At 35.7% G+C, this 473,216-nt stretch overlaps 4 protein-coding genes and 3 long non-coding RNA genes across 18 annotated transcripts; 4 read left to right on the plus strand and 3 right to left on the minus strand.

The window, feature by feature from the left end:
* Window positions 1-27,782: 27,782 nt before the first annotated feature.
* On the minus strand, window positions 27,783-60,531 carry LOC128238591 (integrin alpha-PS5-like). The gene is made up of 22 exons (XM_052954672.1): window positions 59,842-60,531; window positions 55,822-55,973; window positions 48,078-48,184; window positions 47,687-47,896; window positions 47,377-47,425; window positions 47,130-47,210; window positions 46,408-46,493; window positions 44,565-44,624; window positions 44,027-44,167; window positions 43,697-43,805; window positions 43,019-43,195; window positions 42,609-42,788; window positions 41,948-42,099; window positions 41,638-41,784; window positions 39,195-39,417; window positions 38,622-38,901; window positions 38,013-38,196; window positions 35,966-36,073; window positions 33,269-33,388; window positions 32,756-32,830; window positions 28,613-28,744; window positions 27,783-28,343 (listed from the first exon to the last, which is right to left on the minus strand). The coding sequence occupies exons 1-22, from the start codon at window positions 60,012-60,014 to the stop codon at window positions 28,035-28,037; spliced, it is 3,255 nt and encodes a 1,084-aa protein (XP_052810632.1). The 5' UTR covers window positions 60,015-60,531; the 3' UTR covers window positions 27,783-28,034.
* A 33,988-nt stretch (window positions 60,532-94,519) lies between these two features.
* LOC128229452 (cytochrome c-like) lies at window positions 94,520-115,095 on the minus strand. The gene is made up of 3 exons (XM_052941347.1): window positions 115,024-115,095; window positions 110,972-111,155; window positions 94,520-95,023 (listed from the first exon to the last, which is right to left on the minus strand). The coding sequence occupies exons 2-3, from the start codon at window positions 111,153-111,155 to the stop codon at window positions 94,878-94,880; spliced, it is 330 nt and encodes a 109-aa protein (XP_052797307.1). The 5' UTR covers window positions 115,024-115,095; the 3' UTR covers window positions 94,520-94,877.
* Window positions 95,241-99,648, plus strand: LOC128229468 (uncharacterized). Its single transcript, XR_008260098.1, has 4 exons — window positions 95,241-95,733; window positions 97,065-97,143; window positions 97,468-97,508; window positions 97,898-99,648. It is a non-coding gene; the product is annotated as an uncharacterized LOC128229468 (long non-coding RNA).
* LOC128229427 (telomere-associated protein RIF1-like) lies at window positions 115,024-353,039 on the minus strand. 2 transcript variants are annotated; one of them, XM_052941344.1, is made up of 29 exons: window positions 352,975-353,039; window positions 341,623-341,699; window positions 321,612-321,770; window positions 316,704-316,849; window positions 301,217-301,307; window positions 295,428-295,617; window positions 294,717-294,809; window positions 285,817-285,952; window positions 285,241-285,392; window positions 284,184-284,256; window positions 278,302-278,463; window positions 276,842-276,952; window positions 272,619-272,776; window positions 268,941-269,024; window positions 266,129-266,380; window positions 258,991-259,092; window positions 258,559-258,708; window positions 252,169-252,265; window positions 251,114-251,235; window positions 248,241-248,435; window positions 234,038-234,240; window positions 230,357-230,645; window positions 225,903-226,066; window positions 204,022-204,106; window positions 200,123-203,800; window positions 187,191-187,325; window positions 186,650-186,897; window positions 175,701-175,888; window positions 166,940-173,651 (listed from the first exon to the last, which is right to left on the minus strand). In XM_052941344.1, the coding sequence occupies exons 2-29, from the start codon at window positions 341,688-341,690 to the stop codon at window positions 173,293-173,295; spliced, it is 7,890 nt and encodes a 2,629-aa protein (XP_052797304.1). In that variant the 5' UTR covers window positions 341,691-341,699; window positions 352,975-353,039; the 3' UTR covers window positions 166,940-173,292. The 2 variants fall into 2 exon arrangements, with proteins under 2 accessions (XP_052797305.1, XP_052797304.1); XM_052941345.1 differs by lacking the exons at window positions 166,940-173,651; window positions 175,701-175,888; window positions 186,650-186,897; window positions 187,191-187,325 and adding an exon at window positions 115,024-115,113.
* Window positions 130,467-135,766, plus strand: LOC128229510 (uncharacterized). The gene is made up of 4 exons (XR_008260104.1): window positions 130,467-130,647; window positions 133,307-133,509; window positions 134,680-134,867; window positions 135,347-135,766. It is a non-coding gene; the product is annotated as an uncharacterized LOC128229510 (long non-coding RNA).
* LOC128229479 (uncharacterized) lies at window positions 140,581-150,504 on the plus strand. 5 transcript variants are annotated; one of them, XR_008260103.1, is made up of 6 exons: window positions 140,581-143,754; window positions 144,819-144,902; window positions 146,512-146,628; window positions 147,616-147,701; window positions 149,965-150,088; window positions 150,337-150,504. It is a non-coding gene; the product is annotated as an uncharacterized LOC128229479 (long non-coding RNA). The 5 variants fall into 5 exon arrangements; XR_008260102.1 differs by lacking the exon at window positions 149,965-150,088 and having other exon boundaries at window positions 140,585-140,687; window positions 140,964-143,754; XR_008260099.1 differs by lacking the exon at window positions 149,965-150,088.
* Window positions 353,040-362,270: 9,231 nt separating the features above from the next.
* LOC128240363 (uncharacterized phosphotransferase YvkC-like) lies at window positions 362,271-460,005 on the plus strand. Of its 7 annotated transcripts, none has more exons than XM_052956991.1 (36): window positions 362,271-362,325; window positions 365,961-366,064; window positions 367,077-367,246; window positions 368,624-368,877; window positions 369,243-369,311; window positions 369,567-369,680; window positions 370,948-371,116; window positions 372,716-372,768; window positions 375,591-375,718; window positions 375,965-376,112; window positions 382,635-382,830; window positions 391,697-391,759; window positions 411,652-411,701; window positions 411,949-412,115; window positions 413,813-413,948; window positions 414,289-414,436; window positions 414,592-414,804; window positions 416,388-416,459; window positions 416,747-416,853; window positions 418,285-418,357; window positions 426,702-426,794; window positions 427,392-427,559; window positions 429,937-430,068; window positions 432,892-432,976; window positions 434,563-434,651; window positions 437,258-437,320; window positions 438,734-438,892; window positions 439,388-439,555; window positions 440,694-440,765; window positions 442,510-442,601; window positions 442,919-442,997; window positions 444,437-444,485; window positions 447,032-447,108; window positions 447,863-447,965; window positions 449,823-449,897; window positions 455,906-460,005. In XM_052956991.1, exons 2-36 carry the CDS (start codon window positions 365,977-365,979, stop codon window positions 455,968-455,970), a joined length of 3,987 nt encoding a protein of 1,328 aa, XP_052812951.1. In that variant the 5' UTR covers window positions 362,271-362,325; window positions 365,961-365,976; the 3' UTR covers window positions 455,971-460,005. The 7 variants fall into 7 exon arrangements, 5 of the variants coding, with proteins under 5 accessions (XP_052812951.1, XP_052812959.1, XP_052812988.1 ...); XM_052956999.1 differs by having other exon boundaries at window positions 365,970-366,064; XM_052957007.1 differs by having other exon boundaries at window positions 362,294-362,325; window positions 365,948-366,064.
* Window positions 460,006-473,216: the final 13,211 nt, after the last annotated feature.

Raw genomic sequence — 473,216 nt, forward strand, 5'->3', positions numbered from 1 at the left:
TCTAACGATTAGGCTTTGCGAATTAATGCAGTCTAAGTGACAGGTTCCAATACACATTTCATTACATCAATTTATCCGCAATTATCAATGGTTATTTATTGCGCCTAATTTAAGTCACATCAACTAAAATCCAAACAAACACCTGCGAAAAAACAACACATTTATTGGAATGTGTCGTCTGCAGATCAAACGGTACAATTTGTGACGTCAGAGCACGAGCGGTGATTAGATCAAAGGCGCTCGGCTATGGTTTATGTTTAAATCGGTCAGTCGGATACCATATGATCCCATTTTATTGCCAGGATTTCGTCTAGGCTGGTTAGAAAATACCATACGATCGAAAAAAAATAATACTAATAATCGTCATCTGAGAATCTTAAAACAATGACCGAAATGTTTCAATTCACTACAAATATTAATTAAACTTTAATTGTATGAAAATAAGATACGTAAAATAAATCCATATCCGCGTTTACTTCTATTATTAATCTACCTCCATATTAGAGAGTTTACAGTTGACAAGAAAATCGGCGATTTTCATCAAGCAAATTAACAAATTTAGTTGATAATTGACTGTTTGTCTAGAACATTATCACAGATTTGTAGAAATTGAAGTGCTGGATTTGTTCTAAAAACCGATTGCGTCTTATGAAAGTGTATTGTAAACAAAAAACACCTAATTTCATGGGCAAAATACGGAAGTCGAAGGTAAGGAAATGATTCCAGACATCAAACAAAGCTGGGTTTTTTCTGATTTTGAGAATTATGAAATGCTTAGATATAACATAAATGATCCAATGCAACAGAATATTGCATAAAATCGAAGCTGTAAAAATTTGGCCAAAAGAGTATTTATACAACAACAACAACAACAACAACAACAAAACACACAAAAAGTTAAAACGTTACATTAAATTTGTTAAATATTGTGATCGTTATAATCTATCTTAATCAGAGGATGAACAATTTTTACCATATTAAATTCTAACATTTATTAAAGAGGATCTTACTTTAAGAGAGTCTTAAACAAACATACATAGTTTAAAAAGCTCAGTTCTATTATTTGATTGCAGCAATTGTAAATATTTAAATACAGACGGTCTTATATAATAGCATTTCTTAATATATTTCTTTCTAATATCATTAAAAGACGGGAACACACAGACAAAATTAAATTCATCTTCAATATCGTTGGAATTACAAGATAGACAATATCTTTGATTTCGCACAATATTATTTCTAGCGTATCTGCCGGTTTGGATTCGAAGCGGGTGCAAAAATCGGCTTTATGGCAGAATGTCCAGATAACTTTCATATTCAAGACTTGTCTTAAAATGTCTATACATATCTAACACTGTGTACCATACCAATCTTGTCTAAACGCATCGTATATTATACATCTGAAGACTGTCATTAATGTATTAATATTAATATTGTTGATATTATCATAAACGTAGCTAAATTCAATGTTATACACCCAATTACGACAGCCTTTATCACAATCATTCTTCGCTTGTAAATAAACATGTTTTATAATAATAGTATCAGTGGTAGCAACCTTAAACCAATATGACAACATACGTACATGTCTTTGAATATATAACGGGTATCTACCTTGTTCGCCACAAACAGTCGCATTGCAAGTATAAGTTTTGACTCTCAATAATCTTTTACAAAACTAAAGGTTAATTCTTTCTAATTCCTTAGGTTTGGCGTACCCTCAAACCTCCGCTGAATAATTTAAAATTGAACCAACAAATGCGTCAAATATCTGACACAATATTTTTGGTTTTAAGTCATACTGTTGACATTTACAAAATAAAACATTTATTGCCTTAAGGTCCTTGCCAATCAAGTGTTCCTGGTTAAGGTTAAAATTGCCAGTATAATTAAACAACACACCTAAGTAATTAAAGTCGTTAACAACTTGAATTTCATGGCCATTATAAGTCCATCTTTAATTGGGCAATAACCCGCTTCTTTTACGAAACACCATAATTTTAGTCTTATCGGTATTAACCTTTAATCCCCAAGTGTTGCAGTAATTTGCTAAATTGTCCAAATGGGTTTGAATTGCATCAGGAGATTTTTCTACAATGGCCATGTCATCGGCAAATAATGAAAAAATCAATACAATATCATCTATGTGTAATCCTGAATTAAAATCACTTGGCAAATATAACTCAAGCTTTTTGCTTATATATCAATATCTTCTACTAATAGAGAAAACAATAAAGGGGACATAACTTCCCCTTGCCGTAAGTCTACAGCATAACTTAAATAAACAGAATATGAAGACAATGATTTTACACATGATTTAACTTTTTGATACATGTCCCGAACAATTCTTAGTATTTTCCCTTGTATTCCACATTTATACATTTTCAACCATAATGCGTTTCTATAAATAGTATCAAAACATTTCATCATATCGGCAAAAATAATGTATAGGCTTTTATTTTCAAACAAATAATTCTGTATCAGAGATAACAGTATATATATAGCATCTGTTGTAGAGCGGCCCTTCCGAAATACGAATTGGGCATCCGAAATCATATCATGTTGTTCACAAAAAGATTCAACACGCTTATTTATAACAGTAGTAAATAATTTAGATAAACAGCTAACCAAAGTAATTCCCCTGTAATCATTAACATCAGATTCTGACCCTTTTTTTATGAATGGGGATTAAAATTGTTCAGGATAATAACCCGAATTCAATATAATGTTAAACAAATCACATAAATGCGAAGCTAAAATATCAACAGTTTCGATAAACGGACAACCTATACAAGACGAAACTATAGGAAGCCTAAGGGAAATCACTAAAACTTTAAAATTCACTTTTGTAATACTCTTATCTGAATAAGGTAAGATTAGATAATAACTGTTAATGTAACATACTTCGGAGAATCATTGTACTTGAACACTGTGTGTAAATAGTCCAGTAACAATACAGACTGAAAGTATGTATCGAAGTGAAAAGTAATATTTAATAAATACTTATAGATTTAAGCAATCATGCGTACTTTTAAAATCGTACTTATTTTGTTTCAGGTAGAGATACTTCACCAGAACTATTTGCATATATCATTTATCTATCTATCACTTTCGAATTTGTTTAACTAAATAATAAAAGCTGAATACTCACTTATGTAACAGTACTTCTATGTAAAAGTATCTCAGTGCGTGTTTGTTAAACAAGTAAATATTCATAACTAACTACACAATACAAAACGTTATTTGATAAACGGATAACTCACATACATATGCAATATTTAGGACGCATACATGTCAACTGATCGAACAAAAAATGCATTGTAGACATATATACTAAGATTTCTTAATATGTCTTCTTTATCAGATGTAATTAATTGGATAAACTTTTGCATGTTTGGTCTACGTCTATAAAATAGTGGTATGTATTTACGTCTTATATCAGAGTATAGGCCACATTCCAGAACAAAGTGGTATTCGTCTTCTAAGACTTGACATGTGTTACATTTCCTCACATCAACGGCCTCTTGCCATTTCCCACTTTTCTGGCCCCTTGTTAAGATTTCAGTTAATTGGATTTCTTCAGCGCTTTGCTACAAAGAGTCAAAACGATCCAAAAACACTGTCTTACTAGTGTAGCGAAATTGGGCCGAGCGATACGTTGTTAAACTGTTGTCTGCTGCTTTTACAGTAAGGCATAGGATTTTGCTATTGTACACTTTCACTTTCGTTTTAAATAGTTAGAAGACCGCTGTTTTTCAATTGTCTTAAAAGTAATATATTTCAGTAGCAAGTATTCTTTAAAAGAACAAGAGGAAATAGCAAATAGTAAGTATTCATTGCCAACTATTATTTGGATTACTATTTGGATATCTTTCATATGCACTTAATGCTTAACTTTTAATATGGGGTATGAAATTAGTGTAGAGAGTGAATTTCTCAATAAAACAACAGTCAATGATACAACATGATCGTAAATTGAAATAAGATGATTGAATAATAATAATCATGATGCGAACAGCGATTTATATTTATAATGTTGTTTTCTGAAAATATGAAAATATAAAGCGAAACCCCTACGAAAAAGACTTTAAAGTTGAAAATGGACTATTCCAACTGGTTAGGACCGTCCAATGTGGTCACGTGATATCGTGGGTATAAATACAGCAAACCAGCGGGTTTTATTCATTCTTGTGCTGGCTTCTGCGAGAGCAACAACTTGATAAGACAAGGTGTAATATATTTATTATCTCTAATACGGGTTAAACACTATTTGTCCTAGCGGCAAATATACATGTTAATTCCCTAGGGGTTTATACCGAACTATCTATATTAAACATAGATATAAGTATGGTATAAACTGTGAACCAGAGAGTAATAGAAAAGCGCCTCCTTAACCATAGAAGTCTTGAAAGTAAACTGAAAAGACATTACCATACATTGACATAATACTATTAGTACAGTTTTTAAGTGAAAAGCTAGGGCTATAGGAAAGGTAGGATAATTTAATATGTGCGTCTATGAAAACTGTAAATATTCCAATCTTTTTTTATTTATCATTGATTGAACGATAATTATTTTCACTATCCAATCATTTTAAACAAGAGATGTTAGTGAAACATTTATGCCCCCTTGGGAGCCAAATTGTTAGTAGGATTTGGACACTTAAATAAAACACTTAAATAAAATATGGACAATCAGAAAACCTTTTTTCAGCTTACAGTCACACTGACCTTGACCTTTGACCCACTGACCTCAAAATCAATAGGGTTCATCTGCTGGTCATGACCAATAAGCCTACCTAGTATGAGGTCCCTGGGTCAAAGCGTTCTCAAGTTATTGATCGGAAACCGTTTTTCATGTTAAGGTCACACTGACCTTGACCTTTGACCCACTGACCTCAAAATCAATAGGGTTCATCTGCTGGTCATGACCAATACACCTACCAAGTATGAGGTTCCTGGGTCAAAGCGTTCTCAAGTTATTGATCGGAAACCGTTTTTCATGTAAAGGTCACACTGACCTTGACCTTTGACCCACTGACCTAAAAATCAATAGGGTTCATCTGCTGGTGATGACCAATACACATACCAAGTATGAGGTCCCTCGGTCAAAGCGTTCTCAAGTTATTGATCGGAAACCATTTGGTATTCCGACCGACCGACAGATCGGAAACCGTTTTTCATGTTAAGGTCACACTGACCTTGACCTTTGACCCACTGACCTCAAAATCAATAGGGTTCATCTGCTGGTCATGACCAATACACCTACCAAGTATGAGGTTCCTGGGTCAAAGCGTTCTCAAGTTATTGATCGGAAACCGTTTTTCATGTAAAGGTCACACTGACCTTGACCTTTGACCCACTGACCTCAAAATCAATAGGGTTCATCTGCTGGTGATGACCAATACACATACCAAGTATGAGGTCCCTCGGTCAAAGCGTTCTCAAGTTATTGATCGGAAACCATTTGGTATTCCGACCGACCGACAGACAGACCGACCGACCGACCGACCGACCGACCGACCGACATGTGCAAAACAATATACCCCACTTTTTTCAAAAGGGGGCATAATAATCATTAGTGCAAATTATTTGGCAAAGTAGCCAAAGAGGAAAATCTTATTTATACAATTTGAAAGTTAGCCCCGGCACGTTACACTAGATCTGTCTCTCAAGTTTACACTATCATGGTAGTTGAATGGCACAGAATGTAATACAGGGAGATCTGGTTTATTTTCAGTTGTTTGAATTTCAAAGTTTTTTAACCAGCCTACATTTAACTTCGAACCAACCAGTTTCTGCCTAAATCTGTCAATGTTAACAGTGCATCCATTGATAGAGTTCAGTTCATGGTTTTTGTTTACAGAAACTTTACGCACTGACACATTGTACAGTTTCTTCTTTGAGAACATAAGATCTTCAGATTTCCTAGGCGACAGCTTACGTTTCCGTGGTGCAGAAAGCATGCTGAAGTTGTTCCAGGCACAGCGTTTGGATGTTGGAGCAAGGCTTTTCTTACGCGTCAGGTCTTCAAGTCCATAAAGCAAGGCCCCAATGTTGTTGCAGCATTCACCTTCAAATAAAGAATTCATTTACATGTCTGCCTTTTTAATTGTTATACTTACATGTATATCCCAAAACATTAAAGTTTGAAAATGGAGGTGAATATACAGTATTTAACACTTAGTATTTCCTGGTAGACCATGAACATACAAAACACAAAGAGTGCCAGAAGTAAACACCAACACTGAGATTCTTTTTCAGTATACAGGGAGTTCATTGAATCAATACATAACCTCGCCTGTTCTTTCATTCAGAAAAAAATAGCAAAACTCAGCTAACCATGAAAGCCAAAATTATGACAGTTATCACATGTGCATATTTGCCTCTTGTAACAAGTGTACCAAGTTTGATAAGAAGATATGAAACAGTTTGAAGAATGCCCCAAGTTTAAGTATTTGATAATACTGACAAAATAGCGTAGCGTATGTGGGTTGGACACCTTTCATCAATAAAGATCAGATCTTTGATGTATCAAAAAATAAATTCAACTTACCCAGCTGGACAGTTGCAGAACGCAGAGTGTATGCAGCCAGTCACTTTCGACAGAAGGATCCAGGGTTGGTACTCTGGTGACTTTTTTTTGTCTGCAGTTGGAAATGATGGCAGCACGGAAGCTTGAACATAACAGTGGCTGCACTCTTCGCTTATGAGATGGACCTGAAGAATAAATTATAAATAATATTTTAATTCAAATGACAATAAATAAACAACATACATCATAGAACATATAAAAATTGTACAAAATACGTTTTGTTTTGTTTTAAATTAAGATAAGTTTATAGTCGTTGTGGTTCGAAACATACATGTGCTTGCCTCCAGCCCCCTCCCTTAATTGTGGCTAGCCCCGCCTACATAAATATGTTGAGTCATTTTTCACACCAAATTATTTTTATGTCCAAGTCAAAATAGTCCCCTTGAGCTAATTATATAACTGGATGAAGTAAACATGGCAGAAAAAAACAGCCTTAGACTTATTATAAACTTACTATTTGACATACCTCAACTTTCTGTACATGTCCGTCCACATAATAAGTCCTCGCCTTCAATTGACGTTTCGAGTCTCTTTTCAGTACAATGTAGTTGTATGTATCCCTCTCTTTCTTCCCGATCTCTCTCCTCCAACACGCGTTTGTCAGTTATAGAAAGTCTATATGCGCCTTTTATCCTCTCAATCAATTCGCATTTAAGACCTGATACATTCAATTTCCGGTTCGCAAGGTATCTTTTCAAATCAACGACCTTAAATGGTGTCAACTCATTGTTATTCATACACGCCCCAGATGTCTCATTGTCTACGTCGGCCATCTTGCAAAATGTATTTCCCGGAAGCAGAAAATGGAGTAGCCTCCCTTAGAAATCAGGGGAAGTAACCGAGTTATCGGAAAGGACAATTGGATTGGGCTTCGCCCATCTTCCACTCTCGATCATAAGTCTATCTGCAGATACACGTGGCCTTGATAAACTAAATCGAAACTTTTTAACACTGCATGGAATTAAGTAAGGTTGGAGTTTAAAACATGCTATATTGTTATAAAACAAAGCTCTACTAGAGACTTTTAATCTACCGTTCCAGTTTTGGATAAATTTATCATTTGGCCTCTGTTTAACATAAGTAAGAAATAATTTATCATTCCCTACTTCTTGGTAGAGCTATATACATCATAAAAACCGAGCGAACTCAACAGATCTCGTAATAACGAACACCAACTTTTCTTATTAGGGTACCTTTCACAGCCATTCAATAAAGTAAGTTATATTTTCTTATTAAACTTATTATCACATGTACGTAATAACTTAACCCAATACTTTATACTATTATTGTTTCTAATTGTCTGATCATTTACACGTCCAAGCTCACCATGAATAAAATCATTCTGTGTACTTCTTTTAACACACAACAATCTTTTACAGTATTGCATATGTATTCGCTCTATGGCTTCACTACCATAATTTTCGAATGGGCGAAATAAGCTTATCAAACAAATCTAATTTGTGTTTAATAGTAAGGTCCGTAAATTTATACAAATACTTGTTTATCTTAAAAATTGCTTGTTAAGCTTGACCTGCAATTGTATTTTGAGCATCTGAAAATTACCCCCCGGGAGTAAAAACCGTTCCCAGATAATTAAACTTATTAACAATCTGAATTTTAATACCATTATAATAAAAATGAATATTTGCCGGGACCCGTCCTCCCTTTCTAAAAAACAAATATTTTTGTTTTATCAGTATTCACAACTAATTTCCAACGTTCACAATATTCTGACAATAAATTAAGACTTTCTTGCAATTCCACAACATTATTTGCAAATACAATAATATCATCAGCATATAGTATTAGAAAAAGTTTAAACGCATCAATATTGATACCCAATAATACCCTTTTCATAGGAAATTGACTCTAAATCATTTAAAAACATCGAGAACAAGAAAGGCGATAAACATTCTCCTTGTCGTACATGTTGTTATGTTTACCAAGTGTCCGACACCAGTTTACCCTATAAGTGGAATCCGGCGTACCTAGTTTCAGCATCAGGAAGTTCGCCCTAAATGACCCGGAATCCGGCGTATCTAGTCTCGCGTCAGGAATACCGCCCTAAATGACCCGGAATCCGGCCTATCGAAAAGGGGGGGGGGGCTACACGCTCAAAGTTAAATTACCGACATAAACATTCTTGGCAAGCATAAGACACCGTCGTTCATGATTTCCATGTGTAGGTGCAATCTGTGCATCGGTTAAATCTTTTTCCTTGGGTAGCTTTGACCTTCTGTTTAGAATGTCATCTGAGATACACGTGTGGAGTCTGGATTGCTGGTCGGGCATTGGCAGAACTGAATTTTGCCTGAAAAATAATGCACAGAGGTATGAAAGATTTATCAATAAGGACAGGATTGCATGTGCTTTGACCATGTGATAATGGTTCATGCATTAAAAGATGTAGTTGGAATAATTGGTCTAATGTTTTCTATGGAAGATTTGGAAACTAATAGTAACTTGTTAAGTTCTAATGTATTATGAGCAGCATAAAACAAATATGACCTATTTTTCGATGTTTACGAATAACAACAATATTAACGGGTATTGCATTGCATGCTGTACGTTTGACCTTGCTAATGGGTCAGAATGTGTTTGCGATACCAAGTGGGAGCAGTTAACTAGGAAAGCTACGAAAAGAAACTCTTAAGACTAGAAACATCTCATGTCAACTTTTACATCCGGCTGCAAAATCAGTAGACGTTCATTCATATTTTTTATTTCCCAAAACCAGTCTTACTAAGTTTTCATTCTTTCTTTGAAGGTGCTTTTCACGCTCACCAGGAAAAGAGAAAATAACGACAGACGAGTGTTAGAATTTGCTCCTTGACTCTATTGTTTTAAATGTCACAGCTTAGTCCTGTGCTTTAGATTAAAATTTAAAAAAACCCATATCAAACGATGTCAAATTAAAATTCACGTCTTATCTTTTAAATTGTTTCAAGATGGATTGTCTTAACATTGAAAAACTTCGAATTGCCTTGACGTCGGCGCTCGAAATCAAGGGTGACAAATATGAAAATGGCTGCCCAAGTTTTTTTCGGGATATCAGAACTTAAACTTTAAAGAAGAAAGTCAATCAAGGTGTTGTGTTTCCTAGAAAGGCTTGTTTACATTTAAAGAAATTCATTATTATTTCAAGAAGAAAGTTCTCTCACCACAAATCAAACATACAAAAATTTAAATGGATCTGTTAAGGGCGCCTTTAATATTGACTTTTTACCTACTGCGATTCACTGAAGAAGAAGATTCATGTAAATATAAAGTGTATCACTATTCGGATGTCAATAGGATTTCCGAAACTGTTGAAATGCTACCAGCTTCATATGGTCAACTTACTTGTTATCAACATTTTACCAGTTTGTATGTCACTAACACGAAGAAGATCACTCAGTCGTGCTATTCTACACAGAGACATCCCTCTGCACGAGTGATAGTTTGTTTATCTGATAACCTAGCCTGTAAAATTCTCCTAGATTAGACCTTGATTATTTCACCCACATTTAAAGACGAGCATGATTATTAATAACATTTTCCCTTCTTAACCCACATATCTCGGCATGAATTGGTAGCATATTACGGGAATAGAGTAGCACAGTTTATATGATTTCAAAATGGCAGAGAAAGAAAGTCAGGAAGCTTCGTTGGAAACTAATAAAGCTGCGAAGCAAGAAAAAAATCTTATTAAAGGACGCGTCTACAAAGGAATACCAATGGTCAGTAATGAGGCAGAGCTTATTGGTACCATGGATATCAGGCCTAACGATATTTGGGTCTGCAGTTTCCCAAGATCAGGTATGTGAATTTAACGTTACTTATAAATTATGGGTTTTAACGGTTCATGTTAATATGAGTCTAGGTCATGTTTATCTCCGTATGTCCATTGAGATCAGCATTCATGGTGTAGGTATATCCTTAAAGCAGGTTTTAGAGCTATTAACCACGTTTAAATCGTTATGTAGTCATATCATATACTTCTATATAACAGTGTGCTAGATACCAGCGTTAAACAAATTGGCGGTTATCACTGTATATAAAAGTAAGAGGAAAGTTTATTCAAAGAAATATAAAATCACACAATACATATTTAAAATAAGCCAACATGACCCGTGATCAAATGAATGCAATACATTTGATGACTTATATATACCTGTATATGAGAAGCTGCAACACATCTCATTTATCTAGGTACAACCCTGCCCCGGAGCTAACGTACCTGATAAGAACGCTCGATTTTAAGAAAGCACTATTGACACAGCTAGATGAGCGTTTTCCTATGATCGACATCAAAGACGACAGATTTCCGTATTATAAAGGTTGAACACAATATAGTATTAAAAACGCTATGCCATTTTCAACGTCAAACTGTTGTTGGACAGTTTATATAAACAATGTTAAAGATATTTCTTCCTTTCGATTGACCAAATGAAGATATCCTACTTGCGGTTCATCAAATGTCCTTCTAATTGTTCAGGTATAAAGTATGTCGAGGAAATGTCATCTCCCCGCTTCTTCAAATGTCATCTGCCCTTTTTCCTGTTGCCTCAACAGTTGCAAGAGGGCAAGGGAAAGGTAATTATATCCCTCCAGGATTACAAGTGTGATATGTATCACACATTTGTGTGATATTCAGTCTAATAATTATGTTATTTATATTACTAATAGTATATGTTATATTTTTTCTTGCAATAATTGTTATTTAAAGTCGTGTGTATAATTAATGAATTACTATATAGATGTCATTTAAGTTATATAACTTTTTTCAGATAATCTACATTGCCCGGAACCCTAAGGATGTTGTAACATCATTTTACCGCTTTATGCTGTGGGGAGACGGTCTGGACGATATCGAAAACCGTTTTGACAAATTCGTGCAGATGTTTGTGAAAGGAGAGGGTAACATATTATGAGTAATATGTTGTGCCTCGGTACGAACGTGGGAACAAAAACGCTCATTACCATAACCTTAACCGTCGGTCAAAATAACAAACATACATTTTGGTCTGACCTATACCAGTCAGTACAGCGAGATTTTGATATCATTTTCGTTTAAGCCTTTATATTTTTGTCAATGCATAGCACATGAAGTACGAACATGAAAATAATAAACATAAAATACGATTTATATGATTTTAAGGGTGTAATATTGGTTAACTATGGTTACTGGCCTACTGATGTTGCTATGTTAGTTTTACTGTTAACCATATGGATAGATGCTGGCCTACTGAGCTGTTGCAATGTTTGTTTTACAGTTTACTATATAGGTAGATGCTGGCCTACTCAGCTGTTGTAATGTTTGTTTTACAGTTCACTATATGGATAGATGCTGGCCTACTGAGCTGTTGCAATGTTTGTTTTACAGTTCACTATATGGATAGATGCTGGCCTACTAAGATGTTGCAATGCTTGTTTTACAGTTCACTATATGGATAGATGCTGGCCTACTGAGCTGTTGTAATGTTTGTTTTACAGTTCGCTATATGGATAGATGCTGGCCTACTGAGCTGTTGTAATGTTTGTTTTACAGTTCACTATATAGGTAAATGCTGGCCTACTCAGCTGTTGCAATGTTTGTTTTACAGTTTACTATATGGATAGATGCTGGCCTACTGAGCTGTTGCAATGTTTGTTTTACAGTTCACTATATGGATAGATGCTGGCCTACTAAGCTGTTGTAATGTTTGTTTTACAGTTCACTATATGGATAGATGCTGGCCTACTAAGCTGTTGTAATTCTTGTTTTACAGTTCACTATATGGATAGATGCTGGCCTACTAAGCTGTCGTAATGTTTGTTTTACAGTTCACTATATGGATAGATGCTGGCCTACTGAGCTGTTGTAATTCTTGTTTTACAGTTCACTATATGGATAGATGCTGGCCTACTAAGCTGTCGTAATGTTTGTTTTACAGTTCACTATATGGATAGATGCTGGCCTACTAAGCTATTGTAATGTTTGTTTTACAGTTCACTATATGGATAGATGCTGGCCTACTAAGATGTTGCAATGTTTGTTTTACAGTTCACTATATGGAAAGATGCTGGCCTACTACCCTGTTGCAATGTTTTTCATTACAGTTCACTATATGAATAGATGCTGGCCTACTGAACGAGCTGTTGTGATGTTTGTTTTACAGTTCACTATATCGATAGATGCTGGCCTACTGAGCTGTTGCAATGTTTGTTTTACAGTTCACTGTATGCATAGATGCTGGCCTACTGTTGCAATGTTTCTTTTACAGTTTACTATGGATACTGGCCTAAACCATTGCCACGTGGATAGCATGCGCAGTAATGACATGGTGAACCTTTCATATTGGAGAAATAGTATCAAACCAATTGACAATGCAGGAGGGGGATTCATGAACAAAGGTTAGTTTGAATCACTGAACTCATATGAGAATAATACCTATAATAACTATCTGGCCATGTTTTATTTGAGTTTAGAATATAATATATACACATTTCAAGCAAATGAGCTCGACGTCCGGCTGCTTAATCGTTGTAATAAATCATTTTGACGTGATCGTTTTAAAAAAAATGCTTATTATGCATTCAAAGCAAGTAACATCTTATTATGTAAAATGTCAGTGGCAGAGATGGGTCCTCTTGCTACCCGTAGCTCACACCACGACATTTCTTGCAACATGTGGCTTAACGCCATGTTATAAACTCGTCCTTTATCGCCACAAATGGTTGCGAGTTGTGACCAAATGTTTGCACGGTATTTCTACTTCTACGTTATTCCTTCGATATAATGGAAGGCAGAAAAACGAGACATTCAGTGTTTCTGTGACAGTAATACGAGACTTGCCTGATAGTTCTGCGACATTAAGACGGGATTGCAAGTTAGCGGGAGTATTAGTACGGTTCAAGGTACATTGCGACATTGACAAGCGCGGTATTAGTATGACTTAGTTTAAACTTATTTAATTTACAACGATATTGAAACAAGTTATTACAAGTTAGTACTCTTCGGTACGATATTACGCGAGAGTGCGGTCTTGTGTTGTGGGGGAAATCGGAGTACCCGGAGAGAACCCACTTGTCCGGCTTGGTGGCCACAAACCAAACTCACATGCGCCCAATTGAATGCGAATTATGTACAAATTCTCAGCATTTGCACACTAAATGGTTGACATGATAAATATGAATATGTAGCATTAGTAACTATATATCGGTATACTATTTGCAAACAATGACTGCTTGACAACGCCGTGGCTCCTCGTTGGCGGGCGATGCCACTTGATGGTGCCAAGCACATACAGAACTCGCATGTTGTCGTATCGTTAACGTAAATACTCGAATAAAAGTAATAGAAATCCGTCGATAGTCAGCACACTATATCACAGCAATTTGAGCGGAACCCTACATGCATCGTATTGTGTCGCCATAATTCGACAGTTAGTTTCGGATGTCGAGAACTGCCGATAATCTACGACAAAAGACGACATCGTGCTCAACGGCAGTATGACAATGAGTAAGTTAAGAGATATGTTGGATGCAATTATTTAAAAAAATACAACAAAAATCTCGTATGCCGATCCCGAGAATGTACGAGGAATGGCGACAATAGTTCGACTAGATTACACCACATGGCGACATATCCTCACACTCCCTCGACATATGGGGAATTTTTTTACTCGAAGCAAAAGTCGGGACAGCGTGACAGGGTGTGCATTAATTACGCTTTTATTCTATAAAATAAACTACTGTTAAGAGTGTGCAATAAGCAATTCAATAATGCTGCTAGTGACGAATTCTCATTTGAAAATGAAATACAAGTACTTTTGTAATGTGCGAGCACAACATGACCAACAGATTCCTTCAGAGAAAAGCATACTCGACCCTACATGGGTCGACTGGTCTTTATATACATATATTTTCCATCCACACAGAGACCTGGTTATGCCCATTTGCATATTATCAAGTACATCTACCTACTACAAACGCACTTCCGCTTAGGAAAACAGGGCTATTCCTAAACAAATCTGAAATCCCTTCTTACAACGTTATTGTCGATATACCATTTTACGAAATATCAAGCATAGAAGCATTATGGTATGTCTGGATTGAGAACTAAATCTTATCATCTGTGTTAAAACTGCTGGAGGTAAACAAAATGTAGCCTCAAATGTCCATATTATTCGGATATAAGCACATTTAAAGGCCCTTCTCCCTCTGTTATAGGATGTACGTTTGACAGGCTTAAATGATAATCAGACCTTTAAAGCTGCACTCTCACAGATTGAACGTTTTGACAAAAAAATTGTCTTGGAACGAGCAAATTTTTGCCTAAATGTCTGAAAAACAGTGATAAAAGACTGATGACAAAAGATCAGATCGCAGATTTTCATATTTCTGCTCCAAAATTGATGTTTGGTGCATTTTTCTTATAACGTTAGTAACGGTTTAAGCCATAAAAAAATTTGGAATGGAAATTTGAAAAGCTAGGATCTGATCTTTTGTCAACCGTCTTTCATCACTGGTTTGCAGATATTTAAACAAAAATTTGCTTTTTCCAAGACAAAAATAAAAAAAAAGTTGGAAAAACGGTAAATCTGTGAGAGTGCAGCTTTAAGGAAAAAACTACTTAAATCGCTGAAATATAGATGTCACAAAATGTGCCGACAATACCGAGTGTTTTGATGTAAATGTGTGTAAGATAAAACCCACTAGTACATGTAGTTGAAAGAATTACTTTGTTTTTACACTATTTTTACTGTAAATGTCACTTGAACGTATCGTGAACAGTGCTTTATTCTTTGTGCAGGTAAAGCCGGTGCATGGAAGGATCTGCTCGCACCGGCAGTGGTAGAACGCCTTGACAGCATGATAAAGGAACTCGAGGGCTCTGGACTGGACATCCAGGATGAATAAAATCTTAATACAAATGTGTCATGCATCATTGTATCATTTTATCAGAATACCTGTTTTAATGTAGACAGTGTCATCAGGCCATAGTGGTAGCAAGTGTAGACAATGTCTTCAAGCCATAGTGGTATCTAATATTTGTGACGTGGCAGTACCAAAACATGCGACAGAAGCACGACAAACGGTTTTGGTTGTTTCAATGATGTTTTCTACATACGAGTCATGCAATGAAACATTTTTGAACTTTGGAACCAAAACCAGCGAACATTTTACAAAAAGGAACCGATTTTCTCTTATATTTTATAACCTGCATTCTAAATTAGGGCAATAATACCTAAACAGAAAAATTCGTCCTTCGGGACGCATTGATATCTGGACAGGTCTATTGTTTCAGAGCACGTGCTTCCCCAGGTCTCATCCTTCAAACGTGATTGATTCAAAGTGTAATAATAACGTTATGATTACAATCGCAAACAACAACATATATCATTAAATCCTACTTTTAGTGGTATTTTGGTCCGGCTACTCTAAACAGGACAAGCTCCATCTGTTGGCAAGTCCAAATGTTTCAGTAATCACAGACAACCTGGACAACTTGACTCTCCGCGAACTGCCTGTCTGCTCGCCATACAGCGCGGCATAGCTTCTCAGATTCTGTGTCCCGTGTACCTGCCCCCTGCTTTGCTTGCCTTAACCTCCTCCGAGAGAGGCCTGGCCAATTTTCAAGTATAGGGCAAGTGGTTTGAGACAGAAGATTTTCAAAGTTTTAAAGGGACTGTACACCAGATTGGCACCAAAAAATGTTTTTTCTGTAACGAATCTCAGGACAATTATCTAATAGAATGTGTGACGCTTAGATATCATAATTGTAAAAAAATGAACCAAAATGTAAAAAAAAAATTGTGTCGGAGACCGGGTTCGAACCCGTGTCGGCAAAATTGCAGTTCAGCGTCGTATCCACTGAGCTACGAAGGCTTACTCTTATTTGTGACATAATTGAGCTATACACCTACCTCGGTAATATCACGTGATAACACCGACTACCCAATCACGCATAAGGAATGAATTCTACCGGGTAGACATACCCATTAACCTTTTTTAATGGAAAAATACGAAATAACTGCTAAACTTAAATAAATTGTAAAATATGTGGTACTTCAGTTAGTAAGTTTCAATGCATTGTACACATCGATGCCAAGTTTATGTCATTTTGCGACAATTTTCTTTTTTTCGCTATTTTATCATACGGAGTACAGCCCCTTTATGGCTGTATGCCGCTAGGACTGCAGACCTTTATAACCGTCGTTTGTATAGTCCGGTTCCCTGCTTACTGATGTTTCATACCGATAACGATAGTGTTAGGGGAAGGAACTCCAGACTATCGTTTGTAATCCTCCGTCGGTAGACCGGATAGCATTTTAAGCGTTTGGCGAATAAATGCGCGCACATGCGTAGCAACCCCATCGCTGTTAAAACTGCGGGGGTAAACAAACTAAGAAAGCTGCGTTTTGCATGAGTAGCTTGCTAAAACGTAGCGTTGACATGAATTCTTATAATATGTTGTACGGTTAATAAGCTTATACTATAAGCTGCGTTTTTATATAATTTTGCATAAATACGCAATTAAAATCATTATTGTTTAATATCGACGTGCTATAAAATACAATATAAAAAGCAGAATACGCAAAAGATTTAAAAATGAACGCGTATTGAATCAAAATAAATACTTGTGTATGTCTGTGTTTACATTTTGCCCGCGGCCTTTGAATTAGATACTTTCGGTTAAAAATAGAAATCTGGGTCATCGGATTCAGATAGGTTTATTCCCTGGAAATCAGTCCGTTAAGCCCGGAAAAAACATGAATTTAAAATTCAATTAAATGCTCATTTGGCGTAAGATACGATAAGACCAAAATGTTAAAAAGTAAATTATGATATCTAATTTTATCCGATATTCAGTATTTACTGATTGTTATTCATATATGAATATAGTTTCTATGTGTAAAATAGCCGTAAAGCGGCTTTTACTTGACACTTTTGTATTAAGATTGTTAGTATGTAAATAATTATGAACTTTCACAAAATAAATGGTTATGCGACCATGTCGCATCAAACCATTTATTTGTGTAAATACATACTTACAACATTTAACTATTACATGTCTATTATACACTTTTTACAAATTAAATCAAAGCGCTTAAAGCGTTGACAGACTTTCGACCTGCTACAATTTGTGAGATTGTCATGTAATGCCGAATGGAACGGAAAATATTTCCCAGTTTGTCTCAGTAATATCAGCATACAGTCTTGAGCATGTTGAATATTTTTAAGTCACTGATATAAATCTGTGTCAATTTGGTCCACGTGTGACATGGGTTGTGGGCAATATTAAGATACATCAATACATACGGGCAATATAGTATGTGGGTGATTCGACGCACTTATTAACTGAGTGTTTCAAGTGACTGATTCTCCATGGTTTTGATTTAATTGAGTTTCAGTATAAAATAATGCTATTTGCAAAGAATTCAAGAGCATGCCTACACTATCTTCAGATGTTTATGTTAATTTGTTTGTTGACTATACTCACAAAACGTAGCAGGCCAAAAGCCTTTCAACGCTTTGATTCTTATATAAGTCTAGGAAAACAATGACCCGTAAGCGTGTATGCCGGAAATCTCTCTACTACTGTGAGTCAGATGCGCAGCATTTTCGTCTCTGATGAAAACCCCTTTCTTCTCCAGACTGCTACACAATGATATATTTTTTTAAAAATCTAACGACTCTTTTTTGAGAAAAGAGAATGAATGTACCAGTCTATGTCCGCGTTGACTGTCATTGAGTGTATGTACTACAGAAGTAGTCCCCATCCCTCGCCAAGACCATGGAGAATGCTAGAGCACGTACATGTAGGTCCTTCGCCGGGTTTTTTAACGCATTTTATTGGTTTGGCCATTGTAGCCTGACAAGTTATTTATATACAGTATTAAGCTAGACTTACATTGTTAAAAATGCAAAGAATTTACTAAAAGACAGCAAAAGAAACCTAGGCTATTGTAATACAGCTACTAATAAAATCTAAAAATAACCTACTCCTTTTCAGGACAGAGTTAAGTACAAAAATATTTTGTGAAACATTACTTCTATGTTTTTACATTATATAGGCGCGTAGGAGCTGTGTCCGCAGATATTTGATACCGATTTTCTTAATAATCGTATTTTAAATGAAGCTACGCGCATATAGATCAATACCAGTCTGACACGATATTGAATAAACAGGTCACCATGTCATATCTAAACCTGTGATTCCGGCTATATAGACGTCTACATGACTCACTTCTGCGTTGTAGAGGACCCTACCGCAGCTGACGACATCAAGCATGTCATGACAGTATACAAGGGCGACATCAACAAGGTAGCGTTTGGAGCCCAGGTAGATTCGCTCCGCACTCTCCTACAGCGCAGATAAGACGACCTCATTTCAGTGACATTGTGTAACATTGTGACATGCCATATTTTCTGGAGACCATTCAGGGGGATTTGTTCAAAAGGCTGAAAATTCATGGGGAATTTGGTAGTATTCAAGTTTGTTTTTTTTAGAAGATCTAATTCGGCAAAATTTCAAAGTATTTTAAGACGCAAGTACGAAAAAAAAATTGCCATAATTTTGAAAGGCTCCCTAGGGGATTATGTCCAGAATTTAAAGGGATTTGGGTCACATACCAGGGGATTTTCATCATCGCCATGTAGCACCACGGGCATGGCGCACGTGTCAATTCACCTTGTTTACCCCTTTTTCCAGCACTTCATCTATATTTTTATGAGATACAGCCATATTGCATAATAAAAGCACTCCCTTGCAAAATAGAATGATTCATAGAAAAATATGTTTCAGAGAGTATTTAATGGGCTTACCTTCCTCTAAAATTGGATACAAAATCTGCTGCCTATGATCATAAATGATGACTTCCAGACTAATAGAGAGAATGAAATGAATTATCAATATTTTTCATTTCAATTCCCAAATAGTCAGATTTGTTTGCTTTTGATAAATATATATAGCTTTTTATCAATATGCTTACTTTTATGTGGCGATGTTCACCCATGTCCAGGACCTGCTGATGGCAGTGATTACTTTGACAGTTACAAGGCATTTACCAAACGTGGCTATATTTTATTCGTGTAAATGTGCGAAGCCTCCTGACCAAATTGGATTAAATTCGTATTATCTCACGTCAAACAAAAGCCGCATGTATATGTATCACAGAAACTTGGCTGGACGACATGGTTCCGGATCGATGCAGATTTCTCACTTGATAATTACTCAGTACAACGAAAAGATAGAAACGGACAAGGTCGTGGAGTACTTATTTATATACGCAAATACTTTGCTTTTAATAGTCGCAGCGATTTACAACATGAAGATCTGGAAGCAACTGGGCTGGAAGTCCTGTTGCCAAAACCCAAACCTTTTCTGTGTGGAGTTGTATATATACCACCCCATCAAACAAACATTTATAGTCTTCTTGACAGTTTGTGTTCATCAGTTAGTCATTTTTCTGAGTGAAGTTTGTTAGGCGATTTTAATACTGATGTCACTAAGACGTCAAAACCACCCTGTTTCTGTTTTTTTATTTATATGTTTAATTTTACACAACTGATACATGATTTGACAAGGATATATAGTACAACGTCCACTACTATAGATTTGATATTAATGTCAGATTCGAATAATACTTCGCAATCTGGATTTATTGAAACAAGTTTCAGTGATCACAGCTGTTTGTACGCGAAAGGTTTCTAAGTCATTTATCGGATCGCATAATAATATTACAACACGATCTATGAAAAACCATAGTTAAGAAGATTTTTAAGGAAACGTGTTAGCTGCTGATTGGACAATTATTAGTCTTTCTGATAACGCATCTGAGGCTTGGGATGTTTTTAAGAATACTTTTATGTCAGTTATTAACTATATTGCACAAGTTAAACAACTACGTATTAAACAAAGAACGGAACCATGGATAAATTCTGATATCCTAAATGCAATAAAACAGAGGGACTCAGCTTTTGAACAGTATCGAAAAGTCAGAAGTGATGAAAAGTATAGTACTTCTAAATTATTACGTAACAGAACACAGTATTTGATTAATTCATCCAAGAAAAGCTTTTTCACTGAGACTCAATGAAAACAATGATTCCAAGTCCCTGTGGTCTATTTTTTTAAATGTTGGCTTAACTTCTAAGAAAGGGTTGTATTCTCCAAGTTCAAATATTTGTCTTGATATTGATGGTGATATTTGTTTTGATAATAAAACTATTGCCGACTCTTTTAACTCATTTTATACCACAATTGCCTCTAAGCTTGTTGAAAAATTGCCAGTTTATGTAAATGAGTTTGGAAAATCTTTTGTGACAAAATTTTATGCCAATTTAGGTGTGTTGTTAAATAGCTTTTCTTTTTCATTGGTTTCGGAAAAACAGATTTTGATATATTTAATTCAGTTAAGTGCTAATAAGGCTACAGGTTTAGATAGTTCTCGTGTTATAAAATATGGAGTTTCTCTTATTCCCTAATCTCTTGCTTATGTCATAAATTAATCCCTTATTTAAGGTGTGGTACCAGATGATCTTAAGTCAGCTAGAGTAGTTCCCATATTTAAAAAGAATGCCAAAACTTGTGTAGGTAACTTCCGATGGTTTCTATTCTAAATATTGTATCAAAGATTTATGAAAAGGTTGTATATGACCAAGTTGAGTCATACTTCAAGATAAACAAGTTATTGTATATATTTCAATCTGGGTTAAGAAGTGGCATTTCAACAGATACATGTCTCATTCATTTAACAGATTTCATAAGGATAGAGATGGACAAAGGTCACGTAGTAGGTATGATTCTGTTAGACCTCCCGAAGGCTTTCGATACAGTCGACCACTCCATCCTTCTTATGAAGCTTCGATCAGCAGGACTTTACGATGACATTTTAAGAGGTTTGAACCCTATCTAAGCAACTAGTTGATGTCTCCAGGACACATTCTACTACTGCTACTATTCCATGTGGAGTTCCCCAGGGTTCCATACAAGGCCCTATTTTATTTTTACTTTATGTTAACGATATGTCAGCCGTGGTTGAAAACAAGCTCTTGTTATACGCTGATGATTCTGGCATACTTGTTTCAGCAGTTAAATGTTCTGTGGAAACAGCCTTGAAAAATGACCTGCATCTTGTCAGTCAATGGTTGGTTGATTATAAGTTGTCGCTTCATTTAGGCAAAACTGGGTCAATTATATTTGTTTTATATTTTAAACATTAAATAAGGTCAAACTCAACACTTTATATTATTGTTTTCCACAGAAATCTAACATTTACCTGAAACAAGTGATGCGTTTTTCGAATACTTCAGGTCAATACATGACCCAGATTCACATTTCTTTCAACCTGATGAAGATGTTTTATATTACAATGAAAGGTACTTAAATGGAGAGTTAGACGTTATGTTTGCAGAATTAGATATGCCAATAACAGTCGATGAAATTAAAAAAGCCTGTAGAAAACTAAATAATGGAAAAGCAGCGGGACCAGATTATTTATTAAATGAATTTTTCAAATATGGATCAGTAAATGTTATTTTTAAAAATGTTACTAGTATATGCAATTTATTCAATAAATTGTTTGATATGAGTTACTTTCCAGATGACTGGACTGAAGGATATATTGTGCCCCTTCATAAAAAGGGTGATGTTAACTGTGCAAGTAATTATAGAGGAATTACATTGTTGAGTTTTTTTGGTAAATTGTCTTAAATGAAAGATTAAATCAGTGTGCTGATCGATATCATGTATACATAGAAGCACAGTCAGGCTTTCGACAGAAATTGAGTACTGTTGATAATATATTTGTTTTGCAGGGTATTATTTCACAGTTATTGAGCAAAAGCAAGAAATTGTACACAGCGTTTGTTGATTTTACAAAGGCCTTTGATTATGCTGTATGAGAGGTTTTGTGGTACAAGGTAATTAAATTTGGATTAATACACTAAGTGAAGACTTTGAATGTTTTCTTGGTGTACATCAAGGCGAATCATTATCACCATTTCTATTTTCGATGTAATTAAATGACATTGAAGGGTACTTGGTTGTTCATAATTTTGAGGGGGTCGATGTGGAGATTCTTAAATTATTTTTGTTGTTGTATGCTGATAATATTGTATTATTTTCGGAAACAGAAACAGGTCTACAGAAAGGATAAGTACTGTTAGAAGAATATTGCAATAGATGGTAGTTAATTATAAATTCTGCTAAAACGAAAATTATGTTTTTTAAAAAAGGTGGAAAATTGAGGAGAAATTTAAGATTTTTAGATAATGATCAGGAATTAGAAATTGATTCTAAATTTACATATCTAAGTATTGTTTTCACCACAGGTGGGTCTTTTACAAACACTTTTGGAACACTATCAAGACAAGCCCTCAAAGCAATGTTTAAACTTAAGAAATGTTTAAATAAATGCACCTCTTTGTCAATAAATTATAGTTTAGATTTGTTTCACAAGTTTATTACTCAGATCCTAAGCTATGGTTCAGAAGTATGGGGATTACATAATAGCTTACAGTTAGAAAGAGTACATTTATTTTTTTGTAAAGATTTATTAGGAGTAAGAGCACAAACTCAAAATAACTTTGTATATGGGGAACTAGGAAGAACAACACTGTTAACCAAACGTTGTACAAATGTGATACGATATTGGCTGAAGATTGTTGTCATGGAGAATATTAAATATGTTAAATAAGTATATAGTAAAATGTATAGTGATTTAGATGCTTTCCCTAATTCTAGTTCGTGGGCTTACCAAGTAAGGCATCATTTAGTCATTGGGGTTTAATCATGTATGGATTGCACAAGGCGTAGGGGATTTCAATAAATTTATGTTATCATTTAAACAACGCGTTACTGATGTTTTTATTCAAAATTGGTTAACGGAGTTAACCAAAAACATACATGCTTTTTGCTGATTTTAAACTTCAATTTTATTTGTCAGATGTTAATTTAACTAAGTATAGAACAGCATTGACTAGACTTAGAATGCCGGCGCATAGACTAGAGGTAGAATCCGGGAGGTGGCACAAACCAGTTGCAATTCCACACTGTGAAAGAAAATGTGTTGCGTGTAATATCTTAGAGGATGAATTTCATTTTATTCTAGAATGACCATTGTATAAAAATTTAAGAAAGCAATATCTTGAGAAATACTATTATAAAGGACCAAATGAAGCCAAATTTATTGAATTAATGAAGTCACAAAATGTTAATATTAATAGAAATCTTGCAATATACGTGTATAAGGGAAACATATCAAATGTTATATGGGTAAACTGTCTCCATTAAAAGAATCGTATGTACATATGTACATAATGCCCTATGCCTTTTTTGTTTAAATGATTGTGATGTTCATATGGAAGTAATTTCATATACATATACATTTGTCTAAGTGTGTGTGCATATATGTATGTGTATGTATGTATGTATGTGTGTATGTGTGTGTGTGTGTGTGTGTGTGTGTGTGTGTGTGTGTGTGCGTGGGTGCGTGCGTGCGTATAGGTATACTTGTACCTTGATCACAATGTTATATGTGTGTCATTGTAAAAACGCTGTATACTTATGGGCATTTCTTCTTCGATGTATTTGTGAATAAACTATAAAAACTGTTACATGTAATGGAACCACTATTGAACCAACTTTTGCTGTTGAATATCTTGGCGCAACTATTGATCAGACCCTATCTTTTGATTCTATAGCTCGTTCCGTATTTAAAAAAGCTAATGCAAGGTTAAAATATCTATATCTGAAGAAAGGTTAACTTACAAAACACACCAAGAAACTCCTTGTCATGGCCTTAATTCAATGCCATTTTGATTATGCCTGTTTTATGTGCTATCATGGTCTCACCAAGTTACTCAAAACCAAGCTCCACATCACAAAAAAATAAATAAATGAGGTTTGATTTGGATCTTGATGCGATCGAGGTCTCACATTGGCCCAAAACACTTTATAATCACTCAACTGGTTACCTGTCAACAGACGTGTAGGCCAGATTATTCTGGGTCACGTCTTTAGAATAAAAAATGGCATAGCCCCGGACTACATTGGAGACAATTTATCTCCCAAGATACTGCACACATACATAGGACAAGGTTATGTCAGAAAGGGGCTTATGCTGTTCCAGAGGTCAAAGGTTTTGGGTTAAAGTCCTTCTTCTTTCTTGGTACTTCCTTATGGAACAAATTGTCATCTAGTATAGCACAGACTAAGCAATTTCCTGTTTTTAAATTGCTTGTGAAGATTCTTTTAGATAATTTGGCATAATTATTAATGGTACTAAAAGGCTAGAGTTTTAATAAAAAAAACATTTATTTATTCATACTTATATATACTATAATGTGATAATTAATATATAAATTTCTCAACTTAGAACTTGTTATGTAAAGTGACTTTAATACAACAACGGCAATTTTTATATTTTAATAGATAAAGACTTACTTTGAATATACTTGTCCAATTTCGATTACAGCCATATTATTATTCAACTATGTAAAGCCTCTCTATGCCATGCCGCCAAAACAAAGGACCACAATGGAAATAATAGTTATCTCTTTTTTTGTGTCACCCTTGGTTCGGTGTGCCTGTCATGGCTATTGATAATATCATGTATGTATCGTGTTATTTACTATACATGTTGCTTATTTTAAATGTCCATGTATGTGCATTCCTTTCTGAAATAAGTCTATCTATCTATATAAGGGTCTGTATTGTACTGTCGGCGAAAGTACCAGAAAAAAAAAGGTTGGTCGATCGAAGGTATTTTACAGTCTTCCAAGTAAAAGCTTATTGGAAGCCGATGATTGAAGCAAACTACCTTCTTATGTGTCATTAGGGGCATGCATTGATATCCTTCACGCAGATCAACCAAAGGAATAGCGTCCTGTAAGCAATAGTAAATTATGTGTTGAGCTTTTATACATATACAGTTGAAAAAAAATACGCGGTTTGTGACTTTTATTATTATTTACCAGAAGATCATAGACCCAAGTGGCCGAAAATCATACACAATGGCGACAAGTACAAAACATGTGTACATATTCTTTATATATATGCAATTTCATACAATACAGACAAAATATAATATACCAATAATGACAATAATCATATATACACACACATAATTATGTTGGATATACATTTTTAATGTTATACTTCTATATTAATATTAAGTTCAAATGCTTTGTATATAAAGTTATTACATTATAAACACACTCAGTTTTTTTTTAAATAGTTTCGTTTTCTGTATTGATCAACTCAACGAATGTATACATACTAGGATATTTCTCACTTTTGGTTAATTATACGGTCGATTGCGGTCTATTCCATCGACCCGTTTCAAAGCTAATCTATGTGAAGATAACCGCAGTTTCGACACCGACTTTCTAAATTTGGTAATACTTGATATGTTGAGATATGGTTAAAAACTAAATTTCTAAAATCTAGCTGTTACCAGCATGTCATAAACCATTTTAATAAACTTATTTATGAATTATACTCATTTATGAATTGTTCAAGGTCAAGGTTATAGGTCACAGGCCGGGTCGAACTCGTATGGATGAAGGGAATACGTAACTCAAGCTTTGATTATAAATAGAGCATTTGATTTTACGAAATCGTGTAAGATGAAACATGAGAGTCAATAGAATGTGTATAATAGCATGTCCCGAAGTACAATTCTAGGTGGACCAAACCGCCCGTCTAGAAATATGTAATAATGTAAAATTAAGGCCTGACACAGCGAAAAAAGGTACTGTAACAATACACATGGAAAGCAAATATGAACAAAAAAACATGGTAGAAAACAATGTGTTTTACTATCAAAATATAACATTATGAAACGAAATTATTAATATCGGCTCAATCCTCAACCTTGTAAACTGACAGAAAATAAATCCTAAGGTGGTGGATATGGTGGTAGTGTTTTTTTCGCCAACTTATGACAAATAGCAGGCTTTCGTCCACGCTTATTTTTTTCAGTAGTGGATACCAGGTATCACGACTGGCTGTTCAGTGCCACGTGAGATAAAGCTCAAAGATGATTGGCTGAGGCAAATATTTATGCGCAAGCTAACTGCTAACATGGTTAAACACCACTGAACTAATGTTTGAACGATGTAATGAATAATTTTATGATAATACACAATTTCATAAATCTTATTGACTTAAAACTATGCCTCCCAAACTCTCCGTAAAAAAAAGTCATTTTGTGTCGTCTTTTTGACACCGAGAAGACAAAAGTTAAAAGTTCAAATACGACGAAGGTGGAAACAATTGTGAACTTTTGGCAAACGTTTAACGAGACATTCACGAAAAGATATCCTTCTTTAGACTGTATGTACAATGCAATCGGCTTTATTCATAAGTCTTTGCAATGTCACTTTAAAGGATTCATGACAAAGTCCAATCTAAATAGCAGAATCCATTAATAAAAAAGGGAAACAAGCTTCAATAATAAGGTAAGGTATTAGAATATTTTTTAACCAAAATGTCGTATAATGCGTTATAGTTAATTAATAAAATACTCATTAATGGTGATTTCATATTGACCGAGTTATTTGCCCATAGTCCGCAGTATTGGCCTTCGCACTTCGGGTAAATATGAAATCACCTTATTAATAAAACTATATTATTATTAAGTGTATCTTGGCATTATAGGTTACAATTTTCTGGACTAAAAAAATAGTATCCTTCAATTTTGTTGCCAAGAGTGTTGTTCGATAAACTGTTAATTTCGCATCGTTTAATATCCGGCCTTGATCGCGTACAGTGGATCATCAGCATCGAGAAAACCGTATCTGTCATTTTCCACAAGGCCTTTGGCAAATATAAACATATTAATGAACAACTCTCATTCATTTAGACGATTAATATTTAAATTAAAGCTTACCAAATCCTCCAAATAATTACATTTATTGAAAAAGTGTTGAATATATAGAAGTAAGGAAGCAGAAAGCGCAGAAAAATCTGACGACTGAATCGCGTTCGCGCGCAAAAACAAAATGAACATGTGATACCGATGTAAGCAAAAAAGAAAAAAAAATGTATTCACATAGGTGTTTGCGCGCATCATGTCTCTTTCAATGGGATCAGCAAATTGGATTATGTTTCATTATATTGAGGCTTCCGCCAAAACCAGGTGTTGTTAGTAATGGATTATATAACTGTTGTCTCTTATTAATATAAAACCCAATATGCAAAAATGTAATACTTGCACACCAAGTTTATTGACTATAATTCGTTATCTTATATCGTCATGATAAATGAAGTAAAGCAAAGGTAGAGCAAACACAACTGAGATTAGAAATATATACACATACTCGTAACTTAAGGAACACATTCTATGAATATTAAATATCGTATGCTTAAAACAGGGGTAATTGGTCATGCAATGAAAATCATTCAATGTCATAATTAATAAAAAAAAAATACACAGCATAGCTCATTTTATATACGTCCAAATAATTCAACTGTAAGAATTCTTCGCAGTTGCTTTTTGCAAATCATTTAAAAAGTTATCATGCTTTTCAGATGAGTGGAAATCCCCACAGAAAGTATCGATGTCATGTACATTAGCGACTGGATTGTCATGGGCATGTTCGTGCTCATGCGCAGTGGCCCCGTCTGTATCCTCAATGGTACTCATTATTCTTGTATTGTCACTTGAGCCATTACTAGCATGGTCCCGCACAGTGTCTTTAAATGGTGAGGAGGTTCTTTTTGTTGATTTCAGTCTTTTGAGTTCTTCATTTTTCGCCCTTTTGAAAAATCCAATCTATAATACGAGAAGACATTCCGTTACGTGGCAATGGTAATGCACTCTTTTCTTTCACTTTTTTTTACAAAATGTGTTTAATATTTCGATGATTTATCAAATCGCGTCCGACACGGGCAATACGAAATGGGTAAAGAATTGACGCACATTCGTTCCTCGAACGCCAAAAAAACTAACATCATTTCATGTTCAAGAATAACTTTAGATTTAAGAATTATATTTGGTATTCATGTAACGAAATAACGTTCTGATGAGTATGGCAAAATTACCTTGATGAGTATGGCGATGATTACGAGGAGAACAAGGAAGGCCGAAACGACAGATACGATTATCAGCCAGATGGGGATGGACAGCTTTTTACGTTCCATACTGTTGGTGGTTTTGTGGAACATGGTTTCTACCTGTTGTAATGGGATAAAGTGGTTATAGTACAGACTTCACGCCTTAATTTGTATGTGTGAAATGTTGGGCTGACACTACACGTAGGAATTAGGGGGAATTAGTATATTGACTAGGATGTGTACAGCCTCTGGCGGATAAAACATTGTTTCTACCTGTGGAGGAACGTTAAACTCGTTATAGTAATGCGAGTCTTTCTTAGCATTGATATGTAGATAGAAGTGGAAAGTATCTTAATATATATGCATAACAAACTGTATGTTGACGTGTAGAATATTGTCCGTCGCTAAGTTGAACACAAATTAAGTTTGTGTTATTGACGCTGAGGTTCGTAGCTTGAAAAAAAAATACGAAACCTGTTCTTAGTTTATACACATTTCTTTAAGATCAATTGTGACGAAAGCTGATCACTCTTGAGTCAATGCTGGTGTCTATTTTGAGAGGCCATAAGAATGAACCCTTGGTGGAAATTTGAACCTATAACCCCTTTGGTCAAAGACAGACATTTTTTTCCACTAGACCACTATCATCCCCTTTCAATACACCTATACCATTAGACCACACTACCCCCAGTTCCTTTACTTAAAATTGATAGATAGCTGAAATGGATAAGCTCAAGAAGGATACTGGAAAACAGCCCGTGACTATGTTGAGCCCCAGTTTTGTCAACAGTTAAAAAAGGCCGCGGAAACTACAGTGACAACCAACAAAATTCTAACACACTTAATCGAGAGACTCACGATATACAAACAACCGACAGACCACAAATGCATCAACATATAAATGTTAAATATCGTTTTGCTGAATTGAATATGTGTTTTGTTTTTTACTTTGTTGACATTTCACTATGTATCTTTTTTGAAGAGACATCCAGTACAATTATTATATCATTCTATTTTAAAGAACTACAAATGGTTTAGTGGTATCGATATCGGTCTCATAACTTCGTGGTGTTAGGCCCAAGCTCCACCAGGAAAACTTCAAGGCATATCACAATGTACACAAGTATTATTAAGTGGATCATAACAGCTTCAAGCTCTCTTTCCAACCCAGCTCAAACATATTCTTTTAAGGCCACACCAAACTTAGTCCGCACCAATAAAAGAAATAAAAACGGTGATTTGGGATACTTTTTCATAAAACAGTGCTCTAATTGGTGTAAACACAAGCTTTCGTGATTTTTATCCTTGAAAAGTTGATTTAAACCGTCAAATTAAGCATTGTTACTGTGAAATAAAAAAGTGAAAGGAACGAAAAATGACCTGAATCTTTCAACCTGACAACGGATCGTTACGTCCATTGGATGATAATTCGCATGAAATAGATTACTTGGAATCAACTTCAAACTGATTTTAATCAAGGTTTTTGACTGGAAATCTGACAATGCATTTGATAATGATCGTGTAAGTAAGACCCATGCTATCTTCATCCAATATGAAATAGAGAAAATCATACATAACTGTAAAATAAACGTTTCTACAGAGTGTTATACAAGTATGTGATTCTGAACACAACACAAATAAGCATGTACATATGCTACTAATTTGCATTGCATAAGTCGGATTGTTTAGGCCACTGACACCATCTGATATAACGAAAACTCGCTTATAACTCACAAACAATGTAGTTTGAAGAAATTTAAGGGAAGTCATATATTCATATCGTAATATGTATACTATTTAACATATTGGCTGGACACATCATGAAAGCTATTTAACATATTGGCTTGGCACATCATGTATATATGCTATGTAGCACATTGGCTAGGCCCATCATGTATATATGCTATGTAGCACATTGGCTTGGCACATCATGTATGATATTTAGTAAATTAGCTGGACACATCATGTATGATATTTAGCACATTGGCTGGGCACATCATGGATCATATCTAACACATTGGCTGGACACATCATGTATGATATTTAGCACATTGGCTTGGCACATCATGTATGATATTTAGTAAATTAGCTGGACACATCATGTATGATATTTAGCACATTGGCTGGGCACATCATGTATGATATTTAGCACATTGGCTGGGCACATCATGTATGATATTTAGCACATTGGCTGGGCACATCATGTATGATATTTAGCACATTGCCTGGGCACATCATGTATGATATTTAGCACATTGCCTGGGCACATCATGTATGATATTTAGCACATTGCCTGGGCACATCATGTATGATATTTAGCACATTGCCTGGGCACATCATGTATGATATTTAGCACATTGCCTGGGCACATCATGTATGATATTTAGCACATTGGCTGGGCACATCATGGATCATATCTAACACATTGGCTGGGCACATCATGTATGATATTTAGCACATTGGCTGGGCACATCATGTATGATATTTAGCACATTGGCTGGGCACATCATGTATGATATGTATGATATTTATGCACCTGTCATTATTTTGCCCGGCCGGGGGGGGGGGGCGGCGGGCATACACGGGGCTTTAGACAGAACACCATTCCTGAAAGGCGGGAAATTGACAAACTTATTGAATCCGGGTCCCGGGAAATAGACTTTTGCCGGTTTTTACATCCTGGGAATCGGGAATTTCGACGCCACAAGGTCAAATGTTAGAAAAAGAATGTGAACACATTAGAGGCCACACTTTTGGCCCACTCTTCATGAAACTTAGTGTGAATGTTCATCTCTATGAAATCTAGATCATGTTCGAAATTTGGTCATGAGGGGTCAAAAATTAAGTCTCTAGGTCAAATCTTAGAACATTTTTGGTCCAATTTAAATGAAACTTAATCAAGTTTGAAACCTTAAAGATTAAAAAAATCCCTCTTTTTCAGGTATAAATGTGGAAGTGTCCAGGTTTGGCCGCATGAGGAGGAAGAATGTCCTTTTTAGTGACTTTCTGTGTTAAATTTATTGTTAAAATAAAATAAGAAGTTTAAGTGTTGTAACTTTTTAGCTCACCTGAGCACGAAGCTATTGTGATCGGTCAATGTCTGTCTTCGCAAGTCTGGTGTCCTCAACTTTTAGTGTTAGCACTCTAAGAGGCCACAGATATGGTTCAATCGTAATTAAACTTGGTCAGCATGCTTACCATCCCTATAGAAACTGGGTCATGTGGAGTCAGAAACTAGGTTACTGGGTTTATTTTGTAGCTAAACTATTCTAGGAAAATAAGAGCTTATACGATCAATTGTGCGTCCGTGTCCGCATTGGTTAAAGTTTTTTAAAAGCCTTATACATTCTATACTATCAAAGATATTCAACTGAAACTAGGTGCGGGTATTTAGTGGGACTACCACTACCATACTAAGAAGCCCATAACCCTGGATGCATTTTTTTTAGAATTATGCCCCCTATTTACTTGAAAATGCCCATTTTATAAGTTTCTTCCAAAGTCTAATCATTTGAATACTATCAAAGTTATTGAACTGATACATATATATATTCATTGGGACTATACCTACCTTACTTCAAAGGCCCATTACTCTGGATTCATTATTTTCCTAATGATGTGCCTTTGTACTTATATTTTTTCATTGTTTTTCTGATAGCAGCTTTATTTATTGATTGATCTGTTAGATATTTACCCTCTCCCCTACCCCCGGGGCATTTGATGCACCAAGCAGGCTCAAGGGTGGGGATTTAGACAAAAATGGTTGTCTCTAGGGTGGGGATTTAGACTTCAAACATTTCAAGATGTCAAATTCCACTGGGTCAGCCCGCCGCCCCCCCCCCCCCCCACGGGCGGGCAAAATAATGACAGGTGCATTAGCACATTGGCTGGGCACATCATGTATGATATTTAGCACATTGGCTGGGCACATCATGTATGATATTTAGCACATTGGCTGGGCACATCATGGATCATATCTAACACATTGGCTGGGCACATCATGTATGATATTTAGCACATTGGCTGGGCACATCATGCATGATATTTAGTACATTGGCTGTGCACATCATGGATGATATTTAGCACATTAGCTAGGCACATTTAAATGACATTAAAATCTACTAGCAGTACCTCTTTATCCAGAGATTTTCCGTAGTTAACTTCTGGTATTGAAACACGGGACGCCAATCTCACTGTGTCACGTGCCTGTTGCCATGGAAATAAAAAACGTATGTTTTTATATTAGTGGTAATTTAAGAAAAGTTATCAATAAAAAGTGTATTTATATGAATATGTATATTGAGATTTCCTTTTCCTTAGTAAAAGAGAACACATACGAGAATCACGTTTCGTATACTTCTCTCTCCAAAATTGAATTGTCAGTAGCTCATTGCATAAAACTGGATACGTTATCCAATGGTTATCTCTTGGCTCGCTTCCACATGAAAGCAAATTCATTGGTCAAAAGTAATTACTGGATAAATATTGACCAATCAATAACGCTTTGGATTTAAATCAAACCAAAGGAATATCCATTTATTACACAATTGATTGCGCATTGGTTTTCTTTTTCACGGCCGCATTTTCATAAACATGTCTATCATAACTGCATACACATAGAAATGAATAGGAGTTCTCAAATACCTGAAGTCTAGATAGAATTTGGCGGCTGACAGACATGTTAACGGAGACAAGCAGTGATTGGTCCTTTGTGAATGACACCATAAAGCACGAGAACCGTTTACATGGAAACGCAGAGCAGTCCTGAAATACAATAGTTGGGATAATATTGCCAACAATAATATCGATTGAAATAGGGAATAAGTAGTAAGTTAACATTTCAAAAACACAAAATAAAATTCGTTGCTATTGTTTAAACATTGATTTAACCATTTCTATTATGAATTCGTGGAATTCATTTATAAAAATTCTGCTAACTCAGCAAGAATGGTACAAAAATGTATAAACATTCAAATTGGTTTGTTTAGCTTATTACAAAAAAGTAATATGTTAAGCTACGGAAAGTTTGGAACACAATGATTTAATCTATAATTATACAACTTCCTCCTTGTTTAAGCCGGTTGCAATTGTCACAACATTATTCATGAGTATCATTTTCACATATTTCGATTGTTCACACGAGAAGTTGTTGTTGTTGTTGTTGCAAGTGAATATACGGCTGTCAGTCCGCGTCAATTGGCTGCAATATGGCTTAACCTCGCGATGTGTACCATCGTGTATTTAGATGCCAAATGACGGTTTTAAGTGTCTGCATTTAAGTCACAGTAAGACTACCCAAAGATGTTTTTGAAATTTCAGTAGTACAAATGTAGTACCGTTTGAGTAAATTCAACTCAAAATGTGATCTTATCAATAATCTCAGCATGGACTGTTTTTAACATCTCTGGTCATGGATAAAATCAAGTAAAAGAGTGTAAACACCCTACGCTCGGGTTGGGATGAAACTTCCGGGTATATTACACTCTCGGACATGGACGTATAGTCTGACTCGGCTACGGAATTTATCGACCGTCTCCGTGGCCTTGTGGTTAAGGCGTCCGCCTTGCCTGGCGCTCGGCATTAAAAGGGTAGTGCTTGGACAAGTGGTGTACTCAGTACTGTTCAACCCAGGAAAGTTGTATCCCGTGTATCGGTGCCTTACACCGAGCACGTTAAGAACCAAGAGGTATCTTCGCAAAGAGCTAGGGTATCGCACCCGGATCCCTTGTATCTCACTCTGTTTCTTCAAGTCTTCCAATGTCTGGATTTGACTGCAAATGCGGGCAGACCTTGATAAACTCATTTAACAAACGGAATTTATCGATAAATTCCTACTCCTTGCCAGATAAACTTTCTCAATCCACGGCACCTAGAATTCTCCATTTACATGTTACAATTATCATTTTGAGTATGAATAGTGTGCATCCTTTTATAACATAAAGCATTATTCTCCTTATCCTGACCTAAGATGGCTTTCAAAGTTATCGTTCACACTGGATAGGCATTTCCGGTGAATTTGAACACGCTGAAAAAATCCGTATGGCAAATGAGTCGTGTGCAACAACGCGCCATTTTTATTACTTAAACTGTGCAGTTTGTGAAAAAATATAACCCTGAGCGCAATAGAACATATAATTCTCCACTGATTAAAGTAAATACTCGCGATCTCAATTGAACTATTTGACGTTAACATTGAACTAAAATTACGACGCATCATGACCTTAGTAAACAAAGCAAGGTGGCATGGGCTATTTCGTAAAATGCAACATGTGTTTTTTACGCCGTAAATATTTACGCACCAGTTACCACATCGCTACATCCGGAGTTTCGTTATATTAGTAAGCAGAGTTTACAGTATTTACAGTGCTTTCATTATTTTTTTCAGAATAGGAAACAGTAATAGAAAGGGTGCGAAACACAACGTGCACGTGTTCTTTGCAAGCGCCATTCTAAACGTGTACACAAACGACACGTACCCTTCTCGACCTCTCTATTATTAATTACTAAATATTCATACATCGACTTCTATTTCTTATATAAACGGCCTTTCGGTAATTGTGATTATTTTCCGATGATTTCCGAACATCTTCAGATATCTTGGGATCGCGTATCATAAATTGTTTTGTATCATTAGTCAGCAGCCAGGCAACGAAACACTTGAAAAGGGACTCGCATATGTTTTGTAAAATATAATATAATAGTATAATGTGCGCCATTATGAGTATTAAAACGTTGATACTGACGACTGGAACCCTTCAATAAATTTCACATATGCTCGAATATCGTCTTTGAAGTCCACGATTTTGAATAGCGTTAGTACAGGTTTAACGGTGAGTTTATCCCCGCGCTTATGTGCGAGCGGTTTTGTTGTCAGTTTTCTAAAAAAACAAATAACAGATAATCAAAGAAATCCAATTTTAATACATGCTACATGTTATATTGTTTCCGTTGTTCGCGCAGACCTGGTCCAGTTTTTGAGGCAACTATGTTTAACAACTGTTCGTGTAAATAGAGGAGGGACAGAGTTGTTTTAGTCGAGACTTGAATCAAAAGCTCCGAGTTTACAACATTATCACCTTGAATGTCATAGAAAAATGACAGTTCAATTCTCGCTGTGGCGGTATCCGGTGCGTGAGCTAGACGTTGTTCATACGCTGTGCCCTATAAGACCAGACCCATGACATCTCATGAGTTAAAATAGACGGTCACGGGCACAGTGGTGTCTTTCCAATTGTCATTACACCTATATCTTTTTGTATTATTAATGTCTATTTACAGCGTCAATTGGAATGAACTGAAATATACATGGTACTTTTACAAGAGCTTAAATAAGCATCTCACCACACTGATGGCGTATCCGCCTGCTGACTCTGATGAGGCCACATTGCTGTCTCGTACGGTCTCGTAACATCTAGCCTTTCGAGGGGGGTCGGATTGATAGTCGGATAACTGTTAAAAAATACAACTGTGTCTAAAACGGAACAGCACTATAACATCACTGTCGTCACATTCGAAGGCCACTCAGTAAGTAATGCCACTGTCGTCACATACGAAGGCCACTCAGTAAGTAATGCCACTGTCGTCACATACGAAGGCCACTCAGTAAGTAATGTCACTGAAGATAAAACCGTGTTGTGCATGCCGATAAACCAACTATAAGCTACAATACTGCAAAACTATTTTAAAGATTTGGCCCGAAATCAAGATAAAGAAATGGCAGCCAACTATATTCACATCGGGCAGTGCCATACAGAATAACTCTTATAATGTGGTTAATAATATGTTATTTTTGTAAGTTATTTTAAGCAGGCGTGTGCATGAAGAACATTTTTCAATCTATGCACGACATGACCTTTGTCAAGTGTTTTACCATTAGGCTAGTGAACCCAGGCATTTATTCATACATATTGTACACATATTGTGGCTGTCGTCAATTAACAAATGTTACCAACATTTACTAAGGCTCGGGCAGTCTATAATAAGTGGAACAATAGATATATATTTGTGAAAATGAAAGGTGGTGCAATATATAGATATATTAACAAATGAAGGGGATGCAATAGATAGATATATGTGCAAATGAAGGGGATGCAATAGATAGATATATGTGCAAATGAAGGGGATGCAATAGATAGATATATGTGCAAAAGAAGGTGGTGCAATAGATAGATATATGTGCAAATAAAGGATCTATCTGTGCAAATGAAGGGTGGTGCAATAGATAGATATATGTGCAAATGAAGGGTGGTGCAATAGATAGATATATGTGCAAATGAAGGGTGGTGCAATATATAGATATATGTGCTTATGAAGGGTGGTGCAAAAGATAGATATATGAATAAATGAAGGGGGATGCAATAGATAGATATATATGCAAATGAAGGGTGGTGCAATAGATAGATACATGTGCAAATGAAGGGGGATGCAATAGATAGATACATGTGCAAATGAAGGGGGATGCAATAGATAGATATATGTGCAAATGAAGGGGGTGTAATAGAAAGATATATAAACAAATGAAGGGGTGCGCAATAGATAGATATATGAACAAATGAAGGGTGGTGCAATAGGTAGATAAATGTGCAAATGAAGGGGACTGCAATAGGTAGATGTATGTGCAAATGAAGGGTGGTGCAATATATAGATATATGTGCTTATGAAGGGTGGTGCAAAAGATAGATATATGAATAAATGAAGGGGGATGCAATAGATAGATATATATGCAAATGAAGGGTGGTGCAATAGATAGATACATGTGCAAATGAAGGGGGATGCAATAGATAGATACATGTGCAAATGAAGGGGGATGCAATAGATAGATATATGTGCAAATGAAGGGGGTGTAATAGAAAGATATATAAACAAATGAAGGGGTGCGCAATAGATAGATATATGAACAAATGAAGGGTGGTGCAATAGAAAGATATATAAACTATATATATAGGTGTAATATAAGTGCAGCGTTACAGGGTTACAGGTCTAGGTGTAAGTAGTGTGATTAATATATGTATTAGGTATATAAAGATATATCGTATAACAGATTATAGCATGTAATCAGGAATACATATGTGTTCAAAGTACTTTGTAAATATGTTTTCCGTTAGCGAAGAAGATAACGCTCCAGTCACGAAGTATGATCCAGCAATTTATAGAGTTGCAAAGAATGTGACACATTTGCACGATATCTATTGAAAACATTTTTGAATTATCGTGAATTTGACGTTGGTATCTTTTACCAAGTGTTAACCTTTTCATGTCCGAGGGAAGGGGAATTATTTTAAGGGTATACACTGTAATTTCACTGTAAGGGCAAAGGAGGGGAGTAGCATATCTGCATTGATTTACAACGAAAACTTGTTAGCAGCCGTTTGTTTCAATTTGTACTTACCCAGACTGATATATTTGTAATAAGCTGATCTCCTCGGTGAATAATGGCAGGAACGTACGCGAGTATCTCCGCATTCTCCAGGGGGCTGGGGCCTAAGTTCTTCACGGAGTATCGGTGCTCCACTTCTGTCCATGTGTTCGACTCCTGCTGCACACCCAGCGTAACCTGCTCCGGGTCGGAAGCACTGAAGAATTATAAAGATGAGTTTGTGGAAAAGAGTGTGATGCTTATTTGAAAGGCAACTGTTCGTCCAATACACCCTTAATTGAAATATACCGTCATGGAATGCCAGTAGAGCACGTCTCACATAACTCAACTTTAGCTTCATGAAAAAAGTTAGCAAATGACCTCTTATTTGAAATAAAAAACATATCTGTAACAGTGAAAAAGTCAATACGTTTACGAACATGTACACTGCTTATTGTTTCGATCTTCTCCGTTAGCCACCATTGACGTTTTCGTTTGAATTTGATTGTTTTGCATGTCTTACATTTGTTGAACTTTGGTTCGTTTATTTTTAATTGTTCTTACAAACTTTATTTTTAAATTAAAGAGAGCAAAATTTGTAGCAAATTATAATAATATGAGTAAGTTTTCACAAACCATTACCCTTCTATTCTGATCCCATACTCAGATTTGATCGGAAGCACCAGCGTCTCAGTTGCCTCAACTGTCGTCTGTTCTTCCGTCCTTACGGTGAACGTTGCCCGAAACTCCCTTTTAGTGACATACATGTCCAGCGGAAATTGCAACAGAACTGCCACTTCCTGTTGACTTTTTAGCGGGTAGGGTTTGCGCACGTGACACCGATGGGTGGTGTTGGAATTTGACATCACTTCTGTTGCTTCGATTTCAAACTTCAGTAGGTCACAGTCAACTATTGGATCACCTAAAGTGAATATTTGATAATCGGTTATAACCAATTGCAATTTGCTGGTAAGTTGCAATAGAACAGTGGCTATCAATGAACATTAAAGTCTAAATTGTACCGAAATTACACAATGTGCGCTAGAACTCCTTTCAAATATTCCAGCTTCAATATAATATAAATGTGTGATAATAGTACATTTCTTTAAATCTGAAGAAGGCGTGTGAGAAAAGTTGTGTTTATTTGTTTGTTTAATGGTGTTTTCTTAATGTGTTTGCTAAATACTATAGTAGAACTGATTTGGTAGACGGTACCTTCCATGCCATATGACCTCAGCTCCTTAGTGTAGTTTCCAAAAAGTGAGACGTCAATTATGACGTTATAAGCGTTCTCCTTCCCATTGAAGAGCGCCACGCGAACTTCAATGGTCTTGTCCTGGCCAAAAACTATATGGCCGCTGTTTGTTATTGCCCTGATGTCGAGAGATAGGCTGGTGTCACAGAAATTGTCAGCTCCGCACTGCTTGTCATATTGAATCTGCGAATTAATGATAACGGTAAAGTCGGGAGGTAGATGGTAGTTGGGGATTCGAATATTCAACTACCTGCTAGTTGTCAGTCAGTTGAATTTGAATAATCATCTACATAGTAGTAAGATGTTGATGTTGATATTTAGCTATTCGGCCATATCTAGTAGGTTATTTGCGATTATCCAACCACAAACCAGTTTGTAGTTGGGGATTCAATGTGTCTTGTTATGTAGTTGAAAGGTACAGATGTGATGAACTCAAATGCCAAATGTTTTTTATGCATGCACACAACTGTCTCTTCGTGAAAAACACTGGTTTTATTCACTATTGTACGTACATTAGCCAGTTGGTTATTGGCGTTTATTCATCTACCTACCAGTTAGTAGTTAGGGATTCAGATTATAACGTGTTTTTAGTCAAGAGGTAAAAAAGTCTTTATGTTGTCTTTATGATTGAATAGTATTAAAAATGGTTAAAAGAAAGAAACCGGGTACTGTATGTGAGTGTTTGGTTGGGGTCACGTTAAATCCGGGTATTTAGGTTTATTGCACGCCACAACTGCACATTGTAGCGTTACAGGTTCAGCTGGTGTCGTCACTATTTCAGCTTGATTATTCAAAGAATAAGGTGGCTTTTCTACTCGTCCCGGCGTCGGCGTCTGGTAAAAGTTTTAGCCCAAGTTTGCAATACCTTTCATTCAAATCACTTAATACTTCACACACTTATTCGGTACCATCACACAATGAGGTAACATTACTCCATATTATCCTAAATACAAATAATGGCCCCTGATTGACTTAGGAACTTTGGTTAGAGTTTTAGGGCATATTGTGTCAGGTTAAAGCCTTAGGGCAAGTTTTTTTCTTCCTATAATTTCTATACCCTGCATTCAACTGACTACATACTTCTACAATTATTGACGACCATTTAACAATTAGGGTACATAACACCATTTCATTCTGAATACAAATTATGGCCCCTGGTTGTCTTAGAAACTAAGGTGAAAGTTTTAGGGCAAGTTTGGATTTTCACTAATTGCTTTTATACCCTTCATTCAATTGACTTCACACATTTGTTTTGGGCCATCACACAATTAAGTGACATGACTCCATATTTACCCTAAATATAAATTATGGCCCTTTAATTACTTTTTTGTTTAATTTTTATTTCACTATTTAATTGCTGTTGGCATGCTTATTTATTATATTTCTTACCGGGTTATTAATATGACGTATGCCGTTGTTGGGATGGGCCGGCATAAGGGCGGCGTCAAACCTAACATAGTATCGAATAATTTTAGTAAGGTTTGACATATGGTTACCAAACTTGGTATATAGAAAGATAGATTTTATGGAGACCTTTCATGGGATTACGTTTGAGGCCCCTATGGTCAAGGTCAACGTCACTGTCACTAAAATAGAAACATGGTTGGTACTTAATAACTTAGTTAGGGTTGACATATTGCAACCAAACTTGGTATATCTAAATGGTTCATAGAGACCTTTCATCGGATTGTGTTAGTGGCTCCGAGGGTCATGGTTAAGGTCTCTGTAACCTAAAGTAGAAAATGGTAAGTTTTTAATAACTTTAGTAAAGGTTGACATATTGCAACCAACCTTTGTATTTAGGAAGAGTTTATAGAGACCTTTCATGGGATTGTGTTAAGGGCTCAGAAAGTCATGGTCAAGGTCACGGTCACTATTACTATTGAGAGCAAATTTGGTAAGTAGGAGGAGTTTATGGGGGAGTTCCATGGAAATGCATTTGGGGCCTCTAGGCTAAACGCAAGGTCACTGTTACTAAAATCAGAAAAAAACAGTTCCAACTTAATCTCACAACGAAGGCTGAAGTTCTTCTGTCAATCTTTGAAACCCTGGTTTCGTCGCATTGCGGCATTCCTTGTTTACGTTTGTCTTTTTTATTGAATTTGACATGTACATATTACATGATTAGTATACCCATTCCTAAGAAAAGGCGGTGTATAGTCGAGCGTGCTGTCCTAAAACAGCTCTTGTTTATAATCGTTTTAATCAAAAGTTTTAGAAAAGCAAGACACACTGACTTCATTTGACCCCATACCTTAGCTTAAGTGTCGAATTGAATAGTGGGCAGACGACTTATGTGGCAAAAGCAAGAGAATCCAAGACTGTGCAACGAACGTTAATTAAATGCTGTTGTTTGTTTAATTCTATAAAACACTTATATTGTAGCAGTGTCTAGTCACTAACCGTCTTGCGGAGCTCGTTTCTGTCGACGGCCTGTTGAGGGCGGCGGCCGTTGAAGCCCTCAAGGACCGGACAACCGGACGTACAGGTCGGGTTTACATCGAGGCTGTATCGCACGTGTACCTCCACGTCACGCCATATGTCCTGGTACTGCGAACATACCGATAAACATTAACATGATTATTTATATAAATGATGATGATGATGATGATGACGATGACGATGACGATGACGATGACGATGATGATGATGATGATGATGAAAACTATGACGAGGACCATGACCAAAACATGCTCGTAACTACCCTACTTACCGGGGCATACACCCGGACGTCCTGGTCACAGACAAACTCCCCCTGTCGAACGCTGAGGGCCCGTGAAATGTAGGGGACGTTGTTGGGGATGACGAGGGCGCGCACCTTTCCTGCAGGAGTGCTCGTGTCCACGTCCATACTGTACCGAACACCTAGGACAGTGGAGGGATATAAAATGTTATATGAACTATGTTGAACACATGTATGATATGGATGTTTACATGTGAAATTAGAATTCCGCAAATAAGATGTGTCTCCTGTCAGAAGCGCATTGTTTAGTAAAGGTTAACTCATTTACCCCAAATCGACTAGGTCATTTAATGACCATGATCAATCTGCATACCAACCCATTCTACAACAAGGCATTCAAGCGCTATTGATCGGAAACATAAATTTGGCACCGACGACGACGACGCGGACGAAAGGCGACACAAAAAAGGTCTTCAGGATATGTTTGTCGTAGGTTTAAACGTATGCCGGTACCGAAAGGATAAAACGGATAAAAAGGATATTGAGAAGAAAATATGAACAATGAATGAGGCAATCCATACATAACGAGCATAGTTATAAATTGCAGTTTAAAGTATTTTCTGATGTTAACGACACTGCAAAACAGTTAATCTCGTTACAGTGCACACATGTTCCATAAAGATACCCTCACCTAATGTGGCGGGCAGGGAGGCGGCCTGTCCGGTAAATTTGAAGCAGACGTTTAGTCCGATGTACGGTTCGTCCGCCGTGATTCTGTCCGGGCGAACCTGCATCATCGTTTCCATGGCTACCACAGGGTTAACACTGAGCAACGCAACGGACCCTGAGTCGTACGCACCGACAGCAAACGCTAATAACAACAAAACGTTCCATTTGCATCAAGTACAGCATTTCCTAATCATCATCGGAGTTGGTTTTTCATATAGAAAGAGCCGTTTCAAAACCCTAAATCAGATTTTTTGGCTCAAAAATCAGAATTTCAATAATTATGTAAACAACACTTAGTGCTCGCTGCAAGATAAAATAGGAAGTAACTTCATTCTACAATAAGTCTCTATTCTTATCAAACAAAATACATACATTCTCCAATCTGAAGCGACTGTTTCGTAAACGAGGATCCGAATGCCTTGAGACCGGATCTGACGTCACTTCCAGAAATCCTCTGTGAGTAACGAGGCCACACACCGCCGGTGTAACCGTTGTATATGTAGATGGCACCCTCGCCGTCATTCTCGTAGGGGGCACCTATCGCCAGGTCTGAAGATAGGAAAGGTGGCGTGAAAACAATGTTGAAGTATTTCTTCCAATATGTTAAGTCTCAATTTTTTGCCCTGAATGACTCAGAATCGGTCAGTGTCGGACCTATATGAATTACCGGTAAGATATTGGCGTAACCTACATACTATTATTTTTAACAAAGAGCAAAAGTGAGATTACTTCCCTATTACGTGGGAGTATGTCAGAACTTTTCAATTACCCAGTTACTACACATGTCATACTGTTCACAATGTGAAAATACACAACGGACCTATAAGCCCGTGAATACCCGGTGCCCTTTTTATATGCCCGTATGTTTGCGATGATGCTGCCAAACCTTATTCCCGATTTTTTTATTTGAAAAGGTAACCATCCATTAAAGAATTAGTCATCTAAGTTTCAAATGGCGCTGATGAATCTTGTCAAGACGTTAAAGTTAAAAAATACTGTCAACTGTTTTAAACGTCTAAAAGGTCACCAGCCTCAATGTAAGCTTCCTACCAAAGAAAGAGTCTTTATTGATGTCTCCTATGTTTGTAATGGCGCTACCGAACCTCGCTCCTTCACTGTTAGAACCGTTAAGGGTATCCTGCTGGCGTTCAAACCGCAGCTACAAACAGCAAATAAATGTATATTGATGTAACAAAAACCCTAGTTTATTTCTTACAGTGAAAATAAAGTCGTATTCTTTAGCAACCAATCGAACAGGGAAACTAAATATAATAATTGTGATATTTTAGAAATCAATTAGGGTTCCGTTTGTTTTGAAATAACACGGATTTTTTTTGGATATAGTTATATCAGTTATCTGAATATCTCATTGATTCTCACCAAGCCTTTGTTGATATAGACGTACACTCTGCCCTCTTCGGATCTATTCGTAGCGAAATGAGGTGCACCGATGATGACGTCATCAAGCTGATCACCATTGACGTCAGCCGCGCAGATAACTGAGCCGAAGTAACTACCAAACTGCAAATGTGTATGTTCCAACGGAAGTCGGTTAGCTAAAGATGCTAACTGTAAATGGTACGAACACAACTCATCCATGAAGTTGTAGCTTAGATTTCCAAGACTGTCACTTTTTCGTGGCACATATTTATTTATTGTGAAATTCTAGCAAATAATATTATGGTGTAAGCAGAAAATATGCCTTCGTGGTGTCCTGTTTACTGAAAACAGAATGGCGGCGACCATGACGTGACATGTTTGAAGGTCATCGTTACTGCAAGGTAAATTATGGTTCCTTTTTAGTAAAATATTCTACTGGATGCCAACAACGTGCCATTTCCTACTGTAGGGACACGGCCTAGATCCGCTTGTAGCGCGGTATAGAAACTCAACCACAAAGGGGAAGAATATAACTCACCTGTTCGCCATAGAAAGGTTGAGCCACCACGCGTTCTCTCTTTGATTCAAATACAAACGCCTGTAAGGTACGGAAACAGAAATAAAGACAGACACACAGTTAAATAAAATATATGACAATTATAGATCATAACCTTCCCAGTTTCTCATGAAAGATTGAATCATAACAAATCGATGTTACACGAAGCTTATTTTTATGATTACTCAGACGATCGGCATCTGCTACCTAGGTTCAGTTCAGGAATTAACCACTTTGACAACAGTGGTCTGCTACCTAGGTTCAGTTCAGGATTTAACCACTTTGACAACATTGGCCAGCTACCTAGGTCTAGTTCAGTCGTTATCACTTTGACAACATGGGTCTGCTACCTAGGTCTAGTTCAGTCGTTATCACTTTGACAACATGGATCTGCTACCTTGGTCTAATTCAGTCGTTATCACTTTGACAACATGGGTCTGCTACCTAGGTCTAGTTCAGTCGTTATCACTTTGACAACATGGGTCTGCTACCTTGGTCTAGTTCAGAACGTTACCACTTTGACAACATGGGTCTGCTACCTAGGTCTAGTTCAGGACGTTACCACTTTGACAACATGGGTCTGCTACCTAGGTCTAGTTCAGGACGTTACCACTTTGACAACATGGGTCTGCTACCTAGGTCTAGTTCAGTCGTTACCACTTTGACAACATGGGTCTGCTACCTAGGTCTAGTTCAGGACGTTACCACTTTGACAACATGTGTCTGCTACCTTGGTCTAGTTCAGTACGTTACCACTTTGACAACATGGTTCTGCTACCTAGGTCTAGTTCAGCACGTTACCACTTTGACAACATTGGCCTGCTACCTAGGTCTAGTTCAGGACGTTACCACTTTGATAACATTGGCCTGCTACATAGGTCTAGCTCAGTCGTTACCACTTTGACAACATGGTTCTGCTACCTAGGTCTAGTTCAGGACGTTACCACTTTGACAACATTGGTCTGCTACCTAGGTCTAGTTCATGACGTTACCACTTTGGCAACATGGGTTTGCTTCCTAGGTCTAGTTCAGGACGTTACCACTTTGACAACATTGGTCTGACCACATTGACAACATGGGTCTGACCACATTGACAACATTGTTCTGACCACATTGACAACATGGGTCTGACCACATTGACAACATTGGTCTGACCACATTGACAACATGGGTCTGACCACATTGACAACATTGGTCTGACCACATTGACAACATTGGTCTGACCACATTGACAATATGGGTCTGACCACATTGACAACATTGGTCTGACCACATTGACAACATGGGTCTGACCACCTTGACAACATGGGTCTGACCACATTCACATGGGTCTGACCACATTGACAACATGGGTCTGACCACATTGACAACATTGGTCTGACCACATTGACAACATTGGTCTGACCACATTGACAACATGGGTCTGACCACATTGACAACATTGGTCTGACCACATTGACAACATTTGCCTGCTACCTAGTTCATGATGTAACCATATTGGCAACAGTCGTTTCCAGCGAAGATGTATTCTAATGTGCAATTGCTCAATAAACAGTGATATACCAGAATTCGTTTGCACCTTTTGTTTGATGTCGTTTTTATCATGGTCCGTGTTTAAACCAGATTGCATAACCTATCAAGTTGATTATGTGTTGAAATGGTCAAATCCATACACCTATATTTGAACGACATAAAACTCATCATCTCTAATAACATAGTCTCTTATTTAACCGTTTTGGTCGGACTGGCTGAGCATTATTATTTAACGTTGACATACTAGTTATATCTTTAAACAACACGTTGTTGTTTTGAACTGTGTTCTTACCGTGCCGCTAAGGTTCGCCCTAGGTGATCCAGCTATGACGTAACTGACGTTGTTTCTCATCAGCCGGGCAGTGGCAATTGTATATCCTAAACATACAACACCAATCATTAAAAGATGAAATTGTATATGTTTTACAAACTGAAAACCATATTTGGTCATATATTTCTGAAACCTACAAGTCGTCACTATTTCGTTCATAAAATCAGTGACTTTGATATGCATACAAAAGGGTTTGTACATGTGCAGTTTGCCAGTCCCACCTCTAAACGCGTCAGCATCACATGTTCTTTATCCTCAATCATGTTGTGATCTATACATGTTAAGTCAAAAATGAATAGTTGTGAAATTATTCTTCTAACGCGTTCAAACAATCAATTTATCATTCGGAACACCTCGGCCATTTGTATCGAAAACAAGTTCGGATGTATTTGGACGGTTTACATACTCAGAAATTGGTATGTTTAAGTCCGCTGCAAGTAGATCGCGTACCAGTTAAACTAATCGACTTAACTTTTGGGAATCTTAATTATGTTTGCAATAATACACTTCACTCGCAGTCAATTTAAACTTAGATAAATAAATACAAGCTAAAACTCTATATTTAATTAATGATGTAATTCAAAAATGTACGTACTACTTCAAATAACATACCGGCATACATCCGATGTTGTTTTTGATAAAAATGGCCGAGGAGCTCCGAATGACATTTTATAAAAGTTTACCCAGAAGCCAGTTCCGGCGGTCATCGGCAAAAGGCTGCACCGTGAAGTTCCGTCGGTAATTGTCTTCTGTTACAAACCCGCCTTGAAATATTAAGACGATCTTAAGATGAGGACACTAGATGTACAATCAAGGGTTATATAAACCTATCTTATATAAAATTATATACAGAGTTTTCATTTATCAAAATATATTTTGGTTTCCATGACACACCGTATTCTTATATCAAATTAATATTGAATACACCACCTTGCCAATCGTTCAGTCCCGGCGCTCCAATCACAAGTTCAAGGCCATCCTAGAAATAACAAACTTCCAATAGAGAACCGTTGTGCAACGAGGAATTTGAACGCAAGATTTTTTTTAAATACATGAGGTGCTCTTTATCAACGTCAGATGCAAATATACCGTATCACCTTGATACATAATTAATAATACGGGTTCTTGAAATAAGGGTATACAATAAGAGCATACAATATTTTTTGTTAAAGGTTCAAGTAACGAAAACACACTAATCCCATTGCAAACAGAAGAAAGCAGCCAAGAACTCAAAATTAACCTTTGAGTACTGGACGGCCTGTCCCATGGAGCCGTACGCCCAGATGGGGTAGAGGTCCTCGCTGTGTATCAGGTTTGACGGGTCATTGTCCACCAACAGTGGCACCAACCGGAAGGAGGTCCCCGAGTCCGCCGTCTCGTAACACAGGCCCTGCATGTACAGGAAGCCCTGTCTGAAGTAGCGCGCGTTCTTCCAGCGATGGGCACATACCTGTAAAGAGTGACGAATGTTATTTTAAGGGATTATACCTTGTAATCACAAGTTGTCTTCTTCTACTACATCTTCATTACATATTACAAAAATATTGCGGTTCCTTTGAAAGACGTCTTGATACTCTCATTCACTATCAAACCCAGATATTAATTAAACCCAAAGCCGCCCAAAATCTCACCGCCATCTTGTCGCTACCAGGAGAGACGTCCATAGCCACACCAAGCCACTCATCGTCCTTGTCGTGTCGCAACCTTCTGTTTCCAGGCGCAACTACATCGATGTTCCCTAATAATAGTGAGGTGATTTTAAGACAAATGTACTCAAGATTGTAAAATATATAATCTCATTTGTATGGCACCAGTTTGCAAATTTGATGATGAATTCCTTACTCCGCATATACATGTATTACTATGTCGAGTTATCGACCCTGAAACAAAAAATAAAGATAAAATAAAATAAAACTAAAATAAAACTATCATGCTTCATATTAAAACCTGCTTATTTAAACATGTCTCTCTGTACGCTTATACTGCAAAAGCTGTCTTGGAGTCAGCATAAACGAGCAAACTAGCATGTCATTTAGTTTGACTCTATCCGAGTTGTCTGCCTTGGTGTTAAGAATAAGAATTCATTGGAACGCGTTAAAACGCGACGCCAGAATTTAATACGTTTCAATGTTGTACCATGGATAGTCACTTGATCAAATTAGACCATCCAATAGTATTATTGTAAAAAATATATATTTGATAAAAAACACAATTTATAATCATACAATTGTATAATCTGATTAAAGAAAAAAGAAACAATAATGTATCTTTTACCGTTACTACAGACCTTTTGACACATTAAATGGATATTTTATTAATTGTCACCAAACTCGTAGCAATCGGGGTTTTATATAGCTTGGTTTTAAAAAACTTAGGAAAACCTTAATAAAAGCTCAGAAAAGAGTTTCGGATGACGTTTTGCTTAATTAAAACAATCCGAAATTTGATAAATGGGTAAACTTGAAAATTCAATGACAAATCATTACATATAACAGTTTCATTTTTACGTAGCCAAATACTGTAAAAAGCATGGTCGTATTATAGTTTTATTACCTCCCTGCTCTATAATATAATTAGCGTTTAATTGAAATGATTTATGCAACCGAAAGACGTTAAAATATGATACCAATAGCTCCCTTGCCTAGCGCTCGGCATTTAAGCGGTAGTACCGGGATAATGGTGCACTCAGTACTAGTTTAACACCGAACACGTTAAAGAACAACGAGGTCTCTTTCCCTTATTCTTCCAAAGCTTTTATCACACTTACAGGGTGAGGAATCACGTGACTTCAACGGGGTTCCCACATGGGTCACCACGGGTCATAACCGGTGTAAACAAACAAGAAAGTGACATTAATTTATAAATAACTTTTTTGAGAGAAAAGATAGGAAAATATTTCTTGTATAGCCTATAAAAGACTATGCTATTTTCTGCTTCTACTAGTGTGAACTATTTTGGATTGGCGTGTGTTTTAACGATGCAATCCATAGCCAAAATTTTAAATCGACGGATTTTTGTAGAACGATGCAACGCTGTGTGCGCCGCGAGTCTTTGTTTTGTATACAATTCTTAGTAATTAGTAATATTTAAGAACTCAGACATGTGTTAAAAAGTTATTTGTGTTCAAATCTTTCATCAAACGAATTGTAAATAAAATGTCTTTTAGTTCTTTTAATGAATATCGATATTTCAAGAAATGCTGTTGTTAACGTGAATTTTGTTTTTTACTGTTGCTAATGTTAATTCTTCTTTATAACATGCTTGTTCTATTTTTACTTTGTTGTTTGAATTCTGCATACACCATTAATTCATTATTCTAAATGATCTTTCTTTCATGAAACGAATTTATATGCCGCCATGGTACGTTCAAAATACCAATTGCCCCTCTGTAAGAGACGGAGCCCCCACCCCCCGTAAGTTTCACAAAATGTTAACAAAAGGTCGATACTATCAAATTGATGGAGTGCAAATACATTCAATTAGAAGATAAGATACCCCATCCCACCTTGTTCCATGTACATCCACCGGTAAAAGTTGGTCAACAGTCAAGAAATGATTGAACTTGCATTCGTCCAAACATTTACAAGTTTCATTCAGACCTAGTAAAATGTCCTGGTATAGCAACCAGCCATTATTTATCTTTGTTTGATAAACTAATATATCTTGTATTAAACTATGGTTGTGAAGTATGGTGTCTATAAGATAGCATTAAGCTAGAAAGAGTTCATTAAAAATTCTCCAAAGAAATACTGGGTGTTAGAACCCAAACTCAGAACAATTTTGTTTATTGAGAACTTGGTAGAATACCATTTTTAATAAAAATAATTGTAAACGTGATTAAGTACTGGTAAAGATTTTACAATGTGGTAATATTAAATATGTTAAAGCTGTAAATAGAATATTGTATATAGATTTAGAACGATTGCCAAACTGTTAGTCATGGGCAAAAGGTATTAGAGATATATTACAAGCACTAGGATTTATGATCCATGGTTATTTCAAAGTGTTGGTGATTTTAATATATATTTATCTGTGAATTGAAACAGAGACTAAAATGTATATGTACAAAAATGGTTTGCAGAACTTAATAATTCATCTAAAGCAAAACGTATGTATTGTTCGCAGTCGTAAAGTAACAGCCATATGTTTGTGGGGTTAATATAGTTAAATTTAGGAAAAGCATTGACGAGACTTAGACTTTCGTCACACAGGTAAGAAATTGAGGCCGGTAGATGGCAGAGACATACTCCTATATCTGAATATGAAAGAAAAAGTCAAGTTTGCAATAAAATAGAAGATGGATTTCATTTCTTCTTTGAATATGCTTTATATAGGTAACTAAGAAGGCAATAAACACATAAATACTATTCGAATAGACCAGATATATCCAAATTTGTTGAACTTTCACAAATACAAATCAGGCTATTCAAAGGAAATAAGTAGTGTTTACCCACAAGGCTTTTGAATTGAGAGAGTCCATGTTCTATTGTTGATGATGTTAAATAACACACTTAAATGATATGTGTAACGACTGTCTCCTCACTATATGGTTATATTATATTCTATGCCTACTGTCTATGTTTGATTTGTATATCGTTAGTACCTTGTTAGCATAAATAAGTATACACGTATTAATATATATTGTGACTTACGATCGATTGATAGAAGTGCATTTAAAAATATATATTATGAATTACATTGATGTAAGCCTATGGACCTATTTCCTTTATGTATTTGAATAAACTATGAAACTATGAAACTATATCATCACAACTCCGAGGTTTGTGACACATTCGGTGTCTGGTTGGTTATATTTTCTTCTATGACGTCAAAGCTATCAATTTCTCCCACCCCAGATAAGGAGGTCCAAATATTTGGCCATGCTGTGCATCGTACTCATTGCTAAATATAGAAAAACCCGTAATGAACTACTTTTCTATTGTCATCACACAATTGCCTCCATTGTTGAAGACCGTTGTCAGTAGCACAATGGAAACATTGTCATATGATATTATTTGAAATTCAAATAAATAATTTATCGCATCAAATGGCACCAAAAAATTGTTTTCATTCTCTATTCTAGAAACAATGCCGCACTCTCCTCATATCTACATGTATTTAAAGAACGAATTGACTATTAAAATATTATGAATCACTGCGCGCATATCTATGACATCCACAAATTATCTATACGCGAATAATTTGACCATGCAAAAAAGAGTTCCCGCGTAAAATACATTTTCACTTTATTTTGTTTAACTGAGGTTGGAGAAAAAGCATCTACCATGGCCGTTCGTCGAAGATAGGCTCATCCCAACACTCGCACATGATGTTCTGCGAAAACTTTGTAAACCTTGTTTCCGCATATAAACACCATAGGCTAGGGAATGGATGAACCTTTCTTACACGACAGGCCATGCAAGATACTAATTATCATCGTGCGAGGGTAGGTCATTCTTATATTAGTCAATTCCTTTGTCAGTGCTTCTTAATATTTCCTAATTTCTTCTGGGTAAAGATATTTTGACCATTTGTGAAGCAGGGGAATTAACTGAAGTATGTGAAGAATTATGGTTAACCTTTTGAAAAGGCGATTTTGTTATTGAATGTTATCATTGATTGGCTATTTTTATTACTTTGGAACGTAGGGACGGGTTTGGCGGAAGAGTTTTGCCTTCCATTTTATTGTATTTATTACTTTATCCATTTCATTCATCCATCTTTTGTAAACATTTGGTAAAACTACAGAGAAACAATGAGTATTTTGAATTTTCCCTTTGACGGCCGTCATGCAACATAAATTGAACATTTTCAAATCGATCAAATTGATGTTAATTCATACCATGAAAAAAATATCATTTAGAATAATAGTTTTTGGTTGTATACATTCTCGTCACAACTGAGAGAGCAAACCAAACTATAAATTAGAATAAAATCAGCGTGCTATGATAAGTTTGTTAAGCATACCGATTAAACATAGTAGCTTTATTAAGGTGAGAAGAAGTTCACGTTAACAACAGCATATATAACATTCACGTTTACAACAGCATTTATTGAAAATTCGATATTTGTTGAAAGAACTAAAAGACATTTTACGAACATTTCGTTCGCAAACTAACTTTTTAACGCATGTCTGACTTCTTAACTATTACTAATGACCAAGAATTGTGTACAAAACAAAGAATCACGGCGCACACAGCGTTGCATCGTTCTACACAAATCCGTCGATTTGACATTTTGGCTAAGGATTCCATCGTTTATATACAAGCAAATCTAAAATATTTAACACGCGTAGAAGCAGAAAATAGCATAGTCTTTTATAGGCTTATAAATAATTACTTATATTTTCTCTCAAAAAAGTTATCTATAAATTAATGTCACTTTCTTGCTTGTTTACATCGGTTTTAAACCGTGGTGACCCATGTGAGAACCCCGTTGAAGTCACGCGATTCCTCAACCTGACTTTCCCATAACTAAACAAGAAACACCGCAATGCGAAGAAACCAGGTTTTTAATGATTGACAGAAGAACTTCAGCTTGTGTCTGTTTTTTCTATTTTAAGTAACAGTGACCTTGACCCTAGGGACCCCAAATGCAATTCATTGAAAGGTATCCATAAACTCTTCCTTAATACCAAGTTGTGTCAGGATATGTCAACCCTAACTTAGTATCCATAAACTATTACTATAGACCAAGTTTGGTCAAGATATGTCAACCCTAACTAAAGATATTCAGTTTGAACCATTTTTCTATTTTTAGTAACAGTGACCTTGACCCTAGGGACCCCAAATGCAATCCCATGAAAGGTATCCATAAACTTTTCCTATAGACCAAGTTTGGTCAAGATATGTCATCCCTAACGTAAGTTATTCAGTTTCAACCATTTTTTTATTTTTAGGCAACAGTGACCTTGACCTTGAATCTAGGGACTCCAAACGCAATCCCATGAAAGGTACCCATTAACTCTTTCTATATACCAAGTTTGATCAAGATATGTCAACCCTTACTAAAGTTATTCAGTTTCATAGGTGAGTTTGACGCCGCCCGGCCGCCCGCCCGCCCGCCCGCCCGCCCGCCCGCCCGCCCGAACAACGACGTTCGCTATTCTAATAACCAGGTTTCACTACGTGAAAACCTGATTAAAAAATAACCGTAAGTTAATATTTGTAAGTAGTTCCTGAGATTTGTATGCCTCTAATGGTTGCATGTAGTTATCTGATCGTATGTCCGTCCATCGGCCCAGGGTTCTTAAACAGTGTATGCAGGTAGGTCATGACCAGCGGATAAATCCATTCGATTTTTTAGGTCAGGTGGTCAAAGGTCAGGGGTCGTGACCTTGAAATTACCTTTTGCTGAAAAGCGGTTTCCAAACGCTTTGGCCAAGGGACTTTAAACTTTCTTGGTATTTTGGTCATGACCATGATATGAGCTCTATGTATATGTATTCTTAGGTCAGTAGAATAAAGGTCAAGGTCGTGGTGACATTCAGTTGAAAAACGGTTTGCATTTAATGTCTGAAGAAAGCTATGGCTCAGGGACTAGGTAGTATAATTTATCATGACCAGCTTATGAACCATAATAATTTGAGGTCATTGGATCAAAGGTAAAGTTGGTGGTGACGTTAAGCTGAAAATCGGTTTCCGATATCTGAAGAAAACGCAGGAAACTCAAACTTTGTAGGCAGGTTAGTCATGATCAGCAAATGAACCCTACTGCTTTGGTGTTTAGTGGATCAAAGGTCAGGTTTGTTGTAACCGTAAGCTTAAAATACGCAGTTTCCTATCAATAATTGCAAACCGAAGCAAACAGCGACCTCGAACCTTGTTGAAGTTGCGCAAACATTATCAGCTCCCTAACTTTTTTGACGTCAGTTGGTCGTGGTGACTTTGAGCTGAACCTCTGATTTCGTTCAATTACTGAAGAACGCTGGTATTCAGATACCTAATACTTGGTATGCTGGTTAACTGCATCTGTGCATAGTTAACTATTTCGGGGAATTTAAACCAAATAAAACAACATAATGGTAGTAACTCCGGAGCAAAAAGAGTTTCAGACTCAAGACGAGTATTATAAATTTGTCGTAAATTGATCTGAGAAGAGCAGTTATTGCAAACAATGGTGTTTGTGTTAAAAAATATATTGATTTAAATTAATGAACTTCTTTTGTCAAAAAATAATTGGTTTATAACAACTAAGAATTAAACTGCCTCGAACCGGACCGCTGACTGAAGACGTTAGTTGGTACTATATCCACTTACGCATTTAAGACTCACACTCGGAAATGTGCCTTTTTAATTTATGTAGTAATGCCATTTTTATACAAATGGTGTTGAAAAAAAATATAACAGTTTAACTAGTCATATGTAACCGTAAAACTGTGCATCATCAAAACTTGCCGAAACTCTTTTTACAAGAAAATTAAGATATGTGGAGACTGAGACTCAGAAGTCATTCTAAATTGTTACAGAAAAATAAAAGAAAAATTGTTTTTTACACTATGATTTGAATAATTGTAAAAATAAATTGTTCGGCACATATATAAGGCCTTTTTTACCATTGCAGCTCTTCTAAAAGTAAAATTAACATCAAAACTTCTATCTTTGTGTCTGGGACGAATAGTGAATATGGATCTGGGTTTCATCTAGCGAGCAATAGTAGATGAGACCAGGTGAGAGAATTAATATACCTGATAAACGCCAAATCAATTCAAAGGGATGACTCTCTGTAAAAAAAAAACTTACGAGGGTTCAAGTTGGATGTTAACACCAGGGGCCATTTTTTAGAACTTTGTTGAAGTTAAGGATTTTGTAAAATACATCGTTGCTAACATTAAAGGTGTTCATGATGTGCTCATATATTTAAATAAATGAAGCATAACTGAAATAGGTTGTATACTGCAGACCACATGGGTATCCATGATACTTAAGTAGTAAAGATTTGAATGTTAACGACAATGATGCTAACATTTTTGTTAACTTTATAATGGTTCTGAACAATCGGTCCCTTGTCTTAGCGCTATCTTGTGTGCAGAAACAGACGACCCCATGGGAGTGAACCCCAATGGTCACCAGCAATATCATAAGGGCCGTAACTCTTTTACCAGCGTGTTCTATCTGGTATTGTTACCACCAGGTATCGGGGCAATCTAGTAAGGCAGAAATAGATGACACCCTGGGATCGAACCCTCTGATTAACAGAAAAAAAAACAGTATAAGGAGCATAGATTTCGAATAAACTTACCAGTGTAATCTATCATGAGTCATTGAGACTCGGCCTCGGTTCCATCTAGTGTCAGTAGTGGGTGTTAAATAGACGACGCCACGGGAGCGACCATGCCAATAGACTCAAATACATGACACAATGTTGCAAACTTACCAGTGTTATCTATCATGAGTTGCTGACACCAAGTCTCGGTTCCATCAATCGGGCAGTAATAGACGACGCCAGGGGAGCGAACTCCGATCAGGCCCCCAAGAGTTGCGGGGTCTTGCTCAGGGTCAACGGCCTTAGGTGCTCCAACCATCAACCTTGGAATAAGATAAGTGATTCGCCAAATTATTCACCATAAGTGTGTCAAATGAGACAATACCAAATTGTAGGGCATGGACAGGTATATAACACAGCTATATACTATCTTCTGTTTATTTTTAGGTGCCCCTGAGGTTGTCTGTCGCCTCTTTGTCGAGGTATATAACAAGGGCGTTTCTGTTCTTGTGTTTTGTCGTAAATAACGCTCCCCCACCTTTACGATTGAGCTCGCATGTACAAAGACGGCTTTTCGTCTTTTCATTTGACAAACGATCGGAAATGTTCCAAACTTTACTTTATGTCATGTTTATTATGCGGCTTGAAATGTTTATACGGGTATATATCTGTATATGCACCTGCAGGTAATTGACAATCGGGTCCAAATTTTCTACCCGTCCTTCCATTTTATTCTTTTAAATTTTAGCGTCAGGTTTCAATATCAATTTCGACCTACTTCTGTAATTTTTAATCAAAACACTCTGGATAAGGCTTTGTTTGGCCGTATAGTGATAGTAAAGAAATGTTAAATGTAATATTTTATTGTCACGGCAATAAACATTATGGCATAGAATACGATTTTTTTTCTAAGAACGTTTATTGAATTATAAATGAAGTACATGATTAGGTTAAACATTTAGACATTTAATCTGATTTTAACATGGAATTACCCATTTACATTATTAAAATGTCTGTTTCCGATTATAATTATTTAGTAAAAAATGAACTTGATTAAACGGGCAATATAACAGGTGGATGACTGATCTCCATATACTTAGTTACACTAACGTTTTCATGGACTTAATTAAGTGCAAAGTAATAATTTTAGACGTCTTTAAACAAACGGAACATAATGATCAGTGTTTTTGCAAATTTAAACTTTAATACAAGCGCAGAAACTTTGAGGGGTAATAGCTCTCCCACCGCTGTTGCGATCGAGTTACCATTGACCTCGACAAGACGTTACCTAGCTAGCGGTACCTCAATCGGCTTGGTCATACAAGATATTGTTGGCAAATGACCTCTCAAAATCACTCAGGTTTCCGTTACAATTGAGCAGTTTATGGTACGTCTCGCTGACAACTTGTTTCGACCTGATCGCTAAACGGGCCGCAGTGAGAAATTTCACAAAGCGGAAAATAATACATTCCCACTGGCAGCCCTACATGCTCTAGTTCGCCCTGAACGGATCAAAATATCCAAAAACGAGCTAAGGATTCGTGTTCATGTTCAGTGTATAAAAACAACTCATCAAGACAATATGGAAGTCCAAATAATTGTACGTTGACGGATTTTTTTTAGATTTTTGATATGGCAAATCTTTCACGTACAAATTGTTTAGTATCAAAAGTGGGTAGTTGTTCCGATCAGGATTCCGGGTTAAAGCATAAGGCGTCTATAAAATATCATAAAAACAAGAAATATTACCAGATACTGTTATTTTATATTAGTTCCGTACACAATTTTTTTTTATCCAACTTATAATTATGAGTTTGACGGCTTTTCTTCATTTCATTCTGTCAAAACATAACGATATATACATGAAGGGCACCTGCAAGGCTTCAGGGCACAGTTTTAAATCGCTCGGAACATTTCGGCCATGGCCGAGTTGTTACGATTGTATAACAAGGTCTATCTCGAAGCTTTGTCGGAGGAGGCCGAGTTATTACGATTGTATCGAGTTGTTACCCTTCGCATAATTGTTGTTTGTGTCAGTCAACTTTCGTTTTATTGGAAAGGTAAAAAACTTGTTTTTATGCATTAAATGCTTGTTTAGTGCAAAATAACATTTCACTTACATGGTAAAATATAAATATTACTCTTTATGATCAGTTTCAACAATAAAATACTTCACTTAAAACAATTTCAATAATTTTAAAACACCCCCATTTTTTTGCACATTCCCGTTTAGACGTTAGGGATTGGAAGAATCCCGTATAACACGTCTATTATTTTAGACTAGACAATATGGATGAAAAGGTGTCTTCCATCCAAAATAATTGAAATGATTTTCGTCACATTTATTGTTGTTGCTTGAAACCGTAGATCACGAATTTGAAGACTATTTTGTGTTCCTTTTTTACTTTTGAGATTAAATTAATTAAGGCACTTCCATAATATTCTGGACCACCAATTCTTAAAACTAAAATTTTCTCTATATTTATCTTGGTCGGATTTTGTCCCCGAGGGTGAACTGTTACACTATCGTAAATGCTCGACCATATCAGGCAAGCTCGGAACAGAACTATCTTTAAACCAAAGCTCTTCTAGCACTGCGGTATTCACTGCTTGCCCGAAATTTAGCCATTGAAAGCGTTGGAAATACTCTTTCCAGAACATCTGTCTATGCCAACACAACTCACGACAACAAACACAATGTCATCTACCTTGACTAGGCATACACCAACTATTACGGTGCCAACAAGAACCAATACTATTCCTATTTATAATACCCGTACAGCAACAATACTGCGGTTACAACTGCAGCCAACTAACAGCAACAACAACAGCAAAAACGACAACAACATAATCAACGATTCTTTATGACCAGAATATACACGCATACATGTATATCAACAAAATATATCTGCAATACTGGAAATAGCAATCTGTGACAAATGTGACTCAGTTGTAAAATTTACTTATATTGTTAAAAAATGTTGCAATTTTTGACCTGTGAGGAATATGATTTCATGCTACATAAAAAAACCGGCTTCGGTCACAAATTTCACAGGAGCTGTGACACATGTTCGAAATGTGTGACAAATGAGGTGGGAAGAATATGATCTGGGAAAAATACGGTCTTATAATGCTTAAATGTAACGAAAAATGGTAATGACATGGCTAATATTGTTTTAATGAAACAAGACAGGATACATTTGAAAAGCGAAACATGTCTGCAACCGATGGGAGGGTTGTGGCGGCCTGAATCAACCCTAAATACCTTTTTTTTCAACTGGTAATATTTAATCATATTGTGGTGAAGATGTAAATAATAAGAACGCAATAACAAGAATGTATGTATGATAGTTTGCTAATACATATTGACTTACACAAACCTACAATATTAAATGTTATACTCATGTCAACACATGACTAAAAGGACCCTACGGCTATTCATATGTTTACAAATATTTTGACAGTGAGCAAGAAGTGTCTCCCTCATTTTGTGAAGAAGTAATGGACCATAAGAGCAAGCCTTTAATATTTAACACCTCCTGTGACACCGTTCTCTCATATTAATATATCTAGTGATGTTAACGAATTTATTATTTGGTTGTATGTGTTTTTATTATAAAAAGTTGTTTGTTGCTTAAAAAACTTTTCCAAAACCCTATCCCACACTACCCTAATTTATTTGTTTATACATTTTGTAAATGCAAGTGTGCGATAAAAGTAGGTGAGCCGCATAAAACGTAATTATACGATATTTGAATTTTTAGATGATGATGATGATGATGATGATTGATGATGATGATGATGATGATGATGATGATGCTGCTTCTGCTACTACTACTACTACTACTACTACTACTACTACTACTACTACTACTACTACTACTACTACTACTACTACTACTAATAATAATAATAATAAAAATAATAATAAAAATATAACAATAATGATAATCTTCTGAAGTAACAAGTACTTAATTGAAACGAAAGGAAACCAAAAAAGTGTAAAATTCGTTGTTGAAGATGTAGATTCGAAGAATATGTTCGGAAACATTTTAATAATAAGCAAGTTATAAAGATGTTGACCAAAATAGCAACACAGTAAACCATTTGTCAAAGAGACACCCCCACAACATAATATACGCATACTTCCCCAGTTGGCTGTAATATTAGTACCCCCCCCCCACGACATACCAGTTGACGCCGTTAGATCTCATCATAGCGACTGAATACCCGAAATATGTTCCTTTCTGTGGCCCATCGTAGACCTTGACGTTTTTGACGTTAACGTTAAATCCGTGCACAGAAAATAATGTCAGATGTAATGTCACACATGTTAGCAGGTAGTCTAGCGCTTTGGTTCCCATTGTACACGTATTGGTTTACAGTCCGTCTTAAGTTGTCAAAGCCTTGAAGCACACGTTATATCCATCTGTGTTAAAAAAGTGACCCGAAGAACCACTGCATCGATAATTCAAGAAATGAAGATACGTTATGTTCAGCCCCAAAACACTTATGTTACACATCTAATGTTAGTGCACCGATGACAACTGAAGGCTCAACTATCCCTGTATTCTCGCCAGATTTTCTAACGTCGCTTTAAGGGAGAGGACATTAACGTAATCGTGAAATACAACGCAGCGTTGATATATTCTTTATCTTAAATAATGACTATAGTGTACACACTTGGTCATCCTTTTCGCTAGAGTTTGCCCTTAATTAACAAAACTCATGTAATGTATATATTCCTCTGTGAATAACAAATCAAATCATTAACTGGCTTCTTTAAATCACTGAACAATCAAAGCAAATAGCTAAGTTCAATTGTTTGAACTTTAAAATATCTGTGTCAATATATCAGATCCAAAATAAAAAAAAATAAAACCCAACACGAGTTCACTAACACGACAATTGTGTTAAACGTATTGAGCGTATGACAAGCGAGCCACATTAACGTAAGATATGAGCAAGCGTTAAAGACATGTATACACGGTGATTGACAGGTGAACGGTTGTATACAACAAGTTATGGCCGGAAATACGTACAGAATTTACTAGTGATCAATCATCGATCTGGTGTTTTGTTGTTTTTTTTGAATATTTATATAAACAAATCAGTTGAAATATACCATGAAGAGTAAGAATTTAATAAAAGCGGGGATTTTATTATTACCCACTCTATTGCCCATTACGAGCATTGTATTGAGTGTAATTGTGTTTTTCTTTTATGGATATTATATGTGCATTTTTTACTTTTTCGGCGATAGCTGTTCAAGATTGGTTTTGACCTAAATTTAAGACAAATGAAATTGATTATAGACCAATCAAATATTATTTTAATGAATAATATCGAAGAAATGAAGGAAATTAAACGTGATTTTTTTATAGTTTAGTCGGCGAGCCTAACAAGAGACACTTATAAGATGAAATTTTGAAATGAAATTTAAAATGCATTTCTGTGAAAACACAACAAATGTAATATTTGAAGGCACAATATTAAACTACTTTTAAAACATAAACATATGTTTCCAGTTATTTATCGTCTATAGAGACCCCCTTTCCCGCCTGTCGTATTGTGATGCATCCTTCTAACTAACAGGAAGGATTTTGTGAATTATTGATAGAAAACAAACGACGGACACTGGTTTTTCTTCCCCAAAAAAGCCTGTGAAATTCCCCATTTTCTTAAAAAAGCAATATATTATTTAAAAAAATCCGAAACAAAATCGAATAAAGGGAGCTGTTGAATGGACATTTGACGATCTCATTATACTAGGGGAGCCTCCCAGTCTTTAGGTATAACAACACGTGTCCGAAATGGGTGTATGGTGCTCGAAGTCGAAATCGAATGATCGTTATTCAGTAAAATCAGTGGGTTTAAGTATACGAATTGTTGGCTTGTTATTTAATTATAATTGGCAGGAAATGATCATTCAATGTACATATGGTATCAATATAATTTCATTTGATGTTAACATTTGCAGCTGTCAGGAGTCAAATTCTGTTTTGAAATCTCCGTCATATTTCGGAAGAAAAAAGCTAGAAATGTGCATGACTCATTGTTTTAGCGAAAGTAAGTGCACAAAATGAAATGGAGACAGCAGATTCTCGTTTACTCCTTTGTTATTGATTTGTATGAAATTTATCTCTTAATCTTGTAATGAACATAAAGGCACTTTATAAGCTATATTGAGGTGGATTAAGGTGGAAATGTAGGCGATGGATATCCTATGGATGTTGTTGTTGACATTGACGTATTTCGAAACTGAAGTCGCAATTAAAAACTCCTTTGTTGCATGTAAGCAGCCAATGATTAAGGCTTGATTTTACGTTGAAATAGATACGACGAAACAGAGAAAACCAAATACATTAAAGACAGCAGCCAATAAAAGTGAAAAGGCTTTTGTAATATACCAGATTGTGCCCGAAAAAAAAGACTAAAACAAAAACAAACGCTGAACGATGATTGGGCGTACTATTCTTGCATACCGGACGTGTATTTCCGGTCATGTGACCAGTGCTGGAAAAACCCATCTTACATACCCCATGTAAGATGAGTCACGCGCAATAACGCGCCACTTCTTATTTCATTTATTTCAATATGGTTTATGAAAGATATAGTATGCCATTTCAATAAAGCGCAATCAAATATATATGTTTGCAAGACTTTTAATTAAAATCAAAAATAATTCATCGTAAAAAACGCTATTTTTAGTTATTTAAAAATACTGCGCTCTATGACGTCAGTAAACAACGTCGCACGCGCTTTTTGGTGTAATTGTACAAAAGTTCGTTTTTTTTCTACGTCATTTTTCCACAAATTCATAATTTTAGGTATGCAAGAAAAAATATCAATCATGTTTTTCCGTTCCGGATCGAAAAATCCGACCCTCGGGCACGCTACGTGACCGGTAACTCGGCAAGCCTCGTTACCGGCTTACGCACGTACCCTATGGTCGGATTTTTCTATCCTTACCGGAAACACATGATAGATACTTATATTATGCAATAAAATGAAATGATTGAAATATATCTATATATTCATGATCATACAGTTGTTTGGGGGTTCGGGATCGGTAACAACCTTTTCGCGTATTACTTGTTCAAAACCATTGCGTTGAATAAAAAAAATGAAAGAAAAAATATTCCGAAGTTGAACCAAACTAGTTTGTAACAAAACAATGAGGCTATTGTTGAAAATGACATGCTTAACTAAGGTACCTTATTTCATCTAGGTAAGTTTTGGATCAAATTAGAGGTCTCAGAGTAGTTCAGAAACGTTGTCAAAGTGTAACAAGTCACTAAATTTGAAAAATAGAATGTATTTCACATAAGAAATACAAGTTGGAGCATACATTTGTATAGTTAATAACTAATTCTATGCCCTTGTGACATGCAAGTCATCAAACTCCGCGCAGTGTTACTTCCCTTGCAGTACAGTAATCACTGCCTTCACAAATATCACGTGATGATAGAAACGGCACGTGATTGCAATTTACAAAATGGACGGAACACCTTTAAAAGAAATTCCAGCAACATGTTTCATTTGTTTAGAAAATAAACGATTTTATTCCATAAAAGGAAAAAATGCAAAACGTTCGATACATGTCTGAATAGCTAACAACACATCCATGTTGATATTGTAATTTGTAAATCCTACTTTCAATTTGAAAAAAGACCGAACATTTCCGAATGTTTTTTTTAATTGTTATTTTTTTATAAAACATATTATGCCTATCAACTGGCGTAAAGTAATTATTTAAGAAAGGATATAAGAATAAATATATATGATTAAAAAAAATGCCATTAAAATTTTGGATGAAAATCTTGTGGTGGCAGTGATTACTGTACTGCAAGGGAAGTAACACTGCGCGGAGTTTGGCAAGTCATTTAATAAAGGGAGCATTTAATGGAATAATGAATTGAATAGATTGTATGTTAAACATAGATGCTTGCATTAATTTCATATCTTATTGAATCATATCAAAATTAAAACGATTGGAATTAACAAATAATCACAGATCCATACCGGCCCGGGTATATAAAACATATCAAGTTTGACTAGACTTATTACATCACATATATAAAATATGATTACACACTTATTCCCTGTACCATTAAGCATCAAAACACAATAATTCGCTATTTCATTATGACGTGTTCATCGCTGATTTTATACATGTTTTCCAATGCTGGGTGTAAACAGGAAGACAGACATTTCAAATGTACTTGATGGACTTGATGGACATGTGCTAAAAAATGAGCATAGGATAACAGCACCTCTCCTTTCCCGTCAGGTGCTGGCCAGGGAGGAAAGCTTGGACAAGCATTTTTGTTTAATTTATTTTTATACAAGCAAGGACAGACAAACGAATGATAATATAATTACACACAGAACTGTACAGTAAACACAAATTCGGACCTGCTGTAATTCGGATAGAAAATCCATCTCTTTTTTTTTTTTTTGTACAGTACATGTTTTATGAATTATGTTTATTTACAAAGTTTGTTTTTCAAACAGCCTGTCAACCGCTATTCTCGGTGCAGTCAGGTTTAAATAAAACAAACATGTGTAAGTCCTATTTTAATTACTTAATTATTTAAGGTTTCTTCTAAACGTTTCGCAGATGAACATCAATCCAAGGAGAATCGCCTCCTGAGTTGAACATGGGCTAAATACGAATATCAATGCCAAAAAGTAAAAAAAGCAAAACCCAAGAGTCAATGTTTGTCAGAGTACTCCAGAATTCAACTTGAATTAAAGTGTTTTTTTTCTAATTTGGATTCAAGATTTTACTCTTGCTAGAACTTGTCCGTGCTAATGGCTATATTGGCAATGCTTACTTTTGGTAAAGTGTCTTCTTTCAAGTTGACAGTATACAAAATAACATGATCTATATTGATAAGGGTCAGTCATTTTGAAATTCCATCAGAGTCCAGACATCGCGAAAACCGTCCTTACCGGTAAATTTGGACTCGGTGGGACTAACTTCGGAATGCGTAATACACTAAGTCAAAAAATGTATACTTCTGTGTATATATCGCTAGTTGTTTTGAAAGGCTATAATGATTTACTTTCTCCATGAAATTTGGATTGTTTTAAAGGATAATTCCAAATGTTCCAAACAACAAAATCTTATCCTTTTGAACATGTTATTCGATTCCGGTACGGTCCGAAATATACACATTGCCAACAAATCGACCAATCAAAATTTTCATTGCGATTAAGTGCGCGCGTTAAATCAGGCTGTCGGCATGTCACGTTTTGTGAGAATCGGGTTAACTACATGAATATTCTTGCATACGGTCAGATTATATGCAATACGAATATGAACATATTGGAAAAGTACGCATCGAAATTTTTCCGTTCAATGCTCTGTATTGATAGACTGGTACCCTCTTTCTCTTTTATCCGAAAAGAAACCAGTATCAGCTAACCGCGGTGCCCGTCGCGCATTCGAAATGTCTTGTGAATTCATACGTAAAGCGAATAAAGCGTGCGGTCTAAGTAGAAAACAACCAGGAAAGTTGGTTTTAAAAAAGTATTGTTATCCTTTGCATACAATGTTGGTATTCCGAAGTCGGTCCCTGTTCTTTTTTTCGACATAATTTGCATGTTTCCGTGATATTTACTTTTCGATACAAATTTTTTTTAACTAATCATCGCATGGCACTTAGCACACTTTTAAATACAACACGATTTTTGGTATTTATTGTTCAAATACTATTAATGTTAACTAAAAACCATATGCCGCGTACCTGTATAACTTTATATTTTTGAGGAAAAGTAAATCAGGGTACCAGTCGACTTATTGACCTCAAAATTTACTCTGATCAGAGCGGCCGAATGATTCAGACATACATGTAAGTTATCACTACTTCCGGATGCTGATGATGTGAATTTCATAGTGTTTTATTGAGGAAATTTATCAATAAAGCCGCCATTGAATGATTACCACCATCAAACGGATTTATTTTCATCTTACCGTGGGTAGCATTTTTAATTTGACACGTAAAATTTCAAGCAATACAAGTTCATTTGAAAAAATCATGTGATAATGGAGATAAAAAATATCAAATATGCGCATACTTATTTATGAAGTTTCATTCTAAATGAAGCCAAATGTATGAATACGTGCACAGCATCTGTGAATAAGATGATTGTTTACCTATGTCTTGGAGCCACTCTCAGTGTAAGTACATGACATTGTGATAAACCATCGCCATTAATAAAACAATTTTGCATGCTCAATTTTGATTTCCTCTCTTACCACAGGGGCAGGTTGCGTTGTTTTAACACAAAAGTTTCGATAAAGTTATGGCTTCTTAAACAGGGTCATGTCAGCAAATATATGGAAATTCAGGGTCAAGTCGTTATCCTTTACAAAGATAATAAAATAAAAAATAAAAAAAATGTTTTTTTTTGCCAATTATCACAAGTTACAGTTACCACATCATATTCTTACTAAAAATTGATAAAAAAAAAAAAAAAAAAACGGACAGGGGCGTGGTGTGTCAAAACCCCTGTGCCCCTGTGAAATGTACCAGTCAAAAATAGATATCAACATTAAAGTTATGGAAGCCAGAACTAGTGTCCACGCAATGCCGGGTGATTGAGGTGGTTTTGTCTTCCCTCAAAATATATCAGGGAATTGCTCTTACCTTAGATCCCCGGGGTGCGGGGGGGGGGGGTTATTCACGGGATTTTACCACCAGTTCGTTCTCGCAGAGCAGGGATTTTACCGGGGATAGGCTGGACCGAAACTCAAAGTACCTGCTATTCCCTGGGGGGGGGGGGGGCGTGGTTCGTGGTTACAATTGACTGGTGCATACTTTACAAGTTCTTTTTCTGAAGACGCTTTGTGCTCACTTTTTGTTTTTTAGCCAAGAATGAAAATCAAAAATCAGTCAAAGATACTGTATGGTGATGCATTGTTGTTGATAAATCAATATAAATTTGTGAAATATTTGAGGGAAAGGTACTTGGTTAAATAATTTACAAGTGTAACTTTTGAGTTTTATTTAACAATGCAATGCCGAATATTGTGGAGATAGAATTTAATTTGTATTAATTAATCAGTTGACTTGTAGCGTTTAGGGCACAAAATTAAAATCAAAATATTCAATAAAGTTCCCTTATCACCCAATGTTGTGGAATAGTGAAGTAATGAAGATTTAACCTCACAACAGTCTTTCTCAAATGCTGTCCAGGCTTTTTTATGCTTAAGAATAACTAACCTCGCGATGTCAGACCAGATTACCTTTCAGGTGGCCCCGCAGTGCCAGGTCTTCCCGGAAAATACAGTGTGGATGGGGCTTAACATAATGTCCCTTGGGTGCGGGGCATTTGGTGGGGACTTTACCATCAGATTATCTCCGCAGGGTGGGCATTTAAGCTGGGGTTGGCTGGACCGAAAGTAAAAGTCCCCGCTATTCCGGGACCGGGGGGCGGGGGGAATGGTTACAATTGACTGATGCATTAGCTTGTGCATTCAGATAAAGTTAAGAATATATATTTATTTATATAAGTTATACTTTGCAATCTAAATCAAAGATTTCAAACAGGTATCCTTTATCAATCAATGCAAGTATACATAAATGACTGTGCAAATCTTTATGTATCATCCAAATATGAGTACCTTGCAGGGTGAATGTTATTTGTAAAAATTATACTAAGTGAGCTTTCAAGATAACCTTTCCAATCGCATACACAAAGCAGTTTGAAACATGGATAATTAAAACAAATCTTGGTTGTAGACCATTACTATTAAATATTTGATAAGTCACAGACATTATAAGGTACAGATTAAATGGGCTGTACTCAGTTAATGATGAAAAAGCCAAAATTTAAAGAAAATTGTACAAAATTGACATAAACTTGGTATCGATGTGTACAATTAATGCATTGAAACTTACTGATGATCCCCATAGTTTACAAATGATTTATTAATAGCAGTTATTTCGTGTTTTTCCATTAAAAACAGATTACTAGGTATGTCTACCGAGTAGAACTCATTCCTTATGCGTGATCTGCCGTTGATGTTATTACATGATATTAGCGAGTTAGGTATACATCTGGAAAATTCCACCCAGTAAAAGTAAGTCTTCATAGCATAGTGGATACGACACTTCACTGCATTTTTATTTTATTTTTTGTTTTTTTTATTTACAATAACGATATCAAAGAGTAAAATATTTTATTAAAAAATTGTCCTTAGATTCGTTACAGGAAAAAAACAACTTTTTGGTGCCAATCTGGTGTACAGTCCCTTTCATAAACGACAAGTGAAGCCAATGCTGTATTAATTTGAGACAAACAAAAATAAGACAGCATTAAGTTCAAAAAGTGTGACCAATGTGAGAATACCTTACATAATTTATAAATTTTCCTGCGATTAAGACAATTTTAATGCTAGAAATCACAAATCAAAGTGCTGAAAGCACTGATGGACTAGGGCTTCATTCAGGGGAATGTTGACAACCATGTTCTAAGCATTGAAAAAAATCGGCTCACATCACAAGGGTTCACTGTTTAATGGGCTAGCTTAAACTTTAAACTAAAACTGCTTGCAAGCTGCAAAGGAAATTTGAAAAATCTAGTTAAGTGTGTGTAGAGTGATTGGGGGGGGGGGGCTAAAGCGTTAAATCAGATAAAACCAAAATTCTTTTGAATTTCTCAAAGTCGTTAAATCAGACTTGTACAGATTAATTTACGTGGTTGGCACACAGACTTAATTTGATCAAATCATTTTATATCAAAGGACTGTTATTTGCAGTTTCAGAGAAGATTTTCAATGATGTAATTATATACTATATAGAAAACCTGTCACCTCTTATTCAGGGGAGCTTTAAACCATAGGGCCATACTTTGAACAATCTTTGTAAAAGACATCTACATTGTACACCTATGTCAGACTGCATACACAGTGCTATTAGGAAGTAATTTTTATTTAAAAAGTGAAGAATTATTTTGTCCCTCTTAATTTGTGCTTGGTATTCAATTCATATAACATGTTACCATGATAACTTAGTGCTGTTGATAAATATTAGGCACTGCCTTCTGTCTAATGCTATTCATATTACTGCTGCAGACTTTTGTACATGGTAAAGCAAGTTGAGTAGACTAAGATGAGATGAATATCGTTTTTAAAGTATGAAATATTGAAATGTCTTTTAAATACTTAGACCATCAAATTACATAACATGGTGCCAGCAGTTCATCAGACTGCTAGTGAGAATGGAATACCAAACATAATTTTATTTGACGTCATTAAACCAATGAGTGCATCCTTAAAATGAAATTTATTATGCAAAGATGTGGCTAATAAGTGATCTAATCAGTAATGTATATAATAAAAGGGTTATTAGTACTACGTTTTGATCCGGATATGGCAGAATGTCATATTTGATTCTGGTAGTTTTTTGTAGATTTTGATTTACTCGGCTTGTGCCTTGTGAAATCCGAATCTGCAAAAATCTACTTGAATCGAATACAACTTCCTGGATCAAAACGCAGTACTTAAAACCCTATTATGTACAAAACCTGTTACCCCGTGGACAGAGCATCTTTAACCCACAGGGCCATTGTAACTTTGAACAATCATTGTAAAATACAACTACATACATGTACAGGATGCTTAAGGAAGTAGTTTGGAAAAATTAAGAACTATTTTCTCTGTCTTAATTTGTATGCATTAGATAACTCAATAAATGCAGCAGTTGGCCATTCTTGCATTGTCCTCTGTCACTGTCCTGATAGCTCCCTATCTCAATAGATGCAAAAGGTTGTAGGTTCATGATTCTCCTGGTCCAATATGTCATACAGAAAGAAGATGTTGAATGTCGAATCAAGAAGCTTTCTTTTCAGGCACTCCAAATTCAGTAGTACTGTAACATTTTGAGTGCCAAGAATTGGATTCCTAGGCAACAGGTATCAGGTGTTGCAGTACATTTGGCAAATACTTTTCACCCATCCTTGTAAATCTAAAAAAGCTTTCATTTTTCAAAAGTAGTTCATATAACTATATTAAGTACATGTTGATCTAATCAGAGTTTGAATAATTCTGAAAACTAGATGTGCCTTTAATTGCAGCAATTTGAACTCCAAATCATATGTCAATTAAGCTGGTTATGCAATACTGCAGTTCCTTGGTGTTGGGATTGCTTTATTTACTTGAATAAACAAACAGTTCTTGCGTTGGAAAGTATAATGTATTAACATGCATTTTTCTTGCCCTGACTCCATCCAAGCCTTAAATCTTAGATCAACATGTACTTGGGGCTATGTGTAATATCAATGAGAACTATAAATTATGTTCAATTTAGTGTCACTTATGATATTTCATTCCACATACAAAAACACTAACATGTTCTTTAAAACCAATATCCTATGTTATGATAAAACCATTGCCAAATTGGTAATTTGAAAAAACAAGCAATTATATCTGGTCAGGGTTTGACATAGTCTTTCTAGACAGCTGGACTTGTTTTGCAGTTACTTTGAAAATCTTCAAAAGCTTAACTGAACAAGACTGGAGCAAAAAACTCACAATACCAAAAGGGGTTTTAAAGAGTTACGAGATCATTCTCACACCACCTATACCATTAGTTCTTATCTACAAACTTAAGTCAACATAATAATTAATGTTTTACATAAATATTGCAATGAATAAAACATATTGCAATAAGTGCCAATAACATAGCAATAAAGTATGATCACTATAGGCCCGCCTAAACATGAGATTTCAACATTTTCCTGATAAACAATAATTAATGTTCTCATTTTTTGCACAAGCTGAAAAAAGGTCTCTTTTTCAATACTTCACATATTTCATGGCTTTCATCATTCAAACTAACATTTCGCTTGTTATTTCAATATTCAATGACTGTGTAAACATTCATAAATGATGGTTTAAATTAACATCCATGCTAATCGTGCCTACCAAAAGCACCTGACTGACCAATCAGTATCCAATTTTGGCAGGGCTTATTGGTGGTTCATTGAAATCAACCATGACCTCCCACAATCTGCACTGATCAACAGTAGTTAATGAATTGTTTCAATTGTTCTTATTTTCATAAACTTAAAAAACAACTGCAGTGAATAAAATTTATTCCTCATCACTGAGAGAAAGTTTAGAAAAATGAACGCAGCCGAGTTACATCTAGTAGGATATCAAATCCTACAAATGTATTCATCATTTTATATAAGTATATTTTATATTTAGTAAATGTTAAATTTTTAAAAGTCTAAAAAGTTTCATTTTTTTGTATATCAAAGAACATTTGTGTGTATAATTTTGATGATATTTTGTGATTCATTTAATTTCATTCTTGTTTCATTTATTGTTCAATCCCAAGCTTTCTTGTTCACATTTAAGTGCAAGAAAAGTCACTTAAATATGATCTGAATAAATTCATTATAATGTAAGGTCACATGAAGGATATATTGTGCTTTTTAAAAATAACATTTTTTCATCTGTTTAAAATTATGTCAAATGTAGTGCATTGAAATTTTAATACGAGTTTAAAGCTGCACTCTCATTTTGACAACTTTTTTTTATTTTTTGTCTTTGAACGAGCCAATTTTTGCGAAAATCCATGGAAACCAGTTATATAAGACTGCTGACCAAAATTTAGAGGGCAGATTTTTATATTTAAGTTAAAAAATTGATGTTTTAAGCATTATTCTTAAACTGCCAGTAACGGTTTAAGCCATAAAATATTAATTTTCGAACAGAAATATGACAAACTACGAGCTGATTGTTTGTCAGCAATCTGATATCATTGGTTTGAAGATGTTTACGCAAAAATTAGCTCTTTCAAAGACAAAAAAAAGTTGTAAAAATGGTAAATCAGTGAGAGTGTAGCTTTAAACTACATGTATGACAGGAATAATTCAAGGGAATGTTTTTTTGTGATTTCTAGCATTAAAATTGTCTGAATCGCATGAAAATTTATAAATTATGTAAGGTATTCTCACATTGGTCACACTTTTTGAACTTTGTGCTGTATTCTTTTTGTTAGTCTCAAACTAATACAGCATTGGCTTCACTTGTTGTTTATGAAAGGGACTGTACACCAGATTGGCACCAAAAAAGTTGTGTTTTTCCTGTAGCGAATCTAAGGACACTTTTTTAATATTTTTTTTTACTCTTTGATATCGTTATTGTTATTGTAAATAAAATACCAAAATGAAAAAAAAAATGCAGTGAAGTGTGGTATCCACTATGCTATGAAGACTTACTTTTACTGGGTGGAATTTTCCAGATGTATACCTAACTCGCTAATATCATGTAATAACATCAACGGCAGATCACGCATAAGGAATGAGTTCTACTCGGTAGACATACCTAGTAATCTGTTTTTAATGGAAAAACACGAAATAACTGCTATTAATAAATCATTTGTAAACTATGGGGATCATCAGTAAGTTTCAATGCATTAATTGTACACATCGATACCAAGTTTATGTCAATTTTGTACAATTTTCTTTAAATTTTGGCTTTTTCATCATTAACTGAGTACAGCCCATTTAATCTGTACCTTATAATGTCTGTGACTTATCAAATATTTAATAGTAATGGTCTACAACCAAGATTTGTTTTAATTATCCATGTTTCAAACTGCTTTGTGTATGCGATTGGAAAGGTTATCTTGAAAGCTCACTTAGTATAATTTTTACAAATAACATTCACCCTGCAAGGTACTCATATTTGGATGATACATAAAGATTTGCACAGTCATTTATGTATACTTGCATTTATTGATAAAGGATACCTGTTTGAAATCTTTGATTTAGATTGCAAAGTATAACTTATATAAATAAATATATATTCTTAACTTTATCTGAATGCACAAGCTAATGCATCAGTCAATTGTAACCATGCCCCCCGCCCCCCGGTCCCGGAATAGCGGGGACTTTTACTTTCGGTCCAGCCAACTCCAGCTAAAATCCCCGCCCTGCGGAGATAATCTGATGGTAAAGTCCCCATCAAATGCCCCGCACCCAAGGGACATTAGGTTAAGCCCCATCCACACTGTATTTTCCGGGAAGACCTGGCACTGCGGGGCCACCTGAAAGGTAAAAACATGGCCCATTTCGCCGGCTATCCCCGGTATACCCCCGGATGTGGGAGCCATGGTTACAACTGACTGGTGCATAATGATCCATAGTGATCCAATCTCATGCCAAGATGATTTCTGGTCTGACATCGCGAGGTTAGTTATTCTTAAGCATAAAAAAGCCTGGACAGCATTTGAGAAAGACTGTTGTGAGGTTAAATCTTCATTACTTTACTTTTCCACAACATTGGGTGATAAGGGAACTTTATTGAATATTTTGATTTTAATTTTGTTCCCTAAACGCTACAAGTCAACTGATTAATTAATACAAATTAAATTCTATCTCCACAATATTCGGCACTGCTTTGGTAAATAAAACTCAAAAGTTACACTTGTAAATTATTTAACCAAATACCTTTCCCTCAAATATTTCACAAATTTATATTGATCTATCAACAACGATGCATCACCATACTGTATCTCTGACTGATTTTTGATTTGCATTCTTGGCTAGATAAAAAAAAGTGAGCACGTAGCGTCTTCAGAAAAAGAACTTGTAAAGTATGCACCAGTCAATTGTAACCAGCCCCCCCCCCCCCCCTCCGCCCCCGACTTTCCGTCCAGCCAATCCCCGGTAAAATCCCTGCCCTGCGAGAACGAACTGGTGGTAAAATCCCGTGAATTACCCCGCACCCCACGGATCTAAGGTAAGAGCAATTCCCTGATATATTTTGAGGGAAGACAAAACAACCGCAATCACCCGGCATTGCGAGGACACTAGTTTTGGCTTCCATCACTTTAATATTGATATTTATTTTTTTGATGTTTACAACACGTCCAAAAAGGTAATATATAATGTGTTCGCTGAAGTTCTTTAGCTACGAGGACACCTGAAAGGTAAAAACACAGCCCTTTTCACTGGTATATCCCCGAGGGAGGCATGGTAACAATTGACTGGTGCATTATAAGAGGGGAAATCAAAATTGAGCATGCAAGATTGTTTTATCAATGGCGATGGTTTATCACAATGTCATGTACTTACACTGAGAGTGGCTCCAAGACTTTTCTTTGCACAAAGGTAAACAATCATCTTATTCACAGATGCTGTGCACATATTAATACATTTGGCTTCATTTAGAATGAAACTTCATAAATAAGTATGCGCATATTTGATATTTTTATCTCCATTTTGCAAAATTGAAATCACATGATTTTTTCAAACGAACTTGTATTGCGGGAAAATTTACGTGTCAAATTAAAAATGCTACCCACGGTAAGATGAAAATAAATCCGTTTGATAGTGGTAATCATTCAATGGCGGCTTTATTGATAAATTTCCTCAATAAAACACTATGAAATTCACATCATCGGCATCCTGACGTAGTGATAACATACATGTCTGAATCATTCGGCCGCTCTGATCAGAGTAAATTTTGAGGTCAATAAGTAGACTGGTACCCTGATTTACTTTTCCTAAAAAATATAAAGTTATACAGGTACGCGGCATATGGTTTTTAGTAAACATTAATAGTATTTGAACAATAAAATACCAAAAATCATGTTGTATTTAAAAAAAGTGCTAAGTGCCATGCGATGATTAGTTAAAAAAAACTTTGTATCGAATACAAAATATCACGGAAACATGCAATTTATGTCGAAAATAAAGGAACAGGGACCGACTTCGGAATACCAACATTGTATACAAAGGATAACACTACTTTTTTTTAAACCAACTTTCCTGGTTGTTTTCTACTTAGACCGCACGCTTTATTCGCTTTACGTATGAATTCACAAGACATTTCGAATGCGCGACGGGCACCGCGGTTAGCTGATACTGGTTTCTTTTCGGATAAAAGAGAAAGAGGGTACCAGTCTATCAATACAGAGCATTGAACGGAAAAATTTCGATGCGTACTTTTCCAATATGTTCATATTCTTATTGCATATAATCTGACCGTATGCAAGAACATTCATGTAGTTAACCCGATAAACTCACTCGCTACGTATGAATTTCTTGTGCTTCATTAAAAGAACAAACAGTTAGCTTGAATTGTTAGGAGAACTATTTTTATTGGATGTTTTCATTGTAATCAGTTCTGGTACTACTTTGATTATTCAAATTCGCTAACGGCAATCCAATCAAAACACAGCGTATGAATACATTACGTCAGTGAACCCCCAGATGCGGTTTGAAAATGCAGATAGCGCGATTATGGCTATGAACTAGGCCACAAGTGCCCTAGTCCAAAAACCATTCCCTTGAATTAATCCTGTCATAGTTTAAAGCTGCACTCCCACAGATTTACCGTTTTTACAACTTTTGTTTTGTCTTGGAAATAGCAAATTTTTGCGTAAACATCTTCAAACCAATGATATCAGATTGCTGACAAACAATCAGCTCGTAGTTTGTCATATTTCCGTTCGAAAATTAACGTTTTATGGCTTAAACCGTTACTAACAGTTTAAGAATAATGCTTAAAACATCATTTTTTTAACTCTAATATAAAAATCTGCCATCTAAATTTTGGTCAGCAGTCTTATATAACTGGTTTCCATGGTTTTTTCGCAAAAATTGGCTCGTTCAAAGACAAAAAATAAAAAAAGTTATCAAAATGAGAGTGCAGCTTTAAACTCGTATTAAAATTTCAATGCACTACATTTGACATAATTTTAAACAGATGAAAAAATGTTATTTTTAAAAAGCACAATATATCCTTCATGTGACCTTACATTATAATGAATTTATTCAGATCATTATTAAGTGACTTTTCTTGCACTTAAATGTGGACAAGAAAGCTTGGGATTGAACACTAAATGAAACAAGAATGAAATAAAATGAATCACAAAATATCATCAAAATTATACACACAAATGTTCTTTGATATACAAAAAAATGAAACTTTTTAGACTTTCAAAAATTTAACATTTACTATATACGGTTACATAAAATGATGAATACATTTGTAGGATTTGATATCCTACTAGATGTAACCGTTGGCTTCGTTCATTCTAAACTCTCTCTCAGTGAAAAGGAATAAATTTTATTCACTGCAGTTGTTTTCTAAGTTTATGAAAATAAGAAAAATTGAAACAACTCATTAACTACTGTTGATCAGTGCAGATTGTGGGAGGTCATGGTTGATTTCAATGAACCACCAATAAGCCCTGCCAAAATTGGATACTGATTGGTCAGTCAGGTGCTTTTGGTAGGCATGATTAGCATGGATGTTAATTTCAACCATCATTTATGAATGTTTACACAATCATTGAATATTGAAATAACAAGCGAAATGTTAGTTTGAATGATGAAAGCCATGAAATATGTGAAGTATTGAAAAAGAGACCTTTTTTCAGCTTGTGCAAAAAAATGAGAAAAATATTTATTGTTTATCAGGAAAATGTTGAAATCTCATGTTTAGGCCTATAGTGATCATACTTTATTGCTATGTTATTGGCACTTATTGCAATATGTTTTATTCATTGCAATATTTATATAAAACATTAATTATTATGTTGACTTAAGTTTGTAGATAAGAACTAATGGTATAGGTGAAGTGAGAATGATCTCGTAAGTCTTTAAAACCCCTTTTGGTATTGTGAGTTTTTTGCTCCAGTCTTGTTTAGTTTAGCTTTTGAAGATTTTCAAAGTAACTGCAAAACAAATCCAGCACGCTGTCTAGAAAGACTATGTCAAACCCTGACCAGATATAATTGCTTGTCTTTTCAAATTACCAACTTGGCAATGGTTTTATCATAACATAGGATATTGGTTTTAAAGAACATGTTAGTGTTTTTGTATGTGGAATGAAATATCATAAGTGACACTAAATTGAACATAATTTATAGTTCTCATTGATATTACACATAGCCCCAAGTACATGTTGATCTAAGATTTAAGGCTTGGATGGAGTCAGGGCAAGAAAAATGCATATTAATACATTGTACTTTCCAACGCAAGAACTGTTTGTTTATTTAAGTAAATAAAGCAATCCCCACACCAAGGAACTGCAGTATTGCTTTACCAGCTTAATTGACATATGAGTTGGAGTTCAAATTGCTGCAATTAAAGGCACATCTAGTTTGCAGAATTATTCAAACTCTGATTTAGCAACCTTAATATAGTTATATGAACTACTTTTGCGAAATGAAAGCTTTTTAGATTTACAAGGACGGGTGAAAAGTATTTGCCCAATGTACTGCAACACCTGATACCTGTTGCCTAGGAATCCAACAAATTCTTGGCACTCCAAATGTTACAGTACTATTCAATTTTGAGTGCCTGAAAAGAAAGCTTCTTGATTCGACATTCAACATCTTCTTTCTGTTTGACATATTGGACCAGGAGAATCATGAACCTACAACCTTTTGCATCTATTGAGATAGGGAGCTATCAGGACAGTGACAGATAACAATACAAGAATGACCAACTGCTGCAATTATTGAGTTATCTAATGCATACAAATTAAGATGGAGAAAATAATTCTTAATTTTTCCAAACTACTTCCTTAAGCATCTTTTATGTAGTTGTCTTTTACAATGATTGTTCAAAGTTACAATGGCCCTGTGGGTTAAAGATGCTCTGTCCACGGGGTAACAGGTTTTGTTGTTCCTGCGTTTTGATCCAGGAGGTTGTATTTAACTCAAGTAGATTTTTGCAGATTCGGATTTCACAAGGCACAAGCCGAGTAAAATCAAATCTACAAAAAACTACCAGAATCAAATATGACATTTCGCCATATCCGGATCAAAACGCAGTACTAATAACCCTTTTATTATATACATTACTGATTAGATCACTTAGAAGCCACATCTTTGCATAATAAATTTCATTTTAAGGATGCACTCATTGGTTTAATGACGTCAATTTAATATTGCGCAACATACTTGTTATGACGTGACGTCACAAGAGTGGTATATATGGCCGTATTGCACTGGAGCGGAATATGGGTTAAAGTATTTTGTGATATGTATTGCATGTGGATTGATGATGGGTATATAATAAAGAATAAAATTATGTTTGGTATTCCATTCTCACTAGCAGTCTGATGAACTGCTGACACCATGTTATGAAATTTGATGGTCAAAGTATTTAAAAGATATTTCAATATTTCATACTTTAAAAACGATATTCATCTCATCTTAGTCTACTCAACTTGCTTTGCTATGTACAAAAGTCTGCAGCAGTAATATGAATAGCATTAGACAGAAGGCAGTGCCTAATATTTATCAACAGCACTAAGTTATCATGGTAACATGTTATATGAATTGAAACCAAGCACAAATTAAGAGGGAGAAAATTATTCTTCTCTTTTTAAATAAAAACTACTTCCTAATAGCATTGTGTATGCAGTCTGACATAGGTGTACAATGTAGATGTCTCTTACAAAGATTGTTCAAAGTATGGCCCTATGGTTTAAAGCTCCCCTGAAAAAGAGGTGACAGGTTTTCTATATAGTATATAATTACATCATTGAAAATCTTCTCTGAAACTGCAAATAACAGACCTTTGATATAAAATGATTTGATTAAATTAAAGAAGTATGTGAGCCTACCCAGCAGGCACAACACCGTTGAAGCAACGTTGAAACAACAGTCATCCTTCAACGTTGAGAAAAGGTTGAAATATGGTTGTATTTGAAAGTTGTATTGACGTTGTGATTTCAACGTTGAAACAACGTTGCAGTTTAAACGTTGAAACAACGTTGAAATGAGGTTGAAACAACGTTGAAATGAGGTTGAACCAGAGTTGCAGTTTCAACATTGAATAGACGTTGCAGTTAAACCACTGAATGGTTAAGGTAAGGTGAAACTATAAAGAACACAGTATTGTTTGGATTACATTTATACAGTATGTACATGTTAATGGTAAAAACTGCCCCATCAACAATGCGATGCGCCACCTCTTCTTCCATGCTGAAATGTAAAAGATTAAAACAATAAATGTAAATAAACCATCCTTTATAAACATAATAGATGCAAAGAAGAGTATTGTTAATAACAATGCAAGATCACCGTTTGATATGAACATTTAACCATAATTTGAACAATGGAAATCGTATCCGAAATCCCGTCATATCCAAAATGCATGATTTTCAACAAATAATTGGTTAAAAACATATTTTTTGACATTTTGTAAATAAATACCAAACGTACTTACTCGAATGGAACCGACTGTCACTTCCCACACGTAGTAAGCTTGAACAAATGGAGTTTACAATAATTTTAAAGCCCTGCTGTTAAATACTGATGATATACACAATCGACATTTTTTGAAAATTGACCGGAACTACGCAATACGCTAGGGGCGCAACTCGTTTCGAACCTTCCAATCGGGGTAACTCTGTATTGCGGTAGATGGCCATTCAGCTTAAAAAAGAAGTCTACTCGTCAAGCATGAATGGCTCTCTATAAAACATTGAATGTGGAAATAGTAATATAATCAGAACAGAATATCGATCTATATTCGAATGTCATGAAAACATCAATATGACAACCATTTTTCAACCATCTTCAATGTTGAGGTATCGACCGTATTTCAACGTCGTTTCAACGTCGAAATGTCGACAATTTTTCAACGTTGAAGCTTTAACGTTGTTTCAACGTTGAAATATTGTTGATCGACGTTGTGACCAATATTCAACTATATTTCAACGTTGAAACAACATTGTGTGCCTGCTGGGTACCCCCCTCACTTAACACACACTTAACTAGATTTTTCAAATTTCCTTTGCAGCTTGCAAGCAGTTTTAGTCTAAAGTTTAAGCTAGCCCATTAAACAGTGACCCCTTGTGATGTGAGCCGATTTTTCAATGCTTAGAATATGGTTGTCAACATTCCCCTGAATGAAGCCCTAGTCCATCAGTGCTTTCAGCACTTTGATACTACTGGTTGACGGTACATTTCCGAACAGGGCACAAATCTCGAACACCGGCTAAAACACGCGTTTGTTTACCGTGATCGATTATTCGAGGATCTAGATCAATACAGAGGCTTGCCTTGGTCACACTTGCGAAGTTTCATCTTGTTTTGTTAAGTATTTTTCTAAAAAATGCCATTCAATGTTTATAAGCTTAAAGATCAAAATGTAGCACATGGGGGAATGACGTCAGAGGGGGCACGCGCATCTTTAGGTTTTGCAGTTATGTTGACCTACATTCAAGATATTTATAAATAGAAATCACGGTTTACAGCTAAGTGTTTATTTAAAATAGCATACTTTTTAATTGATCAATTAAACGAGACTTACCTGTAAGGTGAAGTTTGATTGAGATTCTCCGAAGCACAAAGTCATGGTGATGGGCTCAAGTGAGATATGCGTCAGCAGCCCTACTGGTCAATCTTTAAAACATCCGTGAGTGAACACCAGTCATACATTGTAATCACAGTCGTACTTTAGTTACTAAGATATATGGGACGGAACATTTTGGGTGTGGCATTTGAGCCCATCACCATGACTTTGTGCTTCGGAGAATCTCAATCAAACTTCACCTTACAGGTAAGTCTCGTTTAATTGATCAATTCTCCTTCAGCACAAAGTCACGTGATGGCCCCAGTGAGATTTTAAAGGGTGTTCACGAACCGTTACAAACCAAGAACATTGAAAACTAGTTTGGTTTATTTTCTATGTAAAGTAATGCATGTAAAATATTTATCAATATTGCATTAATCGACATAATTAGTATTATCAGCAGCTTTCAAAACACCTTCTGCAAAACTATGATCAGTCAAAGACTGTTTATTATAAAACTTATTAAATGTACATTCTTAAGACCAACCAGCAACATTCATTATATAGTCTGTATTGATGTGCCTGTCCCAAAAGCAGCGCTAGTTGCGGCTGACCTAACACTATGACCTTTAAATTGCTTAGTGTCAATACCGGCACTGGTTAGTACTGATTTTAGCCATCTGGAGATAGTTTCAGTTGAAACTCCTTTATGTGGTTTTTGGACACTAATAACAAATCACTAACTTCCCCTCTTTTGCCGCTGCTTTGTTCTAAATAAACATCTAAGGTTTTAACTACACATGAATCAACATCATACGTATATCGTCTAAATGTAATTGGCTTTACATGAAATCCCGGCCTTGTCTGCTTAATTAGCTGATTTATCACAAATGTAACGATATCTCCCGAATGGCCCATGTTCTTAATATCTAACATCTGTAATGATTGGGCTCTTTGACCAGAAAGAAGGGCCATGAGCATAACCAATTTCATGGTAAGTGGCTTAAAAGACAGTTTCTCTGTTGGAGACTGCTGTTTGAGATACCTAATTACCACAAACACATCCCAAGTGTTTACATAACGAGGCAGGGCCGGCCGCATGTTAAAAGCCCCTCTCATGAATCTAGAAATAATTGGGTGATTTCCAACTGAGAATTCACTGTTTTGTAAACAAATAAAGGAGGAAATAGCACTCCTCGCAGTATTAAGCACATTGTAAGTTAATCCCTCTGAGAAAAGTTTGTCAAGGAAATTGATAACATCACATACAACTGGACTAGAAACTTGAACATTATTTTCAGTGCAATACATATTCCACTTATGTATATACGTTGTATATTGCTTTTTCGTTGATTTCCTCCATGAACTCATAATTACATCAATGGCATTGTCTGATAAACCCTGATCTTTGTACTGTTCCCTGACACATGACATGTTAACAAACTTAGTTTCTTGCGTAATGGATGCAGTTTGTCTTTCGCATATGGCAATGTTAGAAGACGTTTCTGTGGTGGAACTCGCCGGGGTGACTCGACAAACATTTTCATTAGTACCGGATACCACATCTGCGTTGTCCAATCTGGAACAACCAACAAACCATCCGCCTTGTCGCGCGCAACTTTTTGCAGTACCCTGTCTATCAGACTGAAAGGTGTGAAAGCATAAAATCTATATTTTGACCAGTCCCAATTAAATGCATCGACACATGCAGACCCTGGGTCTGGTCTCCAGGAAATGTATTTGTCTACCTGATGATTCAGCCTAGAAGCGAACAGGTCTATTTCAGGTGGAAACAACTGCTATGAAATCCTGTTAAACACAGAAATAGATAGCATCCATTCTGTATTGTCGTGAAATACTCTACTTTCTCTATCTGCAAGGTAATTATCTTTGCCTGGTACATGCTCAGCAGTTAGCCAAATATTATGCTGATAAGCATATTCCCAAATACCACGTGCAATATCATTGCATTGTTTTGAGCGGGTACCCCCCCCCCCCCCACCCATGTGATTGATATATGCAACTGCCGTAGAATTGTCTACTCTTACTCTGACGTGATTTTCTCTTAGGCACAATGTATAAGCCTTTAACCCAAGTAACACAGCGTTTAGTTCTAAATAATTGATATTGTCTTTAAAAGAAGCCTCTGCTATAGTCCACTGGCCACTGTTATCTTCACATACTGCCCCCCATCCCTTCGAAGAGGCATCGGTTGTTAATGAGATCACTGGTTTGTCCCTGTAAAGAGGCGCCCCGCTGTTCTTGACAGCTCTTAACCACCAATCTAGATCAATCAGAGATTCAGCACTAAGTGTCATATGGGAATTAAAATTGCCTTTATTATATTTCAATGCACTTGTTTTATCCTGTTCTAAAACTTTTGTGTAAAGTATCCAATAAGGTACATGTATTGCTTTACTATACGAAATCATTTTTCCTATTAGTTCTGCTACCTGCCCAATTGTATAATTAGCAGAGTTCTGTAAAGTTTGTATAGCTAGCTTTATGTTCTGTAAGTGAAATGGTCATATTATTTGAATTAAGAATGCATCCCAAAAAGACAAGTTTCTGTGTTGGTATAAACACTGATTTCTCGTTGTTTATAACGAAACCTATGTCAGCAAGCAACTATTGTGTGACAGAAACATTTTCTAGACACTCCGCGTACGTAGTGCCTTGTAAATACGAGTCATCCAAATACACCGCAGACGGAAAACCTTTCATACGAAGACAAGAAAATACAGGCTTGAGAAGTTTATTAAATTTCCTTGGTGCACCGGCTAAACCGTTTGCAAGACATGTATATTGATAAAGCTGACCTCTCCATATAAATCTCAAATATTTCCTAAATTCCTCAGATACGTTCACCGTATAGTATGCATCTTTAAGTCTATTGACGCCATGAAACAACCAGGTGTTAAAAGCCGTATACATAGCCGCATGTAAACTTTCCATTTTAAAATGTATGTACTCGATTGACTCATTAAGAGATTTTAAGTTTAATATCACTCTGTATGAACAATTAGATTTTGGCCTTAAAACACTGTTGAGATAAAATCTCCATCACAATGCTCTGCAGTCTCAATTACGCCTTTAAGTAAAAGGCCCTTTATTTCTCTATCCAGTACTATTGTCTCATTTGAATTTAATTTAGTTTCACGTACATGAGTCTGATTTGGCGTGTCAATAAATTCTATGGTACAGGCATAAACAGTCTCTAAAATACTCTTGTCAGTGGTCAGTTGTTCTCATTGGGTACCGAAATGCTTTAGTCTGCCTGCTAATTTAATGCAGTTAATGTTAGAGCAACTCACCTCAGCTACATTGCAGGTTAATGTTTGGCATGTTGTTTGGGAGTCGCACTGGACTGTCCCCTGTGCGGTACTCCTCGAGAATATCCCCTCCCCCTCTGTGTTTGAGGATAATGCGGTGGATACGGTCGTTGTCCTAAAAAAGAGCCTGATTTCCGGAAGGTACGGTCTTTTGCGTAAGGTGTCTGTCTGAATTTTCCTGCACGTACTTTGAATCCAATTTTGTTTGATTCAGTTATTGATTTCAACTGATCAGTTATATTGTCTCCGAATAACATCTGTGTGACTGGATTAGTATTGGAACATATGGCCTGATATTCCTCGTTCAAGTCGCGCTTGATTGACTCACGCCCACAGACATTAGCATCTGCATTTCCCACGGCAGTCAGTGCTACGGCATCCACTAATTTTGTGACAAGTTCATCGAAATTCAAACTCTCCTGGCAATCCCGTCCTGCAACCAAACTATCAATCACCTGCATGATCGGCACCATAGCTCTAAGTGTGAACTGCTGAATCTTTTGAAGCTTCACGTCTTTTGAACGCGTTTTCGCTTCAATTATTCTCCATATTTCAGGATTTACTTTAGGAGGATTTAACTTCGTGACGTTTTCTGACACGGGGTACTTATCTGCCAAATCATTCCGTTTTTTGTCTTCCATTGTCTTGTCAATGTTTTTGTCCGTCAAACTGGCAAGAGGTCCCGAAACTGGTGAGCCTTTAGCTTCACTCAATGACAAAGCCGCGGCAATGTCCTCAAATATACCAGCCGCCGTAACTGGCTGGCTGCAGCTGGCCTGGTCAGCGACATCAGGCGTTGGCATTGAGGAAGACTCGTCTTCACTCTCATCGCATGGTTCTTGCATTTGTTTGTGAAGTCGATCAACGTCTGACTTCAAATGCGCAAAATTTTGCATCATCTCTTGCAATAATGCAATTTGCTCCTGTTGGCCTTTCTGAATGGCCAACAAATCATTCTGTGGTGCCCGAGAATTATCCCGTTTAGGCACGTCCGAACTGTCTTCCTGATAACAGGGTATGTCTGTTACAGTTGGACAAAGTTCTTGTGATTCTTTTTTGCAAAATACCACCATCCATGATTAGTGTGATACACAATAACTGTTTATTTCCAAGTGTCTAATTAAAAACTACAATTATTATAACTAAAACTATTTAAATTCACAAATGACATTTTATAAATGCAATGTATCACTAATTCTTATAACCACTATGAGCTATCACTCTACAGTAAAGATAATATTGATGTGTACTCAGCAAGGGCTAGAACGCAATTGACCAGTAGGGCTGCTGACGCATATCTCACTGGGGCCATCACGTGACTTTGTGCTGAAGGAGAATTCCCCTAAACAAACGAGACTTACCTGTAAGTAGAAGTTGGGTTGGGATTCTATTAGTCATATTTCTATTGAGGGGATCAAATGAGATGTGCAGTGACCGTATAGTAATCAATCAGTATTATCCGCCAAAGCGCAAGGAATATTTGTCCCTAACCAATGAGGGATCAAAAAAAATTAACTCCCTTTTCCAACAGTAAGAGGTAAAAGGGGTGGGTTCAGATCAAAAACCTTCCAAGAACCTAATGCGGTGGGCATTTGATCCCCTCAATAGAAATATGACTAATAGAATCCCAACCCAACTTCTACTTACAGGTAAGTCTCGTTTGTTTGGTGGAATTCTATTACGTCATACTATTTCCGGAATCAAATGAGATTTCAACGCAAACAAAAACGACTTGCGCAATCTCGTACAGGCACTTATTCAAAAACATCGAACATTCGTAGAAAAAAGGGTACCTGTTTACTGTAAAACAACATCCTGAAAGGAGCAACAACTTTCTCTCTCCAGGGGCTTGTCATAGAATCTGGCAAACGTTGTATCTATGGACCAACCAGCTACTTTCATTATTTCCGATATTGGAAGTCCACTTGCTTTCACTTTCGATGAAGCAGCACTTCTTGTGCTGTGAGAGCTATATTTATCAATATCAATCAATTTCAACACAAATTTTATCCACCGACTTATAGTTGTTGAAACCACAGGTTTGTGTGGTTTAATATAAGTAATTATCAACTGTCTAACACCATTACGTAACCCACTAGTTTGTTCAATATATTCTGCAATAGTACTATATACACAAATTTCGATATCTAGCGTATATCTGTTTAATTTTAGGATCGGATTAACTTTTCCTTTCCTTGACTGTTTCAACAGCCCAGAGTAGTGTTATACATAAGACACACTGTCTTTCATCATATTATCAAGTGTCAACAAAGAAATAGAATGGCTTCGACTTGCCTGAGTCAAAGCTTTAAGCATAACTAGCTTGTAAGATAGCATCTTTAATGACAACTGTCTTGCTGGTGTAAGAGTTTTCAAATAACACAGAACTTTTGACACATCCCATGTCTCTTTGTATTTTGGTTTAGTTGGACCCAAGTTATAAACACCACTGAGAAAACGTATAACTAATGGATGGCTTCCCACATTATAACCATCTTGTTTTTTACATAAACTTGATAAAGCACTTCTTGCAGTATTTAATGTTGCATAGCTCAATCCTAAATCATATAGTTCAGTTAGAAATTCTATGCAGTACTCTATAGGGGTTTGAAGTGGATCAATTTCCCTTTCACGACAGAAGTGAATCCATCGGTTAATGTTCGTGGAATATTGCTTCTGTGTAGTCTTTCTCCATGAGGCCATGATGATATTAATAGACTTTTCAGATAAGTTTCGCTTTTCATAGGATCTCCGGATATACGACATAGCATTAGATGTAGTTTGTTGACTAAAGGATGCACTTTCAATGTTTGTGGTAATTTCAATGTGTCCTGGTCCACTTTCAGAATGAATGGATCGTGAGTCAACATTTCCAGAATACTGGTGAAAGAATTCTGTGTTATCCAAAAAGGTGCCACCAGCAAGGCCTCTGCTCTGTCCTGCCTCACTTTCTGAATTACTTGTGCCACACACCTGAAAGGAGGAAAAGCATATATGTATCTACCATTCCAATCCACAGAAAATGCATCAACTGCTTCTGCATCTGGATCTGGTTCCCATGAAACAAATCGATCCAATTGCCTATTCAAACGAGAAGCAAACATGTCAATTTCCGGCAAACCAAAACAATTTACGGCTTCTGAAAAAACAGATTCTGCTAGTTTCCATTCAACATTCTCATTAAAATGTCTTGAACTAAAATCTGCCTCGTTTGCAATTCCAGGAACATGTGTTGCTGAAAGCCAAATTGCTCTATCCTTACTCCAGAGCCACATATGCTTTGCAATGTTGTTAAGTTGTTCTATTTTACCACCCATATGACAAATATATGCAACAGTACACGAGTTGTCAGAACGTATTTGTACATGGATGTTTGATTTTGTCTTACAAAATGACTTGAGAGCATGGCTTGCAGCAAACAATTCCAAGACATTGATATGATTCTGAATCTCAGTATCATCCCATCGGCCACCAATGCTTTCATTCTCTGAAACAGCACCCCATCCAAACGAACTAGCGTCTGTGGTGATTATGAGATCTGGATTTCCATGTATAATCTGTCTATTTTGGTGAGAAAGATTTTGAATCCACCATGAGAGTTCATTTTTTATACTTTCTGTGATAGACATCATAGACTCATAATCACCAGCATGGTGTTGAAGTGCTTGAATTTTTGCACATTCAATAGTTCTATAAAACAATGGACCAAACTCAACAGCCGAAAAGGATGACACCAAAAGACCCAAAATCCTAGCAACATCTCTAATTTTTGCTCTATCCTTTTTTTTGCAAATCTGCATGATTGGACTATTTTTTCCACTTTTTCTGATGGTAACGTTACCACCATTTTTTCTGAATCAATATCATTACCAAGAAATGTTATTTTTCTAGTTGGAACAATTACCGATTTTGTTTCATGAATCATGAATCCTAACTCCGTCATGAGATTGACAGTATCATGAACATTTTGCTCACATTCATAATATGTATCACCCATTAACAGTGAATCATCAATATAACCTGAATTTTTGTGTCCCATCATGCGCAGAGATGCATAAACTGGCTTCATCATTTTTGTGAATTGTTTTGGCGCACAGGAAATACCATTTGGCAGGGCTCGATACTGGTAAATCTTACCAAGATGAATAAATCTCAACTTGACTTGATCTTCCAACTGCAATTGGTACACTGTAATACCCATGTCTGATATCAGTGCTAGCAAAAAAACATATTTGGTTTTACCAATTTTAATGCAGATTCAAAGGTGTCCATTTTAAAATGATGGTATTCAACATATTTGTTGAGATTTTTAAGATTGAGAATCATCCGGTATTCACCAGAGCGTTTTGGTATGACAAAAATTGGAGAAATATATTCATTTGGATGGTGACAAACCTCTTCAATGACTTGCATTTCCAATAAATTTTCAATTTCTTGGCTAATCACCTGCTCTTCTGTTTTCGAAAATTTACTTCTGTAACAGATAAGAGTTTTTTGGGTTTTCCCCTTTTATAAATTCAATATGGCAATGTTCAATAATATCTAAAACATTCTCATCACTTGTAATTTTTCTCCAATTTTTGACATAATCTTGTAATCTACCTGCACGAAAGGTACTGACCTGATCTACTTCTTCTGTGGAAATTTGCCGTTTTTTTGTCATGGATTGGGATTCTGTGCGGGCTTGAAAACCACCACGACCACGACCACGGAAGCCTCGGCCTCTCGAATTGTATGGGTTAAACCTTCTTCGGTCCCGTCCTCTCATCGGACCTCCACCACGGCCTGTGGCTTTACCAATTCGGTTCATGTTATTGATTTCTCTGACGTTATTATTCACGTCATTGTCATTGCCATACAATAAATCAGTGTAGTGCAAAGATGCCGAAGTCAAATAGTGGTATTTATAGTCCAAGTCTGCTTTGTAAAGTTTTTCTCTCTTTGAATTTATCATTTTGTTAGCGTGGCCAAGGAGAGCAATGGCTGTGGTGCCTAATTCAACATGCTCAAAGTCTGTTTCACTTTCAGCTGTTCCCAGCTTTTCCACAAGGTTTACAACATTCACCGATGCCTTCAAAAGTACACCTTGAAGTGAACTTAACCTACTATCTTCTGCCTGTGTGAAACTTTTAAGCAAGCGCCAGATACCTTGGTTTGCCCGCGTCTTTACAAGAGAGTCACAATTTTGCGGTCTGTGTATTTGTTTTAGAATATCTTCTAGATTTTCCTCCGACAAACCATTTCTGAATGAACTGTTTACCAGATTTGCTAAATCTGAATGTACCTCCGCATCTACTACTTCACTTTGCTGAAACTTGTCAAACAGTTTCTTGAAAATAGATTTCGACTGATTCTCCGTTGTGTCACTGAAACTTTCCCCGAAGGATTCAGACTGAAATTGTCCCTCGAACTCATCTTGTTCATACGGAACATCAATGTCATGTTGACCCTCATCGGGCCACTCAGAATTCATAATGTCATTTATACACTTCTCTTGCTTATCAAGACGGGCATTTTGTGCATTCACATTCGAGTTGAGTACTCGCAGTATCTCAAGCACCTCATTCATTTTTCCGCCATTACTGTCTTTCTGAGAGGGTTTTGAGCTACTTTGAGTAGTTGAAGAGCCCGCTTTTTCAAGTGGAATCTTCGTCGACATTGTCGACGTTTTCTTTCCACTAGAAACGGCCGAAGCCGCAGCATTCTTCAAAATTTGGACTTCTTTGTCCGCCATTACACACGAGGGGATATTTTCGGCAATGCCGGAAATAGCAAAGAAACGATGTCGTAAAATTTTACGATACGTGTTAAATTACTTCTGCGAACAGAACAAAATTAAACTAATACGAATATTAGTTATATATCTTGAAAAACTTCTATTCTTTAATAAAAAAGAAACTACCAAATAGTTTCAAAATTAGAAGTATAACCGTATTCCAAAGAATACAAACTTCGTCACGGTCGAGTGTAACTCAGTGAATAGGTCTTCACTGTACGAGTTACAACAGCGCACTGATTGATTACTATACGGTCACTGCACATCTCATTTGATTCCGGAAATAGTATGACGTAATAGAATTATAATTGTATGACCATGTATTTTCGCTTTTCAAGTGTTCGGATTTGTGACCTTAGCCAGTGATTGTAACGATTATTTAGGATTTTATGTACAGACCGCTATTACAATCTGTTTGATTGACCTCCAGGATGTTGTTATATTAATCCATTGTTAACTGTCTTTTAAGTTATTGTTTTATTATAGTTGTAAATTCTGATAAAGTATTCGTATTGTTTCATAGTGTCCGCCATCTTTGTCTCGTGCTATGTGCTGTTGCATCACCGCTTCATGTGTTGACGTATTGTTTGTTTACCTCAGACGATACATGTAAAGATGATGTTATAGTAGCTGTCAACTCACTATTAGATGAATTTTTATCTTGTGAAAATATGCCTTTAAACAGGTAATTGATGTATTAATGTATTGTTAATTGATTGCAGGCCAAAAATCCATATGTTTAAAACTTAATTTAGTAAATTCTGCCATAGTTCTGCCGTGACTTGCGGAATTCCGCTACTAAATTCCTCCATTTTTCGCAGCCTCACGTTCTTTCATTCCAAAATCTTGCGGTTTCACGATATATTCTGCCAAGTTACGCTAATTTTAGCGGAACTTTATTTCCTGTATATTACATTGTGTTTTCTTACATCAGGAGTTCTGACAAGAGATTTTCTCGAGTCAAGGTGCATATTTATTATTTAGGTTTATCAAATAAGCAGAACTTCTATGCTGTATGCATAGTAATGTAATGTGATTACATTGTATTTTTGGCTTGACTTTGATATTTAATGTTTATTTCTAAGAATGAAATAACTGATGAAATGATATTGATATTTGCATAATATAAATTGCTGGAAGTAATATTTAATGAGTTATATGCAAATAAATTATATATGAACTATTATTCCAGACTTTGTACTAATATCTATGTGATAAGAGTCATACGTATACGCCATGCTACCACAATATACCTTGACCGTCACAATACTATGTATTCAGTAATGGTTCAAGGTTAATTGCTAGTGTGTACTTACATAAGCAAATGAAGAAGTATTTAGTACATCAGAAGTATTTTGCATTATAAGCTGTTAAAATTATCATTTATTTTCGTTTTGATCAGCTATGCAACATTGGTCAACATAAAAAAGGTTGCGTTGATTGTATAAGCTACTTTGGGCAAAAAGTGATCAACAATACACGGAACTGAGAATAAGGAAAAAGGAACTAGTTTTTTCACCTCTAGATCAAGGCGAAAATGAGTCTTTCCTTTTTTGTGGAACTCAAAACAACTAAAAACTAGAGCTATCAATGAAGGTGATTAATACCCCCAAACGCCGCCTCTCATTATGATTTATCATTGTATGAAGTTTTATGAAATTACATCTGGTAGTTTTCAAGTCACTGTGCGGACAAAAGTTTGACAAAAAAATGTTTTATTACATTCCATCCGGTAGTTTTCAAGTTATGCTCCAGACAAGAAATAAGTAACAAAGGGCAATAACTCTGTAATTGGCTTAAATAGAATTGCTGTTCCTGTACACTGCACTTCCTCTCATTATGATCCATCACTGTTTAAGTTTTATTAAATTCCATCCAATAGCTTTCAAGTTATGCTCCGGACAAGAAATAAGTAACAAAGGGCAGTAACTCTGTAATTGGCTGAAATAGAATTGCAGTTCCTGTACACTGCACTTCCTCTCATTATGATCTATCACTGTATGAAGTTTTATTAAATTCCATCCAATAGTTTTCAAGTTATGCTCCGGACAAGAAAAAGTAACAAAGGACAATAACTCTGTAATTGGCTAAAATAGAATTGCGGTTCCCGTACACTGCACTCCCTCTCATTATGATCTATCATTGTATGAAGTTTTATTAAATTCCATCCAATAGTTTTCAAGTTATGCTCCGGACAAGAAAAAGTAACAAAGGGCAGTTACTCTGTAATGAGCTGAAACAGAATTGCGGTTCCTGTACACTGCACTCCCTCTCATTATGATCTATCACTGTATGAAGTTTTATTAAATTCCATCCAATAGTTTTCAAGTTATGCTTCAGACAAGAAAAAAGTAACAAAGGGCAGTAACTCTGCAATGAGCTGAAATAGAGTTATGGTTCTTGTGCACTGCACTTTAAATAAATTCCATCTGGTAGTTTGCAAGTTAATGTCTGGGGAAAAAATGACAGCAAAAAAACAACAAATGGCAATAACTCAGTAATTCGCTAAAGTAGAGTTATGGTTCTTGAACACTGCACTTCCTCTCATTATGCTTTACCATTGTATGAAGTTCCAATCAATTCCATCCAGTACTTTTCAAGTTATAGTCCGGACAAAAAAAGTAACAAACAGCAATAACTCAGTAATAGGCAAAAATAGAGTTATGGTTATTGCACACTGCATTTCCTCTCATTATGCTCTACCATTGTATGAAGTTTAATCCAATTCCATCCAGTAATTTTTAAGTTATGCTCCGGACAAGGTAAATTGCAACGGACCGACCGACCGACTGACTCCAATATACCCCCCCTTCAAGCTTCGTTTGTCGGGGGTATAATAAGCTGTGAAGTATACAAACTAGCTGTTGTTGATTAAAATAGTATTTTTTTTGACACACACTCGAGAAACAACAACAATATATTGATGCCTTTCATCATTGTGATAAGTCAGATTATTGAAGATGCCTTGATGTATTCATACATGTTTTGCTTTAAGTATAAAAGGTAATATATATTGAAATGAAACATGGCAATATCCCTGCTTAGGTAATTTCACACATGTTACGCAAATAACAATCCCTTCCATAATATTGAGACCGAAATTTGCGCAAAAACTAACCCTTTCGACCTTAATACTTCTTGATATTCAAATGAAACAATACACACATGTTCACCACGTTTTCACATACATTCTCCAAGCGCTTTTTTAGTGATTGAGTGGGAACCATCATTTCATGCCACAAAACTTTAAATTCACATTTACTTTGATTGCTTTTACTAGATGGAATGTTAAAAAAGTGTTCTTGTTTGGCCTATCAAAAGTGTACTTGTCTAGAGTCTCCTCTTTGCAATGTAAAGTTTACCTCCAAAAAAGTGTATAAAATAAAAACAAAGACATTTAAAAAAAAACAATACAAAAAATCAGAATGGCCTTATATATGAGCTGTTAAAAACATTTGAGTGCAGGGGGCGAATCTTGTTTGGTACGATCAGGATAGGGTACGAATGTCACATTCAGCTTTGCTGTTGTTTACTTGTCTTTGGTAAATAAATTTTAATATGCTGACATTTTAAAACAAAATGACATTTAAAATCTCTATCCTTCATGAAAAACTCACTAATACTTAATAATAGAACTAGAAAATCGAAAAATAAACTCCGAAAAATGTTATGACAAAATGGCGGTGACTCGCCGAATCTTCTACTTTTAAACATCGTACAAATGAGGAAAATACTGTAAGTAAACGCTATATAAAGCAAATAAAATTTTTTTGAGATATCAAAACAAATTTTCATTACGAACATTCAACACAAAAACTATCAAATATTGGTCATGAAGTCAAGTATTTGATTTTCTTAGCGCCACCGTCTGTTTTTCAATGACCGTCTGCTTCAAACGTAACACTGTTCTAAAAAGTGTGCCTTGTTTTTACACTGCAAGTATCAATTGTTTACTAATACTTGACAACATTTTTCATCCTTTCTTCGCGTTTTCTATCGCAATTTAACAAACTTTTAATCATTTGACCAGTGTCTTCTCTGATTGGTTAAAATGGGACATTTCGATAATTGGATGATAGACGACCCAATTGTGTGATTAGGAGATTACCGATTATAAATTGCTAAATTAATTAAAAATGTAACAACATCGGCATCAAAGATCGACATTTAGAGGTACAACTTCGATGTCTCAGACAAGGAAAAATGTGTCATAATGAACATCAATTAGCACCCTGATTATAAGCGTGAACTACCGTTAATCAGACCCGCGGTGATGCCAGTCATGTGCCTTAGAACGCACTGATCTGTGACAGATTAGGAAACGGCGACATTGACCAATGAAATACTTTTAGGGCGTAACTTTGTGATAAACAACGATCTGAATGGCCAGAAGAGCGCAAGGGGGCGGGAAAAATATGACAGGGCGTGTAAAAAGGGGCAACGGGGCGGGGTAAAAAAAGGGCAGGGCGGGCCGCCCTTCCATTCCGCTTTAGCTAAAACACTTTACTTATACAAAAATCAGGTTTTCAATTGAAGTATGCATGTAGTTTTGAACAACTTGATGTTCAACTATTTTATGAACTGTAAGATAGAATTTCTACATTTTGAATAAAAACAAAACATAAAAATCTAGTGAAGTCTGAACACATTGATTTTCAGATTCGATTTGTAAACCCAGAGCTGTGCACTTAAATAAAAAATATCCAGTTAGTATTAACAATTTCTCCATACATTCAATTAAACTAACTTTTATCTTAATAAAGCAAAAAAAAACATTACATTAAACATTTAGTTTGATTTCTAAAGAAAGATATAATATTGTGTTCCTGTATATTCAGTGCTTGTACTCTCAGTATGTATAAAATATGGCCTGTCCTGGCCTGGCCCGACTCTAAATGCTGAGTCAGCAGGCAAGGCCAGGCCAGGTTTTAGAACATGCCGTTCTGACCAGTATTGCAGTATGTGAACATTGAGTTTCTCTGAGGAATTGCATGAAACAAAAAGTTCTAAAAAAGGGGGTACATTGTTGCATACAAAGATCATTTTACCACCTCAATCGCCTAAACTAATTGAAGAATTAAAAGTTAAAACGTGAAATCACAATATTTCTTACGGTTACCCTCGGGCACGCTGCATAGCACGGACAAACTGACAGACAGGGCAAAATAATATGTCTCCCCATGAAATGAGATACATTACATTGCTCTTTCAAATATTGAGTAGGCACACAGCACACAGTGTAATGCATAATGCAAATTCGGAAACTTCAAACTTGTTAATATTTTGACACATTATATCCTGATATATTATCCATAGTGGTAATGGTATTGTTTATCGATTTTGACTACAATGTAAATTATGGGTTTAAACCAACAGTTTATATTCACAAGATTAGATTGAAATTCCTTCGAGACAAATTAACTCGCTTATTTTTAATTAACCTTTGTTTGGCGTACCTGACAATTTGAAAAAATATATTTATTACTTTTATTAATTAAAAACCGTTTATTAGATAAACACAAAAATGATCTGTACATGTCAAATAGTTTTATATGGAGAAAAAAAATGATAAACATTCACAAATCCCCTTATTTCACTACTATTTACCAAAACCATCCAGTGGTTGAAGATGTAAATTGACAAGTTAAGACCTTTTAAAGTTTTGAGAATAGACATTCAAATAAATACAAAACACACAGTCCTTTTTTAGAATTAAAATATGCAAAATACTGCAGGGGTTAATTCACACTAAATCACTGTTCTCTTGCCATTGTTTTTAAGATGTTAAAACTTTAAAAAAAGAGTTGTTTGTTGCCTAAAGATAGAGTTCATTATTTGGTGTTCTCCTCTAGGTAGGCAATCAGATCGGCCCGCTCTGTCTTTTTCTTGAGTCCGGCAAAAATCATCTTCGTTCCAGGTATATACTTCTTGGGGTTTTCCAAGTACTGAAATAATGTTTCACGGCTCCAGGTAATCCCTGAAAAGTGATAGAACAAAATGTTATGTAAGAAGATCTGAGTCAGCTACATGTATCTTTCAACAGAAATTTATAATCTTAAGTCCATCAATGATCATGAATTGGTTCTGATTGTACCAGTAACCTTGTTAAGACATTGGTTTATAATAATCAATCAATAAGGGGTACATCATGACCAATTTTGAACATAACTTGACCAATCATTACCATGATATGGTTCTCGACAAGATTTTTCGAAGATTTGACCTAGTGACCTAATTTTCAATCATATGTGACCCAGTTTTATTCACGACCAAGAGTTCATCAAGGAAAACATTCTGATTAAGTTTCATGAATATTTGACCATGCTTCATGCCTCTAGTAGCAATAACAACGTAACGCCGTTTTTTACACTTCCCTATTCTGCACAATGCTAATAACACTCCTCGCTCCAATGGATATTACTCCTGCAAACATTTATACTTACTGCCGAAAATGGTACCAAAATAATCATGAATAAATTATCTATCAACTGTAGTACGGGTTTTATCTAATTTTGTGAAACAGAATAAAACGAGCAAAAAGTTTCACAAGCATTTTTTGTAATATGTCGTTTTTCTGCCGGTCTTGGGACGTTTTGACTGTCATTTTATACTTTCGATTTCGGATATTTTAAGAATTGTTTTGATTGTCAATGACTTTACAAGGATACATTGACGTCTCCTGCATCGGTGAGTATAACTTTAATGAATTATTATGTATATTTTCTGCTTTTATTTTGACAAAAACCGAAACAGGGGATAAAACATGCTGAATTATAGGTCCAAATCGAAAGAGAACAACAATGCATCATCGAATTTCTGAAAATTCATTCATTTATCTTCACAGTGATACTATCCATTTGATTCAGTAATCTGTCGCATTTTTCCGCAAGGGCTATTTATAAACACATCGTTTCTGAGAGTGGCCAAAAACAAGAACAATTTGATGACTCATAAGGCATGCAACCTTAAAAGCCGAGAGTATCCGAATTAACCAGGAAGTGATTTTTGTTTACTTTTTAAAGGCCAACCTCTGTAAATAGTAATTTATTTTGAGTAAACATTGAGGTAGGTTTATGCATATCATTGTTTTATTAAATTTAGAATGCTATTTATAAGGGGTTGCCAATTCTTTTGCATGAACATTGGTCAAATGTTTTATAATTTGAATAAATAAGACATTTGCAATATTGTGATTGGTTTTAATGAAATAAACAGACCGGGTTCTTTAAGGATCTGGTCACTTTCGGTTTTAAAAACTGTAAATAAACTATTGGAGAATTGGCAGTTATTTTTATTAAGCCATTCTTTATTATTAATTAAGAATCTGTCAAGCTGAAGTTTGTTATTGTTTATGCGCATGTTTCTTCAACGGGCATTGACCGACAAATTCATATTAAATAACTTAAAAGAGCTCGACAACCAAAACCCAATTAATCAAATTACAACGCCAAGTTTCCATTTAGTGTTTTATTGGTTAATAAGAAAAATGCAGGCTGGCTTATATAGGCATTTCACAATTGAAACTAAGAAAGTAAGCATTTTTTTTAATCTTCTAAACAGTTAATTGGATGCCTACCAATTTTAATTGTTTATAGATCATACATTATCACCAAGTAACTAATACTTAAATAATAATTGGAAAGTTTCAAATTTCAACATATCAATGTTTTAATGTGTAAATTTCAGGAAACATTTTTATGTTCTGTATAGTTACTTGGATTATAAAATCACTCTCTGTAAAAATTATTCAACTTTTCAAACATTATTTGTCTTCAGATTTATTGGAATTCCTGTTATGATAGGATTTCAATTGCTGTCATTAATTTTCAACTCAATGTTTTGATTATTCATTTGAAATTATTTTAAACTTCACATTCCATAAATGGCTGTTCTTCCTTTTTGACTAAATATTTTGAGTATTTTTACACATTAGTATGTCTGCCAATTCATGGGTGGTCAGTTTTGTCATTTATTAGTTTTTTTTTTCCCTTTTTAATTTAATATTTTCTTCCTTTCAGTGAGAAATAAAGCCATAGAATACATTCATACCACTCAAATTCAGCCAGTCAGAATGATGGGAAGGATTGCAGAACTGAGGTAACTTAGAACTATGATGCATATTTACCAGAGAATATCTCATAAACATGCCATTTGCTTAATTTTCTTTGAAATCATACCTGAAGTTAATAAGAACTCTTTATAAACTTTGACATTTTGTATGATGACATATTTTATTATTTGTAAAATAAATGCTTTTGACATTTTTTTGGGCTGTAAAGTTGAATTGATTCTTAAATTGATTCTGGTAAATACCAAACTGTGTATAGACATCAAACCTCATTACATATATATATATATATATATACATAGTTGTCCCTCTCTGAATAATACATAATTATCTATGTTTCTGTTTACTTTCAGTTTCACTCTCACCTGACTGATGCAGATTCAGTAACCTAATTGTATGTACTTTTTTGTCAAATTGTATTTATTTGCTCTATTAAAAATATAATGTTGACTTTTTTGAGGAATAATTTTGAAAGGAAAAATAAATTATTATAGAGAAAAGGTAATTTGTTATGTACAAAAAGTGGACAAAAATGTTGAACAGTATGAAGTTTTAAATTAGAAAATCCTTATTTCTCTCTGTATGTATGTCAACTTTATTAAGACAATATTAAGACAATATCTGGTAATATAATGTATTCTCTTAATTAAATGTGATAAAAAAAAAATACACTGTATGTATACATCTGTATGTGTATGTTGCCATATAAACTGAATGCATGTAGTTTCTTTTGTGAACATGTGTATTAATTGAAATCATCACATTCCTTTGTTATATTTTCAGGCTCATGATGGTTTCTGAGAAAAAAACCCAGCTTGGTGTAATTTGACAGTATTTTTCAGTATTTGACAGTGGTTCTATCATGCAACAGTCATACCATGAAGTGTCTCACAGATTCTCTCTCAATTCCTGCAATATCCAAGATTACAGTGTTGTGCAAAGAGGATTAATTTTCTTGCAATAAGAAGTATCTGCACTTCCAAATACCCCTGTACAGCATGAACAGTTCCTTCATTTTTTGAGTGATTATAGAGTGAAAATGTTTCCATATAAAATGTTTTCTTTTTATGTGTAAAACTTGTTATGAATGGTTACAAATACATGCATGGACATTATGATTCCAAATCTATGCACATTTTGATTCCAATAATTAAAGTATTTTAAATTTGGTTTGAAACAGAAATATTGTCCTTATGTTTGTTTCTAAACATTATCTGGTATTATTCGTGTTTATAGTTTCCATGTCAATTTTAAAAAAAAGTCGTAGAAAAAAGTTCTTTTAAAGATGCACTCTTACTCCCACATAAGATTTACCACAATTAATACTTTTGTTTTATTATTCCAAAAAGGATGAATATATGTTGAAAACAATGGTTCTAATGAAGGATGCCTACTTCTACTTGAAGGAAATGTGCATAAAAGACAGTATTTCTACCATTTGAGATCATAGTAGATCACAGTAAATCTTTATGCATTCACCAATCATTTAATATCTTTGCTTTTTCAGTTTAAATACACGGTTACAATATTTTTATCAATACTTAATATTTTCCAAAAATGAATTATTAAGTAAGTTGTTAAAGGGTTAACAGTCAAAGTATATGTTTGTTATACATTTGTATGCATTGATACTGAATAAGAGTGTCACTTTAAACAGTTGCCATGGTAACTATAGTCTAGTTTTCTTAAGAAACTGTAATTGTTGTCTAAAAACCTTTGTATTTTCAATGTGATACTTTTTAGCATGTCCGCTTCAGTCAATGAAATATTTCTGTTATTTGTTAATCATTTGGTCATACTTTGTATACAATTATATTTATAATTTAACCTTGAAAATTGCTGACAATCTCATACTTATATTGAAATATTCAGAATTGCTAGATGGGTTGAAATTCACCTTTATTACAACTGTCAGGCAAATCATGGCAAGATGTACATAATTCTCCTTTTTAACAAAAAGCGATGTTTAAAGCATTTTTTGTATTTTTATTGAATGGTTACCATGGCAACTAATTTTTTGTTTACCTTTAATCTTCCTATTTATAATACTATTAATTGTAAAAATGCAACAGTCAAGCAGTGAATGGAAGAATGTAAATGTTCATTGTCTTTTACCCTTTTCAAGCTCATTCTTCAAAATATAAAGGAATTTTAAAATTTCTTAAAAATGGACGTTTTTTCATCATTTTTTTAAAAGTAAAATAATTTGCTTAAAACTTTGTTTAGGTTTTGATATTTAGGAATGTGTATTAAATTTATAGAAAATAAACAAAATGTGTTGTTTGACATTATTTATTTCATTTAAATTCCGAAGTTTTGAATTTGACCTATTTTGGCAGAAAAAATTGATAAAAATGTAAAATTAAAAGGGCCATAATTCTGTCAAAAATTGATGGATTTTGAAAAAATGTGCATATTTGAGTTTGTAATGACGTAACCTTTAAAATGATATATCACTTTAATATACCGCATTAAATTAATTTTTTACGTTGTTATTGCTACCTCTAGTATGTTCCATTTTTTTCCCTAAGATTTGACCTTGTGACCTAGTTTTTGACCCCATGTGACCCACTTTTAAACGTGGTCGAGATTTGATTAAGGGGAACATTCTGACCAAGTTTGAACATTTTCTGATTACCAAGATATTGTAATGGACGGACGGATGGAATGACGGACGGACAACTAAAACAATATCCCCCTCCCGAAATCTTCAGGAGGGATAACAAAGGGCAGTCTATGTCGCTTAAAGCTACACTCACACAGATTTACCATTTTGACAGCTTTTTTTATTTTTTGCCTTGGAAAGAGTAAAATATTGCGTTTATATCTGCAAACCAATGCTATAAGATTGCTGACAAAAGATCAGATCGCAGATTTTCATATTTCCGAAAATAAATGTTTTATGGGTACAACCATTAGTAACGGCTTAAGAAAAAAGCATTAAACATCACTTTTTGAACTTAAATATAAAGATCTGCGATCTATTTTTTATCAGCAGTTTTATTTACATGTAAGTGGTTTCCATGGATTATCGCAAAAATTGGCTTGTTTCAAGACAAAAAATAAAAAGTTGTCAAACATTTAATCTGTGAAAGAGCAGCTTTAAAGAGCCACTCCTTAATTTTATTACTGGGGTTTGATAAGGCAGGTTAATAGTTTCATCAAACACTTCGACAAACCTGTTTCCAAAAATAATGTTTTGACAGTGGTCCGTCAGATGGAGGCATTCTAAAAAGATCTGTCAAAGTGTTTTAAGAAACTACACTCTCAAACTCTGATGACTGTGCTATCGCCTTATTCAGTATATTTTGCGCACACAGAATGAAGCTTTGTTATACTTATGTTTTTAAGATTCTACTGAATATTTAACTTTGAAACAGTGTTTTTTTATATAGCTGAAGGATGGATTTAGCTCGACAACGAGGTATAACATGCCTATATTTGGTATGTATGTTGTACGACATAAAATTGGGGCTGAAAATCAGATGTTTTTCATTGTTATGCTGTTGCACTCAGAAAAATGATATTTTTCATTATTAAATCTATAAAATTGAGGCAATTTTATACGATAAGCATGTAAATTTCCCTTTTCCAAAAAAGTTTGTGGCCAGTATGTTTTTTATTTTACCAATATCTGACGATTACTTTTCAAGTAATTTTAATTTATGTTAAACCGGTCGTTCGTTATGCATTTTGCTTTTTTTCACCTTCTTTTGTAAAACATGACATATTTTACATAAACATAATCATAATTTTATCTTAAATATGTTCTAAAGGATGAATAGCATATGCATTTTGATAAAAACAAAGAATGAGAACAATTGCGGTTGATAAAATGAAGTTCTGTTTTCTTGTTTCTGGTCAGTTCAAACATCCAAAATGTGTAGTGTCCGCAACAGGGCTGTAGACAACACTCTTACAGTTTATTTACAGAGGGCACTTACTGTTTTTCAACAATGGCATAAACACACAAACAAAAATACCAAATATATTCTCCCTACATTGAATAATTAGGCTACAGCAGATAAATGTCTTTGTCCGCAACGCTGTAGTGTCCGCAACGCAAAGTGCAACTGTATATTTCTATACAATTCAGTGTTAATTAATCATTTGTTTTGCTGTAAATATTTAGAACCAATTCATTTTTATCATAAAACAGCAAACAGAATGAAGTAAACAATTTAAGGCTGATTTGACAGGCCCATAATGCAAAAATTGAATATTTTGTATGTTAATCCTGGAACAATATTTTGGAAATGCTATGTACTCTGAAAGTGTACTGTAGTGAAAAGCTTCATAAGTACTTCCTTTCAAAACAGCAAAATATGTTATAAGAACAATTAATACTATGTACAGCTGTATCTTGTTTTCTGGGCTTGTTGCGGACACTACAGGAACTGTCTAGTGCTTATTATCACGTCTTACATTTCGTTGCAGAACAAAAAATGAAAACTTAACCAATATAGCACAGAGATATGTAGGAAATGTCATGCAAAGTTAAAACAAGACAAAAATAAACATGAACAGTTGAAACAGAAAGATAGAGAAAGAAAGAAACGTGAACGGTTGAAACATAAAGAACACGCTAGTAATAATGAAACATTGAAAAGGGAACTGAAGATAAAAAAAATTGAGGAAATACAAAGATATAGGGCTAAAAAGAAGCAACAGAAAACACATAAAACAATAAATAACAACAAAAACAGTACAGCCAAAAAGATGGTTATATCACTAAAGGAGAAGCAAGCAGAAAATAGAAAGCAGAGAGCAGTGTTATTGGCGTTTGAGATAAAAGCTTAAAGAAAGTAGCACAAAACAAGGAGAACCCATTAGAAATGTACAAACTGAAAATGAAAGCAACATTGATCTTCAATCTAAAAATGAAAACAATAAGGACAATCAAGTAGGAACTCAAAATAACACTAACATTCATGGAGTAAAGGAAAACAACAGTAGTGCAAAATTTCCCTTCACATCCAGGTGGTCTGAACACTGTGCTTTGAAACGAGTCAAATAGACCTTACCAACCACACCGGCAAAAAGAGCAAGACTGGTAGAAAAACTAGCTACATCACCATCAACAAATAAGCTACTCAAAGAGAAAGGGATTCTTACTTCTCCAAAATTAAGAGAAATGGATGCCATTGGAGAATCTGTATTGGAAACTGTATCTAGTCTAAATAGTACACCAGTAGGTCAAAGTCAAAGTACACAAAAAAGGGAAAAGAAACATGCCATTCGAGAAAACACTAGCCTACGATGTGAATGAAAGTGCAACTAAACTGAAAAAGAAAACAACATTTCAGATGAATATCAGAAACAACTACAGCAACAACAATTACAGAAACAAGCTCAGTAGCAAATTTTTTAAACATAAACACGGTTTAATGGCACTGGGTTAACGCCAAAGACATAGAACATAAAAACAAAAGATCACAAACAAGAAACATAAAAGAACAGCACATAACTCCACAAATAGCACAGTGCATACATACTATATATATATATATATATATATAAAAAAACTAGGTATGTTTATCAAGGATTGTTAGGTACTGCCTTGGAACGGTCAGTAAAATGTAAATTTACTGGGGCTTTAAACCAGTTTAAGTGCACAAACCTCACTCTTATCCCATCAATGTATGCATTAACTTGAGGGAACTTAACAATAAAACAAATAAAAATAAACTTATAGGTAAACCCCAAGAACTTCTATGATTAAAGATCCCAACTCTATCTGCAGACAGAGGAATACAATTCAACGCGTTTGGTCAAAAACACTGAAAGACAAATGCTGGTGGAGGAACAGAGTAAGAACAGCAAAAGCAGGCAAGATACAGCTGAAACAAAAGCTGTGGTAAAAGAGGTTTTTTTATATCAGGAGAAGTAAGCCGCTGTATTCCAAATAAGAAAGATGTGACAAAAGAATGCCAGCCAAAGTTTATCATGAAAGCAACAATAACTGAAGCCCATCAAGCCTTCTTGCAGAAATATCCAGACAAGAAAATTGGCCGAACAACATTTTATCTGTTAAAGCCAAAAAATGTGAGAAAAGTTAGTGAAACAAATAAAAGATGCTGCCTCTGCCAGATCTGCTGCAATGCAGCACTAGTCGCTGAAAGTATATCAACAACTTCCTGTGTGGAAAAAAACCTAACACAAAGAAACCAACAAAGACTGACACTGAATCTCTCGAGGAATACTTTAAATCTGTGTCTACAATCTACTCTACAAAATATTCTTTACTGTTTTCTCAATTTTGTTATTAAAACATTAAGTACATGTGTTTTGAACTTGTTAAAATAAAGATAAAAGTTATGTACAAGAAATCTTGTTATTTCTCCAGTTACAAGTTACTTAGCGTTAGGCGTTCAAATGTGTAGTGTCCGCAACATGGCATGTATGTTTCTATTACTTTTGTTACAGTTTTACTGTTGAAAGTTGCCTTCTCCACTTTGTTTCTATTTGGTAAATAGGTGTTTGAATTGTCTCTGGAGGAAGCACTTTGGACAGGATGCGATAATTAAGCCATATAAATTTGATTCTGTAAAGAAATATTTCGGTCTTTTCATGATACAATATGCATAAATTGATAAACACCAAATGAAAGCTCATGAAATAGGTCTAAAATTTGCTGTGAGTTTAAATGTACTTTAACAAAATTAAACAAAAACATCTCTCAAATACATATTTTACTTTATTTGTAACAAGTATATTTCTGGAGTTCAAACTGTAGTGTCCGCAACAAAATAGTAGTATTGATATTCTTTTAATTTCAAATAAATGCATAGCTTAACACCTCAAATGTTTTGTTTTGTTTTTATGATGTCACCTTTACAATTGACATCATGAACAGCCCAGGTTTACCTGCCTCCTTTTTAAAGAAACAAATAAATGTAGACAAACAACTAAAATAATTCGCAAGAAGTAAATAACATCCAAATAAACAAAATATACACAAGCCATCAATAAACAACCACCAAGTTGGGTTTTATATTTGGCAAATGAGTTTCTTCAATGGATTAGACAATTAAAAGTGCTGGTTAATGATTACAGCTGAAAAAATAGATGCATAACAATGTATGTGTGTAGTGTCCGCAACAGATTGCCCTACTGTGATTGAAAGTATGATAACTTTTTAACTACTCCAGACTGACCAACAAAAATTTAGGAAAATAAGCTCGATACATGTACCAGTTGGCAAATATATATTTTTTTTTCTATTACAAAATACTTCAATTTTTGCTCTCAAGTGCAACACATCTGCGCAAAATATACTGAATAAGGCGCATGTTTCATTTAAAATGGGGAAGAAATAGGAAAGTTATCTTTGTTTAAAGTCTTCATTCGAAGCAAAATATTGCCTTCCGACATAGCATTTATGACGCAATTAAAACTACGAATTTTCAAATTGTTAAAGAAAGAAAGGGTCAGGGTCCGACACTAACGGTAGTCCGAGACTACCAGATTTTTGGTCGGACTACAAGAAAGTTTAAGTCAATAGTCTGTCGGAACACTAGAAAAAGTAAATATCACATCAGTTAATTGAGCATAAAATCTTTATTATATGCTCAAACTTGCGAAAAATGTGATGTCAAATAGCCCAATATCACCAGTAAACACTCATTCTAAAACTTGCCAAATGGTCGAACAGTAACGGACAACGTTGACTGTTAATCAAAATTCGCGCACATTTCTTCAAGCCTTTTGATCAATATTTAAACAGGTTTATAGAATGTCTTAATTTAGAAAGTGCAAAACTATTTTTTGCACTGTATGGTGTGTTTTATCGTCAGACATGTGAACCTCTGCCAATGTCAACGAGGTAGATTTGGGTCTCAAAAAAGATTAGGTCTAAAAGTGTAAGAATTTAAATCCCTTGCATTTTCAGTAAGAAACAATGATGGATACGATGTAAACAATAACTTGATAGTTGTTACTATTTTTAGATTTCTGAAATCACGTCATGGTTTAGGGTATTCTGTATTGCCAACTGTCGGTGTTTTTGATAAAGCAAACAGAAGGAACATAACGTCTGGCTTGTGAATATTTTTAACAGGCTTTTAGAAGAGGTGATTATTTAATTATACTGCCAAAACAGGTCTTATGCGGTGCAAGTGCAGACCACGGCAAAATTGTGTGCACGCGTTAATTTTCGTTTTTTATACATTGAAGCAAGGACCAATAACAATTTTTATCTTACTCCCATATTAAAAACAAGAGCCGTCGTAAGACAGCGCGCTCGACTACGATGTAATAATACCAAGTTTGGTCTCTTTATGTCAAACTTAACTAAAATTATTCGATACATAAGGTGACTTTGATGCTGCCCTCCCACCAGCCCGCCCAAACAATGACGCAAGTCATTCAAATAACTTGATTTCCAATTATGAAAATGTGGTTAAGAATATACAAATATGCCTTTCAAAGGAAAATAAAAAAATATTCAAGGGCCATAATTTGTATTAAGGCTTAAAACGGAGTTATGTTTCTTGTTGTAAGATGGTTGTTAATAATTTTGAATTTTATTAAGTGCATTTAATGAACGGTATAGAAGTTTTTTTTATTAAAATCCCAACTTGCCCTTAACTTTTACTTGCCTAAAACTTTAACCTAAGTTAATCAGGGGCCATAACTTGTATTAAGGATATGGAGTTATGTAACCTCATTGGGTGATGGTCCTGAACAACTGTGTGAAGTATTAAGTCAATTGAACAAAGGATATAGAAGTTATTCATAAATATTCCAACTTGCCCTAAAACTTAAACCTAAGTTTCATAGTCAATCAGGGGCCATACTATGTGTGAAGAATAATATGGAGTTATCTAACCTCATCATGTGATGGCCTTGAACAACTGCGTGAAGTATTAAGTCAATTGAATGTATGGTATTGGACTTACAAGTGAAAATCCCAACTTGCCCTAAAACTTTAACCGGACGCCGACGCTGGGGCGAGTAGTATAGCCCACCTATTTTTCAAATTCCAGCTAATAAGTAATAACACTTTGGGAATTTACTTCATTATGTCTTTTAAGCATTATAATGATATGTCGGTTAGAATTAGATTAACAAAGAATACTGAATAGTAGGATGCCAAATATAGCTTATCAGTAGGATGTCCGTCATTATCCCGGTCTTTGACATGTTCCTATTATTTATTCTGGGAGAATTCTTAGCATGGTTTTTAGATTTTTTAAGGTTTAAAATAAAATCTAAAGCAAAACTTTTTTTTTAAGAATGTGGAAATTTTTAGATTGAGATAGATGAACCAATATGACCAATCAAAGGATCCAGTAGTCCAAGGGACTACCTTGTGAAAAATGTTAGTGTCTAACCCTGAAGGGTGCCTTGTATTAGTTTGCAACATTAACAAATTCATATGGAAAATGAATAAACAAAATTAAATTTGAATGATAAAACAAAATATTTATGATTTTATCCGTTTCAATTAAACACCTAATGGTGGGTTCTTGTCCAGTCAATGTGTACAATAGGGATTAAACAATAAACCAACGAATTGGAATGCTTATTGCGATATGCTAGACCCGCACCATCATGACATCATATGTTGCGATATGCTTTGTTTGTTTATTATCAATGTCGGCCCACACCTATAGGCTGAATTATGGCTTGTCCCCGCCATGATGCAATCTCGGCTGGTATTCAAAATAGGCCTTAATTGGTCTACAGTGACCTTTGATAGCAGTGACTGTAAAATCCAGATTCAATGTATGAGAAGACTTGAAAAAACAGGGTGAGATACTAGATATCTGGGTGCGATTCCCTAGCTCTTAGCGAAGAGGCCTCTTGGTTCTTTAACATGCTCAGTGTAAAGCACTCATACAGGGGATACAACTTACCTTGGTTTTACCAGTACTGAGTACACCTTTTCTAGAATACTATCCTTTTAATGCAGAGCGTTAAGCAAGGGAGCTAATGGTACAATATTTTAACAACTTTCGGTTTGACATGGCCAGAATGTGTTACCGCACGACCATCCACACTCAGGGTTCCCGCTGGCGATCGCCATTGTCGCCATTTGCCACAAAATCGCAAAAGTGGCGACAACTTTTCAAATTTGGCGAATTTATGGCGACAACGATTTTTTCTAAAATATTTTCTTAAAATGAGGTAAATGGTGCCCACGCATGATAATCGCTTCTGTCACTGTCATAAATCAAGGGCATCTGCTGGTGCAACATCAAAAATTAATCCGATAATTAGGGCTAGCATCTTACATGGGGGTGTAAGATGAGTTTTTCCAGCACCGGTCACATGACCGGAAACACACGTCCAGTATGCAAGAAGAGTCTTTCCGTACCTCTCAAAAAGAATAAGCCATCAACAAGTTCTAGTAGTCGAGTCACTCAAGATTTATACTTTTTAATATTCATAATTATCTTAGGTGTAAATTTCTACTTCAATTAGACAATATTATAAGGGAATAAAGCAAATAATAAAATTGCAAGTTGATTTTTCATTTTGCGAGTTGCCTCAAAGTTAAATTCGATCCCTGAGTTATGTCATAGAATTTGCAAATTAAAAGAGCAGTCACAAACGATTGAAACGATATTAAAGTGTCTCAGTGGATAAGAATCAGTCACAGGCTGCCACCAAAATTGGGACAGAAGAATAAAGTGTTTGATTCAAAAACAGGTGAATTGGTGACCAGGAAATAAAAGCATCTAGTTTTAAATAGGTTACACATGAAAAAAAGTATTTACAAAAAGAAAGATGGATAAGAGCAAGTTATTATATGCATTTCGGTGGTTTATAGATATTTTTCAGTGATAAAAATCAAATCAAACGTCAGCACATATAGGGCTGGGACACAATTTCAACAACATTGTTTCCAAAATGACGTTATGGTCGCAGTCATCAAAATAAGTCTTTTGGATGAACAAGCCCGAATTCATATGATATACATGTATGTATGACATTGTATACTTCTGCTTGGTATTACATTTTTGAACAGGCCCTGCTGAATAAAACCCAGAATTTGAGCAAGCCTGGAAATTCCAGCATTGCTAATTTTGACCTCTGTTCGCATACAATTTGGCACGCTTTTCTAAAACAAGAGGCCCAAAAGGGCCTATGCTCTACTGGCATGGCTTTTGTGGTCATATCAATCCAGAGCATGTATGTATGGGTAAAAGGCAACAGACATACTTAGTATATGTTTTGTGTTTGGGTTACCTGAAAACGTAGCACGTTCAACATCTGAGCCCAGAAAGTATTGTAAGCAGATAAGTTGCATGAACTATTTTAATATGTGCCAAGTAAAAGTCATCTGACAAAAAAATGCTTTCAAAACTGTACTCATAGAAAAAAATTCTGTAGTTTTAAAAATTAAAAAAGTTGGTCAAAAGGTCAAAGTCAAGGGCAACCTAGGACAACATTGATCAATTTGAACAAACATTCACAATCAATTGTGCTGAGATGGATGCACGAAACACAAAAAGATGTTCAAACCTTTCCAGATTTATGTTTACCAAACCTGTGAACCCTGGGTGTGGCCAGTAATGACACCAGGTGCATAACTTAAACATTCACAACCAATTTTGTTAAGATGAATGCGCAAACTACAGAACTTCAAGCTAAAAAATGGCCTTTGGGCTTTCAACAAGAACAAGGCAGAGTATTTCACAAAATCAACTGCAGAAGCAAAAAGCAAATTGTCTCTCAAAATCCTAGACTTGCAAATTGTCTCCCTTAACTCTAGACTTGAATTTACATGTACATGTAAACTTGGCTAAAAATAGAATTCGCTCATGCAGACCTGGCTAAAAATAGAAAGCATTTCTTTAAAACTTTCATGGCCCATAATCTTGGCTGGTTTTCGAAAGGAACCGAGCTCTAATGGATATCTAGATACTGTACAAGTTTCATCGAGATACAATCAAAACTGAAGACTGTATCATGTTCACAAGCAATTGTTTACAGACGCACGAACGCACGACCGCACGGACGCACATACTATGTACACATTACCATCGCATAAGCTCTTCTGGCCAATGGCCAGTAGAGCTAAAAAACAAGCAAATTTGTTAAATTGATATCCCCGCCGGATTGGGCTAAGTCAAGGAATGGAAATCAATTGTTGGTAAAATGTATAATTATATACTAGTTTGAGTTTGATTGCAACTGTTTGAAATAAAAAAAAATATTGTATATAATGTAGCATTTAGAATTAACCAAGAAACCTAGTTATGACTCCATGTTACCCAGTTCCAAACTAATCTAAGACTTCATCAAAGCAAACATTCTGATCAAGATTCATGAAGATTGGTCCAGATATATTGCAAAAAACTTGTTTTTTTTTAAATATGACCCAGTGACCTCATTTTTGACCACACATGACCTACTTGTTTCAAATTATTCTAAGATTTTATCGAGGTAAACATTCTGATTAAGTTTCATGGAAATTAGAGCGGAGGTATTGCCTCTAGAGTGTTCCCAAGATTTCTGTAAGATATGACCTAGTGACCTAGTTTTTGACCCCATGTGACCAATTTTAAAACTCTTGTAAGCTTTCATTTGATAAACATTCTGACCAAATTAAAACATAACTGACTAATCAATACAAATGTTTGGTTCAGGACACAATTTTTGAAAGATTTCACCTACTGACCTAGTTTCTGACCTAATGTGACCCAGTTTCGAACTATTCAACAACAATCAAGGAAAACAGTCTGATTAAGTTTCATGAATATAAGATTGCCTCTAGCGTGTTCCCAATATTTTTTCTAAGATTTGACCTATTGACCTTGTTTTTGACCCATAGGACCCACTTTTAAAAAACAGTCAAAATTTATCCCAAGAGAACATTCTGACCATGTTTGAACATAATCCGACCAATCACCACCATAAAATAGTTTCGCACAAGATTTTTGAAGATTTGACCTATTGACCTAGTTTTTGACCCCATGTGCCCCACTTTTAAAAGCGGTCCATTTTTCATCAAGGGGTACATCATTTCCATTTCGGACAAAAAAATTCTAAGATTTGACCTAGTGACCTTATTTTCGATCATATGTGACCCAGTTTTAAATAAGTCTAAGATTTCATCAAGGAAAACATTCTGATTCAGTTTTATGAATATTTGACCATGTATATTGCCTCCAGTATGTTCCAAAGATTTGACATAGTGACCCACTTTTACAAGTGGTCGAAATTTGATCAAGGGGAACATTCTGCCAAGTTTTAACATTTTCTGATCACTCCCTACCAAGATATGATACCAGACGGACAGACAGAAGAAATGACGGACGGACAGACAACGCCAAAACAATATTCCCCTCCCGAAACCTTCGATTGTGGGGGATAAAATCCCGGTAACAGTCAATTTATATCCTTTGCAGGCAAATAATAAAACAAATGTTTGTTTCAGAGTTAGTTTATCTTTTAACAGCAAAAGTAAATATTTCACTCTTGCGAAATATAGCTTTTGGTGCCCACATGGCATAAGATATCACAAACCTATACTGAAACAATCAATTATCCTCTACACATACAATTGTAACATCAACTAGTTTTCCAGACTGTACATCAAGAGCTTCAAAAGTCACAAAATTAGCTAGTCCTAATGTTAGAACACCAATTAAGGTGACAACTGATTGTACCTAAAGCCAATTTTATCTCTCTGCGAAGTACAATCTTTACCTCAAAGACTTCTGAAGTAAAGCTCTGGACAAAAGGTTAGTAATAAAATGAGCATGAACAAAGGGCAATAACTCAAAAATATCTAAGAAGGCAGTGTTTCTAAGCATGCACCGCGACTAATTACATTGAAGACACTTGGGAGTAATGCTCCTGTAAGGTATAATAAACAAGGTAAACTTTTGGAGTAGGCCTTACCTTTGTTAACATTGGCTGCTGTGTAATTAAAGCCCACTGCCTGTCCTGTTTTTCTTCCAAACAGTCCGTTAAGGTTAGGTCCGGTCTTGTGTTTTGCACCAGCTTCCACCACATGACACTGGGCACATTTCTGAACAAAGATCTTCTTTCCCTTGGTGGGGTCTCCCGCTGGTATATCAGCCATCTGCATGTACAAAGATGTGGTTCAGAAAATTATAAAATTATTCTTTTATATTAATTAACAGCCTACACAGATCCAGAGAATGGCTAATTTTACTGATTATGATTAATCTATTGATTAGCAGCAATTTAACTGATCAGTCAGTAATTTTATTAATTCAAATTATTTTCCTTATTTCAGGCTTGTGAATAATTACTGCACTTTTGCATTGTTTGCAAATTCTATACATTTTAATTACAAGTAACAGTTTTGCTTCAGGCTGTTTAACATTTTTATTTTAAAAATTCTTAGTTGTCCAAACACAGGTTTTTTTTTTCGGTATTTTGGGAATATGACCTATACCCTCGAGATTGGGAATTGACTATTTCAAAGAGTTAAAACAAGTGCTTAAACCATAAGCGTGATAAGGTGATAACATCTAGTAAGGTGATAACATCTAGTAAGTGGGTATTATGTTGAAAATACCAAGTCCAAAGCTATTCATTTTAATATTCTATAAATTTTATCCTTTGTACTTATTTATGAAGAATTTCCCAATTTTTGCAAAATTGACGCGAAAATTCCCAATCTCACGGGTATAGGTCATATTCCCAAAATACCGAAAAAAAAACCTAATTTATCTGAAGATGAGAACTTCTCTGTTTAAAAACTTCTTTTTCCTATTTTCATATAAAACAATATTATACTTTGAAAGCCCTAAACTACAGATCTAAGTTAGTTTAAAAGAAAATGATTTTAGCGACACTTACGACCATGTTTACAAAGGCAATGTTTCAAATATCTTCCAAAATATTTTCAAATGCTGTTTATTGATCTAACATTTCCATAAGAATATAAATGCTATTATTTGAATCATAATTCATAATCATTTTCATAATACAAGAACTTATAAGTTAATTTAAACTACATTAAATCGTCTTTCGGTTGGCAAAGGGAGACAACTATTTCACTGACATATTGTCTTTATTCAATTGACCAATAAGTAAATATTTTCATTAACTCTTTCATTTTTATGAGTGTTTTAGTTATATGAATATACTGAGATCACCATTAATTGAAATAATTGTTTATTTTGAAGCTTTTATCTGTCTTTCGGTTGGCGAGTCGGCACGCGGAATTCGATCTCGAAAACTGAAATTTCAACTGCCTATTACATCATTATATTTTAATATTTTTCTCTAAAATTTGGTTTGGTAATGTATTTGTTTCATATTAATATAAAAACAATAAAATAAATGCATTAGAAGGCGTCTTTCGGTAACTTTCATGCATATTTCGGTAATTTTATCCGTCTTTTGGTAAAAAAGCGTATTTCGATAAGTCCAGTATCCGTGTCTCTATGAATAGACGCTTGCATGTAGGGGAAATAACTGTTTTGTTTATATTTTCATCGTCAATTTTCTCTTTTTTCTTTGTCTATTTTTGGAACTCCAGATTGGGAATTTTTATTCGGAAATTGGGAAAAAGATACTTTTCGCCATTGGGAACATGACCGAATTCCGCCTATAAAAATTGCCGAAAAAAAACCTGAATCACCAGGACAGAAATTAGGTATGAGCCCTCTAAAATGTTATATGAATTATGATTTTAGAAATGTTATCTCTACTTGTAATTATTTTACTTGTGAAAAAAAGTCAAACATTTCATCAAGGGCCATCCACGGTGCAATGGTGGGTGGAGAAGGCCAAAAATTAATATGTTGATGACCTAGCAGCCTGCCCTTTCTCAATTCCTGGGTGGAGCACTGGGACTTGTTGGTTAAAAAATTAATCGGGTCAATGTTTACCATGACACCATTAACCGACCTCCATATAATTTCTCATTGGTATGGATGTTTTCTGATGCAGTTACCTCCCTTGTCAAGCTTGAAAATAATTATTTTTCTAGAATCATATCATAGACTGTCAATACTATTTTTGATAAAGCGAGGATATTGAATTTTTTGGGGGAAAATCAAATAAACTTGGATTATGCAGTTACCGAAAATATGTTAGTAAAATCCTGTTACTTACACAACAAGCAACATATGTTGACAGGACCTTAATCCTCCCACCCACACCAACACCTTGCAACACAGGTTGACCGAACCAGCCCCCCCCCCCCCCCCCTCTGAAACCTCCACCAATAAGATATCATATAATTTTACACAGAATCGTTCCTATAATGTTGTGAGCATAGAAGCTCCGCCTCTATATGCAAATTAGTAACCGCCCTGCTAAGGCACCAAGGTGTTCGGAACCCCTAGAAGTATCAGAGAGGCAGTATGATTCAGACTATTGATGTACTCACATGTTATACACTTGTAGAATAAATGTAGTAAAACTTCAGTGTCTTTATTACATACCTACATTAAAACACAACAGTTCCTTGTAATGAATTCCTTTATAAATATAAAATAAATGAAACAAGTTTGTGTGACTTTTGTCAATCCAATATAGAAACACTGGAACATCTTTTCTGGGAGTGCCCCAAAAATACAACCGCTATGGAGTAGACTAAACCAATTCTTAAAAGATAATCATATTAATTTAAACTTAACATTAAAAAATATCAGCTTCGGAATAGTCAGCAATGAAAGACACATAACTATTACTAATTTCTTAATTGAGCTATGAAATTTTACATCTTTGGTTCAAAATATAGAAAAACAACGCCTCAATTTACTGGGTACAGGAAATACATGATATAGAGAAAGAAATTGCCTCGATGAATGATAAAATGAAGCAGAATGATAAATGGTTTTACATCCGTTCTAATATCAATCAGTCTTAATCATCACCTGCTCAAATCCTTTTTTTCGTGTTCATAATTTTCTTTTTTTTTTTATAATAAAAAAACAACACAGAACAAACTATGATAAACTATGTTCTACACATTTCATATTTTTTCATATTATTAAGTTATACAATGATTATGAAAATTTTATTGTGAAATGAAAAATGCCCTTTTTTGGTAAATGTATAGCTAACAGGTTCCAATTATCCACCTTATCAGTTATCATTTTCTTCAAGAAATGTACATATTGATGTTCTTCTGCACAACATATTTCTGTAATATGAATTTGAATAAAAAAAAGATATCATATAAATAATTGTTTTCATATCGATCCTTGATTTTAACCATATAAAGTTATCATGAAGATGACCCGTGTTTGTCTGGTAACTGGTGGGCTACAGCAATCTGGCTCAGGCTACAGAAATCGCAAAGTCTGTAACGCCGTTGACGACCAGGTTTAAAAGGTTAACTTCGCACATTGTTTCCAGATGCATACGCTCACATTAAACTTTCGCTGGGAATCACAAAAGCAGTGCACATAACGCCATAAGCAAAAAGTACACAGGACTACTGGCATGCAAAATTTATCATTCAAGACATTGATAAGAAATTTTGCTATTCATTATATGATACCACAGGTATGAAAAACCAAAAACTAATGTGCAATAAAAGATTAAAATACAAGACAAAAACTCAAAATATACTGCAATGAGTATTAAATTCTTTCTGATTAAAATTACACCAGTATTCTAAAATGACCTTGAATTTTAGTTCAATGAATTTTTTTTCAAATGATGAATTTTCCTTTCAATAACCGCTGAAAATACAGTAACCTCACTAATAAACAAAATTTAATAATCAGAATTACGAAACAACACTTTGCGTTTACATAACAAGCGAATTTCATCAGACTTCAACAATCATTACAATGACAAAATGGTCACCTTGAATGAAATGATCGATCTCCTGTGATACTAGGCAGGTTAAAAATATCTGTTTTTGACAAATTAGTAAACATACATGAAAGTTAAAGAAGAAACTCGGTAATACTATATCGTTCATCAAGATCAAGTGATAATTTCGAGAAAATACTTACGTCGATCTGTGTAAGCGTGCTCTTAGGCGAACCGTCGGTGTGAAAGGTCAACACACTGGTGACGTCAGATGACAAAGTTATACTCGCTCACTGGACTCGACAAGGGGTGTAACGGGTTTTTCGGCCGATGAGAAAATTAATAGAGATTAATATCATGACAATTTCAATACAAAATTACATAAATATTACAAACATAATACATTAATATATCGTAAAATGAGTCAAAACGACTGAAAAGATTAAAATAGATGAAAGTAATATACTACACCCCTGTTAATGGTAGGGTCTAAATCTTGCGCATGCTCTTTCACGCCATTTTATTAAAGACACCCAATCGTAACAACTCGGCCATCTCCGGCAAGCTTCGAGATAGATACTGGCCGAGGAGTTCTGATTGACCCATTTGTGCCTAGACTGGTACCCTACGTTACTTTTAGCCCGGGTTACCTGCCCTTACCATTTCATTATCGGTTTATTTAATTATTTCATTATTATTATTATTTTCAGTATACTCTTGTTGTGCAGAGCACGCTGGGAACCAGACAAACGTTACTTTTTGATAAAAAAGAGAATGAGTGTGCCAGTCTATTTGTGCCATTAAAAGGTTTGTCATAACGGTAAATGACAAACGTTTTTTTTGTATCAAGATGTTTCCTTTTTCTTTAATCAGTTCATATAATTTTTTGTTTATAAAGGTGTTTTAATCAAATTTATTTGTCTGTGTGTGTCCGTCTTTTAATGATATGAGAAAGCTATATATAATTATTAAGAAATGTTATTATATAAGACCGTCTGTATTTAAATCTTTACAATTGCTGCAACCAAATAATAGAACTGAGCTTATTAAACTATGTATGTTTGTTAAAGACTCTCTTAAAGTAAGATCCTCTTTAATAAATGTTAGAACTTAATATGGTAAAAATTGTTCATCCTCTGATTTAGATAGTTTTTAATATTACATTATTTAACCAATTTATTGTAACTTTTTGTTAATTTTTTTGTATATATACTCGTGTGTACTATATATTGTTTGTTACTATGCATACACGTTGACCTTGATATAAATTATAAGTATATGTGTTGTTGACGATGTACATTGTACAAGTCGAAATAAACTGTCTGTCTTTTCAATTGTTTTTGTAGCTATTGGGCGTGATCGAGAAGGTGTGAAAGATCGCGGGAGTAATAGGATTATAAGAGATAACAGTTGATTAACGAGCTAAGAAAACAAATATCATATTTAAGATGATTTCAACATTTATATCATTTGTTATATCAATAAAACAAATAATAATTTAAGGCAAAGATGAAAATATACACATGCACTTAAATAAATGTCAGGAATAACAAACTCATTGTTGTTGTTGTTGTTTTTTTTTTTTTTTGTTGTTGTTGTTGTTTTTTTTGTTTTCTTTGTGTTTTTTTTTTTTTGGGGGGGGGGGTTCAAGATTAAATTGGAGTTCTAACATTTTATTTGTTTAACTAGTGATTTTGATGCAGGAGATGTACTGCCACGACCAGTTCCCTAACGTATTTCTGCCAACTGATCGTCTATTCATATTTTTTGCATTTTATGTGGAATCGACGTTTTTTGGCATTTTACATAAACAGATGGTTTTTATTTTGAAATTCTAAGAGATACCAGAAAATGCTGCCGATCGCGAATTTTCTTTAGGAAACGGATATTTTTTTTCGAGACAAATGACTACATGTTCCCTCATTTCACTTACAACGGAATTGACATTTATATTTACATAGCCAATCTTAAACCAAAACATCTACAACATTTGCTATTGCAAAGGCACCACAGTCATGTCCATTTGGTTGTTGAATTATCGGAACTTTAATCATTAGCTGAGATTTGTTAGTTATATAATTTAAATATTGACCAAGGCTAGGTAGAACAATCAAAGTGCTGAAAGCACTGATAGACTAGGGCTTCATTTAGGGGAATGTTGACAACCATGTTCTAAGCATTGACAAAATCGGCTCACATCACAAGGGGTCACAGTTTGATGGGCTAGCTTAAACTTTAGACTAAAACTGCTTGCAAGCTGCAAAGGAAATTTGAAAAATCTAGTTAAGTGTGCGTAGAGTGAGGGGTGTGTGTGTGTGTGGGGGGGGGGCTAAAGCGTTAAATCAGATAAAGTCATAGTTCTTTTGAATTTTTCAAAGTCGTTAAATCAGACTTGTACAAATTAATTTACGTGGTTGGCACACATACCTCTTTAATTTGATCAAATCCTTTTATATCAAAGGTCTGTTATTTGCAGTTTCAGAGAAGATTTTCAATGATGTAATTATATATACTATATAGAAAACCTGTCACCTCTTTTTCAGGGGAGCTTTAAACCACAGGGCCGTACTTTGAACAATCTTTGTAAGAGACATCTACATTTTACACCTATGTCAGACTACACAATGCTATTAGGAAGTAGTTTTTATTTAAAAGTGAAGAATTATTTTTTCCCTCTTAATTTGTGCTTGGTATTCAATTCATATAACATGTTACCATGATAACTTAGTGCTGTTGATGAATACTAAGCACTGCTTTCTGTCTAATGCTATTCATATTACTGCTGCAGACTTTTGTATATAAAGCAAAGCAAGTTGAGTAGACTAAGATGAGATGAATATCGTTTTTAAAGTATGAAATATTGAAATATCTTTTAAATACTTTGACCATCAAATTTCATAACATGGTGTCAGCATTTAATCACACTGCTAGTGAGAATGGAATACCAAACATAATTTTATTCTTTATTATATACCCATCATCAATCCACATGCAATACATATCACAAAATACTTTAACCCATATTCCGCTCCAGTGCAATACGGCCATATATACAACTCTTGTGACGTCACGTCATAACAAGTATGTTGCGCAATATTAAATTGACGTCATTAAAGCAATGAGTGCATCCTTAAAATGAAATTCATTATGCAAAGATGTGGCTTCTAAGTGATCTAATCAGTAATGTATATAATAAAAGGGTTATTAGTACTGCGTTTTGATCCGGATATGGCCGAATGTCATATTTGATTCTGGTAGTTTTTTTTGTAGATTTCGATTTTACTCGGCTTGTGCCTTGTGAAATCCAAATCTGCAAAAATCTACTTGAGTTGAATACAACCTCCTGGATCAAAATGCAGTACTTATAACCCTATTATGTACAAAACATGTTACCCCCTAACTTTGAACAATCATGAGATTTCAACATTTTCCTGATAAACAATAAATAATTTTACTTGTTATTTCAATATTCAATGATTTTGTAAACATTCATAAATGATGGTTAAAATGAACATTCATGCTAATAAATGCCTACCAAAAGCACCTGACTGACCAATCAGTATCCGATTTTGGCAGGGCTTATTGGTGGTTCATTGAAATCAACCATGACCTCCCACAATCTGCACTGATCAACAGTAGTTAATGAAATGTTTCAATTGTTCTTATTTTCATAAACTTAGAAAACAACTGCAGTGAATAAAATTTATTCCTCATCACTGAGAGAAAGTTTAGAAACATGAACGAAGCCGAGTAACATCTAGTAGGATATCAAATCCTACAAATGTATTCATCATTTTATATAACCGTATTTAGTAATTGTTAAATTTTTGAAAGTCTAAAAAGTTTCATTTTTTTGTATATCAAAGAACATTTGTGTGTATAATTTTGATGATATTTTGTGATTCATTTAATTTCATTCTTGTTTCATTTAGTGTTCAATCCCAAGCTTTGACTTGTTCACATTTAAGTGCAAGAAAAGTCACTTAATTATGATCTGAATAAATTCAATATAATGTAAGGTCACATAAAGGATATATTGTGCTTTTTAAAAATAACATTTTTTCATCTGTTTTATGTCAAATGCAGTGCATTGAAATTTTATTATGAGTTTAAAGCTGCACTCTCACACATTGAACGTTTTGACAACGTTTTTTATTTTTGTCTTGGAACGAGCCAATTTTTGCGAAAATCCATGCAAACCAGTTATATAAGACTGCTGACCAAAATTGAGATGGCTGATTTTTATATTAAAGTTAAAAAAAATGATGTTTTAAGCATTATTCTTAAACTGTTAGTAACGGTTTAAGCCATAAAACATTAATTTTCGAAAGGAAATATGACAAACTACGAGCTGATTGTTTGTCAGCAATCTGATATCATTGTTTGAAGATGTTTACGCAAAAAGTTGTTCTTTCCAAGACAAAAAAGTTGTAAAAACGGTAAATCTGTGAGTGCAGCTTTAAACTATGACAGGAATAATTCAAGGGAATGATTTTTTGTGATTTCTAGCATTAAAATTGTCTGAATCGCATGCAAATTTATAAATTATGTAAGGTATTCTCACATTAGTCACACTTTTTGAACTTTGTGCTGTCTTCTTTTTGTTTGTCTCAAATTAAGCATTGGCTTCACTTGTTGTTTATGAAAGGGACTGTACAACAGATTGGCACCAAAAAAGTTTTTTTCCTGTAACGAATCTAAGGATACTTTTTTAATAAAATATTGTACTCTTTGATATCGTTATTATAAATAAAATACCAAAATGAAAAAAAAAATGCAGTGAAGTGTCGTATCTACTATGCTATGAAGACTTATTAAGTATCACGTGACTGAACTGTGAAGACATGGATTTTACCGTGCTCGAAATAACTTAAAAAACAAGGGAATTATCTGTGTTTAATTGTGGAAAATTTTGGATTATCATGTTTACGAATGCATTATCTTCATGTCGGGTGAAAATTCAAATCAAAATTCTAAACAAGGCAGCAAAAAACAACGAAAAGCAAAACGGAAAGCCACCTCCCCATTGTGTGAAGAAAGCGGACATTTTGATCATCTTTCATGCACGAGCGCATCGAGTGTACCGCGTTATATACCAGCTCAGGTAAACAATAGTACATTTACACCTGAACTTTATACGTCAAATATGAATTTAAACATGACCTCTCCTATTGGAAACTTCCAACAACCGTTCGCCTATGGTATGCAGCAGTCACCAGGGATGTTTCAGCCAGCACCCCCGGCGCCGTCAACGCCGCCAAGTTGGGCTATACAGATCATGGAAGATATTAAATCCATTAAAACTTCACTTCCGAATATTGAAAAGACAGTTAATACCATCAATCTCAAAATATCGGACATGGATATTAAAATCAACAATCTAGAGTCAAAGGTTACGGAAGTAGAAACATCATGCAGCTTTATCAGTAATGAGTTTGAAAAACAGAAAAATGAAGTGAACGAGGCAAAAATTGAAATTAGAAAATTGCAACAAACATGTGGTGACTTAAAAAATCAATCGCACGAATTTGAAATCCAAAAAGATCAAATGAATGACAAGCTCTTAGACTTAGAATCAAGATCAATGCGGGATAATTTGATTTTCTACGGAATACAGGAACATGGTCCCGAGGAAAACTGTGACACTCTTGTAAAGGATTTTATAGCCTCTAAACTCGGCATTGAAACAAAAGACTTGTTATTTGACCGCATACATAGATTAGGTTCAAATAAAGCACCAAAACCCCGACCGATCGTCGGTAAGTTTCACTATTACACCGACAGAGAAAAGATACGGCAAAAATCGTACGACGAAGGCGTAAAAAAACAACTCAAAGAGGCCAGGCAGGGGGTCGGTGTTCAGAGACCGCAACAGACCAGGGATGCCAGGAAAGCGTTATTTGATATCATCAAAGCCGAAGAATCAAACGGGAAAACTGTAAGGCTTGCTGGAAATAAACTTTACGTAAACGGCAACCTCTTCAAGACATACGTCAACGGGAAAGTATGCGATCCTCCACGTTACAACGCACAGGGCCAGAACTAGGGATGTCAGGAGAGTGATTTAAAGATCCTGTCATGGAATATTAATGGACTTTCACGAAAATTAGCAGACCCAGTCTTTCTTAATATATTATTTAACTATGATGTTATTTTTCTATCTGAAACTTGGTTATCCAATAACAACAAGATTAATTTAAACATTAAAGGATATCAAAGTGAACATTTATATGGTAATAAATCATTTAATACAAGGAAAGGTAGATATAGCGGTGGTATTTCAATTTACTATAAAGACTGTTTAAGGAGTAAAATAAGCATTGTGAAGAAACATCAGTGCGGTATAATATGGGTTAAATTATGCAGCTCATTGTTTAAGTTTGATCATGATGTATACTTCTGTAACACATATATTTTACCGCAAGGTTCCACTATTTTAAACCAAAATGATATAGATTTTTTCGATATTATTGAATCTGATATTGAAAGTTTTAAATCTCTTGGCAAAATATTTATTTCAGGTGATATGAACTCAAGAACAGCGGATTTATCCGACATATTAGATTTTGACAAATACATTGATTACGATGACAGCTATATGTCAAATATTGTTGATATTAAACCACGTGTCAATAGGGATCAAGTGATCGATTCGCACGGGCAACGTTTGATCGAGCTTTGTAAATCTACCTCGCTTCTTATTGGTAATGGTCGGTTACACAATGATAACGGCGACTTTACATTTCATTCACTAAATGGCTCGAGCACAGTGGATTATTTGTTATTAGATACACATGATTTTGAATACATAAGTGACTTTAAGGTATTAGAACCGAATGAATTCTCGGATCATAATGGAATTAAAATACATTTACAACGTTATATTTACCAGCAGCCCGCGACTAATGTAAAAAATGCGGAACGATTTATTAAATGGGATGAGTCTAAGATAAATGCTTTCCACGATCTTCTCTTAAATAGAGAAAATGTCGAAGCTATGCAAACTCTTACAGAGCGTATTGAAAACTACACTCCAGACGAAAATTTAGATAATATTGTTATACAGTTTACTGATCTCTTGCAAGAAAATGCATTGAATATTTTCGGTAAAACTCGTCGTAATTTTGATAAGAACATAACTAATCATGCAAAAAAGAAAAAATGGTTTAACGAAGAATGTTACAGCGCTAGAAAACAATATACGATTGCAAGAAATGTGTTTTTAAAAAATAAAACAAACGAAAATAGACAACATTTTGTAAACACTAAAGCTAATTATAACCGAGTTAAGCGAAGAGAAAAGAATAAATTTAAAACTAGAGAAAAAAATACACTACGTAATTTAGCAACAAAACCAAGACAATTCTGGAAAAAGATCAAACAGCAATACAAAAGCAATAATAGTAATGCCGAAAATCTAAGTGTTGACGACTTATACTCTCATTTTGAGACCTTGTATGGTACTGAATCATATACTAATGCTGATAATGATACCCATAATCCGATTATTAATTATGACGACGAATTGGACATAGATATAAACTACGATGAACTTAAACACGCCGTTTTTTCTCAAAATAATAATAAAAGTTCGGGCAATGATAACTTAATCGCAGAAATTTTTAAACATTCTTTCGATCAAACATCTGGATTTCTACTCAAACTATTTAATACTCTATTTAATAACGGCGAATATCCAAACTCATGGGGACTGGGCACAATTGTACCAATCTTCAAAGGGCGGGGGGCATAGAGGATCCCAAAAACTACAGAGGAATCACTCTGATAAATATTATAGGAAAAATATATTCACAGGTACTATTAAATAGGCTCACAAAATGGTCAAAAGAACATGAAAAAATTATAACGAATCAGTTTGGTTTTCAAAAGGAAAAGTCTACAATTGATTGTATTTTTATTTTACAGTCAATTATTTCTAAAACACTTAGCTCGAAAAAGAAATTGTATTGTGCGTTTTTAGATTATGAAAAATGTTTCGATAAAATAGATAGATTACATCTATGGCAAAAACTACTAAACGAAAATGTGAGTTCAAAAATGGTAAAGGCGCTTCAAGCTATGTATAGCGTTGTCAAATCTTGTGTACGGTATAATTCGAACACATCACGGTATTTTGAATCAAATATCGGTGTTAAACAAGGGGATCCAAGTTCCAGTCTAATGTTTTTATTTTTCGTGAACGACATTATAAATAATATTAACGCTGATATAGCTGGTATTTTTACAGCAAATGGAATCAAGATATTTCTGTTACTCTTTGCAGATGATGCGGTGTTATTCGCTCAAACACCAGAAGCATTACAGTCTATGTTAAATGACCTGGAACGATATTGCAATGACTGGGGACTAAAAATAAATACCACCAAAACAAAAGTTATGATATTTGAAAATGGACGTCACACAAACAATGAATTCTTACTCTGTAATACTATACTAGACGTTGTAAAATCCTTCAAATATTTGGGCATCCACTTCTTTAAAAATGGCAATTGGTTTCGAACACAAAAGCGACTAGCACAGCACGCTTCATACGCACTCCATAACTTATTTATCGTTTTCAACCAAATCGAGTTACATTCAATTGATAAATGCAAACTATTCGACAGTCTTGTTTCACCAATTATTAACTATAGTGCAGAGGTATGGGGAAATCACGAATCTAAAAATATAGAAATAATCCATTGTAAATTTCTCCGAAAAATTTTAAACGTAAAAAAGTCGACCAATTTAGACGGATTATACGGTGAACTTGGGCGCTTCCCTATGATAATAGCTAGGCGATTAATAATGATAAAATATTGGATTAAAATATTAAAATCAAATAATGCGTTATTGGTAAATGCATATACATTTCTCAAGACTGACGCTGATAACAATAACATATATGGAGGCAAAAATTGGGCTAATCAAATTAAAGTAATATTAAACCAAATAGGTATGACAAACATCTGGCAAAATCAATACACTGCTGATATCAGCTTTGAATTAATTAAACAACACATCGTCGATATATATAAGCAAACTTGGTATGCAAACATTAACAACTCAAGTAGACTATCATCATACGCAAGGTTTAAGCATGACTTTCAGTTTGAAAAATATCTAAACTGCGTTAATGAAAATAAATATAGAATAGCTATTACAAAATTTAGACTTTCGTCACATGACCTAGCCATTGAAACTGGAAGGTATATAAACATTATAAGATCGGAACGTATATGCTTACACTGTAACATGAATGTAGTAGAAAGTGAATATCATTCCTTACTCGTATGTCCTAAATACAAACTCCTCCGACAACAATATCTCAAACCTTATTATAACTCGTGGCCGAATCTTAATAAATTTGACAATCTTTTGTCATCAACATCTGTTCACTGTATTAACAACTTAGCGAAGTTTATCTATTTCGCATTTTGCCTTAGAACAAATGCTACAGCAATAACACTTCATTATTGATCATTTATCTGAATGTAAATCTTAGCGTATTGAAATATGTAAATTGTTACTATGTCTTTTTGTAACATGACACCTACTTTCTTGAATGTTTGACCTCTCTGTAAATAATCTGTGTCTTCATTGTTCCATATTGTACTTTATTATATGGCTATAAATGTGCACATGCCGTTTAATGCTGAATAAAGATATGTTATGTTATGTTATGTTATTTTTACTGGGTGGAATTTTCCAGATGTATACTTAACACGCTAATATCATGTAATAACATCAACGGCAGATCACGCATAAGGAATGAATTATACTCGGTAGACATACCTAGTAATCTTTTTTTAATGGAAAAACACGAAATAACTGCTATTAATAAATCATTTGTAAACTATAGGGATCATCAGTTAGTAAGTTTCAATGCATTAATTGTACATATCGATACCAAGTTTATGTCAATTTTCTACAATTTTCTTTAAATTTGTGCTTTTCCATCATTAACTGAGTACAACCCCTTTAAACTGTACCTTATAATGTCTGTGACTTATCAATTATTTAATAGTTATGGTCTACAATCAAGATTTGTTTTAATTATTCAGGTTTCAAACTGCATTGTGTATGCGATTGGAAAGGTAATCTTGAAAGCTCACTTAGTATAATTTTAAGAAATAACATTCACCCTGCAAGGTACTCATATTTGGATGATACATACAGATTTGCACAGTCATTTATGTATACTTGCATTTATTGATACAGGATACCTTTTTCAAATCTTTGATTTAGATTGCAAAGTATAACTTATATAAATAAATATATATTCTTAACTTTATCTGAATACACAAGCTAATGCATCAGTCAATTGTAACCATGCCCCCTCCCCCCGGTCCCGGAATAGCGGGGACTTTTACTTTCGGTCCAGCCAACCACAGCTAAAATCCCCGCCCTATGGGGATAATCTGATGGTAAAGTCCCCACCAAATGCCCACGCACCCAAGGGACATTGGGTTAGGCCCCATCCACACTGTATTTTCCGGGAAGACCCGGCACTGCGGGGCCACCTGAAAGGTAAAAACATGGCCCATTTCGCCGGCTATCCCCGGTATACCCCCGGATGTAAGAGCCGTATTTACAATTGACTGCATAATGATCTATAGTGATCCAATCTCATGCCAAGATGATTTCTGGTCAGACATCGTTAGTTATTCTTAAGCATACAAAAGCCTGGACAGCATTTGAGAAAGACTGTTGTGAGGTGATAAGGGAACTTTATTGAATATTTTGATTTTAATTTTGTTCCCTAAACGCCACAAGTCAACTGATTAATTAATACAAATTCAATTCTATCTCCACAATATTGGGCACTGCATTGTAAAATAAAACTAAAATTATTTAACTAAATACCTTTCCCTCAAATATTTCACAAATTTATATTGATCTATCAACAACAATGCATCACCGTATCTCTGACTGATTTTTTTTTTTTCATTCTTGGCTAGAAAACAAAAAGTGAGCACAAAGAGTCTTCAGAAAAAAAAACTTGTAAAGTATACACCAGTCAATTGTAACCACGCCCCCCCCCCCCAAGGGAATAGCAGGTACTTTGACTTTCGGTCCAGCCAATCCCCGGTAAAATCCCTGCCCTGGGAGAACGAACTGATGTTAAAATCCTGTGAATAACGTCCCCGCACCCAGGGGATCTAAGGTAAGAGCAATTCCCTGATATATTTTGAGGGAAGACAAAACCACCTCAATCACCCGGCATTGCGAGGACACTAGTTCTGGCTTCCATAACTTTAATGTTGATATTTATTTTTTTGATGTTTACAACACGTCCAAGAAGGTAATATATAATGTGTTCGCTGAAGTTCTTTTATATAATAGCTACGAGGACACCTGAAAGGTAAAAACAGCCCTTTTCCCCGGTATATCCCCGAGGGGGCCGTGGTAACAATTGACTGGTGCATTATAAGAGAGGAAATCAAAATTGAGCATGCAAGATTATTTTATCAATGGCGATGGCTTATCACCATATCATTGAACAAAATGTATAAAGTAATTATGTACTTACACTGAGAGTGGCTCCATGACTTTTCTATGCACATAGGTAAACAATCATCTTATTCACAGATGCTGTGCACATATTCATACATTTGGCCTCATTTAGAATGAAACTTCATAAATAAGTATGCGCATATTTCATTATTTGATATTTTTTATCTCCATTTTGCGAAATGGAAATTACATGATTTTTTCGAACTTGTATTGCTTGAAAATTTACGTGTCAAATTAAAAATGCTACCCACGGTAAGATGAAAATAAATCCGTTTGATGGTGGTAATCATTCAATGTCGGCTTTATTTCCTCAATAAAACACTATGAAATTCACATTCAAATTCAAATCCGGAAGTAGTGATAACATACATGTCTGAATCATTCGGACGCTCTGATCAGAGTACATTTTGAGGTCAATAAGTAGACTGGTACCCTGATTTACTTTTCCTAAATAATATTAAAAGTTATACAGATACGCGGCATATGGTTTTTAGTTAACATTAATATAGTATTTGAACAATAAATACCAAAAATCATGTTGTATTTAAAAAAGTGCTAAGTGCCATGCGATGATTAGTTAAAAAAAAACTTTGTATCGAAAAGAAAATATCACGGAAACATGCAAATTATGTCGAAAAAAAAGAACAGGGACCGACTTCGGAATACCAACATTCTATACAAAGGATAACAATACTTTTTTAAACCAACTTTCCTGGTTGTTTTCTACTTAGACCGCACGGTTTATTCGCTTTACGTATGAATTCACAAGACATTTCGAATGCGCGACGGGCACCGCGGTTAGCTGATACTGGTTTCATTTCGGATAAAAGAGAAAGAGGGTACCAGTCTATCAATACAGAGCATTGAACGGAAAAATTTCGATGCGTACTTTTCCAATATGTTCATATTCTTATTGCATGTAATCTGACCGTATGCAAAAACATTCATGTAGTTAACCCGATTAACTCACTCGCTACGTATGAATTCCTTGTGCTTCATTAAAAGAACATACAGTTAGCTTGAATTGTTAGGAGAACTATTTTTATTGGATATTTTCATTGTAATCAGTTCTGGTACTACTTTGATTATTCAAATTCGCTAACCGCAATCAAAATACAGCGTATGAATACATTACGTCAGTGAACCTCTAGATGCGGCTTGAGAATGCAGGTATCGCGTTTATGGCTATGAACTAGGCCACAAGTGCCCTAGTCCAAAAACCAGTCTAAGGCGAACTTGTATGGACGAAGGGAAAAACAAACACGTTGATTGAATGAAAAAAGGGCATTTATTCAAAATGCCATAAAAGTGTTCTAAACTAATATATATACACATGTAGTTTTTCCAAGAGATCAATATGTGTTAGTTGAATTTGAATATTGTTCTTGAGTAATTTTATGTTTTCATATAAACTGTCAAAGTTATCACTGCTATCAGTGTCTCTTGTCGTCTGCATGCTAGTTGTCCAGTGATAGGTGCCATCAAATGCAATTTGAACTAAGGTTGGCAGTTGTCTGGAGATTTATTTATTTGTGTTCCATGATTTTAATTATTCAACATAAAATAGCGTTGTAGTTGTATTCTGCAGACCATTCATTTGCGGAAATTGTTTTCTTAATATGGCAGACATAGCGTTCATGTGTCATTGGCCCCATTAATTAGGGAATCGTCTGAAAAGTATATTGAATAGTTTAAATAAATAACAAAAAAAAATAAGAAAATATATTCACAATTTAATAACGCGTTTCTGTATAAACTACATCATTAAAACCTTAAGTTATTTTCAGGTTATTCATGTCGGAAAATAGCTCATTGTTTCTTGTTAAGATATGCCCGACTTTAAAAATAGATTCTCGTATCTTGTAAGTCATACTTCATTTGTAAAATAGTCTCCCCAACAGTCCAGTAGTTAATTAATTATTATTGTACTTATTATATTTTGTTAAGGAACTCTTCATAACAGGTTTATGACAATACGCAATAATGTCATACCATGATAGGTGTCAATGCATTATACAACGCGTGTCAGAGATTAGCGCATGTCCCTCGTTCATGACATGATAAACGGATTAGCCAGCTATATTACATACTGAATGCTACTGTTCGGCTCATACATTTAGTAATGGCTATACCTTTATTTTCTCAAATTCATGTTCAGCATAAAAATATTGTTGTATATACACAAAGGCAATGTTATAGGATAATTGTTATGCAAAGACTGTAATAAAGTTTAGAAATAATACGTTAATAACATACAATCGAATTTGAAAAAGATTCATTGCAAAGTTCCAGTTGACAAATAAAATATATTCTGCTCAAGTTTTGTTATAATGACGAATGTTTTCAAATTTGTTCAATGTTAGCGATTACATAAAAATATTGTAACGTGCGGAGTGTACCGAGCGGCTGTACACTATTTTATCAAAGTTATGGCAGAACTCTTTAATAAATAACAAAAGATGCAACTTTATAATAATTTTCCTCTAGGTTACTTAACCTTCTGATTATATACAAATAATTGTGATTTAGCTCCAAAAAAAATAATAACAAAAAAATTACAGAAGAAGTTTTGTATAAGTAATTTTCCTTTTGCCAAAATGCCTATGATCAACTTATTGAAATGATTTCAAACTCTTTAAATCTACTGCTTTATCAGTGATCTCTGTAAATTAACAGAAAGCTGGGCTTTCTTGCATAAGGCACAGAGTTGTAACTTTCAAAATTAGAATACTTAAAATACTATTTAATTATGAAATACCAGATAGCCGAGCTTTCGTGGTAAATACATAAAATGCGTTCACTTTCTTTCTTTGCGTCTGCAATCTAAATATAAATACGCTCTAACTTCATCCAACAGGAAAGCAGAGCTTTCTCTGAAAGATTGTTGAAGTTTCAACTTACTATGCCTCACAGGATAGCTGAGCTTTCTAGCAAGAGCATAGAAGTGTAGACATTAAATTAACTATCGTATCTTTCAACAACAACCCGGTCAGCTATTAACTATACAATACATCGAAGCTGAGCTTTTCGGTAAATATAGTTAATATCTTAGATAAGCAACTACAAAGTTCAAGTTGTTTCATACCAATTATTTCTTGATGTAAACTGTACGGTAACTGCATCTAGAATGACGATGTTGTTGTTGTTGTTGAGTTTATAAAGGTCTGCCAGCGCCCTATAATGGCTGCATTATGGCTTGACCCCGTCACATCCCCAAGTGTGACTTAAACAGAAGTTTGAAGCCAAAGGGGGAGTTTTACCTCAATCGGTTGATGGGGTATTCGCCAAATTAGTTATTTTGTACCAAAAATGCCGCGAAACCTAAGATGAATGGTCCCACAGCTCTGAATATTGGGTATGGTTTCATTTCTCTAGTCTTAACTACAGTCTTAACTCAACTTTTAAAAAATAAAATAAATATAATAATAATAATATATAAAGTTTGTTTGTTTTTTGTCGTTTTGTTGTTTTTAGACTGTCGACCGATTGCAAGCCGACAGTCTTTAGAGAGCGGTATTTCAGAAACGCGACTAGTCGCCTGACACGACATATTGAACATGAATATATTAATACACACCACCTGCGTAGCAACAGAACTACTTACGTGAATGTGGGGCGTCAAGTACCTGCTTATGTGTATTTAACGCGTTATTGCCTTTTTTATGACAAACATTGCGTGTTACTCTTAGTATAGTTGTACCGTTGCAATTTGGTGAGTTTTATTGAACAAAATAATGAAAAATAATGAAAGTATAGCATTTACATACGAAGTCATTTTACCCTACATCTAATAGTAAGCTACACCACATGTTTGCACCCCGTGTGACGTCACACATAACCCGGCATTCAAGACTGACCCGGCAAACCCCGGCAAAGAACTTATTTTATGAATGAAAGCTATTAAGAAATTAATCATACGCGGTTAAAGAGTTCATGTCATGTAATATTTTGTGAAATAGCTTTTATGTTTGAAATGATTTTTTTCAGCAGCAATCGAACTATTGTATTTGTTTGAGTAAATTATTTGGATTATACCTATCACAGTGTGTCAACGTTATGCCTATTGTTATTTTGGACTATAGGGTGTAGTTTTTTAAGTCATACACAATATGGCGGCGATTATGCGGAAATGAAATTGAATGTTACTTCGAACACGTTCTTCTACAAAATAACCGACCTGTATTTAGTGCTATTGCTTAAACATCAATCGAAGCAAAAATGGCATCAATGTATGCGTCTAAAAATGTTAAATTTAGATGGAGACAATCCAGAAATGAGCTGCCAGGAAGTGATCGATTTCGGACACGAAGGTACATGTACATTAGTGTGAAATAATAGACGTGTTATTCGGGATTCTTCCAATCCCTAACGTCTAAACGGTTTTGTGCAAAAAGCGGGGGTGTTTGAAAAATATTGAAAATGTATTAAGTGAAGTATTTTATGGTTGAAATGGATAATAAAGTAAAGATTTATATTCATATTTTACCATGGAAGTGCAAAGCTATTTTGCAAAAAAACAAGCATTTAATGCATTAAAACACATTATTTACCTTTTCATTAAAAGGAAAGTTGACTGACACAGACAACAATTATGCCAAGTGGAACAACTTGACCCAATTGTAATAATTCGGCCACCTTTGACAAGCTTCGAGATAATACAATCGTAACAACTCGGCCTTGGCCGAACAATCTGAACACCTCAGCCAGTATCCAACAGGGATTGACTATCTCGAAGCTTACCGAAGATGGCGAGTTGTTACAATTGATGGCCGAAATGTTCCGATTGTTGTAAAATTGTGAACTGCAGCCTTGCAGGTGCTTCATGTATACAGTACACTCAACGAGTTAGACCCACTTTCCTCGCTCACTCCGAGGGATAAAGTCGATGATCGCGGGTTTCCTCCGAGGGTAAAACTGTTGCCCTCGCTAAAATCCCCCTGAGTTCCTCCGAGTGGCTGGCTTACCGCCGAGTTTAATATGAACGATAGCGTTGAGAATCGTCCGATTTTATGATCCCGCGGCGGAACTCCGAGTCTAATCAGATGAGCAAGAAATCATTCTTGTTTAAAAGTTATTTATTTTTATGCTTATCCACATTGTTAAGCGTAAAAGATTCTTACCAGTACATGTACCAACGTTTAATTTGTATTTATGTCCGTAAACGCCAATTGAATATTGTCATGAATTATAAAAATTGAATCATTAAAGTATATCCACTAAGTTATTGCATCATAAAGCAGCCGACTATTTACATGATTCTGAACCATGACCTCTGACGTCAAGCGTGTGATCAATACAATGTAGAATATACTATTTATTATTGGTGGTTAAAAATAGCTATGACGTTTCATGGAATTTTCCACAGAAAACGAGGCAAGAAGGCCTTCAAAACCATGCGCTGTGAATTTTGAACGGGTGTTTGACCTCCTGATTTTCCGAAAATGTGTAACCTAGATTTTCTCGGAAGGAATGTGTTTATCAGTCATTAGCAAAAACACGTTTATAAGATGCATGTGCAACTAGTGAAATACGACTGCATTCTTGTGGTAAGCTAAGTTCATGCAAAACAGGCAGAGGAAAAATAATAATAGCAATTTACTGGAGCCGTCGTAATCGGTTGAAAATTTTAATTAAATAAATATAACTTTAGCGTAGATTTTTATCTAGTGTCCGCAGAGTTTCGCGGAGTTAACCCCTCCGAGGAACGCCGAGTTCGTTATTCTTCGGTCGACTGATCACCCTCCGAGGGCCTTAAATTCAAACTCCGAGGAACGCGGACAGTCGATAAAATTATTGTGTTGGCCGCGATAGCAAAAATCCGTGGAGGGAAACGGAAAGTGGGTCTAACTCGTTGAGTGTACTGTATATTGTTATGTTTTGACAGAATGAAATGAAGAAAAAACCATCAAACTCATAATTATTTGCTTGATATTACTTTTTGGTTACGGAATTTATATAAAATAACATTATCTGGTAATATTTCTTGTTTTTATGATATGTTATAGATGCAATATGCTTTAACCCGGAATCCCGATCGGAATAACTACCCAATTTTTGGTACAAAACAATTTGTACCTGAAGGATTTGCTGTATCAAAAATCGTAAAAAAATCTGTCAACGTACAATTATTTGGACTAGAAGGTACATCTATCTGATCTACATCTCTTAGTCTAAATATTTGTACGTTGACGGACTCTATTTACGATAAAAAAAAATGTATATATATATGGCAAATCCTTCACTACAACATCTTCATGTTACTTTCAATTCAGAGTTGATTATTCACTAAAATTATTTCGCATTTTTAATTGTTGTTTAACCTGAAACGTCTCAACCATCAAAAAAGAACATATATGCTTCAATAGTCTAATAGTCACAAAACAAGCATTTAATGCATTTAAACACAACCATTTTACATCTATGTAAATCTATGCACCGCAGCCTTGCAGGTGATCTTCATGTATAACAGTTTATATCATTATGTTTTGACAGTATGAAATGAAGAAAAACACTCATCAAACTCATAATAATTCGTCAGCTTTTATTTTTTGTGTACATAACTCATATTTTAGATATATATAATTATCTGACCCGGAATCCCAATCGGAATAGCTACCCACTTTTGGTACAAAAAAATTGTATGTGAAGGATATGCCATTTCAAAATTTGTAAAAAGATCAGTTAAGTTACTATTATTTGGACTAGTGCTTCAAGCGTTTGATTTATTGTCTCTATAATGTATAATGCACCTGTCAATTGTAGAGCCAAGCTGGGAGCTGCCTAAAAATCAGTTACCCAGTTAGCTCAGTTTGACAGATCTCCATGCAAGTGTTCACATGGTCGTGGGTTCAAGCACCATACCAGTAGCATCTTTTCTCAAAGGTTTACTTTAGAACCCATCATCCAGGAGTAAACAATTATGATTTTTTTATTAAATATTACAGGCCATGTTCTTTTGTAAACTTTCAGATTGAGAAGTGCCTGGATACAAGGCTAGTATTGTTAACATCATCTGATACAATCAACTGGAACAAAGCTGAAATGGCTGCCTGACCTGACTTAAAAATTGGATGGCAGTACATCAGACTAGAAGATTACAAGTATTGAGGTGGACAAAATGAAACCTGAGCCTACCAAAGCTGACAGATTGCACAAGAAACACATAAATGCAGGTATTTACTGAGATATTGTAATTATTTTTTGAAACTTCTCATTCATTTAGGAAGTTCAGTTGAAACAGAGTTGGCAAAAAAAATGAACAAAGGTATATACATTTTGAATTCTAATTCAAATGAGAACTTTACTGGCCAGCACAGAATGGTAAAATGCTAGTCTACCAATATAAATGTGCCTGGTTCGAATCAGTAAAGCTGATGAATGTACTGGTTGTGTAGCCAGGATGTGAGTAGGTCTGCACTTGGCTGATAATGCATATCATATGTTTAAGCTGCACTCTCACAGATTGTCTGTTTTACCAACTCTTTTTTTATTTCTTGGTCTTGTAATGAATTATTTTATGCGAATTTCTGAACACTGGACATAACAGACAACTGGAAAAAGGGGATCGCTGCTTTCTTATATTAATTCAGTCAAAAAAGACAACTGAAAATATTGGAACGCTGTTTTCTTATTTTAATACGGTCAAAAGATGATGTTCTGTGCCAAAAATCTCATTATTAGTAAAGCGTTAGTAATGCTTTTAACCATAAAACCAATAGTTACAAATGTAAATATAAAAAACATGATCTTATCTTTTGCCAGCAGTCTTATTTCATCAGTTTTCATACTGCTTTTCATTACCTTATTCCAAGCCAAAAAGTAAAAGAAGTTGTCAAAACCTTCAATCTGTGACTGAGAGTGCAGCACTCTTACAGATTGAATGTTTTGACTACTTTATTTATTTTTTGTCTTGGAACGGGCCAATTTATGTGAAAATGCATGTTAACCATTCATATAAGATTGCTGACAATAAATTTGTCAGAAAATGTTTATATTTAAGTTCAAAATGTTTTATGCATTTTTCTTAAACCGTTAGTAACACTTTAAGCCATAAAACCTTTGTTTTCGACCTGAACTATGGAAGTCTGCAATCTAATATTTTGTCAGTAGTCTTATATAACTGGTTTGCAGATATTTTAGCAAAAAAATAGGTCATTCCAAGACAAAAAATACAAAAGTTGTAAAAACAGTAAATCTGTGAGAGTGCAGCTTTAAATGACTAAATGTTTTGATTTGGCTCAATTTTCACCTAAAATCTTATAGTTTTGTGGCATCTAAATGGTTTGTTTTTAACAACATTACATGTGCATATGTATATATTTGTTCTTAAATTTGTAATTTAGATTGGAAGACTCATTCTTTCCAACATACTGTTATCACTGCCATGACAGAAACCATATTGAGGAGCTGGTCCACCTGTAGGAAGAATTGCGCTATTGGTTGGAGCAGCACTATTACCCAGCCATACACCAGCACTTAGTTTGTCATAGGGAGCATTTCTGAGCAGTTATGGAGCCCACTAACTATGCAGGTATGTCATAATCAAAATCTTTGTTTATATATTTTTTTATAATTTAGCATCTGTTGAGAAGAAATTTATTTCTAGATTGAAGGCACACACTATAGATTGATGCCCAAAAATATATTTCTTATTTTAATGCATTATCATGTCTAACTCATTTGACTTAAATGATCAAAGCAAAAGAAATGCAATTGATTAATCTGCAGATATGCAAATGTAAACTTTTTAACTGGGGAAATTGTTGCCACTTGTCTGTTAATTAAAGAACACATTTATAATTAATAATGTTTAAACTGTACACAAATCATATGCCTTCTTTGTTTTAACCATCAATGTCAAAGAGTCCAGCATGATAATGCATTAAATTGAAAAAAAATGCATTAATTTATATGAACCCTTTAAAACAAAGACATTTCCTAAATCCAATAAGAAAATAATTGAATATTGATGCAGAGTTCAGTTAGAATATAATGTAACTTTTTTTGCAGTTGTTGCAGTGAAACTTGCATTAGTGTGTTTTCTGTGGAGATAAAGAGATAGTGTCCAGCAATGAAGACCCAACTCAAGATCTGACCTTGTAAGGCCAATATAAAATAACTGTGTGGGAAAATGGGAAAAACCTGCAGTCAGGAATGCACGAAAATCATCAAAAGAACAGTGTTAAATTAATCTTGAATAACTTGACATTTATTTTGTTTGACATATTTATTCATGGTGCAGTGAAAACATTCTTTTTTTCTCATGGTTATTTAAATTTAGAATTGATAGGAGGGAACATCACTATGTAGTTTCATGTTCATAGTCAGATCAAAACCCATGTACTTGCCCAAATGAGCATTCGAAAATATCAAAATGGTACTTGTTGTATGTAGTGTAAGTTAATTAACATAATAAACAAAAATATTTAATCAATTTCAATTTATTATGCCCCTTTCAACGAAGAGGAGTATATTGCTTTGCACATGTTGGCCGCTACGTCCGTCTGTCTGACAGTAGACCAAAGCTTTTCCGGGTGATAACTCTACAATTCCTAGACCTATTGTCAAACTTGACATGAAAGTTTGGTTTAACTAGTAGATGACGCCTTTTGATTTTAGGGGTAATATGGTCAAAGGTCACAGTGACCTTGAACAGGAAGGTGTCAAACCATACATCTGACTGATAAGTTGACAATGCCTGCACCTATGGCCCTCAAACTCAACATGGAGGCTAAGTCTGACTATTAGAAGATCCTATTGATTTAAGGGGTCATTGGGTCAAAAGTCAAGGTCACAGTGACCTTGAATGCTAAAAGGTTGTACTAATAATGACTGGACAAAGCCTGCACCCATGGCCCTTGAACAACTTGACTTTGGGATTGGGCCTGACCAGTAGGTGAGCCCTATTGATTTGTCACAGACCATTGAACACATTAAGCTTGCCTATGTGACAACTCGACAAAGTCTGCACCCATGGCCTTCAAACTTGAAATTTAGGTTTGGGGTGACCAGCAGATGACCCCTTTGGATTTGGAGGTCAAGGTCACATCTCCAATATTGGTCATTAAAACTATGTCATTTACTTATTCCCTGCTGCTAAGAGGATACATGTTTATCAGCAAATATCAGCCATCATCTGAATATGAGTGAAAACTGTACCAACTACCCTCATACTTTGAATAGCATAATCTTAAAACTGCCTCAAAGGCATCTTTTGTCAATAAAAAACCAGCTGTCATTTCGGTCCATGCATATTTCATTCAATTGTCCAGATATTCTTGACAACATGGCGCTAATTAATGCTGCAGGTTTGAAATTTAAGACATTAGTTTTTTTTCTTCAGCACCATGCAGATTTATTAACACTTTTATAATAAAAACAAACTAGAAAACAAATTTTAAAGATATTAGTTTTTTTCATGGTATGATGCCACAGCACCATGCAGATTTGTTTTCACTTTTATATCAAAGAAAGTAACTCGAGCACAAATTTTGTAGATATGTGGACTCTGTTGATAGATGTTCTGGGAGGCATTTTTAGGCTTGAAAGAGCATCATTTTAAAGTTATATTTTTATTATGTCCCTTGAATCTTGGGTATAGTTTGTATTGTATTTGCATTTTAAAGACATTGGCTTCAACAGACCCTAATGAAATGAAGGAATGTAATTGCTTACTGAAACTGTTATAAGCGACGTCATAAATTGAAGCAATTTTAACATAATGAATATGCATTTAACTAATTTAAAGCGGTTCAAAATTAGGAAATTTGAATTAAAAATCTTGTAGGCCATTGGATACATGATTAAGTAGGGCCAATATATTTGTGCTTATTATAATCACATGTATCCTTCTTCATCTACCTTAAAGAGTGTTCATCATTTGTATGAAATCATTTGATCACGTTTCATTTGAAAAAACTTTGCGGTAGTGTTTGCTTGCTTCAGTTACGTCACCGACAGTCTTGCAGCGCTTTCAGCGCTTTGATTTTAATCGGCCCGCGCCCGATTTTTTCCATTTAAATATGTATGTGCGGGATAAAAATACATAGTATACTTTCTATACACAGGTATGTAGCCCCTGGTCCAGTGCATTCTATTTTTTATCAATGTGTAGTAACAATATATAGTTTCAAAATTGAAATATCTTTAGGTGAATGAATGAATTAGGGCTAGGATCAAAAACTGTTTTTCCTATCACTGAACCTGGCCACCAGAAGCGTTATATTACAACACCGTCACCAAGCATAGCATGTAATATCATCATGGACTTCTAATAGTGCTATGGATGTAACGGTTTAAATCGGTAGAATTGTTAACTCAAAATGTCTCTATACAGTTTATACAGATACTGGTTTTCTTTCTTGACTACTTAGGCCGAAAAATAATTTGGTTTCGTTTTAGGTTATGGTGACTTGCATTTAATACTTTATGGTTAAATCGATGTTTATCATCATACTCCTTAATACCTCATCCTTTCATGTGAAAACGAAAGAAGAAAAGAAAAGAAATGTTTTGTCACCATAATGTATATTGAAAATCATTGAAATAATTTATAGCTTCTAAAAGTAGTAGAGATCCAAATTATACGCGTTCATCCTCTATGCTCATTCTTGTTCATTATAATATAATGTGTTTGTAGTTGTCAGGTAAACCTGCCATATTGGTTGTTAGTAATGAACGTGTCTCTAAGCAAGGCGCCGGAGAGGATCGTGATGCCCCTCACTAAGATAACGTTTTACTCATAGGGAATTATTTTCTAAGTTTCATTAGGATGTTTGAGCAGTCATTGTATTAACACCCTTTTGAAAAGGGCCCCAACACGGCGTATACAATGAACGTGCTTTATATTTTATTTAAAAAAAAAATAGTAGGGTAAAAAGGGGACTCTCGCGGCCATCTTTGGCGATTTCCCGCGTTAGCGGCCATGTTTGGCGATTTCCCGCGTTAAAGGCCAGGGGACTCTCGCGGGCATATTTGACGGTTTCCCGCGTTAGCGGCCATGTTTAACCATTGTTTGAAATCCAAGACAAAGGGTCATTGTTTAACTGGGTCTCCATTGATTAACAGTATTCATTTCAATAGAAGGGATATAAACAATAGCATTGTCACACTAATCACATCAGTGTATTGTATGTCAAAGGACAACTCATCCAACGTTTCTAACATAGGGTCATCGACCTAGGATCTATTTAATGGTATTGTTTTCCCTCATCAGACGATGGACTTATCATAACCTCCACCATCTTTATATGTGATCAAACGGATTCTTTTATATGTAAGATCACAGGTCATTGACAAACAAAAGTTCATCAGAACCCAGCCATCGCGTGATCGAAAGTGATTTCAAGAAATTGAATGACTAAAGCCTGACCGTTTAGTGTCAATTCGTACAACAACACCATATCTAATAGCCACCCAATTACTCTCCAACGTACTCATTGTAATAACTTAAAAGTGAAGACAGTTAAATGAGCTGCTGATGACTCAAAAGACGAGATTGTCGTTATCATATATCTAGTTTATCATTCAGGGTGACTAAAGCTCTTCCATTGTGGTGAGCTATCACAATAAATCACTTATTAAACCATTGTCAAATGCCAGCGCTCGATTCACTGGACTCTGTTTATCATTATGGACACCTCCGTTGAACCTTACAATGACATGAAAGTTTTTCAAACAACTTACTAAATAATCTTTTATTTTGACCACCAAAAGTAGGTTTTGAAGATATAACAGTTTTGTCCTCTCTTAGCTTCTTTTGAGTTTCACTATTTTTATGAAATCGGTAAAGGATTCACACAATTTCTTTATCAAATAACCTCATACCTTAAAGGTATGATGTATCGTTTACATTTCATTAAATCAACCCTACAGAAATGTTAAGATGTGTTCGATCTTATTGTAATGAAAACGTGAATGTTTTTTATTATTTATTTTTGTGTATAACTATTTCATTCCATTAATACAATATTTTAAAATATAACAAGACCAAATTGAGATTTATAAGTTGAGGACATGTCTGACGAGCTATTTTATACCATTCCGGTATGTTGTATCAATAAATAAAATATCAGACAAGATTTTAATATTTATTTTCTTATAAGTACAATACAATGCAAATGCAAATAAAGTTGATTATAATTGAATTCAAACAATTTGTTTAACAAAGATCATACATTTTTATTTATTTTTTTATTTATTTTAGGTTACATTTCAACAGTAAAGCAGTAGATAACATCACATGAAATTACATGAAATTAGATGTAATTTGGTATAAAACATAGAAATTATATGTCTTGTATCTTATAATGTCCATAAGCATATGATTTAATTCCATCTTCTAATAAAAATCTGTTGTCATCAAAACTAGATAATCCTACTTTGCTGATTGTTTCCAGATAAATTTTATGGTTATGACTTCTTAATGAATGCATTGTTGAGTGCATTTGAGAATTATTAAATAATACATGTTTATAATCATTATGAGTCAATGATTTTTTAACAACCGCTTTTGATATCCCTTTTGCTCTTTTCTCGTCTATATCATCACACTTAAATGCATACATTTTCGATCGCAAACCGCAATATTCACTAATACATTTCTCATTTGTTTCACTTTTCATTTTTCCCATTACTTTTTTGTTGAAGTCACTATATAAAAAATGATCTTTAGGGAAATCTGAAGTGTCAAACAAATGTGAATAGGCCAACATATCTTGGAAAATGTCCGGTGTTGTACATGATACTAAAAATGAATCTGTGTCCGTTAATTCTAGCTCAACGTTGCTACCATACACATTTTTCAAATGATTATAATAAAAATCGTACATGGTATATTTTGACAAATCAAGGATACTCATTCCAACAAAAATTGGTTTATTTAATTTAATGTTTTTGCGACTTAATTCAACACCAACAAGGTCTTCAGAAAAAATACGGTGCATCTTATAAGTGGGTTTGGATGACACCTTCTGTAGGACTCGTTTTTCTGTATGAACAAGTTCTACGGACCGATGCTTCCGAAGATTTTCCATGGTTTTTCCTGAAAGTAAACAAAAAATTTGGTAAGTAACTTTTCATCATGTTAATCTTTACTCTGAACTGCTCAATATATGTTTTTATATGGTATCCGTCGTTATCTTAGATACCTGTGTTTTGGATGAGGGATATGAAAATGGGACCGAAAAATACACTTTTTACTTGTCGGTAGTTAGTTTTGGTCAGTTTTACTTTAGGTTCCTAATTGTACATGAGCACTTGTAAGCGTCTGATTGAAGATGAATGAAATACCAAAAAGTGAAACTACGCCTGACAATTATTGAACAGTTGTTTTTGTAGATAAGTATTAGTGGTATGGAAGTGACAATAAATTTATTGTATAAATTACATACGGGCAGATCATACAAAAATGATAACAATGCAATAATTAACACGAACCCAAAAAACAACAACAAAAACCCCCAAAAAACAACAACCTTACCGAAGACCGAGTTGTTCATGAGTTTGAAGAAGTTCTTCTCGAAAGCAGTCTTGGCTTGTTGTCGCATTTTGGTGTTGAACTCAACGTAGGGTTTCATGAAAGCCTCTTGTTGGAACTCGAATACTTTATGTATTTTTTCAATTTTAGACCGAGTTGGAGATACAGTTGCAGGTTGCGATAGTGAAGTACATAATTCTGTTTGTTTTCTAAAGTGGCAAGTAATTTTTCAATCTTTGCTCTGGGTGGAAGTTCCTCACTGTTGTGTAAATGTTTCAACACATGTTGAGCATAAGGAGATAATTTTTCATTGGGTGTGAATTTACGTTCCGGAGCTAATGGGTAGTCGTTATGACTGTCATGTAAATGTTTTGGATATTCTAGATCTACTTCTAAAATATACCCCTTAGATCCATCCTCTGGTATTTTTTCAGGTTCAAAAGTATCAATTTCTTCCTTCTGTAAAAACTTAAAGAAGCCTGTTGGTAGTTGTTGTGACATACTGTAACCATAAAGATTATTGACATCATAATAAGCTAGAAATGAGGTTTCTTTTGTAGGATCATAATCATTCAAATACTCATTGTTTGCTTTTTTGTATCTATTTGATATTTGACTAATACCACCTCGAATACCTTTTTCGATAAATAGAATTTGATCAATGTCTGTCATGAGCTCTAGAGTGACTTCAGTCATTTTCAACATTGCCTGCCAGCTCAATCCCTGGTGTAAAAGTGACAAGGGTCTAAACCATAACACTTCAGTGACATATCACGAAATTTTTCAAAAACATCAGCTAATAACAATATGTCGGTTTTTAGATAGAGATCATGGTATTCTCCAAGACTTTTTAGTTTAAATGTTTGATATACTTGCTTTGCATGTTCATAGTCTTCTTTTGATATATTTTCCTCAGTCAATGAAGAGTAAAAATTCTCTATTGCTGGAAGATCAGCATCTTCAAATTTATCCCAGTCAGTCATGAACTCATAAGGATAAACCCCCTTTCTTAGCAGGAGGTTTCCATGATTTTTGATTTCTGAATGAAAGTGATGGAAAGACTGTGGGCCATTTTGAGCTAAGTTATCTACAAGGGTCCCAAGAGATGAAGGGAGAAAACCCAAAGAGTCAATAAACCTAAGATTTCCAATACTAAAACTGATATACTTTTCAACTGACTGTGGGATGCAATTGATTTTATAATTTTTAAATGTACCAATGCTTTGACAAAGCAAGTGACCATCAAAATTTTTAAGATTGTGGAAGATGACTGGGATGAAACTGGGTTGTTTACATTGTAAATTACAATTCATATGTGCAGCTCCTATGTATTTCCCACTTGTGTGATCATGATGTCTTGCTTTCTTTTCCTTGTTACCTAATACTTTTTGACATAAACAACATGTGTTTGCTTGTTCGAACTGTTTTTCTTCCCTTTCCTTTAAAACTAGGGGTTTGATATTTTGCATATGTTGCTGTATTTCATGACTTTCTCGTAAAAGACATTCTAACAATTTTTTGGGTGCATCTGGACCTCTGTAGATAACAGTATCTTTGGTTAATTTTGAATCAGTTGAAATAACTTTATATCCAAAGGAACAGGGTTCTAACAATTGATTTTTTGATGTTGAAGCTGTTTAATTTTTAGTCTCTATTGGTTTATTTATGTTTCAAAATCAGCCACAATAACATAAGGGACACGCAGTGTTTTTTCATAATCTTTAAATTCAAGAAAGCAGTCTGCTCCTGATGGAAGTTCAATTTTTTGAGCATCATGGACTTGACAGTATGAAAGGTGATCATCTAATAAACTTTTTACTAAATCCATGGAAGCAATATCGACAATAGTAATATGCACGATGTGCTTTCTTACCATGACTAAGAAACCTGTTTATGTTTTTTATAAGCACATAATGTGAACTGTTTTCTGATTGCAAAAGCAATAAGTCAATATGATGGAGTCTGTTTTGGCAATTTGTAATGCGTAGTGGAAGAACATCATTGTCTTCAAAAGTAAACACATTTACAGACAAAAATGGGTTTTGCTTCTCAAATTGATTTATTTGATTCAATGACATTGGAAACAGCAGACCTTTTGTGTTTAATTCATTTTCAAATTGTTCATAATCACTCACCAGAGGGGAATCCAAGGGATGAAGAGATGCTAAACAACACCATAGAAAGCACTTTTGGTCAAGATTTCTTATGTTTAGTAAACTTTGATAGTTAATAAGAGGCTTTGGTAGCTCTACAAAACTAGATCCGGACACTGGAGAATATTTCACAGTGTGCACAGTTATACTTAATACTTGTTTGAGAACCCACCCAGAGCTTTCTCTTATGTACTTTTCAAAACTTTCAAACATTTTTTGAAATGCTTCATTTAAGTTGTTTTCATCAAATGTTATCAAATTTAAACTTCTATAACTCTTAGATCTAAAATGTGGAGTTGATGTATTGTCTCCATCTTTTGTGTGTTTCACTAGCTCAACCTGCACTGATAAATACCATTTAATAGGATACAATTGAAGTCTTTTTTCTAAAATATTTTGAATGTTTTTATTGGCATTGGCAAAAAATGCCAGCAGATCATATTGTTCATGTTGATTTGGTTGTATGGTGAAATCTTGAATGTTTTCATTAATAGCATGTTCATAACTGTGGTTCATTGTTGTAGATGATGGTGTTCTTGCAGTGGAAGTTGGTGTTGATGATGGTGTTGATGATGGTGTTCTTGCAGTCGAAGATGGTGTAGATAATTGACTGTAGTTGTGTTCATTTTGAAGGTACGGACTTGGAGAGAGCGGTGTTCTTGCAGTAGAAGATGGTGTAGATAGCTGACTGTAGCTGTGCTCGTTCTGAAGTTGTGAAGTGGTGAGAAGTCCTGTTGTATGATCTACATTGCTTGTTGAAGAGGAGCTTTGGGTGTCGCTGCTTGGAGGTATTTGATTATATGGAGTTATTTTTCCACCAGTTTGTTGATGTTTTCTAGACAAGTGTTTTTTAAGATAATCTTTTCTTTTAAATTTGTCTCCACAAACTTCACAATTGTAAAAACTTTTGTGTGTGAGCGCATGAGATATCAAAGAAGTCTTGTTCTTAAAGTGTTTTCCACAAGTATCACACTCAAATATTTTTGAATCCAATTTTATCCTTTTTTGTCTCTGATATTCCTCATATTCATGCGCATATTTTGAAGTAAGGTAATCACTAAAACTTTGATCATCCATGTTTGAAGGTTAATGTTAAACTGATCCCACTTCAAGTCAGAAATGCTTTAAATATTCTACCTTTTCCCGCTTATACATTGTAAACGATCCACTTTTCTTGGGTTGGTTTTTTCCTAACAATAGCTTTTGTCTTTTTAAGCTCAATTTTCATTTTTTTCTTTGGTGATTGTTCTGTCTTTGTAGTTGTTCTTTTACGACCTTTTGTTTCTAATAAATATTTTGTAGTAGGCCATGCTTTTTCAAAAACAATATTTGATCGTTTTACAAACTTTTTTTTCTTTGGATTTAAAAGTTGTCCTCCTTTTTGATGTGAAGTATCCTTAATATCTCTTGTATCATCGTTCAATTTATTATGTATTGATGATTGTTCCAATTTTTTATGATGAAACTGGTTATTGTTATCACTTTTTGTAAATTCCTTCATATTTTGATTTTGAAATCAATACTAGTTCTTGAGCCATGACTCACAAGGTTGTATTAATAAAATAAATTGCTTAAAATTTTTTAGGAGGAGAGCTCTTCTCTTTTTTTGTGATAGCCCTTTTACCACAAACTTACGAATGACATTCCTATATCTTTTCAATGACTTTTTGATATTGTCGGAAATTTTTAGATTTCCAATGAGAATATTGTAAACCACTTCCACAATCACACTCATTTGTGATTTTGTTAATGCTTTTATCAGCATTTTTTGTTGATTTTCACTTGAGTTTAAGAGAAATTTTAAAAAATACTTTTCCTTTTCCATTTTTTCACTCATATTTTTCTTTTTCAGGTCAAAAGACAATCAACGTCTGAGAGGGAAATATGTTGGTGCGCAATTTATACAACTGGTTTGAATGTGGGCTTACATCAACAAGTAAGTAAGAGTATTTGTTTTGTGTTGCTTTTTTATAGGCATCCATAAAATATTTTAAATCACCTGGAAACATTTGACGAGCAAGTGTTTGAATCTGAAGTTGGTCTCTCTGGTTATTAAACAATACAAAGTAATGACTATTCAGACTAATAGTTCGGAAATACTTTCCTCCAGAAAACAGATTTTGTACCACAAAAAACACTGAATTTTTTTTGTGGTGACTATAAATCGTAAATAAGTTCACAATGTCAATACTTTCTGAAGCCTTTTGCACTAAATCATCAATGACTAAAATCTTAAATCCAGAGTCGTATGCCCCAAGATCCATATCTTCTTTAGATGGTAAACCTTCAAAGAATTCTAAGTTTTGCACATGTGTTTTCATGCTGTCATATAATGGTTGATAAGTTGAATAACAGTATATAATTTTTCTTGGAGCATCATTAAACATGGAATTTGCACTCTTAAAAAGTTCAAAAAGAAAGGTAGATTTTCCGCTTCCACTCGCTCCAGCTATAATGCAAGTAGCTGGACTTTCAAATTTCACAACAGTGTTTGTCATGATGTTAATACGAAGACTTCAGCAATATAAATGATCTTAAGATTGAAAAACAACAACACTTTTAATGTAGTTATACATTTTTTATTAATGCTCTACATGATTGGTTAAAAACACATTGATTTTGTACATTTTGTCATTAAACATGCTACTGACATAATTGTATACACATAAATCATTACTATGAACATCATTGGAAAACATATTTACAATATCATAAAACAATACACCATTCAATCTATGAATCAAGAAAAATAAACAGTACATTCCACACACATCACTATACAAACTTTGTAATTGCTTTGAATTTGTTATAAGTGATGAAAAATTTGATGTGTATTGAGGGAAATAGTCATTAAAGTAGTTGACAGGCATTCCATAACTATCAAAATATTCTATGGTGGTAGAGTTTGGAAAGTAAAAGGCACACCAATGCCTTCCTGTCTTTGTATGATCATCTGTATTTGCTATAAATCCACATGGAATATTCATTTCTGTAGGAAGTTCATTTGCTGCATAAACACCAAGTACAGACTTTCTTAGCAAAGGGAAACAATCTAAACAACACTGAATTTGGGATGTATTCATTCTGTAATTATGTCTCTTTGTGAATTGATTTGAAAAAAAGCAGGAGAGCTACTATGTACAATACAACTTGTTGTATCTGTCAATGATGTCTTAAACTGAACCTCTAATCCAAAAAGTTTGGTTCTAACTGAAACGAAAAAAGTGTTGATGATTTGGCAAAGTCCTCTCTATTTATATCCAGTCCTGAGTTTTTGCCCCACTGTCCATTTGTTAGAAACATGTTTGTGTAGGCTCTCATAAAAGATTGCCCTTCAGATGCATCAAAATTTAATTTTAATGGGCTACCCCACACTGGAACACCATCCACATATAAACATATGCTTTGAATGTTACAGTTTAAGAAATGAAATGGATTGGATTTATAATCACCAGATAAAGCCTTTGATTTCACAAATGCCACAACTACTTTGTTTGGTTTTTGTCCTTGAAACAAATTATCCCATGTAAACATTGTACTTCCAGCAGCAAGACTTTGCGATCGACACTCTACTCTGTCAAATGGATATTTAGCTGTGCTGTTTTTCAACAACTCTGCATGGGCTACAATAAGAGCTGGATTGACTCTTACCTTCTTTGCTAGTAAGTAAATGTCTATAATCTTTATTTTATAGTTGGGAGATGCATCCCCTGCTGATAAACAAAATGCTGGAGAGCTTCGGTATAATTTCAATTTGACATCAACTTGATTTAGTAAATAACGTTTAATAGTAAATAAACTGTGATATATTGGTCCTTGAAGCTCCAGAATCTTGGAGCCTTTAATGTATCCTGATCTTAAAAAGAGACCATTATTACCAGCGCTGGCATCCGTAATAACTGCTCCAGTACTGTCATTATCATCTTTAATATATAATTGAGATAATAATTGCGAATGGCTAGCATCATGACCGCTGTGTAACAAAGTCTGAATCATTGCATTATATGGATTGTAATTTGAAGAAATTACAGCTTTGTTTTGTAATGAGACTTCAGTGGCTGAAAATAATGCTTGTAAGAATAAATTTACAGGTCCCACTTTAACGCTTGTAATATCACTACCATCTGGATTTGTAACTTTTAATTTCACACATAATTGTGTTCCTCGAAGATCGAGATAGTCCATTGAATTTTGTCCACTTATTTGGAACTCGATAGGAGTATCATCTGACACTTGTGATAAAGGTCGAATTTCTTGGTAATGCACATCACTGACAGCAACTTGTGTAGGTGGTAAATCAAATAATAATAGTTCATTTGGAACACCCTCAGAAAATCCATCTTGTAAAAAGTATGACATTTTTAATAAGTGAATATGTCCTGGGTTGGTTTTGAAGTTTTTCTGTTCACTTTTGTAGCACCTTTTTTCAAGTTTTTTTCTGTAGTTTTAGATGTCTTTTTCACGGATTTTGGTGCCTTTTTCAAGTTTTTTAATCTTTTATTAATGTTTATTTTGGTGGTATTTTGATCTATTTTCGCTGTCTTTCAGTGTTGTTTTACCTTTTTGATTGAACCCTTAACGTTTGACTGATTGGATGATGTATGCGAAAAAGATGATACTTCAGGTGTTTTTATACCTTCTCGTTTCAGTTCGCTTTTCGCTTGATTCACAATTTGCTGTGTGGGGTAAGTCACGTTCAATGTCAAGTCACTGCTCTCTGCGGAAGCCTTATGAGGTATGGCAAATCCTTTCCCAACCTGTGATTTATTTTGTTTAAAGTAATTAATCCATTTTTCTGGGTTTGGTACATACAACTTAGAGCGATTCATAATTAGGGTAGAATGAGTAACGTTTGAAGTGAAGTGTGAGGTAGACTGGTGAATCAACAAATGTTGCAAAATTGTTGTCTACTGTCTTTATATCAAATTCCAATTCCCGAAACTCTGTTTTATTTAATGGTAAATAAAATGGAGTATCAAACACATAACTCCATTTTTTATCGTATTTTTTTTCCACTCTTCTCAGTAATGCGTGTTCACTGCCATTTACAATGCTTTCTTTAGATATATTCGAATAAATAAATATGGTGTCAGTTAAATCCTTCTTTTTAACTTTATAGTCTGTTTGTAAACAGATTTCTTTTAAAGCTACTTTCCAATATCCATCAAAATGAAGTGGTAACTTCAACTGCACTTTAAAGCTATACGGTTTATTATCAATAAAAATATCATTGCTCTCATTGTCTCTCACAAACACATAACGTTCCATTATTATTGTTCTTGAACTTGATCTGCATCAATCCAGCTATCAAATGATTTTGGAAATCCTTCCCATCGAACAAAATACTCTAATTTCCCTTTGACTTTTCTCTTTTTTAAAAATCAACATACCAAAGACTGTCTGCATCTTTATCAACAGGAATTATTTCATTTTGATTCACATAACCTGATATTGGTTCTGTATTCAAGTCTATGATCTTATACAATGGAAAACCTTGTTTGAAAATCTTGCTCTTTGTTTTTAAAAACTTCTGTAGTATATTGTTGTTGATAAGCTCTTCTAAAGGGATGTTTCGTGTAACTTAATCTAACCAAATCACCAATTTTATATTTAAAGCGAGGAGGCGTTTTGGGGATTTTTTTAGGTTTTAGATACATTTTACTCCAAAGTTTTGTCTCGTTTTTCTTTGTAACATCATTTGGTGCTAATCCATCCAAACTCCGATGAGGGGAATTATTGTAACTATTTACAATATCTTGAAGGTGATCTATGATTTCGCTGATATCTTAACATTCTAAATATCATACCGCGAAGGGTACGAATGACTCCCTCTGCATAGTTTGCTTTAGCGGTGCTTTGTGTATTAAACAAATAAACTCTCTTCTTTTGCATAAGCGCTTTTAATTCACGATTGATAAATTCAGAACCTCGGTCCGTTCTTAACTTTTTAAACTTATGAACACTAAGAATATCCTTGATTGCTGACAATACCGTGTTAGATTTTTTATTAACTAAGGGTCGAACGGATAGAAAACGTGAAAATATATCTATAACAATGAGTAGGTATTTAACTCCATCATTGTATTTAGCAATGTTATCAACTGCCATTAAATCCATATCACCCTGAACGTTCATACCCGCCACTTCAACACGTGGTCTTTTATATGTATGTCTCGCCTGACGTTGAATGGCATACGAATCTTGATTGTTGAGCCATTTCTGTATGAAATAAGAAGTAAATACTCTTGGATAGTTTTGGTTTAATATCCTGTGTAACTTTTTTGCACCCAAAAAGCTGCCTGCGTTTTTAGAATCGAAATAATATTGTGATAGGATATGTTCCTTCTGCGTTTTATCCATGATTAAACATGATCATCGTTGTAAGTAGTTTATATTATGGGACACTTGGGTTGTTAATTAAACTAAAGCAAGGAAATGAAAACATGTATAGATATAAATACATTTATTTGAAACTAAACATGTATAAAATAAGTCAGTATATGATCATACAAGCATATACATACAATGACATACATGTACATAAAGTGAATTAAATATTTATGTGAAACATGCAAAAAGGAAATTCGTGAAGTAATAAATATAAACAAGTCATTTTACGCCACACAATGCCAGAGTTCTTAATTTCTCATGAATTCTTCTTTTGAAGAAAAAATGCTGTAAAACACATACAACATTGCATAATATGTCCATTTTGTTGTGTTGTGAATATTCTTTTGCTCAACGTGATGGACGAAACAGTCGATCTTCAATGCGATTGATTGTCAACACCATTCTTTTCATTTTTTCACACCACCGCTCGGTTTTCATTATCTGCAGATAGTCATTGCTCTCTAGCAAAAGTTTGTGTAAATCAATCATTTCAGAGGAAATGTTTGAAATGCGCACAATTTCTTCCCAACTTTGTACTATATTTTTTTCATTAACTGCGTTAAGCATGTCACTAAAGTAACGTTCTATTTTATGTTCATCATCATCAGGGTCTGTATCCATGATACAATCGTGATCTTTTTGAGATGGGAGATCCATCTGGCAACCATAGCAAAGTTGTCTAGTCACCATACCCATAACCTCACACAGTGCCTTCGCATATACAAAGTCAAAGTACGATTTCATTAACGTGACACTTGTAGAAACTGGAGTATAAATCTCTGTAGTGTCCATAACATTCGTTTTGGAGTCACAATGCTCATTTTCATAAATATCTTGATAGTTCACTGCAATCCATGTTAAGTTTTTCTGCTGCGATATGATCACATCAAATGTCGATGAAACACTGAATGTTTGTGCTATGTTGTATGTCTTTTATAGTTACATATGGTAACGGAAAAAATTCAAATTTGAATTTTCAGATCATCCGGGGATATCGCCATATTGAAAACCCGCCAGAGGTTCGGTCCACGTCCATGGTGCTCGGGATGAGTCATTGGAGGACGAAGATCAGGTGTCCTTATGCTGCCATGAAATGTCGTTTTTATGATGTCCAATTATGTTCAAAAATAAACAACTTGGAGAATGTGTTTTATGTTCTAACAACGACTCGTCTCCTTTCTGCCACTGATGTAATCGCAAACCGCAAGAAAAACACTACTGTGTCATTTCTGCCAGTATAATAAAATCCTGCTGAAGATAATTGGAACTTGTATGGTTCTATTTGAGGTGACCACATGTTGAACGTTTTAAGTCTGTCTTGATAGAATAGCATGCTTGGAGAACTATATTCAAACTCTAATAGTTTTGAAGTTGTCATTTCGACTGCCCGTGTAAGAATGAAGCCAATAACTGAACACTTTCCTTCATATCACAGAGAGTTTCAAAAATATCAAATGGTAATTGAAAACTTTGGTGACCCTTTTTAAATATTATTTTAATGCATCGCTGTCTCTCTTTCACAACTATTACAAATTTATCACCAAGTGTGCATGTAATTTCCCTTCTTATTGGTGACCAAGAGACATTTTCAAAACCAAAACCTCTCAAATATGTCTGCAACTCGTTAGAAAAACATATCTGAGCTTGAGCCATTTTTTGTATTTTTTAAACACTTTAGACAACTGTTAAAGCACAGACTTACAATATCCAATTTGTTCGGTTTGTTATATACCACTATTGACAATCCAAAAAAAATAATATGTCTTGGACGTTGATTATTCTCGTACTATGGCCTCGTCTTTAAGTCCTGTATATACTATTAAAAAGGGAATGAATTTACATCTTTCCGGATATTCTTCAATCTCTTGATGGCTATTGTACTGATCAACTATGGTTTGAAAATTGGTACTTCTTAATAAATCTGTCATATGTCTATGACTATCTCGCAACCATTCGTATATGGAAATTGCTTCAAAATCGGTGATCCAAGGTAGCATAGTTCCATTCTCATCCCAAAAGGAATCAAACATTCTCCTGTTTGAGTCATATGGTGTCAAATTATAACTCATATTAGCCGGTAACACAATGGCTGCCAACTTCAATCGCAAAAAGATTAATACTGATAATCTAAGTTCAGGTTTTATCTACTAACGATTTACTAAATAACAATGGCTCTTTGTCTTGGATTTCAAACAATGGTTAAACATAACCGCTAAGAGCGGGAAATCGCCAAATATGACCGCTAACGCGCGAAATCGCTAAATATGGCCGCTAACGCGGGAAACCGTCAAATATGGCCGCGAGAGTCCCCATGGCCGTTAACGCGGAAAATTGCCAAACATGGCCGCGAGAGTCCCCTTTTTACCCTACTATTATTTATGCTTTTTGTTTCTTTTGGATGTTAAAGCAGTCATTGTATTGCCACCCTTTTCAAAAAGGGATCCAACAACAGGTAAACGGCGTATACAATGAACGTGCTTTTTATTATGTTTTGTTTCATTTTTTTTTTTAATTGTTATTTGTGTTTTTGCTTTCTTGTGATGTTAAAGCAGTCATTGTATTACCACCCTTTGGAAAAGGGCCCCAACAACAGGTACACGACGTATACAATGAACGTGCTTTTTATTTTATTTTACAAGATTATTATTCATGCTTTTAGTTTCTTCTGGAGGTTATAGCAGTCGTTGTATTACCACCCTTTTTAAAAAAAGGGCCCCAACACAGATACACGGCGTATACAATGAACATGTTTTTTTAAATTTTATTTCTTTAGTTATTATTTATGTTTTTTTTGTTTCCTTGGGATGTTAAAGCAGTCATTGTATTACCACCCTCTTGATAATGCCCACAACAACAGGTACACGGCGTATACAATGAACGTGCTTTTTATTTTTAGTTTGTTTTTCTTTTTTCTTTTTTTTTTTCTTTCTCGGAATGTTAAAGCACGCATTGTATTACCACCCTTTTGGAAAGGGCCGCAACAACAGGTACACGGCGTATACAATGAACGTGCTTTTTATTTTTAGTTTGTTTTTCTTTTTTCTTTTTTTTTTTCTTTCTCGGAATGTTAAAGCACGCATTGTATTACCACCCTTTTGGAAAGGGCCCCAACAACAGGTACACGGCGTATACAATGAACGTGCTTTTTATTTTATTTTTGAAGATTATTATTTATGCTTGGGCTTATTGTTGATGTTAAAACAGTCATTGTATTACCACCCTTTTCAAAAAGGGTCCCAACAATAGGTACACGGCGTATACAATGAACATGTTTTGCATTTGTTGTTTGATAAGTGCTGTCGGCCTATTCAGACCCTATTTCTTATAGAACCTTTTTTGTGTGGTATTAAATTTTGTTTAGGTATTTTATTCCCGACAGGTATGCAAACACTGCTTCCCTTACCTTCTCTGTAATATCAGGTTCGGGAAACAGCAGATGATACCTGTCGATGACTGACATATTTAGTTTCAGAAGTTCCATTTTCAGAAAATGTGATGGAATGTTTCTTTGTCTCCGCATTGGTTACAGCAGTCAGTATTTGTATAATTTTCAGCAGCTAGCATACTGGTTCCTAAACGAAGTCGTGTGTAGACTTTATCTTTTAGTGTATTTGTTCTGTATGTTTTGATTGTGGTGTTAATTTCCCCATATTCAAAATTGTGCTCAAGTTTATATACTTCAAAGTCTCTTACAAATTTGTGTTTTGTTAGTTTCTTTATCCAGCTGTATGCTTCAGGGACGCTTAATTTGATGTTTGTTCGTGAACCTTGCCTTAATGCTTGTTTTGCAATTTTATCAGCAATTTCATTTCCTAAGATGCCTATGTGACTAGGAATCCATACAAATGTTATTGACACTCCTAGATTATGAAGCACTGAAGCATTAAGTATTTGCTGCAAAATTTCTCGCCGTGGAAAAGCATGCTTTCATTGACACGAGGGCACTTAATCACACAGCGGGTCTTTTATTTTTGCGCGTATATACAGTTGCGACCCCGGCATACTTAACCTCGCAGGTTACTTTAATAGCACGGTACGGGGACCCGGCCAAGACCAAGAGCTTTACGACGGTACCACAGCTCGCAGGCAGGCGGCCACCGCGAGAAGCCCGGCCGCCGAGCCTGCCTGCCTGGCGCGAGGCGAGAAGCCCGGCCGACGCTCGGCTACGTGTCCGTGCTCGCCTGCCAATGAGTCTGATAATATTGTTACAGTGTTGTGTATATTGTTTGCTTCTACTTGTTGGAGAAGCATTTTAAGTGCAAAGTCTATTGCCGCAAGTTCACAAGAGTAGCCTAAAGTCGAAATTTAACCCACAATCAAAAAGGGGGTTGTTATCTTGAGAAAAGCCTACTACCCCGGCCCCGGCCAGATGGAGAGTAGGGTCTTTGCTTCCATCCGTGAAAACCTGCCACGAGTGGTTGTATTTGCTATTTATATGACTATTTACTATTTATGTTAGGGTCCTCTTTCTTGTCTATAACTTTTGTTAAGGATAGGTCTATATATATAGTGAGTTCTCGTTTATTGATTAGGTTTAAGGAATGAGGTTGGGCTATTTTATCTTTTGTGAGAGAGCATGCTTCCACTATAGTGGTTGTACTATCTGGCTGTATGGCATTTTAAAGTGTTTTAGTTTGTTGGCTTTGTGTTCAAAGATAGGGTCAATGCTACATTTGTTATTGATTGGTAGGTCATTCCCTTGACGTGAGGATCTAACCCAATATTTTAACATATTTATTTCTCTTTGGTAGTTCAGAGGGAGTTCACCACATTCTGCTTTCAGTGCTATTGTACGTGTACTTCGATAAGCGCCTGTTACTATCCTTAAAAGCTTTATTTTGTATAATTTGTAGTTGTTTTAATTTGTCATATGTAGCAGAGTTCCATAGTCTAGTTTTGATTTGATAAGTGATTGATAGATTGTATAAAGACACTTTTTGTCTGTACCCCATTCCTTTCCTTTGATAGTTTTAAGGAGGTTAAGGCCCTTTTCACATCGGGCAATGAGTGAGTTTATATGGAAGTCCCATTTTAGGTATTTATCGAATGTTAGTCCTAAGAATGTAGCTTTTGCATTATAAGTTAATGTTTGATTACATAGTTTTAGCTGTGGGAAGCTTGGAGCGCATTCTGGTGGTTTCTCTCTCTGTTTGTGTACTAAGAGTACCTGCGTTTTACTTGGGTTTATTTTAAATCCCAGGTTTTCACTCCATATCTCAATGTTATTAAGAGTATGTTGGATGTTTTTAACTGCTATTTCAGGTTTTTTAGAAACTGTCCATATCGCCCCATCATCTTCAAACTGAGATAGGTCAGTTGGTAGGCAGGGTTTTGGATTTTTGAGTTGCTTTTTTCAATTGTGTCTCTCAATGTCTTCATGAAAAGTGAGAATATGATTGGTGATAAGACACTGCCCTGTGGACAGCCATTAACTGTTTCTATGGTTTCTGAGTACTCCCCTTTTAGTAATACTTTTATTTTCCTGGATTTAATGAATGCATTTTCCCTCTTATTCATATTTTATGTAGGTATGTTAGAGCTCCTTGGCCCCATAGCTTGTCAAATGCAGAGCTTAGGTCCAAAAATACTGCTACTATGTATTTGTTGTCAAGTTGTGCTCTTTTACAATCATGTTCTAGTCTGACTAGATTGTCTTCACACGAATGATTGGCTCTGCAACCTGATTGAAATTTCGGTATCAGTTTGTTTGTTTCAAGAAAGTTACATAACCTAGGTTTAATCAAAAAAAAATTGTATTAATTTAGTGGAAGTTGATGTAAGTGAGATTGGCCGGTATGATGCGGGATCATATTTAGGTTTATTTGGTTTCAGGATAGGGATGATTACGGCCTCACTTTATGATTCTGGTGTTGAACCTGATGTTCAGAATTGGTTAAAGAGGCATAGAAGTGTTTGTTTTGCCGGTGTTGGTAATTTTTTTAGAATTTCATAATGTATCCCATCTTCCCCCAGGTGCGCCACTTTTACAATTAGCTAGTGCCCTTGTTGAGTTCAATCATACTGAAATCTGCATTATACTCTTTATCTTCCCTGAGGGGTTCTGCGTTGATTAACTCATTTATAATATTATTGGTCCTATTTTTTTATATCAATGAAATGTTGAGTACATTCTTTATGCTACTGATTTTTTCGTAATGTTTCACTAATTAAGATGTCTGCCTTATCTTTTGGATCATGTATTACATTGTCGCCTATTTTAAATGGTGGTTTATCGGGCGATGGAGTTTCTTTTACTTTTCTTACAAAGTCCCTAAGTTCTTTAGAGTTTGTTTTGTGAGTTATTTTTGAGCAGAAATTTTGCCATCCTTGCTATTTTGCATTTTGTATTGTTTCTTTTGCTTTTAGCCTGGCCAATTGCCAGTTTTCATGTGTAATAGAAGTTGGGTCTTTTTTATAAATTTTCCTACATTTTTCTCTTAATCTTATAACATGTACTGTTCCACCATGGCACTATTTTCTTTACTTTTTTATTTTAGATTTGGATTTCTTATCGAGAATTTTCGTTAGTTTCTCATAAAAATGAAGTTATGTTGAATATCATTTTCAGTTATATCATAGTTTAGTTCGGTATGACAAAGTTGTTGAAATTTATTCCATGATTCAGTTGAGGCTTTTTCTGTTTTCCATTTTTTGTTATATTTACTGTTTTATGAGACCGGATGAGACCGGATTTTACGAAGAGAGACCGGGAAATAGTATCGCCCTTATTTTTATATAATTATTTATAAAACATAGCGGAGGCTGAGAGGAAAAATGTACACTATACTCGGTTACTGAGCGATATGTTGAGTAATTTATAGTTTTTAGCTGTACTGGCCAAAGGCCAGAAGAGCTTATGCGATGGTAATGTGAACGTCGTATGCGCGTCCGTGCGTGCGTCTGTAAACAATTGCTTGTGAACACGATACAGTATTCAGTTTATATTGTATCTCGATGAAATTTGTACAGTATTTAGATATCCATCAGAGCTTGGTTCCTTTCGAAAACCAGCCAGATCCGCCCAATATCTATTTTTAGCCAAGTCTACATGAGCGAATGTCTATTTTTAGCCATGCTTACATGTACATGAGCGCAGTCTATTTTTAGCCAAGTTTACATGTAAAGTCAAATCTAGGATTAAAGGGAGACAACTTGCTTTTTGGTTCTGCAGTTGATTTTGTGAATTACTCTCCCTTGTTCTTGTTGAAAGGCCAAAGGCCATTTTTAGATCATTTGGCCAAAGTGTCTGTCGTTTGCACGCACGCACGCACGCACCCACCCACCCACGCACCCACCCTTGACTTGAAAAACAAACACAAATAAGCAGTATGCGAAATCTCTTTAAGGTTTTAGTACAAATTTATTTCATGTAATTGCCATTATATACACAATTTTTGTCATGTAACACATTGAATGATGTGTATATTTAGTAGACAGTTTGATGCAAATGCCAAACATCTAAAATTTAACCTTATAATATTCAACTATATCAAAGATTTATATGACCTCTACTTAAACTAACCCCTCATCATTGCATTATAAGATACCTCGAACCCAGCAGTAACCAGAGCTATGACTGCGGTCAAGTTTAATTTTAACACAACTTGCGATGTACAAGAAATATGAGAACATTTAGTTTACTGTTTTGAAAATAAAAAGTGTGTGCTTTTTCCAAAAATCGAAAACAAATCAAGAGCGACATCTTTTGTGGGAGTACCAAAAACAGTTGAATATTATTAAGACATGGCGTTTATGCCTCAGGCCAGAATATATTGAGAATACGGTCAGTTGTGAAAAAAAATGTTGTACAAAGGGTTTTAGCACTACTTGTAATGGCTACACTTCACCAATTTAGCACAGATAAGGTTACGCAACAGCTGTTAGCGGGTGTTGTCAGGTTGCCGAAAAGAATGCGGTTGAATCATTTCAGTATTTTAAATAACATTACAACTTCTTGAAATATATTGGAAGCGTGTCTCAAATAAACTTAGGTGTTGGTACTTTTAGAAAGTCCCAAATTTCTAGTTTCTTAAGTAGTTATCTAACGGAAGCGCTGCATAGTATAAACTATTTAAGCTTCCTTCTCAAGTCTGTCGAGATTTGTTTTGTTTTGTGCATATATCACTTGTTTACCTTTCATGTATTATTACCCTAGAAAATCCATTATAAATGATTATGCTCTAACATTGTGTATCCTTATAATTTTCTTTTGAAATAAATATTGTGTAAACAATAAATGCCAAAATCACGGACCTAAAAACCATAGGTCCGTGCCAAAATGATCCAATTTTGAGGAAAATAGATTTACAGCCGCAAAATAAATGTTCTTCTATTCAAACCTTTATAAAATCATCAAACATTACCCTAAAATTCAGAAGTTTATAAAAACAAAAGGGTCATGATGGCCCTAAATCGCTCACCTGAGTAAAAGAGTTTAACCTTTCAGTATAGCTTGATATTTGTTCTCAAAGCTGTACATATGATCCAAATTTCCAAACTGTAGCTTCAAAAATAAGAGAGTAGGTCAAAAGGTCACCTGGCCATGTCAATATTGATATTTCATAACAGAGGCTTCAAAAATAAGAAAGGTCAAAATGATACAATAAAGGTAATCCAAGCATTGGTATTTGTTTTCAAAACTCTACACATGGTCAAAATGTTATTGCTGCAACTTAAAAAAGTAGTAGGTAAAAAAGTCATGGTCATCCGAGGACAATTTTGATATTCGTTTTCAAAACTCTGAACATGGTCCAAATTTCATTGCTGTAGCTTCAAAAATAAGAAAGTAGGCTTATAGGTCACAGTCAAGATCATCCAACCACTACATTGTTATTTAATTGTTTAAAGAATTGCGAACATGGTCAAAATTTCTTCGCTGTATTTTCAAAAATAAGACAGTAGGTAAAAAAATGGGACTGAATTAGACCCAAAGGGCGTAATTAGGGCGATTATTAAAGGTCTCAGCCTAGCGGTGTCAGACGAGAAGATTTTCAATAAGTCCACAGGAAACCTCATTTGACCCAAGAGACATAATTTGATTTTCACAAGCAAAAGTGTAAAACACACGAACGACAAGACAGCGCATAATACAATAAAATATGAACTGCTAAAAGCTATGAGGATTAGATAAAACTACACTTTGAATTGCCTAATGTAACAATGTCTCCATTTCCATCCAACACAAAATGGCTTTCAAACTATGTAAAGGCGTAAAATCTTGTTTATTAGTCGGCGCACTTCTAAGGGACTAGTTCATAAATTGCAGAACAATGCTTTCAATAGTTTCCACGTTGCATGATATAATATGAAGTTTAGTATATTTTATAAAATTTTACACTTCAATTGATAATGAATACGTAAATCATAATGGCTCAGCTTATCATTTTGAAAATTTTGAATTTTAATACCTACTCAATCATAACAACTCGGCCATCTCCGAGATAGATACAGGCCGAGGTGTTCCGATTGATATCAACTTCCGCTCAAAATAGATGAAGGTTACACGGTACTGTTACATTATCCTTTATGTTTGTAAACCTCCTACGCAGTAATCTACCCTGGCGACAGCAAAAATGCCGAGTTTTGAAGAATTAACATTGAGCTTAACGGTTTGTTTTTAAAAAAAAATCCATTCGAAAGAATGAGCTTCAGATAATTACCTCTTGATGTATAGTTTTTTTTTTATCCCTGTTCTGTATACTCATGTGAGTGAAATGTGTTACAAAAACTAATACAAAATATAAAGCAAGGATTTCACATAACATGCCGATACAAATAAAAGGTGAATTTCATGCTATTGAAATCTATGTATTAGACCATTGACTCTTCATTATTCCGAAGAAACGTATGCATATTTTTGGTATAATTTAGTTTTAACCGGAGGATTAGCTTGAACAGACTATCTATAATTCCAGGCTTAAACTGTTGTAACTATATTATTAACCATAATGTCATTCGTGCATATGTACACCCAACATAAAAAAGATATTATCATTAAAATTATTACAATTTTTGGTTATCTGTATGCACGTTTTCTTCAAATTTCATTGCGCCAACTTGATGCTATGCATCAACTTTTTTTGTGTAAGGTGTATTCACTAACCACTTAAACAATGTGTAGTTAAATGGAAAACTCTGATTATTAAAATTCATCATTGTGTAAAAATGAAATTCTTCTAGTAAATATAGAGATATAATATGTCCTAACCTTTAAACCTATAAAAAGAACAATTATTAACTTAGAAATGACTAATTTGAAGAATTAATAAAATGTAACATATGTCACAGAGACAGCGCGCTCGACTATTCCGCCGCTTTTCAGTGTAAGGGTTGAAAAGTTTTGGCGAAACATGCATGGATCAATGTTAGATTAGATTTTAATGCAATACATGATGTGCGGAGATATTAACATAAATGTGGTTACATGCAAAATTTGAACCAGAATTTTTAAGTGTAATAATAAAGGGCCATTATTTGCAAAACACAGTTATCTAACTTGATTATTCAATTAGGTTGGGTGGTTGAATACCATTGTATATAAAGTCTCAATGCAATACATCAAGTAGTTGCTGAGATATTATCCTATGTGTGCTAACATGCAAGACCTTAACCAGAATTTCTAAGTCGCATAATAAAGGGGCAAAAATTATATAATATGAAAGATAGAGTTATCTTACTTGATTAAATAAGAAGGTTCAAAGGTTGGGAGCCTGTAAAGTTTCAATGCAATACATGATGTATTTGCTGAAGCATTGACTTAAAAGTGGTTACATGCAAAACCTTAACCAGAATTTCTATGTTGAATAAAAAAGGGGCCATTATTTGAATTTAATGCAAACTAGAGTTATCTTACTTGGTTATTTAAGTAGATTGGATGGCTGAGTACCATTTTATAAAGTCTCAATGCAATTCATCCAGTAATTGCTGAGATATATGTGCTTACATGCAAAACCTTAACCAGAATTTCTGAGTCGAATAATAAAGGGCAATTATTTGCATTAAATGCAAACTAGAGTTATCTAACTTGGTAAATTAAGTAGGTTGGATGGTTGAGTACCATTGTATCAAGTCTCAATGCAATACCTCAAGCAGTTGCTGAGATATTAACCTATGAGTGCTTGTACGCAAAACCTTAACCAGAATTTCTAAGTCAAATAATGAAGGCCTATTATTTGCATTAAATGCAAGCTAGAGTTATCTAACTTGGTTATTTAAGTAGATTGGATGGCTGAGTACCATTTTATAAAGTCTCAATGCAATTCATCCAGCAATTGCTGAGGTATATGTGTGCTTACATGCAAAACCTTAACCCGAATTTCTGAGTCGAATAATAAAGGGCAATTATTTGCATTAAATGCAAACTAGAGTTATCTAACTTGGTTAATTAAGTAGGTTGGATGGTTGAGTACCATTGTATCAAGTCTCAATGCAATGCCTCAAGCAGTTGCTGAGATATTAACCTATGTGTGCTTGCACGCAAAACCTTAACCAGAATTTCTAAGTCAAATAATGAAGGCCTATTATTTGCATTAAATGCAAGCTCGAGTTATCTAACTTGATTAATTAAGTAGGTTGGATGGTTGAGTACCATTGTATAAAGTCTCAATGCAATACCTCAAGTAGTTGCTGAGATATTAACCTATGTGTGCTTGCAAGTTTCTTTAAGATTGTCCAAGTTGTTTAGGATAAGATGGCAAATATAAGCAATTGTTGACGCAGGACGACAGGACTAGACCGATCAGCTTATCTCAATAAAAACCCAAACAAGAATGCCATCTCCAGGCAATTTGGCTATAAGCTGGCCAAGAAATGGCCAGGTTTCAACCTACTTTCGACCTGAAACTTGGCCAGCGGTATACATCTATGTAAACTGTCAAAAGATTTGGACAATCAATAAATGCTGCATTTAGGCGTTTTCCTTGAAAGAACATGTGCATGTGAGCATCTGAAATGTTGCTAATACATCTTGAAGGTCTGTAATGTTGTTTATACAAACTGAGCGTCTGTAATATTGCATTCGGTGCACAAGGTTGTTTCTAAAAAATATCATTTAAACATTTAGAAAGCAATGTTTATACTCACCGAATGGACGTTTTTTTTCACCCCAAACAGTAAACCAGGAAACATGGGCGCACATGACCTAATTACCCTTGAGTATATCCAAACCAGCTTAAAAGCAAATGTATATGCTTCCTATTTCAAACTTTACGCACAGACATATATAAAAAAATAACATATTGTCCATATTATACACTAACACTCAATGATATAATTTTGTTACAAGACTAATGAAAAATATATGTATATAATTTACATTTTCATTAAGACATTTGGAGGGTTGAAAGAGTCTTCTATTGTGATCGAATAAATGCAAAACAAATGCATACTTCGGAAAACATAAAGGGAAATGTCAGTACATCGGATTTCCTAAACTGTCCTAAACTGTCTTTACTATCTCTCAGTTAAAGAAAAGATTTTATGTTAAATATATATAAAACAGTGTAATAACACTACTGTTGATAAGAGCAGATTGTCGTAGGTCAAGGTGGATAGCAACGGGAAACTGATAATCCTCGCCTAATCTGGACGCGGATTGGTGTTGGGTATAGACTGGCTAGTTTGACTGACAGGCCGCGTCATATGAAGTAACATACAAAGTATATATACTGTTGGTTGCGATGGCAGTGTTGCTTGTGGAATTATACCATATACGTTTTTGTAATACTTGGCTGATGGGATTGATATGTAAATAACATTTATGTACAATATACGGCTATTGCTTTTACAAATTAGACAACAGAGAGCGACATTAGGATTGTTATTTTATGATAATTGTATGTGTGCTGTACTGTAAAATAACCTTTTTCAAGATTCCTAAAAATTTGTCAAAACAAACATGGTGACTGCCTATATTGACATTTTTTTCATAACGCATAACGCAGACTGCGTAAATTGCTGGGTTTTATACTTTTTTTTATATTTTTTCACTGTGTCGTATAAGGTTTTTTAACCAATTTTTCACGAATTTTCTTGCCTGATCCTACCTACGCTAGTGTTCTATACACAGTATAATACAGTACTTAGTTGTAAAAAAATGTGACAATTATCTGATCAATAACGCAAGACATGTTTTGCTGACCCATTGAATTTATGTCTTTTGTTTCTGTATAAAAATGAATATTCAGGGCTACCCAACTTCATTTAATAGCAAAAATGCTAAACAAAATTGGCAAGTTTTTTTTTTATATAAATTTATTGGTCTATACCTTTCTGGTGTTATTTTTTTTCATTTTTACAAAACTAGGGCATCTACCAGTACATGTACATTACAAATTTGCAAGAAATGTCTTTTTCAGTGTATTTCTTGGAACCATGGAAAACATGACACCATGGAAAACACAAGACATCAGGATATATAGCATTGATAATGATAGCATAGATTTGTAATACCATGTAGAAAGTTAAACATTAAAATACACACTAGAATATGAAGTGACCTGTATTTCAGATAAGCTCAAGTGAAAAAGTGATATCTTAACTGCTTGAAGTTCTTATCTTACAAACTTACATGAAATCATCCTGTATGATTGGCACTATTTGTTAGCATGTTAAATAGCAATTCAACATGTTTCTTGAATAGTTTTTTGTAAAAAGTAAGTTACTACCACCAAAAGTCTAATTCTCATTCCAGCATGTACTACAGATTTTAAAATTTGGTTTAACAATAGGATAGTCTATTACAGAGGTGTAACAGTCTTATTTTGTTAAAATCTGGAAAAAAATAAGGGTATATGGTGCAAAGTCCGATTTACTTTAGGTTTTTTGCAATTAAATACACAGAAAATAAACGTTTGAACTGTTTCAAATCCAGACAGTCTACAATGATTATATACTTGATATTTCATGAATTGGTATACGAAGACAATAGCCTACATGTAAGGTTTTAAGATTTATTTTAAAAAATGGCCTTTTATGATGGAATTGTGAAAGAAAATGTTTGTTCACAAGCAGATTGATGAAATTGTGAAAGAAATGTTTGTTCACATGCAGATTGATGGAATTGTGAAAGAAATGTTTGTTCACATGCAGATTTTGGAGTTTCTTGTTTTCTCTCTTGGACTTGTTTCATAACATAAGTTATTGTTGAGGTTTCAACACTTGTGTTTAATTGTACTGTCTGCATAAAGATTGACAATCCAAAAACGGTCTACTTTCACTTTGAGAAAGCAAATTTAGCACTTGAGCGTATCCTTAAATAGAAAACATGATCACATGCACAGAGTACTTTTATCTGAACACACTTCAGTATCACAAAAAAAACGACATCCTTGTTACAAATATCATAGGTAAAAAGTAATAGTATACATATACATCATCATCTTACTTGCAAGTCAAGTTCATTTCAAATGAATTTTGAGAGGGAAATACAAAGTGTACACTGATTGACCAGGTCTCTGAAATAAGGATGCAGTTTTCTCCCACCTCAGATAAGTAGATCCACTAATTTAACCATACTAGAAATTCTTATCTTGCCCATGGGCGAAGATAAAATGCCCGTATGGAACTCCTTTTTAATGGTCATCACATTGTAATTACCTCCCTTGTTGAAGACTGTCGTCTGTAGCATCATGGAAACCTTGTCTTGTGGCAATATTTAGAACCATAAAACAGTTTTCACGCACCTTTCAAGAAATAGTGCTTCACTCTCCTTAGAACTATTTAAAGACCGATTTGACTTTAACATAATCTGAATCACTGCTCGCATATCCACGACAACCACGAATTATCGCATATCCGTACGCAATTATTTTCACTAAGCACAAAAGAGTTCCAGCAAAAAATACATGTTTACTTAATTTTGTTTAACTGAAGTGGGAGAAAAAGTATCTACCATAGCTGTTCGTGTAAGATAGGTTCATCGGTAAACCTCGTTTCCGCAAAACACCCTACGCTCGGGTCGGAATGGACCTATCTTACACTCTCGGCCATGGAAGATACTTATAATCTTCTGCAGGCTACATATTATATACAGTTACAACTGAAGAAAACAGCCAACAATTAGGAAGCATACACAAAGTATAACAGTATTAGTCAACACATTTCAACTGGTACAATTGCTAGAGAAAGAATAATACAGAGAAATTCATCAAACTAAACTACATTTATTACAAGATAAACTGGATGTGAAAACAATTGATCAGTATTCACACTAGCTCAAAGTAAAGATTTAGTTTAATTTTTTTCAGGCTAGTTGCAGGCCGTCAACCAAGTTTTACTGAAAATATAGGAAAAAATATAGGAAATTTTGTCAAAAAAAATATGGGAGGTTTTGGCATTTTCTGGGAAAAATATAGGAATTTTAAGGTTGAAAAATCGACATTAAGAGGTACATGTATGTAAGTGGACATTTACTAACTTGTTTATTGGCTGTAATCATAAAATTTGTGTTTCACAAAATCCACATTCCTTAAAGGGACTGTACACCAGATTGGCACCAAAAACATTTTTTTTCTGTAACGAATCTCAGGACAGTTATTTATCTATTTTTTTAATCTTCGATATCATAATATCATAATTGTAAAAACAAGAGGCCCCAAGCTCTACTGGCATGGCTCTTGTGGTCATTTTCAATCCAGAGTATGTAAGCTAAGGAGTAATATGCAACAAATATATAGTTCACTTTTTGTGTTTGGGTTAGCTAAAAAACGCTGCATGTTCAACATCTGAGGACAGAAAGTGTTGTAAGCAGATTAGTTGCATGAACTATTTTAATATGTGCCAAGTAAAGGTAATCTGAGGGTAAAACATATTTGCTTTCAAAACAGTACTCATGGTCAAAATAACATTTCTGTAGCTTTAAAAATAAAAACAATTGGTCAAAAGCTCAAAGTCAAGGACATCTGATGACAACATTGATGCTCGTTTGCAAAACTGTGCACATGGTCAAAATTTCATTGCTGTTGCTTAAAAAATTAAAAAGTAAGTCAAAAAAGGTGGGGCCAGCTTTTGCCCAAGGGGCATGATTTCAAATGTTTTGCTAGACGGTCATCAAATGACGCTCCAAAACAAATATCAAAGGTATGGGCCTTGTGGTTTGAAACCAGAAGATTTTGAAAATATTTCTTAAATAAGTCTCTAGGAAACTTGTGACCCCTGGGGCAGTGCCAGTTTTGACCCAAGGGGCATAATTTGAACAACCATGGTAGTGGACCACTAAATAAAGCCTTGTTCAAAATAGCATAGCTGTTTGAGACAAAAAGGTATTTAACATTTCCCAATTTAAGTATACCAAACCTGTGAACCCTGGGTATGGCCAGTTATGACCCCAGGTGCATAATTTGATCAAACATTTACAAGCAATTGTGACTTTACATGTAAACTTGGCTAAAAGTAAACTTTCCTCATGTAGACTTGGCTTATAATAGACATAACTAAAAATAGCATTTTTTATACTTTCAAGACCCATAATCTAGGCATGCATGAGCAGATCTGGCTGGTTTTTGAAAGGAACCAAGCTCTAATGGATATCTAGATACTGTACAAGTTTCATCGAAACTGAAGACAGTATAGTGTTAACAAGAAATTGTTTACAGATGCACAGACGCACAAACTACGTACACATTACCATAGCATAAGCTCTTCTGGCCTTGGCCTCTGGTTTCAAATGGGGTCCCCAAAATTGCAGTCCAGTGTTGTATCCACTGTGCTACGAAGGCTTACCCTTAACGGTAACCCTTAAAGGTTGGAATATTTCAGCTATATACCTAACTTGGTAATATCACGTGATAACATCTACTAGCCAATCACTCATAAGGAATGAATTCTACTAGGTAGACATACCTAGTAATCTTTTTTAATGGAAAAATACCAAAAAACTGCAAAAAATAAATTAATTGTAAACTATTTGATACTTCAGTTAGTAAGTTTCAATGCATTGTACACATCAATACCAAGTTTTTGTCAGTTTTTGACAATTTTCTTTATTTTTTCGCTATTTCATCATACGGAGTACAGCCCCTTTAAACCTCTCCATCAAGGCAGACTATGCTGCAGCAACACAACTGTGGTCACCAAAGTGGACACCATTAAGATTTGATGTTTGTCATACTCTTCATCAAAGGTGTCCAAATGGATAACCAAGGGTGTATAACAGCAATTCTGAATGATGGTGATGGTTTAGAGGATAAAGACAGTCTCAAACTGTAAATAAACAATATCTAAAGGCAGTATCAATCCTTTGAATGATTTCAAATATATCCCAGCACCACTTTTTAAGAAAAATATAGGGAAAAAATCCAAAATATAGGAAAATACAGGTTTTGAAAAATATAGGAAATTTCTCAAAAATATAGGAATATAGGAATTGGTTGACAGCCTGTGGTTAAAAATTTCAATATTCCTATGATTTATAGTCAGGCTTGTACAATTTATGGTTTGGTATTGAATTCAAGAAAAAAGAGAGGGTTTTTTGGTATCCTTTCTCTTTCCCATTCTGTTCAACAACATTTGCCTTTAGGAGTTATAGAGTGGATGGTTGGTTTTGTGTCGATGAGGTGTGGAAATGACAGAGTAACAGAAAGACAATTTTAAATTTTTGGTATTTTAATTCATGGTGTACTGAAATACTCGGTAGTCAGCAAAGTAAGACTTGGAACATATAACAAGTTCCATAACAAGAGCTGTTGTAAGACAGGGTGCTCGACTACGCTGCTTTGATTTAGAAGTGAATACAATAATGATGTAATATGTGCCTGTCAAAAGTAATAAAACAATCAAATTAAAAAGTGAACAAGAATTGCGATGTGACAAATCCAGGTTTTTAATGATTGGCAGAAGAGATTCAGTTTCAACTGCTTGTCTCCATTTTTCGTAACAGTGACCTTGATCCTAAGGGCCCCAAATACAATCCCATGAAAATCCTCCATAAACTCTTCCTACATATCAAGTTTGGTCACAGTATGTCAACCATAACTGAAACAGTAATCTACTTTTAGTAAAGATGCAAACGAATGGCAAAATTGATATTCGAATATTCGGTAATTCTTTCGAACAAAATACATCTTTTAAAGATTTATTATATTCGCTAAAGTATTAACGTGGCATTTTAGCCCTTCTTTGTCATAACCACTACGCGCGGCAGACCCTGAATTTCACCAAATTAGCCTCTGAAATTCCTCATTTCAAAAAGACAAAAAATAATACAGTATGAACTAGGAGAAAACAAAATATTTTAATTGATATTTCTCTGCCTTCATATTTGAGGACAACAAAAACTTAGATGGATTCTGGTCAAATGGCGTTATGCGCCAATGGAAGGCATTTCCTCGTTCTGCAATTTAACTCTACTAAAAAAACTATGGACAAAATAAACCAACTTGTGAACTAGTTTATTCCTTAACCGGCAAAGGCATTCAAATTAACCGAAAACTAGAGCTGTCATAGGAGTGATGAATACCCTCAAATGCCGCCTGGACACAGGAATGGCAAACCATTCCTTTGAAAAGAGGCCATAACTCCAAGGTTACTGCACACTGCATCTTCTTGTCCGGAAACCGTTTTCCTACTTTCGTAACAGTGCACAAAAAACCTTTACTCCACTGGCCCCATTTTCAATCACAAGCATTGTCTTAACAGAGGCTGCCTATACAGCAAGTTTCATCACAATATCTCATGCCCAATTAAAGTTATGAAGAAGAAACCATTTTTCTATTTTTAGTAACAGTGACCTTGACATTGGCCCCACCAGCCCCAATATCAAACTTGACCTGTATCTTCTGATGTTACACCTGTGTACCAAAAATTGTTCAAATCTGTCAAGCCTTTCATGAGTTATCGTCCGGAAACCATTTTTCTATTTTTAATAACAGTGACCTTGACCCCACCAGCCCCAATATCGAACTTGATCTGTATCTTCTGATGTTACACCTGTGTACCAAAAATTGTTCAAATCCGTTTAGCCTTTCATGAGTTATCGTCCGGAAACCTTTTTTCTTTATTTAATAACAGTGACCTTGACCTTGGCCCCACCAGCCCCAATATCGAACTTGACCTGTATCTTCTGATGTTTCACCTGTGTACCAAAACTTTTTCAAATCTGTCAAGCCTTTCATGAGTTATCGTCCGGAAACCGTGTTTCTATTTTTAGTAACAGTGACCTTGACCTTGGTCCCACCAGCCCCAATATCGAACTTGACCTGTATCTTCTGATGTTACACCTGTGTACCAAATTTCTTTTAAATCTGTCTAGCCTTTCATGAGTTATCGTCCGGAAACCATGAAAACCGACCGACCGACAAGCTCACTAACTTGATCTGTATCTTCTGATGTTACACCTGTGTACCAAAATTTTTTCAAATCTGTCAAGCCTTTCATGAGTTATCGTCCGGAAACCGTTTTTCTATTTTTAGTAACAGTGACCTTGACCTTGGCCCCACCAGCCCCAATATCGAACTTGACCTGTATCTTCTGATGTTACACCTGTGTACCAAATTTTTTTCAAATCTGTCAAGCCTTTCATGAGTTATCGTCCGGAAACCGTTTTTCTATTTTTAGTAACAGTGACCTTGACCTTGGCCCCACCAGCCCCAATATCGAACTTGACCTGTATCTTCTGATGTTACACCTGTGTACCAAAAAATTTTCAAATCTGTCTAGCCTTTCATGAGTTATCGTCCGGAAACCATGAAAACCGACAGACAAGCTCACTCCTATATACCCCCTCAAACTTCGTTTGTGGGGGTATAATAATTGAATTTTGTGTGTCACTTGTCTTATTAAGCCAGTTATTGTAAGATTACGTTTTTTTTTTTATAGGACCCGACAATATGTCCCTAAATGACATTTGAAGCATGTTTAGTGTCTTGTTATCACATTCACTACTCTGGCAGTATTGGCCAATTGTTGTAAAAACTTGACAAACAAACATTAAACACAACAACAGAGTTGTAGGCAAAAGGTTCATTATTATATTTATTCAACAATAAAACATCGAATATTCGAATAACATAAATGACTGGGTATAAGACGATAGGGGATATTAGACGCAGGGAAAAAAATCTGTGAAAAGTCAAAAAAATTAATTTAATCTATGTTTTGGGTTAAAAGACGCATAGAAAAAATATCAAATCGTCTGGCATTTTCGGCCACCATGTTTGTTGACAGTGACAAAAAAAATTTTTTCCGTGAAAATGGCGACGGTTATCTTTAAAACCATACAATGATAAACTGTTGAGAATGAAAAGTTAAGTTATGCAAAAACCTTATATTGTACGGGTTTGTTCTCAAAATGTCAACACCTACAGAAAAGAATAAAGTACCGTAATTCACCTAAGAGTTCGGACACCCATAATTATTTTGCGTACCTAATTTTCGGACACCCAAAGGACAGCAATCATAAATTTCACAGTTACCAAGTTTCACAGACGAAGATTATTGATTTTTATCTTTACAATGCCTGGCTAGATTACCTAACAGTATACACCACTGTGACAAGTTAATTAGTTACTACCCCATCCTAAACGATTTATTCCCTGTTGAAAAGGAAGTGTGATATATTTATTGGAGGATTAAAGAAACAACAAGGGCAATCAAGGGATTAAGAAAACATAAACATGACATGTTTGTAAAACGATCTGGCAATAAACTTTCAAACTTGTACCACACTTATTTAAGGATTTACACTTATAGGCGTAATAAATAAGTTAATGACCATTGATAAACAGGTTAAAAGCAGTCGAGTTTTTCACACCTTCTTGTACAACTGACAACAAATATTTTGACAGTGCCCAACTTTGCTTTTTTATATATGCAAGTTTAATTATTGTTCAATTCAATTTATTATTCAAAATAATATTGAATAACTTCAATTGAAAAATATTTTTGTTTAAATTATAAACGTCTTACGATATATCGTATCCCGATCTTCAACTGCCGTTTTAACTCATATATACTCGATTGATATGACGCGAGTAACATCCCTTTCTACATAAATCTAAACAAACTCTAGGCTTGAAATCGACCTCAGAAAAAAAGTTAAAAAAATTGTTACTGGGTATTATACGCAGGCATTCTTTTGCATCGAAATCTGAGGGAAAAAAGGGCGTCTAATACCCAGGCATTTACGGTACCGATTTTGACATTCGAATACCAAACGTTTGATCGAATATTCGAATATTTGTTTGCATCCCTAATTTATAGCAACAGTTACCTTGACCCTAGGGGGCCAAAAGGCAATCCACGAGAGCTCTGCATAAACTTGACCTATATACCAAATTTGGTCACACAATGTTAACCCTTACTTGAGTTATTCAGTACTAACCATATTTCTATTTTTAGCAACAGTGACCTTTGGGTACCTGACCTAGACCATAGCTCTCAGGACCCGAAACACAATCTCAGTAAAGGTCTCTATAAACTCTTCCTATATACCAAGTTTGGTCACAATATGTAGACCCTTACTTAAGTTATTCAATACCAACCCTTTTTCTATTAATAGTAACCTTGACCTTGATCATAGGGGCCGCTAACACTTTCCCATAAAAGGTCTGCATAAACTCTTCATATATACCAAGTTTGGTCTCTTTATGTCAAACCTAGCTAAAATTATTTGATACATAAGGTGACTTTGATGCTGCCCTCCCACCAGCCCGCCCAAACAATGACGCAAGTCATTCAAATAACTTTTTTTCCCTTTATGTAAATGTGGTTAAGAATATAAAAATGTTCCTTTCAAAAGAAATAAAAAAAAACGAGAGGATAATATGGAGTTATGTAGCTTAAACAGTTATGTGTGATGGTCCTGAACAATTGTGTGAAGAATTAAGTCAATTGAATGAAGGGTATAGAAGTTATTTATAAATATCCCAACCTACCCTAAAACTTAAACCTAAGTTCCGTAGTCAATCAGGGGCCATAATTTGTATAAAAGATAATATGGAGTTATCTAACCTCATTATGTGATGGCTCTGAACAACTGTGTGAAGTATTAAGTCAATTGAATGAATGGTATTGGACTTATAAGTGAAAATCCCAACTTGCCCTAAAACTTTAACCTGCCCTAAAACTTTAACTCAAGTCAATCAGGGTCCATAACTTGTATTTAGGATAATATGGAGTTATGTAACCTCATTGTGTAATGATCCTGAACAATTGTGCGAAGTACTAAGTCAATTGAACGAAGGGTATAGAAGTTTTTAATAAATATCGGAACCTGCCCTAAAACTTAACCCAAGTTCAATAGTCAATCAGGGGCCATAATTTGTATAAAGGATAATATGGAGTTATCTAACCTCATCATGTGATGGGCCTGAACAACTGTGTGAAGTAATAAGTCAATTGAATGAAGGGTATTGGACTTATAAGTGAAAATCTCAACTTGCCCTAAAACTTTAACCGGACGCCAATGCGAGTAGTATAGCCCTTCTTATTCTTCGATTGGTCAAACTAAAAATAATTCAAGGGGCTTAGTAGATATTTTAGTTTAGTTTACCCAAGTTTCATGAAAATCCTTCAAGTGGATTAGGCAATGAAACAGACATGAAATTTATGGCTCAAATCTTTGTCTTTGAACAGTGACCTTGACCTTGAGATGTGGTTTTGCATGCCAGATTGACCAAGGTTCATGAAACTCATTCAGGGGTTTAGGAGATATGCAGCAGACATGAAATCTATGGCTCATACCTTTGAGCCAAAATGCCTAGAATGTTCTAATATTCGGCATCTTAATGTGCTGAATATTTCATAAGAGTTTAAACAAAATCCTTCACGGAGATACGTGATGGACAAAGAAGTTTGTAAACAATATGTATCCCCCTGCAAATTATGGTACTATGGAGAGGCTTTATTTGGGCTAGTGCTTGAGAATCTGAATTTTTAAGACTGGAAACATAACAAATATACAGGAAAACATGTACAAAGGCAGTAATTGTTTTTTAACACAAATCCCTTCGTTGTCATAAGCACAAGAATCATGCATACCAAAACTGAAAAACAACCATCACCAGGGCTCGAATCAAGCACTCGCAAACTCGCAAAATGGGAGTCAAAATTGGAAAATGCAAGATGAATTTAAAGACACTCAGTTCAAAATTTGCAGAAAATATTGAATACTTGAAAGAGATATAAACACAATTGGTGACTTATTCCTGCACAATAAATGTAAAACAAATTTTAGAAATGCCTACTTTCGTTTTCCAATAAACACACTGAAATTGATGACGTAGAATAACGTTCTGCGCACAGGCAGGTACTCGTTACTATGTGGCAGGTACTCGTTACTATGTTCAAGTTTTGTAGACTGGTCTTTCGTTTTCATTTTTGGCGGCGGTGTTTGGCGATAATCGTATTGAGACACAGTCTGTATAGTGATAAAAAGCAGAAAGATGATTTTTTTTACTATGCCTTAAATCAGTGTTTTCCATACAATATTTTTTCCCGAGCAAACACAAAGGGTTGACCTAAAAAATGCGAGTAGGTTTCAGGTTTTGCGAGTTGAAAATTCAACCACTCGCAAAAATTGGCAAGTATCAAAAAAAGTTAAATTCGAGCCCTGATCACAACCACACTCTCATACACATTGTTCTAAAGACAAACTTCTCCCTTGTGCATTAATATAATTCTAGGTGATTAGTATGCTGGTAATAAATAATCATGTAATAACAGCCTATGGCTCTCATCTCAGTAATTCTTCTTCCCATTTTTAATTTACGAACTGCAGTAACATCACTCTTCATATATACTTAGACTAACAATCACATTTTTTACACATTTGATTCACCCTGAAAACACATTAAATTCAAAAATGTGCAGTAAAGCTCACTGAAGATTTTTTTTTTCACTACTGTTTATGGCTCACATTTCTGTCATTTTCCCATATATTTAATAAAATATCAGATTCACTCTGAAAAGATATAAAAATCTTATAAATTAGTTCAGACCTACTACAGCTTATTGGCCAAGCTCCTGCCCTTTTTCTCTGACTTTAACTCCACCAACATCATCACTACATCCTGTTCCAGTTTCTCCAGCTCTTCTTCACCTAAGTTTCCCCGCTTTTCTTTCAGTTTCCCCATAACATCAGCTATCATGTCTGTCAAAGATTCTGATTGGCTGTCTTTAGGGCCACATGACTTTGAGTCTGATGGCCTATCAACAGCTGGCTGATGAGCCACCTGACTGATATTGGAGACATCAAATCCCTGGGATGCCTTGCTGGAGTCGTCCTTGCTTTGAGCACTGGAAGAAGCCTCATTGGTGGTGACAGCATTTTCAGCAAGTGTTTTAAGGCCAGCATCAACATCTGCACAATACGATATGAGTAAATGAGATCATAAAATAATATCAGCACAAAGTACTATATACATAATATATATATATATATATACTTGAGTCACAAGAAATGTCTATAGAAATGATGACTGTTGAGCAATATAAGGGCCATAAAATTAAAACTGAAATGGCATGAGCAACATTACTGGTTATCAAACTTGGCCAAGGTATTCTGCCCATACACATTGTCCAAGTTTGGTGATGATCTGACAAAATCTTCTTGTATCACAGTGTGGACACCAAAGTTTGAGTAATGTAAGGGCCATAACACTGAAGTGACTGAAGCGACATTGCTTGTTACCAAACCTTGCCGAAATATTATTTCTGTTACACATATAAGTCTGGTGATGATCTGACAAGATTTTCTAAAATTACAGAGTAGACAACAAAGTTTTAATAATTTAAGGGCCATTTAACTGAAAGAACTTGGACTATGGAGTTGATTTTAAAACCTGGTCAAAATATTCTGCCCATACACAAAAGTTTCCTGATTTTGAGGAAGTCTACATAAGTTTTTTAGCAATTCAAGTACCATAATTCTGAACTGACCCGGCATCCAATTTGTCTGAGATATTTTGCCCTTACAATGATTACTTTTTGCCCCCCCCCCCCCCCCCCTGCCTTTTTCCTCTCACAAATAAGCGTCCATTTTCACCTAAAAGTTTCAATTTGCCCCAAATATTAATTCATATTCCCCATGACTTAAATTTGTATTTATATTGCATGTAACATTTTTATCAAACATATTTCCATTTCAGACATTCTTCGCGAGCAAACTTTTACAGAATATCTGTCCTCGTGTTTGGACAAATACTGGTCTGGGTGAGCGCAAAAAACCTGATATTTGTTTACAGTCATTATTGGCGGGATCATCTTGCAGGACACAGCGTAACTGTTCTATTTTCCATATTAATTTCGGTTACTTTCGGCTTTTCGTAATGTAAAATACACCTTTTTTCTTTTGATTTTAAGTATCTAAATGTTTTGTAGCTGAAATATTTAGTTCTTAATATCGACTAAATCTAATTTTGAGTGCAAAACTTATCTTCAAATACACGAGTGGCAATTATTCAAAATATGTTGTCAAGATTTATTTATATTTCTTTTAAATCACTGCCTTACACCCATCATCCATTAAGTATGGATTACGATGTAATTTTTATTAAAAACAATAGAAATAATAAGTCACTGAGAATATAATGAATAAATTCACTATGAAGTGTCATATCCAAGAAGGGGTCAATTTTCAACGGGGTCAAAATTTAATTTTTTGGCAACTTTTCAAGCATCTATAGATGACACGACCAGGCTATTCATGGTGCATTTTCATAAAGTAAAAGAGACACCCATACCTCGATCTCTTTGCTGGATGGCACAGGGTATTCCTGCCACATTCCTGTGTATTATACACTAGAACATCAACATTGACTTTTTAATCGGGGGGGAAAAGGGTCTATTTTATGATGCGGTCATAAAGCTACGCATTTACCCTTGGCTCAATCTCAGAATTCTTTGACTGATTAACCTGATAAAGCTGAATAGCCGAAACGTTGTTTCATAAATAAATAATTTGTGTTAAAGTTGGACTTCTTTTATTATCACCATTGACTGATTTATGAAATTTCAAAGTAATAGTACAAGTCTGTCTCCGAACTGCATTTACAGATGAAACAAAATAATTTATTTTTTTATCATTGACTCCATTTATTAGATAATTCAATTAACTGTAAAAAGTATATCCTCATAAAAAAAAATCTGGCAACAATCAATGTGAGTAATGTTAACCTAAAGGTCATATCTATTTGCACTTTTCCAATATCCCTAAAAAGGGCCTACACAAAAAGGAAGTTGGCTATTGACTTGGAGGTCTTATCTGGCCCCTTGCCTTGCCTATAAGAGGAGTTCTCAACCTTTTTTTTTTAAATGATAATTTCTAGCAATTACTGGTGTTTATGAGTAGATGTAAGCGGAAAACAGTGACGACTACTAAACACTTCAATTCAACCACTACAGTACATACCATTGCTAGGTGCAGGATTTTTCCCCTTCTTGGTCAACCTACTCTCCAGCTTTTCCAGCGCCTTCTTCACGGTGTCAACTTTTGGTGGCCGTATTGGTAAAACCTGTACCTCCAGCTCTGTGAGTGCTGCGAGGTCACCCACTGTCAGGATGTTTCGAGCATTGAACAACTGGCTTAAACCACGAGACCTGATGGAAAATAACATACAAAACATTCATGATTACTGAATAACACAGACTAAAGGAGTAAATTTTTAGCACTCAATTTTCAATTCTAAATTAGGCCACAACAAATTGATCATTTGTTTTACGGATTTTGCATTACATGAAAATATGTCTCAATATGAAACAAATAGCAATAAGATGCTTCACTATTAAGTTTCACAGCAATTTAGCATGGATATATACGGTAGTAAAGACAGCATTCCTAACAGTAACGTGCAGTTATTCGAAGACGAAAAAAGCAGCATTGCATTCATGTCATACTAATCAAACTTAATATCACAATAAGTATTTTAAGACTAGAAATAACGAGTGATTAAACATTTGAGTTCTTATCCAAGTATTGGGTTAGGTCAAAATTTGAACCACTTGAAGGCCATGATAAAATTGTGAAGTGACTTTGACATGACAGAAGATGGAAAGTGTTAATATCACAAAGAACATTAAAAAACAGAGGACACTAAATCTTGGGACAATATACAGTCGAAAATCAATGGCTCGATATTCTAGGGACCGGCCAAAATACTTTGAGCCTCGAGAATATCGAGCCAAACGGGATCGCTTACAGAATGTCATTTTTTTTTTTATTCGTTACAGTCTTGCTTACTTCGTTTGGTATTGGCTCTCCACAAGAGAAGAGTATTTATTGGACATAATTACACATTGTACAGATAATGACTTATTTGATACTTAGAAAATTTCATTTTATTTTTTTATTTATTATAAAAATACATTTATGCGAAAACAACAAACAAGCAGTTTCTATTAAATTACAAAACCGAAAAATGCCCCTCTAAATAATCGAATGTATAAAGTGATATATAATGCATATTGATGTGCAGGTTTAGTTCATATGAAAGCAGGCACAATATGGTATAACTATTAAACAGTTAGAAACACAAAGATAGCATATAAGTTATATCAAAATGCATTGAAATTTATACAAGGATAACAATGAGAAACAGAACTAAAAGTAATGGCATGTTTATTCAAACTGTTAAAACATTAAAATTTGATAATAATTATAATAAAATCAAGCGATTTTTATCAATTAGCGCCTTGTGCTAAATGAAGCCAAGCAAATAAATCAAGGTGTGAGATTCTTAATTGAAAATGGGAAAATGACATCGACACAAGTAAACAAAACAAAGTGTGAAATTCGTACTTGGGACTGCGAAAATGACATCGAGCGTGGAGAAATATCGACCCTTAAGATATCGAGCCATCCGATCAAATTTTATATGAACATACAGTAAAATAAAATCGGTCCTTTTAATCTGGTTCGAGCCAAAGAGGATATCGAGCCAACGAGTTTTGACTGTAACTGAAGCAGTATCAAACAGATCTGCAATTTTATGTGGCACCAGTCATAATATTAAGTGCAGTTGGTAGAATAAGAGTGTTTCTGTTTCAAAACCTCGCCTTGACAAAGAATAACATGAAGTGATGGCTGTATGTATCAGTGATTTTTTTTTCCAAAATAACTTTTCTGCCTCTGCCTTTTCAATTTAGAAAATAAGTGTGATAAGAACAAACCTTGACCAAATTAAAACTTTCATTTTTCTTTTAAAAGGTTTAATTTTCTGCTTTTACTGATGTTATTATCAGGCTTTCAAGTGCCCAATAACAAAAAAATGGGGATAAAAGTAGAATATTTTTGAAAAAGTAGGGTAAAATAGGGATATTAAGAGCAAAAAGTACGGATAGTAGGGCTCGTTACTCGCTATTTTGGATGCAAATAACTAATGAATACTAAAGATATTCATCAATTGTGATGTACATGTAGTTATCTTTGCTTAAAAACCAGTGCTTCATGAGGGATTCAGCCACAGGATGAGGAGATGAACCTGGAAATGGTGTCTCTGACTTGCGAACATGCACCACTCATTCTCATCACAGAACCCCTCTAGCAGCCCTGGAGACCTACTGCATTAAATCAATTATACAAAAGTACTAGAAATGGCTTCTTATTCAAATCAAGATTTAGAAAAAGGCATTTAGTAAATACTTTTCTATTATTTCTCAAACTATTTTTACAAACAAGAGCTGTCACAGAGACAGCGCGCTCGACTTTTCTGCGGCTTTTCAGTGTAAGGTTTGAAAAGTTTTGGCCAAACATGCATGGATCACTGTTAGATTAGATTTCAATGCAATTCATGATGTGCTGAGATAGTAACATAAATGTGGTTACATGGAAAATTTCAACCAGATTTTTTAAGTCTAATAATAAAGGGCAATTATTTGCAAAATACAGTTATATATCTTGGTTATTCAATTACGTTGAGTGGTTGAATACCATTCTATAAAGTCTCAATTCAATACATCGAGTAGTTACTTAGAAATTAACCTATGTGTGCTTACACGCAAAACCTTAACCAGAATTTCTATGTCGAATAATAAAGGGCAATTATTTGCATTAAATGAAACTAGAGTTATCTTACATGGCTAATTAAGTAGGTTGGATGGTTGAGTACCATTGTATCGAGTCTCAATGCAATACATCAAGTAGTTGCTTTGATATTAAAATAATGTGTGCTTGCACACAAAACCTTAACCAGAATTTCTAAGTCGAATAATAAAGGGCAATTATTTGCATTAAATGCAAAGTAGATTATCTAACTTGGTTAATTAATTGGGTTGGATGGTTGAGTACCATTGTATCAAGTCTCAATGCAATACCACAAGTACAGTCAAACCTGGTTGAACGGTCACCTGCTTTAAATGGCCACCTGCCTTAACGGGCCACTCCAAATTCCCCCCGTACGTTTTTACTATATAATGTATGTGCATTAAGCGGCCAACTGTCTAACGCGGCCACAGCCACTAATTTTTGTCCCCATGAAGCCATATAAACACTAATTAGCGACCACTAATCCCTTGTCACTGACACTTTCGCTGATCAATTTTTCCAATACACAGCTTCAATTGCGTTAAGAAGTTTACGGAAAAGAACGACGGCCTCGGATATTTCCGTCATCCAATGAAAATGAATATTGCATCAAACGATTGCCATGCGTGTTTACTCATCGAGAAATCATGTTTATTTCACGTCGGCGAAAGTTTTGTTCAGAATTGACACAATTAATGACACAATTAATACGATTATTAAATAATTACGAATTTAATTATTAAATGCCGACAAAAACACCGGTTATTATGTATTTACAGTTTGCATTGTCATTCGAAGGCGTGAAACGAGTTACGATTTTTTTCACTTCAATATTATTTTTCAAAGTGTACGGATTAATATTTCTACGGACGGATATTTACAATGCATTGTTCTTGATATTTTTACTAACTTTGATAATGGCTGAAAATAAGACTTATCGAAAGTGTTTGACTCTAAAAGAACGTGTTGAGTGTATTAAGTTATTAGAAAACGGCCGTAGTGCTAGAAGTGTTGCCAAGGAATTTAACTGTGGAAGGACTCAAGTCAATTTCTTACTTAAGCGTAAGCGTGAAATTGTGGAGGAATATGAAAGCAATGGGAATCCAGACGCAAAAAGACAGAGGAAAATGACAGGAAATGAGGAACTAAATGAACTCGTGTATAAATGGTTTATGGACACTTGTGCTCGTCTTGTTACTGTATCGGGTCCATTAATTCAGACCAAAGCCAAAAAGTATGCTGAGGAGTTAGGTCTTACTGAATTTAAGGCTAGCAATGGGTGGCTGGAGTCATTCCTTACTAGACACAACATTGTTTTTAAGAAACAAGGTGGTGAGCGTGGCGAAGTCAATCTGAACACAGTGGCCAAGTGGTTAGACCAGATTCCATCACTTTGCGAGGGGTATTCTCCTGAGGACATCTTTAACATGGATGAGTCTGGACTATTCTACCGAGAATCATCGAGATCCACATTCTACACGAAGGGAGAGGACTGCGCCGGTGGGAAACGAGTAAAGGAAAGGATAACAGTTGCCCTCTGTGTTAATCTTAATCCAGATATTATACACCAACACCACTGGATAGTTTACACTTTATGCAGACTTCACAATAAGTAGTCACGCAGATATATTTCACACTGTTGTCGCTTAGCAAGTTCATGACGTCATGACGTCACAATGACGTCACCTAATGTTGTTTCTAAAGGAAGAGTATTCTACAACTCAGAGTTGTAGAACATGAAATTAACATTCATTATATTTTCTTTTCTTTTCTTCTTTCTGATTTGTATCTATTAATTATCAGAAATAAATATTTTCTAAATAATTCAAATTTAAATTAATATGATAAAATGAATATTAACACAGTCTATATAAATTCTTCTGAAAATCGCCCTCCATGGAACACTTCTAGCAGATTGAAACCGGAAGCTCCTCGTTTGGTCATGCAGTCTGCAAGGTGGTATTTACCCGGACACCAACGTATCTCCTTTACTTCATTCCTGGACAGAGATTCACTGATGGCTGCTATGTCGACACGCAGGCGCTTGTCATCAACTAACTTGGTGGAGTGCACAGCATCAATGACACTCTTGTTGTCGACATGAGCAATTATTGGTATAGTGTTTCTTTGAAGCTTCATAATGTCCTCTAGCATCTGTCTATAGTAATAGCCACATTCAAGACCTTCTTGTAGACTGAGTGCCTCAGCAGCAATTGTTGACCGAACAACCCTTTTAATCTTGTTTGTACGCCAATCAAGTGGGCAACATTTTCCCTGGTTGTCAGCTAACCACTCAACAAAGGCTGCAGTACTTCCAGTCCCGTTGTTGATGTTACACAGAGAAGCATCTGTGAATACCACGATTCTCCAGTCACCGACATTTCTGCTAAGTCTTGGGAATGAAATAATCGATCTTACATCTTTCAATCTGTTGACTGTTTTTACAGCCCTTGACAAATCACCTACAGTTGCTTGTTTTAACTTGGTACTCAAATCTATGAGTTCAAATGCCATGTCCGGTCTAGTTCCCTGTACAGCCCAGTTGATCTGACCAATAATTTGTCTGTAACTAGTTTGTTCTTCAGCTGTAAGAAAATCTTCTTTCTGCTGCACCCGCTTGTATCTAAAGTTTTGCTCTTTATATTTCCTACATACCTTGATTGGTCAAGAAAAAATTCTCTGGACTGTTGCATGACTTTGAATCCAATATAATTAAAACTTCCTTCCTCTACTTTCCCTGCTACAAATCTTTTTCGCAGACTTGTCATAATTCTTTCAAGGCATTCATCTCCAGCATGCAAAAAATCGTCAACGTGGCAACATATGATTCCGCTCAACTTTCCATTTGTATGCAAAAGGAACATTGCAGGATCCATTTTAGAAATTTGGCATCCGAGTTTCAGTACTTCTTCCTTTACACTCAGATAAAACTGTCTTGCACCATCCTTAAGTCCATACAATTCATGATGTAACTTCCAGATAATTCCATCAGCATTTTCGCAGTCCTTTGGCGGCTTTATGTAAACATCTCTCTTTATCTCTTGACCTTGTAAAAATGCTGATTTAATGTCGGTGGTCTGAACAATCCAGTTGTTGATGGAAGCAAGAGCAAGAAATGTTCTCATGGCTCCTTTTCCCACTGTCGGACTGTCACATCGCATTGAAAATTCTTCTTCGAAGCCCCTAACAACAAGGCAAGCTTTTGTCTGTTCATTCTTTGTAGTTATGACCCACCTAGTTGATAAAGTACTTTGGCCACAATCTTTTACCTCCTCATATGTGCTGAATTGTCTCAATTTCTGTAACTCTGCAATTTTTGCCTCTGAGACATTATCATTAACATTACTGTTCTTCAACACTAGATGCACATCATCAGTCAGATGTCCCCATTCAACTTGATCCAAATTGATACTCTTTTTCTCTTTACTATCATCTTACATAATGTTGTACCAGTGTTTGTTATTCCCTATTGCCTTTCCTGCCCTCCCAAGAACCTTTGCATGGATCCATACATCAGTGTCTGGTTCTTTATACTGAATATTATCATTGGGTTTCAGTATTTTTCTATCCTGTCTGGTATCTTGTGTCTGTCTTTCTCTGCCTAACACTATTGGTGTCTCCTCTAACCTTGTTTGTATGTCATCATTCAATTGTTCGGATGGTAATTCTTCAGAAATCATTTGTTGATCACTTGTGATCTTCATTTCTGGCTGAGCATTGTTTCGTCCTGCATCTAAACTCTGATTCTCACTGACATCATTGTCTCCTCCACTGTCCAAAAAATTGTTCACCTTTTGTAGTCTATTGGGAGATACACGTACAAACACTGCTCCATGTCGCACAAACACCACTTTCCCATCTTGGAAAACTACTTTTCCTGGTCCAAGCCAACGTTCTCGACCCTCTCTCTTGTAAAATACACGGTCTCCATGTTCAAACAACTGTTCCGAAGCTCTTACCTTATTTCTGAGTGCTCTTCTTACTCTTTCATCAGCTTCAGACTGTATAAAAGCGCTTCCGAGTTGCATGCAATACATTCAAATGCTTTGCAAACTCTTCACTGCATGTGGATCCTTGTAATGCTGGCAAATTCTCACTCATGATGTTTGGAATGTTGGGGTTCTGGCCAAAGACAAGTTGATGGCTGCTGTAACCGTTCCACATTTGCAAAGAGTTCCTCGCCATGTTTGCCCATGATAGGAGTGTCTGCAAGTTTACCTTTGTGTTATCTGCATGAAGCTTGGTCAACATCATATCAGTAATTGCATGCACTCTTTCACACAATCCATTTTGAAACGGACTATCAGCTGACGTGGTACATAACTGAATGTTCATTATGGATGTAATTTCCCTTAAGTCGTCCGAGTTGAATTCCCCCCCATTGTCTGTCATCAAAGATCCCATCACTCCAAATTTCCCAACCCATTCCTTCATTAATGCGTCTATGATATTACACGGCTTCTTTCTGTCTACAAAAATAGACAAAGTATATCTTGACCACATGTCTTATGATGTGTAAAATCCACAGCCCATTCCATTGTTTTAGGTCCATTGCAACCTTTTCGTTGAACTTGGAGGCCATTGGCATACCTACTACTGGCCTTGAAGGAGTCTTGGCATATACTTTGCAAAGTTCACATCTGTTTTCAATTTGGTCAAGATCTTCTTCATTAACCTATGTGTGCTCACGCAAAACCTTAGCCAAGGGGCTTGGGTGAGTAGTATAGCTCTCCATATTCTTCGAATAGTCGAGCTAAAAAGAAGGGATAGTAGGGCTTTTTCAAGAAAAAGTACCGTAAATTACTGATTATAAGACGCTAGTGTATAAAAGACGCATTGAAAAAAATCTGTGAAATACTCGAGGAAAAAACTTTTAATCTATGTTATGGGTTATAGGACGCATTGAAAAAATGTTAAAACCGTCTGCCACCATTGGCAACCATGTTTGTTTACAGTGACTAAATAACAAGAGGCCCAAAAGGGCCTATGCTCTACTGGCATGGCTTTTGTGGTCATATCAATTCAGAGCATGTATGTATGGGTAAAAGGCAACAGACATATACTTTATGTTTTGTGTTTGGGTTATTGTGAAATCATTAATGTTCGTGGGGCATTAATGTTCGTGGTTTTCGTGGGTTTGGTGAACCACGAATTCAAGATCCCACGAAATATAAACCCTTTATTCACTTTTTCAATTGCCTTGTTACGTACATACTCTAGTATATTCTTTACAGAGGTCACAGTATACAGTGTTAAAACCTGTCTCACTGTATAACTTACGATCATTATTCTGTTAATATATTATAACTGCCATTAACAAACTAGAATGGGCTTTTGAGAAAAGCGCATGTCTCCCCCGAAGGCTTAGTAAACAGACACTTACCATAAAAATGCAAAGGCCTTCAAGTGCTGCTGTTTCTCAGGGAAAAAACGGCAGGTCTTTTATGGACAAAAAACAAAATAAACAAAATGCACGAAAGTTGAAATGAGACGCCAGTTATTGATCGGAAACGGTTTTCATCTTCAAGCCCTTGTGGACTTGACCTTTGACCCAGTGACCCCAACTACTGCATGACCCTTACAAGCATGCAAAGTTTGGAGACTCCAGGTAAAGCAGAACTTAAGTTATTGATTGGAAACCGTTTTTTCATCATCACTCTTTTTGGACCCAGTGACCCCAAAATCAATACGGATCATCTGCCCAAGAAGACCTACCAGCATGCAAAAGTTCAAGACTCAAAGGCAATAGGAACTCCACTTATTGATCGGAAACCTTTTCTTATGTTCAGGTGTCTGTGACCTTCACCTCTGACATAGTGACCTCAAAAACAATGCGGGTCTTGTACACCCGAGTAACATCTCTACAATTTTAGGTAAACATATGTGAAAGATATTACACGCAAATGATTTTTACATGGAAGGTCACCACGACCTTGACTATTGACCTTGTTACCCCCAAAACAATTGGGATCATCTAGACATCATGACCAACCTCACTTCAAAGTTTGGTGAACCTAGATCAAAGCATTCTCCTGATATTGCACGGAAATATTTTTTTACATTAGAGGTCACAGCGACGTTGACCTTTGACCTTGTGACCCCCCAAAATATAGGAGTTTTCTAAACCTCATGATCAACCTCCCTACCAAGTTTGGTGAACCTAGGTCAAACCATTCTCAAGATATTGAGCGGAAACGTTTTTTACATTGGGGGTCGCCGCGACCTTGACCTTTGACCTAGTGACCCCAAAAACAATAGGGATCTTCTACACCTCATGACCAACCTCCCTACCAAGTTTGGTGAACCTAGGTCAAACCGTTCTCAAGATTTTGAGCAGAAATGTTTTTTATATTGGGGGTCGCCGCGACCTTGACCTTTGACCTAGTGACCCCAAAAACAATAGGGATCCTCTACACCTCACGACCAACCTCCCTACCAAGTTTGGTGATCCTAGGTCATGCGGTTTTCCAGTTATCGATCGGAAACGAAGTGTGACGTACGGACGGACTGACGGACTACCGGACTGACGGACAGGGCAAAAACAATATGTCTCCCCCAGAGAGGGGGAGACATAATAATCAACCAAATCAATTAAATGTGTTTTATGCAGCAAATGACAGTTATAAGCACGTGTTTAAACGTACGCTGTTAATGAAAATCTCCAAGTTTACAAGATGTGCGTGATGAGTGTCCATACTCGATGTTTTTATTTAATAAAATAATTAATCGATTACTAGTATATTGAAGGTTACTAAGCACCGAATGTGACAATATACGCACCTTTTCGGTGTTTTCACAGTTTGCAAAATTCTTAATTGGCATTCAATGGCTTCCCCATCTGTATTTATGACCAGGGTACATCTTTTTTTATTACCTTTATTCCGAATTAAATCGATAAGTGACGTGGGTATATGCACTAATTGGCATGTCGTACCACATTAGCGAGTGTCATAAACCGAGTGACGTAGAAGACGGAAATCACGGGCCAGCGCGTGGATATTATGCAGACGATCTAGGACGATCGCATCTTCGATTTTTTTTTTTTTTCACAAATGAAAATCCACGAATTCAAGTACCCACGAAATTGTTTTTTTTCGGCAAACCACGAAATTTCATGCCCACGAACATTAATGAATTCACAGTACCTGAAAACGTAGCACGTTCAACATCTGAGCCCAGAAAGTATTGCAAGCAGATTAGTTGCATGAACTATTTTAATATGTGCCAAGTAAAAGTCATCTGACAAAAAAAAAATGTTTTCAAAACTGTACTCATAGTAAAAATTTCTGTAGTTTTAAAAGTTAAAAAAAGTTGGTCAAAAGGTCAAAGTCAAGGGCATCCTAGGACAACATTGATCAATTTGAACAAACATTCACAATCAATTGTGCTGAGATGGAGGCACGAACACACAAAAAGATTTTCAAACCTTTCCAGATTTATGTTTACCAAACCTGTGAACCCTGGGTGTGGCCAGTAATGACACCAGGTGCATAACTTAAACATTCACAACCAATTTTGTTAAGATGAATGCGCAAACTACAGAACTTAAAGCTAAAAAATGGCCTTTGGGCTTTCAACAAGAACAAGGCAGAGTAATTCACAAAATCAACTGCAGAAGCAAAAAGCAAATTGTCTCTCAAAATCCTAAACTTGCAAATTGTCTCCCTTAACTCTAGACTTGAATTTACATGTACATGTAAACTTGGCTAAAAATAGAATCGCTCATGCAGACCTGGCTAAAAATAGAAAGCATTTCTTTAAAACTTTCATGGCCCATAATCTAGGCATTTATGGGCGGATCTGGCAGGTTTTTGAAAGGAACCGAGCTCTAATGGATATCTAGATACTGTACAAGTTTCATCGAGATACAATCAAAACTGAAGACTGTATCGTGTTCACAAGCAATTGTTTACAGACGCACGAACGCACGACCGCACATACTACGTACACATTACCATCGCATAAGCTCTTCTGGCCTTTGGCCAGTAGAGCTAAAAAAAAATTCATGAAAAAGGCAATGGTTATGTCAAAGCATGCAATATTAAATGAAAAGCAAAATATGTTTTTTTGTTTCACATAATAATACAAAACAGTTTAAAATGAAAAACATTCAATCAAGCACATAGTTCATAGCACAGTAAATATTCAAAGCAAAATGCATAAATAAAATGTCATTCTGTCAGCCTTAGGTCACTTAGTTCAATTTTTAAGTGTTCTTTCTGTTGGTGTATCGTAAACAATACAGTTCTCTTATTCATGCTATGAATAAGGCTACAAATGCCACACAGATAAGCTAAAGTTTAAAAAGTAATTCCCTAAAAACTGAGGCTACAACCTACCATGCAGATGAGTTCAGGTCCGGCAGCACTTTGGCTACTGGCAGGTAACACTCCACCATATCTTGACAGATGGGCTCTGTAGCCATAAGCTGTGACTGCTGTGTAGCCTCATACATCCTCAGACTCGGGCTTCCGATACTGGACTGGGTCTGGGTGTCTGTGGGCCAGGATGAGGGGGGTGGAGCTTGACTGGTTATTGCAGGCGATTCTGCCCGGGTTGAGGGTGTGGGGGTGTTTTTATGGGATGGCTGTAATATGTGACAGCCATTGTACAATTAACATTTTGTTAAAAAATTGCCCTGTAGTTTACAAGTAATATTTGTATATCACATATAACCAAACTTACCATCTTTCTACTTATAAACCAGTCACAAAAATTGTATTATGTCAGTCTGATGTTACAATAAATACATTTAGAATCCTATTGCCTGCCTGAGCAAGTAGGATAAAGTACTCTTAAAGTGAACTTTTAGCGCTGCATTGTGATTCTATAACCTTTTTTCGTTTTGCTGCATGGTGAAATACTTGAAAATAGCCTTACCTTTTCCTGCATTAACATTAATACAGGCACAGGCTGCGATATCAGGGGTCTGGCTAAGGGGGAAGAAGGGGCAACTTTCTGACTCAAAGGGGTCCCACCATCATCCACAGGCGTTGCAAAAGACACACGCCTTTGCTGTAATGTGGTAATGTACACATCATTAAATGGCTAATAAGAGTACAAGTAAATTAAAGATAGGCATTGCAAACAGTAGTGTTACCACAGGTGATCCTCACATAGCTTGGACACTAAAATATGGACCTTCCGTCATTTGATAGTGTTTTAAAGGTAGTAATATGACATTTCATTAAAATTATATGAGTTTAACTCAGAAAATATCCTAAAATAAAAAATGGCATTATGCAGTGCTCCAGCTAGCCGGTTTTTTTAGGGCGGTCCGCCAATGCCCCTTTTCTTACTGCCCTGCCCCCTTTTTGGGAAGTGCCTTTTTCAATAATGTTCCATTAGCGCCATCTATCCCGTTAGTGCCCTTTTTACTAATGAAATCATCAGGAAAGATCGGCAGCCCTTAATCCGCTGTCATAATTGAGACAAATTATGTAATACTTGATGATAGTGTTCCCCCTAGGTGTCACCATGCTGCCCCATTGACTGCTTTAAATATGCTATACTGCCCTTTCATTTTCCCATGTGCCTTGTCTGTGTCATATGACAGGTTATTGTGCATTTGTGTAATGAGCAGATGACCTGTGTATTCATAATCATTCATATTCTAATCCAATAATTAGGTAGAGTAACAGCCAATTAGTGAAACATCGCCAAGAGGCGAAGCTATTAAATGTCAGCCAATCAGAATTTCATATACATTGAGAACTCTTTCATTCAAGAATGAAAGTTCATAAAATGCAATAGAAAATGCGAAGGGATGGTGAAAAATGTTGTCAAGATCTATTAAACCTTTAAAAAAAAATTGTTAATTGTATTGTACAAACGAGGCTCGCCATTTTAAACATTATTGATTTGAAGCAGACGATCATTGGCGATGTGAAAAACATAGGAAAGGTGGGCCACGCTAACACAATCAAATACTTCTCTTTTTCAGTAAATATTTTGAAAGTTTAAAAAAGTGTAAAATATTCATGATGAAAATTACTTTGTAACCCACAAAAATATTTTGATGCTTTAGGCCACTCCTTTTTTATTTTTTGGTTTACAGGAATTTTTGGAAAAAATGTCCACCGGGTGGTCGAAAAAAAAAAAAGAAAAAAAGAGGAAAAAAGTCACAAAACATTCTCTTCAAGGGTGAAAATCAGAAAACAACATAAAAACATTGAAAATTTATATCATTTACTTGACATTTTAAATTTTTAAACTGCTATTAATGCATGTTTTATACACTCAAAGTTTCAAAGTTCTAATTAAACACACAGTTTAAATGTTACATACTGTGCATATAAAATATCAATGAAATTGACTATAAAACATGCTTACATGTATAAACTACACTTTTTATCAAAGAAACATTGAATATTACTCGGCAGGACATTTGTTTAGCTTTAAGGGTATGCTAAAGCAAAAGTGAATGCAGAACACTTAAAAACTGACCAATATTAAATTGCAAAAAAGGGAAGGCAAATTTTACGCTTTAAAATACACAAGAATTGCACTGTATTACGACAACACATTACATTTTCTAAGCATTGTTTCAGTTATTTCAATATTGGAAAATGTCAATAAAGTGAAATAATTTCCAATTTTGTAAATAAGGAAGTAATATTGTATGTAGACATTGTGCTTTAATATTGTGCAAACAATTCCTGAAAAACTAAAAACCAAACTAGACCTAGATTTGAGTTTTAATAACCTTTACCATGCGGGGTCCTAGTTGTGTGTAACCCAATCCATGCTAAGTCCGGATATTTTCGGACCGGGATATTTACCATGCGATGTTCAGCAAATCCATTTCAAATTCAAATCTTGCAGCAAATTACCACATCAGTACATAAAAATCACATAGCAAAATAATAAATCTAGCATGTGACTTAACTTTATGTACCAATGATAGTAACAGTGAAATCCATAATTATGTATCGGATATTTTCATCTTCTCCCAACTCCACCAATTTGTGTATCATGCGTTCACAGGGCATCTATACTTCATGAGTGTTTATTTTTCATTTTAAAGAGTATTCCTTGGTTACAACAACAAATCTCATTTATAGTGAAATATCAAGTTCATTACAAATTAAAATGGACTTATTCAAAATAGTTTTCCGTGTTGTTTTATCTTAATGTTTTGCACACAACTCCTGGCATTAGTAAATGTCATTGACACATGTGTTCAACTCTTTCCTTGTTTTTACTCTACTATTAACCCAAACATGAATTAACATGTAATCTAGAATAAACACAAGCTTTACATTGACTCAATGACAAGTATTTCCAAACCAGTTTGTGATTTAAAATCCATAAACACAACCGACCAAACTTGTGAAACTAGGTCACCGGTGTCAACTTAGAAATTTTACTTTCGATTTCACCACTCACACTAAGTGCACTGTTATTTGATATTTAACCATAAAATGTTATAAAATATTTTTTCTCACACATAATTTACAGATATTTGTGTCTACTTATTCGATGGCAGCCGCTGCCACTTATTTTTCATCTATAAACAACAATATTTTCATGACCTAAATTTGCGGGGAAAAACAACAATCACGTGACAGTTATTGTTTGTGTCGGCTGTTAAATTTGCCAATGTATTTTGCTTTTGTTATTTTAACAACTCCTGCATAATTAACTTAATTATTTCATAAAAGGAATGACTGCTATCGTCAATTCCGCCATTGCCAACGGCGCTGCCATAACAGTTGACTGGCTCACATGCTATCCATATAAATCGGCGAATACGGCTACGGAACAACAAACCAGTCGAGATCTACTGCATTCGTACTCTTATCTGTTCGTTTTTCTTTCGTTTCGCACCAAAATCAATACGGTCGGGAAAATAATTTTGAAAAAAAAAAGTGAAATTCATTTTTTTTTTTTTTTGTACTTTTCGGAAAATTAGACCCGCCGGTTTTGTAAACCAATTTATATAAAAGTAGTGGCCTTATGTAGCGTTTACCTATCATGTCTACAATCATGTCAAAATGAGCTGAAACCGCCATTTTGTCAGAACGAATTTCGGAGTTACTTTATCAATGTTCTATGTTTTGTACCGTATTATACTATACATAGGACGCACCTTTTAACCCCAGATTTTCGAAAGGAACTGAGCTCTAATGGATATCTAAATACTGTACAAGTTTCATCGAGATACAATCAAAACTGAAGACTGTATTGTGTTCACAAGCAATTGTTTACAGACCCACAGACGCACGAACGCACACACTACGTACACATTACCATCGCATAAGCTCTTTAAGCCTTTGGCCAGTAGAGCTAAAAATTGCCTGCGTCCTTTCTATGCTATTAGGATTTTATCAGTTTTTCTCAAGTCCATTTTAGGCCAAAAATGTCAGAACGGAGACGAATGCGGTAATGGTAAGTGTTCACAGAAGAGAATAACTGACTTAGGTAAAATCACGCAAGGTAACACATGCATAAATATGTTGAATGTTTACTTTAAAATGATTTATTGAGAAACAAAATGAAAAAAAACAGGAGTTTTTACTGTTTTATAAAAGGGACGCTACTCACAAAAACTCCATGTGAGTCAAGAGCTTGGATTGAGTTATAATGGCAACAGAAAATCAGAATATACGGTAAATATCAATTAAACGTTGTTCATGATTCTAACGTTTCGATATTTTACAAAATATTTTGTTGTATTTACTGTGTGTTACTGTTTTAAAATAATAATAAAGGAATGTGCATACCGCAAAGTAGCATTATTGTCACTATCAAATCTTTTCAAAATGTGCGAAGGTGTGAAAAACACCCGCTGTCTGTCATTAGAAAAACATCAATAGAACAAACTATTGCGATGGTATGGTTGTTTGTATGCACTTTACCACGTGTTTTAAAACTTAGCTGAGGGTGTCGACATTTTGAGAATGCATACTTTAAGACTATATCATTGTTGTTTACAATACACCATCAGACGACGACGAAGGCGAATTGGAGAAAAGCGTCATCAGAATGACAGAATAAAACTGTTGTTTATTACCTCTGTGCTATTATTTGAGCTACTGTTACTTTTTGTGCGCATTGTGTCTAATGTATAATTTAACATGAAATAAACAAAGAAACACATATTAGATTGCTCTAAAATTTAATGTCTCATGGTTTATATTGACCGTTGCCATATTCACAATCCCCCACAAAGTAGGCAGTCACAGTCAAGGTCATCCAACCACAACATTGGGTGTTTTTGTCGATACCAAACCAGTATGAGTTTGGTATCAATGGTTTCAGCAGATTCGAAACCAGTTTTGATGATTTTGCTTGAAGTAACAAAAACATGTTTTTGTGAACAGTTTCAACAGCATGGCAAACTGATATATTAACACACACATTATTAATAGTACCTTTTTCATTTAGCTCATTTGCCCATTCAGTCTTCGACGTAACCCACTCGACCATCGACCGAGTCGAGCTGTTTTCCGCTCGGTCGACTGAAAAAATCAAGTCACTAGCCCACCCTGTCGAGTGATTTTTCCCGAAAAATAATTATCCGAAATGTTTTACCTATCGGTATCCGTATCTGTTACAACAGGCTACCTAGACGCTTATTGAAATGCGCTTAATAGACGCTTGCACTATGACTGGTTTACCGCTATTCGCATCAGATTGATAAACGCTTATTGAAAATGTACCATTTCGTGTACTTGAGGGACGCTTGAAAAATTGAGAACGGGATACAGTCTAATCGTGTAGCTGTCATTTCTTCACACCGAACGATGTCGCTTCACGTTATTTCGAAGGAGCTACCCCGAAAAGAAAGGCTCCTGGTGACAGGCCTGATGCTAAAAAGGAGGTAACTAAGGTTTATGAACAGGCAAGAAAACGAAAGTTCCAGTCATTTTGGACTGTGAACAGGCCATGGCTTTGTTACAGTGAGGGTATTATGACTTGTAGCATTTGTAAACAGTTCTCCCCAACCAATGACAATGCCTTCGTCAAAGGTACAACATACTGAATGGATGGTAGGTTAAATAAAGCAAGAATTGATATAGTTATTAAAAAGTATATGAAACTATATGAATTCAAAAGCATGACAAACAATAATTGAATAATCTACATGTTTAATACAATGTAGATGTTAACAATTTCAGACCTCTACACCATCTGGCCAGAAGAGACGAGTTGGAGAGGGTATAAAGCAGCCTGCCAGACCCAAGGAGGTCATCACCCTTACAGACTCTGATCTCGACAAGGCAGATGAGATGGACCAGGCAGACGAGGTGACAGACACAAGATCTCAGTTACAATATAACTGTTTGTACTGAATTTTACAATAATTATTAAATACTATTTTCGGTTGAACAGTTATTTTGACAAATAAATTTTATGCAATTTCATGCATTACATTTAGTCAACTAGGACATCGCTGGTGCCAGAGAAGATGATGTATGATGGAGACAATAGTGACGGAGAAACCGAATGCGAGATGTCAGAAGACCTACCTTGTGTTTTCATTGTTGATGGAATACAGTAGAGATTAAAATGAGAAAACAGTTTACTAGTGTTATAGCTTTATTACCTTACACATACATTAAAATATCTCTGTTAAAAAGTTATTTTGGTCCGGGCTAGTGAAACTTGATTCGGGCTAGTGCTTTTTCCAGGCTGCTAGCCCGACTGGGCTAGTGCTTGAAAAAAATTAGTGCGAAGACTGCCATTGTAAGGCATTGTTATAAAAAAACATTGAGTTTCAACAAACGTGGTTGATCAATTAGCGCCATTATGTTTTCAAAGTAAACTAGTTTTCAGATGGAATGAACCGATGAACCCGATGAAACCGCCACCAGTAGGGGTTTCGATAGTTTCAAAAACTGGTTTCGGTTTTTGTTGAAAAAAAAACACACGATAAAACTGGTCCTAAGTCCTTTTTATTTGATTCTATGTTTTACAAACACCGCCGCTCAAAAAAACTCACTTTAAAAAATATATTGTGATTTCGGATTTTTTTTATTTCCGCCGATGAAACTTTATCGCGGCAAATCATTAAAAGCAGAGGACATCGCAATAGCTGTAAAAATATTGGTGTAAACATCTCTGAAAAAGTTTAAGCCAATTGTTTTTTGACAACCAATGCATACTTTAAATAACACGGTATCAACATAATCCGGTATCATAAACTGTGATAACGGCTTTTCTCGATTATTTCCAGGTTATAACGAAGTATAATAACAGCGATAAATATGGACTAATTATCGTTCCAGGTTTGTTATTATTTATTTATTTTTATTATATTTGTCATTTTAACCCTTTCCCGCATGATTGTGTCAAATTGCCCCTTTATCTATTCCCGCATGATTGTTCCAAATTGTCCCTTTATCGATTACCGCATGATTGTTCCAAAATGTCCCTCTATCGATTCCCGCATGATTGTTCCAAAATGTGCCATGCTTATTTACGGTCATTTATTAACCTATCTGCTGCTTATTTTTTCGCAACAAATGCATTTTTGTGTAATATAAACATCGATAATTATATAAATAATGAAAAAAGATGATGTTACTATTTAAGATTTTCGGAAAATCGCGACTAAAAGAGACAGAGGTCAAACACGCCTTAAAAGTTCACAGCGCATGCTTGACGCGTGCTTGTCTCGTCTTTTTAATGGAAAATCCAATAATTTATATCATATAAATATATCCTATTGATCACGCGCTAATGACGTCACCTGTCATGGTTTAGAAATGTGTCAAAATGGCTGATTTACGATGTAGTAAACAAGAGTCTGGCTTGAATAAACACATGTCATTTGTCACTTCCGTTTCCCAAAATGGAATGTTAATCCGGTAATAAAAATGTCCCCTTACGTCTGTTAATCAAAGTTAGTATTTTGTTGTGAATACACGGATAATAATAAAATTATATGTGATTTGACCCAGTTTGACAGCTGTTAAAACACGTGTTCTCTCAATCTCGATAAGTACACAAGAATGTTGTCGTAATTGTCCATGCATTTCAGACCTTGATTTATTGCCTTGTGTTGACAGATTTTAATTATAATATTATTACGGAATCACAAAATTTAATTTAAATAGCGATTCTGACTATTAAAAAATCGAGTTGTGCGGCTTGTTGAGGGCAATATCTAGTACGTTCCCAAAGTTTTTAAAACTGTAGCAGACCCAGCCTTTTATTTTGATATTTACAATTATTTTATTCAATTCATTTCAAAACAACGGACATGCCAATTTTATTTATGAGAACAATCAATCTGAAATAACATTTGTTGTTTGCCCAATTAAATTGTGTTTATTTTTTAACAATGCATGATTTCTGTGATTTGAATATTTGTTTATTGTCAAAAACCTTTTTAGATTAAACTATGATCACTAGATTCGAAATTTAATACATTACAAATACTATATTCATTATTTGAATTTCTAACATTATTTTGATCAAAAGAAATACTACAAAATATTAAAGTTGTTATGCATAGGTGTCAATGGAAATATAGTATAATATGAAATCAATCGAAACATCTTCAATTTTTCACAAGAGTTGTGTTTCTCTATAAATATTCAACCAAATAATTTAGACAACAAAATAAAAACTAGAAATGTGTCCATAGGACACGGATGCCCCCACTTCGATTTTTTGTCACAGAAAATAAGCCATAATGATTATTCAGGATAATCTGCACATATAGGATAAGTTGAGTTGAGTTGGGTTTTACGGCATCGCAAGACTGTATAGGTTATATGGCGCCATTCAGGCAGGAAAAAACTTGTTGGATCCACATCTCATTTACATCGAGATGATATTTTTTAAGTATTGTTGGGAAATAAAGGGCCCTAACTCCTAAATGATTAAAGCGATTTCCATGGCTATCGAACTTGATCAAGATATTATGGTCACAATCATGTATGTAAAGTTTGGTGAGGATTGGACACATACTTTTCAAGAATTAGATTGGAAACATATATTTTTGAAGTATTTTTGGCAAAAAAGGGCCGTAACTCCTAAATGACTAAAGCGATTTCCATGACTATCGAACTTGATCAAGATATTATGGTCACAAACATGTGTTTAAAGTTTGGTGAGGATTGGACAAACAGTTTTCAAGAATTAGATCGGAAACAATCTTCGGGACGTATTTTTCAAGTCTTTTTTTGCAAATAAAGGGCCGTAACTCCTAAATGACAAAAGCGATTTCCATGGCTAAGGAACTTGATCAAGATATTATGGTCACAAACATGTGTTTAAAGTTTGGTGAGGATTGGACAAACGGTTTTCAAGAATTAGATCGGAAACAATCTTCGGGACGTACGTACGTACAGACAGACAGACGTACGTACGGACAAGGGCAACAACCCTATATGCCGCCACTTTGTGGGGGCATAATTATACCACTGGATTGGAAATTCATTTACCTACAAACTTTATATTGAACTATAATTGATTAAACCAAAAGAAATACTAGAAAAATAAGTTAGAAATGCATAGGGGGCAATTTTTCAATATTCTCCAATAATCTCCTATGCAGTAGGGGTACTTATAGGGGCTTATTATCTATTGGCTACTGGTTATCAATGTACTGATAAGCCATGCAGTGGCAGGCCTAATATGGCTGATTTGACATGAGGAAAAGGGTTAATGAGTTTATATTACATTATTGTGATATAATTTGAATGTCATGAGCTATAAATCGCTTTACTGTTTACCTGGACAGTTAGTTCTGGTGGGTGGGGTAGATGGTTCAGAAAAGACTGCGGTAACTTTTCTTATTTGAGTATTAATAACAACAAATAATTCTCATCTATTCTAAAACATTTGTTTTGAAAATTAACACAAATTATACATTAGTCTGTTTTACTATCTGACAGTCATAATCTATAATGAGGAATCTGTATGTACATTACCATGCACAGTATAACTAAAATGTATGTAATAGTCTTATGAATGAACTTATATAAATCATCATGAATATAAATTATGATATTTATACTGCTCTGTGTGTTTTATTACTATGTAATAAAAATTTTACTTAGAAATAGTAATGTCATGCTGTCACCTGTGTAGTGTTCCCAGCTTCTAAATGATTTGTTACTGGTTAATTATGTTTAAGTATTATGATTGCCACCTGACTAGTCACATACACCCAGGCCTGGAATTAAATTGGGGTCCAGAGATTGTCTTAAAACCCATCCATAAATAAGTCTGAGAGTAACTTATATTTTTTTATAAAAAAATATACTTTAAATGTTCCATTCCTTTCTTTACAGATATGATTCAAATATGCTGATGTTATCTACTGAGATCATTACTTTCAATGAAGTACATCACTACAATTGGTTGGGCTGCTAGATTGGTAGCAACATGATGTAAGCTAGTGCCTGTTGAAACACTATTGTTGGTTGGGAATCTATTGCTTACTGGACTGCTATATTGGATGGACCATACGTGTTGGTTGAACAATTATAAATGGTTGGACCGGAAGTGTTAGTTGGACCACCAGTGTTGTTTGGACTGCTTGTTGGACAGAATGTGTGATGGACAACTAGAATTATTTTAATCACCGTTGGATAGACAGCTTTTGTTTTATCAGACAGCTATAATCAGTTGATTTGCAAGTTCCTGGTTTTGCTTGTTCTTGGAGGATAAATATTCGCTTTATAGAAGGAAACAAAAGAGCTCTTTTGCTAACTGTAACAATGACATGGTTGGTGAATTGGTATCGGACAATTTGCAGCCAAGACAACACAGTGAAGTGATAGCTGATTCCTTAAACTCTAAATGGCAAATAAATTTACCGAAAATAGTTGAATTTTTTATGTCACTTGTCTATTATAACATGCAAGTATAAAGAGTGATTAATGAAAATATGAAGTGAACTTGTCAGATAAAACAAAAACAAATGTGCACACACTTGGCTTGACATTAAAATGGAAAATCATAGAGAATACATCATAGCTTTTGCTTTTCTGTTGTTTTTTTTCCTGACCAAAAAATAAAATTCCTGAAATGTAATTTTATTTTTATTTTTATTTCCTCCTCCTCTGACACTTCACAACTCTGGCCGTTCGTAAAAAAGATAATTAAAAAAAAAAAGGCCTAAACAATTATTACCTTAAAAGTGACTAATTTGAAGAACTAAAAAATATAACATATAATCCCTTGTTACTAAAAATAGTAAAACTAAAAATAGACAATGCACTGTTCAACAGAAAGGGAGACCATAGAGCAAGATTTGCTCTATGGTCTCCCTTGCTTCTAGAGTAAACTTTACATAACTATATCAAGATTTAAACACCAGGGTGTTGTTGTTGCTGTTGATCAATCGCGACCCCTTGTTGTATTTTTGTACAAGGTTACTCAAGGAAGCTTCCTGTAAAGTTTCATTGAATTTGGACCGGTAGTTTTAGAGGAGATGTTGTTTTTTTAAAGCAAAACAGGAAGTTGGCCATTTTGTTGTTGTTGTTGTTGATCAATCATGACCCTTTGTTGTATTTTTGCAGAGGGTCACCAAAGGAAGCTTCCTGTAAAGTTTCATTGAATTTGGCCAAGTAGTTTCAGAGGAGATGTTTTTTAAGCAATTGTCTGACGGACGGACAGAATGACGACGGACAAAGACCGATCACAAAAGCTCACCTTGAGCACTTCCTGCTCTGGTGAGCTAACAACATTTTTGATAGTTCCTGCTACAATTCTTACATAATCAGATGATACGCACAGACAAAAAACTGGAAATGCAAAAAACGAAACATTGGAGAGGATTGAAAAAAAATGTACCATAGCACTCTACAATTCTTGGAAGTTTGATTAAATTCCTATTAATAGGTACAAACAAATTATGTCTGCACGAATCTTATGTGCTACACACTTTACCATGGTGCACACACAATTCTGTGAAGATTGATTGAATTTCAATTAAAGGGGCTATGCACCATATGATGAAATAGCGAAAAAAAAGAAAATTGTCTAAAAATGACATAAACATGGTATCGATGTGTACAATGCATTGAAACTAACTAACTGAAGTACCACATAGTTTACAATTAATTTATTTTTCGCAGTTTTTTTCTTATTATTCCATTTAAAAAAGATTACTAGGTATATATACCTAGTACAACTCATTCTTATGCATGATTGGCTTGATATTACCAAGTTAGGTACCGTAAATGACTGGGTATTAGACGCACTTTTTTCCCTCAAATTTCGCTGTGCGCAATAACCCAAAACAAGCTTTTGAACTTTTATTCTGAGGTCGATTAAGGCAGAGCGTTTGTTTAGATTTATGTAGTAAGGGAGATTACTCGCATCATATCGATTGAGTATATACGGGTTAAAAACGGCAGTTGGAAGATCAGGATATAGTAAGACGTTTGTAATGTAAAAAAAAATATTGTACGATTAAAATTATTCAATATTATTTTGAATATAACAATTATTAAACATGCATATAAAGAAGCAAAGTTGTGCACTGTCAAAATATTTTTGTCAGTTGTACGATAAGGTGCGAGGTGTGAAAAACTCGCACTGCCTTTAACCTGTTTAACATACCAATACTACAAACTGTTGCAATAATGGTCTTGTTTTTTCGCAATTTCCCACCTTCTTTATTCTTTTCTGAAGGTGTTGACACTTTGAGAACAAACCCGTACAATATAAGGTTTTTGCATAACGTAACTTTTCATTCTCGACAGGTTATCATTTACAAATTGTCATAAAAGGTACTTTTTAGTGCCATCCAACAACAAATTGTCACACACAGTACTTTTCAGTGCCTATCTTACTGCTTGCCATCATGGGGAAAGTGTGTACAGCGTACAATTGTATTATCATTGTATGGTTTTAAAGATAACCATCGCCATTTTTACGAGATTTTATTTTCTTCACTGTCAACAAACACAGCGACCAGATGATTTTTTACATTTTATCTATACGTCCTTTAACCCAAAACATAGATTATAAGTTTTTTCTCGGATTTTTTTGCCTGCGTCTAATACCCCCTATCGTCTTATACCTAGTCATTTACGGTATATAACTTAAATATTCCAATTGTTTAGTGTAAACCTTGGTAGCACAGTGGATACAACACTGGACTGCAATTTTGGCAACACCGGTTCAAACCTGGTCTCCCGACTCGATTTGTTTTTTAACATTTTGGTATTTTTTTTACAATTATGATATCAAAGAGCAAAACATTTTATAAAATAATTGTCCAGAGATTCGTTACAGAAAAAAATAATTTGGGTGCCAATCTGGTGTATAGTCTTTAATGACTAAAGCTATCACAGTTGTGTTGAATACCCAAAGATGCTGCCTGGACACATGAATGGTTAAATGTCGAGCAGTCTACATTAATTCCCCTAGACCTTCGCTGTAACCTTGACCATTGAGAATTAAGAACAAGATTTTAAGCATGAAACACATTTAAATGCTGCTAAATAATTTCAGGAAGCTTGATTGAAATCCCATTAGAAGTTAAAAAGTCATGGACGAGACATAAAATATTGCTATGAAATCTCTGTCTTATATGAAATGGTTTTATAAAGGTCACATTGAGCTTAGAGCATGAATCTTATGCATGGCACACCATACCATGATGCAATAAACATCTGTGAATTTTAATTGGAATCCCATCCATATTATCTAAAGTATTTCTGAGACAAGATTCAAACAGACAGACTCATGGACGGAAGGACAGTGTGATTACTATATGCCATCCTATGGGGGCATTAAAATCAAAGAATTCATCTTTCTTATAGTTTGTTCAGGTTTACAGCGACTTAAACAAGAGGGCAAAAAATAAATAGTCAAGTTTTACAATAAGATTGAAATACCTTGGTAGGTGGAGAGTTTGTATCTGATCCAGGGTCATCAATCAGTCGCTTCCTCTTTAAAATGCTGGCGCTGGGTGATGCAGTTGGGGAATGTATTGTTCTCACGGTGATGGGATGGAACGCTGTAGTCCTCACCGGTGAGAGGCACTCATCAGTAGAACCCATTGACCCAATCTTAAGAATACTTCTTCTCGCCATACCTCGCTTTTGGAACCTTCTGCCTCGAATTAAAAGCTTACTGTCGGAGTATAAAGCTACCTGAAATGGATCTGCCACACCTTTTGTACAGGTTTTATCTTTTTCAGGGGTTTCTATCATCTTTTCAAGGTCTGTAAGGCCAAGCTCTAAGTCATCTTTGCTCATGCTACTAAATGAATGTGTTTTTGTAGAATTACCATCAACACCATCTGTTTGAACAATGATTTCATCAGCTTTCTTATCAGTTACATCGGCTGATACAGCAATTTCTACATTTAATTTCTTTTTATTGTTATTTTTTGTTCTCTTGAGCGCTAAATTTATTGCTTTTTTTGCTATTGGTGAAGTTTTGGATTTTTTGTCTCCAGACTTAAATTTTGCTTTCTTCAAACTGCTTGATCTGAGTTTTCCTGTTATTAGAGGGGTATTACTTTTTCTATCTTTATTATTTGAATATGCTTCCATTACATTCTCTTTTAATTGTTGAATGGGAATGTCGTCTTCTGAATCATCTAAATCAGAGCATGCAATGTTATGAGAAGTTGAATCATTGTTTTTTTCCACTTGCATCTCTGGACTGTCAGCTACTTTCTCATTGCTTGCATTATAAAGTTTTCTGCTGCTAGGTAAGCCCTTACCAACAAACAGAACAACTTGTTCCAGCTCAGGAAGCTCATCTCCAGTGTCAAGGTTTGAATCACTATCAATGACAACAACGTCTTTCAGACGCTTATTTGCTACTTTTTGGGCTACCTCTTTCTTGTGCTTGGTTGCACTTCTTTCCAATCCACTCTTGGTTTCTGGTGTTTGCTCACCTGTATGTTCTAGAACTGTTTTCTCAGGTGTATCGACTTCCATAAATTCTTCAGTTGTCCTTAACTCTTTTGATACTTTATCATCTATACCTATCCCATTGGAATTTTCCTCTGGGATATTCTCTTCATCTCTGCAACATTCATTCTGTGTGTTACTCGTTTTATATTGATCACCATCAGACTTTCTCAAAGACAAAGCTTTGTTACTCTCTTCTTTAGTGACATCTTCAGCATTCAACTTCTTATTATCTCTTGTATTTTTCTTCTCCTTCATTTTTAGAGTTGTTTGCCCTCTTTGAACCTCCATAGTTTCATCTGACTTGATATCACTCTCCATATCTTTATCATAACTTGAGCTGGAAAGCTCTTGGCCTCTCAAACTTTCAATAGCTTCTGTTTCACCATCCACTACTTTCATTGGATTATTATCTCTTTCCATTCCCATTCCAGTTTTAGCTTTTGTTTTAAACTTGTCGCTCCTGCTCTTACTTGTTTTTTCATTCCTGTTTGGCGAAGTTATATCATCCTCTTTAAAATTCTCTCTTTCTTTATCATATACCACTGTTTCATTCGTTTCCTTGTTCTTGTCTTGCTTATCCTCACTTGATTTGTCAACCCTTTCCTTCATTTTCTTAATTCTAGCGCTAACTTTATTGGCACATCCAACATCTTCAACAGCACCTTTTTTCTTTTTGCTTTGTTTTGAATCCTCTGGTGTCATTTTCTTTGGAGTCACTTGTTTTCTAGATCTTCCTTTTCTTCTAGGTGTTTCAGTCTGTGAGGAATTAGTTTTAGCTAAATCGTCCTGGGAAGTTGCTTGAGTGTCCAAAACTTCTTCACAGTTTTTCTCTTCTTCAACTTCATTTCCTACAGATCCAATTGTGTCAAAATCAGTCATTTTTACAATGTTTGTGTCATCAACATTCGAATCTTGGCTAAATAATTCTTGTGAGCTGGCAAATGGGTCTTCTGATTCACCATTAACACTCTCCTTTTCTTGTAACTGACCAGTTGTAAGCTTCAACATTTCATCTTCGAAGTCTGATTCATCATCTGGAAAGACGTTATTGTCAAGTTCTTTAAATGATAAAAAGTCAGCTTGATTCTGTTTCTTGTCAACCTGGAAAAAATCTAGCTTTTTAACAGAATCAGGTTCCTTTTTAGCCCTCTTCTTCTGGGGTGTGCCTTTATCATTTTCTGTATCATTCCTGCTTGGACTATATAGTCTTATATCATCGTCTGTTAATTTTCTGATCTTTATAACAGGTGTGCCTGTTTTCAATGTGAAGGATTTTGAGTTTGGTGACGCTGGTACAATGTTAGAATCTCCAACAATGTCAAAGTCTGCGTTACAATATTGAGAACCGAACAATTTTCGACTGCTGTTACCAAGGTTTACAGGAATGGTTTCAAGTACACTTTTCGGTGGCGTTTCCATAACAGATGGTGAAAGCCCATCTGAATTTTTCTCCTTGACTTTAGAAAACTTTGTCGGTGATTGAGTTTCTTCAACCAAAGTTTGTGAAACATGTCCAACAGTAATTATTTTCCCTGGTTTTTCAAACAATCCCAGACCTTTGACAGGAGATCTAATAACCCATTTGTCTAAAGCTCCCTTTGTTTCATTTTCATCATTTGTTTTCTTTTTGTTTCTTCTTGGTGATTTCAATGGAGATTTTGCCCTACTCATTGGAGAACTTGTAATTTCTTGCATTGCAAATCTTTTCATAGGCGATATAATCTTTGGGGATTGGCTCAACTCTGTTAGTTTCTGGCACCAACTTAAAAGTGGATCTGAGGATGTTTTTTCTTTCTCCTGAGTTTCAGTTTCACAACTAGAATTTTCAAAATTCTTATCTTCACTATCAATTGTTTTTGCATCACTAGAAGGAACGGATTCATCAGACTTGGATTCACTTGTTTTACTGGAAGAGATTTGTGTATACAAAGCCACTCCTAGAACATTCTGAGGCACTGAACAACTGGACCAGCTTCTCTCTCCTGAACTCTCACCCTTATCTCCTGAACTTTCACATTTCTCATCAGAAATCTCACACTTGGAATCAGATTTGTCTACAAAAGATCTCACTTCATTTGCTGTAGCTTCAACAGTCATATCAGCAGGAGGTTGAGTTTCCATCTCCTGGGAGTCCTTTGTCAAATCAACTTGACTGATTTTCACTTCATCTCCTTTACTTTCAGGGTTCAAAACGTTCAAAACGTTCACATTGTTCTGTTCATCTTTTCTCTTATCATTATTAACATTTTCATTATCTAAATCATCCACATCCATTTGTTCGCTCTCTTCAATTACAACATACGAATCCTGTTTTGCTTCCCCAAAAGTTTTAGTTGGTTCTTCCTGCTTGCCCTCTTTATCTAACTTGTTTTCAGATAGTTTCATTCGCTTCTCTGATTTTTCCTTAGGTCCAACTTCATTGACAGTGTTTGATTCCTGAGAATCATCTTGTTTACTTTCTCTAAATCTAACAGACCGTCTCAATCCAGAGGATGACAAATTAGAATCTTCATATTTTTTCTTTGTCGCCAAAGCGCCATCAGTCGTTTTATCCTGTGATTTCCCTTTAGAGTCCTTGGCTGTTTTTCTTTTTCCCTTTTTAGAAGTTGCCGAGGATGGGGACATGGAATTCAATTTGTTGGTTTCCTGAAAAAGGAAAAATCTAATTAAATATTTACATATACTTCAACCTGACTTTATTTTCACAAACACACAGTAATGTATCAGTGTAAGGGCCAAGTTTTATATTTTATCTAAACTTCTGAACTGAATTCGAGAATTACTCCCTACTGGCATTAACCTTTAAGAACCGATAAATTGTAATTGGTGGAATAACAACAGTATATTTTAGAGAAAAAAAAACATACCAGTGTTGGTGGAACCATGGATCCAAACAGGGAGAAAGGCTGACTTATGTTTGTGGTGGGGGTCGGGGTTGAACTGTTGGATACCCTGTAAAAAGATTAACATGAATGCATTTCTTAAGAAGAGGGCCATAATGGCCCTGAATCGCTCACATGAGATGTGACGATTAACACTGCTTATAAACATTTGTAGGGTAGTACGCCCAATTGACATGAAGTAGGTCATAAGTCCGCTCAGCGCCCTAGGAGGAAGCGGACTATATTTGATAAAGGTATAGCATAATTTAGGGAACAGTTAATAAAATGCAGAAAAGTGCTGTTGATATTATTCACTCTGAACAAAAGAAAGTGATGCCTGAGTAAAAGTGTTTGACCTTTGTAATTACTATAGCTTGATATTTGTTCTCAAAGCTGTACATATGGTCAAAATTTCAAAACATTAGCTTCAAAAAAATGATTGAAAGTGAAAACGTCACCTGACAACGTCAATATGGGTGCTTTTCAAAATAATGAGGCTTTTTCTTTTATCTCTCCTAAATTTTATTCCTTTCACTTTTGAAAAGTGTTTTCAGGCACATTATGGACCAATCAATGTTCAATCAATGTTGTTAAGAAAATTGTTGAGTTTCAAATGGATGGCTCAATCAGCAAAAAAGTTGTGTAAGAATATGTTGCTAAATTTGTCCCGTGTGCACCAAAAAAAAGTGTGACATTTTACATGAAGACCTTTATTCAAATGTGTTTTTATTTTTTGAAACTGAATGATATAGTATTTTGGTATTGTTTTTTATGTAACTGAACACTTTCTCATTTTAAAAAAACATACTTCAAATAAAAAAAATATGTATTAACTTAACCAAATTTTAATGTCATATGACGGACCCCCATTCATTTAAAAAAGAAGATAGAATATTCAATTCACATTGAGAACACTACCATTCCATTTAGGCACTATTTATATTTAATTACTATGTTATTTTAATAACTTTAACCTGTCAGCTTTATATAAATAACATAGTTTTGTTATTTCAAACATTATTTTGTCGGTAACTCAGATGCATGTCTTATTACTCCAAAATGTCCCCTGTGCACCTTTTCGGTTGTTAGTTGTCAGATTTCTACAATTTCTTCAATAAAATGATATTCTGCTGTATTTCCCAGAAAAAAAAGTTACAACAAATGCAAAAACAGTTTTCAGCCTCTCACATACAGAGATTTGAAGCATCTGCATGGTTTAACCCTTTAGCACATAGACAAGTGGCCAGATTACACCTCCCAGTCAATAGCCATCTTACTGATAAGCAGTCCGATTGTAGGACATTTGCCCCCCCGGATGTTTGCCCCCCCGGATGTTTGCCCCCCTTTTGGTCCATCGCGGACATTTGCCCCCCCGCCGTTTTCGAGGGGGCGGACATTTGCCCCCCCGCCGTTTTCGAGGGGGCGGACATTTGCCCCCCCCCCGGTTTTATAAGTTTATACCAAGATATTAAAAATATATTAATATATAAAAAAAATGAACATTTTTTTCTTTAACTATTTGTTCAATTTACGTGCAAACTGCCAACCGATTTACACCAGTTTGTATGTTTGTCACTAATTACATATAAATACAGATTACACCGTTCAGGTCACACATGTGACGATGTAGGCTTAGGTAAGACAACAATGTAAATCCTTTTATAATATTTTTATTTCAAATCAGAAGTCATATAGCACATTTATAGCACTCATATATACAAGTATATTATATGAGTCCCGTGTTCTTAGTTTGTATTTTGAGCAAAAGTACGTCACATTTTTCTCATTAATTAACTCTTCTTTGATATCATGCAAACAGAGGTAAATAGCGCGATCGAGATTGCTTTAATTGTTTCTCATTAATTAACACTTCTTTGATATCATGCACACATAGGTAATTAGCGCGATCGGGATTGCTTTAATTGTAGTGTTGGATCGCACTTTAATACAAACACATGTTTGGTGTTGATAGTTTGTAAGATTATTAAAGTTATCGCAAATGTCCGCCCCATCGAAAATGGAGGGGGGGCAAATGTCCGCCCCCTCGAACATTGAGGGGGGGCAAATGTCCGCCCCCTCGAAAACGGCGGGGGGGCAAATGTCCGCCATGGTCCAAAAGGGGGGCAAACATCCGGGGGGGCAAATGTCCGGGGGGGCAAATGTCCGTTTACCAAGCAGTCCTTATCTGCATAGGTACTTTTCTGGATATTTGAAAATGAGAAAATGAATACAGCAGTATGACCTTAAAATCAATGTTACTCCAAATAATTGTGTCCAAATCTTTTTTATGTGAATTCTTTTTTTATAGATAATTAAATCATCTAATAAATGGTGTCAATGATGAAATATTAAATTATTTCATTTCAGCTGTGAATGTATTTTCAAGATGGATTTGTAACATTTCTTTGAAATGTCATAATTGCATTAAATCAAAGGTAATAAAATGCTGGGATCGATCTAATTTTTATTACCCCTATCATAAAAAAGACCCATCTGGATTAAAAAGCGGACAATTTATGTTCTTGTGTATTAGTACACAGAAATATGTCAGGAATATCCGGTGTCATCCAGCTGAGAGATCCAGTCCAAGGTGTCTGTTTAACTTTATTACCCCCTCATAAAATTGTTTACAAAAAAAGAAAGCCGATAAATGATTTTCCGGTATGAATAAAAAGATCTAGATCAAACAAAACGCTTGCACATGACCTATTTTACAGCCAAAACTATGATGGACATTATATAAGCTTCACAGAAAATTAACCCATCATTTTCTCATTTACTAATTGTTTCTTTTGTTTGTAAACAAAATATTACCTTTAAGTGAATATAATCTCAATTGATTTTAATGGTAAACTGAACTGACGTAATATATTTAATGATTTACGCATCAATGAATTTGGGGGAAATTCCATACAGTACTTAGCTCGTGGTCTAATTACGTCACAATGGGATATCACACCTGCGATTGGGAGTATAAACACCTTCTCAATTTAGCAGACGATATTTTCAAGGGAAAATCAATACACAAAAGGTTAAACTTTAATTTTATAAACATCCGGGATATTGTTTACAAAAAGAAAGATGCAAAATTGAAATATTGAAATGACCCTATTGAAATATGCGGGCCATGCGTTTACATCCAGTAATGGATACGGTCGGCCAAATGCGTATACATCTGGTAATGAGCTATGTCGGCCTATCTCGTATACATGCGCTAAAGGGTTAAAGCAATGTCCCCTGTGCACCCTGTTTTAGCAGATTTCAATAAAAATGTCATAACTGACAATTATGGTGCTATTTCCACATTATGAGAAGTGTGTTATATTTAGATCACTTGATAGCTTAGCATCTTGACGGTAAGTGTGTTATAAATACTTTTTTTTATTATTTAATTATAAAGCCATGAAATATTTTCTTTTAAAGGTTTATTAAATTAATTCAAATACAGTTTCAATAATGAGGCACAAAAGATAACATATTTTGTTTAAATATTCTATTTTGATTTTATCATAACAATTGAAAAACATTGAATCAAATTGAAACAAGAGATGTTTGTCAAACATTATGCCCCCTGAGCGCCAAGTTGCCAGAAATATTTGGACAATTGAATGAAATATGCATGGACTGAAATGACAGCTGATTTGTCATTGGATGCATATGAGGCAGGTCATCTACTGGTCATACCTAATCTTCATGTCAAGTTTGATGACCATAGGTCCGGGAATTGTTGAGTTATCACTCGGACAAGCTTTGGTCTTCCAACAGACCGACCGACATGTGCAAAGCAATTATATAACCCCTCTGCTTCGAAGGGGGGCATAATTAAACTAGATGTTCACTGAAAACTGATACTTCAACTCATGCATTTAGTGACATATAAATTTCTACTGTCTACTATATAAGAAAATAAAATATGGACAATCAGAAAACCTTTTTTCAGCTTACAGTCACACTGACCTTGACCTTTGACCCACTGACCTCAAAATCAATAGGGTTCATCTGCTGGTCATGACCAATAAGCCTACCTAGTATGAGGTCCCTGGGTCAAAGCGTTCTCAAGTTATTGATCGGAAACCGTTTTTCATGTTAAGGTCACACTGACCTTGACCTTTGACCTCAAAATCAATAGGGTTCATCTGCTGGTCATGACCAATACACCTACCAAGTATGAGGTTCCTGGGTCAAAGCGTTCTCAAGTTATTGATCGGAAACCGTTTTTCATGTAAAGGTCACACTGACCTTGACCTTTGACCCACTGACCTCAAAATCAATAGGGTTCATCTGCTGGTCATGACCAATAAGCCTACCTAGTATGAGGTCCCTGGGTCAAAGCGTTCTCAAGTTATTGATCGGAAACCGTTTTTCATGTTAAGGTCACACTGACCTTGACCTTTGACCCACTGACCTCAAAATCAATAGGGTTCATCTGCTGGTCATGACCAATACACCTACCAAGTATGAGGTTCCTGGGTCAAAGCGTTCTCAAGTTATTGATCGGAAACCGTTTTTCATGTAAAGGTCACACTGACCTTGACCTTTGACCCACTGACCTCAAAATCAATAGGGTTCATCTGCTGGTGATGACCAATACACATACCAAGTATGAGGTCCCTCGGTCAAAGCGTTCTCAAGTTATTGATCGGAAACCATTTGGTATTCCGACCGACCGACCGACAGACAGACAGACCGACCGACCGACATGTGCAAAACAATATACCCCACTTTTTTCAAAAGGGGGCATAATTATTCATGTAATGCTTTCATATGTGCAAGGTATTATATGCTTCAATTCAGTGCACAGGTGACATTTTTTTTATATGGATAGCACATATACCAGATTATAATTTTGTACAGGAAATAAGTACCCTAGTGGAAAAGCTTGTAGTTAAGCTTCCTTTTCCAAAGAGAACACATGGAAAATATGAAAACAAATGAAGAAAAGACTGTTGAAAACATTAACAAAATGAAGTCTAGGAAGCGCAGAGAATGACTTAGGAAAGATCAAAAGTTGCAGAAAATGTATGACAGAGATCAAGATACTCAGAGAAAAAGAGCAGAATTTGCCAGGTATTGCTCAAACCCTAAGAAAGAGGACAAATAGATCCTATATATGATTTACAAATAAAAGAAAAGGAGAAACTAAAGAAGCAGAGGCAGAGAAGAAATAAAATGAAGCGAAATGAAGAAACAATAAAAGTCCAGAAAATGACAGACAGAATGAAAGAAGAAAGGTTAAAATGAGAAGGTATGAACACCCACAGTTTAAGCAGCATCAGTTCAGAAAAAGCACAACATGCAAAACAACCCCTTCAGAGGGATTCCATGGCATGGGCCTCCACAATTAACTGTCTGGTAAAGAATGCCATACCGAAGTGAAGGTCTTAAAATAAGTCATGTTGTAGAAAATTACACAATTGGTGATGTCTGTCAGTCATAGTCATAAACAAGAGGGCCAAATGGCCCTAAATCGCTCACCTGTCATATATTGCACATTCTTCCATTATATACAAATATTGAAAACCTAAGCCTATGAACACGGGGCGTGGCCAATTTTGACCCCAGGGCTAAAGTTTGAACAATCTTAACCCTTTAGCGCATGTATACGAGATAGGCCGACATAGCTCATTACCAGATGTATACGCATTTGGCCGACCGTATCCATTACTGGATGTAAACGCATGGCCCGCATATTTCAATAGGGTCATTTCAATATTTCAATTTTGCATCTTTCTTTTTGTAAACAATATCCCGGATGTTTATAAAATTAAAGTTTAACCTTTTGTGTATTGATTTTCCCTTGAAAATATCGTCTGCTAAATTGAGAAGGTGTTTATACTCCCAATCGCAGGTGTGATATCCCATTGTGACGTAATAAGACCACGAGCTAAGTACTGTATGGAATTTCCCCCAAATTCATTGATGCGTAAATCATTAAATATATTACGTCAGTTCAGTTTACCATTAAAATCAATTGAGATTATATTTACTTAAAGGTAATATTTTGTTTACAAACAAAAGAAACAATTAGTAAATGAGAAAATGATGGGTAAATTTTCTGTGAAGCTTATATAATGTCCATCATAGTTTTGGCTGTAAAATAGGTCAAGTGCAAGCGTTTTGTTTGATCTAGATCTTTTTATTCATACCGGAAAATCATTTATCGGCTTTCTTTTTTTGTAAACAATTTTATGAGGGGGTAATAAAGTTAAACAGACACCTTGGACTGGATCTCTCAGCTGGATGACACCGGATATTCCTGACATGTTTCTGTGTATTAATACACAAGAACATAAATTGTCGGCTTTTAAATCCAGATGGGTCTTTTTTATGATAGGGGTAATAAAAATTAGATTGATCCCAGCATTTTATTACCCTTTGATTTAATGCAATTATGACATTTCAAAGAAATGTTACAAATCCATCTTGAAAATACATTCACAGCTGAAATAAAATAATTTAATATTTCATCATTGACACCATTTATTAGATAATTTAATTATCTATAAAAAATGAATTCACATAAAAAAGATTTGGACACAATTATTTGAAGTAACATTGATTTTAAGGTCATACTGCTGTATTCATTTTCTCATTTTCAAATATCCAGAAAAGTACCTATGCAGATAAGGACTGCTTATCAGTAAGATGGCTATTGACTGGGAGGTGTAATCTGGCCACTTGTCTATGTGCTAAAGGGTTAATAGTGGTCTGATAAACGATGCTTCATACCAAATATCTAAGGCCTTCGCCTTTTGGTTTCGGAGAAGAAGATTTTTTAAGTTTTCATCATATACATATATAAGGAAACCCATGACCGCCCGGGTGGGGCCATTTTTTGACCCCAGGGCCAAAGATTGAACAATATTAGTACAAGTCAACTAGATGATATATCATGCCAAATATCTAAGCTCTTGTCACTACTTGATTTTTACGTGTGTATCTATATATGTATATTTGTTATTAATTGTTGTATGTGGCCCATATTGAAAATTGGTATGTGTACTAAATATGTTATCCAGTTTAAATTAAGACGTTACTTGTCTTTGTGAGGTCGGAGAAGATTTTTTAAGTTTTCACTATAACACATATAGAGAAAACCCATCAGCCCCGGGGTGTGGCCAATTTTGACCCCAGGGCCATAATTTGAACAAACTTTGTAGAGGTCCACTAGACGATGAATCATGCCAAATATCTAAGCTCTAAGCAACGTAAGTTCAGAGGAGATGATTTTTGAAGTTTTCACTATAAACATATAGAGAAAACCCATGACCCCCCAAGGGGGCGGGGCCAATTTTGACCCAAAGGCCATAATTTGAACAATCTTTGTAGAGGTCCACTAGACGATGAATCATGCCAAATATCTAAGCTCTAGTCCAAGTAAGTTCAGAGGAAAAGATTTTTTAAGTTTTAACTATAAACATATAGAGAATACCCTAACCCCCCGGGGCGGGGCCAATTTTGACCCCAAGGCCATAATTTGAACAATCTTTGTAGAGGTCTACTAGACGATGAATCATGCCAAATAACTAAGCTCTAAGCAACGTAAGTTCAGAGGAGATTTTTGATTTTTTTTACTATAAACATATAGAGAAAACCCATGACCCCCCCAAGGGCGGGGCCAATTTTGACCCCAGGGCCATAATTTGAACAATCTTTGTAGAGGTCCACTAGACGATGAATCATGCCAAATATCTAAGCCTCTTGGTAGAGGACCATTTGGTGATCCTACCTACCATATATCAACGGCCTAAGCCTTGTGGTTTGGGAGAAGAAGATTTTTCCTTTTGTTTGCCATGGCAACCAGAGTTCTGCATGGAATTGAATTCTTTGAACAACTTTGATAGAAGACCACCCAAGGAACATCCCTATGAAGTTTTATTAATATTGGCCCAGCGGTTAAGGAGGAGATGTCTTTTAAGTAAATTGTTGACGGACGAAGCACGACAGACAAAAGGCGATCACAAAAGCTCACCATGTCACAAAGTGACAGGTGAGCTAAAAAGTAGGCACACCAACTAAATCAAAAAAAAAATTAAAAAGGCAGCTAGTATACACAAGCAATGCTAAGAATATGTGGAGTTGCAAGAAAAGTCTTTGGCAATTTGAGCGCCTAAAAATGGACCAAAGTAAAACCATGTCAAAGCCAGGTGAAATTAAATCCTTGTGGAAACCAAAAGTTGAGAATTTTCTTGAATTTATTTCTTGAATAATGCCTAATAAAACAGATTCTATTCTATTGAGTAGGATGCCAAAGGCAAAGAGACATCTTTTAATTTAGACATGTTCACAAAAGTGTTAAATGGTAACAGGTGCATTGAGACCAAAAACTTTATTCCACGCTGTGGACATATTTTATTCCATTGTTTAGAGATTTAGTTTTGTAGGCTCTAATGTAATCTTTCAAACATTTACAGTACTGTTTCAAGCTTTACTGAAAGTACAGTTCCTCTTATTGTAAAAATGTTCACCAAGAAAAGTAATAAAAATAATTACATAATTAAAAATATTACTTGCATTATGATTTGTCCCCTGTGCACCCTTTCCATTACATAATAAAGTACTAAACATGTATGAATTCTAGTACTTTATATTACCATCGGTGATATTTTCTTATTTTTGGACTCAATATGAAGTAATAAATGTTATATATGTGACTGTTTGCTGTAAGTTGTTCTCTTAGCCATTACTTTCCATCATTTCATGCTGTTGAATTTGGAGGAAATTGTTGTGAAAAATGTCATACTGAAGAAATTTTGAGGAATACACTATCATATACACAGAAATGTCTGAAGTTGATCACAAATAATTTTCTATTAACATAAAAGAGAATATAAATGCATATTATATTGGCTTCCAATATGTGTCCCCTGTGCACCGAAAAATAGCTCAATTTTGAAATGAAAAATTTGGCAATTGTAAGTTACAATACATTCTTGAAATTTGGTATGTGGTCTATAAAGATGCATAAGGTGAGGTAAATGTAGATTTTTCCCTTATTTGATTCTTGTTTTAAGTACAGCAAAAACTTTGTGAGGTAACAATTTATTTTTGGTTTCAAATTCAGGCAAAATGTGATTTTTTTTATTTTTCTTAAACAACTGAGTTATTATGCACATGACTACACACAGGTACCAATTACTGATTATAAAATTCAGAAAAAGCATCTGATTTATGCTAGGTTCTTGTCATAAGACACTTTTATAAATCACCCATATTGTTAGAAATGTTTGCAATATTTGGATTTAAGGTCAAAATATTTTTTATTTGTATTTCCCGATACTGTCCCAAAGTTATTTCCGTGTAATTTGAAGTATTTACTTTCATTTAAAATAGGTGACAATCATGAAAACTGGGTTTGAATTTTCAACCCCTAAATCACACTTTTGCCTCATTATTTTGAAAAGCACCCAAATAGATATATTTTTTTTCAAAACTGTACACATGATGGAAATTCCATTACAGTGGCTTCAAAAACAAGAATGAAGGTCAAAAAGTCACAATTAAGGTCATCCAAGCAAAAGTAAGAAAGTAGGTCAAGTATAGTAGAGATGGGACCGGCTTTGATTCCAGGGGCATAATTTTGGTAGAGGACCACTATAATATTATGATGCTAGTTACAAAAGGTCTGCGCCTAGACAAGAACATTTTCAAGAATTCCCTATATAAGTCCACAAAAAAGCTTTAATATAAAAAATTTAACTTTCACATGTCTCTGCAGAATATTTGGGCTGAAAATGTTACCTCTAGAGTGTTATGCACCAGTCAATTGTAACCACGGCTCCCCCAGGTCCGGGGGTGTACCAGGGATAGCCGGGGAAATGGGCTGTGTTTTTACCTTTCAGGTGGCCCCGCAGTGCCGGGTGACTGCGGTGGTTTTGTCTCCACGCCAAATATAGCGGGAAATTGGCATTATCTAGGGTCCCTTGGGTGCAGGGGCATTTGGCGGGGGTTTTACCAGCAGATCGTCCCCGCAGGGCGAAAATTTTGCCCGGGCTTAAATGGAACGAAAGTCAAAGTCCCCGCTATTCCCCGGACCTGGGGGGGCCGTGGTTACAAATGACTGGTGCATTAGCAAGGTATTTCCATATTTGGGCTCAGTGACCTAGTTTTTGAAACCAGATGACCCACATTCGAACTTGAGCTAGAAATCATCAAGACAACCTTTCTGACAAATTTCCAGGATATTTGGGCTGATAATGTTACCTCTAGAGTGCTAACAACGTTTTTCCATATTTGGGCGCTGTGACCTAGTTTTTGACCCCAGATGACCCATATTTGAACTCGTCCGAGTTATTACTGGGACAAACATCATGACCAAGTTTCGTGACAATTGAGCCCTAGAGTTAGAACAAACTAAGTGTGGACGAACAACAGACGACGGACAATCATCGATCCTAAAAGCTCACCCTCAGCCTACGGCTAAGGTGAGCTAAAAAGTTGTAAAAATGGTATATCTGTGAGAGTGCAACTTTAATAGAACTTCACACTTGACAGACGTCAAGAATATAACTGTTCTTCCAACATACACAACATAATATTAGATTGTAGCTAACAATGGTCTAGTTCAAGGAAAAGACTGATTATTAAATTCTTTACTGAGTAAAAAAAAAAACATTCTAGAAAATAACTAGAGCTATCACTGAAGGTGATTAATACCCCCAAACGCCGCCTCTCATTATGATTTATCATTGTATGAAGTTTTATGAAATTCCATCTAGTAGTTTTCAAGTTACTGTGCGGACAAAATTTTAAAAAAAAACAGAAAAAGGCAATAACTGTGTAATTTGCTAAAATAGTGTAATGATTCATGTACACTGAACTCCTTCTCATTGTGCTTTACCATTGAATAAAGTTTTATGAAATTCCATCCAGTAGTTTTCAAGTTATGCTTGGAGAAGAAATAAGTAACAAAGGGCAATAACTCTGTAATTGGATGAAATAGAATTGCGATTCCTGTACAATGCACTTCCTCTCATTATGATCTATCACTGTATGAAGTTTTATTAAAATCCATCCAATAGTTTTCAAGTTATGCTCCAGACAAGAAAAAGTTACAAAGGGCAGTAACTCTGTAATTGGCTGAAATAGAATTGCAGTTCCTGTACACTGCACTTCCTCTCATTATGATCTATCACTGTATGAAGTTTTATTAAATTCCATCCAATAGTTTTCAAGTTATGCTCCAGACAAGAAAAAGTAACAAAGGGCAGTAACTCTGTAATTAGCTGAAATAGAGTTATGGTTCTTGTGCACTGCACTTCCTCTCATTGTGGTTTACCATTGTATGAAGTTTTAATAAATTCCATCAAGTAGTTTGCAAATCAATGTCTGGAAAAAAATGACATCAAAAAAACCCAATATAGGGCAATAACTCAGTAATTAGCTAAAGTAGAGTTATGGTTCTTGAACACTGCACTTCCTCTCATTGTGCTTTACCATTGTATGAAGTTCCAATCAATTCCATCCAGTACTTTTAAAGTTATACTCTGGACAAAAAAAAAGTAACAAAGGGCAATAACTCAGTAATAGGCATGAATAGAGTTATGGTTATTGTACACTGCACTTCCTCTAATTATGCTCTACCATTGTATGAAGTTTAATCCAATTCCATCCAGTAGTTTTTAAGTTATGCTGCGGACAAGGTAAATTGCAACGGACAAACCGACCGACCGACCGACCACATGGTGACTCCAATAGAACCCCTTCAAACTTAGTTTGTCGGGGGTATAAATAAATTTAAAATAAAAAAATGTAATAATTACTTTAACATATTAACCCTTTACTTCATAGATATGCAATTTTACTTATCTATCCATAGCTTCATAGATACGCAGATCAACGTTTTATCGATAGCTTCATAGATACGCAATCCTACGTACTCGTAATGTAGGGGCATTTATTTTCATACCTGATGCTCGTTTATTCGCTATAAATTCATATTCATGAGGTGTAAACATTGATAAATACAATGCACTAAAAAAAACACTATGTTACTATTTAAAGAATTTCGGAAAATCGCGAAATAAGGTCATTGATATCAAAGATGCGTAAAACTGCGCAGGTTTGTGGGCATTCCTGTCTCGTTTTCCTCGTGGAAATTTACACAATATTGCAAGTTATAATTAACTACCAATATTGAAAAATAAAACTATATTCTATTGATCACGCGCCTGAAGTCACAGGTCATGGTCTAGAATCGTGTCAAAATGTCGGCCAGGTTGGATAAACAAAAAATCGTCTGGCTTGTATAAACAAAGGCCATAAATCATTATATGGGACATATGTGTCACTTCTGTTTCGCTAATCCGGTCATAAAAATGCGCATCTGCTTCTACAAATTGAAAGTTAGTACAAATATGATATAAAATAAAGGCTATCCCTATTGTTAAACTTTGACATGACTCAATTTAACATCAATGAGCTGTTGATACACGTGTTTTCGAATAAACAATCTGAACATTTTGGCTTTGATTAAAGTGAGTTTGAGTACGACGTTGAGATGGCGAATTCGGACCTCGGCGTCACGCACACAAGGATACGACCAATGAGGATTTTTTATAATCAAACCCAATGATGACAATACCTGTAATGCAATAAACGATATAAATTTAGTATACAACAACATCTAGGCCTTATTTACAGTACACTCCACGCGGAACTACCACTTTCTGTTTTCCTCGGCCGATTTTGGTCATTGCGGACACGACATTCAATAGATCATAATCCGCTTTCCTCGGTGTTTTCACTCGTTCACCCTCGGAGGCTGATCAGTGGACCGTATAATTACAATCGCAGCGTTACTCGGGAGTGAAAACACCGCGAAACTCCGAGGAAACTGATAAGAATCTCCTACTGTACATTTATCTGATTTTTTGTAATTTATTTGAAAACTGTTCTTTAATTGTGTTGTTTCAATATTTCTCAGACTTACTTGCACATAATAAGACTCGTCATCCTTTGATGGCACAAAAATGCAATATATGTCGATGTCCATTTTTGACCCAGTTCTAATTATATCTTACCCATTTGACTTCCAACAGTCCCAGTTACTTAAAGTAATGTAAACATTCTGTTTGCTACGTATATTCAATTAACTTCTCTTAACTGTTTTACATTTAAACCTGCAGTTTGATAAAAAAAATGCATTTTTCGCAATAACCAACATGCCAGATAACCAAAAGTAGTCTAAATTTACTGCACAATATGTCACTATGAAATTTGCATATCACGTGACTTCCACCAAATACTAGATTGCGGTTTCATACTAATAATTTCTAATTATTAACTAAGGAGTTATGGTTTCACTATTTTTAAGCACAATATTCATACTAACACCGTAACTTTCATAAAATAGTACAATTGAACGCTGAATTATATTCATTTAGAAAAGGAAATAGATTACGACAATATCTTCATACAGATGTAGATTTTTTAAACCACAGATCATGAGTTCATGAGAGAATGTGGAAAAACAACTGATATGTATCACAAAAGAAATAGTGACAGGAAAATTATTCACACTTTCATGGTACTCAACACTTGCATATTACTCCAATCCAATTTAGTTCTCAACAACACAAAAGCTGTATGACGTTATTATGGTAAACAAACAGCACGTGGTGTTATATCTTAAATGTGTGCGGACATCAATAGGCAATTAACGAATATTAGTTGAAAGATAAATTAATAACCAAACAAGATAAAGATATATTGTTTTATTGAATATGTATTCTTTCTTTATGCGAAAAATTTCTTTTTATAAACGAAATAACTGCAAATGTAATTATTTATTTTCAATAGTAGCAATGAAGTAGCAAAGCATACAACTCGGAGTTCCGCTTTGAGGCCAATAAAACAACACGTTCACCGGCGATACTGGCAATAAAACCCTCAGCGAAAATGAGCAACTCGGCGAAACTCGGCGAATTTTAGCGAGGTAAAAAGGTTACTTACTCGGCGGGTGTCCTTGATAAATTAAAAAACCCTCGGAGTGACCGAGGAAAGTGGTAGTTCCGCGTGGAGTGTACTGTAGGAGTTGAATAATAACTTTATTTGTTCATTGTAGTTTGTAATACGTACTGTGACTGTGGTTCAACTTTTATTTTTATTGCTTCCGTTTCATATATAATACAGCATGTTTCTTTGTTATGAATTATTTCTTAATTCTGTCCATCTCTGTTTCAATTCAGGTCGCATTAAATGAATTATAAAATTATGTTGTTTATATAATATTTTGTGTTAATATTGATAAATAAAAGTGTAATAAAATTTAATTTTCAATAAATTGGAATATTTTTTTGTTTGTTCATGAATATCATGCATAAATAATTTAGATAACAAAATAAAATTTATATGACTGGATTGAGTATGACATTGAGATGGTGAATTTAAACTGGATTGGAAATTTAATTCTCTAAAAACTTTACATTGATGACTTATTGAATTAACCAAAAGAAATACTAAGAAAATAGGTTTGTAATACAAGAGGGTCAAAATTCCAATAACCTCCTATGAAGTAGGGGTACTGATATGAACTGATAAGCCATACACTGGCAGCCTGATATGGCTTGGTTTTACATGAAGTAAAGGGTTAAAAGAATGATAATTACCTTAGAAGTGACTATTTTGAAGAATTCATAAAATATAATATCTATTCCCTTAGTTAAAAATAAACAATAATTCCATCTCCAACAGAATGGGAGACAATAAAGCAAGATTTGCTGCCCTTGCTTCAAGAGTAAACTTTACATAACTATCAGATTTTAACAAAATGTGTTATAGTACACTTGTAACCCCTGGGTCGGGACCAGTTTTGACTCCAGCGCCACAACATTAACCAATTTTATAGAGGACCACTATATGATGATACACACAAAATATCAAGAGTCTATGCCAAACAGTTTCAGACAAGAAGTTTGTCAAAGATTTCACTATATAAGTATGTAAGAATTTTGTGATCCCCAGGGCGGGGCCAGGTCTGACCCCAGGGGCATAATTTGAACAAACTTGGTAGATAACAACTAGACAATGTTACACACCAAATATCTAAACTAAAGGCGTGATGGTTTTTGCCAAGAGTTATGAAGTTTTTCCTTTAGGTTGCCATGGCAACCAGAGTATGCATGGAATTAATTTCTTTGAACAATTTTCAAAGGACACCACACAAGGAACATTCTTGTGAAGTTTCATCAAAACAGACCAAGCGGTTTAGGAGGAGATGATGTTTATAGGCAACTTGTTGACGCAAGATGCCGGAGTACAGACGACCGACATAAACTGATCACAATAGCTCACATTGAGCACTTTGTTCTCAGGTGAGCTAAAATTAAAAAGTAAACTAGAAACTCCACAAAGCAACGAAACCAAGTTTTCAATGATTGACAGAAGAACTTCAACATTCGTTGTGAGGCTCAGTTTCAACTGTTTTTTTCTTCTATTTTTAGTAACAGTGACCTTGAACTTGACCCCCACCCCCTCCCTCCTGGGCTCATAATGCAATCCCATGGAAGTTCTCCATAAACTCCTTCTACATACCAAGTTTGTTCACAATATGTAATTTCTTACTTCTACATACCAAGTTTGTTCACAATATGTAATTTCTTACTAAGGTTATTCAGTACCAAACGGTTATCAAAACAGTTATCTATTACCAGTGACCTTGACCATATGGGCTCCAAACACATTCCCATGAAAGTAACGCCCCTACGTTTTCTCGATTGTTCAATCATATTTACCCTGTAAACACAAGTTTTGTGATGTCATAGATTTTCAGGGGTCATCTCAAGGGGATCATTGTTAAACAATAGTAAAATAAATATTAAGAAATTTGTGTTTACTATTACATTTGAAGAACAAAGTAAATCATTGTAAATTAGCATGTTATAAAACGAATTATAAACAAATTCTTAAAGACCTGTCGGTAAAGCTATTCTGCTTAAAATAACATAACCAAATGTTAATCTTCATGCTTGCCTGTTGATTCCGCCATTGTTAACTACACATGACACAAAGAATATTGAAAATATTTTCATGCTTTTTAATGCAGACATCGCAAAAAAACGTCGGTTCAACGGTTCTGACCGGTAAATTTTGACTCAGTCCGACTTCATTTGTGATGGGGTTGGTCCGTCTTACCGACAGTTTTCATGGCCAGATGTAAAAAATAACGCAGATTTAATCCTTATCAATCTTATCAGTTATCAAACACCGCTTAAAAGTAAGAATAATTTATTTTGTTTAAACAGAAAATCATGTTTTTTTAATGATATTGTCAAATAACCATTTGTTTATGAATCTGATGTCGTTTTCAGGTAGTGTAGATGTCGGAATGCTTACCATACTAAGTCAAACACCATGCAGCATTTGCCTCCCTTTGCAATACATTACCAAATAATGTTTACTACTATGTATAGATCGCACGATGTTTTGAAACGTTAAATGATAGACTTTTGTCATGAACATTGGAATGTTTTAAATGGTAGTTCCAAATGTTCTTAACAATAATTTTATCCTTTGGAAGATGTTATTCGATATGAAACCAAACCAGAACGGTCCGAAAAATACAACTTGCCAACAAATCGACCAATAAGAATTTTCATTACGATTAAGTGCGAGTGTCAAACGAGCTGTCACAGAAACAGTGCGCTGGACTATTACGCTGCTTTTCAGTGTAAGGATTGAAAAGTTTTGGCAAAACATATCCATTTAAATTAGATTAGATTTAAATGTAATACATGATGTATTTGCTAAGATATTAACATAAATGTGGTTACATACAAAATTTTAACCAGATTTTTTAAGTCCAATAATTAAGGGCCATTATTTGCAAAATACAGTTATTTAACTTGGTTATTCAAGTAGGTTGGGTGGTTGAGTACCATTGTATAAAGTCTCAATGCAATACATGAAGTAGTTGCTGAGATATTAACCTATGTGTACTAACATGCAAAACCGTAACCAGAATTTCTAAATCACATAATAAAGGGGCAAAAATTATATAATATAAAAGATAGTTATCTTTCCTGATTAATTAAGAAGGTTGAATGGTTGGGAGCCTGTGTATAAGGTAGGGATGGCAACGAGTACCCGAGTACTCGGTCGAACGTCTGAGTACTCGAGTACCAAATCACTACTCGAGTACTCGGAAAAAATCTATAAAAATCACAAAATACACGATTTACAGACAAAGTAACGGATCTGGTTAGTTGCCAAGTGAACAATTTACGGTCCCTCTAATCCCCCCTGTGTACACAATTTGACCCTAATAAATTAGTTGAGAGTTGAAAACTGTCAGCAAAGGGCCCCTATTTCCAATTAGCACTGATGTCAATTAGCGAAGATTTGATAGCGGAACTTTCACCTACACAATTCTATTGTTTACCAATTAAGAGTCCTTTTACCAAACAATGGACGCTAACGACTGAACGAGTAGCGACCGTTACGAGCATTGATTTCTTAATGGGCGTATTTTAACTATTTTTGCAATGATTATCACAATTGATAGGTTCATATCTTAAATCAAGAATTATGAATATTTATGAGATAAACAACAATAATACAGTACGAAGTAATTCGTTCTTTATTTTTATGTAAGCTATTAATTTACGTTTATTGTAAATCTGATTGATGTTCATTATAAATCTCGACTATTTAGACGCCCGAATAAAATCTGGGTTTCACTTTCCAGCTTATGTGTAGCTAATTTGCAGTGCATGTAAAATCATTAGAGTGAAATGAAAAATGACAAAATTAAAAGCATGAAACCGCATTTGTTTTCCTTTTATTTAATTTTCTGTTAAAGTAGATAATGAAAGTCTAATTTAAAGATGAAAATGACCAATAATATGACCAACGCATGATATACGCCATGAACGATACATGTATACACGATCTTGTCTTTCCCAAAAACAAATTCATTTTTTTCCCGAGTAATCGAGTACCTGAGTACTCGATCAAAAAATTGTCTGAGTACTCGAGTACCAATTTTACTACTCGTTGCAATCCCTAGTATAAGGTTTCAATGCAATACATGATGAATTGGAATTTCTATGTCGAATAAAAAAGGGTCATTATTTGAATTTAATGCAAACTAGAGTTATCTTGATTGGTTATCTAAGTAGATTGGATGGTTGAGTATCATTGTATGAAGTCTCAATGCAATACGTCAAGTAGTTGCTGAGATATTAACCTGTGTGTGCTTACATGCAAAACCTTAACCAGAATTTATAAGTCAAATAATAAAGGCCCATAATTTGCATTATATTCAAAAAGGTGTATCTAACTTCATTAGATTAGTAGGTTAGATAGTTGGGAATACATAACTAATGTTTCAATGCAATACATGATGTATTTGTTGAAATATTGACTTAAATGTGGTTACATGCAAAACCTTAACCAGAATTCCTAAGTTGAATAATAAAGGGTCATTATTTGAATTAAATGCAAACTAGAGTTATCTAACTTAGTTAATTTAGTAAGTTGGATGGTTGAGTACCATTTAATAAAGTCTCAATGCAATACATCTAGTAGTTGCTGAGATATTAACCTGTGTTCTTACATGCAAAACCTTAACCAGAATTTCTAAGTCAAATAATACACGGAGGGCAATCATTGGAGCAATGATCATTTTGTTATGTGTAAAAATTCTCCAACACGTCTTCCGTTATAGTGCCAATGAGTGGAATATGGATGTAAACAGTGAGTATGGTTTCTTATTTTTCATTTTTAGAGGTTTATAAACGAGTAAATTTAAACAAGAGGGCCATGGTGGCCCTAAATCGCTCACCTGAGTAAAAGATTTTAACTTTTGTAATCAATACAGCTTGATATTTGTTCTCAAAGAATATTGAAAAACATACTGGTCAAACATGTTGCCTGGATCACTGACAGGACTTGTCAGAGTTCCCTGCACACTGACAGGGCTTGTCGATTAACTGAACACTGACAGGAGTTTGTATAGTTGGCTGCACACTGACAGGACTTGATGATTGACTGCACACTGACAGAATATGATTCTCACACCTGCACACTGACAGGACTTTGTTCAGTTGCCTGCACACTGACAGGACTTGATAATTGACTGCACACTGACAGCACTTGGTACAGATACCTGCACACTGACACGACTTTTTTCAGTTGCCTGCACACTAACAGGACTTTGTTCAATTGCCTTCACACTGACATGACTTCATTCAATTGCCTGCACACTGATAAAAATATGTTCAATTGCTTGTACACTAAAATAACTTTTAGTACAGATACAAAAACAACATACATTGCACCATCCAATAAAATCAATAATCTGCCGTAAGCTCTAAAAATCAATACAGTACACATTCATTGTTCTATTATTGCTTCTTCCATCTAGGACAACATGACCATCCTTCAAATAAGGTCAATCAATGTTTTCTGTGTAAGGCTTATTCACTATCCACACAGAAGATAAGATTTGTTGTTTTGAATAATCTACATGAAGTTTACAATAATATACAGTAAAACTGCGATCGCTCGAGGTCGCCAGGGACCGAGTCAAAACATCGAGGGAACCGATGTTTGGAACGACCCGATTTCCAATTTTCCAGTTTTATATGAAATATCTTTCAGTGTATTTTAAGTTTGAAGTCGTCAAACAGACCGTTTACTAAGACACCGATTATGTGTTGCGTTGTGGAAATCGCTAATATGTTCAAAGATTGACGTAAACTTAATGTAAAACGCAAAAGAAAAAACAATAAATTAATAAATAGAAATGGTTATTTTAACAAAAAAGCACATTTTCGTAACAAGCAACATTTGAATGACAGTACATATTGTGGCATTAGTCAGATTTAAGTTTCGCAAAATCAAGGATTGTTGATTTGCGCATCTTGTCAGTTTCGCAAAACTGTTCAATCGTAATGTGACGTGACAGCGTACAGAGCGTCTGAAGATCACGGTCAGCATCGGCAGTGAATTCCAAGAACCTTCTGACCACATCTAAAGCGTTAACTTCTCGTCATTAACTTCTCATCATTATCATCTCAAATGCCCATATCAACTAATATCGGTCATGAGTTAACAGTGAAAAACGGTTTTTCACACCTTATCAAATTGCCTTTCAACTGTCATTGCAATTTTTACAACTTGCGAAAATTTTAACACCTAGCAATTGTTTGTTTATTTTGGAACACGCGTTTGGGAAAAAGTGTGAAATTATGTCCTCGAGGGAGCCATAAGGTCTTGTGCAATATTTGTGTACTTGGGACCGAGGATATTGCTCAACTGCTTGACATAATTAGGTTTCGATGCAGCGTGGGTGTATTTTATATGAAAATGGAAGGAAAAAAGTTCGGGACCAAGCTCCTACCTCGAGGGAAAGCCGGTTCTCGAACGACCGCTTGTTTGAGGGAAAGCAGTTTCACTGTACATGAAGTTCAATGGGAAAGTCTGATTATTAAATTTATCATGAAGTAAAAATGAAATTTCTTCTAAGGAATAGAGTGTATAATAATTATTTTAATCTATGATCCTAAAAAAAGAACAATAATTACCTTATAAGTGACTATGTTGAAGACTTTATAGACTTTAAAATCTATTCCCTTGTTACTAAAAATAGAAAGTAGTGGAATCTCCAACAAAAAAGGAGACCATATAGCTAGACTTGCTGCCCTTGTTTCAAGGGTAAACTTTACATAACTATCAAATTTTAACAAAATTTATTTATAATGAACTTGTAACCCATTGAGTGAGGCCAAATTTTTTTCAGGGGCATAATATAAATAAACATGGTAGGTAACCAATAGACAATGTAACACACCAAATATTTAAGCACTAGGCTTAATAGTATTTGCCAAAAAAAGTTTTGTAATTTTGTCCTTTAGATTGCCATGGCAACCAGAGTTCTGCATGGAATTAATTTCTTTGAACAAATTTGAAAAAGCACCAACCAAGGATCATTCCTATTAGGTTTCATCAAAATTGTCCAAGCGGTTTAGACGAAGAAGATGATAATAACCTATTGTTGACATTTCCTTTAGGTTGCCATGGCAACCAGAGTTCTGCATGGAATTCATTTCTTTGAACAATTTTAAAAAAGTACCAACCAAGGATCATTCCTATGAAATTTCATTAAAATTGTCAAAGGGGTTTAGGAGAAAATGATGATTGTTATATAACCAATTGTTGACATTTTCCTTTAGGTTTCCATGGCAACCAGAGTTCTGCATGGAATTCATTTCTTTGAACAATTTTGAAAAAGCACCAACCAAGGATTATTCCTATGAAGTTTCATCAAAATTGTCCAAGCGGTTTAGGAGAAGATGATGATTATAACCAATTGTCGACACTTTTACTTTAGGTTGCCATAGCAACCAGAGTCTTGCATGGAATTCATTTCTTTGATCAATTTTGAAAAAGCACCACCCAAGGATCATTCCAATGAAGTTTCATTAAAATTGTCCAAGGGGTTTAGGAGAAGATAATGATTATAACCAATTGTTGATGCTTTTCCTTTATATTGCCATGGCAACCAGAGTTCTGCATGGAATTCTTTTCTTTGAACAACTTTGAAAAAGCACCAACCAAGGATCATTCCAATGAAGTTTCATTAAAATTGTCCAAGCGGTTTAGGAAAAGAAGATTATAACCAATTGTTGACGCGGAACGCCGGACGACAGACGCCGGACATTGACTGATCACAATATGTGATATATAAAGTGAATTGAATAAAGGGAATTGGAATTATAAGTGAACATGCCAACTTGCCCTAAAACTTTAACCAGACTCTGACGCCGGGTTGAGTAGTATAGCCTCCTAATTCTTCGAATATTCAAGATAAAAACAATACGTCTCTCCATTTATAATGGGAAACATAATTACACAACACTCACTCCATCTGGGTGTCGGTTGAGAAGTGTGCAGCCATCAGCGAGGCATCCACAGAGTTCTCTAGACTGTTGTACACAGTTGGCAAGGCATGTCGCTCCTTGAGAACATCTTTCTGGTGCTCAGTGAGCACCATCTTCTTCGGGGAGTACTTTATGGCCACAAACTCCTGTTTGTATAAAATTCAAATCTTGTAAATGTACCGTAAATGAATGGTTATAAGACACACTTTTTCCCCTCAGATTTCAATGTAACAAAATGCCTGAGTCTTACAAACAGTAACAAGCTTTTGACATTTTTTTCTGAGGTCGATGTCAGGTCGAAATTGGCTCTTCAGAGAAATAAATGGTAAAAAAACAAAACAAGTTTGTTTAGATTTATGTAGAAAGGGATGTCATTCATCTCGATTGAGTTTATACAGGTTAAAATGGCAGTTGAGGATCTGGATACAGTGTATCGTAAAATGCTTATTATTTTAATTTTTCATTATTGTACGAATAAAATTATTCAATAATATTTTGTATAAAACAATAATTAAACATGCATATAAAGATGCATAGCTGTGCACTGTCGAAATAATTTTTGTCAATGGTATGATAAGGTGTGAAAAACTCCACTGCCTTTAAGCAGTTTAACCCTTTAGCGCATGTATATGAGATAGGCCGACATAGCTCATTAGCAGATGTATACGCATCTGGCCGACCGTATCCATTACTGGATGTAAACGCATCGCCCGCATATTTCAATAGGGTCATTTCAATATTTCAATTTTGCATTTTTCTTTTTGTAAACAATATCCTAGATGTTTATAAAAGTAAAGTTTAACCTTCTGTGTATTGATTTTCCCTTGAAAATATCGTCTGCTAAAATTAGAAGGTATTTATACTCCCAATCGCAGGTATGATATCCCATTGTGACGTAATAAGACCACGAGCCGTGTACTGTATGGAAAATCCCCAAAATTCATTGATGCGTAAATCATTAAATATATTACGTCAGTTCAATTTACCATTAAAATCAATAAAGATTATAATTATTATTTAAAGATAATATTTTGTTTACAAACAAAAGGAACAATAAGTAGCCGAGAAAATGATGAGTAAATTTTCTGTGGAGCTTATAGATGTCCAGCATGGTTCCGGCCGTAAAATAGGTCAGGTAAACACATTTGTGCAAGTGTTTCGATGATCTAGATCTTTTTATTCATACTGGAAAAACATTTATCGGCTTTCTTTTTGTAAACAATTTTATGAGAGTGTAATAAAGTTTAACAGACACCCTGGACTGGATCTGTCAGCTGGATGACACCGGATATTCCTGCCATATTTCTGTGTATTATACACAAGAACATCAATTGTCAGCTTTTAAATCCAGATGGGTCTTTTTTATGATAGGGGTAATAAAATGTAGATCGATCCCAGCATTTTATTACCCTTTGATTAAAAGCAATTATGACATTTCAAAGAAATGTAACAATTCCATCTTGGAAATGCATTCACAGGTGAAATAAAATAATTTAATGTTTCATCATTGACACCATATACTGTGAAATCATTAATGTTCGTGGGGCATTAATGTTCGTGGTTTTCGTGGGTTGGGTGATCCACGAATTCAAGATCCCACGAAATATAAACCCTTTATTCACTTTTTCAATTGCCTTGTTACGTACATACTCTAGTATATTCTTTACAGAGGTCGCAGTATACAGTGTTAAAACCTGTCTCACTGTATAACTTACGATCATTATTCTGTTAATATATTATAACTGCCTTTAACAAATAATGAACCAAATCAATTAAATGTGTTTTATGCAGCAAATGACAGTTATAAGCACGTGTTTAAACGTGTGCTGTTAATGAAAATCTCCAAGTTTACAAGATGTGCGTGATGAGTGTCTATACTCGATTTTTTTATTTAATAAAATAATTAATCGATTACTAGTATATTGAAGGTTACTAAGCACCGAACGTGACAATATACGCACCTTTTCGGTGTTTTCACAGTTTGCAAAATTCTTAAATGGCATTCAATGGCTTCCCCTATCTGTATTTATGATCAGGGTACATCTTCTTTTATTACCCTTATTCCCAATTAAATCGATAAGTGACATGGGTATATGCACTAATTGGCATGTCATACCTTATTAGCGAGTGTCATAAACCGAGTGACGTAGAAGACGGAAATCACAGGCCAGCACGTGGATATTATGCAGACAATCTAGGACGATCGCATCTTGGATTTTTTTTTTTTCAAAAATGAAAATCCACGAATTCAAGTACCCATGAAATTGTTTTTTTTCGGCAAACCACGAAATTTCATGCCCACGAACATTAATGATTTCACAGTATTAGATAATTAAATTATCTATAAAAAATGTATTCACATAAAAAAAGATTTGGCCACAATTATTTGGAGTAATATTGATTTTAAGGTCATACTGTCGTAATAATTTGCTCATTTTCAAATCTCCTACAATGCTTATACAGATAAGGACTGCTTATCAGTAAGTTGGCTATTGACTGGGAGGTGTAATCTGGCCACTTGCCCATGTGCTAAAGGGTTAACATACCAATAGTACAAACTGTTGCGAAAATAGTCTTGTTTTTTCACACTTTGCCACGTTCCTTTTACTTTCCTGTAGGTGTTGACATTTTGCCAACAAACACATACAATTTACGGTTTTTTGCTTTACAAAACTTTTTATTCTTGCCAGGTTATCGTTTATGATACACCATTAGAAAGAATATTTTGCTTTGTATTAGTATGGCATGTTTTAAAATAACCACGAAAAAAACTAGAATGGGCTTTTGAGAAAAGCGCATGTCTCCCCCGAAGGCTTAGTAAGACTTAGAGGTGTAAAGTACTGATACATCTGGCTGGAAAGCAGGGTGTGAGAATTCAATAGGGATTTCCACACAATAAGCCCTAGTTAATGATCTGAAAACTATTTTTCATCTTTCAAGCACTTGACCTTGACATGTGACCCCAAAATCAATAGGGATCTTCTACACCTCATGACCAACCTTCCTACCAAGTTTGGTGAACCTAGGTCAAACCGTTCTCAAGATATTGAGCGGCATTGGTTTTAACTTTGGGGGTCGCCGTGACCTTTGACCTAGTGACCCGAAAAACAATACATGTCTTCTACACCTCATGACCAACCTCCCTACCAAGTTTGGTGAACCTAGGTCAAACCGTTCTCAAGATATTGAGCGGAAATGTTTTTTACATTGGGGGTCGCCGCGACCTTGACCTTTGACCTAGTGACCCCAAAAACAATAGGGATCTTCTACACCTCATGACCAACCTCCCTACCAAGTTTGGTGAACCTAGGTCAAACCGTTCTCAAGATATTGAGCGGAAATGTTTTTTACATTGGGGGTCGCCGCGACCTTGACCTTTGACCTAGTGACCCCAAAATCAATAGGGATCTTCTACACCTCATGACCAACCTCCCTACCAAGTTTGGTGAACCTAGGTCAAACTGTTCTCAAGATATTGAGCGGAAATGTTTTTTACATTGGGGGTCGCCGCGACCTTGACCTTTGACCTAGTGACCCCAAAAACAATAGGGATCTTCTACACCTCATGACCAACCTCCCTACCAAGTTTGGTGAACCTAGGTCAAACCGTTCTCAAGATATTGAGCGGAAATGTTTTTTACATTGGGGGTCGCCGCGACCTTGACCTTTGACCTAGTGACCCCAAAAACTATAGGGATCTTCAACACCTCATGACCAACCTCCCTACCAAGTTTCGTGAACCTAGGTCAAACCGTTCTCAAGATATTGAGCGGAAATGTTTTTTACATTGGGGGTCGCCGCGACCTTGACCTTTGACCTAGTGACCCCAAAAACAATAGGGATCTTCTACACCTCATGACCAACCTCCCTACCAAGTTTGGTGAACCTAGGTCATGCGGTTTTCCAGTTATCGATCGGAAATGAAGTGTGACGTACGGACGGACTGACGGACTACCGGACTGACAGACAGGGCAAAAACAATATGTCTCCCCCAGAGAGGGGGAGACATAAAAATCATTAGTGTCCACAAACATGGTGGCCAATGCTGGCTGATGATTTTAACATTTTTTCAATAAGTCCTTTAACCCATAACAAAGATTATAAGTTTCTTTTCCAGAGTTTTTCACGGATTTTATTGCCTGGGTCTTATTATTATAACCAGTCATTTACGGTATTTTAAAAGCATACACAAGTCTTGAGACTGTGCACTGATGGCAGAGCCTGAATGACAGACAAATACTACCCTCTCCTTCTGGGAACAAATAGATAAAATTTAAAAACATGCACAGTCTGAGTTCTAATATAAATTGCTTTTATTCCGCCTCAAATTTCTCTTCTCAAACATAATGACAAAACAATCAGTGATGCATAAATTATCAGTTATTACTTACTTCTGTCTTTCTTTTGTCAGATCTACATGTAAGCAAAGAACCTACCCCTTCATCAAATCCATCAAGTGAGAGAACTTTCTTCTTGGCAGATCCAGCAGCTCTGGGCGAATGGGGCGTCTTGATCGGCGACTTAGAAGGGCGTGGTGAAACTGGCTTGTTCAGGAAGCTCCCACGCATGATTTTGTGGGGGGAGGGCATGCCAGGAAGATGGGGCTCTGGGGTTGCACCCTGGGTCATCTGACTGACAGGGGTTTCCTCAATCACCGCTGGCTCCATGGGGATAAAGCCGGGAAGTTTAATAGAAGACTTGGTTTTCACCTTAGTCAGAATGGGCCTGCAAAAAATCAGGAAACTTGACTACCAAAAAAAAAAATCAGTTCAGTTTGAAGTTGAATTATTGCATATTGACAAACACAAGATAGAGATAGCTAAACCAGCTTAAAATCAATGTCTGTACACAAGCTCAAAATCTTAAGTCTATATTCACATTTAGCATGGCTTTTATCTGATCTTTGAAGAAGGAGTTTATTTTTCATTTAAGGGAAATTTTGAAATCTTGATAGTATACATTCATCAGTTCATATACACAGGGCTCCCTGATAGGCGAACAAGGGGGACAGAATATTTTTATGTTTTCCTAGCCTGTCAATACTATATACATGTGTACAAAGTATATATATAGCCTTGAAAAATACTCTATTTTATATTGTCAAAGATATAGGGCATATAACAAACAATTCGGAAGTGCCTCCTCATTGTTACATGCCTTATTTTTATTAACCCTTCAGCAAACAGGACCAGATAAGACTTCCCAGTCGAAAGCCAACTTCCTGATAAGCAGTCCTAATTATAATAGGCCTTTTTGAGGCATATAAGAAAAATCCAATTAATATACCAGTATGACCTATAGATCAATATTTCTCGCATTAATAGTGGCCAAATCTTTGTATGTGATTATATTTTTTTACAGATAATCAAATAATCAATTATAAATTGTGTCATACCATCAAATATTTACAGATTTGATCTGTAATTGCATTTCGAAGACAGTCAAACGATCAAATATTTACAGATTTGATCTGTAATTGCATTTCGAAGACAGACTTTTACCATTACTTTGAAATTTTATGATTTCATTCAATCAATCGGTCAAATCCAAAACAAGAGGACCATGATGGCCTTAAATCGCTCACCTGAGTAAAAGAATTTAACCTTTGTAACCAATATAGCTTGATATTTGTTCTTAAAGAATATTAAACAAGAGGGCCAAGATGGCCATATATTGCTCACCTCAGTAAAACTTTTTGCTATAGACTTGATGATAATTAAAAGGGCAATAACAGGGATTTGGCTTCTCTGATGTATGAAATTGTTACCTCAAGAGTGTTAACAAGGTATTTCCATATTTGGGCTCTGTGACCTAGTTTTTGACCCTAGTTGACCCATACTCGAACTTGAGCTAAAATCATCGAAACAACCTTTCTGACAAATTTCCAGGATATTTGGGCTGAAAATGTTACCTCAAGAGTGTTAACAAGGTATTTCCATAATTGGGATCTGTGACCTAGTTTTTAACCCTAGATGACCCATATTCGAACTTGAGCTTGAAATCATCAAAACAACCTTTCTGACAAATTTCCAGGATATTTGGGCTGAAAATGTTACCTCGAGAGTGTTAACAAGGTATTTCCATATTTGGGCTGTGACCTAGTTGTTGACCCCAGATGACCAATATTCAAACTTGAGCTAGAAATCATTGAAACAACCTTTCTGACAAATTTCCAGGATATTTGGGCTGAAAATGTTACCTCGAGAGTTTTAACAAGGTATTTACATAGTTGGGCTCTGTAACCTAGTTCTTGACCCCAGATGACCCATATTCGAACTTGAGCTAGAAATCATCAAAACAACATTTCTGACAAAATTTCCAGGATATTTGGGCTGAAAATGTTACCTCGAGAGTGTTAACAAGGTATTTCCATGATTGGGCTCTGTGACCTAGTTTTTAACTCTAGATGACCCATATTTGAACTCGAGCTAGAAATCATCAAAACAACCTTTCTGACAATTTTCCAGGATATTTGGGCTGAAAATGTTACCTCTAAGAGTGTTAACAAGATTTTTCCATGTTTGGGCGCTGTGACCTAGTTTTTGACCCCAGATGACCCATATTCGAACTCGTCCGAGTAATTACTGGGACAAACATCCTGACCAAGTTTCGTGACGATTGAGGCAAATTGTAAACTTGGCTAAAAATAGACTTCGCTCATGTAGACTTGGCTAAAAAATAGACTTAGTACTTTCAAGGCCCATAATCTAGGCATGCATGGTCAGATCTGGCTGGTTTTCGAAAGGAACTGAGCTCTAATGGATATCGATATACTGTACAAGTTTCATCGAGATACAATTAAAAACTGAAGACTGTATCGTGTTCACAAGCTAGTGTTTACACAATAGCATTTTTTTATACTATCAAGGGCCATAATCTAGGCATGCATGGGCGGATCTGGCTGGTTTTTGAAAGGAACCAAGCTCTAATGGATATCTAAATACTGTACAAGTTTAATCGAGATACAATCAAAACTGAAGACTGTATCATGTTCACAAGCTAGTGTTTACACAATAGCATTTTTTAATACTATCAAGGGCCATAATCTAGGCATGCATGGGCGGATCTAGCTGGTTTTCGAAAGGAACCATGCTCTAAAGGATATCTAGACACTTAACAAGTTTCATCGAGATACAATCAAAACTGAAGACTGTATTATGTTCACAAGCTAGGATTTGCACAATAGCATTTTTTTATACTATCAAGGGCCATAATCTAGGCATGCATGGGCGGATCTGGCTGGTTTTCGAAAGGAACCGAGCTTTAATGTAGCTCTAGATACTGTAAAAGTTTCATCGAGCTACAATTAAAACTAAAGACTGTATCGTGTTCACAAATAAGAAATAGGCCTAATAGTGTTTGCCAAAAAAAGTTTTTTAAGTTCTGCATGGAATTCATTTTTTTGAACAATTTTGAAAAAGACCCAACCAATGATCCCTCCTATGAAATTTCATTAAAATTTCTCAAGCGGTTTAGGAGAAGATGATGATTATAACCAATTGTTGACATTTTCCTTTAGGTTGCCATGGCAACCAGAGTTCAGCATGGAATTCATTTCTTTGAACAAATTTGAAAAAGGACCAACCAAGGATAATTCCTATGGAGTTTCATTAAAATTGTCCAAGGGGTTTAGGAGAAGCTGATGATAATAACCAATTGTTGACGTTTTCCTTTAGGTTGCCATGGCATGGAGTTCTGCATGGAATTTATTTCTTTGAACAATTTTGAAAAAGCACCAACCAAGGATCATTCCTATGTAGTTTCATTTAAATTGTCCAAGGGGTTTAGGAGAAGATGATGATGATTATAACCAATTGTTGATGCTTTTCCTTTAGGTTGCCATGGCAACCAGAGTTCTGCATGGAATTCATTTCTTTGAACGATTTTGTGCTCAGGTGAGCTAAAAACAGCTTAGTAATCTTTTCCAGGTGCAAATGGGGCTTAATTTAGACCCAATATATGCCTGATTTTGTAACAGCTTAGTAATGTTTTCCAGGGGCAAATGGGGCTAAATTTAGACCCAATATATGCCTGCTTTTGTAACAGCTGAGTAATGACCAGACAAAAATATATGAATCTTCAAGTATTCTCTATGTTTGAGAGAGACATATTATTACTTAAGTGATACAGGATAATCCAGTTCTGAAGCCTTGCTGAATAAGGAGCTCCACAGTGCGAGGGTCTGGTTCTTGATCTGCCGCCGACTGTGCAAGAACGTAGCTTCCAGCAAGGGAGATAACTTGTGTAGGAACTCGCTGTCTACCAGGCCAGAGTAGCGTCCCTGTATACATGTGCATATGTCCATCCATAAGGATTCCAGCTGAAAAGGCAAAATAGTTGCAAAAGGCTAGTTTTAGCATCATAAATTTTGTCCTTTTATAGATATTTGTGATTTAAGGTGGAACACGACTATGAATTTTTTTTCGAGTTACTGTCTGAAAATTGGTATACCAATAGAAGAGCATATGCCCAATTAGGGACTGTTTTTACATTTTCAATATTCGGAACAGTTTTGAAACTATGACTCCTCAAAATATACCACTGACGTCAATTTCAAGACGTCTCTCATATTTTTGCGTTCCAGCTACAATAACCGATAGTTTCACCAATTCTTCGTTTACCGCTAGGAAATTTAAACCTCAAGTGTGTCTTGTGAAAACGTTCACGCACATATATTTTTCATTCTCTTGTTTTACGTTATTTATTTAAAATTTGTCTTGAACGTCATTTTTCGCGGGAAAAACGGCGTCGTGTTTCGCTGAAAAAAGTGCGCCTTTCTTTTATTCTTGAAAAAACTGCTCGTTTAATTTTTGATTTTTTTAAATTCATGTATTCAATATTTTATTACAAATCGCCTGATATAAAAAAAAGGGTACCTCACCGAGTTCGTTTTTGCGCAGTATCAAATAATCTAACCCCTATACCTGTTCTTTTTCATTACGTATTGTTATTAAACGTTTAGCATGACGTAAATTAATCCACTGATCAATAACATAATTATAACAGTTGTTGTTAATTTTAGTTAAATTGATAATTCAACATTGTTTTCTTCTGTTGAATTCTGAATAGTTAACATTATTAAATAATTAAAGCACTGATTATAAATGAACTATAGTTAAAGTGACATGCTTATCCAAAATCCATGCATAAACATGTATAACAAGATCAATATTGTCTTATAAAACTTGAACTTCTTACTCAATTATGCATTTATGGAAAATATTAATTACTGGTTACAAGATTTTAACCGCGTGTTTAATAACAGAATGCACAAAAACATTAAATTATTGGTGAATGCTAAAATATTTACTGTGGTCTACTCTAATCTCATAATGTAAAAATACCATGTTTTATGCTCATTGATTTCAAATTAACTCGGTATTTCTCATAAGAACCCTTGTTTTCGACAAGATTTCTGCATCCAAGCGTCAGATCACATACGACCTTACTATCATGGAAGTCAAATAGACTTATTTTATTTGCATGTAGAATGTAAGCTTTTTGTTCAATAGTCCGATTTTATAGGAATGTCATACATTTTCGCGACGTCTTTTATGTCAATATTTTTTGCGATGTGGCAATTTGTAAGAGGGCTCTAGAGCCAGCATAGCCGATTCGGATAGTCATTGATACAAGTTTAATTCAAATGAGATTCTCATCGAGTGCTGCGGCGTTTCTAACAAGAATATATATGACGTAAGCGGCGGACTCAGCTGTCAGACTATGTAGTTAATCAACCGTATCGCTGTTGATATCCTATATATTATTACGTTAATTAATTCGGTAGTTTAATGCTTTCACGGATTTACAATGAGATGCATTTATCTTTAAAGCCGTTTTTAACCAGCAATGGTTCTTTATAACAATTTAAATTTAACCGTTTTGTAATCAACAAACGGATATCATGTAATGATCGACGACAACATATAGCATATTGCCATGTGAAAATATGGACCGATTGTAACACTTAATCAGGAAAGCTGCAAGCAGATTATTAACACATAGTTTGTTTAATTGTGTCTTCTGCTTATACCAAAACATGTGATTGGACCGATTACAAGCGTCTGCTAATTAACAGATAGGCTATAGAGTGATCAGCGTAGCGGAAAAAAGCAGCTGGTCGCATAGGTCTCATGGTAACCAAGACACTTTTATGACCCATTGGATGTAGTTTTGAATGTGTGAATGACCCATGAATGTTTATGTATTACAATTTCTATATATTTTACTGGCTTAGTCATTTTGGACCGAAATTACAAAAAAAAAATTAAGAAAATTTCGGACCAATTTTTTTTACACTTTTTGAAACTGAAATCGGTCTGGCTTGGTCAAAATCGGTCCAGACCGGCAAATTGCCGGTTTTTAGAAGCCCTGTATATAGCTATATCCTACCTATATAAATATTCTGACAGCAATATGCTATAATTTTAAACTGTACTATTATTGTATATAATATTATTCATGTTCTATGTCTATCAATGTTTGGATATATTATGAATATGTCCAGCCATGGGGAAAATTAAGATATTGAGTTGAGTTGAGATGGGAGAGTAAGTGTGCATCTTTAAATAGTTACTATAAGCTCATTTTGTTAAGGGTTGTTATAGCTTACTTACAAACACAAGCACAAAACGTACAATAAAGTCACGTACGCACGCGTAAAAACTCACCCCACACACCATCCCACACTCAAGCACGCGTGCATACGCATGCATATATGCGCACGCGCTCGCGCACACACACACAAACGATCATACGCACGCCCATACACACGCTCTCACACACATGTACGCTCTCACACGCAGGCATGTATGTACACACGCTCGCACGCGCGCACACACACACGCACGCACGCACACACGCGTGTACAATACGCATGGCAGGGACATTGAGTGCGGGATAAGGTAGCTATGTTGGCTTCTGTATCATGGGCATTGAATGCATTGCCGAAAGTTGCCTCATGAATTTGCTTGAACGCACGAGAAGCTTCAGAGGTAAAGTCAGGAAAACAAACTAACTCGTTATGAATTAAAACAAACAATGCATTGATTAACAAAATTAAACATTTTACTGCACTAAAATCATTAAAAAGATCATCATTTGAGCCATTTGGAACATATATTTCATCATAGTGTGTGTGTGCGTATGTGTGTGTGCGTGTTCGTGTGTATGGGCGTGCGTGCATGTACGAGTACGTGGGCGTATACGTGCGTTCATGTGAGTGCATTTGTGTGAACTATAACAACCCTTAATAAGATGAGATAATAGAAACAATTCAATGTGATCATTTACAATCAGTGCAAAAACAAGTATTAAACACAAATATGATTAACCACAACTAATACTATTGTTTTAATATGCCTTTAAGAATAAATACATCTCGAAAACAATGATTCTTATAAAGAATACCGAGTTTAATTTGAAAGAAATATGAGACCATAGTAAATCCTTTAGCATTCACCAAAAAAAATGAATCATTTTTGCGCTTTCTACTATTAAATAAACAGTTACAATCTTGTAATCAGTGAATAATATTTTGTATGAGTTTATTATTTAGTAAGAAATAAGGGTTTATCAGTCAAAATAAATGTTTGTTATACATGTGGAATATTGATTTGAATAGGAGTTTCACTTTAAAATTTAAGTGTGTTTTAAATTAACGCCGATTGACCCCGTTATATAGTGACCACATGAGTCATTTTCTTTCTGTTCATCGAATGACCGATCATGACTGACCATCCCCCACCCATCCCCAAATTGTTGCGTAACAAATGACCCTCGTTGAAAATGTTCATGAGTTATATTCACTACCAAACTTAGTCAATAATATGGTTACCAATATTAGTGGAATTTATTAATTGTATATGTTTTTATTCAATGATAACCGATTGACTACATCAAACTTAGATTCAAAACACTGAACTCTATAGTCGCATATTTTATAGATCTGTATACTATTATATTTTTCTCCGATAGTGACATACAGAAGAAAACTTGGATGATTTCAAGGGGGGAGGGGGGGGGGGGCTGCACCCCCTCTACTGCCGGGATCCGTTTGTGCTTATTACAATGCAGATTTCTGTCGATTATCATTTTTTGGTTTGTTAGTTATATTTTGTGTATGAAATGAGTGTCACACACTGGATTATTATGCTTTTGCTTAGTTTAGAGCCTTATAACTGCAGATCTTTATTGTTGTGTTATTACAGTAGATGTATCTATAAAAAACAAAGCCAGTCAATGCGAATGTCCGTCGGAGAGTCGGTCATGTCCGGTAATTTTCGGTGATGACCGGCTGAAATTTCTGTTTTTGTCGCACAATGTCCGACGAAAATATATCCAGTGAAAAAAAATGCAGTGAAAAGAAATCAAAATCGGACATTTATTGTCAGGAAATTTTATAAGTCCTGATGAAAAAAGCCACTTTTATTTCAGTGAGATTTGCATTTTATTTTACCTATTTGTATTCACTCTGACACATGCTTACGTTTGCGATAAAGCTAGCTCTGTTTAAATTACGCTCACATTCGGTTACGACTAGCTCAGCATGAAAGCGAGAGCGTCGCTGTATTTCATTGGTTCACGAACATTTTCTAAGCCAATCGTTATTTTTATTACATATGCGTTCCGCTCTGTTTGTCTCTGTCAAAAACACCGAGGTCACGTCTATCGAAGTAAAAGGTTATATTTTTCAAGCTATTATTAGTCATTTTATAGTGTGTTTGTTTTGATTTGTGTTAATAAGCAAGTATTTTTTGTCATTAGCTTGTGTTATTTATTAAATTAAAAGGATCTTAATAGAAACAATCACGTTTTAGACGCAAGTGACAATTTCTCCAGACAAACTATTTGACAGTTCTGAAATAATTATATTTTAGTATTTTCTCAAACTACGATTACAATTAAGCATTCCAGATGATTTTTAAAAAATATTCTAAAGATGCTCAGCCAGGGCGTAAATTGCAAATTTCATCTGCAGAGCAAAAGAAAAGACCCCCTCTAGACAGAAAGTTTGTTTCATCTTGGAAAGAAGGCAGGCCTTGGCAGATCTGTTGGAGGATGAAATCAGCGACATGTTTGGGGAAACAGACTCCGAGGATAAGATTGCGGACTATCAAAGTGTTGAAGAAAATCTTAGGAACATTGAGTTTCTTTGTCGGGACATTTGAAATTATGTGTATATGAAATAAATGAAATAATTTAGAATAGTCTATTAGTCTTTGTCACTGTAACTGCAATAAGCAATGCATTCAGTATTGTAAGAGTTAATTGTATTGGGTAGAAGTTGTCGGACCGGGTAAAAATGTCGGGATAGGTTAAACATATTGCGACAGGTAAAAAGTTGTTGCAACAGGTAAAAATTTGGTCCTTGTCTGTCGCAATGTCCTATGAGCTAGAAAAAGTTTTCGCATTGACTGCAAAGCACTAATCAGCATAGTCACAGCTCATAGCATAGTGACTGGAACGATTATTGATGTGTATTATCAAAATATTTTAACTCGGCAAATGAGATTGCTTAACCCTTTAGCGCATGTATACGAGATAGGCCGACATAGCTCATTAGCAGATGTAAACGCATCTGACCGACCCTATACACTACTGGATGTATACGCATCTCCCGCATATTTCAATAGGGTCATTTCAATACTTCAATTTTGCATCTTTCTTTTTGTAAACAATATCCCGGGTGTTTATAAAGCTAAAGCTTAACCTTTTGTGTATTGATTTTCCCTCGAAAATGTCGTCTGCTAAAACTTGAAGGTTATTATTTATACTGCCAATCACAGGTGTGAGATCCCACTGTGAGGTAATAAAACCTCGAGGAATAGCAGTACTGTACAGTATGGAATTTCCCCTAAAACATTGATGCGTAATCATTGAATATATAATGTCAGTTGGATTAACCATTAAAATCAATAAAGATTATAATTATTTGAAGATAATATTTTGTGTTACAAACAATAGAAACAATAAGTAGCCGAGAAAATGATGAGTAAATTTTCTGCTGAGCTAATCGATGGCCAGCATGGTTCCGGTCGTAAAATAGGTCAAGTAAACACATTTGTGCAAGCGTTTCATGATCTAGATCTTTTTATTCATTACTTTGAAAACATTTCTCGGCTTTTTTATTGTAAAGAATTTTATGAGGGGGTAATAAAGTTAAACAGACAATCTGGACTGGATCTCTCAGCTGGATGACACCAGATATTCCTGCCACATTTCTGTGTACTATACACAAGAACATCAATTGTCGGCTTTTTAATCCATATGGGTCTTTTTTATGATAGGGGTAATAAAATTTAAATCAATCCCAGCATTTTATTACCCTTTGATTTAATGCAATTATGACATTTCAAAGAAATGTTACAATTCCATCTTGGAAATGCATTCACAGATGAAATAAAATAATTTTCTATTTCATTATTGACACCATTTATTAGATAATTTAATTATCTATAAAAATGTATTCACATAAAAAAGATTTGGAAACAATTATTTGGAGTTATAATGATTTTAAGGTCATACTGCTGTATTCATTTGCTGATTTTCAAATATCCTGAAAAGTACCTATGCAGATAAGGTCTGCTTATCAGTAAGTTGGCTATTGACTGGGAGGTGTAATCTGACCACTTGTCTATGTGCTAAAGGGTTAATAACTAGAATGGGCTTTTGAGAAAAGCGCATGTCTCCCCCGAAGGCTTAGTAAACAGACACTTACCATAAAAATGCAAAGGCCTTCAAGTGCTGCTGTTTCTCAGGGAAAAAACGGCAGGTCTTTTATGGACAAAAAACAAAATAAACAAAATGCACGAAAGTTGAAATGAGACGCCAGTTATTGATCGGAAACGGTTTTCATCTTCAAGCCCTTGTGGACTTGACCTTTGACCCAGTGACCCCAACTACTGCATGACCCTTACAAGCATGCAAAGTTTGGAGACTCCAGGTAAAGCAGAACTTAAGTTATTGATTGGAAACCGTTTTTTCATCATCACTCTTTTTGGACCCAGTGACCCCAAAATCAATACGGATCATCTGCCCAAGAAGACCTACCAGCATGCAAAAGTTCAAGACTCAAAGGCAATAGGAACTCCACTTATTGATCGGAAACCTTTTCTTATGTTCAGGTGTCTGTGACCTTCACCTCTGACATAGTGACCTCAAAAACAATGCGGGTCTTGTACACCCGAGTAACATCTCTACAATTTTAGGTAAACATATGTGAAAGATATTACACGCAAATGATTTTTACATGGAAGGTCACCACGACCTTGACTATTGACCTTGTTACCCCCAAAACAATTGGGATCATCTAGACATCATGACCAACCTCACTTCAAAGTTTGGTGAACCTAGATCAAAGCATTCTCCTGATATTGCACGGAAATATTTTTTTACATTAGAGGTCACAGCGACGTTGACCTTTGACCTTGTGACCCCCCAAAATATAGGAGTTTTCTAAACCTCATGATCAACCTCCCTACCAAGTTTGGTGAACCTAGGTCAAACCATTCTCAAGATATTGAGCGGAAACGTTTTTTACATTGGGGGTCGCCGCGACCTTGACCTTTGACCTAGTGACCCCAAAAACAATAGGGATCTTCTACACCTCATGACCAACCTCCCTACCAAGTTTGGTGAACCTAGGTCAAACCGTTCTCAAGATTTTGAGCAGAAATGTTTTTTATATTGGGGGTCGCCGCGACCTTGACCTTTGACCTAGTGACCCCAAAAACAATAGGGATCCTCTACACCTCACGACCAACCTCCCTACCAAGTTTGGTGATCCTAGGTCATGCGGTTTTCCAGTTATCGATCGGAAACGAAGTGTGACGTACGGACGGACTACCGGACTGACGGACAGGGCAAAAACAATATGTCTCCCCCAGAGAGGGGGAGACATAATTAAGAAAGCCTCTCATTAAAATAGCCGCCAGATTTAAGTCATTGATTTATAAAGCTGGTTATTCAGCGCCCGTCTTGTGTGGAATTAGATATTTTGTACAACAACAATAACAAATATCCCCAACATAAAACTGATCAGACACTCTAAGATTTCTAATCTTTCCATTTAATAAACAAAATCAATTCGATTAACATCATGCTAAACATTTAAATACACTACGAATTAAAAAAGAAACAGGTATAGGGGTTAGATTATTTGATACTGCGCAAAAACGAAGTCGGTGAGGTGTACACCCTTGTCTTGATAGCATGCGATTTGTAATAAAACGTTGAATACATGTATTTAAAAAAATCAAAAATTAAACGAGCAGTTTTTTCAAGAATTAAAGAAAGGCGCACTTTTTTCAGCGAAACACGACGCCGTTTTTCCCGCGAAAAATGAGGTTATAGACAAATTTAGAAACAATGACGTTCAACAAGAGAAAGAAAAATATATGAGCGTGAAAGTTTTCACAAGACGTACTTGACGTTGAAATTTCATAGCTGTAAACGAAGAATTGATAAAAATATCGGTTATTGTAGCTGGAACGCAAAAATATGAGAGACGTCTCAAAATTGACGTCAGTGGCATATTTTGAAAACTCGTAGATTCAAAACTGTTCCGAATATTGAAAAAGTAAAAACAGTCCCTAACTGGGCATATACTCTTCTATTTGGATACCAATTTTCAGACAGTAACTCGAAAAAAAATTCATAGTGGCGTTCCACCTAAAGTAATGTTCTTCATTGTAAATAATCTGATATTTTAGCATTTTTTCAAGTATTCATTTCCAACAAGATATTTTTAAAGCATATTTTCTTGAAAAATCAGTCCCATTTTAAAACAAAATTAAATAATGCCTAAGATTATTAAAGTGTATAAAGCCATTTTTCAGACATTATAACAAACTATAATGGTTGTAAGTACAGAATTTGGAAAATACTGAGAATTTAGCTGGGAGCAAGGGGGCCGCTAGAGCACTAGGTGACTACAGGGAAAAGCCCTGGCCAGGGGTCCATGGGGCCTCCTGGAATGAAGCTTTCTTAGAAGAATTTCAAAGCCTCTTGTTGCTTGTTTATTTGCTATAAATGCATTTTTATGAAGTATAAACATTGAAAAATGCACTCAAAAAACACCAAGTTACTATTTTAAGAATTTCGGAAAATCACAAATTAAGGTCATTGGTATCAAAGATGCATAAAGCGTTTACTGCGCAGGTTTGAAAGCATTTCTGCCTCATTTTTTTTCACTAATTATCTATCAAAAATACAACTATATTTTATTGATCACGCATGTGACGTCACAGGTCATGGTTCAAAATCATGTCAGAAAGTCGGCCATGTTGGATAAACAAAAAAACTGTCTGACTTGTATAAACCAAGACCATAAATCATTATATGGGACATATGTGTCACTTCTGTTAGTCCCTTATCCGGTCATAAAAATGTGCATCTGCTTCTACAAATCCAAATTAATTACAAATAAGTTACAAAATAATGACTTTTCGATTGTAAAACCCAGAAATGACCCAATTTTACATCAATCAGCTGTTGAAACACGTGTTTTCAAATACACAAGAATGCAGTCAAGAACTAATTTCTACTCTTGTTGACTTCGGTTTAAAACAACATTACTGAATAATGGCATTTATATTTAATGATTGACTAACGAATGTGAACTTTCCGGCTTCGATGAAGGTGATGTTGAGTACAACGTCGAGATAGTGAACACTAGGTCCGCAACGTCACGCGCACAAAGAAACACCAAATGCTGGGATTTTGATAATCAAACCAAATAATGATAATGCCTGGACATTCAACTAAACATTATTACTTTAGAAAACAACAACATGTAGGCCTCCTTTAGTAGTAGAATAATTACTGTATTTGTTCATTGTAATTTGTATCATTAGAGAATGTAACATTATGAATGTGGTTCAACTTTTATATATATTTCCTCTGTTTTGTATCTAATGTACCTTGTTTCTTTGTAATAAATTATGTTGTTATTCTTTCCATTTCTGTTTTGCTTCATGTTTAATTAAATCAATTAAAATAATATGTTGTTTACTTAATATTTTTGTTAAGTTTGATAAATTTAAGTGTAACAAAAATAAAATTTCATCAAATTTTGACATTTTTTCTGTTTGTTTATAAATATCATGCGGATATAATATAGACCACATAATAAAAAAAATTATCACTGGATTGAAAATTTAACTCTTTACAAACTTGACATTGATTACTTATTGATTAAACCAAAAGAAGTACTTAGAAAATAGGTTTGTTGTACATGAGAGTCAATATTCCAATAATAACCAATAATCTCCTATGAAGGGATATTGATATGCACTGATAAGCCATACACTGGCAAGCCTAATATGGCTTGGTTTTACATGAAGTAAAGGGTTAATAACCTTTTCAGGATTTTAATTCAATAAAAGAAATGACAAATATGGCAGCTGCCGATTTTGACATTTTTTCAATGGGTCCTATAATTATATACTTTCAGTGTACGAATTTTGGATTTGAATCCCCTCGTCCATTCGGGCTACCAGATAGGAAATTTTAATAGCCTGGCACCAAATTCGCTTCCCCGAACTTGAACACCATAAAACATCCAATTTTGCACAAAACATGCATTGTTGAATAATAAGCATTTATAAATGGAAATCGTATGAAATTGTAAGATGCTCACTGTTTAAAATCAGTTAGCAATTAGAAGTAATACCACAGTATATTTTTGCGTTTAATTAGAATGTTCTTAAAAATCATTTAAAAAAAAAAGCAGTAGCCCAGTCGGGCTAGTATTTGCGGAAATTTGGTAGCCAAAGCTGAAATTGGTAGCCTCGGGCTATCGGACTACCGCCAATTTCGAACATTGTATCTGAAGTGGTATTAAGTTTTCTTTCTCGATTTTGATCATATTTTTTCAACAGCGTCCTATGCACAATAGGGCCCTATCCACAATGATTTACAGTAGTTATTTTGACCACTGAACGGAACTTCGTGGGAATTGGAAGTAAAATCTGGGCATTCAAGATCGCAACAAGAAACGCCGCAATGCGACAAAACCAGGTTTTCAGTGATTGACAGAAGAACTTCAGCTTGTGTTGTGAGAATTATAATTAAGTTGATTTGTTGTGTGTTGTGTGTATGCATAAGAACATGCCAAATTGGTTAGAGGATATACACAGAAGACAGGAAAGCATGCATAAGAGTGGAAATGAATATTAAAGGGAAAGGTTAATCAATTAATAAAGATGATTATGTTACTTTGTTATGGCACATATAGATATTGTTATCATCGGTGATTTTAGTAAATAATCAAACTCTGTTGCTGGAAAATGAAAATGATTTTAAAGAAAGTTGTTCACAAACTCTTCCTATAGACCAAGTTTGGTCAAGATAATTTATGTCAACCCTGACTGAAATTATTCAGTTTCATATGTGAGTTTGACACCGCCCATACCAAGCTTGGTCAAGATATGTGAACCCTGACTAATGTTATTCAGTTTCAACCATTCTTCTATTTTTAGTAACAGTGACCTTGACCTTGACCCTAGAAGCCCTATATGCAATCCCATTAAAAAGTATCCATAAACTCTTCCTATATACCAAGTTTGATCAAGATATGTGAACCCTGACTAGTTATTAAGTTTCAACCATTCTTATATTTTTAGTAACAGTGACCTTGACCCTAGAGACCCCAAACGCAATCCAATGAAAGGTCTCCATAAACTCTTCCTTTATACCAAGTTTGGTGAAGTTATATTAACCCTGACTAAAGTTATTCAGTTTCAACTGTTTTTCTATTTTTAGTAACAGTGACCTTGACCTTGACCCTAGGGACCCCAAACGCAATTCCATGAAAGGTTTCCATAAACTCTTCCTTTATACCAAGTTTGGTAAAAAAATGTGAACCCTGACTAAAGCTATTCAGTTTCAACTGTTTTTAGTAACAGTGACCTTGACCTTGACCCTAGGGACCCCAAACGCAATTCCATGAAAGGTATCCATAAACTCTTCCTTTATACCAAGTTTGGTAAAAAAATGTGAACCCTGACTAAAGTTATTCAGTTTCAACTGTTTTTAGTAACAGTGACCTTGAACTTGATCCTAGGGACCCCAAACGCAATTCCATGAAAGGTATCCATAAACTTTTCCTTTATACCAAGTTGGGTCAAGATATGTCAACCCTAACCAAAGTTATTCAGTTTCAACCGTTTTCTATTTTAGTAACAGTGACCTTGACTCTAGGGACCCCAAACGCAATCCCATGAAAGGTATCCATGAAGTCTTCTTATAGACCAAGTTTGGTCAAGAAATGTCGACCCTTACTGAAATAATTCAGTTTCATAGACGAATTTGACGACGCGGGGCTGACCGCCCACCTAAACAACGACGTTCGTCATTCTAATGACCAGGTTTCACTATGTGAAAACCTGGTTAACAAGAGCAGTCACAGACAGCTATATCCCCCGCCTCATGGGGACATTTTTTGTAATGAAAGCCAATAAATGGTAAGGGTAGTTTCTCAGGAACATAAGAAATGAGTAAAATTAAGAAAGGGCAATAACTCTTTCAAAAAAGGTCAAATTGCAAAAGCCTGACAATATGCACTGTGTCACTATATAGTCATAAACGTAAGAGGAGTTGCGATGAAACCAATTTAAATGTAAAATAAGCAAAGGGCAATAACTCTTTCAAAAATGGTCGAATCGCGAAAGCCCAACAATATGTGCTGCGTCACTATATAGTCATCAATCTGTGAAAGTTTGGTAGAAATTGCATGAAAAATGTAAGAGGAGTTGCGAAGAAACCAATTTTAAATGTAAATAAGCAAAGGGCAATTACTCTTTCAAAAATATTCAAATCATGAAAGCCCGATAATATGCGCTGCTTCACTTTATGATCATCAATCTGTGAAAGTTTGGTAGAAATCGCATGAAAAACGTAAGAGGAGTTGCGAAGAAACCAATTTTAAATGTAAAATAAGCAAAGGGCAATTACTCTTTCAAAAATGGTTGAATCAGGAAAACTCGTCAAAATGCGCTGCGGCACTTTATGATCATCAATCTGTAAAAGTTTGTTAGAAATCGCATGAAAAACGTAAGAGGAGTTGCGAAGAAACCAATTTTAAATGTAAAATAAGCAAAGGGCAATAACTCTTTCAAAAATGGTCAAATCAGGAAAGCCCCACACTATGCGCTGCTTCACTTTATGATCATCAATCTGTGAAAGTTTGGTAGAAATCGCATGAAAAACGTAAGAGGAGTTGCGAAGAAACCAATTTTAAATGTAAAATAAGCAAAGGGCAATTACTCTTTCAAAAATGGTCGAATCAGGAAAACCCGACAATATGCGCTGCTTCACTTTATGATCATCAATCTGTGAAAGTTTGGTAGAAATCGCATGAAAAACGTAAGAGGAGTTGCGAAGAAACCAATTTTAAATGTAAAATAAGCAAAGGGCAATTACTCTTTCAAAAATGGTCGAATCATGAAAACCCGACAATATGCGCTGCTTCACTTTATGATCATCAATCTGTAAAAGTTTGTTAGAAATCGCATGAAAAACGTAAGAGGAGTTGCGAAGAAACCAATTTTAAATGTAAAATAAGCAAAGGGCAATAACTCTTTCAAAAATGGTCAAATCAGGAAAGACCCACACTATGCGCTGCTTCACTTTATGATCATCAATCTGTGAAAGTTTGGTAGAAATCGCATGAAAAACGTAAGAGGAGTTGCGAAGAAACCAATTTTAAATGTAAAATAAGCAAAGGGCAATTACTCTTTCAAAAATGGTCGAATCAGGAAAACCCGACAATATGCGCTGCTTCACTTTATGATCATCAATCTGTGAAAGTTTGGTAGAAATCACATAAAAAACGTAAGAGGAGTTGAGAAGAAGCCAATTTTAAATGTAAAATAAGCAAAGGGCAATTACTCTTTCAAAAATGGTCGAATCAGGAAAGCCCGACAATATGCGCTGCTTCACTTTATGATCATCAATCTGTGAAAGTTTGGTAGAAATCGCATGAAAAACGTAAGAGGAGTTGCGAAGAAACCAATTTTAAATGTAAAATAAAAACAGGGCTATAACTCTTTCAAAAATGGTCGAATCGCAAAAGCCCGACAATATGCGCTGCTTCACTTTATGATCATCAATCTGAGAAGATTTGGTAGAAATCGCATGAGAAATGAAAGAGGAGATGCAAAGAAATGAATGTGGAAGGGACGGACGCACACACGCACGGAATCGCACCTACCATTACTATATCCCCTCACCTTTTCAAGGCGGGGGATAAAAATGACCCAGAAATGAATTAAATCTTTAAATATCAAAGTATTCTATGGTTATTCACTCATAACCCACCTTTTGCTGGAAAGAATTATTGAAGACCTTCACTGTGGTTTTCTTGGAAGCCTCACTAAACAGGTCGCCAATTGGTTGAGCCAGGTGACCAATCAGATTCAAAATAACAATGCATGATGTCATACTTTTGAAGATGGTTGAGAAACAGTCAATAAGCCCGTTCAGAGATCCCTGGATACCACCACATTGCAACTTCTGAAACAAACAGAACTCAAGTTATCACAAAAGTGAAGAGAATCCCAATACTCCACTTTTTTGGTTAACAACTTGAGCAGGTGCATGATAAAACTGCTATCAAAATCAAAATTCTGCTATTGTTATATCAGCCTAACTAATAGTATGTATACCATTTACTATGTCAAGGGCCATAACCCCTTTAAGATAAAGTGTAATGTCACACAAATTGCAGGTGCACAATTTCCCATGCTAACTAACATTCCTATGAACTTTCATGTGTGCATGTGCAATACTCTTGAAGCAACAAGTGACCCAAGATTGGACAGACCATTTTTTATAATTAAAGGGCCATAACTCTGATCAGACAAAATAAACTAGAGCTGCCACAGCAGTGACAAATAAACCACCGAATAGAGCCTGGACACAGGAATGGCAAACTTCTTCTTTGAAAAGAGGCATAATACTGATGTTATTGAAGCTGCATTTCCACTCATTATGCTTGATCAAAGTATGTTGTACAATTAAAATCCAGTAATTTAGAGCTATGCTGCTTACAAAAAAGTAACAAAGAACAACTAGAGATTGCTTTTTTGAAAAAGCACTTGTCTCCCACATTGTGTGTGGTCACAGGCGTGAAAAAATCAATGATTGAATTGAAATTTGTACTTATGGAATGGATATGAACAAACATAGGGGTCACGTTGACCTTGACCTTTGACCTACTGATCTCAAAATCAATAGAAGTCATCTACTAGTCATGACCAACTAGCATACCAAGTATGAAGTTCCTGGGTGTTCTTTAAATATTGAGCAGAAACCATTCTTAAGCTTAAGGTCACCGCCAACATATCAACCAACCTGCATACCAAGTATGAAGTTCCTGGGTCCAAGTGTTCTTAAGTTATTGGGCAGATAGAAGTGTGACAGACGGACTGGTGACCAACAAATTGTTTTTCACCTGAAGGTGACTGTGACCTTGACCTACTGACCTCAAAATCAAAAGCATACCAAGTATGATGCTCCTGGGCCCAATTGATCATAGTTATTTTGCAGAAACCGTTATTTTACCTAAAGGTCACCATGACTTTTGACCTACTGGCCTGAAAATCAATAGGGGTCATCTACTAGTCATTTCCAACTGATATACCAAGTATGAATGTCCTATGTGCAAGCATTCTTCAGTAATTAATCAGATTTTTTTACCTGACAGTCACTGCGGTCTTTACCAGGACCTTGACCTTTGACCTATTGATCCCAATTCCAATAGGAGCCATCTTCTAGTCATGACCAACTACCATACCAAATATGAAGTTCCTGGGTGTAAATGTTCTTTAGTAATTATTGGAAAATGTTTTCCCCTCAGGGTCACTGCAACCTTGATCTTTGACCAACTGATCATAAAATCTATAGAGGTTATCTACTAGTCATGACCAATTGGCATATCAAGTTTGAAGTTCCTTGGTGCAAGCATTCTTTAATTATTAAGCGGAAACTGTTTTTTCACCCAACTTTGACCATTGACCATCTGATCCCAGAATTAGCATACCAAGTATGAAGTTCCTGGGTGCAAGCGTTCTTTAGTTATTAAGCTGAAACCATTTCTTCACCTCAAAGTCACGATGACCTTGACCTTTGACCTACTGACTCAAAATCGATAGGAGTCATCTACTAGTCATGACCAACTAGCATACCAAGTATTAAGTTCCTGGGTACAAGTGTTCTTTAGTTATTGAGCAGAAACCATTTTTAAGCTTCAGGTCACCGCCAACATATCGTTTTTTACCTGAAGGTAACTGCAACCTTGACCTTTGACCTACTGATCACAAAATCAATAGGGGTCATTAACTAGTCATGAACAACTAGCATACCAAGCATGAAGTTCCTTGGTCAAAGCGTTCTTTAGTTATTGAGTGGAAACGAGGTGTGACGTACAGACTGACAGACTTACGGACAGGGCAAAAACAATATGTCTCCCCATGAATCAGTCATTAACTGAAATAGAGCCATGGTTCTTCTTGTACAAAGGAATTGCTATCATTGAGCTTTATCATTCCTTAATTATCTTTAATAGAGTTATGGTTCTTGAACACTGCTCTTCCTCTCATTGTGCTTTACGATTGTATGAAGTTTGATTAAATTCTATCTAGTGATTTTCAAGCTATGCTCAAGACAAGGAAAAGTAACAAAGGGCATTTACTCTGTAATTACTAGACCACACTCTCGCATAAAATCGTGCCAACGAGAGTGATTAAATAATGTTGCAATAACTTGTTTCACAATCGTTGTAAAATAAATATGTTTAAATTAAACTAACTCTGTAATTAGCTGAAATGGAGTTATTATTTTTGTACACTGCACTTATTCGCATTGTGCTGTACCATTGTAAAAAGTTCAATTAAATTCCATCCAGTGGTCTTCAAGTTATGAACCTGACAAGGAAAATGACAAAGGGCAATAACTCTTTAATTATCTGAAAAAGAGTTACAGTTCTTGTACACTGCACTTTCTCTCATTGCGCTTTACCAATGACAGAAGTTAAATAAAATTCTATCATGTGGTTTTCAAAGTATACTCATGACAAGCAATAATGCAACGGACAGACTTACCAATGACAGGCTGACCATAAGTAGACTCCAGTATACCCCCTCAAACTTTGTTTGTCGGGGTCTTATGATAAACATGTCAATCAGCCTTACCTTTACAGCATCAGATTCAGTTGCCTTTGTGAGGGCTTGTTTCTGCAGAAGGGCCAGCAGACACACAAGGGAGTTGAAGTTCTCTAGAACATGGACCCTCTTATGACCCCATATGTGTTGGCCTGCATCAAGAAATACATGTCCTTCAAATTTGGTAATGCAAGTGTTCACAAAAATCTGAAAAGGCAATAGTGAAATAATTTTTCAGCAAACAAATCTTTCTTATAGAAAGACCAACCGAAGGTTATGTTCACTTATAAATCCATATTCTCAAGTTTTTTCAAAGGGATGCTGTGAATGCAGGGTCGGTCCGGGAGGGTTGTTCCAGAATATTTTTTCTTACTTTATTTTTCAATGGTGCAATTTAACCTATATATCAGTGTTCAAAGTAAAAAGAGTACGGTTGTCTTAAACTTAATATTGAATATGTTTTAGATTACCTCATTTGCAGCAAGGTGCCTGACTCCTTGAAAAAAAAATCCCATAATTGAACATGAAAATCAATCTCTGATAGAAATAAATTACTGTCATAGATAAACACCTTACTGATTGACTTGCGCTTAACTGTTAATTAGTTTATTTTCCCTTCAAAAGACCCACAATGGCTGAAATATCAATCCTTCGGGTGTAAATATCTATTGCAATAGATCATGACAGATAATATTTCAGATTTCAGATCTCTGAAGGTGATGAAAATCAATGATTTCTGAGTTCAATTGCCAAAAAAAAACTTCACATTACATAATTTATTAGGATGCTGAAAATGAACCAGTACAGATTAAAGCAATTTCTAAAAAAAATAAAAAAAAATAAAAAAAAAAAAAAAAAAAATTGTTTTTTTGTTTTGGGATTGGGATTTTTTTCTGAAGATTGGGAAAAATATCTTACATTTTGCTTTGGGAATGGGTCCAATAGTCGGACCCGTGGGTACTATAGAAAAAGCCCTGGATGTTGATGGTAAGTTAGCTCAACATATCCCTCCAAAACCACCTTTATGTAACTACACTCTATACAAAAGCACACCTTACCCACTTTGGTCTATACGAAAGTCTCACCTAGGTTGAAGGCAACCTGGTTGTCCACATTAGAGAAGTCAAGATTAGAAGTCATCACCACACACATCTGGACCGTCATATCCATCTCACCCCAATCCTGATAGCATTAAAGAGTATAATATAACAAGAGGGCCATGATGGCCCTAAATCGCTCACCTGAGTAAAAGAGTTTAACCTTTGTAATCAATATAGCTTGATAATTGTTCTCAAAGAATATTGAAAAACATACTGGTCAAACATGTTCCCTGGATAATTACTGACAGGACTTGTCAACACTGACAGCATTTGTCGATTGACTGCACACCGACAGGATTTTGTTCAGTTGCCTGCACACTGACAGGACTTGAAGATTGACTGCATACCTGCACACTGACAGGACTTCTTTCAGTTGCCTGCACACTGACAGGACTTTGTTCAATTGCCTGCACACTGACAGGACTTGTTCAATTGCCTGCACACTGACTAAACTATGTTAAATTGCTTGCACACTGAAAGAACTTTTAGTATAGATACACAAACAACTGACAGGACTTCGTTCAATTGTCTGCACACTGACAGAACTATGTCAAATTGCTTGCACACTAAAATAAATTTTAGTATAGATACATAAACAACAGACACTGCACCATCCAATAAAATCAATAATCTGCCCTAGGCTCTAACCATCAAAGAACAGTACACCATCATATTCTATTTTTGCTTATTCCATCTAGGACAACATCACCATACTTCAAATATTGTTAATGAAAATTTTCTGTATAAGGCTTATTCACTATCCATACAGAAAATAAGATTTGTAGCTTAGAATAATCTACATGAAGTTCACAATATTATACATAAAGTTCAATGTAAAAGTCTTATTATTAATTTTATCATTGAGTAAAAATGAAATTTCTTCTAAAGAATAAAGGTGTATAATAATTATTTCAATCTATGATCCTAAAAAAAGAACAATAATTACCTATGAAGTGACTATGTTGAAGACTTAATAAAATTTAAAATCTATTCCCTTGTTACAAAAAATAGGAAGTAGTGGAATCTCCAACAAAAAGGGAGACCATAAAGCAAGACTTGCTTTTTTTTAATAATTTTGAAAAAAAACACCAACCAAGGATCATTCCTATGAAGTTTCATTAAAATTGTCCAAGGGGTTTAGTAGATGATTACCGTAATTCACCTAAGAGTTCGGACACTCTAAATATTCGGACACCCATAATTATTTTCCAAAATAATTTATTTTGCGTACCTAAGTTTCGGACACCCAAAGGACTTCAATCATAACTTTCACAGTTACCAAGTTTCACAGACGAAGAATATTGACTTTTATCTTTACAATGCCTGGCTAGATTACCTAACCGTATACACCACTGTGACAATTTAATTAGTTACTACCCATCCTAAACGATTTATTGCCTGTTGAAAAGGAAGTGTGATATATTTATTGGAGGATTAAAGAAACAACAAGGGCAATCAAGGGATTAAGAAAACATAGACATGACATGTTTGTAAAACGATCTGCCAATAAACTTTCAAACTTGTACCTCACTTATAGACTGTAAGAATCAATAATTGTACAGTTATACATTAATCTTGCATAGCAATGTCCATGCTCTCCACGAGATCCTCGTGGGTATAACTGTAAGTTATGTGACGTCACACAGTGTGACTCTTTGATCTGAAGCCGATAAAATGTGTTTATTCAGTTCAATGCATGTATAAAATGGTGTTTTAATTAACTTGATGAAGGATTTACACTTATAGGCGTAATAAATAACTTTATGACCATTGATTACTACGGATAAATTAATAAATGGTAAAATGCAAACATGAAGAAAAAAAGGCAGGTTAAACAAACATGTAAATAAAATGTAAAAATGGTAATTTTCTATGTATTCGGACAGCGAAAAAAATAATTATTTTAAGGTGTCCGAACTCTTAGGTGAATTACGGTATAACCAATTGATGACATTTTCATTTAGGTTGCCATGGCAACCAGAGTTCTGCATGGAATTCATTTCTTTGAACAATTTTGAAAAAACACCAACCAAGGGTCATTCCTATGAAGTTTCATCAAAATTGTCCGAGCGGTTTAGGACAAGAAGATGATTATAACCAATTGTTGACATTTTCTTTTAGGTTGCCATGGCAACCAGAGTTCTGCATGGAATAAAATTCTTTGAACAATTTTGAAAAAGCACCAACCAAGGATCATTCCAATGCAGTTTCATCAAAATTGTCCAAGCAGTTTAGGAGAAGAAGATGATTATAACCAATTATTGACATTTTCCTTTAGGTTGCCATGGCAACCAGAGTTCTGCATGGAATAAAATTCTTTGAACAATTTTGAAAAAGCACCAACCAAGAATCATTCCTATGAAGTTTCATCAAAATTGTCCAAGCGGTTTAGGAAAAGAAGATGATTATAACCAATTGTTGACATTTTCCTTTAGGTTGCCATGGCAACCAGAGTTCTGCATGGAATTCATTTCTTTGAACAATTTTGAAAAAGCACCAACCAAGGATCATTCCTATGAAATTTCATCAAAATTTTCAAAGCGTTTTATGACAAGAAGATGATTATAACCAATTGTTGACATTTTTTTAAGGTTGCCATGGCAACCAGAGTTCTGCATGGAATTTATTTCTTTGAACAATTTTGAAAAAGCACCAACCAAGGATCATTCCTATGAAGTTTAATCAAAATTGTCCAAGGGGTTTAGGAGAAGAAGATGATTATAACCAATTGTTGACGTCGGACGACAGACGCCGGACATAGACGGATCACAAAAGCTCACCTTGAGCATTTTGTGCTCAGGTGAGCGAAAAATACAAGATTATTATTTAACATCTAGTGCCATGCAAAGGAGCTACTGATAGCATATTTAATATGTTTGGTAAGACGGGCCTAGGATTGAACTCCTTCACTCAACCACTGGGCTACTGGTGCGGTGTAGAATGGTATACTCCTAAAAAGATGCAGTGCTATTTAGTGCTGTGCCAATGATCGATTATAATCGACAATTGATTGGGAAGGCCTAAGTCGGCGACAATCGAATTATAGAAACAAGGGACATAACCGTTACCGACTAATTTTCGTTTTTATGGTTAATGCTAGTTAATGTTGAAATATTAAGGTGTTATTATGTTAAATTATCTATTCATTATCAATTAATTTTCTTATTAAGTCAGTATGTCACTATAGTACCTTATTACAAATCTTTTTTTTTTTGTATTTTAACTGCTAAAGGATTGGTTCATAAGCCATGTATGTGGTTTAAAAGAGATTTTTAAAACATGCTATCGTTTACTTCTTACCATGTAAGAATTTAGTTTTCTCAGTTTTCTGAAAGAAAATGTTCTTGTAAAACATATAGACTATTCAACTGCTTGATGGACTTGTAACTGACTAATTATTAAAAGAAATTGATATATTTCTTTCTGTCCAGATTACACATGATTACAATACTTAATGTAAGACAAAAATTAGAGCCTGTGGTCTCATGTTCTGTAATAGTTACTTGTAAACACTAATGGATAGTTGCGTTCTGAATAAAAAATATAATTTATACAAAGGAATGTACAAACAATATTGTTAGGGAACATTGGTGCTTTAACCTGGTGCATGTACTGTATCTGTATGCCTTAAATATGACGGCCAAAGATAATAAGATAATGATTCAATTGATTAATAATCGATCATTGATCGGTTTCATAAACCGATTATCGATAGTATTTTTTCTGTCCGATTCCCAACACTAGTACTTATAGGCTTACTGGTGCCCTTTACCACTAGGCTACTGGTGAGGTGTAGATTGTGATACACCCAAAGCGGACACTCGTCTACTAGACTACTTAAGCCATGTAAAATGCAATACACCCAAAGCTGATACTCTACCACTAGACTACTGGTGCCCTCAACCACTAGGCTACTTGTGCCCTCAACCACTAGGCTACTGTAGCCCTTTACCACAAGGCTACTGTAGCCCTTCACCACTAGGCTACTGTAGCCCTTCACCACTAGGCTACTGGTGCCCTTTACCACTAGGCTACTGTAGCCCTTTACCACTAGGCTACTGGTGCCCTTCACCACTAGGCTACTGTAGCCCTTCACCACTAGGCTACTGGTGCCCTTCACCACTAGGCTACTGTAGCCCTTTACCACTAGGCTACTGTAGCCCTTTACCACTAGGCTACTGGTGCCCTTCACCACTAGGCTACTGTAGCCCTTCACCACTAGGCTACTGTAGCCCTTTACCACTATGCTACTGGTGCCCTTCACCACTAGGCTACTGTAGCCCTTCACCACTAGGCCACTGGTGCCCTTCACCACTAGGCTACTGTAGCCCTTCACCACTAGGCTACTACTGCCCTTAACCACTAGGCTACTGGTGCCCTTTACCACTAGGCTACTGGTGCCCTTCACCACAAGGCTACTGTAGCCCTTCACCACTCGGCTACTGGTGCCCTTCACCACTAGGCTACTGGTGCCCTTCACAACTAGGCTACTGGTGCCCTTTACCACTAGGCTACTGGTGCCCTTCACCACTAGGCTACTGTAGCCCTTCACCACTAGGCTACTGGTGCCCTTTACCACTAGGCTACTGGTGCCCTTCACCACTAGGCTACTGTAGCCCTTTACCACTAGGCTACTGGTGCCCTTCACCACTAGGCTACTGTAGCCCTTTACCACTAGGCTACTGTAGCCCTTTACCACTAGGCTACTGTAGCCCTTTACCACTAGGCTACTGTAGCCCTTCACCACTAGGCTACTGTAGCCCTTTACCACTAGGCTACTCTACCCCTTTACCACTAGGCTTCTGGTGCCCTTCACCACTAGGCTACTGTAGCCCTTTACCACTAGGCTACTGTACCCCTTTACCACTAGGCTACTGTAGCCCTTTACCACTAGGCTATTGGTGCCCTTCACCATTAGGCTACTGTAGCCCTTTACCACTAGGCTTCTGGTGCCCTTTACCACTAGGCTACTGGTGCCCTTTACCACTAGGCTACTGTAGCCCTTCACCACTAGGCTACTGTATCCCTTTACCACTAGGCTACTGTAGCCCTTTACCACTAGGCAACTGTATCCCTTTACCACAAGGCTGCTGCTGTGGTGTAGAATGGTATACAATTGAACACCGTTAATCTGAAATCGTAGGGACCCAACAAATTACTTCGTAATAGCGGTGTTTCGAATTTACAATTTCCCGCAAATGACAGAGTTCGCAAATTATAGATGAGGTGAAATACTAAGTCGTGAAGATTGCAATGTCGGTTACTAGTAACCCAATACAATACACTCCGTTTGAGATATCTTTCATAAACAAAAATATTTGTTGATTTAGTGTTTAATAATTGACAAATAATTCATTATTATACTTCTTTATTTAAACAACATAGCACATTTAAAACAAAATGACAGCACATTCGGATTGTTCGGTAGCGGGTCGAGTGAGTAATAAGGCGATTGAATCAGATGAGATAGACATTTTCAAATGATATTCAGATTGTGTTAACCAGCAATTATATACACACTACATCACCAAAATGAATCGCTCATTTTCTGACATCAATGTAACATGCATGCTCAATGTCATAAATGGGGACCGTAATATTTATTTCAGAATAGTGATTATTTCGGAATAAAGACCAAAAATTTAGTTAAACAAAGAAGGAGTAAAATGGGGACCGAAAAATATTTCGGATAAACGGTGTTCGGAATAGCGATGTTCAACTGTATTCCCAAAGTAGACGCACTACCACTAGGCTACTGGTGCCCTCTACCACTAGGCTTCCACACTTGCAAATTGTAGGTTTTTAGAAGTCCTGATATACGGCGAATTTTGTGACCTATAGTAAAAACTAGTCCAGCCCCCTTTTGGCAGGGTTTTAACAAACCAACATGGCTTGAAGGAATTTGTAAAGGGCCACCTTAAGAACATTTTTGTGTAACTACTTTCAGGTCTGGCCAGGGTTTTCTGAGGAGAAGATTTTCAAAGTTTTCCATATTGTCTTATAGTGAAAACTAGCTCTGCCCCTGTCTAATTAACTAACATTGAAGAAATTTAATAAAGTACTATCTTAAAAGAACGTTTCAGTAAAATTATTTTGAAGCTTGCCAGCAGTACCTGAGAAGAAAATTTTCTGTTTTACCTTTTGGTTCCCATGGCAACCAGAGTACTTCTTCATGGAACCATTTTATTTTATTCAAAGAAATCTCAAAGAGGACCATCCAAGCAACATTCTTGTGAATTTTGGTTGCAATTGACCAAGTGTTTTAGGAGAATTGAAGGAAAACTCATGCTCAGGTGAGCTTAAAAGTCAACTTGCAGATCCAATATTAACATGAAAACCTAGCAGGCTATCTCCAAAATATTGTATTTTACTCACCATTGATTCCTGCTTGCTAAATATCTCAAGGTAAGCTGCGCAGATTTCCTCACAGACTGTGTTAGCTCTTGCTGATGTTACGAGGGATGCCAGCCGGCTTACCGTACTGTACAGATCTGTCCAGGTCTTTAGTAGGGACTTGACTGCAGACTGAAATATAAGGATAAGATTTCTTTATGATACAGTTGAAACCCAATTTCAAATTGAGAAGATATTAAAGTTAGGCGTAATGAATTCAATTCAATTTCAATGTATTAATACCAGACTGTGAAATACTGATTAATCTGACATTATATATTAAAGATGCGTATGACATGGGTCAAGCACATGCCCCAGAAATACATGTATGTATACATACATACATTAATGTGACCATCACATTTTTTTCCATTACCAATTTATATTGAAAGCCTGACTAAACCATTTATTTACCTGTGGAGAATTGTGTAAGCTCTGTGCTACAGGGAATGTAAGGGCGGTTACACAGCAGGAGAAGTTGTGTTCCACTGAGTCTCCCTGATTCACTTCGCTGGTCTGTAAAACACAGGAGGGAAATTATGACACAGGTTTAACATTGTGAAGCATAATGTAACTTCTGAGCAATGGGGAACATCCAGAGAGTTCTCATTTAAATGCTAAGAGTATTTACCAGACAAATAAAGCCTTCTTTTTGCAGGGATTTGATTGACCTGGCAGCATAAGGGCTGAAACCATTTTGGTGAGGGGTTTGGGGGCCGCTCCTAGTGGGTGTTTTAAAGGCCGGAACACCCCTTAGTCAAAGAAAAACTGCCTTTTAAGAAGCCCTTTTGAGGACTCTTCTGGCTTTTATTTGGAAACAAACTGGAGTGTCAATACTTACTACAAATGAAGTAACAGCCAAATTGATTTGCAGAGCAACACATAAACATTTCATAAAATACTTTTCATTACCGTAAATGACTGGTTATAAGACAATAGGGGCTATATGACGCAGGCAAAAAAATCCGTAAAAAACTCGAGAAAAAAACTTTTAATCTATGTTTTAGGTTTTAGGACCCATAGAAAAAATGTTAAAATTGTCTGCCACCATCGGCCACCATGTTTGTTGACAGTGACAATGGCGATGGTTATTTTAAACCATGCAATACAAATACAAAGCAAAATATGTTTCTATGTTTCATGTTATATAAGACATAACAAATAGTTTAAAATGGAATACATTCTAAAAACAATTTGCATGTCCCTGGGTTAGTTCACATCCATTAGTTTGTGCTTCTGTTTTCGCCATTTGCGTACATTTACTTCATTCATGGAGTACTGGCTACCAGCTGCACGATTGTCGTGCTCTTCAGCATAGCTGATGACAGATAGCTTTTCTCGTGCTGTGTACAATGTACGAACTTTCCCCATTATGGGAAGCAAGTAAGATAGGCACTGAATGTACCGTGTGTGACAATTTCTAACTGGATGGCACTGAAAAGTACCTTTAATGACAATTTTTAAGATTTCTTTCTGACGGTATATCGTAAACAATAACCTGTCGAGAATGAAAAGTGGTTATGCAAAAACCTTATATTGTACGGGTTTGTTTTCAAAATGTCAACACCTACAGAAAAGAATAAAGAACGTGGCAAAGTGTGAAAAAACAAGACCATTTTCGCAACAGTTGGTACTATTGGTATGTTAAACTGCTTAAAGGCAGCGCAAATTAGGCAGTGGGAGTTTTTCACACCTTATCATACCACTGACAAAAAATATTTTGACAGTGCACAGCTTTGCTTCTTTATATGCATGTTTAATTATTGTTATATACAAAATAATAATTGAATAATTTTAATCGTACAATTTTTTTTTTTAAATAAACATCTTACGATACACCGTATCCCGATCTTCAACTGCCGTTTTAACTGGTATAAACATGATCGAGATGATGCGAGTGACATCCCTTTCTACATAAATCTAAACAATAAGGCTGTGTATTGTCAGACAAAAGGTGATCTGATTCGAATCGTGATCTTTGACTTGCGATCCAAGAATCGATTCACAATTGACTTGGTATAAAGCAATACATATTTTGAAAGTAAATGAATAACAAAAGTTTTTTTTAGGGTTCACAACATTTAAACTTTCTTTATTTACACAATACACACTCAATTAGTTACACTCAATCTTAGCTACTCAATCTGCTAAATTACATATAATACAACATGACCTGCATAAGTCTTTTTTCATCGAAGTTTTTGAATATATAGCGCTGGATTTGATTTTTTTTGTTTACGGGGATGCCATGTTGACATTAAATTGCTGACGAAAATAAATGATAGCTGTACATAAGTTTCGCATTTTATTTTATTATTGTAGATCTTCTCTTTATAATTTTTGTAATGCTCTTTGACTTTTTATTTCTTATTTCTTTATTTGTATTCTTTTTAAAACATTATATTCCCTTAAAACCTTGACAAGAAGCATTCTCCATTCGAACACCGCACACTGAATTGAATGCTAGCTCTGTATGAATTAACTTCCGGTTGCGTCAGTGTAACGTATTTCGCATATTTTGGATAAACAATGCATTATGTTTTATTTATTAACAACCACAATATATGCTGGAATTGAATTAAAACATATTGTTTTATTCTTTTATTAAATTTTTCACTTGAATCGCGATCCAGCGATCTAAGCATTGGCGAGTATTTGTGACAAACATTTTGCTTTGATTTGTGATTACTCGGGTACTCCTACAGTCCTACTAAACAAACTAGTTTTTTCACCATTTTTTCTTTGAAGAGCCAATTTCAGCCTGAAATCAACCTCAGAAAAAAATGTTAAAAGCTTGTTACTGTTTGTAATACTTAGACATTTTTTTACATCAAACTATGAGGGAAAAAATGCGTCTTATAACCAGTCATTTACGGTAAACCGCATACCCACTTAGTATATTTTATTCAAAGCATCAATAAAAGTAATAAATTTCTTTTTCAATAATCTTTGTCCTACTACTTTAATAATAAATCAAAACAGTTAAACAACAACAAACTGGTAACTGATGAAGACCACACATTTGCTTTTCTGTCAATGTCACCACCGCATTAAGGGTGACCATTAACTAATGTTTCTAGCCAATCCCACTTAATTTGCTTTTACTATTTGAATCAACAATATTTGCGGCCAGTCAGTTTTAAATATTTTCCATTCTATTGTTCAATACAAAAAGTAATAAGAGTGTTCAAATTTTCGCATTTTTTTCAGCAAGACACCATTGTTTTGGTTTCTCAGTATAACAAGCAATTTGATTTGACTACATGCCAATGAGAATATGTGTATGAATAAATAGCGCTTGGTGTATTTCTTGGCCCAAGAAGGAACCAGTAAATTTACGGAACGTAAGAGAGTAGTTCCCCCCACCCCCTTAAAAATAATTCCCGATTTAAACAATTTACAGAAATAGTCCCTAGAGCCATCGGATCCGCAGAAATCCACAGACAAATCACATCCCTGACTAGTTTTCACCAGCCAGTGGCTAAAATAGAACAAATATCCAGCAAAAATTAACTAGAGCTATCACTGAAGGTGATTAATACCCCCAAACGCCGCCTCTCATTATGAATTATCATTGTATGAAGTTTTATGAAATTCCATCTAGTAGTTTTCAAGGCACTATGCAGACAAAAGTTTGACAACAAAAAAACAAAGAAAAAGGCAATAACTGTGTAATTTGCTAAAATAGTGTAAAGATTCATGTACACTGAACTCCTTCTCATTGTGCTGTACCATTGTATAAAGTTTTATTACATTCCATCCAATAGTTTTCAAGTTATGCTCCGGACAAGAAATAAGTAACAAAGGGCAATAACTCTGTAATTGGCTGAAATAGAATGGCAGTTCCTGTACACTGCACTTCCTCTCATTATGATCTATCACTGTATGAAGTTTTATTAAATTCCATCCAATAGTTTTCAAGTTTTGCTCCAGACAAGAAAAAGTTACAAAGGGCAGTAACTCTGTAATTGGCTGAAATAGAATTGCAGTTCATGTACACTGCACTTCCGCTCATTATGATCTATCACTGTATGAAGTTTTATTAAATTCCATCCAATAGTTTTCAAGTTATGCTTCGGACAAGAAAAAGTAACAAAGGGCAGTAACTCTGTAATTGGCTGAAATAGAATTGCAGTTCCTGAACACTGAACTCCTTCTCATTGTGCTGTACCATTGTATAAAGTTTTATGAAATTCCATCCAATAGTTTTCAAGCTATGCTCCGGACAAGAAATAAGTAACAAAGGGCAATAACTCTGTAATTGGCTGAAATAGAATTGCGGTTCCTGTACACTGCACTTCCTCTCATTATGATCTATCACTGTATGAAGTTTTATTAAATTCCATCCAATAGTTTTCAAGTTATGCTCCAGACAAGAAAAAAGTAACAAAGGGCAGTAACTCTGTAATTGGCTGAAATAGAATTGCAGTTCCTGTACACTGCACTTCCGCTCATTATGATCTATCACTGTATGAAGTTTTATTAAATTCCATCCAATAGTTTTCAAGTTATGCTTCGGACAAGAAAAAAGTAACAAAGGGCAGTAACTTTGTAATTAGCTGAAATAGAATTATGGTTCTTGTGCACTGCACTTCCTCTCATTGTGCTTTACCATTGTATTAAGTTTTAATAAATTCCATCTAGTAGTTTGCAAGTTAATGTGTGGGAAAAAAAATGACAGCAAAAAAAACAAATAAAGGGCAATAACTCAGTAATTAGCTAAAGTAGAGTTATAGTTCTTGAACACTGCACTTCCTCTTATTGTGCTTTACCATTGTATGAAGTTCCAATCAATTCCATCCAGTACTTTTCAAGTTATACTCCGGACAAAAAAAAAGTAACAAAGGGAAGTAAGAGGCAAGAATAGAGTTATGGTTATTGTACACTGCACTTCCTCTCATTATGATCTACCATTATATGAAGTTTAATCCAATTCTATCCTGTAGTTTTTAAGTTATGCTCCGGACAAGGTAAATTGCAACGGACTGACCGACAAACCGACGAACCGACCACAGGGTGACTCCAATATACCCCCTTCAAACTTCGTTTGTCGGGGGTATAAAAAGCCCGGACACAAGCATGTGTACTCTGACCTTTATATGTCTCATGTGACCCTGACCTTTCAGGTATGGACCCGGGTCAAGGTCACTGCACATCATCTCAATAAGGACAACATTTGTACCAAGTAATATGGTAATCCATCAATGCATAAGTAAGTTATAGCATGGTCACTAGCATGTGTACTCTGACCTTTAAATGTCTCGTGTGACCTTGACCTTTGAGGTATGGACCCGGGTTAAGGTCACAACACATCTTCTCAAAAAGGACCACATTTGTACCAAGTAATATGGTAATCCATCAATGCATAAGTAAGTTATAGCCGGACACGAAATGTTACACCCAGACGGACGGACTGACAGATGGACGAAGTGCATTCCTATAATCCCCTCCCCACTCTGTGGCGGGGAATTAAAAATACATTGTATTTTTTAAGCATATTAGCGGTTGTTAAAGAATGACATTGAGCACGTGTATGTTACAAACATCAATGTCAGAAAATGAGTGATGCATTTGGGTGAATTAATTGCTGGTTAACACAATCTGAATATCATTCATCATCTCATCATATTCTGTCGCCGCATTGCTCACCTAATCCGCTACCAAACAATACGGAGAAGGGCCCGGTAACCAACCCGGGAGGATATATAATAACAAATTATTTGTCATTTGTTAAACAATTATTCAAAAAACATGTATACAAAAGATCACTCAAACCGAATGTATTGTAATGTTTACATGTAAATGACATTGCAAAATTCACGACTTAATATTTCACGTCATCTATAATTCGCGAACACTGTCATTTTCTGAAAACTGTCAAAAGGGCTCAGCTCTGTACGATGAAACAGCGAAAAAAAAAAAAATTTGTCGAAAACTGACATAAACTTGGTATCAATGTGTACAATGCACTAACTAACTTAAGTACCACAGTTAACAATAAATTTATTTTTCGCGTTTTTTTTTGTATTTTTTCCATTAAAAAAGATTACTAGGTATGTATACCTAGTAGAATTCATTCTTATGCGTGATTGGCTAGTCGATGTTATCATGTGATATTACCAAGACAGGTATAGCTTAAATATTCCAACTGTTTTGGGTAAGCCTTCGTAGCACAGTGTATACAACACTGGACTGCAATTTGGGCGACACCAGTTCAAACCCAGACTCCAACTCGATTTATTTTATTACATTTTGGTATATTTTTTTTTAAATTATGATATCAAAGAATAAAATATCTACAATAATTGTCCTGAGATTCGTTACAGAAAAAAATAAATTGGTGCCAATCTGGTGTACAGTCCCTTTAATCTGAAATATCGCCTTTTCGAAGAACAAAAATTGGGTCCCTATGATTTCCGATTAATGGTGTTCAACTGTTATTGGAAACTGCAATCCTAAATCATCTGCAAATTCACCATGCACCAACCTCATGCCTATGTATCATCTAAGTCACACAGTTTATGACACAACAATGGGAAATTTGGGGTGTTTTGCTGTTTTGACAAGTTATGTGTTTGGAACACCTTTGTTATAATAACCGGTTTGGCATGTTTAAATTCAAGCAATTTGACTGGTCAATTTATTTATGTTATCTTGGTTCTGATTGGATCTTGTATATTCTACACAATTATTTCCACAAAGTTTTGCAGACATGTCCTGATTTATTGAGTTATGCATTTGAAATAGGAAATCTAAGTTTTGGGAAGTTATAAGGTATGTAATCGTGGTTTCAGTCATGTATTTGTTTGTGTTCTCACTGAGATCATTTGTGCCATTGCATATATTAATTCTGCTCTTAAAAATGTATTTCCAAGATAGGGTGCTATCCGAAAAGCAGCATAGTTCCGATAATCTATTTCCTCTCACGATTTCCTCTCACGTTTCTTATTCTGTACACTTACCATCGAGTGCGAAAGTCAGACTGGAGTTTTCAGTAGCACATACTGCTGAGTTTAATGTGTAAATGTTGTTTATGTTCATGTCAGATGATGTTTTGTATTTGCATTGATAGTATGTCATTGTTAGCATCTGTCTTGTTGTTATTTCGTACTACACAGACAGTATGATTTCAGAATTAAAGGTCAAATTTTCGTTGGGAGCCAAACCACCACTCCACAAAAATTTAAGTCCCACGAATACTTATGAGTTCACAGTATACTCAATTGCTTTTATCTGGAGCTCTGGTAATAGTAGCTATACAGCATCTGATCTGGAGCTCTGTTGATGGTAGCTATACATCATGAAAAGTGATCATCATGTGGTCCATGCTTTTTCCAGTTTCAAAATCCTTAACAGAAGAACATCACTTGATGTTTTGTCCCATATTTGGTGTTTGTTTGGTGAGCCTTGTGCCTTTAAACAGTGTCTTAACATTTAAGGCTACTACATGTAGGGAAGTCAACGTAGTTTCCAATGTTTTATTGATGCTTTCCTTTGTTCATTCAGACACATCTGAGGCATAAAAACTACCAACATATATATGTGCACTAACCTTACTGATGTGTTCCAACAAAGGGGAGACCACTGCTGACCACAATTTACATACAGCTTCCTTGTTTACTTCCAGCAAACAACTTCCCACCATAACGTCCAGGACAGACTGCAGGAAGTCTAGCATGGCCGCGGGGCTGGCCCCTACTGTAAGCAGGGAGGAGAATAACTGGTGGTACAGGGTGGAGGTGGCACTGGACTGGAGCAAGTTGGGTGTCAGGAGGAGACTGATCAGAAACATGGCTGGCGTGCCCTAAATTTCATAAAGAAAACCATGTTTTAAGTGACAATAGTTAAATTTCTGTATAATCCAACTTCTGAACACGACTTTTATACCATTTTATGACTAACTTGATATGAGTATACCTAAGACAATGTTACATTACAGTTCAGTTTTAAACTTTGCTAAAACAAAACTTACAATAGTTGAGATGTTAATTTTATATGCACATCTTACCAACGAATGTATGACAAGATATCGTAAGATCCAGAATTTCAGTTTAACATTGGGCACGAGTCACAAACTAAATTGACTTTCTTACTTGTAAAATCAAATAAACTTTCATGACAGATTAAGCAATTACCATATATCATTGTAAATAGGATGCAATCATATATAGGACGCAGGCAAAAAATATGAGATCAAACTTGATATCACTAATAGCATTTATAGGACACAGTGATAAAAAGGGCAAAATTGGCAGCTGCCATATTTGTTTTGACAAATTTTATTAAATCCTGAAAATAGCAATGGTTATTAAATAGTACAGCACATGTACATAAATGATAAAATATATCGAATTAACAATGGTACAAAGCACATAAATAGTTAATACCAATACTGTATTAAGTGATCAATAAACAATTTAAATCTGTCAACCTGATGTTGCTCTCCGCGAAACCCTCAAATTATCTGTTGTCGACGCAAGTTGAATAAGGTACAGTTCTTAATTGTACTTGAATGTTCTCAACACCTAAGTTAATTATTCAAACCCAGGGTTGTCATTATGTTTTTCACAAACCGATTTTTTTTATAAATCTAACAGATCTGGCAAGGGGGTCAAGGGGGCAGCCTAGGCCCCCTTGTTAGGTCCAGGGCAACGCCCTGGTTGGGGGTTCAGGGGGGCTTTGCCCCCTGAGACGAAAACGAATTTTAGACATTCCTGAGGGTCTAGAACCTGTTTCCCTGAAAGCAAAATTGACTGTTTAGAAAACATTTATTCAGACTATTCTACTTTGAAAACAATATAAATGGGCCGAAATATCCAATTTTGGATTATGTGGCTACACATCCGGCTCTAGAATCTCTTGTTATCTCCTGCAAATCAAATTGTTCTAAATAGTAATCAGAGCTAGATGACTGATGATGTTCATTTTAGTTTGGCGAAACTATGGGCCCAGACTCAATCATTAATGGAATGGAAATAATTTACATTAACACTTAGATTCTACATAGATTGAATAATAAATCGTTTGTCTTACCTTGATAACAGCTAACAACAGAATGAACTTGAAGCAATGAAATCACCTCCTACCCGGAGATCGCCGAGAAAAATAAAAAGTGGGAAGAATCTAGCTTAGCGGACCGCTGAAATCGCCGACCATAATATCTTACATTTTGTTTCAGAAAGTTCGCTAGCTTTTCATAATGAGTAATCTTAGCGGGGGTTTGAAGGTATCAGCACCAGACATATCAGAAACGACACATTGATTTTATCGCAATCCGCTAGACTAGATTTGTTCCGTAACAGAAAAAACACATTTTATTCAACAAAATGGACATTTCAAGCAGGCGCCATGCATCGATCGTAACTTTAAAAGAACAACAAACAATGTGTTTCCAATTTGCATTTTCGTTCTCACCGGTTCTTTGTTGGAACCCAAAATCAAATAGACTTTTAAACTTTTTTGATTTCGGCTGCGCCATTGTGCATGTGTTGTTTGTTTTTTGTATCGCGGCACATCATTGGTCGCTCAAAACTGGAGTAATCAATCAAACGCCGTGTTATTTTTTTCAAGCGTTTGTACTACAAGGAACGGTGTCGCTATACAGTGTTCATCGGCAATTAGTACGGCGATTTTCTTCGACTTTTTCGGCCATTTTTCTTCGATCTCAATTTTAAAATTCCTGAAAAAGCAACCGATTTTTTCACGATTTTAAACGATGTATTTGATCGGCAATCGGTTCATAATGACAACCCTGCAAACCCATGGTAAAATGGGACAGCAACACTGTCATTACAACAGTTTAAAATATTGGTAGTTAAAAGTAGTGCAGCGGCCGTAAATTAGAGGGAGTTTTTCACACCTTCAAACGGCAGAGCACAATGATGCCACCTCACATGATGTACATATATTTCTTTTTAATTCAGAATCATACTATGTAAAAACTATCGTACAATTTCGAAACTTCAAAAAATAAATCACTACTTTCATTTGTTTTTCTCTGCTCATGCTACCTGTGCCCCATTTTCTACTGCCTTTAATATAACTAAAACCATCAATTGATGTGAGTAGCGTCCATTTAAAGTAAAATGTAAACGAACATATTTCGGTCTGAAATGGACTTTGGAAAAAAACAACATCAAAAGCCTAATTCTTTATACAATATGCAGGCATTTTATTTCTAAGAATCTGGGGGAAAAAATGTGTCCTATTTACAATGATTTACGGTAGTTTCAAAACACTAGTTGTAATAACTCATAAACATGGTCTTGAAGAAACCATCCTACAATAAGCGCCTTGATAAGGTGGCATTTATATAAATACTCAAAATTCCATACATGAAGTGATGCACTAAGCAAACTTCTTACATTGACAGTCTCACCAGACTGTATATTGTAAGCTGTGGAAGACATCACCTTCTTGGATATAGTGCACAGTGACTTGAACATAGCCTGGAATTGTAAACAACAATAACATGTAGTGCATGAAATCTGTTGACTTTAAAGATAATTATTTTACACAGGCCTAGTGAACAATGATTGAAAAATAGATATTGAACTACTTCATTTCCAAATACTACAAGCTACAGTGTATCTCTAATGTTCAGCTTCACAGTGACATTTACTGCGTTCTTGAAGAACATGTGTCAACTTCATTGTAGAATTATGTGTCAACAGAATTCTTAAAGAACATAATTATACTGTGAAATCATAAATATTCGTAGGACATAAACTTTCGTGGATTTCATGTGTTGGCATATCCACGAATTTGAGATCCCAAAGAAATTCTGACCTTTAATTCTGAAATCATACTGTCTATGTTAAAGGATACCCTGTATTCACATGAACATACACGGTCAGGGTTGTACCTAATCATTGTTTATGTTACTATTAATATGTTTATATTATATATTCTTTAGCCTCAATGACCACAAATTAAAGTCAATTATTAGTACTTGCATTATGTTCGTTTGTATGACATTGCCAGAACATTAAAACAAGCTCATATCAACCTAGGTGATATTTTAAACAAATCATTAAAAGTTCATAAAAGATCAATATCATTTTATCAAGTCCCTTTTAGTTATAGTTAATTCAACTGATTCATTTAATAGGATATGCCACAATAAGCACAATAAAAATTAAGTTTTAAGTATTCAAAGTGAACTATTCAATTTGCCATTGTCCCCCATGTTTCACCTTTCTTCAGACCACTATTCCCACCTCCTAAGTCCTTCATGTTATTTTCACAATTTTTTTGTGTTCGACTTTGAAGTGTCAACAAGAGCTGTCACAGATACAGCGCGCTCAACTATTCCGCCGCTTTTCCGTGTAAGGATTGAAAAGTTTTGGCAAAACATTGATCACTGTAAAATTAGATTAGATTTCAATGCAATACATGATGTATTTGCCGAGATATTAACATAAATGTTGTTACATGCAAAATTTTAACCAAAAAAGTCCAATAATAAAGGGTCATTATTTGCAAAATACAGTTATCTAACTTGGTTATTCAATTACCTTGGGTGGTTGAATACCATTGTATAAAGTCTCAATGCAATACATAAAGTAGTTGCTGATGTATTAACCTATGTGCGAATATATGCAAAACCTTAACCAGAATTTCTAAGTCGCATAATAAAGGGGCAAAATTATATAATATGCCAGATGGAGTTATCTTTCCTGATTTATTAAGAAGGTTGAATGGTTGGGAGCCTGTGTATTAAGTTTCAATGCAATACATGATGTATTGGAATTTCTATGTCAAATAAAAAAGGGATATAATTTGAATTTAATGCAAACTAGAGTTATCTTACTTGGTTGTTTAAGTAGATTGGATAGTTGAGTACCATTGTACAAAGTCTCAGTGCAATACATTAAGTAGTTGCTGAGATATTAACCTATGTGTGCTTACACGCAAAACCTTATCCAGAATTTCCAAGTCAAATAATAAAGGCCCATAATTTGCATTAAATTCAAAAAAGTGTTATCTAAATTTATTAATTTAGTAGGTTAGACAGTTGGGAATACATATCTAAAGTTTCAATGCAATACATGATGTATTTGCTGAGATATTGACTAAAATGTGGTCACATGCAAAACCTTAACCAGAATTTTTGAGACATTATATTTAGGGCATTTATTTTCCAATAAATGCAAACTACAGTTATCTTGGTTAAATAATTAAGTTGGATGGTTGAGTACCATTTTAATAAGTCTCAATGCAATACATCAAGTAGTTGCTGAAATATTAACCTATGTGTGCTTACATGCAAAACCTTAACCAGAATTTCTAAGTCGAATAAAAAAAGGCAATTATTTGCATTTAATGCAAACTAGAGTTATCTAACTTGGTTAATTTAGTAGGTTGGATGGTTGAGTTCTATTGTATAAAGTCTTAATGCAATACATCAAGTACTTGCTTAGATATTAACCTATGTGTGCTTTACATGCAAAACCTTGACCAGAATTTCTAAGTCAAATAATAAAGGCCCCTTATTTGCATTAAATTTAAATAAGTGTTATCTAACTTCATTTATTTAGTAGGTTAGATAGTTGGGAATACATATCTTAAGTTTTAATGCAATACATGATGTATTTACTGATGTAATAAATTAATGCATAGACATTTTGACTCTGCAAAAGTGCATCTTTAATTGCTGTTTCATTCTCATAAACACTATGTATACATGTTAATCCACAAATAATATAATACAATGCAAATGTATGCAAGTAATCATTCATAGTTTATCTTGTGAAATAACGTTTATTCGAAGTATTTAACGATTTTAGGAATTCCTAAAGTTGTCATGGAACTGTCATTTCCGCCATTTTGAGACCAGGGAACTTGCAAGTGCGGCATGATACATCGGTTCATTTTCAGAACATGAATGTTATTTATAACTTTTAATGTAATTTAAAACTGTCTTACAATGTTATTTGTTAATAGCAAATCGTAATTCGACAGATGCATCACATGATGCATTACTCTGAACTGATATGTATTTGAACTATTTTGTAACATCCGCGCGTTCCTAACTCGGAAGTTATGAAAATTATTTTGATTGTGACTTTTGCAAATGAACCAAGGTCACAAAGCATTAAATTGATATTTCCATGATGACAGTTACTGCCCTTTGTTAATATTTGTATGTTGAACTCGATATTTATGCATAATATTGTTGTTGTTTGCTCGACCGAAGTACTGCCTTCTAAGGTTAGGAATTCCAAGCACCTATGCCATTGGCTGGTAATTTCCTAAAGACTTTTTAATTGGTCAGAATTCCTAATTCCTAAAATCCAAACCGACTGTCGAGTATATAAGGCGGCGCAATCTGGCAGTGGATATCTTATATTTTTGATCACTCAACCATTAACATTCTAACACGACAAGATCTTAGAAATCCTAAAATGGCAACGCCATATGTAATTCCAAAACTGGTAGGCACTATTTAAACACAAACTAAATATATTCTACAGTTACATTGCTATTTAAAAGCTAATATTATTTATTTACTGAGAAGATAAAACGCTGATTATAATTACGCAGACATGATAATAATGATTGTTTTGCTTCCAAAGAGACACTGCGTTGCACCGCTATGAACCCGTTAATTTATATGCATGTGTTTCATGTATATTTAAGTAAGGGAGCCATAAATTAGACGTCTTCGGAAATGAAAGTCTTTGTTGTTGTTTTTGACGAAATTGTTCCAACGGTCAATTAGAATAGAAGCCATCCTGACGAAGGCAAAATGTGTTACACTGAGATAATGACTTAAAGGTGCTTGCATGCAAAACCTTAACCAAGGTGTGACGCAGTCGCCGACACCAGGGTGAGTAGTATAGCTCTCCTTATTCTTCGAAAAGTCGAGCTAAAAATAATGTCTAACATCTTTAAGAACGTTTCTTAAGTAATAAAAGACACACTTTTTTATTGGTCATGTGTATGGTTAGAGTCCTTGCTGTCCAGCTTTACAGGGCTGTCCACAGCATTTTTATCTTTCTACAATCATTCACAAAATAAAGCATTAATTCAATACTTACAAGTACCAAACTGTTGTCCAAGTTCCTACTGAGTACCACAAGCTGGAACTTGAGAAGTATGGTCTTCAATGTGTCCCTGATGTCCAGCTTCACAGGACTGTCCACAGCATTCTTGAAGTGGGCCACAATCCACTGCCAAATGTGCGAAACCAGGCCATCTGGGGATAAATGTAGCAGCTCACATGTATATATACAATGATCGTTGCAGGTTATGCAGGTTGAAGTAGGCTTATTTGTTACCGTTCAACTGTTACTTATCATAAGAATATTATGAGAAAACTTTTTCAGCAGGGTTCCTACTGGTGCTATTGGTTGGCACCAATCTTTCAATTCTACTTATTGGGATGTCATATTTCTTTAATTTTTATTTTATGACAGTTGCCCCTTTGGGCATAAACAGCTTCATTATCGATTCTCAGTGATACAAGCAGCACTGCTGCATTAAGTCAAGCATGCTATTGTAGATCTTTGAGCTAATTACGGCCAGCTGTCATGGACTAGGGCGATTAGACATTTTTATTGTAGCAAATTTTCTGTGTAAACAAGGTAAGTGTTCATGCTATTTACACTTTCAATCTGGTTTTAAGAAAATAATGACAATAATTAAACATTTTGATCATGTGCTATGCTGTGTATATTTAACTTTTGAAACATATATATTCAAAAACCACTCACTTGAGTGTAAGTTTTAAACCTTTGTTACCACCAGGCAATGTTTCACACCAAATGTCTTAGCACTAGGCATTAGAGAAAAGAAAGTTGTCTCCCTCAAAAGAAAGAACTACTACAATAAATCACAACTCTTGGTACAAAGTTGTCTCCCTAAGAAAATACTTTTGAAGGGCTGCAACATTTTAAGGGCCATAATCCAGTCATGCATGGGCGGATCAGGCTGGTTTAAGAAAGGAACAGAGCTCTTATGGATACTAATGTATATGAATGATTACGATACAATCAAAACTTAAGACTGTATTGCATTCACAAGCCATTGTATACAAACGCACCGAAGACTGACACCGCGCTATCGCATAAGCTCTTGTAGCCTTTGCCCAATAGAGCTAAATATAACAAGAGGCCCAAAAGGGCCTATGCTCTACTGGCATGGCTTTTGTGGTCATATCAATCCAGAGCATGTATGTATGGGTAAAAGGCAACAGACATATACTTCATGTTTTGTGTTTGGGTTACCTGAAAACGTAGCACGTTCAACATCTGAGCCCAGAAAGTATTGTAAGCAGATTAGTTGCATAAACTATTTTAATATGTGCCAAGTAAAAGTCATCTGACAAAAAAAAAATGCTTTCAAAACTGTACTCATAGTAAAAATTTCTGTAGTTTTAAAAGTTAAAAAAAGTTGGTCAAAAGGTCAAAGTCAAGAGCATCCTAGGACAACATTGATCAATTTGAACAAACATTCACAATCAATTGTGCTGAGATGGATGCACGAACACACAAAAAGATTTTCAAACCTTTCCAGATTTATGTTTAACCAAACCTGTGAACCCTGGGTGTGGCCAGTAATGACACCAGGTGCATAACTTAAACATTCACAACCAATTTTGTTAAGATGAATGCGCAAACTACAGAACTTAAAGCTAAAAAATGGCCTTTGGGCTTTCAACAAGAACAAGGCAGAGTAATTCACAAAATCAACTGCAGAAGCAAAAAGCAAATTGTCTCTCAAAATCCTAGACTTGCAAATTGTCTCCCTTAACTCTAGACTTGAATTTACATGTACATGTAAACTTGGCTAAAAATAGAATTCGCTCATGCAGACCTGGCTAAAAATAGAAAGCATTTCTTTAAAACTTTCATGGCCCATAATCTAGGCATTTATGGGCAGATCTGGCTGGTTTTCGAAAGGAACCGAGCTCTAATGGATATCTAGATACTGTACAAGTTTCATCGAGATACAATCAAAACTGAAGACTGTATCGTGTTCACAAGCAATTGATTACAGACGCACGAACGCACGGACGCACATACTACATACACATTACCATCGCATAAGCTCTTCTGGCCTTTGGCCAGTAGAGCTAAACAAGAGCACCGCGAAACGGAGCATTATACGCCCGAAGAAGATTCGGCTTGAGGTCCTTTAAATGTAGTGATGATTTGTATAAAGTTATTTGAAAATCGATTTATTAGTTACCAAGTTATGGCCCGGACACGGAATTGCTAACAGGCGAGTAACAAAGATGTGGCCCCGACACAGAATTGCTAAAGCCCCCCATGGTGATTCTAGTCTTTGAGGTATGGACCTGGAAATTGCGCGCGACACATCCTTTTAATGTAGTGATGATTTGTATAAAGTTATTTGAAAATCGCTTTATTGGTTACCAAGTTATGGCCTGGACACGGAATTGCTAACGGACGGACAGACGGACAGACAGACAGACAGACGGACAGACGATGGAGGCCATAACATAATATGACCCTTCGGGCGTATAAAAAGGAATAGTATCATGTAAGAAGATAAAAAAATAATTGCGATGGACCTTATACTATTAATGTTTATTCATAATGATCTATGGCACAATGCAACGAGTGATAATGGTAAGTAAAAAATAACAGCATTGTGGTTTTCATTCAATAATGTTCACTCATAAAGAAAGAATGGCAATTCTTTAACATGATGCCATGAAGCTTGCTCCACCTTGTCAATAGTACCCCAACCACAACTAGAGCTGTCACAGGAGTGAAGAATATCCCCAAATGCCGCCTGGACACAGGAATGGCAAACCATTCCTCTGAAAAGAGGCCATAACTCCAAGGTTACTGCACACTGCATCTTCTTTTATCATGCATGTATTGTTTTATTTAAATCTGTTGAGTAATTTAGAAGTTACACTGCTGACAAGAAAAACTAGCTGATGCTTTAGCTGATCTCTTCTGGAATAAGACATCTAGAGCATTCACGAGCTTTTCTTCCAACACGATCATCATCAAATTTTACAAGTACATATTTGGGCTTGAATTCATCCTTATCTACCTGGGAATAAATCCCGGGACTGTTCCTGTAGCCGAATTAACAAGTCCATCTGACAGGTCAATATTTGTAGTAAGCACTACTGTGGCAAATATGCCATACTTAAGTTCTGCTGGTATTCCACTGGCACCTGGTTCAAATGAAGCATGCTGGATTTGTTTTGTTTGTTCATCTTTCCAAGTGTCAATTACTTTTAAGGTAAATATTTGCTCATTTAGTTTTTGAAGGATCTATCGAACTTGACCTGTATCTTCTGATGTTACACCTGTGTACCAAAAAATGTTCAAATCTGTCAAGCCTTTCATGAGCTATCGTCCAAACATTTTTTCTATTTTTAGTAACAGTGACCTTGACCCCACCAGCCCCAATATCGAACTAGAGCTGTATCTTCTGATGTTACACCTGTGTACCAAAAATTGTTCAAATCCGTTCAGCCTTTCATGAGTTATCGTCCAGAAACCGTTTTTCTTTTTTTAGTAACAGTGACCTTTACCTTGGCCCCACCAGCCCCAATATCGAACTTGACCTGTATCTTCTGATGTTACACCTGTGTACCAAAAATTTTTCAAATCTGTCAAGCCTTTCATGAGTTATCGTCCGGAAACCATGAAAAACGACCGACCGACCGACCGACCGACAAGCTCATTAACTTGATCTGTATCTTCTGATGTTACACCTGTGTACCAAAAATTGTTCAAATCTGTCAAGCCTTTCATGAGTTATCATCCGGAAACTGTTTTTCTTTTTTTAGTTGCAGTGACCTTGACCTTGGCCCCACCAGCCCCAATATTGAACTTGACCTGTATCTTCTGATGTTACACCTGTGTACCAAAAAAATTTCAAATCTGTCAAGCCTTTCATGAGTTATCGTCCGGAAACCGTTTTTCTATTTTTAGTAACAGTGACCTTGACCTTGGCCCCACCAGCCCCAATATCGAACTTGACCTGTATCTTCTGATGTTACACCTGTGTACCAAAAATTTTTCAAATCTGTCTAGCCTTTCACGAGTTATCGTCCGGAAACCATGAAAACCGACAGACCGACCGACCGACAAGCTCACTCCTATATACCCCCTCAAACTTTGTTTGTGGAGGTATAATTATTAATTGACAATATATAACCTCTTTTCAGGTTAATTGAATGGCTGCAGACAACAAGTGTCATGTAAGTTGCAAGTAAACTTTAATATCAAAAGTAATCTTTCATATCTCGTGTTCATTATTTTCTACTGACCTGGGCAGCTGGCACCCTGACTGTTGAAGAGTTCTGTTGCCATCGATATCAATATGGAAGAATGTTTAATGAAGAAGGACGGACCTGTCACAACCTCATGCTGTAGAGCATCTGAAATGCCATACCACGGTTATGTATATAACAGAGATGCTTCCAATGAAAATAGATTTTTGAACTTGAAGTTGATGTTCCCAAAAAATACTATCATATATACCAGTTATACTTATAGCAACACTTTCACTAAATATTATATTACAACAACAGGCCATCCATGATGGCCCTAAATAGCTCACCTGAGAAAAAAAGAGAGTTTAACCATTGTAATCAATATTGCTTGATATTTGTTCTCAAAGATTATTGAAAAACATACTGGTCAAACATGTTGCCTGGATATTCACTGACAGGACTTGCTACAGTTGCCTGCACACTGACAGGACTTGTCACAGTTTCCTGCACACTGACAGGACTTGGTGATTGACTGCACACTGACAGGTTTTTGTTCAGTTGCCTGCACACTGACAGGACTTGATGATTGCCTGCACACTGACAGAATTTGATTCTCATACCTGCACCCTGACAGGACTTTGTTCAGTTGCCTGCACACTGACCGGACTTGATAATTGACTGCACACTGACAGCACTTGGTACAGATACCTGCACACTGACAGGACTTTTTTTAGACAGACTCACGAATGGACGCCTGACAAAGACTGATCACAATAGCTCACTTTGTTCTCTGGTGAGCTAATAAAAATATCACTGAATCCAATTAGAGTGATTTTGTTCCATTAAATAAATATCTGACAAAATCCTTCTCTTATATATCTAGTGCTAAGGCTTACATGTACATACTTTGAGTAGAAGAATAAACAAGAGGCCCAAAAGGGTCTATGCTCTACTGGCTGGGTTTGTGTGGTCAACATCACTGTTTTCGAAAAGAACCAACATCTTAAGGAAATCTGAATACTGTACAAGTTTCATCCAGAAACAATCAAAACTGAAGACTGTATCATGTTCGCAAGCATTTTTTACACAATAGCATTTTTTTATACTATCAAGGCCCATAATCTAGGCATGCATGGGCAGATCTAGCTGGTTTTCGAAAAGAACCGAGCTCTAATGGATATGTAGATACTGTACAAGTTTCATCAAAATACAATCAAAACTGAAGGCTGTATCATGTTAACAAGGAATTGTTTACAGGTGCACTGATTTTTTATACTATCAAGGCCCATAATCTAGGCATGCATGGGCAGACTGGCTGGGTTTCGAAAGGAACCGAGCTCTAATGGATATGTAGATACTGTACAAGTTTCATCGAGATACAATCAAAACTGAAGGCTGTATCGTGTTAACAAGAAATTGTTTTCAGACGCATGGACGCACATACTAAGTACACATTACCATCGCATAAGCTCCTCTGGCCTTTGGCCAGTAGAGCTAAATAAAGCATTTATTACCCAGTTCTGTCTGAAAAGCCTCATTCCCTGGATTACCAAAGAAGTGAGCGAGTGCTTCAATTCCTAGCAACTGTAACCGTGAAAACACAGGCAGGTGGGTGTGGCCAGGACTGGTCAACTTGAGATGAGGCGTGGCTGGGCTTCCTCCGTTTGGCAACATTTCTGAGAAAAACAATTGTTTTCTTGAGTTTACACTGAAACTAAAGATATCCGCCATGTGTCATGGTACTGACTCACACAGCTCAGGGAGTATTTGATTTATCCAAGCTGGTTAGCTCAGTTATAGAACATCTGACTTGCAAGCAAAGGATCCTCGGTTCAATCCTCAGGCAGGTCAAATACATGTCGAGCCCATTGAAGGAGCTTTTGGCATATTGCTCTTCCATGCAATTGCAACAAGAATAACATGGTGTTAAATACTAAATGTGGAACCTGTGACACTACACCTTATTATGGTGAAGATTTTTAAAAAATCTTTTAAATGCACATGATCAAACGGGCAATTCTCATGCTAACTTGCTGCCTATTTCTCAAATATTTTTGACAATTATAAGAAAGAACAAGAGGGGCCAACTATCACAAATTAAACACATCCTATTTTAGGACATTAAATAGTGTGGTGATAACTGGCTGTATGTTAGCCAAATTTACTGAGTGGACCAAGACATTCTGCCCATAAACATGTGGTGTAAATCTGGTGATGATCAGACAAAGGCTTCTAAAGTTATTGATCTGACAAGACCAATTTCTGGTATATTCTATATTTAAAGGGCAATTACTCCACTCCTAAAATATAACTTTTAGTGCTCACAGGGTTAAATATAAAACGATCTTACACTGAAACAAACAATCATCCTCAATAAACTTTTTCAGGAGGGGAAAGGTGACAAATTTCAGCTCTAAAATGTGCCAAAAAAACACTGTTCACTGATTTTATCTCAAACTAATTTATGATGGCGCCCAGCCCCTTGTTTTCTGGCCCCTAGTGTTGTATACTGATGTATTTCCCTCCAACTTACTTGGTGTGGAGCACTCCCCCTAGCATTATTCTGATGTATTATTACCTCCAACTTACTGGGTGTGGAGCCCTCCCCCTCCCCTTATTCTGATGTACTATTCCCTCCAACTTACTGGGTGTGGAGCCCTCCCCTTACTGTTATAATGGTGTATTTTTTCCTCCAACTTACTGGATGTGGAGCCCGGCCACTACTGTTATACTGATGTATTATTTCCTCCAACTTACTGGGTGTGGAGCCCTCCCCTTACTGTTATAATGATGTATTTTTTCCTCCAACTTACTGGGTGTGGAGCCCGGCCCCTACTGTTATACTGATGTTTTATTCCCTCCAACTTACTGGGTGTGGAGCCCGGCCCCTACTGTTATACTGATGTATTATTTCCTCCAACTTACTGGGTGTGGAGCCCGGCCCCTACTGTTATACTGATGTATTATTTCCTCCAACTTACTGGGTGTGGAGCCCTCCCCTTACTGTTATAATGGTGTATTTTTTCCTCCAACTTACTGGATGTGGAGCCCGGCCCCTACTGTTATACTGATGTATTATTTCCTCCAACTTACTGGGTGTGGAGCCCGGCCCCTACTGTTATACTGATGTATTATTTCCTCCAACTAACTGGGTCTGGAGCCCGGCCCCTACTGTTATTCTGATGTATTATTCCCTCCAACTTACTGGGTGTGGACCCCTCCCCCTACTGTTATTCTGATGTATTATTCCCTCCAACTTACTGGGTGGGTAGCCCGGCCCCTACTGTTATTCTGATGAATTATTCCCTCCAACTTACTGGGTGTGTAGCCCGGCCCCTTGTGTTATTCTGATGTATTATTTCCTCCAACTTACTGGGTGTGGAGCCCGGCCCCTACTGTTATACTGATGTATTATTCCCTCCAACTTACTGGGTGTGGAGCCTGACCCCTACTGTTATTCTGATGTTTTATTCCCTCCAACTTACTGGGTGTGTAGCCCGGCCCCTTGAGTTATTCTGATGTATTATTCCCTCCAACTTACTGGGTGTGGAGCCCGGCCCCTACTGTTATACTGATGTATTATTTCCTCCAACTTACTGGGTGCGAAGCCCGGCCCCTACTGTTATTCTGATGTTTTATTCCCTCCAACTTACTGGTTGCGAAGCCCGGCCCCTACTGTTATTCTGATGTTTTATTCCCTCCAACTTACTGGGTGCAGAGCCTGACCCCTACTGTTATACTGATGTTTTATTCCCTCCAACTTTCTGGGTGCAGAGCCTGACCCCTACTGTTATACTGATGTTTTATTCCCTCCAACTTTCTGGGTGTGGAGCCAGGCCCCTACTCTTATACTGATGTTTTATTCCCTCCAACTTACTGGGTGTGGAGCCCGGCCCCTACTGTTATTCTGATGTATTATTCCCTCCAACTTACTGGGTGCGGAGCCCGGCCCCTACTGTTATACTGATGTATTATTCCCTCCAACTTACTGGGTGTTGAGCACAGCCCCTACTGTTATACTGATGTTTTATTCCCTCCAACTTACTGGGTGCTGAGCCCAGCCCCTACTGTTATACTGATGTTTTATTCCCTCCAACTTATTGGGTGCGGAGCCCGGCCCCTACTGTTATTCTGAGGTATTTTTCCCTCCAACTTACTGGGTGTGTAGCCTGGCCCCTATAGTTATTCGGATATATTATTCCCTCCAACTTATGGGTGCGGAGCCTAGCCCCTACAGTTATACTGATGTATTTATTCCCTCCAACTTACTGGGTGCGAAGCCTGCCCCTACTGTTATTCTGATGTATTATTCCCTCCAACTTACTGGGTGTGGAGCCCTCCCCCTACTGTTATTCTGATGTATTATTCCCTCCAACTTACTGGGTGTGGAGCCCGGCCCCTACTGTTATACTGATGTTTTATTCCCTCCAACTTACTGGGTGCGAAGCCTGCCCCTACTGTTATTCTGATGTATTATTCCCTCCAACTAACTGGGTCTGGAGCCCTCCCCCTACTGTTATTCTGATGTATTATTCCCTCCAACTTACTAGGTGTGGAGCCCTCCCCCTACTGTTATTCTGATGTATTATTCCCTCCAACTTACTGGGTGTGGAGCCTGGCCCCTACTGTTATTCTGATGTATTATTCCCTCCAACTTACTGGGTGTGGAGCCCTCCCCCTACTGTTATTCTGATGTATTATTCCCTCCAACTTACTGGGTGTGGAGCCCGGCCCCTACTGTTATACTGATGTTTTATTCCCTCCAACTTACTGGGTGCGAAGCCTGCCCCTACTGTTATTCTGATGTATTATTCCCTCCAACTAACTGGGTCTGAAGCCCTCCCCCTACTGTTATTCTGATGTATTATTCCCTCCAACTTACTAGGTGTGGAGCCCTCCCCCTATTGTTATTCTGATGTATTATTCCCTCCAACTTACTGGGTGTGTAGCCTGGCCCCTACTGTTATTCTGATGTATTATTCCCTCCAACTAACTGGGTGCGGAGCCCGCCGCTTCTGTAATTCTGATGAATTTATTGTCTCCAACTTATTGGGTGTGGAGCCCGTCCCCTACTGTTATTCTGATGTATTATTCCCTCCAACTTACTGGGTGTGGAGCCCGGCCCCTACTGTTATTCTGATGTATTATTCCCTCCAACTTACTGGGTGTGGAGCCCTCCCCCTACTGTTATTCTGATGTATTATTCCCTCCAACTTACTGGGTGTGTAGCCCGGCCCCTACTGTTATACTGATGTATTATTCCCTCCAACTTACTGGGTGTGGAGCCCGGCCCCTACTGTTATGCTGATGTATTATTCCCTCTAACTTACTGGGTGTGTAGCCTGGCCCCTACTGTTATACTGATGTATTATTCCCTCCAACTTACTGGGTGTGGAGCCCGGCCCCTACTGTTATGCTGATGTTTTATTCCCTCCAACTTACTGGGTGTTGAGCCCAGCCCCTACTGTTATACTGATGTTTTATTCCCTCCAACTTACTGGGTGCGAAGCCTGCCCCTACTGTTATTCTGATGTATTATTCCCTCCAACTTACTGGGTGTTGAGCCCAGCCCCTACTGTTATTCTGATGTTTTATTCCCTCCAACTTACTGGGTGTTGAGCCCGGCCCCTACTGTTATTCTGATGTATTATTCCCTCCAACTTACTGGGTGTGGAGCCCGGCCCCTACTGTTATACTGATGTATTATTCCCTCCAACTTACTGGGTGTGGAGCCCGGCCCCTACTGTTATTCTGAGGTATTATTCCCTCCAACTTACTGGGTGTGGAGCCCGGCCCCTACTGTTATACTGATGTATTATTCCCTCCAACTTACTGGGTGTGGAGCCCGGCCCCTACTGTTATTCTGATGTATTATTCCCTCCAACTTACTGGGTGTGGAGCCCGGCCCCTACTGTTATTCTGATGTATTATTCCCTCCAACTTACTGGGTGTTGAGCACAGCCCCTACTGTTATTCTGATGTTTTATTCCCTCCAACTTACTGGGTGTTGAGCACAGCCCCTACTGTTATACTGATGTTTTATTCCCTCCAACTTACTGGGTGCGAAGCCTGCCCCTACTGTTATTCTGATGTATTATTCCCTCCAACTTACTGGGTGTGGAGCCCTCCCCCTACTGTTATTCTGATGTATTATTCCCTCCAACTTACTGGGTGTGTAGCCTGGCCCCTACTGTTATTCTGATGTATTATTCCCTCCAACTTACTGGGTGTGGAGCCCTCCCCCTACTGTTATTCTGATGTATTATTCCCTCCAACTTACTGGGTGTGGAGCCCGGCCCCTACTGTTATACTGATGTTTTATTCCCTCCAACTTACTGGGTGCGAAGCCTGCCCCTACTGTTATTCTGATGTATTATTCCCTCCAACTTACTGGGTCTGAAGCCCTCCCCCTACTGTTATTCTGATGTATTATTCCCTCCAACTTACTAGGTGTGGAGCCCTCCCCCTACTGTTATTCTGATGTATTATTCCCTCCAACTTACTGGGTGTGTAGCCTGGCCCCTACTGTTATTCTGATGTATTATTCCCTCCAACTAACTGGGTGCGGAGCCCGCCGCTTCTGTAATCCTGATGAATTTATTGTCTCCAACTTACTGGGTGTGGAGCCCGTCCCCTACTGTTATTCTGATGTATTATTCCCTCCAACTTACTGGGTGTGGAGCCCGGCCCCTACTGTTATGCTGATGTTTTATTCCCTCCAACTTACTGGGTGTTGAGCCCAGCCCCTACTGTTATACTGATGTTTTATTCCCTCCAACTTACTGGGTGCGAAGCCCGCCCCTACTGTTATTCTGATGTATTATTCCCTCCAACTTACTGGGTGTTGAGCCCAGCCCCTACTGTTATTCTGATGTATTATTCCCTCCAACTTACTGGGTGTTGAGCACAGCCCCTACTGTTATACTGATGTTTTATTCCCTCCAACTTACTGGGTGCGAAGCCTGCCCCTACTGTTATTCTGATGTATTATTCCCTCCAACTTACTGGGTGTGGAGCCCAGCCCCTACTGTTATTCTGATGTATTATTTCCTCCAACTTACTGGGTGCGAAGCCTGCCCCTACTGTTATTCTGATGTATTATTCCCTCCAACTTACTGGGTGTGGAGCCCGGCCCCTACTGTTATTCTGATGTATTATTCCCTCCAACTTACTGGGTGTTGAGCCCGGCCCCTACTGTTATTCTGATGTATTATTCCCTCCAACTTACTGGGTGTTGAGCCCGGCCCCTACCGTTATTCTGATGTACTATTTCGTCCATTTTAACTGGGTGTGGAGCCCTCCCCCTAGTGTTTTACTGATGTTTTATCCCTCCAACTTACTGGGTGTGGAGCCCTCCCCCTACTGTTATTCTGATGTATTATTCCCTCCAACTTACTGGGTGTGGAGCCCGGCCCCTTTTGTGCTACTGTGGTGCCTCCAATACAAAACCGTAGAAATGGAACACCAACCTGCATGTATACAAACATTGACATTTTAAGGAATAAACACTACAGAGTTCTTTCTGCTCATAATATTATTAAATGGCAGTTTTATTTATTTCACCCCTGATAATACTGCCATGTATACTAAATATACATAATGAGATTAGCATCAGTTGACTCATGACAACATTCCCTTCCTTCCCATAAAATTTAAATTATTTATTGCAAATTATGTACACAGAGATGATAATTTAATGCAAAATTGAGTGCATGTCAACTTGTGTCTTTTTAACACTTTTTAATGCAATTGTTGGACATAATTAAACATGTCCAGGTGTGTTTTCTCGCACTGAGGGAAAGCTGCCCTAGCCCTTTTCAAAAACAAAAAAAGTGAGTATTTTATTACAATATAGGGGGAAAAGGAAGATTTTTCACAAAAAATGGAAATCCAGACTGTTTGCAACTTATTTTCTTTGTTCTTCACCCGATGTTTTTTATTTGTGTATTATTAAAAGGGGTTTGGTGAATCTAATAAGAGATATTTTTTTTTATTTCTGATATTTGATTTAGAAATATGTTATTTTTGTAGTTAAAGTAAACTTTTCCAATGGAAATCCCATGGAAAATGGCCTTCCCATTGGAAAATGGCTTTTATTAAGCTTTTCACATTAGGAAATTGGCTCCATTTAAATTGTGGGAGAAAATGAAACATAATTTTTTAAAAAGAAAAAGACTAATTAGTAATATTTTTCAATAACTAAGTGTTAAATAATAAATTCATTAAAAATGAAGAACCGATAGATTCATTTAAGGCATTTTTATGCGAATCCTTCCCATGAGTGAATCTTTCCAATTGGAGGAAATTGCTGCGTTTTTGCATCAATCTAAAAACTAAAGATTCGCATGCCTGGATACATGCATATGTGCCAGTTGCTGTATTCAAATCATGAAATCAGTCCAAATAATCTACATACATTTCTTCATTTCAAAGAACATTCAAAATTAACATACCATATCAAAATAAGTTGAAAACTTGTTGCCAAGCAACCAGATAAAATGCCACCACACTTTGAGTTTCGCCATGGCAACTGGTTCTGTTTTGGTGTTGTTATGGTTGAATACCTGCATACAAAGCTTGATTCTCTTCGGGTCATGTATCACAGCTGTTAACAGAATAGTAATTGATTTGTAGCTTAAATCAGATCTTAAGACCGTCCTAAGGAATTACCTCCTTAGTTAAAAAAAATAAATATACTGACATCAAGTCCTTTGTGCATTTGTTCAGCTAGTGTTAACATGTGACAAGTAAATTACTCGAATAGTTTTACAGTTATGAATATTTATATCAGGATGTTTCAGCCTTATGTTATCATATAACTTGTCATGTAAATCTCTCCTTCCAGCGATAATCGGCCCACCACTATAATACATTTGAATAAAGAAAAACAGACAAGCTAAAAATCATATCAATGATGTTCAGGTGTGGGTTTATTGAAAATACTGTTAAATTAGTATTACATACGAACAGAAGTTCTACAAACAGACCATTCTGATATTTTCTAAAAAAAACATACAGCCATGACAAACCTTGACTGAGGCTGAAATTATCAATGAGATGTTGCCATGCATGGAATGCAGCCACCTTCACGTCCGGACTGATACACTTGAAGCCGAGTTCCACAACAGGCAGTAGTTCATTCAACTGGGAGGATGAATGCAGCTCCTAGAAAACAGGGGTTCTCACAGTTGGTAATTGTCATTCATGCAAAATAGCTGGAGGTCTGATTCATGCCTTAACCCTTATAGTGCATGTATACAATTTTGGCTGACATAGCCCATTAGCAGATGTTGCCGCATCTGGCCGACCCTATCCACTACTGGATGTAAACGCTTCGCCCGCATATCTCCATAGGGTCATTTCAATATTTCAATTTTGCATCTTCTTTTGTAAACAATATCCCAGATGTTTATAAAACTAAAGCTTAACTGTTTGGTTATCGATTTTTTCTTGAAAATCGTCTGCTAAAATTAGAAGGCGATAATTTATACTGCCAATTGCAGGTGTGATATCCCACTGTGACGTAATAAGACCACGAGGCCGAGTACTGTATGAGAAGTCCCCAAATGCATTGATGCGTAAATCATTAAATATATTATGTCAGTTCAACTTAACATTAAAATCAATAAAGATTATAATTATTTGAAGATAATATTTTGTTTACAAACAATAGAAACAATAAGTAGCTGAGAAAATGATGAGTAAATTTTCTGTGGAGCTGATTGATGCCCAGCATGGTTCTGGCCGTAAAATAGGTCAGGTAAACACATTTATGCAAGCGTTTGGTAATCTAGATACATTATACATACTGGAAAAACATTTATCAGCTTTTTTTTTGTAAACATTTTATGAGGGGGTAATAAAGTTAAACAGACACCCTGGACTGGATCTCTCAGCTTGATGACACCGGATATTCCTGCCATATTTCTGTGAATTATACACAAGAATATCTTTTTAATCCAGATGGGTCTTTTTTATGATAGGGGTAATAAAATTTAGATCGATCCCAGCATTTTTTTACCCTTTGATTAAAAGTGACACTCTTATTCAAAATCAATACATTCAGTGATTCACACGTATAACAAACATCAAATTTGATTGATAAACCTAAGGTCAAGGTCACACTTATGTTTTCACAATGGAATGTTGCATATAAGGACATAGAGTACCTTTAAGGTCATACTGCTGTAATAATTTGCTCTTTTTTTGATCCCCCTGAAATGCCTATACAAATAAGGACTGCTTATCAGTAAGTTGGCTATTGACTGGGAGGTGTAATCTGGCCACTTGCCTATGTGCTAATGGGTTAAGCAAGATAAAGGGGCTAAGATCTATTTTGAAATTGTTTCATTCATTTATTTTGATTTTAAGGTACTTCCAACAGTTTTTGTAGCATGTGTTCTTGGATAATTTTAGTGAGCAATTATTGCAATTTCTCCCATTGCTCACTGTTTGTGAATTTTGTGCCTTTTTGCTTTTGTTGCTTAATGAATAACAGCATTGTCGTCACCGCTGTCAACTATGGTGTACCTGTACCGTATCAATTCTTTCCACCGATACCTACGCACTTGTCTTCAAGCATTCATGTGACCCGCATTAGTTTGGTTAACGCTTTTTCAATCTGCATTTAATAAGCATCTATAATATCAAAATCATTTTTAAAACCTTACAAAGTATCATCTTTACAATTACATTTCACCAAAAAATTATAAGTATTTGGTATAGGATTCACACAATCTTTGTTATTTTTCAAATTATTATACTTAAGAGAAGGACCAGGAAAATATTTAGGCCAGAGTTTTTATATATATCGTTTTACGGGAGCGCCGTACCTAAATATTGCAAAACCCAAATAAGAAAAAGATTCAAATTCCTAACTTTATTTATATTTTTTCCGCCGCCCGTTTCTTCGATCTCCGATAGAAAATAAAAATTAGTGTTATTTAACCTATTTAACCTAATGCTAATTTCACAACAACAAAAAAATATCGCGCACAATTTTCAAGATGGCGGAAGCCGGCGCTTTTGCTTATGATGTCAACTGAAATATGTTTTATTGTTTTGTGATATCACATGCATATTATATGCAATGATGAAAATATAACTTGAAACTTGCTTATTATCATCATCTAAGCGCTTGTAAGGAAAATGGCTGCCTTTTACGAAATTTTAAAGGGGATTGAGTTTGAAGACTTATACTGTTGTTCATAAAATCAGGCATTTTGATATTTCGGAACGGAATTATATTTTCTTTATACCAAAGCATAAAATCACTTAAATATTTCTGTGTGTAGACCTGTTTACATGGGGATACACTGAGAATTAGAATTTGCTGTACAGTTTCTGACTACAGACGAAGACGAGAATGTGACATTGGATTTGGCTCGTTTGTCTAAAGACAATAAACTTATACCAACATATTGCATACCATTTTAATGGGCTTTGACTCCTCTTTTCATGTCACCCATTTTAAAATGGATTGTATGTATGTTGATTAAGAAACTAAACCAAATGGAATCTACAGTGAAATCTGGTAAGTTTGAGTTACATACCTTGTTTCTTTTCTTGTACATCATAGACATTAAATTTCTTCAGATGTGTTGTTTATCTCAATATATGTAACCAAAATGATATTAATCAACATTTGAGACACAAACAATGTGCCAGATGCCTCATGTTTTGCCAGTTTCAGTGACTATTAGAAGCACTACAAAAGTATAGATGCTCATATTAAAATCATGCATATATAAATAAAAAAAACTATATACTAATTTATGTGTATTTTTATTTAACAGTGAAGTGTTTAATACTTTGGAGTCATAGTTGAAGAATATATTTAAATTGGTGTAAATCAGTTGACTAATAATGTGGCATTTAAGGAGTAAAATAAATATCCAAATATTAAAAAAAGTTCCTTAAACATGCATTATGCACCAGATTATGCACCAGTCAATTGTACCACGGCCCTCCAGGTCCGGGGTTATATAGGGGATAATGAGAGAAATGGGCCGTGATTTTATCTTCCAGGTCGCCCCACAGTGCCTAGTGAATGTGGTGGTTTTGTTTTTTCGCCAAAATTATGGGGAATGGGCCTCACCTTGGGGTGGGGGGGAATAAGGTGGGGATTTGACCAGTAGTTTGTCCCCACAGGGCAGGTTTTACCAAGAATTGGCCGAACCTGGGTCGGGCATGGTTACAATTGACTGGTGCATTATTGTGGCTTCTTGTGAAAATGACATCTTGTTTTGACTTTATTATACAGATCTATTATACAACAGGCAGTATGGAGTACAAAACAAGTGTGCACAACTTCAAAACATACATTCTATAAAAGTTTGCGAAAAAAAGAAAAATATACGGAAAATCCATCTTTTTCTTAATTTTATTCCCTCCTCCTGGCGCTATTTTTTGAAAAATTTCCCGTAAAACGAAAAATAAAAAACTCTGGCCTTAATGTGCATGATATTTAAACTGTTGTAATTGCCGCAAGTTGAAAAGAAGTATGAATAATACTAAAACATCAGTTGATTTCAATACAAGTGTTTCATTCTAGCCAAAAAAAAAATATATATATATATATATACATGGGTGAAAGTTGCAAATTTTCAAAATACTGTAAATTTAAGCTGGGGACCAGGGGACCGCAGGGCCCCTGGTGGGTCCAGGGCAAAGCCCTGGCAAGGGGTCCAGGGGGCCAGAGGCCCCCAGAAGCTCCAGGAATTAAGCATTTAAAAACACATTGCAAAGCCTTTCCTGACTTTTAATCAATGAAATCTATGTTGTATATTTATGATATTTCTGGCAGCTTTTGTCAACATACATAAAGCCCCTTACAAAAACATCCCTCAATACTTAAATTCTTGCTCATTAATCAAGAATTCATTTTACTCTGTAATTCATACAATAAAATAGTTGATTGTTTTCCCACACAGACTGCAAAAAGCCACATCACAAACTTTTATCTTTTGGAGCCAATCAGACCATTTCACACCCTTCGAATCGTCTTTTGACATTCATTGCCACCTCCATTTGTTTTTCGCAGGCTGTTCAAGCTCTTTCGTATTATACCCTGGGGGTAGAAACTGCATTGTTCAATTTTGACAGCAGTATTTCGATTTATTTCTTAGTTAATTTTGCCTCCAATTTGCGGTATGTCGTAAAAGTGGTACTGACCGTAAATATTTGGCGAAAACCGGCTTATTCTGCCATCCAAGTTTTTGTTGGCGCGGAAACTGCCGAGGTTATTCGGAGAACATCAGAATGACGATGCTTTTTTACGAAATGAAATGACTGTTTTCGGAAACGTTCGGCTGATATCACCGACAGAATTTTACTACACTTGGCAACGCTATTTATAGAACGAAATTGGGAACCAGTAAATTTAACAACTTTGTTTTGTCTTCGACTTTGAGTAGATCGCGTTGTTGATGATGGGGTACCCCCCCCCCCCCCCCCCCCCCCCTTAAAAACTCACTGGATTTACCCGATTTGGAAAAATGACCACTGAGAAGACTGAAAATACGGAATTCCGTATTATTACGGAAAACTTTCACCCACGTATATATTTGTTTATCTACATCAATAATTGATATCATCATGAATTAAATTACAGTTCAGCATTGCTTTATTACTTCATTATACATTTACTCATAAGTTAAAATCTCTAAATCTTGATTTCAGGATTAATCCTGAACTCTATAGCCCCTGTTAAAGCATTAAGCTCACATATACGCCAATACAAATGAGAGGGATGAGGTGGGGGGGTTTTAACATACAAGTACGGAAAAATATTGACGTCATGACATCATTTTATTAGAAGATGTATCTTCAGAACATTCCAGCCTTTGATAATTTTACAATTGATAATCAAACTATAAACATAGCGGCAAAACCAGGTTTTTAATATGGGTAATCAAAAATTATAGCAAAATAAATTCTTGTTTGAGTCAGAAAAAAGTGGCAGTCAAAAGTAATTGGGCAAAAATCAATTTTCTATTTTAAATAACAGTGACGTTGAGCCTAACCCCAACCCCCTCAAAAGCCATCCCAAGCTAGCTTGTCACATAAGCTACCCACACACCAACTTTTATTACTATCCATCAAATCAAGTTATTGGGCGAAAACCAATATTTCGGCCATTTTTGTTTTTTTAGCAACTGACCTTGACCTTGATCCCACCCAATTTAAAGCAATCCCAAGCTACCTATTCACATAAGTTACCTACTCACCAACTTTCATAACTATACATCAATGCTAGCCCAAGATAAAGGGCGGAAATATAGTAACACTGACCATGACCCTACTCCCTCCCCCCTCAAAAGCAATCCAAAGCCCTCGCTTCACATAAGCTACCTACACACCAACTTTCATCACTATCTATCAATATTTATCAATTCTTACTTAATTATTGGGCAGAAACCATTTTTCTATTTTAAGTAACAGTGACCTTGATCCCAACGACCCTGAAAAGAAATCCCAAGCTAGCTCTTTATATCAGCTACCTACACAACAACTTTCTGAAGTTTCATGACTATCCATCAATGCTAGCCTTAGTCATTGGGGGGAAACCAACGTTTCCAACATTTTTGTATTTTTAGTAATGGTGACCTTGACCTTGATCCCACCCAATTAGCAATCCCAAGCTAGCTCTTCATAAAACCTTTCTACACACCAACTTTCATTACTATCCATCAATTCTTACTCAAGTCATTTGGCGGAAACCATTTTTTATTTTTTAGTAACAGTGACCCTGACCCCCCTCAAAAGTAACCCATGCTAGCTCTTCACATAAGCTATCTTAACACCAACTTTCATAACAATACATCAATGGTAGCTCAAGTTAATTGGTGGAAACCAATATTATATTACATATTTCCTAAGTGGTCAAACATATTGAATGACCAGATTAAGTTCCAAAACTGAATGAAATTTTGTAGATTTATAGAATGAACTTGATGATGCAGAGGTCCCACTCACATAAAATAATACGAAAAATCACGCAAAAAAATAATAAAAATAATAATCACGCATACATTTTTCACACGAGATAAAGCGCGTCCGAAAATCATGGGGGCGAATATTGATTTTGTTGGAATCCCACACCACGTTCTAAAATTAGACATGACAAATACTATCTAGTCCCATTGATTGGCTAAACCGCAGATTCTGCTTGGTGACGTCATTACAATGTAGATGGGTTATAACTTTTTACGCCTAGCGAAATGAATGATAAGCAGCAAAACATTGCAACCAATCTGCACACGGGAATTCCGTCTGCATCCAAAATGTTGATGCAATCGAAGCTGACAGCGTTTGGTTTTAGAGAAAACAAATTGAAATCATCAAGTAAACCCAGTGATTTTTATTTAAATTTTCAAAACCACATGTGGCTTTACAATTGGGAAAATAAGCGCGTTAATTCCCAAAATTGGGAAAATACAATGAACATTAAAATGGTCATTTAAAATAACCAGTAACAAAGACACCTATTAAAACTGTTTCAACTCTCTTTAATGACAATTACTATCATCAAAACATGTAAAATATGATTTTTGTGCCAAAGATTAAGCATTATCACTTTCTCACCAAACAAATTGCAATTTCAGCTTTCTGGTCTTGTGATATGTTAATTAAATGCAAGATCTTAAAAAACCCAATAAACAAAGTTACACTGAAATCATACATATTTTTAGTAACAAAAAAACATTGTACTTTGAGCATAATTATTAATACAATCTCTTAAATTGCAGTTACTATCATAAAAACATGAGCAACTCGTCATGTAAAATACAAATTCAATGAACATTAAAATCATACATAAGAAACAAAGAATAATACTGAAATGTATTGTAATTAGAACATCACTTATTATTTGTTATTGTTTGCCGGAAAGTTGAAGTAAAAACGTCGATAATCGTAAACAAATTGATCTGTGTCTTTATGCGAATTACCTGCGTCTCGGTGATGATGATCTGAAAGAAATGGTGTAATTTCCCGGCCCTATCCCGGATCGAACGGAGTCCTGCTATTGTTGAGCGTTCACATCGTGTTTAAAATGCATTGTTTTACGAAATAAAAACAAAAAGCACAATTCATATGTGTATTTTTTGTTTCATTTCTGAGGGGAATTGCTTACCTTTTTTTTGGAAAATATGACTATTTTGGGGGAAAATTGGACGATTTTCGGCGAGGGGAAACAGCCGTAAATTTCATGAAAAAAAATCACTGAATCCGAACAATGAACCTGTGCAATCTTCAGGCGATGAAACAAGAGTGCAAACATTAAGAAAAGGTATCCAAAAAGATTTCAGAATAAGTGGTTTGCTGAATTTTCGTGGCTCAAATATGACTCGGAAAAAAGTCTAATGCATTGTTTGACATGCTTAAAACAGAATACGAAAAGTACAGCAAATGTTTTTATAACTAACTTTTCAATAAAAAAAAAACAAGCATTTTCAGTGAAAAGATATCCCCCGCCAACGATGGCTTGTTTGTGCTTGATGGCTTGTTTGTGCTTGAAGGTTAAAAAATCTCAGAAAGAATAAGATAAGCACATTGGTTTTACTGAGAAACGGCTGCAAACAATGATTTTTTAATGAATCAAGGGCAATTACTCTAAGGAAAATTGACCAATCCAATAGAAAAATAGACAGGCATCATCACAGTATGTTGGTTCTTATTTATTCCAAGTGTCATGAAATTCTACCAGCTAGTTGCATAGAAAAGGCTGCAAACATGGATCTTTTAATAAATCAAGGGCAAATAACTCAAATAGAAATTACACAATCCAAAATATAAATAGACAGGCATCATCGCAGTATGTTGGTTCATATTTATTTCAAGTTTCAAGAATTTCTACCAACTAGTTACTGAGAAATGGCTGTAAATGAGTTTTTCAAAAAATCAAGGGCAATAACTCAAGTACAATTGACCAATCCAAAAAAAAAAAATGAACAGGCATCATCCCAGTATAGTAATTCATATTTATTTTAAGTTTCATGAAATTCTGCCAGCTAGTGACTGAGAAATGGCTGTGAATGTGCATTTTTCAAAAAATCAAGGGCAATAACTCCAAGGACAATTGACCAATCAATTTTTTTTTGGACGGGCATCATTCCAGTATTGTGGTTCATATTCATTTTAAGTTTCATGAAATTATACTGGCTAGTTACTGAGAAAACGCAGGTGACAGACGGAAGGAAGGAAGGACGGACGAAAGACAGACGGACGGACAACGCCATTTCAATATCCCCCTCCCTATTTCATAGGCGGGGGATAATAAAATATTTATTTATTTCATACCCCCCAAAATTGCATTTTACCCCCAATTTTCGTACCCAGGGGGTAAATTTACCCTTGAACAAAATAGTAAGTGGGAACTCTGATGATGGTATATAATATGCTGCAACAGTTATATTATGTGTAAGTATTTTATGGTATTTTTAATGATCTTTTAATTATATTCAATCATCCCGCCATCACTGATGGAAAATAATTGAAAATATCTTTATTTCAATGATTGTTCATGTATATCCAGGCGCTCAACGATGACAATTTGATTATATTCAATTATCGCACCATCACTAATTGAAGTATGTATATTTCAATGATCATTCATGTGCATCTAATACAACCTCTATACAACTCCCAAAATTATTTCATTATCAGCCAAAATTTTAACAGATTGCTCAATTATATGTATTCATGATTGGATCATTTGTCATTTCATTTACTTAAAACTTTTAGTGGCTTGAAAGCCCCTTGCCAGATATTTTTGAAACATCGAACTTCAGCAGCAAGTGAACAACAACAACAACAAAAATAAAGTTGAACTTAAATATCAATTTCCTTTAATAATAGAACACATAATTTAACCTGTACATTTTGACCTCCAGTGTTAACATGTACATTTTGACCTCCAGTGGCTTACCTTGCCCAGCATTTGTACCAGTATTCCCCAACATTTCAGCACATAAAGCTGCTGACCATCATTAAACAGTCTCTTCAGATTCGGAACAATCATCTGAAACAAACATGATCATCTTTATTTTAAGGCGTAAGTTTCAAGCAATAACTCCTTAGCCTCTACAGAGCTTTTAGACTCACAAATAATGCCAAAGGGAATTAGTATAGTCTTTGTTAATGCCAACATCTAATTACCAACCGCAAACGGTTTAAGTGTATATTTTAAATTCACTCTGGATGATCAACTAATTTCTATTTTATTTCTTTGGTTAATAAATCCTTGGCAAGCCTAACTCATATTGAAACACCAGGATTGAGTTATGCTGGGATTTGGTTACATTCTCCATCCTGGTTTGCCTGGTTACACAGCGACATTAACTTTATTGTCAATAAAATATTAATTTGTCATCTTCAATAAACCTGGGGCGGCCCCTGTGGTTGATTTACACGGGGACTCTTAAGATTCACTGTGCTACATATCAGCATCTTATTAATACACACATGATCCTGAATTATAATGGTAAAAACCTGTATAAAACCCTGTTCATGCAGCGCTATCAGCGCATTGATTTTATGCTACCAACCTTCATAATAAACTTTTGTCAGAAGTCAATATTTCAAACATAATATAAGACAAACCTAATTGTTGAGTTTAACACTTATTTAATTTCATTACCTGTTTTATTGTCATTTTCAAGTCAGCTGTAAGCTGTCTTTGGCACAATATCAGGTGTTCCAAGTTTGCTGTGATGACCTGAATAGCGTGTTCCCGCACCTTTATAGCTGCATGCGTTAACAAGGGAACAACTATCCCACCCCACTCTCGCGTCTTGGTTATGGTCTCATTTTCTGCTTGTTTCAACAGTCTGAAAAAAAACAACAACTGTTATTACATTTTTCTACAGAGAGAGATGACTGCTAAATGGACCTTGACAGAACCATAAACCCTTTTCCAGAGAATAATAGATCTGGGACCTCTTATTTTAATCTGTTTGTTCAATTCAAAATTGTTCAAGCCCTACAACAAGTTTCAATCTCCAAGTTTCAGCTCAACCTTTCGTGTTTTCTACTAAACAAATAGTCGTGGTAGTTGTATCAATACTGGCAGACATTATAATCGCTCACCTTATTTAAAATAAGAAGATATTCCTAGGGCAGAGCCAATTATGAACCCAGGGTTACCATTTAAAAAACTTAGTGGAGAACCACTTGATGATGTTATATATACCAAATAAACTCACTCTAGCCAATGCATTTAATGAGAAGATTTTTAAATTTTCCCTTTATTATCAAGTCACTACACCACTGATGTAGGAAACATTGAAACAATGGAAAACAATAAGACAAGATATGTGAACCCTGACTAAAGTTATTCAGATTCAACCATTCTTTTATTTTTAGTAACAGTGACCTTGACCTTGACCCTTGAAGCTCTATACGCAATCCCATGAAAGGTCTCCAATAACTCTTCCTATATAGCAAGTTTGGTCAAGATATGTGAACCCTGACTAAAGTTATTCAGTTTCAACCATTCTTCTATTTTTAGAAACAGTGACCTTGACCCTAGGGACCCCAAACCCAATCCCATGAAAGGTCTACATAAACTCTTCCTTCATACCAAATTTTGTCAAGATATGAACCCTAACTAAAGTTATTGAGTTTCAACTGTTTTTCTTTTTTTAGTAACAGTGACCTTGACCTTGACCATAGGGGTCCTGTGAAGGCCTCCATAAACTCTTCCTTTATACCAAGTTGGGTCAAGATATGTGAACCCTGACTACAGTTATTCAGTTTCAACAGTTTTTTTATTTGTAGTAACAGTGACCTTGACCTTGACCCTAGGGACCCCAAACGCAATCCCATGAAAGCTTTCCATAAACTCTTCCTTTATACCAAGTTGGGTCAAGATATGTCAACCCTTACTGAAATTATTCAGTTTTATAGGTGAGTTTGAAGTCGCCCGGCCAGCCACACAGCCGCCCAAACAACGACGTTCGTCATTCTAATAACAAGGTTTCACTATGTGAAAACCTGGCTAATAAGGTGACTTGCTAAAGCAATCTGGACCAAAGTACCATCTGTTGAATGCTTATCAAGGCAAGAACCTTTATATTCACCGACATAGTTTGATTGAGAACTGATTAAGCTCTTACCTGTTGCTTCCATAATGATGGTGGAATTAACAAGAGGGCCATATTGGCCCTAATTCGCTCACCTGAGTAAAAGAGTTTAACCTTTGTAATCAATATAGCTTGATATTTGTTCTCAAAGAATATTGAAAAAGATACTGATCAAACATGTTGCCTGGATAATCAATGACAGGACTTGTCACAGTTGCCTGCACACTGACTGGACATGTCACAGTTTCCTGCACACTGACAGGACTTGGTAATTGGCTTCACACTGACAGGATTTCGTTCAGTTGCCTGCACACTGACAAGACTTGATGATTGACTGCACACTGACAGAATTTGATTCTCACCTGCACACTGACAGGACTTTTGTTGTTGTTGTTGATCAATCATGACCTTTGGTGTATTTTTGTAGAGGGTCACTTAAGGAAGCTTTCTGTAAAGTTTAATTAAATTTGGACTGGTAATTTTAGAGGAGATGTTTTTTTAAAGCAAAATAGGAAGTTGGCCATTTTGTTGTTGTTGCTGTTGTTGTTGCTGATCAATCGTAACCCCTTGTTGTATTTTTGTAGAAGGTCACCCAAGGAAGCTTCCTGTAAAGTTTCATTGAATTTGGACTAGTAGTTTCAGAGGAGATGCTTTTTAAAGCAAAACAGGCAGTCGTCCATTTTGTTGTTGTTGTTGTTAATCAATCGTGACCCCTTGTTGTATTTTTGTAGAAGGTCACCCAAGGAAGCTTCCTGTAAAGTTTCATTGAATTTGGACTAGTAGTTTCAGAGGAGATACTTTTTAAAGCAAAACAGGAAGTCGGCCATTTTGTTGTTGTTGTTGTTAATCAATCGTGACCCCTTGTATTTTTGTAGAGGGACACCCGAGGAAGCTTCCTGTGAAGTTTCATTGAATTTGGCAAGGTAGTTTCAGAGGAGATGTTTTTTAAGCAATTGTTGACGGACGGACGTTCTCACATATCAACCTTTGTTAGGTACTTTACCATTACTCCCATTATAAAAATATACCCACTAAAGCCCTACTAACCCTAACTTACCAAACCCAACAAGGGCTACCCAACAAATTGATCTTCTATAAGTAATGAAGGAATTACTACCCAATATATACCCATTCGTGTGTGTGGACTGACGACGGACTAAGACCGATCACAATAGCTCACTTTGAGCTAAAAATGTGGGTCAATGTCAAAAATGTTTCAAAAACTGTACACATGATCCAAATTGCATTGCTGCAGGTTCAAAAATGAAAATGTAGGCCAAAAGATAACAGTCAAGGTCATCTGAGGACAACATTGATGTCTGTTTCAAAAACTGGTGCAAATTGCATTCCTGCAGCTTCAAAAATAAGGAAGAAGGTCAAAAGGGTACTATCAAGGTCATCTAAACATTGATAACAGTTTTCAAAATGGTGCATATTCATAAAGAGCTGTCACAGAGACAGCGTGCTCGACTATTTCGCCGCTTTTCAGTGTAAGGATTGAAAAGTTTTGGCAAAACATGAATGGATCACTGTAAAATTAGATTTGAATGATGCCTGGGAAGATTTGCGTAAAAATCAAAAACATTCAGCCTTCAATGAAATACAGACTTGATGGAAATAGCATGCAATACATTAAAGGACATTAAAGGATTATAGGTTGAATACAATAATATTCTAAGGCCAATAATAAAGAGCCATTTTGCAAAAAATACAGTTACAGGTTGGGTGGTAGAGTATCATTGTATAAAGCCTCAATGCAATACATCAAGTAGTTGCTTAGACATTAACCTATGTGTTCTAAAAATACAAAACCTTAACCAGAATTTTTAAATTGCATAATAAAGGGGCAACCATTATATAATATGCAAGATAGAGTTATCTTACTTGATTAATTAAATAGGTTGAATGGTTGGGGGCCTGTGTATAAAGTTTTAATGCAATACATTATGTATTCCTGTGGTATTGACTTAAATGTGGTTACATGCAAAACTTTAACCAGAATTTCTATGTCGAATAATAAAGGGCAATTATTTTGCATTAAATGCAAACTACAGTTATCTAACTTGGTCAATTTGGTAGGTTGAATGGTTGAGTACCATTGTATAAAGTCTCAATGCAATATATCAAGTAGTTGCTGAGATATTAACCTATGTGTGCTTACATGCAAAACCTTAACCAGAATTTCTAAGACGAACAATAAAGGGCAATTATTTGCATTAAATGCAAACTACAGTTATCTAACTTGGTTAATTTGGTAGGTTGGATAGTTGAGTACCATTGTATAAAGTCTCAATGCAATATATCAAGTAGTTGCTGAGATATTAACCTATGTGTGCTTACATGCAAAACCTTAACCAGAATTTCTAAGACATCAATAAAGGGCAATTATTTGCATTAAATGCAAACTAAAGTTATCTAACTTGGTTAATTTAGTAGGTTGGATGGTTGACTACCATTGTATGGAGTCTCAGTGCAATACATCAAGTAGTTGCTGAGATATTAACCTATGTGTGCTTACATGCAAAACCTTAACCAGAATTTCTAAGACGAACAATAAAGGGCAATTATTTGCATTAAATGCAAACTACAGTTATCTAACTAGGTTTATTTGGTAGGTTGGATGGTTGAGTACCATTGTATTAAGTCTCAATGCAATACATCAAGTAGTTGCTGAGATATTAACCTATGTGTGCTTACATGCAAAACCTTAACCAGAATTTCTAAGTCAAATAATAAAGGCCCATTTTTTTGCATTATATTCAAATAATTGTTATCTTACTTCATTAATTTAGTAGGTTAGATAGTTGAGAATATGTGTCCATAGTTTTGATGCAATAAATGATGCATTTACTGAGATAATGACTTAAAGGTGCTTACATGCAAAACCTTAACTAAGGTGTGACGCTGAAGCCGACACCAGGGTGAGTAGTATAGCTCTCCTTATTCTTCGAATAGTCGAGCTAAAAACTGTACACATGATCCAAATGGCATTGCTGTAGCTTCAAAAATAAGAAAGTTACAAAGTCAAAAGGTCTCTTTCAAGATCATCAAAGGAAAATATTGATATTTGTTTTCACACTGTACACATGGTCCAAATTTCATTGCTGTAGATTAAAAAATAAGAAAGTAGGTCAAATGGTCACTATCAAGGTCATCCAAACACAACATTGACATTTATTTTCAAAATTGTGCATATGAAGGAAAAGGAAAATCCCCCTATCACAACAGCTGACACAAAAACAATAGCTGTCACAGTAAATGATGAATGCCCCTAAAGTGCCAACCATTGCAATGGTCAATGCAATTACTAGTATCCCATCAATCAGGAAGAGCTTTCATAACTGAACACAGGTGCAACATTTTATTTTAAAATCCCTCTGTGCATGATTCTTCTTTATGACATGGAAAAATCTTTCTTAAGATTTGACCTAGTGACCTTGATTTTGACCGGAGGTGACCTATATTCACAAATGTTCAAGACGGCATGTAGGCAAGTATACTGACAAAGTTTCATAACAATTGGATAAAAACTTTATGACATGGAATAAAAACATCAACGCAGAATTGTTAATGCCTAACTGTAAGCCTTCTTGCCCTAAAATAATATGGAGTTATGTAACCTCATTGTGTGATGGACCTGAAAAACTATGTGAAGTATTAAGTGAATTGAATGAAGGGAATTGGAGTTATAAGTGAAAAAGCCAGCCTGCCCTAAACCATTAACCAGACACAGAAGCAGACGCAAGTAGTAAAGCCTCCTTATTCTTCAAATAGTCAAGCTAAAAATCCTCTTAAATTTCATGACTCATATACTCATCCAGGGTAAGCACAAGATCCAATGCTATATTTGCAGTGTTAGGTCATAGGCCACAACTCTTCTATTACTGAAGGCAGCCCACAACATCACATATTGATCTTTGATGTTGAAGATGATCTTTATAAGCTTTTAGCTTCCAATCAAATTCTTAAATATTTAGAATGAAATATATGTTGCCACTTTTTAATTTTCATGAAATAAATATGTTTAAACCAACATCACACGTTAACTTACATACTCGTTAACATTCCTTTAAAGTTTGGTGACTTTGGCTCACATACTTTTGGAGATATGAAAAACAAGGTTATATAATCTAGATTTTATATTTTAACTTATCAAAGGCCATAACAATACACTTAATGGATGCAACCACACACAAAACCCCAGGTGCACAACTCCATATTCTGCTTAATCCTGTAAATTTCATCACCATTTGTAAAAATACAAAATTCAAGCGAGACAAGCTCGCATACCCTGTAGGCTATTTTTGTGTTCAGCATAATAATTAGACACCAACACATAACTAACCTGTCAACAACATTTAGACACTCGTTTTCCACAGTCATAGATTGGCCGCGCCACTTTTCCATAGCCAGCGTCACACTGGATAAAATGTCCTCTACCTGTTGTGGAAATAGTTGAAACATGTTGGTTCATAATAAATTGTAGAGGGTCATTTGTCATGATAAATAGCACTGTCGGGCCATTAATAATCAAGACACAAATGGGGCAACGCGACAATAAAGCCAGATTTTTTGATTTGACAATGCAATTTTGCAAACCTAAGATTTGAGCTAGTGACCTAGCATTTTAACCGAGAAGACCCATAGTTATACTTATCAGAGATATGTTAATACAAATAAAACAGTTGGAGTTTCATGAAGATCAACAGAAACTATTCCATTTGTGTTAGGAAAAAAAAAATCAGCTTTTCCTAATAGTAAGTCCCAGATCCCAGATACCTAGATATTGATGCAGATGACACACTTCCAACATCTAAGAGTTCATACACACATATTTTTTTAAAAGTTAATTATTTAAAAAGGGAAAAAAACACATCAAGAGTCTACACCAAATCGTTTCAGATTTCACTGTGTAAGTACAGTCGAAACTTGTTGGCTGGATATCTCATGGCTCGATATCCTCGTTGGCTCGAACCAGATTAAAAGGACCGATTTTTATTTACTCTTTGTTTCTCTTTTTTGTATTATAATTATTATCAAATTTAAATGGTTCAACAGTTTGAATAAACATGCTATCACTTTAAATTCTGTCTCTAATTGTTGTCCATCTATAAATTTCTATGCATTTTGATATAACTTATAAGCTATGTTTGTGTTACCCACTGTTTACAATTGCTTGTTTGTTGTTTTCGCATAAATGTATTTTTATCATAAATAAAAATATGAAGTGATATTTTTTAAGTATCGAATAAGTCATGTTACGAACTTAACGATGCATAACTATGTCAAATAAATACTCTTCTCTTCTCTTGCAGAGATAGCGTACCCAATAACAAACGAGGTAAATAAGACTTTTTGAATCAAATAAAAAAAAAAGAGGCCCAAAAGGGCCTACGCTCTACTGGCATGGCTTTTGTGGTCATATCAATCCAGAGCATGTATGTATGGGTAAAAGGCAACAGACATATACTTTATGTTTTGTGTTTGGGTTACCTGAAAACGTAGCACGTTCAACATCTGAGCCCAGAAAGTATTGTAAGCAGATTAGTTGCATGAACTATTTTAATATGTGCCAAGTAAAAGTCATCTGACAAAAAAAAAATGCTTTCAAAACTGTACTCATAGTAAAAATTTCTGTAGTTTAACAAGTTAAAAAAAAGTTGGTCAAAAGGTCAAAGTCAAGGGCATCCTAGGACAACATTGATCAATTTGAACAAACATTCACAATCAATTGTGCTGAGATGGATGCACGAACACACAAAAAGATTTTCAAACCTTTCCAGATTTATGTTTAACAAACCTGTAAACCCTGTGTGTGGCCAGTAATGACACCAGGGGCATAACTTAAACATTCACAATCAATTTTGTTAAGATGAATGCGCAAACTACAGAACTTAAAGCTAAAAAATGGCCTTTGGGCTTTCAACAAGAACAAGGCAGAGTAATTCACAAAATCAACTGCAGAAGCAAAAAGCAAATTGTCTCTAAATCCTAGACTTGCAAATTGTCTCCCTTAACTCTAGACTTGAATTTACATGTACATGTAAACTTGGCTAAAAATAGAATTTGCTCATGCAGCTCTGGCTAAAAATAGAAAGCATTTTTTTTAAACTTTCATGGCCCATAATCTAGGCATTCATGGGCGGACCTTGCTGGTTTTCGAAAGGAACCGAGCTCTAATGGATATCTAGATACTGTACAAGTTTCATCGAGATACAATCAAAACTGAAGACTGCATAGTGTTCACAACCAATTGTATACACAATAGCATTTTTCTATACTATCAAGGGCCATAATCTAGGCATGCATGGGCGGATCTGGCTGGTTTTCGAAAGGAACCGAGCTCTAATAGATATCTAGATACTGTACAAGTTTCATCGAGATACAATCAAAACTGAAGACTGTATCGTGTTCACAATCAATTGTATACACAATAGCATTTTTCTATACTATCAAGGGCCATAATCTAGGCATGCATGGGCGGATCTGGCTGGTTTTCGAAAGGAACCGAGCTCTAATAGATATCTAGATACTGTACAAGTTTCATCGAGATACAATCAAAACTGAAGACTGTATCGTGTTCACAAGCAATTGTTTACAGACGCACTAACGCACGACCGCACAAATGCACATACTATGTACACATTACCATCGCATAAGCTCTTCTGACTTTGGCCAGTAGAGCTAAAAAATAACACTCTGTAAGCAATCCAGCTTGGCTCGATATTTTCGAGGCTCGAAGTATTTTGGCCAGTCCCTAGAATATCGAGCCATCGAGTTTCGACTGTATGTAAGAAATTTGTGATCACCCAGGTGGGGCCAGTTTTGTCTCCAGAGGCATAACTTGAACATACTTAATAGACAACCACTAGACAATGTAACACACCAAATATATATGCACTTAGGCCTGATGGATTTTGTCAAGAAGATTTTCAAAGTTTTTCCTTCAAGAGTTCTGCATGGAATTCATTTCTCTGAACAATTTTGAAAGGGCACCACCAAACAAACACCCCTGTCAAAATTGTTCTAGCCACTTACATGGAGATGATGTTTAAAAGCAATTCAGAATTGTTGAAAGCAATTCAGAATTGTTGACCCCAGACATAGACCGATCACAATCGCTCACCTTCAGCTCTTTGTGCTCTAATGAGTTCATAACAGGGATATGGCTTGGGCCTAAGTGTGGCCAGCTTTAACCACAGAGGCATAATTTGAACAATCTTGGTAGATGACCACTAGACAATTTATCACACCAAATATCTAAGCTCTTGGCTTCATGGTTTTTTTGTCACGAAGATTTATAAAGTTTTCCTTGGTGGCTGACTGACTTGTACACTGAAGTGTACAGCTGGTAGGCCGACAGGAGTTAATTCCAAATAAACAAGATCTCGAAATCATCAGCGCTTTAAATTCGGAAAATAATGCCAATCAAAGCGCTGAAAGCGCTGCAAGACTGTCGGTGATGTAACTGACGCAAGCAAACACTACCGCAAATTTCTTTCAAATGAAACGTGATGAAATGATTTTATAAAAATGATGAACAATCTTTACGGTAGATAAAGAAGGATAAATGTGATTATAATAAGCACAAATATATTGGCCCTACTTAATCATGTATCCAATGGCCTACAAGGTTCTTAATTCAAGTTTCCTAAGTTTTAACCACTTTAAATTAGTTAAATGCATATTCCTTATGTTAAAATTGCTTCTATTTATGACGTCGCTTTTAACAGTTTCAGTAAGCAATTACATTCCTTCAGTTCATTAGGGTCTGTTGAAGCCAATGTCTTTAAAATGCAAAAACAATACAAACTATACCCAAGATTCAAGGGACAAAATAAAAATATAACTTTAAAATGATGCTCTTTCAAGCCTAAAAATGCCTCCCAGAATTTCTGTCAACAGAGTCCACATATCTACAAAATTAATTTTGTGCTTGAGTTACTTTCTTTGATATAAAAGTGAAAACAAATCTGCATGGTGCTGTGGCATCATACCATGAAAAAAAACAATATCTTGTAAATTTGTTTCTAGTTTGTTTTTATTATAAAAGTGTTAATAAATCTGCATGGTGCTGAAGAAAAAAAAACTAATGTCTTAAATTTTAAACCTGCAGCATTAATTAGCGCCATGCTGTCAAGAATGTCTGGACAATTGAATGAAATATGCATGGACCGAAATGACAGCTGGTTTTTCATTGACAAAAGATGCCTTAGAGGCAGTTTTAAGATTATGCTATTCAAAGTATGAGGGTAGTTGGTAAAGTTTTCAATCATATTCAGATAATGGCTGATATTTGCTGATAAACATGTATCCTCTTAGCAGCAGGGATAAGTAAATGACATAGTTTTAATGACCAATATTGAAGTTGTGACCTTGACCTCCAAATCCAAAGGGGTCATCTGCTGGTCACCCCAAACCTAAATTTCAAGTTTGAAGGCCATGGGTGCAGACTTGGTTGAGTTGTCACACAGGCAAGCTTTTTGCGTTCAATGTCTCTGTGACAAATAAATAGGGCTCACCTACTGGTCAGGCCAAACCCCAAAGTCAAGTTGTTGAAGGGTCATGGGTGCAGATATTATTAGTACAACCTTTAAGCATTCAAGGTCACTGTGACCTTGTCTTTTGACCCAATGACCCCTTAAATCAATAGGATCATCTAATAGTCAGGCTTAGCCTCCAGGTTGAGTTTCAGGGCCATAGGTGCAGGCATTGTCAACTTATCAGTCAGACATGCTTTGACACCTTCCTGTTCAAGGTCACTGTGACCTTTGACCATATTACCCCTAAAATCAAAAGGCGTCATCTACTGGTTAAACCAAACTTTCATGTCAAGTTTGACAATAGGTCTAGGAATTGTAGAGTTATCACCCGGAAAAGCTTTGGTCTACTGTCAGACAGACGGACGTAGCAGCCAACATGTGCAAAGCAATATACTCCTCTTCTTTGAAGGGGGCATAATAAATTGAAATTTATTAAATATTTTTGTTTATTATGTTAATTAACTTACACTACATACAACAAGTTCCATATTGATATTTTCGAATGCTCATTTATACATGTACATGGGTTTTGATCTGACTATGAACATGAAACTACATAATGATGTTCCCTCCTATCAATTCTAAATTTAAATAACCATGAGGAAAAAAAACATGTTTTCACTGCACCATGAATAAATATGTCAAACAAAATAAATGTCAAGTTATTCAAGATTAATTTAACACTGTTCTTTTGATGATTTCCTTGCATTCCTGACTGCAGGTTTTTCCCATTTTTCCACACAGATATTTCATATTGGCCTTACAAGGTCAGATCTTGAGTTGGGTCTTCATTGCTGGACACTATCTCTTTATTTCCACAGAAAACACACTGGTGCAAGTTTCACTGCAACAACTGCAAAAAAAGTTATATTATATTCTAACTGAACTCTGCATCAATATTCAATTATATTTTATTGGATTTAGGAAATGTCTTTGTTTTAAGGGTTCATATAAATTAATGCATTTTTTTTTCAATTTAATCCACTATCATGCTGGACTCTTTGACATTGATGGTTGAAACAAAGAAGGCATATGATTTGTGTACAGATTAAACATTATTAATTATAAATATGTTCTTTAATAAATAGACAAGTGGCAACAATTTCCCCAGTTAAAAAGTTTACATTTGCATATCTGCAGATTAATCAATTGCATTTCTTTTGCTTTGATCATTTAAGTCAAATGAGTTAGACATGATAACGCATTAAAATAAGAAATATATTTTTGGGTATCAAATTATAGTGTCTGCCTTCAATCTAGAAATAAATTTCTTCTCAACATATGCTAAATTATAAAAAAAATATATAAACCAAGATTTTGATTATGACATACCTGCATAGTTAGTGGTCTTCATAACTGCTCAGAAATGCTCCCTATGACAAAACTAAGTGCTGGTGTATGGCTGGGGAATAGTGCTGCTCCAAACAATAGCGCAATTCTTCCTACAGGTGGACCAACTCCTCAATATGGTTTCTGTCATGGCAATGATAACAGTATGTAACATGCCCTTTTCTATTTTCCAGAGAATGAATCCTCCAATCTAAATTACAAATTTAAGAACAAATTCATACATATGCAAGTGTAATGTTGTTAAAAACAAACCATTTAGGCCCAACAAAACTATAAGATTTTAGGTGAGAATTGAGCCAATTCAAAACATTTAGTCATTTAAAGCTGCACTCTGACAGATTTACTGTTTTTACAACTTTTGTATTTTTTGTCTTTGAATGACCTATTTTTAGCGTAAATATCTGCAAACCAGTGATATAAGACTACTGACAAAATATTAGATTGCAGACTTCCATATTTCAGGTCGAAATCTAAGGTTTTATGGCTTAAAGCGTTACTAACGATTTAAGAAAAATGCATAAAACATTTTGAACTTAAATATAAACATTTTCTGACTAATTTATTCTCAGCAATCTTATATGAATGGTTAACATGCATTTTCACATAAACTGGCCCATTCCAAGACAAAAAATAAATAAAGTAGTCAAAATGTTCAATCTGTGAGAGTGCTACACTCTCAGTCACAGATTGAATGTTTTGACAACTTCTTTTACTTTTTAGCTTGGAATAAGCTAATGAAAAGCAGTATGAAAACTGATGATATAAGACTGCTGACAAAAGATATGATCATGTTTTTTTTTATATTTACATTTGTGACTAATTGTTTTATGGTTAAAAGCATTACTAACGCTTTACTAATAATGAGATTTTTGGCATAGAACATCATCTTTTGATCGTATTAAAATAAGAAATCAGCGTTCCAATATTTTCACTTGTCTTTTTTGACTGAATTAATATAAGAAAGCAGCGATCTACTTTTTCCAGTTGTCTGTTATGACCAGTGTTCAGAAATTCGCATAATAAAATAATTCATTACAAGATCAAGAAATAAACAAGAGGCCCAAAAGGGCCTACGCTCTACTGGCATGGCTTTTGTGGTCATATCAATCCAGAGCATGTATGTATGGGTAAAAGGCAACAGACATATAGTTTATGTTTTGTGTTTGGGTTACCTGAAAACGTAGCACGTTCAACATCTGAGCCCAGAAAGTATTGTAAGCAGATTAGTTGCATGAACTATTTTAATATGTGCCAAGTAAAAGTCATCTGACAAAAAAAAAATGCTTTCAAAACTGTACTCATAGTAAAATTTTCTGTAGTTTTAAAAGTTAAAAAAAGTTGGTCAAAAGGTCAAAGTCAAGGGCATCCTAGGACAACATTGATCAATTTGAACAAACATTCACAATCAATTGTGCTGAGATGGATGCACGAACACACACAAAGATTTTCAAACCTTTCCAGATTTATGTTTACCAAACCTGTGAACCCTTGGTGTGGCCAGTAATGACACCAGGGGCATAACTTAAACATTCACAATCAATTTTGTTAAGATGAATGCGCAAACTACAGAACTTAAAGCTAAAAAATGGCCTTTGGGCTTTCAACAAGAACAAGGCAGAGTAATTCACAAAATCAACTGCAGAAGCAAAAAGCAAATTGTCTCTCAAAATCCTAGACTTGCAAATTGTCTCCCTTAACTCTAGACTTGAATTAACATATACATGTCAACTTGGCTAAAAATAGAATTCGCTCATGCAGACCTGGCTAAAAATAGAAAGCATTTCTTTAAAACTTTCATGGCCCATAATCTAGGCATTCATGGGCGGTTTCGAAAGGAACCAAGCTCTAATGGATATCTAGATACTGTACAAGTTTCATAGAGATATAATCAAAACTGAAGACTGTATCATGTTCACAACCAATTGTTTACACAATAGCATTTTTTTATACTATCAAGGGCCATAATCTAGGCATTGAAGGGCCGATCTGGCTGGTTTTCGAAAGGAACCGAGCTCTAATGGATATCTAGATACTGTACAAGTTTCATCGAGATACAATCAAAAGACTTTATCGTGTTCACAAGCAATTGTTTACAGACGCACGACCGCACGGACGCACGACCGCACGGACGCACGGATGCACATACTACGTACACATTACCATCGCATAAGCTCTTCTGGCCTTTGGCCAGTAGAGCTAAAAAAGAGTTAGTAAAACAGTCAATCTGTGAGAGTGCAGCTTAAACATTGAAAGTGATATGCATTATCAGCCAAGTGCAGACCTATTCACATCCTGGCTACACAACCAGTACATTCATCAGCTTTACTGATTCGAACCAGGCACATTTATATTGGTAGACTAGCATTTTACCAATCTGTGCTCGCCAGTAAAGTTCTCATTTAAAAATTAGAATTCAAAATGTATATACCTTAGTTCATTTTTTGCCAACACTGTTTCAACTGAACTTCCTAAATGAATGAGAAGTTTCAAAAAATAATTACAATATCTCAGCAAATACCTGCATTTATGTGTTTCTTGTGCAATCTGTCAGCTTTGGTAGGCTCATGTTTCACTTTGTCCATCTCAATACTAATAATCTTCTAGTCTGATGTATTGCCATCCGATTTTTAAGTCAGGTCAGGCAGCCATTTCAGCTTTGTTCCAGTTGATTGTATCAGATGATGTTAACAATACTAAACTTGTATCCAGGCACTTCTCAATCTGAAAGTTTACAAAAGAACATGGCCTGTAATATTTAATAAAAAAATTATAATCGTCAACCCCTGGATGATGGGTTCTAAAGTAAACCTGTGAGAAAAGATGCTACTGGTATGGTGCTTGAACCCAGGACCATGTGAACACTTGCATGGAGATCTGTCAAACTGAGCTAACCGGGTAACTGATTTTTAGGCAGTTCCCAGCTTGGCTCTACAATTGACAGGTGCATTATACATTATAAAGAAAATAAATCAAACACTTGAAGCACTAGTCCAAATAATAGTAACTTGACTGATCTTTTTACAAATTTTGAAATGGCATATCCTTTACATACATTTTTTGTTGTACCAAAAGTGGGTAGCTATTCCGATTGGGATTCCGGTCAGATAATTATCTAAAATTTGAGTTATGTACACAAAAAATAAAATGCGACGAATTATTATGAGTTTGATGAGTGTTTTCCTTCATTTCATACTGTCAAAACATAATGATATAAACTGTTATACATGAAGAGCACCTGCAAGGCTGCGGTACATAGATTTACAACAATCGGAGCCTTTTGGCCATGGTCAAGTTGTTAAAATTATATATACAAAAGGTGACTGGTCTATCTCGAAGTTAACCTGAGATGGTCCAGTTGCTATGCTAGGTAAAATGGTTGTGTTTAAATGCATTAAATGCTTGTTTTGTGAAAAAAATCTTTGCACTTACATGGTTATAACTAAAATACGAATATAAACCTTTAATATCTATTTCAAACATATAATACTTATCTAACTACGATTTCAATATCTTTCAACCCCCCCCCCCCCCACCTGTTTTGCACAAACCCGATTAGACGTAAGGGATTGTAAGAATCCCATATAACACGTCTATTTTTTTAGACTATTGAAGCACATATGTTCTTTTTTGATGGTTGAGACGTTTCAGGTTAAACAACAATTAAAAATGCAAAATAATTTTAGTGAATAATCAACTCTGAATTGAAAGTAACATGAAGATGTTGTAATGAAGAATTTGCCATATTTATATAATGTAAATATATGTATATTTTTTTTTTTTGAATCGTAAAAAGAGTCCGTCAACGTACAAATATTTAGACTAAGAGATGTAGATCAGCTAGATGTACCTTCTAGTCCAAATAATTGTACGTTGACAGATTTTTTTAACGATTTTTGACACAACAAATCCTTCACGTACAAATTGTTTTGTACGACAAGTGGGTAGTTATTCCGATCGGGATTCCGGGGTTAAAGCATATTGCGTCTATAACATTTCATAAAAACAAGAAATATTACCAGATAATGTTATTTTATATAAATTCCGTAACCAAAAAGTAATATCCAGCAAATAATTATGAGTTTGATGTTTTTTTCTTCATTTCATTCTGTCAAAACATAACAATATATACATGAAGGGCACCTGCAAGGATGCAGTTCACAATTTTACAACAATCGGAACATTTCGGCCATCAATTGTAACAACTCGCCATCTTCTGTAAGCTTCGAGATAGTCAATTCCTGTTGGATACTGGCCTAGGTGTTCCCATTGTTTGGCCATGGCCGAGTTGTTACGATTGTATTATCTCGAAGCTTATCGGAGGTGGCCGAGTTGTTACGATTGGGTCAAGTTGTTCCGCTTGGCATAATTGTTGTCTGTGTCAGTCAACTTTCCTTTCAATGGAAAGGTAAAAACTGTGTTTTAATGCATTAAATGCTTTTTTTTTTGCAAAATAGCTTTGAACTTCCATGGTAAAATATGAATATAAACCTTAATTATCTATTTCAACCATAAAATACTTCATTTAATACAATTTCAATATTTTTCAAACACTCCCGCTTTTTGCACAAACCCGTTTAGACGTTAAGGATTGGAAGAATCCCGTATAACACGTCTATCATTTCAGACTAATGTACATGTACCTTCGTGTCCGAAATCGATCACTTCCTGGCAGCTCATGTCTCCATCTAAATTTAACATTTTTAGACACATACATTGATGCCATTTTTTTCCGATTGATGTTGAAGCAATAACACTAAATACAGGTCGGTTATTTTGTAGAGGAATGTGTTTGAAGTAACATTCAATTTCATTTCCGCATAATCGCCGCCATATTGTGTATGACTTTAAAAACTACACCCTATAGTACAGAATAACAATAGGCATAACGTTGAAACACTGTGATAGTTATAATCCAAATAACTTACTCAAACAAATACAATAGTTGGATTGCTGCTGAAAATAAATCATTTGAAACATAAAAGCTATTTAACAAAATATTACATGATATGAACTCTTTAACCGCGTATGATTTATTTCTTAATAGCTTTCATTCATAAAATATGTTCTTTGCCGGGGTTTGCCGGGTCAGTCTTGAATGCCGGGATATGTGTGACGTCACACGGGGTGCAAACATGTGGTGTAGCTTACAATTGGTTGTAGGGTAAAATGACTTCGTATGTAAATGCTATACTTTCATTATTTTTAATTACTTTGTTCAATAAAACTCACCAAATTGCAAGTACAACTATACTAAGAGTAACACGCAATGTTTGTCATAAAAAAAGGCAATAACGCGTTAAATACACATAAGCAAGTACTTGACGCCCCGCATTCACGTTAGTAGTTCTGATGCTACGCAGGTGGTGGGTATTAATATATTCATGTTCAATATGTCGTGTCAGGCGACTAGTCGCGTTTCTGAAATACCGCTCTCTAAAGACTGTCAGCTTGCAGCCGACAGTCTAAAAACCAATGTTTCATGCAATATCTCATAGTTCTGTCTTGTTTACATTTTACCAGAAGTTTGGGAAGCATGTGCGAGTCAAGGAAATAAAGTGGTAGAGTTTGTTTTGAGCGGTAAATTGCTATACCAGTGAAATTAATACGAGATATAACAATTTTCAAAGTTTATAGTGTTTTAGCCAAAAATTGAAAAGGGCAAGGTGCTTTCTTAAAAGGCACTTTTGCCACTTGATAGAAATGACTTACGACACGATTTTAATCGTGTCAATTAATTAGTTTGCAACAACATCGGCATCAAAGATCGACATATAGGGGTATAACTTTCAAGTCTCAGACGAGGGGGCCCAGAAATAATGTGTCATAATGAACAGCAATTAGCACCCTGATTAGCGTGAATTATTAATCCAATCCGCGGTGATAGCCCGGCAGATTAGTGAAACAATCGTTTACATTGTGGTACAAGCACCAAAATTAACATGGAGACTCTTTTGGATCTACTTTTTCGGAAAATCCCGTTAGCCACGAAAAATTCAAAATGGCCGCTATTTTTTTCAAAATGGCCGCCATTCAAGTTAATCATTACTGTTATTATTTAACTTGACATGTATGACCAAACTAAACAGGTTTTGATCAGAAATTATTTATTTAATGCATATTTAAAAAAATAAGGTTTACAAAAAATATAATATTGATTTCCCAGGTAGTGATGTATATTTTTGTATTATTTTTGTATTTATATTTTTATGCGTTTCATTAAAAATTATAAGATTTTTATACAAAAAATCAGCTTTTTCTCTGTTATTTTCTCTTTTTTATTTAAGAACAAGTCCTGACTTTGAATAGAATCTAGCCTGCACAATTGTATTGACACAGAGCACTTGGTGGAAGTGCTGTCCAAGAGATTTGCCACATATCACCATGCTTTTTTCAGCCCTTGTCAGCAGGGCTTTCGATTTCCATTTGACATATAGTTGATAGGCCCCATATGCAACTTGCTTAGTATGCAGCACGCTTAACATGTTGAATAAAAGCTACTTGCATTGAAGGAATTGATTCATATGACCTTTGTTTTTGAGCAAACAATGTCAGTCTTGCTTCGTCAATACTATCAGTGGCGCTAGAACTATCACACAGTGACTATGAACTGTTCATGAATATTATGATCCTTTTTGTCAATTGTTGACGAGTTTTATAAAAACAGTAGAAGCATACATTCTATGTTTGTCATGCACTCTATTTCCCTTGTCAGCAAGATGCAGAAATGACATCACATTCAATAAAAAGATTGGAAAAATAGAAGGCCGTTGGATTTCTAGGTCAATTGACACACTTATATCATGTATGGAACCTCATGTATTATTCTAGACCAAATGCATACCACAGCTTTTCTGCATCAAGAAGCTGTAGAGTTGGTATGACATTGACCGCAATGACAAATGTGTAGCTGGCTTTAATCATAATGGTTTTGTAACCGTCTGCTGCTGTGTGTTTTGCATTCAAGAAGATTCATGTATCTGCTTCCTCTTGAAATGTATAAAAGTTTTATATAATTTTGTTTCTCTATAAAAGCAAATGTACTGTTTCAACCCAAATGCATTATGATAAAACTATATATATTCAGTCATTTTTTGTAGTAAGAATAATTTCTTTCAGTCGGGATTGGCAGCCATCTTGAAAATGGCTGACATTTTGAAAAAAGATGGCTAATGGGTTTTTCCAAACAAGTAACCTAATTGAAATACTAATGCAAATTCTGATGATTGTATCACAAACCAAAATCATAAAGATAGAACTGTTTGGTCAACTTTTGTATTAAGAATAATTTCTTTCAATCGGGATTGGTGGCCATTTTAGACCTGGCCGCCATTTTGAAAGAAAAAAATGGCTTACTGGTTTTTTTCAAACAAGTAAGCTAATAGGAATACTTATGCAAATTTTGATGGTTGTATCACAAACCAAAATCATTTAGATAGAACTGTTTGGTCAACTTTTGTATTAGAATAATTTCTTTCAATTGGGATTGGCGGCCATCTTGAAAATTGCCGCCAATTTGATAAAAAAGATGGCTAACTGTTTTTTTCCAAACAAGTAACTTAATAGGAATTCTTATGCAAATTTTGATGATTGTATCACAAACCAAAATCATTAAACTAGAACTGTTTGGTCAACTTTTGTATTGAAAATATATTTTTACAATCGGGATTGGCAGCCATATTGAAAACGGCCGCCATTTTTAAAAAATAGATGGCTAACGTTTTTTTTCCGAACAAGTAACCTTATAGGAATATCTATGCAAATTTTGAACGATTTTTCTTACTATTGACTTAATCTGCCGGCTATGATGACGGTGGTGTGCCTAATCAAATGCTGATCTGTGACAGACTAGGAGACAGCGACATTGACCAATAAAATACTTTTAGGGCATTACTTTGTGATAAGGCCAAATAAAAAAATAGGTCCGTTTAAGGTTATATAAAACTGTCCTGCCATTATGTCAGACAGATGGTTGCTTCTTAATATATTGAAACATGTAGCTGATTGATGTTAATATATTACTCTATAGCACGTTCACAATAACCTGACAGTGCCATTTTCCCAACTTCATTTAAATCCTATCTAGCCGGTATCCAGGCTCTGTCAGGTCAATGTGAACAAACTATATTAAAATGGCTGTTGTTTGTGCTAACTTTAATCATTTTCTGGTAAAATGTGAGTGTAGAATTTTAATATATTTTAATATGTCAGTTGATATGTGGGTTGTCTGACTGTTGTAACATTTCTCTCTTTTTTTATACAAACATTTCTTGTTTTAAAATGTTTCAGAATTTTCTTGCATTTATTTCTCTGCTAAAAAGAATCATTTGCATTTTTTGCAAGCTTCGTATAAGTGTAACAGATTATAAAACTCTTTTAGATAGTCTTTCATTGAGAAATAGATTTGTATGCTAAACTATTGATATGATATATTGTCACCTTGGCGCTATAACTCGTTAACTGCATATGAGTTATTGTGCCAAGGTGACAATATTAGAGTTGGATTTCTGATTGTATTTAGTTTGTGCTTGTGTGGCAGGTATATTTCAAATGTTGCACTATAGGTACATTTCAATTGTTGCACTATATTTTCTTGTCAGATACAAATGTGTCAGATACTGACTTTCTGATCGATATGTCGAACTTAAGTGTGCAGTTTTGGCAATAAAACCTGCATGTTACTTGTTCTTCTAACCTGAACCCCCAGGTCCTCTTGACAGCATTGAGGTTTCATTGGCTGATGGCTTATATGGTAAATTTGCTGTCCAACTTTCCATGCAATTATGTTACAGGCAGGTTAGCATACTACAGAGGGTGATTGAAAACCAAAGGGTGCATAAAGAAAAGTAAACCCGTTCCTGGAAAGTCTTTAATAATAGCAGAGTTGTGTACCATAACTTAGTTGACATCCAACCATCATTGTCAAAGTATTTAACCTGACCTATAAAGAACGTTTCCTTTGAAGCATGGAACATGTTTAAAAACTGCTGATAAACCTGAAAATTGATGTCTTTAATTAAATACTACTTTAATTGTTACAGTCTGAGTCAACTGAAATCAATATATCAAAAATAAAAATAAAAATAAAAATCCAACCTACCTACCCTATTTTTTTGGGCAGCGTTACCTGAAACACACCTATTTTTTTATTAGGCCTAAACAACTAACTGAAAAGCCAGACGGGCGCAAGAAGGCGGGAAAAAAATATGACAGGGCGGGTAAAAAAGGGGGCAACAGGCTGTGTTCAAAAAAGGGCAGTGCAGGCCGCCCTACCATTCCGCATTAGCTAAAACACTATTATTAGTGTTTTGTTTTTAAGAGATTTTCAAAATATAGAAGCATTAAATAGTCACCCACTGAAATTGACAACTGTCTAACAAACAGAACTGTTGTCTGTCAGTGCAATTTGAAAATGATGGCAGACCTTTTTTCTTTCCGATTTTCTCCGCCATAAATGCCTAGACAATTAATATGAAAAATTTAGCTAATAAATGTTATTGTGTTTATTCATATACTGTTAGAAATCATTTATACTGAACATTTGGAATGAAAAGATTGAAGAGTCCGGACAAGAGCTTATACGGTCAGGACAAGTATTGTTTCTATCTACCTGCCCAACTGGAGTGGTAAGTTGATGTAGAGCCCTGGTCCCAGCATTTTTTTAAATGGCCCTTACTTTTCAAGATTGAGATTGGGTCCCATGTTTTCAAATTCTATGCAGAACTCTGGGTGTATATACTCACTACATTTGGACCATTTATCTGCTTCTTCCTGCGATTTAAAATATTCTTAAAATAGCCCACTTGTATAATACTTTCCATTTTAACATAACATTTCACTCCAACATGTTGGGCAGTCAGATTGTTTTTCTGACTATCATAGACTACAGGTAAGGTCCAACGTGGCTTCTGAAGACATATATCGTCCAAGTATAATGCATACCTACCTTACTCTGAACTGTAGAGTCAGGCAGTTTCTGAGTGGCAAGACAGAAGAGTGCCCTCTGTGTACAGGTCTTGTCTGATGTGCGGGGAACAGCCATACACAGCGCCTTCAAGATGTGGCTGCAATCCTCCTGGTCTAGCACTCTAAAAACAAGGTACAGTGATGAAATAAGCACAAGCATACCAGCCATGCAATGAGTAGTTGATGTCTCCCCTTTACAGAATCATGAAGAAATGTTAACATAAAAAAGAAAGCTATCAAACTAAAAATGTGTTCACAGGCCATTATTCCTTCAATAGTCGATAAATGTGCATTAAAATAACAAGTTGCAAAACTAAACATTTGGGGCATAAAATGGCAAAACCAAACTTTCCACCAAGAAATGTACCTACATACTATATTTTTATACTAGTTTATTTTGAACTATCAACATTAAGTAAAACCTTCTTTTCTCTATATTTTGCCTATACATAACTAGAGATGCTCTGGACAAGGAAAATTGCAACAAACAGACCAACCAAACGCAAGACCGACCGACAAACTACAGGGTGACTAAAAAAACACCTTCAAACTTCTTTGGCAAAGTTTCATAATAACCTATGACGTAGACATGAGACATGGGTCTTGCACAGGACAGGTTTTTTCAAGATCAGGACATACATGACAAAGTTACAGCTCAGACACAAAAAAGGTCTTGCTTAGCTGATGAGGCTTGAATCAATAATGCCTGATGTGTAATGAAACACAGATTGCATTTAAAAGTATACGAGTCCTGTGTGTGCTGACAAGGAATTGTTCTAGTTCTAGCACTGGTGTTATACAACAAGAGACGTTTGTTAAACATTATGCCCCCCTGAAAGCCATGTTGTCAGAATTATTTGGACAATTGAATGAAATATGCATGGACCTCCAAGTCAAGTTTAAGTGCCATGGGTACAGGCATTGTCAAGTTATCACACAAACAAGTTTTTTGCGTTCAAGGTAACTGTGACCTTGACCTTTGACCCGCTGACCCCTTAAATTAAAAGAGGTCATCTTCAGGTCAAGTCAAGTTTGAGGGCCATGGGTGCAGGAATTGTCAAGTTATTACTCAAACAACATTTTCCCATTCAAGGTCACTGTAACATTGCCCTTTGACCCAATGACTCCTAAAATGAATAGGGGTCATCTACTGGTCAGACTCAGCCTTCATATCAAGTTTGATGATCATAGGTGCAGGCTTTGTTGAGATATCAGTGGGAGAAGCTTTGTTAACTTTTTTGTGTTAAAGGTCACTGTGACCTTGACCTTTGAACCAATAAAACTCAAAATCAACAGGGGTCATCTACTGGTCAGGCCCAAGCTTTATGTCGAGTTTGATGACCATAGGTCGAGGAATTGTCGAGTTTGCCATCAAGGTCACTGCAACCTTGACCTTTGACCTGGTAACTCCCAAAATAAATAGGGGTCATCTACTGGCCAGGTCCAACATACAAGTCAAGTTTGAGGGCCATGGGTGCAGGCATTGTCGAGTTATCACTCGGACAACCTTTTATCATCCAAGGTTAATGTGACCTTCACCTTTGGCCCGATGACCCCAAAAATCAATAGGGGTCATCTACTGGTGATACCCAACCTCCAAGTCAAGATTGAGGGCCATGGGTGCAGGCATTGTCAAATTACCAAACAGACAACCTTTTATCATTCAAGGTCACTGTGACCTTGACCTTTGACCTGATGACCCCTTGAATCAAAAGGGGTCATCTTCTGGCCAGGCCCAGCCTTCATGTCAACTTTGATGAACACAGGTCTGGGCATTTTCGTTTTATCACTTGGACAAGCTTTAAAATCCTTTTACCATTTAAGGTCACTGTGACCTTGACCTTTGACCCGATGGCCCGAAAATCATCAGGGGTCATCTTTTGGTCAGGCCCTATCTTCATGTCAAGTTTGATGACCATACGTCCAGGAATTGTTGAGTTATCACTTGGACATGCTTTGGTCTACCGACTGACTGACAGACAGACTGACCGACATGTGCAAAGCAATATACCACTCTTCTTCGAGCATAATTAGTTATTGGTAATTTTGAGCTTTACTGACTATCGAAAAGTCCCGAAATTTTATTGCTGAAATTTGGTGTTCAAATTTCACATGGCTGGACATCAAATTTGACTGATGTGCCGGTGTGTTTACCCAACTTATATTTATAAAATGAAACATGAATGAATGACTGATAGATATATGCAATTTAAATCATAAAAATAGATCCCAGAATAATTCACAACAGTTATGAATTGCAAAGTTCATATTGCTTTCTTCAGTTTATAATAATAAAAATAATAATAATAACAATAAGAAGAAATAATAATAATAAAAGAAATAATAATAATAATAATGAAAGAAATAATAATAATAATAATAATAATAATAATAATAATAATAATAATAATAATAATAATGAAGTAACTTATAGTAACTGTTAGTAGTAGTAGTAGTAGTTGTTGTAATATTATTAGTAGTAGTTGTTGTTATAGAAGATATTGTAGTAGTGGTAGTTGAAGTAGTGAGTGGTATTAGGTGTAGTAGGAGTAGGAGTAGCAGTATTTTTATTTACTTTAAATTTTAACATAGCATAGGAAAAGTCATAAATTACTTCCTATTTTACACTTTTTTTGTACTTTGTTCCATTTTCAAACATTTTTTTTATATCTTTGCAGATTGATGACTTCACAGAGACACCAGGGCCAAACTTCCCCGATGACTTTGATGTGGACCACGCAACACCTCTTGACTATTTCTGGCTTGTATTCCCAATCCAGCTCATCACCCTGATTGTCCAGCACACCAACGCCTACGCCCAGTGGGTCCAGGCCAGGGATGGTTTTGACTCCTTCTGGCATGAGACTTCGGAGGCTGAGATGAGGGCATTTCTGGCCATCAACGTCCTGATGGGCATCCAGCAGCTGCCAGAGATATCTATGTACTGGTCATCGAATCCCTTCATTGGCAACCCAGGCATCATAGGAACAATGACATGCAACCGTTTCCAGAAACTAGCCCAGTACTTCCATGTTTCTGACAGGGCCTCTGAACCAAGGCGCGGTGACCCTGGATATGACCGCCTGTTCAAGGTCCGTGGAGTTATGACATCTGTTATGGACTGTTTCAAACGTGCATATACATTATCTAAAGAAGTTGCTGTGGATGAGGCAATGATAAAGTACTCTGGCAGACTGTCTTTTCGGCAATACATGCCTAATAAACCCATTAAACGTGGAGTAAAAGTGTGGATGCTGTGTGACAGCCGAAGTGCATACTTATGGAACTTTGATTTGTACCTTGGCCGCCAGGACAGGACTCATCATGGCCTGGGTCATGATGTGGTTATGAACTTAACTCAGGGAGTGCAGAATTCTAAACGCCATATACATTTTGACAATTTCTTTACGGGATTAACACTCTTGGAAAGCTTGTTAGGAAACGGATTGTACAGTTGTGGGACAGTTAGAGTGAATCGTATTGGTTTTCCGAAAGATCTGAAGAAGCCAAGGGATGTTCGGCAGCGGGGGGAGTTCAAGGTGCTTCAAAAGGATGCTGTGGTGGCAACCGTATGGAAAGACAAACGTCTCGTCTATCACCTATCCACGTTGAGCCAGCCTGCAGACATACGAGATGCCAGGAGACGCGTTTTAGGCAACCACCTAGAACTTCAACAGCCACACACTGTTTATGCTTATAATAAATTTATGGGTGGAGTGGACCTACATGACCAATTCTGGGCGAATTATAACATTGGACGCTGTGGTAAAAAGTGGTGGCGCTACATATTTTGGTTTATTCTAAATTGTTGCATTGTGAACGCTGGAATATTGTATCAGCAAGCCGCAACCAGGCGAACGAAGACAGGCGAACCTCAACTTCAGAGAAGAGCTTCTCATGGACTTAATCGGAGGATATTCGAAGAAGCATCGTGCTGTTGTAGAGCAGTTGTAACCCCCTCGTGTGGCTGATGGGAATCAGGGATTACATGTTAATGTCCGTTTGCCTGGGGGAAAGACAACATGCAAATATCACAGTCGTTTTTTGAAGACCACTAACACTCCTCGAGTTGTGTATGGCTGTGCTGTTTGTTTAGTGCATTTGTGTAAGGAATGCCACATGCCCTATCATGAGGCAGTGCGTGCACAGAGGGCTCCTGCCAGGCCATGAACTATTGAATTGAAACAGTATACATAAAAGTGTATTATAGGTTTAAAAATTGAATTAGTTCAATTTTCTTTTTAAAATACTCATCTTTAAAATCATGTTTGTTAAGTTTTGTATATTACTGTGTATAAATAAGTTTATAACATTGAATAAATTGAAATTAAGTTCACATGTTTTTTTACTTTGTTTTAAATATATGTTTTATGCGGAAATAATGGGACTAGAAAGTAAAAAATTATACCACTGAATTATTTTTTTTATTCTCTACAAACTTTGTATTTATAAATAATAGATAAAACCTTGAGAAATACTAGAAAAATGAATTAAAAGTGCACAGGGGGCAATTTTAGTGGCTTATAAAATGAAATGAACGATAATTTCTCAACTTTTCACAAGCATTTATGTTTGATGGTAAATATAATGAACAAATAATTTAGACATGAGAAAATAAGTTGTATCAATAGATTGGAAATTTAATTCTCTACAAACTTTACATTGACCACTAAAAGATCAAATGAAAAGAAACACTAGAAAAGTTTGTTTGAAATGCATGAGGGTCAATTTTCCAATAATTTCCAATAAATCCATATGCAGTAGGGGTACTGATAGAGACACCTTATCTATTGGCTTCTGGTTATCAATGTACTGATAAGCCATGCACTGGCTGGCCTAATATGGCTTGGTTTACATGAGGTAAAGGGTTAAAGATATACTTACATGACCATGTTCTCAGAGTTAAGACAGATGATGAGAGACTGTACAGCTTCAAACAGTGCTTCAGTGGAGTCTGTAGTCTGAATATCGCTAGCTGCCGCTTCAATAAAGGCCTTCACAGTCTGTCTATCCGGATCTGTATAAGCTGTCTCCTTGAAATGCCTGTGTTTTTAACAAACTAAAATTATGGCAACATTCTCACATCATCATACCTTCCTAACCTATTGTTTTCCTACAAAAAAAAAAAAAAAATATTTCAAAATTATCAAAGAAATCAAATCTTCAGCTGTGCCCATGTGAAAAGAGTGTTGAAATCATTCTGGGTCTAGCACATACATTTTTTACACTATTCAAGACAGAACTGCTTTGGCCTATATTCTTTCAAGCCAATGACTTGGGTATTGATCAGTGCTTTTAAACCCTTGTTTGGGAGGACTGGTTTCACTGGAGAACAATTTGCTTTCCTCATCTTAAAAGTTACAGTATAAAGTTGGCCAGTTTCATTATCTAAAATCTTTCAAAGACAAATAAGTTGCAAATTTTTACCCAGGGATGCTAACTGTAAATTGTAAATAACAAGAAGGTCATGATGGCCCTAAATCGCTCACCTGAATATGTTTTTTTTTTCACTACAGTAGCTTCAAAAATAAGAAAGTAGGTCAAAAGTACACAATCAAGTAATCCATGCAAAGCATTGATATTTGTTTTCAAAACTGTACATCTGGCCCAAATTTTATCAAGGTAGCTTTAACAAGAGATGTTTGTGAAACATTATGCCCCCTGAGCGCCAAGTTGCCAGAAATATTTGGACAATTGAATGAAATATGCATGGACTGAAATGACAGCTGATTTGTCATTGGATGCATATGAGGCAGGTCATCTACTGGTCATACCTAATCTTCATGTCAAGTTTGATGACCATAGGTCCGGGAATTGTTGAGTTATCACTCGGACAAGCTTTGGTCTTCCAACAGACCGACCGACATGTGCAAAGCAATTATATAACCCCTCTGCTTCGAAGGGGGGCATAATTAAACTAGATGTTCACTGAAAACTGATACTTCAACTCATGCATTTAGTGACATATAAATTTCTACTGTCTACTATATAAGAAAATAAAATATGGACAATCAGAAAACCTTTTTTCAGCTTACAGTCACACTGACCTTGACCTTTGACCCACTGACCTCAAAATCAATAGGGTTCATCTGCTGGTCATGACCAATAAGCCTACCTAGTATGAGGTCCCTGGGTCAAAGCGTTCTCAAGTTATTGATCGGAAACCGTTTTTCATGTTAAGGTCACACTGACCTTGACCTTTGACCCACTGACCTCAAAATCAATAGGGTTCATCTGCTGGTCATGACCAATACACCTACCAAGTATGAGGTTCCTGGGTCAAAGCGTTCTCAAGTTATTGATCGGAAACCGTTTTTCATGTAAAGGTCACACTGACCTTGACCTTTGACCCACTGACCTCAAAATCAATAGGGTTCATCTGCTGGTGATGACCAATACACATACCAAGTATGAGGTTCCTGGGTCAAAGCGTTCTCAAGTTATTGATCGGAAACCGTTTTTCATGTAAAGGTCACACTGACCTTGACCTTTGACCCACTGACCTCAAAATCAATAGGGTTCATCTGCTGGTCATGACCAATACACCTACCAAGTATGAGGTTCCTGGGTCAAAGCGTTCTCAAGTTATTGATCGGAAACCGTTTTTCATGTAAAGGTCACACTGACCTTGACCTTTGACCCACTGACCTCAAAATCAATAGGGTTCATCTGCTGGTGATGACCAATACACATACCAAGTATGAGGTTCCTGGGTCAAAGCGTTCTCAAGTTATTGATCGGAAACCGTTTTTCATGTAAAGGTCACACTGACCTTGACCTTTGACCCACTGACCTCAAAATCAATAGGGTTCATCTGCTGGTCATGACCAATACACATACCAAGTATGAGGTCCCTCGGTCAAAGCGTTCTCAAGTTATTGATCGGAAACCATTTGGTATTCCTACCGACCGACCGACAGACCGACCGACCGACCGACCGACCGACCGACCGACCGACATGTGCAAAACAATATACCCCACTTTTTTCAAAAGGGGGCATAAAAATAAACAAAAGGGCCATGATGGAAACGCTCACCTAAACAAAGGGCCACAACTCTGTGATAAAGAATTAATAAAAATGTTGCAATTTAAACACATATTTACTGATGACGATGCCTTGTTTAATATTTATAAAGGGGCATGCAATGAAGCTACCTGTAAAGTTTCATTGAATTTGACCTGGTAGTTTCAGAGATTTTTTTTAAAGCAAAACAGAAAATTGGCTAGATTATTGTTGTTGCTGATCAATCGCGACCCCTTGTTGTATTTTTGTACAAGGTTACCCAAGGAAGCTTCCTGTAAAGTTTCATTGAATTTGAACTGGTCGTTTTAGAGGAGATGTTTTTTTACAGCAAAACAAGAAGTTGGCCATTTTGTTGTTGTTGTTGTTGATCAATCATGACCACTTGTTTTGTTTTTTTGTAGAGGGTCACCCAAGAAAGCTTCATGTAAAGTTTCATGGAATTTGGAGTGGTAGTTTTAGAGGAGATGTTTTTTTAAAGCAAAATAGGAAGTTGGCCATTTTGTTGTTGTTGCTGTTGTTGTTGTTGTTGTTTATCAATTGTGACCTCTTGTTGAATTTTTGTAGAGGGTCACCCAAGAAAGCTTCATGTAAAGTTTCATGGAATTTGGAGTGGTAGTTTTAGAGGAGATGTTTTTTTAAAGCAAAATAGGAAGTTGGCCATTTTGTTGTTGTTGCTGTTGTTGTTGATCAATCGTGACCCCTTGTTGTATTTTTGTAGAGGGTTGCCCAAGGAAGCTTCCTGTAAAGGCTCATTGAATATGGACTGGTAGTTTCAGAGGTAATGTTTTCTAAACCAAACAGGAGGTCCGCCATTTTGTTGTTGTTGTTGTTAAACAATTGTGACCCCTTGTTGTTTTTTTGTAGAGGGACACCCAAGGAAGCTTCCTGTGAAGTTTCGTTAAATTTTGCCAGATAGTTTCAGAGAAGATGTTTTTTTTAAGCAATTGTTGACCGACGGATAGACTGACTGATGGACGGACGACGGACAAAGACCAATCACAAGAGCTCACCTGCACTCGCGCTCTGGTGAGCTAAAAATAGGTCAAAAATTCGCAGTCAAGGTCATCTGAGGACAACAATGTTATTACACATGGTCCAAAGGTCACAGTCAGCGTCATCACACCACAAAATGCACATTTATGTACAAAATTGCGAACATAGTCCAAATTTCTTTACTGAATCTTCAATTCAAAAGCCTTCAAGCTATTCAAAATAATTAAGAACAAAGATACCTCAGACATACAAAAATTAATATTTAATACTCAACCTCCAACATACACTTCATAAATTTCTACACTATATATTTATTACCGTATTGTACTGTGTATAGGACACACTTTTACATACCAAATAACACACCAAATATCTTAGCTCTTGGCATCATGGTTTTTGTCAAAAAGATTTTTGAAGTTTTCCCAACCAGAGTTCTACATGGAATTCATTTCATAGGAGAAGTTGATGTTATAAGCAACTGTTGACACCGGACTACAGACACTGGACTGATTACACATGCTCACCTTCAGCAATTCCTTTGCTGGTGAGTTAGAGAGTGAAATAAGAATGGTGGTTAAGGGGGCCGCATGCGGGTGAAGCCCTCCAGAAGCCACCAATTTTTAATAGTAATGAAAAGCCTAGGTTCTTTTTTGTGTGTCTTTTCTTAACTTGAAGCATTTTCATTATTAAATACTGTTTTTGAATCAAATCAACCTTATCATTATGTTTTAATTGCTCACATATCATCTTTCACGACCTTTTTTGTGGGTTGCTCAGAGCAAACTGATGCCACACATAAATATAATTTGTATCTTTCTCTCAAACTGAAATGCTTAAATGTTTTAAATCAGAATCTGATCTAACATTGAAAAACAACTCTTACGTAACTATATTGTGTTTTAACATACATACAAGAAATTAACTTTGACACAGTCATGTCTGCATTGAACATCAAAGCATTCAAATAATAACTACAGGTCAAAGATTGAATTTGACATCAGTTTACAGCACATACATATATATATTAAAACATCATCATGCATAACTGACAAAAGGATCATTCTAATTACAAGGAAATATTGTTAAATACCGATAAGAAGTCATTTTTAAACTAGAACATTTAATATGCAAAATAAACTGAAACCAAGCGAAGGAGCATTGTAATCAACAAAACTTCTGAACATGTTTACAGTTATGTGTATAAAAAGATAGTATCTAGTACATTAATCTGAATATTTCAACATCAAAACAATTTCTACAAGCATGAATAGTAAGTTGTTCAACAGGAAAAGTCATTCATAACATTCATATAAAACAACCTGAAAATAAGCTATTTTCCATCACTTAGTTTTCCGCATCTTCACATGTTCTGAAGACTTTCATTCATCACACATTTTCTTGACTTTGCTACTGCAGTGTGCACATGACTGTCATAGTATCCTTGCCTTAGCTCCTGCAGTGTGAACATGACTGTCAAAGTGTCCTTGCCTTGATGCTGCAGTGTGAACATGACTGTCAATGTGTCCTTGCATCTGATGTTGCAGTGTGAACATGACTGTCAAAGTGTCCTTGCCTTTGATCATGCAGTGTGAACATGACTGTCAAAGTGTCCTTGCCTTTGCTGCTGCAGTTTGAACACAACTGTCAGTGTCCTTGCCTTTGCTGCTGCAGTTTGAACATGACTGTCATTGTGTCCTTGCCTTTGCTGCTGCAGTGTGAACATGACTGTCAATGTGTCCTTGCCTTTGATGCTGCAGTGTGAACATGACTGTCAAAGTGTCCTTGCCTTTGATGCTGCAGTGTGAACATGACTGTCAATGTGTCCTTGCCTTTGATGCTGCAGTGTGAACATGACTGTCAAAGTGTCCATGCCTTTGCTGCAGTAGTGTGAACATGACTGTCATTGTGTCCTTGCCTTTGATCATGCAGTGCAAACATTTCTGTCATAGTGTCTTTGCCTTTGCTGCTGCAGTGTAAACATGACTGTCAAAGTGTCCTTGCCTTGATGCTGCAGTGTGAACATGACTGTCATAGTGTCCTTGCCTTTGCTGCTGCAGTATAAACATGACTGTCAAAGTGCCCTTGCCTTTGCTGCTGCAGTGTGTAGACTGTAAAAGTATCCTTGCCTTTGCTGCTGTAGTGTGAACATCACTGTCAAAATGTTCTTGCCTTTGCTGCTGCAGTGTGAACATGACTGTCATAGTGTCCTTGCCTTTGCTGCTGCAGTGTGAACATTACTGTCATAGTGTCCTTGCCTTTGCTGCTGCAGTGTGAACATGACTGTCATAGTGACCTAGCTATTGCTGATGCAGTGTGAACATGACTGTCAAAGTGTCCTTGCCTTTGCTGCTGCAGTATGAACATGACTGTCAATGTGTCCTTACATCTGCTGCTGCAGTGTGAACATGACTCTCAATGTGTCCTTGCATTTGCTGCTGTAGTGTGAACATAACTGTCAAAGTGTCCTTGCCTTTGCTGCTGCAGTGCGAACATGACTGTAATTGTGTCCTTGCCTTTGCAGCTGCAGTGTGAACATGACTGTCAATATGTCCTTGCCTTTGCTGCTGCAGTGTGATCATGACTGTCAATATGTCCTTGCCTTTGCAGCTGCAGTGTGATCATGACTGTCAATATGTCCTTGCCTTTGCTGCTGCAGTGTGAACATGACTGTCAATATGTCCTTGCCTTTGCAGCTGCATTGTGATCATGACTGTCAATATGTCCTTGCCTTTGCAGCTGCAGTGTGATCATGACTGTCAATATGTCCTTGCCTTTGCTGCTGCAGTGTGAACATGACTGTCAATATGTCATTGCCTTTGCTGCTGCAGTGTGATCATGACTGTCAATATGTCCTTGCCTTTGCTGCTGCAGTGTGAACATGACGGTCAATATGTCCTTCCCTTTGCTGCTGCAGTGTGAACATGACTGTCAATGTGTCCTTGCCTTTGCTGCTGCAGTGTGAACATGACTGTCAATATGTCCTTGCCTTTGCTGCTGCAGTGTGATCATGACTCTCAATGTGTCCTTGCATTTGCTGCTGCAGTGTGAACATGACTGTCATTGTGTCCTTCCATTTGCTGCTGTAGTGTGAACATCACTTTCAGTGTCCTTGCCTCTGATGCTGCAGTGTGAACATGACTGTCAGTCCTTGCCTTTTCTGCTGCAGTGTGAACATGACTGTCAAAGTGTCCTTGCCTTAGCTGCTGCAGTGTGTAGACTGTCAAAGTATCCTTGCCTTTGCTGCTGAAGTGTGAACATGACTGTCAAAGTCTCCTTGCCTTAGCTGCTGCAGTTTGAACATGACTGTCAAAGTGTCCTTTCCTTCATGCTGCAGTGTGAACATGGCTGTCAAATGTGTCCTTGCCTTTGCTGCTGCACTGTGAACATGACTGTCAAAGTGTCCTTTCCTTCATGCTGCTGTATGAACATGACTGTCATAGTGTCCTTGCCTAAGCTCCTGCAGTGTGAACATGACTGTCAAAGTGTCCTTGTATCTGATGCTGCAGTGTGAACATGCCCGTCAATGTGTCATTGCCTTTGCTGCTGCAGTGTGAACATGACTGTAATAGTGTCCTTGCCTTAGCTGCTGCAGTGTGAACATGACTGTCAAAGTGTCCATGCCGTGATGCTAAAGTGTGAACATGTCTGTCATAGTGTTCTTGCCTTAGCTGCTGCAATTTGAACATGACTGTCATTGTGTTCATGCCTTTGCTGCTGCAGTGTGAACATGACTGTCAAAGTGTCCTTGCCTTAGCTGCTGCAGTTTGAACATGACTGTCATTGTGTTCATGCCTTTGCTGCTGCAGTGTGAACATGACTGTCAAAGTGTCCTTGCCTTAGCTCCTGCAGTGTGAACATGACTGTCAAAGTGTCCTTGCCTTGATGCTGCAGTGTGAACATGCCCGTGAATGTGTCCTTGCCTTTGCTGCTGCAGTGTGAACATGACTGTCATAGTGTCCTTGCCTTTGCTGCTGAAGTGTGAACATGACTGTCAAAGTGTCCATGCCTTAGCTGCTGCAGTGTGAACATGACAGTCAATGTATCCTTGCCTCTGATTCTGCAGTGTAAACATAACTGTCAAAGTGTCCTTGCCTTTGCTGCTACAGTGTGAACATGACTGTCAAAGTGTCCTTGCCTCTGATGCTGCATGAACATGACTGTCATAGTGTCCTTACCTTTGCTGCTGCAGTGTGAACATGATTGCCATTGTGTCCTTGCATTTGCTGCTGTAGTGTGAAAATGACTGTCATAGTGTCCTTGCCTTTGCTGCTACAGTGTGAACATGATTGTCATTGTGTCCTTGCATTTGCTGCTGTAGTGTGAACATGATTGCCATTGTGTCCTTGCATTTGCTGCTGTAGTGTGAAAATGACTGTCATAGTGTCCTTGCCTTTGCTGCTGCAGTGTGAACATGATTGTCAATGTGTACTAGCCTCTGATGCAGCACTGTGAACATAACTGTCAAAGTGTCCTTGCCTCTGATGTTGCAGTGTGAACATGACTGTCAAAGTGTCCATGCCTTTGCTGCTGCAGTGTGAACGTGACTATCAAAGTGTCCTTGTATCTGATGCTGCAGTGTGAACATGACTGTCATGTCCTTGCCTTTGATGCTGCAGTGTGAACATGACTGTCAATGTGTCCTTGCCTTTGATGCTGCAGTGTGAACATGACTGTCAATGTGTCCTTGCCTTTGATGCTGCAGTGTGAACATGACTGTCAATGTGTCCTTGCCTTTGATGCTGCAGTGTGAACATGACTGTCATAGTGTCCTTGCCTTTGATGCTGCAGTGTGAACATGACTGTCAAAGTGTCCTTGCCTTGATGCTGCAGTGTGAACATAGCTGTCAATGTGTCCTTGTATCTGATGCTGCAGTGTGAACACGACTTTCAAAGTGTCCTTGCCTTTGCTGATGCAGTGTGAACATGACTGTCAAAGTGTCCTTGCCTTTGCTGCTGCAGTGTGTAGACTGTCAAAGTGTCATTGCCTTTGCTGCTGCAGTGTGAACATGACTGTCAGTGTCCTTGCCTCTGATGTTGCAGTGTGAACATGACTGTCAAAGTGTCCATGCCTTTGCTGCTGCAGTGTGAACATGACTATCAAAGTGTCCTTGTATCTGATGCTGCAGTGTGAACATGACTGTCATGTCCTTGCCTTGATGCTGCAGGGTGAACATGGCTGTCAATGTGTCCTTGTATCTGATGCTGCAGTGTGAACATATGACTGTCAAAGAGTCCTTGACTTTGCTGCTGCAGTGGAAACATGACTGTCATTGTGTCCTTGCCTTTGATCATGCAGTGTAAACATGTCTGTCAAAGTGTCCTTGCCTCTGATGCTGCAGTGTGAACATAACTGTCAGAGTGTCCTTGCCTTTGCTGCTGCAGAGTGAACATGACTGTCAATGTGTCCTTGCCTCTGATGCTGCAGTGTGAACATGACTGTCAGTCCTTGCCTTTTCTGCTGCAGTGTGAACATGACTGTCAATGTGTCCTTGCCTTAGCTGCTGCAGTGTGTAGACTGTCAAAGTATCCTTGCCTTTGCTGCTGAAGTGTGAACATGACTGTCAAAGTCTCCTTGCCTTAGCTGCTGCAGTTTGAACATGACTGTCAAAGTGTCCTTGCCTTGATGCTGCAGTGTGAACATGGCTGTCAAATGTGTCCTTGCCTTTGATGCTGCAGTGTGAACATGACAGTCATAGTGTCCTTGCCTTAGCAGCTGCAGTGTGAACATGACTGTCAAAGTGTCCTTGTATCTGATGCTGCAGTGTGAACATGCCCGTGAATGTGTCCTTGCCTTTGCTGCTGCAGTGTGAACATGACTGTCATAGTGTCCTTGCCTTAGCTGCTGCAGTGTGAACATGACTGTCAAAGTGTCCTTGCCTTTGCTGCTGCAGTGTGAACATGACTGTTATAGTGTCCTTGCCTTTGCTGCTGTACAAATATGACTCTCAATGTGTCCTTGCATTTGCTGCTGTAGTGTGAACATAACTGTCAAAGTGTCCTTGCCTCTGATGCTGCAGTGTGAAAATAACTGTCAAAGTGTCCTTGCCTTAGCTGTTGCAGTGTGAACATGACAGTCATAGTGTCCTTGCCTTAGCTGCTGCAGTGTGAACATGACTGTCAATGTGTCCTTGCCTTTGCTGCTGCAGTGTGAACATGACTGTCATAGTGTCCTTGCCTTAGCTGTGCAGTGTGAACATGACTGTCAAAGTGTCCTTGCCTTGATGCTGCAGTGTGAACATGGCTGTCAATGTGTCCTTGTATCTGATGCTGCAGTGTGAACACGACTGTCAAAGTGTCCTTGCCTTTGCTGATGCAGTGTGAACATGACTGTCAAAGTATCCTTGCCTTGATAATGCAGTTTGAACATGACTGTCATTGTGTCCTTGACTTTGCTGCTGCAGTGTGAACATGACTGTCATAGTGTTCTTGCCTTTGCTGCTGTACAAACATGACTGTCAAAGTGTCCTTGCCTTTGCTGCTGTATGAACATGACTGTCAGAGTGTCCTTGCCTCTGCTGCTGCAGTGTGAACATGACTGTCAATGTGTCCTTGCCTTTGCTGCTACAGTGTGAACATGATTGTCATTGTGTCCTTGCATTTGCTGCTGTAGTGTGAACATGACTGTCATAGTGTCCTTGTATCTGATGCTGCAGTGTGAACATGACTGTCATGTCCTTGCCTTGATGCTGCAGTGTGAACATGACTGTCAATGTGTCCTTGTATCTGATAGTCATAGTGTCCTTGCCTAAGCTGCTGCAGTGTGAACACGACTGTCAAAGTGTCCTTGCCTTTGCTGATGCAGTGTGAACATGACTGTCAAAGTGTCCTTGCCTTGATGCTGCAGTTTCAACATGACTGTCATTGTGTCCTTTACTTTGCTGCTGCAGTGTGAACATGACTGTCATAGTGTTCTTGCCTTTGCTGCTGTACAAACATGACTGTCAATGTGTCCTTGCCTCTGCTGCTGCAGTGTGAACATGACTGTCAAAGTGTCCTTGCCTTTGCTGCAACAGTGTGAACATGACTGTCAAAGTGTCCTTGCCTTTGCTGCAACAGCTTGAACATGACTGTCAATGTGTCCTTGCCTCTGCTGCTGAAGTGTGAACATGACTGTCAAAGTGTCCTTGCCTTTGCTGCAACAGCTTGAACATGACTGTCAATGTGTCCTTGCCTTTGCTGCAACAGTGTGAACATGATTGTCATTGTGTCCTTGCATTTGCTGCTGTAGTGTGAACATGACTGTCATAGTGTCCTTGTATCTGATGCTGCAGTGTGAACATGACTGTCAATGTGTCCTTGTATCTGATAGTCATAGTGTCCTTGCCTTAGCTGCTGCAGTGTGAACATGACTGTCAAAGTGTCCTTGCCTTTGATGCTGCAGTGTGAACATGACTGTCAATGTGTCCTTGCCTTGATGCTGCAGTGTGAACATGACTGTCAAAGTGTCCTTGCCTTTGATCATGCAGTGTGAACATGACTGTCATTGTGTCCTTGACTTTGCTGCTGCAGTGTGAACATGACTGTCATAGTGTTCTTGCCTTTGCTGCTGTACAAACATGATTGTCAATGTGTCCTTGCCTTTGCTGCTGCAGTGTTAACATGACTGTCAAAGTGTCCGTGCCTTTGCTGCTGCAGTGTGAACATGACTGTCAAAGTGTCCGTGCCTTTGCTGCTGCAGTGTGAACATGACTGTCAATGTGTCCTTGCCTCTGATTCTGCAGTGTGAACATAACTGTCAAAGTGTCCTTGCCTTTGCTGCTGCAGTGTGAACATGACTGTCAAAGTGTCCTTGCCTTTGCTGCTGTATGAACATGACTGTCATAGTGTCCTTGCCTTTGCTGCTGCAGTGTGAACATGACTGTCAATGTGTCCTTGCCTTTGCTGCTACAGTGTGAACATGATTGTCATTGTGTCCTTGCATTTGCTGCTGTAGTGTGAACATGACTGTCATAGTGTCCTTGCCTTTGCTGCTGCGGTGTGAACATGACGGTCATGTCCTTGCCTTGATGCTGCAGTGTGAACATGACTGTCAATGTGTCCTTGTATCTGATAGTCATAGTGTCCTTGCCTTAGCTGCTGCAGTGTGAACATGACTGTCATAGTGTTCTTGCCTTAGCTGCTGCAGTGTGAACATGACTGGGAAAGTGTCCTTGCCTTGATGCTGCAGTTTGAACATGACTGTAATTGTGTCCTTGACTTTGCTGCTGCAGTGTGAACATGACTGTCAATGTGTCCTTGTATCTGATGCTGCAGTGGGAACATGCCTGTCAATGTGTCCTTGCCTTTGCTGCTGCAGTGTGTACATGACAGTCATAGTGTCCTTGCCTTAGCTGCTGCAGTGTGAACATGGCTGTCATAGTGTCCTTGCCTCAGCTGCTGCAGTGTGAACATGACTGTCAATGTGTCCTTGCCTTTGATGCTGCAGTGTGAACATGACTGTCAAAGTGTCCTTGCCTTTGATGCTGCAGTGTGAACATGACTGTCAATGTGTCCTTGCCTTTGATGCTGCAGTGTGAACATGACTGTCAAAGTGTCCTTGCCTTTGATCATGCAGTGTGAACATGACTGTCAAAGTGTCCTTGTCTTTGCTGCTGTATGAACATGACTGTCAATGTGTCCTTGCCTTTGATGCTGCAGTGTGAACATGACTGTCAAAGTGTCCTTGCCTTTGATGCTGCAGTGTGAACATGACTGTCAATGTGTCCTTGCCTTTGATGCTGCAGTGTGAACATGACTGTCAATGTGTCCTTGCCTTTGATGCTGCAGTGTGAACATGACTGTCATTGTGTTCTTGCATTTGCTGCTGTAGTGTGAACAGAACTGTCAAAGTGTCCTTGCCTCTGATGTTGCAGTGTGAACATGACTGTCAAAGTGTCCATGCCTTTGCTGCTGTAGTGTGAACATGACTGTCATAGTGTCCTTGCCTTTGCTGCTACAGTTTGAACATGATTGCCATTGTGTCCTTGCCTTTGCTGCTGCAGTGTGAACATAACTGTCAAAGTGTCCTTGCCTCTGATGTTGCAGTGTGAACATGACTGTCAAAGTGTCCATGCCTTTGCTGCTGCAGTGTGAACATGACTGTCATGCCCTTGCCTTGATGCTGCAGTTTGAACATGATTGCCATTGTGTCCTTGCCTTTGCTGCTGCAGTGTGAACATAACTGTCAAAGTGTCCTTGCCTCTGATGTTGCAGTGTGAACATGACTGTCAAAGTGTCCATGCCTTTGCTGCTGCAGTGTGAACATGACTGTCATAGTGTTCTTGCCTTTGATGCTGCAGTGTGAACATGACTGTCAATGTGTCCTTGCCTTTGATGCTGCAGTGTGAACATGGCTGTCAATGTGTCCTTGCCTTTGATGCTGCAGTGTGAACATGACTGTCAATGTGTCCTTGCCTTTGATGCTGCAGTGTGAACATGACTGTCATAGTGTCCTTGCCTTAGCTGCTGCAGTGTGAACATGACTGTCAAATTGTCCATGCCTTTGCTGCTGCAGTGTGAACATGACTATCATGTCCTTGCCTTGCTGCTGCAGTGTGAACATGACTGTCAGTGTGTCCTTGTATCTGATGCTGCAGTGGGAACATGCCTGTCAAAGTGTCCTTGCCTTTGCTGCTGCAGTGTGGACATGACTGTCAAAGTGTCCTTGCCTTAGCTGCTGCAGTGTGAAATTGACTGTCAAAGTGTCCTTGCCTTGATGCTGCAGTGTGAACATAGCTGTCAATGTGTCTTTGTATCTGATGCTGCAGTGTGAACATGACTGTCATTGTGTCCTTGCCTTTGCTGCTGCAGTGTGAACATGACTGTCATAGTGTCCTTGCCTTAGCTGCTGCAGTGTGAACATGACTGTCCAAGTGTCCTTGCCTTGATGCTGCAGTGTTAACATGGCTGTCAATGTGTCCTTGTATCAGATGCTGCAGTGTTAACATGACTGTCAAAGTGTCCTTGCCTTTGATGATGCAGTGTGAACATGACTGTGAAAGTGTCCTTGTCTCTGATGCTGCTGTGTGAACATAACTGTCAAATTGTCCTTGCCTTAGCTGATGCAGTGTGAACATGACTGTCAAAGTGTCCTTGCCTTTGCTGCTGCAGTGTGAACATGACTGTCAAAGTGTCCTTGTCTTTGCTGCTGCAGTGTGAACATGACTGTCAAAGTGTCCTTGTCTTTGCTGCTGAGGTGATAACATGACTGTCAAAGCGTCCTTGCCTTTGCTGCTGCAGTGTAAACATGACTGTCAAAAGTGTCCTTGCCTTGATGCTGCAGTGTGAACATGACTATCAAAGTGTCCTTGCCTTTGATGCTGCTGTGTTAACATGACTGTCAATGTGTCCTTGCCTTTGCTGCTGCAGTGTGAACATGGCTGTCAATGTGTTCTTATCTTTGCTGATGAGGTGTGAACATGGCTTTCAAAGTGTCCTTGCCTTGATGCTGCAGTGTGAACAAGATTGTCAAAGTGTCCTTGCCTTTGATGCTGCAGTGTTAACATGACTGTCAAAGTGTCCTTGCCTTTGCTGCTGCAGTGTTAACATGACTGTCAAAGTGTCCTTGCCTTTGCTGCTGCAGTGTAAACATAATTGTCAAAGTGTATTGCCATAGTCTAAGTCATATACCCAGCTGGGCTTACTAAGCTTCTGGTTTCTCAAAAGCCCTGATTCACTAGTAGTATGTGACTTCAAAAAGTTGAGGAGTATAACAGTCACTATTAACCATTCAAGGCTTCTGAGTAACCAAGTGCCTGGTTATTCCAGTATGGTTTGAGGACCAGACTTGCAAACACGCAGACAATGCGAATGTCCGACGGACAGTCGGACATGTCCGGTATATTTCAATTTTGACCGACGAAACTTTTGTTTTGGTCGGTCACAATGTCCGTTGAAAAATTAAAGTCAGCACCGTTTAATTTTCGGAAAATTTACTTTCAGTTTCTAAATAAATGTTCAGAGTTATTTTTATATCATGATTATTCAGCGTGTTAATCCGTGTTTCACTATTTGTAAACCCCGTTTCGACATGTTTCCGTAAAAGCCGATAAAACGCGTAAGGTTCTGATTTCAGCTCGTACTCTAATACTTTTATTTTACGGAAATTACAAAATTCCGTATGTAGTGGTTCCCGGCAATCGTGTTTATTTAAATATGATGATTAATATACCTAGCTGACTTTCTTTCCGCTCTGTTAAACATTGCCAATAACAAGAACTCTACTTTCATTTTCGCATAAATGTTGTGCCTGAGTTTGACTTGTAGTACAATTCGTTACATTTTATAACCCTATTGTATTTTTAATTTAAAGATGAATTAAAAGAGTAAGATCTAGCTGTTTCATGGGTAGACGAACCAGATGAGTTTTTTTGGGAGGCAAGGCAAGAAAAAAATTATGACATTTATAAGATCTGAATATTGATTTTTTTACATTACGTTTGGCTTTTTTTGTAATTTATTATAGTACTGTAAGACAAATCTAACCAAAAAGATCTAAACCTTTTCAAATGGGGAATTACAAAACTTATTTAAAAAAAGAGGCTTAAAATCACGGTTTAGGCTGATGTTACTGAATACTGTTTGTAACATTGCGACAGGTAAAAATTTGGTGCGACAGGTAAACTTTCAGTGTTTACCTGTCGCAATGTCCTGTGAAGAAGGAAAAGTTTTCGCGTTGTCTGAACACGGGTTCAAATTTTTACAAACATCACACCACATTTTGACAGCAATATTGCCATCAGTCTTGTTCGTTTATTACTGAAGTTTGAGGTTTCCCATTGTTTGACATTCTGGTAGATGCAGTAGGATCAGACCAGGACATTTTGGTTTGCGAAGTATTGACGATGGATGTCCTCGCTTTTTTACGGGGCGTTGCTATCAGCCTTTTCACCTTCTGCAGGCTTTTTCGTGTGAAGAAACTGGTTACAGTCCAATCTCGCCATGTCGACATCTGATAATTATCTAGATTTTCCAGTTGTGTCAAACTTTTTCCCCAGTCACAAATTTATTCCTTCTTATTCTATATGATTTTTTCATTATGTTGAACTCCTATCTTAGTCCATGTGGTCGTATTTCATACATTTTCTGTGTTCTTTATGTCGAACTGTAGATGGAGTTGTAGGTGCGTTAAAATTCATGACGGTTTGCTGCATGACCCTAATTTACCGTGTGTGTCAAAATAAAAAACTGTCATAATTTGTGGATAATTGGTAAGTGTGAATATATATGAAACAAGACTGTTCAATTGCGGATGTAAACATCAGACACAAATTAGACTCATCAAATGTGTTGGGTTTGGTGCTATTTTTGTATTTTAGATGTGAAATTAGATGGATTCCTAATCAAATGGTGTAATGTGCCAATGGCGGGTCTTTCTGTAGGACGAGCAGCCTCGTTCTGGGATAGACCTCTACTAAATATAACTATGGAAAAATTGAACCAACTCGGGAACAAGTGAAATAATAAATAGCACCATATGTGGATTTTGACTCATTGTACATGGCCAGTTGTTGTAAAATTACAGGGACTTTTAATACAGGGATGATAACAGAGCCAAGTTGCCAATCCTGAAAATGTCTGCATGGGGTTCAGGGCCCCGATGGGTCCAGGGCAAAGCCCTTGTGGGGGGACAAGCGGGGCAAAGCCCCCCGAAGCTTTCCGTATTTCAGGGTTTCTAATACCCTTTTTTGCCTTAGAATAGTGTTCAAGAAGTACACCTTTCAGCTTGGTAGATATAATTATGTTCAACACGAGACATCCACAATCAGAACAATTATCAGGAATCTTAGCAGTGAAGTTTAACACCTTTGTCTTTAAACAAAGTTAAATTTACTTTTTTTTACCTGAAGTCACAGGCATTAGATATGTACCTGACATTTTGGTTCAGTTGTCCACTTCCCATAAAACTCAACTGGCTATGATCAAATGCCTGTGTATGAACAGTCTACACTGTGGGATGTTTGATTTATAATAATGAACAACATATCAATTATCATGCTTGCAAATTTATGTTTATTGTAAAAGTGTTATTTATTCCATTTTTATGTATCATATATAAGAGTATTTATTCCATTTTCTGCACATTTGATGAGAATATAATGTTATTAATTATTATATATATTATTCCAAGTAATACCCAAACGGGACTTAAATGCTTTGGCAGCGTAGCCGTTGTGGACATGGTGGACAATGACGTATTCTGGTCCCCAAGCCAAATGATTTCCCCTTATGGTGTTACAGGAGTCCAGTAGCACACAAGCTAGATTGTCCCACGGCAGTTCAAGTCTCTCAAACAGGCTTTCAAATTGTATGAAAATTGATTCAGAATCAGCACTTGTGATTTTTAAGGAGGCCAAATGTCTCAACACTATTTCTTTCTCTATAGCAGAAAAATAGCTGCAACAGTTTTCTCATTGTTTGTGTTTGTTGACTTGTCTAAGTTGAAACAAAACCGAGATTCACTTAACTCCTCCACATGTTCATCATTGAAATGGCTAGCCACTCCGTAAGTCATCTTGTATGATGCTGTACACCTTTGAAGTTTTAATTCGCTGAGAGCTTTTGTATCTTTGGCAAGTGTCTTAAGTAAGACTCACTACTGTGGTGCCAGGGAGCATGTTCAGCCATAAATCCAAGTATCATGGCCTCTGCATTGAATTGTCAGTAATAATTGGATGCACTGCTTGAGGTGTCAGGGCTTTTTCTATAGTACCCACGGGTCTGACTACCGGACCCGTTCCCAAAGCAAAATATAAGATATTTTTCCCAATCTTCAGAAAAAAATCCCAATCCAAAAAAAAAATTTTTTTTTTTTTTTTTTTTTTTAGAAATTCTTTTTACCTGTACTGGTTCATTTTCAACATCCTAATAAATTACATGATGTGAAGTTTTTTTGGTAATTGAACTCAGAAATCATTGATTTTCATCACATTCAGAGATATGAAATATTATCTGTCATGATTTATTGCAATAGATATTTACACCCCAAGGATTGATATTTCAGCCATTGTGGGTCCTTTATAAGGAAAATAAACTAATATTAAATCATTTCCTAATTCACAGGAGACTGGACAGCTTTTTCTTTTCACTGTAAAATTTCCCAATTTCCGCATTTTCACGACGCAAAATTTCCCAAAATGTCTAGGGTCTTTTTCCCAAAATGGGCAGAAAAAGCCCTGGGTGTCTGTTCATCCCTGACTTCTGGAACCATCAAAATACCTGGAAATACAAATTACAACTATATAATTTAAATCTCACTCGAACTGGGTCCTCAAGAAGTTTTGTTGAACTGTCTCAAATAGAAAATAAAATGACTGCTCCTAAGTAATATATATTACTACTACAAAATATTTATTCAATTTTTTTAAAATTTGAACCAACCCAATTTTCATTTGAACCTCCCATTATGGTCAACAGCCACTTCTTATTGAGAACAATGCTTCAAACAATATGCGAACAATAAAGAAATGGGTTGAAGCGTAAACTTCAATCTGCCAAATAAAACTTGTAAAATAAAAATCGATTATTATGACACAATCCGAATCGGGATGTCCGAAATAATGCTACATGCGCAAAATTTATTCTCAGTTTGATCACATTCTATTAACTTAAAAAGAAACGTTTCGGGAATTTCTCTTAAAAATAAATGGCAAATATACCCTTAAAATCGACGAATCCATGTTTTTAGAAGTTGGTGGTGGTCGTTTTTTTTTCAATTTTCCAATACTCGTTTATTCGTCTTCGTCGTCTGTCATATCCGACCATCCGGATACTATCTTCTAGTCCTATCGGTAATATCCGTAATCACCGGATGCTATCTTAACCAATCATATAGCTCGATTGCCAAGACTTGAATAGGTTCGTTAATTTCCGGCTTTACACTTCCAGAAAACTCACCTTTCGTACCCATATTGTTCGAACTGAGCTCGAATTGCTCCCTGTACCCCTCTCTCCTAGAAAAAACTCAACGGATTTACATTAATTTCTTAATTGATCCGTGAGGCCTTAAATCCGAAATTCCGGATTAATGCGGAATTTTATCATCCCTGTTAATAGTACCCGACGATATGTCCCTTAATGACATATGACGCATGTATAGTGTATTGTCGTCACATTCACACCTCTGGTGTTATGGGCAAATCGCTATAAAAACAAGACAAATTTTATACACAGCAACAGAGTGGTAGGCAAAATATTTATTATTCTATTAATTTAATAACAAAATCGAATATTCTAAATACATTCAAATACCAAACATTTGATTGAATATTCGTTTGCAACCCTAATAATTACGCAGAAAAAGGAAATGTGATGGCTTAAAGATCCTGCCTTACTTTGTGTGACATTTTCGAAAGTGATCAGTTTATTTTCCAACTTCATATTTTTTTAATTTGAAAACAAGAGTGACACTCACAAAATACGCCCATCAATAATTTCTTGGATTCTAAGACAACTTACTGTCACATTGGCCCTTTGAGAAGCAAGCTTTTCAAGAAGCAAATGATTTGGCACAATATGGCATTAACAGTAGAAAAAATTTATTTTAATTCGAGGGTTTCGAATTAGACAGTGGACAAAGCAAAAATGGCAAATTTTGACCAATTCAAGGGCCATAATCCTGAAGAGCCTGGCTGGTTATAGAACTTTGCCAAGAATATATACCAACGAACATTTATAGTAGCAAGTTTGGTGAAATTCGGATAAAAACTGTTCAAGTTTGAGTCGACAAAGCTAAAATGGCCAATTTTGATAAATTCAGGGGGCCATAACTCTGGAGTGCCTAAAGCGATTAGGCTGGTTATCGAACTTGGCCTAGATATTTCACCAACAAACACTTTCATGAAGTTTGGTGGAAATTGGATGAGAAATGTTCAAGTTAGAGAGCGGACAAAGCTAAAATGGACAATTTTGACAAATTCAGGGGGCCATAACTCTGGAGTGCCTAAAGCGATTTGGCTGGTTATTGAACTTGACCGAGATATTTCACCAACAAACACTTTCATGACGTTTGGTGGAAATTGGATGAGAAATGATCAAGTTAGAGAGCGGACAAAGCTAAAATGGCCAATTTTGACAAATTCAGGGGGCCATAACTCTGGAGTGCCTAAAGCGATTTGGCTGGTTATCGAACTTGACCTAGATATTTCACCAACAAACACTTTCATGAAGTTTGGTGGAAATTGGATGAGAAATGTTCAAGTTAGAGAGCGGACAAAACTAAAATGGACAATTTTGACAAATTCAGGGGGCCATAACTCTGGAGTGCCTAAAGCGATTTGGCTGGTTATTGAACTTGACCGAGATATTTCATCAACAAACACTTTCATGACGTTTGGTGGAAATTGGATGAGAAATGATCAAGTTAGAGACCGGACAAAGCTAAAATGGCCAATTTTGACAAATTCAGGGGGCCATAACACTGGAGTGCCTAAAGCGATTTGGCTGGTTATCGAACTTGACCTAGATATTTCACCAACAAACACTTTCATGAAGTTTGGTGGAAATTGGATGAGAAATGTTCAAGTTAGAGAGCGGACAACATTGTGGAGCCGCCCGCCCACCGCCCGCCGCCCGCCCGCCATGGGTGTTCCCATAATACGGCCATCGTAAGATGGGCGTATAAAAACAAACTTTCTCCGGTTGAACACTCTAGTGGCCATAACTTGATTTAAAGAACAGTGTAGTTATTGTGATACAACAATTTAATTGTTTTGTTCTTTAATAAAACAGACGTAGAAGTGTTGCAATAACATACAGAAGAAAAATGAAAAAATTAGCTTCTTGAGTATCGGGACCCAGATATTATACAACTATGGTTTCGGGATCTAAATATGAAAGCATATATACGTCAATCACAACCCTTATATGTAGCTCTGAAGTTGACAACCTATTTCAGCTTACTTGTTGAACTTTGCGTAACATTCTTTGCGTGCTTTGATGTCGGTCCCTTCCAGTTGTATCAGATCCATCTTGATAGCCTGAAATCAACCAGGTTTCTTGCTAAATAATGTTATACAACTTAGCAAGTTAGTCAATAATATCGAAATTAGAAGAGTGTTTCTTTTCACCATTTCGAGAATGGGGCCTGGGCCTTTCTGATGGGGGGGGGGGGGGGGGGGGGGGAAATGTGTAATTTTAACTTCAATCAGGAATTCCTATTTTGACTAAAAATGAACAAGAATACTCCAAAATAATAGACAGAAAAGATAAAAGAATGTGATAAAAAAAATATCTTTAAGAATAAAGCAACTTCCATTCCAAAAAGTTTGCATGTCCAATTATTTTATTAAACAAGAGGCCCATGATGGCCCTAAAACGCTCACCTAAGCAAAGGGCTACAACTCTGTGATACAGGATTAATAAAAATGTTGCAATTTAAACACATCTTTACTGATGACGATGCCTTGTTTTATATTTGTAGAGCACGCAATGAAGCTACCTGTAAAGTTTCATTGAATTTGGCCTGGCAGTTTCAGAGATTTTTTTAAAAGCAAAACAGGAAGTTGGCCAGATTGTTGTTGTTGATCAATCGCGACCCCTAGTTGTATTTTTGTAGAAGGTTACCCAAGAAGGCTTCCTGTAAAGATTCATTGAATTTGGACTGGTAGTTTTAGAGATGTTTTTGTAAAGCAAAACAGGAAGTTGGCCGTTTTGTTGTTGTTGTTGTTAATCAATCGTGACCCCTTATACTTTTTGTAGAGGGACACCCAAGGAAGCTTCCTTGAATTTTACTTAACTTGGCCAGGTAGTTTCAGAGGTGATGCTTTTAAAGCAATTGTTGACGGGACGGAGGGACGGACAGACGGACGGAAGGCGGACAAAGACCAATCACAATAGCTCACTTTGAGTGCTTCGTTTTTACATGTAAATTCACTAAACTATGTAAATACAGACACCATGAAAGTTTGTTAGTCTGATAAAAAAAAAATTCGCCATTTTTTAACAATCCCACACTGACTCTTAATAAAAATTGTGATTAGTCAATTTTGTGGCAATGTGTACTTCTCAAAACATACTGGTACTGATATTTTAGTAATTACATAGCATCCAAGAGATAAGATTGGAGTTTGGAAAATTTGGAAATGTCATTTAACCCATTTCATTCTGAGACCCAGTTAGATATGATACCTTGAATATCTGGGCATTTTTCAATAACTGATAAGCCATCTGACTTTATATGACCATTGTGTTGTATAAACACTAATACCTTCTTTATTATTGATACAAGACCCAATAAAGATTACATATTTGGAAAGGAAATAAAAATCTGCACATGTTTATGTAAGTTTTATAAGCAAATGATTTTAAATAAATTATTATTTGCAAGTTAACCAGGTGAGGCCACTACTTTTATATAAATTGGTTTACAAACCGGCGGGTCTAATTTTCCGAAAAGTACAAAAAAAAAAAAATGAATTTCACTTTTTTTTCAAAATTATTTTCCCGACCGTATTGATTTTGGTACAAAAGAAAGAAAAACGAACAGATAAGAGAACGAATGCAGTAGATCTCAACTGGTTTGTTGTTCCGTAGCCGTATTTGCCAAATTATAGTGATAGCATGTGAGCCAGTCAACTGTTATGGCAGCGCCGTTGGCAATGGCGGAATTGACGATAGCAGTCATTCTTTGTATGAAATAATTAATTAAAATATGCAGGAGTTGTTAAAATAACAATAGCAAATTACATTGGCAAATTTAACAGCCGACACAAACAATAACTGTGACGTGATTGTTGTTTTCCCTGCCAATTTAGGTCATGAAAATATTGTTGTTTATAGATGAAAAATAAAAGTGTCAGCGGCTGCCATCGAATAAGTAGACACAAATATCTGTAAATTATGTGTGAGAAAAACATTTTCTAACATTTTATGGTTAAATATCAAATAACAGTGCACTTAGTGTAAGTGGTGAAATCGAAAGTAAAATTTCTAAGTTGACACCGGTGGCCTAGTTTCACAAGTTTGGTCGGTTGTGTTTATGGATTTTAAATCACACAATGGTTTGGAAATACTTGTCATTGAGTCAATGTTAAGCTTGTGTTTATTCTAGATTACATGTTTATTCATGTTTGGGTTAATAGTAGAGTAAAAACAATGAAAGAGTTGAACACATAATTCAAGAACTTCGAGACATAATATCATGGATGAATCTAAACATGCTCAAACTTAACACTGATAAAACAGAAGTTATCATGTTCTCATCTCCTCATAACTCCAAACACATTGAAGATCTATCGGTAACCGTCGGTGACTCGAAAGTGAAACAGTCTGTTAATGTAAAAAATTTAGGTGCCATCTTTGATTCAAACATGAACATGGAAGATCACGTTAATTCAGTATGCAGATCATGTTATTTACATCTTAGACAAATCGGTAGAATTCAGAAATATCTGACAATTGATGCATCTAAACAACTTGTGACTTCATTGGTTATCTCGCGCCTAGATTGCTGCAATGCACTACTGTATGGAGTTTCTCAAACATTAGTCAACAAACTGCAGATCGTTAAAAATACAGCTGCCCGCATCATCACCAGAACCTTGCGGTACGATCATATCACAACTGTACTTAAAGAACTACATTGGCTTCCAGTGCAATAAAGAAATTCAGTTTAAAATTTAATGCATACCTACAAAGCTTTAAAGGAAAATCACCAGAATATTTGGAAGAAATGCTATGTGTTTACAAACCACGAAGAAATCTGCGATCTCAAAACAAAGCACTTACTTTAGTGATACCAAAAAGTAAAACTGTAACCTACGGCGACTGACGTTTTAAATATGCAGCTCCGAAACTGTGGAACGACCTACCATCCGGTGTGAGAGACTCAAGTTCATTGTGTTCTTTCAAACGTGCACTTAAAACACACTATTTCAAACAGGCATATGAGAAGCATTTTTACCAGGAATGATCTGTGACAGTGATTCCCGAAGACTGTGTGACCATTATGTGATTTTAAACATAATTTTACAACCTGTTTTAATTCTACCATGATCTTTTAGTACAGTTACATATCCTATGTAAACTGTTTTAGACTATTGATACAATATATAAATGCAATTTAGTGTCAGGCGTAAATTATATTAATATCATTTTTAATTTTTTTCAAAGTTTCGCTAGACTATTTTTTTATCGTATGATATTGATATTTATTGTTTTTAATTCAGACGACCAGTTAAATACCACATTTCATTTTATTGTGTTTCATATTTTTTAGTATGTTGTACATTTATTGTTCAAAAGCTGTCTAATATTTTAATGATACTGCTCGTAGTTAGCTATCAGATTATATCGTTGTAAAGCGCCTTTGAACGTGTATATGAAAAGGGCGCTATATAAGTTTGGTAAATAATAATAAATAATAATAACACATTTGTCAATGACATTTATTAATGTCAGGAGTTGTGTGCAAAACATTTAGATAAAACAACACGGAAAATTATTTTGAATAAGTCCATTTTAATTTGTAATGAACTTGATATTTCACTATAAATGAGATTTGTAGGAATACTCTTTAAAATGAAAAATAAACAATCATGAAGTATAGATGCCCTGTGAACGCATACACAAAATGGCGGAGTTGGGAGAAAATGAAAATATCCGATACATAATTATGGATTTCTCTGTTACTATCATTGGTACATAAAGTATTGTTTTGCTATGTGATTTTATGTACTTGTGTGGTAATTTGCTGCAAGATTTGAATTTGAAATGTATTTGGTGAACATCCCATATGGTAAATATCCCGGTCCGAAAATATCCGGACTTAGCATGGATTGGGTTACACACAACTAGGACCCCGCATGGTAAAGGTTATTAAAACTCAAATCTAGGTCTAGTTTGGTTTTTAGTTTTTCAGGAATTGTTTTCACAATATTAAAGCTCAAATGTCTTCATAAAATGTTACTTCCTTATTTACAAAATTGGAAATATTTCACTTTATTGACATTTTCCAATATTGAAATAACTGAAACAATGTTTAGAAAATGTAATGTATTGTCTTAATACAGTGCAATTTTTGTGTTTTTAATGCGTAAAATTCGCCTTCCTTTTTTTTCAATTTAATATTGGTCAGTTTTTAAGTGTTCTGCATTCACTTTTGCTTTAGCATACCCGTAAAGCTTAACAAATGTCTTGATAAGTAATATTCAATGCATCTTTGATAAAAAGTGTAGTTTATACATGTAAACATGTTTTACAGTCAATTTCATTGATGTTTTATATGCACAGTATGTAAGATTTAAACTGTGTGTTTTAATTAGAACTTTGAAACTTTGAGTGTATTAAAACATGCACTAATAGCTGTTTAAAAATTTAAAATGTCAAGTAAATGATATAAATGTTCAATGTTTTTATGTTGTTCTCTGATTTTCACCCTTTAAGAGAATGTTTTGTGACTTTTTTTTTTCTTTTTTTTTTCGACCACCCGGTGGACATTTTTTCCAAAAATTCTTGTAAACCAAAATATAAAAAAGGAGTGGCCTGATGATCGGGTGGATGTTCATCGCGATGTTGGTTGGCATAGCAGTTTGAATCCTCAACCAGTACCAAAAGTCTTGCCCCCATAACAGTTTTATTGATAAATGACAGTAGTGCAATAGCCTGGCTTTTTTGGGTCATATTGTTCTTTAGGACCACCATTCTTTGTATTCCCACTTGGAAACCTTGAGGTGATCCTCTTTGTCATTCAATCATTCTAGAACTCCTCAAGATCGTCATAAAAACTCCACCAAATAATGCAAATGTCATAGTTTGTGATTTCTATCAATGTTTTAATATGTCTTCTGTTTGTATCAAACAAATTCACATAAACTTTGTCATTATAACTATCCCAATATCACTATCGTCACTGAGGTCAAAAGTCCCATTCATTTAAACCAAAATTTGCATCAAAATCGCAATAAAAAGCTTAAATTTAACTGGATTTTTGAGTTTTAAAATTATTTCTTCATTAAAATTTTCTGCGCATCTATCTGCGCATAACATCCGGTCATACCAGAAAGCGTATAAACCGGAAACAACACAGTCAAAATGAAAGTTAAAAAAGTGAAAGTTCAGTTCGTCAAAAACTACACCTTTTGGTGTATCCCGCATGTAAAGGGCAACTACACCAAAAGGTGTATCCCGAATGCAATGGGTTAAAACCTGCCAATGCTTACCGCTCACATTAAGATTGTTTTTAGAGTTTCAAAATCATCCATCAATATATAGTGGTAACTTGGTTATGTTGTGCAAACAGAGGTAAACAATGTGTGATGTTCGACTTGTTAGGTATGCATTCCGATATCTATGCTCTACCAGGGTTTTTTTACCTTATATAAGAGGGGCTGTTTAACGGCCCCTTCCCCTCGAAAAATTAGCCTATTTTTTCCCCTAAAAAATGAAAATTCCCCTCCAAAAATTTCATTGCCGAAAATCGTCCGTCGTATTTTCGTCTGCCAGGGGAAGTAAGTCACACTGAACTTAATTGATTAAAATTATACACAGTGGTCTCCCTTGATGGTTTACGACGGCTATTTAGGTTTGGGTTTCCCAGCGAATACAATAACATTAGCTCGATACATGAACTCATTATTCGCATCTCCCTCTGGGGATGTTTTGAAGTTAATGATTTGCGAAGCAATGGAGGGGGAAAAAAAGAGAAAAAAAATCCAGACACAAAGAAGCGTAGTAATTTTGCAACATGAGCGTGTCTGGCCTTCTGTTAGTCCTATTACCATTTACGCAACCGTCCTTTTTGTATACGGGTGTAAACAAAATGAAACAAGCATGTGGTGATGGGGTGGGGGGGGGGGGGGGGGGGAGTCACCAGAAGACTAGAAATTTTGGTTAAAAATGGCTTAAAATCATTCCACATTCCTTGACCCTAAATGGGGGAGGACCCCCAGACCCCCCACCATGCCTACTTTTGGGATATTCCCTGCTTCTTAAATTAATTTCTACACCCCTGATTATGCCTCGATGTTGAATAATAGTGATAAAATTGTTAATATTTACCCGACAGTGATCTAAACCGGATTGAATTTGTCATTAGAGTCGTAATTTTCACATAAATATATTCTGGGTCACAAATACCCTTTTATACATACATGTGCACAACCTGTCAGATTTGTCCCAGATTTACAGATATCGGAATACTTGATAAACAATCGACACATGTGTTTTATGACATCTTACTATGTTTTTTGGCATGACATCAATAAATATGTGTTTGATAGTAGGCGATAATATTTTCGTAGAAATTTGAATTTATAACTGAGAAAATTTCAAAGTTAAGGCCGCGAGGATTCTCTGCGCAAGGACCATTCGCTACTTTTTACTGGGAGTGTGGACGTCACGATACTGACATAATAAAAAAAATCGTCAAAAGACTCGCTGACGGCTATTTAGGTAGACTAAAACTCCACCCTGCCCTTTTCAAATCCTGGCTGGAGCACTGATCATAAATTATTTGAAACCAATGTTTGATCATTTATTATAAGTAAACATAAACGGACAACATTTGATTGTCGCACATCGTTAAAAGGTATTGTTAACAAATTGTATTGAAATTATAAATGCACTTCACAAAACAAAACACATTTTCATATTTTATACACCTTCCTGATCGGCCATATGCTTTTGTATTATGTCCCATACCTAGTTCAAATAATTGTACGTTGACAGATTTTTTTACGATTTTTGATATGGCAAATCCTTCACGTACAAATTGCTTTATATGAAAAGTGGGTATTTATTCCCAACGGGATTCCGGGTTAAAGCATATTGCGTCTATAAAATATCATAAAAACAAAAAATATTACCAGATTAGGTTATTTTATATTAGCTCTGTACACAAAAAATAAATATCCAACGAATAATTATGAGTTTGACGGGTTTTCTTCATTTCATTCTGTCAAAACATAACGATATATACATGAAGGGCACCTGCAAGGCTTCAGGGCACAATTTTAAAACAATCGGAACACTTCGTCCATGGCCGAGTTGTAACGATTGTAGTAACGAGGTCTATCTCGAAGCTTGTCGGAGGTGGCTGCGTTATTATGATTGGGTTGTGTTGTTCCGCTTGGCATAATTGTTGTCTGTGTCAGTCAAATTTCGTTTTATGTGTGACCAAGGCAAGCCTTGTATTGATCTAGATCATCGAATAATCGATCACGGTAAACAAACGTGTGTGTTAGCTGGTGTTCGGGATTTGTGCCCTGTTCGGAAATGTACAGGTATTGGAAGAATCCCATATAACACAGGATACTGGACTTACCGAAATACGATCATTTACCGACGGCTATTTAAGACGGATAAAATTACCGAAATACGCATGAAAGTTACCGAAAGACGCCTTCTAATGCATTTATTTTTAAATAATCTTGTATATATAATGATTATACGCATTGTAGCCAAAAATTATAAAAAAATATTTAGAAATAATGACTTTATTGACAAAAGAATTTCCCTTTTTTAGTCAAATAGAGTTATCTCCCGTCGTCAACCGAAATACGATTTATGGATATGGTTAAACTGGAGTAAAAATGATAGAAAGTTACCGAAAGACGTCTGCTATTGTATTTATTTTTTAACCCTTTAGCACATAGACAAGTGGCCAGATTACACCTCCCAGTCTATAGCCATCTTACTGATAAGCAGTCCTTATCTGTATAGGTACTTTTCAGGATATTTGAAAATAAGCAAATGAATACAGCAGTATGACCTTAAAATCAATATTACTCCAAATAATTGTTTCCAAATCTTTTTTATGTGAATACATTTTTTATAGATAATTAAATTATCTAATGAATGGTGTCAATGATGAAATATTAAATTATTCTATTTCATCTGTGAATGCATTTCCAAGATGGAATTGTAACATTTCTTTGAAATGTCATGATTGCATTAAATCAAAGGGTAATAAAATGCTGGGATCGATCTAAATTTTATTACCCCTATCATAAAAAAGACCCATCTGGATTAAAAAGCCGACAATTGATGTTCTTGTGTATAGTACACAGAAATGTGGCAGGAATATCCGGTGTCATCCAGCTGAGAGATGCAGTCCAGAGTGTCTGTTTAACTTTATTACCCCCAAATAAAATTCTTTACAAAAAGAAAGCCGATAAATGTTTTCCAAGTAATGAATAAAAAGATCTTAATCATCAAACGCTTGCAAAAATGTTGTTTACTTGACCTGTTTTACGACCGGAACCATGCTGGCCATCGATTAGCTCAGCAGAAAATTTACTCATCATTTTCTCAGCTACTTATTGTCTCTATTGTTTGTAACACAAACTATTATCTTCAAATAATTATAATCTTTATTGATTTTAATGGTAAATTAAACTGACATAATATATTCAATGATTTAAGCATCAATGTTTTGGGGGAAATTCCATACTGTACAGTACTGCCATTCCTCGAGGTTTTATTATGTCACAGTGGGATCTCACACCTGTGATTGGCAGTATAAATAATAACCTTCAAGTTTTAGCAGACAACATTTTCGAGGGAAAATCATTACACAAAAGGTTAAGCTTCAGCTTTATAAACACCCGGGATATTGTTTACAAATAGAAAGATGCAAAATTGAAGTATTGAAATGACCCTATTGAAATATGCGGGAGATGCGTATACATCCAGTAGTGGATAGGGTCGGCCAGATGCGTTTACATCTGCTAATGAGCTATGTCGGCCTCGTATACATGCGCTAAAGGGTTAATAGTCATATATATTTGATGATTTTACACACTGTAGCCAAACATCATAAAATAATATGTAGAAATAATGAGTTTATTGACAAAAGAATTTCCTTTATTTAGCCAATAAGAGTATTCTCCCGTTCTCAACCGAAATATGGATATGTTTAAGGTGAAGTAAAAACATGACAAATATATACAGTTAACTAAATAATAAATTTTTATTTTATTTTTCATCATTTCTCTACATACATGACATATCAGGGCTCTCGCGAGGGGGCGACTTGGGCGAAGTGGTCGCCTAAAATTCCCAGACTTCGCCCATTTGTATCATCAAAGCGACATTGACTTCGCCGAAATTTTAGCACATTGTAAATCTGTCAATCAGCGAGTATTTGGCCACTGTCCCATTAGTCAAAACATCGCAATTAGCCATTCATAAAATTTGATAATCTCCTTATCCGATAATTGAACCGTATCATCCAATTACCAAAACATCGCCAGTAGGCAGAGCTATTGAAACCCAAAGTTAACCAATCAGAATGTTGAGAAGACCCTGATCAAATGATATAAGTTCGTTAAAATGAGATAGAAAAGGCGACATAATGATGAATAATCTTGTCAAGCATTAATGAAGTCAAAAAGTAATTGATATAATTATGTATTGAACAAACAAAGCAAGACAGTTTAAATATTGTTGCTTTTGAAGCAGCATCGGCAAAGTGGCGCTAAGAAAATCAATAACATGACGTATCAACAAATAATTGATTGGTTTTAGTAAAATGTTCATGATAAAAAATTGAATTGTAATCACAAAAATATTTTTTTTTGCTTTATGTAGAGTTTACTTACAGTATTTTTATCCTATTTATGATGTCAAAAAAATCGGCGAGATCGCCATTTTGTCAGAATAATTTTCCGAATAAATTTTTCAACCTCCCATTATGTATTGGTAAAGTTTTCATCAAGGACAGTGATTTAAATGTCATTTGGTTCTTAAATGTCAGCATATTGAAAATGATTTAGCTAGAGACAAGTAAATAACAGCATAGCTGAATGTGACATTCATACCCTATCCCAAACGTACCAAAATAAGATTCGTCCCCCTACTATATGGAGTTAATTTATAAGGTCATTTTGATTGTTACAAATCCTTAGCTGTCTTGGTGTTTGTTTCATTTTAGATGCTATTTGGAGATGAACTGTGACATTGACAAATACACTTTTGCTGAGCCAAAAATGATACATTATTTTATGAGCATTTTATTTAGTTAAAGCAATCAATTTGAATGTGAATATAAACTGAGGTGTGTGGTATGGCTTAGTTTTTGTATCAGGTGTTACGAAAAGTATCACTTCTCCCTAAAGTCTCCCCACTTCTCCCTAAATTGACTGAAGGGAGAAGTCACTTCTCCCAAAACTTTCAGCCTAGTGAGAGCCCTGCATATACATTTGAATAACATCGAACATGGAAGGCTGCATAAAACATAAGTCATAAACATAATAAAATTACATGAAGTATTGAACGCTGCAAATACAAAATAAAATGATTAACTTACAATATGTATTCTATTACTTTTAAGGGACGTGCTAGTGTTCAGGGGTCGTATGTTAGAGCTCTTTCCTTCCCAACTTTAAACAATCAAAATTAACATATACTGGGCAGTTGCCTTATTCCGGATTTGCCTAAATATTCGGAAATCGTTTAAAAAGCATTTCCGCGACCGTGATCAATATAGAATGATCACAGTCTAAGCAACTAACCTCCATAGCAACAGAAACAACATAAAAGTGCAGCTATTTGAGTATAGCCCCAAAATAAATACCTCTAAACTTTCGCTTTCCTAAATGTCAATATTAAGTCACGTGGGGGATGACGTCACACAGCGCGAGCTTTTATATTGCGGTTCGACAGGGTTATCTTTAAACACTAGACCTTCTATATGATGTCTATGACTTATCGTCAATCACGAAATACAATGCCAATTACATAAAAAGTAAATAAATTGACGATGTCATTGTTTTGTGTTGTGCAGCATTTGATATGAAAATGAAGCAAAAATGAAGCAGATTCGTACTTTCAAAATTATGCAAATTCGGACAAATTAATAGTTCTGATACGCCGAAAATACACATACAAATACTTCAGAGAAGTATAAAATTTATATACAGGTTAAACATTTCATACATGATGTTCATTTAAGTAGCATTTAAATATTTGTATTGACTTAATAATGTTTAGTTTGTTCTTAGAAAAAATCCGAATATTTAGGCACTGAATGCAGGTTTTTGGACGTCGTTTATGCCCTTATTTCGTACTGAATATTATATTATAATTAATTGTTTTTTCCTTTAATTCTTTTTCCATTTTAGTTGATATAGTACCCAACATTTCTCTATTAAAATTTCATGCACTAATGTTCAGTAATTATGACAATATTTTAAGAAAACTTCAAAATTGATCCGGAATTAGGCAACTGCCCAGTATGGTAAGAGTAGATCTGATCATCAAACTTATTTCTTGAAATGAAATATGATCCGTACAAGATCTGTATTGCTTACGTACTTTTTCCTTTCTTGTTTACTTTGCATTAGGACTAATCGCGGGAAATCACCGGAAGTGGTGGCAATGGTTTACCATTTACAAACAATATTTACCGTTCTATTGCGTACCAACGCAAAGGGACCATATACATCCTGTACAGTACAGTACTGTCGGTCATTTCGTACCGTACCGTTGGCCACGTTGTACTCTTTTGAACGATCAATAGTTAGTTTGTACCCTTGGAAGATTCAGTGAGCAAATGATATTTTGATGTGCTTAATGGATTTGCTAAAGGGGGTTGCATGCACGGGGACAGGAGCGAGAGCGAGAGAGGGTTCGCAACTGCATCATTTGAACCCACCACCCTACAAGGCGTCAAAGACAAACATATCGGGATCGGGGCACGTCTGCTAAAGGACGTTTGTGGCGCCCACAAACCCCTGTACGACACAATGTGACGGGCCAAGAACGCCGGGAAGGAGGTTAAAATAGAAGGGAAACCCCTCTTCACCAATGAAATCCCGTACACACACCCAGCCGGCGACCAGCTATATTTTCACATAATGATGTTGCAAGATACAAGATACAATAATCTTTATTTAAAGTCGGGTTTGTGGCAAAAAAAGCATTAGCTCAATGAGCTATTTGTCGACATGAATAACAACATACATAACATATTAAAACATAACAATGAGCTTGTGACCTGGAAATCAAAGCATGTATAGTTTAAAATAGGTACAGATATTGGAACAAGTATTTATAAAAGCTGTTTCTTACTATATTCATGCATATAATTACCAAAGTAAGATGGATTATATCAACTAGTTTTCCCGGCTGTACGGCTAGACCACACGCATTCGGTTCCGCTAGTTGACATACCATTGTAAAATAGTTAGATCAAAGGATTATCGTATACATAAGTCATTTAAGTAGAAAACTTGTAAGTAGCATTATTTACATGGGAATTACAGCATGGTACATTGATGTGTAGTTGGTAAAAATGTCATAATTAATATAACTTGATAGGAAACATCTTTTGAAAGTATTGCTAAGAGATCGAGGTAGTTCCCATATTTAAAAAGAATGAAAAAACTTCTGTAGGTAAAGTCTAGTTCTACCGCCCGGTTTCTATTTTAAGATTTATGAAAGGGTTGTATATGATCAAGTTATATCATACTTCAAAGTAAACAAGTTATTGTATAAATTTCAATCTGGGTTTAGAAGTGCCTACTCAACAGATACATGTCTAATTCATTTAACAGATTTCGTAAGGATGGAAATGGACAAAAGTCACGTATTAGGTATGATTCTGTTAGACCTCCAAAAGGCTTTCGATACAGTCGACCACTCCATCCTTCTTATGAAGCTTCGATCAGCAGGACTTGGTGATACCATTTTAAGATGGTTTGAATCCTACCTTTCAGATAGAAAGCAACTGGTTGATGTCTCCAGTACACATTCTACTCCTTCTACTATTACATGTGGAGTTCAACAGGGTTCCATACTAGGCCCTCTTTTATTTTTGATTTATATTAACGATATGTAAGCCGTGGTTAAAAACAAGCTCTTGTTATACGCTGATGATTCTGGCATACTTGTTTCAGGTAAATGTAAGTTTTCTGTGGAAACGTCATTGAAAGATGACCTGCATCTTGTCAGTCAATGGTTGGTTGATAATAAGTTGTCACTTCATTTAGGCAAAACTGAGTCAATTTTATTTGGGTCTAAACATAAAATAAGGTCAAACTCAACACTTGATATTACATGTAATGGTACCACTATTGAACCAACTTCTGCTGTTAAATATCTTGGCGCAACTATTGATCAGACTCTATCTTTTGATTCTATGGCTCGTTCTATATTAAAAAAGGCTAATGCAAGATTGAAATATCTATATCGAAAGAAAGGTTACCTTACAAAACATACCAAGAAACTCATTGTCATGGCCTCAATTCAATGCCATTTTGTTTATGCCTGTTCTATGTGGTATCATGGTCTGACCAAGATACTTAAAACCAAGCTCCAAACCACACAAAATAGACTTATGAGGTTTGTTTTGGATCTAGATGCAAGGTCTCACATTGGCCCAGAACACTTTAAATTACTCAACTGGTTACCTGTCAACAAACGTGTAGACCAGATTAGTTTGGGTCATGTCTTTAGAATAAAAAATGGCATAGCCCCGGACTACATGGGAGACAATTTTATCTCCCAAGATACTGTGCACACACACAGGACAAGTTTATGTCAGAAAGGGGATTATGCTGTTCCAGAGGTCAAAGGTTTTGGGTTAAAGTCCTTCTTCTTTTCTGGTATTTTCCAGACTAAGAAATTACCTATTTTTAAATTGCAAGTAAAGAATCTTTTTTTTTTAGATAATTTGGCATAATTAGTTATGCTATTAAAAGGTTTTGTTTGTTTTTTCATTTATTTATTCAAAGATTTTCAGTAAAGAAACTATTTTAACTTAACCTCGCATTTTATTAGTACTACATACAGTCATATTCATACTATATTGCGATAATTATAATTAACTTTCTCAACTTATAACTTTATGTTACTAAATTATGTAAAGTGACTGTGATACAACTAAGGCAATATTTATTTTAATGCATAATTAAAGACTAACTTTTAATATATCTGTGCAATTTCGAATACAGCTATATTATTACTTAAATATGCAATGCCTCCCTATGCCAAGCCACCAAAACAAAGGACCACAATGGAAATAAGAGTTTTCTCTTTTTTTGTGTCATCCTTGGTTCAGTGTGCCCGTCATGGCTATTGAAAATATCATGTATGTATAATGTTATTTACTATACATGTTGTTTATTTTAAATGTCCATATATGTGCATTCCTTACTGCAATAAATCTATCTATCTATACATGTATTTATCATGTAATTTAAATACTACTAGATTTTGCTGATATTATCAGAAACAGTAGCGTACAAGCTACAAAGGCATGGTTGCTCTCATGATTTGGTCAATTCAAACCTACATGAAACCATCCAAACCCCTGCCCGGCCACTCTCCTGACAATATCAGCACCTACCATTGTGTAAGAATATTATTTGGAAATGCCAAGTCGTAACACGTTAACAAAATACTTGACGAAACAAAGTCGTTGTTTGTGTTCGACAGATGTTAAATAAATTTTAAACCATCATAAATAGGTATTTAAATGCCATATCTTGTCCAGTAGCTGTAGGTCATCCAACTGAAAACAAAACTCCTTTTCCGTTGTGACAACGGATAAAAGATATTCAGTGAAACAACTATGATTCTCATACTTTTTTTAGGTTGTAAAATTCTTTGAGCATTGAGCAATTACAACAGGTTGTCCAGGTGCGGATCAGCCTTCTAAATTCCAGATTGTTTTGAAAGCACCTTATTTTATTTGGGAGGCTGCTTTATACCTGACCTCAAAGCGGTAGGAGTTCTTCCCATATTTAAGTTGTTCCTACTGATGGCACATCTACACAATTTTCATATCTGAGATTACAATTACATGTCGTAAAAGCTACACATTTTTAAACATACATGTATTCTGATGAGATACCGTACAGACATTTGTTGGTTTCAATAGCGATGTATATTACCCTGCTCGGATGTTATGTTGGAATTTGAACTCTATGAAGAAGATTTTCGTAAGTTGAGGTGTAATCATTAAAACATTTTTAAAGCTCTGTATTGAATCTGTTCTATTTTTTCTGTGTTGGTCTTGCTACCAAAATGCCAAACAACAGGACAGTAGGTGCAGTTGGATCTGCAAAATGACTTAAAGATATTAAACTTACGATTGTTTGTCAAAAACTTGTTTAGCCTTTGAAGGATATTCAGTTGCTTAGCTGCTTTTTTGCACATTTTAGAAATCTGGGCATCAAAATTTAATAAACAGTTTACCTCAACGCCTAAAAGTTAACATGCTCTTCACAAGCAAGAGTGTTATAATGTGCGACGGTCACAAACACCAACATATCCCTTCAGAGAAAAGCATGCTCGACCCTGAATGGATCCGCTGGTCTTTATATACAGTAAATTCTCAATCCACACAGAGTCCGGGCTTTGCTAATTTGCATATCATCAACCAAGTAAACATACGTACTATGAACGTACTTCCGCCTATAACGGAATGTTATACTATGAACACACATCCGCCGCCTACAGTGGATTGTTACATTACCAAACAAGTAAGCATACGTACTATGAACGTACTTCCATCTGTAACGGAATGTTATACTCTACACGCACATCCGCCGCCTACAGCGGACCGTTACATTACTTTCCCCTCCGAGAAGACTCGTCCCGAGTCTTGGTCTGGGAATCTTATGGGTAAGGCAACTCCGTTCCGGCAGTTGTCATCATCCTACCGCTGCCACCATTTGTGAGTCGTGTTGTGGGAATCTTATGGGTAAGGCAACTCCGTTCCGGCAGTTGTCATCATCCTACCGCTGCCACCATTTGTGACATTGTGCGACGTTAACCAACACCAACAGAGCCCCTCATAGAAAAGCATGCTCTACCCTTAAGGGGTCCGCTGGATTTTATATACAGTAAATTCACAATCCACACAGGGCACGTGCTAATTTACAAATTTCCAACCAAGTAAACATACGTACTATGAACGTACTTCCGTCTATAACGGAATGTTATACTATGAACGCACATCCGCCGCCTACAGCGGACCGTTACATTACCAACCAAGTAAACATATGTACTATGAACGTACTTTCGTCTATAACGGAATGCTATACTATGAACGCACATCCGCCACCTACAGCGGACCGTTACAGTGTGATTAAGTATATTGAATTGTTTTATTTCTTGAGCTAAATGAAATTGCTTGAAATGTGCCAGGGTTAGCCTGCATTTGATTGGAAGTAAACCAGATTAACAAAATGTTACTTTCTTCTTCAAGAGTGGTTTTAACAACGTCAGGATTTTTGAGTATTGTCATCTTCATAATTATAAAAAGCATTATTGATAAAGTAGATGATGTCATTGAGAAGGATGTTAAAGACTAAAGGCCCTAATATTAATCCTTGTGGCACGCCTTTCAGGATGGAGTCCCACTCACTGGTAATTTGACCAAGTTTGACACGTTGTTTTCTGTTAGTAAGATAGCTGTGCATAAGTTTACATGCTGGGGCTGAGAGACCATTCGCATTAAGCTTGTCTAAGATGAGATCATGGGACAGGAAGTCGAATGCCTTGGAGAGGTCGATCAGAACTGCACCTAAATATTTGTTCTCGTCAAGGGCCTTTTTCCAGTCTTCCACCAGCCAGGGTAGTTTGACATCCAAATGTTGTTCTGAAATATGCAGGGAAAGGATGAAAAATGTTATCAAAATGACTAGTAAGTTGCTCACTTATGACTCGTTCATATAATTTGAACATTGATGGTAAAAGATTGACTGGTCTATAGTTCTTTCCAATAAAGGCGTCATCTTTTTTGAAAAAAAGGGCTAATTTGTGCTAGCTAAAGACTATTTGGGAATGATCCTTGGCTTATTATTGCATTGGTCATGTTTAGGATGGGGACTTTTAAAGTATTTTTGCCATTATTATGATTTGGGGAGGAATCAGATCTATCCCAGTTTTGTTTTATTTAACCTGTCAATATATGTTCCATTATCTTTATCGGTGACCGGGATGAAATGGTACATCTATTTTTTTTTATATAAAACTAATGAATTTGATTTCTTTTAAACGAAAGAATATGATCTTGTTAATACGACAACCTACCAATAGACTCGTCCCTACGAAATTTTCAGTATAGGTTTCTGTTAAGAATAATACCAACAAATAAATATCTGTATATGTGTAAATTGAAAGAAACCAATCTATGTGACTTATGTAACATGGAGATAGAAACTATAGAACACTTATTCTGGGAACGTCTGAAGATGCAACCATTATGGAACGAACTAAATAATTTCATTACATTTAAATCAATGAATATTTGCATTACCAAACAGGAGGCGTTTTTAGGAATTCTTGTTAAAGGAAAAAACACCCTCATTTGTAATTTCCCTATACTGTTAATGAAAATTTTCATATTCTCAGTAAAATATAAAAAAAGCAGTACCAACATTTCAAGCATATAAACAATACTTAATACTGAGAGAACAAATTGAATCGCAAATTGCACTATCAAACAACAAATATGAAACCCACTTAAGGAAATGGCAGTGTTTAAAAATCAAATAATAAAATACGTATCAAAGCAATAATAACACAAACCATAAGAAGCTGTTTTTCTACTATTTATGATATAACAATACTCATATAATCCATAGGGGAGAGCAAGAATGTATGCTTATGTGTCGATGTGTGTGTGTGTGTGTGTGTGTGTGTGTGTGCGCGCGCGTGCTTGTGTGTGTGTGTGTGTGTGTGTGTGTGTGTGTGTGTGTGTGTGTGTGAGCGCGCGTGTGTGCACGTGTGCGTATGCGTATATATAGAAAATGCATAAAATTTTGTTTTTGTATGAATCTGTTCTTGAACTGTTTGTTAAAATGAATGCTATGCAAAAAAATGAGAAAATAAATACTACAACCTACATGCACATGTAGGCTATACTTGGCACTATGCACGCGCGATCTTAATTGTCACACCTCGGATGAATAGGATTTTAACAATAACAACAACAACAATAATAATAATAATAATAATAATAATAATAATAATTATAATAAACTTTATTTAAAGATAATATGCCACATAAAAAGTAAAAGTACAATGCATTTTTCAAGGCACACATAAAATAACTCGGATCTGTGGTCCATGTCGTAGTTGGGCATGACGTCAAAGCATGCCACATTCGGGTCCCTTTCTCTGTAACGTTCAAAATGTCTGCGCACATAATGTAGAAAATAACATTGTTTCGTTAAGTGAGGATGAAGGGCCATGTCTGAAAAAATATTGAACGTGCTAACATTACTTTATTATTATATTCTAATTATAAGATATATTCCATTACCGAATATTAAATTACATTTTCTTGGTTCTTGGTAACTTGGGGTTATATTTGCTGTTCCATCTAATGCTTATTCTGGAAAATATGTTAGTCACAGTTTATTTTATTGGATACTAAATCGTGTAGAGCGATTTTTTTTATCTCCACATCTCGGACAAAGGATGAAAATCTCCCTTTGGTCTGCACATTGAGTACTATTCCACAGTTTAGAACTGAACCCATTTTACTAGTCTAACACCAAAGCAGGCAACTAGATACTTGAAATGGTTTGAAAATTTCATTGCTTGATTTCTATGCCGGTTAAAAACACACTCGATATTCACAAATAACACAGTAGATTTAATGTTAACATTAGAATATATACTTGAAAATTCTTGAAAATATATAACAGAAAGTCAGAAACTTATCACAACTTGTTGAATTCTAAAATACAGGCGGTTTATTTAAAGAACTACAAAATATTCAATGCGCCATTAGTAGAAAAATTAAAAACGCTATCATTTCAAAACTTATAGACGCTTAAAAGGCATACATTCATAATATCTCTAAGTCACTTCTCAAAAAGAAAAAAAGAAAGGATTGGTGGTCTACTGTCAAACAATGCATGTATTCAAACTCCACTTTACATTGAATTTCTTCCCTACTTGTCAATTCTGCAATCATACATAACAATGAAAAAAAGGCAAATGCACAATTCACTTTCGATTTCGATTCCTACTTTTCCAGAATCTTGGAAAGTTGCCAATGTTGATCCAATCCTTTCCATTGTCCTATGAAAGCATGTGTACCCCAAGGTTCAACATTAAGTCCATTGCTCTTTTTCGTATACATGTACATGTATATAAACGACATAGTTCGCGATATTGATGCGACAATTAGTATTTTCGCTGACGACACCAGTTTATCTGTGTTTGTAGGTATTCGTAATTATGCTGCTTCTATTCTTAATTATGACCTTCGAAATAATTGTAAATGGGCGGATACCTGGTTAATCTCATTCAATCCAAAAAATACAAGTTCTATGATCGTTTCACGGAAACTTCGTCGACCTGTACAGGATCAAGCTGTGAAGAGCTTCCAATGATTCTAAGTAATCAAACGTTAATGGTGACATTAAACGTTATGGTAGGGTCGTTGATATTGCATTCGACACATCGCCTTTATGTACCGAACACATGTGCCGATTAATTTTATTATTCCTCCGTGCATGAAAAAGCTACAGTCTAAGCTAGGTATGTGCATAGTACGTAATTTTAAAATTGACCTCTGTACTGACATACGGAAAACCATTCCATAATGATAAATGGTGTTAGTGTGACCTTGACACGCACGCACGCACACGCGCACCCCCCCCCCACACACACACAAACACACATACACAGGTATCTGATATAGCTGGTCTTAACAAGTTCAATGTTTAAAACGTTGTCTTCATATACATGTAGTTTTATAATGAATGCATGAGTGTACAATCAAGGAACAAAAACAAAAGTTTTATATTAACTATAAAATATTTAATTATTCACCTCGATTATGTCAAAGTTTACAGGTAGTCACTTCCGGCAGTAATTAATAGTATATCAATTCTGATTGGTTGCTTTATTTTGCAATAGTTTTGGTGCAAATATTTCCGCGCTAAAATATTCATTCGATCTATTTTTGTCGTGCCTGACAGTTGTCTTCTTGAAATAAGTTTCATAAAAAAGGATCCTAAGGATCCGTAAGAAAAATCCCACCCGCGGACGCCAATTACGCCCTACCCCGAAAACGGTTGAGAAAAAGGTCAAAGAACATGACGCAAAATTTAATCATTCATCACTGCATTCAGAGTAGGGGAATTAGAGCACCGCTCAGAGAAATGTAAGGCGTTGAAATCAACATATTTTATTACTAATATGTTTTTTTTTCAAATACTAACCGACAAATATGATGTAAAATGATAACGTTATAATCAATTCAAATGAGTATTAAAAATGTATTTGAGCCGATCAGTGAGTCTTTAAGTTAACGTAGCATTTTGAGAAATTGCCAACATGGTTTTGTTTTAATTTCGTTTTGTAGTGCTACTCGGTACAGTATATGTTTCATTGTCAAAATTTGTACATTTATTTAAATCGTTTGCATTTCGTATCCAATATTCTGTAATGTGTTTTCCTTTTCTACACATTTCAAAACATATATTTTTGTTACCGATTTTGATTCTTACACATTTTTTTAAATATTTATGAACAGGATTGACGACTAACCGACGTTGTGTACATCCTTGTAATATTTTGCCATTGGTACGCAACGGACATGAACGGTATTTACAAATACCAAATAATATCAGTACTTCCGGGTCAAAGTTTGGAAATTAGAGAATTTTGACAGCAATAAAACAATTGTGTTATAAGGTGTATTTCGCATTTCTTTCGAACATCAAACTGTTGAACTAGAAACATGTTTTCAATTTGAAACAATTTTTCAAACTGTGTTAAGATGACATACTTGTTTGCATGAATTCCAATTAATTACATACATCTATGACCACAGGGGCAGGTTGCGTTGTTTTGACACACCACGCCCCCGTCCGTTTTTTTTATCATTTTTTTTTTTATCAAATTTTAGTAAGAATATGATGTGGTAACTGTAACTTGTGAAAATTGGCAAAAAAAATATTTTTTTTTAATTTTTTTTTTTATTTTATTACAAAGATAATAAAATAAAAATTTAAAAAAAATATATTTTTTGCCAATTTTCACAAGTTACAGTTACCACATCATATTCTTACTAAAATTTGATAAAAAAAAATGATAAAAAAACGGACGGGGGTGTGGTGTGTCAAAACAACGCAACCTGCCCCTGTGTCTAAGACCACAGCCATCTGGATCATTGTTTGTCACTTAAATGTTGTTTAAAACCATTTTTGGTACATACAATGAGATAAACAACACATCTGAAGATATTTAGTGTCTTTGATAGATGTGTTGTTTATCTTATTGTATGTACCCAAAATGGTTTTAAACAACATTTAAGTGCCAAAAATGATCCAGATGCCTGTGTATATACATGTAGTACATGTATTTAAAAGTATGCACATATACAGCACAATCGAGTAACTACTTCTTTGTTGTTGTCTAATTCCAGATTTGCCTTTTGAATATAGGAAATTTAATAAAATTCAAAATTTTAATTATATTATAACCCTTGAAAAATATTCTCAATCTTAATAACTCTGTATATTATAAGCCAAAAATAGAGACATTTTTAATATAATAAGTTATGATTTAATCTTTGTCTGAGTTTATCAGGGTCTGCCCACAGGTTTTGGCTGCATTAAAGCTTGACCCAAATGGCTTGTATTGTTATTAATTGCCATATATGTTACATGAGAATCAGAAAGAAATTACTGCAAATTTATATATACATAATATATATATATATATATACATATCATCTACAATATATATATACTGGTTGAGTTTGTAAATCCGAACAGTTTTGACAGTTTTTTAATATCTTTGCGAGTTTTGGTTCTAGTAACTTCAAACTTGGCATTGATAATGTTTGGTTTAAACCTCAGCCTCTGCAGAAGTACACATTCACAAAATAGTTTGATTCATAAACGCAAAACGTTCATTTCAAGCACAGTAAATCACCATTCAATCGGTGAAATGGAGTATGTAAAACCCGATCGCTTTTAAAATTATTTTTATCTAAAAATAGATTGCTATTCCGTCATAGTTTGTTTTCATTTCTAATCAAACACACACTGGGAATGGGAATCCGGGGTTCCCCTTGGGTTCTAAAAAGTTGTCGCCACTTTTTCGCGAGGGGTTAAGGGGGTTTAAGCATTTTAAAAGCCTTAAATTGTATTTAATTAGCACATTGTCGTGCAAAAATATAACATTTTGTTGTACATGAAGCACAAGATATTAGCAAATTGTTATTCTATTGACAAAATACATTGTATATGGACTAGTATATAAATAAAAATATATGAAAATATTGCAAAAAAATGTGACATAAACATTACTTTGTTGATTTCAGTCTAATGCCTGCATACAATAATGTCATAGCATTAAAGAATACAATTGTGAAATTATGATATAAATTTAAAATAAATGGAAACTCAAAGAAATATACATTGTCAAACTAGGGCCATAACTTTCCTAATAGAAATTTGTCTACCTACTCTATACTCCAGCCAACTTATTGGAAGCCTTATCAAATGGGGTTTAATTCTATTTATTTGTAAGCATACCCAATGATTTCTGTTAATCTTTTTGACACTTTTTTAACCCTTAGAATGCTGCATTTATAGCAATTACAAATTGAGACAAAACCGAAAGCAAATCTATTTTTAGCGCGTAAACGTCATTACGAAATTTGCATATCACGTGACTTTCCAACAACATAAAATTCTTTGATTTGCATTTTTAAAACTAACATGATAATTACGCAACAGTTGAGCTAAATTTTAACCTTGTTTGATAATAAGAGACATAACAGTTAAAGGAAGTCATTGTTTATCCGATAAAGCAATTAAATTCTGCAATAAATAGTGAGGTGTTGATTGGGCCGTGACTGCTTGCCCTAATTATCGGATTAATTTTTGTAGTCGCACCAGCAGATACGCTTGATTTATGACAGTGACATGCAGGCGGCATGGGCACCGCTTACGTCATTTTTAGAAAATATTTTAGAAAATAATCGTTGTCGCCATAAATTCGCCAAATTTGAAAAGTTGGCGACAATGGCGATTGCTAGAGGGAACCCTGGAATCAACTCGAACAGAATCTAATCTTAGAAAATTTGATTTGTGTCCCTTGCTTCAAAAATCTAAGAACATTCCTTACCCATGATATTGATTACAGTGCGATTTAAAATCTGTGACGTCATTCCCCGCGTGCTGCATATTTACATTTCACCTGATTAGGAGTTTGACAGGAATTTATAAGAAAAATACTCACCTAAACTTGACAAAAATTTGCATTCGTTGCTAAGGCCAGCGTTTGTATCGATCTAGATCATCGAATTATTGATCGAGGTAAACAAACGCGTAATTCAACAGGTGTTCGGTATTTATAGACTGTTCGGATTTACAAACTCAACCAGTATATATATATATATATATATATATATATATATCATCTACAATATAAACATTCTAAATGTAGCAACAGAAACATACTCAAACTATTGTTTTCATATAATATTTCTAATGAAAGAAAAAATAAAGTAATTGGGAGCAAAGGGACGTAATAAGTCAATAATATTGACTGATTATGTTAACGATTTATCACTTGAAGAACACAAGCAATATTTAATGCGAAAATGTTTGCATTAATTTATTGTATGAACAGTGGCTTAACATTAAATGTATTTAATTTCTTTTAAAACTTGTTGGTATTGCTTGAATTATTTGTGAAAACATGCAGAATCTACCGGACAAAACAGGGTCCCTAGCATGTGAAGTGTGGTTTGGATTTCTGAATTTTTACATACTAGTATGTAAGGTATTTCAATGACAGGATGCTTGCAGGAACAATGGGTTAAAACTGGCACCATTCAGTCTTGATTACCTTAAACTAGAGTTGAGAGCCATCTTAAAATTCTGAAATGCATTTATGAGTCTTTTAGAGGCATTAAATGTACCCAAAAGGAGAAAACAATAAAAGTAAGAAAAAATTGTTGGGTTTATATAAGATCACTGACACCTTTTGTCCAAACTTTGAATCACCAAATTTGCATCGTTTCAGCTTATCATGGGCACTTCAAACTATGGCCTTTTACTTGCAATGGCTTTGAAAATATAAGGTTTCCAAACAAATAACACTGATGTAAGCAGTTATTTCTCAGAGTGAGTCACACAGTACAAGTCACCTTCAAATTGCCTCATCCATACATTGCTACTACTTACACGGAAAACACTTTCGTCATTCAGATGATAAGTATTGCTAACCTTTCACAGTCTAGAGACAGAATATATTTAAATCTCCCTTATCGCAATACATCAATGCTCTATTGAAACAGGTTTTGTCATCAGTTGTTTCAGGTTAACAATGTTTTGGACGCTAGTCCTGGGTCTTATCCTGGCCTTTCTTCTCTGGGAAGCCCTGAGGAAACAAGATCCTGGAAAATTCCGACCAGGTATTTTTTTTATTATTTTTTTACAATGACTTGCAAAGGTTATAGTAAGTGTATTACAAATCACGCGAATTGTTCAAAGGGAGCAACGCAGCTACAGGAATATAAATAATCAACCACTTACTTCCTAGGCAACATCCTTAATAACCACTGACTTATTCGTCATTTAAATCAGGTGAGCGAAATAGGGCCACTTGTAAAAGAAGTGCTTTCTACTGAACTACTGATGACAATGATAGGCTGTTGTAAATGAATTGTGTAACTCACTGTATAGTGTTCTTTCAAAGGACAAGTTTATGTTTTACATGGTCAGACATGAAACTTTGTGTAAAATGTAAACTAAATGTTTGTTTCAATGATAAAACCTCATCCATGGAGCTTTAATTGATATTATGACCTTCAAGATGTTTTTAGGGTCTTCAAGTAGATGAAAATCTTTTTTCATTTTGTTAAATCTCTTGCACTGAAAGAATTACTATATTGGTGACCACATAAACCAGAAACAGATTCCATACAGGCTATCAGGGTTATCAAATGGAACTACAACACTTAATGGGGGTGACAGACAAAATCCACCCACACAAATTGTTGCATAGGCTTACAAAATCCCCCCTCCCCCCTTTTCTTGCCATTTTCAAAGATTATTTGATTCTTCATTCGATAAAATATTAATAAAATAATAAATTAATAAAAAAAAATTTCATTAAAATCAGATCCCCATACAGTTATTAAAAAAAGAAATCAAATTATCTAATTCAAACATGTTATATTTGATTTAATGAAAACGATATTATCATTCACTGTTGTGTAAAGAATTATATCAGCTTGGGATACTTTATAACATGAATGCCTCAAATGATAATTTTTTATCTGGTTGCAATTTTGCTGCAATATGTGTGTCACATACAGTCCACCATTGAGCTGCTACATTTTGGTATTTATTATGTATAAGCCTGTCACTTCTTTATATACCTGGTCAGGTGCCTAGGGATGGGTCATGTTTTTTTCTTTACAGGCAGGTTTTTTTACACAAAAAAGTGGCTGTTTCGTCTCTTGTTGTGGTTCAACATGAAATCCCAGGGATCAAAGGTCATGCAAAGGGACCGAAAAACACGAGGATATGGGTCCAGCTTTTGGGATCCTACACTGCTAGAGATGTGTCAGCCATTGGAGGATGACCCTTATGTGAGTGTAGGACAACATCTCACCGCAAAAAAATCCCCTTTCCAATTGTTGCAATAATTTCCCCCAATGCTTTTGAACTTATTTATTTATTTTAAGTGGAAACATTGTAACATGTAATAAATTTATATTAATACAATTTCTACAAAGATTATGGTGAATAACCTTTGGAAATGGCAAGAAAAGTTGGGGTGGGGGGGGGGGGGGGTAATTTTGTACGCCTATGTAACAACTTGTGTGGGTGGATTTTGTCTGTCTCACCCCTAAAGTGAGTATTGTAGATCTAACTGATCACCCTGATAGCCTGTATGGAATCTGTTTCTGTATCTTTTGGTCACCAATATAGTAATTCTTTCAGTGCAAAATAAAACATGTTACTCAGATTTTAGAAAAACTGTCCACAGGAGGAAGGAAAATAAAAGATAAATAATAACTTTTTTCAATTTATGCTATTCTTATTTTATTTTTATTTTATCAACAATCAGAAAACAATCATCATTATATTACTTGTTTTTGTCAAAATGATGTTAACTTGTTAAAAATAAAAAAAAATGTTAAAATCTTATTTAAGATATATATACCAAAAAGTGCTGATGATTGACCACAAAGGGATGGCAATACTTTTCCAAGTTGGATTTTTTTTTTCATAATAGCAAACAATCGGGTTGGTAGGTCAGAGCAATCAAAAGGTGGAGGTCACATTAAGTGTTTGTTTACTATGGAATGCTGCATATAAGGACATAGAGTATAGAGTATAGGCTGTAACCTTCTTTTGTATGGACAGATTTTAAAATAACTTGCCACATGTGTTCCACATACCAAGACAATGTTTCAGGTGTCCCTACCTCCAAGGTCAAGGTAACACTTAGTTCACTATGCAATGCTGCATACAAGGACATAAGAGTTTAGGTTGTGATGTTTTTCATCACATTTGCATACCATACTGGGGGCATTCGTCACTAACAAGTCTTGTTTTCAGCTTAATTTTGGACCAAACAAGCATAAATATTTGATTAAGTCATAATTCTGTTCTTCAAATAACATTTAATTTCTTTAAATATAGTAACTTTGGTGAAGATTTTATTGAAACAAAGATTGCCTTTAGATGCAGAATTGTATGGTCAACCAGATGTGCTATGACTTTAGTTTATGCTAATTTATTTTAGTTTGATTGTGGGGATAGCTGATAGCTTATTCATATAGAATGGTTGGTAATAGCCAGTATTTGTATCAATTTGAGATGCCATGTGTATCAGGATGTGTTATCCCAGAAGGGACTTAAATCTATGACCTCTTGAGTGAGAGCAGACACCCCCTTCATACTAGACCACTCTCATGCAAGGTTATATTTGCAAAATATTTTTTGTTGTTTAATTACAGGCCATAGACACGACATACTTCAATGGTTTTGCCAAGGACGGGACCTCAATAGCATTACGTATTGCCCGCAAGCCTGAGCGTGAAGCAGAGGTGTGGGTGCTGCTGGATTTACCAGGTGTTGGCTTCCTCCAACACCTGTTACATCCTGATACACGTGTGGTTAACACAGGCATGGGGTACAGGGCTGCAGGGTGTAGATTCACTGTGATTGAACCCATGAGGTCTTGGAGGGTCACCTATAATGGGCTACTGAGGTAAATGGTATATAAGACAGAAAAGTAGGTTTTTATGATGAGAGATAACTGGTAGCATTCCCAAAATACATAAAAATAATTCTACACGTATACTTCATATATGTGAATATTAAAGGCCATAGGAATATGAAGGTAAAGTATAATGATTTCAAACGAGCAAGACTTGCCTGGAATAAGGACCACATTGCATGGTAATATTGGACGTACCGGTTACCTTTCATTTGATTAACATTTGAAAACATATTTATTCAAGAAAAAAATATTGAATAAAACAACAACAAAAATCTTATTAAAACAAATGAAACATAAATATAAATTAATTATTATCTAGATTGACTAAATAGAATTGACCATTTCGATTACAGGCTTGGACTTCACTGTGAACCAGAATCACCCAAACCTAAGAACCTCCTCAATGTCAAGCTGTCATTCAAGTAGGAACAGTATTGAAACTTGACCTGTGTCTTTGATACTTTTTGTTTTAAATATTATGTTTAATTTTAATTGTGATGAACTTCCAAATGAAAATTCCATAAAATAGTCCATTATCATCGTTCAAAAATATAAAGCCACATGATTATGAAAGAGTTTGAGAACAAAAAATTACTTCTCATGCTATACAAGTTTCGGTCTTTCTAAAATAAACCGTACCTGGTACTGTACCATTCATTTCATCTTTCTCTTTTTAGATGGGAATGTGTGTGTGACCCCTTCAACTTTGATGTTGACCTTTGTCATGACCTCCTGGCAGAGGCTGTTGCCAAGGAAACCTGGAATAAGGAATTTTGGGATAAACTAAGGGGGTAGGTGTATTGTATGTATAAATGGAAATCAGAATTTCATGTACGTACACAGAATTACATTCATGTTATTATACCCCCCACAAACGAAGTTTGAAGGTGGTATATTGGAGTCACCCTGTGGTCGGTTTGTTGGTTTATCAGTCGCTCCGTTGCAATTTACCTTGCCCGGAGCATAACTTAAAACTACTGGATGAAATTCATTGGAACTTCATACAATGGTAAAGCACAATGAGAGGAAGTGTAGCGTTCAAGAACCATAACTCTATAGCTAATTACTGAGTTATTGCCCTTTATTTGTTTTTTGCTGTCAATTTTTTTTCCAGACATTTGATTGCAAACTACTAGATGGAACTTATTGAAACTACATACAATGGTAAAGCACAATGAGAGGAAGTGCAGTGCACAAGAACCATAACTCTATTTTAGCTAAATACAGAGTTATGACATTTAATACTTTTTTCTTGTCCCAAGCATAACTTGAAAACTATTGGATAGAATTTAATAAAGCTTTATACAGTGATAGATCATAATGAGAGGAAGTGCAGTGTACAGGAACTGCAATTCTATTTCAGCTAATTACAGAGTTACTGCCGTTTGTTACTTTTTTCTTGTCCGGAGCATAACTTGAAAACTATTGGATGGAATTTAATAAAGCTTCATACAGTGATAGATCATAATGAGAGGAAGTGCAGTGTACAGGAACCGCAATTCTATTTCAGCTAATTACAGAGTTACTGCCCTTTGCTACTTTTTTCTTGTCCGGAGCATAACTTGAAAAAAAGTAACTTAACTCATTTATAGATGGTCATAGGCAATCATATATTCTGTGCTTTAGAACATCAAATATATCAGTATCAACATCTCAGTATTAGCATCACTGATATTGTTTAAAGCCTTTTTTCTAACTTTTAAGACATAATCAAAAAATGAATAACTGACGATAGGCCATAAAATAAAGTTGTCATTTACAGGATGGCTTTCCAAATAGTTGACTGCAATTTCATATCAGGGCGGCGTTCGGGGGTATTAATCACCTTCAGTGATAGCTTTATCTTATCTTTCATATTTATACATGTCAAATATTGTATGTAGCTGGGATATTTATATGCATAAGATTATTTACTTTTGTTTATATCAATCCAACAGTTTAATTTTCCAGAAGATAAAAACAATTATGAAAGCTCAAATCTAAAAAATGGTTGGTACAAAGACTGTATATTTAAGGCATAAAACATGTTCACAACATTTTACCTGTTTCGCTTTTCAGAAAGCATCAGACGCACTACGAGCAGTGCGGGGAGTTATCAGGAACTATTGAGGTGGAAGGGCACAAGCCACAGCGTGTGTTCCTAAAGAGTTTCCGTGACCACACATTTGGGGTTAGGAACTGGGAAATGTTTGAGAGATATGCGGTTCATTACATTTGGATTGAAGAGGTGGGTGTATATTTTGTCTTGTGTCAGAATGTCTAAAGAACTGCAAGTAGTAAATGGTTTCTTCTGTGTTGAATATCAGGTACTTGTAGGTGTTGATAACATAACTGAGAAAAAAGACGTCTGCGTCGGCCTCCAGTAAAAGTTTTAGGGCAAATTGGCATTTTCACTGATAACTCCAATACCCTTCAATGCACTTAATACTTTATTATAAAGTTGTCTTTCATTCAGTGTGCTGAATTAAGTATTGAAATGCATTTGAACTGCTGTAATGATGCTGGATGATTTATAAACTTTTTTCTATTGAGCTGTCCTCTATATGTATGCACAGGTAGACACAGAGCAGTTTTCAACTCTAGAAGCGTTGTGAAACATAATTATGTTACCCTTGTCTCAGTTGATGGTTTTTAGCTTTACTGGCCAAAGGCCAGAAGAGCTTATGCGATGGTAATGTGTACGTAGTATGTGCATCCGTTCGTGCGTCTGTAAACAATTGCTTGTGAACACGATACAGTCTTCAGTTTTGTTTGTATCTTGATGAAACTTGTACAGTATCTAGATATCCATTAGAGCTGGGTTCCTTTTGAAAACCAGCCAGATCCGCCCATGCATGCCTAGATTATGGCCCTTGATAGTATAAAAAAATGCTATTGTGTATACAATTGGTTGTGAACACGATACAGTCTTCAATTTTGATTGTATCTTGATGAAACTTGTACAGTATCTAGATATCCATTAGAGCTCGGTTCCTTTTGAAAACCAGCAAGATCTGCCCATGAATGCCTAGATTATGGGCCATGAAAGTTTAAAAGAAATGCTTTCTATTTTTAGCCAGGTCTGCATGAGCGAATTCTATTTTTAGCCAAGTTTACATGTACATGTAAATTAAAGTCTAGAGTTAAGGGAGACAATTTGTAAGTCTAGGATTTTGAGAGACAATTTGCTTTTTGCTTCTGCAGTTGATTTTGTGAATTACTCTGCCTTGTTCTTGTTGAAAGCCCAAAGGCCATTTTTTAGATTTAAGTTCTGTAGTTTGCGCATTCATCTTAACAAAATTGGTTGTGAATGTTTAAGTTATGCACCTGGTGTCATTACTGGCCACACCCAGGGTTCACAGGTTTGGTAAACATAAATCTGGAAAGGTTTGAAAATCTTTTTGTGTGTTCGTGCATCCATCTCAGCACAATTGATTGTAAATGTTTGTTCAAATTGATCAATGTTGTCCTAGGATGCCCTTGACTTTGACCTTTTGACCAACTTTTTTTAACTTTTAAAACTACAGAAATTTTAACTATGAGTACAGTTTTGGAAACATTTTTTTTTTGTCAGATGACTTTTACTTGGCACATATTAAAATAGTTCATGCAACTAATCTGCTTACAATACTTTCTGGGCTCAGATGTTGAACGTGCTACGTTTTCAGGTAACCCAAACACAAAACATAAACTATATGTCTGTTGCCTTTTACCCATACATACATGCTCTGGATTGATATGACCACAAAAGCCATGGCAGTAGAGCATAGGCCCTTTGGGACCTCTTGTTTAACACACCTCATTTTGAAAGTTTATAAAATCAAATCATGTTTGTGTTTACTTCCAGGTGGGGATAATGGCAATGGTTGCCAGTTTGTGGATGCCTGGCTACATCACTAGGTACATTTCAGGTTTTTGCGTTTCAAAACAACTCATCACACAGGATGCTTTTAAAGTATTTGGTCTGGTACACATGTATATACTTATTTATTTAAGCTGGATAGTGGAAAAACCATTTAGCTTATATAAACTTGTCTGTTTAACAGAACTTGTATACTTTTTGAGAAGCCATGAGAATGGACTTGGACCTTTGGTCAGATATCCTGTTAGACCACTTACACTAGAACATCCATGACTGGTGTCACCCATCCTGTTAGACCACTTACACCAGAACATCCCTGACTGGTGGTCACCTATCCTGTTAGACCACTTACACCAGAACATCCCTGACTGGTGGTCACCCATCCTGTTAGACCACTTACACCAGAACATCCCTGACTGGTGGTCACCCATCCTGTTAGACCACTTACACCAGAACATCCCTGACTGGGGGTCAGATATCCTGTTAGACCACTTACACCAGAACATCCCTGACTGGTGGTCACCCATCCTGTTAGACCACTTACACCAGAACATCCCTGACTGGTGGTCACCTATCCTGTTAGACCACTTTCACCAGAACCTCCCTAACTGGTGGTCACCTATCCTGCTATAAATAATGGTCTTACACCAGAACATCCCTAACTGGTGGTCACCCATCCTGCTATAAATAATGGTCTTACACCAGAACCTCCCTAACTGGTGGTCACCTATCCTGCTATAAATAATGGTCTTACACCAGAACATCCCTAACTGGTGGTCACCTATCCTGTTAGACCACTTTCACCAGAACCTCCCTAACTGGTGGTCACCTATCCTGCTATAAATAATGGTCTTACACCAGAACATCCCTGACTGGTGGTCACCTATCCTGTTAGACCACTTTCACCAGAACCTCCCTAACTGGTGGTCACCCATCCTGCTATAAATAATGGTCTTACACCAGAACATCCCTAACTGGTGGTCACCTATCCTGCTATAAATAATGGTCTTACACCAGAACATCCCTGACTGGTGGTCACCTATCCTGTTAGACCACTTTCACCAGAACCTCCCTAACTGGTGGTCACCTATCCTGCTATAAATAATGGTCTTTCACCAGAACCTCCCTAACTGGTGGTCACCTATCCTGCTATAAATAATGGTCTTACACCAGAACATCCCTAACTGGTGGTCACCTATCCTGCTATAAATAATGGTCTTACACCAGAACATCCCTAACTGGTGGTCACCTATCCTGTTAGACCACTTACACCAGAACCTCCCTAACTGGTGGTCACCCATCCTGTTAGACCACTTACACCAGAACATCCCTGACTGGTGGTCACCTATCCTGTTAGACCACTTACACCAGAACATCCCTGACTGGTGGTCACCTCTCCTGTTAGACCACTTACACCAGAACATCCCTGACTGGTGGTCACCCATCCTGTTAGACCACTTACACCAGAACATCCCTGACTGGTGGTCACCCATCCTGTTAGACCACTTACACCAGAACATCCCTGACTGGTGGTCACCTATCCTGTTAGACCACTTTCACCAGAACCTCCCTAACTGGTGGTCACCTATCCTGTTAGACCACTTTCACCAGAACATCCCTAACTGGTGGTCACCTATCCTGTTAGACCACTTTCACCAGAACCTCCCTAACTGGTGGTCACCTATCCTGTTAGACCACTTTCACCAGAACCTCCCTAACTGGTGGTCACCTATCCTGTTAGACCACTTACACCAGAACCTCCCTAACTGGTGGTCACCTATCCTGTTAGACCACTTTCACCAGAACCTCCCTAACTGGTGGTCACCTATCCTGCTATAAATAATGGTCTTTCACCAGAACATCCCTGACTGGTGGTCACCTATCCTGTTAGACCACTTTCACCAGAACCTCCCTAACTGGTGGTCACCTATCCTGCTATAAATAATGGTCTTTCACCAGAACCTCCCTAACTGGTGGTCACCTATCCTGCTATAAATAATGGTCTTTCACCAGAACCTCCCTAACTGGTGGTCACCTATCCTGTTAGACCACTTTCACCAGAACCTCCCTAACTGGTGGTCACCTATCCTGCTATAAATAATGGTCTTTCACCAGAACCTCCCTAACTGGTGGTCACCTATCCTATTAGACCACTTACACCAGAACCTCCCTAACTGGTGGTCACCTATCCTGTTAGACCACTTTCACCAGAACATCCCTGACTGGTGGTCACCTATCCTGTTAGACCACTTTCACCAGAACCTCCCTAACTGGTGGTCACCTATCCTATTAGACCACTTACACCAGAACCTCCCTAACTGGTGGTCACCCATCCTGTTAGACCACTTACACCAGAACATCCCTGACTGGTGGTCACCTATCCTATTAGACCACTTACACCAGAACCTCCCTAACTGGTGGTCACCTATCCTGTTAGACCACTTTCACCAGAACCTCCCTAACTGGTGGTCACCCATCCTGTTAGACCACTTACACCAGAACCTCCCTAACTGGTGGTCACCTATCCTATTAGACCACTTACACCAGAACCTCCCTGACTGGTGGTCACCTATCCTGTTAGACCACTTTCACCAGAACATCCCTGACTGGTGGTCACCTATCCTATTAGACCACTTTCACCAGAACCTCCCTAACTGGTGGTCACCTATCCTGTTAGACCACTTTCACCAGAACCTCCCTAACTGGTGGTCACCCATCCTGCTATAAATAATGGTCTTACTCCAGAACCTCCCTAACTGGTGGTCACCTATCCTGCTATAAATAATGGTCTTACTCCAGAACATCCCTGACTGGTGGTCAACAGGTGTAAGTGGTTTAACTGATGAATGCTTATTTCCAGGTTAAAGTCAGGTTACCTTATGTATGCTAATGGGGTGACCTACCCTGTCACCGCGGTGAATTTTGACCTTGAAGGAGTCACAAGGGAGAGAAATCCTCCTGAAAAATACTCATTCACTTTTGAGGCTGGTATGGTATCACATTTGCTCACTTGAATTAAAGCTATTGAAGTTGCCTAATTTTGTCTTTTTGCTAGTAGTGATAACTATTAAAAAGAGAGAAAGAGAGTTAAAAAGATATCTGTATTACAAAGCCTAACATTTTAGTTGCAAGATGAATCCACTGATTATATGTGATAGGAAAGAAGTTATCATCTTGACAAAAAGAAACTTTTATTTTGAACTTAAAGCACTAAATATGGCTTTTATTTCCTAGCTGACATTGTGTACCATGTTGATGTTATTGCGGTGGTTACCCCAGAAGTGTATCACTACACCACTAGAACCAGTCGTGTGCTGGAGAGGTTCAGTACATACACCGTGAATGGCAAACCAGCCCGTGGACTCACAGAATACCACTATAGGTATCACCATTCATTTTATTAGCTTTTCTCTTTTCTGATGCAAAAAGTTAAGGTTAAGTGATAGCCTTGTTGGTATGGTATCACTTTTGCTCACTTGAATTAAAGCTATTGTCTGCGACATTGTGCAAAAATGTAAACCTTGGCAATAAAGCTCATTAAAGATATTCAAATGAGACAGTACTTCAGTGAAAAGAGGGCAATAACTCTGGCTTTCAGACCAATATTTTTTTAGCTTGTCTGTCTTTTGAGGTGTGGTGGTCTGTGTCATTCAAAAATTTAAACCTCTTAAGGATTAAGTAATCATTCAAGATATTCACCCAAAAGTAGGTACACTCCTAGCAGTAATGTTTCTTAGTGTGCAAATGAAAAGCAAGGCTCTTAACAACTTTAATAATTGTCAAATTATGTTTGTTAATCAACTGAATAACAACAACAATGAGAGTTCCTGTGTTTCATTTAAACATATTTACTCCACAGCAACCAGTCAGCTACTTGAGAGGTTCTGTTTATTTATATTAGGGGAGTTCCGAAATACCTCAAATCAGATTTCTCAAATTATCAATATCCAATTTCCTATAGAACTTATGAGATTTTATAATATCATTTGTTTATAAATGTGAACAGTTTCAGAGTTGTTAAATGTCGAGTTGATCATTTGTGATTATATCATTATAAACGGGTCATGTGAATCGGCACACAACATGATTATTTTTTTTGTGTAATAATAGTTAAGTCTATTGCCAACCTGTACTATGTTTCTATGTAACTACTGGACAGAAGTTGATGAAACTTATGCAAGATGTGTATAATCATATACCCAGTATGCTGTTCTCAAGAGTTATTGCCCTTTATTTATGAAAAATAGCTAAAATTTGTCTGTACAGAGACATTCCTTTCTAACTAAAGAAATTAAGATAACTAATGAAGTTTGTATAACCATGATAGTGTGGTTGTCCACATGCAGTATTTGTCTGGATCTAGCTAGTAACACAATAGTTATTGCCCTTTAATTAATTAGAAAAGGGTTAGTTCATCTGTCACACTTTCATGTGCACTTTGTATCTCCTAAAGCCCTTGAAGGATTTTATGTAAATAGGGTCAAAAGGTCACACTGTCTCCTTATCTTCTTAACCCCTTGAAGGATTTTCATGAAGAGTGGGTGAAATGTTCACCTCATCAAGACAACGTGCAGAACCCACATTCCAAGCTTCCGAATCAATATCAAGTTTACAGTTAAAGGTCAAAGGTTCTAGCCATAGATTTTTTGTATACTTCCTTGTTTGCTCTGTATCTTATACACTCCTTGAAGGATCTTCATGAAACTCAGGTCAAATAAGCAAATCCTCCCGACAAAGTTCAGAACTTGCATTTAATGCATGCTTGTTAAAGGTTATGGTCACTGTTCAAAGTCCAAGGTTGAGACATAGATTTTTGTGTGCCTTTGTTTAAAACACGATACCGAATGCTTCGTTTACTACAATAAAAACAAAAAAAGTCTAATTTATGTTGTTTTTATCTTAATTCAAAGTCAAACTTTATAGATCGCTGACTACCATGAGATATGACTGCAGGAGAATAGGGTAATTCAATACACCATAAACTAAAATAAATAGCTATGAAATTGTCTTAAACAGCTTCATATATAGGCTCTGTTTCTGTTACAAGCCTTCAATGATTTTCATACACTTGTGTTCAATGTTCATCTCATTATCACAACACCCACAATCAACTCCATATATCCTAACATCAAATGTCGTGGAGAAAAATGAGTCAAGAATAGGGGGAACACTGTTTTTGTTTCCCAAAACAATAATATAGTTCAAGAAAATTATTATGCTTGAATTTGTCATCTTGAAGCAGTGAATTTGTCTTTTTGCTATTGTTTGTGCTCTATGACATCAAACAAAACTTTAAATAAATTATGAGCTTTTGGTAAATGTTTACCCAATTCATGTTCTTAATTTCTTTTCTTAGATTAAGAAGTCATGGCAGAGTTTTCTTAAATAAGACTCTTGAAGTGTTAAGTTCTTTGACAATGAATCCTTATGATATCAATTCCCAAAGCTCACTTTGCTCACTAGACAAGCAGCAATTTTGGATGGAAAGATAACTTTTTTTATTGTAGTCTGGCAGCCGAAGTCGAGAACCCCGCATGTATAGGTTCATATTTTGGTATTCTATACCCTCTTATTCAAGAAACCTATTGATGGCCTCATTGCTACCTTCGTTTCTTTGTATAATCAAGATTACAATCAAGTTGGCTGCCACCTGGTTTAAATGTACAATATTAGATCAAATGTGTGCATCCTTCTAGCCCCTGAGTCATATATCATATTATATTTAGTTTTAAATGAAGGAAATGTGTAATTGTATATAAAAAATCACAGATGGTCAATATCCAAATTCATGGCATCCAACCTAGCTGCATAGGTTTCATGAAGGCAAGATGATTTATGATATATGTATCAATGTTATAGCCAAATTAGCAATTGTCTTAGTCATTCAGGGACGGGGGACGGACCCCTTATACATGTATATTGTGAAAGGGATTGCTTTTGAGGGGGCTAGGGTCAATGTTAAAGTCACTGTTACTAAATATAGAAAAATAGTTTCCGCCCAACAATTTTAGTAAAAATCGATGGATAGTGATGAAAGTTGGTGTGTCACAGTCACTGCAACTAAAAGTATATTTGTTTTAGCCCTATTATGTGTAGCGTCATGCTACTGTTCACTTAACTTTTGTCATGTGTAGCGTAATGCTACTGTTCACTTAACTTTTGTCATGTGTAGCGTAATGCTACTGTTCACTTAACTTTTGTCATGTGTAGCGTAATGCTACTGTTCACTTAACTTTTGTCATGTGTAGCGTAATGCTACTGTTCACTTAACTTTTGTCATGTGTAGCGTAATGCTACTGTTCACTTAACTTTTGTTATAACTCTTTAAGTTAACAACCAACAATTGTTCGAGTATTAATTCTCATTTTACAACGTTCTTTCTAGGTATAATAATATAGTTTTTACTACAGCATAACATTCTATCTCATCCCACAACCTAACTGTAGTCCATAAAGGACCACAGGCCTCTCCCCTGGCCCTCTCTGTTTTCACATCGAAAATGATCCATCTTAAATAGTATGAATATGACAGCTTAACAACCCAAAGCATACATGTTTACATTGCATTTGTAAGTTGGCTGTCAACCACTTCCGCATTTATTGACAATCAAATATGCCCTACAATAATTACTAAACATTCAGTATAAAGAAAGTATCCAATTAATAAAAGCTAATTATATCATAAAACTTACGTAAAAATATCATTATGTTACATTATTATGTAGGCTGCTACTTTTTCATTACTCATACAAGAAATTAATTGGCTATAATATTTTAATTGCCCATGTTTAAAACCTGGTATTGACGCATTGCAATGTTTCTAGTTCAGTTTTATCAAAGCTCTCTGTCCGTCTGTCCGTCCGTCCGACTCAATAACTCAGAATATTATGGACTGATTTTAAAATAACTTGCCTCATATGTTCGGCATACCAAGACGACATGTCGCGTGCAAGAACCGTGTCCCTATCTCTAAGGTCAAGGTTTCACTTAGGTGTTTATTCACAATGGAATGCTGCATATAAGGACATAGAGTATAGGTTGTAGTGTCCGAGCTGTAACTTTCCCTTGTATGGACAGATTTTAAAATAACTGACCACATGTGTTCCACATACCAAGACGACGTGTCGCATGACAGACCCGTGTGCCTATCTCTAAGGTCAAGGTCACACTTGGGTGTTTATTCATAATGGAATGCTGCATATATAAGGACATAACAGTGTCGGTTGTCAAGTATGGGTGGTATTTTTTTATGTTTAGAGGCAATTTAAAATAACTTGCCATATGTATTTGACATGTAAAGGCAAGATCAACTTTTCATGTACTGACCTTGTTCATAGGTCAATGTCACAATCGGGGGCATTCGTCACATACTGTGACAGCTCTTGTTCTATTTGTAATGATTGATATAACATAGATACAACTAAGGCCACAACAAATTGATCATTTGTTAGTCGGATTTGCCGCACCTAAAATTCGAAAAACGAAGAAAAAAAAGAAAAAAACTGCCCGCACATACTTTTTGGCCGCGCATATTATTTTTTTTGTTTACTTCTGAATTTTCTCTACTTTCTGAAGTTCTTTTACATAGAAGTTAAACCTGCAACGTCGACTTCGCCTTTTTTTGAAGGTATTTCCATGCTTAACATTCTTTGTGAGCAAAATTTCCTCATGTCAGGACAAAATCAGGTCTGGGTAACCGCAAAACAGCCGATATTTGTTGACAATCTTTTTTGTCGGGAACATTTTGCAGGACGCATTGTTATTAATTTCCGGTATTATTCAGGTTACTTTCAGTTTTCGTAATGTAAAATACACGTTTTAAATGAAAATCAGTGTCATAGTCAATGGATTATAGTCTTTAGTAAACAACAACAGTTTCACAGCGCTGAAGGCAATAATTATTTATGTGTGTTTTAGTAATTGATTGTTTTGTACTCAAAATTTAGTGTTAAATAATATCCCCAACATACTAAATACCGGTGGTTACCAATTACCGGTGTAATCCGAAAAATCCGAATATCTAGTTCATGAAGAGCACTTCTGGTATCCTATGTTTACAATATATCTTGGTATATGTTCCTAAGGGTAAAAAAAACACATTTATTATATCAAAATTCATTGGAAACATATTTTTTGAACTTTTTCAATTCATATATGTAACAATCAATGAATAAATTTTGAATAATTGACACTTCTGACTTTTTAATGTTGAATAAAGATGCCAATATTGAATTCCAGAAAATGGTGGTGGGATCCTTTGATAAGGATAAAATAACATTGTTTTGGCAAAAATTGGGAAACTATTAGCATAATAATTTTTTTTTTCATACCTTTTATTTAACTATAACTTATCTACTAGCATCCTCATAAAAGGCACTGTATTGCTATATTTGATAAATCTAAAGAGGTCTATGCTTTTTTTAGGCATTTTTTTTATTAATATGCACTTTATTTCTGCCAGGTAAACTATTATTCTATACCCACCCCTGCCAACATTGCTGACATAATAATTTTAGCTTACTGACTGGAAGTTTAATGCAGTAGCTACATTTCCCATAATTCCCCCGGTAATTGGTAACTGAAAAATCCAAGATGGCGGCCACGGTCGGTAAACAAAAGGCAACTAGAAATCAATAATTGTGTTCTCTGGTATACAAAACTGATTGTTACTGATGGCAAAATGATTTTTCTTAAATATGACAAAAATTTAAAGAAGCTTCCATGTAACCTGGCCAAAATTCCATTGGATAGTTTCTTAATACACCGGTAATTGGTACATCCAGGATAACTAAATCGGATTTTGAGTGCAAAACTTATATTAAAATACACAGACACACGACTTACAACAATTGAACATGTTTTCGTGAGTAATTTTTAAATTTAAAATGCATTTCTCAGTTTTCATATACTCATAATTGTTATAAACAGATAAAATAGTAGGACTGTTTTAAAAATATTCCCCCCCTCCCACCCATCCAGGGTCCGGGGGTATACCAGGGTTAGCCGGGTGAATGCGGTGGATTTACCCGGGGTTGGCTGGACTGAAAGTCCAGTAAAGTGGCCTGTTTCTTATGGGCATTAAAGCTATGGAGGCCGTCATGATAGTCATTTTCAAGGCACGGACCTTTAACCCGCAGGTTCATGGCAAAGGCGAGGTCTTGAAAGGAAAACGTCTTTATTCCACCACCTGCTCTTATATAATGACCGGTGCAACATTTGCAGATTTGTTTGGTGCTGCTTTAATTATGATGTCCCGCAATATAATCCACAATGTCTTTTTTTTTAAATGTTCTCTGTGTTATTTACATTTTCGATCTTCTGCAATGTCAAAGTCACTACAACCTTATCATGTGCTTTAAGAGGTTCAAATTTAGACCTGACCCAATATTTGGAAATGCTCAAATGTTGAATTACTCTGGCAAGTCTCAAATGTTTTTTGTGATAGTAAGTTACAGAATGAATACAAAAGTTTTGGTCTTCCAATAATTGCACTTTACTATGAGGAATGTTGTCTTCACAATTTATCCATGTTTAAAATGAACTTAATAGTAAAGCACTGGATCTTATTGCCATTTGTTAAATATTGAGACAGATTTTCATTGATAAAATCAAAACCTTTTCATTTATAACTAAGAACCTATGTTTGCAATTAAAAAGCATTTCTTGACATAATTGTATGATAAATTTGGTAAGAAATAAACTTTTTTATATTTTTTTTAATTTTTCGCTTTGCGCTCGCCTCTGAAATGCCTTAAATTTTAAAAAAAGTTGTTGTTTTCTTTTTCGCTCGCTCGCTCCTATTTTTTTTTGGCAAAATCCGTAGAACAAATGATCAATTTGTTGTGGCCTAAATGAGAACATTCTTTGGCTATTTAATACTTGATCTTCAAATATTTTCTCTTTAGAAATCCTGAAGGTCCACCAATGTCAACCACTCCAGAGCAGTCAGTTCCATTGCTACGGGAACCTGCACTCAGTGACCTTTCAGCTGGCCAGGGGAGAGCACACTCACTGAGCTTCACAGACAAAGCTTGCAAGAGTTCTTTTGTGGTTGGGGGCAAAGGGGCACAACTTGCTTTGCTCACTGCCATTCAAAGAGAAGTAAGCAATTTTAGGGAGCACAAGAAAAAAAACACTATATTCCTGCAGTTGGTTTAAACTGTTCAATGATTGTTACTTTGTAGGTAAAGACAATATGAAGTGGCAATATTAAATTGACATGATAACAAGTGCACATAGAGTTGTTTCGATTTGCACATATAATTAAATGATTTAGTATTTAAGTCATATTCTCATATTTGATAATATTTAATCTACAGGTTGCACAAGCCCTCTTGAATGCTTTTTATGCCCCCTTTTGAAAAAAGTGGGGTATATTGTTTTGCACATGTCGGTCGGTCGGTCGGTCGGTCGGTCGGTCGGTCTGTCGGTCGGTCGGTAGGAATACCAAATGGTTTCCGATCAATAACTTGAGAACGCTTTGACCGAGGGACCTCATACTTGGTATGTGTATTGGTCATGACCAGCAGATGAACCCTATTGATTTTGAGGTCAGTGGGTCAAAGGTCAAGGTCAGTGTGACCTTTACATGAAAAACGGTTTCCGATCAATAACTTGAGAACGCTTTGACCCAGGAACCTCATACTTGGTATGTGTATTGGTCATCACCAGCAGATGAACCCTATTGATTTTGAGGTCAGTGGGTCAAAGGTCAAGGTCAGTGTGACCTTTACATGAAAAACGGTTTCCGATCAATAACTTGAGAACGCTTTGACCCAGGAACCTCATACTTGGTAGGTGTATTGGTCATGACCAGCAGATGAACCCTATTGATTTTGAGGTCAGTGGGTCAAAGGTCAAGGTCAGTGTGACCTTTACATGAAAAACGGTTTCCGATCAATAACTTGAGAACGCTTTGACCCAGGAACCTCATACTTGGTATGTGTATTGGTCATCACCAGCAGATGAACCCTATTGATTTTGAGGTCAGTGGGTCAAAGGTCAAGGTCAGTGTGACCTTTACATGAAAAACGGTTTCCGATCAATAACTTGAGAACGCTTTGACCCAGGAACCTCATACTTGGTAGGTGTATTGGTCATGACCAGCAGATGAACCCTATTGATTTTGAGGTCAGTGGGTCAAAGGTCAAGGTCAGTGTGACCTTAACATGAAAAACGGTTTCCGATCAATAACTTGAGAACGCTTTGACCCAGGGACCTCATACTAGGTAGGCTTATTGGTCATGACCAGCAGATGAACCCTATTGATTTTGAGGTCAGTGGGTCAAAGGTCAAGGTCAGTGTGACTGTAAGCTGAAAAAAGGTTTTCTGATTGTCCATATTTTTATTAATATAGTCTGTAAACTAAACATCTCAACAAAAGCAAAAGAATATTAGAGCTATACTTTTCACCCTGGAATTGGCATCACCTTGGTTAAGGTTTTGCATAAAAGCACATATTTAAGCTAATATTTCTGCAATTACATCATGTATTGCATTGAAACTGTAGACAACTGATCCCATTGATACAACCTAGCTGCCTAGATCCTAGTCAAGTAAGATAACTCTTTTTCGCATATAATGCAAATTATGGGCCTTAATTAATCAACTTCGAAATTCTGGTTTACATAGTTTAATATTTCGGTAACTACTGGAGGAATTTCATTGAAAATTTATACAAGGGTTTTCAACTATCCAACGTGCATAATTAATCATGTAAGATAACTCTTTTTGTCATATTATGCAAATTATGGGCCTTTACTGATTGACTTTGAAATTCTGGTTAAGGTTATGCATGTAAGTGCATAAGGTAACAGCAACTACGTAATGAATAGCAATGTCCAACCTACTTTATTAATCAAGATAAGAATACTCTATCTTTATTTATGCCCCCCTTCGAAGAAGAGGGGTATATTGCTTTGCACGTGTCGGTCGGTAGGTCGGTCGGTCCATCCGTCGGTCCGTCGGTAGACCAAAGCTTGTCCGAGTGATAACTCAACCATTCCTGGATGTATGGTCATCAAATTTGACATGAAGGATGGGCCTGACCAGTAGATGGCCCCTATTGATTTTAGGGCTCATTGGGTCAAAGGTCAAGGTCACAGTGACCTTTAATGATAAAATAATTTTAAAGCTTGTCCAAGTGATAACTCAACAATGCCTTGACCTATAGTCATCAAACTTGATATGAAAGTTGGGCCTGACCAGTAGATGACCCCTATTGTTTTGGGGGGTCATCAGGCCAAAGTCACAGTGACCTTGATTGGGTAAAGGGTGTCTGAGTGATAACTCGACAATGCCTGCACCCATGGCCCTCAAACTTGACTTGGAGGTTTGGCCTAACCAGTTGATGACCCCTATTGATTTTAGGGCTCATCGGGCTAAATGTCAAGGTCACAGTGACCTTGAATGATAAAAGGTTGTCCGAGTGATAACTGGACAATGCCTGCACTCATGGCCCTCAAACCTGACTTGGAGGTTGGGTCTTATCAGTAGATGACCCCTATTGATTTTGGGGGTCTTCGGGCCAAAAGTCAAGGTCACAGTGATCTTGAATGATAAAGGGTTGTCCGAGTGATAACTTGACCATGCCTGCATCCATTGCCCTCAAACTTGAGTTGGAGGTTGGGCTTGACCAGTAGATGACCCCTATTGATTTAAGGGGTCATCGGGTCAAAGGTCATCGTCAGTGACCTTTAAGGCAAACTTAACAATTCATTGACCTATGATCATCAAACTTGACATGAAGGTTGGCCCTGACTAGTAGATGACCCCCTTTTGATTTTGGGTGTCATCAAGTAAGAGTTCAAGGTCACGGTGACCTTTCATGCGAAAAAGTTAGCAAAGGTTCTCCCAGTGATATCTCAAAAATGCGTAGACCTATGATCATCAAACTTGACATGGAGGCTGGGCCTGACCAGTAGATGACCCCTAATGATTTCAGGAGTCATCAGATCAAAGGTCAAGGTCACAGTGACCTTAAATGTAAAAAGCTTGTCTGTGTGATAACTTGACAATGCCTGCAGCCATGGCCCTCAAACTTGACATTCAGGTTTTTTTGTGACCAGCTGATGACTCCTATGGATTTTGAGGTCATAGAGTCAAAAGTCATGGTCATAACACACTCTCTCAACGGCATCCAATGTCAGTGACAAATCAGCTGTCATTTCGGTCTATGTATATTTCATTCAATTGTCCATATACAACATGGCACTCAGGGGGGGGGGGGGGCATAATGTTTGACAAACATCTCTTGTTGTCATGCAGAATATGGCCCTTTTTAGCTCATCTGAGCACGAAGTGAGCTATTGTGATCGCCCTGTGTCCGTCGTCCGTTGTCGTCCGTCGTCAACAATTTGACTGTTAACACTCTAGAGGTCACAATTTGGGCACTATCTTAATGAAACTTGGCCAGAATGTTACCCTCAATAAAATCTTGGATGAGTTCAATATTGGGTCATCTGGGGTTAAAGACTAGGTCACCAAGTCAAATTAAAGGAAAAGCTTGTTAACACTATAGAGGTCACATTTATGACTGTAACTTCAGGAAACTTGGTCAGAATGTTAATATTAATACTCTCTAGGTCAAGTTCGATTCTGGGTCATGTGCGGACAAAAACTAGGTCACCAGGTCAAATTGAAGGAAAATCTTATTAACACTTCAGAGGTCTCATTTATGACTGTACCTTCATGAAAGTTGGTCAGAATGTTTATATTAATAATCTTTAAGTCAAGTTTAAATCTGGGTCATGTGCGGTTAAAAACTAGGTCACCAGGTCAAATCATAGGAAAAGCTTGTTAGCACTCTAGACGTAACATTTATGACTGTATGTTCATGAAACATAGTCAGAATGTTTATATTGATTAGCTCTAGGCCAAGTTTTAATCTGGGTCATGTGCGGTCAAAAACTAGGTCACCAGGTCAAATTAAAGGAAAAGCTTGTTAACAATCTAGAGGTCACATTTATAAAGGTTTCTTCATGAAAGTTGGTCAGAATGTTACCATTAATTATCTCTAGGTCAAGTTAAAAACTGGGTCATGTTCGGTCAAAAACTAGGTCATAAGGTCAAATCATAGGAAAAGCTTGTTAGCACTCAAGAGGTCACATTTATGACTGTATAATCGGGAATCTTGGTCAGAATGTTTATATTGAATACCTCTAGGCCAAGTTCGAATCTGGGTCATGTGCAGTCAAAAACTAGGTCACCAGGTCAAATTTAAGAAAAAGCTTGTTAACACTCTAGAGGTCACATTTATAGCTGTATCTTAATTACAGTTGGCCAGAATGTTTATATTAGTAATCTCTAAGTCAAGTTTAAATCTAGGTCAATTGTGGTCAAAAACTAGGTCATTAGGTCAAATCATAGGAAAAGCTTGTTAGCACTCTAGAGGTGACATTTATGACTGTATGTTCATGAAACTTAGTCAGAATGTTTATATTGATTAGCTCTAGGCCAAGTTCGAATCTGGATTATATGAGGTCGAAAACTAGGTCACCAGGACAAATTTAAGGAAAAGCTTGTTAACACTCTAGAGGTCACATTTATAAATGTTTCTTTATGAAAGTTGGTCAGAATGTTTATGTTAATAATCTCTAAAACAAGTTTAAATCTGGGTCATGTGTGGTCAAAATCTAGGTCATTAGGTCAAATCATAGGAAAAGCTTGTTAGCACTCTAGAGGTCACATTTGTGACTGTATGTCCATGAAACTGAGTCAGAATGTTTATATTGATTAGCTCAAGGCCTAGTTTGAATCTGGGTCATGTGTGGTCAAAAACTGGGTCACAAGGTCAAATAATAGGAAAAGTATTTGAACACTCAAGAGGCCACATTTATGACCATATGTTCATGGAACTTGATCAGAATGTTATTGTTGATGATCTTTATTGGATCAGGTGAGCGATTCAGGGCCTTCAGTGCCCTCTTGTTTATTCAAGTAAGAAAAAGTTTGCATGTAAGCACACATAAGTCAATCCCTCAGCAACTTCTTTACAAATTTCATTGAAACTAAATACAAGATGTTTCAACCATCCAACCTACTTAATTGATGAAGCTATATAACTCAATTGTGCATATATATTGCAAAAAATGGCCCTTAATCATTAAAAAAAACTGGTTAAGGTTTTGGATGTGAGTGTGCAAAAGTCAATACTAGAAGTATTGGATTGAGACTTCATACATGGCATGGCCCATTATTGTTTGACTTTCTGGTTTAATTCTGGTTGAAAGCTGTGGTGATGGTAGGCACACAAAGTGATTGTGTCACAAGACCCAAATTCTACCTATAAGGTCCAGGTAACATTTAGAAGTTTATCATTCTGGAATTATGCATATATAATTATTAAGTATAGGTGGTGATGTTCGGGCTGATAATTTGTCATACATGGGGGGATTTCGAAATAACCTGTTACAGGTGTTCTGCAGATTAAGACGACATATCTGATGCTAAACACTGATTCAAAGATTTTGAGAGGATGATATTGTTTTGGTGTTGTCAGTTTGTCGATCCTTCGATCAAAAATTAGGTCGCTAGGCAATATCTTAACAGCACAATTTTGGAAACATACTAGTGGCAACATATCTGGTCCAAAATTTATGAAAATTAATCAAAATGTTGAAGAAGGTCATTAGGTCAAATCCTTTATAACATTATGGCAAAATATTGTTGATTGGTCAGTCTTTGTTCAAACTGTGGTAAGTATATTCCCCTTGATGTAAACTTAGTAAGACTTTAAAGTGAGACACATGGGTTAAATACAAGGTCATGATGTCAAATTACAAACAAATGTTTGGAACAAACAGAGGCAATATATCCTCTCCAATCTCCATGAAATTTATTTGGAATATTTGTCTCGATCAATTCTTTGATTAGTTTGAAACTAGGCACATGGGGTCAAAAGCTAGGTCACTAAGTATAATATACATTTTTGCCGGCGGTGGATTTTAATTCAACAAATTCCCTTATTTTATCTCTTTTCTAACTTTAAAGCTTGTTAATAAATTTCAACTTTTGAAAAAAAACCTCTTCAGTACCATAGCCCATGGAATCGAAGGTTTCGGGATGAAAATATTGTTTTGGTGTTCTCTGTCCGTCTGTCCGCCACATTTCTTTCTCTCATATTGTGCTACAGATTAGTCAGATGATGTTTAAACATGGTCAGAATGTCCCAATTCACAAATTTTTGACTGCCTTTAAATTAGGGTCACTTGGGGTCAAAATCTAGGTCACTAGGTCAAATAGTAGAAAAATGTTTGGAACACACAAGAGATACTATTTTTATTTATATACTTTATGTTTATGTAACTTTATCAGAATCTTTTCCTTTATGAACATTTAATTAATTTAAAACAGGTAATATGTTGTCCAAAAATGGGTTACTAGGTCAAATCATAGATTTTTGGTCTGGAACCAGTTCATTTCAACCATATCTTGGGATTGGTTAGATTATATTCAAACTTTGTCAGAATGTTCCTACTGCTTGTAAAATTGGTTTACATGGATTCAAAAACTAGGTCACATGGTCAAATCTTTAAAAAAATATTGATATACACTAGAAACATTATATTTGGTCCACAATTCATTCAACTTAATCAGATTGGGTTTCTCCTTGATGAACTCTTGGATGAATGTAAGACTAAGTCATATGAGATAAAAGATAAGGTACATCAAAGATTTTTTTGTCTGGAACCTTATCATGGTATTGATTGCTCAAATTATGTTCAAACTTGATCAAATGTATTTTAAAAGTGGGTCAGGAATCTTTGAAAGTATCTTGTTAATTCTAGAGCCAACATATCTTGTCAAATATCTATGAATTTTCATCAAAATGATTTCCTTTATGAAATCAATGACTAGTTTGAAACTGTCATTTACTATGCCACTAGGTCAAATCTTTCAAAAATCATGTTTTCCAAACTGAAGTTAGAATGTTTCCCTTGATGTAATCTTGGTAGACAGAAAGTGGGTCACATGGAGTAAAAACCTTAGTTGTTTGGTCAAATTTGAAAGAAATCTTGTGAACAAAAAGAGAAAATTTATCCGCAGGAATCTTCTATGTCACTTATTCAAAATTTGCCTTTATAAAATTTTGGCTGAGTTTGAATATAGGTCATGGATCAAAAACTTTAGCACTAGGTCCAATCTTATAAAAACCTTGGGAATACTCTAGAGGCTATATTTTTACATATTTCTGGTCCAATCTTCATGTAAATTAATCAAAATGTTTGCCTAGATTAGTTTGAAACTGAGTAACGTGGTGACCAAATCTAGGTTTCTGATCAAATTTAAATGCTACACTTTATACAATATTCTTTTATTTCAAACAGTTGCTAACAAACTCATATCTCATATCCAATATTCATAAGAGTCCATCACTCTGCAGCCGTTTCAGTTGGATTATTTCACCGACACGGCATTACTTTGCCTAATCTAGTGGGGGATATCAATTCAACAAATTTGCTTGTCAGCTTTTAAACAGGTGAAAACCTTAGAGGAATGAGCCATTTAAGGGCCTTCCAAAGTTCAAAAGTTGGTTTAAAGTACCAAAACATGTTTCAAAATTTATTCTTGATTTATGTTTTGTGGTTCAATATTCAGCAAGGAGAGTACATACATCCTTTGCAACAAGTGTTGTAATATCTTTGGAGCTTTGTCGTGATTGCAACAAGTGTTGGTGTAATATCTTGGGAGCTTTGTCGTGATTGCTTGTATTTTAAGTAGGGATGGCAACGAGTAGTAAAATTAATACTCGAGTACTCGGACGATCGTTCGATCGAGTACTCGGGTACTCGATTACTCGGAAAAATTGAATATGTGTTCGTGAAGACATGAAGACATGATTGTGTATACATGTATCGTTAATGACGTATATTGTGCGTTGGTCGTATTTTTGCTCATTTTCACCTTTTAAGTAAACTTTCATTACATATTTTAACAATAAATGATATAAAAAGAAAACAAATGTTGTTTCAGTCTTTTAATTTGTCTTATTTGTTTTATTTTATACAAGTATGCAATGCAGAAATCAGAATTACAATGAACGAAAATTAAAAGCATACATAAAAATAGTGAACGAAATTCAATACGAAGTTCAGTTGTTCAGTTGTTTACTCTACAATTTTTTTTTTTTGAAATGATAGTTTTTCGTACTGTGTAATTGTTGTTTACCTCATTAATATTCATAATTCTTGATTTAAAATATCAACCAATTAATTGTGATAATCATTGCAAAAATAGTTAAAATACGCCCATTAAGAAATCAATTCTCATAACGGTCGATACTCTTTCGCTCGTTAGCGTCAATTTTTTGGTGAAAGGTCTCTAATTGGTATACAATAGAATTGTGTAGGTGAAAGTGCCGCTATCAAAACTTCGCTAATTTACATCAGTGCTAATTTGAAATAGGGGTCCTTTGTTGACAGTTTGCAACTATCACAACAACTGTCAACTAATTTATTGAGGTCAATTGTGTACACAGCGGGGATAAGAGGGACCGTAAATTGTCCTCTTGGCAACTAACCAGATCTGATATTTTATCTGTAAATCGTGTATTTGGTGATTTTTATAGATTTTTTTTTCCGAGTACTCGAGTAGTGATTTGGTACTCGAGTACTCAGACGTTCGATCGAGTACTCGTTGCAATCCCTAATTTTAAGAAAGATATTTGGATTTTTGTAACCAGGAAATAAATTAATTTTACTATTTTTCTCCGTTAATTGAAAAATCTCTCATTTGAAAATTTATTATCATGAAACCACAAAACATTTTGAGGATGTATGTTTTACTCTTGTATAAGATTGTTATATGAACTTTTGAAACATTTTAATTGTTGGTCTTCCCCAACCACCATGGAAGGCCTTTAAGAAATTTTTTTTAATTGAAGTGGCCAGTTTGTTTGTGACCTTTAAGAACACTTTGTATGTTAAAAATTATCAACATTTATGTGTATTATTTTTTTTCATTCTAGGTGAATGCTGAAGTTCCTAAAGGCTTTTGTCTTACACTCGACTCATTTGAAATGCAACTTTTGGTAAGATTTTTAGCTATTCTATTTTTTTAAGGAAAATGGCCTGAGTACTGTTATAGACTTAGTTTTAGCAAGGTTGGTGGTGGCTTATTCATGCAAAAACATTCACATTTAGCCAGAAAAAAAGGAGATATTCATAAAACACTTAGAATCATGCTACCAATGACAAAAGTCCCAGTGCTTGGGCTAAGATACTTATTGGGATTCCAGTATGCCTCTTGAAGGAAACTGGTTGATTGTTGGCAGTCAGTTATTGTGACACAAATGGGGTCCTCGCTCTGTCTTAACACCTGTCAAATTGGATCTGTGCTCTGCCATGACAGTGCTCTTAAAATACATGACACCTCTTTTGCTTGTCCTACAGTAGCGGACGATATGATGTTGCTCTCGTTAACGCCGAAAGGCCTTCAATCATTGATGGATGTCTGTTCCGAAAACTCAAAAAATGATCGTTATGAATATAATAAAAATAAATGCACTGTTATTGATGAAAAACAGAGCGATTTTAAAAAGTGTAAAAGGCATTGGTCAATTTGTAACGGAGAAGTAACGGAATCCATAAGCTACAAACACCTTGGAGTATTTTACGATAAATTTAACGAAATAAGCACATCGGTTGACCTTTGTTGTAAAAGATTACGTTGCACGTAATTTAGCTTAAATGATTATGGCTTAAATGACAATGCATCCGCTTGCTATAAAAAAATTATACCTTAGCACCGTGATCCCGAAGGCCCTCTACGGTTGCGAGTTGTGGAGTGACCTACAGGATCATCATATATTGGCTCTAGAACGAGCCCACAGAGTATGTGTGAAACATATGCAAAATATGCCAGTATATGTAAATCAATAGTGATTGCTTTAAGTTGTGATGGAATCTACTCATTAGAAACATATATAGACAAAAGAAAATTACTATTTTTCGGACAATTGTGCCGTACTGATTACACAAAAAGGTTAAAAAACTTATTCCTATTAAGACTATGCAAATTCGAAAGCGAACCAAGTGCAGTAACAGGATTTATTCCAGACATTTACAGAATCATAGGCAAATATAATCTAATACATGTATTATGCCACTTCCAGAGGGATGCAATTTTTCCGAGTCATGATAGCTGGAGATCTACTGTAAATAAATCTATAAATAATCGTGTTGTAACCAAATACAAAATATCACAGGAAAACGATGTGAACCTACGATTATTTAAGTCTATCCATTGTGAATATGAACCTTGTTTAATGTGGCAGTTTAGTAACATGTATAGAGACCAGCTGAAAAATTGTAGGACTGCTATGCTGATTATTAGTAAATATTTTTCAAGAAGTTTTGTGTCCAAATGCCAAGAATGTGAAATATTTACAGAACAAATGGTTTTGCACAAAATAATGTTTTGTAAAATCTCGAGCGCTTCTAGACACGATTTATGGGTAGCGTTATGTAAATTTCTTAGTGCCAAAGTTTTCCTTGAGTTCAGTCATCTTAAACCCGATGAGCAATTAATCGAACTTTTAACTGGTTTTCCGCAGCTATCTATAGAGGACACAGTTAGAGTCAAGGCTTTCAAAGCGGCACTGAAGTACATTAGGATCCTGTATAAATACAGATACAACAAATAATAACTCCCCGTGATTATGACCTAGACTTGCGCTTTTCGTTGTTTAGGTTATTTTGGGCTAGCACGGTAGAAATTCAAAATATAAACAAGAAATTGTAATATATGTAAACAAATTAATAACAATAAGACGTCGTAGAATGGGGAAAGGTAAATGAAATTACAAAACTATGTCTCATTCACTGTATTAGTACATAGTTATCATACAGTATTACTAGATGTATTATTTATAGTTATCCTTCCTATCTGATATATTTGTTTGTTGTTTGTATAATTTATGTAAATTTTTGTTCAATATGTTTCTTTGTATTATGTTCTGTTTATAATGTGTCATGTCTCTTCATATCGGAGGAAACAAAGAATCTCTCTGTGTCATCTGTCAAATTGGATATGTGCTCTGCCTTATCAGCACATAGAGTATAGGTGGTCCTGTCCTGGTTGTAGCTTTCTCATGTATGGACAGATTTTAAAATAACTTGCCACATGTGTTTGGCATACCAAGAAGATGTGTAGCTTGCAGAACCTGTGTCCCTACATGGAAGGTCAAGGTCACACTATTGAATACTATGGAATGCTGCATATAAGGGCATAAAGTATAGGTGGTCGTGTCTGGGCTGTAACTTTCTCTTGTATGGACAGATTTTAAAATTACTTGCCACATTTGTTTTGCATATAAAGACAACTATGACGCGTACAAAACCTGTGTTCCTACCTTTAAGGTCATGATCACACTGAATACTATGGAATGCTGCATATAAGGACATAGAGTATAGGTGGTCGTGTCCTGGCTGTAACTTTCTCATCCATTGACAGATTTTAAAATAACTTGCCACATGTGTTTGACATACCAGGACGGCGTGTCATGTGTAAGACCCGTGTCCCTACCTCTAAGGTCAAGATCACACTTAGTGTTTGAATACTATGGAATGCTGCATATCAGCACAAAGAGTATATTTGGTCATGTCCGGGCTGTAACTTTCTCATATATGGACAGATTTCAAAAAATAACTTGCCACATGTATTTGGCATATAAAGATGATGTGTCACGTACAAGACCCATGTTCCTACCTTTATGGTCAAGGTCACACTCAAGTGTTTGAATACTATGGAATGCTGCATATTAGCACATAGAGTATAGGTGGTCGCGTCTGGGCTGTAACTTTCTTATGTTTGGTCAGATTTTAAAATAAATTGCAACATGTGTTTGACCTCTAAGGTCAATGTCACACTTAGTGTCAAATACTACAGAACGCTGCATATGAGACATAGAGTATAGGTGGTCATGTCGGGGCTGTAACTTTCTCATGTACAACACTGACATATTACATTGACCATACATGGATCTCATGTGGTGTTTCAAAACATCAATATGAGGTTATCAATGTTTTTATATACAGTAAAACTGCGATCGATGCCGGGGCCAGAGCTGAAACCTGGAGGGAACCGATGTTTTGAAAGACCCTAGTTTCAATTTTCCTGTCTGTTATGAAATTTCTTTCAGTGTATTTTAAGTTTTAAGTTGTCAAACTGACTGTTTACTACGACACTGATTATGTGTTGCGTTGTTGAAATCACTCATATGTTAAAAGTCTGTCGTATTAAACATAAAAGAAAAAACAATAAATGAATAAATAGTTATATTTATTTTTACAAAAAGCACATTTTTTAAACAAGCAACATTTAAATATGACAGTACATATTATGGCATTAGACAGATTTAAGTTTCGCAAAATCAAGGATTGATGATTGGTGCATCTTGTCTGACTTGCAAAACTGTTCAATCGTAATATGGTGTGACATCATACAGAGCATCTGAATATCATGGGCGGCATTGCAGGTGAATTCAAAGAACCTTCTGACAATCTCAAGAGGCTTCGTTGGCTGTCGGTGGTGGTTGTGCGGAAGATAATTCATTTTCTTTGTTATTGCCATATTGCTAAGCAAAGTGACAAGAATGAATTCTTTACATTTCTCTCAATTAACTTCTCATAGTTATCTTCTCAAATGCCCTTATCAACTATCATCGGTTCTGCCTTAACAGTGATAAACGGTTTTTCACACTTCAACTGTCATTGCAATTTATACAACTTGTGAAAATTTTAACACCTAGCAATTGTTTGTTTATTTTGGAACATGCATTCGGGAAAAAGTGTGAAAATATGACCTAGAGGGAGCCATAAGGTTTTGTGCATGATTTGTGTATTTGGGACCGGCTATTGTGCTCGACTCCTCGACTTAGTTAGGTTTCGATGCAGTGTCAGTATATTTTATATGAAAATAGAAGGGAAAATGTTCGGGACCAAGCTCTGACCTTGAGGGACTGCCGACTATCGAATGACCCCCTGTTCGAACGACCACAGTTTTACTGTATTCCACTTGTTCATAAACATTCCTTGCTTTATCCACACATATGATTGATTTTTTTCTTCCCTTTTTTATGTGCTGACATTGTTCAAAGGTCAATGTCACATTCGGGGTAATGAGTCACATACTGTGACAGGTCTTAATTTCACAAATATTATCCCTAAAAGGGACCAAACTGCTTTGTTTAAGAAGTGTCATTTTTGGCAAGAAATGTATTGCATTTCACTATTTCTGGCAATTTTTCACAATTAAATGCATTTACCATGTCCGGTTGATCAAATATGCTATTTACTGGTTTTTACAACTTTCGCCTATTTTTTTTTTTTAATTGAGTCGTCTGCAATCTTACGAGCACTGAAAATGTCCAAATTTGGTGAAAATTTGACTGCGAGAACTTGAAATGTGTGCAAAGATGTGTAGAACTGCCCCATTTGATGCTTAGAATGCCATTTGAGTCCAGGTTCAGTTGAAAAACCTCAAAGAATGGCATTTTGGGCCAAAACACCTTAGAAAATACAGACGCACAGGCACTCGGGTTACAGGCAGTAAAACTGGAAAACCTGACACAGATTATCAGATTGAGCTAGTTTTGGGTGTATTTATGTATGAAGGACTAATCGAAAGTGTTTTTCATAAAAAATGCAGGGACGGGTTTAGTTATAGGTATGACGTCACCATTGCGTCATATGTACTTCCGTTGTGTGGAAAATTCTCAATAAAAAAAAATGTTCTTATGATTGATAGACATGTTTTCACATGCTCAATACACTGTAAATCAAAACTATCATTATTCCTGAAACTTTTATACCTTAAGTATCTATTCTTGCTTGGTTTATCATTTAGAGTAGAGATTAAAGCATAAACAGCTGCCCTATAGTTGAAAGGTCATTTTGGAAGATCTGTCATGGCGGACGGTGCAATTTTTAGAGTTTGTTTTTCAAGTGGAGTGATTTTTCTTAGGAATAACTTGACCCCCCTTTTTTAATGGCTTAAAAGGTAATTTAGAGCTTGTACTTTAAGAATATATGTGGTTATCATAGCCTGCATTCGCTTGAAATGCCTTTAAATGTTGTCTAAAAATTATGATTTTACAATGTTTTTATGACTGATAGACATGTTTTCACATGCTCAATACACTGTAAATCAAATATATCATTATTCCTGAAACTTTTATACCTTGAGTATCTATTATTGCTTGATTTATCATCTAGAATAGAGATAAACTGCTGCCCTATAGTTGAAAGGTCATTTTGGAAGAACTGTCATGGCCGACTGTGCATATATATGTTTATCATAGTCTGCATTCGCTCGAAATGCCTTTAAATGTTGTCTAAAAATAATCATTTCACATTGAATTATAGAGGAAATGACAATGGTGGTGTAACCTTTATTGGTTAACTGCATGGTTGAATGACAACCAGCGTCCTGTTAATTTTGGTGCTCTTATCTTACCGTCTGGATAGTATAAGGGCCTTTTAAGTAAACTACAATGGGCATGTACATAGTTTTACATAAATTACCGTATTAAATTGTGACACACTCTTTTTACTGGAAATTTGATTAAAGAAAAATGAGAATGCGTCCTTTAAGTATAAGGATCTGACTATTTTTTTCTGAGTGCATTTCTGGCCAAATTTTCTGTAATAGAGAATTAAAATGAAAATGTGTTTGTTTACATTTTTAACTTTAAGGGACATAACTGTCATCAATTGATGAATTTAGTTATATAGGCAGTAGACAATCAAGTACAGTAAAACTGCGGTCGTTCGAACAAGTGGTTGTTCGAGAACCGGCGGTCCCTCGAGGTCGAAGCTTGGTCCTGAACATTTTTCCTTCTTTTTTCATATAAAATAAACCTACACTGCATCGAAACCTAAATATGTCGATGAGTCGAGCAATATAGTCGGCCCCAAGTGCACAAATCATGCACAAAACCTTATGGCTCCCTCGAGGTCATAATTTCACACTTTTTCCCCAACGCGTGTTCCAAAATAAACAAACAATTGCAAGTTATTACAATTTTCGAAAGTTGTAAAAACTGCAATGACAGTTGAAAGGCAATTTGATAAAGTGTGAAAAACCGTTTATCACTGTTTACGCATGACCGATAGTAGTTGATAAGAGCATTTGAGAAGATAATTATGAGAAGTTAATGACAAGAAATTAATTGTGAGAAATGTAAATGAGTACTGTAAAACAAATATGAATAAACACTACCATATCGATCCAACATCGGAATCTCTCTGAAAAGAATTCCTTCCTGTCACTTTGCTTTGCAATATGGCAAGTTTGTAAAAATAAACATTTCTACTTATTCATTTATTGATATTTCTTTTACATTTAGTATACATTTAGCCTTTGAACATATGAGCGATTTCCACAACACAACACATAATCGGTGTCTTAGTAAACAGATGGTTTGACGACTTCAGACTTAAAATACACTGAAAGATATTTCATAACAGACTGGAAAATTGAGGTTTTTGTTCGGTCCCCGGCGTCCTCGAGCGATCGCAGTTTTACTGTATGGTTGGCATCAGCAGACGAGAACAAATAAACATAGTTCATTGTTTTTTAAAGTTAATATTGTAGATGAATTGAATTGTATGTTTTTTTATTTAAATAATAATAACATGCGTATTGTGAAGTGGAATCCTTGTGCACTGTTAATGTGTTAAGGTGTGAAAAGCTCCCTTCGTCTTGCTATACCAACATACAAAGAACAAACTGTCGAAGGCAGTGTTGTTCATCGCATTGTGTTTATTATACCCCCGACAAACAAAGTTTGAAGGGGGTATATTGGAGTCACCCTGAGGTCGGTCCGTCGGTTTGTCGGTCAGTCCGTTGCAGTTTACCTTGTCTGGAGCATAACTTAAAGTGTACTGGATGGAATTGGATTAAACTTCATACAATGGTAGAGCATAATGAAAGGAAGTGCAGTGTACAATAACCATAACTCTATTCTTGATTATTACTGAGTTATTGCCCTTTGTTACTTTTTTTTGTCCGGAGTATAACTTGAAAAGTAATGGATGGAATTTTTTGGAAATTCATACAATGATAAAGCACAGTGGGAGGAAGTGCAGTGTTCAATAACCATAACTTTACCTAAACTAATTACTGAGTTATTGCCCTTTATTTGTTTTTTTGCTGTCAATTTTTTTTCCAGACATTAACTTGAAAACTACTAGATGGAATTTATTAAAACTTCATACAATGGTAAAGCACAATGAGAGGGAGTGCAGTGCACAAGAACCATAACTCTATTTCAGCTTATTACAGAGTTACTGCCCTTTGTTACTTTTTTCTTGTCCGGATCATTACTTGAAAACTATCAGATGGAATTTAATAAAACTTCATACAGTGATAGATCATAATGAGAGGGAGTGCAGTGTATAGAAACCGCAATACTATTTCAGCTAATTACAGAGTTAGTGTCTTTTGTTCCTTTTTTTTTGTCCGGAGCATAACTTGAAAACGATTAGATGGAATTTAATAAAACTTCATACAGTGATAGATCATAATGAGAAGAGTGCAGTGTAGAGGAACCGCAATTCTATCTCAGCTAATTACAGAGTTACTGCCCTTTGTTACTTTTTTTCTGGTCCGGAGCATAACTTGAAAACTATTGGATGGAATTTAATAAATCTTCATACAGTGATAGATCATAATGAGAGGAAGTGTAGTGTACAGGAACCACAATTCTATTTCAGCCAATTTCAGAGTTATTTCCCTTTGTTACTTTTTTCTTGTCCGGAGCATAACTTGAAAACTACCGGATGGAATGTAATAAAACTGGTACAGCACAATGAGAAGGAGTTCAGTGTACATGAATCACTACACTATTTTAGCAAATTACAGAGTTATTGCCTTTTTCTGTGTTTTTTGTAAAACTTTTGTCCGCACAGTAACTCAAAAACTACAAGATGAAATAGCATAAAACTTCATACAATGATAATTCAAAATGAGAGGTGGCGTTCGGGGGTATTAATCACCTTCAGTGATAGCTCTAGTTAACTTAAATGAAGGTGTTGACATGTTGATAACATTTACATACAATATATGGCTGTTGCTTTTACGATTTCCAATGGTGGAGAGCGACATTGGGATTGCTATTTTATTATTTATGTACATGTGCTGTACTACTTAATAACCTTTGCCATTTTCATGATTCAATAAAATTTGGCAAATCAAAATTTGTGGCTGCTGATTTTGACATTTTGTTCACTGCGTCCTACCTATGGTATTAAGGTTTTTTACCCATTTTTTTTCTCTTGTTTATGTCTGCGTCCAATCTGTGCTAGCGTCCTAAAAATATGGTATGATTGAACAGTTTGATAACAACTCTGCTTATCATGGGATATGTAAGAGCATAAAATTATATTTCACAGTTTTAATGATATTGGGTCAGAGGAAATGAGATTTTATGTTCTCTTATGGATTCAGAAAAGAACAAGGTGGCTGGAAATAAACAAGAATAAAATTCTACCTGTAATTGGATACAATATAAATTGTAATAACAATAACTATTGATTACTTGCTTTAACATAAGTATGTGCAAAACAACAAACAAATTATTAAGGCCTTTTTTTTAATTATATGTTTTACGAACGGCCAGAGTTGTGAAGTGTCAGAGGAGGAGGAAATAAAAATAAAAATAAAATTACATTTCTGGAATTTTATTTTTTGGTCGGGAAAAAAAACACACAGAAAAGCAAAAGCTATGATGTATTCTCTATGATTTTCTATTTTAATGTCAAGTCAATATGTAAGTGTGTGCACATTTGTTTTTGCTTTATCTGACAAGTTCACTTCATATTTTCATTAATCACTCTTTATACTTTGTAAATGGATGTTATAATAGACAAGTGACATAAAAAATCAACTATTTTCGGTAAATTTATTTGCCATTTAGAGTTTAAGGAATCGGCTATCACTTCACTGTGTTGTCTTGGCTGCAAATTGTCTGATACCAATTCACCAACCATGTCATTGTTACAGTTAGCAAAAGAGCTTTTTTGTTTCCTTCTATACAGGGAATATTTATCCGCCAGGAACTTGTAAATCAACTGATTATAATTGTCTGATTAAACAAAAGCTGTCTATCCAACAGTGATTCAAATAATACTAGTTGTCCATCACACATTCTGTCCAACAAGCGGTCCAAACAACACTGGTGGTCCAACCAACACTTCCGGTCCAACCATTTATAGTAACTGTTGTTCAACCAACTCGTATGGTCCATCCAATATAGCAGTCCAGTAAGCAATAGATGCCCAACCAACAATAGAGTTTCAACAGGCACTAGCTTACATCATGTTGCTACCAATCTAGCAGCCAAACCAATTGTAGTGATGTTCTTCATTGAAAGTAATGATCTCAGTGGATAACATCAGCATATTTGAATCATATCTGTAAAGAAAGGAATGGAACATTAAAAGTATATTTTTTATAAAAAAAAATAAGTTACTCTCAGACTTATTTATGGATGGGTTTTAAAACAATCTGGACCCCGATTTAATTCCAGGCCTGGGTGTATGTGACTAGTCCGGTGGCCATCATAATGTTTAAACATGACTAACTAGTAACAAATCATTCAGAAGCTGAGAACACTACAAAGGTGACAGCATAACATAATTACTCTTTCTAAGTAAAATTGTTATTACATAGTAACATAACACACAGAGCAGTATAAATATCATAATTTATATTGATGATGATTTATATATGTTCATTCATAAGACTATTACATAGTTATACTGTACATGGTAATGTACATACAGATTCCTCATTATAGATTATCACTGTCAGATATTAGTCATTCTAAAATGCATACATGTGATAATTTCTTGGGTCGATTCCGGGACACCCATCGTAATGTCAACGCACACTAGGGGGGTCCGGGGGCATGCCCCCCCCCCCCCCCCCCCCCCCCCGGAATTTTTTTTAAATGGGGAACGTCTGTGGTGCATTCTATAGCATATCTGGGGCTATTTTATTCGTTTTTAACGTCGGGAAAATGTACCTATTTTGACTGCCAAGAGGTATTTTTTACTTGACATGGTTGTTTTTTTTTCTGCATTTTCTTGAAAAAATAAAACCACCAGATATTTTCCCAGGCTTTAAATGAAGTGCTAACCAGGAGGATATGCAGTCTACTTTCGGTTTCATCAAAACAGGAAATAAACAACTATACGGGCACCTGTTTTCCCGCGCTTTTGAGAACATGCGTTACAAAATATTTATTTTTTCATCACATTTAAAACGTTTGCAATTTATGACACACAATATTTTTCAGACGATAAAGAAGATTTTCCAGTCGATGAGCTTTTTTCCGTTTGGAGATGCATATAATTTTGATAGAGACGTGTCAACAATCGGCTGTATAAAGCGATCACGTGACTTACCATGGTCACGTGATTAAAGCACTCTATATAACCACCTGTAAACCCCATATCGTCAGTTTTATTTCGGCGTAAAAATACACACGATCGTTCGGAAAAAAGGTCAAAACACTAAAATTCCTTATGGACGCATAAGTTGTTAAAAGTATAACGACGTATCGACTTTGAAATTTGAAAGGAATATGGGATGTTTTCCGTGTTTTAATTTTGTTTTTTTTACTCATTTTGTCACTTTCTTTGAACTTACCTTCATGCTCGTTTGTTGGTAAAATGTTTGAAAAATATCAATTTATCAATTAAAAGCTATCATTCATAAGACCAAACAAATCCATATGAAAACAATGAATTTGTATACAAGAACCCTCCCCCACTCGTTAAGCACAACAATAGGCCGATAGATCAATTATCGGGTGATTGACGATGACCTCGACGACACACGTACCAATTAACGGATTAGTGTCAACATGTCCTGTGTTTTACGACCAGTGTCCCGGACAGGCAAAATAGCTGACTTACATTGGTAAAATTAAGATAATCGATTCCGATTCCGAGATTATTATTTTTTTTCGTTTTTTTTTTATGACTTTCCGGGACAAACATGCACCCTCCGTGACTCCGTGACAGAGATACGATTTCCGGGACAATCCCGGACGTCCGGGACGTTATCACATGTATGCTAAAATGCCGTCCAGGCTTGCTTTTTTTAATGATGGTTAGTCCAGGCTAACCATCATTAAAAAAAAAGCCTGGACGGCATTATAGAATGACTATGTCAGATAGTAAAACAGCCTAATGTATTATTTGTGTTAATTTTCAAAACAAATGTTTTAGAATAGATGATATTTTTTGTTATTAATAATACTCCAATAAGAATAGTAAGCGCAGTCTTTTTTGAACCATCTACCCCACCCACCAGAACTAAACTGTCCAGGTAAACAGTCAAGTGATTTATAGCTCATGACATTCAAATTATATCACAATAATGTAATATAAACTCATTTAAATGACAAATGTAATAAAAATAAATAAATAATAACAAACCTGGAACGATAATTAGTCCATATTTATCGCTGTTATAATACTTCATTATAGGTTACACACCACCATTGTTATTCCTTATATAATTCAATGTAAAATCATAATTTTTAGACAACATTTAAAGGCATTTCGAGCGAATGCAGGCTATGATAACCACATATATTCTTAAAGTACAAGCTCTAAATTACCTTTTAAGCCAATAAAAAAGGGGGGTCAAGTTATTCCTAAGAAAAATCACTCCACTTGAAAAACAAACTCTAAAAATTGCACCGTCCGCCATGACAGATCTTCCAAAATGACCTTTCAACTATAGGGCAGCGGTTTATGCTTGAATCTCTACTCTAAATGATAAATCAAGCAAGAATAGATACTTAAGGTATAAAAGTTTCAGGAATAATGATAGTTTTGATTTACAGTGTATTGGGCATGTGAAAACATGTCTATCAATCATAAGAACATTTTTTTTTTTATTGAGAATTTTCCACACAACGGAAGTACATATGACATAATGGTGACGTCATTCCTTATAACCCGAAAATAAACCGGAAGTCACCCTGCCAAAGGATTATCCGGGTGAGCTAAAACCCGGTACCAGGTATCGATATCGAGAAAAGCTGTGATCACAGTTTATGATACCGGATTATGTTGATACCGTGTTATTTAAAGTATGCATTGGTTGTCAGAAAGCAATTAATAACGGACCGTGGATACTTGGATTTATCATCTGATATTAACCCTGATATCAACATAATTCGGTATCAGAAAGTGATACCGGATACCAGGTACCGGATACCAGGTTTTTAGCACCAGCCTGCGAATCCGATGAATGTTTTTCATTGGCTTAAACTTTTTCAGAAATGTTTAGAACAATATTTTTACAGCTATTGCGATGTCCTCTGCTTTTAATAATTTGCCGCGATAAAGTTTCATCACCGGAAATAAAAAAAAAACCGAAATCACAATTTTATTTTTATTTCAAAAATGAGATTTTTTGAGCGGCGGTGTTCGTAAAACAAGAATCAAATAAAAAAGGCCTAAACATCAAAATATCCAAACTATGACGGATTTATCACTTGACAAAATAGCATTAAATTTTGGTATAGACAATATTTTTCACAACTTTCTCAATCGTTTTCTATTTATTTCAAATGTCAACTGTCAGACACAAACAAAGATCAAATAAATTTTAGCGCAGAAAAATCTGCTGCCAGATGAAACAACCAATCATCATACAATATTATTTTCATACCAGAAGTAACAAATGTAATCTTTGAAATATTTGAGGTGAATAATTAGATATTTTTTAGTTAAAATAAAACAATTATTCTCAGCTCTTCTATGTATCATGAGTGCACTAACTTTCTAAAAAAATGAAAATAACATGGCATGCAAAATCATGAAAACAACAGTATGTATCATATGCTTTCTGGTAGTTTAGAGAGATTTATCAGTGAAATAAATTTGAGACAGTGAAAATATCAAATTGATATTTTTCACTCAATTTAAATTTTTAGCCTGCTCTTAAAGTTCCAACTCAAACATCAGCACTCACAGGGCTGGAACACAATTTCAATACTGTCATTTCTGAAATGACATAACATACTCATACAAATTGGGGTGTTTTTGTAAAAAGTGTAGGTAAATGACCTTTAACTCCAATTTTAGTCATATAATAGAAAAATTGTTTGTTTCAGTGTAAGATAGCAATATATTTAACCTCTTAAACACCAAAAGTAAACACTTGGGAAGTCACTGAGTGAAATATAGTACAATCTTGCACAAAAACAAATTATTATCCTCTTTATTAAGATTTGTACCTTTGGTTATCTCTGATCAAATTCAGTGGTGTTGGGTTGATTCAGCCTAATTATTATAGTGGCCTGGCGTTTTTTGGCCAACTTTTTTATAATTACTGTTTCATGTCAGTTCAATTTATATTTAGTCAATTAATTTTGTTAATGTTTGGCACTTGTGTTTTTTTTTAAGAAATACATATACTATAATTCACAATTTGCCCATATTTTCACATGTTTATTTATTAGAACAACGTGTATATTAATCGTTTTCTTAGGCAGATAATATTTCTAATGTAACAAACTCATATGACCAGCAACCAGCCAAAATAAAAAAGAGCAATTAACTTTTTTTAAATTACTCATTTTAACTGGCTAAATATTAACGGGTATGACCAGTCAAAATAAAGCAAAATACAAATAACTTTTAAATTACATGTTTTAACCAACTAAATGCTATTTGCTGTTCTGCAAGTTTTTACACCATGGTTTTGTCCACAAATTTTAAGTAAAGTTGAATGTGAGTTTTTATCATTGAGAAATCTTTTTTCATATATAACTAAAATTTCTCCGTAGACACTTCCCCATTGAAAATTGTAAACCCTCTGGCGCCTTCTAACAACAAGAAAATAGAATGACTCGTGTTTTCAAACTGTTTTGACTCCTACCAAAAAGTACCAAATTAAACAGAAAATGTTGGAAAGACTGAATAGCTGATTATTTTAGCCTTATGTTGTTTCACTGGTATTTGTTTGATAATATTAGTATGCAAAGGGAAAAAATACCAAATTACACTTGATACTTAATATGAAACAAGGTACTCAATGAAACCAGTATTTATTCTTCCTGATACTCTGAGCCACTAACCATATAGGCCATAAAAGTAGTTGCTGAGAGTACAGCAGCACTGAAAAATACAAAAAAGGAAATTTTGTCTATGGCATGACTGACATCCTTCCACTCAATTATTTCATTTGTTTCTTGATCTTGGTCATTGTCCATGTTCTTGCTAGAAGGTTTCACTTTGATGAATACATTTTTATTGGAGACTGCTGAGTGATTTCCTTGTTTGAGATTCCCGAATGATTGTACCTTTCCTTTTCTTGTGTTATCATTATGAACTTCATCCTCAGTGCCATTGTTACAACAAATTGTGCATTTTGTTGCTCGAACAAGTGCTTTACCCCAGACATGAACCTTCTCTTTTTCTTTTTTATGGTACAATCGCATGTTCAGTATTACAATCATAGTCTGTAAGAGGCCACATACAACTTGAAGAACTATGTGTATAGCAGCTATTGCCATGGGTTCAGACGTTTTGGGCATTTCATCTGCTAGAACTGTCAGGAACACTGAGAGAGACAACATGACAGTTATTGAGAAACCTACCCTTTCTCCAGCATCGACAGGTAGAAGGAACACCATTGTTCCAAGAATTGACAATCCAATTATTGGTAACAGAATCGTCAAAACATAAAACCCTGACTGTCGTTTCAAATACAATCGAAACACAACCTCTTTCATCATTCCCACTTCACGTTTAAAGAACTGTGTTGATTCTAACAACCATTCTGAGTTTTTTCTTGCAAGGGCTTTAAATCCATCCTCCGGAATATCGAACTCCACCTGTTTACCAGTCACATCATAAGACCAGAAACTAACATCACAAATCTGTTTATCAAAGGGCCAGAACTTCATGTTAAAAGTACATGCACTCTCAATGATATCCCCAGGTGACATCATAGCAAGTCCGTTATACATAAGAATAACATGCATCTTGTTATTCTGCATTATCACAAACTCAACGGGTGTTCCCAAGCTAACAGGTGGTTTCCAAACCTCATTTTGGTAAAAAGCAATCTGCTCGATTCCGCCATAATCTGCTGGCATCCATTTTAGTTTTTCGTCTGTCCATGTGCACATGGTCATTAAGGGCAAGGTGAGAGAGCCTTTGACCCCATTAACATCCAGTATGGAGTAAAGATAAAGTGTGATGTTCACTTTCATAGTTGTAGACTGGTTTAACACAGGTATGATGTCTTGATGATAATTTTGCAGTAAGTCTGTTCGCAGTTGCAACATTTCACTGTAGTTTTGGCCATACATTTTGAAAAATAGATTTTCAAAAGTTAGAGCAGTCAGAAAGAAATTAATTGGTGTAAAATTCTTCATTTTAACACTGTATCTCTGAAGTTGGTAGCAAAAAAGTTTTCAGTTTGAGAAGTATATATTACAAAGAGTTATTGTTTTGACAATGAATGTCAAAAATTTCTTAAGTAAGTCCTTTGATCAGTAGTTTAAAGTTCAAAATCAGGCTATGATTATATTTATGTTAATAATATAATTATTATTATGATTACTTTTAGTCAACTTTAAATGTAAATTTACATGAAAATTTATGAAGAAATTTTTTGTTCTTTAACACTGTATCCTTTTGAAACAAACATATTAACATTAATGTTAATAAACGAATTTTCTTAAGATTATAGGCATAACTGTTAAATCAATAAGGCACGTCCAATAAACCAAACCACACCACAGTTCATGATATTTCTGGCAAATCCACATGGGGAGCTTTTTATCTAAGCAGTATTGATGTAAGTACACCTTTGGTCATTCAGCTATGGACAGGGTTGCTACTGAACTTGAAATGTCAGTGAAAATTGGTACTTTTCAAGGTGACGGTTAACTGACTTGAAAATAGTGAAAAATAAATTTTGGGAAGTCAAGGGAAAATTCCCTATACATGTGAAGGTGACCCAAATATATGTTGATAAAGATATTTTGATGAATGTTAGGTTTGTCTGTATCCTTTGTACATTGTATGACACTTGCTCAGTGTATATTAGGCGCTAAGCTTTGTCTGTTTAAACCTTTTTTTGTGAAATGATTGGTTACTGGGCTTGTACCTGTAGTTTTATTGTAATATTTAAATTTTAAAATTGAATCCGTATGACTTCACCTTTGAATTCATTTAAATCTTACCAACACAATCATAATACAATTATGGATTAAATACTTTCTGTTGTTTCCAAGAATTGACCTTAGTTAAACTTTAATAAGTTTTAATTTTCAGCAAAAGATCTAACTAACACTATTGGTCTGAATGGAAAGCATGATTTTGTAAATGAAAAGTTAACATATGCAGTGGTAGTTGGTGGTGTGTCAATGCTACCATTGTATTACTGTCTGGTCTTGATCCATGCAGGTGGCATACTGCCATTGTATTACCATCTGGACTTGATCCATGCAGGTGGCATACTGCCATTGTATTACCATCTGGACTTGATCCATGCAGGTGGCATACTGCCATTGTATTACTGTCTGGTCTTGATCCATGCAGGTGGCATACTGCCATTGTATTACCATCTGGACTTGATCCATGCAGGTGGCATACTGCCATTGTATTACTGTCTGGTCTTGATCCATGCAGGTGGCATACTGCCATTGTATTACCATCTGGACTTGATCCATGCAGGTGGCATACTGCCATTGTATTACCATCTGGACTTGATCCATGCAGGTGGCATATACATTCAATGTGTTTATAGCATTAAACATTGAATGAATCATGACAATTTTGATAAAAAGGCGGAGAAACTGATATTGCAACTGTTAGATTCTACTAACATGATGATTGCTTAATCACCTGGTACACTGTTTAATGGTCACATATGTATGCATTCTCCATAGAACCTACACTGATGAGCTAGAAACAAGAGCTATACCCCAGGGAAATGAAGTTGGTCAGATTGTCAGTCTGTTTTAATTGTCCAGAGCATAACTTGCAGAGAGCATAACATGAGAGTAAGTGCAGTATGCAAGAACCATAACTCTTTTCAGCTAATAATAGAGTTATTGCCCTTAGCTACTTTTTCATGTTCGGAGCATAACTTGAAAACTACCGGATGGAATTAATTTAACTTCATACAATGGGGTACACAAACCATAACCCTTTTTCATCTAACTACAGAGTTACTACCCATTGGTACTGTCTTAATTTGCCATTCCTGTGTCGAGGCAACATTTGGGGGTATTCGTCACTCCTGTGACATCTCTAGTTTGAACAATATTGGTAAATGAAACCTGTAGTTTGTTCAATTTATTCATTTGATCATTAATTTCCATTAAAATGGTGATGTTTATTTTGTTCCATTGATTCTCGTTAATGTTCATCATGAGACCTAATATATTAAGTGGTATGGCTGTAATTAAGTGATTGATTTCCAATGCCGGATGTGTTGTAAATAAAAGTTAGTTTACAATTATTATGCCTAATGGCTTTCCAGTTCATGTTTAAACAATGGCCAACTCCATGGAGTTTTCGTGGCAATGTCACACTATTTACATTTAGACTAGTGTTATTGAGTTTTGTATTAATTGTTTAAAATATTTTGAGCTAATGAGACATGTGTTCCCAACTATCCAATCTTCTTGATTTGGGAAGTTAGATAATATGATGCAAATTATGTTCCTATATAATTCAACTTAGAAATTAAGGTTAAGGTTTTGCATGTTAGCATATATAGAATAATATCTCAGCAACTTTGGGATGTATTGCAATGTCACTTTATTTAAGGTTCTAAACCATCCAACCTACTGAATTAATTGTGCAGTAACATAACTCTTGCATATAATGCAAATTATGGCTCTAATTTATTCTGCTTTGGAGTTCTGCTTGAGTTTTTGTATGGACACATTTGAGTTAATATCTCAGCAACTTCTTGATGTATTGCATTGATACTATGTTCAAAAACAGTACTCAGCCATCCAACCCATGAAATAACTCTAGTATGCATATTATGTAAATAATGGTCCTATTTAACTTAAAATTCTGGTTCGGGTTTTGCTTGTAAGTGTGCTTAGGTCAATATCTCAGCAAATCCAACTATCCAAATCAAGTCAGGTAATTATCTTGCATGTAATGCAAATGCTAATTTTCTATGCAACTATCAACTTTCTATACATAAGAAACTGAAAGGGAGAAATACTGTAATTGTCATTAGTCTTCATCTTCTTTTTTCTAACCAAATTTAGTCTGAAACAGAACTCAAAATCAACTAGTATTGATTGATTCTTGGAACATAGATATATACAGATGTGACTTTGTGCACCTGTGGCAAGAGCTGTGACTTTGTGCACCTGTGGCAAGAGCTGTAACTTTGTGCACCTGTGGCAAGAGCTGTAACTTTGTGCACCGGTGGCAAGAGCTGTAACTTTGTGCACCTGTGGCAAGAGCTGTAACTTTGTGCACCTGTGGCAAGAGCTGTAACTTTGTGCACCTGTGGCAAGAGCTGTAACTTTGTGCACCGGTGGCAAGAGCTGTAACTTTGTGCACCTGTGGCAAGAGCTGTAACTTTGTGCACCGGTGGCAAGAGCTGTGACTTTGTGCACCGGTGGTAAGAGCTGTGACTTTGTGCACCTGTGGCAAGAGCTGTGACTTTGTGCACCGGTGGCAAGAGCTGTAACTTTGTGCACCGGTGGCAAGAGCTGTGACTTTGTGCACCTGTGGCAAGAGCTGTGACTTTGTGCACCGGTGGCAAGAGCTGTGACTTTGTGCACCGGTGGCAAGAGCTGTAACTTTGTGCACCTGTGGCAAGAGCTGTAACTTTGTGCACCGGTGGCAAGAGCTGTAACTTTGTGCACCTGTGGCAAGAGCTGTAACTTTGTGCACCTGTGGCAAGAGCTGTAACTTTGTGCACCTGTGGCAAGAGCTGTGACTTTGTGCACCTGTGGCAAGAGCTGTAACTTTGTGCACCGGTGGCAAGAGCTGTGACTTTGTGCACCGGTGGCAAGAGCTGTGACTTTGTGCACCTGTGGCAAGAGCTGTAACTTTGTGCACCTGTGGCAAGAGCTGTAACTTTGTGCACCTGTGGCAAGAGCTGTAACTTTGTGCACCTGTGGCAAGAGCTGTAACTTTGTGCACCGGTGGCAAGAGCTGTAACTTTGTGCACCGGTGGCAAGAGCTGTAACTTTGTGCACCTGTGGCAAGAGCTGTAACTTTGTGCACCTGTGGCAAGAGCTGTAACTTTGTGCACCTGTGGCAAGAGCTGTAACTTTGTGCACCGGTGGCAAGAGCTGTAACTTTGTGCACCTGTGGCAAGAGCTGTAACTTTGTGCACCTGTGGCAAGAGCTGTAACTTTGTGCACCTGTGGCAAGAGCTGTAACTTTGTGCACCTGTGGCAAGAGCTGTAACTTTGTGCACCGGTGGCAAGAGCTGTAACTTTGTGCACCTGTGGCAAGAGTTGTAACTCACGGGCACTTTATTGCAAATTTATCTCCTCTCATTTTTTTTTTATCATGCAAACTTTGTGTACTCAAAAACTGCTTGAAGCAATTGATTGAAACTTTAAACATAGGTAGAAGTTATGCACAATGAAATAATTATAACTCTTAGGAACTAAATTTTACAGTTAACTGCCATTGTTCATTTTTTATAATATAAATTTCTTAAAAACTACTTGAAAGAATTGATTTAAACTTCATTTTCATTTAATTAAAGTTTAATATGAATTTGTAAATGACTATGGTCTCGAAAAGAAAATTATACCAAATAAAAGGACTCTTCATTGACTCAAAGCTGTCTTCAGTATTGAATATATGAATATAATGTATAACTAAACTAAATAATTTTGCAGAATATTGTTATACTAGCATACCTATTGCATAATCTCTTTTTCAGGAAAACACTGAAATTGTGCAATCAATAGAAAGAATTGTTGAATCCATAAGGTATGACTTTTAGGTTAAAAACTGTAGGACAAGAAAAGATTATTTAGAAATGCTAAACAAGAGGTAACAAATGTGATGAAGGCGCCAACCACTAAAAAAAAATCCAAACAAAAAAAATATCATTAATTATTTCAGATAGTAGTTACAATGTACAACACTTAAATTACTTTGATGTTGATTTCATGAAAGCAATGAAAAAGGGAGAAGTTGCACAAATTTAATAACTGAAGAATTAATTTCTTTGCAGACTGAAAAATATAGATAATCTCCAGGAGTTGTGTTCAGATGCTGTTAGGCTATTGGCCACCTGTAAAGTGTGTGAACCAATAGAATCAGAGCTTACATCTCAGCTGGAGTCAGTGTTTGGTGCCAAGTCTGAAGCAATCCGATTGGCTGTCAGGTCATCAGCAGCAGGTACCATATTTCCCCACCTATAAGGTGATTTGCTTATAAGACGACCCCCTAATTTTGCTTCTGAAATCTGGTGTTTTTTGTATAGACTGGTTTATAAGACTGGGTTGCTTTTTAAAGCAAATTCAGCACTTTAATTTCTCCAAGTCTGAAATCATGTTCAAGCTTAAATTGTCAACTGTGAGTTCTCTAATGTGGAGGTAAGTTAATTATTAGAACAAGGTAACATGGTTAAGGTGACAAAACATTACTTATCAGAATTGAAATAATTTATAAAAACTTATGTTGTTTGTTTTTATTTTTTAGGTAAGAAATTTTGTGGCAATATTAGATATGAAAAAAGAATAATGAATATTAACATGTTTGTTTTTAATTCATAATATCAAATACCAATAACTTTATGTCACTTGATAACATTTAAAATCCATAAAAAAGCGGTGAAGATCAAAAACAATATCTGCAAGAAGCCAAGGCAATGCATGAATAGATGTTTGTTTAGCACTTACATTTTATAGACAATGTTTGAACAAATAATAATCAATGTCCGAGAACCTGCATAACATCATTTGAATTGGATGATTTGCGTCACATATATTACTGAATTTGACTTTATTTTTTTTAAATTTCTTATAGCTTCACTTATAAGACAGGCTCCCTGCTTTCAGGTTAAAATCAGGACCCAATCTCCTCCTCTTATAATTGATGAAATACAGTACACGTAACCATTGTACACAATCTGTTACTCAAATAATAATGATTGAGCTACATTCAAACCTGTATTAAATGGCAACCTTTGGGAAAAGGTCGAAGTGGCTGCTTAAGACAGGTGGCCACTTAATCCAGGTTGGACATTTCCGCTTCTTTAGCTTTGTTCAAACAGAGGTCGAATATGCATCCACAACCTCACACCACAATCAGTATCATCAGTACTATTATTATTATTATTGTTAAAGAAGATTAAAAACAGATGTAGATAAAATAACTTTATTTCAAACTTTTAAATAAAATGCTTAAGATAACTGTTTTATGTTCTCATATTCTTCCACAATTTCACGCTTATGCCTAAGTAAGAAATTGACTTGAGTCCGTCCATAGGTAAATTCCTTGTCAACACTTCTTGCACTATGGCCGTTTTTCTAATAATTTTATACACTCAATACATTCTTTTAGAGTCAAACACTTTCGCTTTGTCTTGTTTTTAGCCAAAATCAAAATTAAACAAAAATAAATCAAGAAGAATGCAATGTAAATATACGTTCGTAGAAATATTAAAATTACTTTGAAAATTGATATGGAAATTAATACACATTGTAACTTGTTTCACACCTTTAAGTGACAATGCAAACTGAAAATTTATAAGAACCGGTGTTCTTCATCGGTTTTGAATATGATGTACAAAATTGGTCACATCTTCAAGCTACCATGCAAAGGACATAACATAATTATTGGTTGACCTGGTTTGTGAGCAATCTAGAAAATAAATAATTGCAAAATAAACCAATGACAATAAATAAAAAGGAAGGGCTAAGAAAATACGACAATATTTGCTATCATGGCCACAGCTCTTTGTCTGGGGGAATTTCAAACAAATTAGGGGCTTTCAGCAAAAATTGGCCCCCAAAAGATTAGATTTAGTTAATTATTTTCCCAATGATATTATTATTTCATAAAAAAACCCATGTGTACATGATTTCTATAAGGTGAGGATGGAGGGGAGTCCAGCTCTGCTGGTCAGATGGAGACCTGCCTTGGAGTTAAAGGACTTGAGGGCATTCTTAAGGCTATTATGAAGTGTTGGGCCTCAGCTTACACCTTCCAGGCTGTCGAGTATAGAAGGTGAGGCCCTGTTTGGAATTTAAAGACATATAATTGTACCTTAGAATTAATTCATTAATGGTTTTGTTAGGAGTATATAGAGACATGCTTTGGAGGATACATTAAAGTATAAAAATATGTTTTATGTGAATGTGTTAACAAATCATTTGATAAATAAGATCATTATCCTCCTTTTTTCAAAATGTTTGCACTTCCTTAGGAATGTCTTGGGCTTGGTGTTGGTATATTTTTACAATACTGCAAAAAAATTAATGTTCAAAATTGAAATGCCTGACTGTTGTCACCATGCCAATGAGGATTATAAGGGCTGTATAAGCAATTGCAAAGGCTCACCTTACAGACAGCATGGTCAGCCAGTTCGGACATCAGTAGGTGTGGTAGTCCAGGAGATGGTTGCCGCAGAGTCTGCAGGGGTTATCTTCACCAATGACCCTGTCTCAGGCAACCCTAACAGGATAGTACTGGATGCTTGTTTTGGGCTTGGAGAGGTAGGAAGTTCTAAATAGGTAATGTTTTACACAGTTGTTTGTTGACCTTCGACTTACAGATATGGACTAAAACAATTAAAACAATTTCTCCGTTAAACAGATATGTTAAATATGTGCAACATATTTGAAAAAATTATTTTATTTCCTCATTGCAGGCTGTCGTTTCTGGCAAGACCACTCCAGATACCTTTATAATCCAGCATTACCCTGACAATACTCTAAACATTCTAGAACGTCGCATTGGTAACAAGAACCTGAAAGTCTATTTGTTAGGTAGTGGAGGTACGCTGGAGGTTGAAAGTGACAATGCTGGTGAAAGCTGCTTGTCTGATGGACAGATAATTCAATTAGCTTCCACCGCCATACAGGTAAACCAAGTTGAATATTAAACATTTTTGGGTTATTGGACTTATGAATGAGCTTGAGTCTGAGGGTGCTGATGAAAGCTGCTTGTTGGATGGACAAATACTGCACCTATTATCCGGGACCATACAGGTAAACTGAGTTTAATATTAAACATTTGTGGGTAATTGGAGGCATGAATAAGGTTGAGGATGGTACAGGTAAACTGAGATGAATATTAAACATTTGTTGGTTATTGGAGGCATGAATGAGGTTGAGGATGGTACAGGTAAACTGAGATGAATATTAAACATCTGTTGGTTATTGGAGGCATGAATGAGATTGTGGATCATACAAGTAAACTGAGATGAATATTAAACATCTGTTGGTTATTGGAGATATGAATGAGGTTGAGTACTGTACGGGTAAACTGAGATGAATATTAAACATCTGTGGGTTATTGGAGGCATGAATGAGGTTGAGGATGGTACAGGTAAACTGAGATGAATATTAAACTTTGTGGGTTATTGGAGGCATGAATGAAGGTTGAGGACCGTGCTGGTTAACTGAGATAAATATTGAACATTTGTGGGTTATTGGAGTATGAATGAGGTTGAGTACCGTACGGGTAAACTGAGATGAATATTAAACATCTGTGGGTTATTGGAGGCATGAATGAGGTTGAGTACCGTACAACAGGTAAACTGAGATGAATATTAAACATCTGTGGGTTATTGGAGGCATGAATAAGGTTGAGGACTGTACTGGTTAACTGAGATGAATATTGAACATTTGTGGGTTATTGGAGGCATGAATGAGGTTGAGGACGGTACAGGTAAACTGAGTTAAATATTGAACATCTGTGGGTTATTGGAGGCATGAATGAGGTTGAGGACCGTACAGGTAAACTGAGATGAATATTAAACATCTGTGGGTTATTGGAGGCATGAATAAGGTTGAGGACTGTACTGGTTAACTGAGATGAATATTGAACATTTGTGGGTTATTGGAGGCATGAATGAGGTTGAGGACGGTACAGGTAAACTGAGTTAAATATTGAACATCTGTGGGTTATTGGAGGCATGAATAAGGTTGAGGACTGTACTGGTTAACTGAGATGAATATTAAACTTTGTGGGTTATTGGAGGCATGAATAAGGTTGAGGACTGTACTGGTTAACTGAGATGAATATTGAACATTTGTGGGTTATTGGAGTATGAATGAGGTTGAGTACCGTACAGGTAAACTGAGATGAATATTAAACATCTGTTGGTTATTGGAGGCATGAATGAGGTTGAGGACGGTACAGGAAAACTGAGTTAAATATTGAACATTTGTGGGTTATTGGAGGCATGAATGAGGTTGAGGACGGTACAGGTAAACTGAGTTAAATATTGAATATTTGTGGGATATTGGAGGCATGAATGAGGTTGAGGACGGTACAGGTAAACTGAGTTAAATATTGAACATTTGTAGGTTATTGGAGGTATGAATGGGGTTGAGAACCAGAAGTTGTGAAGATATTTTGAAATGATGTTGGTGTTAATCTATTTTATTTTAATATTTTAAGAACAAATATTCCATAGTTGGTTCTTTTTTTTTGTTACAGATAGAGAAGTATTTCGGCAGTGCTCGTGACATTGAGTGGGCAATAGTCGGGGACAAAGTGTACTTGCTACAAGTAAACAAATGTGATTTAATCTTACCTAATTAGCTAAATGGTATGTCTTAAATAAGTACTGCAGATTGCTTGGATTTCACTATGGCGTTAAATTTGCTCATTTTTGCAATTTTAGAATTTTATTTATGTATAAAAAATTATGTAAAACATAATTCATGAAAGTGGTTCATTTTCAGCACCCTAGTTTCACATGCTACACTTATAGTACATAATACATATATTTTATATATATATATATCCATTTTGTAGGTACAACATAAATATAATACTTTCTTTATCAAATTCAGGCCCGTCCTGTTACAACTTGTGACCAGGACACTGATGAAGACTTGATTCATGAGTTTGACACACCAGTCATGACAGACAGGGAGAGAATTACCATTGGAAACATTGGGTATGCTTTGATATCTATCTACTGAAGCTTAGTAATGTTGTTTTACTTAGCCTTTGTTAACATCCAAATACCACACTGGTATACGAACACTTGGTATTTGACTCTTACAGGCCGTTGAAGATAATTATGATCCCCATCAATCCGTCACACTCTTGACCTGAAAATAACTAAGGGGGATGGGGGGGGGGGGTTAAATTTTAATTAATGAGGATAGTTGTCCATGTGGTGTTTAATAACAGTCAGTAGGTCATGTGACTGCAAAAACGTACTTCTTTTCTAACGTGAAATGTCAGAGGAAAGGCACAAAAAAGCTAATCAATAGCCTGTCAACAATCGACCTCAACAATCACTCGCCAAGAAAGTTCCATCACTCTGCATAATAATGACACTGGCAAAGAAAATCGACCAGAAAATTTACATGTGCATTAACCCTGCCTGAAATGTGCAGCATTCAACGTTAATTCCATTTCTGTGGTGAATGACAAAATCTCACAACAGACATGAATTCTCTCTTTGCTGGTGTAGTTCTGATTATTCAGCATTTTATTTAACATCAACATGAATTAAATCTACTGAACATGTGGCGATTGTTTGTAAACACTTGTGATCTTGAATTGTGGAGTCTGCGGCAAGCGGAATAATTGTAACATGATTAGATCATGATTGGTGACTGATCCACGTTTTTGCACATTTAAAATATTTTATGTTTTGAAATGATATTGACATATTAAAACGCAATTACTTTGACTATAAACATATTGAATAAAATTGAGAGATTTGAGAGAAAAAATTGGCACATTTAAACATGGATATCGAGTGTGCCAAGGTAAACAAAGAAAAAACAGTTGTTCCCCTTTTTAAAAAAGGTACTTTATAATTTTAAGGTAATTGATCGTGTTTTAATAAACAAAGGATGACAAGACTACTAGGTTAGTGCCATGGATGGAGGAAGTTTATCTGGTTTGTCTACAGAATTTATCAGGTTTGACTTCGGCTCACCCGATAAATTCCTCTGCCTTGCCAGATAAACTTTCTCCATCCACAGCACTAACCCAGTATTTTCTATTTAGCTCAACTATTCGAAGAAATAGGAGAGCTTTACTACTCACCCTTGTGGCATCTGCCTCAGAGCCACACCCTGGTTAAGGATTTGCATGTAAGAACCTTAAAGTCATTATCTCAGCAAATACATCATGTATTGCATTAAAAGCATGTGAAGGCACATCGGGCCCAACAAGGCAAAAAGGCCTGGTGGTAACCCTGACTGTTTGTTTAAAACAACATAGAAGAGAAATATTTTTCAATTTGCATTTTTCCTCCAAATTTTAATCACATTTCCTGGTAAGTGTTTAAATTTTTACACAGATCTTAACCCTATTTGGAAACAATGGCCTTTTTTTTTTAAAACAACAACAACACTTTGATTTTCAGTGAGATGATGCCAGGTTGTGTGACACCCCTGACAAGTTCCATATTTGGTCGGGCTGTAGATAGAGCCTGCTCAGTATGTATTATACACTATGCCATGTAATGCCACTGACAAGTTACTTGTTTAGTCTGTAGATAGAGTCTGCACAGTTTGTATTATACACTATGCCATGTAATGCCACTGACAAGTTACTTGTTTAGTCTGTAGATAGAGTCTGCACAGTTTGTATTATACATGATGCTGTGTAATGTCACTGACAAGTAACTTGTTAAGTCTGTCGATAGAGTCTGCACAGTTTGCATTATACATGATGCTGTGTTATGCCACTGACAAGTAACTTGTTAAGTCTGTCGATAGAGTCTGCACAGTTTGCATTATACATGATGCTGTGTAATGCCACTGACAAGTAACTTGTTTAGTCTGTAGATTGAGTCTGCACAGTTCGTATTATACGTGATGCTGTGTAATGCCACTGACAAGTAACATGTTTAGTCAAGAGTCTGCACAGTTTGCATTATACACGATGCTGTGTTATGCCACTGACAAGTAACTTGTTTAGTCTGTAGATAGAGTCTGCACAGTTTGTATTATACATGATGCTGTGTAATGCCACTGACAAGTAACTTGTTAAGTCTGTCGATAGAGTCTGCACAGTTTGTATTATACATGATGCTGTGTAATGCCACTGACAAGTAACTTGTTTAGTCTGTCGATAGAGTCTGCACAGTTTGTATTAAACATGTTGCTGTGTAATGCCACTGACAAGTAACTTGTTAAGTCTGTCGATAGAGTCTGCACAGTTTGTATTATACATGATGCTGTGTAATGCCACTGACAAGTAACTTGTTAAGTCTGTCGATAGAGTCTGCACAGTTTGTATTATACATGATGCTGTGTAATGCCACTGACAAGTAACTTGTTTAGTCTGTAGATTGAGTCTGCACAGTTTGTATTATACATGATGCTGTGTAATGCCACTGACAAGTAACTTGTTTAGTCTGTAGATAGAGTCTGCACAGTTTGTATTATACGTGATGCTGTGTAATGCCACTGACAAGTAACTTATTTAGTCTAGAGTCTGCACAGTTTGTATTATACACGATGCTGTGTTATGCCACTGACAAGTAACTTGTTTAGTCTGTCGATAGAGTCTGCACAGTTTGTATTATACATGATGCTGTGTAATGCCACTGACAAGTAACTTGTTTAGTATGTAGATAGAGTCTGCACAGTTTGTATTAAACATGATGCTGTGTAATGCCACTGACAAGTAACTTGTTTAGTCTGTCGATAGAGTCTGCACAGTTTGTATTATACATGATGCTGTGTAATGCCACTGACAAGTAACTTGTTTAGTCTAGAGTCTGCACAGTTTGTATTATACATGATGCTGTGTTATGCCACTGACAAGTAACTTGTTTAGTCTGTAGATAGAGTCTGCACAGTTTGTATTATACATGATGCTGTGTAATGCCACTGACAAGTAACTTGTTTAGTCTGTAGATTGAGTCTGCACAGTTCGTATTATACGTGATGCTGTGTAATGCCACTGACAAGTAACATGTTTAGTCAAGAGTCTGCACAGTTTGCATTATACACGATGCTGTGTTATGTCACTGACAAGTAACTTGTTAAGTCTGTCGATAGAGTCTGCACAGTTTGTATTATACATGATGCTGTGTAATGCCACTGACAAGTAACTTGTTTAGTCTAGAGTCTGCACAGTTTGTATTATACATGATGCTGTGTAATGCCACTGACAAGTAACTTGTTTAGTCTAGAGTCTGCACAGTTCGTATTATACATGATGCTGTGTAATGCCACTGACAAGTAACTTGTTTAGTCTGTCGATAGAGTCTGCACAGTTTGTATTATACATGATGCTGTGTAGTGCCACTGACAAGTAACTTGTTAAGTCTAGAGTCTGCACAGTTTGTATTATACATGATGCTGTGTTATGCCACTGACAAGTAACTTGTTAAGTCTGTCGATAGAGTCTGCACAGTTCGTATTATAGGTGATGCTGTGTAATGCCACTGACAAGTAACATGTTTAGTCAAGAGTCTGCACAGTTTGCATTATACACGATGCTGTGTTATGCCACTGACAAGTAACTTGTTAAGTCTGTCGATAGAGTCTGCACAGTTTGTATTATACATGATGCTGTGTAATGCCACTGACAAGTAACTTGTTTAGTCTAGAGTCTGCACAGTTCGTATTATACATGATGCTGTGTAATGCCACTGACAAGTAACTTGTTTAGTCTAGAGTCTGCACAGTTCGTATTATACATGATGCTGTGTAATGCCACTGACAAGTACGAGGGATGATCCAGAATTACGTGGACTTCTTACATATTTTCTATATTTTTCGTCCAAATCATTTTAAAATTCATGCATATCTTATTTGAAGTATTCTGCATAGATGGTATGAAATTTAGATCTGTATAATTTATGAGTATTGAAAAATTACGGGTTCTTAGATAACAGGAACGGACGGTCGGCGCACCGTCTAAAATGAACGTTCACAAACGTTTTATGTATCTCTTACAACATGCTTTTCTTCCATGTTTTTCTATGAAATTCCGCCAAATTACGTCATATTAAACGCTGACTTCATAGGAATATACTTTTCAAATTTCTGACGTCATTTCCATTTAAAAGTCGTAATATTCTGACTTGATTACAAGCACAGTCTGGGATACAACATGGCGTCATTGGGCTTTGAATAAGCGCGAGACGATAAAGATTTGCGTTGAATTGGGGAAAACACGGACACAGATTATGATAAAGATGGCCGAGGTGGAAATGAAGCAACATGTGCCGTTCATTAGTATTTAACTGGCATTAACGTTTAAGAGAACAATGATATTTCATAGAAGACGATAAGGAAAAGGGACAGAAAAAGACAAGAGGCACGACGTTTTCGACGTTGGTGAAGAACGTCATCAGACGGGATCGCCGTTTGACAGCACGTCGTAGCAAGCATAGTCGGGGCAGGGTACGGAAGTCCAAAGGGTTTTAAGAGAAGATTAAGGCGTGCGAAAAGTTTGTGCGGGATGGGTCCCTCAATTGCTATGAAAGGACGAGAGAGAAAAAGTATGCGTTATTCAAAAACTGCAAAGATTTGCACAGGAAGGTGAACAATTAATGAACCGGGTTACTTTGAAAAGGCGTTATTTTTTTAAATAATTAAAAAAAAATTTTTTTATATTAATATTATTTATTTATTTTTCTATTTATTTATGTTTTATCATAATATATGAAGTTGACTATGCGTCAGTGTTGGTTGGTAAACTAAAAAAATATGACGCTTTATGAGCGCAGGGTCATTGACGTCACTGGACTGCGCCGGTCGGGTTTAACCATATGTCGTAATATGATTGTAATTCAGCGAAAATTCAATATTTTGCTCTGAAAATTGCAGGAATTATATAAGATATGTTATATGTATTGAATGTGAAGTTTCTACATTCTATGTGAAATGATATTTGAATTATTAGAAAAGTCCACGTAATTCTGGATCAACCCTCGTAACTTGTTTAGTCTGTCGATAGAGTCTGCACAGTTTGTATTATACATGATGCTGTGTAATGCCACTGACAAGTAACTTGTTTAGTCTAGAGTCTGCACAGTTCGTATTATACATGATGCCATGTAATGCCACTGACAAGTAACTTGTTTAGTCTGTCGATAGAGTCTGCACAGTTTGTATTATACATGATGCCATGTAATGCCACTGACAAGTAACTTGTTTAGTCTAGAGTCTGCACAGTTCGTATTATACACGATGCTGTGTTATGCCACTGACAAGTAACTTGTTTAGTCTGTAGATAGAGTCTGCACAGTTTGTATTATACATGATGCTGTGTAATGCCACTGACAAGTAACTTGTTTAGTCTGTAGATAGAGTCTGCACAGTTTGTATTATACATGATGCTGTGTTATGCCACTGACAAGTAACTTGTTTAGTCTGTCGATAGAGTCTGCACAGTTTGTATTATACATGATGCTGTGTAATGCCACTGACAAGTAACATGTTTAGTCAAGAGTCTGCACAGTTTGCATTATACACGATGCTGTGTTATGCCACTGACAAGTAACTTGTTAAGTCTGTCGATAGAGTCTGCACAGTTTGTATTATACATGATGCCATGTAATGCCACTGACAAGTAACTTGTTTAGTCTAGAGTCTGCACAGTTCGTATTATACATGATGCTGTGTAATGCCACTGACAAGTAACATGTTTAGTCAAGAGTCTGCACAGTTTGTATTATACATGATGCTGTGTAATGCCACTGACAAGTAACTTGTTTAGTCTGTAGATAGAGTCTGCACAGTTTGTATTATACATGATGCTGTGTAATGCCACTGACAAGTAACTTGTTTAGTCTGTCGATAGAGTCTGCACAGTTTGTATTATACATGATGCTATGTAATGCCACTGACAAGTAACTTGTTAAGTCTGTCGATAGAGTCTGCACAGTTTGTATTATACATGATGCTGTGTAATGCCACTGACAAGTAACTTGTTAAGTCTGTCGATAGAGTCTGCACAATTTGTATTATACATGATGCTATGTAATGCCACTGACAAGTAACTTGTTAAGTCTGTCGATAGAGTCTGCACAGTTTGTATTATACATGATGCTGTGTAATGCCACTGACAAGTAACTTGTTAAGTCTGTCGATAGAGTCTGCACAGTTTGTATTATACATGATGCTGTGCAATGCCACTGACAAGTAACTTGTTAAGTCTGTCGATAGAGTCTGCACAGTTTGTATTATACATGATGCTGTGTAATGCCACTGACAAGTAACTTGTTAAGTCTGTCGATAGAGTCTGCAGTTTGTATTATACATGATGCTATGTAATGCCACTGACAAGTAACTTGTTTAGTCTGTCGATAGAGTCTGCACAGTTTGTATTATACATGATGCTGTGTAATGCCACTGACAAGTAACTTGTTAAGTCTGTCGATAGAGTCTGCACAGTTTGTATTATACATGATGCTGTGTAATGCCACTGACAAGTAACTTGTTTAGTCTAGAGTCTGCACAGTTTGTATTATACGTGATGCTGTGTAATGCCACTGACAAGTAACTTGTTTAGTCTGTAGATAGAGTCTGCACAGTTTGTATTATACATGATGCTGTGTAATGCCACTGACAAGTAACTTGTTTAGTCTAGAGTCTGCACAGTTTGTATTATACATGATGCTGTGTAATGCCACTGACAAGTAACTTGTTTAGTCTGTCGATAGAGTCTGCACAGTTTGTATTATACATGATGCTGTGTAATGCCACTGACAAGTAACTTGTTTAGTCTGTCGATAGAGTCTGCACAGTTTGTATTATACATGATGCTGTGTAATGCCACTGACAAGTAACTTGTTTAGTCTGTCGATAGAGTCTGCACAGTTTGTATTATACATGATGCTGTGTAATGCCACTGACAAGTAACTTGTTTAGTCTGTCGATAGAGTCTGCACAGTTTGTATTATACATGATGCTGTGTAATGCCACTGACAAGTAACTTGTTTAGTCTGTCGATAGAGTCTGCACAGTTTGTATTATACATGATGCTGTGTAATGCCACTGACAAGTAACTTGTTTAGTCTGTCGATAGAGTCTGCACAGTTTGTATTATACATGATGCTGTGTAATGCCACTGACAAGTAACTTGTTTAGTCTGTCGATAGAGTCTGCACAGTTTGTATTATACATGATGCTGTGTAATGCCACTGACAAGTAACTTGTTTAGTCTGTCGATAGAGTCTGCACAGTTTGTATTATACATGATGCTGTGTAATGCCACTGACAAGTAACTTGTTTAGTCTGTCGATAGAGTCTGCACAGTTTGTATTATACATGATGCTGTGTAATGCCACTGACAAGTAACTTGTTTAGTCTGTCGATAGAGTCTGCACAGTTTGTATTATACGTGATGCTGTGTTATGCCACTGACAAGTAACTTGTTTAGTCTGTAGATAGAGTCTGCACAGTTTGTATTATACATGATGCTGTGTAATGCCACTGACAAGTAACTTGTTTAGTCTGTAGATAGAGCCTGCACAGTTTGTATTATACATGATGCTATGTAATGCCACTGACAAGTAACTTGTTAAGTCTGTCGATTGAGTCTGCACAGTTTGTATTATACATGATGCTATGTAATGCCACTGACAAGTAACTTGTTAAGTCTGTCGATAGAGTCTGCACAGTTTGTATTATACGTGATGCTGTGTAATGCCACTGACAAGTAACTTGTTAAGTCTGTCGATAGAGTCTGCACAGTTTGTATTATACATGATGCTATGTAATGCCACTGACAAGTTACTTGTTTAGTCTGTCGATAGAGTCTGCACAGTTCGTATTATATGTGATGCTGTGTTATGCCACTGACAAGTAACTTGTTTAGTCTGTAGATAGAGTCTGCACAGTTTGTATTATATACATGATGCTGTGTAATGCCACTGACAAGTAACTTGTTTAGTCTAGAGTCTGCACAGTTTGTATTATACATGATGCTGTGTAATGCCACTGACAAGTAACTTGTTTAGTCTGTAGATAGAGTCTGCACAGTTTGTATTATACATGATGCTGTGTAATGCCACTGACAAGTAACTTGTTTAGTCTGTCGATTGAGTCTGCACAGTTTGTATTATACATGATGCTGTGTAATGCCACTGACAAGTAACTTGTTTAGTCTGTAGATAGAGCCTGCACAATTTGTATTATACATGATGCTGTGTTATGCCACTGACAAGTAACTTGTTTAGTCTGTAGATAGAGCCTGCACAATTTGTATTATACATGATGCTGTGTAATGCCACTGACAAGTAACTTGTTTAGTCTAGAGTCTGCACAGTTTGTATTATACATGATGCTGTGTAATGCCACTGACAAGTAACTTGTTTAGTCTGTAGATAGAGTCTGCACAGTTTGTATTATACATGATGCTGTGTAATGCCACTGACAAGTAGCTTGTTTAGTCTGTAGATAGAATCTGCACAGTTTGTATTATACATGATGCTGTGTAATGCCACTGACAAGTAGCTTGTTTAGTCTGTAGATAGAGCCTGCACAATTTGTATTATACATGATGCTGTGTTATGCCACTGACAAGTAGCTTGTTTAGTCTGTAGATAGAGTCTGCACAGTTTGTATTATACATGATGCTGTGTAATGCCACTGACAAGTAGCTTGTTTAGTCTGTAGATAGAGCCTGCACAATTTGTATTATACATGATGCTGTGTAATGCCACTGACAAGTAGCTTGTTTAGTCTGTAGATAGAGCCTGCACAATTTGTATTATACATGATGCTGTGTTATGCCACTGACAAGTAGCTTGTTTAGTCTGTAGATAGAGCCTGCACAATTTGTATTATACATGATGCTGTGTAATGCCACTGACAAGTAACTTGTTTAGTCTGTAGATAGAGCCTGCACAATTTGTATTATACATGATGCTGTGTTATGCCACTGACAAGTAACTTATTTAGTCTAGAGTCTGCACAGTTTGTATTATACACGATGCTGTGTTATGCCACTGACAAGTAACTTGTTTAGTCTGTCGATAGAGTCTGCACAGTTTGTATTATACATGATGCTGTGTTATGCCACTGACAAGTAACTTTTTTAGTCTGTAGATAGAGTCTGCACAGTTTGTATTATACATGATGCTGTGTAATGCCACTGACAAGTAACTTGTTTAGTCTGTAGATAGAGCCTGCACAATTTGTATTATACAACTGTGAAGTTGGCACAAGTAATGTGTTTACTTGGGCTGTAGATTGAGCCTGCAACATGACCATGCATTAAGGGATACTACTGTTACTTTGTACAAATGGTACCCACGAGCAGCTGGCATATTAAATGCAAGTACCATGTCATGTCAAAGTCACATTGAAGAGTCAGTGGTAAAAAATCTTTGTATTTTGGCTAACTCTCTTGGCCTTGACCTGGCTCTGCATTGGGTAGTTAAATAAACTTGGCACAAATGTTCACTATTAGCAGCTGACATGTCGCCTGTACAAAATATGGGTTCCATATTCATAAAATCCCTTTAAAATTTAATTCAACAACCTTTCACAAAACTGAATCATAAATTTATTTAGCTTCATCATTGGTGGTGTTTCGCTGACAAAGCTCTAGTCTGAACATATACAATTATATAGAGCATAAAGACTTACCCTTGCGCATTCGTATGCTTATCCATCACTTCTACAGTTTGCCAAACCCTCTTATTTCCCAAATTAAAAACCTGGTTTTTGTAGCATTGAGGGTGTCTAGGTGAACAGAGATTTCAATAAAGGTATGTTATATGTAATGTTATATTCAATATTATTTTGACAATTGTTTATTTAATTTTTTTAAAAATAAACCCTTGTTTTAAAATACTTTTGTTATACAAAGGTTGTGGGTTCGGATTTTGGAGGATCTCAAACTATGACGAACGCCTCTAAGCTGACGATTTCAAACTGCGGCAGATTGTTCATTAATCTGACGGTATGTTTGCATTGTTTGATATTTACTGCAGACAATGACATTTAAAGTTTTGATTATGAAAATTCTATCAACCGAAAGTATGTATAAACTTAATTCAAAATTTTGGAAACAACTGAATATATAATAACATGAAAAAAACACATTCATTTTGATTACCTCAGTATTATGTTTATAAGACTATTTTGGAAATAATGTTGAAGTGAAACTAGTACTAAAATCATGTCATATATGAGAACTTATATATGAATTTCCATGATAAAATTTGGATTTTTGCCCAAATCAATATGGACTGGTTTGACTACCTATGAGTGTTATAACCAATAATGACTTTGTTCCAATTTTCAATAGAGTTTTCTGAGTAATATAACCAAGTTGAACAGTATTTTAACTACATGTATTTTATAATGTAGTGTTAATGGTTTATTTTTTATTGACAATATTCAACAACAATTTAACATAATTTGTCATCAAATCTAAATGATAATGAATCACAGGATCAGATCTGTTGTTTTCTTTGTAAATGAAAATTAACATAAACATTCCATAGCTGAAAATATTGTGAATGAAGTAAAATGTTTTCATCCCAATTATTTTCAGTACACGGCCCATATCTATTCCAATTCTGTGATATATAAGAAAGAAGCGTTGGAAATGAATTTAGTTGGCACCACATTAGAGGACCACACCCTTGAGATTATTGAAAGTCAGGGGCGAGTCTGTGGCAGTTTCATGAAGAAGCTCATGAATGCTGTAAACTTCTTCTCAGTGAGTTGTCATAGCAACCAAACCATGTTGTGGTTTAAGACAAAACTGTGTTAATTAGTTGAAACCTGAGTTCAATAAAGCAAAAATTGGTGAAACTTTAGCATGCTGCTTTTAAATGGTATTGGGTAACTTTAAAAGTTTGCGATCACCCAAATTCCCTGTTTTCTTCAAAAGAAGGGATGGAATTGTGTTTAGACATGGCTTTGTCATCATAAAACCAAGGTATAGGCATAGCATTGGCTTTGTTGTCTGAGGTGGAAATGAAGCTGTTTTGTTCACGAGCTAGTTAATACAGAAAACCTTTACTAATGTGAGTGAAATGTGAGTGAAATGTCACAATAATGTGGAAGATCAGTTACACAACTCAAATCACACTAACCCTGTAAATGATTTAATGATTTGAGTCCAGATGCATTTGTTTGTCTAGGTCTTTTTTTACATTTTTGCATTATCCCCCACCTAACTGAAGGTTTAGGGAGGGAAATTTTGCTTTGGCCTTGTTCTTCCTTCTATCCGTCTGTCCTTCTGTCCAGCTGTCTGTCCAAAAACATATTGATAATGATATTAAGTTCAAACTTGGGCAGAATATACCCCTTGATTAAATCTTGACTGCTTGTAAAAGTTGGTCACATGGATTTAAAACTAGGTCATTACGTCAAAAATATTTGAAAGAACCTACAGTTCAAGGACCACAATGGAAATAAGGGATTTATAATTCCTTTTTTGTATACAATGTAGTTGACTTGGACTTTTTTACTTATGCTTGATGTTTAAATCATGTATAATGTTTGATACGTTTTATACAGAAATAAATCTATCTGTCTATCTATCTATCCATCCATCTGTCCATCCATCCCATCCATCCATCCCATCCATCCATCCATCCGTCTATCTATCTTACCTAGAGATATTATATTTGGTTGAATATTAATGAAACTTTATCAGAATGTTTTCCTTGATGATCTCTTTGTTTGATTTGAAACTAGGTCATATGTTGTCAAAAACTAGTTCAGTAGGTCTTATCTTAGAGTTTTTGTCTGGGATCTTATCATCAGAACCATATCTTGGTAGGGATTGAAAAGATTATGTTCAAACTTGGTCAGAATATTCTCATTGATCAAGTTTCAACCGCTTGGGTTGCATGTGGTAAAAAACTAGGTCACAATGTCAAATCTTTGAAACACCCTAGAAACATTATATTTGGTCAACTATTGATTAAACTTAATCAAAATGTTTGGCCTCGATGAACTCTTTGGTGAATTTTAAATTGGGTCACATGTGATAAAAAAGAAGATCACAAGGTCAAAAGTTCAACTTTTTTCTGGAACTATATCATAGTAGTGATTGTTCAGATTATGTTTAAACTTAGGCTGAATGTTTTTCTTGATGAAGTCTCACTGCATTTAAAAATAAATTGGGTCACATGGGGTCAAAACTAGGTCACTAGGTCAAATATTTCAAAAATGATGTCCAGAATTAACTTTTGGTATTGAATGGTCAGACTTTGATGAAACTGTGGTCAGAATGTTCCCCTTGATGCAATCTTGGTAGACTGTATGGCTTCATGGGGTCAAAAACTATTTTATTAGATCAAATCTTCAAGAAAACAGTGGCAATATATCCGCTCCAATCTTTATAAAACTTAAGCAGAATATGCCTTGATAAAATATTGGCTTAGTTTGAAGCAAGTAACATGGGGTCAAAAACGAGGTCACTAGATCAAATCTATTAAAAAATCAGGAACACTCAAACAAAGTTCTTAAATTTGCAACCTTTTGTCAATAAAACCCAACCACATGTAAAGCAATTGCTTAAACCTAAGGTACGATATTATTTCTCACTGAAATCCAGATTTTTATGTTATCAACATTAGCCTCTAGCAAGTTATGCAAGCTCAGATCAGATTTGAAATTTTATTCAGAACTTTTAACATTTAGAACAACTCATAGCCAATCCTATGTAGATCTACATTCTCTAACTTTTAATTTACTTGTTTAAACCTCTAAAAATGAAAAATAAGAAACCATGCTCACTGTTAACATCCATATTCCACTCATTGGCGCTATAACGGAACATGTGATTGGAGCATTTTAGACACATAACAAAATGTTATGGCTCCAATGATTGCCCGACGTGGTTACATTATATAAGATTTGTCATCTGTTTAATATTGTAGAACATTCTATTTGAAGAGTAAGAGAGCCTTTTATTATACATATCAGTTTCATTATTTCAAGTGTCTGATGTGTTAATAACCCTGAATCTGAAAAATGAAATTGCATCAAACTATATTAAATAATTAAGAAAAAATGGAACTATATTTATATCACTATATTTTTGCATTAGTTTAGCTTTTGTATACTTTATTTCAAAAAAGGTGAGTTCCCATAAAATCAAGATAGCAAATGGTTGGTTGGACAAGTTAAAGGGATACCAGGTGGGAGAGAGGTGCAAAAGGTCTGCCGAGCTCTACAAGGCTATAACTGAACAACTGCCAGACTACTATGAGGTAAGTTACACAGGCTATTGCATAGTGGAATGATACACTGTTCATGTATATTCAGGTTAGTGAACAAGAATCATAAGTATTTGAGTTTTTTATAAATGTAAATGAAGCCTGTAATCATCGTATATACAATTTTATTGATGAAATGAACAAGTTGTGAAACATATAGTTATGGTTTAAGCTCAGATTTATATGTGAAAGTCAGTCACTGAAAAGGGTACCATAAATCATTGTTTATAGGACGCATTTTTCCCCCAAGAAATCTCGTAAACAAATATACATGCATCATTTGAAGTGGCATTATTGTGCACTGTCTATGTGTGAATGTGTGATAATCTCCCTCTATCTAACAGCCGCTGCCCTAGAACAGATAGAACAAACTGTGGCGATGGCAGTGTTGTTCATCCCATTATTCCACGTGTTTGAAGTACTTAACTCAGGTGTTGAGAACATTTAAAGAACATTTTAGTTCAATAAACGGCTGTTCATTATACAATTTGCGTCAATACCAAATAATTTGAAGGCTTAATTCGCAGAGAGCGACATCGGGATGGCAGATTTAGATTGTTGTTTATTGATTACTTTTAATAAAATACAGTAATGCAATTAATTATTTATATGCTTTTTACCATTGTTGATTCTATATATTTTATCATTTATGTACATGTGCTGTACTATTTAATAGCCTTTGCCATTTTCACAAATTATCAATAAAATTTCTCAAAACAAATATGGCAAATATTGACATTTTTTCACTGCATCCAATATGCAGTATTAGTGGTATTAAGTTTTTTTTCTTGAGTTTCTCATATATTTTTGCCTGCATCCCATAATAAATTATTAAACAATAGAATCCTAAACACAACGATTTACGGTACTTTTCTATGCATCTGATTAACCTTAAGGCCAAGGCAATTATTTCAACTTATTGAGATCATATGGCATTATTAGCTCACCAGAGCACAAAGTGCTCAAGGTGAGCAATTGTGATTGTTCTTTATCTGTCGTCCGTCCCTTTGTCCGTCCATCCATCCGTCAACAATTGATTAAAAAACATCTCCTCTGAAACTACCTGGCCAAATTCAATGAAACTTCACAGGAAGCTTCCTTGGGTGTCCCTCTACAAAAATACAACAAGGGGTCACGATTGATTAACAACAACAACAACAACAAAATGGCCAACTTCCTGTTTTGTTTTAAAAAGCATCTCCTCGGAAACTACCACTCCAAATTCAATGAAACTTTACAGGAAGCTTTCTTGGGTGACCCTCTACAAACATACAACAAGGGGTCACGATTGATCAACAACAACAACAACAGCAACAACAACAAAATGGCTGACTTCCTGTTTTGCTTTAAAAAAACATCTCCTCTGAAACTACCAGTCCAAATTCAATAAAACTTTACAGGAAGCTTCCTTGAGTGACCCTCTACAAAAATACAACAAGGGGTCATGATTGATAAACAACAACAACAACAACAACAAAATGGCCAACTTACTGTTTTGCTTTAAAAAAACATCTCCTCTAAAACTACCAGTCCAAATTCAATGAAACTTTACAGGAAGCTTCCTTGGGTAACCTTCTACAAAAATACAACAAGGGGTCGTGATTGATCAACAACAACAACAACAATCTGGCCAACTTCCTGTTTTGCTTTAAAAAACATCTACTCTGAAACAACCAGGCCTAATTCACTGAAACTTTACAGGAAGGTTCATTGCATGACCCTCTACAAAAGTACAACAAGGCATTGAGATTGATCAACAACAACAACAGCAAAATGGCCGACTTACTGTTTTGCTTTAAAAAAACATCTCCTTTAAAACTACCAGTCCAAATTCAATGAAACTTTACAGGAAGCTTTCTTGGGTAATCTTCTACAAAAATGCAACAAGGGGTCGCGATTGATCAACAACAACAACAACAATCTGGCCAACTTCCTGTTTTGCTTTAAAAAACATCTACTCTGAAACAACCAGGCCTAATTCACTGAAACTTTACAGGAAGGTTCATTGCATGACCCTCTACAAAAGTACAACAAGGCATTGAGATTGATCAACAATACCAACAGCAAAATGGCCGACTTACTGTTTTGCTTTAAAAAAAATCTCTGAAACTACCAGGCCAAATTCAAAGAAACTTAACAGGTAGCTTCATTGCATGACCCTTTACAAATATAAAACAAGGCATGGTCATCAGTAAAGATATGTTTAAATTGCAACATTTTTATTAATGCTTTATCACAGAGTTGTGGCCCTTCGCTTAGGTGAGGGTTTTAGAGCCATCATGGCCTTCTTGTTTTTTAGTAAATCAATCAGATAATGTGTCTAGGTGGTATTTGGTTGCCTGCAAACTTTGTCCAGTGGCAGAGACTGCAATGTCACACTTTTCCATCCAATCAATAACTTTTGAATGACTAGTTGTAGGGTGTTCAAAATTGGTGTGCACAATGGTCATGGTCAGTAAATGGCTCCTATTAATTTGTGAATCAATAGGTCAAAGGTAGAGATATGGTGATATTTACTAGAAAAACAAATGGGTGCACCTGACCAGGTGGCACATCCATTTTGCAGAATCTAATTCTTTAATTACAAAATATACTATAATTTTGGCCAACTGACTGTTTGTCAACTAACTACTGGTCAATTATGTTTTGTCAGTTCATTGAAATATAAAATCTTAGTGTAGTAATTGTTTTGTATGATATGGTCAAGCTTACCATTCAATATGAGAATTAATGATGAATTGAAACAATGAAAATACTTTCTAATATGAAACATTTCTTTGGCATTACAAATGGCGAATAAAATCACTTACTCTTTAGGTTTGGGAGACGACCATACACAAAAGTGGTCGCAGTGGAAGTTTTGGTGGTATCGTGATGGGCATCGTATCAGGAGGAAAAGATGGTGAGCATATTATAGATCATACAGGGAACAACTACAGTGATTCTGGGATTATGTAAACAAGGCAGAATTTATTTTCCATTGTCTAGGAAATTTATAACACTTTAAAAGCCGGGGTAAAAGTATGAAAGGCAGACAGTCAGAAAAATAGCCATTTCACTTGACCTCACAGAGCTGTACAGTACATTTTTTCAAATATACAAATAATTTAAAAAACACGAATTGCTAAAATTTGTCACATGGTTAATTTAATGTATTATTAACATATCTTGTGAATTTCAAGTGTTTCAAACAGTTATAAATACGATTTTAAACTGAAAAAATTTATAACTGTCAAACAAATTTAAATTTCCCAGCAATGTTGACTGACAGATCTTGAAAGTACATGACCCTCTAACAGCTTACAGAATTTCACTACCAATTCCTATTTACTACAGGTTTACTATCATAGTATGAGGTTTTAATGGACATAATGACGTAGTGTTGGGAATCAGACAGAAAATTTATTATCGATAATCGTCTATGAAACCGATCAATGATCGATTATTAATCGATTTAACCATTATTTTAATATCTATGGTCATCATATTTAAGGCATACAATCATATTCACTACATGCACCAGTTTAAAGCACCAATGTTCCCTTACAATATTGTCTGTACATTTCTATGTATAAATTACATTATTAATTCAGAACGCAACTATCCTTTAGTGTTTACAAGTTACTATTACAGAACATGAGACCACAGGCTCTAATTTTTGTCTTACATTTAGTAGGGTATACATGTGCAAAATAAATACAAAGAAAGATATCAATTTCTTTTTAATAATCAGTCAGTAACATGTACAACACACAGGTGAATATTCTAAATGTGTTAAAGGATCATTTTCTTTAAGAAAACTGCAATAACATTCTTACATGGTTAGAAGTAAATGGTTAACTGTTTTAAAAATCACTTTTAAACCACAAACATGAGAAGTTTAGAACCAATCCTTTAGCAATTAAATTAGCAGAAAATATGTAGTAATGTAAATTGTAGTGACTTACTGACTTGATTAGAATATGACTAGATAACTTAACATAGTAAACACCTTAACATTTCAACATTAAGTAGCATTAACCAGAAAAAACAACATATTTGCTTGACAAAATCTTTACTGGTAGTCGATAGCGGTTACGTCCCTTGTTTCTATAATCGATTGTTTAAATTTCACTATTGATTGTCGCCGACGTAAGCCTTTCTGATCAATTTTCGATTATAATCGATCATCGGCACAACACTATAATGCCGGGAGACATCCTTTATCTGGGCTGAAATATACTACCAATTGCCTTATTATAACACAATTATTCGTGGAAGTATTTGTCATGGTATATGATATTTCAAATGAGAAACCAATGGACAAATTATTCTGTACAACTATCAGAATCATATAACACCACAAGTAATGTGAATGTTTACAATTCTAAACTTCTGACCTGAGCAGACCTAAAGCACACCTCCTCTGCCAAATTAGCTTAATGGCTGGTAGGATATTTGGGGTCATGCACCCGGCGGCCTTTAAATATTACATACAATTTGTTTCAGAATGGTCGATGGACAACTACAGCGATGTTGCTCTGTTGTTATCCCAGTGTGATAATGTCTACAGTGCTGAAGTCCCCATGGCCATGAAGGTAATATTGGTCTTACATAATAAGATAACAATAAATGACTGTCATTCAATGAGAATGACACGAATGGGAGCCTCCCTCGATCTTGTTACTTGTCGAGCTAGTTTGTGAGAGGTGGTCAAAGGAATCCATTGGATTATACAACTATGGTTAAAATATACTGGGTTGAATTACGTAACTTTTTCTAAATTATATGTAACAATTTTCATTTTTTCGTAATTTTGGCATGAATCAATAAAGTACTTAAGTCCATGATAACCCCCATGCCCTTTCATAGTTTTCACCGAAAAGTACAAATTCCGAAACATTCATATTTAAACCTGGAAACGGTTTTAAATGTCACTATTCTATTGTTGGGATGCTAGAAGGGTAAAACAACACATTTTAGTAGTTTGGGTAACGGCATCCTGATTCAGTGCTATTAATATTCCATATTGTTAATATATTGTTTGTTCAGGTTTCTTACTAATTGATTATATTAAGGGCTACAGATAACATTTTACTTGAAGGGAATTGTACGCCCTGATGTACTTTTGTAATGTACACCTTGGTTTCAATCAATGAAGTGTAATGGTCAAGTGTTAAAGTGAATTGAAACATTGAGGTTCAAACATACATGTATTTTACATACATGAAAGGCTTGATCCTAAGCGCAGAACTTAATCAATTAAAAACACTGGATAGCGCTTCCTTCCCTTTGCATTATAAAAAGCAAAGCTTGTCACTGCATAGGAGTTGAAGTGATTCTACACCAGTTTATCAGCCATCTTTGATTTGGTAAAAACAGTTCTTCCCAAAATGGTTGTAAATTGATCCTAATAATCCTACAATTTTTAGCTCGACTATTCAAAGAATGAGAGGCAATACTATTCGACCTAGCGTTGGCGTCTGAGCCCGGTTAAAGTTTTAGAGCTATTCGGCATTTTCACTTATAACTTGAATACACTTCATTCAATTCACTTAATACTTCACAAATTTGTTCAGGGCAATAACTCCATATCATCTTAATTACAAATTCTATATCCTTCATTCAATTGACAAAATATTTTACACAATTATTGAAAACCATCTAACAATTAGGTTACATAACACCATTTTATCCAAAGTACAAATTATGGCCCCTGATTAGGAACTAAGGTTCACGTTTTTGGACACATTGTGTCCGGTTAAAGTTTTAGGGCAAGTTGGGATTTTCTACAATTTATTTTAGGATTGACATATCCTGACTAACTTGGTATTTAGAAAGAGTTTCTTGAGACCTTTCATGGGATTGCGTTTGGGGCACCTTAGTTCAAGGTAAAGGTCACTGTAACAAAAAATAGAAAAATGGTTGAAACTAAATAACTTTTGGGTTGACATATATTGACCAAACTTCATATATAGAAAGAGATTATGGATATCTTTCATGGGATTTTGTTAGGGGTCCCAAGGGTCAAGGTCAAGGTCACTGTAACTAAAAATAGAAAAAAATGGTACTAAATAACTTAAGATAGGGTTGACGTATCTTAACTAAACTTGGTATTTAGGAAGATTTTATGAAGACCTTTCATTGGATTTGGTTTTGAGCCCTTAGGGTGAAGGCAAGGTCATTGAAACTAAAAATAGAAAAAAATGGTACTAAATAACTTAAGATAGGGTTAACGTATCTTAACTAAACTTGGTATTTAGGAAGATTTTATGAAGACCTTTCATTGGATTTGGTTTTGAGCCCTTAGGGTGAAGGCAAGGTCATTGAAACTAAAAATAGAAAAAAGGTTGAAACTGAATAACTTGAGTTAGCCTTGACATATCTTGAGGAAACTTCATATGTAGGAAGTGTTGATGGATATCAAGAGTTTATGGATATCTTTCATAAGATTGTATTTGGGGGCACCTAGGGTCAAGGTCACTGTTACTAAAAAAAGAAAAATGGTTAGTACTGAATAACTTGTATTGACCTATCTTGACTAAACTTGATAATTAGGAAGAGTTCATGTAGACCTTTCATGAGATTGGAAAATGGTTGAAATTCAATAACATTAGTTAGGGTTAATATGTCATGACTAAACTTGGTATTTAGGAAGATTTTATGAAGACCTTTCATTGGATTGAGTTTGGGGCACCCCTTGGGTCAAGGTCACTGTTACTCGAAAAAGTAAGATGGTTGAAACTGAATAACTTAAGTTCAGGTTGACATATCTTGATGATTAAATATGAAATGATAAAATGAAAATTTGACTGTCATTGTTCAAATATAACGTATAGGCACATAACATTAGCATATTGGAACACATGTTGTGGACATGCCAAAATCATGATCACTGAAGGTATAGAAATAAATCTAGCATGAGTTATAACATTATCCCTTGTTTACATGGTTCTTCATTGTTAACTGAGCAGTGTATGTGTAAATTAAGTTCAATTAATTCATATCACCTGGTTTGAAGCAGAAATATTTTTTTTTAGTTTTGGTATCAGAATCATTTGAAGTACCTTGTTCTATTATTTCTGCATGATCAATCTTGATTTTGGACTGATTTCCAATCCCTGCTAGTGTTAAAAAAAGTAAGAACATGGTTTTACAGTTCTTGTTAGAAAAGTATGTTATGCATGACCTTGTATCTTTTTAGGAAATTGCCAGCTGTATTGTGGACTGTAAATTGGTAAAAGAATTTTTGGAGATATCTGAAAGTGTAAGTTGTATATGGTATGAATGAAACTTTGTACAAAATCATTTCAACCTTAAACATTGCATTACGGTTGTTGTTTTTAAAACTTTGTTTTAGTTACAATAATTGACAATACTGTACCAAACCAAATTGATCTTTAAGAAGGTAGGATATGAATGCAAATATATTAAGAACTAAAATATTAAAAACCATTGCCACATTAAACAAAAGAAAATTCTATTTCCTTTTTTTTACAAATATTTAACCAATTTAAACCTTTTTATCAAATTATGAAATATTATTTTCCATTGTAAACATTTTTTCAATTTCTTTCATACTTTTCGATGGAATATGGAGGTTTATCAGGGAAATAACAACAGTGAAAATATCAAATTGATATTTCACTGCAAACTATTGAGTGAAAAAATCAAGTTTTAAGAACTACTTCTAAAATTAAGAGTATAGTTACATCCCCTTGATCAAACTCAATTAATCACTTTTGATATATAAATAATAATTTGATAATAAAAAGGTTGCAATGAAATAAAGATATATGTTCAAATAGATATAATTTTGGGAAATAAACATAACTCACTATTAGAAAAATGATAATCCTGTTTTTAAACATTTTCTTGAACTTGCAGCTGAATTTTTGAACATCAACTTTCTTACAAAACAAATTACAGATTAACACAACTGCTTGGACATAAATTTGATTTTTTATCATCTATCAAATATCTTTTTCAACTGTAATACTTTCTTGTACGAACTATCTGGAAAATTCACCCAACAAATAACTGATGTTTCACCCCACCTGCCTAAAGAATTGTCAACAATCAAGCATGGCCTTCACTCTTTATCTGTAAAATGACCCGTCTTTAAGGGAATCAGACAGTGAGTTGTGACTGAGTACCCATATATCATAAAACAAACTCTAAAAGATGGAAAACAGTTTTAAATCCAATGTTTATTCACATTAGTTTTATTTACACATTAGACCTTTCCGAAATTTCATTCAGTATATGGTGACCATTGTAATTTTGGTGATGTATTCATGCCCTGGTCAGTTTAAAAAAATTGGAGCATAGATGCATAAATAAAAGCTCATTGATGAATGTTCATAAAACGTTTGCACTAAAACATAAGTAAAAAATAAACTATAAGAAAAAAATGGGTCATCTCACGGCTGTGTATTACATGTATTATGAAAAATGAATTAAAATACCAGTAAAACTCCAAAAATAGGCATTAAAGAAATAGAAAATTCATTGATTTCAGTGTAAGATCAATTTTAATTTCACTCATGATCATAATTAAACCTATATTTCGTGGCTTCGCCAAACGTGAATGTATGTTTTTCTATGACACTCGTGACAAAAAATTTCATCTTACACTGAAAAAAACAAATATATTCTTTAATTATATGTCTACTTCTAGGAGTGTGTGGATCTTCTAACAAGTCCTGACAGCCCAGCCCCACTGCGTGAGAAGTACACAACATTTCTACAGAGACATGGGCACCGATGCGTGCGAGAGGCAGAACTTATGGAAAAGTCCTGGCGAGAAGAGCCAGAAAAATTCATTCGTGTTATCAAGGTGAAGATGATAATCCCCAAGAATTTCGATTCTGCCACCCATTCTGCTGGGAGGGGATGAATATGTCATGGATTATAACAAAAATAATGTTTTTGTTTTTTTGTGTATGTTTGGGAGCTATGTAATTAAGCTTGCTTTGCACATTATATATTCTTACAGCATACATACATACTCAATACAGTGATTATCAATTATATAGAAATGCTAGTTTAAATAAAATGCTTTTAAAAGTAGAACACCAAAAAAAGAAATGCACTGACTGACAGCAACGTACAATGATATCACCGCCATATAAACCATGGTTTTATATGTCTGTGATGATGAATATAAAAATTCCCCTTAGTTGAGGGTAAAATGCTTTTAAATAAACAAGCTAAGACTCTGAGCCAGCCTAACAACAATAAGTTAGCCTGTGAATGGCTTGCAGGAACTTCAATCCCTGAAAAATTAATTAGCATTTATTCAACAGGCGAATCTCTGCTGTTAACATTATAGGTCATCCTGAAGTCCAACGCCTATTTAGATATAAGAACAGAGGGGCCAAGCATTGAAGAAGCTGTTAATAGATTAAAGTCGCCAGTGAGCTGGTTTGGTTGCTTCTTGCTCAAGAAGTGGATTGTGAAGAAGGCTCGAGACGCAGTTGGCAATAGGGAGTTCGGAAAGGTTACACTACACCATTTGTTTGAAATAATTTCAGCTTACAAATATCTCAATTTTTTATTAATTCATAACTGTAGATAATGTTTGGAAAACCTGATGAAAAATTGATGCTAAACATATTTCATTCTTTAGTGTAGGCATGCCATATTTCTGGAGACTGTTCCAGGAGATTTGTAATAAAATGCTGAAAATTCAGGGGGATTTTTTAAGTAGGTTGACGCAATATCAAAATAATTTTAGACCCAATTACATTTTTTTTATTCACAAATATATTTATTGCTATGAAAACTAAAATAGCATAAATTCATAGGATAGTATACATAAAACATTAACATTTGATATACCTGGTATACCTTGATGTTATGGCACTTTTTCAAATTTTGAAATTTTATGTACTTCACAGCACTTGTCCACATGATAATCATTATAAAACACAAAAATGGGTTATATATTAAGAGATGGAATAAATATTGTTTGCCTTTGATCATTAGTAGAAATAAATTTATCACTTTTTGTAAAAGATGATAATCCTGTTGCCTGTTGGCAATAAATAAATATATAAATAAATATTGTATGGAATTAACAAACGAGAGGTTGTTAGTTATATTGAGTTTCACTCACAGGCTGTGGTTATAATTTGTAATTTTACAAAAAAATTAACATGATTTGAAGAACTGTTATTATGTTACGTGCTCTCTGATTGATTGGATGAAAATTTAATTCAACCAATGAATACCCACCTTTATCTCATCAGTTAACTTGTTAAGCAATAACGATAATATGCTTATAAAACATTGTAATAGTAATGTGCCTTGCTGATTGATTTAATTAATAATGAAGTTAATACACACCATTAATCTATAATCCATATAGGTCTCCAGAGTATAAATGTCATTACCATAGTTCTACCCTGTGATAAAATTTGTATAAATGGAAAAAAAAGTTGTTTTTTTTCTTCTTCTTTTTTTTTAATTCTGGGGGATATTTCCTCTCTGGCATGTATAAAACAATATAAAAGCACAGATTGTTCAATGGTTACATTTAAAAATTCAACTTATTTTTGTAACTTAAGATGTTTGTACAAATTCTCCTTCTTTGAAGTCATTAACCAGTAGAGAAATTAATTCAATTTCTTCTTTAGTCCATTGCAGTTGAGTTATCGGACCGATTTAAGCAGGCTTACTGGAGATTGGCTGACATGTTATTTATGGAGGTGAGAGCTTGGCATGTAAATGTGTTCTTTCTGTTCACTACAGTGGTTTCTGATTGAGAGTTGAACATTAAAGCATCAATTCTATGATGTTTGTTAACTTCCTCGGCAGGTTTGTTAAGAATTATGTGAACTTTTTTTTTCTTGGTTAGTAAAAGATGTCATACAATGTTACTGCATGCCACTTCCTTTTTTTGCTAATCTTGGCAAATAGTGAACACAAGATTTAGTTTTGATACAATCATGGCAAACTAACATGGATTCTTTTTAGTATTACAGTATGAAGGTTTAGAATACTATTCCAGATGATATATGAAATGTGAAAAGGTTAAACACATTTAAGCATAAATACAAAGTGCACCTCTTGAAATGTGCATTATCATTAGTCACAAAAAAGGTATACAGTGGAAACTCACTAAACCGGATCTCCACAAAACCGGAATCCTCGGGATACCAGACTTTTTTCAGAGTCCCGATTGTCCCCTTCTATTTTCAATGTAAAATAATCCCTACAAAACCGGAACCTCGGAATTCCGGATACCAGACAAAAAATCGAGAAAATTTGTTAGTTGTCAACGTAATTTTACCTCACAAAACCGGACGTATATTTGTTCAAACATGTCAAAATGATTTTGTGTATTAGGAATTCGCGAATCGCGTGTCACTTTGTCACTTTGTTTTGACAGCCGGCGCGTCGTTAAATATTGCACCTGAGATGTTAACTCGATAATCATAATGATGATTGCACTGTGGATTAACTGCCGCGCGATAATCAAATGATAATCAAACTTGTGAAAAGAAAAATGATTGTAACATTAATTTGTTTGTTGCAGAAAATAAAGAACTGGACACAGATATTAAGTGATTATTTTGGAGGATTGTTTTATCTTAAGACTTCTATGATTGAATCAAATTAGAGCGGTGCGTTAATTAAACTATCAAACATACTTAACAAGCATTAAATTACGTGAGTTGTTTTTAAGACTCGGAAAAAAGATGATTATAAAAGCGCAGAAATGATATAAACTGTATCTGTAATAAATATACATGTATATTCCATGCATTATTTCAAGTTACTTGAACCATTGTTGATGTAAAATAAATGTTATCTTTATGTGTTTTTATTTTATTCCAGTTTTCAACTTCCCTTTAAAGGTTAACTCAGTGAATATTTTGAGTAAACTTACTCCGTACATCAAATCCCCACTAAACTGGAATCCTCACTAAACCGGAAATTTTGCCCAGTCCGGACCTTGTCCGGTTTAGTGAGTTTCCACTGTACTATCTTTTCATTAGGTTAAAGATTGAAATAAATGTTGTTTTATAAAAAATTGTGTTTTATTGAGTGTCTTATGGCATGTACATGATGTACATTGAAATGACTTAAATTGTTATGTTAATTAAACATGATTTGTATAGCATAATTATATTAAAAACATCAATAGTTCAGAAGGTTTCTTGTATACAAATGTATAATTGCGATGCAGATGATTTATGATTTACTAATTGCACTTCTTCTTTTTTTCGTCATAGAAGGCCACATTGTAAATATGATGTTGTTATGGTTGAACCTGTAATTATGTCATAATGTGTATGTAACCTTCTCTAAACACATTATTATTATTTTTATTATTATTTCTGATGACCTCCCATCCATTTCGAAATAGGTCAGATTGTATAGAATTTCTACAGCGGGCTTGTCACAAAGTGGAAATCCATGTCCAATATTCTAATGCAATTGTTGCAGGGCCTGTTGCCAGATCGGGAGTTGATGTTTTTCCTCAGGCACATTGAGATTGGTCAGCTGATTGAAACCTGCTCTGCAAGGCTTGTTACCAAGTACAAAATATGTTCCAATAATATCTTATAATGTGACATGTTTAAGGTGAATATTTAGGTAAATACAGCAAAAAGTATAAAGAAACCTGAATGCTTTTTAAATCCCATGACTGTGATGTAAAATTTGACTTTAATGAAAAATTGGGTTATGAAAAAATTCATATCAATGTATTTCATATTCATTAAAAATCAAATTGTCCTCATTTATCGCAAAGGAGAAAAAATATAAAATAAACTAAGCATTTGCAATTATCAATCAAAATTCATAAAAATATATTTAAATTGACTAAATTTCTCAATTATGTATTTTCATTCAGGGCAGTAAGGAGAAGGCGAATACTCCCTGTACAAAATGAGATGAACTTTCCCCGTATCTGTGTAGGAAGACCTACTCCAGTATGTAGAGTTTATTTATGATTATAGCAATAACAGCTGTCCCTATTTGTTAGCTTGTCTCTTTATAAAAAATGTGTTTATAATTATTATAAAGACCATGACATTGTGCTTATACATGTAGTACCAAAACTCATAACACTGGTAAAATTATATTTTGAGTTGTACCCCATGGTCAACTGTCAGAGATAACTCGAAAGAATTGGCACCCACTGGTGGTGCTCTTGTTTGCCAACCAGTTTATTCTACTGGCTTATAATATATATATATTAATTTATTTCATTCTTTTCTTTGAAATATGGAGTTTTATTAGTGAAATAATAACAGTGATATTTGCACTGCTAACTCAGCAGTGAAAATATCAACTTTAAGAACTACCATGTCACTTTTGAAACAGAATACAAGGCCAAAACTATTGATTGGATATTTAAATAAGGTTGCATAAGTGTAAACAAGGATATATTTGGAAATAAACAACTTACCATTGATAAGAAAAATGTTAATTTTGTTTTTCAAATGTTTTCTTGAACTTTGAAGCTGAATGCTTGAACATTTGCTTTCATACAAAGCAAACTACAGATGAAAACAATTGCTCCAACATACATTTGATGTTAAATTATCAATAAAAATATTTTTTGAACTGTTTGTCATAGTAATACAAACTTTCCAAAAATTCACTCATTAATTAACAGGTTAACTGATGATTTTTTATCCCACCCACGCCACAAAAATTGTCAACAACCTTGCATAGTCTTCACTATTCACTAAACAACCCATCTCTGAGTGAATCAGACTGTTCTCTGACAGTGAGGGATGAATACCCATGTATCATGAAAAAAGCTCTAAAACTAGAAAAAAATGTTTTTATCCAATGATTATCCGCAAATGTTTTGCAATCATGTTCGACTTCAAATTTTCAAATCAGAGAACTTTTTCTCCACGAACCTGAAATAGAAAATTGACAGCTACATCATCAGCTATAATTCTGCATGAGGGGCACTCACAGGTAGCGGCACAGAAAACACTCTTTTCAAAAAAGGGGTATTTAGAAAACTTTATTTAAGTACTTATAACAGTCGGAAAATAAGCATTAGAGAAACAGAAAATTTGTTGATATTTTCATTCGTTGCTTCATCACTCCTGAAAATATATTTTTCTCTGACACTTGTGAAATAAAATACGATCTTACACTGAAATCAACAAATATCCTCTCTCTCTCTTTCTCTCTCTCTCTCTCTCTCTCTCTCTCTCTCTCTCTCTCTCTCTCTCTCTCTCTCTCTCTCTCTCTCTCTCGATATATATACATGTATATATATGAACATTATGCTGCAGCACTATGCAAGCATGCCCTTTTCTCTTCTTTGAGTACAATGATTTACTTTAATTAGTAATTCTAAAAACCATAAGTCCTTTTTACTCCTAATGTGGTGTATGTATTTCAGATACAAGTCCAGGAGGAGGAGGAGAGGAAGCCAACATTTACTTTGAAAGGTAAGTAAACAAAGATAAAACACTGATTGAGTAGCCATTCATGCTATTGAAGTATAACTTTACCAAATTCCTTGGGAAGATTAGACAATTAGGATACAGAATGTAACTTTGAAAACTTTGAGTTAATTACAAAGTTACCTTTCGGACTAAAAAACGATTGTTAAAGTTTGTATGCAATCCACTATCATGCTTAATCGCTGGTAGATATACTAAAGTTAAAGGGGCAACAGGACTATATAAACCTCCAGGTGGCAAGCTTTTGTATAATTTTATGCATGTTTCACATCAGGAACACTTTTTCCAAATTTATGCAATGCTTACAAAAAGCTGAGACATGAAACTTTGCAGGCATGTAGAATGAAGGTTAAACAAATAAAAATCCTTAATTTGTTTTTGAAACATTACTAGAAACATGACTTTGAGAAAAAATCTAACTGTCAGATTGAAAATTTGAATTTGCCGGGGGAGTGGCTAATTGGTGTTCTGGGGGTTATGAACTCTCTGTTGTAAACATTACCACATGCTGGTGTTTACATCCCTAGCAGCTTGCTTGTAGCAGACCACATGCCTCACTATCAAATACTGTAGTAACAAAAGTGAACATTAACCTTGATAAGTTTTTATTCCACCTGCATATGCCAAAATTATGGATAGATATCATCAGCTTCATATGCTACATTTTAGTCTAATTGTTTTCTATGATATTAACACTTTTTCCTTTTCAAGCTTTACGTAATTAATAAGTCTGGTGAATCTTTCCCAGGTTTAAATATGTAACATTGTTTTCATACTTGTCATTTAAAAAAATAATTTATGAACCTAATTGCTGAAATGTTAGTTGCTCCTTCGCTTTTCTATCAAAAACTTTGTCATCATTACAAATGTTTATATCCCAGCCAGGTAAAGTGAATATCTCCTATTGTTCTTCAGTCATGTAAACTATATATATATATATATCTTTGTCCTGATTATTTTGTTCCATATTTTGAGTCTTCTTATTCTGCCCAAAGTTATTATTTTAAAGGAAGGCAGTACCTCGTTCCATGTCTTACAAATGTTCATGTATAATTGTTTTAATTCCCTCCTTTTTGACTCAAAATGTGCATTTGATTTCCAGTTATCAATACACAAACCAGATTCCAGCCAGTGACATTTAATTACCAATTAAAGGTGTCAACACTATCTGAATTGTTTTCTTGCTGAACTCGTTTACAATAAGGTTAATTTGTACTAGGGTTGTGGATGCATTCAAAAAAGCATTATTATTGTATGTTGACAAAATAATAAGTTTTGGATTCCAGACGGAGAATAAACCTTGCTATTTTGGACTGGAATGAGAATGTTGATTCTAAACATTTGAGAGGGATGTCGCATACAGAAGAAAGATTTAGTCGAAATAACAAAATGCCAGTCAGGAACAAGAAAATTATCATTTCAAAGGAAACATCCGTTAAAGATGGCCTGGTCACCTTTATTTCATATAGAAGGTTGTAGTGTGGGGAAATACATCGTCTGCTCTGATCAGCCCTGTTTGTTTACATTTCTCTTGTGTGTGCTAAAGATATAACACTGAGTTTAACAGACAGGTACATAGCTGAGGGAATTTACAGTAATTTAAGCCACTCCCCATTTCCTCGCTGCCGAGGCAGCGAATGTTGCCCCTTTAAAGCATGTAGACTATTGATGGATTCAATGGAATTATGTCTTCCCCAATGAATGGGGGAGACATATTGTTTTGTCCTGTCAGTCAGTCAGTCAGTCAGTCAGTCAGTCAGTCAGTCAGTCAGTCAGTCAGTCAGTCAGTCAGTCAGTCAGTCAGTCAGTCAGTCAGTCAGTCTTAGTCTGTCAGTCTTAGTCTGTCAGTCCAGGTAATGACTAGTAGACGATCCCTATTGATTTTCAGGCCAGTAGGTCAAAAGTCATGGTGACCTTGCGGTAAAATAACGGTTTCCGCAAAATAACTAAAGAACACTTGGGCCCAGGAGCTTCATACTTGGTATGATTTTGATTTTAAGTTCAGTAGGTCAAGGTCACAGTCACCTTTAGGTCAGCACAATTTGTTGGTCACCAGTCCGTCTGTCACACTTCTTTCTGCTCAATAACTTAAGAACACTTGGAGCCAGGAACTTCATACTTGTTATGCAGGTTGGTCATGCCCAGTAGATGACCCGTATGTTTGTTCATATCCATTCCATAAGTTCAATTTTCAAGTCCATCATTGATTTGTTCACACCTATGACCACACAATGGTGGAGACAAGCGCTTTTTCAAAAAAGCGATCTCTAGTTTGTGGAATTTTTTACATTCGAACAGTTTGTATAAAATGTTGGGTGCAGCTTTCTAGTATGGTTGTATTTTGGCATGCAAGCCACACTTTCATACATAGTCATTGTACCGGTACATAATAAATCTAATAAATCTAAACTTATCAATATCATCAGGGGTATCAGACTATCAAGTAACATAACTTTTAGTTCAATTTAAGACATTTACCTATATGTGTATGTCACATTGAAATGATTGCCATTGTGTTACAACATGTGAAGGTATGCCTGTGAGCCAAGGTAGTGTTCAAGGGCGGGCCAGGGTCGTCAAGTCTCTACACGATGCTGATCAGATCGAGGTATTGCAGAAGATTTTTAATAACATCAGCACCATGTAGCTGCTTCTTCTAATCTTGAAAAAGTCAAGTACATGTTTGAATACCCGGTATAATAAAAAAGGGATACACTGACTACAGTAACACTATTTGTATGTATGTATGTATGTTTTTCTTTAGACCTTGTGGTCAAGGATAACCCGTGAAAGTGCAAGCACTTATTTCCAACGGGGTCCTTTGTTTTTGCTGAAGGGACAGCACGCTGAAGAGACAGTGGTGGGATACAAGGAAGTCCGGGTGCGATACCCTAGCTCTTTTTCGAAGAGACCCCTTGGTTCTTTTACGTGCTCGGTGTAAAGCACCAATACACGGGGTACAACTTTCCTGGGTTAAACCAGTACTGAGTACACCACTTTTCCAAGCACTACCCTTTAAATGCTGAGCGCCAGGCAAGGGAGCTACTTGTACCAATTTTTAACGTCTTTTGGTATGACGCGGCCAGGGATCGAACCCATGACCTCCCGCTCCGTAGGCTGACGCTTAACCACTAGGCCACAGAGCTTAACGACTAGGCCACGGAGACGGTTTGTTGAAGTGTACTATTTTAGTCTCAAAATTTTAATCACTGGTATATTAAAGAAGTCAATTATGTAACAAGATGAAAAAAATAGTTTGTTTATGGATGAAGATCTAGACTAATGAATCTACTAACAAGAAATTATAAAGTAACAATTTACTTGTTCATAGTTGGTATTTAAAAACTTTCCATTTTTATTAGAAAGGTGACGTGTTGATAGTGAGTTATACAGACGTGGGCTGGTCACCATATTTCCCGCTTATCGCTGGACTGGCTACAGAGCTTGGTGGACTGGTTTCTCATGGTAAGGACAACTGACTGGTTACCTATTTATTTGAATAAATGTTTTCTTAATTTTGCTGAAACCTTTTTAAATGCAAAAGTTCAATTTAATGCAAATGACAATATTGAAGTGACTTTTACTTAAGAAGAGATTAGATTTATTTTCAGCTAACCCCCTACAGATCTTTAGTACAACTTATTAATAACCTAAGATGAAAGTTTGCACCTTGATTTTGATAAAGGTATGTCAAAAGCAAATGCATATAAATGATTAAAATAACAAAGGGTAAACCGCATTAATGTATAATTTATATTTTTGACAAATACAATTTTGCAGCAAGATATATGTTTAAAAAGGAAAAGTAAATGCTGCTGACCCAACTTCACACTGTTCCGATCTAGTTTTTGACTGTAGATGACCCGACTTCACACTCTTCCGACCTAGTTTTTGACAGTAGATGACCCAATTTCACACTGTTTGGACCTAGTTTTTGACTGTAGATGACCCAAGTTTACACTGTTCCGACCTAGTTTTTGACTGTAGATGACCCAACTTCACACTGTTCTGACCTAGTTTTTGACAGTAGATGACCCAATTTCACACTGTTTGGACTTAGTTTTTGACTGTAGATGACCCAAGTTTACACTGTTCCAACCTAGTTTTTGACTGTAGATGACCCAACTTCACACTGTTCCGACCTAGTTTTTGACTGTAGATGACCCAACTTCACACTGTTCCGACCTAGTTTTTGACAGTAGATGACCCAATTTCACACTGTTTGGACTTAGTTTTTGACTGTAGATGACCCAAGTTTACACTGTTCCAACCTAGTTTTTGACTGTAGATGACCCAACTTCACACTGTTCCGACATAGTTTTTTATTGTAACTGACCCAAGTTTACACTGTTCGGACCTAGTTTTTGACTGTATATGACCCAACTTCACACTGTTCCGACCTAGTTTTTGACTGTAAATGACCCAACTTCACACTTTTGCAACCTAGTTTTTGACTATAGATGACCCAAATTCACACTGTTTTGACCTAGTTTTTGACTGTAGATGACCCAACTTCACACTGTTCCGATCTAGGTTTTGACTGTAGATGACCCAACTTCACACTGTGTTCCAACCTAGTTTTTGACTGTAGATGACCAAACTTCACACTGTTCAGACATAGTTTTTTATTGTAGAAGACCCAACTTCACACTGTTCCGACCTAGTTTTTTTTACTGTAGATGACCCAACTTCACACTGTTCCGACCTAGTTTTTGACCGTAGATGACCCAATTTCACACTGTTTTGACCTAGTTTTTTACTGTAAGATGACCCAACTTCACACTGTTTTGACCTAGTTTTTGACTGTAAATGACCCATGTTTACACTACTCCTAATTATCATGCTGAGAAATATTCTGATTGAGTTTCTTGAAGATAGGTAATTGCTTTTATATTTTTTGAAGGGAAAAAGAAACTTTAACAAAAAAATTGTCTTAGTATTAGACTCAGTGAACTTGTTTTTAACCATAGTTGACCAATATTCACATAAGTCATAATTATCTGAATTTCATGATGATTGAACAAACTCTGAACCCAATCTTTGTCTTGATTTGACCTAGTTACCTATCTTTTTAATCTGAGATGACCCATATTCACACTGGTCCTAAATATATTTTGAGAAATATTCTGACTGAGTTTCTTGAAAGTTTAATGACCACTGAACTTGTGAAAGCAATAAGAAACTAAAAATCTGACTACTAAGTTATAGAATCTTAATTTTAATATCAATGTTTAACATTTATTTATAAAAAAAGGCAATACGTTGAAAACAATATAACAGAAAAACCAACTAATTAAGTGAATATTATTTTCTCTTTCCTAGGTGCGGTTGTGGCCAGAGAGTATGGTCTCCCATGTGTTGTTAATGTACCTGATGCCACACATGCCTTCCACTCAGGTAATTATGGATTATTTGGAAGGAAAAACCTTGATAATAAAAAATGCTCAAACTGTTCTCTTTAAACTGCATCACATTTTCATGCCCCTGCTAAAATGGGGGGGCATTTGGAATTGCCCTTGCCCGTTTGTGCCTGCGTCCGTCCATAAGTATTATGCAAACTTTTGTCATTCAAAACTCAAAACTATTTTACCTAGAGTCAAGAAACATAGATGGAATGTTATTAAGGTGGTGGTGTTTTTCCACACTGTACTAAGTATAACGAGAGAAATGGCCCATTAATTAGCAAAAATTTACACGTCTGGACATGTGTCAATAAAAACTCCAAAATTATTTACCTAGAGTCATGAATGTTCTTCATGAGATGAATTTGTGTACCTAGGGTTTTGTTTGCTTCTACACATATAATTGATTAAACAAAAATTGGCATTTCTTGACTTGTGTCAATCAAAACTACAAGTTATTTCACCTCGTGTCATATTACGAGGTGGGAAGGAATGTTGTTATGTTTATATCATGTTCTTCTTTAAATACATCTGAGACTATTATTTTAGGTGATTTTAATACAGACATGTCTTCTAGTGCTAGATGTCCACTTCTCAACAAATTAAAATATGTGTGTGATATGTTTAGTCTAAAACAAGTGATAACTGATTTTACAAGGATAACTTCAACATCGTCTACAACGATTGATTTGATTTTAGTATCAGATCCGGAGAAGATTTCACAAAGTGGTGTAATAGACTTTTCTGTAAGTGACCAAATGCTGACATTTGGCACCAGAAAAGTTTCACATGAATTCTTTGGCAAACACAACAATGTTAAAATTTGTTCCTTAAAATACTACTCAAAAGAAAGTTTTCAGCAATCTTTCTTGGGATTAGATTGGTCACCAGTTTTATTTTGTGATGATATTAATATTGCTTGGAATAATTTTAAAAATATGTCTCTACATTGGACTCTATTGCCCCTGTAAAAAAAGTACGCTTAAAACAAAGAACTGAAGAGTGGATTGATTCTGACATCTTGGAATGTATTAAGGCTCGAGATAAAGCTTTCTATAATTTTAGAAACTGTAGAACTGATGAAAATTTTAACCATTTTAAGTCTCTGAGAAACAAGGCCAGCTATTTAATTATGAATGCGAAAAGGAACTTTTTTAAATCTTCACTTGAGAGCAATAAAAATGACTCTAAGTCTCTGTGGAAAAGTTTGAAAAACTTAGGTCTGCCTGGTAAAAATATGCAGTGTTCAAATAACATTGGCTTAAATATCGATGGCAACATTTGTTTTGACAAACTTAAGGTGGCAGAACAATTCAATTCATTTTACACCTCTGTTGTCGATAAACTTGTGAGCAAATTGCCAACTATTGTCAACAGGTTTGGTTCAAGTTTTGTATCGAATTTTTATTCTTCGAAAGGGGTTAAACCCAACAGTTTTTCATTCTCAATTACTACAGAGAAGAAAGTATATAAATACTTGAATAGTCTCAGTCCTAAAAAAGCTACAGGCCTAGATGGCATACCCTTTCGTTTTGTTAAGGACTCGGCTTCAATCATTGCTGGCCCCATATCTCGCATAGTTAACCTTTCCGTAATACAGGGTGTGGTCCCTGATGATCTTAAGTCTGCTCGTGTAGTCCCGCTGTACAAAAAGAATGATAAGACTGATGTTGGAAATTATCGCCCTGTCTCAATCTTGAGCATTGTCTCTAAAGTTTTCGAGCGGGTTATCTATGATCAATTAGAAGAATACCTAGTCCAAAATAGTTTATTATACGAGTATCAGTCTGGATTTAGACAAGGATTTTCAACTGATACCTGTCTGATTCATCTCACAGATTATATTCGCTTTCAGATGGACAAGGGACACTATGTTGGCATGGTCCTCATAGATCTGCAGAAGGCTTTCGATACAGTAAATCACTCTATTTTATTGAATAAACTAAAAGCGATGGGTCTCAATGAAATGTCCATTAACTGGTTTACCTCCTACTTGTCTGATAGAAGTCAGTTAGTTGAAATTTCTGGTAAATACTCCTCCTCAACAACTATTTCCTGTGGTGTGCCCCAAGGGTCAATTTAAGGGCCACTTCTTTTTCTTATCTATGTAAATGACATGTCTGCTGTTGTCGAAAATAAGTTACTCCTTTATGCAGATGACTCAGCAATTCTTGTGTCAGGTAAAAGTAAAATGGAAATAGAAAACCTGTTAAGTAATGACCTAAATATTGTTAGTCAGTGGCTCATCTGCAATAAACTTTCCCTGCATCTTGGAAAGACAGAGTCTATTCTATTTGGGTCCCAGCAACAGTTGAAATCCCAGTCCAAACTTGATATTCAATGTAATGGCCAACCTATTGAATCAACGACTTCAGTTAAATATCTTGGAGTAACTATTGATCAACACTTGTCCTTTGAGTCTATGGCAAGGTCTATTATTAGAAAATCAAATGCAAGGTTAAAATTCCTGTACCGTAAAAGTAAATTCCTCACCCTACATACAAAGAAACTTCTGGTTACCTCTCTTATACAATGTCACTTTGACTATGCATCATCTGCTTGGTATAACAGTTTGACACAAGATTTAAAGAATAAATTGCAAGTCAGGCCAAAAAAAAAAATAGGTCTGTTTCCGGTCGCCCGACCGACCCTCTTATTTCCGCGCCGACCCTATACTTTTTATTGGTGTAAAAGTTAACTGCGCGCATATTTAGTACTTTTCGGTACTTTCTTTCCGTTAATTTTCTTATCTTTGGTCACAGTGCTCCAGCTAAGCATAATTAGCGTGGCGGGGCGCCCCGCTGCCCTTTTATGGCGCCCTGCTGCCTTTTCAAACGCCCCGCTGTGCCCTTTTCATTGACAGAGCTGCCTTTGATGATAAATAAAACAAATAAATCGCCCATTTGTGTCATCAAAGCGACATTGACCTCGCCGAAATTTTAACACATTGTAAATCTGTCAATCAGCGAGTATTTGGCCACTGTCCCATTAGTCAAAACATCGCAATTAGCCATAGGGTAATCCCCTAATCCGATAATTGGGCCGTGTCATCCAATTACCAAAACATCGCCGGTAGGCGGAGCTATTGAAAGTTAACCAATCAGAATGTACATTGAGAAGAACCTGATAATATGATATACGTTCATTAAAATGAGATAGAAAAGGCGACATAATTATGAAAAATCGTGTCAAGCATTGATGAAGTTAAAAAGTAATTGTTATATGTATTGAACAAACAATGCCAGACATTTTAAACATTGATGTTTTTGAAGCAGACGGTCATAGCCATCTCGGGACATCGGCAAGGTGGCGCTAAGAAAATCAAAAACATGACGTATCACCAAATATTTAATTGGTTTTCGTGAAATGTTCATGATAAAAAATTGATTTGTAAACACAAAAACATATTATTTTTTTTGCTTTATGTAGAGTTTTAATACTTACAGTATTTTTCTCCTGTTTACGATGTCAAAAATATCGGCGAGATCGCCATTTTGTCAGAACAATTTTCCGAGTTAATTTCTCAACCTCCCATTATGTATTGGTAAAGTTTTCATCAAGGACAGTGATTTAAATGTCATTTGGTTCTTAAATGTCAGCATATTATTTAGCCAGAGACAAGTATATAACAGTATAGCTGAATGTGACATTCGTACCCTATCCCGAACGTACCAAAATAAGATTCGTCCCTCTACTATATTGACAGGTCATTTATTAGTCATTTTGATTGTTTCAAATCCTTAGCTGTCTTGGTTTTTGTTTCATTTTTAGATGCTATTTGGAGATAAACTATGTGACATTGACACATACACTTTTGCTGAGCCAAAAATGATACATTTTTTATGAACATTTTATATAGTTATAGCAATCAGTTTGAATGTGAATATAAACTGAGGTGTGTGTTATGGCATAGTTTTTGTATCAGGTGTTACGAAAGTATCACTTCTCCTTAAAGTCTCCCCACTTCTCCCTAAATTGACTGAAGGGAGAAGTCACTTCTCCCAAAGTTTTCAGGAGAGTTTTAGAATTTTAATATTCTATCAAATATAAGAATAGCATTATAGCACAAATGTGAAATTGGTAAATATGAAAAATTGACAAATCTGAGGCACTCTTTTTCGACATCTGTCATACAGACAAACATGTTCAACAATACATGCATTTATATTCTAGAAAATGTATATCTATACATTATAATTAATACACATTATACAGTTCTTAATGAATGAATGGACTTGTATTTACATTTTATGCTTTAGTACCTTTTAAAATTGTCTCATACGCAGTTAATATGGTTATTTTTGAATAAAAGTCAGCCGCCTTCTATTCTAGATCACTTCCCCCCCCCAAAAAAAAAAAAAAAAAAAAAAAAAAAAAAATGCCTACCTACCTACCCTCTTTTTTTTGGGAAGGAGACCGGAAACGAACCTATTTTTTTTTTTGGCCTCACACAAAATAAGTTAATGAGATTTGTGTTGAACTTACAACCTAGGTCACATATTGGTAAAGAGCATTTTTTATGTTTACAGTGGTTGCCAGTTGTAGGTAGAACGAATCAAATAACATTATGTCATGTATATAAAATCAACTCCAAACTTTCCCCTCTCTATTTAAGGGAACAGTTTACCCCCATCAATGAAGTTCATAAATATCCTACCAGGTTCAGAGTTAAGGTCGATGGTACAAATAATTTAATGTCGGAATGCAAGAGGTTTGCAATTCCTAAGGTCAAAGGCTTTGGTGGCAAATCTTTTGCTTTTAATGGTTGTAATCTTTGGAACAGTCTACCACAGAATGTGAGGGATGCCAAATCTATTTCTTCCTTTAAAAGCAAGGTCAAGGAACTACTTTTAAGTTCGGTTTAATTACTGTATTTGCTTTCCTTTTAATGCAATTTTAATATAAGTTCATTTATTTCTTATAATTTTTTAAACTGTCATGCATAAAGATAGATATTTTAATTACATAGTTAGTTTTACAGGTCAGTTTTTTCATGGCAATATTCATCTGTGATATCCATATATTTTTATCTGATAAAGCTTTAGTTAATATTGTTACTTTGTCACTCTATTTACAATGTTTTGTCAAAGCCGCATATTGTTCCATCATTTTAGCTATTTAATTTATTTATTTATGCAATTCAATGTCTTTCCTTGATAACCACACTGTGATAATTAAGTATATTTTGTTTTAAGTCTTCCTATGTCACACAGTACTATATTTTAAGGACCACAATGGAAATAAGAGTTTTATTTAAACTCTTTTTTGTGATATCCTTAACATGTAATGTTGATTGACATGGCTGTATTAACTCATACAGTTTGTTTAACACCTGTATGTCTTAATTTTAAAATTGCCATGTAAATTGTACATTTTATGTTGAAATAAATCTATCTATCTATTTAAGGCCATGAAGTTGTGTTTTGTTACTCACTGTACATAGTACACCACAGTTTTGGCCCTTGAATTAGAAAAAATATATTTTTAGACTTGTTGAACTTGTCTTGCTCATAACTTGAAATTTATTATTCATCCACCATAAGATCTTTCAGGAAGGTGTTTGATGTTATGAAGTTGTGGAACTCATAACTTTGAAGCACACTATGGTGGATGGACAAAATAATGGCCCTTGCTTTTGTGCCAAAGCGACATATAAGGACATTTGTGTTCTTGTTGAATTTTTTATTGTGCCAACTTTCTATGGTGTTCAATACCGTATATTTTGATGGGTGTTTTGAATACATGCAGTGTTTTTCAGATTGCATTCAAGAGGGTGAGATTTGTCTACTGGTGCAAGTGTCTGTCTATTGCCATAGCTCATGGGTTTAAGTCAAGCCAAGTCCTGGGGGAATTTGTTGGTCAAAATTAAAAATACCAGTCTTGTTTTCAACCCAGCAAATGAACTCAACAGACAACTACATTTGAGCTTATAGCTGTCTTCACAATCCAGCACAAAAACAATAGTATTACCGGTACCTAAACTAAAGATATATATTCTTTCAGGAGATTATGTTCATCTAGATGGGACCAACGGTGCTATACACAGACTAGAACAACTTAACCACTAGATAGGACTCACGGTGCTATACACAGACTAGAACAACTTAACCACTAGATGGGACCAACGGTGCTATACACAGACTAGAACAACTTAACCACTAGATGGGACCAACGGTGCTATACACAGACTAGAACAACTTAACCACTAGATGGGACCAACAGTGTTATACACAGACTAGAACAACTTAACCACTAGATGGGACCAACGGTGCTATACACAGACTAGAACAACTTAACCACTAGATGGGACCAACGGTGCTATACACAGACTAGAGCAACTTAACCACTAGATAGGACTCACGGTGCTATACACAGACAAGAGCAACTTAACCACTAGATGGGACCAACAGTGTTATACACAGACTAGAACTACTTAACCACTAGATGGGACCAACAGTGTTATACACAGACTAGAACTACTTAACCACTAGATGGGACCAACAGTGTTATACACAGACTAGAACTACTTAACCACTAGATGGGACCAACAGTGTTATACACAGACTAGAACTACTTAACCACTAGATGGGACCAACGGTGTTATACACAGACTAGAACTACTTAACCACTAGATGGGACCAACGGTGTTATACACAGACGGGAACAACTTAATCACTTACAAATAGTTATGAGCCATGAGATTACTATATAAATGTCACAGACTGAACATAACCTGTGTAGGTTTTAACATTGGACAGATTGAGCTGTATACACTGATGGAACAAAGTAAAGGACAAGCATGTGGTTGTGAGCAATAAGATTTATAAAACAACCTGTTCTACTGTACTTTGTACATGTATTCAGATTTATCTAATCAAGACTTATAAGTGTCTGATTTTATTATTTTGGATTACCAGATAACTTTCATTCAATATGCCAGGGCTAGGAAACATATTAAAAATACTCAGTGTTTAGTTTTGTAACATTTCAATATTTATTTACATGTTTAAATTAATGATTATTGTTTTTATGTATTTTTTTTTAAACAAAATTCATTTGAGAGTGTTTAGTTTTGCATATTTAACAGTATATACAGTAAAACTGTGATTCCTCAAGGATGCTGGGGCCCGAGCTAAAACCTCGAGTGATCCGATGTTTTGAACAACCCATGTTTCCATTTTAGTCCGTTATGTCTTACAATGCATTTTTAAAGTTTAATGTGGTCATACCGATTGTTTACTTCAGCGTCAATAATTTGAAAATCACTGATATGTTCAAAGACTGTCCTTTACTAATTAAAGTGACACTCTTATTCAAAATTAATACATACACATGCATATCAAACATCATTTTTGACTGATAAATCTTTAACTACTTGCCAAATGATGCTTTTATGGAAAATATTAATTAATGATAACAAGATTGTAACCGTGTATTGTATAGCAGAAATCCCATAAATATTAAATGATTGGCGAGTGCTTAAAGATTTACTGTTGTCTCAGAAGGTAGAAATACCGTGTTACATGCTCATTTCTTTCAAATTAAACTCAGTATCCTTTATAATAAACATTGTTTTTGACATTTATTCATTCTTTTTGTACCGTAAATGACTGGGTATAAGACGATAGGGGGTATTAGACGCAGGGAAAAAAATCTGTGAAAAATCCGAGAAAAAAACTTTTAATCTATGTTTTTGGTTAAAAGACGCATAGAAAAAATGTCAAAATCGTCCGGCATTTTCAGCCACCATGTTTGTTGACAGTGACAAAAAAAATTTTTTTCGTGAAAATGGCGATGGTTATCTTTAAAACATACAACCATACTGTCGAGAATGAAAAGTTATGTTATGCAAAAAATATTTTGACAGTGCCCATCTTTGCTTTTTTATATGTAAGTTTGATTATTGTTTAATTCAATTTATTATTCAAAATAATATTGAATACCGTAATTCACAAGAGTTCGGACACCATAAATTAATTATTTTTTTCGCTCTCCGAATACATAGAAAATTATAATTTTTACACTTTATTTCCATGTTTGTTTAACCTGCCTTTTTTCTTCATGTTTGCTTTTTACCACTTATTAATTTATCCGTAGTATTCAATGGTCATAAACTTATTTATTACGCCTATAAGTGTAAATCCTTCATGAAGTTAATTAAAACACCATTTTATACATGCACTGAACTGAATAAACACATTCTATCGGCTTCAGATCAAAGAGTCACACTGTGTGACGTCACATAACTTACAGTCATACCCACGAGGATCTCGTGGCGAGCATGGACATTGCTATGCAGGATTAATGTATAACTGTACGATTATTGCTTCATAGAGTCTATAAGTGTGGTACAAGTTTGAAAGCTTATTGGCAGATCGTTTTACAAACATGCCATGTCGATGTTTTCTTAATCCCTTGATTGCCCTTGTTGTTTGTTTAATCCTCAAATTAATATATCACACTTCCTTTTCAACAGGCAATACATCGTTTAGGATGGGTAGTAACTAATTAAATTGTCACAGTGGTGTATACGGTTAGGTAATCTAGCCAGGCATTGTAAAGATAAAAATCAATAATCTTCGTCTGTGAAACTTGGTAACTATGAAAGTTATGATTGATGTCCTTTGGGTGTCCGAAAATTAGGTACGCAAAAATAAATTATTTTGGGAATAATTATGGGTGTCCAAATATTTAGAGTGTCCGAACTCTTAGGTGAATTACGGTAACTTTAATCGAAAAATATTTTTGTTGAAATTATAAACGTCTTACGATATACCGTATCCCGATCTTCAACTGCCGTTTTAACCCGTATATACTCGATCAATATGACGCGAGTAACATCCCTTTCTACATAAATCTAAACAAACTCTCGGCTTGAAATTGACCTCAGAAAAAAAGTTCAAAAAATTGTTACTGGGTATTATACGCAGGCATTTTTTTGCATCAAAATCTGAGGGAAAAAAGTGCGTCTAATACCCAGTCATTTACGGTAATATTAAAACAAAAGTATTAATTGTGGTAAATCTTATTTGGGAGTAATAGTGCATCTTTTACTAAATGTGTCAATGTAAAAGAAGAAAATAGTAAACAGTGAATAACTAGCAAAGTTTATTTTTATCAAAAAAGCACATTTACAAGCAACATTGGATATTACAGTGCATATTATGGCATTAGTCTGTTTTAAGTTTCACAAAATCAAGGATGGATAATTGGCACATCTTGTCTGTCTTGCGGAACTGATGAATCATTATATCAATTTATTTCAGAGTATTCGATGTTGGACAGTTATGGTAGGGGTTTATTCATATGTTTATTACTCATTTACATTTCACACAATTAAATTCTAATCATTAATATCTGTCAATTATCTTCTCAAATGCCCTTATAAGTAATTTAGCGGTCAGGTGTAGATGGTGACAATCAGTTCTTCACACCTTATCAAACTTCCTCTGTCTATGCAGTTTTTACAACTTGCGAAATTTTTAACACCTGGCAATTGCTGGTTTATTTTGGAAATCTCTTCCGGGAAATTATGACCTCGAGGTAATCATAAGGTTTTGACCATGATTTGTGTATTTGGGACCGGCAATGGTGCTCAAGTCCTCGACTCATTTAAGGTTTGATTCATGGTTAGTATATTTAATATGAAAATAGAAGGAATAATTGTCGGGACAAAGCCTTGACATTGACCGAACTCCAGTTCTTGAGCAATCACAGTTTCATTGTATATACATTTGTAGCCAAAGAAAGATGATATTTATCAATTTATTGTTTGCTATTTGATTTTATTTATGTTTATTGTAGTTGTTGACCTTTGGTTCTTTAACAAATATTTTTTTTGTTTTTATCATGTCTCAACATTTCCAGATTGTATTTACTTTAACAGGGTAAAGAATATTTTGTTGTTTTTTCCAATTATTTTTTATAGATCCATTTTGGTCACTGCAGTGAGACAACATTCAGAAACCATGTTCCAGGTGGACCAGGTCAAGGTCATAGTTCAATGTCAAATGTTGGAGACAGAGGTTTCAAGTCTGCTGTGTACCACAACAAAAATCATGAAACAAATTGTTTGATTCACTTCAATAAATACTAAAAAGTCTCATTTTGATTTGTTTCTAAATTCCAACCTCAACATTACTGACAACCGTGATAACATAACTACCAAAAGCATAAAGTAATTAAATTCACCATGAATTTAAATAACTAAAAATTTTCCGTTTATTAAACTGTCATATCCACACCGTTTCTGCTGCAAGTCTTCAATGATTTTCATAATACATTGACATAACACCCACAATCCACTCCTTATCTCACGACACTAATGTCATGGAACAGAATGGGACAACATAATAGGAGGAGGCATCTATTATTGTTTCAGTGAAAAAGTGTCTGGTGGTTTTTGTTGAGCCCATAGTTGTCACACTGGCGGTTCCTGTATGTGCATGTTTGAACACTAAATTTGTCCGGGCTGAATCATGACCATGCATTTTAGGATCAAAGGATTTTCAAATAAAATACCATGAAGGTTCACCATGATTAGGTGGTGTGTCATGCATAAGACCTAGGTCTGTATCATACATGCCATATCCCCCGGCGGGGGGGAAATCCCCCGGAATTTCGACCCACCCCCTGGTCCCCCGCCGGGGGATCCATATCCCCTGGAATTTAAAAAAAATTAAAAAAAAAAATCAAAACTTGCTTAAGGTTGACAGTGGAAACCATCAATAATATTATGAGTGTGAAATACCATGAAGGACCATAATGACTTAGTCCAAATATTACTGTAATTTGAATGTATTTCTGTATTTATTCTTATATTATAAATGCAGATATTGCGCAAATTTTCGTTGCGTAAAAATCCCCTGGTGTAATATCAAAATCCCCTGGAATTCAGACCAAAATCCCCTGGGAAGCCTCTCAGAAATATGGCATGTATGCTGTATGGCAAAGTCAAGGTTAGAGTCCAAATGTTGAAATGATCCTTGTTCAGACTGTATCTTGACCATTCAAAATAGGATTTTTAATAAAATTACCATGCAGGTTCACCGTGATCCACATGTCACCATTTGACTTAAAGTAATGATCAACTCTAGTAATTTGAGTTATTTGCTTGTAAGCAAAACAAAAACACAACAATGAAAAAATCTTATCTCTAATAATTGTATTTGTATTATATTTTTTTTTATGCACCCAAAAAGGTGGCATATAGTTATCAAACGGTATGTCCATCTGTCTGTCTGTTCCCACTGTTTCAGATCAATAACATGCAAATTGCTTAGGACTGGGGACCTCAAACTTGGTAGAAAGGTTGGTCCAGCAGATGAACCTTACTGATTTTAAGGTCAGTGGGTCAATATGGTGGTGACATTGAGCTGAAAATCTGTTTCAGATCAATAACTGAATAAAACTGCGGCCAGGGACCTAATAATTATCAGACAGGATGGTACTGGGGCCCAGGGACTTCAAACTTTGTTTCAGGTTGGTCATGACCAGAGGATGAAGCCTATTTATTTTAGGCTAAGGGTCAAAGGTCAAGGTCATAGTGATCTTGAGCTTAATACCAGTTCTTGATCAAAAACTGAAGTACAAAGGGACCAGGGACCACAAACTTGGTATGCAGGTTGGTCATCACCAGTAAATTAAACCTTTTGATTTTTAAATCAGTTGGTTAAAGTTCAAGGTTATGGTGACCTTGAGATAAAAATCTGTTCCTAATCAAGAAGTGTTCCCAGGTACCTCAATCTTGGTAGGCAAGTTTGTCATGACCAGTAGACGAACCATATTGATTTTGAGGTCAGTGGGTCAAAGGTTAAGGTCGTGGCCACCTTGAGCTGAAAATCCATTTCCAATCAATATTTGAAGAATGCCCGGCCCCAGGAACATTATACTTGGCAATGGCAGAGGTTGGTCATGACCACAAGCTGAACCCCTTTTAATAATGGATACCAGGATTTCAAAATGATAAACATGATAAAGCCATTTACCTACATCATTCACTTAAAATTGTCCAGTGATTGTTATTTTGTTTCTTTATTCTCTTTATCATAAACGTTTAATTTGTTCATGTCATTTCTTCTATACTAGGTTTTCATTAAACAATTGAATCCTTGCAAAAATTATTTTATCTTACATGAAGATTTTACAAACATGTTCAATAACTCCCAACAATCACATTTAAAAGTACTACAGACACAAGTTCACATCCACTCCATCTTGCAGTGACTTATCACCTTCATGCACATACTGAATAAAATTGTTAGTGATCAATATTTCCAAACTGCATGGGAAGGTTGTCATGAAAAAAAGTGAAATAGTAAAGGCTGTCTGTCCATATCGGCCTAGACCTAAGTGCTATCTGTCCTACAAGGCCTTTCAGGGGGAGCTGTACTTTTTTGTGACATGTCTAAATAAGAACTTGTTCTATTTGTAGTATTTATTCATCACAAGGAACAACGTCTGAAATACAAAATACAGAAAATCAGTCAACACATTGAAAACCTTAAATTGTTAACATTGCAGAATTGACTAGGTCGGATATTGCATAGAATACACATAATATCAATATGTAAAGATGTAGCAAGAAATACAATTCTAGGCCCTTACATATACCTATGATTTAATGTTTGAAGCCCTGTTTAATTTAGCTGCTGGCTTGTACAATAATTAGTTACAAATGGCGTATTTATTTCAAGGGGCACTAACTCTCACTTGAGGTTGGATATCTTCCATACCAACTGTTCCATATGATGTAGTCTCACTATCGTATAATGTCTTCATGTCATTATGTTTTCATTCATTTTAAGGTCAAGTTGTTAACACAGTTCATAAACACAATATATTGATTCCACTTTCTTTTGATTTTTATGCAACTTTTAATCTCCAGAGTAGATGTGAATTTCTAGATGTGAATTTCTATGATAAACATGTACATTGTGATTTTTTTCTGAGTAGTTCTGCCTGAAGAACATTTTGTGTTACTCAGATTTCATTTACAATTTCATGGATGGTACATGTTTAATCCAGTTTAATATACAGCTTTGTTTATTTCTTTTTAATTTATTCTAATGATGATTAATATTCAATACCAAAATGCATTTCACAAGTCACATTTTGAATATACAGTACATACCTGTCTAAAGTGTCTTGCTTTGAAATAAATTATGTGTGTTGACCTTGCATGCCATCTCATGACCATACAGTTGCTAGAGTAACCTTGCACTTGCCAAAATGACCTTGCGGGCTGTGTTAGGACCACACAGTTTCTAGAATAGCCCTCCACTTGCCAGAATGACCTTGCAGGCAGTGTTAGGACCACACAGTTGCCAGAGTAGCCTTGCACTTGTCAGAATGACCTTGCAGGCAGTGTTAGGACCACACAGTTGACAGAGTAGCCTTACACTTGTCAGAATGAGCTTGCAGGCAGTCTAATGACCACACAGTTGACAGAGTAGCCCTCCACTTTCCAGAATGGCCTTATAGGGAGTGTTAGGACCACACAGTTGTCAGAATGACCTTGCAGGCAGTGTTAGGACCACGCAGTTGCCAGAGTAGCTTTGCACTTGTCAGAATGACCTTGCAGGCAGTCTAATGACCACACAGTTGACAGAGTAGCCCTCCACTTTCCAGAATGGCCTTATAGGCAGTGTTAGGACCACACAGTTGTCATAATGACATTGCAGGCAGTGTTAGGACCACACAATTGCTAGAAGAGCCCTCCATTTGCCAGAATGACCTTAAAGGCAGTGTTAGGACCACACAGTTGCCAGAGTAGCCTTGCACTTGTCAGAATGACCTTGCATGCAGTCTAATGACCACACAGTTGGCAGAGTAGCCCTCCACTTTCCAGAATGGCCTTATAGGCAGTGCTAGGACCACGCAGTTGACAGAGTAGCCTTGCACTTGTCAGAATGACCTTGCAGGCAGTCTGATGACCATACAGTTGACAGAGTAGCTTTCCACTTTCCAGAATGGCCTAGCAGGCAGTGTTAGGACCACACAGTTGACAGAGTAGCCCTCCACTTACCAGAATGGCCTTACAGGCAGTGTTTGGACCACACAGTTGACAGAGTAGCCATCCACTTGTCAGAAAGACCTTACAGGCAGTGTTAGGACCACACAGTTGAGAGAGTAGCCCTCCAATTGCCAGAATGGCCTTACATGCAGTGTTAGGACCACACAATTGACAACGTAGCCCTCCACTTGCCAGAATGGCCTTACAGGCAGTGTTAGGACCACACAGTTGACAGAGTAGCCCTCCAATTGCCAGAATGGCAGGACCACTCAGTTGAGAGAGTAGCCTTCCACTTGCCAGAATGACCTTGCAGGCAGTGTTAGGACCACGCAGTTGACAGAGTAGCCCTCCGCTTGCCATTACTGGCAGGACCACACAGTTGAGAGAGTAGCCTTCCACTTGCCAGAATGACCTTGCAGATAGTGTTAGGACCACACAGTTGACAGAGTAGCCTTGCACTTGTCATAATGACTTTGCAGGCAGTGTTAGGACCACACAATTGACAGAGTAGCCATGCACTTATCAGAATAACATAGCAGGCAGTGTGAGAACCACACAGTTGCTAGAGTAGCCTTGCATTTGTCAGAATGACCTTACAGGCAGTGTTAGGACCACACAGTTTCCAAAGTAGCCTTGCACTTGTCATAATGGCCCTGCAGGCAGTGTTAGGACCACACAGTTGCCAGAATAGCCCTCCTCTTGTCAGAATGACTTTGCAGTCAGTGTTAGGACCACACAATTGACAGAGAAGCCCTCCACTTGTCAGAATGACCCTGCAGGCAGTGTTAGGACCACACAGTTGCCAGAATAGCCCTCCACTTGTCAGAATGACCTTGCAGTCAGTGTTAGGATCACACAATTGACAGAAAAGCCCTCCACTTGTCAGAATGACCTTGCAGGCAGTGTTAGGACCACACAGTTGACAGAGTATCTTTCCACATGCCAGAATGACCTTGCAGGCAGTGTTAGACCACACAGTTGACAGAGTAGTTTTCCACTTGCCAGAATGACCTTGCAGGCAGTCTGATGACCACACAGTTGTCAGAGTACCCATGCACTTTTCAGAATGACATTGCAGGCAGTCAGATAACCACACAGTTGCCAGATTAGCCTTGCACTTGTCAGAATGACATTGCAGGCAGTCTGATGACTGCATAGTTGCCAGAGTTGCCTTGAACTTGTCAGAATGACCTTGCAGGCAGTCTGATGACCATACAGTTACCAGAGTACCGTTGGACTTGTCAGAATGACCATGCAGGCAGTCTGATGACCACACAGTTGTCAGAGAAGCCTTCAACTTGCCAGAATGACCTTGCAGGCAGTCTGATGACCATACATTTGACAGAGTAACCCTCCACTTGCCTGGATGACCTTGCAGGCAGTCTGATGGCAATACAGTTGACAAAGTAGCCTTGCACTTGCACTTGCCTGAATGACCTTGCAGGCAGTCTGATGATCACACAGTTGACATAGTAATCCTCCAATTGCCTGAATGACCTTGCAGGCAGTGTTAGGATCACGCAGTTGCCAGATTAGCCTTGCCCTTGTGAAAATCACCTTGAAGGCCACCTCAGGATCATACAGTTGCCAGAGTAGCCTTGCACTTGGTTTAATCGCCTTTCAGGCCACCTCAGGACCCCACAGTTGCCAGAGTAGCCTTGCACTTGCCAGAATGACCTTGCATGCTATCTCAGGATGACACAGTTGCCACATAAGCCTTGCACTTTCCAGAGTGACCCTGCATGCAGTCCCAGTATCATACAGTTCCAAGGACCATGCACTTGCAAGAGTGCCCTTACATGCCACCTCAGGACCATGCATTTTCCATAGAGACCTTGCATGCTGTTTCAAGATCATGCCAAGCCAAAGTGACTGTGCATGCCATATCTGGATCATACCAAGCTGGAGTGTCCGTGCATGCCACCTCAGGACAATGCACTTGTAAAAATGACTTTACTTGCCATCTCACGATCTGACACTTACCAGAGTGACCTTGCATGCCATTTTAGGACATTGCATTTACAAGAGTGACCATGCATGCACCCTCGCAGGAGACTTTTCAGTCTCAGGACTGTGCACTTTCTGTAGAGATTGCGTACCATATGGACACTGCACTTGCAAAAGTGACTTAGCATGCCATTTTTGAACCCTGCAATTGCCAAAATGACCACGCATGTCATCTTGAGGCCATGCACTTTCTAGAATCACCTTGCATGCAGCCTTGGGACTTTAAATGTAGTCTTAGAACCATGAACTTGCCAGGGTGACCTTGTATGTAGTCTCAGGACCATGCACTTACTCGAGTAACCTTGAATACCATCTCATACCCGTGACCTTGTCTGCAATCTCATGACCATGAAGCTGTCAGTGTGACCTTTAGTGTAAACTCCGGACCATGCATTTGCCAGAGTGACCTTACATACCTTCACAGGGCATTGAACTTGCTAGAATGACCTTGCACGCAATATTGAACTTTTGAAAGTGACCTTGCTTGGTGACCCTGGACCTTACACTTGCTTGAGTGACCTTGCATGCAGACCCAGGACCTTGAACTTTTCCAAAGTGACCTTGCATGCTGTCACTGGATCTTGCACTTGCAAGAGTGAAATGGCATAATTGGGCCATACACTTCCCAAAAGAGACTTTTGATGCAGTCTTGGGACTTTGCATTTGCCACAATGACCTTTCACCTTCAGGACAATGCACTGGCAAGGGTGACCTTGCATGCCATCTCAGGCCTTGTATTTGCCAGAGTGACCCTATAAAGTCCCAGGACTATGAATTTGCCAGAGTGACATTGCATGCCATGGCAGGACATTGCACTTGTCACATAAACCATGCAAGTTGTTTCAGGACCATTCACTTACCAGAATGACCTTGCATACAGTCTCAGGATCTTGCACTTGCCAGAGTGACATTGCATACAGTCTCAGGACCATGCACTGGCCAAAATGACATTGCATAGAGTCTCAGGACCATGCACTTGCCAGAGTGACATTGCATGCAGTCTCAGGACCTTGCACTTGTCAGAGTGACATTGCATACAGTCTCAGGTCCATGCACATGCCAGAGTGACATTGCATACAGTCTCAGGTCCATGCACTTGCCAGAGTGACATTGCATAGAGTCTCAGGTCCATGCACTTGCCAGAGTGCCATTGCATACAGTCTCAGGACCATGCACTTGCCACAGTGACATTGCAAGCAGTCTCATGACCTTGCATTTGCCAGAGTGACATTGCAAGCAGTCTCAGGTCCATGCACTTGCCAAAGTGACATTGCATGCAGTCTCAGGACCTTGCACTTGCCAGAGTGACATTGCATGCAGTCTCAGGACCATGCACTTGCCAGAGTGACATTGCATGCAGTCTCAGGACCTTGCATTTGCCAAAGTGACATTACATGCAGTCTCAGGACCTTGCACTTGCCAGAGTGACATTGCATGCAGTCTCAGGACCATGCACTTGCCAGAGTGGCATTGCATACAGTCTCAGGTCAATGCACTTGCCAGAATGACATTTCATACAGTCTCAGGACCTTGCAGTTGCCAAAGTGACATTGCGTGCAGTCTCAGGTCCATGCACTTGCCAGAGTGACATTGCATGCAGTCTCAGGACCTTGCACTTGCCAGAAGGACATTACATGCAGTCTCAGGACCATGCACTTGCCAGAGTGACATTGCATACAGTCTCAGGACCATGCACTTGCCAGATTGACATTGCATACAGTCTCAGGACCATGCACTTGCCAGATTGACATTGCATACAGTCTCAGGACCATGCACTTGTCAGAGTGACATTTCATACAGTCTCAGGTCCATGCACTTGCCAGAGTGGCATTGCATCCAGTCTCAGGTCCATGCACTTGCCAGAGTGACATTGCATACACCATGAACTTGTTATCATGTACTTGTCAAAGTGTCATTGACTCAACATCAAGTCATTTATAAAATGAAGTCAATGATATTTTGTCCCAGCTGTACGCATTTGTTTTGGTAGTGAATGGTATCAATTGTTTTTCACAGATAAATCTCTATTAGCCACTGGAAGGCATAAAGTAAAAATGCATTATAAAAAAAGTTTTTAAACCTCTACTTGAATTTAGTTACTGTCATAGAGGCTCTGTCGATTGCAATTATTAACTCATTTTTGTGCCCCAAAAACGAAGACAAATATGACATGGATTTTTATTATGTAGTATATTACAGCCAAAGATAGTATTCCAATCACAGGCATACCAAAAATGACAATCTGCAACTGATAAAACATTAACAAATCCGACAAATAAACCAAACAATAACAAAAACTTTTGAGTCCTAATGAAATTAATAGTAGTATATGCATCAAAATGTCATATTATAGAACACCACTGTTGTTAATTGGATTATATGGCAATGGTCAACTTATTCAAGTGTCAGCTCTGAATACCAATGACAAAAAAACAGACTGTGGTTATGCACAACTAACATGATGGGTCTGGCATATCAATACAGCCTTTTTAACGGGTAAAATTCGAGATAAATTGCATATGGAAGACTAGTCTCAATGTTTTATTTTAATCAACCAAACTACAGAAGCAACAGTCAAACACTAGACAAAAATCATTGGTACTACATGCAGGATCACAGACAAACTGAAACACAGATTCACAAATAAGGCAAAAAAAAACTAGACTGCAAATGCACTGGTTCAAAAACATACATGTACATTAATGACCAAGTTCCTGATGTACATGTTAACAGCTCTGTTAGTACAAATGAAGAAAATGTTTGCTGTTATATATCAACTTAATTATGTAAGTAACAGCCAGCTGAAAAAATATTACAACCTATTAGAAGCACTTAAACAGAATGTAATTTGACATGCTAAGCTTACAAATCATTCATGCACTGGCTATAAATCTATGATTTTGAAGTAGTTCTAAATATAAATGACATAACTAGTCCTGTTAATGATATAAATATTGCATGATATAAGAATTAAGATATGATGTTCATGTTTATGTGATGTATGCTAGGGTTTTAGCTAGAGCTATGGAAGGGTGCTGGAAGGCATTCTTTTTTGTTCTTTGTTGGTATCACCCTTCTTCCCTCATGGAGATCAGGAAGTCTACCCTTCTGCCGCCATATAATTAAATACTTAAGATAATAAATATTTGTTAGATTGATTACTACAATTGGTTCAAATAAACACAATTCCTAACAATTGTGTTGGATTCATAAAGATCTGATTCTTCACAGCCCGTTACAATGTGCCCTTTCACCCTTAGCACACTGTCCCTCTTCTGCAGCACCCTGTCCATTTAAAACCTGGCTTAACCCCTATATGTTCTTTAATATATGTTAAAAACAAAATCACAATATAACAACAAATTAAGAGTAAAGCACTATAATATTATGTCAATTAATTTCTGTATTGCATTTAAAAAAAGCACATATTTCGATAAAAAATCATTTTAATTTGAAACAAATGCAACAACTGTCGTAAAAAAGCCTGTATTATTTTTGGCCATGAAGTTTGGTGATAAGCTATCCAGATTTTAAGAACGGACACTGTTAATATAGTTTTTTCCCCATTCAAGGACCGTAACTTTTGAGTCATGGAGGCTCTATAGCTGGTTATTCAAGATATCTGCCTAAACACATTTTTACTTTATTTGGTGATGATTGGACAGAGGCTTCTATTGCTGGGACATGACTTATTTTAGGTAATTTCTATAATAAAAGGGTGACTCTAACGATATGGCTGGTTATCAAATTGTCGTAAATATTATGCCCATACACATTATGACCAAATTTAGTGATGGTTCGACAGACTTAAAAAGATATTGATCAGAGAAGACCGAAAGTAATTTCTTTATTTAAAGGGTGATAACCATCGAGTGGCTCAAGCAATATGGGTAGTTATCGAACTTGTCTAAAAAATGATGCACATACAAATTCTGACCAAGTTTGGGGAATACAGGACAAATGCTTCTAAAGTGATCGGACACGACCAAATTTAGGTAATTTCTATAATAAAACGGCGATAACTCTCGAGTGCCTCTAGCGATACGGCTGGTTATCAAGCTATTACAAGATATAATGCCCATACACATTCTGACTAAAGTTGGTCCTATTAGACAAAAGCTTCTAAAGTTATTGAGCATACAACATATGCACACCCACACACTGCAAGTGAAACTATAATACATCCCAATATATAATCATGTGTATAAAAACGAATGAAAAAAATGAATGCTTTTAGAGATATTTCTTATATAAGTTCACAACTTATAAATTATTTTTAAATTAAAAGCGAAAATAAGTGAACCCAAGCACAATCTCAGGAATTGGTTATAATTTTCAAATTAACTTTCATAATCATACAAAACAAGAGGGATGGTTTTAAGACCAAAAAAGAAACCTGTTTACCTACTTAAACAAGAGGCCGATTAGACCATTTGCTCTACTGGCATGGCTCTTGTGGTAATTTTCAATTCAGAGCATGTATGTATGGGTAATAGGCAACAAACATACAGTTTACGTTTTGTGTTTGGGTTAGCTAAAAACGTTGCACGTTCAAAATCTGAGGACAGAAAGTGTTGTAAGCAGATTAGTTGCATGAACTATTTTAATATGTGCCAAGTAAAGGTCATCTGATGAAAAAAAAATATTTGCTATCAAAACAGTACTCATGGTCAAAATTTCATTTCTGTAGCTTTAAAAATAAACAAGAGTCTCGTAAGACAGCGCGCTCAACTTCGCCGCTTTGACTTAGAAGTGAATACAATAACAATGTAATATTACCAAGTTTGGTCTATTTATGTCAAACCTAACTAAAATTATTCAATACATAAGGTGACTAATTGAAGCTGCCCTCCCACCACCCAAAAAATGACGCAAGTCATTCAAATAACTTGATTTCCCATTATGAAAATGTGGTAAAGAATATACAAAAATGCCTTTCAAAAGAAATTAAAATAAAATTTAAAAAAATAAAAATTAAAGGGCCATATAGTATAGCCCTCCTTGTTTTCCCTTGGTAAAAAACTGGTTAAGAATGTAAAAATGTGCCTGTCAAAAGAAATTAAAAAAAATAAAATATATATATATATATATATATATATATATATATATATATATATATATATATATATATATATATTCAAGGGACATAATTTGTATTTAGGGTTAAAATGGAGTTATGTTTCTTGTTGTAAGATGGTTGTGAATAATTTTGAATTTTATTAAGTGCATTGAATGAAAGGTATAGAAGTTTTTTTTATTAAAATCCTAACTTGCCCTTAACTTTTACTTGTCTAAAACTTTAACCTAAGTCAATCAGGGGCCAGAACTTGTATTAAGGATATGGAGTTTTGTAACCTTATTGGATGATGGTCCTGAACAATTGTGTGAAGTATTAAGTCAATTGAATGAAGGGTATAGAAGTTATTAATAAATATCCCAACCTGCCCTAAAACTTTAACCTAAGTTCCATAGTCAATCAGGGGCCATAACTTGTATAAAAGATAATATGGAGTTATCTAACCTCATTATGTGATGGCTCTGAACAACTGTGTGAAGTATTAAGTCAATTGAATGAATGGTATTGGAGTTTTAAGTGAAAATCCCAACTTGCCCTAAAACTTTAACCTGCCCTAAAACTTTAACCTAAGTCAATCAGGGGCCATAACTTGTATTAAGGATATGGGGTTATGTAACCTCATTGGGTGATGATCCTGAACAATTGTGTAAAGTATTAAGTCAATTGAATGAAGGGTATAGAAGTTATTAATAAATATCCCAACCTGCCCTAAAACTTTAACCTAGGTTCCATAGTCAATCAGGGGCCAGAACTTGTATTAAGGATAATATGGAGTTATGTAACCTCATTGTGTGATGGTCCTGAACAACTGTGTGAAGTATTAAGTCAATTGAACAAAGGGTATAGAAGTTATTTATAAATATCCCAACCTGCCCTAATACTTTAACCTAAGTTTCATAGTCAATCAGGGGCCATACTATGTGTAAAGAATTATATGGAGTTATCTAACCTCATCATGTGATGGCCCTGAACAACTGTGTGAAGTATTAACTCAATTGAATGAAAGGTATTGGACTTATAAGTGAAAATCCCAACTTGCCCTAAAACTTTAACCTGACGCCGAAGCCGAGGCTGGGGTGAGTAGTATAGCCCGCCTATTCTTCGAATAGTCGAGCTAAGAAGTTGGTCAAAAGGTCAAAGTAAAGGTCATCCGAGGACAACATTGATGCTCGTTTGCAAAACTTTACACATGGTCCAAATTTCATTGCTGTAGCTTTAAAAATAACAAGCAAATTCGTTGAATTGATATCCCCCACCTGATTAGACAAAGTTCATGGATTGGAAATGAAAAGTAGGTGGAATATTCCTAGATTAACATTTAATATGGCTGCAGAGAAATGGACTGTTATGAACGTTGGATATAACATTGAGTTTAATTGGAATTATTTGAAATAAAAGTTTTGTATATATAGAGTAACATTTGTAATAGTTTCTATGAATTTGAATGGTTTCAAAGTGAAAGTTCAGATATGTCTGAAGTGTTAACAGTAAATAGTGGAAGATGACATTTTTAGGTATCTGTATATCATGTTCACTGTGTGTTATTTTCAAGCTCATAGGAGCTTTATGTTGGTGATTATTGATTATAACCTAACATAATCGATTATAATGGAAGTTGATGTAAGTAAATCATCATAAAATACATATATTTATTATCATGTGTTCAGTCATACATGTATGAACATATTTCGACCAATCACTACCATGAAATGGTTTCGGACAAGATTTTTGGAAGATTTGATCTAGTGACCTGATTTTTTATCACATGTGACCTAGTTTTCTAAATTTTTTTATCACATGTGACCCAGTTTTAAACATGTCAAAGAGTTCATCGAGGAAAACATTCTGATCACGTTTCATGAATTTTAGACATAATGCCTCTAATGTATTCCAAAGATTTTTCCAAAGATTTTTCTAAGAATTGAGCTAATGACCTAGTTTTTGACCCCATGTGACCCACTTTTACACTTTTACAAGCAGCCCATATTTAATCAAGGGGTACATCCTGACCAAGTTTCAACATAATCTGACAAATCATTACCATGATATGGTTCCTGACAAGATTTTTCTGCCCCCCAGGGACATAATTTCAACTGTTTTGCTCGACAGTCATCATATAATGCTCCACAACAAATATCAAAGATACAAGCCTTGTGGTTTGAAACAAAAAGATTTTGAAAATATTTCCTAAATAAGTCTCTAGGAAACTTGTGACC

This window comes from Mya arenaria, chromosome 1, assembly GCF_026914265.1.
Source record: "Mya arenaria isolate MELC-2E11 chromosome 1, ASM2691426v1".
In the NCBI taxonomy this organism is placed as follows: domain Eukaryota; kingdom Metazoa; phylum Mollusca; class Bivalvia; order Myida; family Myidae; genus Mya; species Mya arenaria.

Excerpts from the sequence above, each read along its gene's own strand:
- LOC128238591 (XM_052954672.1), bottom strand. The coding sequence starts at position 60,014 with ATGGGAACCAAAGCGCTAGACTACCTGCTAACATGTGTGACATTACAT. Across the intron at positions 42,789-43,018 it reads GTCGCTTCAGATTGGAGAAT|CGTTTGCTGTCGGTGCGTAC; the intron begins GTATGTATTTTG and ends TGTTGTTATTAG. Across the intron at positions 33,389-35,965 it reads GCGGATACGCCATCAGTGTG|GACTGCTCTGCGTTTCCATG; the intron begins GTGAGATGCTTA and ends ATTGTATTTCAG.
- LOC128229452 (XM_052941347.1), bottom strand. The coding sequence starts at position 111,155 with ATGGCTGATATACCAGCGGGAGACCCCACCAAGGGAAAGAAGATCTTT. Across the intron at positions 95,024-110,971 it reads AGCAGCCAATGTTAACAAAG|GGATTACCTGGAGCCGTGAA; the intron begins GTAAGGCCTACT and ends ATCACTTTTCAG.
- LOC128229427 (XM_052941344.1), bottom strand. The coding sequence starts at position 341,690 with ATGGATCTGATACAACTGGAAGGGACCGACATCAAAGCACGCAAAGAA. Across the intron at positions 294,810-295,427 it reads TGAAAATGACAATAAAACAG|ATGATTGTTCCGAATCTGAA; the intron begins GTAATGAAATTA and ends TGTTTGTTTCAG. Across the intron at positions 248,436-251,113 it reads CTGAATCTGATGCTGTAAAG|AAGTTGCAATGTGGTGGTAT; the intron begins GTAAGGCTGATT and ends TGTTTGTTTCAG.
- LOC128240363 (XM_052956991.1), top strand. The coding sequence starts at position 365,977 with ATGTTTTGGACGCTAGTCCTGGGTCTTATCCTGGCCTTTCTTCTCTGG. Across the intron at positions 426,795-427,391 it reads GATTGTTCATTAATCTGACG|TACACGGCCCATATCTATTC; the intron begins GTATGTTTGCAT and ends AATTATTTTCAG. Across the intron at positions 447,109-447,862 it reads ACGATGCTGATCAGATCGAG|AAAGGTGACGTGTTGATAGT; the intron begins GTATTGCAGAAG and ends CATTTTTATTAG.